At 45.8% G+C, this 576,716-nt stretch overlaps 1 protein-coding gene across 2 annotated transcripts; it reads right to left on the bottom strand.

Annotated features, from left to right (window-relative positions):
- Nucleotides 1–133,354: 133,354 nt before the first annotated feature.
- On the bottom strand, nt 133,355–502,012 carry CENPI (centromere protein I). Of its 2 annotated transcripts, none has more exons than XM_069213362.1 (21): nt 501,902–502,012; nt 476,662–476,981; nt 437,031–437,168; nt 398,628–398,746; nt 365,811–365,918; nt 355,262–355,310; nt 354,798–354,844; nt 354,043–354,132; nt 342,451–342,585; nt 328,346–328,504; nt 326,462–326,582; nt 298,712–298,800; nt 291,878–291,992; nt 291,721–291,785; nt 289,015–289,109; nt 256,320–256,452; nt 211,747–211,871; nt 179,493–179,541; nt 160,675–160,908; nt 153,556–153,597; nt 133,355–134,084 (listed from the first exon to the last, which is right to left on the bottom strand). In XM_069213362.1, the coding sequence occupies exons 2-21, from the start codon at nt 476,897–476,899 to the stop codon at nt 133,929–133,931; spliced, it is 2,307 nt and encodes a 768-aa protein (XP_069069463.1). In that variant the 5' UTR covers nt 476,900–476,981; nt 501,902–502,012; the 3' UTR covers nt 133,355–133,928. The 2 variants fall into 2 exon arrangements, with proteins under 2 accessions (XP_069069463.1, XP_069069469.1); XM_069213368.1 differs by having other exon boundaries at nt 501,551–501,967.
- Nucleotides 502,013–576,716: the final 74,704 nt, after the last annotated feature.

Here is a 576,716-nt window from a genome sequence, read left to right as displayed (position 1 = left end):
AAATACACCCAACAAGAAAACAGGACTGTCTCCTCATGAAATTCTCATGGGCCGAGCTATGAGACTGCCCGCAGTGCCTGCAAATGCTCTTGTGACTATCACTGATGATATGGTGTTGGACTACTGCTCTTTCTCTCACCAGGTGGAAGCTACCACATTGCCACCAATAAATGATCCTGGTCACAATCTGAAAGCTGGTGACTGGGTTGTCATCAAGAAACACGTGAGGAAGTCGTGTTTGGAGCCACGTTGGAAGGGGCCATATCAAGTAATATTGATAACTACTACTGCTGTGAAGTGTGTGGGAATTCCAAACTGGATCCTGTAATACTTGCTAGAGAGAGACTTTGCTTAGTTTTTGCCGAAAAAGAAAAAAAAAAGAAAAAATAGAGAAAAGCTTAAACCATCCTCAGTTGGTTGTTTACACTTATAGCACTCTGCTTTCTGATTCTTTACAGATCATGGCTAACACTAGAGATGATGATAGGGGAAGTAGGCGTTGTAAATGTTTGGGTGTTGTTCTGGGTATTGTATGTGTGATATTTATTATAGTTCTGATTGTGGGTAAGCCTTTGGTAGATAAGGATGAAACTAACAATGCTACAATTCCTGAGACCTCTGCTTCACTAACAGTTTGGGAGAGGTTTGAGCAGGACACAAGATATTTGCATGAGGGAACTACCACGAAAGGGGAACTATCTACTAATGTGTTCTATCGTTTGCTGAGTGAGTATGTTTGTTGTAGTTTAGCAGCGATTAGATTAAGCATTAGCAGAAGACATCTTGTATTTAGTAACTATTGTGAACATTTTGCGGAATCCATTTTATATTCATGGCAGCCATTTTCTCTGCCACATGCTGCCATGTGCTCACCATGGCGATTCTCTATGCATTGAATGGCTTGTATGAGTGTCGATGCAAGGCCTAGGCATGTGTGACGCAGTAGAAATTAAGCCATGTGGGCCCTTGAAATGGCGGCTGCCTGACCTGTGAAGTGCGACAATGGGATGTGAGGTCAATGCGCTGGCGTGGCACACCGTGGCGGTAGGCGGTTGAAGACCGCGGCGCAAAGCCGCATTGGTTAACATTGAACCCTATGCGTTTCAGGAGCCAATGACGAAGTGCGCCGGCGGTCGCGGGACGCACCACCGTGGTACGCACCGCCGCGGACGTGACCGCCATTTTCTATCTGCTTAATCACTCGAGACCTGATCATCCACAGGAGAGGACCTACACTGCAAGTGCTGCTGTGACCTCGGTCTGGAAGATACAATGGCTGCTGCGACTGGGGAAAGGGCTCCTGCCTTCACTTCTGAAGAATTGGAGAAACTCGTGGATGGGGTCCTCCCCCAGTATGCGCTACTCTACGGTCCTCCAGACCAACAGGTAAGTACACTGGGAGCATGCTTTGGGGGCAATGCCTGTGTTGAGTCGGGTGGATGAAAGATGGTGGGGAGGGGAGCGATTGAGGCATGCATCAAACGACGGATGAGAGCATGTGCCACATGGCAAGGGTGGGGATGGGGGGCCACTCACATCGAGCATGCAGAAAATTATAATAATGTTATTTCTCCCCCTGTACATGTCACATAGGTCAGCGCCCATCAGAAAATCGACATTTGGCGTGCCATCGCCAAGGACGTCCGGACCCTGGGGGTCCACAACAGATGGGGCACCCACTGCCGCAAGTGGTGGGAGGACATCCGCCGCGGGAGCAGGAAGCCCGCGGAGGCTCTGCTGGGGATGGCCTCCCAATGTAGGAGGGGCGCCACTCGTCAATTGACCCCCCTGATGTCTCGGATCCTGGCGGTGGCCTACCCAGATTTGGATGGGCGCGTGAGGACATCACAGCAGACACAAGGGGGTGAGTACCAGCACATTCTGCTATCTTAGCGCGCAGTGGAGGTGTCTGGGTGGGGGAGGAGGGTTGTGGGTATCCCTTGGCCAGGGCGATTTCTGCAGGCTAGGCCCCTCCGTAAGGCATGGCCCTGTGCCCCCGCCCCCCACGTCTGTAGGGTGCCAAGTACAGCTATCCATGGTCCTGTGTCACCTATGTGTGCAGTTGTCGTCCATAGGCTTGTAGGCCAAGTCCCAATGATTGAGTAGTGTACCCCAAGTGCGCGGCGTAGTGCAGGGGGCTTCTATGTCTGTCCTCTCCGCCAACTGTGTTGCCAGTGGATGCACTCAACATGTCTTCATTCCCCCCCCCCCCCCTTTTTTGCTGCTCTTCCTGTTCATGTGTGCATTAGCATCATCAGGCGGAGGAGAAGTGGCATCGGAGCACGAGGGAGCTGCATCTCACATGGCCCTGGAGGGCCATGCAACCGACTCGGAGTTCACCAGTGAGACGGAGGGCGAGGGGAGCTCCACAACGGGGACACGTGGAGACATCAGCGACACAGACACGTCCTCGGAAGGGAGCTCCCTTGTGGTGGCGGCAACATCCGTGCCCACCGCAACAACAGGTACAGCCGCCACCCAGCGCACCAGCTCCGCCCTCCCAGCAGCCCCTCTGCAATCGCCCCGTGCCCGCTCGCACACGAAGGCGGGCATCTCCTTCGCCCCAGGCACCTCAGGCCCTGCCCCAGTTACCCCTGCTGCCCTCAGTGAGGAGGTCATTGACCTCCTCAGGACGCTCATTGTTGGGCAGTCTACCCTTTTGAATGCCATCCAGGGGGTAGAAAGGGAGGTGCACCGGAGCAATGCATACCTGGAGGGCATTCATTCGGGTCAGCCTGCCCATCAGCGATTGTTCAACGCTCTGGCCTCAGCACTGACGGCAGCCATTGTCCCTGACTCCTGCCTCCCTCCTCCAACTTCCTCCACCCAGTCCCACTCCCCTGTTCCTCTGCCTATCCCAGACACACCTACAGACCAGCCTGCACACACCTCAACACCTGAGGGCAGCTCATCCAGACATAAGCACCACACATCACACAAGCATTCACACAAGCAACAGTCACATGCAGACATACCAACAGCCACTGCCTCCTCTGTGTCCCCCTCCTCCTCGTCTCCCTCCTCCCTCCCTGTGACGTCTCCACTCACACTTGCATGCACAACATCATCAGCCACTACGTCCATCACCAGCACACCCACCAGAACACTCCGCACACGTGCAGTCACCACCCCCACTGCCATTTACACGTCCCCTGTGTCCTCTCCCAGTGTGTCTGTCACCCCCTCTTCCAAACCGCACAAACGCAGGCAGCCACCCACCCAACAGCCATCCACCTCACGACACCCTCCGTCACAAGCACCTGCACCCAAAGACACCACACTTGACTCTCCTACAACCACATCCTCTTCCTCCACTCCCATACCCACTGCACCTACCCTTCCCACTGCTCCTAAAAAGTTTTTCCTGTCCAAAATTAACCTCTTTCCATCACCTGACCCACCCCCTCCATCTCGTAAGAGTCCAATCAGCACCTCAGCCACCACAACCCCTGGACCTACAAGGTCCATAGTACAGGGATATTGGAGTCCACCACCTTCAAGGGCAGCAACATCGGCCAGCAGTAAAGGGACAGCCAGCCAATCCCCTGGGAAGAAAACCAAGAAAGGCAAGGCCCGGCGCGAGAGGCCAGAGACAGCAGCCTCCAAAGGCACTACCCTGGCACCGTCAGGAAGTGGGGTGCCACCTGGCACATCTACAAAGGGAGGCAAGGGCCACAGAGAATCACGGAAGGATGCAAGGGCAGCACGGCTGACAAGTCCGGCAGCAGGCGAGCTGCCCAGGAGGGCCCCACCAGCCCCATTCCGGGTGTGAAGGAGGACACCCACGGGCCCGGGACTCCAGCACAGGAGGGCCCCGGAAGCGAGAAGTCGGATGGCGAGTGAACTCCATATATTGGCTGGATATGGTGCCCTGGAAACACATGTCAAGAACCGCTGAACAGGGCCCTTCAAGACAAGCACCGCTGAACAGGGCACCGCCGTCTCAAGAACCACTGAATAGGGCCCTTCAAGACAAGCACCGCTCCGCTGGGCCCTTCATCTCAAGCACCGCTCCGCTGGGCCCTTCATCTCAAGCACCGCTCCGCTGGGCCCTTCATCTCAAGCACCGCTCCGCTGGGCCCTTCATCTCAAGCACCGCTCCGCTGGGGCCTTCATCTCAAGCACCGCTCCGCTGGGGCCTTCATCTCAAGCACCGCTCCGCTGGGGCCTTCATCTCAAGCACCGCTCCGCTGGGCCCTTCATCTCAAGCACCGCTCCGCTGGGCCCTTCAAGAAAAACACCGCTCCGCTGGGCCCTTCAAGAAAAACACCGCTCCGCTGGGCCCTTCAAGAAAAACACCGCTCCGCTGGGCCCTTCAAGAAAAGCACCGCTCCGCTGGGCCCTTCAAGAAAAGCACCGCTCCGCTGGGCCCTTCAAGACAAGCACCGCTCCGCTGGGCCCTTCAAGACAAGCACCGCTCCGCTGGGCCCTTCAAGACAAGCACCGCTCCGCTGGGCCCTTCAAGACAAGCACCGCTCCGCTGGGCCCTTCAAGAAAAGCACCGCTCCGCTGGGCCCTTCAAGAAAAGCACCGCTCCGCTGGGCCCTTCATCTCAAGCACCGCTCCGCTGGGCCCTTCATCTCAAGCACCGCTCCGCTGGGCCCTTCATCTCAAGCACCGCTCCGCTGGGCCCTTCATCTCAAGCACCGCTCCGCTGGGCCCTTCATCTCAAGCACCGCTCCGCTGGGCCCTTCTTCTCAAGCACCGCTCCGCTGGGCCCTTCTTCTCAAGCACCGCTCCGCTGGGCCCTTCATCTCAAGCACCGCTCCGCTGGGCCCTTCATCTCAAGCACCGCTCCGCTGGGCCCTTCATCTCAAGCACCGCTCCGCTGGGCCCTTCATCTCAAGCACCGCTCCGCTGGGCCCTTCATCTCAAGCACCGCTCCGCTGGGCCCTTCATCTCAAGCACCGCTCCGCTGGGCCCTTCATCTCAAGCACCGCTCCGCTGGGCCCTTCATCTCAAGCACCGCTCCGCTGGGCCCTTCAAGACATGCACCGCTCCGCTGGGCCCTTCAAGACAAGCACCGCTCCGCTGGGCCCTTCATCTCAAGCACCGCTCCGCTGGGCCCTTCATCTCAAGCACCGCTCCGCTGGGCCCTTCATCTCAAGCACCGCTCCGCTGGGCCCTTCATCTCAAGCACCGCTCCCGCTGGGCCCTTCATCTCAAGCACCGCTCCCGCTGGGCCCTTAAAGACAAGCACCGCTCCCGCTGGGCCCTTCAAGACAAGCACCGCTCCCGCTGGGCCCTTCATCTCAAGCACCGCTCCGCTGGGCCCTTCATCTCAAGCACCGCTCCGCTGGGCCCTTCAAGACAAGCACCGCTCCGCTGGGCCCTTCATCTCAAGCACCGCTCCGCTGGGCCCTTCATCTCAAGCACCGCTCCACTGGGCACCGCCGTCTCAAGCACCGCTCCGCTGGGCCCTTCATCTCAAGCATCGCTGGCCCATTGGCAGAAGGGGCAGGCCCGGATCTGTGTCGGGTCGGGCAGGGCTGCACGATGCACTCTGGGCACCATGCCTCCTCCAGTACCAGTGGAGTCTGTAATCCACTTGAAAGACTGTGGCTTTGCACTCCCCAGGATTGCAAAGTGGGCAAGCCACCCACTGTAGAGACTTGTGAGACTGTGGCTTTACACTCCCCAGGATGGCACAGTGGGCAAGCCACCCACTGTAGAGACTTGTGAGACTGTGGCTTTGCACTCCCCAGGATGGCACAGTGGGCAAGCCATCCACTGTAGAGACTTGAGACTGTGGCTTTGCACTCCCCAGAATGGCACAGTGGGCAAGCCACCCACTGTAGAGACTTGTGAGACTGTGGCTTTGCACTCCCCAGGATGGCACAGTGGGCAAGCCACCCACTGTAGAGACTTGAGACTGTGGCTTTGCACTCCCCAGGATGGCACAGTGGGCATGGAGGCCCCTCGTGGATCTGGCGTCGTGGACTCATGTGGCTGAGGTGCCTCCCCTTCCCTTCCCCCTGAGGTGCCTGTAGTTTTTCTATCTGATGCCCCTGCAGTGTTCTCTCCAATGGCTTCGGGTCTCCTGTGTGGGCTTTGCCCATGTGTTGAGGCCCATCGGCCCACGTACAATGACTGAAACCCAATTTGGACAGGACAATTTACATATGTGTATATAGTTATAGATGTTTGAAAAAAAAAATTACGTAGCCTTACAATATATTTGAATTTCATGATCATTTTATTTTGTCTTTGCATTCTTCCGGGGGGTTTGGGGGATGTCACTCTGAGTTGTTGCTCTGCATTGATGTGTAGGTAGTTGTGGGTGAGGGTGGGTGTGTCGCGTATGTGTGTGCCCGTAATCTTTTCTCCTCCCCCCTCCCCTGTGTCGTAGGTGCAGTACTCACCGTTGTCTTCTGCGCCGGCGTTCGTGCTCCTGGTAGAGGAGCAGGTAGACAATAGCTGGTAGGATGTGTAGTTCTGGTTCCATGCTGTCCAGATTCCTCGTGGAGTGTGTAGAGGTGAGCGTTTTCCCGTTCGTAGTCTGTTTCCGCCGTGTTTTTATCGGCGGGGCTCCCGCCCCGGAAAAGGTGGCGGATTGGTGAGTTGTGATAGGGTGGGCAGTACATTGTCTCCCGCCTGTCTGTTGGCGGTCACAGCCGCGCTGTTTGTTTGTCCCGCCGTGGCGGTCGGAGTGTTAAAGTGGCGGTCTGTGTTGGCGGTTTCCGCCAGGGTCAGAATTCAATTTTTTTGACCACCTGCCTGTTGGCGGCTTGGCCGCCGCTTTAACACCGACCGCCAGGGTTGGAATGACCCCCTTTGTCTTTTATTTCAGTTTCTGTGCCAACTTCTTCCTACATAGTCTGAGGACTTTGTGCAGACAAAGGTGAACCCCTTGCACTAGTAGGCCTTGCTGAGGCTTACTTCAACAAATTGGCGCCCGAACAGGGATTCATCAGCGACTCGGATGCCCAACGGATTGGTCGCGACAAAGGATTGGGATCTCGCTGCAGACGATCGATGCCTGAGGAGACCAGAGTCTTGGCAACCACAGCGTTTTTCCCTTCTTTCTGATTTGACCATCCAGGTGGCACCGGTCCTCGACAGATCCTTTTTGTTAATTCGTCATGCAGTGACCATTTGGTCGATTTTAGAACTTGGCAGTTGGAACCTGGACACCCTGTGATTGGTAAGAGCCGTTTTACGGCACTTGCTGTGGGTTTTGATGCCTTTGTTTGGTAATGTAGTTTAGCACTACTTACTGTGGCTCTCGTGTTTTGGGTGACTAGTCAATTTGTGTCTTTTGAATTGATATATAAATTGCAATTTATATAGGCAGGTAATGAGGAGAATTTTCCCCAATTTAATTGTGATTTGAACGGCACCTTAAGTGCTACTTTGATTATAATATTGCATATTCTGCACTATTTTTGGCATGCCTGTTTTTAGCGCACTTCGTAGGATGTGTTGCTTTTGTAATGGTACCAATTTGAGACTGGAAGAATCGCAACCGGCACCCCCAGAGGGGACGCCCAATAGAGATATGTATGTTAAACATGGTCTTTCTTCTATAATAATGTACAGCACCTTATGGAATAAATACACTTGTGTGGATCCTGAGTTACGTTGGCCTATGCATGGGTCATTTGATTTGCGAAAGATTGAGTATGTGGAACAATGTATGTGTAAGTGAAAGTCTAGGCAAGATATGTTTGACTGTGTACGAATGTGGGAGAAAGAAGTGCGTGGACGAGTGAAGCGTGAGCAAGCCTTGCTTGAGAAAGAGCAGCGGAAGAATGTATATGTGAAAGCATTGGAAATGAGAAAGAAAGAAATAAATGACTTAAAGGAGCTAGAAGAGAAAGAACGTAAATTACAGGTAACTGGCCAATACACCGTTAGGCAACCTCTCTATCCTAACCTTAATAAACCACATGAGGACTTTTTGTTACTAGATCGCCCTCCACCTCCATATGTCGTTCCTTCTGCCCCTCATGAGTTAGCTAAGGTCTCCAGTTCAGAGCAACAGAAGATGCGAGATAGTCGCTCTATGTTGCCTGCTGACCGTGCGTCTGAGCTTAGATTTATTGCTCGTAAAACAATTCGTAGCGTTGTCTCTGCTTCTGAACTTTTAGACAACATGAAAGGGTGGACGGAGCAGCTATATTTTACTGAGGCATTTGGCTCAGAAGTTATTGAACTATATCGGAAATATTCTGATGAATTAGAGGCCGATGATGTAGCAGCTGATCATAAGCAAATGCGTGATGGTCTTTTTGTTTTCTCCCAGGTGGCTGATGCAATCAGGCGTTTGGTGAAATTATGTGTTACGGCAGTCCGCTTGCAAGAGGAGAAAAGGGCTGTGGACATAGTTGCACGGACATCTCAGACCAGTGGGGTGCAAGCTTCCATCTTCGGAACAGATAAGACTATGATAGTTCACGGGAAACCAATGCGGGAGGCCGCGCCTTTGTATGTTCCTCCTAAAGGATTGGGTACAAGTGATGATAAAACTTCTGTTGATGCTAAGGGTTTTTTTTATTTATATTTGGGTGTATACTCCTTGGAATAGGGCAGATGTAATGGCACTTAAAACAGCATTACCTGACCCGCGGAAAAATCAAGCCTCCTTTTATGAGGAAGTTGAGGAAGCAATTAGTTCTTGTACTATGACTTTGGCTGAAATTGATTTATTTTTCAGATTGATATTACCGCCAGATATGTGGAGAACTGTTTGTAAAATTGATGATCGTGCAGTTTTTGGGGCGTCATGGAAAGAATTAGAACAGATGGACGGGGATAGGGAACCTGCGAAAAAGCCATATCAGTTGATTCTTGATCTTCCTGCAGCCATGTTAGTTAAGTTAAAAATGATTATTCCCCCTAAAAAGATAGATTGGACTGTTTTAACATCTTGTAAGCAAAAGGCAGATGAATCAGTCTCTGATTTCTTTACACGCTTTGAAAAAGCATTTCATGATTTTAGCGGCCAGTTATTGTCAGATGATACGGGCAGACATTTGTTTGTCGATAAATGTCGCAAATCTGTTACCAGGAATATCTAGTCGTCTAAAAGCTAGTGAAAGTTCATGGACTACCTCTACTCCGGTTTCTCTTTTGACTATGGCTCAGTATTATGAACGTCAGGAATTAGAAGCAAAAGGTAGCGAGGATAAAAAGATTAAAGAATTAAAGACTAAGGTTATGTTGGCTCAAGCTTATGGTCCGCCTTCTAGAGGTAGTGATAGAGGTGGACGTGGATCTTATGGTTCTTCTTACACTCGTTCGAATTTGTCTGTTGATCAGTGTGCGTATTGTAAGAAATGTGGGCATTGGGCTGCCAATTGTCCAGCACTATGTGTTCAGCAGTGTTCACGTGGTCGGGGACAAATGAGAAATCGCTCAGGATATTCAGGACCTAGAAGAAGCACGAATGATCATGCTAGGGATGATGCTAATGTACGAGGGCAGGATGGGTTTAACACTTTTGATAGACGGAACCAATACCAGATGTCTAACCATGTGCAGCCTTATTTCCAAGATTCTGCTTATGCATAGGATTGCCTAGGATGGGGTAAGGAATCAGTTGAAGTTCCAGTAGATCAGAGGGGTCCCTATGTTACAGCACATGTTTTGGGTTCTACTGATCAGTTTCTGGTTGATACAGGAGCTACTCGTAGCACCTTGTCTAAACAATTGATTCCAAGGGCTCCCCTGTCTGACTTACCCATTACATCAATAGGGTTTTGATGGAACACCTTCCCCTAGCCCATTGTCACAACCACTTGCATTCCATGTTGATAAATTTACTACTCCATGTCCATTTTTGCTTTCTCCAAATACACCAGACAATATTGTGGGTCTTGATATGCTCAAGTATTTCAGGGCTACAATACGATGCTCTCCTGAAGTGGTGCGTGTTATTTTAAGTGATAATCATCCTGTGATGGAAAGAGTTTGTCTTGTTAAAGAGGATATTGCATTAGCTTCACTCCCTAGTACTTTGTGGGCTACTTCAGATACTGATGTGGGACAAATGATCTATTCCACCGGTACATATTAATGTCAAGGAGGGAGCTGTATTGCCACGTTTGCCTCAATACAAAATTTCACAGGAGGGCAAAGAAGCACTCACACAAATTGTGCATGATCTTATTGCAGTTGGAGTTGTTGAGGAAGTTCTGTATAATGTTTGTAACAGTCCGATTCTTCCTATTCTGAAAAAGGATGCTGATACCAGGATTTACCGATTCATTATTTATTTACGAGAAGTCAATAAGATTGTGATACCACAATATCCTGTGGTATCTCACATCACGACTCTTCTTACTTTGGTTCCCCCGACAGCAAATACATTCTCTGTGATAGACTTGAAGAATGCTTTCTTTTCGATCCCTATTCATCCTGACAGCCGATATTTGTTTGGTTTTACTTTGAATAAATGATCATATAGATTTTGCAGAGTTCCTCAAGGCTATACGGAGAGTCTAAGTATTTATAGTCAAGCGTTAAAACGACAACTTGATTCTTTTGTTTTGCCTGAAGGTGTGGCTCTCATACAATATGTCGATGATATTTTGTTGGCGGCTGATACCCCTGAGCAATGTGAAAAGTGCACTTTGTCCTTACTTTCTTTTCTTGCTTCACACCATCATAAAGTGTCACGAAAGAAATTGCAATATTGTAGACCAAAGGTAACCTATTTAGGTCACCTTTTGTCTAAGGCGGGCCGTGCACTCACATCAGATCGTATTCAAGCAATTTTAGACACACCAGTACCCTCTACTCAGAAAGATGTTTGTGCATTCCTTGGTCTTACTTCTTTTTGTAGGCAATGGATATTAGGGTTTTCACAAATTGCCAAACCTTTGCTAGCAATTTTGACTAAAGATACTCCAATGCCCCTCCCATGGACAGATGAATGTGAGACTGCTTTCCGGCAGCTGCGACAAGCCCTTTGTTCAGCACCAGCGTTAGGTACTCCAGATTACATGAAGCCTTTTGCACTTTACGTACATGAGAAAGATGGATGTGCATTGTCAGTTTTAGTACAGACACATGGCGATAAGCAGCGTCCCTGTGCATATTTTTCAGCAGTACTTGATCCTGTCGCTCGAGCGTTGCCTGGGTGTTTTTGTTCAGTTGCCACAACAGCTGTGTCAATACGTCAGAGTGAAGGGATAGTTTTGTCACATAAGCTGTTGGTGTTAGTACCCCATGCGGTTGATGCTCTTTTAAATCAAACAAAGACACAGCATTTAACTAGCGCCTGCATAACAGGATATGAGTTGACATTGCTGGCTCCTTACATTACACTGAAGAGATGTGCAACACTAAATCCAGCCACTTTGTTGCCATATCCGGTGACTCAGCCTCAGTCACAAGAAACACATGATTGTATATTCCTTACCGAAGAACAGACAAAGGGTCGTATTGATTCACAAGATACGCCCCTTCCAGATGTAGGCAGGGAATTGTGGGTTGATGGGTCTTGTTTAAAGTTGCCAGATGGTACGACCTCAGCTGCATATGCAATCACCACAATACACACGGTAGTGGAGAGAGCTCGTATACCACAGAAGTCAGCTCAAGCAGCTGAACTAATAGCTTTGACACGCGCATGTGAGCTTAGTACTGACTTATGTGTGAACATTTATACAGACAGCTGCTACGCTTTTGGAGTGGCTCATGATTTTGGTTTGCTTTGGAAGGAGAGAGGTTTTCTCACATCCCACGGGATGCAGATAATGCACGGAGAATTAGTGCATAACCTCTTGGCTGCATTTACATATCCAAAGAAACTAGCTATTGTGAAATGTAGTGCACACAAGAAAGTGACCGATAAGATAGGGCAAGGTAATGCTCTTGCGGACCGCGTAGCACGTGAGACTGCGATGCAGCGAAGTACTACTTCTATGTATGTAGTGAAGTCACAAGCTGAACGTTGGCATAATGCTAGACAAGACGTATTAGATATAAAAAAATCTGCTTCTGTGAAAGAACGTGAGCAATGGTCTGAAAATGGAGAATTGGATGATGAGGGCTGTTGGCGGAATAAGCAGATGGATAAATGGAAATTGCCTATAGCTTTTGCACAACCTATGGTTCAGATGGCACATGGGCTGGCACATGTTGGAGCTTCAACAATAATGAAGTTTCTTACGCAAGTTTGGGAGCATCCAGAAATTTCCAGTACAGCTAAGAGTGTAGTACAGTCTTGTTTGATCTGTTTACAATACAATCCTGGAAAAGGGACACGTACTCCTGCGGGAGGGTTTGCTACACCAACTGCACCTTTTGAAGTTCTACAAATGGATTATATTCAGCTTGAACGCTGCAACAATTTAAAGTATGCCTTGGTGGTGGTATGTGCCTTCAGTAAATGGATAGAGGCGTATCCCACAAAGGATAATACTGCCATTACCACAGCGAAGGTGCTTTTGAAATAATTTTTCCTTAGGTTTGGTGTTTGCAGACTTTTATGGAGTGATAACGGACCTCATTTTGTTGGGGAAGTTATTAAGTATGTCCTGAAAGGATTAGGGATCAAACAGAAGTTCCATGCGGTTTTCCACCCACAATCAGCAGGGTTGGTGGAAAGGTATAATGCTACTTTGAAGTTAGCGAAGATACAGGCTTCCACATCCTTAACTTGGCCGGATGCATTACCGTTGGCATTATGGTCTATTAGGTCAGTACCACACTCTCAACTCGGCCTTAGCCCATACGAAGTGGTTTTCGGGAGGCCAATGAATATTTGGGGAGTTCCTAAACCAAAATCTGCATATGATGTACCTTGTGCCCTGATGAATGATTCTTTGGCACAGTTAACCGATAATTTGGTTTCTATTCATCAACAGGTTCGAGAAGCACTTCCTGACAGATCTACAGGTGAAGGCCATGAACTCCGACCTGGTGACGATTAAGTCCTTTGAAAGATCAAGCAGCTTGGAACCAAGGTGGCGAGGCCCATAACAGGTGCTCCTTGAGACAAGGACAGCAGTTCGAGTGACGAACCGAAAGAATTGGGTCCATAGTACTCACTGCAAGAGAGCGCTACCTACCTTGGTGGAACCTGCTGTGCTGACCGATCATCGAGAGATTTTGACTACGGAGAAAGGCCGTGCTATATCACCAGACGAATCTGCAGAGGTCTTCCCGGACCATACCACTTCTGGAGTGTCGCGATATAATTTGAGACCGAGGAAAGAATCTGAAAATGTTTTGAAAAAAACTGGCTGAGCTACCGCCCTGGGTTAGTGAAATGGAGAGCCAATGTGACAAGGGGGGGGGGATCAGCCATGCATTAGAGTAGTGACAACCGTCTTGGCCCGTGGTGAAGAAATCAGCGGCTGCCCAGGGATAAGAGCTCCAACGATTGTTTTTAATTAATTTCTGAAAGGGTCGATTATCACTGTTGCTAAAATGAATAACAAACTGATCATTAGTACTATGGGGTTTGTAGTTGTTTTGATGGTTATAGCAATAATCACCTGGTTTGTTGAAAAGAAGGCTCCTGCTCGTGAGTTTTTTGTTGCCACTACTCCAGTACCAGAGGATCACTATTACTTTACGCTTCCCTATCAGGAGCAGAAGCACCGTCAATCGTACTTCAATAATACTTTCATTCAGATGTTGCATCATACTCATAATGCTACAAATACTACTAACTGTTGGGTATGTGGAATGATACCTGCGCATCAAAAGAAAGGAGGGACACCTTTCATTCATCTTCCTTTTTCACACAATGGTTCTTGTCAAGCTTGGTACACGCTTTTGTTTGCATCTGGAAAACGTACAGAGGGCGGACTTCTTTTTCGCCTTAATAAAGTAAGCTACCAAGACAAAGATGGGTATCCCCAAGCCAAAGGAACTAAATGGGAATGGGAAGAGTATCAACCGGACAATGTTTCAATATCATATGTCTTCACAAATATAAGAGACTCTGACAAGAAAGAACAATTTGTGATTTCTGTTACAAAAACTAAAGCAGATTTATGTATACGTAGCATTGGGCGAATTTCAGTAGGGATAAGCGATTGTACCTTGATTTTAACTATTGAGGATGTAAATAATAGTAGTTTTACAGCTTCACATTATACATATTTTTTTTGTGGTAACTATGGATATTACCAACTACCTGTTGGGTGGTCAGGTGTGTGTTATGTATCTTTTCTATTACCCCCTTTGTTTTTGGCCCCTGCATCGTATCACCGAGATTTTAAACTGTTCAATGACATCGTTAAAAATAGATATAAAAAGGCAATAAGTACAAATGAGGTAGACCAAACAGATACTAGCCTGCAACAATATGTTGATTTTAATTTAGGGCTGTTCCCCTTTGTGGGTGCTGCGTTAAACAGTAGGAAAGTGAGACGATTGACTAGGGTTGTGGAAGCTGTTACCAATCAGGCAGCTCTGGCACTTGGGAATATTACTGAGGAGCTCCAAATTGCGAGGATTGTAGCGCTCCAAAATCGTATGGTACTAGATGTGATATTAGCTGACCGAGGTGGTGCATGTCGCATCATTGGTAGTAGTTGCTGTTTTTTTATTCCTGATCACTCACCTTCAGTATATGATGCAATATCTAAATTGCATAAAATTGCTGCAGAAATCCACACAGAGACTGGTACTTGGACATTTTCTGGATGGTTTGGGCTCTTGTTTACGCTTGGGGCTGGAAACTACTGACTATCCTGTGTGTAATGATTGCAATATTTTTCACATGCTGTATCTGTATTCAGTGTGGTCCAATGTTCTGCTCCATGTGTATTACTGCTTGTATGCCTACCAAAAGAAATATTACAGAAATGAAAGCACAACATATGTTAGATAAGGAAATAGCTGAAATGATGAGCATAAATATACAAGATGAATATTTAGATCATCCCAGAAAGACGAATGTCTTCAGCTAATGCTGAAAGGGTCGTCTGTTGTAGTTTAGCAGCGATTAGAGTAAGCATTAGCAGAATACATCTTGTATTTAGTAACTATTGTGAACATTTCGCGGAATCCATTTTGTATTCATGGCAGCCATTTTCTCTGCCACATGCTGCCATGTGCTCACCATGTGCTCTGTCCTACCTTTCTGTTAACTACTCTTGAAAATCTGCCTAGTGACAAGTTATATTTAGCATCTCCCACTTCGCACATGCTCAGTAAGGCCTGCAACTGTTAGTCCTTGAAAACTGTAAGCTCCTTCAACCTGTCGACTGTGCATTTCCACATGACCTTACATGTATGCAAGTCTTGTTTCTATAATTGTACCACCTCCTTTTAGCCCCTGCGTGGGTATAAAAGGACCATGCTCTCTCAGTTCAGTGTGCTACTTCAAACATTACCGAAGGGTGCTGTTTGAACTGTAGTACCACCTCATGAGGGTTAATAAACGTTGTCTTTTATTTCAGTTTCTGTGCCAACTTTTTCCTGCATGGTCTGAGGACTTTGTGCAGAGAAAAGTGAACCCCTTGCACTAGTAGGCCTTGCTGAGGCTTACTTCAACATGTTGACACTATGGATGCGAAAAATTGTTATGTGTGTACACAAATTCCTTTTTTGATGCAAGTGGGAGTTACCTATCATAGTTTACCTTCAACCTTTGGGATAAGCTGTAGTCTGTTACCAACCCGATTCTATAACCAGGAAGAGATACAGTACTTTTACTCTAATCATAATCTTGTGTTTTCTTATGTGCCTATCATAGAGGATCTGAATAGTGTAGCGAAGTTTTATGCCATAACATTAGTTAAAGGATTCTTTGAGGCGACATTAGCTATTAGTACGTCTTATGCACACCGCAATAACCTGATATGTTTGCTTTACACTTGTAGAGAAAAGCTTTTTAGATCACACGGAAGATAGGAGAAAAGCTTTGAAAGGGAAGTTATAGAAGGGATTGCAACAACGTTCCTTTATTAGTAGTGAGAGCTATAGTGCAGTTAGAGAACAAGGGAAATTAGCTTTAGATGCACTACACGTAGGAAAGCTTTGCATAACGCAACCTAAGTCATATTATGATAATGTGTTTGTGGGAACGAGTGAATGTAAGCATGTGTTTTTATTTCAGAGTAAGTGGACGTTCATGTTAAATGGACAGGATCCAGCGCTCCCTGGGATGTATTATATATGTGGACTCAATGCTTATTACCGTCTTCCAAAGGGATGGTATGGAACATGTTATTTGGGAATAGTTTTCCCAAAGATATATCAGTTAGAGGACTTGAAGTTTACGAAATTGTCTGAATTACATCATATTAGACAAAGGAGAGAGGCTGCTGCTGGTGTAGTAGGAGACATAGTTGGAGCAATAATTCCTTCAGTGGGAGTTATCTTGAATTCAATAAAGATTCGAAAGTTGTTTACTATTGTGGATAACATGCTGACAAATTTTACAGGAGCTATACTCCTGATGGATACTGAACTGGCTGAGGAGAGGGCTATGACTATTCAAAACAGGCTTGCTTTGGACATTCTTTTAGCGAAAAATGGCAGAGTTTGTAAGATGCTTAATGAGCGACATTGTTGTGCCTACATACCTGACAATAGTAATGAGATTAGAAGTATGCTTACAGTACAGATTTGAAGGAATTGAAGGAGCCTGGTGTTTGGGAAAAGGTTGGAAATGGACTTGCTAACGTGGGGAGTTGGTTTAGTAACATTTGACATGGGATATTGGCAAAAATAATACAAGGAATATTGATTGTTTTGGCTTGTTTATTTGGATTATGGTTATCATGCAAAATTAGTAAAAGAATTAGAGCAAAATTGGCGAAGCATAATACGGGGAGGGAAAAAAGGAAAAGGGAGAAAATGTTCAGAGCAAAATGTGAAAAAGCAAAATGGGGGAAGAAATTGAGATGAAAGAACTTAGAAGATGAATAAATTGTGAAGGAAAGGGATTTGTGTGATGACAAGAGTCATCAGAGGAGGGATTGATGGAGTGTGGCTTTTATAATCAATATTAACGTGAAAAGCTTACAAAATAATGTATAATAAAGCTGCATAGAAAATGTGTTAAGAAAGTACTAATATACACGTTTGAAATGTGCCCACGGGGAGTGACCACCACTGTATACGATGATTAATGAAACTGACAAATGATTAATTAAATATTGTACTAATGTATGATTTTGTATTAGCATTAAGAGTTCTGTATTAGGGTTTTGCTAAATTAATCCCTAGGACTGAGTTATTAAGGGTCTGGGCCTAGCTGCCTGGTCTCATATTAACTGTGTTTTATTTTTAACGTGCAATGTGCTGCTTTCCTGCAGGACACAATGCTGTATTTTTCCAGAAGCTAGAGATATGTGTAACCCTAGTAAATTCTTTCTCATGAGACCCGACTTGCTCAAGGAGACATTCTTGCTGAATGCAACAGTGTAATTTGCAACAGGTACAAGGTCGCCTAAACCAAGGGAAGACAATGAAACTACTGCCTGGAGTGACTAGTGTAACTTTTCCTACCTGACCCTCTACCCGTTGAAGACGTCAATCACAGGAGCCAATCAACTGCATGAGAACTGTCTTAGGTGAAAATTCTAGTAAGGTGAGCAACGGATTATTGGACAGAGATAACGATGCACCAAATATTGCCCAATTGGAAATTAGAGACTTGTTCGACAAGTTTAATATGACGGCGTTACACAAGAAGAAATCAGCCATTACTCGCCTTTACCCTGCCACTCGAAGTCATTCTTCCTAGCCATTACCTTGCTGTTCTCAGCCATTCTTAGCCGTCCTCCCCGCCACTTTGATACTGTTACTTGTCCTTACTCCTGAAGAGACTTTGGCCCTCAGTACAACATTGGTGGTAAATCCTGCTTACCGCCGTGCAGAAGACCGCCAACACACCGCCGCGGCCGCGGAATTCCGCCACAGCTATTACGACCCACAGTACGGAATCCGCCAAAATCTAGACACCCACACAAGTCCGCCACACCAAAGGTTAGTGATAAACTGGCGAAAACAAAAACAACACTGTCACGCCAACAGGAATACGCCCACACTATCACGACCCACGAATCCACGCAGAGATCTTTCAACCGTGGTATTCCATTGGGGGTACACCCCACCGCGCTCAAAATACACACACATTTATAAAACACAACCACATTGGACACATCGGAATACACACACCTGATACACATACACACACCACTCCCACCCACCCAATACAATATAAAACACCCCCCCACATCACCCACAAACCCTTACGACTAAAAATGTAGACGAAGGCCAGAGAGACAGCACAGCAAAGACAACACCAGCATACAGAGGCACACAACACCATCACACATACACATCCACGCACAAAACACCACACACCTCTAAACATCACCCCACACATCACAACACACACCACCTCACACATCACCCACACCACCCCATGGTACCGCAAAGACACCCCAGGTTTTCTGAGGAGGAGCTCAGGGTCATGGTGGAGGAAATCATCCGGGTAGAGCCACAGCTATTCGGATCACAGGTGCAGCACACCACCATAGCTAGGAAGATGGAGCTATGGCGCAGAATCGTGGACAGGGTCAACGCAGTGGGACAGCACCCAAGAACACGGGTTGACATCAGTAAGAGGTGGAACGATCTACGGGGGATGGTGCGTTTCGTGGTCTCAAGACACCACATCGTGGTTGAGAGGACTGGTGGCGGACCCCCATCTCCTCCCCCACAACTAACATGGAAGGAGGAGGTCTTGGCTATACTGCATCCTGAGGGCCTCGCAGGAGTAGCTGGAGGAATGGACTCTGGTACGTCAAATCTTAACTAAAACATCACCCACCCTTCCAGCATGCTATCACATACCCCCACCCTCACCCTCACCCCCATCACTCCAACTCCTCAAATATGTCCCACTACCACAAACCACACATCCCAACACCAAGCCCTGCATGCAACAACAAAGCATGGACACCCATCACCAATGCATGGCCACTACACATACCCACACAGACCCCTAAACAATTAGCACACAAGGTCCAACACAGGAACGCAAGCACTGGGGTACAGGGTCACCCACCCATTGCACACCGTGGCACACACAGATACAATAATCATGCCTTTACACCCCTGCAGGACCCCTACCCAACGCCACCGGACAGGAGGTTCCAGACGTGTCCACTCCACCCACAGAAGAGGCCCACAGTGATGACAGCAGCTCTGTCCAACTGGATCTAGATGACCAGCCCGGCCCATCTGGGACCTCGGGACAGTCGGTTCCCCTCACACTGGCACAAGCCACAACAGAGCTTCCCCTCTCTGGAAACACCAGCACAGCACCTACCCAGCGGGCCCATACCTCTGTCCCCAGGACATGTCAAGCAGCAGTGTGTCCACCACTACAGGGAACCCAGGCTAACCCACCACCCCAAGAACAGCAGGGACCTGGGGGCAGTGGTAGTGGACACACAGTTCAGGGGACAAAGGCACAGGAACACAGGGGAACTGGGAGGGCTGCTGTGCGACAGGGGGAGGACAGGCCAAGGGAACCCATTCTCCACGAGGCCCTCTCCAACATCATGGGAGCCTAAAATCATTCCCAGGAGACGATGGCAACGGTACTGGCCAAGTTTCAGGGGACCCAGCGGCTGCAGGAGGAACAGTATTTGGGGTTCAGGGAGGAACTCAAATCCATCAATACCAGCCCGGGCACCATTGTAGGGGTGCTGAAGGAACTCGTGAACACCAGGAGGGACACTGTGGTACAACAAGGGGCCCCTGACACTAGCCTGGACGATGAACTGCCCACCACCTCCGCCGGCGCTAGTGGACAGGAGGCACCGCCACAGGACCACGACACCAGCACCCCACCCCTTGCAGATGGAGAACCACCCCGCAAGCGGTCCCTGAGATCCAGGACAAAGACAGAGAACAATGCCAAGACCCCCACCAAGAAATGAGACCACCCTGATTGTCAAACTTCTGTCCCACTTTGTCACCCTGTCCATACTTAAACTGCCCTAGCTCCACTTCCTATGCCCCTTTGGACAATGCACCTGTGAGACCAATAGACTGGACTCTGCCATGGACATTCCTCCACCATCACCCCTGACCATTTTACAATCCCCTCCACTATTTGGCACTTAAATAAACACCCTTAAATCACAAAACAATCTGGAGTCAGTCTGTGCTTTCGGAAATGTGTATTTGCAATAACTGTGGAAAAATGCTATATCCAATGTAATGTCAACATACCTATGTCACACAGCTCAAGTCCATGCGGAAACGAAGCAGAGGTCACACAGTGGGACTCACATCTGTGAAATCGAAAGTGAAAGTGACAACTCAGTGTCTATACACTGGGTGAAAATGACAGACAGATGAGAGGTAGAAGAATTAAATCAGATGTAGCAGGCTGTGTTGTCTTCTTACCTATGTCTCACTGGAAGTATTGTTGGATCAGTGTTCTTGTTGTCTATGTCCTCTTCTTCTGCTTCCTCGTCTTCACTGTCCACAGGCTCCACAGCTGCCACAACACCTCCATCCGGACCATCCTTCTGCAGAAAAGGCACCTGTCGTCGCAAAGCCAAGTTGTGAAGCATACAGCAGGCCACGATGATCTGGCACACCTTCTTTGGTGAGTAGATTAGGGAACCACCTGTCATATGGAGGCACCGGAATCTGGCCTTCAGGAGGCCGAAGGTCCTCTCTATCACCCTCCTGGTTCACCCATGTGCCTCACTGTAGCGTTCCTCTGCCCTTGTCCTAGGATTCCTCACTGGGGTCAATAGCCATGACAGGTTGGGGTACCCAGAGTCACCTGCAAATGTCGAGGGACAACTGTTAGACACAGACTAACCCTTAGGGTCAACCCCCAGACCCAGACAACTATTCACACGGTATAGGGTCCTAGTCCTCACCTAATAGCCACACACGGTGACTCTGGAGTTGGCCCATCACATTAGGGTTGCTGCTATTCCTTAGAATTTAAGCGTCATGCACTGAGCCAGAAAACTTGGCGTTCACATGGGAGAGGTACTGGTCGGCCAAACACACCATCTGCACATTCATGGAATGGTAACTCTTCCGGTTTCTGTACACCTGTTCACTCCTGGGGGGGAGGGGACAAAGGCCACATGTTTCCCATCAGTGGCACCTATGATGTTGGGGATATGTCCCAGGGCATAGAAGTCACCTTTCACTGTAGGCAAATCCTCCACCTGAGGGAAAACGATGTAGCTGCGCATGTGTTTCAGCAGGGAAGACAACACTCTGGACAACACGTTGGAGAACATAGGCTGGGACATCCCTGATGCTATGGCCACTGTAGTTTGCAATGACCCACTTGCCAGGAAATGGAGTACTGACAGGACCTACACTAGAGGGGGGGATCCCTGTTGGATGGCAGATTGCTGACATCAGGTCTTGCTCCAACTGGGCACACAGTTCCTGGACTGTGGCACGATCAAGTCTGTCGGTGACAATTACATGTCACTCTTCCATTGTCGACAGGTCTACCAGCCGTCTGTACACCGGAGGATGCCGCCATCTCCTCACCTGCCCCAGTGGACGTGCCCTATGGACAAGAACAGCGAGCAGAGAGTCACCCAACACTGAGGTATTAAATAGAATATTTATTGCATACATTTGTCAATCCGCTATGTGCCTGTCTTAGTGTGTATGCAAGGCCTAGATGTGTGTGACACATTTACAATTAATGCCATGTGACCCCCTGAAATGGCTGCTGCCTGACCTGTAAGGTGGGACAAGGGGATATGAGGTAACTGCGCTGGCTTTGGACACCGTCGCGGTAGGCGGACGAAGACCGCGTGCAATCCTGCATTGGTTAACATTGGACCCTATGGGTCCCAGGAGCCAATGACGATGTACGCCGGCGGTGACGGTACGCACCGCCGCGGACATGACCGCCATTTTGTCACTGTTCACTCACTTGATACCTGATCTTCGGCAGGAGAGTACCTACACTGCAAGTGATGCTGTGACCTCAGTCTGGAAGCGACAATGGCTCAAGTGTCTGGGGAAAGGGCCCCTTCCTTCACATCGGAGGAGTTGGACAAACTAGTGGATGGGGTCCTCCCCCAGTACACGCTACTCTACGGTCCTCCAGACAAACAGTTGAGTACACGGTGAGCATGCTGTATGGGCAATGCCTGTTTGGAGCGGTGTGGATGGGAGATTGGCGGGGGGAATGAGGCGTGCATAAAACGACGGTGAGTGTACGTGCGTGATGGCAAGGGTAGGAACGTGGGCCAATGACTGAAGGTCTGGATGGTTATATCTTCTCCTTTTCCCCTGTACTATTCCTGTAGGTCAGCGCCCACCAGAAGAAGGATATTTGGCGTGCCATCGCCAAGGAGGTCCGGACCCTGGGGGTCCACCACAGACGGAGCACCCACTGCTGTAAAAGATGGGAGGACATTCGCCGCTGGAGCAAGAAGACGGCGGAGGCCCAGCTGGGGATGGCCTCCCAACGTGGGAGGGGTGCCAGTCGCACCATGACCCTCCTGATGTTCGGGATCCTGGCGGTGGCGTATCCGGAGTTGGATGGGTGCTTGAGGGAATCACAGCAGCCACAAGGGGGTGAATACAGTCACATTCATCTGATTCATTGTGCATTGTAGGTGTCTGGGTGGGGGAGGTGGGCTGTGGGTACCCCTATGCCAGGGCAAGTTTTGTAGAACAGGTCCCTTCGTGAGGCAGGCCATGTGGCACCCCACCAGTGATAAAAGCCATCTACCCCTAGTCAGGCTCCTGTGACTTCCATGTGTGCAGCAATCAGGCATAGGCCTTGTACCCCATGGCCCTGTGATTAATTAGGGAACTCTCAGTGCATGGCGTAGTGCAGAGGGCTGCTGTGTCTGTAGTGTCCGCCAACGGTAGCGGTATTGCATGCACTGAACATGTCTTTCTACTTTCTCCCCCCACCCCTTTTTGTGGTCTCCCTGTTCTTGTGTGCATTAGCATCATCACGCGGAGGAGCAATGCCACCGGAGCAGGAGGGAGCTGAATCGCACATGGCCCTGGAGGGCGAGACTCCGGACTCCGAATTCACCAGTGGGACGGAGGGCGAAGGGAGCTCCACGGCAGGGAGACCGCCTCCCCCTCTGATGGGAGCTCCCTTGCGGTGGCAGGCCCCTCCGTGCCCACCACATCAACAGATACAGCCGCCACCCCCCCTACCATCACCGCTCTCCCAGCAGCCCCTCAGCGTGTGTCCGTGGCCGCTCACCCAAGAGGGTGGGCATCTCCTTTGCCCCAGGCACCACAGCCCCTGCCCCTGTCAGTCCTGCTGCCCTCAGTGAGGAGGCCATTGACCTCCTCAGATCACTCACTGTTGGGCAGTCTACCATTCTGAATGCCAGCCAGGGTGTAGAGAGGCAGTTGCAACAGACGAATGCATACCTGGAGGGCATTCATTCTGGTCAGGCAGCCCAACAGCGAGCTTTTCAGACTCTGGCGTTAGCACTGATGGCAGCCATTGTCCCTGTGTCCAGCCTCCCCCTTCCAACTTCCTCCCCAGCCCCAATCCCCAGTACCTCAGCCTATCCCAAGCATACATTCAGACCAGCATGCACACTCTTCAACACACAAGGTAGCTCTGGCAAACATAAGCACCACACATCCCACAGGCACTCACACAAGCATCATACCCATGCACACATACCAACATCCACTGCCTCCACTGTGTCCCCCTCTTCCTTGTCTCCCTCCTCCCTCCCTGTCACGTCTCCACTCACACCTGCATGCACTATATCTTCAGCCACTACGTCCATCCCCCCAGCACGCCCATCACCACACACCGCTCATGTGCACTCACCACCCCCACTACCATTCACACATCCCCTGTGTCCTCTACCAGTGTGTCTGTGAGCCCACCTCCCAAACTACACAAAAGCAGCCACACACCCACCCAACAGCCATCCACCTCACAACAGCCTCCAGCCCATGCACTTCACCCAAAGTCAGCAAACGAACACCTCCTACAACCATTATCTCTTTCTCCACTCCCAAACCCCCTCCTTTTACCCGTCCCAGTGTGTCTAAAAAACCTTTCCTGTCAAACCTTGACCTCTTCCCTTCACCTCCCCCACCCCTTCTGTCCCCTAGGGCCCGCCTTTCCAGGTCCCAACCCAGCACCTCAGCCACCACATCACCGGGAACAGTGGTGCCAGCAGTAACCAGCTTCTGGAGTGCGCCAAGCAGCAGGGCAGCCAGTGTGCCAAGGCGCCAGGCCAAGGACAGTCCCCCACCTCAGAAACATAAGAAGTTGGCCACAGCCCGGACGGAGAAGGGCAAAACACCTGCCACCAAGGGCTCTCCCAGGACTACAGTTGGGAGTGGCAAGACAGCTGCGCCACCATCCAAGGTGGGGAAGGGGCAGCGAAAGAAAGGGAAGTCGCCGCTAACCTGCACGGCGGACAAGACCACCACCGGTACCGCCACATGCACCGCCGCCACCAGCACCGCTTCCCAGGACACCACCGCCACCAGCACCGCTGCCCAGGACACCGCTGCCACCAGCACCGCTGCCCAGGACACCGCCGCCACCAGCACGCTCACTGAGCCACCCAGCAGCACCTCTGGCCAATGAGCGCCGCAAGCACCACCGCTACTGAGGCTGCCGCCAGCAGCCACGCCACATCATGTGCCAGTGGCACCACCGCAGACATGGCTGCCATCCCCAGTGGTCAGTCGTGCGAAGCTGGTGGTCAGTTCCAGGGGCCTGGACAGCTTCCATGTAGGCCCGCTATCGGTGGAGTGTCACATCCACTACCTCTGTCCTTGGCAGGATGAAGCACTCCGGGCACAAAGCCCCCTCCAGAACCAGTGGAGGAAGGCATCCACTCACCCAATCCTTGGCAGGATAAAGCACTCTGGGCACAAAGCCCCCTACAGAACCAGTGGAGTATCACATCCACTACCTCTGTTCTTGGCAGGATGAAGCACTCCGGGCACAAAGCCCCCTCCAGAACCAGTGGAAAAAGGCACCCACACACCCAATCCTTGGCAGGATGAAGCACTCTGGGCACAAAGCCCCCTCCAGAACCAGTGGAATATCACATCCACTACCTCTTTCCTTGGCAGGATGAAGCGCTCTGGGCACAAAGCCACCTCCAGAACCAGTGGAGAAAGGCATCCACTCACCCAATCCTTGGCAGGATGAAGCACTCTGGGCACAAAGCCCCCTCCAGAACCAGTGGAGTATCACATCTACTACCTCTGTCCTTGGCAGGATGAAGCACTCCGGGGACAAAGCCCCCTCCAGAACCAGTGGAGAACTGTTATCCACTTGAGAGACTGTGGCTTTGCACTCCCCAGAATGCAGCAGTGGGCAAACCACCCACTGGAGAGACTTGTGAGACTGTGGCTTTACACTACCCAGGATAGAGCAGTGGGTAACCCACCCACTGGAGAGACTTGTGAGACTGTGGCTTTACACTCCCCAGGATAAAGCAGTGGGCAAACCACCCACTGGAGAGACTTGTGAGACCGTGGCTTTGCACTCCCCAGGATAAAGCAGTGGGCACACCACCCACTGGAGAGACTTGTGAGACCGTGGCTTTGCACTCCCCAGGATAAAGCAATGGGCACACCACCCACTGGAGAGACTTGTGAGACCGTGGCTTTGCACCCCCCCAGGATAAAGCAGTTGACAAACCACCCACTGGAGAGACTTGTGAGACTGTGGCTTTGCCCTCCCCAAGGATACTTCAATGGGCATGGTGCCCCCTCATGAAGCTGGCGTTGTGCACTCATCCGGCTGAGGTGCCCCCCTTCCCTTGCCCCTGAGGTGCCTGTTTTATTTCGATCTGATGCCCCTGCAGTGTTCTCTCTGTTTTGATCGGGTATCTTGTGTGGGCCTCGCCCATGCATTTTGGGCCCAGTGGTCCACGGACTATGTAGGTACAGTACATGGACTTGAATTCTTGGTGTATATATTTGTTGATAGTGTATATATATTTTTGAGAAATTGATTTTTATTGATTACATTTGTTCAACTCATTTCCTTTTGTCCTTGCGTTCTTCCAGGTGGGTTTGGGGGGTGTAAATGTAATGTATCAACATGTATTTGTGTGTGTGTTGTAGTGGGTGAGGTGTGGGGGTTTTGCGTGTTGCGTGTGTGTCACTCTCTTTTCCGTCCCCCCCTCCCCTGTGTCGTAGGTGCAGTACTCACCGTGGCCGTCGCCACCGGCGTTCGTGCTCCTGGTAGAGGAGCAGGAAGACAATGGCAGGTAGAATTTGGAGTTCTGGCTCCATGGCGTCCTGGTTCCTCGTGGGGTGTGTAGAGGTGAGCGTTTTCCCTTCCGAGTCCTGTTTCTGCCATGTTTTTGTTTGCGATGAATCCGCCCCGGAAAAGGTGGCGGATTGGCCTCTCATGATACTGTGGGTGGTACATTGTCTTCCGCCTGTCTGTTGGCGGTGACCGCTGCGCTGTTTGTTTGTACTGCCGTGGCGGTCGGAGTGTTAAAGTGGCTGTCTATGTTGGCGGTTTCCGCCATGGTCGTGATTTCATTTTTTTTTACCGCCGGCCTGTTGGCGGCTTTACCACTGCTTTAACACCGACCGCCAGGAATGTAATGAGGGCCTTTGTCTTTAGCTGTTTGAAACTCTTAACCATCCTCGCCTTGCCCTTTTCCTGAGATGCACTTCTCCTCCTTATGAAGGAAGAGCCTTTTGCTATACCCGCTGAGCCTTACCTGCTTATTCTCGCTGATGGCGAGTCAACTGCTGTCCTGAGGACAAAGGCTGTCACTGTATGCCGCCCCATTTGGATGGGTAACTATCTGATGATGAATTGTAATTGTCTGTTTGTCTTTTCTTTCTAGACACCAACTGCTCTTTTGACAGAGGCCATAGTTAGATATTTTCTAAATTCATGTTACTAAATTGTTTTGCATGAAGCCCAACATACTGATGCTAATTAGAGGTTAGTTAAGGAGTTCACCAAAATCGGGGCAAATAGACAAATGACTGAATCTTTGCTTTGTTGAATAATGTACTAATAACATTTTGCTAAAGTTTAATTCATGTTGACTTCGTGTTTTGTGCTAATGTTCATTATCTTTGCATTGATAAAATCTTATTCCAGTTGCCATATTGTAGTTTTATTGATGTGCTTATTGGTATTGAGACTAATGAATATACTAGTAGGTTGTAACTAATAGGGAATAAATATCCAAAATCTTACTAGATTTGTTTGGTTATTTATGGTCGAAAGATTATGGTGTGTTCCATTCTTATTATTGATTAGTTGTTGCGAATATTGATTTGGTTATTGATCTGTCAGTTGGGATGTTAAACAGATATCTCGTCCTGAGGAGTCTCCAATCAGGGTCAAAAGATTAATTAGCCTAAAACTAGTCCCATTGTAAGTAAATTATCAAAGCTGGGACGCGTTATCAACGGCAAGACACACTGTTGGCAAATGTGCAGCTAAAGACAGGTTGCACGCACCAGAGGATTGGTCGGAATGACAAAGACCAATCCTACTCCAGTTCCTCCAGCAAGGAAGCATCGAAGACCTGAACCATGCATTCACAGCATAGTTGTGCTGGCGGTAGCTGCTCTATCGCTCCGTGTAGCTGTAAAGAAACAACCACTGAGAATCAGAAGAAATAGTAGCAGTATTCCGCCAATAAATGGCGGAAGTACAGGAAAGCCACCAAACACACTTGAAAAGAGCAAATGGATGGCCGACGGGATGACTCCGAAGACAGTCTGGAAGATTGACACAAATCCAGACCAGACAGCGTTAAAGAAATGGACAATCCCAGTAGTGCTCGAGGCGTTAAATTCTGGAAACCCACTCACCAAAGTGCTTGGGGAATTTGGTATTTAATAGGGATTATATCTCGGATGATGATCTCGCAATCTGGAGAGCATAAGTCTCCCTAGCTGATGTCAATGCGACCTGTTTTTGAAACAGTAGCGCCTTTAGTCTGCTCAGCTTGTCATAATTTACATTAATAGTATCAATGTGAGGCCACATTTCTGATACCTTTATCTGTCATGTGGGGGGGGGGTATAAAACATATCCACAACACATAACGACCTTAGTGACCAAAATTGTGTAAACAATTCCTGGTCGCATACTGCAATAGTTTTGATCACTCAGCACCACATAACTGCCATCAGAAAGTACATGAAATGCTGGTCAAATCAAAGAGACGGGAGTACCCTTCAGAAAACAGGACAAATTTGTGACTCCCGCATTGCAATGGCAATGAAAGGAACACCTGCTTGCAGATCATTGAATGACTAACAGTAGTCTCACAGTCGCTTCCGCTAAGAAAGACCTCTGTTTCACCGTTCAGACATTTGTAATTGAAGAGCAACTCCCACTCTTCCATAATATAGCTATCGCCCAGACACTCATACCTGCCCACGGCAAGATGTTTTAGGCATTTTGAAAAACGAAAAGTGGAAATGGGCAGAATAATGATGCCAGGTAAGAGCCATACTGTTGAAGGACTCTCTGTTATCGTAAAAGGCAACTTTTCTAACTTCTCTATATGAAGCATGGTGAGACTTGCTTCCCTTTTAGCCATTGTCTGTTGTTTCCTGGGTAAATTAAAAGAAGTGAATAATTCACTACTGTTAATGTATCTCCATGGAATATAGCAATTTTTCAACGTTTGTAATGTCCAACCAAGATGCATAATGGAACGCAGCTGACTTTGTCCATGGTATAAACGGGACGTGTCTGTCTGAATGATATCTATCGTAGACTACACTATGTTTGTTAATTAATACATTCTGTTGGACAGAGTGTTCATGCCGTTATCAACAAGTGCTAAAGCCTTTTCTAAGTTTTCCTTATCTATTTGCCTTAACCGCGCTGCAGCTTCTATCTGCAACAATTTCAATATCTCATTATACATAGCATGGATGAATCTTTTAGAGCGCTGTTTCCTAGAACCTAACAAAAAGTCCTGCAAGTCTATATCTTCAGAAAGCGTGTTAAGGTGTTCTTTAACTGCGGCTAACATGTTTGACTGCACCCATTGTTGGCACAGTTTACCCACACTGTATGTAGTAACTATCCCCTTGTGTTGACCTGAGAGAAAGCAAGGATCTGGCAGGCTAATCTTGAAACCCCCTGAGGAATTCAAGAAACGCACCTGACAGCCATTGGTGTCTACTGGCCAAATTAACCACCTGCCGGGACTGAAAAGTGAAGAATTATAGATACCAGCCTGAACCTCTGCATCTAGCTCTTCCTCTGTGCTATTGAGGAAGAATTACCAATCAGTAAACTTCGCCGGTGTGGGAATACTGGGAGTGTTTAAGTCTTTTATTTTTGCTAACCCTAGGGAGGACGTCTGTGGAATCGTGTCATTTAAAAAGATAATTTGCACAGGAACAGGCATGCTCTAAATAAAGCTTCACTACTCTCTATTTGCCAATCTTGTGTTCCCCATACACTCTTTAAATCAATAGTGTTCTTCCAGTGATCGTAATCTTCAACAATCAAACAGGAAATAAAGGAATCGGAATAAATCAGTTATGTGTCTGTTAGCAAGATTTTCCTAATTCTATAAGGAGGTAATTTGAAAAAAAATATGACTCTGAATTTTTTGTGTCCTGCCCAGAAAAATAGGTATATTTCTCTAAATAACTTTTCAGGCTTCTCACTGGTGGTGTCGAACAATGTTCCCACTGTGTGTAGTTGAGTACCGATCTATGTCTAGTTTCACGGTGCAGGTAGTAATGTCCCCAATTATTATACCAGAACATTCCCCCGTAATTCATTGTATTTGCATATACATAATCACTTTCGAATACTGAATAGTCCTTCATTTCAATTAACATAGAATCAACTGTCTGGACATCCCAATCATCAGATACAACACTCAGCATAATGACATCTGTCATAAATATTTTAAATACATATGGAATTTGAATAACCTCAGTCGGCCCGTATATTACAAATGGAAATTTGTCCAACAAAATCCCATCAGAAATAGGTACAGCTGAAATGTTCACTGGGAACAAGTCTCTGTGGACCTTGTGTGAGGAATGATATGGAGTTAAGACTTCATCCACATGCTCTACAGAGGAGCGTTAAGGAATGTAATGACAATTTATGAGCAAAAAGACAACAGTCACAAAACCAATCCATAAAAATAAGGCAGAAAATGTCAGGCTAAACCATAGATAGTTCCAGGGGTATATTAATTAATTAGTTTTAAGCCATAGATATAGCTTACGTATCTTTGAAACATTTTCAGTCACTGGGGTGGATGAGTCTGAAGAAAAGTCATCAATGTTGATGAAGTAACCAGAGGCAGTCTCTGCAAACACCGGAGCAAGTGCAGTACTTGTATATGGGTCTGTTTCACGTGGAGGCTCATAGTAGATGGTGCCATCAGTCTGTGTTGTATTGGTGTATAAAACGGCCAATTCTTGGACAGGAGTTGTCGTTGAAGTGGTAACAGGAACCAGCAAGAGCTCGTTTTCCGCCCTCCCCATGATCGAGGAGAAATTTGTAGCATTGTTGCATAATCCAAGGTAGTGTTGTTCATTCTGTTCTGAAGAGGTATTTCATGTTGGGTAGTGAGAGGGGATCGGGAATTACATAAGGGACCTCTCGGTCTACTGTGCAGGATGGGCCACATGGGGAAATTTGACGTTGTAAATGGAAATAAATCTGTTTCCTCGTGTTCCAGGCAGCGGTGGCAAGGTAACAGTTCTGGTACCTTGTACTCCCAGGACTGAGAGCGGTGCTCTGTCGGATGGACCGAATTCCTTCTTCACAGCGATCTTTTCACAGACTAGATCCCCAACTTTAGAAATTCAGCCACTGGAAGTTGTTGGTATATCCCTTATTTCTAAGGTGGCAGCACTGGTGGATGATTTATCATCACGATATTGCTGAAGCTCCTGTAAGACAGTGAGACGTTCATTTATGTCAAAAGATGTTTCTGCTGCCACCATACCAGAGCCGTCAAGATCTGGGACATACATAGGTATCCCAAAGAGAACCTCATATGGAGTGTGTCCCCCCCAAAGACGATCTTAGCAAATTGTTCAGTGCACTCCGGACCCCATGTAGGTGATGAAGCCAGCTGCGACCAGAACCTAATACTCTAGCTGTTAAGGACTACTTTAGATCACGGTTCTGCCTGTCCACGACTGAATTTCCCTCTGGTTGTTATGGTGCGGAGTAATGGAGTTCAACACCCATCGTTCCCATGGTGTCCCTGAATGCCTTAGAGGCAAATGCAGGGCCCTGGTCCAAATGGAATGCTGCAACCACATATGTAACGATAAAGATCAGTAAGTCTTTTATAACAGTTCGAGTATCAGCAAACCCCTGCGCCATACTTACAGGAATCTAGAACAAGAATCTACAGGAACTAGGATGTATCTGTATGCACCATCTGGCTGGAGTGGACCACAATGTTCCAGGTACACACATTGTAATGGCCTGCTGGACACTATGAGGGATGTCTGTGATGGGTGTTTGACATTGGAGCCCTTTATTTGCTGGCAAATATCACAACAAAGGATGTATTGCTTTGCCTGTTTGTATAGACCTGGCCATCAGAATCTTTTCTGCAAGAGTGTTACTGTGGCTGAAATACCAGCATGAGCAGAAGCGAATCCCTCATGTGCTGCTTTCATTCGATCTAATCTCTGGTCTTGGTTGGGGATTGCTCTGTCTCCAACCCCAAGAAGTGTTGCATAGGCAACATTCTGCACACTGATGTGGTAAGAATATTTTGTAGGGTACTCTTTCGGGAGGGGCTTGCCATCAGCCGAAGCCTTCACGGCAGCCAGAATTTCATCATCCAATCTCATATGGGAACGAGTAACTGCAGCCACAGAAGCCGTAGCTACTGCGGATTTGGCTGCTTCATCAGCCAAAGTGTTGCCGATAACGTGTATTCCTAAACGTTGGTGGCCCAATGTATGTACTACATGGACATACGGTAGCTTATCCTTAAGATTGGCCACTCTCCCCAACAATGTTTTGTGTTTTATGGTGTTCCCTTTAGAATCTCTAAACCCGTTCAACTTCCAATGAGTAAGATAATCATTGTAGGACTGGACACAGTAATATGAGTCGCAACTATTAAAGTCAGTTTTCCTCTCTCTGTGTGTTTTAGCGCTGAAATGAGGGTTTTAGGGTCAATCAACTGAGCTGTGCAGTCCCCTAGGGTCCATCCTTCATTGTTCCACTCACGGCTGCGCAAGTGGCTGAGTATTGATGTTTGGTACCTACAGCTTGTTGCGCTGAACCCTCAGTATAAATGAAAGGATGGTAGTTGTCTAAAGGCAAAATATTTAGAGGAGCGGGGCATTCCTGTTTGTACTGGAGAAATTCTTGTGTCTGGAGTTTTGGATCAAAGATGTAATCAACATCAGTAGTGGTCAGAGAGGTTGCCCACTGAATCCAACATAGATGTAATGCTTTAGCGTTAGGAATGCTCGCTTTGGTGACGGCCTCTAAGGCTGGCACCAGGGTAACAACAATGATGCGTTTTCCTTGGGCAAGTAGCCTCTCCTTTATGACAGTCATCTGAACTGAAGTTAGAATTTTTTCTGTTGGTACAAAACGTTGTTCTGCATTGGAGTATAAGTGTGATTTATATGCTATGGGCACTGTGTCATCTTCATTGAAGGTGGCAAAAGTAAACCCAATGGCACCAGCAATTATTCTGATGACCAAATTTGTTTTATTGTCACAGGTGTGTAAGTGTTTAGCTTCCAGCATGTCCTGTTGCAATTCCCCAAGGATGCGTGTGTGTCCAACTGTCCATTGTCGGCTAATAAAATCTGGATGTATTATGTCATAAAGTGGCTTGATACGTTGTGCATAGTCAGGAATGTATGTTCTGCCAAAATTGAAGAAACCAAGTAAACACTGTAGTTTCTTTAGAGTGTTTGGTGGGTACAATTGTGCACATTTCTCTAGAAAGTGCGGGCCAGCCTTTTCCCCTCATTCGATAGCTCATATCCCAGGAATAATACACTGAGAAAGGCAATCCTACTTTTCTTAAAGTTGAATTTATAACCGACCTCTGCAAACCCCAATATTATTCAATCAACCCTAACAAGATGACTGTTGAGGTCGTTGTCTGTGAGATAAATGTCATCCACATAAGATAACACATCGGGATCAATATCATGTAATATTGATGTTACTCAGGATGAGAACAGCCCTGGGCTATTCTTATAGCCCTGGGGTAAATGGCAAAACATTTTTTGTGAGCCAAATGAGAATGCACTTAGATCCTGACTTTCTTCCGCTGAATTGTGGCAAAAAAAAACGTTGGAAATATCCAACGTTGTTTTATATTTCTTGCACACTATATTGCTTATTAGTGCTGTGCTATGTGAATTTTGTCTAGCATATGTACGTGTATGACTGTTTAAATGTCTGTAATCTAAGACTATTCTATAGGAATGGTCTGGCTTCGCAACCGGAAATAACAGATTTTTCATTGCAGTAGCACAGGGCTCAACTACTCCCTGATACTCTAGCTGAGTGAGGATCTCCCTCATCTGAGCTTTTGCTTCATGTTTAACAGGATATTGTGTCTGAGGTTGGGGTGTAGACCGGATAGGTATTACATGACATGGAGAGTCCTTGTCCCAACCTACACGATTGCGGTATAACGCAGGTGCCTGCGCTAAAGCACATTTGACAGCGTAGGTGTGGTATCTACATCTGCAGTGTATGCATCCCTTCCATCTCCAGTCATGGATTGTCTCTTAGTACATGGAATGTTTAGGTCATGGGATTCTAGATTCGGTGGTTGGACTGGAGGAGAGATGGAAAGGATGATGAAGAGATGAGAGCTGCTGGGCCAATCTTTGTGGATGAGATATCTATCTTGGATTTAATAAAAGACTTTATGATACATCATCTGAGAATATTATTTCTACACTGGCGACGAGGATGGGATTGATTCATTAGGATATCTCAACACAACAGTCACCTACGTGGGAGCTCCACTGTCGGTTGGTTTTTCTTTTTATTGACTGCGTGTATCGTTTGGATCCTAGTATTAAAAATGAAAAGATAAAGGAAGTAGTGAAAATAATTTTCAAGGGAGTGAGAGATCCAGCCTTTTCATCAAATCCAGCCTTTTCATCAGTATCCTGAAGAAAATTTATAACTAAGTTATATTAGACTATAAGTTAAAGGAACTTTATTACCACATCTTTAGCTTCCATTGTGTGTTACATTTTAATTCTACTGGAGTTCTAACTAATATTTACTGAACGGACTGAACTGGATTTAGGCAATTTTCCATTGGGTGTCCAGCGCGTGTAGCTACACGACGTATTGTGTATTTTTTAAATATACGCCTGGTGACTGCCGCGAGCGTTCATCACGCTCCACCTTGCCTCGCGCTCTAAAGGAGAGCTGAACTCAGCGCGCTGTGCTAATGCGCTCCCTCGCATTTACTAAATGGGGCTTACCGTGTTGATTTCACACAGCGTATTTTAAACGCTGTGTTCAGCGCGGCGTCCAGCGTATCGATCTTGAAGGTTCTGGAAGGAAATTTCAGCTTATGTGAGCACCGCATTTGGCGTGCCATTGTCCTTGTTCAGTGCTGATCGACACTTGTGAAATTAATTATTTCGATGTCAAAATACAAGGCGGACTGCCTTTAGAAAACGACCTCATTGTTTCATATCTTCTGAAGGAAGGTTACAATCTACAAAATATTTGGAGATATTTAAAGGAAGATATATCTATATATATATATATATATATATAAAAAAAGTAATAACTTAATATAATAGGGAGAATTTTCTTTTTTTTAAAAACATTTTATCCAACCGACAGAAATGCAGAATATACCACCACCTCCGTTTTTCTTGACTGTACCAGGGGAAGCACCTATTATATGGTCAAAATGGAAGAAATCCTTTCTTCATTATACAAGAGTGTGTGGTTCCTCTTTATCAAATGAAAGGAAAGTTTCACTTCTCATGCATTGTTTAGGATGTGAAGGCCTGGAGATTTTTGAAACTTTACCTGAACCAGAGGATGAAGGGACAGATTTAAATGAATTTGAACTTTGTTTAAAAAAACTAGATCTACATTATCTTCCAAAAATCAGCACAATTTTAGAACGATATCATTTTGGTATGAGGGAACAAGGACAAAATGAATCTATTGAGGAGTACATAACTGCGTTAAGGAAACTAGCGGCGACATGCACATTTGGATTAACGCTTGAAGAACGTATAAGGGATCAATTTATGCTGAAGTGCTCTAGTGACAAAATTAGGGAGGAGCTTTGGAGTAAGGATGATCCTTCTCTACAAGAGGTAGTGACAATTGCTAAGAGTGTGGAGCACACCTTAGCCTGTGTGGGTGAGTTGGAAAAAAACAGATGTCCTCCGGTAAATAAAATATCTCCAAAGAATGAACTACAGGAAAACCGCACTTTGGAAGCAGATGGAGAGAAAGATGAGACTAAGCTCACACAAATTAAGAAATCTAAATATAAGGATACTAAGTGCTTTCGATGTGGGAATTTGGGGCATTTTGCGTCTTACAAAAAGTGTCCTGCTGTTAGTGCCGTCTGCAAATTATACGGGAAACGTGGACACTTTGCAAAATGCTATAGGTCGCAAAAGGATTTACCTTCTACTTCTGTCAAAATCGTACAAGACTGCATCTTAATGGTGGATGAACAGGGAGCAAAGAAGAAGTATCCTAAGGACATTGTGACCATCGGTGGAATTAAATGTGAAGTTCTCTTTGACTCAGGAGCGTGGTTAACCTTGATGTCTAATGAGATGTTTGATAAATATTTGAGTCACTGTGTGAAATTGAAAGACCTCGATGTAATCCCGGGGGGTTATGGTGGTCAAGCCATAGAGTTGAGGGGATACTTTGAATCTGAGATTATCTTCAAATCTAACTCTATTGTTGCGAAAATCTATGTTCCAGTAAAAGGGGACAGCGTCTTAAGCTGGCCACATCAGAGAGAACTCAGTCATTTTGGATCCTAATAACTCCACACCTGTATTACTCAGGAAAGACTTTGTGAAGAGTGTTAGTGATGTGTGTGAGATATCTGCTGACGTTAATGTGGGGAGTGTACCAGAGTTTGTGCATGAATTCAAGGATGTGTTTAATGAGACTTTGGGGTGTCTTACTAAATATGTACATCGCATCAAACTCAAAGAAGGTGCAGTACCAGTAGCTTGTAAAGTACGACCCATACCTATATCTGTGAGAGACGATGTGGAGAAAGAACTGCACAAGTTATGTCAGAATGGCATCATAGAACCTGTTGAAGCTTCAGAATGGGTTTCTCCTATAGTTGTCGCACGCAAACCCTCTGGTGAGATCAGACTGTGTGTCGACTTGAGGAATCTTAAGGCTGTTGTGAGTGATCTGTTTCCGCTTCCTAATATCACAGAAATGGTCACTTTGTTGCATGGAGCTAAATATTTCAGTATATTAGATTTAGCTTCAGCCTATCATCAAGTGATGCTTCATGTAGATTCGAGGGATCTCACCACGTTTATCACGCCTTTTGGGACATTTAGGTTTGTAAGGATGCCATTTGGGCTGGTATCAGCTGCGTCAGTGTTTCAACGTCTAATGCATGATTTGTTTGGTTCTGAGAAAGGTGCGAGATATTTTCAGGATGATATTCTAGTATTTGGACGGACCAGAGAGGAACATGAAGCGAGAGTTAGAAAAGTGTTGAGTATCTTAAGGGTTCATGGGCTCACATTGAAACTTAGTAAGTGTCATTTTTGTAAAGAGTAGATAGAATATTTGGGACACAAAGTTACCTCTACTGGGTTGTACCCAAAACAGGACTTGACAGAGAATATTTTGAAACTGCATTCCCCGGAGAACAAAGAAGAATTACAAGCTTTCTTTGGTATGGTTGAATTTCATGGAAAGTTTCTTCCCAATCTTGCTTCGAAAACTGAAAACATGCGTAAATTGCTAAAAAAGGGTGTTGAATATATATGGAGTGAGAAGTGCGAAGATGAGTTTAAGATTGTTAAGAATGAACTATCTAAGATAGGTTGTTTGAAATCATTCAATCCCAATGAGTTGTGTGTTATTTTGACAGATGCAAGCGCAAGAGGTTTGGGGGGAGTTCTCTTACAGAAAGGAGATGGGCATGAATGGAAACCAGTTGTGTACTGCTCACGAACTTTGAGAGGTTCAGAGGTGAATTATTCTACAATTGAGAAAGAAGCACTAGGGGTTTCTTGGGCTATTAACAGATTTAAGAACTTTGTGTGGGGAAGACTCTTCCATGTCTATACGGATCACAAACCTTTGATTGAAGTTTTCATGAGAAAGGGTCTTGACCAAATTTCATCCAGAATAAGTAGGTGGGTGGTTAATCTTCAGGATTTCAATTTCAAAATGTTTTATGTTCTTGGAGCTTACAATAACACTGCTGACTGCTTGTCCAGGCTTGCATCAGTTTCAGAAGAAGACTTGTGTAATAACCAAGAAGATGATTTCAGTTTGTGTAGTGTAACAGAAGGGGTGATTGACCATGATGAGTGGGTACGTGCAGTTGCCAATGATCCCATTCTGCAATCCGTATGTAGTTTCCACAAGGACAGGTGGAATTTTGAAAGTTTAAGAAATTCTGAAGTTTTAAAGGGATTCTGGAAGGTAAGAGATGAGTTGTCGGTTTCTGAAGAATTATTGTTTCGTGGTGGAAGGTTAGTAGTACCGAATGCTTTAGTTGAGAAAATCATTCAACTGGGACATACCGGGCATCTAGGGATAACTAAAACTAAAGCTAGGATTCGTATGGACTATTGGTGGCCGGGAATGGATTTGAGTATAGAAAGAGTGATTAGGGATTGTCCTGACTCTTGCATCAGCGATAAAATCTATAAAACAAGAGTGCCTTCGATGTGTATCAGGAGTCCGTCAAACAGACCGTGGGACGTTGTGGCTATGGATATTGTGAGACCGATCTATGGTAAAGGAGGTAGTAGTTATGTTTTAGTATTGGTTGATCAATTTTCCAGGTGGGTGGAAATTGGTATAGTCAATAGTGTCGAAACCAGAAGGATAATCAGTCTTCTTGAGGAAATTGTTGCTCAAGAGGGTTTTCCCAATGCCATCCTAACAGACAATGGTCCGCAATTTGTGTCCAAGGAAATGGAAGATTATCTGAAGAAATTGGGGATTGAGCATAAGTTATGCTCGTTGTATCATCCTGAAGGGAATGGTATTGTTGAGAGATTTAACAGGTGTGTAAAGGAGTGTGTGCAGTTAGAAGTGGCAGCAGGAAGCTGTTGGAAAGAGGGCTTGAGAAATTTTTTGATAGCTTACCGTTTTACCCCACATTTATCCATGGGAGCTGTTCCTTTTGAGTTATTCGGAGGAAGGAAGGCAAATACTATGCTTGTTCCTGGTTGGGTTACCGGGGATAAGAATAAAGCGGTCTCTTGGTCTCAGGAAGAGAGTGAAAAGATGTGTGAAAAGAAGTCAGTGGAGAAGAGGAAGGAATACTTTGACAGAACGAAACGTACATGTGCTGTGAAGGTAGAGGCTGGTGATAAAGTTTTGATTAAGAAGCCCATTTTAGGTAAGAGCGGGAGCAAATTTTGGGGCCCGTTCAGTGTAACTAAATTGTTCAAAAATGCTGTAAAAGTTAACGATGGCAGGATTTGGAATCTCAATCGCATTGTGATTTAAAAAAAAAAAATGTTTGATTATGCCAGGTGAAACTCCTTTTTCTTGTTATTTTTTCAATCACATTTCTAAATGGAGTTTCTCTTATGTTTTATGTATATAGTTTGAGATGTTGGGTTTATCTTCTGTTGTTCTTTGTTTTCTTTGGGGGAAAGGTGTGTGGTATCTACATCTACAGTGTATGCATCCCTTCCATCTCCAGTCATGGATTGTCTCTTAGTACATGGAATGTTTAGGTCATGGGATTCTAGATTGGGGGTTGGACTGGAGGAGAGATGGAAAGGATGATGAAGAGATGAGAGCTGCTGGGCCAATCTTTGTGGATGAGCTATCTATCTTGGATTTAATAAAAAACTTTATGATACATCATCTGAGAATATTATTTCTACAGTAGGCTTCTTTTTCTGCTTCTGGAACAAGATGTGAAAAAGAAGGCAAAATGACATCTCCACATGTGGGAGCTTGCGGACGTGTTCAGGTGGCTAATCTCTTTCGGCCAATAGGATATCACAATTAAGTTCCTCACAAAATATCATACCGATGGTGCGTTCTACGTCTCCCTCAATTTGAATCTTCAAATCATAAACTTTGTCGGGTGGGAGTACGCGCCCGTCCGCCGTTTCAACTGCAATATAATCGCTAGTTTCTGTCACATCCAGATGATCCTTCAGACTCTGGCGACATAACGTGCTGCCACCTTTTTCTTTTTGAACTGTGGCTTTTGTTCTGAAGTATTTTCTTATTTTTTGACTGTAGACTGTATTGAGTCTTTCTTTTGTTTTATGTATTCAGGATGTCAGTCAGGACGGCCCCCCTCTCTCACTACATCTATCCAGTGCGTCCTGAAAGGAACGAGAGGGACATGAATCAGTATATCTGTTAGTAGTTTTTATATTCTCCCTATTTCTGAGAGTGTACCTCTTTCAGAGTTCTCAGGTTGTGGAGAGTCTGCTCTCTGCTTCTGTCTATCTTTAAATTGTCTTGGCTTATCTCAGCACTTTTTACATCACTCTTGCGCCTGTTTTGTACCTTCCTTAGGGGCGGTACTCTGTAATTCTAGCTTCTTCGTCTTGGCTCCCAGACTATCCCGGACTATCCCGTCCTATACTAGTATAGGCATCAGAAATAATTTTCGGTAGCTGTCTCTCGTGTTCCAAATTTGGAGTTTCTAGGAGACGCTGGTGTATAGCCATTGCTACCGCTTCCCCTTTAATGTTACTGAGTATTACTGAGGAAACTGCATCGAAGTTACACATTAATTTCATCCCCAAATCTAGGGCAGGTGCTGCCCCATGCTCATTCTGTATTTGTTTTAACACTTCCGGTAAATTGGCAAGTGTCGGGGTACCATGTGTGGTGGTATAAATTGCAGCGAAGACTGTAACCCATGTGACGCAGTCATCTACCAAGAGAACCATCCCAAAGGGCAAGCACATTGTGAGAATTCTATGTTTCTCCTGTGGTCCTTTATGGGGAAACAGAGCTTCCAGATGATTTGTTTTCTGGGCTATCCAGAACGGTATTTTCTCCCATTCTGTGGGTATTTTACCCATAATAGTATGCACTGTTTGTCGATTAATCCCAGTAGCCAATTGGTATCCAGCAGGTACTGGTGGTGCTGGACGCACTGGTGTTGTGTTCAAAGTCCCCATTACGAACTGAGCAAGCTGTCTATAGAGTGTTACTATATCATCGTATAAATTTCGCAGATCTGCTGCTTGCATATTTTGTATACCGGGGTGAGGTGTGTATGTGGCAAACATGGGCCACGTTGGTCCATCATTACCTAAAGGACCTAATCTCACACGTTGTATTACATGTGGTAGGGCGCCTTCGAACCAGCTCTGATGCTCTTGACAAGTGAGCAGTATTTCATGATACTGGTATGCTTGGTACCGTTGAGGTACATTATCAATTCTATATGTGTGGAATGTGACTGACCTGCGGTCTTCCTCAGGAAAGGTGACCCAGGAGTAGAATGTTTCTGTTTGGTAAGCTTCATTAGCTTCTACTATGAATGTAACATCCCCGCCCTCATCTGTTAAGGCATGTGCTACTAGATGTAATGTTAATGCTTGTCTAGCATTCTCAGGAATGTCTATGGCGTTAGCCATATTGTAAAATGGGTGAAGAGATGGAACACCAAGTGGGGAGTATAGTCCTTTTATGAGTTTGAGCTTGAACAACCTACAGCCTAATTAAGGGGGTCATTCTGACCTTGGCGGTAAACGGCGCTTACCGCCGGCCAGAAGACCGCCATAACACCGCTGCGGCAAACCGCCACGGTCATTCTGACCCTCAACTGGCAAACCGCCAAAAACCCGACATCCACAAAAGTCCGCCACACCAAAGGTCAGCGAAAAAATGGCGATGACCAAACCTCCACCGTCACGCCAACAGAAATACGCCCATACCATTCCGACCCACAAATCCACGCGGCGGTCTTTCAAACGCGGTATTCCATTGGCGGTACACACTGCTACGGTCAAAATACACACACACATAGAAAACTCAGCCACATTGGTCAGTTTGAAATACACACACCTGATACACATACTAACACCACTCCCACACACCCAACACAATATAAAACACACACCCACATCACCCACAAGCCCCTACGACCCGAAATCATTAACGAAGGCTAGAGAGAGAGCACAGATTAGACAATCCCACAACACAGAGGCACACAACACCATCACCCACACAGAATCCACGCACCAAACACCACACACCACCACACGCACCACACTCATCACCACAAACCCCACCCCACACCTCAACCACACTACCCCATGGCACCCCAAAGACACCCCAGGTTCACTGACGCAGAACTCAGGGTCATGGTGGAGGAAATGGTCCGTGTAGAGCCCCAGCTCTTCGGGGCACAGGTGCAGCACACCACAATTGCCAGGAAGATGGAGCTATGGCAAAGGACAGTGGACAGGGTTAACGCGGTGGGACAGTATCCACGCAATCGGGAGGACATCAGGAAGAGATGGAACGACCTACGGGGGAAGGTGCGTTCCATGGTATCAAGGAACAACATTGCGGTGCAGAAGACTGGCGGCGGACCCCCACCTACTCCCCCCGAATTTACTGCATGGGAGGAGGAAGTCTTGCACATCCTCCATTCTGAGGGCCTCGCAGGAGTAGGCGGAGGAATGGACTCTGGTAAGTCAAATCTTCACTACTGCTTCCCACCCCCACCCCACCTGCATGCCAAATCATACCCCCACCCTCACCCCCACCCCCATCACACCAACTCCTTGCAAATGGCTCACCATCACAATCCACCCATCCCAACACCAAGCCCTGCATGCGACCACAAAGCATGGACACCCATCACCAAAGCATGCCCACTGCACACACACATCACCCCCACAAGCCACCCTCACAAAAGCCCCCACAAGGAAATGCCTGCACTTGGGTACACGGACACCCACCCATCACACGAAATGCCACACACAGAAGCAATAACCATACCTTTATACCCCTGCAGGACCCGAACGCCACCACACCGCCACGGAGGGTCCAGAGATGTCCATCCCACCCCCAGAAGAGGTCCCCAGCGATGACAGCAGCTCTGTCTCCCTGGAGCCAGATGACCAGCCCGGCCCATCGGGGACCTCTGGACAGTCGGTTCCCCACAGACAGCCACAGGCTACACCAGACCCAACCCCCTCTGGGAACACCAGCACAGCTCCCACCCAGCGGGCCTATGCCTCTGTCTCCAGGACACGTAAATCAGCAGTGTGTCCACCACTACAGGGCACCTAGGTTGACCCACCACCCCAACAACAACAGGGACCTGGGGGCAGTGGTAGTGGGCACACCGTCCAGGGGACAGAGGCCCAGGAACACAGGGGAACTGGGAGGGCTGCTGTGCGACAGGGGGGGGGGACAGGCCCGGGGAACCAACTCTCCAAGAAGCCCTCTCCTCCATCATGGCAGCATACCACCGATCCCAGGAGACGATGGCGACTGTACTGGCCCGGTTCCAGGAGATCCAGGAACTGCAGGAGGAACGGTACATGGGGTTCAGGGAGGAACTGAGGAACATCGGTTCCGCAATGGGGACCATCGTCGTGGCCCTTACCCAGATCGTCACCACATTTTGGGACCATGTGGCACCCCAAAGGGCCCCTGTCACTAGCCCAGGCCAGGAACAGCCTACCACCTCCGCTGGCGCTAGTGGACAGGAGGCCCCCACACAACGACAGGCCACCAGAACCCCACCTCCTGCAGAAGAAGAACCACCCCGCAAGCGGAACCTGAGATCTCACAAGAAGACAGAGTAGGATTGCAAGACCCCCGCCAGCCAAAGATACCCCCTGATGTCATCCCACTGTCCCACATTGTCACCCTGTCCAACCTTGAACTGCCCCTGCTCCATCCTTCCCCAGGCATATGGACAATGCACCTGTGCGACTGAGAACTGGACTCTGCCATGGACATTACTCCACCCCCACCCATCACCGTTTCACAATCATGAACCTATATGTAGCACTCAAAATAAATCACTTATTGCACTTAAAATAACAGGAGTCTGCTTGTATTCTTAACAAATGTATTACACATAACGGTGCAATAATGTCCAGTTACTTTGTGATGACAACATACCAATTTCAATAAGCTTTAGTCCATGGGCAAACAAAGCTGAAGTCAGGCAGCGGGTCATACAGCTCTGAAAAGGGAAGGGAAAGTCACAAATCAGTTAACAGGAACTGGGGGGAAACACAGACAGTGGAGACCCATGAGGCCTTAAGTAAATGTAAAATGGCGTGGCTGATTCTTACCTGTGTGCTACTGAAAATATTGTTGTATGATTGTATCCCTGTTGTCCGTGTCGTCCCCGTCGTCTACCTCCTCTTCACTCTCCACAGGCTCCACAGCTGCTACAACACCACCATCTGGACCATCCTCCTGCAGAAAAGGCACCTGGCGTCGCAAAGCAAGATTGTGAAGCATACAGCAGGCCACGATGATCTGGCACACCTTCTTTGGTGAGTACATTAGGGATCCCCCTGTCATATGTAGGCACCTAAACCTGGCCTTCAGGACCCCGAAGGTCCTTTCTATGATCCTCCTAGTGCGCCCATGGGCCTCATTGTACCGTTCCTCTGCCCTGGTCCGGGGATTCCTCACTGGGGTCAGTAGCCACAACAGGTTGGGGTAACCAGAGTCACCAATTAGCCACACACGGTGTCTCTGTAGCTGTTCCATCACATAAGGGATGCTGCTATTTCGCATGACATACGCGTCATGCACTGACCCAGGGAACTTGGCATTTACATGGGAGATGTACTGGTCAGCCAAACAGACCACCTGGACATTCATCGAATGATAACTTTTTCTGTTTCTGTACACCTGCTCACTTTCTTTGGGGGGAACCAAAGCCACATGGGTCCCATCAATGGCACCAATGATGATGGGGATGTGTCCAAGGGCATAGAAATCACCCTTCACTGTAGCCAATTCGCCCACCTCAGGGAAAATAATGTAGCTCCGCATGTATTTCATCAGGGCAGACAACACTCTGGACAAAACCTTAGAAAACATAGGCTGAGACATCCCAGATGATATGGCCACTGTTGTCTGAAAAGACCCACTTGCCAAAAAATGGAGTACTGACAGAACCTGCACCAGAGGGGGAATCCCTGTGGGTTGGCGGATGGGGGACATCAGGTCTGGCTCCAGCTGGGCACATAGTTCATGTATAGTTGCTCTGTCAAGCGTGTATGTAAGTATGATATGTCGTTCTTCCATTGTCGACAGGTCCACCAGCGGTCGGTACACGGGAGGATTCATCCTTCTCCTCGCAAGTCCCAGCGGACGGTGCCTAGGAAGGACAACATGGAGCACAGAGTCAAGCAACCCACAGGTTTGTTCACACAGCTTGCACAGTACACGAATCGCTATGCATTGAAAGGCTTGTATGAGTGGCAATGCAAGGCCTAGGCCTGTGTGACGCAGTAGAAATCATGCCATGTGGGCCCTTGAAATGGCGGCTGCCTGACCTGTGAAGTGTGACAGTGGGATGTGAGGTCACTGCGCTGGCGTGGCACACCGTGGCGGTAGGCGGTCGAAGACCGCGGCGCAAAGCAGCATTGGTTAACATTGAACCCTATGGGTATCAGGAGCCAATGACGATGTGCGCCGGCGGTCGCGGCACGCACCGCCGAGGGCGTGACCGCCATTTTCTATCTGATTAATCACTCGAGACCTGATCATCCACAGGAGAGGACCTATCCTGCAAGTGCTGCTGTGACCTCGGTCTGGGAGATACAATGGCTGCTGCGACTGGGGAAAGGGCCCCTGCCTTCACTTCCGAAGAATTGGAGAAACTTGTTGATGGGGTCCTCCCCCAGTATGCGCTACTCTACGGTCCTCCAGACCAACAGGTTAGTACACAGGGTGCACGTTAAATGGGCTATGCCTGTGTTGAGTGGGGTGTATGTAAGATGGTGGGGAGGGGAGCGAATGAGGAGTGCAACGCACGAAAGATGAGAGCATGTGCCACATGGCAAGGTTGGGGAGGGGGGGGCCACTCACATTGACCAGGCAGAAAACTGATGCGATTTCCTTTACCACCCTGTACATGTCACATAGGTCAGCGCCCATCAGAAGATCGACATTTGGCGTGCCATCACCAAGGACGTCCGGGCACTGGGGGTCCACAACAGACGGGGCACCCACTGCCAAAAGAGGTGGGAGGACATCCGCCGCAGGACCAGAAAGACCGCAGAGTCTCTGCTGGGGATGGCCTCCCAACGTAGGAGGGGTGCCAGCCGCCAATTGACCCCCCTGATGTCCCGGATCCTGGCGGTGGCCTACCCCGATTTGGATGGGCGCGTGAGGACATCACAGCAGACACAAGGGGGTGAGTATCAGCACATTCTGCTATCTTTGCGCGCAGTGAAGGTGTCTGGGTGGCGGAGGAGGGCTGTGGCTATCTCCAGGCCAGGGCGCATTCTGTAGGCTAGGCCCCTCCGTTAGACACGGCCCTGTGCCCCCGCCCCCCACCTCTGTAGGGTGCCAAGTACAGCTATCTATGGTCCGGCCTCACCCATGTGTGCATTTGTCGTCCATAGACCTGTAGGCCTAGTCACAATAACTGAGTAGTGTACCCCGATTGCGCGGCCTAGTTCAGGGGGCTTCTGTGTCTGTCCTCTCCGACAACGGTGTTGCCAATGCATGCACTGAACCTGTCTTCATTGCTCCCCCCCCCCATTTTCTTTGTCTTCCTGTTCATGTGTGCATTAGCATCATCAGGCCGAGGAGAAGTGGCATCGGCGCACGAGGGAGCTGCATCTCACATGGCCCCGGAGGGCCATACAACAGACTCCGAGTACACCAGTGAGACGGAGGGCGAGTGGAGCTCCACAACGGGGACCCGTGGAGACGTCAGCGACACCAACACGTCCTCGGAAGGGAGCTCCCTAGCGGTGGCGGCAACATCCGTGGCCACCGCCACAACAGGTACAGCCGCCACCCAGCGCACCAGCCCCGCCCTCCCAGAAGCCCCTCAGCCTTCGCTCCGTGCCCGCTCACCCAGGAAGGCGGGCATCTCCTTCGCCCCAGGCACCTCAGGCCCTGCCCCAGTTACCCCTGCTGCCCTCAGTGAGGAGGTCATTGACCTCCTCAGGACACTCATTGTTGGGCAGTCTACACTTTTGAATGCCATCCAGGGTGTAGAAAGGGAGGTGCATCGGAGCAATGCATACCTGGAGGGCATTCATTCGGGTCAGGCTGCCCATCAGCGATCGTTCAACGCTCTGGCCTCAGCACTGGCGGCAGCCATTGTCCCTGTTTCCAGCCTCCCTCTTCTGACTCCCTCCACCCAGTCCCAGTCTCCTGTTCCTCTGCCTATCCCATCCACACCATCAGACCAGCCTGCACACACCTCTACACCCAAGGGCAGCTCATCCAGACATAAGCACCACAGATCCCACAAGCATTCACCCAAGCAACATCCAGATGCAGACATGCCAACAGTCACTACCACCTCTGTGTCCCCCACCTCCTCATCTCCCTCCTCCCTCCCTGTGAAGTCTCCACTCACACCTGCATGCACACCACCATCAGCCAGTACTTCCATCATCAGCACACCCTCCATTACAGTCCGCACACGTGCAGTGACCACCCCCACTGCCATTTACACGTCCCCTGTGTCCTCTCCCAGTGTGTCTGTCACCCCCTCTTCCAAAGCACACAAACACAGGCAGCCACCCACCCAACAGCCATCCACCTCACGACAGCCTCCGTCACAAGCACCTGTACCCAAAGACAGCACACTTGACTCTCCTACAACCACATCCTCTTCCTCCACTCCCATACCCACTACACCCATCCCTGTCCTTCCCAAGTCGTTTTCCTTTCCAACCTTGAGCTCGTTCCAATCACTGACCCACCCCCTCCATCTGGTAAGAGTAAAAAAAGCACCTCAGCCACCACCAGCCCTGCATCTACTGTGACCATAGTGCAGGGCTATTGGAGTCCACCAGCTCCTAGGGCAGGAACATCTGCCAGCAGCAAGGGGACAGCCAGCCCACCCCCTGGAAAGAGGACCACAAAAAAAAAGGCCCGGCGCGACAAGACTGAGACGGCTGCCACCAAGGACAGTAGCCTTGCCCCGTCACCTGCCACATCATCCAAGGGAGGCAAGGGCCACAGAGCTTCAGCGAAGGAGGGCAAGGGCAGCAGGGCGGAGAAGTCAGGCAGCAGGCGAGCTGCCCAGGAGGGCCCCACCAGCCCCATTCCGGTTGTGACGGACGACACCCACGGGCCCAGGACTCCATCACAGGAGGGCCCCGCGACCGCAAGGTCGGATGGCGAATGAGCGGGAAGTCTTGCCCAGGTCTGGCTCCCTAGACACACAGGACAAGCACCGCCGAACAGGGCCCCGCCGGGAGGAGCACCGCCGAACAGGGCCCCGCCGGGAGGAGCACCGCCGAACAGGGGCCCGCCGGGAGGAGCACCGCCGAACAGGGGCCCGCCGGGACAAGAACCGCTGAACAGGGGCCCGCCGGGACAAGAACCGCTGAACAGGGGCCCGCCGGGACAACATCCGCTGAACAGGGGCCCGCTGGGACAACATCCGCTGAACAGGGGCCTGCCGGGAGGAGCACCGCTGAACAGGGGCCCCGCCGGGAGGAACACCGCTGAACAGGGGCCCGCCGGGAGGAGCACCGCTGAACAGGGGCCCGCCGGGACAACATCCGCTGAACAGGGGCCCGCCGGGACAAGAACCGCTGAACAGGGGACCGCCGGGACAAGAACCGCTCCGCTGGGGCCTTCATCTCAAGCACCGCTCCGCTGGGGCCTTCATCTCAAGCACCGCTCCGCTGGGTCCCTTCATCTCAAGCCCCGCTCCGCTGGGTCCCTTCATCTCAAGCCCCGCTCCGCTGGGTCCCTTCATCTCAAGCACCGCTCCGCTGGGTCCCTTCATCTCAAGCACCGCTCCGCTGGGTCCCTTCATCTCAAGCACCGCTCCGCTGGGTCCCTTCATCTCAAGCACCGCTCCGCTGGGTCCCTTCATCTCAAGCACCGCTCCGCTGGGTCCCTTCATCTCAAGCACCGCTCCGCTGGGGCCTTCATCTCAAGCCCCGCTGGGTCCCGCCGTCTCTGCACCGCTCCGCTGGGTCCCTTCATCTCAAGCACCGCTCCGCTGGGGCCTTCATCTCAAGCACCGCTCCGCTGGGTCCCTTCATCTCAAGCACCGCTCCGCTGGGTCCCTTCATCTCAAGCACCGCTCCGCTGGGTCCCTTCATCTCAAGCACCGCTCCGCTGGGTCCCTTCATCTCAAGCACCGCTCCGCTGGGGCCTTCATCTCAAGCACCGCTCCGCTGGGTCCCGCCGGCTCTGCACCGCTCCGCTGGGTCCCTTCATCTCAAGCCCCGCTCCGCTGGGGCCTTCATCTCAAGCCCCGCTCTGCTGGGTCCCGCCGTCTCTGCACCGCTCCGCTGGGTCCCTTCATCTCAAGCACCGCTCCGCTGGGGCCTTCATCTCAAGCACCGCTCCGCTGGGTCCCTTCATCTCAAGCACCGCTCCGCTGGGGCCTTCATCTCAAGCACCGCTCCGCTGGGTCCCGCCGGCTCTGCACCGCTCCGCTGGGTCCCTTCATCTCAAGCACCGCTCCGCTGGGGCCTTCATCTCAAGCCCCGCTCCGCTGGGTCCCTTCATCTCAAGCCCCGCTCCGCTGGGTCCCTTCATCTCAAGCCCCGCTCCGCTGGGTCCCTTCATCTCAAGCCCCGCTCCGCTGGGTCCCTTCATCTCAAGCCCCGCTCCGCTGGGTCCCTTCATCTCAAGCCCCGCTCCGCTGGGTCCCTTCATCTCAAGCCCCGCTCCGCTGGGTCCCTTCATCTCAAGCCCCGCTCCGCTGGGTCCCTTCATCTCAAGCCCCGCTCCGCTGGGTCCCTTCATCTCAAGCCCCGCTCCGCTGGGTCCCTTCATCTCAAGCCCCGCTCCGCTGGGTCCCTTCATCTCAAGCCCCGCTCCGCTGGGTCCCTTCATCTCAAGCCCCGCTCCGCTGGGCCCTTCATCTCAAGCCCCGCTCCGCTGGGGCCTTCATCTCAAGCCCCGCTCCGCTGGGGCCTTCATCTCAAGCACCGCTCCGCTGGGGCCTTCAGCTCAAGCACCGCTCCGCTGGGCCCCGCCGTCTCTGCACCGCTCCGCTGGGCCCTTCATCTCAAGCACCGCTGGCCCATTGAGAGTGCCGGTTCTGTGTCAACCAGGGCTTCAGGAAGCACTCTGGGCACCATGCCTCCTCCATTAACAGTGGAGTCGGTAATCCATCTGATGGACTGTGGCTTGGCACTTCCCAGGATGGAACAGTGGGCAAGCCACCCACTGTAGAGACTTGAGAGACTGTGGCTTTGCACTCCCCAGGATGGGACAGTGGGCAAGCCACCCACTGTAGAGACTTGTGAGACTGTGGCTTTGCACTCCCCAGGATGGGACAGTGGGCAAGCCACCCACTGTAGAGACTTGTGAGACTGTGGCTTTGCACTCCCCAGGATGGGACAGTGGGCAAGCCACCCACTGTAGAGACTTGTGTGACTGTGGCTTTGCACTCCCCAGGATGGGACATTGGGCATGGATGCCCCTCGTGAATATGGCGTCAAGGACTCATTTGGATGAGGTGCCCCCCCTTCCCTTCCCCCTGAGGTGCCTGTAGTTTTATCATCTGATGCCCCAGCAGTGTTCTCTCCAATGGTATCTGGTCTCCTGTGTGGGCTTTGCCCATGTGTTTGTGCACATTGGCCCACGGACTATGGAACTTTGAGGGAATGTGCAGGACTTATTGCCGATGTATATATTGTTGACTATGTTCATTCCTTATTTTTGTATCTTTTATATGGCATATTTCCCATACCTTTAATGGAGCTATTTCTACATATATTTTATAGATCATTTTAATTGTGTCTTTGCATTATTCCGGTGGGTTTGGGGGGTGTCACTCTGACTTGTTGCTCGGCATTGGGGTGTAGGTATTTGTGGTGGGGGGGCGGGTGTATGGCGCATGTGTGTGCGCGTAAGCTTTCCTCCTCCCCCCTCCCCTGTGTCGTAGGTGCAGTACTCACCGTTGTCATCTGCGCCAGCGTTCGTACTCCTGGTAGATGAGCAGGTAGACAATAGCTGGTAGGATGTTTAATTCGGGTTCCATGCTGTCCTCCTTCCTCGTGGAGTGTGTATAGGTGAGCGTTTTCCCGTTCGTAGTCTGTTTCCGCCGTGTTTTTATCGGCGGGGCTCCCGCCCCGGAAAAGGTGGCGGATTGGTGAGTTGTGATAGGGTGGGCGGTACATTGTCTGCCGCCTGCCTGTTGGCGGTGACCGCCGCGCTGTTTGTCTGTCCCGCCGTGGCGGTCGGAGTGTTAAAGTGGCGGGCTGTGTTGGCGGTTCCCGCCAGGGTCAGAATTCCTTTTTTTGGACCGCCTGCCTGTTGGCGGATTGGCCGCCGCTTAATCACCGCCCACCAGGGTCAGAATGACCCCCTAAGTGTTCCCTGTTCAGCTGAGGAGGATCTTCCCAAAGACCACGGACACCTCTGTATAATGGTACTTAGGGTACCTGTTGTCTGTGAGACAGTGATAGTCGGGGTGTCCATAAATTAGTGCCTAAACACCATTGTTGGTGGCACCATGTAGTTGGACTCTTGCTCTGGGCAAGACGACTGGTTTAAGGATGACAGTACTTATGTTTGTAGGTAACTATGCCTATCCTACAACAAGTCGCAACTGTAGTCCCAACCCTTCCGGCTTACTAGCAGTACCTCACCAAAAACAGTTAAAGGTGATTGTGGCAGCCTTTACACATGGACTCGAGAATATGGCTTCTCAGGGAGTGTAGTGGTTAAACGGAAATTACCCCTTTCTCACAGATACATCATGTTTCAACCAAACACAGGCAATAGTGAAGATGCAGTAAGCTTTCAATAGTTTTTATTCAACCCAATTTGGTGTAAATTGCATGGGATGCAATAATTATGATAATGAACGGTGCAAGAGACAGAACTGTAAAAACAAGAGTCATGATTATAAAGACCCCCACTGTCTTGCTGTAACATGGAAAGAGAGTGTATAATGTGTCCTATTACCCTATTCTGATAGACCTAACCTTCTACCTAAAGGAGAGCTGGGTATGTTAAACCTAATCTGCCAATGCCATGTCCCTGAGAAGAGCCCCCAACCCTTGTTACCTTGGAATGAGGTCTCTAGCTCAGACTCTGTAGGAACACGAAGTCCGGGTCAGCGTCAAGGCGACATGCAGCATCGATAGCAGCGTAGGTATCTGGCCAGAATCCCTCTGATGATCTGTTTAAAGTGAGGTGCATGTATACAGATCTAATTAGACCCCTGACGTAGGTTGTTCCCAAACAATAAATAACACAGCATGCTTGGGACTGCAATTAATATGAACAATTACCTCACAGTCGTGAAGAGGGAAAGTAGCTAATGTGAACACCTATAATTTGTTTCTCTTTGTTGCTTGATTTGACGCCTTAGCGTGGTGGCACTGATGACAAACTTAAACAAATGGCCCAACTATAAACAAGGCAGCCATCTTAAAAGAATTAATTAAATAAATGGGCTAAGACAGAGCAAGCTAAGTAGGTTAAAAGTCACTAGGTGACAGGGGCACGAGGCTGCAAGCCAAAGGATAAGCTAACTCCTGTTATTCCATTAAAACAAACTAGGATTCACTACAGGATCATTCAGAAAATTCATCTGTAATGGAAGCACGCTTTAAATAAGGCATCCATACCTTTGTACCTGCCAGTCTTTTGTTCCCCAAACTGATTTTAAATCAACTGCATCTTTCCAATGGTTGTATGACAGAACCACGCATGGCAGAACCAGGTATGGCTTAGCAATGCAGTCGGAACCACAACCACATCTTTACCAGGTATGCCTTTACCACAAATTTAGTTGTAAAAGCATGCTTACTAAAAGTATAAATGGTAACAGCGTATGGTTGTGTGACACAAACCCTCCACCCCTGCCCTGAACTATAAAACCTACCCTTCCCTGTCCTAAAAACTACCTTCGCCCCTTGCCTGCCCTGTACCCTAAAACCTACCCTGACCTGTTTTAAAAACTACCCTGACCCCCACAGAACCCTAACACCTACCCTGCCGTAAAAGCTACCCAAGGCCCCCGCCCTGAACCCTAAAACCTACCCTGTCCTGTCATAAAAACTATCTGACGCCCCTGCCCTGACCCCTAAAACCGACCCCATCCTGTCCTAAAAACTACCCTGACGCCCCACCCTGAACCCTCAAACCTACTCGTCCCTCTCCTAAAATCTATACAAAACCCCCACACTGCACCCTAAAACCTAGACTGCCCTGTCTTAAAAACTACCCCGACCCCCTACCCTCAAACCTACTCATCCCGGACTTAAAAACTACCCCATCCCCCACCCTGAACTCTGAAATGTACCCTGCCCTGTCCTAAAAACTACCCCAACACCATGCCCCCACCATGAACACTAAAACCTACCCCACGGTGTCCAAAAACTACTCTGCCCCCGGCCTGAACCCTAAAATCTACCCCATCCTGTCCTAAAAACTATCCCGCCACCACACCCTACCCTAAAAACTACGTCAACCCACCCTGCCCTTGCCGTGAACCCTAAAACCTACATCCCTCCCTGAACCCTAACACCTACCCAACCCCCCCAGCCTCCGCCCTGAACCCTAAAACCTACCCTACCCTAAAACCTCCCCCACACTGACCTGAAAGCTACTCCTAGCCCCCACCCTAAACCCTACCCTGCCATAGCCTAAAAACTACCGACCTCCTGCACCCATCCTGACCCCTAAAACCTACCCCGCCCGGTCCTAAAAACTAACCTGACCCCCCCGCCTTGAACCCTAAAACCTATCCCGCCCTGTCCCAAAAACTAGCCTACCCACCTAGCCCCCCCACCCTGAATCCTAAAACCTACACCTGTCCTGTCCTGAAAACTACCTTGCCCCTGCCATAACCCCTAAAACCTACCCTGCCCCAAAAACTACCCTGCCGACACCCTAAGACCCTAAAACCTACCCTGCCCTAAAAACTACCCTGCCCTGTCCTAACAACTACCCCACCCCCCAGACCCTAAAACCTATCCCACCCTGAACCCTAAAACTTAACCCAAACTCCCACCCTGAACCATAAAACCTACCCCGTCATGTCCTAAAAACGACCCCGCCCCTGCCCTAAACCCTAAAACCTACTCTGCCCTAAAATTACCCTGCCCACACCCTAAAACCTACCCTGCCCTAAAAACTCCACCCTGTCCTAAAAGCTACCCGACCCTTCCTGAACTAAAGTCTACCCCACCCCTCCTGCCCTGAACCCTAAAACCTACCCTGCCATATCCTAAAAACTACCCTGACCCTCTGCCCCCACCCTGAACCTTAAAACCTAAACCTACCCACCCTGTCCGAAAACCTACACCCGTCCTGTCCTGAAAACTGCCTTGCCCCTGCCCCAAACCCTAAAACCTACCTTGCCCTAAAAACTACCCGGCCGGCACCCTAAAACCTACCCTGCCCTAAAAACTACCCTGCCCTGTCCTAACAACTACCCCACCCCCCCAGACCCTAAAACCTATCCCACCCTGAACCCTAAAACTTAACCCAAACTCCCACCCTGAACCATAAAAACTACCTAGTCATGTCCTAAAAACGACCCCGTCCCTGCCCTCAACGCTAAAACCTACCCTGCCCTAAAAACTACCCCGTCCGCACCCTAAAACATACCCTGCCCTAAAACAACCCCACCCTGTCCTAAAAACTACCCCGACCCTTCTTGAACTAAAGTCTACCCCAACCCTCCCGCCCTGAACCCTAAAACCTACCCTGCCATATCCTAAAAACTACCCTGACACCCTGCCTCCACCATAAACCCTAAAACCTAAAACCTACCCACCCTGTCCTAAAAACTAACCCGACCCCCTGCCCTGAACCCTAAACCTACCCCACCCTGTATTAAAAGCTACCCTGCCCCCACCCTGAACTCTAAAACTTACCCTGCCCTGTCCTTAAAAACCCCCACACCCACCCCAGCCCCACTTACCCGGCCGCCGTGATCCTCTCCCGTCTGTTCCTGCTGTGATCCTGAACCATGAATATGTATGTTGCCTTAACCAGGTATTTGTGTGGTTCAGGCACATGCGTGGTTCAGGCAAGTGTCGTAATACTTGCTTGGTTATGGCCTGCATGGCTCTGGCCGCATAGAAAAGGCAGTTTCCCCTTTCACATAGTCATACCCTTTGACAAATAGTTGGGAAACAAATGGATTTGAATAAATTAATTTGGTATTGGTCAGCATGTTTTTCCTGTCTTTTGAAGGTGTCAATTTGAAATGACAGGACACAGGGTCTGTAGTGTCATGCCCAGAAAAATATGTACATTTGTCTGAATGTGTTTTAGACCTACCCAATGGTGGAGATGGGCAATGCTCTCAATTGGGTATAGTTTAAAACAGTGTGTGGAATGCTAGCTCAATGCAAAACAATGGTGTCCATAATGATGTTAAAAGAACAATTCTTCTTAATTGCCACTGTTCATATACACATCTTCACTTCAGATACAGTGTAATTAATATTCAAGCCCAGATAGCATTGAATTAACTGTTTTTACATCCCAGTTAACTGATAATACACTAGGTGTAATTAAATAATCCGCTGAAATCTTAAAGGCACAAGGTATTTGAACTGTGTCTGTAGGACCAAATATATCATAAGCACCTTTATCCCATGCATTTCTATCAGGAACTAGAACAGCAGAAATGCTCACAAAGAACAAGTCTCTTTGTACTTTGTGAGACCATAAGTGTGGCTTTAACACCTCAGCTACCAGCTCCACTATTCACAGTTCAGGACGATAATGCCCATTTATAAGTGAAAAGAAAACAGTTCAAATCCAGTGCATGGGAACTGGTAGACACCTCCAAAGGTAGTTAATCATAAACAACTCTGTTGCTTTCAGTAGTAGTAGAAGTAGAAAAGTGTAATCTTATGTCAGGCGTTGCAGCAGTTACTGGAATTAACAAAAGGTCATTCGTCGTCCTCCACAGCCTACAGGAAACAACTTTGGTGTTGGTCAATGCTTGAAAAGGTATTTCTGCAGGGTAGTGAGAGGGGCTAGGGAACTCCCAAGGAAGTATCTTGGCCTACTAATCAGTATTGGCCACATGATGCAATTTAATATGATCAATGGAAACAAAGCAGATGTCTGTGCAGCCAAACAAGTGGTAGTAGTACCACAGTTCTGGTACCATGAATTCCAAGGTCTGGAACCGGTGTATGAAATGAAGGACCAAATTCCTTCTTCACTGGTATTTTTTTTTTCCTCGAACCAAGTCCCCAACTTTCGGAATCCAACTGGTACATGTTGGCTGTTCCTTCACTCCATCAGCAGTGGCTTGTGTCAAAGAACTTGCGTTGCGTAATGTTTATTTTTCCTGTATGACATTTATCTCAAACCGGTGTTTCTGCCATTACGGTGCACATCTGGATGCCAAACAGGACGTCATAAGGCGTTCAGCCACTCAAGTATCTTCTAGACAGATTATTTATTGCTCTGGATCCCATATGGGTGATGGACCCAGCTGCGACCTGAACCTAATGCGCTAGCTGTCAAGGACTGCTTTAAGTCACAGTTCTTCCTCTCCACAGTGAAATTCCTCTCAGGATGGTATGGGAGCAATAATGCGCAGCCACACCCAAAGTTCCCACGGTGTCCCTGTGAGCCATAGAGGTGAATGCAGGGCCCGGGTCTGAATGGAATGCAGCTACTCCATGAGTCCAGATGAAGACCTGCAAGTCTTTAATAACAGTGTGAGCATCAGCCGATCGCTATGGTCACACCAAAAGAATCTGGAGCATGAATATATTTGAAAACACCAACAGTGTTAAGGGGGGCGCAATTGTCTAGGTATATATATTGAAATGGTTTGTTGGAAACTAGGAGGGGGGTCTATGCTGGGTGCTTGAAGGTTGAACCTTTAACTTGCTGACAGATATCACAGCTAAGGATATACTTCTTAGTCTGTTGGTGCAGACCATGCCATCAATAACGTTTTTGTAGTAAAGAGACTATAGCCACCACACCAGCATGGGCAGATGCGACTTCCTCATTTGCTGCTTCTATTAATTCTAGCCTGTGGCCTTGGTTGGGGATAACTCCCTCTCCCACCCCTGCTATTGTTATGTATGGATTGTTTTGTCACTTAAGTGGTAGGAATATTTTGCTCGATATGCTTTTGTTAATGCAGTGTTATTGGCAGAAGCGTTAACCTCTGACATAATGTCTTCATCTACCCTCACATGAGAGGGAGTAATGCGCAGCTATTGTGGCAGTCTTGACTGCACTTTTTGCGGCTTCATCAGCCAGTGAATTCTCTACAATGTGTATACCACAACATGGATAACATGACCCAGTGGCAGGCTAGCTTTTAGTGCTTCCACCTTCCCCAAGAGAATTCTTTGGATTCAGACACTCTAAAGGGAATACTATCAAGCAATTAGGCACCAATAATATACATTTTCACTAAAAGACTGGGCACCGTAATACAAATCTCACACTATTGAAGCGGGGAATTCAGGATTTGAATGTTCCAATGCTAGAAATAAAGATTTTAGTTCAGCAAACTGTGCTGTTCATAGTGTGGATGTTTGTTGAGGGTGGAACTCCCCATCTGTCATTACTCCATATACTGCTGCGCAAGCCGCAGTGTATTAGTGTTTACTACCTATAGCAGGCTGTGCAGATCCATCATTATATATTTATACTGTTCAAGATGCAAAATGTTTGTGGTCATGGGGTACTCCTGTTCGTATTGTAAAAATTCTTGAGTTTGTAGTGTAGGATCAAAGACAATCTACATCGCTGGCAGTCATGGAAGTGGCCCATCGTATTCATTGTGGATGTAGTGCTTTAGCAGTTGGTACACTGGCTTTAGTAATAGCCTCTAAGTCTGGGGCAGTAGGAACAACAATTATGTTTTCGTTTATGACAGTTAGCTGTATTGCAGTTAGTATTGTTTCAGTGGATGCAAAAAGCATTTCTGTGGGGAATATAAATGGGATTTATAAGCATTGTATCACCTTCGTTAACTGTGACATAGGTGAAGCCAATTGCACCAGGAATTTTACAGATGACTACATTTGTTTTGTTTGCATGTGTGTGTAGATGTTGTGCTGCAAGCATGTCAGTCTGGAATGATCTGAGTATTTGTGTATGTTTTGTGGTCCAGTGTTTTCTGAAAAAGTATGGACAAACTAAATCATACAAACAAATGTAAATCCAGCCAAAATAAAAGAATCCTAACAAGGACTGCAATTTATTTATTGTATTTAGTGGTTGTAATTGAGCACATCTCACTAGCAAGAGTGGTGCCAGGCTCTTTCCTTCTTTGAAAGTTTGTATCTCAAAAATAGGACACTGAGGAAAACAATTTTTTTTTCCTAGTGTTAAATTTGTAGCCATGTTTGGCGAATCCCAAAAGAAAGTGATTATGGTTATAAGTGTTTATAAGTCATCATCGGTTAGATACATATCACTGACAAAGGACAATTCTTCTTGGTCAATATCATGCAATATTGATGTAATTCAGGCAACAGACAGAAAAAGGACTATTCCTATATCCTTGAGGGAGTCAACAAAAGTGACTCAGAGAGCCTACTGCAGAAAAAACAGCATAAATCTATGCTTTCAGGTGCCAGATTTTGGCATAAAACCCATTGGAAATATCCAGAGTTGTTTTGTATTTTTTGCAGACTATGTTGTTCATTAGAGCTGTACAGAATGAATTTTGTATTGCAAGTTTGTGTGCGTGATTATTGCAATGTCTATAGTCTAAGGCAACTCTATAGGAATGATCCAGCTTTGCTCAAGGGAATAAGGGATTATTCGTCGGAGATACACAGGTTTCAAATTCCCCCTGGAACTCAAGCTTTGAGAGCTTTTCTCTCACTGGAGGTTTTGCTTCATGTATAATTGAGTATTGTGGTTGTACCTGTGGGCTAGATCTTATATGTATTACAGGTATTACATAAGGTGATTTTTTCATCCTAGCCTACATGGTTGTGGTACCACGCCGGAGCTCGCATAAGAGCCCAGTTTGTGCCATAAGCTTCTTTTGCTTGATTGGGAACTAGGACTGAGAAAAACTGTAAAATTACCTCTTCCCCTTGTTGGAAAGTTCTAACAAACGCCAGTGTCCAATCCTTTCCAGACAAGAGAATGTCAAAGCTTTGTATTAAACTTCTCCAGAAATTACTTTAATTGTGGGTTTTATGTCACCATCAATTTGTATATTCAGTTTATGCAGTCTATCTGGAAGTGCGACTCGCTGATCTGGGGTTTCTACTACTATGAAGTAATTAGTTGCTGTCGCATCCAGAAACACTTGAAGATTCTGGCAAACTATCGCTGTCTAGCAGAGTCACTGCCCATGTCCTGTTCTGAAGCAATGTTTTCAAGAAGTGTGGCATATTTTGCTGAAATGCCCACAATCACATTCTTTTTGAAACGGGTTTTTGTTGTGGAAGTTTCTCTTCCTTTCTTTAGGGGAGAGAGCAAAGCGCTCCGTCTCCTGCTGTAATCTCTATTTGGGCTTCTAACCACACTCATGTCACATTAGTCACTTTCATTGGTTCGTGGACTTGCCTTTAAAATCTGCTCGCTTTCATTAGTGAAAGGCATGCATATGTCACGCCTTTTCTGGTGTTTAGCCCTCCTCGAGCACACTGACCAACTACTGAAAACATACGAGGCTCGATGTTTTCCATTTAGTTTCTGGACTACTTTTTCTCTTTATTTAGCAGCGCGATCCCGCTGGGCAGTAGGAGAGCACTTTGCATGACATCGATCCTGTTACATAGGTAATTGCACTTTTGCAGGTTACATAGATAATTGAAGTTTTGCCAGTAGGTTTCACTGCACGCAAACTTTTATTTCCTTTTGTGTGTTTGCTGATGGTGGCAGTCAGTTCGCTTATGTGAAACTTTTACTTTTCAGTTTATATGGCAAGAAATGTCTGGTTAGTTATGTGAAACTGTTTTACTTTTCATTTTCAATTTATGTGGCAAGAAAAATTCCGTTAGGAGTTAACAACGCTAATAGCTCTAACTCGAGCAAACGCGAGACCCATTGCATTGAAAATGCTTGTTTATTACTACATCAGAAGAGCCCTGTGAACCATGGCCAATCTCCAGAAGAGGCTGCAATGCATCCAGAATGCCTCCGTACGCCTTATCCTGGACACCTCCCACCACTGCCACATCATGGACCACCTGAGAAACCTGCACTGGCTCCCAGTCAACAAGAAAATCACCTTCAAACTCCTCACCCAAGCTCACAAAACACTGCACAACACCGGACCAGAATACCTCAACAACCGGCTCTCCTTCTACACCCTGACCCGGTATCTCCGCCCCGCCGACCTCGCCATTGCAACCGCCCCACGCGTCCGCAGAACTACAACCGGCGGTAGATCATTCTCACACCTCGCTGCCAAAACGTGAAACACTCATCCCAACCACCTGCGCCAGACCAAAGACCTCCTTACCTTCCGGAAACTTCTCAAGACCTGGTTGTTCTAGCAGTAGCAGCACCTCACTTCCCCCTTCCCCTTCCTTAGCGCCTTGAGACCCTCAAGGGTGAGTAGTGCGCTTTACAAATTCCTGATTGATTAATTAATTGTGAGTCCTTGGTTTCACATACTCTTCCTGTCACTCGTTTATCAGATGAGTCCTGAAAGGAATAAGAAGGGCATATATCAATATGCTGATACCTGATAATGTATCATGGTTGTGCAGATTGTAGCGCCTTTCAGAGATCTCCGGCTGTGGAAAATCTCCCTGTGATTTTGTTTTTTCTTTAATATTAGTTTTGTTGTTTCTCCCAGCAATTGTTTTTTTAGAAGACTCTGGTGCTTGCTTGGTATTGTCCTTTTCATAACTACCCTTAAGCTGTGGCTTATTTGGTCTGGCACCTAAATTATTTCACTCTAAACTAGTATCAGTTTCTGCAATAATTTTTTGTAACGTGCGTTACTGGTCTACTAGTGAAACTTGTATGAGTTGTTGGCGTATTGCCAATACAGGGCGTCCCCTTTAATGTTGCCTCAAATGATTGAGGATTCTAAAATAATTGGGGATTGTTGTCCCCTTGATGCCATGCTTGTGCCCACCCATACGACACAACGCTACATGCAACAGGTGGGGAGAGAAGCATTCAGAGCCTAAGGAAGAAAGTTTGTTTTTATGGTTGCTGCAGCCCCTGAAAACAATCTCTGGATTGGGACAGTCTGACAGGCTGTGGAGTCATAAGGGTTTCACCGCCAGCTTCAACTCCGTTTACTTCTACTGCTATGTTGGCTATCGATATTGTTACAGCACCATTGTTGCTGTGTCCAGCGCCGTCATTGTTCCTGGCCCGCCTGCAGAGGCAGTCGGTCTCAGGTGGACAACAGGGCAGTCACACTGGTGGTGGTGGTGGTGGTGCACACTGCATGGGGGCTCTGGTTGGTTGTGGTCCCACTACTAGTGGCTTGACTGGTGGCTCTTTTTTTACTGGATTAGATTCCCGGCCATGCCTGATCCATCAAGCTGAGTAGTGGAGCTGTTTCTGGGAGCCATATGGGACTGCAGCGATCTCTATAGGGCCCTTACAGCTTAGCCATTCATAGACAGGTTAACTTTGGCTAAAATTGGGGCCTTCAGCTTTGACTTTAATATCTTGAGGCCACTATTATTTCTACTACTATTGCCATCCTGCAGTGGTCTTTCATTTTGTGTGGGTGGAGGCAGTGGCTCCATCAAGACCAGGGGAGGAGGTAAGTGGTTAGTTGTGGTCGCTGCCGTGGCGCCGTGACATTTTTCCCCTGCTTCTGGTGACCTTGATGAGAGCCACTGATTGACTGGCCTCTTGTTGCTGAGGTATTTATTTTTAATGCAAAATGGTTAAGGGAAGGTGAAAGATTCTGGGTTCAATCCCCTCCATTACCAGGTATCTCACGTAGGCTATGGGGGCCTTGTCTACCGAAATTAATCTGGTTGAGAATCAGACTGAGGCTGTTCAAAGGCAATTTGTTCTTCCAGTGCCTTCAACTCATATTCCCTAGTTTCCTCAAATGTGCAGAAGGGCATTACTATTGCGGAGTCCATGGACCAACTGTGCGTGTCTTCAAGCAAGTCTTTAAAAAAAACAAATAAGAGGGAATCAAAAAACCCGTATGTTTCTCATAGTGAGATGAATGAGATCACTACAGATTCATCAAGTTCTACTCCCCTGAAAAACCTGCCTCCTTCAAAAAGGAAGAGGGGTAAAGGCAAAGTTTCTGGCCTTCCTTTGGAAAAACGTTAATTAACAGGCAGCCTTCTGTGTGTAAAAGTTATTGAAATAATTCCTCAAAATAATTTGTCAGTCAGCTATTGTTGCTGTGGAAAAATTATTGTCAGTTTTTTGGGAGGAAATGATTGGTAAGAGGAAGTGCCTAGCAGACAAAGCACAGGCCCTAGCAGCAGCATTACAAGAAGTCACAGTTCTGTCTGTAAGAGGCCAGGCATTAGCCTGTTCTAAAAATCAAGGCCACTGACCAGAGCGACAGATGTCCCCCAGAATATTCTGAGGTACTCATGCTGCAGGTCCCAGAATTCAAGCACCACCTATGCATGCCAACGTGTCAGGGGATACCCACCGGTCAATGTCTGTACATACAGCCTCTCGGAAGGCAGTTCACACAGACTCCAAAAGCCGATTAATGAATCTACATCAAGCACGCCATACACAATTATTTTAGAGGGGATTACACCCTAGCGGAGGGGTCTTTTGAAGATTGTCACAGTTTTACAAACAAAGCCGCACATTGGTTTAGGATTAATGCTGGCTGCCATTTTGACCTGCTGGATCAAATTAATATGACCCGGAGAGTGAACTGGGTTGGTCCCTCAAGAAAGACATCACAAGGTGACTGCGTGGTCCTGAATTTTAGAGACCAGGGGTTACTTTACTATCTCTTGACACACCTGAACTCTTTTACACCTCTCAAACTGTGTTATGGTTGACCTGCTACACACCTGAACTCTTTTACACCTCTCAAACTGTGTTATGGTTGACCTGCTAGGGCATTTTTCCTGCCCTCCAACTTCAATATCTGATAATAGGGCGCCCTATCCAAATTCAAGGTCTGACCCAGGTCATGCCCCTGGTCCACTTATAGCTCTGTCTGAATGCTATGAAGCATTTTCCGGCCTTACGGAAAACGACTGACTGTCTGATATAGCTGCAACAGATGGGGATAGTAATTGTGTGGCCCAAGATATAAATTGTGATCCCTTTTCACGTCAAATGTTAAATCAAACTACTGTCAGAGCTAAAAGAAATGGCAGGGTCAGAGATTGATTCAGAGTGCTGCCCCTGGCAAGGCTACATGTCCTGATGGAGTCCCCATTGAAATGCTAAAATCTAAACTGGAATTCTTAGGCCCATTAGTGACTAATGTTTTTAAAGCAGCTGTGACGGGGGCTCCAATTAACACCTGGAGGGAATCCACTTTAGTGCCAATATATAAGAAAGGGAACAGGAATTGTCCTACATGTTATCCTGGCAAAGGCTCAATATGGCTTCTGTCCAGGCTTGGGGACCATAGAGCAGGTATTTAATTTATCGCTTATCATAGGAAAATACGTCAAGGCCGTGAGAGGTTCATTACACATGGCGTATATGGACCACTCCTGTGCTTTTGATTTGATGGACAGGGGGGAAGTTGTGGGCTTTTGTGGAAGCAGCTGGGGTGGATCCACCATTGTTGAACCTTATCAGGCAGTTACACTGGGATATAGCCACTAAGGTCGTTATACTCAACAAGGCGATTGCACGCAACCTATAAAGGTAGTTAGAGGGATTAGGCAGGGCTGTAAAATGGCATATTTTTTGTTTTTATTTCATATTAATTCTTTAGACAAAGCCCTCAGCTTATGCTGTGATGATACCCCTAGAGCCGCCTCTTGACCAGTCCCAATTCTTTCATATGTGGATGATGCATTTTTGATTTCACAAACAGTAACTGGCCTTCAGAAGTTCTAGATGGTTTTAACAGTTTTATGACAAATTAAGTCTACTGGTAAATCACCAGAAATCATTTATTTTAACTTGCAGTTCAAAAAACAGCAAAAATAAAATCCTTTTTCATTGGTGAGACCCCGATCAATAAGGCTTTACACATCAATTTATTTAGGCATTCTGTTTGAAACAAATTTGTCATGGAGCAGCATGAATGCCCAGAGAATACAGAAAATGGGAGTTGTGTGCAAATCTGTTTTTTAGATTTGCAAACATTTTGGGGCATAAGCCAATTAAGGGGATGACTCAGTTATGTAAATCTAAATGTCTGGGAGTGGGAACATATGGAGTTGGAGTGTGGGGTCATGAAGCACCAGCGAGAATGCAAGTTTTTTTTAAACAGGTTCCTCTGCCAATTATTGCCAATCCCCAAATTGTCCTCAAGTTTTAAATCCCACAGTGAATTGGGTTTGAGCTATTTGATAGATAAAGTTAAAATGGCCCCAATTTTACTCTGGGTTAAAATCTTGTGTACCTCTCAAGCAGGTTTTTTGAGAGACATTCTGAGTGATTGCTTGAAGCTGGGCAATAGGTACTATATCCCTTGGCTGTCATATGTCAGGAAAAGCTTCAATGATATGGGCCTGACCAACCTTTTTGAATATCCCAATAGTATTGGGCCCAAAACCAAGGCCATAGTTAAAGAAAGATTTCTCACGATGAATGAAGAGATTAGAATCACAAGATTAAGCCACCTAACTTCAGTTCTTAACTATTTGCCAACTTCCACAACGCCTGGGATAGAGCAGCATCTAATCTGGGAGGAAAAGTCAGAACACAGGTTTTACCTCACGAGGCTCAGGATACATTTAATTCATTTTTTTGGTTGCTTTTCAGAAACCAGTTCCTCATTTGAATCTCTTCCAGTCTTGTCCATGTAATAATTCCTCATTCCAATCGATAGTACATTTTTAGGCTTTTGGGCACTTTTATAGCAGCCCGAGAAGACATTTCTTATTATCACTTTTAAAGCATAAGCACATTACATCGCACCAGGAGGGATTGATCTTTTTAAAATGTTTAAATATCCCTACAGTTTGTTTCTCTCTTCTTAATTATATTTTATCTGCAATTAAATTGAGAAGGAGGTATTTTTCATAAGAATATTTTTGAGTTCTGATGAGACGTTAATAGTATTTAAATGAAACTTAGTTTTCATGGGTGCTCATGAAGCAATTTTATATAATTTGCTAAATGTATACATAAATTATATTTTATGGTGCTTTTGAACATTGTGCTAATTGCTATGCAACGTTTTCTTTATACATCATATGGTTTTTCTGAATCCAAGATGATTATGTGTTTTAAATGTGTGTTTTTATAGTCATTATTATGATCGAATAAAGACTATTGAACAAACAAACGACTGAGGATAGTGTAGCAAAATTGGCAATTAATTTCATCCCAAATACCAGGGCCGGGGCAGCCTCATATTAATTCTGAATTTGGTTGAGCACATCTAGTAAGGCAGCAAGTGACGGTGTATGGTATGTATATTGCGGAAAAGACTGTACCCCACATGCCACAGTTGTCTATTGATGGTACCATTCCAAGTGGCAAGCTCATTGTGAGAATTCTATGTTTATCTTGGGGTCCTATAGGGAAATGCTACTTCAAGGTGATTTGTTTTTTGTGCAATCCAGAATGGGATCTCCTCCCATTTGGTGGGAACCTTACTCATGATAGCATTTATTGTTGCATTTATTGTTGATGGGTTTAACCCAGGCATAGCCAATTGTGGTTGTACAGCTTTAACAGCCCTCACTGGTACTGTAGTTAGTGTATGCATTACCAGTTGTGTTAAGCAACTATATAGGTTAACTAAATTAGTATATAAGGGACGTAAGACAACTGCTGCCAAGTTTTGTATATTGGGATATGGTATCTAGCCATTTCCCTCTCGCCATGTGGCCTCGTCATTGTTGAGGGGACCCAGTCTCATGTGTTCTATGAAGTGGTACAGCACTTTAAAACCAATTTTTTATGTTAATGATATTTCAAAATTTTGATAAACTCTGTATTGTTGTGGTACATTCACCAGTGTGAATGTACAAAATGTTAAAGTGCTAATATCAACTGATGGAAAAGTGACCCAGGAGTAAAAGACTTCAGTTCTGTATGCTGCATGTGCGTCAACCACTAACATAACATCACTACTCCCATTTGCTAGCCCATTTTAAAGTAAATGTTACTTAAGTGCTCATCAGCAATTAACAGTAATATTAATTTAATTTGCCATTTTACAGGAACTAGATTACAGTGCCTCACCTGAACTTAGAGGGAGAAGGTGATTTGTGACAACCTGAAATATGAAACTGATTCACCAGGAAAGCCATGGAAACAGTTCTTATCCTTTCGTCATATTGCTTGTGCAAGACAAGGCGAAGACACAAAGAACATACCTGCTGATTTTTTAATATATTTATTGAAACTAACATAATCTTAAATAGAGAGAATGAGCTGCGATAATTAGGCAGCCGAAACAGAGCAACGCTAAACAGCATTGTGAACAGGGTGAAAAGAATGCACATTCCAACCATTGTTAGCTGGTTATAGAAATTCTGGATATTTCTACTCAGCCTCATTAGCCTAAAGAGAGCATACTTGGGTCAAATCAAATCAAATCATTAACATTTATAAAGCGCGCTACTCACCCGTGCAGGTCTCATGGCGCTAGGGGGAAGGGGGGTTACTGCTGCTCGAAGAGCCAGGTCTTGAGGAGTCTCCGGAATGCGGAGTGGTCCTGGGTGGTCCTGAGGCTGGTGGGGAGGGTGTTCCAGGTCTTGGCTGCCAGGTAGGAGAAAGACCTCCCACCCGCTGTGGAGCGGCGGATGCGAGGAACGGCAGGGAGCGCGAGGCCGGTGGAACGGAGGAGACGGGTGGGGGCGTAGAAGCTGAGGCGTCGGTTGAGGTATTCAGGTCCCTTGTCGTGGAGGGCTTTGTGTGCGTGGGTGAGAAGTCGGAAGGTGATCGTTTTGCTGACTGGGAGCCAATGCAGGTGTCTAAGGTGTGCGGAGATGTGGCTGTTGCGGGGTACGTCGAGGATGAGGCAGGCGGAGGCATTTTGGATACGTTGCAGACGTTTTTGGAGTTTTGCGGTGGTCCCAGCATAAAGGGTGTTGCCGTAGTCCAGGTGGCTAGTGACTAGGGCGTGGGTCACGGTTTTTCTGGTGTCGGTGGGGATCCAGCGGAAGATCTTGCGGAGCATGCGGAGGGTGAGGAAGCAGGAGGAGGGCACGGCGTTGACTTGTTTGGTCATGGTGAGAAGAGGGTCCAAGATGAAGCCGAGGTTGCGGGCGTGGTCTGAGGGGGTCGGTGCGGTGCCAAGGGTCGTGGGCCACCAGGAGTCGTCCCATGCGGTCGGGGTGTTGCTGAGGATGAGGACTTCCGTTTTGTCTGAGTTCAGTTTTAGACGGCTGAGCCTCATCCAATCTGCGACGTCCTTCATGCCGTCTTGTAGGTTGGTCTTAGCGCCGGCGGGGTCCTTGGTGAGGGAAAGTATAAATTGAGTGTCGTCAGCGTAGGAGGTGATGATGATGTTGTGCTTGCGTACTATGTCGGCGAGGGGGCTCATGTAGACATTGAAGAGTGTCGGGCTGAGCGAGGAGCCTTGAGGGACGCCGCAGATGATCTCGGTGGGGTCTGAGCGAAAGGGTGGGAGGTAGACTCTTTTAGCGCGGTTGGAGAGGAAGGAGGCGATCCAGTCCAGGGCCTGGCCTTGGATCCCGGTGGAGCTGAGGCGGGTTATTAGGGTGCAGTGACAGACGGTGTCGAAGGCAGCCGAGAGGTCGAGGAGGATGAGGGCGACTGTTTTACCGTTGTTGTCCATCAGGGTTCTGATGTCGTCTGTGACTGAGATGAGGGCGGTTTCAGTGCTGTGGTTGGTTCGGAATCCGGATTGTGAAGGGTCGAGAAGGTTGTTGTCTTCCAGGAAGTTGGTAAGCTGTTTGTTGACGGTCTTCTCTATTACCTTGGCAGGGAAAGGAGGAGCGAGATGGGGCGGAAGTTCTTCAGGTCGCTTGGGTCAGCCGTGGGTTTCTTTAGTAGGGCGTTGTACCCTTCTGCATGCCCAATCCAAGGGATTAGATTTAGCCTCATAACTGAAACTGGTGTTAGTATGCCTTTGTGATGAATGGTAATCCTCATCAGGAGGCTGGTGGATCAGTGCCAGTAAAGCTGCATTGTGGAGCGCAGCAGTCCCAAGATCGTTGCAGCCGGAATGCACCTCTGACCCTTCCAGTCAGCACATTGCTTATACAATAAAACTGCACTGTGTTAGAAGATGCAGCTCTGACGTGATGCTTGTCTTGGTATAAGCTGTCGCCGAACCTGGCAAGACAGCACTCAGAATATCTCATTTTGTATGAAGCCTTGATGACGTGTTCCTGATTGTGTGTCAAGTAATATGACTAGAAACAAACCTCATGTACCCTGCTTTCTCAGAATATTGTGTATGCTTGTACATAAAAAATAACTATGCAAAAACGCGATGTAGCTAAAATGTACAATGTGTAAAATGTGTAATGCTAAAAGCTAAAAACATAGGGAACCAACTCAGTCCAAGACAGACATCATTAAACAATCCTCTTCTCTATGACACTACACTCTGTGAAACTCTCCTTCACTGTACTGTAGTTCACAACACTGAAGTGAATGACACTCCACACTGCTATCTGAAACACATTTTCAATAAAAAAAAAAATACAAACCATCAACATACAACGAAAAAAAAAAAACAAGTTTAAGGAAAGTTCGAAATACCTTAGGCATTTGTTCTATACAAACTAGAGTGACCAGAATTTTTAAGCCAAAAAAAGGGCATTTCACAAAAATAGAAGGACTACAGTTTTACTTCAACGAAGCACACAGAATAAAGGTGTTCATCAGCGTAGAATTACAGAAGATGCACTAAGAACAGAAATAAAATGCAATATTTAATGTCAGTACCATGCCTGTTAATGACATTCCTTTCTTATAACAGCTGCTAACTATCCCTGCTTTGGAAAAGATAAATAGCCACCTTCCAGCATTTTCAGTCGACCCTCAAAAAACAAATTGGGACATGGGCTAAATTTGCTGGGACAGCTGATGAAAAACTGTGACTGTCCAGCAAATCAGGGCCTCCTGGTCACCCTGATACAATACAAACTTAAAATACAGAAACACAAAAAATTGTCAAGTTATAATTATAACTTCAATTTATATTTTATGCACCACCTCCAAATTGCTATAAGTCACGTAACTCTGAACACAGGCTGGTCACCTCACTTGCCACTCTACATTAACTATAACTCATGCCTTTTCCATGCACTGTTTATACCCTTGTATACTACATCACTTATTACAGGTGAAATCAGAGCATGCATAACAACACTCATAACTTCTTAAAATACATCATTTGTCACAGCCCAGTGTATGGTGGAGTGGTGAGTTATAGATAGTGTTGTCTGGTTAGCAAGCAGAAAAGAGAGTGTAATGAGGTCCGCTACTCAGGGGTGGCTCCTTCACAATGGCGAAGGAGCATTACCCCCTGGCTAAGCCAGGAGCTGAAAAATAGAATTATACATCATTATCTTTTTATTTTTCAGCTCCTGGCTCAGCCAGCAGCATGTGAAGGGAGGGGCGGGGCTGGACCACAGGCGGGGGGAGGGAAGAGGGAGTCGAGTCTGTGCAGTTCTAAGTGTGCATGTGTGTTTGGCCGGCTGTCTCAGGCCGGCCAAAAACACATGCGCACTAAAGTTTTTCCAACCCAGGAGTGCTACACAGCCGGGCTGGAGAAACTGCAAATGCTCCAGTGCATTGTCTTAGCGGCAGAACAGGCCGCTCGGACCAATCCTGGTGGTGCTCTCATGCTAGGTTTAGCATGGGAGCAGTTCCAGGATTGCTGAGGAGCCTGTGCTGGTATCCAAGTGAATGCGGGGCCACTAGAAGAGAAGAGAAGCGAGGCGACAGGAACAGGTAATTGTTTTTTAAAAACATTTTTTGCATCCCCTCCGCCCCTCCCTTTAAGATTTGCGTTGGCCGCCGCTACTACTACCTATGATAATATGAAGTTGGTGGATAAATTCTAAATGAAAATTATAACTATAATTTCAGACTGTTTAAAGTTTATGCATTTTTCTAACTATGACTAAGCTTTAACCTTTTTTTATATACATATATATTTATACACACACACACATATACATATATATATACACATATACATACATATATATATATATATATGTATATATATATATATATATATATATCTTTCACAGGCACCCACCAGCATCACATTTAGCTACACCCTGCATATCTTCCAATGGGGAAACCAGAGAAAACCCAGTCACATCTTTGATTTTAAGTAAGCAAGGCCCCTCGGTCCTACTGCTCCCATCGGATGACCAGGACACGACCACATCAGGACTGAGCTTATCACCACTGGAGACCACGCTTCTTGTGATGCAACACAGCTTGCAAACTATTGACAGGAAAATTGACACCTTAAATTTATGCATAGACAACTTGAACACCAAACTAGACAAACAATCAGCACTTTTCATCTTGGAGGAGCAACGTCTCTCAGCAGCTGAGGGCGATCTCAATACTACAACCTCGAAATGCCTCAATACGGAGAAAATACTAGTGGTGATCCAAGCAAAAAATGAAGATTTGGAGGAACGCTCTTATCACAATAATTTACGAATTGAAGGCATCCTGGAATCAACGAAGACTTGCAAGCTAGAAAAGTATGATGAAACCATGCTGCGTGAAGTCTTTGGTCCCAACAGCTTATCCACCCTGCTGGTGGTTGAGAGGGCGCACAGATCACTAGATCCTAGACCCGAACAGCTGCCCCTCCATGCCCTATAGTCGCTAAACTGCTGAATTATTGAGACCGCAGTAGGCTGCCTGCTTACTGGGGGGAAAGAAAGACATTAACTATCAAGTCAACAGTCTGTCCTTCTACCCATATTTCACAGCAGCAGTGCAAGTAGCTCACAAGGAGTTTGTCTCGGTTAAAAAGAAACTCCAACAGGCAGACATACGGTACACCATGCTGTACCTGCACAGTTATGCATAGACTACCAGGGAACTACAAAAATGTTTCAGACACCCATGAAAGCCATGGACTTCCTCAAAAACCTATCCCACCAGTGTCAAAGCCACACAAGCACCGAAGTAGACTCAGAATGAGGAAGCTGTAGATAGTGCCTAGTGCTTGTTGCCACTTAAGCCTTTACAGCACCTAGCAAAATGTTGCCCTTTCCCACAATGGAATTAATCTACTTTGGTCAAAATGGGGAGGCCGTGGCGATCTAGGCGGCAGGTGTGCACAGTGGGTTGGACCACGCTACCCTGCCAACCTGAAACTGCATGCAGCGTTACCGTTTACCTGGTCATTTGCTGTGCCTCTCCCTGAATTGCGCCCTTAGCTATCCTGTTGCCCTTGCCTAATGCAGCAGCACATCATCCAAGACCTAACCAGCAGGTAATCAACATGTCTCCCCTGCCAACCCTGCTCGCTTAGAGTGTTAATGGGACTTTAGCACCCCACTGTGGGTATACCCCGCATGTTTGTCAGCTATGTGACACCAGCACATGCTGAAGATGATTTTGTTCAGATTGTCTATCAGTTTCTCTTGTTTTTGATTTATAGGGATGTCTTTAGCATGATTGGCCCAGTGTCAATGATCCTGTGTTTTATACACACCTATGGAACAAGTTACAAGCTCGGACGTCATCCACCAGGATACAGGGTGGAAATCTTAACACCTGTTTAAACCCAGACCTAGACAGGTCCACACACATGGAGGACACCCCTTTGGCACTTCTGACTATAAATTGCCTGCCCCGTTTGGATAGGTGTGGGCCATTGGGAGATGACCACCAGGTTCCTCCTCTTTCTCTTATCGACACTAGGAGCCCCTGCACCACCTCTAGGCTTGCACTAGGTGCCCTTCGAATTGACTGATCTTCCTAGGATGAGGGCATCCTTGCACCATTATCACTAAAATATGCTGTGCATTGCTGTGTGTCTATACAGAAGTGGTCTTGTGTGCAATAACTGCTGCAGCTGTGTGCCCAGTATGCCAGTGTGCTTGTGCCCCCACTGGTGCTCGTGACACATACACTGTCTGTGCATCTTTCACTGGCACCCACCAGCATCACATTTAGCAACAATTTACGAGCTGTCAAGTCTTCAATTTGAAGTACACAAGGCCCCTCGGTCCTCCTTGCTCCCACCTGACGACCAGGATGCGTCCACACCAGTACAGAGCTTGTCACTACTGGAGACCACGCTTCTTGTGACTCAACACAGCTTGTAATCATCTGACGGAAAAATTGACACCTTAAATTTATGCATGGACAATTTGACCACCAAACTAGACAATAAGCACTTTTCATGGTGGCAGAGCAACGTCTCTCAGCAACTGAGGACGAGCTCAACACTACAATGTCAAAGTGCCTCTATGGAGAAAATGCTAGTGGCGATCCAAGCACAAAATGACAATCCACCAATAGTGGGCATCCTGGAATCAACTAACACTTGCAAGCTAGAACTGTATGTTGAAACCATGCTGCATGATATCTTTGGTCCTGACAGCTTACTCACCCTGCTGGTAGTAAAGAGGGCACACAGATCACTAGATCCCGCTAGGTGCCCCTCCACGCCCAATCATCGCTAAACTGCTGAATTATCAAGACTCCCACAGGGTGCTCTGGTTATACGGTGGAAAGAAAGACATTAACTATCAAGGCAGCAGTGTATCCGATCTATCCATATTTCACAGCAGCAGTGCAAGCAGCTCACAAGAATTATGTCTTGGTTCAAAAGAAGCTCCAACAGTCAGACATATGGTACACCATGCCGTACCCAGCACAGTTCTGCATAGAGCTACAAAAATGTTTGACACCCAAGGCAGTCATGGACTTCCTCAAAGAACCTATCCCACCAGCGTTGAAGCCACACAAGCACCAAGTAGGCTTAGAATGAGGAAGCTGTAGCTACTGACGTGCATGTGCTGCCTGTTAAGCCTTTACAGCACTTTGCAGTACGTCGCCCATTCCCACAATGGAACTAATCTACATTGGTCAAAATTGAGAGGCCACAGTGACCTAAGCGGGGGAGTGTGCATGGTGGGTTGCACCATGCCACCCTAGAAATGCATGCAGCATCACTGTTTATCTGGCCATTCGCTGTGCCTCTCCCTGAACTGCGCCCTTAGCTATCCTATCGCCCTTGTTCAGTGCAGCAGCACATCATCCAGGACCTAACCAGCAGGTAATCAATGTGTCTCTCCTGCCACCCCTGCTCGCCGGGAGTGTTATGGGGACATTAGCACCCCTGCTGTGGGTATACCCCACGTTTGTCAGCTATTTGACGCCAGCACATGCTGACAATGTTTTCGTTCTGATTGTCTAGCTCAGCGGTTCACAACCTTTTGACTCCTGAGGACCCTCACTGAATCACTATTGGAAGACGGTGACCCTGAAGCAATTTGTACGATTTAAATTTCAAACATTAAAACAGTAATTCACAAAAAATACACAAACAACTATACACCAAACAAATACTCAAATTACTAAAGATATAATTATCTTATATTGACAAATATGCAAAAATCAAAAAGCGTTTAATGGGAAGGTTGGCACGGCATTTTGATGACTAACTTTTCAATGTTTGGTTTTATTTAGGGAAGCAGAATCCTCAGTTCAGATTCTACATTACCCAAGCCATTTGTAGTCAGGAAAGGAAGTAAAACCATAAGGGCCTCTCTTCTCTCCATAAACTCTCGGTCACATCTAATTCATTTGTTTTATAGCACCTCTCATGTAGGGTGTCCAAACGCTTTATAGTGGACTACAAGGTGTAGGATTCACATGTCATCCATATTGGTAGGCATTTTCAAAGAGTGCTTGGTCAGGAGATGCACAAACTCGGGTTTCAGAACATAACAGTGGTTAGTGTTGACTAATTAAAATGTATGTCTACGTAAGCAAACATTTTTTACAAGCATTAGGATGATGACAGACAAGGGTAATAACATAACTTTCTAATGTGTACCATGCAGCTCTTTGATGGCAGTTCATAGCTCACTGTGCTACATTAGGATTCTAACTTATGAAATGCACAGTAACAAAATAATTTCTGTCACAAAAGCAGTAAACCACTATGCTATTCACATACAATACTGCTCTTTGCATGATGCATATTCTTTGCAGCAGGCATATTAACCATCTCGGCGACCTTAGCTGAGTCAAAACTGCCACCCAAAAGTCCCATCTCTCTCCAGCAGGAACATTAATCACCAGAGTTGTTGACGCTTTTATTTTTGCATGAAAGCTGGTGGATGAATTTGCAGTGCTTTTTAAACTGCATAAATGAAGTAATGAATAGAAAAAAACATATGTGTTTCTGAGGCCCCAGCTGGAGAAGTGCCTTCCTGCAGACCCCCTGGGAATGGTCCGTGGACCACATCTGGACTATCTGTTTCTCTTGTTATATATATTTGAGGATTTCTTTAGCATGATTGGGTGGCTGAAGCGGCTGGAGGAGGGATTGTTATGTTTATTGTTTGCGGTCTCAGTCCCCACATTGCCATCAGGTAGCATGTCGCTAAGCACACAGCTTGTCAAAAGCAACACTTCTGTCCGCATGTATACAGTGATCTTTCATGGCCTCAACATATGGACACATAGCATTACTCACCTGGAATAAGCAGGGCTTAATAACCCTCAAAAGGGCATCAGGTACTGCATTACCCAGACAGGCATCACATACACATTGTGCTGCTTCAAGAGACGCACCTATCACAACACAACTACTTTAGGGGCACCTGCTGTGCAGGAGCGCATTTGGCCTCCTCCTACTCATAATCTGGAGGCGTTCGGATACTGGTCCAAAAAAGGGGTGTCATTTACAATTACCCTCACCGAAACTGATGATCAAAGTAGATAGACAATCATGCAGGGAAACCTTTGTGGTACATGTCGATAATCCCGCCTTCTATACTCCACTATGGAACAGGTTACAAGCTCCGGCACCATCCACCAACATATGGGGTGGGAATCTTAATACCTGTTTAACCGCTTCTGTGCTGCGAACGTAATGTTTACGTCCTGCGGCACAGTGCTCCTGTGCCGAGGACGTAACCATTACATCTCCGGCCTGGAGCCCGTAGGGATCGCTTGCGGTCCCTCTGTGGGGTTCCCTCCCACCCCCTCAAGGCAGGATCCCTGAAACCACCTCCTCTCCACCCCCCCGTAATGACTTCAGCGCGTGATCGTGCGCTAACATTATTACACAGTGCCGGTCGCACTGGAAGCCATTTGCTTCCAGTGCGACAAGGGAGAAACAGGTGAGTTTCTCCTCCGGTGGGTGGGGGGTTGTAAACAAAGAGGCACCGGGGGAAAAGGGAAGGGTGTCTCTTTGAGCATTTCTGCTGCCCGATCGCATTGCGATCGGGCAGCAGGATACCCACTAGACGCCAGGGATTTTTTTATTTATTGTGGCAATGTTTCGTGTTGGGGAGCGGCCCCTTGGGCAAGGGTCGCTCCCATTTGGGGGGCATGTTTGTGTGGCCATTTCTGCCCCCCTTGGGGGCAGATCGTCCTATTATTTTTAGCCTGATCTGCCCCCAAGGGGGGCAGAAACCACTAGAACGCCAGGGATTTTTTTTATATGTTTATTTTTGTGGGGGGCATCCCCTTGGGCAAGGGGGACATTGAACTGTTGGCCATTTCTACCCCCCTTGAGGGCAGATGGGCCTATTTTTTTTTGGCCCATCTGCCCCCGAGGGGGGCAGAAGCCACTTAGACACCAGGGATAGTGTGTGTGTTAGTGGGGGGGTGGCCCCTTGGGCAAGGGTCGCCCCCTTTGTGGGCTCATGTACCAACGCCATTTCTGCCCCCCTTGGGGACAGATCGGCCTATTACTTTTAGGCTGATCTGCCCCCAAGGGGGTCAGAAACCACTAGAGCGCCAGGGAATGTTTATTTATGTGGGGGGGGGCGTCCCCATGGGCAAGGGGCGCCCCCGCAAAAGGGGGAATTGAACTGTTGGCCATTTCTGCCCCCCTTGGGGTCCGATAGGGCCCAAGGGGGGCAGAAGCCACTTAGACACCAGGGATGGGATGGGGGTGTGTGTGTGTGTGTGTGTGTGTGTTAGTGGAGGAGGGACGGCCCCTTGTGCCTTTTGGGGGCACATGTACAAAGGCTATTTCTGCCCCCTTGGGGACAGATCGGCCTATTATTTTTAGGCTGATCTGTCCCCAAGGGGGGCAGAAACCACTAGAACGGCAGGGATTTATTGTATATGTTTATTTATGTGGTGGGGGGTCCCCATGGGCAAGGGGCACCCCCCCAATAGGGGGGCATTGACTTGTTGGCCATTTTTGCCCCTAAGGGGGGCAGATGGACCTATTTCTTTTAGGCCCATCTGCCCCCAAGGGGAGCAGAAGCCACTCAGACACCAGGGATAGTGTGTGTTAGTGGATGGGGGGGTGGCCCCTTGGGCAAGGGTCGCCCCCTTTTGGGGCATGTGTACCAAGGCCATTTCTGCCCCCCTTGGGGGCAGGTGGGCCTATTTTTATTTTAGGCCCATTGTCCCTAAGGGGGCAGAAGCCACTTAGGCACCAGGGATAGTGTGTGTGTTTTTTTTTGTTTGGGGGAGGCCCCTTGGGCAAGGGTCGCTCCCTGTGGGGACACACTACTAAAGGTATTTTCTGCCCTCCTTGGGACAGATAGGCCTATTTTTTAGTAGGCCCATCTGCCCCATAGCACAATCCACTTAGGCACCAATTTCTAAATGCTTGATGGTGGGATGTTTGTCAACTGAGGAAGTATTTGCATTTGTGTTAATTTTTTCTCCTCTTTTTTGTTCTAGTTCAAAGCTTTTGCTTTCTTTGCTGTGGCTCCTTGCGGTTTTGGCGGTGGTTGACCTGCGGTTTACATAGTTGCATGTTTTAAGTAAGTAAAAACAATTTACTCCAATGGAGTATTGTTGCCATGCATGAATGGCATGTTTGTAGGTGGTGTACTAAATGTAGGTTTGTGTGAAATTGTCCTTAGATTTGTGCACAATGATATTTGTGTTGTCTTATTTCTAATTTGCTTTTCTTTCTTTCTTTTTAGTGGGATATCATTGGTGATTGCTGTGTCTGTGCAAAGTAGTTGCTGGTGATTCAAGCTTTTTCAAGGAAGTGAGCGGTGTAGTTTTTGAGTTTATAACTCTTACTAATAAAGCTACACTTTATGACTTATCTTACACAGTGCTGGTTGTTGGTGGTGCATTTTTCCAGTTAATTTTCGTAGGAAAGATCATGGCTAGCTGCAGGATGGCCGCTCAGCAGATGGTTGGTATGCTTTTTGAGTCATTGTCTGATCATGATTATGAGGCGGACTCTGCATCTGAGGCAGAGGAGGAAGTGAGAGATTCTGGCAGTGACGTTTCTGTCTGAGAGGAATCTTCTGATGAGGAAGCCACACTCAGTGCAGATGAAGGGCCTGTTTTAGAGGACACTGATGTGCCATTAGTGCAGCAACCTGGGGCTGAGAGGTTTCCCGTTAGAAGACCTGAACTCTGGGTTGCCCCAAACACGGAGCAGCCAGAGTTGCCTGTCTTTACTGCTCTCCCGGGTGTAGAGTCAATACAGAGAACTTTTTGCCTGTCAATTTCTTTGAGGTATTTGTGGATGATGTGTTTTTGGAAGAGATTGTTGAGCAGATTAATTTGTATGCGGAGCAGTATTTGAGGGACAACGCTGCTAGACTAAGGCCACACTCTAGAGCTACCCAGTGGATTGCCACAAATTTGGAGGAGATGAAAAGGTTCTTGGGTTTGACTCTTTTGATGGGCTTGATAAGGAAGCCGTCACTGGCTTCCTATTGGTCTACTAGTCCCTTGATGGCAACAGCTATAATTCCTGCAACCATGAGTCGTAATCAGTATTTGCTTCTTCTTAGGATGCTGCATTTTATTGACAATGCATTAGCCTTGCCACGAGATCACCCTGATTCAGACCGTCTTTTTAAGATTAGGCCTGTCCTTGATCATTTTGTAGATCGGTTTTCAGAGGTCTATGTTCCAAGCAAAAAAATAGCTGTGGACGAGTCTTTGGTCCTCTTCAAGGGTTGTTTGGTTTTTAGGCAGTACATTCCTAGCAAGAGGGCACGATGTGGAATTGAATTGTATATGCTGTCTGAAAGTAGTACGTGATGTGTATACTTTCGGTGTCTACACTGGTAGGTATTCCAGTATTGACCCCCCCGGTTGTCCTCCCACTTTTGGAGTTGCTGAGAAAATTGTGTGGGAACTTGGTAGACGACTGTTTAACAAAGGTCACCATTTGTATGTAGATAACTTCTACACTGGAGTGCTGCTGTTCAAGGAATTGTTTAGAGTGGACACTGTTGCTTGTGGCACAATTCGTTGTAGCTGGAAAAACTATCCAAGGGAGCTTGTCTGTAAAAAAAAAAAAAAAAAAAAAAAAAAAAAAAAAAAAACTTGAGAGGGGACAGTGCAGTGCCTTGCGGAATGATGAGCTGCTAGCTTTGAAATTTTCAGACAAGAGGGATGTCTACATGCTAAGTACCATCCATGATAAGAGTACTTCCCCCGTGACTGTTTGGGGCCAGGTTGCTGAAGTGCGAAAACCTGTGTGCATTTTAGATTATAATAAGCACATGGGAGGTGTAGATAGAGTTGATCAAAGGTTGGAACGTTATACTTCTGTTCGTAAGTCTTACGTTTGGTATAAGAAGTTAGCAATTGACCTCTTCCACTTAGCAACTTTTAATGCTTTTATTGTGTTTAAGGATAGGTCTCCAGAGTCAAAGATGACATTTGTGAAATTTCAGGAGTCAGCGATAGAGAGCCTTATTGTGGTGGAACAGGACAGAGTTCCTAGAGAAGCAGTGGTGGAAAATGTGGCTAGATTGAAAGATCGCCACTTTGCTGAGCACATTCCCCCCACACCCAAAAGGACTTTCCAGCTAAGAAACGTAGAGTGTGTTTTCAAAGAGGTATCCTGAGGGAGACTCAAATGTACTGCCCAGATTGTCCTTCAAAGCCTGGGCTGTGTGTGGGTGGTTGTTTTAAGAATTGCCACACTCAGAAGAATTATTTTCATGTGTTCAGTTTCATGGTTGGCATTTCTGTCATGTACTTAGTTAGAGCTTTAGTGTTTGTAGTTTTGTAATTATTTTTAATTAGTTAGTGGTTTCTTTGTGTAAAAAAAAAAAAAGTGATGCCATTGTGTGTGGAGTGGCGCTTGGCTGACGGTGTACATAGTGTACATATTGACTTGCTGTTGGCCACTGCAACACACTGCCAGCCAAACACCAGTCCACACGCCCCCATCAGCTGGTGTGATTGCTGTATCAGGCATGTGGACGTATATAAGTGATGGGCCCTTGAGTGGCGCTGTCTATGAGAGTGTTGTAATGTGCTGGGCCCGTGGCTGGCGGCGTGAATGGTCTTGTGCATGTCATGTATGAAAGGTGTGTGAATGGACTGTAAAGCAGTTGGTGCCTTGCCGTGGCTTTACAGCTCACGAACTGAGTCACTGGTTCAGTTTTTTGGCCTTTCAGTTATTAAGAGTGCATGCCATTTTTGTGAAATCTCTTGTTAATAAAATTTGATCCACTGAACCATCACTCACCCTCCTGCCAAATCCAACCAGTATGTGTGGTAAAAATGACAAAACCTGATCCGCTGTAATCAGGTGTCACAGCACACCTGTGACACGCTAGGTGCCTTGGGTGGGACCCCGATGATGAAGCATGCCACCAACTTAGTTGGTGGGTGAGGGGTCTTTTTAACACAACCTAAGTGCATTTCTCTTCACAATTTTAGTGTTTGGAAAATCACATAAGTATGTGGACACACCAAAAAACTACCGGTGTTTGGGGGGGAAACACCTATGGTTTTGGTCCGGGTGCGGCCCTCATCTAGGGAAACCTACCAAACCCAGACATGTTTTAAAAATAGACACCCCAAGGAGTCCAAGGAGGTGTGGCTTGTCTGGATCCCCCAACATTTTCTTACCCACACTCCTCGGCAAACCTCAAAATTTGCATTAAAAAAATCATATTTTCCTCACTTTTCTCTGTAGGATCACCGCTGCGGCACAAATTTCCTACCACCCAGCGTTCCCCTCAGTCCCCCAAGTAAAATGATACCTCACTTGCATGGGACCCCAAAGCAGAGTCAGCCTAAAAGATGTATAAAAGAAAAATATGGGCTTATCAACTCGCTGTGCTATCCCCTCAATCTCTACAAGTTTTTGGCCTTTTTCTGTTGCGGGAACCTGGCCCACCCCCACAAGTGAGGAACCATTGTTATCGGGAGACTTGGGTGAACGCTGGGTGGAAGGAAATTTGTGGCTCTGCAGATTCCAGAACTTTCTGTCACCGAAATGAGAGGAAAAAGTGTTTTTTTAGCCAAATTTTGAGGTTTGCATAGGATTCTGGGTAACAGAACCTGGTCAGAGCCCCACAAGTCACCCCATCTTGGATTCCCCTAGGTGTCTAGTTTTCAAAAATGCGCTGGTTTGCTAGGTTTCCCCAGGTGCCTTCTCAGCTAGAGGCCAAAATCCACAGGTAAGCAGTTTGTAAAAAAAAAGTCCTGTTTTCTGTGGAAAAATGTGATGTGTCCACGTTGTATTTTGGGGCATTTCCTTTCACAGGCACTAGGCCTACCCCCACAAGTGAGGTACCATTTTTATCGGAATACTTGGGGGAACGCTGGGTGGAAGGAAATTTGTGGCTCCTCTCTGATTCCAGATCTTTATGTCACGGAAATGAGAGGAAAGTGTTTTTCTGGCCAAATTTTGAGGTTTGCAAAGGATTCTGGGTAACAGAACCTGGTCAGAGCCCCACAAGTCACCCAATCTTGGATTCCCTTTGGTGTCTAGTTTTTAAAACTGCGCAGGTTTGCTACGTTTCCCTAGGTGCCGGCTGAGCTAGAGGCCAAAATCCACAGCTAGGCACTTTGCAAAAAACAGCTCTTATGTTTTGGGGCATTTCCTATCCACGCAAAGTGAGGTACAATTTTTATTGGGAGACATGGGGGAACACAGAATAGCAAAACAAGTGTTATTGCCCCTGGTCTTTCGCTACATTTTTTCCTTCCAAAAGTAAGACAGTGTGTAAAAAAGACGTCTATTTGAGAAATGCCCTGTAATTCACATGCTAGTATGGGCACCCCAGAATTTAGAGATGTGCAAATAACCACTGTGTCTCAACACCTTATCTTGTGGCCATTTTGGAAATACAATGGTTTTCTTGATACCTATTTTTCACTTTTTATATTTCAGCAAATGAATTGCGGGATACCCAGTATAGAATAAAAACCCATTGCAAAGTCCAGCTCATTTATTGGCTCTGGGTACCTAGGGTTCTTGATGAACCTACAAGCCCTATATATCCCAGGAACCAGAAGAGTCCAGCTGACATAACGGTATATTGCTTTAAAAAATGTGACATCGCAGGAAAAAGTTAGAGTAAAACGTGGAGAAAAATGGCTGTTATTTTCCCCTCAATTTCAATATTTTTTTATTTCAGCTGTTATTTTCTGTAGAAAACACTTGTAGGATCTACACAAATGACCCCTTGCTGAATTCAGAATTTTTTCTACTTTTCAGAAATGTTTAGCTTTCTGGGATCCAGCATTTGTTTCTCACCCATTTTAGTCACTAACTGGAAGGAGGCTGAAAGCACGAAAAATAGTAAAAATGGGGTATGTCCAGGTAAAATGCCAAAATCGTATTGAAAAATTGGGTTTTCTAATTCAAGTGTGCTTGTTCCTGAAAGCTGGGAAGATCGTGATCTTGCCACCGCAAACCCTTTGTTGATGCCATTTTCAGGGAAAAAAACACGAGCCGCCTTCTGCAGGCCTTTTTTCCCATTTGTTTAAAAAAAAAAAAAACTTTCACTGTACTTTGGCTAATTTCTTGGTCTCCTTCCGGGGAACCCACAAAGTCTCGGTACCTCTAGAATCCCTAGGATGTTGGGAAAAAAGGACCCAAATTTGGTGTGGGTGGCTTATGTGAACAAAATGTTATGAGGGCCTAAGCGCGAACTGCCCCAAATAGCCAAAAAAAAGGCTCGGCACAGGAGGGGAAAAGGCCTGGCAGCGAAGGGGTTAAACCTGGACCTAGATAGGTCCACACACACTGATTGCCACAACAAGCAGTCTTCCAAAGTCTCACGACTTACAGGTTAGTGGCCTTCTGAAGAATTTGTCACCCCACAACACAGGTGGGCACATTCACCTTGGCAGTGCAAAACTCGTACTGTCTGAAATACCACCTGGTGACATGCGATAGGAGCTCCTGCAAGACAGATAGTGCACATCTTGCCAAACACTATCTGACCATACACTGGTTAAATTGTGACTATCCGTCGCTACATTTATTTCAGCGCTATTCACCTGGCACTAGAACTGACTGTTGAAACCACACAGCTCTTCTGGGTGAACCTGCGCTCGGCTATCGTGGAATATTTTGACAAAAATACTGGTATGTCGATGGGGCAGATACTTTGTGGTAAGCCGTCAAGGTAATGATACAAGAGTATGCATAGGCATGCAAGTTGGAATCCTATGCGACACATGAATTCAATTGAACAAAATAGAACCCACGACCAAAGTGCCAGAGCACGAATATGAGCAAGTATCCTGCTCCAGCACCTTTGCAGCCATTAGGGAACTCACTCTGAGGACATGGTGGAAAGCGAAACATGCTATCTCTTCTGTCACCATGTAGCGTGGGCATATGGGAAGGGCAGCTGACCGGGCCCCCAACATAGTCCCCCGGCAAAAAACGGCATGGGCCCTGTAGTATCGCGCTGAGCAGCAAGCGCGCTACTGTAAATAAACACACAGAGACTCGTTGTGTGTGTTTATAACTGTTTTAATCTTCCGATGCAACTCCACTCGCCAAAACTGAACTTCCCGCCATCGCTCTCCCTTTTATGCCCTCCCCTCCTCCGTCATGGTGCAATCCATCTTGCACCACTTGCGGAGGGGTAGGGCTTTCAGACCCCCTCCCTGGTTTCCCCTGGTGGTGTTGACTGCTTCCGCTGTCAACACTACATCCCTCCCCAATGGGGGAGGGTGAAGGTAAATTAAACTCGTAACTAACCTTTACTTTCTGAATGGCTCATCGCTCATGAATAATCAGATGCTGGTGGCCTATGCCCGAGCAGCATGCTAGTATGATCAGTCACATGCGAAATCAGCGTATCGCCGTGATGGTACTGGGTTGTGCCTTAGCAGGTACCTCCCGGCACCGGATCGCCCCGATGCTTGCGCTCCTTCGTTCGGGTCGGGTGTCTCCACTCCTGTCACTCGGGCCTGTCCTCGTTCTGGTGATCGTCGATCTTCTAGTTGTTCCTGGCTGTGCCTTGGTTCCTCCGGTGCGGTGTCCCAGTCATTGAGTTCTGTATCCGCTTCGGCTCTTGCCTCCATGTGGCTCCTGCCCTCTCCGCTGGGCGTCTGCGGGGTCAGTCGCTTGAAGAATGCCACGTTTCAGGTTACCTTTTTTTGTCCTCTCTGGGCTGTCACCATTGTGCCTTTTATAGTGGTTACTGTCCAGGGCTTTACTTCGAAAGGTAGTCGGAACTTGCTACCTGGATGGCGGTCTTTTACCAGCACCGTGTCTCCTACTTGCATTCTTGTTTGCCTGGTTTTCCTCTTCTTGGAGGCGTATGTATTTGTGGCGTTTCTCCTGGCTGTTGGACTTGTTGGGCGGTGGGGTACTCACTGCCCAGGATGGGTGGTGCGGGATAGCGTCCACTATTGTTCTGCCAAAGCAGAGTTGACTGGGAGTGACCCCTGTGGTGGCGTGTTGTGTTACTCTGTATTCCCTCAGTAACGCGTAGATTGCTCTTTCTATGTTTCCTGCTTCCGCCACCGCTATGCAGATGACTTTATTGAGGGTCCTCACAAACCTCTCCACCTCGCCATTTGCTTGTGGCCATCGTGGAGTGATGCGTCTGTGCTTCGTGGACACTAGGAACTCTTCCCACTCATGGCTGTTAAACGGGGGTCCATTGTCTGTGCGGATTTCTCCGAAGAACCCGTGAGTGGCCATTAGCTTCTCAAACTTGGGGATGACTGTTTGTGCTGAAGTTGACTGCACTACCTCCACTTCTGGATACCGCGAGTAGTCATCCACCACATTAACCATGTGTGAGCCGTCAGGTAGGTGCCCAAAGTCTGCTCTCACTCTTTGCCATGGTGCCGTAGGGCCTTGCTCTGTTATGATGGGTGCGGGGGGTCGGGGCTGCCACTGGCTTGGCAGACCATGCACTTTTTGATTGTGTCCTCCACTAGTTTGTCAAGGCCTGGGAACCAGACTTTGTTCCTGATGCGGGCTTTGGATTTGACTATCCCTTGGTGTGCTCTGTGGGCCAGGGATACTACTCTGTTCGTGAGGCTCGCCGGTATCACAAGACGAGTCCCCTGAGTAGACAGCTTTCTTCGCTTACCGACAGCTCTTGGCGCACATTGAACAACGCATGCATGGCAAGCCTGGGCCTGTTGTGTGCGGAACGAGTCTGGCCTCTGGAGAGGTCTCCATTCTCCTGTACGGTTTGCTGCTATGGCTAGTTGCAAACACTCATCCATTTTGGTCGCTGTCACCACTTCGCTGAGTGGTATGGGTAGCGGTCGTGCTCGTTCCACTACCAACCTCACGTACTCTTCCGTATCTTTGGCTTCCTCGATTTCTTTTGACGTGGCTGGGCGTGCAGGTGTAGATAGGAAATCTGCTGGGTTCCTTGTGCCAGGCTGGTATGTGAGCGTGAAGTCGTATTCTTGCAGTTGCAGGATCCACTTCTCTATTCTGGGGGGTGGCTTGGAGGATGATCCTTTGAACAAAGGCAGTAGCGGCTTGTGGTCTGTCACTACCGAAAAGGAGTTGCCATAAAGGTACAAGTGGAAGTGGCGGCATCCCCAGTGGATGGTGTTGGCTTCTCGTTCGATTTGTGAGTACCTTTGCTCCGTAGGTGTCAGTGTACGGCTAGCAAAAGCGATGGGAGCCCATTCGCCGCAGTCCTGTTTTTGCGCTAGCACTGCTCCTAGCCCGGTGGGGCTTGCGTCTACTACGAGCTGTGAGTGTCGCTGGGGGTTGAAAAATGCTAGCGTGGTATCTGCTGAGAGTGCTTCCTTGGTGGCCCAGAAAGCGGCTTCTTGCTCTTCACCCCATATCCATGGTTGGCTGGATTGCGTAAGTTTTCTTAGGGGCCCGTGATGTCAGCCAGGTTTTTCATAAATCGTCCACAGTACGTGACCATTCCCAGGAAGCTTCTTATTCCTGTGACTGTTGTTGGTGCTGGGGCGTCCTGGATATCCTTGACCTTCTGTGGGTCCGGTCCGACCCCTTGTTTTGAGAAGCGGTATCCAAAGAAACAGATTTCCTCCTTGAGGAAGTCGCATTTGTCTTTGTGGAGCGTCAGGCCTTTTGTTTGTAGCCTGGTGAAAACAGCCCGCAGTCGTTTCATATGTATTTCAATGGTTGGTGCGTGCACTAGGATGTCGTCGCTGACGTTCAACACTCCTGGGAGGCCCTGCAGGACTTCCTTGATGACCTGCTGGAAGACCTCTGCGGCACTGGATATGCCGAAGTTAAGTCTTTTGTAGCGCCACAGCCCGTTGTGTGTGGAGAAGGTGGTAATGGGCCTTGATTCGGGGTGTAGCATGATCTGGTGGTACCCCGATCGAAGGTCCATCTTGGAGAACCAGCAGGACCCCGTCAACTCACACAGGATATCGTCGATCGTTGGGGTGAGGTGGTGCTATCTTTTTATTGCTAGATTGGGCATGCGCATGTCCACGCAGATCCTGACTGTGTCGGGTTGTTTGGGCTTCTTTGCGACCACAATCGGGGATACCCACGGTGTGGGGCCTGTGACTCTTTCAATAATCCCTGCTTGCTCCAGCATGTGGAGTTCATGTTCCACTTTGGGGTGGAGGTGAAAAGCAACGCGGCGATGTCCGAGTGCTGTCGGCGTGACAGATTCGCCTATGTGAAGCCGTAATGGGGGTCCTTTTAGGCACCCAATGCCATCAAATAGAGTCTTGAACTCTTGTGTGAGGTGGAGCAACGCGTGTGCATGTATGCTGAAAGAAAAATGTACCAGCTCTAGGTCTTGGGCCGTTTGGCAACCTAGCAGGAATCCTGTGCCATCCTTGGATACGTATACCTTTGTGGGTTTTACGGTGTCCTCATGGGTGACCTCCGTGGGGAAAGTTCCTGCTATTTCCAGGGGTCGGCTGTTCCCGAAGGCAAACACTTGGACGTTGGTGGGTCTTAGTGGTGGTAGCGGCTTAGGCAGGGTGTCATACACATCCATGGCCATCAGATTTATTGATGCTCCTGTGTCCACCAGCGCTGATACTTGTGTGCCTTGAATTTTGACTTGACACGTGGGTAGCCGGCAGCCTTTGATGGTGTGTATGATGTGCACCACGTGGGATTCATTGTCCATGTCACTCTCGGAGTCTGGGTCCCAAGTGGTTTCGACCATTTTGACTGTTTTCCTGGGGGCTGTGGTTGGTTGTTTTGGTGTTGATCTGCACACTTTCGCAAAATGGTTTAGTTTTCCACAAGCACTGCATATTTTGCCCCATGCTGGGCAGGTCGTTGGGTGTGGTGCTGGGCCTCCGCACCATTTGCACACTCTGCCTTTGGGTCTGCCTTTGTATGATTCTTTGTGTCGCGCAGCCTCCCTCGTTATTGCATGGACTGTTTCGGCCTTTGGTTGGGCTTGTTCCATATGCACTGCTCGAGCCCGCGCTAGTTCTTGCGATCGCCCCAGTGTGAGAATGTCTTTCATCGCCATGTTCGGCTGTTGCAGGATGCGTTCTCTAAGTTTCGATGACGAGCATCCTTGAATGAACTGCGCCCTGATCTCATCCTCCTCATCGGGCAGTGTGCAGGTACTTGCTAGTTCTCTTAATCTGGTGTAGAAAACATCAACGGACTCGTTGGTTACCTGCCGGGCTTGGCGTAGGAGGAACCTTTCATAGTCCGGGTTTGCATACGGTTCAAAGTATGCTGTAATTGCCCCTTTTAGAGTGCCGCACATGCGTGGTCCGGCCTCCGTGACCGACTTGAATATTTTATGTATGTCCGCTCCCCCGATGTGGAGAAGGAGGGGTCTCCTTCTTTCAGCTTGTATTCCTAACGCCTCAAAGTACGTTTCCAGGTGCTCCAGCCAAACTTTCCATCTTGCTGCTTGGGTGGGGGCGCGCCTGTCACTGTGAAGGGTTCTAGGGGCGGTATGCCAGCCATGCCTGCCTGTATGGTGGTATGTTCTTTGTGAGGAAACAACAAACAAAAAAATCAGTGTCCTTTTCCTTTTTTTTTTTTTAAAGAAAAAAAAAAATTCAGCTTGACTTTCTCTTTTTTTTAACTTTTGTTTCTATGTATTTTTTGTTGTTGTGCAGAGTAGCGCAGCGGGCGTCTGGGGCTCAGTTCTGGCTGCGGGGTGCACAAGACTCGTGCACGGTGGCCTGAGATGCAGATTTGCACAGCGGAGCGATCCGAGGCTGAACGGCACCTAGTGTGTGTCAGGGCTCCTCACCTGACACGTGCTGTCGTTTTATTTCCGTGCGCGGCCTGCAGAGGGGCGTCTCCACTCGCAGGTGCGCGGTCTGCCGATTGCAGGGCACGGCCTCCGATTGCAGGGCGTGGCCTCACCCTGTCGCCGGTGGAAGTCGGGCCAGAGGAGCGGCGATGCCGCGCGGACACGCCTGAGTGTCCGAGTTTTGGCAGCTTCGCAGGGCGATGATGGGCCTCGTCTACAGTAGCCGCATACTCACGGTGAGAGTCGTCGGCGGTCTTTGGGTCCGGATGCGGGCAGGACCTCGGCGGCGCTGTTTCACGCGGGGTACTTTTATTTCCTTCGTCGCCAATGTAGTATCGCGCTGAGCAGCAAGCGCGCTACTGTAAATAAACACACAGAGACTCATTGTGTGTGTTTTTAACTGTTTTAATCTTCCGATGCATCTCCACTCTCCAAAACTGAACTTCCCGCCTTCGCTCTCCCTTTTATGCCCTCCCCTCCTCCGTCATGGTGCAATCCATCTTGCACCACTTGCGGAGGGGTAGCCTGGCAGCTTCTTTGGAATGAGCCAGTGTGTGACGCACCCTCAATGCAGGACTTTCAATCACAAGCTCCCTCCTTGATGACAAAGGACCTCGCATTGCAGCGTCGCAGGATCCCGGAACTGATTCTGCACAATACCCCCCCCCCCCAACTTGGACCTTGCATTGCCTCGTCTGCGCGACACATCCTCAATGCAGGAACTTGCAAAGCTTTGCAACTGGAATTTAGGGTACTTTTGTTCAGTGAGCCATACTGGATCCCTGTAGCCGGTCCATGCTGCATCGCGGTCAGCCTGAAATTTTGACTTTGCCCTGGTCCCGCACAAACAGCTAACTACAGTTGGAGCTTTGTTCTTTTTTGCCACTATCTTTACTGAAATCTTTAAACCTACATATTTCCAGGTCGAATGATTGGAATTTTTGTAGTTTTGGTCTTGATTTATTTATTTAAAATACTCTATTTGTCTAAATCGGTATGGGATTTCTCCTGTGCTGTGTTTTCACTTTATTACTGTTTGAACTGCTGCATAAATAATTTACACTTTGCCTCTAAGTTAAGCCTGACTGCTCTGTGCCAAACTACCAGAGGGTTGAGCACAGGTTAATTTGGGGGTCGGCTTGCGACTTCACCCTGACAATGATTGTGGTTGGTGCTCAAGTCGGGTTTCAGCTCCCCTCAACCAGTAACTCAATTTCTTACAGCCTGCAATGGGTAGGTGTGCAGGTTCCAAACCAGGGCACAAATGTTTTCCTATGCCTGGCATAAATGGACTTTAGAGAAAAATGCCACACAGCAAGGATAACATCCACAAACACAGGAGGTAGATCAAAAGCAGCCTGCCACAACTCAGTCTCTATGCATGGAGGTGCAGATCACACAGGCCGGGGTGCAGAACAGTGCCCTGCTGCAACAGAAGATCCTCCTGAAGTTGTAGCCTGACCCGAGGACAGATGCTCATGCCCAGAATTTAGGGAGACCACACTCTCCTCATCAAATTTGGAGCCACTAGAATGGCTTGGGTGTGGTCATTCCGGATCTTCATAACTGGGTACAAGAGGCAGGGATGGAAAGATGTACAGGAGTCCCATGATTCACACTAGGCAGAAAATCTCCCACAGAGATTTTTAGGAGACTCCAGTGGAAATGTATTCTGACGTTGCACATTCTCAAAGGTGATAAAATGATCTAGCCAGGCTTCTCCACACTGTACCACCTCAGGGTGTAACCGCCATTCATGATCAGCCAAGCATCGCCAGCTGTGCTCATCTACTCCAGCATTCAAAGATACCGCAAAGCAGGCAGTTCACAATAATCGAGATGCCCCGACACTCCAACGAAGTACAGGAAGAGTAGATCCTCAACACAGGACCCAATTCCACCCTGCCTGATGCAGTACCATATTGAGATGATATTCTCTCTGAGAATGTGTACCAGGCTTCTCCTTGATGGACAGTACGAAACCCTTCAACACCAGACGACTGGCTCACCACTCCAACAGATTGATTTGGAGTGAGGTTTACACAAGAGACCAATGTCCTCTAATCTCGACCTCTCCCAGACGACCTCTCCGTCACAGAACTGATGCATCTGTCACCACCTTCAGCTCTTGGTGTGGTAGGGCTAAAGGTCTGCCACTGGACCAATTACAGTTGAGACGCTTCTACTGCAGATTGTGAACCATCACCTCTGAGATTTAGATGACATCCAATGGAGTCCCTTGATGCTAGGTCCAATGGAAGTATAGATTCCATTGCATGCATCACCTGGTGTAATCGACAAGGAGGAGGCTAAGAGGTCAAGACTACTCAGAGCTGCTCTCACTGAGATCCAAAACCTTAGCCAAAACTTTGTGATCATAGCCTGAATGTTCAGCAACCGTTGTGGCAGAGGGAAGGCCCTGAACTGCACTGTATCCAGGATAACTGCAATAAATGGGAGCTTCTGTAAAGGAGTGTTATACGGATCCAATTGAGATAATAGGACTGCATATTAGGGCAAAATAAATTCAGAATGTGGAGACTGAGTCCGTCCACACAATCAGGAGCTGTCGGCCCAATTCCTGGCTAGCTGATAATACAGCACCCAAAACCCTGACCTTACCAGGGTGGAAGGTGATTATGGCAACCTCAACATGACACTATGACTGCCAAGGAAGTTGTAGCAATAGACCTTAACTTTTTATTGTCTTACTCATGCATGCCCAAGCAAATTATAGAGATACAAGATGTTTTCAATACACTGATTGAAACAATCTTAGTCTTGCATAGAGAGAATGAGCTGCAATAACTAGGCAGATGAAAAAAAGCAAAATTAACAGCATTATGAACATGGTGTGGAGAATAAATAGTACAACCCTGGCAAATGATTTCTATAGACTCCTAACGGTCACTAACCATATACTGAGAGCAAAGTGAATGTACCTTCTGCCTTTGCCCGATATAAGAGGGTAGCATTAGCACCCATACCTGAAGTACTGAATCAGGAGCCACCCTTAGTGTAGATGTCAATCCTTTCTGCAAACTGGAGGTTCAGTGCCAGCAGAGCTGCATGTCAAACACAGCATTCATCTGAGGACACTCATGGCTGGAATGTCCTTCTGGGTCAGGCATTGTTTAGATAATCAAAGCCACACTGTGTTAGAGGCACAGCTCTGATGCAACGATATGTCTAGATGTTAGAAGCTGTCTCCGAAAAGGCAACGCAAGCATTAGAATATCTTAAACTGTGTTCCTAGCCATGAACAGAATATACTGACTATACAGCGAGAAAGGCAAACTAAAAGAAGCAACTTGTACTCTGTAGTCTTCAAAATAATATTGTACAAGCTTGTGTGTGAAATGATACTGTTAAAACCAATAGCAGCTAAAATGTCTAAAATATAAAAAAAAAAAGCTAAAATGGAGAACCAATGTGGGTCCGAGAGGGCCTCACTACAGGAGTATGGTGCAAATTTGGCTAGTTGATAATGATGTCAGGAGGTTTGCCATTGTCTTGAAGTGGTTTGTGACAGACAATGGCAAGCCCACCTTCAACATTCAGTCTTCTTGGCAGGGAAAAATTGACATCCCCGACCTCCAAAGGTGGGAAGTGACCATCACTTTCAGTAACTCGTGCAGGGCACTAGTCTGATGTTGGGGGAAGAGTGGCAGGGACAAAAATAGCTGTGGTGAATAATTTGTAGGACACATTTGGCGGACATGATGGATCGTCACCCTAGGAGGAAATGCTGAGTTCTGTGCCCCAACACAGGAAGAGTATGCCCCTGTGAAGAAGTGCTGAATTCTGCCCCCCCGAGGAGGAGTGTGCATTACTAAATGTCAGAGTCACCAGATCCTTGGAGTCTGCACACGTTCCCAACACGTCCACCACTGAACAGCTCCAAGACTCTGATAGATAAATCACAGAGGCTAAGAGAGTTAGAGAGGGGAATATGAAAATTATATCTCCTGAAAGCAATACTAGACTATGATTTTAAGCATAGAAGGAAAACCACGGCACATCCCAAGAAGTGATAATGTTCCAGTTTATTCCTCGTAATGTCTTTAGATGAAACAATGGCCTGTGGCCCAAGCTGACATCTTGGAGCCAGAATCAAAAGATGACAACAGAAATCCTTTTCAAATTAACAGCAGCCCAAATAGACAACAGACGACACGTGTTTCGTCTGGGTAGACTTTATCAAGGCTATAGTGAAGATAATTAGCTCAATGTTCCAAAGTGCCAGAGACAAATTGATGTCTTATGATTTGAGAAGGCGGTCAGGTAAGGAAGAGCATGAGGACCATGGTAAGCCTCAAATATCTCCAAGCGTTTCCCTCTGCGTTGTGTTGACGGCGCTGCGAATAGTATCTCCTGAAAGCAATACTAGACTATGATTTTAAGCATAGTCATTCTGAAAACGTGAATAATCTAAGAATGAAGTTTAAAATGACTAGGTTTCAAGATGGCCAGATACCTGTAAGGGAATCAAGATTAATTAAATGAAAACTTTCTTATTCAAGCATTTTCCCTTTACATGAGAATCAGAAACAATATTCTGACTAAATGTTAAATCAGTTGTTTAAATCCTTTTTTTTAGAATGCATAATAGAAGCATACAATAATACATTTAGAAATTCTGGCCTTTTGCGTTTTCTAGAAATGTGTCAACACAGATCACACACTTTGCAGATATATATTTATATATCATAAACACTATGGAAGAACTGTGCTTCAATGACTAACATTATATGAGTTCAAGAAATGAATCACACACTTGCCAACTCGAATACTACCAAACAAATATCCTAGAATGGTAGTATACAATGAACAACATGAAATAGGCTCGATGAGAAAATCGCGCGTCTTACGGATTCAAATGTCACCTTGCAAAATGTCAAGAAATGGTAGCGCATAATAAATAACAAGGGTTAAATCATCATGAAACAAATCGTATGTCTTTCCGATTCGTAAGCCTTCATGTAAATGTCAAGAAATGATTGCGCGCAATAACTAACAAGCTTTAAATTATCCTGAATCGAATCGCGAGTCTTGCCGATTCATAAGCCTCCATGTAAATGTCAAGAAATGGTAGCGCGTAATGAAACACCAGTTTTAAATCTTCATAAAACAAATCGCGCATCTTGCCGATTCATAAACATCCATGCAAGTATTATAAACACTCAAATGCACTTTTCATGAGCTCAAAGTAAGTTGTTAATCAAATAAATAATTAGACTCAAGAATATTAGTTTTTTCAAAATAAACGGCGTTGGAAGTAAACCCAACTACCGTCTTACCGCCCAAGAACAAGATTCACCAATGAAGCATGAAAAGCAGAGGACTGGAAAATCAAATAGGCCACCGGGACAGGAACTCTGGAAATAGCTGCTGTTCTGCACCGGGACCTCTGAATAGTGAGCACTTGGAGTTGGGCTGGCTCTCCTTTTATAGAGTCTTGGCCCAGCCCTCAACCACGCCCAGGCATGCTGCAGGGAAGTCTCTGGAAGACCATGGAAAGGGACCATACCCTAACACACTTTGAAAACCTGCAACAATACATTGCAAAGGAACAGTATTTGTAAGCAAATTAAAAATCAGTCTTCAGGATTGAACTCTGCAATGCAAAAGGTTAAACCACAACTTATCAGCAAAATGCATACATTACAGTGTTTTGAGAGTGCTGGGTTTTTGCATTCTAGTGGCCAATAGAGCGCGTAATGCTCTGCTGTTGACAGTACTGCCCTCTCCCAGGCGAGCTTCTAGGGCCTGGTTTGCCTGGATTAAGACGATGAAAGCATCTCACAATTACTTGAGCATGAACATCAGATGCGAAAACCCATGAGTTACTTTCAGGACCATAACCTTTCCATGAGATTAAGTACCATAGATTACGCTCTCTCAGTTTAGAATCCAACACTTTCTTGACTTCGTATTCTTCTCCCCCTTGTACTAGAACAGGAGCTGGATGAGGGTGGATTTTTTGGACTGCCTTTTTAAAGAGGGAAGTGTGGAACACTGGATGAATCCATAGGGATCTGGGTAATTGTAATTTATAGGTTACCGGATTGATTTCCTGAAGGACAGTGTAAGGACCTATGAATTTGGGATTAAACATGTGCTTCTTCTTGAAGTCTATATGTTTTGTGGAAAGACACACTGTCATCTGGTTGATATTGCGGTCCCTCACAATGTTTCTTGTCATAATGCCTTTTGTATTTTTGTTTGGCTTTTTCTAAATGCTGTTGAATCAGTTTCTGGGTTGGATGCAAATGCTGAATGGTTTCTGACACAGCTGGAGTAAGAGCTGGAGTAAGAGAACTTTCTTTAGGAATTGTGATGGGCAAGGTGTCAGGATGATAGCCAAATAAACCAAAAAAGGGTGTAACACCAATAGAAGTGTGGAATGAGTTATTATAAGCTAACTCAGCTAACCAGAGCATAGATGTCCAAGAATGAAGTGCCTTTTCAGCATAGGCACGTAGGTATTGTTTCAAGGTCTGATTTAGTCTCTCCGTTTGACCATCTGTTTGAGGGTGGTGATTAGTAGATAGCGTAGATGTCACTTGGAGTGTTTTACACCATGTCATCCAGAAATTGGAGGTAAATTGTGATCCGCGATCGGAGAGGATAACCTTTGGTAGTCCATGATAACAAATTACTCTGTTCAGTAAAATAGTTGCCAGTTCACTAGAAGTGGGCAGTTTTTTTTTTTTTACAGGCAATGAAATGTCCATATTTCGTGAGACTATCTACTACCACCAGAATTACTGAATGCTGTGGAACCACTGGCAAACCGGTAATAAAGTCTAAAGAAATGTGCTCCCATGGACGACTTGGAGTTGGAAGTGGATGTAACAACCCTTTTGGTTTTGAATGACTTGTTTTAATGCGAGCACAAACTTCGCAGGTGTTTACCATTGCTTTTACATCTTTTGTTAGGGTAGGCCACCAAAAATAACGTTGGATCAGTTCATGAGTTTTAGGAGTACCTGGGTGACCTGCCGTAGGTATAACATGCAACCACTGAAACACTATCTTGCGAAGCTTGGTAGTGGGTACAAACAAACAAGCGTTATGAAAGGGTAGTCCTTGCTTGATTGACCTTTTGGGATCTGCTTGGGCCCATGTTTGCCATTTTTCAACAATGAAAGAGTTGCGAATTTATTCAAAGAAATCTACAGTTTTCATGATACATAGAACCTTGTCAGGAGAAATGATAGCTCTGGAGGCTTGAAATGCAGGCAACGTAGTAGACTCTTGACGGGACAAGGCGTCAGCTTTGCGATTATCTTTCCCAGGGCGGAAAGTTACTACAAAATCAAATTCGGCAAAAAACTGCATCCAGCGTAATTGCCGAGGCGTCAAAAGTCTGGCGGAACTCATGAATTGAAGATTACAATGATCAGAATATACTGTAACCGTGTATTTGGCACCCAACAAATGATGTCTCCATTCTTTAAAGGCATCACGAATCCCCAGAAGCTCTTTTTCAGCAATGACATAGTTCTGTTCGGCTTCGTTCAACTTCCGAGACATATAAGCTACAGGATGAATTTGACCAGTGTCTTTATTTCGTTGTGAGAAGACGGCTCCTATTGCTACATCTAAAGCATCAGCTTCCACCATGAAAGGTCGATTTGCAGCAGGATGAATCAAGACTTGGGCACTGGAGAAAGCTTCCTTCAAAGTCGAGAAGGCTTGATTAGCTTCTGGGGACCATACAAATTTTCCTTTCTTTCTTAGTAGCTTAGTGATTGGAGCCACTGTCTGGGAGAAGTGATTTATGAACCTCCGGTAAAAATTTGCAAACCCCAGAAAACATTGTACATCACAAACAGTCTTTGGGGTGGGCCAATCAGATACTGCTTTCACTTTCTTTTCTACCATCACCATACCTTGAGGGGTAACAATAACTCCTAAAAACTCAACTGTGGTAACGTGAAACTCACACTTGGTTAGTTTGCAATATAAATGGTGCTTTCGAAGGGCTGCGAGAATTTTCTTGACATGTTGGACATGTTCGTTTTCATTGTCTGAGTAGATCAAAATGTCATTGATCTAGACTATGGCAAATATGTCGAGGTACTCTCTAAGAACCTCATTCCAGAAAAATTGAAATGCTGCTGGAGCATTACACAGACCAAAAGGCATGATGGTGTATTAAAAAAGGCCATATCTTGTCTTGAATGCTGTTTTCCATTTGTCACCCTCTCTCATTCTGACCACATGATAAGCACCTCGAAGGTCAAGCTTCGTGTAGATTTTTGCTCTCTTTACTTTTTCCAATAAAACCGGAATTAGGGGTAAAGGATATTTATTTTTGATGGTGACTTTGTTCAAACCCCCATAGTCGATGCAAGTTCGAAGTTCTCCATTAGCTTTTGGAACAAAAAACAAAGGAGAAGCTGCAGGAGACTTAGAGGGACGAATTAAGCCATTCTCCAAAAATTGATCTAGGTATTTTCGTAAATGTTGGTTTTCATGTTCTGACAGGGCATATACACGACAGTTGGGAAGTATCGCACCTGGGGCTAGATCAATTTGGCAATCATAAGATCTATGAGGAGGTAGAGTCTCTGCTCCTTTCTCATCAAATACATCTTTGTAAGTTGAATACTGTTTGGGCAGTTGAATTTCTTTCTCCGCGGCAGTAGCTATGGAAGATTTGCAAACTTTTGGTACTTGAATTTTTTGGAGACATTGTTCATTACATAGCGCAGATGGGAACACGATTTTTCGTTCTGCCCAATTGATCTCTGGATTGTGATGCGTCAACCATGGCAAGCCGAGAATAATCCCACATTGGGGAGCATGAATCACGTCAAGGATGATTTTCTCATTATGTTTCTTTCTTTGATTCTTATCTTCACAAATCATTGACAAGGGGATAGTCTAAAGAGTTACTGGGCCTCCAGTCAAGAGTTTTCCATTGACTGCCTGGATGATTTCTGGGGTCTTCCTTTCAATACATGGGATCCCCCATGCACAAACCAATTGGATATCAACAAAGTTCCCAGTAGCCCCAGAATCGACTAAAGCCTTTTTGAAATAAATCTTTTTCTTGACCTGAACTCTTATTTCCAGTTTAAGATGTCTAGATTGTGAAGGTGACACCCAAGAGCAACCCTTCTCTGCATCTCGGCTGTTTTAGTTTTCCAACTCAACTGGTGCATTGGCTGCAACCTTCTGAACCAAACCTTGCTTGTTCTTTGGTTTGATTGAACAATCTTTGGCAAAATGTCCCTTCCGCCCGCAATAAAGACATTGTCCATTTTTTCTGCGTAAATCCTTTTCCTCTTTGGTCAAAGGTCTCCTGATGGTTCCAATTTCCATCGGTTCCGGCGTTCTCTCTTTCGGATTTCTTGAGTATCTGTTATCATGAACACGCCATGAATATTTTTCAATCTTGTTGCGCGTTCCTTTACGTTCTGCTAAACGATGATCAAGCCTCAAAACAAGGTTTATTAATCTTGACAGTCTGTTGGTTGTGGGTCAATTTGCGCTAAGATATCTTTTAATTCCTCTTTGAGTCCCTTGTAAAACAAGACCGCTTGTTTTTCTTCAGGCCAGGATGTCTCGGCAACAAACCGATTAAAATTGGCTAAATACGATACTAGATCTTGATTCCCTTGGCGTAAATCTAATAATTCACCATCTGCTGACTGTGTTACAGTTCTACGATCAAAAACTCTCTCAAACTCACGAACAAAATGCCTCCAGTTGTACAACAAGGCTCTATTTTTACGCACAAGAGGAATTGCCCAAGTAGCTGCATCCCCAGCCAAAAATGATAACGAGAAAGCTACTTTGGACTGGGCATCGGGGAAAGTATGTGGTCTGCAGGTGAAGTGTAGTCCCACTTAAACCAGGAAAGATTGCGCTTTCGAAGGGTCACCTGAGAAACGTTCTGGGGGAGCTAAAGGAATTGCGGAAGGAACATTTAGGGAAATGTTTGTCGGATTACTTCCAGAAGCCTGAGAAGAAGTACATAGCCAAGTCACACCTGTGGGACTTTGTTCCTTCTTCTCTACCTTATCTTGCAACTGACTCACTTTCGCAGCTAAGCTAGTTGTTAATTCTTTGGATGATACCACCTCTGCCTGTAGCTGGGTGATGGCCTTGACTAACTCGTCTAGCGTGGCCATGCTGAGAACATACACAAACCAGGAGGATAATAATTTGTGGGCTCACTATTCTGTCAGAGTCACCACATCCTCGGGGTCTGCGCACGTTCCCAACACGTCCACCACAAGACTCTGATAGATAAATCACAGATAAATCACAGAGGTTAAGAGAGTTCAAGAGGGGAAAAGGGGATTAGGAAGGGAACAGCTGAGAAGGAGACCTATAGTAAGAGAAAAGGTTAGAACACAATATGAAAATTATATCTCCTGAAAGCAATACTAGACTATGATTTTAAGCATAGTCATTCTGAAAACGTGAATAATCTGAGAATGAAGTTTAAAACGACTAGGTTTCAAGATGGCCAGATACCTGTAAGGGAATCAATATTAATTAAATGAAAACTTTCTTATTCAAGCATTTTCCCTTTACATGAGAATCAGAAACAATATTCTGACTAAATTTTAAATCAGTCGTATAAATTCTTTTTTTAAGAATGCATAATAGAAGCATACAATATTACATTTAGAAACTCTGGCCTTTTGCGTTTTCTAGAAATGTGTCAACACAGATTACACACTTTGCAGATATATATTTATATATCATAAACACTATGGAAGAACTGTGCTTCAATGACTAACATTATATGAGTTCAAGAAATGAATCACACACTTGCCAACTCGAATACTACCGAACAAATATCCTAGAATGGTAGCATACAATGAACAACATGAAATAGGCTCGATGAGAAAATCGCGCGTCTTACTGATTCAAATGTCACCATGCAAAATGTCAAGAAATGGTAGCGCGTAATAAACAACAAGGTTTAAATCATCATGAAACGAATCGTATGTCTTTCCGATTTCCTAAGCCTTCATGTAAATGTCAAGAAATGGTTGCGCGCAATAACTAACAAGCTTTAAATTATCTTAAATCGAATCGTGCGTCTTGCCGATTCATAAGCCTCCATGTAAATGTCAAGAAATGGTAGCGCGTAATGAAACCAAAGTTCTACATTTTTATAAAACGAATTGCGCGTCTTGCCGATTCAAAAACATCCATTCAAGTATTATAAACACTCAAATGCACTTTTCATGAGCTCAAAGTAATATAATCAAATAAATAATTAGACTCAAGAATATGAGAGTTTTCAAAATAAACGGCGTTGGAGTAAACCCAACTACCGTCTTACCGCCTAAGAACAAGATTCACCAATGAAGCATGAAAAGCAGAGGACTGGAAAATCAAATAGGCCACCGGGACAGGAACTCTGGAAATACCTGCTGTTCTGCACCGGGACCTCTGAGTAGTGAGCACTGGGAGTTGGGCTGGCTCTCTTTTTATAGAGTCTTGGCCCAGCCCTCAACCACGCCCAGGCATGCTGCAGGGAAGTCTCTGGAAGATCCTGGAAAGGGACCACACCCTAACATACTTTGAAAACCTGCAACAATACATTGCAAAGGAACAGTATTTGTAAGCATATTAAAAATCAGTCTTCAGGATTGAACTCTGCAATGCAAAAGGTTAAACCACAACTTATCAGCAAAATACATACATTACGGTCTTTTGAGAGTGCTGGGTTTTTGTATTCTAGTCGCCAATAGAGCGCGTAATGCTCTGCAGTTGACACTAAGGGCAAACTAAAGCTGCTTGGGGGCTGTTGCCAAAGGGGAAGGATACAGGAAATACTGATGCTAGTCGGATCGCCGAAGCTCCAACAAGTTGATATGGAGCCCGTATTCTGCCGGAGACTAGCGAACCCTGATCTCCACCTCTCCCAGATGGCAGCCCAATCGCAGAAGTGATGTTTCCAACACTACTGTAAGATCTGGTTGGGGAAGGGAGAGGAGTCTGCCTTTGACCCAATCGCAGTTCACTAATCACCACTGCAGATCATTTGAACTTCCCTCCGAGATCTGAAACACGTCTGTAAGATTTCCCTGATGCTGTGCCCATTGGAACTTCAGGTCCCACTGCAGAGCCCTCATAGGCCATCTGGCATGCTGGACCGATAGGATGCAAGAAGCCATGAGTCCCAACAGCCTCAGAGTCTGGTTTACCGAAATCCAGGATAGAGGCCGAAACATCGGTATCATAAACTGAATATCCTGGACTCGCTGCTCGTGAGGATAGGCCTGATACTACACTGTGTCCAGAACAGCTCCAATTAAAGTGAGCTTCTGAGAGGGAGTCAGGTGTGACTTCAGCACATTTATAGTGAACCCCAGTGAATGCAGGAGGTTTGTTGTCATCTGGAGATGGGTGACAGAAGCCTGGGGCGTCGGAGCCTTCAACAGCCAATCGTCTAGGTAGGGGAAGACTGAAATCCTAACCTGCGCAGATGAGCTGCCACCACCGCCATCACTTTGCTGAACACCCGAGGGGCACTGGTGAGACTGAAGGGGAGCCTGGTAAACAAAGTGCTCGTGGCCCACCTTGAACTGCAAGAAAAGCCTGTGGGCGGGCAGGATGGGAATGTGGAAATATGCAGCCTGCAAGTCCAACTCTACGATCCAGTCTCCTTGGTCTAGGGCAGACAAGACCTAAGCAAGAGTTAGCATCTTGAATTTCTCCTTCTTGAGGAGGAGATTGACGTCCCTTAAATCCAGGATAGGGCGAAGGCCCTTGTTCTTTTTGGGCATCAGAAAGTAGCGGGAATAACAACCACTGCCTACTTCTAACATCGGGACACTTTCTATAGCTCCCTTGGCCAAGAGAGCCGTAACTTCCTCGCGGAGCAAAACCAAATGGTCCTCCATCAGCCGTTCTTTTATTGGAGGGATAGAAGGACGGAAAGACTGGAAGGGAATAGCCCTTCCGTATGATCTGCAAGACCCATTTGTCTGTTGTGATGGAATGCCAGTGAGGAAGTTGAAATTGAATCCTCCCTCCAACTGGACAGACATTGTCTTGCAGAACCACACTAGGAGGGCTTGGGTGCTGTGTGGTGGCTGACCTCTGGCCAGACCTTCTGGGTCTGATGGTACCACAACCACATCCTCTCCCGGGATGCTGTGAAGCCGGAGGACAGTGGCTAAGTTGTGGCTGGTGTGGTACAGCGCCTCTTCCGAAGCCTCGTAAGGGATGAAAGACAGATTGCGGTCGAGCTGGCACTGAGAGGCCCAAGGATCTGGCCGTAGCTCGAGAACCCTTTAACCTCTCAAGGGCAGAGTCGGCCTCTTCACCAAAAAGGCAACAGCCATCAAAGGGCATGTCCATCAAACTCGACTGGACATCCCCTGAAAAGCCAGTAGAACAAAGCCATGCGTGGAGACGTAGGGCCACTGTTAATGCAATCGCTCTACCCAGCGAGTCAGTCGTGTCCAATCCACACCTGATTGCAAACTTGGCTGCATCTCTCCCATCCTTGACAGCCTGGGTGAGAGTGTCCCATATGCCCTCCGGGACCTGGGGCAGCACCTGTGCCAGTGTATCCCATAAAGTATGGGAAAAATGGCCCAGTAGGCAAGAGGTGTTTACTGGCTTCAATGCCAGGCTGGAGGAAGAAAACAACTTATTTCCAAATTGGTCCAGCCTCTTGGATTCCCTATTCGGAGGGGCGGAAGGGAAAGCACCACAGGAAGTGGAGGCTTGGACCACCAAGCTCTCCGGGGTGGGTTGTTGGGTAAAGAAACTAGGGTAATTTGGAGCAGGTCTATGGCGGCGGCCGACTGTCCTAGTCACACAAGCCCCTGTGCTGGGTTTGGACCATGTTTCTAGAAGGACATCCGTTAGGGCCTCATTGAAGGGCAACATCGGCACTGATGTAGTCACCCCGGGTTGAAGCACCTTTGTCAGGAGGTTTGCTCTGACTGGCACAATAGGCAGGTCTAGGTCCAAGACCTCAGCTTCCCTACCTACCACCATAGCATAAGAAACCCTTCCTCCGTAGCCACGTTGGGAGAAGAGAGCATGCCAGTATCTGGAGAACTGTCCAGTCCATTGGCTTCCCTTAGATCCTCATACCAGTCCAGTTCTTGCTCCAATACACACTCTAAAGAGTCCTCAGACCCCTCCTAGTCCTCTCCTGTGCCTGGCTGTTCAAAATAAGGCCCAGGCAATGAACTGGGCCTAATCGGCGCTATTGAAGTCGGAATCTGCGTCGTTGGACGTCATTCCGGCTCCGGATCATCCAGAATGAGGATGTGGCTACCACCAGTGGGCGCTGGTGGTGGAGGAAGCGTCAACGTCGGACCCGGCACCGGAGAGGTTGACTATGAGAGACCGGCACTGGTTAGGATCCACTATCGGATCCTGGGGTCCACAACGGCACCGAAGCCGCCGACATCGAAGCCGATGGGGCCCCGGCTGACCCCGCGGGGCCTTATGACCCACCCCAAGGTGCAGCCCGCCCAAAAACAAGGTGGGTAGACTCATAAAACTCTTATCTGACCGAGGGTCGCTCCGGTCCCCGGAAAAGGGGGAAGACTCGGAGTCGGCCTTGGTGACGGCTCCACGGAACCGCGCTCAGAACATTGACGTTCCTTAGACACCTTGTCGGCCAATGGGCATGGTGAAGTCAAAGTCCGCTTGGACTTCTTCTTCTTCTTGTGCCTCTTACCTGAATGTTCGGATGACCTCGAATGCGAGGAAGAGGACTTGGGGCTCCGGGAGCAGTGCTGCAACCTCCTCCTACTGCGGGACCGGGAGCTCCTCGGAGTCGCGCCAACTGAAGACGGCTGTCGGGCAACCAGAAGTTTGAGGATCTCTCCTTCAAGGCCTTCGGAGCCATGGCTCGACAGTCGAAACACAATATTGAATTGTGGTCCTTTTCAAGACACCAGAGACACACACTGTGCGGATCCGTAACTGACATGGTGCAATGACATGCACCACATGGCTTGAGTCCTGTCTTTCTGGAAGACATGTTCAAACAATCAAGCGAAAAACATCGACAATCGTCGAAGAAAAAGGGTGGCTCTTTCTGAATCTGCGTTTAACCGGCACAGAAGGAAAAGAACTGACTTATGCGCACCGGGGTGGTGCTTATATTGAAGACCATGACATCACAGACGACTCCAACGACGCTGGCGATGCCACGCGGAACCAGACAACGCACACGGATCCGAACTACGCCACCCGATGGCGTGCAGGGTACTGCTCAGCAGAAAAATTCCGGATTCGAAGCTGACGCCAGGGAATTCTAAGGTAAGGAATCTGCAGCTAGAGGTCTCTATCAGATGTAATGTGAATGAAACTCCTACCTCCCCAAGACAATGTGATGGACACCCTATGCCAAGGCAAACAGTACAAATTGATATGCCATTTTGCATCTCTTTGAACTTTTAATGTTACCCATCAAGCAGCAGTGAGGCATATGCTCTATTTTGTTCGGTGTGTAACCTGTACTATTTCGTCCACCACTTGAGACCAATATCTCCGTACTGCCTGGCAGTCCTAGGCCAAATGTAGGAAGACTGTCCTCCCCACACCAGAGTGTGGGCAGTTTTCTGGTCGAACCGATGTCATGCGATGAAGCACTCTGGGAGCCAAATAAATTCTGTGCAGAACGTTATTATGTACCAGCTTAAAGCAGGCATTGCAGGAGGCTATTTAAGTAAGTTTGCAAATGTGTGTCCTGTCCCCATCGTCAAGGTGGGCTCCTAAGTCAGCATCCCAGGCTGCACGAGCCTGCGGGTGCCTTCCCCCTGGGAAACGTACTTAACGTGTTGCAAACAATGCGGATGTTTAGCACGCAAGTTTAACCACGTTTGGTGGAACAACGCATGGCTTTTTCTGTGCCTTAACCACACATGTGGTTAAGCATATGCGTGGTTAAGGCACATAAAAAGCCAGAGTGGAGCAGGAGAGGATGCAGTGAGGTAAGTGGGATGGATTATGGGCTTAGGGTAGGGGGGGAGGGGTGCTATTTTTTATTGTATTTTTTATGGGGTGCGCGGTCAGTCTGTTTCTTTTTTTTTTTTTTTTTTTTACAGATGGGGGCTTGGGTATTTTTTTTTATTTATTTAGGGCTTAGGGTGGGGGCGAGGTAGTTTATTTTCAAAAGGGGTGGGGGAAGGCTTAACCAAGGGCGGGATGAAAGAAGAGAAGGGAGGATCTGGAGAGGACGCGGTGAGGTAAGTGGAGTTGAGGCAGGGTTGTTGGGTAGTTTTTAGCAGTGTGGGTAGATTTAGGGCTCAGGGGCGGCGGGGGTGTATACGAGGTTAATACTATGATTATTAATGGCAACACAGTCTAGGATGGGGAGGTTGTAATTATATATTTGTTTTGTTACATAAACACATTGTCTGGTAGTTGAACTAAAGTTCTTTCTCTTTTCTCTCTTTTCTTTTAGGTTGATTCCTCCGCCATTAGATGGTGTCATGAGGAGGTTTGCTGTTCCCAGGTCACGTTCTTCATTGATATACCTTGGAATGAAGGAGAACCATGTATCAGGTAAGTGTTATAGTGGGTAATATGGTTGGGATTTCACCAGGGAGGGGAGTGAGTGAGGGAAGTGAGATAGGGGTCACTCCAAAATGAAGCACACGTGTTTTTACATACAAAAGTGGTATTCTCTTTTCCCACCTTACCTGTTTCGCCTAGGAGGCTACCCCTCCTAGGATTCCCTTCCCTTACATCCCCTCAGCCCCTTAGCCCCAATAGATACACTTGAGGTGAAAAATGTCTGTAACTTGTGTAGTCACGTTCCTCCAGGAACGTGGCGTGGTGTTTTTGATGTGTCATCCTTTCTGGCTGGTTCTTGGTCCACTCCAACACCAAGCGATAGGTTCCCTCCTCGTGGTCCTCTGTTTTCCTCCTCCTTGTCACTCTCTGTTGTTTCTGTGCCCCCCTGGGAGTCTTCGTTCGACCCCGGTTGATCTCCTGTTATGTTTTTTTCTTTCTCCTCCTCTTTCTGTTCACAGGCGTCCTCCGCCCCCCGTTTTGGCATCCTCTCGCTCCCTGCTGGACCCCCTCCTCCTCTGTTCGCGTTTCCTCTTCCTGACGCACCAGTCCCTCCTCCAAAATCCAGAAGTATTTGCTCCTGGTCGGCTTTCTGCTCTTGGGAGTGCCCCAGGGGCACTTCTTAGTAACAGCATCCAGGGTTGCCTCAGCAACCCACTCTGCCGGCTGTAACGCTGTAACAGGGCCCCCGTTACACGGTGTCTGGGCAGTTTCGTTTTCAGGGGTGGGGGGGGGGTCAGGGTTGTTTTTTTTTTTTGTTTTTTAGGGCTGAGATCAGATGGGGGGATCAAGGTAATTTAGATTTTAGGGGTGGGGTGGGATACTTTACTTAGGGGGTGATGTTTCAGGCCGGGTGGGGGGGTGTCTGGGTAGTTTAGGTTTTGATGGGTGGGAGGTAGGGTTTTTTTTTTTTTAGGGGTCAAGGCAGGTGGGGTTTCGGGGTAGTTTATTTTTTATGGCGGGGTTGGGATATTTATTTATTATTTATTTTTTTAGGGCTCAGGGCGGGTCCAGGTAGTTTAGCTATTAGAAGTGGGGGGTAGTTTTGTGGCTCAGGGTGGGTGGAGGGGTTGTATGTCAGAACCACACATGCCGTTTCCACATATGCCTTTACTAGGTATGCTTTTACAACAAAATTTGTTGTAAAGGCATGCGTGGTAAAAGCATGCCTGGAAAGAACGTAGTTGTGGTTCCGACCGCGTTAAGGCATTCGCTGTTCCAGAACATGTGGTTCTGTCATACAAACCTTCCCACTGGATCAATTCTCATGGCTTTATATAATAGCGTGATCCGATACCTACCTGTCCCGCAAGACAGCAGGATGCCCAGAGCGTGGATGGCCACAGGCATAGCAGGGTAGGAAGGCCAGGTCTGCCTGGCCTCCTCAGCCAAACTCACGTAATGTAGGAAGGGCTCTGTACCCAGTTTAAGTTCCCCAAGTTGATTGCAACCATCCTTCCTCCATGCTAGGAAGGACATATTAGCCATCATTTGTCTAACTGGCATTAGCGTTCACACAGGAAGTTCTTGAGCTAATGGAACACGTTTTAGTACTGGTACAAGAAAGAGTTGCCATAGTCTTGCTTCTGTCGCACTATATAGGGCATGTCTTTCGAAACCCCGGCACCCTCTATTAACAGGTGCTTTTCCTAATTGTCTCCCGCATCCATCCATCCATCCATCTCACTGCATGCGGCAGGTGCACGGCATAATAGTATAGGACCAGTCGTGGCGCCTCCAGTCCACCCTCTACATACGGTCTAGTTAGTATAGCATTTAGTGTAGCTAGGGCCACCCTACTGCGTATGCCAACCCACAATAAGGAGATATGGATCGAGTTCAGTTGTCGGGACACTCTTGTTGAAATAGGGCATGGCGAGTTCTGTAGAACATACAGACCTCATGGCAGCAACACCATCTTTGAGACGTCCAGCCTACCCATCAGACAGGTGGAGCATATTCCAGAATGTCACTGAGGTCTTTAATAAATCTAGTACCCCACCCATATTAAGGCACAATTGTTAAGACCCAGAGTGCGCTACCATTATCCCCAAGTACCCAAATTGTGCCAGTTCCCAGCGCAGACCAATATCTGGAAGGCTCTTCACCAGTGTCCCGACTAGCGATACAAGTGGAAACAGCAGCGATTTAGCACAGTTGATCTGGAGACTAGATAGGTCTCCTAACTCACCCAACAAGAACAATAGGATTGCCAGTGTACCGAGAGGGGAGAAAAGGTAGAATAGGGCATCATCAGCATACAGTGATACAATATGCTGTACGTTCCAAGTATTTGCCTCAATCCCGTAGCTCTCGGCGCACCTATAACGCCAATGACTCCATCGCGAGCGCAAACAGGAGCGGCGAAACTGGGCATCCCTGACACATACCGCAACCTAGGATCCATTTTTTGCTGAACAACTGTGTCCCACACGCACTCTGGCACTAGGGGCTGTGTACAACACCTGCCAAATTGAGATCCAAAGCCCATGACTCTCAGGACCTTAAGTAGATACCCCCAGTCCTCAGTGTCAAAGGCATTTTCCAAGTCAATGCAGAACAGCACCATTTCCTTGTTGCGCCATATAATATTGTGGAGCACAAGATAAGTGTGTGAGATTCATGCCAGTGTTCTGGCCCGCGATTAACCCGCACTGGTTCTCGTGTACCAGATTTGTCACTTGAGGTTCCAGGCGGGTGGCAAGTATTTTGAATTGAACCTTAACGTCAAAATTAATCATGCGGAGTGGCTTGTATTCTATGGAATCAGTCCTGTTGCCGCCAGGTTTCAGAAACACACTTCTCTCTCATTCCCTCAGTCTCCAGTAGCACCCCTTAATTACGACCTGCTAGAAATACCCCCAAAATGCCCTGTGTTGTTGAAGGGAAAGTTTGGTAGAATTAGGCAGGGAAACCATCCCTGCCAGTGGTTTAGCCTGTGGCAGCATATGTAATGCTGCCCTTAGCTCCTCAAGCTCTATGGGAGTGTCCAGCTCCTTGGCTGTTGCTGGTTCAAGTCTGGCATCTCCAAGTTTACCAAGAATGGTTTGTAATAGTCTGGGGTTATATCTGGGTCTATAGTGTACACCTGCTGCATGTGTTCCAAGAACATGTCCACTATGTCTGTCCTAGTAGTGACACTATTGCCCCCCTTGGCGAAAGGCAGGTAGGCCATAAGTGGCACCTGGTGCTCTCTGTGCAGGATTCAGGCCAAGAGCCTACCTAATTTGTCACCCTCTCTTTGCAGCCTCTGCCCATTCTGTTTTAATGTATACTTATCCGGACAGTTCCAAATGTCTTCTCTCCAGCACACTTTGGGGGGGTGGGGGCTCTAAACTTGTGCTTGTTTCAAGGCCAGTGCCGATTCTTCTTTACCCAACTCTGCCTACAACTGTCATTGCACCCCGCAGGTTAGCCCCAGACGGGTTCCCAGAAGGGCCTCCAATTCCATGGCCCCACGTGCGGTGGAGCCCCAACTGGTCTACATGAAGTCTGTCAGTGTCTTCTATAGTGCTTCCTTCCCAGCCGAATCCGACAAAATATCTACAGGCATCCTCCATGAATGCTCACTCTGGGCCACCCCAGTGTATCGCGCAGCTGACAGGGGAGTGATCGGACAGGAAGTGTGCCATGTGTGTTACCTCAATGTCCTTCACCCATGGGTTCCTGGTTATTAATATCCTATTTAACCTGCTAAAGGTGTTGTACAACAGAGTGGCATGTTTATGCCCTGTGGGTGGAGTGGCTCGCCTGCTAGATGTCTACTAGTACCATGCTCTGCATGACTCTACTAAGTGCTGTTGTCATAAGCTGTTTTGTGACTGCTCTTGGTGGCGTTCGGTCTAAGTTGCATTCTAGCACGGAGTTCAAGTCACCAAGCCCCATGAGGGGTGACTCCGCTTCTGACATTAGCAGGTCATGCATGTCTATGAAGAAAGCAGGAATGTCATTGTTTAGGGCATAGGTGTTTAGTATTGTTAGCTTCTTTCGGGCTAGTTTCCCCTGTAAGAAGTCATATCTTCCTCCCACATCAGCCTCCATGTAGGGTAGTGAAAACAGTAATTACGGAGCTATCCAAATTAATTTGACCCTGGAGTATGTGGAGTATGACCTGCCACATTTTTGCTAGTCATGCAGCTCCTGTACAATCCAATTGTGTTTCCTGCAGGCTTTCTATGCTAATTTTTTACCTTTTCAAAAAGGTGGGCACCCCACATCTCTTGGTGTAGGTATCTAATCCCCCCACATGCCAGTTCAGAATTCTGTTGTCACCCCGATTGTTCACTAATTGTTCTGGTGTGAACACCATTCCCAACACATGCGTCATCCATACTCTCAACTGCTGTCCAACTAATAACATAAGTAAACCATGCAAACCAAACTGACCCCCAACCCACAGATAAGCATAGATTAACTTTGTGACTATCAATGCCCACCCTTCGCATGTGCCAGGACTTGCACTTCATCCCAGCCTGTCCAAAAGGGAGCGGCTAATACTCTACACCAACCATTAGACCGGCCTGCCACTCACACCTGCACACATTGTTGCAGCGCCTCTCGGTTACAACTGTTTTTGCCCAGCAGGCCAATACCCTTGGTCCGGGATTCTTGTTTCACACCAGAGCTATGTTTGAGCTTAGTGTTGTCCAGTCGCCCCATACACCATTATCAGGTGCAGCACATGGTGCTAGGACCATGTTGATTTTCAATAGCACACAGTACCCCCAAGTCATTCATCTCACAGCCCCCGATTTATCACTTTGAGGGGGGGTTATCACCTTTATTCTTCTCTGGTCTTCACCTATGGGGCAACCATAGTGTTTGGTACAAAGCCTGGCATTGGGACTAAAGCCCCAGTCTCTGCTCCAGTGGTGGGCAGTTGAGTTCCATTACTCAACTCCATGACTTGCGCCTCAGAGTTGTGCGCCTGCATAGTCCCATCCTCACTGATCGCAACCCTCTGGGTCCCCAGGGGTAGGGTGGGTCCTCCTTCCTAGACCAGATGCAGCTTGAGCCCCCTCAGGGATAGGATCCCTGGTTCTGCTGCTGACTACTCCCCTGTCTGGGTACTGCTATCTTCTCTCAAAGTTCCAACCATTCACAAAGTCCTCTGGATGGTCAAAGAAGTGTGCTTTTCCTTGAAAAGTTACTTTTATTGTGTGGGCTACAGTAGTATGTATTGAAGTTTTAGTGCTCTCAGCTTTTGTTTTCCGCTTAAGAAGGATATGTGCTGTTCCTGCACCTTTTTCGTGTAGTCTGGGTAAATGGCTAGCTGGCTGTTTCTGAAGAGGGGGGCAGCTTGTTCACAGGCACCTCGAAGGATACTGTCCCTATCACAGTAATTTAGGATTCTGGCAGTGAGGGACCTGGAAGGGGCCCAAGGTAGTGGAGGGGGTGGGGGAGGAGGGACAATGCCTTATGTGCTCTTTCAACAAGAAAGAAATCTGACATTCCTCGTGGCTTCAGCTCTGGGCGCACCTGCTCCTCCAGGAACTATTCAGCAGATGCCCTCTCCGCTGTCTCCAGGAACCCCAATACGTGGATGTTGCTTCGGCGGGAGCGACCTTCTGCATCCTCAATGTGATGCTCCAGCACCCCTTTGACTGTAATCATCTAGGCCATTCGATGCTTGAAAGCCGCAACTTTACCCTTTAGCTCAACAATGTTGCCTTCAGCAGTCGTGACTTTATCCGCGACCTTCCTTAGGTCAGCATGCAAAAGACTGACATCAATTGTCTCTATTTTATGTTCAAGCACAGTCCGAGAGCCTTATACAGCTGGCAACAGTTTGGTGTTTGATGGCTCTAGGTCCCCATCTGACTTGCTCTCTGTGATGCCTGCCCACTTAATTTCTGGGTCTGTTGGCATGGGGTGGTATATTGTGTGATGGTGCTTTCAATGTGAGAGGTCACAGGCCTGTCCTTGACCAGGATTCTCACCTGGGAACAGTGGGGCACCCCCTCTGGCCAGTGGTGCCTGGGATCGTTCAGAATGCCTGGCCCTAATGTCACGACACACTAGTAATGCCATTTCTTTTGTCTGCATGTGCTAATTCACGCGATCAACGAGTAAGATGAGCTCCTGGCACGGTCTCCTTTGTCCATTGGCTTGGAGCACCACATACCCGGCACTGCAACTTCATGCTCAATGAGCCTGGCCTCACCTGTGAGTTGACACGTCCAGGAGTGCTAGGCATAGCTGTTCTGTTTGTGCAGTAGGATGCCACACCACCACCTACTGATGGACCCAGGGGCAACCCGGGGGCTCACCGCACCAGGGTCTACCCGCCAATAGAGGATGCAGGTTCGCTCTGGACTCCCACTGCAGTTGCGCACCGCAGCCAAAGAGGAACAGCTTACCCCTCAGAGTGGGGGGGACCTCTTCAGCCAGGGCACCACTCCTGCGGTCCGATGCCCCACCGGTCCGCACTTGCTTTTGCATGTCCTGGGAACAGGAATGCCTTGGGGCCTTTTGGTCTCTTTCATCGCTGTAGTCGTATCCTACTGACTTGGTATTGGCCTGGGGGCCGGTTCAGTTCGGAGTACGCTGCCACTCTATGCTGTGTAGCTCCTATTATGAACCAGGCCATCTATTTCACTTACAAAGGTGCACGCGGGGGAGGTGCCAGGAGTCAAGGATCTGGCCTGGGTGAGGTCTGCTGCGCTGTTCCAGGGCCTGCCCCCTCCCAATTGCAGGGCAGGTGAGGTATTGTCATATGCCAAGCCGGCTCCTTCACCAGTGCCATGAGGTCAGGCCCCAGGGGGTCACAAGTGAGCTCAGGGAACCAGCAGGGGCCGCTGTATTACCACTGAGGTATGTGGCCCGTGTGCCTTAAACAGTTTTTTGTGTTGTGGTGTACAGTCGGGTCCACAAGGGTTCAATCTGTTTGGTCCCGATGACTGCAGCCAGGGTATGTTGCCGTCAAGCCCCAGCCGGGTGGTGGGTCGCCGGGAGGCAGGCTGACCCCGTCCAAATATCTAGCTTGGCACTCCCTGGGAGACCCTTCCACTGGATGCAGATATTTGTGGTGCGGGCCCAAGGAGGTGTGTCACTTCTCCCCTACGTCGCTGGTCCGGTGGCATTGCCTTTCTGACTCCCACCTGGTCAAAATCACCTGTTGCCGGCTGCTTGTCGAGGGTCAGCCATGCTACAGCAATGTCTCAGCAGCCACTTGCTTTGTGGGTCACTCTCGCCGAGGTATTTTTAGTCCAGCAGCCTTCTGGCTCTTATAATGCCAGCCTATTGCAGTTGATGGCAGCACAGCGAGGTAATCCGCAGCATGGCTCGGCCTGGGCCTTAGTTGTAGCCTCTGCCATTTTCCATCTCTCGCTCTGAGAGACCCCAATTACAGCTGGTAACATCTTCTCCTGCTTCTTTTATTTGTGTGCAAACGTTCAGTGGGGTAGTGTGCAGGGGGTAGTAGGATTATGCATGATCTCGTTAGGCTCGCCAGGAGCTCAGGGGCTCACGTCCTGTCAGTCCAGTTGCCAGGCAACGCAGCCCCCAAAACATCTTTAGCAGACCTGTGAGATCCTGAGCCTTGTTATGGTTGTATGGCTTGAAACCAGACTATTTGTGATCGGGGGGGAATGTTTCCCTTGCATACTGAATTCAGTTTGGAAGTTCCAGGAAGACTGAGAAAATTGGGAGTGAAGCTCCGGATGAGTGTTGAAAAGCACTGAAAGAAAGGAACTGATGTCAGCATACAGGGGTGGTGTGTATAAGTGGCTCTGTCACTTCAGGGACTGTACAGTCAGCATGGAGACAAAACAGCAGCACACAGAAGCATTGCTGAAGACATTGTTTCCAGATCCAGTCTGGCGCCTGAAGAGTATTTCAAGTTGAGGAATGTGCAGTTATAAATACCTATCATAAAGAAGATTTTATGGATCCAGTCTGGTGCCTTGAAGAGATCCAGGAGGTGAAGACTCTGGTAGGTTGGAGTATCCATCAGGTGGTAACTATGATGTTTTACAAATTATATGCGGACATGTAGGGGATCTTAAGAACCCCTGACTTCCCTACCAAATGCTCATGCACACATCAGATGCATATAAACTCTTCTTATTGAATAAATGGTACTGTAGCTTCAAACTGGAAAATGGGTAGTTGGTCGTTTCACAAGATAAAACCCCCAAAATTTGAAATATTAACTTCAATTATTCTACCCATGGGAGTTTAAACTCTAGGGTGCTCAGTCTGCCTCCAGCAACAAGGAGCCATGGATTCCCTGTTGGAAGAGTCCTCTGTTTGCTTGGCCCTCTCTGCAGGGTTACCCCCCCAAACATTTTGCCTTTACCCGTCCTAGTTTCTGAATTGTTTTTTGTCTGGTTTAGGACTCTGTGCATTTTACCACTGCCGACAAGTGCGTAAGTGCCTGTGCTTACTCCTTGAAAACATGGTAAAACTGGTGTTCACCGGTCTGTCACAATTAATTTACTTATAATTCCCTAATAAAGTGGTACAACATGTACCAGCTGCCTGTAAGCACTGGTGGTGTCACCCATTTTAGGGGCCTTTTAAATTATGCCATAGGCCTGTCACTGCTGCCTATGTGTGCAGTTTTAGACTGCCATTTCAACTTGGCAAAATAAACCTTTTTCCGGCCCTAAAACGTAGTGAAAAACTCCTAAATTTGTTTTTCACTACTGTGAGGCCTACCTCTACCACAGGATGACATTGGGTTACATTATTACATTTGTACATTGATAAAAATAATCGTAATTTAAAATCCTCTTTTATGTTAAATTTGAATTTTAAGTCACAATTTTGAAAATACCACTTTTAGAAAGCTGGCATTTTACCATCCTTACCATTTGGTCCCTGTATCCTGGGTCCTAGCAGTTGGCCTTTGTGTATCTGTGTCAGACAGTGACACAAAGTGGGGACTACATATTGGCAGGATGGTCCATCCTGACAGGATGGGAGGGGTGGAGCTCTGTAACAGCCCAACATAAGTTTTAAAGAAGCTGCCTAAGCACAGTCACCAAGGATATCATACCCCAGACAACTTGGGACCAGGTCAGGGAGGAAGGAAATTCCAGACAACTCTGTCAGGGAAAACTCCTACAGTTTCTTCTACTTCAAAGCTGGCACCAGGTATAAAAATAGGACTCTGAGATCCACTCTTCAGTTAACTTCTGGACCTGCAGAGGATCTCGGAGGACTCTCCTGCTGCCTGAGGCCTACCCTGTGTTCTCAGAGGATTGCCCTTCTGCTAGAACCAAGAGCTACCGTAGTGACTCCAAGGGCTAGTGGGCTGGCCTTGCACCAGGACCCTGCCTGAAGTGATTCCCACCCTGTAACTGGTTCCCACCCAGTCCTGGAACATTGGAAGTGGTGCAAAGGTACGCAAACAGCGGAATCCAAAACTTGGTACTTACAAAAATTTCAGCCTAAGAGTGTTCCAAGAACTGACGGGACAAACCTGCTCGCCAATCTGCCCAAGATGCATCACCGGTTGGTTTGTCTTCATTGTAGCTCCTGCTACATTCTTCTCTGCAGAAGCAAATGCTCTTCAGCAGTTTCTTGCAGAACGGGCATCCGGGCTTGTGAAATTCAGGTCAGCTACAGTCTCGTCCTGCTGGAAATCTTCAACTTCTAAAAAAGTGACAAAGTCAGAAGAGTGAAATTCATCCAACTAATCCAGTGGCTCCCCGAGGACGCCTCCTCCTCCTCGGACACCCCAGGCTGCCTTGTACCTCTAAACATTACTTTTTCAGGCATTTTTCTTCAGAATTTCTTTCAGGTCAGAAGGTAAGCAGAAACCAAGCCCAATCCAGCTCATATAGTCAAACCACGCTACATATTAGTCCGCCATAACTAAACTTTGCCATGGTCCTGCACGACTAGATGTCCACGGTTGGCGCTTTGGTCTTTTGGGCATTAGTTTTTACTGAAAAGCTCTCTGGTTCCACTGACTGGAGTTTTGTTTAAACTTCTGTGGGATTTTTCTTGTGCTGTGCTTTCACTTTATTACTGTTTGTGTGCTGCATACATATGTGCACATTGCTTCTTTGTTAATCTTTACTGCTTTTGAGCCAAGCTACCAGAGGGTTAAGCACAGGTACATGCTCAAAACCCTGACATACTTTCCTTTTTTGGTCTTGACAGGGTGGAGGTGTCGGCAAGAGGAGGCAATAGGGAAAGGAAACTTTGGATAATGGAGTCCAAATATATTGTGCGTCTCAACAGTAAAGCCCCGATGGGTCTCAATTTTGATGAGGAACTTTGTGTACACATTGGTTGAGGTCCTTATATCATGTAGAAATGAGTACTGCGACTAATACTAGGGTATTTTCATTCAATCTCTTTTGAATTTATTTTTCTATTTTTATTTCATTTGTGTATGAGGATTATAATATATAATTATTTTTGAACTGTAGAGTGTTTATATTTGTCTTGGAGTACTACGTTCCACTGTATATAAATAAGTGTGGGTACATTGTGATTCTAATCTAGGAGGAAGACAAAATGACCACTTTGTCGATATATACCATGAATATTGGAACTCATAGCAGAGCGTGTGATGGCTATAGATCTCATCTGTAATACTTGATCAAATGATATTAGCGATAAAATCATGTTTTGTTTACTGCCATTGTTTTTGATTCATGTATAAATCATTTATAGGGCATTTTGCACTAATATAAAGAAGTGGACAATTGGTCAGCATATATGTAGTGATCTCTGTAACTTATGTAAATATCGAGTATATGAATATTCATATAATTTGAAAATATGTCCAAATTGTATGATATGGAAATTATATTATGCGACTGGACAATAATAACGAAATGGCCACTTGGCCAGTACTCAAAGTGTTTTTTTCTAATTTATGTTAATTTGGAGCATATAACTATTTACATAATTTGACAATGATTTTATGCTGTGATAAGATGATATAGAAATAATGTCAGATGATTGGTTTGCAATTGGGTAGCTTCATTATAGGATCGTTTATGAGATTTACAATATGTCAATATATTGTGTTTTATGTAACGTGGTATGTAACTATTAATCTTGAGAAGTCTTTCCGCCTTGAATTTGTAAATGGGGTATAGTCTTTTTGCTATTTTTAATAATGAATTCTATTTGTTTTAAAGTGTGGTGGTGCACTCGATGTTTGTATTAGCTGTGAGAAAGACCTCTTCGAGATCGAAACGGGTCGCCATTAAATTATTCTTTGCATACAACAAGCCTTGGAGTGCGAGTTTTCAAGTATCTGCGACTGAGGTACTTTCACTGTTATATATGTATATATATATATTACCTAGTGGCAGTCACCACTAGGTAGTTATAGTTAGAACCATGTTTCCATAGAAAAAGTGTTTTTGAATGGCCTATATCTTTGGCACCGTTTGACGAATCTTCATGAAATTTCCCCCCAAAAAATGCTGCAGTGATTATTGTTGCCCACAGAAAGTTTTGGGGTGATCTGTCAAGCGGGGGCTGAGAAAAAGGGGGGGGGTCAAAAGAGTTGCATTTCTCATGTTAATTCCCATAGGAGCTTTAGACACGACTATAGCCCGAGATGCTGGACAGAATTGCACCAAATTTAGCAGAAAGCTAGCTGTCGGTACGAGGATTGTGCTTTTGCTTATTTGGTGTAAATTCTTTCAGCTGTTTTGGAGATATTAAGGGGAAAATAAATGTAGATAATTCTGGCTGGCACAACTTCGCGAATAATGACAAGCTTGTGTAGGGAAATGAACAGCTCTGATTGGCTGTCAACACTTCAAACCAGGAAGTGTTGGCAGCTATCTTGGGACTTGCCTTCAGCCCAGTCCCTGAAAAAAAACGTAATAAAAAAAAAGGGGGGGCCAGGGTAGAGACACCCGGACCCCTTAGCTCTGGTGGTGGGGTCCCAGCCAGAGCAAAAAAGCATATATATATTTTTATTTTTTACATTTTTTGCTGCAAATTCATGATATCCTTGTATTGGAGGCAACAAAATGTTGCTGCGCTTGTATTCTTGTTTTTTAATAACCCCCGGGTGGACCAGGTCCCAGGGGCACTGTTTTTTTAAAAATTAAATAGGGAGGGCCTCCTGGTTCCCCACAGCCACGGGACCACCATCTCCCCAGGGCATTTGCAAAATTTCGTGCAGGGGGGCTGAGTGGCCTCCCACACCCCAGGGACTACCACCTCCCCAGGGAATTTATGTAATATGGTGCAGGGGGGCCGTGTGGGCCCCTCGTGTCCCGGAGCAAAATTATTATTTTATGTGGGGGAGGCCGGACAGCCTCCCCCACAGCCCCGGGGACCACCACCTCCCGAGGGCATTTAACTAATAAGGTGCACCCCCACAGTCCCAGGGACCACCACTTCCCCTGGGCAAATAGTAACAAAAAACTTAAAGCTTCGGACCCCCACCCCCAGGGACCACCAACTCCCCAGGGCTATGCACATTGGAGGGGACACTAATGACCCTGGGGACCCATGCAACTTATCGCAAATTGCAGTTTTGCTAAATAAAACCTATTGAAACTTTTCTGCATTTTCTTCATTGCCTGTGTTTGATTGAGACACGGTGTTTATGTGAGAAAGGGGTAATTTCCGTTTAACCATGACACTTGCTGAGATGTCCTACTCTTGAGTCCATGCATAAAGGCTGCCACAAATCACCTTTTACTGTTTGGGTTTTTGGTGAGGTGCTGCTTGTTAGTCGGGAGGGTTGGGACGACAGTTGCAATTTGTTGTAGGACTGCCATAGTCGCCTACAAACGTAAGGACTGTCATCCTTAAACAAGCAGTCTTGCCTAGAGCAAGAGTCAAACTATGTCATGGTACCACCAACAATGGTGTTTAGACACTAATTTACAGATACCCTTATTATCACTGTCTCATATACAGCAGGTACCCTAAGTACCATTATACGGAGACGTCATTGGTCTTGGGGAAGATCCTCCTCAGCTGAACAAGAAGCACCTAATTAGGCTGTAGGTTGTTCGAGCTTGAACTCTTAAAAGGACTTTGCTCCCTATTTGCTGTTCCATCTCTTATACCCATTATACAACATAGCTAACGCCATAGAAATTCCTGAGAATGCTAGACAAGCACTAACTCTACACCTAGTAGAGCACGGCTTAAGAGAAGAGGATGGGGATGTTACATTCATAGTGGAAGCTAGTGAAGCTTACCAAACAAACATTTTATTCCTGGATTCACTTTCCTAAGGAAGACAACACTACATTCACATTCGACACATCCAGAATTGCAAATGTACTAATACGGTACCAAGCATACCAGTATCATGAAATACCGCTCACTTATCAGGAGCATCAGAACTGGTTTGAAGGTGCCCTACCACATGTAATACAACCCGTGAGATTAGGTCCCTTAGGTAATGAAGGACCAACGTGGCCTATGTTTGCCACATACACACCTCACCCAGGTATAGAAAACATGCAGGCAGCAGACCTGCAAAACTTATATCTTGAACTAGTAACACTCTACAGATGACGTGTTCAGTTCGTAATGCGAACTTTGAACACTACACCAGCGCATTCAGCACCAACAGCACCTGCTGGATATCAATTGGTTACTGAGATTAATCCACAAACAGTACATACTATCATGGGTAAGGTACCCACAGAACGGTAGAAAATACCGTTCTGGATAGCCCAGAAAACAAATCAGCTGGAAGCTGTGTTTCCCTATACGGGACCACAGGAGAAACATAAAATTCTCACAATGTGCTTGCCCTTCGGGATGGTTCCCTCAGTGGATGACGGTGCCACATGGGGTACAGTCTTCACTGCAATTTATACTATCGCACATGGTACCATGACACTTTCCAATTTACCGGAAGTGTTAAAACAAATACAGAATGAGCACGGGGCTGCACCAGCCCTAGATGTGAGGATGAAATTAATGCATAACTTTGACTAAGTCTCATCAATAATGTCAAAGGGGAAGTGGTAGCACTGGCTATATGCCAGCGCCTCTGACAGATTCCACATTTGGACCAGGAGAAAGAGGAACTAAAAATTATTTCCGACACCTATACCAGTATAGGAGGGGATATTTTGGAAGCCAAGCCGAAAAAGCTCGAATTACAGAGTACCATGCCGAAGGAAGGTACTAAACAAGCACAGGAGGGTTCTAAGAAGTGCTGGGATAAATAAAAACATTTTAAAGGTAGATAAAATCAGAGAGCAGATTCTCCACATCCTGAGACCTCCGAAAGGAGATTATAGGCCCTCATTACAACAAGTACCGTCAAATTATGACCATGGTGGTGAGAACTCAGATAGACAGCCACTTTACCACACCGACCGCCAGGGCGGAAACAACAGCCACTACAGCAGTAGCTGCTACAGCCAGGCGGAAGTCAATGTTCCACCCACCATATTATGACCCTGGAAACTGCCACCTTTTCCAGGGCGGTACCAACGACATCAAAAGCCTGGCGGAAAAACACACCTCAGAAGGGAAAGGACTCACCTTTGGAGACAGGGAAGAACCACGCCACCATGGAGCCCGAGCTGCAGATATTGCCAATGATCTTCTACGTCATACGCCACCACAAACACCAACGACAGTGAAGACGACCACAGTGAGTACAGCCACCTAGCTAACAGGGGAGGGGGGAGGAAAAAGAGTGACACACACACGCAACACACACACCCCCACCCCCAACACCATACACTTAATCAGATGCAGTAATAAAACATATTTACCCCGTACCCGAGAGGAATAATGCAAGGACATCAGGAATGTGATAAAGTGAGTATAATAAGATCAACATAAAAGAAAAAAGAAAATGCTATGCAACTGATATATACATATGTACAGTTCAAGGGACACTGCCTAGTCCTCATTGTGCGTGGGCCACAGGCCAAAGTCCAAGGCCCACGCACAACACCTGCAACAACACGGAGTGAACACTGCAGAGGCATCAGTTGGAAAATAGGCAGGCACCTCAGGGGGATGGGGAACTGGGGGGCACCTCAGCTGGCAGATGGAACAAGACCACTGGTTCTGGAGGGGGCAACATGCCCAGTGCTTGATCCTGGTGAGTGCAAGGCCACAGTCTCTCAAGTGGGTGACTTGTCCACTGGCTCTGGAGGGGGCACCGTGCCCTGTGCTCTTCATCCTGGGGAGGCTGTGGTTGGTGGGTGTCTGACCCACTGGTTCTGGAGGGGGCATCGTGCCCTGTGCTCTTCATCCTAGGGAGTGTAAGGTCACAGTCTCACAGGTGGGTGTCATACCCACTGGATTTGCAGGGGGAGGCCACACAGCAGCTCATGGAGGCAGGACTACATACCGTCTGCCGGCAGTGACGGCTGCTCAATGGTGGTGGTGCTGCTGCAGCTGGTGGTGGTGGGGGAGGCTTCAGGCCATCCCCTGCAGCCTTGGACAGCTGCACACTGGTGGGAGGCTCCAGGCCATCCCCTGCAGCCTCAGGCGGCTCCTGGTGGTGGTGGTGGTAGGCTTAAGTCCATCCCCTGCAGCCTCGGATGGCTGCACAACCATGGTTGGTGGTGGGGGCTCCTTCTGAGTCCCTGCACCAGGCCCCTTTGTCCTTCATGCCAGCTGGTGCTGGCTCCTTGCCCTTCCTGGCAGCAGCTGGGGCTGGCTCCTTGGTCTTCCTGGCAGCAGCTGGAGCTGGCTCCTTGATCTTCCGGCTGGCAGCTGGGGCTGGCTCCCTGATCTTCCGGCTGGCAGCTGGGGCTGGCTCCCTGGTCTTCCGGCTGGCAGCTGGAGCTGGCTCCTTGGTCTTAAGGCTGGCAGCTGGAGCTGGCTCCTTGGTCTTCAGGCTGGCAGCTGGAGCTGGCTCCTTGGTCTTTAGCCGACAGCTAGGACAGGCACCCTTTCCTTGAGGATGCCTGGTGCAGGCTCCTTCAACCTCTGCACAGATGCCCTGGATCCTTTCCCACCGAGAGTGGGCGTGGAGACTACTGGGTCCGAACACTGGGTGGCTGAGGTGCTTGTCTGGGTTATTGTCACCCTGGCCAGATGTGAAGGACAGGGGGAGGGGTAGGGAAGAGATCAATGGTGGAGAGGAGAATCTTCTTAGGGACATTGGGGTGGGAAGAGGGAGAAGGTTTGGGAGTGGAGGAAGAGGGAGTGGTTATAGGTGGTGTCTGTCTGCTGTGTTTGGGTGCAGGTGCATAGGCTGGATGCTGTTGTGAGGTGGATGGCCGTTGGGTGTCTGAGTGCTTGCGTTTGTGTACCTGGGGGGGGGGGCAAGGGGGTGACAGACAGTGGGAGAGATCACAGGGGACGTGTGCAAGGCTGTTGTGGAGGTGTCTGTTTGCTAGGTGTTGTGGTGATGCTGGTAGTGGATGTAGTGCATGCAGGTGTGAGTGTAGACGAAAATGGGAGGGAGGTGGAGGAGAAGGGGGACACAGTGGAAATAGTGTATGTTGGTATGTCTGCATCTGGATGGTGTTTGTGTGAGTATCTGTGGGATGTGTGTGGCTTGTGTTTGCCTGTGCCACTCTTGTGTGTTGTCTTGTGTGCATTCTCGTCTGCCTGTGTGCTTGGGATAGGTTGGGGTGAATGGGATTGGGAAGAGGAGGGGGGAGGGTGGACAAACGGGACAATGACTGCCATCAGAGAGGAGGCCAGAGCCTGGATTGATTTCTGTTGGGCCCCCAATCCAATGTGAATGCCCTTCAGGAATGCATTAGTCTGTTGCATCTGGGCTGCCAGCCCCTGGATGGCATTCACAATGGTTGACTGCCCTACAGAGATGGATCTCAGGAGGTCAATAGCCTCCTCACTCAGGGCAGAAGTTAAAAATTAGACATACAGGACAAATCCCACTTACCCATTACTAGTTAACATCATACATTGTACTGTTGTTTCTCCAATGTTCAGTTTGTGACCGGCTCCTCACTCTTTTGTCCCTTAGACTGCAACTGCTGCGGATGAATAGGAGATGGAGACATACCCCTGTGTACAGACCCCTGGTGGACTTAGCAACAATGGAGGACAGGCACATTATCATCACCTCTAGACTGGACAGGGCCACAATAACAGAGTTGTGTGCCCAACTGGAGCCGGACCTGATATCTGCTATCCGTCACCCCCCTGGGATCCCACCTCATGTTCAAGTCCTATCTGTGCTCCATTTCTTGGCAACAGGTTCTTTCCAAGTGACAGTGGGCATGGCAGCAGGAATGTCACAGCCAGTGTTCTCAACAGTGCTGACCAGAGTGTTGTATGCCCTGATTAAACACGTGCAGCTACATTGTTTTCCCCCAAGTGGAGGATTTGGCCACAGTGAAGGATGACTTCTATGCAATGGGACATAACCCCAACATAATTGGGGCGATTGATAGAACTCCTATTGCATTTGTCCCCCCCCCCCCCGGCAAAATGAACAGGTGTACAGAAATCTTAAGAGTTTTCACTCCATGAATGTACAGATGGTGTGCTTGGTGGACCAGTACATCTCCCATGTCAATGCTAAGTATCCTGGGTCTGTGCATGATGCCTTTATCCTGAGTAATAGCAGCATCCCAAATGTGATGTCCCAAGTACAGAGGCACCGGGTGTGGCTAATAGGTTAGCCCTGGTCCCCACCTACCATATGTTGGTGTATGGGTATGGTGTGGGCCATATAGGATAGTGTGTGGCTAAATGTTGTCCCTCAATATTTGCAGGTGACTCTGGTTACCCCAACCTATCATGACTACTGACCCCTGTGAATAATGCCAGGACAAGGGTAGAAGAACGTTACAGTGAGGCACATGGGCGAACAAGTAGGACAATCAAATGTACCTTTGGCCTCCCTAAGGCCAGGTTTCGGTACCTCCATCTAACTGGTGGATCCCTATGCTACTCACCTAAGAAGGTCTGCCAGATAATTGTGGCATGCTGCCTTGAGACACCATGTGCCTTTTCTGCAGGAGGAGGAGGCTGGAGATGCCCGTGTGCCAGCAGTGGACCTTGTGGACAGTGAGGATGAGGAGGCAGAGGATGAGGACAACAGAACAGCAGTGCTACGATAATATTTCAAATGACACACAGGTAAGACAGTGTTATTTCACATTTCATTGTCATGATTTAGATTATCTTTGGCACTGGCATGCTGTTATTTCCCACTTCTATGCCCACTCACTGTACCCTTTGGCAATTCATTTTGCAGATGTTGGTACCCCACTGTCGCTCCTGATGTGATCAGTGCAGGACACTACAGGTCTTCCCTATGTGAACATTACTGTACAGTTGAATTGCAATGTTTGAGCCTGGTTAAACAAATGCATACTTAAAAAACCTTACATACTTGTATTTTATCCAGAGGTGTTTATTGAGATTCTAAGATATTGAGGGGCAAGTGCAAGGGGATGGGGTGATGATGGAGGAAAGTCCAGGGTATAGTTCCAGTCTGTTTGTAGCACGGATTCATAGTCCAAGGGGACATAGGAAGGGGAGCAATGGCAGTCCAAGGTAGACAGGGTGATAGAGTGGGACAAAAGGGTGACAATCAGGAGAGTTTCATTTCCTGGCAGGGTCTTGGCAATAGACTCTGGCTTCTGCCTGGATCGCAGGGAACTTTTGTGGGGTGGTTCTCCTTCTGCAGGGGGAAGGGTGCTGGTGGCCGGTAAGTCCTTTAGCGGGGCCTCCTGTCCACTAGCGGCAGCTGAGGTGGAAGGCAGTTCAGATGTCTGGCTAGTGGCACGGGCCCGCTGTTGTGAGACTGCCTCCATTATGTTGGCCATGTCTGCCAGCACCCCTGCAATGGAAACCAGGGTGGTGCTGATGGCCTGCAGGTCCTCCCTGATCCCCTGGTACTGTCCCTCCTACAGCAGCCTATTCTCCTGCCCGTTGTCCAGGATCTGGCCCAGCGTATCCTGGGAATGTTGGTAGGCTCCCAGGATCTCGGTCAGTGCCTCCTGGAGAGTTGGTTCCCCGGTCCTGTCCTCCCCCTGGGTCACAGCACTCCTCCCAGTTTCCCTGGTGGCCTGTGCCTCTGTCCCCTGAAATGTGTGCCCACTGCCACTGACCCCAGGTCCCTGATTGTGTTGGGTATGAGGTGTGCCCTGGGGTCCCTGTAGTGGTGGACACACTGCTGATTGATGTGTCCTTGGGACAGAGGTATGGGTATGCTGGGTGGGTGCTGCGGTGGTGTTTCCAGATGGGGGAGGCTCTGTGGTGGTGTCTGACTGTGCCTGGGTAACCGACTGTCCAGAGGTCCCTGATGGGCCAGGTTGGTCATCCAGATCCAGGCGACCAGAGTTGCTGTCATCACTGTGGGCCTCTTCAGTTGGGATGCTTGATATTGCAGGCACCTCTTCTCCGCTGACATTGGCGGGGATACCTGTGGGGATGTAAATGCTGTGTTATTGTTTCTGTGTGTGAAATATTGTGAATCAGTGGGTTGCCCTATTTGGTTGTATTTGCCCTGGCAGCTTTAACTTGTGTAAGTTGGCATATGGTGGGCTAGCTGATTCTCTCTTGTGTGCATGCTTTGGTGGTAGGTGTCCATGCAGGGCTGTGAGTCATGCATAGGTGGTGCATGTAGGGCTTGCTACTGGGATGGGTGGGATGTGTGGGAAGTGATGGAGTGATGGGGGTGAGGGTGGGGGTATGTGATGGCATGCAGGTAAAGGGTTAGTAGTAGTATAGCTTTGACTTACCAGAATCCAGTCTTCCTGCTACTGCGGCCAGGTCCTCAGGATGCATGATTGCCAAGACTTGATCCTCCCATGGTGTCAGTTGTGGGGGAGGAGGTGTGGGTCCACTTCCAGTCCTCTGTACAGCAAGATGGTGTCTTGCTGCTATGGAACGCAGCTTCACCCGTAGGCCATTCCACCTCTTCCTGATGTCGTCCCTTGTTCTGGGGTGCTGTCCCACGGCGTTGACCCTGTCCACTATTCTCCGTCATAGCTCCATCTTCCTAGCAACGGATATCTGCTGCACCTGTGCTCCAAATAGCTGTGGCTCTACCCTGATGATTTCCTCCACCATGACCATTAGCTCCTCCTCTGAGAATCTGTGGTGTCTTTGTGGTGCCATGGTTGTTGTGTGAGGTGTGTATCTGTGGGTGTGTAGGGTGATGTGTTGGGGTGTGTGATGTGGGGTGTGTGGGTGGTGTATAGGTGTAGGTGGTGTGTGGCTCTGGTTTTGTCTGCAGTCGTGGTGTCTGTCAATGGTTTGTAATTGTAAAGTATTGTGGGTAATGTGGGTGTGTGTTTTATAGTGGTGTGGTGTGTGTATGGGTGTCAGGTGTGTGTTTGAGTTGTCCAATGTGTTTTTTTGGTTTGTGTTTGTCCATTGTGAGTGCAGCGGTATGTACCGCCAATGGTTTACCGCTGCTGAATGTCCGCCGTGGCGATTCCTGGGGCGTAATGTGATGGGTGTAGTTCTGTTGCTATAACGGTGTGGGTTTAGATACCGCCAGTTTATCAATGACCTTTGGTGTGGCAGACTTGTATGTGTGGCTGAATAGTGACAGATTGTTGTGTCTCATTATATGGTGAACGGATATCCACTGTCGGGGCGGTAAGTGGGCGGCAGTCAGCGTGGCGGTAAGTGGGATTTACTGCCAAAGTCATAATGAGGGCCACACTCTCCGAAAAAGAGACAATATAAAAGCTCCTGACAGATATACTGATTCACATCCCTCTCATTCCTTTCAGGACACATGGGACAGATGTAGCGAGGGAGGGGGTGGTGTCCTCATCGACGTCCTGAATACAAGAAACTGAAGTAAGACTCACCACAGTCTTCAGACAAAAAAGAAGAAAAGCCCCCACAACAAAAGCCACAGTTTAAAAAGAAAAAAGGTGGCAGCAATGTCAATTAAAAATGCCAGTACACTTGAGAACATTGCTAAAGAACAAGACATGGGCAGTGACACTGTTAGACAGCACAGCAGGGGTCACGCTATGTCGCCAGAATCTGGACGATCATCTGGATGCAACAGCAACTGGCAATTTCATTGCAGTTGAGACTGCGGACGGGCATGTTCTCCCACCCAACAGGGTTTTTGATTTAAAAATCCAAATTGTGGGAGATGTAGAGCGCACCATTGGTGTGATATTTTGGGATGAACTTATTTGTGATATCCTGCTGGCTGAGAAGGACTGGCCACCAGAGCACGTCCGTAGGCTCCCACATGGGGAAGATGTCATTTTGCCTTCTTTCTCTGATCTTGTTCCAGAGGCAGCAAAATAAGCCTACACTGTCAGTTGGGCATTAGGACAGGCACCTGCGTTGTACCGCAATCATGTAGGTGGGGACAAGGATTCTCCTTGGCATGTAATACCTATCCAGCGTGCACCCCAACCTCAGCCACAATATCATGTTAAACACGAAGCAAGAGCTCCAGTGAGGGAGATCCTCACTCAGCTCGAGTACCAGGGAGTAACTGAGCCCCCAATGAATAACCCATTATTCCCAGTTGTAAAACCTGACCATTCTTATAGAATATTCTTAGATTACAGACACTTAAACAGTCATACACACACATACGCTATACAAAATTCACATAGCACAGCACTATATAACAACATAGTATGCAAACAATACAAAAATAAGGTTGGATATCTCAAACAGGTCCGTCTGCCAAAACCTAGCACACGATAGTCGGGACCTGAGTGCATGCTCATTTGGCTCACAAAAACGCTTTTGCCGTTTGCCCCAAGGCTACAAGAACAGCCCAGGGCTGTTCTCAGCCCGTGTAACATCAATACTACATGATATTGATCCTGAGGTGCTGTCCTACATCGATGACATCTATCTCACTGATGAGGACCTCAAAATTCATCTTGCCATGGTCGATCGGATCATTTTAGGATTCGCAGTCCTTGGTTACAAATTCAATTTTAGAAAAACAAAAATAGCCTCTCTCAGCATACTATTCCTGGGATACGAGCTATCAAACGAGGGGAAGAGCATGGCCCTGCACTTTCTAGAGAAATGTGCTCAACTCCACCCACCTAACACTCTCAAGGAACTACAGTCTTTTCTTGGTTTCTTTAATTTTGGCAGAACTTACATTCCCAACTATGCACAATGTATCAAGCAATTCTATGACTTAGTACGCCGATTTTTCTAGCAGACACTTGTCAGTTGAACACACACGCATTCTTAGGGAATTGCAACAGGACATGCTAGAAGCAAAACACTTGCACACCCGTGACAACAAAACAAACTTGGTCATCAGAATTATTGCTGGTACAATTGAGTTCACGTATGTCACCTTTAACGAGGGTGACACAGTGCCCATAGCATATAAATCACATTTATATTCAAATGCACAACAATGTTTTGCACCCACAGAAATAAATTCTAACTGCAGTGCAGATGGCTGTCATTAAAGAAAGGCCACTTGCCCAAGGGAAACGCATCACTGTTACCCCGGAACCAGCCTTAGAGGCCATCACCAAAGCAAGCATTCCTAACGCTAAAGCATTGCATCCACATTGGATTTAGCGGGCAACCTCCTTGACTGCCACTAATGTTGATTACATTTTTGATCCAAAACTTCAGACACAAGCTCCTGTAAATATCCTGCAACTTGACCGATATCATGCTGTCATTTACACAGATGGTTCGGCACAACCAGCAGTAGGTACGAAACATCAATACTCAGCCACCTGCTGTAGGAGGCTGGCCTGGCTTGAAGTGGGTACCAGAGGTACGTACACATTGTGCCACATCCAGTTATCCCTTATTAGTGTAGAAGAGGTGTTTCTATCAGCTTAGACTGATAGAAGGTAGCTATGGCAAAGCAGCTTAGGCTCAACTAGGAGACATGTAAAGCTCCTACTATACCACTTGTATCATATGCACAATATCATAAGAAAACACAATACACAGAGTTACTAAAAATAAAGGTACTTTATTTTTATGACAATATGCCAAAAGTATCTCAGTGAGTACCCTCAGTAAGAGGTTAAGGTATATACACAAGTTATATGTACACAAACCAAAATTAGTTAAGTAACAGCAAGAAAAGTAATGCAAACTGTGTAGAATTACAATAGATTGCAATAGGAGCACATAGGTATAGGGGCAACACAAACCATATACTCCAAAAGTGGAATGCGAACCACGAATGGACCCCAGACCTATGTGAGCTTGTAGAGGGTCGCTGGGACTGTAAGAAAACAGTGAGGGTTAGAAAAATACCCCACCCCAAGACCCTGAAAGGTAGGTGTAAAGTGCACCTACTACCCCCAGAGAGCACAGAAGTCGTGATAGGGGGATTTTGCAGGAAGAACAAACACCAGCAATGCAACAACAGTGGATTTCTGGACCTGAGTACCTGTAAGACAAGGGGACCAAGTCCAATAGTCGCGACAGTGTCGAGAGTGGGCAGGAGCCCAGGAAATGCCAGCTGAAGTTGCAAGGAAGCTGCCAGCGGTTGGAAGAAGCTTGGAGTTCTGCAAGAAAGAAGAGGACTAGGAACTTCTCCTTTGGAAGACTGATATCCCACGTCGCGATGAAGCTTGCAGAGGAGTTCCCACGCAGAAAGACCGCAAACAAGCCTTGCTAGCTGCAAGGGTCGTGGTAGAGGTTTTTGGGTGCTGCTGTGGCCCAGGAGGGACCAGGATGTCGCCACTTGGAGGAGACAGAGGGGGCACCCAGCAACTCAGGGAGCCCTCACAGAAGCAGGCAGCACCCGCAGAAGTACCCTAACAGGCACTTTCAAGAAGAGTGAACCAGAGTCCACGCGAAGTCACAAAAGGGAGTCCCACGATGCCGGAGGACAACTCAGAAGGTTGTGCACTGCAGGATGGAGTGCTGGGGACTCAGGCTTGGCTGTGCATGAAGGAAATCCTGGAAGAGTGCACAGGAGCCGGAGCAGCTGCAAATCACGCAGTACACAGCTTTGCAGTCTAGCGTGGGGAGGCAAGGACTTACCTCCACCAAACTTGGACTGAAGAGTCACTGGACCTTGGGAGTCACTTGGACAGAGTTGCTGTGTTCCAGGGACCACGCTCGTCAGGATGAGAGGGGACCCAGAGGACCAGTGTTGCAGTCTTTCGGTGCCTGCGTTAGCAGGGGGAAGATTCCGTCGACCCACTGGAGATTTCTTCTGAGCTTCTGGTGCAGGGTGAAGGTAGGCTACCCCCAGAGCATGCACCACCTGGAAACAGTCGACAAAGCCGGCAGGATTAGGCGCTACAATGTTGCTTGTAGTCGTCTTACTACTTTGTTGCTATTTTGCAGGCGTCCTGAGCAGTCAGCGGTTGATCCTTTGGTAGAAGGTGAAGAGGGAGATGCAAAGGAACTCTGATGAGCTCTTGCATTCGTTATCTAAAGAATTCCCCACAGCAGAGACCTTAAATAGCCAGAAAAGGGGGGTTGGCTACCAAGGAAGGAGGATTGGCTACCAAGAGAGGTAAGAGCCTATCAGAAGGAGCCTCTGACGTCACCTGCTGGCCCTGGCCACTCAGAGCAGTCCAGTGTGCCCCCAACACCTCTGTTTCAAAGATGGTAGAGGTCTGGGACACACTGGAGGAGCTCTGGGCACCTCCCCTGGGAGGTACTGGTCACCTTTCCTTTGTCCAGTTTTGCGCCAAAGCAGGGCTGGGGGTTCCCTGAACCGGTGTAGACTGGCTTATGCAGATATGTGCACCATCTGTGCCCATCAAAGCATTTCCAGAGGTTGGGGGAGGCTACTCCTCCCCAGCCCTTCACACCTATTTCCAAAGGGAGAGGGTGTCACACCCTCTCTCAGAGAAAATCCTTTGTTCTGCCTTCCTGGGCCAGGGCTGCCTGTACCCCAGGAGGGCAGAAACCTGTCTGAGGGGTTGGCAGCAGCAGCAGCTGCAGTGGAAACCCCGGAAAGGCAGTTTGGCAGTACCCGGGTACTGTGCTAGAGACCCGGGGGATCATGGAAATGTCCCCCCAATACCAGAATGGGATTGGGGTGACAATTCCATGATCTTAGACATGTTACATGGCCATGTTCGGAGTTACCATTGTGACGCTATACATAGGTAGTGACCTATGTATAGTGCACACGTGTAATGGTGTCCCCGCACTCACAAAGTCAGGGGAATTTGCCCTGAACGATGTGGGGGTACCTTGGCTAGTGCCAGGGTGCCCACACACTAAGTAACTTTGCACCCAACCTTCACCAGGTGAAGGTTAGACATATAGGTGACTTATAAGTTACTTAAGGGCAGTGATAAATGGCTGTGAAATAACGTGGACGTTATTTCACGCAGGCTGCAGTGGCAGGCCTGTGTAAGAATTGTCAGAGCTCCCTATGGGTGGCAAAAGAAATGCTGCATCCCATAGCGATCTCCTGGAACCCCAATACCTTGGGTACCTCAGTACCATATACAAGGGAATTATATGGGTGTACCAGTATGACAATGTGAATTGGTAAATTTAGTCACTAGCCTGTTAGTGACAAATTTGGAAAGCTGAGAGAGCATAACCATTGAGGTTCTGGTTAGCAGAGCCTCAGTGAGACAGTTAGGCATCACACAGGGAACACATACAGGGCACATACTTATTAGCACTGGGGCCCTGCTTGGCAGGGTCGCAGTGACATACAGACTAAAACAACATATATACAGTGAAATATGGGGTTAACATGCCAGGCAAGATGGTACTTTCCTACACCTGCGCAGCTGTGAGCGGAGTGATGAAGGATGGAATCTTCCACCCTCACAATACCTACATACAGTCCTTAGGGGACTGCAAAGCACAGCTGGCTGAACTTAAAGCCCTTATTTTAATGCCAGAACACACAGAGCCAGGATTAATGACTTTAATTGTCTGTGACTCATACTACTGCGTCCAGTCCTACAATGATTACCTCAATCATTGGCGATTGAACGGGTTTAGAGACTCCAAAGGGAACACCATAAAACACAAAACATTGTGGGGGTGGGTGGTTGATCTTAAGGATAAGCTACCGTGTGTCCATGTAGTACATTCACTGGGGAACTAACGTGTAGGAGTACACGTTATCAGCAATACTTTGGCTGATGAAGCAGCCAAATCCGCAGAAGCTACGGCTTCTGTGGCTGCAGTGACTCGTTCTTAGACGAGATTGGATAATGAAATTCTGACTGTTGTGAAAGCTTCGGCTGAAGGCAAGTCTCTCCCAATAGCATTCCCTACAAAATATTCTTACCACATCAGTGCACAGAATGTTGCCTACGCAACTCTTCCTGGGGTTGGAGATCGAGCGATCCCTAGTCATGACCAGAGATTAGATCAAATCTAAGCAGCACATGAGGTTGTCGCATCTGCACATGCTGGTATTTCGGCCACAGTAACACTCTTACAGAAACACTTCTGGTGACCAGGTCTATACAAGCAGACAAAACAGTATGTTCTTTGTTGTGACACTTGCCAGCAAATGAAGGGCTCAAACATCACACGCCCACCACAGACATCCTTCTTAGTGTCCAGCAGGCCACTACAATGTGTGTACCTGGACCACTGCAGCCCACTCCAACCAGATGGTGCATACAAATACATCTTAGTTGCTGTAGATTCTTGATCTAGATTCCTGTGGGTACGGCTTCAGCGGTCGCCTGACGCTTGAACTGTTATTAAAGACTTGCTGATCTTTATCAGTACATATGCGGTTGCAGCACCCCATTCGGACCAGGGCCCTGCATTTGCTTCCAAGGCATTCAGGGACACCATGGGGACGATCGGTGTTGAACTCCATTACGACTCACCATACCATCCCGAGGGAAATTTGGTTGTGGAGAGGCGGAACTGTGATCTAAAGCAGTCCTTAACAGCTAGAGTATTAGCTTCTGGACGCAGCTGGCTTCATCACCTATATGGGGTCCGGGAGCACTGTTGGCGGTGCTTCCGTCATTTTAGCCTTGGCGGTCTAGGACCGCCAGGGTCAAAATGACCCCCTATGTCCATAAGGATTTATTCCCTAACAAACATAGTGTCGTCTGTGACTGATATCTTTCAGACAGACATGTCCCTTTTATATCACAGAAAGTCAGCAGCGTTCCATCATGCAGTTAGGTTGGACATTACAGACATTGAAAAATAGCCAAATTCCATGGAAGTACATTAACAGTAGTGAATTGTTCACTGCTTTTAATTTATCCAGGGAACAACAGACGATGGCTAAAAGGGAAGCGAGTTTCACCATGCTTCACACAGAGAAGTTAGAAAAGTTGCCTTTCACAGTTGCAGAGAGTCCTTCAACAGTATGGCTCTTACATGGCATCATTTATCTGCCCATTTTCATTTTTCGAAATGCCTGAAACATCTTGCTGTGGGCAGGGACAAGCGCCTAGGCGATAGCTGTATTAAAAAAAGAGTGTGAGTTGCCCTTTGAATACAAATGTCTGAACGGCGAAACAGAGGTCTTTCTCAGCAGAAGTGAATGCGAGACTACTGTCATTCAATGATCTGCAAGCAGGTGTCCCTTCATGGCCTTTGCAATGCGGGGTCGCAAACTTGGCCCTTTTTCTGGAGGGTACTCCCGTCCCTTTGATTCGACATGCATTTCATGTAATTCCGAATGGAAGTTATGTGGTTCTGAGCAACCAAAGCTGTTGCGATATGCGACCAGGAATTGCCTACGCAATTTCAGTCTGTAAGGTCGTTACGTGTTGTGGACAAGTTTTATTTCCCTCCCCACACGAGAAATAAAATTATCAGAAATGTGACCTCACATTGATACTGTTAATGTAAATTATGACAAGCTGAGCAGACTAAAGGCGCTACTGTTCCAAAAACGAGTTGCGTGGACATCGGCTAGAGAGACATGCTCTCCAGATTGCAAGATCATCAGCTGAGATACCATCCCTATTAAATACCAACTTCCCCAAGCACTTTGGAGAGCTGGTATCCAGAATTTTCAACGCCTCGAGCACTACTGGAATTGTCCACTTCTTTAAGGCTGTTGGGTCTGGATTTGTGTCCATCTTCCATACTGTATATAAATTACCGTCCCAAGCATGCCTTGTTATTTATTGTTTGGGAACAGACCTATGCCAGGGGTCCAAGCCGATCTGTATAAATACTCATCATTTAAACAGATAATCAGAGGGATCCGACTAGATGCCATCGCTGCTATCGATGCTGCACGTTGCCTTGACGCTGACCCAGTCTTCGTGTCCCTACGGAATCTGAGCTAGAGACCTCATTCTAAGGTAACAAGGGTTGGGGGCTCTTCTCATGGACATGACATTGGCAGATTAGGTTTAACATACCTAGCTCTCTTTTAGGTTAGAGGTTGGGCTCATTAAGCTAGGATATTAAGACATCTCTCATACTTTAGGTCATTACATATTATTCCAGGATGGTGGGGTGTTTGCATTAATGACCCTTGTCTTTACCATTCTGTCTCATGCACTGTTCATTATCCTGATCATTGCAGCCCATGCAACTTATTGCAGATTGCAATTCTGCTAAATAAAACCTATTGAAACTTTACTGCATCTTCTTAATTGCCTGTGTTTGATTGAGACATGGTGTTTATGTGAGAAAGGGGGTAATCTCCATTTAATCACAACACTCCCTGAGGTGTCATACTCTTGAGTCCATGCGTAAAGGCTGCCACAAATCACCTTTTTACTGTTTGGGTTTTTGGTGAGGTGCTGCTTGTGAGCTGGGAGGGTTGGGATGACAGTTGTGATCTGTTGTAGGACTGGCATAGTCGTCTCCAAAAATAAGTACTATCATCCTTAAACCAGGATTCTTGCCTAGAGCACGAGTCAAATTAAGTCAGGAGCTGTCTGAGACTGCGGAGGAGGCCTTGAGGCTCCCCTTGTGGTCCCAGATAGCACGTAAAGGAAAAGGAAAAGGAAAACAGTGAGGAAAAAAAATAAGAAGCATAATGGTTATGGTCACAGACCTTCACACAGAGTTGAGCGTTCGACTCCAGGTGTGTCCGTAGGCATTTCCCTCCTTTAATTTCTTTTCAGCTGTAAATGTTTAAGGCTCATATTGAAAGGTGATCTTACTCTTTTTAATTGACACGTACAGTTTTATTTTCAACTTGTACAGAAATACCTCATTCTAAGTAAATCATCCATCAAAGCCTAAAAAAAACGTTTAATCTTTCTCCCACTCACACCCTTACGCACACAGACCCTCAAGCACCCACTCACAGCCCCAGTCAGACCCTCACGCACCAACTCACAGACCCACTCAGACACTCACGCAACCACTAGTGGACCCACTGACATCCTCATGCACCCGCTCACAGACCTGTGCAGACACTGATGCACCCAACTAAGACATTGATGCACGCTCTCACACCCAGACAAACTCTCACAGCCACTCTCACCTCCAGATACACACTCTTACACCTATTCTTACACCCAGAGAAATAGGCTGTGGCCAAGCCCCACCACGCACGGCCAAAGGGCAATATGCAGAGTAGGGTTGAGTGGTTACTGGGGTCGGCCGCAGGTACTGGCTACAGGCCAGGTCTTGCTGCAACATCTGCTGCGCACAGGCAAAGGCTGTGCATAGTGCAAGGTTGGGTACTTATAAGGGGTTGGCCTCAGGACCAACTGCCTCCCTGCACGGCCGAATGCTGTGCACGGCAGTGGTTGGATATATGTATAGTAACAAAATAATGAAATAACTCGTGCCCTCGCCATGCACTCCTGATTACCTCACAAATTACGCCACTCATATCTTTGTTAACAACATTGATAATATCAATTTAATATCTGCAGTAACATTTTTGATTAAAAAAAACTGAACATGGTGGGGGTGCAAGTTATAGTTACCTTAGGGCACGAGTTATAGATACTTGAGATAACTAACTATAACAGGTAAATTTCTATGGTTTTATATGTTTAAAATGTGAGCTTAACTATAACATCCCTGTAAAAAAAAAAAAAAATGTCAGCGAAAAAATAATATATATATATATATATATACATATATATATATATATACACACATATATATATATATATACACACACACACATATATATATATATACACACACACACACAGACATACACATTCTAGATAATATAAAAGAACAACACATGCTATGGATTCAACATGAGAACCTAACTGTAGAAGCAAGAGTTCTATGAGATGTTTTGAACATTTGAAGCCACAACCTTTAACACACCACAAGGAGCACATACTGCATGTGTTTTATTGATAGCCGCACCACGTATAAAAGCGCACAGTAATATGGTTGTTGTAAATTACATCGCCTTTATGTTTATAGTCCATTTTGACAGTCTCAACCATCTCCTGATAACTCCCTGTTGGATTCCGAAAACAGAACCCAAACCTGAAGCCAGTTCAGACCATCACAGAATCACTCTATGGACTCCAGCTAGGTATGTACACAATATACTGGATCCACCGACTGATCTGAGAGTTAAAGAATGAAACTGATGCATTCCATAGGAAGGCTGTCAGAAAATAACTTTACATAAAGTACAAATTTACATTGTTTACAATGAGCATACCTGCTTGTTAAATACAAAATATTGAATTTCAGAGATAACACTGAAACCGGAAATAGTCTGTTTGTAATGGCTCCAAGACCCGAGCGCAGAAAAGAGATAAAGCCAAAACCTGCAGCTGCTCAGATTATTTGAACTGATGGGTTATGTAAATGGAATGCTACAGTCAATGCGAGTCAAATATAGAAAATTCCTGTGTGTATACACATCTATGTCCAATGTTTGGAAAGCATGAAATTGGCTATTTCTGCAAGTGATGCCAAGAAAGAGGGCCCTTCGTTGTCGCTGGAGTTTGGGAGCTGCTGGAGATCCGATTGACACTGCTTTCGATGAAGAGTTTCAGACCTTGCATTCCTTGCATATAGAGATACTCCAAGTACCAGTTCCACAGCTTACCCTGGAGAAAGAAAAACTGTTCTTTACTTGGGCACTCCTCAACAACAAAACAATGTCGGTAGGTTAACTAATACAAAGTGAACTTTTATTTAGACAAGTGCTTAGGGAAGACAGGTCAGAGTGAAGGAAAGATTATCACTAATCATCACAAGATACAATTACAAAAACAGGTGTGAAAAAATTGATTTCTCATTTATACCGTTGATGTACGCAGCAAACAGGGAAATTCTGTGAGCTGCACATTTTTTCTGTCATGGCCGAGACATTAAACAAAGCCCTTTTTCAAATCTGTGGGACTGGAGGCAAGAAATGCCATCATTCTATTGAACCGCCCGATTCATTCATGTATTTATTGCTACAATAGTTCGGTTTTAAAAGCACTAGCGCGAGTAGGAATAAACAGCTTGTGGGTGAATTGCATGTGAATCTATGACAGATGGTCATTACGAAGAACACGAAACACTTCCCTTGAAGGCTCAAAGCAAAAACACACTTCCATCCACACATCTCAACTTTGTAGCATGTTATCCATTTGAATAATTGCTTCAGCACTTCACACAGTGATTCTAAGCGTTATACAAGTCCTACAATACACTACAGCCTCTGTTGGACGCAGTCTCCAAAAGACCCCTCCTACTATACTTCTAAAACTCTGTATGAAAATGTACCTGGACATAATGCTTTAAATTGCTTCCCTCTTTTATTCTATTCAACAATTTTCTCCTCATCATTCATCCTCTCCATACCCCCACTCCAAATATAATATGCTGAATGACTGCCGTATTCTTTATCACTCCATCTCTCCAAATTGCTCATCTCACTTCATAGATCGCGTCTTCAAAGGTTAGGGGATTTCTTTTTTCTACGATTTGCTAAACCATTGCTCCAAAGCTACGGCCTTCTAGACATGCAGAAAGGAAGACTGCAAGTGCTGCAGAAGCTCCTTCAAGGAGAGCAGGAAAAGGTATTTTGGGCTTGATGACATTTCCATCTGCCCCTGGTTCTGTACTGGCAAAGCAGCTGGTTGAAATGTTGGACGTGCTGAGATGGCTGGCGCTGCTGAAAGGGAAAGTCCTCAGAGAATGTGTGAAAAACCTGCAAATGGGTGTAGTTTAATGGCAGAGACTGGATGTCAAGGGGACAGGCAATACCCCCAACAGCCTTCGAACTCTCCAAGGCCTAATCAAATCTGTCCCTAAACAGGTGCGCTCCATCAAACAGCATTATCCCTGCGGTTCACCTGCATGTCCCCAGAGAATCTGGTGGACTGGAGCCATTCATGGCTCGTCAGGGCTACTGAGAACCCTATGACCCTGGCCATAGAACCTACAATGTGCAGGCAAACAATTTACTTACCTCTCTGATGGATGCTCTATCTAACCATAGATTCTAGACTTTATAAATATTTCTGAGGCATTAGACTGGATCTGGAAACTTTAAAGCAGGACTCCTGCCTGCCAATGGGTGGCGTTGTGCAACTCTGCATCAATGTTGTTCTTCCAAGGAAGGGACAAGCGGAGTCACATATAAATAACACTCATACACTGACGTCAATTGCTTTCTTAAGTGGTCTGCACCATCAAACCCAGATCCAATAGGCAGATTGAGATGACCAGTGTGCACAGCTCAAATTCATTTTTTTTTTTTTTTAGATGGAAAAAGAGCCCAGTTCACAGAAAGCAGAGGTGGATGGGTCAGTGAAGAATCTGTGGTTAGCTAGAATATCTACCAGAAAGACAGTTACTAAAGGTAAGTAATGTATTATTCTGATGGATAGTTCTAACTGTAGATTACTCACCTTGTGAATAGATACCATAGCAGTACCTCCCCTAAGGTAGAGGGTCTGCAAAGTGGCTCAGTACAAAAAGTCGTGCAGGGCCTAGAGGGCAAAACGTTCCTCTCAATAGACCTGGCTTGTTGAGGCAGTAGTGCTTTGTGAACATGTGCACCTATGCCCAAGTAGCCACCTGACAAATATCCAGGAAAGGCTAACCAAGTGCCAGCACAGAGGTAGTAGCTTTGCCTCCGGTGGAATGAGCCTGTAAGCCTTCTGGAGGCCGCTTCCTAACCAGTGCATAGAGCATCTTAATAAAGAAAACAATCCATCAGGAGTTTTACATTGCCTTGCCCTTCTTTGCCCCCGAGAACCCCAGAAAGTGCTGATCGTCAATCCAAAGTTCTTTGGTGCAATATATATTAAAGCTTAGTGATTTATTAGGGTCCAAATGATTGAGCTTCTCTTCCTCCTTAGAATGATTGAGGTGGAGAAAAGAATACCAGAAGGGTGACTGCCTGCCCAACATGAAATGGAGTTGCCACTTCTGGCAAAAAGGAAGCTCAGGTCCTCAACACCAACTTATCTGGGAAGAATGTTGTGTATGATGGGTTAACAGAAAGCTTGGAGCTCGTTCACATGTTTCACTGATGTAATGGTGATGAGAAAGTCAATTTTCAGTATCAAAAGTCTCAATAGACAAATCTGCAGTGGCTCTAAATGAGAGCACATCAAAAAGTGAGGTCTAAACTCAAGTCAGACTGTGGCATCTCAAAGTATTTTGGTGGAAATAAACATTACAAACATATTAAAAAACTCTCATCACAAAAAGTGATTTGAATAAAGGCTTATCTGGCAACCACAAAAAAATGTCAAAAGAGCTGACAAACAGCCTTTAACAGTGCCCCAAGCAAGATCTTGCTTGGCCAGGGGAAGAAAAACCAAAACATTTCAGACAACTTGGCTTGAAGTGGATCAGTTTGGTCGGTGCCCCACTAGACATAAACGTGTCCCACCGACGCCTCACTGCAAAGATGGCAGTAGCAACCTCAGAAGGAAGATCAGACAAGGTCAACTGCCTTTGCTCAGTTTCCAAGCATAGCGATACGAACTACGCAGAGTCAAGTGCAGCACCCTGCCCTGCAGCTGGACATAAGATCCGCCCGAAGCAGCAGCTTGACTGAAGGACAGATGTTTAGGCCCCAGAGTTCCAGGTACCATACTCTCCTGGCCCAATCCAGTGCCACTAGGATGATTGGGCCCGGTCGTTCCTGATAATCTTCAGATCTTGTGGCAGGAAAGGCAGCGTCAGAAAGGCAAAGTAGTCCTGAATTTGAATCTTGGTGGAATGTGGACCCAAGATAACGAAGTCTTGGGAACTTCAATCTACAGAAGTGCTGTCATTACACGTTCTCTCCAGTGGTGAAAAGATCAAGCCAGGGTTCTTGCCACAGATGGAAGATATCCTGTGCCACCTACAGGTGTAACTGCCATTTGTGATCTGCTAAGCGATGACAGCTGAGTTAGTCCAAAGTGGCATTTAGAGATCCCGCCAGGTGGTTCACAACCTCAGAAATTCCCTGGCAGGACAGATGCTTCTAGAGGTGTAGAGCCTCCTGGCACAGGACCCAAGTCCTCCACCACAACTGCTTGGTGCAGTACCACATGGCAGTGGTGTTGTCTGAAAGTACCTGCATCAGCCTTCCTTTGATGGTAGGCAGGTAGGTCTTCAAAGCTAAGAAAATTGCCCTCAGCTCAAACTGATGGAGTTGAGCTTCCACAGGAGGCCTTTGAGCTCCAGCTCTCCCAGATAGGATCTCCAACCCAGAAGCAATGTACCCATCACCACTGTCAAACCTTGGGTCGGGGTGGGGAAGGCGGGTAAATGAGTGATTGCAAAGGAGTCCAGTGTCAGACATTAATGGTGAACTCAAACAATAGGAGGTTTGCTGTAGTATTTAGGTAGCTGACGACTACCTGGGCCTTCCTTCAAAAGCCATTCATCGAGGTAAGGGAAGAATGGTAGCTGCAACCACCAAAGGTGTGCTGCAACTACCACCATCAATTTAGTGAACACCCGCAAGGCACAAAAGGGAGTACTGTGAAATGTGAAATCTCCTGGCCCACTGAACTCCAGATTAACGCCTGTGGGCCTAGAGCACAGGGATATGGAAATAAGTGCCCTGCAGGGCCAATGCCACCATCCACTCTCAGGGGCGAGGGCAGACAGGACCTGGGCTAGCGTGAACATTATGAATTTGTCCTTCTGTAGGAGGGCATTGAGAGGGCACAGATCTATAGTGGAAGGAATGTCTCTGTCCTTCATAACAAGTAGTTGGCGTAGTAGCTCCTACGTCCAATGCCAGAAACCTCTCCATGGACCCATTGGCCAAAAGGGCCAGCACTCTCTGTTGCAAGATGGACAGATTGTCTTCTGTTAGCTGCCCTAAGCATGTTGGAAATTGCAGCGGGTGGGAAGAAATAGCAGGGCAGAGCACCATTGTACAATTTGGAGGACCCACTTCTCTCAGGTAAAGGCTTGCCACACCAGGAGGAAATATCAGATACAAACTCTGAAATGATGGCTGTACACTGGAAAGGACACACTAAAAAAGTTTGTGGCTGTGGTTGCTGGAGGGGCAGGAGACTCTGCTGCACACTGTCCCTGATGCCATGAGCATTGTCACTGTGAGGCACAAACTCAGCCACGAAAAGGGTGGCAGGGTCTGGTGAACCTGAAAACCCCTACCATAGCCTCAGAAAGAGCAAAATTACTGGTGGACCTGTCTCGTGGGGAAGACAGACAAAAGGAATATGCTGTAGCCCTACACTCCTTCAAATGATTCACAGCTGAATCTGCTTTGCTGCCAAAAAGGTGAGACGCATCGAATAACATGTCTATTAGTGATGCCTGGACATCTCTTGAGAAGTCTGTAGGCCTCATCCAGGCATGGTGCCCAAGTGACAAATTCATAGAAATCACCTGACCACAACAGTCAGTCATGACCAAGCCAGAGTGAATTACAAATCTGGCAGAGTCATGGCCATCCTAGGTAGCTTTGGACACTCTAAGGTCATCTGAAAGTGCTGGTAAATCTTGAGGCATGTCCCATAAGCCATGGGAGTAACAGCCTAGAAAACAGCTGTGTTTACTCACTGCAGCGCAAGGCTCGCTGAAGAAAATATGTGCCTGCCAAATGCCTATTCTCCTATACTCCCAATCAGGGGGGTGATGGGGAAGGAGTTTTGATTGACCTTACTGTTAGACACCTGCACCACCAAGATCTCAGTATTGAGGTGTGTGAGAAAGTCTGGGTCGCCTGGTGCTCACGCAGAGTGACTTCCCTATTAACTAGCATTCCTAAACATAGGATCACCTAAGTGCCCAAGAGGGTGTCCGTGGGGGCCTCATTAAAGGGTAATAGACATTCTGTAGGTACCTAACCAGGCTAGGGTACCTGTGTCGTAGATCCATTTTAGTTTGCCTGGGTACAGGAGTTTAGCTTCGCTTCAGCTTGCAGGCCGTGCAGTTTTACCTAGATTACATGCTCTGTTTTTATTATAATTTTTTTTGAGAACCAGCGTGATTGGGCCGACAGCTGCCACCTGGTGTAGGAGTGACTCAGTTGCCTGCAAACCTGATGTGCTGCCGCCCCTAGTCCAGCAGTTTTGTACAGATACAAGGGTCCTCCCGACACCGGTCATAACCGTCTTCACCTTTATAGTAGGGAGTTGTAGATCTAATCTTCGGCCATCCTCCATATAATTACAGCAAAGGAGACACTTTCTTCTATGGCAGGGCCATGAGGGGAAACCAGGCCAGCGTATGGAGAAGCATCCAAGCCACTGACATGTTTGAGTTCTTGATATCAGGGATGTGGAATTCCTATAGCTCGATGCCCAGGACATATTGCTTGGGATCAAGGGTGACAAGTTTTCATATTTATTTTGTTCTTGGGACAAGTAAACCCAACAACCTGCAGCACAAACCCTTTTTCTGCCTGTTTGGAGTACCACATTATGGATCAGGGAGCAAAACTGTCTCAGGTAACATTTGTGTCTGTATGTTAATGCTGTTTGAACATCTATTTATGGTTCATTAATGCTAAGCCTTTATTAGAATGAGTGGACTATGGAAATTCTGTAAAGCTCAGACTGAACTACGGATAGTAGTTCCAGTATAACAATGTGTACACACATTTGCAAGTTTAACAATATGAGGCTACGTATAATGCTCCCAGAACGCCCTTTGATTAATTGCAAATATTTGTAGAAACTTGAAAGCAATATTGAGGATTCTTTGCTTTCAAAATCAAAACGTTCATTAAAAAATGCAATTAGGAAAGAAGTTTTATTAAAATACTGTGAAATTTTAGGTATCATTTCCTCAAAGTATAATTTAGTAAAATGTGTTGACGTATGCTAGAATATATCCATAATGAAAAAAAATAAGTGTAACCAGTTCAACAATACTATGGGAAACATGAAAATAAACAAGCACTGGCAAAGCCAGTAGGTTCAACCTTGGTCATCAGCTTTTTGGGTTTGTGAATGTGTGTCTTATTTTGTCATGGTTTTTGTAACACTATTGTTGTGGGAGCTGCTGGGCTCTCACTATTATAACAAACACTAGCACAAAGCAAAAATATTTATGTTCTCAAAAAGCATACATTTCCACAGTAGTAACTAGCATTGAACAAAACTACTTTATATGCTAATATCCTCCTTGTGAAACAGCACAGTGCTGTCACTCATAGTAAAGCCAGCCAATAGACAGACAGAATTCTAATAGAAACGAAAGGTCTTGGTTAATGCCAGGTCTAATTAAAGGTCTAATTAAAGGAGGTCACAAAAGTGCACCCATGGTATTAGTGCAGATTTAAGAAAGCAGGCCAGGAAATGGAAATTTCTATAAAATAGTTGTGAACTGCATTTTAGCTCGAGCAAATATGTATGTGTAGATTTGCGAAAATCTGTTGAACATTACAAGTTCACTTTCCCTCCAATTACTTTTTTCTGTTAATACATTTACCAGCTTTCTCAGTATGGGAAAAGATTGGAGAATAGCTGGCAAAAAACCCTAAAACATGCAAGTTTGTAGGTTTGCAGAGACTCAAAAGGGCATTACAACCTGAAACTACTGCTTACTGCTACCTACAGCCCTAGTATGTACATCTGTGGAAAGGTGGCAAAAATAAGGAATTTGCTAGTATTCAAACCCTACTATAGTTTGAGTTTTGACATAATCAGAAAGGCTATTATCAGAGCGCTTATATAATGAGATTGCTTCCATATGTTGTCTCCGCAATACATGGCACTAAAGGGACAAGTGGATTTTGTTACAGGACAAGTAGATTCATAAAGTAACCTGTCCCATGGACAAGTAGATACTTCAATACATTCCACACCACTGCTGAATATAAATATAAATATAAATATATATAGATAGCTAGATAGATAGATATGATGAGACAGGCTTTTTGCAGGTTCACTCCCACTGTTACCCCCTTTTTGTCTACTAGGCACTGATGTAATGACTCTGAAATGCCCTGAACCCTGGTAATCAGGACTGTGTACATGTGGTCTGATCCTTAAAAAGGTGAATGCCTTATTGGCTTACCCAAAATACCGTAACTAGACTTACTTATAAGTCCATAGAATATGATACAAGGAGAACCTAGGCCTTGCAATTTAGTGTCTCTTGTGTACTTCAGCACTAGTTGTGCCACCAAGAGTGTGACAAGACAAAAGTATGACTCCCAGCCTGCCATTTTTTTCAACTGCTAACTCATGCCATTTCAAGCAATGGCAATGCCGAGGCCTTCATTTTTAATATTTTTAACCCACCCATAAAGCAAGCAGACTGCTCCCTAAATGCAGAAAGCATTGTATTGAAGGGTTAGGCCTCTAGTTTCATGTTTTTAAGTTCCTACTGGTAAAAACCACCAATATCGTTTTTACTGTTAAATGGCTAGTAGCATCACTGGCAAGTACAGAGTTATGGGCTAACATCTCAGCAATGCTAACTTCTGAATGAGACTACTAAAGTTGGCATTTTAAGGTATAAAAATAAATCTGGGAATAAAGTCTGATTTAATGGGTAAATCAAATGTAGTGTCACTAGTGGGCAAAGCACAACTGTAGTAAGATGCCACTTTGTTGCCCATGGTTTCCAGTGCATGTTTACAGGTGCACACAAAGGTCTGTCCTTATGGCACGGATGTGGAATTCCTATCGCCCGACGCCCAGGACATATTGTTTGGGGTCAAGGGCAACAAGTTTTCATGTTTATTTTGTCCTTAGGACAAGTAGATCCAACCCCCTGCAGCACAAACCCTTTGGCTACCGGCTTACAGAGAAGGGAACTGTCGGCAGTTGAGGTAATATGAGTGCCAATATGTTAATGCTGTTTGAACTTGTATTTATGGTTCACTAATGAAAAGCGTTCATTATTAGGGTGAGCACTGTAAATAAACGTTTTAAGATCACACTGCTCTACTAAGTGTACACGTGTTTTGAAAAGTTTGACAATATAAGGCTAAGTATAATGCTCCCAAAATGCTCTCTGATTAGATGTAAATGTTTGCAGAAGCTTGTAAGCACGAGTGATGATTCTTTGCTTTTGAAATAGAAATGTTGGGGAAAAATGCATGTAGGAAGAAAGTTTCACTACCATGAAGTTTTAGGTGATATTTCTTTGAAGCCTCATTTAGTAAAATGTAGTGATGCATGCTAGTATGTCCAAAAAATATTCCTAATGGAAAATCAGTGTAGTCATTTTCAACAAAGTTATGGGAAGCATGAGAATAAACAAGCACTGGCAAAGCCGATTGATCCAACATTTTTTGCGTGTTTTTTGGTTTTTTCAACGAGCGTCTTGTTTTGACATGGTCTTTGTACGACTTTATTGTGTGGGAGCTGCCAGGCCCTCACCATTGTAACAAACAGAAAAAAATGTTTTGGGTCTCAAGAAGCACAGATTGCCATCAGTGGTGTAACAAAGGTCCCGCATCCCCCATCCAGGGGCCCCGTCAGCACAGAACATGCCCTGAGTGAGTCTGGAGCGGGGAGTCCCCCATATTCCTTTGCAGGGGAGCCCTCTCCAGTTTTGTTATGTCACTGATTGCCACAGTAGTTCCTGGCAATGAAAAAACTACTTTGTATGCCAATATGCTCCTTGTGGAAGAGCAGTATGCGATCACTCACAGTAAAGCCAGCCAATAAATAGAGAGAGAAATAGAAGGTTAATAAAAACAAAATGTCTTTGTTAATGCCAGACCTAAAGAGGGACCCAATTCTTATAGAAAGTCACAAATGTGCACCCAAGGTATATGTCTTTGAATTAGTGGCTTTCATGAATTCACAAGAAATGTCCAACCTTTCTCAGTATGAGAAAAGATTAGAAAAGAGCTAGTGAAAATCAATAAATCATCCAAGTTAGTAGGTTTGCAGACTCAAAAGCATTACAGCCCTGGAACAATTGTTTATTGCTTTCTCCAGCCCCAGTATGTAGATCTACAGAAAGGTGGCATTTTAAGGAAGTTGCTATAGTAGGGAATGAATTTGCAAGTATTCAAGCCCTACTATACTAGTATCCCTAGCATAATCAGAGAAGCTATTATCAGAGCTCCTTTATAATGAGATTGCTGCCATAATTTGTCGCCGCACTACATGACACCAAAGGGACAAGTAGATTTTTTTTTACAGCGCAAGTAGGTTTCAGAAGCAACCTGTCCAATGGACAAGTAGATCTTTTAATACATTTCACACCCCTGTTATAACAGACTTTTGGCTTCCTGGGTAGAGGTATAAATGACTCAGGAAAGGTAAAAAGATCTGCAGAGGGTGAAGAGTTTATCTCCCCCTGGCAGGGAAAGCTACATAGGGTGTGAGCCAAAAAGGCATGCTTCAAAGGAAGCCACGTCTGATGGGAAAATGGCAAGCAGACATGAGAGAGGCTCCTCCTTTTTCTAGGTAGACAGAAGGGCGTAGGGGACAGTGAGGGGAAAACACTGGTAAGTTTGGTTTTCCTGCGGGCATATAGCTCAAAGACAGCCATACCTATAGTGTGGGCTACCAAGCTTTAAACATTGAGGGGAGGGGGAGAAGTCCGCCATCTTGGGAGTTGGCAGAATAGAACACTCTGGGATAGCTGGATGTCACTTCACAAGATGTTGTCATCAGGTGGCAGAAATCCAGGTCGTCCATTGGCTAGTGATCGCAACCTCCTATAAGGGAAATGTATGGATCTAAATAAGGCACCTAACCCCCAAGATCTAGATCTCAACACGATTGGAGAAGAGGTCCGAATACTGTCCTGCTGACTCTGGGCTTGGCAAAGAGGCTGCAATGAATTTGAACTTCACCGGCTGATCTGTCGGCTAGCGAAGAAAGGACTGTGCCTGTGGTGTCCTGCTTATGGAGAGGTTGTCTCCTGAGCCCAGCCAGAATAAGAGACTCAAAGAGACAGTTGGTTAACTTCCTGTTCACAGCACAAGGGCACAAAAGTTGAGGAAGCCTGCTTGGGCAAGTTGGTAGACTATATCACCGGATCGTCGCTCCTCTCTGAAGCGCGGCCTGGGAGACAGTCCAGAGAATCAAAAGTTAAACCTGCATCTGCTGAACACAGAAGAGTTGTCAGATTGCAGGTTGGTCACCCAGAAGGGGAGATATCACCAGAAGGGAACCACTAATTTGGCTGTGACAATACTGTGCCTGGATGTCTGCTGGACCAAGGAGGACTTTGAGACCCCTGTGAACAAAGTCACCCCACCAAGACTGTGGACCAAGGAGTAGCCCCAGCAATTGTATCCCTTGCATCAGGACCACTCCATAGAAATATATGGCACGCTGCCATTAACATTGGAACTGGACTGGAGAATGCTTCTTGAAGGCAGCTGTTCTTTGGGAATTTGTTGGCCACTCCATTCATCCTCTCACTTACCAGTGACCCCTCCAACACCAGGACCAACTTCCACAGATGCATGACAAGTGTCACTGACTGGATGAGGAACAACTGTCTGCAGCTGAACACAGACAAGATGTAAATGATGATCTTTTGTAATAGCAGCAACACGTGGAATGACTCCTGGTGGCCATCAGACCAAGGACCCGCAAAGCATGGCCTTCCTAAAGGCTTGCACTTGCTGCAACATTCCTGATGGACCCTGAAATTCAGGTGCATCACTATTCTCAGGATCATCGCTGATGGCGATTGAGTGCAAGATAGGGTGGCATGTTGATGCCCGTGTGTCCTCCTCTGGATTTGGAGAATGGCAGGAAGGGGCCGATTCCTACTTCGATTTTTTTATGCTTCCTCCTGGGCTTCCCTAGACTTTTACCGAGACGATGATCTGCTTCCTGAAAAACTTTGGTAGCAGTAACTAAAACTTCTTTTTTGACTTCAGCTCGTCAAGGTATGGAGTCTTACGATGTTTGGCCATATACAGCTTCACCTTACAGTCTTGTATGGCCTTTGGATTCATCTAGGTGAAGTAATTGAGTCCTGAAATTTTATTCCGACCCTATGCACCAGCGATATACTTCATGAGGATCTTTCACAGACATCTATTTGTGACAGTACTCACACAGCTTTAACCTTATTTTCTTAGGAGGTGACATTTCCCTTTGCACACTGGGGAAAGTTTGGCAAAAAAGAACTAGGAAAGACCAAAGTTCTAGATCTCCATCTGAAGGAGTGGAAAGAAAGTAGCTGACATCAGAGTGCATGGAGCTTGTTTGTGGCTCCACTCATCGTTTTCAGAGCAGAACTACATTGGTGCAAAGCCTCACTAAGCCACATACCAGCGCACTACCTTAAAGTTTCCGGATCCAGTCTTATGCCTGAGGAATATTTACAAGGTGAGTAATCTCCAGTTACATGTATCAATCAGAACTATCCTTACGATCTGACGTCTTGGCCACTCCTCATCAATTCAAAAAGGTGGTCTGAAAGGCTCAGGATTGCCAAGCTGGCTACTTCCTCCAGTATGTGCATGTACGTAGCAAGCAGATAGGGAATAAAAAACTGGACGTCAGTTAACACAACCTTTCTGGAGAGGCTGCAGAAAAAGCACCTGGATTCGGCTTCATGCAGGGCGAAGCCTGAACCACCAGGCTTTCTGGTAAGGGAGCGGAATGAGAGGAAGACAGGATCCAGTAGCTCAGGCTGTACCGTCTGGCAACTAAACTTTTGACTGCCATTGTTGGGCTGAAGCACAGCAACAAGGGCCATGATGCCACAGAGGCTGGTTGTTTTACTGTGGGCAACGGAAGCTCTAAGATGTATGCTGGCTTTTTAAATACTGCATGAAGAGGGCCAAAAAGCAAATGGGTTTGAAAACAGCAGGGCAGTAAGTTTGTTACCTCACTACTAGAGGTTGGACATGTCTAAGATTTGACTCTGACCTGAATTACTCCTTCAAATTTGCCAGTAGCATTAGCTTGGCACTGTTACAGGTTGAAAAATCTGCTTCTGTCTGGCCTCATCTGCTATCCTCTGGGCTTGCTTCTGGATCTTAGAAGATAGCTATAGCTTTGGTCTTGCCTACTGTGGTGGATCTGTCACTAGGGGTGGTGTCATCAGTGTCAGTGCCAGCATTGGCATCTGGGCAGGAGAGTCCCTGGAGCTGAGAAAAAAAACAGAGCTGGCACCAGAGGCACTGGTTGAGTGTGAACCAGAGATCGTAAGCTGCTGAGGAGAGACCCACCAGTGAAAATCCACAGAACCCCAAAGAAACCCATGGAGGCCAAAGGCATCCCAGAAAGGACCAGCACCCCGTTAAAGAGGCATTATAGCAGTGAAAAACTGAGCTGGATTGGCTGGTAATTCTGGACATGCTGGCATCAGTGTCATGAATGGCAAGGGCAGCAAAGGGCCTGTAATAGGTTCAAAGGAAGCACTGAACGTGGCAGCACCTTTGGAGTATGCACTTCGGGTAGAGTGATGTCCACTAAGCTGGAGTACAACAAGGCAACCTACTCCTTAACTTGGATCTGCATCAAGGGGAGCTATTGTGAAGCTGCCTTTTCTTTTTGCGCCTAATTTTCCTTTGAGGAGTTTGACGCGGGAGAGAAGCATGACTTTAAGTGAGACATCAACACTGAATGCAATCAAGGTAAGACACTTGAAAGTGCGGCCTCCTTGTGCTCTTTAATGGACTTAGGGTGCATGACACCAGATTGTTGCATGACCTACTAAGGTGCTTCAACCTCAAGCACCGTAAACAGATCTTGTGGGGGTCTGGATAAAAGAGTACTTACATTTGGTACGACCTTTTCTAGTAGAGACTATCTAGGCACAGATTCCTCACCTTTTGAATATTTCCCAGTTGTCAGACTGGATCCAGAAACCTTTTCATAGAACCTCTGCTTGCCAGAAGGTGGCGCTGTGTGGCTTCAACTGATGCTGTTCCTCTCTGGAAGTGACATGAGAAGCATATATAGGCGCCACTCGTGATCGCTGACTTCAGTTGCTTTTGAGACTGTCTGCACCCCCTGACGTGGGCACCCAAATCCACACATAGATCAGTGTGCAGATTCCTAGACTTGGGACTAATGGATAGAGGCTAACCATAAAATGGGAAGGATGGGAGGGTCAGAAAGGAGTCAGCGGCTAGATACAAACACTCCCAGAAAGAACTTTACTGATGGTAAGTAACTTGTTCCTCTGATAGAATAGCCACAGATTCCTCACTTTTTGAATAGATACCAAGGCAGCATCTAATCGGATGTGGGCTGTGAATTGACTGAAACCAGAAAGTCCTGCTGGACTGAAGAAGCAAATTGTCTGAACTTGGCTGTCCAGGCAATAGTGATTTGTAAACACGTGGAGGGACACCTGAGCATCTGCCATGCAAATGTCAAGAACAGGAACTCAGCATGCTAATGGAGTGGTAGCAGCTTTGGCCCTGGTAAAATGAACTCCCAGTCCTTCTGGAGGCTGCTTCTTTGCCAATACGTAGCACATCCTAACACAGATCACAATCCAGTGACAGAACTTACAATACTGCACAGCTTTGCCTTTTTTGCACTCCGTGGAACCTCACAAAGAGCTGTCCATCCAGTGTTCTTTGGTAGGTATATGCAGCCGGTTAGAGCTCTCTTGGATATTGCACCACAACCTTCAACTGAAAGATTGACCTGCAGAACCAGCTTTTCAGGGAAGAAAATGGAATGTGGTCTATTAACACAGAGCCTGAAGCTCACTCACATGCCCTGCCATGATAATAGCAACGATGAACACAGTCTTTATCGAAAGGAGCCGTTAAGAAACAGCTGTGGAGCAGCTCAAACGGAATACACTTCAGATAAGTAAGAATGAGTTGGAGGTATCATTTGGGAATCACAAAAGAAGGGTGGTGACATATGCTGGAGCCCTTTAAAAATCACATCACAACGGGTAACTTAAACAATGAAAGATGATCAGGCAACCGTAAGAAGGCCAAACAATAACCCTTTACCAGGCACAAAACAAAACCTTGCAGAGCAAGAGATAAAACAAACAACAAGTCAGACAGTTTGGCTTTGAGGTGGTCAATAATGCGTATGCCACACCAAACCATAAACTTGTCTCAACAATAGGCATACAAAGTTTTCGTTAAGGGATTCCTGGCTGCCAAGATGACATCAACCACCACCGAGGATGGTCGAAGGTTTTAACTGTTGTCGCTCAATCTCTGCATGAAGTTGGAGACTGAACACCCAAGTGGAGAACCAGACACTGAGGCCATGACAGCAGATCTTCCTAGAGAGGTACCCTATTCAGAGAACAGATGCTCAAGCCCAGGAATTCTGTATCTCACACCCACTGTGTTCAATCTGAAGCCACTAGGATGACATGGGCCCAGTCCGGCCTGATCTTGGAAACTTGGGGCAGGAAGGTTATCAACAGAAAGGCATTCAGGAGTCTAGAGTTCCGCTCAAGGTAAAATGCACCTCTGAGCGAGAGATGCCTTGGAAACTCCAACACAGAGAGGTACTGACAGTGCGAGTTCTCAGCAGTGGTGAACAGATTGAGCTGAGGTTCTTCCCATTAAAGGATGGGATCTTGTTCAACTGCCACTTGCGATTTGCTAGTTGCAGACGACTGAGTTACCCTGCCCTGGCGTCCAATGAGCCTGCCAGGTAGTTCCTCACCAGGAAGATTTCTTGGTGGTCTAGTCAGCTCCAGAGAAGCAATGCCTCCTTGTACAGGGTCCGTGACCCCCACCCTGCCCAGTTTGATACAGTAGAACATGGTGGTAGTGTTGTCCGTAAACATCTGGGAAAGGAAAAGACCTGCCATTGACCCAATGACAAATGAGTAACCACCAGTGCAGATCATCCGCAGTCTCCTCCGAAACCTGGACCAGATCGAAAAGGATCACATGATGTTGGGCCCACTGAGACTTCACATCCCACTGCAGAGCCCACATATGCCTCTGGTGTACTAGACCAGTATGATGCAGGAGGCTATCAGTCCCAGCAGCCTCAGAGCTGACTTCACTGAAATCCAGGACACAGACTGAAAGATTGGGATCATAGTCTGAAAGTCCTGGAGTCTTTCCTGGAGGAAAGGTATGAAACCGGATTGTGTCCAGAATGGCTCAGATGAAAGGTAGCATCTGAGAAGGAGTCAGGTATAAATCTGGCTCATTGATAGTGAGCTCCAGAAACGACCAGAGGTTCACCATAGTACAGAGGTGGTGGATGGCTGCCTAGGCCAAGCCCACCTTCAACATCCAGACCTTGAGGTAAGAAACAACTGGCACCCCTTGACCTTCAAAAGGTGTACTACCATCACTTTTGTGAGCATGCGAGGGGCACTGGCGAAACCAAAGGGGAGCACAGTGAACAAAGGGCTCCTGCCCCACCACAAACCACAGAGGACACCAATGGGATGTCAGGACAGCCACCATCTAGTCTCCAAAGCAGGGGATGGAACATTTTGAATTTCTCCTTACGAAGGAAGATATTGAGTGGATGCAGATCTAAACAAACCTAAGTCCTCCATCCTTCTTGGGCAGTAGAAAGTAGCAGGGATAACAACTACACACTACTTCTGGCACAGAAGCCTCTTGACAGCCCCTTTGGACAAAAGGGCTTGCACTTCCTGATATAAAATGGTGAGATGGTTCTCTGTCAGTCACTGGGTGGACAGTGGAAGATGTCGCAGGGACAAAGAAGGCTAAAGCCTAACCTTTGCATACAATCTATAGGACCCAGCTGTCTGACGTGATCACTTGCCAATCCAGATTGAATCAGTACATTCTGCCTCCTACCAGGTGGCTGTTACCCTGTGAGGGTACACTAAAAAGTTTTGGCAGGTAGGTGCGGCGGATGATAGACAGGGTGGCATGATGACCTAGGCACGGAGTGGAGGGCACCTCGATCTGTCACACAAAACTGCTGGGTTCCATGCTAGGGTGGGAAAGGCTGGCGGCAAGGGATGCCTTGGCCAAAGCGACACAAGAAATGGTGGAATTGTTGTGGCTGGAGTGACTGGGCAGAGAGGCCCAGAGACTGAGCGAGAGCCCTACTCTCTTTGAAGTGTTCAAGGGCAGAGGCAGCCTTGTCCCCAAGCAGATGAGTCCCTTCGAACGGCATATCAATCAGGGAGGACTGGACATCGCCCGAGAACTCAATCGCAGCCACGCATGGCGACGAATGGCAAAGCAGGTGCCTATAGCTTGCCCATCTCAGTCTGCAGTGTCCAAACCACCATTAACTGTGAACTTGGCTGCATCATAATCATCATGGATCAGGTAAAAAAGGTCGGCAAATGTCTTCCTGTAGACCAGGAGGACTTGTGCCTCTGAGTCCTAAAGGGGAGGAGTGCAACATACCAACAAACAGGAGGTGTTGATCGATCGCATCGCCAAATTGGCTGATGAGAAGAGGTGTTTTCCAAAGATCTTCATTTGCTTTGATTTCCTACCAAGAAGAATTTTAGGAAAATTGCTGGGATTAGTCCAGATGGTGGAAGCCTGCACCACAAGGTTCTCTGGAGAAAAGTGCTGTGACAAAAAGGCTGGGTGGCCCGGGGCAGGATGATGGCACCTGGGAATCTGTCTCTCCCAAGCACATGGGAGGGTATCGGTCAGGGCCTCACTGAAAGGGAGAAGGGGCTCAGAAGTCGTCTGACCCGGTCGCTGGACCTCATTCAGCACATTAGTTTTCACCCCCATAGTGGGGAGCTGGAAGTCACGGACTTCTGCTACCCTATGCATAACCAGAGCACAGGAGGCCAATACTTCTGTGGCAGGACAAGGGGAGAGAAGACAGCATTCTCTTGGGAGGTATCTAGTCCACAGGCATCCTGCAAGTCCTCATACCAACTGTCCTCAACATAAGGCTGAGCGAACTCATAACCCTGGTCTTAGTCATTGTCAGAATCAGTGCCAAACAGGTTGGAGTCTGACTGGCATCTGTGAGGACAATCTGAACTGCCTCCTTGGGAGGTGAGGTCAGCACTGGTGTCAACGTTTCCAGGGTAGAAGATGGTTTTGTAGCCAAGGGAGGCGTTAGAACTGGAGCCAAGGGCAAAGTGATCTAGAGGGTTCAGCTGGTGCAAAGTATGAGCCCACCGGCAGTAGTCCAGGTAGAGATCTGAAGAGGTGCAACATAGCTCCACGGAATTCTTTGATCTTGCGTGGCACGGCAAAGGCTTCAGTAACTCAAGATGTGCTGGAACCAGCTGCCTAACTGGCTCCAAAGTCTTCCACCTTGAAGAAAAGGGGAGCAAGGCAGTTGGCGCCTTGGCGCCACGAATGCGCTTCATCAGGAGAGTGGGAATGGCACAAAGGAGCAGAACTGCATATTGACTTTTCATGTTTTTTTAGGCTTACAGGAGGACTTGAAATGTGACTAAGATCAATGTCCAGAGTGGCTCTGCCAACACCAGGAACGGGAGCAGGACTAGGATTGAGCCTTTCACTTGGAGCAGTCCCCGTGCTGCGTCTGGTGCTTGGCAACAAAGTTTCACCTTGCGTTTTCTGATGGCCTTCTGGTTCGACACTCAGTCTCTGCAGGTCTTAGAGACGTGGCCTGGCCCCAGACACCACAGGCATACCTGATGAGACAGTCTTTATAGGGTTTAAAACCAGTTGGCCTAATCCGGGTTTTGTTTATGCTAACCCGCAGTGCCTCATCTCCACCCAAGAGCAGGGATGATTGGGCAACCGAGCGCATGACACAACTGACTCCTCAGGGAAGTCGTGGTCACTCACATCTCATCTGTTTCTCACAGTTACATTAGTCTCACATATGCAAGGACAATCAGAGGCAGAATATAGTTCAATACGTTTTTATTGAAGTAACTGCATCTTAGATAATAAAGCATGTAATGCAATAACTAGGATGATAAAGCATGCCAGGATTAAAATTGTGACAAGGAAAGTAAAGCATAAAAATAACACTACAATATTGTCACTATAATCATTAAGAATAGTCTACCTAGCCTATTTGTTAGAGCACAGCATGTTAAGCTCTAATTCTGCCCTTCAGGTTCCCCTGGGAAGACATCATCCCTCATACCTGAGTAAGAGACTTGTAGTCTACATAAGCAGCTGCAGCGAAGCACTAAGCAATCAGCATACAGTCGTGGTCATATGGCTGGAATCTCCCTCTAATGTACATGGGTCAAAGTAGTGTTTTTATAATAAAACAGCTGACGCTCCAAGAAAGGATCCCCACCTAAGAGTGTGTTTGTTTCTGTGAACATTAGAGACAAAGCATACCACTTTTGCCTGCAACCTATCTTACTGAAGCCTTGAGAAAAGCACAGAGTGAAAGAAATATCTTGTTTAAGAATGCAGTGCTGGCCTAGGCAAAGAACAGCTCGATAGAGAAAAAAAACACAAGGCTGCAAATGTGGCTATTGTTAAAATAAAAACGAAGCTGAATAAAGTATGTCTAGGTTAAAGTGCACAGAGGCAGGCCTAGTTTGCTGAAATAACGCATGTAACACTATAGCTAAAATGGCTACACAACAGTCTTAAGCGGTTCTATCCTATGTACATTGAAAAATGTTGAGAAAAAAAATTGATGTAAAGGTCTCAGAGACCAAAGAAGCTCCGGATCCAATGTCTAGAGACAAGGAAAGAAAGGAACTGATGTCAACGCACAGGAATGGCGCATATATAGGCCCTGAATGTCACTTCTGGAGCTGAACAGTGTCAGTTAGGACCGACACGGTGCCACCTTCTGACACACAAAGGTACTATGAAAATGTTTCTGGATCCACTTTGACGCCTGGGGGAATATTCAAAATGTGAGGAATCTGAGGCTGGAAGTCTCTATCAGAAATTGGTATTTGGCCATTGCAAGTAGACAGGCTTTCAGGCCCGATTTGCAGGGTGGAGATATTCGTAAGCATTGCATTGATGGATATTTTATAAGGAAATTGTGAATAAATGCTCTGTGAAGGTTGGGAGAAAAAAGAAGCAGATGTCAGCGCAGCAGGGGGAGCAATATGGCCCCAGTGATGTCATTTTGCAGTTGCTTCTGGTGCTGAGATGAAGCCAGCACCCTATATCAGCATGGGAGGGATAAGAAAAGCTTCTGGGTCCAGTTTTGAACCTACAGTATATACATTCAACATGTGAGAATTTGCAGGAAGAAGTATGTATTAGAAACACCACACAGCTATAACAGAACACATTTGTTTGCCTATCAATTTAACCCACAGTAATGCAATCAAGATGAAATAAATTCTTACCTTAATTAAGCTTAGTGACAAGGTTTGAGGTTGCTTAAATCCCTATGACAAAAAAATATTAAAAATAATATTATTATAAATAATAATTATTTGACACAACATTTTAAGACTGTAATATACTCATGAAATCTGAAAGTGCAGAATACCTGTAGAACACAGATCCCTTCTAGTGTAACACCCCCTAAAGGCTCATGGATAACAGAATTGTGAGGTGGCTAGGTTCCAAAGCAAGGGTCTATTTTGTTTGTAAAACCATTGTTCGAAGAGAGGAAATAAATGGGAGCACAAAAGCTACTGCGTGCAGACAAAATAGGATAGGTAATGTAAAGAAGATTTTAAATTACCAAAAGCTCTATTAAACATTGCACATAGCAACATTTCACCTGGTATCTCCAATCTTTCCTGAACATTTCTAAATGCAAACATTATTAGCAACACACGCCGGCTGAAAAATTTAGTAAGCTTTATATGATGTGACAAGCTGAGGCAAAATTCTCAACTAATTTACTAATTATTGATATACAAATATCACTAGAAAGGACAGCATCAGTGCATGTTACTTCATCTCTCATCACTACATTTAAGTGGTTGTACCATTAGAGAGGCAGTGAACATTCCAATTGAAATAAAATGAGTGGGTAGTATCTCAAGACCTTATCTTTTCTGTAGAATACAAAACATATGAGCATAAACATTTAGCCAGAAAAAGAAATACAATAAATCTAAATATAGGTCCCCCCAGCTATACTAAAATAAGTAACTTAGCATTAGTTTTTACACATCTCTACATGCGTATACCTAAAAAGAGGCTCTTTGGGACCTGAAGGCAAACCAGAGAGCTGGAGGAGCGGCATAAATTTGCAACATTGCACCCCTTAAAACCCCAATCTGTCCGATGGACCTGGAAACACGTGGTGTATCGGAATCAGTTGCGGTATGTAATGGGTTCTTTGCCAATAGGGGAGGGATATTGGAATAATACCATAGGCCCCGACTTTAGTGGATAATTGCTTTACTGATATGTATTTAAAGTTTTTCCTCTTTTTTTTGTTTTAGGTTTCTGGGTGGCTTGCTACGGTGTTCATCCGGATTCTTTTCCTTTCTTGTAGGTGTTCGGGTAGAGGTCCCAAGCCAGCCCGTCCCCTGGCGGAGCAAGGTCACTGCTTCTCTCCCGTGGCGACAGACCGGGTTCCCCAACACAAAAAAGAACGGAACAACAGGTAAGTGTAGAGGTAAAGGTATGGGGTTTAATAGGGTTAATAGGGGTGGTGGGAGGATGGGGTTGTGCAGGGTTGTGTTTGGGTAATTTTACTTTCTAGTGCATTTCACCTTCCCGTGAACCTTTTCTCTTTCTCTCCTCTTTACTGTCTTTCTTTAGCTGGGAGAGGGTTTTTTCTCACAGTGGGATTAGTTGTTTGGGCTCAACAGATTTCCCCTTCTCTGCAGCACCTTTCCCCACTCCTCTCTGTATTTCCCTCACTCTTCCTCCCACCCTGTAACCATGCCGGCAAAAAAGAAAGGCTTAGGTAAGATCGTACCTGTGAATGCCACGCCCCTCCAGGGAGACGCAAAGTCCACTAGACGCCAGGGATTTTTTGTTTTGTATAATAAAGAGGTATATTAGTCCAAATCTGCCCATCCGCACAGGGGCATCGAGGACTTTTTTTTTCTTTTAAAGAAAAGTTGAGGGGTGGGTGCTGCTCAGAATGGGCATAGCAATATCCCCACCCCCCAATACATGTGCACAGTCTTTGTGCTCCCCTAGTGGGTAGAAAGTCCACTACATGCCACGGATTCTTTTTTTTTTTTTTTTTAAAGAATAAAGAGGGGTATGGGCATTGCCTGCCCTCGCCCCAAATAAATAAGGACACAGTCTTTCTGCCAATGGAACTGATTGCCCTGGATCACCTCCCCCCCCCACACACACACACGCACACTACGCAGGGAGACAGACAGCCTGCTAAATGCCAAGGAGTAAAGAAAAAAAAAAAAAAAAAAAATAGATGGGTGGGGGCTGCCCACCACTGTGGATATGGTTATGCCCCCACCCGAACTTAAAGGGGGACAGTCTTCCTGCTCCACCTGCAGCCTAAAGCATTTTACCCCAAAGGACATTTGACTTTTGGATGTTGAGTTTACATATGGGCCAGGAGAGCTTGACTGACTCCCAATAGCGTCTCAATGGTGAATGGCTGCACTTTTTGGGCTTAGGTGGGCTGCTGCATCTTAAAAAAAAAAAAACGACCAGGCCCAGACACTTCTGAAAAGTAGACATCCACGGGAGCCCAGGGTGGTGTGCCTCGCATGCACCCCACACCATTTTCTTACCCACAAGAACCAAGAACAATAGGAGCCCTTGCCCACAAGAACCAAGAACAATGGGAGCCCTTGCCTGGAGACTCCTATTAACCATGGTTGGATTCATTCCTTTGCTGGCACTAGGCCCAGCCATACATGTGGGGGCGGTGTATATAGCCACAGGTGCGGCAATGCTGGGTGGTAGGAAATTTATGGATTCCTGCAGATTCTGGAAGTTTCGGTCACAGAAATGTAAGGAAAATGTGTGATTTCAGACCAAGTTAGAGGTGTGCAGGATACTGTGCGTAAGAAAAAAACCTAATGAGATCCACGCAATCCATGCCATTGTGAATTCCCCTAGGTGTCCAGTTTTCAGACGTATACAAGTTGGCTAGGTTTCCCTAGGCGCCGGCTGAGCTAAGGTCCAAAATCTAGAGCTACCCACTTTAGAAAAAGAGGGTCAACTTTCGGTGGGAAAATGTGCTGCTTCCATTTTGCATTTTATTCTCTTTCATGTTGTGGTACTATGCCTACTCACACAAGTGAGGTACCATTTTTAGCAGCAGACTTGTAGGAGCACAGAATAGTAGAACATTTGTTATTACCTATTGGAGTTCACTGCATTTGTGCCTTTCAAAGGTAAGCCAGTGCATAAGAAAGATGACGTTCTGAAAAATACCCTCCAAATCATACACTAGTAAGGGTATTCACAAATTGAGAGATGTAGAAATAACCACTCCTCCTAAACTCTATATCCTGTGACCATTTCCGAAATGCATGTTTCCTTTTTACTCATTTTTAACTCAGGCTAATTCGCTATAAGAATTGGTATATACTCGGTACTCAATGAAAATCACTTGTGTGGTACAGCTCAGTTGTATGCTCTGGGTACCTACAAACCCTATATAACCCTGCAACCAGAAGGGTCTTGCGGACGTAATGGTATATTACTTTTATCAATTGGTCATTGTGGCAAAAAGAGACCCCAGTGGTGAGGGAGTGAGAGATTCTGCAGTGGTGAGGCGGCACCCCCCACCCCTACCTCAGCGATCTAAAGGAGGCCCAATAATGCAGCTGGGCCCGGGGCAGGTGATGATCATGCAGGGGAATGCCCCATACTGACAGACACAACAGCGCAAGAAGATGTGTTTGATCGCTACCGGTCCCATACTGCCCTGGTGACCGGTTATTCTGGCCACCCTGGGACAATATATAACCACAGGAGGTTATTTAGCACTGGCCTCAATTCACTGACGAGGGATGACTGTGCTGCTGAGATATTATAGACATTCATTATCAAATGAGTACTACATCCCTGTGACAGCACTGGAGGTGCAGGCGGAGTGGTTGAGAGGATCAAGACCTACGTCTGGTTGCTCAATTGCCTGTCTTTTTATCCTGTGCTGGGGAGAGCCCTCTCCCCCTTTTTTGAGGGGGAGCCTTGGGCCTGTTGCCACCGGATGCTTGTCCTGCCACAAGCAGGTCAGTGGCTACGTGGCTCTTCAGGCGATTTCTTGCAGTGGCCTTGCCCAGTCCTGGGTGGGCTTACGTGCAGCAGTGATGCTTTTCCTGAGGTGGGCTTCGACCCTGCTGTGGCTTGCTGCTCGGGTGAGCAGACTAGCTGAACTGGGACTGGGTCCCCCTACAACAGCCGTTCTTTGGTGATGGGACGTGATAAACCCAGGCCCCAAAGCCTGCACAGACCAAGATGGACTGATAGACCACCCCAATGCCAGATACTGGAGAGGCTGTGGGAGTGCCCCCTCCAGACACGCCTCATGAGTACCCCACAGACCTAACAACCATCCTTAAGGCCATTCAGGAGTCCAGAGTGGCAGTGCCATCTAAAGTGATGTGATCTATTGCCACGGCAATCTGTCTGGATTTTGTCACAAGGCATTTCAGACCATGCACCTCTCCTCCTAGAATCGGGGACTCAGCGTGGTTCCCTCCGCCAATTATGGCACTTTAATGCATGCCACCTAACGGACAAAGAGTGTGCTGACTTTGTGGAGGAGGAACTTCAGGCTTTTTTTTTTTTTTTTTTTTTTTTAACAACAACAATCATGAGTCAGTGTCCTCTGCTGGGACCTTATGGGAGGCAAGCAAACCCACCCTGAGGGGTCTGCTTAAAGGATATGTGTGAAGGAGGGAGCAGCACCAGATGGTGCACGTGGCAAAGCTCGAGGACCAGATACATAGTTTGGAACGGGAGGCCTGTGGTCGGGATCTGAGGGATGTGGTGCATTGACTGACAATGGTGAGATTCAAACTGCAACAAGTCTCTCTGGAAGAGGTGAAGCTGTGCTGGACAGCATCACCCCTGTGAGTATATGAATACAGGGTTAAATCAAACAAACCCTGGCAACTAAGATGCCTCCAACAGGATAGTGCCGGCAAACCAAGACTCAGCCGGGGCCCTCTGTGAGGAATTAACTGCGACTGCACAGGCTTTTGCGACTGATTATCAAAGCCTCCATGCAGCGCTTCTCCCCTCCACGCAAAGAGGCTGAATCCTCACTAATTGAAGATAACGTACTGCCCTCTATTTCTGGCTCACTAGCCCGGGAACTTGATCAGCCTATCACAGCAGAGGAGGTGGACTTGGCTATAACTGACCTTCAGTTGGGCAAGACATCCGGCCCCGACGGGTTCCCCATCAAATTCTTTAAGCGCTTTTGTGCCTATCTGATACTCCATCTGCTGGCCCTATACAAAAAGGAATCAAGCCAAGGCTCTTTACCCCCAGAACTAGACAATGTCACAACTGTGATTACACCAAAGGTGGACCAACTCACGGACCAACTCACAGACCACAGCTCATCCTACCAATCAATCTTCCTCATTAATGTAGACATCAAGGTCTTCGCAAAAGTCTTAGCAACTAGGTTGGGTTGGACACTGCCCTACTTAATGCATCCAGACCAGTGTGGCTTTTTTTTTGTCAGGAAGGACCACGCAACATTGCATTCTGAGGATGCAGCTGGCCTCTCCCAGTCAAACCACCTAGACAGACCCTTGGCTCTCTTTCTTATTGACTTTCAGAAGGTGTTCAACATGATTTCATGGTTGTTTTTGGAGGCCGTACTCCAACAAGCTGGTTTTGGGTCCTACTTCCACAGAATGGTGGGACTCCTCTACAATGCCCCTACCACCTAGGTCCTTGTTAATGGGGTCTTTTCCTGACCATTTCCAATCCGGCGGGGAACTCAGCAGGGTGCCCTTGCTGATCGGGTCCTTCTGTTTGCCCTTGATATAGGAGCCTCTGGCGCGCCTAATCAGGTGCAACGCTGAGACTCGGGAGTGGCAGTGGGAGAGCGGTGTTGAAGACTGCATCGCTCTTTATGCCAATGATGTCCTGCTTTTCTGAGACCCCGGGTGCTTGGGCCCCAGATGCCTGGAGATCCTTCGCCTATATGAGGAAGCCTGAGGTCTACATGTTAATATATGGAAATCGCTTTTGTTGCCGGTTGCTAGAGATGCTGCCGAATAGCTCTAGTGCCCAGGCGTGCCTGTGCAGCAAAACTCCTACAAGTATCTTCAGATAGACACTTCTTGCCTCCTAGGCCTGGCCTGGTCCTTCAATCTTCGAACCTTTGCATCAACGTTAGATAGACACTTGCGCAAGTGGGACACCTGTCGATAAATCCAATGTGAGGCACTGCTGTCTTCAAGATGATTTGTCTTCCTTGATATGTCCATGTTCTAACAAAACTCCCTCATTGAATTCACTGGACGTGGTTTTGGACACTAACCTCGAAGTTGAAGGCCTTCTTTTGGGCAGGGGGTGGCACAGGGTGTTCTTTGCCTCTGCAAGAAAGTCCCCATTCGAAGGAGGCCTCTGTACAACTGGCGTGTATGGATATTATCTTGCTGCGCACCTGGTCCCAATAAACAAGTGGTTTACAGGAGGCTGGGATGATCGCACTTGCCGTCTTGAACTGCACATCAGGAGCCTTGATGGTCTTCTTGGCCTGCTCTATGGCACTCCGATCCCCTCAGATATTCCCTCCTATACCCGGGTGACTCTACTTAGATGGAGAGCTGCCCTGTGCTATAGCTAATGGGACAGATCTATTATAGACAGGACTCCACTGTGGAAGAGGACCTGGCTACAGCAGGTATCTGACTGATCTCCTGAGTTTTGCCCAATGGGGCAGGATAGTAATGACTTATGCGGAGGATGTCCACTGAGGAGGGGCCTTGATGTCCTTTCAAGAGATAAGGGACCAGTACTGCCTCACCCACACACAATTCTTCCGATACCTTCGATTACATCATGCTTTGCTTGTCTACCATTCGCTGGATACCCAGGTCCCTCAATTTAGTCCTCTTGAAGCAAAGCTGTTGATAACACAGTTGGACAAGGAAGCCATCTCCTTGAACTACGCTCCTGGATAATTAATGCACCTGATCGCTTCCTTCACCTGAAGAATAGGTGGGAGGGCAGGGTGGTTGAATTGAAGATGACAACTGGAGGCGAGCATGCCTGGCCCTGTGATAACTGGCGATTTCATCACAACTTTAAACAGTAGAAACCAACTACCTGCATGGAACATATCTGCCCCCCCACCTGCCAGCGATTACAACAAATGGGCAGTGTGGCCCAAGTTACATGTGCAAGATGCTCCCGTCCTGCTGCTGACTTTTCCCATATGGTCTGGTCTTGTCCAGCTCTGGCATCCTTGTGGAGGAGGATAGAGCGGTAGATACAAGTGCACCAATACCTCAGCTGCAGTTTTCACAAACTTGTTATTTATTTGCAATACAAGCCTAACAAAGCACTAAACATACGGGTGCGAATGAAGCAAAAGTGCTTACCTGCTGCAGAAAGTGGAGGGCATGGCCCATTAATGCAGGGTGGTGAACAATGTTGAAGCTGTTCCTATATTTGGGAACTCCAGTTCTTTCTAGGATGTCAGCAGGTAGGAAAATACCCTGGGGGTGAGTATCCTGTTGGAAAGCATTAGACGTCCACAGGCAACCAACCATAGCAGAGACATACTGGTTATACTCTTGGAAGGTTTGACTGCTGATGTTTAAACACATCTTGTCCTATGGAGATAATTAAGGTAATTAGAATTTCTGGAACTCGTCTTATGATTGAAAGCCACACATTATTCACACAGTACAGGAACATTTCAGGTAAATGTTACTTACTGTAGCGATGGTTCTCCTTCATACTTCATCCCTGCCTAATTTAACAAATGTAAGATATTACATGAATGTTGTACAACAATTTTGGTGACAAATAGTTGACTACTCAGCTTAGTGACCCTCACACTCAATGTATAGTACCTACTTCCCCAGAATAGTGGGCACCTGATCCCCAGACAAGTGGAGAGCTTTGTTTACACAACAAAAATCCAAAGGCCAGTTCATGGACATTTTCAGGACCCGTGCTCTAACACAAACCCCTAATGCATATCTACTTAGTGTACACACCCGTTTATCATATCTTACTCCTCTTCTTTCCTTATATTGCAAAAAGAATAGACGTCTGGGTGGAATACTTGAAGAAAGGTGGGGTGTACGCTTCCAAAGGCTAGCCTTTGTAGGCCCAAACAAGGACAGAATAGGGGTCCAATACCAGATCTGCTATGTTGTCTGCAAGTGTTGTCTTCCGATCCCGCCTTCAGTTATACAAATGTACTCTCTTGCATTTGTACGTAGCAAGTGGTTAAAGTCTTCCCTGGGCCTATGTTACAATCAGCAGGTTGAATCTTGACAAGAAGTCTCTTCCCAAACTATCTCCATTTCTTCAAATAGTGTATTCAACAATATCTTAATTCAGTGGTCAGTTGTTCCACAGAAGGTTAGCTGCTAAACATAAAAGCACAGTATTTTCACGCATCTTAATGAAGAGCTAAGGTCACTCAGTCTCTGGATGGATGTGGTTTCATCCTGAATCCAACCCCATAAAACACATGTGCCGTCTCTAATTTAAAAATCGAATGAACTGCCGCAATGCGATTAGGGCCATGACTCACGTGAGACAGTCAAGTGAGTCATGATGCCCCTTCCCCAATAATGGTAATAAATAGCATTTAACACTATCCCCATTGGCCCGTCTGGTACATGGTATGCCCTTTTACAAATGTATAAAACAATATTCAGAGCTAAAGAAGTTAAATCAACCTGTACAGTGAGAACAAACTATAATAACCAAGCTTTGTGTGTATAGCCCAAGTCAGCTTCTTCTGTCATCTGGTTCTAGAACAGAATCTGTGAAACAATTAAGCATTATATCCAGATGCTGAGGGTTCCAGCGGTTAACAGCCCTGAAACAAAATTATTGGCCTGAGTCACAGGCGAGGGCCCATAATGGGGGGGAGAAGGCCTTTAACAATTGGTATAGCCAGAAGCAGAAGAGCCGTAATGATTCATTGCACCGACTGAGCGTAACATGTTTTACAATTATCAAGGAAAAACAAAACAAATAGATAAGTATAGGAATATTGGAACAGAAGCTCTGTACGAGTCATTATTGACCCTCAGTTACTTAGTTATCTTTGATGGAGCTGTCATCATTCCAATGTTCTCAAACGCATTGTTTTCTAAAGTCAGTTACAGTGTGCTGATGTAATAAGAAATTTGACCGCTGTACTCCGATAATAAACGAGTGACAGTGTTTATTAGTACACTTGTTCCAAATAACGTTTATTTAGTTACATTTATTTCTAGTGGCATGATGTGTATATAAAGAAAATATGCATATGTGCAGAACATAATATGCTAAGGAGCAGTTCCCAGCCTGTGGTCCGCGGACCCCCAGGGGTCTGTGACACATGCCCAGGGGGTCCGCAGGCCTGGGCCGGCAGGAAGGCACTTCTCCAGCTGGGGCCTTGAAGTAAGTACACTGGCTCTTCTTGTTCTTTCCTTACAAGTTTATTTCCAGTTATAATGTACAGACAGAGATACATGTGCTCGCCATCCCCAAACCGGCACAACTCCAACCTTTCATATGAAAACATTCCAATCCCCAAGTCACAGCCTGCCCCAACATTCCACTGCCCCAACATTCCACTGCCCCAACATTCCACTGCCCCTGATGTCATAGCATTCTTCTTTTACATACAAACCAATACATCACTACACATCCCCTTCCCTTAAAAAAAATAACAAAAAAACAAGAAAAAAATAATTATAATATGTATATAAATAAATATATATATTTTTATTTAATCACACACAAAATGTTCTAATACCTTAGGTTTTCTCAAAACCCTGCCGAAACAACTTTTCTTCACTTCACCACAAGCTACATTTTTATTCTGTTCACGCTCATTCACATTACATTCAAATTCTCCCATATTAATACGAGTCTGGACACCTTCCTGACAGCCCCTAGCTCCCAATTCCCCAATAACTCTAGAATCTTTGTTACCATCAATATCACACTCCAACCACCAATATTTGTTATTATTACCTTCCAGCAAATCATACTGCACAAATTGTTGTTTGCAAGGCTTAGCAATAGCAACGCGACTCGTGACATACACTGCCATCATCCAAAATTACAGTATTTCTCATCACTTTCTTAATTCTTATAGGCTAGATTAAAATAAGTTGCCTTTAACAAAGCAGGTCCGAAAATAGCTGCTCTCCAATCCTCAGTCTGATGTCTGTAGCGTTGCCTTCCAATACAGTTTTCTTAGTCCAATGCTTGCTGCTTTACGATCCCATCCTCGTCGCCATGTGAAGTAAGTACACTGGCTCTTCTTGTTCTTTCCTTACAAGTTTATTTCCAGTTATAATGTACAGACAAAGATACATGTGCTCGCCATCCCCAAACCGGCACAACTCCAACCTTTCATATGAAAACATTCCAATCCCCAGTCACAGCCTGCCCCAACATTCCACTGCCCCAACATTCCACTGCCCCTGATGTCATAGCATTCTTCTTTTACATACAAACCAATACATCACTACAGGCCTCTCACTGCGTGTTTTTATATTTATTATTTCATTTGTGAAGGCATCGGAAAAGCATGGCATAGTTCCATGTACATCCAGCAGCTTTCGGGAAAAATAAAAGAAAGCGTCAAGATAACTCTGATGATTAAAGTACCTGCTGGAGAGAGAGGAGTTTTGTTTAGTGGCTGTTTTGACTCATCTAAGGTAGTGCAGATGGTTAATATGCCTGCTGCAAGGAACGTGTATCATGAAAGAACAGTATTTTATGTACATAGCACAGTGGGTTACTGCTTTTGTCACGGAGACTCCTTTTGTTGCTGTGCAGTTCACACGTTACAATTGTAATCTAGCAGAGTGAGCTATGAACTGCCAAAGAACTGCGTGGAAGCTGCATGGCAGTAATTAGTAAGCTATTCTTTTACCAGCCTTTCATTATCCTTATGCTGCTAAAAAAATGTTTACTTGAGTAGAAATGCATTCTTATTATTAAAGTCAATGCTATCCACAGTGTTATGTTCTGAATCCCAAGTTTGTGCTTCTCCAGACCACACACTCTTAAAAAATGCCTACCAGTATGGATGACATGTGAGTCCTACACCTTGTAAAGTGCTCCAACACCCTACACTTCTATGAGAGGTGCTATAAAACAAATGTGTTACAAGTGATCGAGAGGCTATGGAGAAATGAGAGGCCCTTATGGTTTAACTTTCCTTCTCCACCACATATTTATGTGATAAAGCTTTCTCAGATCTTATGTGCCCAAAATATAAATGCAGAAAAAGCTTGGGAAATGTAGAATCTGACCTGAGGATTCAGCTTTCTTAAATAAAACCAAACATTGAAAAGTTGCAGCGCCAACCTTCCTGTTGGAAATGGCCAATTTTGCAGGGTTAACCCAAAACTTTTCACCTTCCTCCTCCTATGTTTTCTATTGTGTTTTGAGGGTTTATTGTCTCTGCACACTTAACAAGTGCTGAACAGTGCTAAAGTGCAAGTGCTCCCTGTGTAAATCCTAGTAAAGTGCACCAGAGGTGCCCAGGGCCTGTAATTCCAATGCAACTAGTGGGCCTGCAGCACTGCTTGTGCCACCCACATGAGAAGCCCTGTGAAAATGGCTCAGACCTGCCACTGCAGTGTCTGTGTACAGTTTTAAACTGCCAATTCGACCTGGCAAGTGCACCCACCTGCCAGGCCCAAACCTTCCCTTTTACTACATGTAAAGCAACTCTAAGGTAGACCCTAGGTAGCCCCATGGCCAGGGTGCAGTATATTAAGAAGGTAGGATATGTACTGGTGGGTTTTACACATAGCTTATCTACGTACCAGCACAGACACAGATACACACTTTACCCCTCCCCACATTCTACCCTTCCTCTTGAGAGCTTTTGCTAAAATAGCTACGGCAATCTGTACCTCTATTAAAAAAAAGTGACAATGTGTCAACTTTGGACGTCAAATGGGCATGCTCTTTGAAGGAACAATCTAACTCCGTCTGTAGAAAACGGCCACTTTTTCAGTGCTGCCTCCCAGACAGTCGGACTCCATGGATGATACAACTCCACCACAGAAAACATTGACCACCTCAGAAATGAGCAAACCAATTACTTCTCCCTCTGGTGTTACAACCATGTGACACTACCAACAAGTACTAGCCCACTGCAAGATGTAAATCCTCAAACCTACAAGCATCACAGGTAAAATTGTAAATCTCGTTATCGTCCATTGCAGCCCTCAACAATTCTCCTGCTCCATCTTCTTTCTTTAATATATTTTTTATTCGGAAAAGAAAGACAATCCATTAATCCATTACAAACAATGGGGAAAAGAGATCAAAAAACAATTATCCAATTCATTACAATTAAAGTGCTTAATGCCTTGCATACTTTTTCACTAGGCCATTACTGTGACCGCACCCAATCTCCAAAAAGCCCCCATATTATCTGCCCCTTACATCTTGCCTGCCTCCCCTTGCGTTGATACAGAGCTACCTCCAGATGATAAATAGATAAAAGTCTTCCCAACCACTGCTGACATGAAGGGGGCCATGGATCTAGCCACGCGGATGCTACACAGAGTCGATATACAGGCATTGACATAAAAATGAAAGCCCTTTGTGACTTACCCCCTCTCTCTGGAACCCCTAAAACCATAATGTCCAGGGTAAGCTCTAAATCGTATCCTACCACCCCCTTTAACACCTGCTTGATCTCCCCTTTCGACTACGCAAACTTCACACAGGTAGCAAACATGTGTATAATATCTGCCCCAGAGGCACCACATCTCGGGCAATAGGTTCCCTCCAACCTTCCCTATTTAGCTATTTGAGCTGGTGTATAATATAGATCATATAGTGTCTTATAATGCTGTGCTTGTTGTGCAAAACACATTAACATAGTATACCCAAGCTCCAGGGATTCATAAAATTTGATACCTCCCTTATTAAAATTGCTACCCCACTTCTTGCTATACTTCTTGAGATCGTTAGGTTGTTCTGACATAAACATTGAATATATAAAACGTATTGATAATCAGGTTCTCTCTGTTACCTTCTCCAAGGGTGTTTTTTTTTTAAAACCCCTCAACACCCCCTGCCCCCCGCCCCGTCTTTTATTTTTTTACTTAAACAATCTCTTATCTGCAAGTATTTGAAAAAATCCCTTTGCTCCAGTCCGTACTTTTCCTGGAGATCCTCAAATGATCCAAACCCTGACCTGTCGTAAAAGTCTCCTAGGCGTCAGACCCCTTGGATGGCCCACTTGGCAAAATAATGATCTTTAAATATCTCGGGGAGGGCAGGATTATTAACTATTGGCGTATAGCGATTAAACCTGCCAAGTGTTGCTTTTTTCCGCCAAGGACGGCAACAATTAAAGGCAGCTTCTAGTACCTTAAACCAAACTTTCTTGTAGTAACTGGGTTCCACAAAAACCAACAGTCCCCCTGCTAGCTATCGAGCCGATTAATAATTCATAGATGTTTGGGCGATATTCTGCCCCTGTCTTGCCAAAATTCCCCACCATCAGCAGGCACATATATTGGAAAGCCGCTGCCATCTGATACAATTTTAAATTCCGGACTGACCATCCCCCCTTCTCTCTGGATAAAGACATTAATTTACTCGCCCTTCTACACTTAGCATATGCCCAAATAAATCTAGTTACTAGCTGATCTATTTCTGTAAACCGTGATTTTTCAAAAACTGGTGGAATTGCCCTAAAAAGATACAGTAACTTGTGGAGGAATATCATTTTAATCATATTACATCTCCCATTATGGACATATGCAGGTTACTGATCTGCTGAAGTTCTGCTTTGCTTTCCCTAAAACCGACTCCAAATTTAACCTGACTATCTTTCTCCACCCTGGGGGCAATATCTATACCTAAATACACTGCATGGCCTACCCTGCAAGAATCTTGTGAAGTCACATATTTATTCACCAGCAGCTGGGTTTTCTCCCTATTTAATAAATACCCAGAAAACTCACCAGACTTACTTGTCTTCTTCTCTATTTCTATTAACGCATCATCCGGATTGGCTGTTTTAACAGCTATGTTTTCCGCATATGCCAATACCTTGGTATCCCATCGAAACGTATGAACTGGCAAGATGACAGAATTCCTTTCTAGCTGCCTGAGCAAAGGATCGATATATATTGCAAACAACAATGGGGAGCAAGGGCACCCCTGCCTAGTGCCTTGCCCAATTCCAATACTATCAAATTGCCCTCCCATTAACTGTACCTGAGCAACAGGAGACATATAGATGGCTTTGATTGCCAGCAAAAAAAAATCCCCAAGACTATACATTTCCTGTACTTGCCAGAGATACTCCCAGTTCACCCTGTCAAAGGCTTTCTCTGCATCCACAACATTACCGCCATCGGCTCTTCTGCCACATCAGTTGCATCAAAGAGCGTAACGACCCTTCTAAAATGATCAGTAGTGTCTTTCATGGGAATAAACCCATGTTGATTTAGTGCCACTAGCTTCTTGATGACGGTAGAAAGCCGAGCTGCGAAAATTTTAGAGTAGATCTTAACATCACTATTTATTAATGTAATTGTCCGATATGAACCTGGATTATGCGGCGCCTTCCCCTTCTTCAAAAAAACTACTATATTAGCCGAAGCCCAAGAAGGAGGAGCTTTACTGCCTTTTTGCACTTGAGTTAACAACTCCAGCATCACAGGCAGCAGTAGAACTCTAAAGTATTCATAGAATTCTAGAGGGATTGCATCTGGGCCGACGGCTTTTCCTGTAGGGAGTCCCTGAATTGCCTCTTCCAGTTCACCCATGCTCATTCCATCCCCCGATAGCTCCTGTTCCTTTTTTGAGAGCTTACCGGTCTTTATAGCTCTTAAAAACCCATACATTGCTTGCTTGTCTATGGGAGGAGCAGGTTTATAAAGCTCTACATAATACCTGCGAAAAACCTCTCTTATGCTTTCAGGATCTGCTATAATCCGTCCCTGTTGGTCTTTAATTTCCCTAATAACCCCAGTGGCTGCCTTGTGACACGCACGCACCAATAGGCGACCTGTCTTCTCACTATATTCATAGCTTTCGGAACGCTTCAAAAGGTATTTTTCCGCTACTTTTTTTGAGCTGAGGTCTCATTAATTGCTGCCTTAGCTATAGCGATCTTTTCCAAAGCGGTGTTCGTATTCCACCCCCTTCAATAATCGAGATCAAATGACTTTCTGCCTCTCTAAGCTTTAAATATGCCTCTTTAACCAGGGCTTGGGCATGCTTCTGTCTTCTGAGGCTAAAACTCAGGGTTTTCTCCCCGTATCCCAGCCTTTAAAGTGTCCCACACAATCTCCACCAGTGCAGTCCCCCTGTTAATTTCCAGAAATTCCTTTATCCAGATGTTCATATGATGATGATATTCTGGATCATTAAGGGGCCCTCTCTCAAAGGTCCACCTCCTCTTATTATTTTTAAAGCCTTCCAAATTTACTTCTAATATTAATGGGTTATGATCTGCCATAAACCATGTATATATTTCCATTCCACCCCCTAATAATAATTCAGGGGAAATTAAGAAATAGTCTAATTGAGCCAGCTTCACATGAGGGGCAAAATAATACGTATAACCAGGATCAGGTTCAACATCCACCAGCCCTAATTCCCTTTGCAAGCTAGAGAGAGCCTTATACACCTGTGGTTTACGTCCATGATATCTATTGGGGGTGATACTTAACAGATCGATTAACCCATCCCAGGAACCATTAAAGTTCAAATCTCCACATAAAATATAGGGGGGAGGCCACTCTGCTAATTCCACTGACAGAAAGTCCACCAGAGCTGGATCATCCACCACAGCACCATAGATAGCACAAATGGTAAAACATCCTTTACTATGATGACACTCTACGGCCGCCCATCTTCCATTTCTGTCTGCGGTCTGCTTTGTAAACTTCAATTTACTACTGCCATCCAATATCACAACCTCCTTGGTCTTGACATTCTGTTCAGTGCAGATTACTACCTTCATACCTAAAGAACCTAACATTGATATATTACTATATTCTACATGCATCTCCTGCAGGCAATATATGTCTGCCCGTAGTGTTTTCAAGTCTTTAGCAATTTTTTGCCTCTTTCGGGGATTATTTAATCCGCATACATTGATCGATGCAGTTCGCAATCTAGCCATTTATCCATTAAATCTCTTTAGGCATATGCATTTATTAACTGTTGTGCACATTTTACCATTTCTGGGAACCATCTTTATATACCAAATAGCATCCTTCCACCTTCTTTGAAACTTACTCGTCCCTTTTTTTACCCTTTGCCCTCTCCTCCTCTCCTTTCATCCCTGTAGTCTTAAATTTCCAACCTACCTTTTCTTTTTTTCTTTATGCCTCCTCCCATTCCCCCTTCCCACCCTTCCTCCCCTACCCCTTTTCTCCCTCCCCCCTTCGGTCCCCCTGTCCTGCCCCTCCCTCTACCTGCTTCTCCCCCCCCCCCCACACCAAATGAGCAGTCAGACCACCACTGATCTGAATGATGGTATCCCTTAGTGCCGGTCAAAGACCCTCCCCGGACAACCGTACTTCCACCATATGTGTTTTACCCCCACCCTCACTGCAGCTTAAAATTCTTTTTGTTTCTTATCAGTTTCCTGAGAATTCCGTACTTTCAATTACATCAGATATTCATTTGCTTGAACCTCAGACATAAATATTTTCATTTTACTATTAATCACCGTGTTCAGCCGCGCTGGAGCCAACAGAAAAGCCTCCCCTATCCTGAAAAGGTTTAATCAACTGTTACAGCCTCCATATTCGCTCCACTTTAACATGGCAGTAATCCGGCCGTGTAAAAAAAGTAATGTTATCAGCGCACCGTGGGGCATCAGAACGGGCTTTTTAAAAAATAGCTTGCCTTAAGAGATAAACCGGAAAAAAAAACAGAACGGCTCTGGGATGTTTGCACCCAGGGTTGCGCTCTCCCATTTGCCTAGCCAATGGGAATCTGTGGACTCTCTGAATTTTCGCCTCCCAAACCCCATTTTATAAATTCTGGAAAAGCATTCCGCAGGAGCTTAATCATAAATGCCCTGATATCATTTAGGCCAAAAAAATTCTATGCCCAAAAATTGCAAATTATTTCTTCTCTCCCGGTTTTCATAATCTTCCGATTTCCACATATCATCAGTTAATTGTCCTCCTCGAGTTTTCACCTGCTCTTTCAAAGCCTCAACTTCTACCTCCAACACAGAGGTTCTATTCTCCATTGTGTTTAACTTTTCTTCAATTTCGACGTAAGATTTGGCAATCTTTCGCACTGTAGCCTGTAATTGCTTGGTGGCAATCCGGGCTCTCCGACTCTCTGCCAGTGTCTCAGTTTGCAATTCCCTTACAGTGCCATATATCAACTGCAGCATTTTTGTGTCTGTGCTAGCCAAATTATTGATCGGTTCACTTGGGCATTTTTCACTCGCGCCTGCATTGGAAGACAAGACGTCCTTAGAGTCCTTAAATTCTTTCTCCAGACTCGTTAATCGGATTCCTGAGTAGTCCCACTTAAGCGTCACAGCACTCCGTTCTGGAGAGTCCAGTCCACCGGTTGAGCCAATTCTGGACTTTATGCGCTTACGGCAACGCTGCTGTAGTTTTACTGTAGGGCCCGCCACCGAAGATAAACTCTCAGCCTCTAGTGATACAGTCCGTTCATCTTCGCTCAGATTATAACCACTGCTGACGGCTTCTGAGTCTTCGGTTAATGAATACAATTTATCTCCTCTATCCTTAGACCAGTCTATATTCTTTCCGCCCCTTTCAAGCTTTCTGGTCTCCAATTCCGGGTCATTCACCACATCATAGCCTGCTAGATTTAACTCTTTCACTTTTCTAAAGCAGAATTCTGGGGTCTCATCGACAGTGTCACGATGTCTTGAATATCTTTAATACTTTGTTTATAACTCTCCACTTGCTCTTGCGTACTGTCTTTAGTGGGTACCCTGATGGAGCCTTCAGTCTGCACGGTCTGCCTCTTCAGGCTCTTGGGTTCGTCTGATCACCCCCACATCCCACAGGCTTGTGATCTGTTAGAGTCCAAATTGCTCTCAGTGAGCCCATTTTTAGCTTGTAAGTGCTCCTCTCTATGACGTATTATCTCTAAAACCTCCCTCATGCATGTTGGTGTGTCCTTAGAGAGGAGCGTAGAATTCACGCTGCCATTCCCCTGCTCTCCATTGGTCAAAAAGTTAGTAATAACTGGTTGTGATCTGTCTTTAGCTTCATCAGGCTGGACCCCCCCTAGGCAGATCCTTAACATCTTTAACTGTCCCACCACCAACTTTGCAACTTAATTTAGTCGGCCCACCAGTAGGCCGCTTACCTGCCAAGTATCCATCACTGCCATCCGTTGCCACACATGTCGGACGAGTCCCCTCTGTTTTATCTCCAATATTTTGCGTACTTTTTGCCACCATTTCCGCAAACACAAACCAAGGCCAAACCCCAATTAGTTCCCCGATCCTTCTGATTATCATGTGCCAGCACTCTGCTTCCCTCACAACGAGTTTAAGGGTGCTTTTCAGTAATCCAGTCAATACCCATACAGAGCCAATCCTCGCCCTCTCAGGCGTCCCCTTATAGCCAAGCCCAATCTGGGGGTGAGTAGCAACATACACAGCCCTCAGCTCAGTGGGGACACTGTCTTCACTACGCCGCGTCCTCGCTGCAACACGAAGTCCATCCGCATGGCGTCCAGGGGTTGGGGCCAGCAACCGTCTACGCGAGCACAAACTCTCCATTCCCTAGCACTTTAAATCCATAGGCTCCTTCCTTACACCAGGGAAGAAATGATGCAAAAGACAACACTCTGAATATCTAAAGAAAGAAAAAGCTCTAGATGAGCATGCTGTAACCTCACAATTACATCTGCTATATAGAACTTAGGGTGAAACCCCTTATTAGAACAGTCAAAGGTCACATCCTCAGTACTGCTCTGAACAGAAAAATGCAAAGACTTCAAGTTCTGCATAGGAAAGTGTGAGAGCACATCAGCACTAAAACTACTACCATTGAGCACATCCAACTGGTCTAATATTAGTATCCTCTTAATTGTACATCATTATTGACTAGGAATTCCGTATGAATAACCTATCCACAAGCATGGGTTTCGTAGTCACTGTGCATTGGGTTGTAATTATTCAATCATTCACTTGCATATTTCTGGACCCCAATCAAGATGGAACTCACCCTCGGCACTAGTGATCTGTTTAAAACAAGCATTGGCATAGCCAATAGGTCTCACATTTAGGATGTCAGTAGGTGAAGGCTCTACTTTTAGGTTTCTATTTTGTTATTGTTTAGCATCTTGCATTGCCACTACAAGTGAAAAAACAGCCCTAGATATGTCTGTGACACCATATTCACATATCGAAAATATTAAAGGACAGTTGGGGCTGTGTTCACAGCATTAGGCATTAGCCAGCACCTTGTAGTAGACTACCGTTATGCTTTGTGACTGACATACAACCGCCCGTTCTGTCAGAATCAATAAGTGCCTTGGGAGGGGGTGGGGTCAGAGAGAGAGAGAGAGAGAGAGGTAGAGAGAGAGAGAGAGAGAGAGAGAGAGAGAGAGAGAGAGATGTAGAGGTAAAAAGGTGTGTAGAGGTAGAGAGGGAGGTAGTGTTGTGGAGAGGTAGAGAGATAGAGATTCAAGAACAAAGTGCCATTGGTGCGCTCAAAGTGCAGAGAGAGAGATATACAGAGACACAAATGACACCCCAAATGCTATTTTGTGGTAGTGTGGACGAGCAGTTAGGCATACCAGGGGGTAGTACTAAGCATGTAATGCACACACATAGGAAGTAAGTGAGACATACACTCAAAGAAATCTGACACAATTTATAAAAAATATCACATACTTTTATGTAAATGTAGATACCAAGATCTACTGTGTCCCAAAATTCTCAATTCCACCACACACAAGATGGCGGAATTCCCAAGGCTGTGCTCACTTCAGGTGAGTCATGCTAGCGGTGTGTCTAGCCTGCAAGTGCAACATGCCTACTACATAGCTAATTTTCCCTCCTTTCCAGGTGCTAAATGGGCCCTGGGGTGGGGGTGGGGGGGGTCGCCATCTCCCTCTGAGGAGAGACAAATCTGCATACCAAAGGCAATGAGCTCCTTTGAAGCTGCCTGCCTTGGAATGCAGATCATCCTGTTGAGAGGGGTGTGTTAACACCCCAGCCAGAGCAGGCTTTGTTTTTGACCGCCAGAGAGCAAAGGCTCTCACCCCAGAGGTCAGAAGCTCCTCTGCTGGTGGTAGGCCGGCTAGAACTAGTCAGTTAGCCCTCCAGCAGTGGGTAGGTTTTCAGGGGTCACCTCTGAGGTGCCCTCTGGGTGGATGTATTAGCAAATCCATCACTGGAATTAGTGAGGGTTTATTAATACGAGATGTTTGATACCAAACATCCCTGTTTTCAGTGAAGCCATCATGCAGCTGAGGAACTCTTTCCTTCATAACCACCATATTCAAACAACTATGGACTGCATATGCCTATGTTGATAAATATTTTTTTCTGATTATGTGTATATTTCTAGTTATGTATAGTTCTTTAGAAAATATGTATCGCTAAATGTCATAACAATAAAATACACACACACTCTTTAAACCTGTTTGACTAAGTATATTTACCCATGGTTCTAATTATGTATTGTATGTACATATATGTGTGCATTCATATATATATATATATATATATATATATATGTATGTATGTTGTTCAGTGTTTGGCATGTCTGTGGGTCATTGCATGGCTCCTGGGTGGGTTGTTATACTAGATATCTATGAATCCCTGCTCTCATCTTATCACATTCTGACTCATCCCATATCCATTCTACTACTTTCATCTCCTAAATAACTCTGCCTAAGCTCTTCCCTCCGCTTCCACATCTAACTCACCAAACCTCACTCTACTACCATGACCTCCCAAACAACCCTACTAAATTTGCCCTCATTTATCTCACCCTGCTACTATGATCCCCCTCACCCTTCCACACTCTTCCCTCCTCCATCCCCCTTTACTCATCCCAAGCCTTTGGGATGAGTAAATGAGGGATATACTCCCAATTAACACTTCTGGATTTCTTTCCTCCTCCACCCCTCCATTACTCCAGTCAATTTAACTAAAACTCTCATATCCGTGGCTCAAATTAACTCATATAATACTAAAACTGTACTCATATTTCCCGATACTAATCCATCACTAATTCTTGTTGGGTTCCGAAGTAGCATGCTACTTGCCGAAAACTGCTTCGACGCCTCATCAGGGGTAGTAAGCGCTATATAAATACTATAACAATACAATATTACAATACATGTCATGATAGTGAAATACTGCCAAATTCGGTTTTCACTATTGCAAGGCCTATATTTCTCATAGCTCAACATGGGGACTGCCTTTAAATATTTTTTAAGTGCAGTTTCGTATTGGAAACAAATAGAGAAGTGGAGTTTGGGATTTCTGAACTCACAATTTAAAAATACATCTTTTATTAAAGTTGTTTTTTAGATTATCAGTTTGAAAATGCCACTGATGCCGCTACCTGCACTGTGGCCTGTGGACACCGCTCAGGAGGTAAATGAAGCACAGTGCCATCCTGTCCCGCACTGGAGCCCTGGTCCACCGACACCAGTGCCATTGACTCCAGCATTGTCAACAGACGCCCCTGTCTGCACCGCGACCCATGGGCACTGCACAGAGGCCTCCCAGCACTGCACCGCCGCCTTGGGCCTACCAACAACAGTGATTCAGCAACGACGATGCTGCTGCCTGCACTGTGACCTGGATGATCTGCACGTCGCACTGCCCCCCCTTCACACTGCGGCCCTGGTCTCAACGATGCCGCAGGACGCTGTCACCGAGTCGCTGCCTGCACCGTGACCTGCAGGCATCGCACGTCGCATCGTCCCACTTCGCACCGCTGCCCCGATGCCATCCACGCCGGCGCTCCTGACTTCGTCACCAGCCCGGAGTTTGATCTGCAACGCGTGTGTCTTCAAGGGTCCGATGACACCTGCACCAACCCCCAGAAGAGACACCTGCGACACCAGTGACGCTGCTCTCATCGCGAGGATCACAAAGCCCTATATTTCCAAGGTACTGTTTGCGGGTCTTCCCAACACTGTAGCTGGCCTGCGATGCCGCGGCCGGCCTGAACTATTTGATTTGTTGTTCATGATGCCGTGATAGCCCCAGAACGAGCTATTGTCTTCAAGGAATTGTATTTTTAAGTTAATTCTTGCAAAATTAATCTTTTTATTACTGTATGTTGGATTTCTCTTGTTTTGGTCTTGTTTTACACAGATAAATATCGGCTATTTTTCTAAAACAGGTGTGGTGTCCTTTTGTAGTGTTTTCACTGTATTACTGTGCATTATGTGCAAATGCTTTACACATTGCTTCTAAGATAAGCCTGACTGTTTGTGCCAAGCTACCCAGGGGGTGAGCAGGGATTATCTGAGCCGGGTATCTCCCTTATCCTGACTAGAGTGAGGGTCCCTACTAGGACAGGGTGCAAACAGACTGCCAACTAGAGACCCCATTTCTAACACTTACCATTAAAAATTTTCAATTTCTGCATATTTTTTCAACATAAAATAATGATATCCTTAGTGATTTGAGTATTTGTTTGGTGTGTACTTGTTTGTGTCTGTTTTGTGAATTACTGTTTTAATGTTTGAAATTTAAATCATACAAATTGCTTGGGGGTCCCTGACTTTCCAGTAGTAATTCAGAGGGGGTCCTCAAGAATCAAATGGTTGGGAACCACTGTGCTATGTATTACAATTGCTGGGTGTGTGGAGGGGCCACAACTCATGAGGGCTAAAGTGAGTAAAGATGTGCCTCCCCGCAGTCAACAATGGTAATGAATAGATTTCATATCTACACAGGTCATACACCATGGTATTTTTCATGTGTACTTGTTTTAACAAAAGGTATTAAACCGAAATCGGTATGAATGGGGTTAAATGTGTGCACTATTGTAAATTATAACGAAAAGATTTTGTGACTATGAGGAGTTGTTTCCTTGTTAACGACTAATTGCTAAATGTAATCTGTGAGGCAGTGGAAGTGTTTCTCTTGTCAATTCCGCTGTAGTAATAAATACACATTTGACCTTTGCGCGCGCGCGCGCACACACACACACACACACACACACACACACACACACACACACCCACCCACCCACCAACAAAACGGAGTATGGAGGCACTGCTTCGAAATACTCCGAATTAAACAACACTAATAGGGAAAATAGCATTAAAACGTGGCCACAACAAAGGAACATGAATTGAAACTGGGCAAATGCGGCAAATGCAGCAGTATTCTTAAGGGCAGTGTTTACAGCAAGAAGGCATTTTAGGAATGTATGAGAGCGTAGAAACTGGCAGTGTCTTTTATGGTTTAAATCCGTTTTTTGCCGCGACATCCAGCATGCAATATCACAAAATAAAAATAAAAAAAAGGCGTCATATAGAATCGCCATTTCGCTCAAACTAAATAACATTTGAGAGGACACATTCAACATCACCATTAAGCCACATTTCTAGAAATCACAGCCAAGTAACACATAGGGTCGATGGTGAGTCAAGAAAAAAACATAAGGCGGGGGATAGCAGATGGCGACAGAATGAAAAACAAAAGCCACTCGATAAAAGGCATGCCAACCTCCTGATCCCACTCCTAAAGTAAGAGAATTTCAGCCCATCCGCTCCCGGATCCCCCATCTCCACAAGCAGACACCGCAATCACACCCAAAGTGTTCGTTTAGGAGAGCCTGCTTGTGACTTCTGAAACACAGCTGAGGCAGAATCACGAGCACGTGCAGCACGTGCCCGAATGTTCCTCACTCTGGCAGCGGGACAAGCCACAAACTCAACGTAACTACTGTTTCCTTGGCTTCCACAAGTGCTCTTTTCCTTTTGGGTGGGCCCAGAGTGAGATCATGATACAACAGGAGACAGCAGTCGGCAACATCTTCTTAAATGTCACCCTCAAAATTTTGAGTGCAATGTGACGATAAATGTGCAATCCACTGTTGCACTCACTTATTCTTAGAAGAAAGTCTGAAAACTGACATACAATATTTGTTTTAGGAGTCCCTATTCAGACCCCAAATAACCTTCGTTATGTTATTCAATTTAGCACGTGACACCGCCGCCTGTATCTGCACAGGGACCCCTATGGTCGTGAGAAGGGCCCCCCCTACGCAGATTATTGAGACTACAGTTGCAACCAGCTGAAGAGCCTTTACATTGCATTATTTTTGAGGTACACTGACTATCTTGTACTGTGCCACAACCCGCTACAGACTGATACTCTGCTGCCGCTCTCGTAACCCTTCTCGCCTTAAGGCCTTGCAGCTTCCTCCCACTGCAAGTGACCGCAACAGCGCCCTCAGCAGGTGAGATCAGCTGACTGCGGACATCCCAGCAACGTCTTTGTCCTTTGCTTGAGGAACCACCAGCGGAAATACAGCGCCCTTCTTAACGGTCTTCTTGGCCGACCTCGCCCCAAAAGTGTCTTTTTAAGGAAGCAGAGAGCCCAGCCGTCAGTCACGGTGCCCAGAGCTTCAACATATACGAAGTTAGAGAAACTAAGTCTCACATACAGTTGCCCACTCTTTTCAATAATCAGTGCCAAAAATATGGAGTGGTGTACACCACCAAAACTATTTATTGTGCTTACAATTGAAACATCGAAGCCAAGGTCTGCTCGGTGCAGAAGGCCTCTGTTTTGGAGATGTCTTGAGACACAGGTGAACAAGGTTGCCAAGTCATGTAACATTTACATTTGAGCTCTACAACAATGTTTGTCATTACCAGAGAAAGACTGATTGTGCTAGTGAACATAGATTCACAATAGACTACCCGACTTTCCCGAAGCCCTGCATTGCCCAAAGGCAATGCCTAGCGCTTCACAGATTCTGTAAATATGAGGTTAAACTGTTAGCAGAACAATATTCTTCCAGGCCATTTTCCCCTAAATGCAAAGTCTTTCATTGGATGTGATACTGAAGCCTAGGGCACTGCTGCGATGAGTTGTCTGGTGCAAATAGCCTCAAAATTAAGCACTTGGTACAAGGGCAGAAGAAAACGGTCCAATCACATTTTCAAGCCATCTATAAACCTGCAGTGATGCAACAAGGTGCTGCTTGATAGGGAGGACGAAGTAGAGGGTCTGGCCGCCCATGGTACCTTCAAATATCATCCTGTCACTGCCAGGTCAAAAGCGGGCTTCAGTTTAGGCATCAAGGATTTTCCTTGCCCAGGTACTTTGTGGAATGGTGACAGGTGCTTTAACATTTCTTGTGAGATGTTTATCTAATACAAACATCAATCTGCAAATCTAATCCTGGAGGGTTGAAACAACAAATTTATTTCTGATGCATGGAAATGCCATCTGTTGTACCTTGCCGATGAAGGTGGTACCCATGTGGATAGCTACGAAATAGATTTTTGAGGCCACAGGTTTACCAAAGTCTAAACAGCTCCCATCATTGGCCAAAGCACACACAGGTAGAAATGGGTTTATATAGCGGAAAAATTAAAATATTTTCCCTGAAAATGCCACGTAGCCACTGAAAGACCCACAAGGTAGCACACCTAGAAGAAACTGGTCCCAGTGGGGAGAAAAAAACCTAAACAGAAAAAGTCTTAGCTGTAGAGTCAGTAGGTGAATTTGGTGTAGCATTTTTTGGGGGTAATAAGCACATACAAATCTCCAGGAGAACTTTCTCCCAAGGAAAGCCTAGCACAAGTAAACTCTGAAGATGGCCAAGGGAAGTAACGTGTAAGCATTACTGGACAGGGTTAAGAACACGAAATATAGGCAGCACAGTAGTGAAACAAATGCACAACTCCAATCCCACTATGTACACTGTAAGGCAGGTTTTCAGTTAAATTACTCATGAATAATTGAAACCAAGACAGGTCCAGTGCTGGAGAGAAATACACAGCCACATGAAATTACTTTGCTTAAAAAAAGAGGCCTAACACATCTAATTCAACACAGATCTATTTTCAAAGTTATCTAGCAGATCTCCAAGCAAAGAAAAAAACATGAAATGGAGAGCACTGATCCAACTACAGGCGATATTTTCAACCATTGCTTTCCCTTTACTGTCTAACAGGTATCACAGTGGAACATGCTTCACTATAAATGCACGAGCCTCAGCTCTAGAATTAACTGCACCTTTTTATTCAACTCGTTTCCTTTTGCAGCCACCAAGTTTGTCCGATACCTAAAAAAAAAAAAAAATAGCCATTATTTGGAAGTCTGGTGAACTGCCGTTTAAATTCGCTCCGGTCATTGAAGCAAGGTAAGGTGATCAGGGAGAGGTTTAAGATTATAAAAGGCTTTTAGAATTGCATACAGGGTTAACCTTTCCATTTATATATGTCGACAACGCTATACAAACATATGCATTCAGCTATGAAAAACAAGTTACCTACCTTCGGTACAGCTTTTTCCTGATGGATATTCTATTTAACTGCAGATTTCTCAACTTTAGAATATCCTCAGGCATCAGACTGGATCTGGAAACCTTTACACAACAGTGCTTCTCTGCGCCAGTAGGCGGCTTTGCGTGGCTCAGTGTAGACTTCGTTTCATCTGGTAGTGAAGAACGGAGCTGCTTATGACCACCGCCCCACACACTGACATCAGTTTCTTTTTTGGCTCTGTCCTCACCCTGGGACACAGACCTCAAAAACCAATCACAGTACCATTGTGCAGTTCTCTAACTTGAGGCCCTTTAAGAGGGAAAAAGACAATTACACAGAACAGGAAGGCAAGACAGTGAGGAATCTGCAGTTTGCTAAAATATCCACCAGAAAATGGATTACCAAAGGTATGCACCTTGTTATTCTGCTGGATACTCCTAACCACACACTGTTCACCTTTTGAACAGCTACCAAAGCAGTACCTTCCAAGATAGAGGGGCTATAGAACCGGGTGGATCAAAGAGCCGAAACCTACAAGATAGATCTAACTGTCAAGGCAGTGGCGGTTCATGACTGTATGGATGCCCATGTCAAAGCCTGACAAATGTTGAGAACAGACACCGCATGCTAACAGTGGTAGGAACCTTGGCTCTAGTGGAATTTGCCATCAGTCCTTCCAAAGGATGCTTCTTGGACAATGTATAGCAGATATTGATGCAGAGGACTATCCACCGTTATTAACAAGTTACTTACCTTTGGTAATGCTCTTTACGGTGGATACTTTATCTAATCACAGATTCTTCAACTTTAGAACAATCCCCAGGTGCCATACTGGATTGGGAAGCTTTTCACAGCAATGATCTAGTTGGCCAGTAGGTAGCATAATCCTGCTTCACGCTGACTTTGTTCTGTCCCAGAAGTAAAAGAGAGAAGGAGATATAAATACCACAACTGGCACACTGACAGTTTCTTTCTCAAAGCTGTTCGGCCTACAGGCATGGAACTCAATCTAGAGATCTGCCCAGTAGCAATCAGAGCTCCCAGTGGGCAGATCCCAAGACTGGGACCTTTTTAGATGGGAAAATGATCATTCCATAGGACTAGGAGAAGACATGGCAGTGAGGAGTCTGCGGTTAGATTGAGTATCCACCAGAGAGAGCTTTACCCAAACTCTACATACCTCAACTTTAGAATACATAGCAGGCAGTACCTCCAAAGGTAGAGGGTCTGCGGAAAAGGTTCAGACAAAAAGGTCCTGCAGGACTGAATGGGTGCAATTTCCTTTCCATCGAACCCCGCTATCAAGGCAGCAGTGCTTTGTGAGAATGTGTATGGACACCTACGGTATTGCCTGACAATGTTTGAGAACAGACATTTGTGTGCTAATACAGGGGTAAAAGCCTTTGCCTTGTTGTATTGAGCCCTCAATCCTTGTGATTGCTTCTACTTGGCCAATGGATAGCAGATAATAATGCAGAGTACCATCTACCTGGACAAAGTTCCCTTCTGCATCACCTTGTCTTTCTTTGCCCCAGAAAACCACAGAAAGAACCAATCATCCACCCTGCAGACACTGGTGCAATCAATGTAAAGACTCAAAGCTCTCTGAGGGCCAACCTATGGAGACTTTCTTCATCTTTCAAGGAGTGAGGTGGAGCAAAGAATGTTGCATGGGTGATGGATTGCTCAATGCAAAAAGGAGTCATTTGTTTTTGCAAAAGTGCAGTCTTGGGCCTCAAAACTAGTTTGCTCAAGAAAAAGATGGTGTAAAGCTGCTGCACCGATAGAGCCTGGAGCTAACTCAGGCAACAAGCTGAGGTGATCGCAGCAAGGAAGGTAGTTCTGAGAGCCAGAACATGCAATGAACAGCCGTGTATTGGCCCAAATGGGGTGTGCATGAGGAACATCAGAACCAATTTAAAATCCCACTGTCATCACAAATAATTTCGGAGGAAACATATGTGCCAAACGTTTTAAAAACGTCAGCACAACAGGTGATTTCATGCTAAAAAGGCCAACAAATAACATACCCACTGGAAATCCTTGCTGGGTCAAAGACCAAACAAACAAAACATCAGAACAGGTGCATGTTGCGGGCTCCACACTAGGATACAAACTTGTCCTAGCATCATGCATAAATGGATTTTGTAGAGGAGCCGCAAGGCAAGAATAACATCCAGGTCTCCAAAAGGTAGATCGAACACAGTAAACCGCCCCTGCTCAATCTCCAAGCACGGAGGTGTAGATTGCGTAGACCCAAGTGCTGAACCTCGGCCTGCTGCTTTGACGGAATATTCCCTGGAACTAGAAGCCTGGTTGGGGGAAGGGGTGGGTGTGGGTGCAGATGCTCATTCCCAGATGTTCCAGGTACCACCCTCTTGGCCCAATGTACAGCCACTACGATGACCTGGACCTGGTTGTCCCCAATTTTCTTCAGAATTCAGGGCACGAGAAGCAGAAAGGCATACAGGAGTCCTGTGCTCCACTCTAGTCTGAGTGCATCTCCTAGAGAGCAGTCTTGAGAACTAAAATGTGCAGAAGTTTGGATACTGCGTGTGATGGTGTTGAAAAGATCCAGCCAGGGTTCTAACCTCTGTCTGAAGATGCCTTGCACCCCCTCGAGTTGCAACCACCAGTAGTGATGTGCCCGGAACTGTCTCTAGAACTTGTCCACTCTGGTGTTCAAAGATCCTGCCACAGGGTTCACACCTAGTGAAACGCTCTGACATCCCAGCCAACTCCAGAGACAAAACACTTTCTGTACAGAACCCAGGACTCTACTCCTGCCAGCTTGTTGCACTATCAAATGGCAGTGGCATAGTGACAGTAGAAGGCCTTCAATGCGAGATGAAAGGCCCGCAACTTCTACATATTGATGTGAAGTTATTTTTTCACCTGATACCAAAGTTCTCCGATCCCCACTTCTACCAAGTAATTTCCCCACCTCAGCAGTGATGCATCAGTCACACAGTCAGCTCTGGGTGGGAAAAGGAGAGGGGTCTGCAGCAGATCCAATTAAGGTCAAGCATCCACCACTGCAGATTATTTGCAGTCTCCTCCAGAACCTGGATGGTATGAGACAGATTCCCTTGGTGCTGGGCCCACAGAAACTTCAGGTCCCAGTGCACAGACTGAATATGCCATCTGGCCTAGTTGATGAGCCAAATACAGGAGTCTAAGAGGTCATGAAGCCTCCGAGCCACTCACAGAGACCTAGGTCCAAGGCAGTAACATCAGGACTTTAGCCTGAATGTCCTGGGCTCATTTTGATGGAGGAAAGGCCTGGAATAACCAGCTGTATATCTTAGGTAATTCACTATCTGGTAGAGACTATCCAGCTACAGATTCCTCACCTTTTGAATATTCTTCAGGCTTCAGAGTGGTTTCAGAAACTTTTCAGAAGTACCTTTGCATTCTGGTAGGTGGCACTGCAATCTGGAAATGATGTGCACAGCCAATACAGGGGCCACTCCAGCACGCTAACATTAATTGCTTTCACAATTGTTTCAGTTTTTGTATGGGTTTACCTTGTGAACCAGTTGAGGGATTTGGGGTGTTCCCTCGTGAATGCACCATTTTCATGTAATGCAATATATTTCATCCCTGAGCGCCAGGATTCTCTTTTCCCAGTTCACACCCTATGTGGATTTGCTCTCAAGACTGTCCACACTCCCAGATGCACAGACTCAAAAGCAAATTGGTGTTCCAGTGTGAAGATTCCTACATTTTTTATCTTATTAGTGGATAGAGGCTAACCACAGAACAGGAGGGTCAGTGAGGAATCTGCAGCAACACAGTCTCTACACGAAACAGGGTTACTGAAGTTAAGCAACTCATTCTTCTGAGAGATACCTCTAGCCACAGAGTGCTCACCTTTTGAATGGATACCAAGGCAGTACCTATTTGGAGATGGGCCTGAGAATGGACTTAAACCAGAAAGACCTGCAGGATCAAGTGAGCAAAGTGCCCTCTTGGCACACTTGGCTGACCAGGCAACAGTGCTTCAGGATGTATTGAGGGATGCCCACATAGTCACTTGGCAGATGTACAAAACAGGTACCCCACATGCTAATGCAGTGGTAACAGTGAGGCCCTGGTAAAATGAGCACAAGGTCCATCTGTAGACTGCTTTTCAGCCAGTGCAAAGCAGTTTCTAATGCAGAGCACTACCCAGCTGGAGATGGTTCTGTTCTGCCCAGCACTGCCTTTCTACGCTCCAGAGAACCCCACAAAGACCAGCTTGTCGACCCACGGTTTGGCACAATATATGTAGAAGCACAAAACTCTCTTGGAATTCAAGTGATCAGGTCTCCTCAAAGGGATGAGGCAGAACATAGAACATTGGCAGGGTGATGATTTGACCAATGTGGAACGGAGTCCCATCTTTAGGGAGGAAGAATGATTGGGTCAGCACAACCAGTTTTTCTGGAAACAAGTGGTGTAGAGCTGGTTGGCACAGAGCTTGAAGGTCACTCACATGCCACACTAATGTGATGGCGGCCAGGAACACAGTCCTGAGGGTGCAGAGCCACAAGGGACAGCTGTGAAGTGGCTCAAACGGAGGGCACATCAGAAATGTTAGACCCAAGTTATGGTTCCACTGTTGCTGACAAAAGGAGATTTAGGAAACAAAAGCTGGTGTTTTCCATGAATACATGTACCAGCCTCCCCTTGAGGAATCAACACCAAGAGGATGGCCTTCTGCTCCAGAAGACTGATATGCAGTCGGGACTCCGCCAGACACCAAAGGCCTCTTATCTCCACCTCTCCCAGACGGTTAATCCAACTGAGAAGAGATGCATCAGTCACCACTGTCAGCTCTGAGTGGGGTAGGGAGAAGGGTCTGCCGATGACCCAATCGCAGTTTAATAACCACCACTGCAGATCTTTTGCAGTCTCCTCTGAAATCGGAACGTGGTCAGAAATGCCCCCTTGATGTTAGGCCCATTGAGACTTCAGATCCCACTGCAGAGCCAGCATACACCACTGTAGCGGGTTCGTTATCTCCGAGTATGAAAGATATTGGAATAATTCGATAGGCGCAGTTTGAGGGGGATGAATGATTTATTTATTCGTTATCAAGGTTGGGTTTTCTTTTATCTCGGTTTGTTCCGCAGGTTTAACTTTCTGTTATGTTCACCCAGTATCCCTCTCTCCTTCTCAGGCTCCGTTCGGGGTCCCGCTGTGGTCCGGTCCTGATTTGAAGGGATTCCTGTCTGGTCTTGAGTGGAAGTAGCAGAGTGTCTCCCAAAATAAAGACAGAAATGAAAAATAGGTAAGTGTAGAGGTAAGTAAAGTCTATAGCAGGTTAATAGGGGTGAGGGTGGGTACAGGTGGTTGGGGTGAGGTAACTGTCATTCACTCAGTGCGCATCACCTTCCCGTGTGGTTCCTAGGTTTCTCTCTCCTTTCGAGAGGGTGGTTTTTCTCTCTCTCTCTCTCTCTTCTCTTTGGGCTTTTTGTGAGTTTAAGAGGGGGGGGGGGGGGGGGGGGGGGTTGGTTACTGCGGCCGTCCCCGGATCAGAGGGTTTCGCCTTCCTTACAGGACCTTCCTTTTACCCTCCCTGTAATCCCACTTTTAGCCCCTATTCCCCGTAACCACTGAGGCAAGAATTCCCAGTACCTGTAGGGGCCACGTCCCTCCGGGGACGTGGCCGGCTGTCTTGCGGTCTCCCGACTTTGCTTCGGCAGGGCCGGGAGGCGCCCTGGGGTTTTTCTCCGTCCCTCGCGGTTCTCCTTCCGTGTCAGACTTCGGTTCCGTGTTCGTCGGCTCTCGGCTCTTTCGCTCGCTCTGTCCCGTTCCTTCTAATTCCTCCGTCTCTTGATTGCCTCCACCCCCTAGTCCGTCGTTTCTTTCTAGTTTCTCAACGCAGCTTCCTCTGGCTGCTGTCACGCCCCCGAGGCTTTCGCTTGTGCCCCGGGGGTATGGCCACTCGATCCCTGTAGCCGTACTGGGAGCTGCTTCGGCGGACGCCCGGCTACACATCCCCTCCCTTGAATGGGGCTGTTCGAGACCCAGAGGGCCCAGGAACCTGGACAAATAATCCGCCTGACCCATAAGATCCCCAGGGAGATGGCAAACCTGAAAGGAGAAAGGTTGAAGCTCCAGGAACCATCTCAGAATCCGAACGTTGGTATCGTTATACCTCGAGAGCCAGGTAAGAGGAGCGTGGTCCGTATAACAAAAAAGATCTTCCTAGGAGGTAGTATTGTAAGCTCTCGATCGCCCACTTGATGGCGAGACACTCACGTTCAATTATGGGATATTTCTGTTCTCGGGGGGAAAAGGTTTCAACTAATAAAGACTACTGGGTGACTTATGCCGTCCTTATCTTTCTGGAAAAGTACAGCCCCCAGTCCCACATCCGAGGCATCCGTTTGTAGATGAAACGGGAGATCAAACTTAGGACACTTTAAAACAGGTTGGGTAGTAAGACACCGTTGTAGGGTATGGTAACTATGGGACTGCGCTGGGTTGAGACTTGAGATGTTTTTAGGCTGCCCTTTCTTCAATAGGTCTGTCAGGGGAGCTGCTAAGGTGGAGTAGTGTGGTATAAATCTCCGATAGTACCCCACTAGGCCTAGGAACAAACGGATCTCTTTCTGTGTACTGGGGGTGTTTATGCGTAAAATATCCTCTATTTTATTCATTTGTGGTCTAATGATACCTCTCCCTATATGATATCCCAGGTAGGAGATCTCATTAAACGCCAACCGGCTTTTGGATGGGTTGGCTGTCAGTCCTGCTTTCTGTAGGGCTGTAAGTATTTTATCTAAATGTAACAAATGGTCACTCCAAGTTTCGCTATAAATGACGATGTCATCCAGATAGGCGGCTGCATATCCGGTATGGAGGTCGTAAGATGGTATCTATGAGTCGCTGGAAGGTGGCGGGCACCCCGTGTAACCCAAAAGGGAGAACATTAAAATGATATAGGCCTGAGGAGGTAGAGAAGGCCGTTTTTTCTTTATCTGCCTGTGCTAAAGGAATTTGCCAGTAGCCTTTAGTCAAATCAAGGGTAGACATGTATTGGGCATTCCCTAATTTCTCTAGGAGTTCGTCTACCCTGGAAAGGGGATACGTGTCAAATTGAGATACTGCATTGACTTGTCTGAAATCAATACAAAAGCGTATAGACCCATCCGGTTTCGGTACTAACACCACCGGAGAACACCAGGGACTTTGGGAAGGCTCGATAATACCCAGATCTAACATCTTCTCTATTTCCTTCTCTACCAGAACCTTTCTAGCTTCGGGGATACGATAGGGCCGCAACCGAACTACCTTCCCAGGTTGAGTTATAATTTGATGTTGTACTAGGGTGGTTTTACCCGGGGTCGGTTAAAACACATGGGAATGATCGTTGAGGAGTAGGGTTAATTGTCTGTTCTGTTGAGACGTGATTTCTGTATTCCTATGGGGTTCCTCGGGCTCCGAGGGTCGGTCAGTGGGACACCTTCCTATTTCTAGCTCCTTAACCGTATTAACTAAACATCCTGTGGTCTGACCTACTATAGGTTCCTCCCATTTTTTTTTAGCAGATTGACATGAAAGATCTGTGACCTTTTGGGATTGGTCGAGAGTTGGACATTGTAGGTAACAGGAGTTACCACTCCTATCACCTGATAGGGCCCCTGCCATTTTGCCAACAGTTTGTTATCTGAACTGGGGAGAAGTACCAATACTCTGTCCCCTTCTTTAAAGGTTCGCAATTGCGTGTTCCTATCGTAATATTGTTTTTGTTTAACCTGGGCCCTCTCCATATGTTCCCTAACGTTCTCCCATACGGTTTGTAACCGGAATTTTAAGTCACTGGTATATTCCAAAATGGCTTTTTCCCAGTCTTCTTCCTCCTCCCACTGCTCTGCTGCCATGTCCAATAATGTCCTAGGTTGTCGCACATACAACAATTCGAACGGGCTGTGTCCCGTAGAGGCTTGTTCATGTGTTCTGATGGCGTTCAATACTAATGGGAGCTTCCTTTCCCAATCTTTACCCGATTCTGAAATTGATTTCTTTAGGAGTGTTTTCAGGGTGCGGTTATATCTCTCGACCAACCCATCCGTTTGCGGATGATAAACCGCCGTTCTCAACTGTTTAATCCCCAGCAGTTGATAAACCTGGGCCATTAAATTGGACATGAACTGGGTACCTTGGTCGGTTAAAATTTCTCGGGGAAATCCTATCCGGGAAAAGAATCCTATCATGGCATTAGCAACACTCTTGGTGTTAATACTGGTAATGGGGATGGCCTCTGGGTATCTAGTGGCGTAGTCTACCAATACTAGTATATAACGGTATCCTTTAGATGAAGGAAGAAGAGGACCTACGATGTCCATTCCTATTCTGGAAAAGGGCACGTCAATAATGGGAAGAGGCTGAAACGGGGCTCTTCTCTTTGGGCCGGGATCGATCAATTGACATTTAGGGCACTGTTGACAGAATTTTCTGATCGGAGAGAAGACCTCAGGCCAGTAGAACCTTCTTAACAGGTATTCTTCTGTCTTTTCTCTCCCATAGTGACCACCCCCTGGTTGACTGTGGGCCAGGTGTAGTACCTGCAGCCTATAAGGTTCGGGTACTAGTAGCTGTTTCTTTTCCCTCCTGTTAGGGCCAGTGATTCGATATAACAGATTTTTATCTATCGTAAAGGATGGACCCGTATCGTTGGGACTGCGGGGTCTGGCAGTTTTCCATGCATTAATCAAACTCGGATCTTCCCTTTGACAACTACGGAAGGGAGGAAGACCGGTAAGGGTATGGACCCGTGTAATTACCCCATAGTGGCTCGAATCCCCTTGCGCATAGGATTTCCCTGTTTCTCGTTTTTCTCTTGTCGTGGGTTTGTATCGTACAATCGGAGGTTGAATTGGTAGGTTAAAGAAGGGAGTGCTCCTCCACCAGGTACTCATGTCTTCTTTATTCCTTGTACTGTCCAAAAGTATCGAAAAGTTCTTAAAATCTGTTCCTATGATGGCTTCTTCAACCAGTCGTTCAACCACCCCCATCCGTATGGGGGTCTCTTTTTCTTCCCATGAAAGGGTGGCCCAGATTAGGGGATATTCTCTTGTTTCCCCATATATGCAACAAATGGATACAGTGAGTCCCGGAGTGAAGGCATGACTGTTTATTAAATCGGCTCTAATTACGGACTGACTGCAGCCTGAGTCGATGAGGGCCACAGTTAACCTCCCATTAATAGTTCTTTCTTGTACTGGGTTTCTTTTCCCCCTGTGAAGAAGTCCCTTCCTCTGGTAACCCCTATCTCCATAGGTTCAGGTTTTTCAGTTTTTAAGAGGACAAACCCGGGCGATATGACCCCACTCTCCGCAACTAAAACATTGAGTTTGCTGTATGTACGGTCTTTCAGTGCTCGAGTTTTTCCTAGGTGTTCTACCGATCTTCGCCCTAGGGACGAGGGTTGTCTGGGATTCTGTCGGATGGGATTAGGGGGTGTACGTGGGAGGGGCGTCTTGAACTCGAGGGGGCGGTGGAAGGCACAGGCCAGCTCAATGGTAGTGTTTGTATCAGGGTTCGGGTGTTGCTTGATCCAGTTGCGGGTATTGGTGGGGAGGGCGTATAGATATTTCTCTAAGAGGACAACCTCAATGATATCTTCCCTATTAGTCCCAATGGGTCCTAGCCATTTGAGACCCAAATTTTTAATCCGAAAGTATAATGCCCTGGGATTCTCGGAGGGTCCCCCCTTGGCTTTCCTAAACCTGACCCGGTAATGTTCTGTGTCAAAGCCCACCCGCTCCAGGATACTCTTTTTAATGTCCTGATATGGTGTTGTGCCACCCGGGTTTACCGCTTGGTACGCAGCTTGGAGTGTCCCCGTCAGTAAAGGAGCGATGCACTGTCCCCATCGATCCTGAGGCCAGGTGGCGGAAGTGGCAACACGTTCAAAGTTGGTAAAGAAGGCGTCCGGGTCTTCGCCTTCCTGATACCTCTGTAAGACTGAGCTGGGTACGTTCGGATGTACTCGAGTGGCCGCAATGGTATCCGTGAGGCTTTTTAATGCATTCTCATGTACCAACTGGTTGTTGGCCATGATTGTGGCCTGACTTTTAAGGGCGTTCTGTAGGGCTTCTCATTCCACTTTTGCTTCTTTCTGCTGCTCCTCCCACACGATTTGCAGGTGTCTTTGACCCTCAGCTAATTGCTGCATCATGTCAGCTATTGTAGGGGTACCTTCCATGGTCTCTATCGATTCTTTCGCCTATTCCAATATCCCACTTCTGACACCACTGTAGCGGGTTCGTTATCTCAGAGTATGAAAGATAGTGGAATAATTCGATAGGCGCAGTTTGAGGGGGATGAATGATTTATTTATTCGTTATCAAGGTTGGGTTTTCTTTTATCTCTGTTTGTTCCGCAGGTTTAACTTTCTGTTATGTTCACCCAGTATCCCTCTCCTTCTCAGGCTCCGTTCGGGGTCCGCTGTGGTCCGGTCCTGATTTGAAGGGATTCCTGTCTGGTCTTGAGTGGAAGTAGCAGAGTGTCTCCCAAAATAAAGACAGAAATGAAAAATAGGTAAGTGTTGAGGTAAGTAAAGTCTATAGCGGGTTAATAGGGGGGAGGGTGGGTACAGGTGGTTGGGGTGAGGTAACTGTCATTCACTCAGTGCGCATCACCTTCCCGTGTGGTGCCTAGGTTTCTCTCTCCTTTCGAGAGGGTGGTTTTTCTCTCTCTCTCTCTCTCTCTCTTCTCTTTGGGCTTTTTGTGAGGTTAAGAGGGGGGGGGGGGGGCGGTTACTGCGGCTGTCCCCGGATCAGAGGGTTTCTCCTTCCTTACAGGACCTTCCTTTTACCCTCCCGGTAATCCCCCTTTTAGCCCCTAATCCCCGTAACCACTGAGGCAGGAATTCCCAGTTGTGGTACGAACGTACCTGAAGGGGCCACGTCCCTCCGGGAACGTGGCCGGCTGTTTCACGGTCTCCTGACTTTGCTTCGGCAGGGCCGGGAGGCGCCCTGGGGTTTTTCTCCGTCCCTTGCGGGTCTCCTTCCGTGTTGGACTTCAGTTCCGTGTTAGTCGGCTCTCGGCTCTTTCGCTCTCTCTGTCCCGTTCCTTCTAGTTCCTCCGTCTTTTGATTGCCTCCTCCCCCTATTAATTCGTTTCTTTCTAGTTTCTTAACGCGGCTTCCTCCGGCTGCTGTCACGCCCCCGAGGCTTTCGCTCGTACCCCGGGGGTATGGCCACTCAATCCCTGTAGGCGTACTGGGAGCTGCTTCGGCGGACGCCCGGCTACAACCACCTGGCATGTTCAACCAGCAGGATGCAGGAGGCAACCAGTGTGGGAAACTTCATGCAGCAAGTATTCAAATTCCTGCCACAAGTATTCAAATTTCTGTTGCAAGTATTCATATTCCTGCCCCAAGTATTAAAAGTCCATCTGATGCACATGTATGTACCAATAAAGTTTCATTGGTTAAACACGATATCTTGTACTACTGCAATGCCAATGTTTTGTTTGCTTTATTGCTTATGTCAGTAATGAGCTTCACTATATGAATTGTTGGACCTGGCCCTATTTGCAAACCTGAATGTTTTGCCTTCTTCCGCCTATTCTTTCTGACTCTCTTTTGGTTGGCTGTAGGACTCTAGACACTTTACCGCTGCTAACCAGTCCATAAGCGCTCTGTCTAGAATGTATTGGTGATTGGTTTATCCATCTTTGACATACTTGATTTACTAGTAAGTCCCCAGTATAGTGCATCAGGTGCCCCAGGGCCTGTAAATCAAATGCTGCTTGTGGGCCTGCAGCACTGAGTGTGCCACCCACACAAGTAGCCCTGCAAACATGTCCCAGGCCTGCCATTGCAGTGCCTTTGTTTTATACTGTCATGTCGACCTGGCAATTCCACCCACTTGCCAGGCCCAAACCTTCCCTTCTACTACATGTATATCACCCCAGGTAGCCCTACGGGCAGAGTGCAGTGTATTTAGAGAGTAGGGCATGTACTGGTGTGTTTTACATGTCCTGGTAGTACAATACTGCTCAATTTGTTTTTTCCTATTGCACGGATTATCTCTCCCATAGGGTAACATATGGATTGCCTTGAACTATCTTTTAAGTGTAATTTACCATTGGGAGTAGATGGGGGATATGAAGTTTGGGTTCTCTGAAATCGAAATTTAAAAATACATCTTTTGGTTAAGTTAGTTTTCGAATACTAAGTCTTAAAATGCCACTTTTCGAAAGCGGGCATTTTCTTGTTTAACAATTTTGTGTGTCTGCCCGTTTGTGGAACACACTTCTACGTCAGGATGTCAGTTGGACTGTTTGTGAATTCACTCTAGATTGTCACACAAGGGGACCTGAGGAGTGCCCAGCATTTCCTGATGGGTCTTCCCTGAACTAGAGTGGTAGGAGGAGATGGCACTTGCACCTGAATAGAGCTGTGCGTTTCCTCATACAAAGCAGTCTCCAACCCCCCTGGAGTGTGTCTTGGGCCCAGGCAGGGTCTTGTGCACTACAAAGACCTCTTTGAAGTTTGTCTACTTTAAAGACAGAAATGGGTAGAAGTACTGGACCTCTGACACCACTGGTTAGAACAATTCTGGACTGAGGGCATTCTGCCAAGAAGAGCTGGATGCTGTAGAAGGGACTGCCACTCTACCTGTTGCTTTGTGTTGCTGGCCTGCTGCTTCGGTCCTGGGAGTGAAAGAACTGGACTTTGCTATCTACATCCTGCTTCCAAAGTTTCCCCAAGAGTCCCAGAGACTTAATCTTCCGGTGCACGGGCTCTTCTGCTTAGAGTCCCGACTTGCCAGGTGGCACCAACTCCAGTCCCTGGGACCTTTGAAGTGTAAGCTGGTGACCTGAAGGACCTGAAGGAGAAAATCCACACACGAGTCGCAGCTGAAAAATCTATGCTGCGGCTGTTTCACTGCTGGTCCATTATCGGAACACGTCTGGATTTTCCACATATCAACCCTGGGTGTCAAATTTTCATGGACCCCGCACCTCAGTAAGGAACCAAGGCTGTGTCCCTGATAATCTAGCCATCGCCTTTCCTGCGAGGAAACAATCGAAGCATCACCTCCCCTGTCATTAAGGAGCTGACGTATCGCCTCATGTCCGAGGAAAGAATCGACGCGTCACCTCCCTTGCACCAAGGAACCAATGCATTGCTTTGCTTTTTTGGCACCCCACCTCCCCTGCAGCCCGCATCATCTTTGTTTTTGATACATCCCAGGTACATTGTAATAACAAATATACAACCATTGATTCCTATGTACTAAGACACATTTAAAGCTTTATAAAGTGATATCTTTACTTGTGTATGTTGGATTTGTGTTGTTTTTGTCTTGTTTACTCAGATAAATATTGGCTATTTTTCTAAAGTGTATATATATATATATATATATATATATATATATATATATATATATATATATATGGAAAATGTCACTTACCCAGTGTACATCTGTTCGTGGCATGAGACGCTGCAGATTCACATGCTGTGCATTATCCTGCCATCTAGTGTTGGGCTCGGAGTGTTACAAGTTGTTTTTCTTCGAAGAAGTCTTTTCGAGTCACGAGACCGAGGGACTCCTCCCTTTCGGCTCCATTGCGCATGGGCGTCGACTCCATCTTAGATTGTTTTCCCGCAGAGGGTGAGGTAGGAGTTGTGAATACAGTAAATGTGCCCATGCAATGGAGTAAGTATGTAACATAATGTGTATTAAAATAGTATTTATTTACAAATTTACATTCAACTTATAACGGCTACAGGCTCCTGGGGAGGTGGGAGGGCGCATGTGAATCTGCAGCGTCTCATGCCATGAACAGATGTACACTGGGTAAGTGACATTTTCCGTTCGATGGCATGTGTAGCTGCAGATACACATGCTGTGCATAGACTAGTAAGCAGTAATCTCCCCAAAAGCGGTGGCTTAGCCTGTAGGAGTTGAAGTTGTCTCAAATAATGTTCATATTACAGCCTGTCCTACTGTGGCTTGTTGTGTTGTTAACACATCTACACAGTAATGTTTTGTGAATGTATGAGGCGTAGACCATGTGGCTGCTTTACAAATTTCTGTCATAGGTATATTCCCTAGAAAAGCCATTGTGGCACCTTTTTTCCTAGTGGAATGCGCCTTTGGTGTAATAGGTAGATCTCTTTTTGCTTTAATATATCAGGTTTGAATACATTTCACTATCCATCTGGCAATGCCTTGTTTGGATATAGGATTCCCTGCATGAGGTTTTTGGAAGGCTACAAACAATTGTTTTGTTTTGCGAAACTGTTTTGTTCTGTCAATGTAATACATTAGTGCTCTTTTTATGTCTAATGTATGTAAGGCTCTTTCGGCTACTGAGTCTGGTTGTGGAAAAAAGACTAGGAGTTCCACTGTTTAGTTTAGGTGGAATGGTGATATAACTTTTGGTAAGAATTTGGGATTTGTACGGAGAACCACTTTATGTTTATGTATTTGTATAAAGGGTTCTTGTATAGTAAATGCTTGTATTTCACTTACTTTTCTACGAGATGTGATAGCTATTAGGAAGGCTGCTTTCCAAGTTAAGTATTGCATTTCACAAGAATGCATGGGTTCAAATGGTGGTCCCAGGAGTCGTGTTAATACAATATTGAGGTTCCACGAAGGTACTGGTGGTGTTCTCGGGGGTATGATTCTTTTTAATCCCTCCATAAATGCTTTGATAACTGGGATTCTAAAAAGCGATGTTGAATGTCTAATTTGCAGATAGGCAGATATTGCTGTAAGATGTATTTTAATAGGAGAATGCTAGTTTAGATTTTTGTAAGTGTAATAAGTAACTTACAATGTTCTTTGCGGAAGCATTTAGTGGTTGAATTGGATTATTGTGGCAGTAGTAAACAAATCTTTTCCATTTGTTTGCGTAACAATGTCTTGTAGTAGGTTTCCTAGCTTGTTTAATTACCTCCATACATTCTTGTGTAAGGTCTAAGTGTCCAAATTCTAAGACTTCAGGAGCCAGATTGCTAGATTGAGCGATGCTGGATTCGGGTGTCTGATCTGTTGTTTGTGTTGAGTTAACACATCTGGTCTGTTTGGTAATTTGACATGAGGTACTACTGATACATCCAGTAGTGTTGTGTACCACGGTTGGCGAGCCCAGGTTGGTGCTATGAGTATTAGTTTGAGTCTGTTTTGACTCAGTTTGTTTACCAGATAAGGAATGAGTGGGAGAGGGGGAAAAGCGTAAGCAAATATCCCTGACCAACTGATCCATAACACATTGCCCTTGGACCGAGGGTGTGGGTACCTGGATGCAAAGTTTTGGCATTTTGCGTTTTCTTTTGTTGCGAATAGGTCTATTTTTGGTGTTCCCCAGCGTAGAAAGTAATCTTGTAGGATCTGGGGATGAATTTCCCATTTGTGTTTTTGTTGGTCATCTTGACTGAGATTGTCGGCTAACTGGTTTTGAATCCCTGGGATGTATTGTGCTATTAGGCGAATGTGATTGTGAATTGCCCAATGCCAAATTTTTTGTGCTAAGAGACACAGTTGTGACGAGTGTGTCCCTCCTTGCTTGTTGAGGTAATACATTGTCGTCATGTTGTCTGTTTTGACAAGAATGTATTTGTGCGCTATCAGTGGTTGAAATGCTTTCAATGCTAGAAACACTGCCAACAGTTCTAAGTGATTTATGTGCAGTTGTTTTTGCTGAATGTCCCACTGTCCCTGTATACTGTGCTGGTTGAGGTGTGCTCCCCACCCCATCATGGAAGCATCTGTTGTGATCACGTATTGGGTCACTGGGTCTTGGAATGGCCGCCCTTGGTTTAAATTTATAGGGTTCCGCCATTGAAGCGAGAATTGTGTCTGGCGGTCTACCAACACTAGATCTTGGAGTTGACCCTGTGCTTGTGTCCATTGTCTTGCTAGGCACTGTTGTAAGGTCCGCATGTGTAGTCTTGCGTTTAGGAAAATGGCTATGCATGAAGACATCATGCCTAGAAGTTTCATAACAAACCTCACTTGGTAGTGTTGGTTTGGCTGTATGTTTAATGTTATATTTTGGAACGCTTGTACCCTTTGTGGACTTGGAGTGGCAATTGCTTTTCGTGTGTTGAGTGTTGCTCCCAAGTATTGCTGTATTTGGGATGGCTGCAGATGTGATTTTTGGTAATTTATAGAAAACCCTAGTTTGTGTAGAGTTTCTATAACGTATTTCGTATGAAGAAGACACTGTTGCTGAGTGCTGGTTTTTATTAACCAATCATCTAAGTATGGGAATACGTGCATGTGCTGTCTCCTTATATGAGCGGCTACTACTGCAAGGCACTTTGTGAATACCCATAGGGCTGTTGTTATCCCGAGTGGTAACACCTTGAATTGGTAATGCACGCCCTGGATTACAAACCTTAAGTATTTCCTGTGAGAAGGATGTATGGGTATGTGGAAATATGCATCCTTGAGATCTAACGTTGACATGTAGTCTTGTTTTTTGAGTAAGGGAATCACGTCTTGAAGTGTTACCATGTGGAAGTGATCTGATTTGATGTAGAGATTCAGCGTTCTGAGGTCTAATATGGGTCTCAACGTTTTGTCTTTCTTTGGAATTAGGAAATATAGGAAGTAGACACCTGTTCCTTTTTGATGGTTGGGTACTAGTTCTATTTCTTGTTTTTGTAACAATGCTTGGACCTCTAGCTGTAACAGGTCTAAGTGTTGTTTGGACATATTGTGTGCTCTTGGGGGCACATCTGGTGGGAAATTGATGAATTCTATGCAGTAACCATGTTGGATAATGGCTAGGACCCATGCGGCCGTAGTTATGTTTGTCCAGTTTTCATAGTATGCAGTAAGTCTCCCCCCCACTGGTGTTAAGTGTTGGGGGCTTGTGACATTGAAGTCACTGTTTGGCTGGAGTTGTTTTAGGGCTTTGGAAATTCCCCCTTGCTCTTCGGAATTGACCACCCCTGTATGAGCCTCGAAACCCTCCTCTTTGGTTCTGCCCCTGATAGGTGGGTCTGGCTTGTGATGTGGAGGGTTCTGGGGTTTGGGTACGAAACCCCCCTCTAAACTGTGGCCTTCTAAAAGTGCCTCTGCTTTGTGGGGAGTACAGCGCGCCCATGGCTTTGGCCGTGTCTGTGTCCTTTTTTTGTTTTTCGATTGCCGTGTCCACCTCCGGCCCAAACAATTGTTCCTGGTTAAACGGCATATTTAACACAGCTTGCTGGATTTCCGGTTTAAAACCCGAGCTCCGTAACCATGCATGCCTGCGAATGGTTACTGCAGTGTTCACTGTCCGTGCTGCTGTGTATGGCGAGTCCAGTGCCGACCTTACATGGTTGTTGGAAATTGCTTGTCCTTCCTCAACAACCTGTTGGGCACGTTTCTGGTGTTCCTTGGGCAAGTGCTATATTATATGTTGCATCTCGTCCCCGTGTGCCCTGTCGTAGCGAGCCAGTAGAGCCTGTGAATTGGCAATCCGATATTTGGTTGGCTGCCTGTGCTGCCACCCGTTTGCCCGCAGCATCGAACTTCCGACTTTCCTTGTCGGGTGGTGGTGCATCCCCTGATTGGGAGCTTGCCCTCTTTCTGGCCGCTCCCACGACTACCGAATCTGGTGTCAGTTGCTGTGTTATAAACACAGGGTCCGTTGGGGGAGGTTTATATTTCTTCTCCACCCTAGGCGTGATAGCTCTGCCTTTCACTGGGTCCTGGAACACCTGTTTTGCATGCTTGAGCATGCCTGGGAGCATTGGCAAACTTTGATAAGAGCTGTGGGTGGATGCCAAGGTGTTAAATAAGAAGTCATCTTCTATTGGCTCCGCATGCATTGCTACATTGTGGAAAGTAGCTACCCTTGATAACACCTGCATATATGCAGTACTGTCCTCTGGAGGTGATGGCCTTGCCGGGTAACAATCGGGACTGTTGTCGAAGACCGGTGCATCATATAAGTCCCATGCATCCGGGTCATCCTGTGTCATACCCGTGTGTGTTGGTGACTGCATTGGGGGTGTTGTTACCGGGGACAGCTGTGGTGAATGCAGTGGAGAAGGCTGTGGCGAAAACCTTGGTGGTGGTGTTTTTGTCTCTTGCCACCTTTGCCTTTGGCTGCATTTCTGACCCTTGAAATGCCAGCTTTCTTTTAAATGGAGGAAGAGTTTGAATTTTTCCAGTCTCTTTCTGGATGTGCAGCCTTTTTTGAGTATGGTCTGGTTCCCCCATACTTATTTCCTGCTCAAAGCGATGTTGTTGCATTTGGCTGGAAAGTCCGTGCTCTTCTGTGTAAGAGCTTACTTTCGGCTCCGAGGCTGCCTTTTTCAGTACCGATGGTTTGGAGACAGTCTTTTTCGGTTCCGAAACAACGTTCTTTACTTTGGGTGTTTCAAACTCTCGGTGCTGAGATGGTTCGGAGCCGGTATCTCGACCGGAGTCGGATGTCTTCGGCTGTTGTGTGGCCTTTTTCGGTGCCGATGTTTGGTCACCGTATTTTCAGGTTAGGCCATGGCCTGTTGGCGGTGGCATCCCCTTGGCCTTTATGATTTTGGAGTGAGTCTTGAACGGGCTGTTTTACTCACAGTTTTCTGTGGCGTCGTCGGTAGCTCACTTTCGGAGTCTGAGTCCGATTCTTGTACGGAGATTCTTTCCTCCTCCTTGACGTCGATCTGTTCTGTTGGTGCGACACCATCAGTAGTCTTCTAGCTCTTCAATCGCGTAGGGTCTTTTTCGATCGAAATGCCCGGCAGGCCTCGCAGGTATCCTCCCTGTGTTCCGGTGATAGACACAGTTTACAGACCAAGTGTTGGTCCGTATAAGGATACTAGGCGTGGCAATTCGGGCAGAAGCGGAAGGGGGACCGGTCCATGAGTTTTGACGATGGATGCGGTCGGGCCGACCAGGCCCCGCTGAAGAGTGGAAGCCTCGAAGGGCCGCCGGAGCGCTTCTCCTATCGGTGTCGATGTACTAACACTAAACCGGTACCGAGCGCGAACAATACCGTAGAATTTTCGATAATTGCTAACTTTCCCGATTCGAAATACGGAGCGAAGAGGAACACGTCTGAACCTGATGGCGGAAAGAAAACAATCTAAGATGGAGTCGACGCCCATGCGCAATGGAGCCGAAAGGGAGGAGTCCCTCGGTCTCGTGACTCGAAAAGACTTCTTAGAAGAAAAACAACTTGTAACACTCCGAGCCCAACACTAGATGGCAGGATAATGCACAGCATGTGTATCTGCAGCTACACATGCCATCGAACATATATATATATATATACACACCTTATACATTGCCTCTGAGATAAGCCGGACTGCTTGAGTCAAGTTACCAAGGGGGATGAGCAGGGGTTATCTTAGCTGTGTAGCTCCTTTACCCTAACTGGGACAGGGTACAAACCACTGCCAAACTAGAGACCCCATTTCTAACACGGCCCATTGACTTGTGCTGACTGATTGCTCATTTGTTGTTTCCCTTTGGCAGCAGGTGTCAGTTTTGGAACAGTTTATATTGTCTGTTCTGAACCTGATGACTTATTTGTCTGTGCTGACTCTGAAGACTCATTTGATCTTCACCTCTTCTAGCACTTGTAAGTTATGTAACATGCTTGAGGGCACTGCCTTCGGGGGTACCAAGTGCACTTAAGGACGGTGTGTTATTTCAGCCATGATTGCTATTTGTGCTTGGTTTTGAAAGGAGCTGGCCCATTGAGGAGCCAAACACTGAAGAGGTTTTCTCGATTCCAGAGAACTGCGCCAGTATTCATGCATTTCAAGGCTGCACGTGTTTCCTGACACCACTCCCTCTATTTTTGTGTGCTCCAGTCTCTGCTCACCTTCGTCCGATGCTAGGATGAGGTACTGCCATTTAGACCTAAGGGAGGTCAACCAACCATACATGAGACAGACAGACAGATTATTTTTCCCCCTAGGAGAGATTGTTTTTGTGTACACAGACTTGTTTTGGGAACTCCCAATGAATCTTGAAAAGAACTGTTACAGCTCTTAATTCAAGGACATCTAGAACTTTATGTTATTTAACATAAGGAAATGTAATTCTGGACTTTGTTTTCTTAGTAGAAATAACCACAAATGTGTGTGAAACATAAAAACAATTCTATGTGAAAGTAGAACAAAGAATTGCTGACTAACCATTCATTCAAGGTCTCCTTCCCCACAGTACACACCCTAATCTCCCTCATAGCCTGAATGGCCTTGACTCTTTCATAGGGGAAAAGTACAAAACCAAACTGTGTCCAGAATGACTCCAATTAAGGAAAGCATCGGAGAAGGAGTCAGGTGCATATTCTGCACGTTGAGCGTGAACCCCAAAGATGACAGGAGGTTTGACGTAGTCTGGAGGTGGTTGAACAACTGCCTGGTGGGAGCCAGCCTTCAACAGCCAGTCATCAGGGTAGGGGAAGACTGGCACCTCTGACCTCCGAAGGTGTGCTGCCACCACCACCACCATCACTTTTATGAAAATCCCTGGGGCATTGGTGAGACCAAAGGGGAGCACAGTGATCTCAAGATGCTCATTTTCCACCACAAACTGCAGATGGGTCTGTAGGAAAATATGGATTCTGTAGGTCCAGCAACACTATCCATTCTCCAGGGTTGAAGGCAGACAAGCCCCGTGCCAGTGTAAGCATTTTTTCTTTTTTTTTCTTTTTCTGGGAATATGGATTTGAGAGGGTCCAGGTCTAAAATAGGTTGAAGTCTTCCGTCCTCGGTGGGAACCAGAAAGTAGCAGGAATAACAACTATGTCCTACTTCTGGCACAGGCACCCACTCGATCGCCCCCTTGGCCAAAATGGCTTACACTTCATGGTACAAAATAGACAGATGGCCCTCTGTGAGTCATTGGTCGGTTGATGAAAGGTGCAGAAATGTGCAAAGGAGTGTGAGGCATAGCCCTTCCAATTAATTTGAAAGGCCCACCTGTCAGATGTTCTGTCCTACCAACCCTGCAAGAATGGTCAGATCCTGCTTCCTATCAGGTGGCTGTGCTCCACTAAGGCTATGCAGGTGGGGGAGTAGGAGAGGCAGTGGACTGGGTGTGACCTGTTGACCTTCATCACAAGGAACAGTGGGGACCACGTTGTTGTAGCAAAACTGCTGGGCATGATCCTGGGGTGGGATTGGTGGACAACATGGGGTACCTCCGCTGATGCCACAAAAGGAATTGTAGGGCTAATTTGGCTGGTGAGATCGGGCAGATAAGCCTAGGAAGCATGCCGTAGCGCTGCTCTCCTTGAACTGCTCCTGCCTTCTCGCCAAACAGGAGAGTCCTCTCAGAAGGGAATGTCTATGAGATACAAATGAACACCACCTGAAAAACCGGTAGACCTCAGCCAAGCATGGCAGCGAATAGCGATACTTTTGCCAATTGCCCAACAAATTAAACTGCTGGTGTCCTAGCCACAACGAATTGTCAACTTGGAAGCCTCACAACCGTTCTGTATGGCCTTGTCGAGGACCAGTCTGAGATAATCCGGGACACCTAGGACTACATGTGCCAGAGTCTAAAAGGGTGTGAGAGTAGCGCCCCAGCAGACAGCTTGCATTTAAGGACTTAAGCAACAAACTGGTAAATGAAAAGACTATTCCTGAACATCTTCACCCGCTTGGACTTCCGATCCATGAGGAGTAGTCGAAAGGTGTTGGAATTTGTTTTGCTTGCAGATGCCTGCACCACCAAGTTTTCAGGTGATAGGTGCGGATATAAAAATGCTGGGGCATCCAGGGCAGAGCAATGGAGTTGTGAAATCTGGCAACTTACTGGCCATGCCCCAAACAAGGTGCCCACAAGGGCCTCGCTAAATGGTAAGAGTGGCTCAGTGGATGTCTGCTCTGGCTGAAGAACCTCCGTCAAGACGTTGGTCTTGACTTCCAAGGTGGGAGTAGGAGGTCAAGGACTTCGTATGCCATATGCATAACCATGGCGTAGGAAGCACTCTGCTCAGTAGAAGGGCAAGGAGGTGACAGGATTCCAGGACTCAGTAGAGGTGTCAAGGCCACTAGCATCATGTAGATCGTCTTAACAATTCTCCTTGCAATAAGATTGGACAATCTCATCACCCATATTGTAATCTTTATCTGAATCCACGCAGAACAGGGAATGCAGGGTGTGCTGTTGTGGAGACAGATCAAACAGAGGAAATGGAACCTGAAAGGCAACGGGTGCAGCTTCGATCGAGGTTGAACCAGTGCTGACACTAGCTGAGAGAGAACAATTTGGGCCTTGTCTTACGGAGTTTAATTCAGTGTTGATGTACCAGGAACTGGCGTGGACCGCGGTGCCGGAGGTGGAGTTTGAAAGGGAGCTGGAGGTGCCCCCTTTATAGGCTCAGATGGTCAAGCTGGTGCCAAAGGTGAACCCCTCAGAGGTAACAAGTGGAGAACATCTTGGCTCTGGGACACCAGGAGGAACGCCAGAGAGAGTCAGCAAGGATCTGAAGATTTGCAGCATGTCTTTGTGGAAAGCTTTGATCTGCTTAGGAGTGGTAGACAGCCCCAGAAACTCTGGTTGTACTGGAATAAGTTGTAGGATGGGCTCCAATGCCATACAACTTCAGGAGCAGGATGGAGAGATGTATGGTGCCACCCAGCACCTCACCAGGAGGGTAGAGTGGCAGGAAAGGGCCAAACACAGCTTTGATTTCTTGTGTTTTTTCTCTGACTTACCTGAATATTTGGGTCAAGAGGAAAATCTATCACTGGAATGATTATGGCGTTTTCTTGCTCTTGAATGGGACAAACTTTTGACTTGGGCTGGTCTTGACGAACAAGTTACTTACCTTCTGTAACACATTATCTGGTAGAGACTATCTAGCTGCAGATTCCTTTCCTTAGAATTTCCTTGTGTCAGCATGGAATCTGGAATATTTTGCTGTGCAGTACCCTGCGCATGCCATTGGGTGGTGTCGTACAGATCTGTGTGGCACCATCTGCGTCGTTTGAGCCGTCTGTGATGTCATGATCACCTAGAGAGGCCCTCCCTCCCCTGGCACAAGTACGTCAGTTCTTTTACCCATGAACTTCCACGCCAGAAGCACAGAGTAATGGATAGAACCAACAGTTCGTCTGTGCAAAACCTAGGGCCCTGAAAGGGATAAAACGTAACCCTATTTAGACATATCCGGACATATCCGGTGAGCGGGGAGGCATGGGTGGATGTAAGGAATCTGCAGCTAGACAGAGGGGGTGATTCTAACCCCGGCGGTCGGCGGAGAGGCGGCGGTCGGACCGCGAACAGACCGGCGGTCCAAAAAATGGCATTCTGACCGCGGCGGTCACCGCCGCGATCGACCGCCACTTTCCCACTCCGACCGCCACGGCGGTCATGACCGCCGGGCTGGAGTTTGCGCACTCCGGCCCGGCGGTCGACCCAAGACCGCCAACCGCATCATGACCCTGCTTACCGCCGCGGTTTTTGGCGGTCGGGAACCGCCATGCGAACCATGGCGGTAGGCACTATCGGGGCCAGGGAATTCCATCCCTGGCACTGATAGGGGTCTCCCCCACCCCCCACTACCCCCCACGACTCCCCCCCCCACACCCTCCACCCCCTGCCACCCCCCAGAGATGTTACAAACCCCCTGCCCCCCCCACCCCGACATGCACATACACGCACCCCGACATGCACGCACCCCCAACATGCACATATGCACACCCCCTACACACACACATACACAACGGGGGCACATACCCGCACACATACATGCCAACATGCGCACCCGCCGAACTACACACATTGCCCATAGGCACAGCAGCACCCCCCGCCCGCATGCACGCACTCACACACCCCCTCTACACACCCCCATGCACGCACACATCACACAACACCCCCCCCACCCCCTCCCCTCACGGACGATCAACTTACCTTGCGTTGGTCCTCCGGGAGGCGACGGGAGCCATAGGGACGTGACCGCCAACAGAAGACCGCCAACAGAAGACCGCCACACAGAAATGTGGGTCGTAATTCTGTGGGCGGTGTTCTGCTGGCGTGGCGGTAGAGGTTGACCAGTCTCCACTTTCCCGCCGACCGCCAGTGTGGCTGCTGGCGGTTTTTCCGGCGGAACGCTCCCAGCGGTCGGAATACGCGCCACGGCATACCGCCGCGGTCGGCGGTCTTTACCGCGGCGGTAACTCGGCGGTCTTGCGTAAAGACCGCCAAGGTCAGAATCAGGGCCAGAGTCTCTACCAGATAATACATTACCGAAGAGACTTCTAGCTGCACATTCCTTACCTTAAAATAGATACCCAAGCCATAACCTCCTCGCGGTGGACTGCGGATGGATCTCATTTACACTAAAAAGTCCTTCAGGACTTAACGAGCAAAGTGACCATCTCTCCGGACCAGATTATCCAGGCAGTAGTGTTTTGCAAACGTGTGCAAGGATGCCCACATTGCTGCCTGACAGATATCCACCTGACAGAACACCTCGTGCTAGCGCAGTGGTAGCAGCCTTGCCCCTGGTGGAATGAGCCCTCAAGCCCTCAGGAGGATGCTCCATGGCCAGTGCGTAGCAGATTGTTATGCAGAGAACGGACAAGCGCAAGATGGTTTGTTTCTGTACTGGTCATCCACCCGGAACTCTTTTGTGCGGTCAAGGTAGAACAACAACACTGTTTGGATCCAGTCGGTGGAGTCGCAAAGAAGGTGGGCAGGGTGATGTTCTGACCCAGATGAAATGGGGCCACCACCTTGGGAAGGTAAGAGGCACATCTTCTGAAAACCACCTTGTCTGGATACATAGTGAGATACAGTAGCTTAGATGACAGAGCTTGCATCTCACTCACCCTCCTGGCAGATGTTATTGCCACTAAGAAGGCTGTCTTGATGGTGAGCAGCCAGAGGGGACAGTTGTTTAAAGGCTCGAAGGGAGCACACATAAGAAATGTGAGGACAAGATTTAAGTCCCATTGAGGCATAACAAAGGGCGTAGGGGGAAACATTTGTACAAGCCTTTTGCGGAAACTATGTACAATGGGGGATTTGAAAAGTGAAGGCTGATCAGGCAGCCAAAGGAATGCCGGTAAGGTGGAAAAATAGCCCTTGAGAGTACCCAAGGCAGAACCCTCTTGAGCACGGAATAGTAAGAAGAGAAGGAAGTCAGAAAGAGAATCAATAGATCTTTTTGCACAATAATATACAAAGCGTTTACAACAGCAGGCGTATACGGTTTTAGTGGAGGGACACCTGGCTGTCAAAACAACTTTAGACTTCAGGAGGAAGGTCAAAAGTCATTCAACTGCCACCCCTCAATCTCCACACATGAAGGCGCAGAGTTGACAGGTTCGGGGGGAGAACCTTCCCCTGCTGCTGCAACAGAAGTTCCTCCTGAAGGGGCAGCCTGATCGAAGGATCAATGCTCTTTCCCAGAGGCTCGGGATACCAGACTCTCCATGCCCAGTCCGGAGCCAGTAGGATTACTTGGGCCCAGTCGTTCTCGAGAACTCTGGGCAGATGTAATATCGGTGGAGAGGCCTACAGGAGGCCTGAATTCCACTTGTGATGAAAAGCGTAGTCAAAGCGACTGCCGCCTTGGAAACTCCAATGTGCAATACTGCTGACATTGCATGTTCTCTGCAGAGGCGAAAAGATCTAACCAAGACTCGCCCCAATGCTGAAAGAGTCCTTGCACCACCTCTGGGTGGGAACACCATTTGTGATGCACTAGGCATAGACAGCCGAGTTCATCCGACCTGGCATTCAGAGAATCTGCCAGGTTTTGAACCACCAGGTTTACGCCCTGCTGTTCTAGCCATGTCCAGAGACGCAGGGCCTCTTGACATAAGGTCCACGACCCACATCGCCCTGCTTGTTGCAGTACCACATTGCAGTAGTGTTGTCTGTGAACACCTGCACCATCTTCCCTTTTACAACAGGAAGAAATGCATTCAATGCCAGTCAGATCGCCCGAAGTGCCAGTAAGTTGATATAGAGTCCGGATGCCACAGGAGACCAGGGGCCTCTGATCTCCACCTCTCCCAAAAGGCCGCCCCATCCCAGAAGTGATGCATCTGTTACTACTGTGAGATCAGGTTGGAGAAGGGAGAGGAGTCTGCCTCGGACCCAATCGCAGTATACTAACCACCACTGCAGGTCTTTTGCAGTTCCCTCCGAGATCTGAACCATGTCGGTGAGATTCCCCTGATGCTGTGCCCACTGGAACTTCAGGTCCCACTGCAGAGCCCTCATATGCCATCTGGCATGTTTGACTAACAGGATGCAGTAGGCCATGAGGCACAGCAGCCTTTAGAGTCTGTCTCACCGAAATCCAAGATCGAGGCCAAAACATCAGTATCATTACCTGAATATCCTGGACTTGCTGTCGGGAGGATAAGCCCAAAACTGCACTCTGTCCAGAACAGCCCGATGAAAGGGAGCTTCTGAGAAGGAGTCAGGTGTGACTTTGGCACGTTTATAGTGAACCCCAGGGAATGCAGGCGGTACGCTGTAGTCTGAAGGTGGGTGACAAGAGCCTGGGGTGTAGGAGCCTTCGACAGCCGGTCGACGAGGTAAGTGAAGACTGAAATCCCTAACCTTCTCAGATGAGCTGCTACCACCGCCATCACTTTTGTGGATACCTGAGGGTCACTGGTGAGACCGAAGGGGAGCACAGTAAACTGAAAGTGCTTGTGACCCACCCTCAACCACAAATAACGCCTGTGGGCAGGCATGATGGGGATGTGAAAATACGCGCCGTGCAAGTCCAGCGCTACCATCTGGCCTCCTTGGTCTAGGGCAAACAAGACCTGAGCAAGAGTGAGTATCGTGAATTTCTCTTTTTTGAGGAAGAGATTGACGTCCTGTAAATCCAAAATAGGGTGAAGACCCCCGTGCTTTTTGGGAATCAGAAAGTAGCGGTAATAACAACCACTGCCTACTTCTGACATTGGGACCCTTCCTATGGCTCCCTTGGCCAAGAGAGCCACCATTTCCTCATGGAGCAAGACTAACTGATCCACCGTCAGCCATTCTTTTAATGGAGGTATAGAGGGAGGGAAAAACTGAAAAGGGAGAGAATAGCCCTTCTGCATGATCTGCAAGACTTATTTGTCCGAAGTTGTGGACTGCCAGTGAGGGAGATGAAATTGAATCCTCCCTCCAACTGGGCATTAGTGGTCTTGCAGAATCACACTAGGATGACTTGGGTGCTGTGGAGGGGGGGGGGTAGGGGTGGCTAGGTGGTGGCTGACCTCTGGATAGACCCCCCTGGACCTAAAGGTACCACAACTTCGTCCTCTTACTGGATGTTGAGTTGATGGAGGATGGTGGCTGATTTGTGGGTGGCGTGGTATCACAGCCCTTCCAAATCCTCGAAAGGCAGACTTCTGGTGAGCAGGCGCCAAGGGGCCAAGTATCTGGCTGTGGCCTGAGAGCCCTTGAACCGCTCAAGCGCTGAGTCTGCCTTTTCTCCAAATAGGCGGGAGCCATCGAAGGGCATGTCCATAAGGTTTGCCTGGACATCCCCCGAAAAGCCAAACATACAGAGCCAGGCGTAGCGACGAATGGCCACCGTTGAAGAAATCACCCTACCCAGCGAGTCAGTCATGTCCAAACCACACCATATTGTAAACTTTGCTGCATCTCTCCCAGCATTAACAGCTTGTCAGACAGTGTCCCACACGCCCTCTGGGACCTGGGGCAGCCCCGGTGCCACTGTAAAGTATGGGGGAAATGTCCCAATAGGCAGGAGGTGTTTACAGACCTCAATGCCAGGCTGGAGGAAGAAAATATAATAGTCGCTTGGATTCCCTAACCTGGGAAGCAGAAGGGAAGGCACCATGGGAAGTGGGAGCCTGGACCACCAAGCTCTCCGAGGTGGGGTGTTGGGTGAGGAAACTAGAATCATTAGGACCTAGTCTATGGCAGCGGACAATTGTCCTATTTACAGGAGCTTGCGTGCTGGGTTTCGACCGCTTCCCCAGCAGGACATCAGTGAGGGCTTCGTTAAAGGGTAACATTGGTTCCGATGTGGAAACCCCAGCTGAAGCACCTCAGTTAGGAGGTTAGTCCTGACTGGCGCCCTAGGCAAATCTAGGTCCAAGACCTCAGCTGCCCTATGCACTACGATTGCATATGACGTTCCCTCCTCTGTAGTCACAGTAGGAGGTGAGAGCATGCCAGTATCTGGTGAAGTATCCAGTCCACTGGCTTCCCCTAGTTCCTCATACCAGTCCATGTGCTCCAAACAATATTGTAAATGGTCACGGGACCCTTCCCATTCCTCACCTGTTCCTGGCTGATCAAAATAAGCCTCAGGCACTGATCTGGCCCCGTTGAAGTCTGAATCGGGGACATATGCAGTCGTTCTGGCTCTGGATCATCTGGAATGAGGATGGGGCTCGCACCCCCGGTGGGTGATGGTGGAGCGTTGATGTCAGGAACGATGCCGGAGGAGGCAGACTGTGTGCACTCAGCTTTGTCCTGGATCCGGTATTGGATCGATGAGTCCCCAATGGCACGGAGGCCAAAGCCGCAGGGTGGAATCGGATGGAGCCCCTACTGACCCCTAGGGCCTGAGGGCGGACCAGTGGGGACGGCCCACTCAGATACGAGGCGCATGGTGTTGTAAAACTCCTTGAGTTGAGCGGGGGTTGTCTGGCTCTCGGAAAGGGGGGGTTTGCTGAAGTTGGCCCTGGCATCGGTTCTGCGGATCCGTGCCTGGAACATCGACATTCCTGAGATGTCTCATTGGCCGACAGGCATGACAAAGTCCACTTGGATGACAACAACTTTTTGTACCTCTTCACCCGATTGCCCAGAGGACCTCGAGTGTGACGAAGAGGACTTAGGGCTCCTGGAGAGGTCCCGCAACCTCCTCCTCGATCAGGACCATGACCTCGCACCAACCAAAGTCGACTGCCGGGCCACCATGAGCTTCAGAGACCACTCTCTCAAAGTTTTTGGGCAATGGCGCAGTAGTCAGAACATGACTTCTAGTGGTGGTGTCTGTCGAGGCACCAGAGACATACCTGATGGAGGCTCAGTCACTAACATGGCGCGATGGCATGCACCACACGGCTTGAACTCCATCTTCCTCAATGTCATCCCCGCACAGACTGCAAAAAGCATTGACAAAAAGGTTGAAAAAAGGCCTGCCAAAAAAAAAAAAAAAGGCACAGGGTAGCTCGAATTCAGACCTTCGCTTAACCGGCGCCGAAGGAAAACAACTGATGTACGCACGCCGGGGTTGTGCCTTCATAGGTGACCGTGACGTCAAAGACAACTTCAACGACGCCAGGCGGATCCGAACGACTCCACCCAATGGCTCGCACAGGGTACTGCTCAGCAAACAATTCCGGATTCCAAGCTGACGCCAGGAAATTCTAAGGTAAGGAATCTGCAGCTAGAAGTCTCTATCAGATACAGAGTTTTAGGATACTTGGGGATGTAGAGTTTCGCTAACGGTCTCATATTACCTTTGGGTTCATCAACACGCAGGCACTGCAAACCTTAGATCATAACCAAACTTGACTGTGATTGAGTCATGACTCCATCCCCGGCAATTTGTTTGTGGCAGCCCTTACAGGGTTTAAAACCTGCTGTTTTGGGAGGCGACATGTCCCTTTCACAAACAGTTTTGGCCTTTCCACACAAACAATTTTGTGATCTAGGTAAGGGCTTAAAAGAGACCAGAGGTAGCCCTGGATCAGAGTATTGTGGTGTGAAGAGGAAGGAACAAATGTCAGTGCGCTGGAGTTTTGCCTATATGGGCACCGAGCGTCATTTTGGAAATCGAACAGCATCAATGTGGTGCTGCTGTGTCTCCTATCGGCAAGCAGAGGTACAGCTGAAAATTTTCAGATTCAGACTGATGCCTGGAAAATATTCACAAGGTGAGGAATCTGCAGCTAGAAGTCTCTATTAAAAGAGTACAGATTCTCAGCACAGAACGAGGAAAGTGTGTTTATAATTATCCTTAGCTTTTTAGTGTTTTCCTCTTCCTACTCCCAGAAATTAACACTTTAAACCTGACTTGCTACTATTACGCTGACAACGCCCAGACTATCCTTAAGCTGGAATCAGCCCTGGGCATATCCGGTCTTAAATGCCTAAAGACAATAAGGACTTGGAAGCTACAGAATCACCTTAACCTCAACCTCTCAAAAACAGGGATTGTCATTTAAAGAGCATGGAAAAAAATATATAACACCCATCACAGCCTAGCCTAAGGAAATTTGACTATTTCCAACCATATCTACACAAGTTAAAAACTATAGTAGGATCATGGACTCCAACTTCTCACAACCACATGTTAATCATGTGAACAAAATCAATTTTTAACCATAAAAAATCTTCAAAGAATGTTCCCTTATTTGGTACTCCTAGGGTCAAGCATTCAGAGCTCGAGAGCTGCCCTGCCTTCTATATATTAATGGGCTTTTATTGGGCTCGCAATACCTCTGTTAAATTAAAAAAACAGAATGCAGTAGCAAGACAAGGGCTACACTTAGGTGAATGTGGCCAAGGTTCAGCCGTGGCTGACTATGGCTAGAAGTATTGTGTCCCTCCCTCCCCACCCCACCTGGCAATCCACCAAACGAGGCCTGTGACCATGGCAGTCTTCTATACTGCTGGAGGCTCTAGAAGTGGAGGGCTGAAACAAACTGCTCCGTCAAATTGGCGTTCGAAGACTTACTCCCTGGCCTCAGGTCCACAGCCTTTTGCCATGGCAGACTCTCTGCATGTTACAACCAATATTCACAGTCCGAGAGTGGCTGAGCCACTGACCCTGGCTAATGCTGCGTGGCAGCCCAAACACAATTTGGTGGGGTACATTGTTTGTCACATGAAGACGTAGCTCCTTGCCACTATTTTGCAGATGTTGGTGATGGTGTGACAGTGTCTAAAGTAAAAATAAATCGACTTTATTTTTAAAGAACTAATTTCCACCTCAAGGGTCTCTGAACAGTAGATAGGGGACCTGTGACAGGATTTTCAAATGATATTGCAAACCTGGTACCTTTATGCATTTTACATGTGCGGTACACAGTACTTCTGGAACCCATAACACGAAGCCAGCCATGTCCGGACACTCAGAAAAAGGCAACACTTGAGATTACACCCTCGGAAAAGAAACTTTTGACTTTCGAGAAAAGCCTTTGATCGCCTTAAAAACGTTTGACTTCGAGTTTATCCACTGGGACAAGAACAGTCTAGAGTACCCTAAAAGAGAAGCATTAACTGTGCCATGGAGCTGAAGACTACTACACGAGAACAGCGGTAAGTGCTTGAATCAGATGCAGGGAGCTCCAACATCCCACAAGGTCAAACCTGACCACTGCAAAACGGAGCAGAGTAATGCTGCAGCATTACTAACCAGAAGGCAACGATCTACACAGCAGTATCAGAAGAGGCATCTGAGCTATAACCTGTGAAAATGAACAAATATTTTAAATAATGTGTATAGATATATTTTGTGATATTGGAAAATTAACATTTATATGCCAGAACAACAAAACTGCAATATCAAAAAAATTGTTCCATCAAAATGAATTCGAAGAAATTGCCTGTTCAAAACAAAGAAGTAAAATGTAAAAAAAAAAAAACGATTTGAAACAATCACCTTATGACAAATGAAATTTGAGGTGGAGAGTTGTTTACATAGTGTTTCACATGCCTGACAAGGCCCTTAGCAGCAATAGCAAGTTAGTAGTGCCCTACGCTGTTTATTGGGCTTGACTGGAAGACGTCGATTGCCGGGTTGCCTATGTGAAAAGTGTTTTGGCGTCACGTTTGATTATCAAAGTGGTGCGCTTATTCCGGAATCTATCAATGTACTAAAGCACGCATAAGAGAGAATAGGCATGAGAGACAGGACATGGAGTGTTCCTTGTTAAAGACAGAACAAAGGGAAATAAATGAGAATCTGGTTTTCCTATTGTCTTTGCCCTTACTCTGCTAGGTGTGTAAGGGGATTTGGCTGCTCGAGCAAGGCTTGAAACGGAAGAGTGAGATTAAAGAGTAAAGATTACGTCTTCAACTTTGTTCCTTCTCTAAATGACTAAGTGAATGTTGACCCATTTTATAAGGCACTCGTACCTGTACATGATGTAACAGAGTTGATTAAGGCTGACACAGTCCATGCTCAACAGAGCTGGGTAGAAGACACCGGCAGGAGGCAGCACTACCAAAGGTAAGGCAAACTTCAGAAACATATCACACACCTAGGGGACAGAGGATATGTCAAGATTACCTGTAAAAACTTCTCACACAGAAAACGTGGTAGCCGAAAGAACAAACATTTCATGCAGCTGAAATAACTGAGCTTACTGCCCACACACTGGGAGCCTGAAAGAGAGTGCAAATGTGCAATGGAATTTTCTAGTAGTTCACAAACCCACTGTTCACTTCTAATGAGGCTACCAATGAACAAAACTATTACTAGTACTGTACCCAGAGATTATCAACAAATATTAAAATACGGTACAGGTGTACTCACTGGGGGACAGTGGTTGTGTTCAGCTTCGGACACTGAGAAAACTTACTTGAAGAACAAGATACTTACCTTCAGTAACACCTTATCTGATAGATACTAACCCTAGATTCCTTACCATAGAATATTCCCCCGGCATCGGGCTGGATCCAGAGAATCTTGAACTGTACCTCAGTGTGTCGGCGTTTAATGTGATGCGTCCGCAGTGCCTAAATAGGCGCCACCCCGGCATGCTGACATCAGTTTCTTTCGTGACACATTCTGCGCTTGGAGACAGTCACGTCAGAACCGTTGTGACCAGTGTGCTGAAGCTAAGGAGGCCCTTCCGGAGAGAGAAGTACATTTCATAGAACTGAGAGGCGGGGAGGGTCGGTAGGGAATCTGATATCAGAGTCTACCAGAAAAGTTGTTAGTAAAGATTATTAACTTGTTCTTCTGCAGTGAGAATTACATTCCTTACCTTGGAATAGATACCAGAGCAATAACCTCACCAGAGGCGGGATAGCAAAATGACTTTAGGTAAGACTGAGTGGGTAAAGTGCCACTCTACATGGACCTTACAGGCCAGGCTGTAGTGCTTTTTGAAGGTATGGAGCAACACTCTTAAAGCCTGAAAAATGTTAAGAGGCACCCCATGTTCTTATGCAGTAGTCGCAGATTTGGCTCTGGTGGTGTGAGCCATCAAGCCTCGTGGAGGCTGCTTGTTTACCAGTGCATAACAGAGCTTAATGTTGTGCACAATCCATTGATATATGAGCCTCTTCTGCATAACCCTGCCCTTCGCTGCTCTGTTGAATCCAATAAAGAGTTGAGCGTTGTTTCGGTGTTCCTTGGTACGATCAATATAAAAACTAAGAGCCCTCTTTGGAACCAAACAATGGAGCCTCTCATATGCTATGGAGGGATGAGGCAGAGCAAGTAACATCGGAAGAGTGACTTTCTGACCAACATGAAATAGAGTGATCATTTTGGGCAGAAAGAAGGCACGTGTTCGGCAAACCAGTTTTACCTAGTAGAAGGTGGAATACGGTGGGTAAACTGAGGGCTTAAAACTCTTTCACCCTCTGGGCTGATGTAATGGCCACAGAGAATACAGCCTTATGAGTCAGAAGCCTGAGAGAACAGCTATGCTCAACTTCAAAGAGTGAAAACATCAGAAAGGTCAAAACCAAATTCAAGCCCCACTGGCGCATAATGAAGGGAAAAGGTGGAAACATGTTACAAACCTTTCAAGAAACGAGCCACAACTGGTGATTTAAAATAGAGCCGGCTGATCCAACAACCATAAAAATGACGATCTAGCCAACTAATACACTTTAACAGTGCCCAGAGAAAGTCCTTGCTGGGCCAGAGATAAAACTAACAGTCAAACCTCAGATAGTTTGGCATGAAGTGGGTCTACATGCTTGCCTGAACACCAGCCCACAAACTTGTCCCAACAGCAGATGTATAAACTTTTCATCAAGGGACACCTGGCTAAGAGAATAACAACCACCTTGGGAAGAAGATCAAAAACACTCAACTGTCACTACTCAGTCTCAAAGCATAAAATGAAGCGTGCACAAGTTGGGACGCAGAACCCATCCCGGATGCTACAATATGCAGTTCTCCAGAAGAGGCAGTCTGAACGGAGGGCAGATTCTCATGCCCAAGAGTTTGGGATACCATATTCTTTGTGCACAGTCTACAGCCACTAGGATAACTTGGGTTCTGTCAGTCCTGATCTTTTGAGGACCAGAGACAAGAGACTTACAGGAGACCCGAATTCCACTCCAAGCTTAATGTATCTCTGAGAGAGAGACACTTTTGAAACTCCAACGCATAAAAGTGCTGACATTGCGCTTTCTCGTGCGTGGCAAATAGATTGATCCAAGGTTCTCTCCATTTACGGAAAGAACCTTGCTCAACCTCTGGGTGTAGATGTCATTTGTTGTCCGCAAGGCCTCAACGGCTGAGTTTGTCTACATTGGCATTAAGAGATCCCATCAGGTGTTGCCTTATCAGGAAGATGGCTTTAAGTTACTTTCCAGCACAAGTTATAGTTTCTTCAGATAATTAGAACTATAAGTAGAACTATAGCTGCTGAATTTCTATGGTTTTGTGTCAACCTAACTATAACATCCCTCTAACCTTTGTTTTTTTAGTTTTTCAGTGAATTTCTAGGTTTTTTTAAAATATTTGTGTCAGGTTGCAGCAAGCCCATCAGGGCTTTGCTTTTTCCCAGGATCCAAGGAGGATCTGCGTCCCTAACTAGAAAACTACTGAATGGATTTACACCAAATAACAAAAAGGGCTTTTTCTGGTGTAATTCTGTCAGTGGTTTCAGCACTACCGCTGTTCAAAATCCCTATAGAAAAATGAATGGGGAAAACGTGCTTTGGGGCACTTTTTCTCAGCCCCCACTTGACGGATCACTCCGGAACTTTCCAGACAGCAGCTCATGTGAGCATGAACGTTTTTTGGAAAATTGTGTGAAGATTCATCAAACGGCACCAAAGTTATTACCAAAACAAAGACACTTTTTCTATAGAAACTAGGTCCTAACTATAACTACCTAATGCCTACTGCCACTAGGTTATAATTACACACACACACACACACATATATATATATACACACACACACACACACCAGTTACTTACCTGTAACTTCAGTTCTCCAGTATTGGTATCTTTCATAGATTCACAGGCTTGAATCATTCCCAGTCGTCGAAGTGGGAGTCCCACAGTACCATAACATAGCTGTATGTATCATTACCATAGGCCCTAATGACAATGAACATTCACTTTAATAACTTATCTATGTCTTTAAAAAAAAAATTTTTAAAAGGACCAACCTTGAATAATGACCAGTCAGATGACAGCACCGTCTAGAACACTTCCAAAAGAGGCTGCATCCCTCAAATTTTCAAGCACAAGTGTAATAACTTTACAGGCGCTACAGAGGGAGCCTCTCAGCGTAGGAGGGTGGGTCACATTTGAATCTATAAAAGATACCAATACTAGAAAACTATAGTTACAGGTAAGATACTCATTTTCTTCTTGCTTGAACCAGAATAGCAAGCAGTTTTTAGGAGTGTGACTTTGAAGAAATATATATATATATATATATATATATACACACACACACACACACACACACACACACACACACACATATATACATACACACACACATATATATATATATATATATGCAAAAAGAAAAGCAGGTATATAGATTAAAATAAAATGACAGTGAAACATACTTAGATAGTAATATAAAAGCCTCAGGAGTAGAGGAGTATAGGCCCGCTTTATTGGCACAGATAAAATAGCACTGCCTGTCCCACTGCTGCATCACCACAATGTGCCGATTCTAGGCAGTAATTCTGCTTGAATGTGTGGGCGCGCTTACCAGTGGCAGCAAGGCAAATCTTCTCTAATGATACTCCTGCAAACAAAGCAGTCAAACTGGACACTGCCCTAGTTGTCTCTCTGGCCTTGGCTGTAAACAATTTACCAACCTTTGAACGGCAGAACTGGATGGCAGCAGAAATCCATCTTGCAATAGTAGATTTTGTGACTGAAGCACCTTGTTGAGTGTGACCACATGAGACTAAAGTTTGTCAGTCTTACGTATTTGCAGAGTACAATGCAAATAGAATTTGAGGCACCATTTGACATCCATGGAATGAAGAGACTGCTCAGCCGGAGGAGATGGTTTTGGAGAAAAAGTGTGCAGTATGATGGGCTCATTAAGATGGAATTGAGATAGCACCTTGGGTATAAATTTAGGGTTTGTCCTTAGGAGCACATAATAGTCAGTGAAGTGCAGGAACGGTTCCTGCCTCATGAAAGCCTGTATTTCACCGACTCTCCTAGTGAAGGTGAGAGCTAGCAATAGCATCACCTACCATGTAAGGAACTTTAGGTCTGCTTTCGGAATGGCTTTGAATGGTGGTTTCATTAGCTGGGAGAGAACTATATTGAGATGCCATTCTGGAGGAGGCACCTGGACTGGAGGGAAAGCGCTGAATAATCCTTTCATGAATTGTTTAATTATTCTCGTTGCGCAAAGAGAATGAGAGGAACACCTGTATCTCGAGATAGCTGCGAGGTGAACCTTGACAGACGCATGCACTAATCCTGGTTTAGCGAGTGATAGGAGATACAGCAGAATCTGTTCAGGTGGGTGATGCTTTCAAGGGGTGCAGGTTACATTGGTGACACCAAACACAGAATTGCTTCCATTTTAATCTGTATGTCTTCTTTGTGGATTCAGCTCTTTCTTTAGACAGTCTATCCTTACAGTACTGGGTAATGTCCAGGTCCTTGAATTCAGGAGCCATGCACACAAGTGGAGAGAGGCTGGTTCAGGTTTCAGGATCTGGCCCTGGTTCATGGTCAACAATGCTGGCATCGCTGGGAGGTGGATGGGGTTGCATTCCGACAACAGAAGCAGCTCTGTAAACCAGTGCTGCCTGGGCCAACTGGGAGCAATTATGATCAGGCGATCATGCTCTCTCCTCACTTTCCTGAGAACCTTTGGTATTAGAGGGAAGGGGTGGAAGCGTATGCATAAATCCCTGACCATCTCATCAAAAGGGCATTCCCCACGACCCTGGGAGTGGATAACTACTGGTGTAGAACTGGCATTTGTTGTTCTTGTCTGTTGCGAAGAGATCCAGTGCTGGTGTGTCCCAGTGTGCAAGTATCCTGTTTATCTGTGTTTGGTAAAGTTTCCAGTCATGCCAACAGTCTTTTGCCCTGCTGAGCATGTCCACAATAATGTGTCCAGAATCAACAACACGTCTGGCTCTCTGTGATATTGCGTAAGTTGTTAGCCAATTCCACACATCCTGGGCCTCTTGGGAGAGCGTTAATGATCATGTCCCTCCTTGTTTGTTTACGGAACGCATGCTGGTTATATTGCCTGCACGTACCAGCACAGAGCCACACGCTGTTCTTGGAAGAAAAGCCTGAAGAGAGAAATATGTCTGAATTCCAGTCTGTTGATATGCTATGTTTTCTGCTGCGCAGACAACTTTGTCCCTGAATTTGCAAGTCTTGCAGGGGACCACCCCAGCCTTATAGTGAGGCATCTGTGGTTATGACGCACTCTGGGATATGAGGCAGAAACGTAAGGCCTTGAGACAAATGAGAAGTTTGGGACCACCACACTAGAGTCTCTTTCATGGTTGGAGTGATAGTCACAATATAGTCGAATGATCCTTCTGTATGGTTCCACTGCTTCTGCAATTCTACTTGCAATGGTCTCATCTTTAATCGTTCGACAGGTACTAGACTGATTGCAGAATACTTCATGCCCAGCATCGACTCGTACAGGTGAGTTGAAGCAGACTCTTTTTGACAGCTTGACTGCTAGAGCTCTTATTCTGAGTGGTCTGTCCTGAGATAAATTCGCCTTGGTGTTGATCGTATCCGGAAGCGAACCTAGGAATATTATAGTTTGGTTTGGAAATGGACAGTGAGATGCAGTTTGTGAAATAGGTTGAGACAGGCTTGAATGGCTTTGGACGCCTGATACTTTGTTAGGGCTTTTAGCAGCCAGTAGTCCATGTAGGGAAACACTTGGCAACCTTGGGTTCGGAGAGCAGCTGCTACTGGTGCCAGGCACTTGGTGAATATGTGAGGGGACGATTTGAGTCTGAATGGAAGGACTTTGAATTGGTAATAGATACAAGCTATGGTGAAGCAAAGATATTTCCTGTGTTTGAGATCTATGGGGATGTGGAAATATGCATCCAGCAAGTCAAGAGTCGTCATGAAGTCTCCACTGCTGAGGAGATGCTGGATATTGGAGAGGGTGATCATCCAAAATGACTGCTTGTGTAAGAATTTGTTCAGCTTACTTAATGTCAGGATCGGCCTCCATTCCCCTGTTTTCTTTTGTATTAGCAAGAATCGGGAGTAGAAGTCTATGCCATTTTGTGAAAACAGAACTCTCTAAATTGCTCCATTTGCAAGCATGGGGAGGGCTTCCTTTCTCAGTAAGTGAAGATGAGGGAGGTGTGTTCCCCTTGGAGGGTTGTTAGGTGGTCTCTGCACAAATTCTAAGGCATGACCATAGGTGACCACCAGGTCTAATACCCACTTGTCCATAATTATCTCTCTCCATTGTGGTAGACAGTTGGAGATCTTCGCACCCAAAAGAATGGGATGTGGTATCTGTAGCCGGTTCCCAACAGAGGTCACTGTTTGCAACCTTTGTCTCTACCCTGGGAGGTCTGCTTCTGGCTGGGGCCTTCTTTGTTATAGGCCGCTGCAGGAGGCTGGCGGTAATGCTGCTGGTAACCTGGCCTGTAATGAGTTTGAAACGGCTGAAGCTGCTGAGGACGTTGATATGATCCTCTACAGGTGGAAAACCCCTTTCACGAACCTCCTGAAAGGGCAGTTTCTTATACTGCAAGATGCCAAGGGACCTAGCTGTATCGGTGTCCGTCTTTACTGTTATAAGCGCATCATCAGTATGCTTTGCAAAAGGCGTCTCACCATCGTAGGCAATATCTAAAACCTCAGACTAGACCTCTGGCCTGAAAGATGTTGATTTTAGCCACCTTTGGTGTCTGAGGACTGCTGCTCCAGCTAGTTGATGAAAGTCTGTTGATGCAATGTCCAGCATGCAATCTATTACCTCAGACGAGGTGCATTCTTCTTGTAGGATCTTTGCTGCTTCCTCTTTCTTGTCATCAGGAATAAGGTCTATGAGGTTGCCGATGCCAGACCACATCTGCCTATTGTAGGGGCCAGGGATGGCCAGCGAGTTTGCTGCTTGTACTACGATGGCAGACATGAGGGAAAAACTCTTGCCCGCATTTTCCAGACGTCTGCCCACCCTGTCTGGTGAAGTAGAAATGGGAGAAGAAAGGTTCTTGGAGCGGCGTTGAGCTGTTTACGATATTACTGAGTCTGGTCCTTAACATCATACAGGAAACCTGCTTGAAGGAATTTGAGAGGTTAAATCTTGCCACGGCTCTGTTCATTAAGTTATAAAAAAAAAAAAAACGATGTCCTCTAGGGGAGAGTCTGATGTGTGGCAGTGGAGGTGATGGTGTGATAGTTAGGTAGTTAACCTACTCATCTTGTGCAGGAGCATGTTCCTGTATCTCACCTTCCTCTCTTTAGTCCTCCGAGGAAGAGGGGTCCTCTCTCGATGGCACCGCCATGCGTGCTCCGGTCATTAACCTAGTGGTTACAGGTGGGAGTATATTTTGAGGGATAGATGGGACCGCTGATTGAGGTGGTAGGGGTTGGTGCTCCGTTGGTGGCTCAGGAAACCTCCTCCTATAATCCTGCAACATAGCTAGCAGATCTTGGACCAATGAAATAGGTAAGTTGCATTTCTTCCTGTGGTTGTTGAGGTTGGTAATAGTGTTCGAAATGCCTTCTTGGTGGAGGAGCATAGTATTGTTGGTAATAGAGCTCATCTTCTTCCTAAAGATCATCATCCTCTTGGCATTTACCCATTAACTGGGATGGACTGTGCGAGTCCCAAAGGGCCCATTATCATCTGACTCCTCCATGTCCAGTAGATGAGATGGAGGAAAAGGTGACACTTTACTGGGGGGACATTATTGCTGGAGTCAATGTCTTTTTATCCACTTTAACGAATATTGTCGGCGGTCCCGTCGACGATGCAGTCATCAGCACCAATGGATGTTGTTTCCCAGTCCCTGATGTCTGTTTCGGTGTTGCCATCAACGGTGCCGTCGTTGACTGTAATCTCTTCATTGACAAAGGGTGAATTCTCATCCACAATATGGGAGTGTCAACTGGTGTCATAGTTGTCCCAGTTGACAATGGTTTTGTGGATAAGATGGTGCTCCCCATCGTGAACAAGACTACAGTCGATGGTTTTGAAGTAGTCTTTGAAGATTCTCTAGACTTCAGAGATAGGGCGGTGGGCTGAGAGGAGGTCTTCCCTGTGGAGAGAAGTCTTTTCTCCTTCATGACAGTATCTTTATGGTGTGTTTTTAAGGCCTTTCTACTCTCCTCAGACGTCCCATTATCAGAGGATCTTACCCTTTTTCATGACCTCTCGGCGGTTTCACTTTCCTCATCAGAAGTAGTAACTTTCTGGGTTATGGACTTCTGTAGCCACAGAAGTAGCCTCCCCTCTCTACCCTTAAGAGTCTTTTAGTAGAAGGTTCTATATTTCCCACAGGACTTGCAAGAGCTCAAGAGTCCTTTTTTAGAAGTATCAGACATAGTTACGCAAATTCTTGGTCTGAAATAAGGAAAAACTGAGCAGAGCTCAGGGAGACTCCCTTCACACGACGTGCAGTAGAAAATCTGAGGGATGGAGCCTCTCTTGGGAGTGTTCTAGAGGGTGCTGTCACCAGATTGATCATAGTTCAAGTTTGGTCCTTTTTTTTTTTTTTAAAAGGACATAGATAAGTTTATAAAATGACTGCTCATTGCCATAAGGGCTTATGGTAATTATACATACTGCTACGTTATGGTACTGTGGGACTCCCACTTTGACAACGGGGAAAGAGTCAAGCATGTGAATTTATGAAAGATCCAATACTGGAGATTACATACACACATATATATATATATATATATATATATATATACACACACACACATATACATACACACACAAATATGCGCGCACACATTTTTTTCTTTTGAGCTATGTTAAAATACTTGCTATGGATTTTCGCCAGATCACAAAAAGCATACAGAAGGCAGTGGCTTCTGTCTTCATGTTACCTTGTGCTTTCATTAGGTGCTCTTTTGAAATGGAAATACATTTTGTGGGTCTCCCTATAACACCGCCCTGTTTCCCCTCCACCACTTAACTTCTTTGTATAAACTTGCCAGGATCAAATTTCTTACAGAATGATCAAGCAGGGAGACCAACGTTAGCTATGGCAAATAATGATTTTAAATGACTAACTTACTCAACCATAACTATTGAATAATCAACACAATGTGTAATAGTCAATGCAAATATACCAGAGCCCCCTACCCCATCACAGGCAGTTACAAAGCAGTATAACAGTTCTTTTAAGAAGAAAATGCAATACTTGGAGGATTTTGTTGAGTGAGGGTAGTCCTCAAGATCCGTGCTTATTTCAGCACATTTGGTAAATCTAGTAACTCATATGTTTTTTTTTTCTTTGCACACCATTCTCAATTTGTTCTAATATGGATTCAAATTCAATATTGTTTGTAGTCATTGAGAGCAGTCAAAGTTTTCTGTGTATCTCCCTTCACCCTCCCATCAGAAGCACCAGTACTGACTGGCTTGGTATTCAGAGGAAGAGCTGAAATTAGAGTATTGGTGGAATGTGAATTTATCTTCATGAAGTTACAGCAGGTGACAGACGGCGCACCAGCTCTCTTGAACAATTCAATCTTTAGTAAACAGTCTCAGATATACAATACCTTGAAAGAAAGTTAGTCAGTTTACACTGGTTGCTTCTGGAGGGCTTTAAGGCTGGACTATGGAACCAAAAGTAGTCCTGGCAAAAATGATCAAATCAGCCTTGCCCCCTTTGTCTCCTCATATCTTTTTCCATCCATCTATTCTCTCTCTCTCTCTCCTCTCTTTTCTTTTCTCCCTCTGATAGCTTTCTATCTTCCCTCCTTCTCTCTCTCAAAGTCTCCCTCTTTTTGTTGCAATTAACCTCTGGAGTTGGGGGGAGTTACAGACACCCAGGAGCAGCCCTGTGCTTTTAAAACCAGCTGTTTGGGAAAATGCCTGGGTGAATGAAGGGCCTGTCCAGCCCTGCTTTTGGTGGATCATTACAGAGTATGGTGTGCAAGCCTTATGCATGGCAAAAAAAGTTGTAAAAGGAGTCCTAACCACATTGATCTAGTCACAAGTAACCTAAATTTAGGGGGTGAAAGTGAGAGAGAGTGTATCTGTTATTAATACATTTGTGTCAAAAATTATTTTATATCTTGTCTTTTTGAAAGATAGCACCTTTTGTCAAAATCTTTGCTGCCATCATGGACTCAGAAAAAAGGCAGGAGAAACTAGCATTTTTAGCACACGGAAAGCAAGCTTTCCCAGATTCAATAAGTTAGGTTTATATAACTGTTGAATATTTGCCCTTCCAGCAGAGTGACCCGAGAATTTTGCCTTCTTATACTGAACCTATTTTTGTTGGTAGCAGCACTTTATGCCTGCTAACCAGTGATAAAGTGAGTGTACTCACCCTTCAAAACCCGGAAGATTGTGTATACTTCCTGGTTGGCACATTTAATTTATCCATAAGTCCCTAATAAATGGAACTACATGATCCCATGGCTAGTAAATTAAGTACTACTACTGGGCTGCAGCATTCACTGCGCCACCCACTAATGTAGCGCTGTAAACATGTCTCTGGCCTGCCACTGCAATCTGTAGTGCAGTTTAGAACTACTATTTCGACCTGGCAAAAATAAACCTTTTGCCAGACCCAAAACGTGTCTTTTAGTACACATAAGTCACCCCTAAGGTGGGTCACAAAGGCTCATAGGGTAGGGTGCATGGTATTTCAAAAGTAGGACATGTATATTTAATGTTTCACAGGTCCTGGTAGTGAAACATCTCCAAAAGGCATTTTCCTCCATGCACTAACACAGAATTATCCTATTACTAAATACGGTTTGGGAGAAGAAAGAAATATATGTCAAATACTCCTTTAAATCGTTATTTAAAATCCCACAATGGTAAAGTCAGATTTTAATTTACCATTTCGAAATGACACTTTTAGAAAGATGCCATTTTCCTGCATATACCTTAACCTGTCTTGCCAGTGTCCAGGTTTTAAATTACCCTTGCTAGCTCCCTGGAGTGAGATGTGTATTTGTCCCAGACAGTGCACAAAGGGTCTCGTGTGGATATTCCTGAAAGTATGGCTTGGGAGGAGCTATGCACCTATCAAAATTAACCTTCAAAGGGTCCTGCCCCCGGCACACACAGAAGAGCGTAACACCAGCCTGGGAAAAAACTGACCAGAACCAGTTAAAGAGGCAGACAATGGATTGTCTTCTACCCACCCCCTCATTACACCCACAGGCTGCCACTAGGCATTAAAAGTGTCATCCAAAGAACCTGGAATCAGAACATCATAGACTCTGTAAGACTCGGAAGAAAAACAGCATGCGGTCGGAAGCCTGGGGCTGCTTGCCTTGATCCCAGGAGTGGCTCCAAGGGTCAGTCAGTTGCCCTTCTGTGTGAACTACAGGGACACAAGTTTCCAGAGTTCTTTCCTCCTTCCTATCTCACCAAACTAAACTGGGCCTGACCTGGTCCCATCTGCTGGCCTCTGTGGAGTTGATTTCGGACCCCCACACGCTCTCCTCAAGGTAGGCCCAGAGTGCGTTTCACTCTGCCTAACTAACGGTTTCACCAGATCTGATGCATATTGATGAAGAGCGTGCAGCTCCCAATGGAGAGCTCACCGGATCTAATGCTAAGGGGTGAAGAGCCATGGCACGCAGCCTCCACACAAAAGCTTACCTGGTCCGATTCAGAGTTCTGCAGAGTAGTACCACACAGTCTCCGCATCAAAGTTAGAGAGCAAAACATCCAGTAAGACAATCCTGGCGCTGTATCAGGTTCGCACTATATCACAGTTAGCCTGAACGTATGACTTTGTGCGGTCCCTGGGTGAGGAGATACCTGCAACTGGAGCTACGTATTTCTTGGTGCTTTTTTTACCAAACAATTTAAGAAATCATCTCTTGCTCTACTTAGTAGATTTTTGTTATTCTGGTGTCATTTTTATTTACTAAAATTTACTCCATTTTTGTAAATTGATTTGGAATTTTTCTTGGGTTGGGTTTTCACTTTAATGCTGGTTGAGTACTACATAAATACTTTACACATTTGCTCCAAGTTAAAGTCCGACTGCTTGCTTGTCATGCACTGGTATATTTAGGGACTTTCGCAGTTCACCCTGACAAGGATTGAGATTTGAGGTGGGTTCTTTCCCTCCCCCACCTAATACTCCAATTTCTTACAATGATGTTTATGAAACCAACAAAGGAAAACATAAAACATTTGCTAATTACTACACTACGCTCTACAGCCCATGCCAACGGTTCACTAATTTGAAATGTAAGCTACTGCAATGCCTCTCATCTCAAACGCGGGGAGAGCTGGATGATAAGATCACTCATAGAGAAGTTAATACAGCAACCTTTGCAAAAGCAAGAATGGCACACCTGTTGAACGTTATAAAAGCACTGAAAACAGTGATATGCATTTTGATGCAACATATTGGCAGCCTTTTCAATAAGGAAGAAGTTTCAGCTTTATTTGCCTCTCTCATGACTAAAATAAAATACTGTCATTAAATAAAAGCAATAAGATGTATCCAAGACCTTTGGAAATAAGCTAAATAAAGTCAGCACAAAAAGAGCTTCACCCAACTCAGAGGTTCATCTTTAATTGTAACATTGCGAAAAATATTGGAAAGTTCCTTTTCTGTATCAATCCTATCACTCTGATCACAACCTTGGTTGATGCAGAGAAGTATTTAAACCTGGTCTGTTGGTCTTATTTATGGGCTGTCATGAAATGCATGGGAGTTGAAGGACTTACCTGGGCAATTCAGGTGCTGCATAAACGATCCTTGGACCTTTCCAATCAGATCTAATAAATAATGAACTAAAAGCTGCTCATGCCAAGACTGCCTACAATACTATGGTCAACGCGCATTGAACAAATCACCATTAGAAGCTTCTTCTGAAAGCACAGTTCTAAGTGACCACTTCATTTCGTAAGATTAAGTGATTAGAACCAAACAGAAAATACATGAGACAATTTGATTACAGGGATCGGACCTGTAGAGCTTTTTGGGGGATATACAGTTAATCACCAAAACAGGTTTCAAGTTGGACAACAACAACTCAAGACAGTGTTCCAACTCGAATTGTGGTAGTTTCACAGTATTGATTTATTTAGATTTATTTTAGCACAACATTCACCAGAAACATCTTGGTGCTAGAAACATTAAGCATCAGGGACTGCCGAAAAACAGAGATAGAGGTAGAGGTAGAACGAGAGAACTGTTTAGAAGAAAGCCTGGGTCAAGCAAGGCATAGTCAGTTATTTTGACTGAGATGGTCAGGGACAGCATTCCACAGGTTGAGGGCATCCACTCAAAACATTCCTCTGCCGCACTAAACTTTGTTATATAGCTGAACCACCAACAGGTTTTGTGAGCCAGAACTAAAGGTACATGCATAATAAGGTCCTAGAGAAACGTAGGACAACGACAGTATAACGCTCCTGTGTAAGGCAATGTGCCTCAAACTGAATTTGCTGTTAAGCCAATTTACTGTTCGTCTTGCTTGTCACAATTCCAGAGACCACATATATGACCAACAGCCTTGACTTGCAACGGCTGGAGTTTCCTCAAGAGGGTCTCTTGTAGGGCAAGATATATGGTCTTAACGGACAGGCCAAATTAAAGAGCAGATAATTGGAGCATGATGTTCCCGGGGAATAAAAAATAGAATTATTTATTAGTGAAGCATAGGAGCAAGAAAAGTGAGGCTCTAGAAAACTCAAGTTGTGGTCAAACCAGGCCATCAGATTTTTTTTTTTTTTTTAGCTTTGGCAGCTGGAAAGATCCCCTCTAGAGGCAGGCCAGAATCGGTCTCTTTTTATTGATTGTTCCCCTCCCAGCACCAGATCTCAGTTTTACTGATGTTTATCTTCAGAAAGTTCTCGAACTCTCATGTTTTTAATACTGACACGCATTTGCAAGGTTAGCTGATGCCATCCCCGAGGGCAGAGGTCGGACCGCAGCATCATTTGTCGGTCATTGGCTTATGAGAGGGCTCTGAAACTAAAGCTTTAATGAAGCTCTCCCAGAGACTGAGCATAAATGTTAACATGAAAGTCGATCCTTGAGGGGCCTCACAGTCTATTGAAACATTTGCTGGCTGTCAACAGGAGACTGAGACTGCCTGTGTCTTCGTTTAAGGCATGATTGAAACCACAAGATTCTTTGACGTTTTAAGACAATTCTGGTCTTCACCTAGTCTCCTCCAAAACATCCAACCTAATGTAGCAAGTGACATGCAAATTTAATTTTGCCCATTGTGATTTTCAGTTTGTTTAATAAACAAATGCCAACATTCAAACTCCTTTTGTAAATTAGTGCACCACATGAATCAGCATTGTGTAATGCAGTAATAACTTGAAGTAAACATTTACTTAAGGAGTTTAATCGTTAATCTTTGACTTCAACTAACAGGAATTATGGCCCACTCCTCTTACAAAACAGTCTGAACTCTGAGGTTCGAGGCCATTTGTTAATGCACAACTGTGTTTAAGGCATGCCACAGCATCTTTTTGAGGCTGAGGACTGGACTTTGATTCGACTATTCCAAAATTCTGGTACTCTTCTTCAGGTATTTAGTCACAGATTTACAAGTTTGTTTTGGCTCATTGTGCTATTGCAGGACATATTTTTGGGTAAGCTTTAGTTGCTGGATAGATATCAAATAATTTTCCTCTGTACATTATTGGTTAAGAAAGGAATTCACAGTGGGCAAAGAGTGAGGTGCCCTAGTCATATGGCTGCAAAGCCTGACTGTTGGAAAGTGGATTAAAAATAGGGGCTGGTAGGTACCCACCACTGGTGTTAAGGCCATAATCGCAACACAAGGTCCAGTCAAGATATCAATAAATGAATCCCTTGCTAAACCCTTGGTAGCTGGCACCGAGCAGGCAGGCTTAACTTAGGAGACAGGTGTGTAAAGCATTTTAAAAAAACAATACAATAAATATGACAAACAATAGAAAATCCAACACCAATTTATACAAATAGAAAATAGTTTTATGAATAAAATGACACTAAAACGACAAAAATCCAATGTAGGGAACCAGAGAAAATAATTTTTAAACCTTAGAAGTAAAACTAGCATGGAGAAGCAAATTCCGCTCAACTGGTTAAAAAGTTTGTGCTTGACTGGGTCAAGAGTTTCTGGCACCTGGGATGCAACACTTTTACACTTACTTGCAGTAGTGTTTCTTGAAGTAGAAACACCAATCCAAGATTCCAGAACAATAGTTTGACACTGGGACTACAATTCCCATAATACACCTGGCTAAATCCTTAAATGTTCACTAAACACTGTCCAGCTGGGCTCTGGCAGAAGCTGATTCAAGGTGACTCTTGGTAGTTCCTTTATACCCGTCGCTTACAGGGAGTTGTAAGAACTGCCGTCAACGAGTGTCTTAAATAATTACTTTATTCACTTTAGGATTCATCGCAGAAGGGAGACAGGGCTGTTGCTCAGTCCGCTCCAATAACCGTCTCTTCACACACCGTTCTCAAATGCCTCAATGCTCGTACAGAATTCCCAGAACGAGGAAATCGAGAACGGTGAGCATTCTCTACTACCGACACTACATATCTTCTCTCTTTACAGTAAAAACAATATGAGAATAAACAATATATATATTCCCAAAAATAAAACAGTTGCCTATAAATAAACAGTAAAACATTACTATAAATAATAGTTTTTTTCTTTGGTTTTACAATAAAAAGTTGAACATCCCAAAACGCGTATCTATAGAACATTACTATGAATAATAGTCTTTTAACTTCTTTGGTTTTACAATTCTCCTGCCAAATCTACTCCACCTTCCACTCCTACAGCAGATTTCCTCCAAGCCACTAGAGTCTCTGGAACTGTTAGGGGACCTCAGGTCATTTGATGGAAGATGGCGATCATCAGAGCTCCCTGAATCCACTCTATGTTGACATTGATGAACACGTTCTTCTCTTCCCTCATTCTTCTCTTCTAACCATTCTTTCCACATATGACTCTTCGGAATACTAATCTCCGTTCCCGAGACAACTCTGGTACTCTTACACAGTGCCACACTTTACCATCATTGAGTCGCGCTGAATTATTGTACACAGCAATTACTCTCATGGGGGAAGAAAATTTACTTTGTCCTTTAATAGTGTGTTTATTGCTCTCGACTCTCACAACATCTCCAACACACAACTTAACCTCTTTGCACTTGTGTATGTCATCATAATACTTCTTATATTTATCCTGAGCTTTCTCAATATTTGTCTTCACTTCCTCCGGACTCCATTCTACTCTTTTTGCAGCTTTGAGCCAACCAACATTATCTTTTGACATGGGAGTTCTACCCCTCATGAGTTCAAACGGACTAGCATTAGTACTGTTACATGCAGTAATCCTAAAAGCCCACAGGGTTTTCCATAACTGTTTTCCAAACTAAATTATTGCAATTAGACCACTGAATCATTCCTTTAAGTACACGGTTAAACCTTTCTACAGAACCATTACCTGCAGGATGGTAAATTGAAGTAGTATGATGTTTTATTCCATTCCTTCCCACATAATCTTGGAAAGCAGAAGACGTGAATTCTGTCCCATTGTCCGACACAATACATTTTGGTAAACCCTCTATTACAAAAATGTTATCCATAAATTTGATGATACTGCTTACATAAGCCTTCCTTACAATTCCTACCTCTGGCCACTTGGAAAAGTGATCTACAAGTACTAACAAGAAAGTCTGCTCTTCACCTTCACCAACTGGTCCCATGACATCAATACCTACTCTTTCCCATGACATGTTGGGAGAAGGAATGGGATGTAAACGCGGTTTCAACATCACATGCGTTTTATCTGCATTTTCACAAACCTGGCAATCTCTCACCAAACTTTCTACTTCCTTATCTATTCCCGGCCACCAGTACCACTGTTTCACTCTATTCTTAGTTTTACCGATGCCTAGATGGCCTTTGTGGCAAATCTCAAGAATTTTCCCTCTTAAGGTAAAGGGAGGTATTACCTTTCCATTCCTAATAAATAGACCTTCTTCCATAGATAATTCGTCCCTTAGTTCCCAAAAAGGTAGCAAATTTGTATTAATCATTTTCTTTAACGGCCACCCTTTAGTAATCATGACACTCAATTCTTTCATTACCTCATCCAAATTCTGCTCTGTATTCCATTCATCTCGCATGATACCTTTGCATATACCTTCCTCCACAATAGCCACCCACATGTCTTCTTTACCATCTTCATCGGTATTCTGAAACTCTTCAATATCGTTGGATGGCAAGGGCATGCGGCTTAAGAAGTCTGCAACCGTATTCTTCACTCCAGGTAAGTATTGTACCACATAATTGTAATCAAACAAACGCACAGACATTCTGGCAAGCCTAGGAGAAGCTTTATACAACCCCTTCGTGGTTAAAACCTTCCCCAGAGGTTTGTGGTCACATCTTAATATGACTGTAGTACCCCACACATACTGTCTAAAATGTTCCATTGCCCATACACATGCAAGTGCCTCACGCTCAACTGAATACTTCTCCTCAGTAGTAGTTAATGAACGTGAGGAAAAAGCAATAGTATCTTCATACCCCTCCTTATTAATTTGAGTGAGAACTGCTCCTATTCCCTTGCAACTAGCATCAGCTGTAATAACACATCTAAGACTTGAATCAAAGCCTTGCAATGGTGGAGCTTTGCAGATATCATTTTTCAACATGCCAAAAGCATTTTGGCACGCATCTGTCCACAAAAACTTGCTTTAAGCAATTGCATTAAATCATACGTTTTCGTAGAAAAGTTATTAACAAATTTGGAATAGAATTCCACTAAACCCACTAAACCCAGAAAAGCACGGACTTCATCCTTATTGACCTCTTGCTTATTGCAGACAATAACTCTTCCTTTGGTTTAATTCCCTGAGCAGATACAACATGCCCCAAGTAATTGACATGGTCAAAAGCGAATTTGCATTTACTAAATTCTGCAGTCAGGCCCTTTTCATCCAACGTATTCAATACTTTTAATAAAGTTTGGTCATGATCATCCCTTGACCTACCCATCACCAGGATATCGTCTTGGAAGACCATCGTATTATCTATTCCTGCAAGGATTGAGTACATTAACCTTTGAAACATGGCTGCTGCTGACGCCAAGCCAAATGGTACTGGCCGAAACCTGTAACACCCAAAGGGTGTAATGAAAGCAGTCAAGTCCCTACTACTGGGATGTAACCGTACCTGATGATAGGCCGCTTTTAAATCAATAGTAGAAAACCATTTCATTCCTCTAGTGCGTGATAACATTTCACTAATATGCGGTAAGGGGAATTGATCAACTAGTATATTCTTATTAAGATCTCTCAAGTCGATGCATAATCGTAAACCCCCATTGGCTTTCTTCACCACGACTAATGGGGCCACCCACTCAGAAGATTCAATGGGTTCTATAATTTTCTCTTCTTGTAGTTTATCCAATTGCAATTTAACATCTTCCTTTAGGGGAATTGGAATATTTCTTACTTTATGCACCTGTGGCACAGCATCTTTTTCTTAATGAATAAGGTGCATAAAGCCTTTCATTTTTTCCAATCTTCCCCGTAAATACTTTAGAGAATCTCTGCAGAACCAGTGGACTAATTCCTGACCCTTTTTCTATGGACAATACAGGTTCAGGATTATTGGGATACAATATTATGCCCAATTTCCTTTGATCAATCCATCCCAAAACGGAAGGACCAGTGACTGCAATATACAATTTTCCGGTCAATTGCCAAATTGTAGCCTAACAATTCGATAATTTCACCAGTAAATGTCTTGATTGTTATGTCCGGAGAGCATAACTCTTCACCCACAATATGCTTGAGACTCCTTTCCCACACGTTTTGATTAATAATAGTATATGGAGACCCTGAATCTACTACAATGCGCATAGTCACACCGCCCAGCATAATCTCACAGCTTGGTTTTTTCATCCTATTTTTCTCTTCTTGTTTCGTGCAAAGAATAGTATCTTCGTCAGAAGAATTTACACACAAAATACACATGTTCAAATCATCATCCTCTGAAGAGTTTGTGTCTTCTAGATCCAGGATTTTGCTACCTCCACTCTTTCTCTGACACACTTTTTGGAAATGACCTACAATTCCACATTTTAAACATTTCTGTTTCTTTGCCGGACACAATTTATCATTCGCCAAGAGGTCATAACTGCCACATCTATAACACTTCTTTTTGTCATTCGAATTATAATTATTCGGTTCTATTCCTATTCTCCTTGTGCTTCTCTTTTTAGAATCTTTATTGTGTTTTTTTTCTTTCACTCTTGCAATTATGGTCTCCTCTCCTTTATTTTCATTTAAAACTTATTTCGCACACCTTCCCGTCAATTCTACCCTTTTTACAATATCAATGACTTCCTGCAAAGAGCTTTCTCCTTTGGCCCACAGATTGTCTTGAATGTTCGAGTTTGACGATTGCATAACAATCTGGTCACGAAAAAGCTCATCATGTAAATCACCGAATCTGCAATTAATTGCTAAATTCTTTAAGGCAGATACGTAATCCTCTACTGGTTCCTCCTTTCCTTGTTTCCGATGAAAAAACTTATAGCGATCCACAGCTATGCAAACTCTAGGTCTGTAATAGTTATCTAAGTCTTCAAGTGCATTCTTATACAGGTCGCCATCGCCCGCTTGCCTAGGTTTCTTATTAATGTTTTTAAAGATTTTCAGACCACCTGGTCCTAAACAATGCAAAAGGATCCTATTTTTTTTCTAGCAGAAAGTTCTTCTTCCTCCTCAATGGCGGAGATATAATTCCTGAAATATTCGCTCCATTCTTCCCATTTTAATATTGGTGAACCAGCAACAGGAATAAATGATTGTGGAGGTGATAAGTTCCAAGGGTTGTTAGCCGCCATGTATTTGCACTGTCTCCCTTCTAAAGATTACTATAATTGCTAATAGTAGGTTATAGGTGGCTTAAACGAAGTGTTAAAACTACTAATAAACGAATTTCCAAATTCAAATTATTGCTAGAATTATCGAAAACTGCCTCTAAGTTGGCACGAACTGTCCCAATTTAAGATGTCTGCCGCATAGTTGACGTGTGACTTAAAATGACTGCCCCTCTGTCAGCAGAACTGTCCCAACTTAAAATGGCTGCCGCTTTGAAATGACGTGTGATCACATCCCGACCAATCCAAAATGGCTGCTGAGACAGAATGACGTATTAGTTGGGGGCAGTACCAGTAGCAGTACACAACCACCCAGTGAAGACGATTTTCGGCTGCCACGTGAATGCTGCCCAGCACCTGACTCACCAGAGTGATGGAAAAGGCGATCTTCAGCTGCAGCGTCAGTGCTGCCCAGCGCTTGACTCACCGGAGAGGCGGCTCTTCACTATGCGGTACACAACAACCCAGTAGGGTTCTTTTTCCCCTCGTCGCCAATTGTAAGAACTGCCGTCAACGAGTGTCTTAAATAATTACTTTATTCACTTTAGGATTCGTCGCAGAAGGGAGACAGTGCTGTTGCTCAGTCCTCTCCAATAACCGTCTCTTCACACACCGTTCTCGAATGCCTCAATGCGCGTGCAGAATTCCCAGCGCGAGGCAATCGAGAACGGTGAGCATTCTCTACTACCGACACTACAGGAGTCCACTCCTGAATCCTTTAGAAGACAGGCAAAGTCCTCTTTTCTGAAGTCCAGAGTGTGCAGCAGATGCAGTCTTTGTCAGTGCAGACCAGGGGTTCAGCAGGGCAGTCCTTGTTTACAGGCAAGGATCTTTGGGGATTCACAACACCAGTCCAAGGGTCTAGAAGCTCAGATAGTCCTTTGGATGTTAGGATTACACATACCAGAATGCACCTGGCAAATTCCATTAAAGGCCACTGGAGGCTGTCCAACTAGGGTTTTCTCTATGGAGGTGGTGTAGGTGATGCTCCGTTAAACTGTTGCTGTCAGGGAGCCCTCTCCATGCAAAGTCCTTAGAGTTGTAGTTCCCCAGTGTGCAGTGGGTACAGTCTTCCATAGTGCAGTCCTTTGGGGTGCAGACCAGGATTCCAGCAGGGCAGTCCTTCTCTTTGTAGTGTCAGGCAAGGATCTGAGGTGCTGGGCAACCCTGCTATATGTAACCAGTATTTCTGGGTGACAAGCAGAGGGGAGCCCCTAACCAATGGGGTGCAGGTATGACCACTTCCTCTAAAGTGTGGCATATTTCTGTTCCAGAAAGCACTATTCATTCAAAATCCAAAACTGAGAAACGTTCTCCTGGAGGTTAAGGTCTGGCTAAGCCATCCCACTGATTTGGCTAACTTTCCTTAACCCTCCCCCTCCCGTCCTCTGCTAATCTAGTTACTGGGGCTCCCATCTGGCTGGGGTGGCAGAAGTGGGGGTGAGTCTCTGCCCTGTCCTAACAGCCATTACCCATTTGAAGACCAATTTGGCTCCCTAGCCCCATTTCTTGCCTTTTGCTCTACAGCTTGCAGATCTCCCTTCACCAGATGTGCCATTGGCTAAATGCAGGTCACTTTACACTTCAATAAGTGGCAGATGCTGGCCAATCAGAGAAGAGCTGCTGGAAGGCAGGATTTTAGCTCATCAGAAAAGCAAGTTTTATAACTGTCAACATCAGGACAGTGCGCGCTCTACGGGCGACGTAAATGCAAGAACCCAGTCCTTATGCAGAGGTATATTTCATGCACTGTGTTTCTATGCAGTATGTTAACCTTTTCCATTACAGAACTTTCACCTTGAAAAGTCATTAATGCTGTTTGTAATTCATTGTTCATTTGCAAGGCTTGTTTGCAAGACTACAGGGTGTGGTCCTTTATTCTAAGACTTTCTAGAAGCCTTTCTTGAAGCATGGTTGGGTGTGGATCGTGGGCGGGGCTTGGCTCTATATAAGGGAGTCAGCCCAGCTCCACGTGCTCACTATTCAAAGGTCCCGGTGCAGAGCAGCAAAAGTTTCCAGAGCTCCTGTCCCGGAGGCCTAAACAGTCATTTCTAGGCCTGCTCTTGCTTATTTGGTGATCTTCAGGCAGGACGGTAAGGCGGAGGTCGGATTAGGCTTGCGACTCCGTTTTCGAGTAACATTCGAGTTTTGGGCCTAAACTTGAAATCGCGTGTATGCGATTATTTCATGGCATTTGCATTGTGAATTCCGAATCTGCAACAGTGTGCGCGATTGTTTCCAGGCATTTATTTCTTGGCATTCAGATCGGCAGTGTGCGCGATCATTTCATGGCATTGTGAATTTTGAATTGGCAACAGTGTGCGCGATTATTTCCAGGCATTTATTTCTTGGCATTCAGATCGGCAGTGTGCGCGATCATTTGATGGTCTTTGAATCGTGAATTCCGAATCGGCAACAGTGTGTGCGATTCCTTTCAGGCATTTACTTCTTTGCCATGAAATGATCGCACACACTGCCGATCTGAATGCTTTTACATTGCGAATTCCGAATCGGCAACAGTGTGCGCGATTCCTTCTGAAGAATTTACTTTGTGGCATTCAGATCAGCAGTGTGCGCAATCATTTATATGACATTTGTATTGTGAATTCTGAATCGGCAACAGAGTGAGCGATTCTTTTCCCTGCATTTAAATCTTGAATCATAGATCGGCATTGTGCCCGATCATTTTATCGCATAATAATCTATATGTTCGAATCGGCAACAGAGTGCGCGATTCTTTCCTGATGTTTAACTTTTCAAATACTGATTGGAGGAGTGCGCGATCATTTCTAGACATTGAAACTTAGATGAGCCGTTTGATTAAAGAGCATTATATTTCCCTGAACATTTCAGTCTTGAAACTCTTAATCAGAAAATGACATAGAAGTGTTATTCATGGCATTTGTATAGTTCATTCATGTAGAAAAAGAACCATGTGCTCTTTGATTCTTGCTATAATGTAGAGTGTGTTCTAAGCAGTATTATGAAGAGAGTTTATTGTTCAAAATATAATATACTAATTCTGGAATGTTCATGTGAAAACCTTGTATAACCTTTTCTTGATTTCCAGGTATCTAGATTCTTGAGGCCTAGTTATAGTGAAGCCTTAGGCCATTCATGTTTTCAGCATAAGTGTTTTATTTGAAACAAAACTTATTGAAAGTCATTGTGATTAATCTTGCAATTGTGTTGTTTAACTCTTGCTTCCACAGGTCTCCTTCCCCACTGTTCCCAACCCAAAACCCATTCCCCCCACTTGGCCATTCTTTAACTCTGTGCTATATAACTAGTGAAGTTTGGAACTGCCAAGAGGTGGACATGTTGGGAACATGCGCAAGCCCAGAGGATCTGGTCTCCTTGACAATAATTTATTTTCTGTGATAATTGTAATAAGTCTAACAGTGGCAAGGAGTTGCATTTATTCTATCATTTTAAGTCCAAGAAGGACATTTTTAGCCTTTTCTAGCAATACTTTCACTTTAATCAAATATTCCAATAATAGCCTATGGAGCTAATGTACTACAATGGGAAAAAACAAAGTTGGCAGTTTTTCCCTAACCAGGGTATACAAAACATCTTTATATTGCCCATGATGATAGTTACAAGGCACCCTACCCCTGGTGAACTCATGTAGAAATAAGGGAGTTTGAGTCTTTGGAAGTAGATTTAATTCCAAGGTAAAATTTGTATATAGATTTATTTTAATAGTAGCCTGCAAAGCATGGCTGGCTTTTAAAGTGACGGCAGGCCCCACAGCAGTGCACACTTAAGTGCATTAAATCTGCTTGGCTTCTAAAGCTACATGTCCTACCGTATACTAGGGACTTACAGGTAGTTTGTGAGAGCCAATTATAATTATGCCTAATTTACGTATACCTTTTAGTCAGGGCACAGGCCCTGTGTCGGGTATCAGAGCCGTCAGTCAGAAAATCAGCATCTAGTAATCACAAATAGGGGCAAAAAGAAGGGGGGCACAGCAAAAAGTCCTGGTTTCTCACACTGCCCAAGGCAGGACCCCTTCACCACCATGCTTCACTAGTGATGTGAGGTTACTGCGCTAAGTGGTGTTTACACCAAACAAGTTGTTGATTACAGCCAGACAAATACTTTGTGGTCTCATCTGTGCAAAGGAAACCATTTCAGAAATATGTTGGTTCAATAAAGTGTTGCTTGTTAATCTATCCAGTGTAGTAATGTTCCTTCCACAAAAGCCAGACTTGATACAATCTTGTATGTATGCATGTTTTGTGTAGCACAAACCTAGCCACAAGGCAGCCACACACAATCCACAGTCAAAGGCAAGCACAGGATATGAGAGATGGCTCGATCCTGCCCGCAGAAGTGTACTATTAACTACATTTTGATGTAGTGTTTTATAAAGTGGTGTATCTTCAACTCTTTCCTAAATTGAAGAAGTCCTGATGGATACAGGGGATGTTGTTCCAGAATATGCGTGCACTGTTGGAAAAGGCCTGCTGCCCTGTTTTTCCTCTGTACACTTCTTGGCCTCCTGTCTAAAGGTGTCCTGGTTGTGGGTGTCAAGAGGCATCAGACATAGAGATCTTGTCTGTAATATAAGGAGGGGTGTTGGTTGTGATGGCTTTGGAAATAAGGAGCTGGTATTAAAGATGGTGCCAGCTGGCAAGGAGAGTCAATGGAGTTCCATCCGAATGGGAGTGATGTGATCATACTGCTTCAGGCCTTCCTATGTGCTCCCACATGTTGTATGCCATTAATGGGAGGGGGATGGAGGCGCTATGTGGAATCTGGAAGGCCAAGGGGCAAGGTGTTATCACCATTCAGATCCAATGGTATAAGGGCTTTAACAGCAGTTCTGGAAGGAACAGATTTAATTTCTTTACAAGAGAGCAGGTACCAAGCATTTTCTTTGGCAATGAATACCTTGAGGGTGAATGTTTGGGTCAGAAGCAAGTCAAGGTTCATGTCACTGAGCCAAATCTGTGCTATTTCTCGCTTGTTAATTCTTTGCAGTTCATGGTGAAGCTGAACATCATGTAGGCGTTGGACATGCGTTTGTGGATACAGCAAAGTAATGTTTGATGGGTTGGATGTCTTAAGCACAGGAAGTTTTCAAGAGGAGTTGCTTATCACATATTCATGAATTCTGATGCTGTCTGCAAAGATAGTCCCAATGGGCTCCATGTAGAGGATGAACATGACAGGGAACAGTATAGAAACCTGGGTGGGGCAGGGGACACTCCACAGGTGAAAAGGCTACTTTGTGACATGGAAGTGCCCATGTGAATGAACTGCTGTTGCTTGAGAAGGCAGGAGATGAACCAGTGAGGGACCAGCAGTGAGGGAAGGCAGGAGGAGAACCAGTGAATTCTAACTGAAACTGCAGGGTGTTGATGAAGGTGGGCTGGGCATCTAAGGCTGCTGTTACCTTAATGTGTGGCCAGAGGTCATGGTCTACGATGTATAAGGTAGCAGTCTCTATACTGCAGAGTGATCTGAATGTATATTGGTAGTCATGCATGAGATGGTTAGCACTGATGTGACTTTGGAGTCGAGTACCTGCTCATGAATGGTAGGTGAGTGATGGTCCGTTAGTTGGCAAGGTCAAAAGGCTCTAGTGTAGTTTTTTTGGAAGATTCCTTAAGTGAGGTGTGAATTGACAATGGCGAGTAGAGGGTCAGAGCTTGCAAAGAGTTTTCATAGACAGTAGCTTTGAGAGTTGAATAGGTCAGCGAGATTGGATACAGAATGGGCTTTGATGAATAACCATTGCCCGATCCTATGAGAAGGGTGTTGATGGAATTGCACTTATCTGTGGTGAGTGGTGCAGGAGTGTCAGGACGAGGTTCATGCAGTGTGTGACTGCCTTGAAGAGTGTTCTTCTTTTGGTGGCTTCATTGATGGTGTTGGTATAGTACTTTGCTTTGGACTTTAGTATCATGAGGTCATTTGGAGATCTGCTTTTTGTCCATTTTTGTTCCAGTCTTTGAATGGAGAGTGTCAGCAAAGTCTTTCAAATACCGGTGCTGACAGTTTTATCTTGCACTGTGTTCTAGTTAGAGTGTGGATGTCAGTTACCCAAAAAAACAAAAGTGTTGATGTCGTTTAGAAGGGTGTTGACATTAGATGTGGAGAGGTCAGAGAATTCAGGCATTAGGTTGTTGATGAATACATTTTTGAAGGATCTGATGGTTTGGTCTTCTCTTTTGGGCTGACATCAGTTTCTTGGTAGGAACAGAGAAAGTCATGGCGAGGTGGTCAGTCAAGTTCAGTGGCAGGAGTGTTTTTTATTGGATTGTTGGTGATGTGGAGAAGACAAGGTTGAGGATGTGGCCTTTGCAGTGTTGGTTGGGTGATCTGCTGTACCACACTGAGTGAATCGATGAGAAGGGAGTCTCATTTTGTTTGAGTTTGTGTTGCCTGGGAGGTTGAAGTCATCCAAGAGGGGTGATGTGGCAGTTTTGGATGGATGATGTAGTAAGGAAATTCAAGAACCCTCTTCTGCCCAGCAGGCCTGTAGATAAGATGGAATGTGGCTGTCTGACTTGAGAGAGTGGAAACTGGCATGCCAAGAGCTCCATGGAGCTAAGTGTCACTTCCGTGCCAAAGGTGCTGGAACCAGAAGGAGTTATGGATGACAATGAGGCCTCCTTGCTTCTTATGTGTGCAATCCACATGATGGAATGCTATAGCCTGTAGGATGGACATCTAGGATGCTCAAGGATTTGGGGTGAACCAGGTTTCAGTGATGAAGTGGACATCAAGCTTGTGATACATGATTGGCTATGTGTGTTGTGGGGAGTACTGCAGGGCAAGCATTTAGGAGCATCTATTGAAAAGTGTGTTCTGTAGTTTGAGGGTGTGTGGTACTTCGCGTGGTAGTTATTAGAATGTTATGTGGCTGGGTCTGTGTGTGGTGAGGATGCTAAGTGTTTGTCTTGTCTAGGTCTCAGTGGAATTGTGGGAATTGACCGTATGTGGTGCTGGGTGAGGCACATGATTATAACTTGCATTGTAGGTTTCGGTGGAACAGGGATTCTGGCCCAAGGCCCTACCTGGCCCAAACAAGTAACACCCTTGTCTGTGTTTGCCCTTTGCCAGGTGCGCCAGGATGGTAAGACACCCTTAGGGGATCCAGATATATGGTGAAGTCAGATAGTGATGTTGCTTTCTGTACCCTTGTACAGATGTATACTGGGAAATGCAGTGATGTTACTCCCAGTGGACAGGGATGATGGGAATGAAGTCCACTAGCTTGGCTTATTTAAAAAAAAAATAGTTTGGATGGGGAAACGGTAATGTCACTTCCAAATGGTAGTCTTGTGAATTCCGAAATTTAGGGTATTGCTATATGGACTCCTGGTTCTAACTTTGGAGTTCTCTGCAAACTCTAAAAGCACTGTATGGTCTTATCTTGGGGTAAATGTGCTGGAACACACAACCTCTTGTAGATTGGCAACCATCTTAAACTTTTCCCATTTGTAAATCTTTCTCACTGCGGAACAATGAAATATATAGTCTTTGGAAATTGCTTTAGGTTCCTTCACAGACTCTTGAGAAGCAGTAATTTTTCTAAGGCCTAATGTGCTCCCACAAACCCAAATGATCCAGATGAAACTGACAGATTATGAAATTATAAACAAGAGGAAGCAGTTCACTTGTTTATTAATTAGAGGCTTCGAAATGTTAGCTATTTATTTAATAAATGATAACATGATATTTCTGTGCATTATTTGTCACATGAGGTTAGACTGATCTATTAGAACTTTGTGAAGCCCAGATGAAGTTCGATCTGCCTTAATATGTAAAACCATAGAATTTAAACAGGGTGTGTTTCCTTTTTTGGGTGTACCTGCATATATTATCGACTTGTTCATCCAGGAGCAATCCGACAGATCCTTGAAATTATGTAGAATATCACACTAGAAGGATATCCAACAAGAGGCTATGCTAAAAAAAAGGCTTGGGAGGCCCAAATACCCCATCATCTACTAGGCCTATGAATAGACAGCTGAAAATCTTTACTGGTTTCCATGAGCGGACAAGAAGCATCTTCAATGCTTGCAATTCTGAACTGCTCACCTCAATTGATGAAAGACTCAACTCACTACAAGCTTACACAATTATTTAAAAAAAAAAAAAAAGGAGGAGGAGGTATTAAACAGCTCGCCTTTAATGAGTTCCCTAGTATGGTTTACTCCAAAATTTCTAGACCTCAGCTTGAAAAATAATATCATATGATTAGAATAGTGGAAGTCATATTTGACTCCACTAGCTAAGAGGTTATCCACAAATAAATCTAAGAACAATCCCATACTTTGAAATAGGGCAGGTTTTTTATTCTTTGAGAAAGACACAACCCATCTCACCGTCCACGGATACCGATATCACAGTTTAGCTGAACTCTATTTATAATTTAGCATCTCAATCTAGCTGTATTTTGTACGTAAGATGGTGAAATAAATGGCATTGAGGTCTACTGCCTTGAACTAACAAGCTGGACTTAGGTTTCCAGCTTTTCGCTTCTAAAGAAGATTTGGGGTAAGACTGTAGCAAGCTTAACTTCATCAAGGGGTTGCTTGGTTGCACAACTAGCTTGGCTTTGCTCCAATGGAGACAAATGCAAAATACTGTGCAGGAGCCGGTTTACACAGAATATGTTAAAGGATATGATCTTTAACGCAACGGGAGCTGGTCATCAACAGTTCACTGGCAGAAATTAAACATCAAACTATAGGCAACAGAGTCCGGGAAATAGTATAAACTTTAAAAAGGCCAATATTACTAAGCCCTTTTACTGGACTAAAGTCAGCAACACTATCCTAATTATACATTCCAAATGAAAAACTTTTCACTTTCAATTCTTCCTAACACTTAGGACTGCTGAGCTATCCAATTACACTTCCTCAATAGTAAAGGTCTTAGTATTGACAAGTTAAAATGCCCTTTTCTTCCGTGTACTTTCTGCAAAAATCTTAACTGCTGCGCGTTTTTCTTTTCTTGATGTACGGAGTCTGGCCGATACATGTGATCACTTCTAGGTCATTGATGTTGTTTTGATTAGTGTCATGCTTCTATCCACTCCTTGTCTATATTCCCCGAGGACTAGAAAGTACTTTATAAATACTAACTTATTCACCAGTGGGTCACGACGCATGCAAAAAACATTGCAAGATGGACCTCAAAGCCCCATTTCTGAACGGTACATTCTTCATAAAGTATTCATAAGATGCTGTGCAAACACAAAGCAAAAAGCATCCAAGCAGTAGTGTGCAGCTCCCAAGCCTCCTCCAGAACAATTTTATTAAAATAAATAAATAATTGCTGTCTCCTGGTGTCAGCAGTGGAAGTATGCAACTCATCCAATCAGCAACATGAGTAAAGAAGAAATGCTCCAGGTGCGCGATAAACAAGAATAGGGTGCACAGCCCCTGCATAGGGAGGAGGGAACTGGGGTCCACAAATAGTTTATTAGAAAGTTCAGTATTTCACACACAGAGTCACAATGTCCAAATGAATTAATTGCAGTGTTGTGCCCCTCAGTTACGCACAGCACCTTGATGCCCCGCGGAAAGGCACTAAACTCTGCCAAGAAACTGATGCCATTCACAGAAGGGCAGAAGTATCGGTGCTAGTGACATCATTGGTTCCTGGTTTGCTAACGCTCATCGCACACCTCTGGCCGTTCCTAACAAACGTAATGCCTAGGTCTCTTAGCTCAAGTGTGTAATATCTATCATTTTTTGCCAGCCTTGAAAAACCCTCAGATTTACATTTTTTTAATTTCACCAGCTGTCTGCTCTCAAAGACCTATTTTCAACAATACAAGTAAATGCTCATGGCTGGACGGAGCTACTAGAGCAGCAACCTTGCGTTTTTTATAATATTTGTACAGCACCGGGGGGGCTGCGCGTTATTGCTAAAGAGGGGGAGGAGGTGAAGAACACTTTCAAAGACCAATGAGAGAGTAAGGATGCAGCAGCATTAAGATGAGGAGTCCAGGAATCACTACAATCCACACCAGTGCTTGCGATGAATTTTAACCTTAGGTTTCAGAAGGACCTCTGGTTTTGTCGGCGAAAGTCCGATACATTGAAATAACATCCTTCGAGTAAAGTAACTAAGATAAGTCTTTTTTCTGATGGGACTATTTTTCCAGTTGTAGAAACTAATTTAACAGGACTCATTGGATCAGACAAAGTTTGCACTGCCAAAGGCCAATTTGATATGCAGTTCTAGAAAATATGATTTTGTGAAATCTGTTACACATTGTGCAAGGGAAAACTGGGTGATTCTGAATGCAATTATGTAGCGCAGCCTTTAGGCTGGGTGTAATTTAGGTCCTTACAACAAGGGAGCTTTCCATTCTGTAAGTGATGCTAGCCCTGGAGCCCAAAGTTTATTTGAAACGTAAATGAGCATAAAAGGAAGAGTTTGACTGTACCACACCCAAATACATCTGCAAAATGTGTGCAGCAGATGCATGGAAACGTTTCCCCAAATAATTCACTTATGTCAGCATACAGTTTTACCTGATGAGCCTCCATCACCTGTGTTACAGAGGAATCCAGGTTTATCACAGAATTCAAATGTGCATTAATACCTTGGGTTCGCCACTTAGATTGCACGTCAAAGAATACATTTGCCAATATAAAAAAAAAAAGAAAAAACTGTATGCCTCTTTTTGTTAAGTGCAGTGTTGCTTAGCTGTTTTGCTAAGATCTAAAAAACCAGGCTATAATTGCATGTTGGCAAATCTTTTTCTCCTACAGAAATAAGCAACAATTGTGGCTGTGTCCGAATGGCGCGCACTTCCAAAGTGTCTGCTACAATCAGTGATTAAAGTTCATGTAGAAAAAAATCATAGTTTAAGATAAAGAGTGCTCCAGTGGTATGACACCCAGCCACAGGGTGTGAGGGTTGTTTCCTAAGTAGGTCACAGTCCATTTATGAAGTGAAGAAAACCACGGCACATCTTGAGGTCAAAGTCTAAGCCATTTAATCCTTGGTATTGTCACCACAAAGTGGGTGACCTAGGTCCAATGAAGTACACTAGGTAAGTAATTGGTAATTGATGAGACTCGATTCTCGAATTAGAAGGCCGGGAGACCGACGGCAGACGTACCATGGTCTCTGGACTCCCTTGTGATTTATATCAGATCTTGCTTACTTGTTCAACATCCTTAATAGCAGGAATCCCACATGAGTCACAATACCTCCATATAATTGAAGCCTTAAGAAAGTCCAGTTGGACGAAACACGTGTCGGCTGTTTTTTTTCAACCACAAGAAATTGTATTGGCCTACCAATTACTTACCTAGTGTACTTCATTGGACCTAGGTCACCCACTTTGTGGTAACAATACCAAGGAATAAATGGCTTAGACTTTGACCTCAAGATGTGCCGTGGTTTTCTTCAAATCTTTTTCTCCTGCCTTCTTTGAAAGTTGGCTGAGGCAGCAAGTGACACTGGAGCAGTTGTCAGTGTATTTCCTGGTGGAGCGCACCCACAGGTTGCTGGCGTGGTCCACCCCATCCAGGTCCCCCCCCACCCCGAGACCTGTGGTAGTCTGCATCCCGAACTACAGGGATAAAGAGTTCCTCTGGCGGGCAGTGTCCCCTCTTCTGTATGACAACACAAGGGTTGACATCTTCCCGGGCTACACGCTCGAGGTGCAGGGCCTCTTTCCTTGGCGTGAAGTGTAGATTACAGCAGGTCGGCCTCCATTACTTGCATCTATTCCTGGAAAAGCTGAAGGTGATGGAAGGCAGCAAGACCTTCTTTACAGAACAGACGGATGCCTGGTACTAGATGGAGAAGTGCAGTTACGAGATCTCGTCGCCATGCTCTCCGGAGTGGCAGTACCAAACTACAACGTTTGCGGGCAGATAGCAGGGGCCATGATGTGCCCTAAGGCAACAGTCCAAGGGACCCCTTCACCAGAACAGGCCAAGGTGGAACCGACACAAGCATTGACCACAGCAGTCACTGTACTGGCAGACAGACACTCGCCCCAGGATTCTTCCCCGGGTCAAGATGCCGCCCACTCCGCCTTTTTGCATTCTGAACATAGTGTGACTTCACAGCCTTTGCCTAATGTCACGCCTCGAACGGCAGATGAGCTCCTATGATACCATGATTGGATGGACATCAGCATTGATGATTAGTGACATTGCTCCTAGGGTCCGCAGTCTGGAATGGCGGTCCATGGAAAGCTGCGGAAAGTGGCTGTTTGACAGACACTGGGTCTTCTGGCTCATAGCTCGTTCAAGTATTGTTTATTACAATTGATGTTGAGCTCAGACCCCCGACAACACAGGGGAGACCCCCCCACCTGTTCATTTTTTCCAGTTGACTTCTTGACGCAGTTGGAGCCCATTGCCACCAACGTGGGAGCACCCCATCAATAGGTTACAATGTTCGCTGTTTGGGTGACCCCTGGTTTCGGGATTGCCTTGGTATGGGATTTGGGTGTTCTGGTTGTACAATTGTTTAAAACACATGATGCACTAACCGCTTCTCTTTACAGGTCGGACTTGGGTATTGAGATGTGGTGGGGTGGTGCAAAGACACAGAGCCAGCTGTTACAAGGGGCTCACTTTAATATGCAGACGAGATGGCTAAGTATAAGTTCATGACGTGGAATGTCCAAGGCATAGGCTCCACCAGAAAAAGGCATTCTGTGCAGCAATACCTACGAAGGAGGGTTGTACAAATTACGTTCTTGCAAGAGACACATGATGAGGGGGGAGGAAGAACGCTTACAGAGGTGTTGTGGGGGGAGGAGGGGAGGAGGTCATTGCTACTGTACCACATACTCTGGCTTTACATGAGGGGCCTTGGTTTGGATCTGCCCTGGAATCCCTTTCCAAACACTGAGAATGGACTTTGATCCCGTCAGTAGATATGTGCTGTTGGACGACCTCCTGCATGGGGAGGCAGTGTTAATGAGTAGTATATTTGCCCCTAACAGGGCACAATCTGCCTTCTTGTCTCGACTCACTACTGCATTAACACAATGGGCTCATACACCATGGATATTAGGGACGATTTTAACTGTGTAATGGACCCACAACTGGACCAATCAAATTTCCCACTTCCAGGCTCCCCAGTTGAGACGGCGGAAGTATTTTTTTTACACAGTGGCTCCAACATTGGCCCCTGTTGGACAGCTGGAGATCCTTATATCTAGATGAAATAGACTACTCACAATACTCAGTGTTGCACGACTTACATGTTAGACTGGACAGGATCCTGTGTGATCCGATGACCCAACTCCGAGTGACCGGGGCAGAATACTTGGGAAAGACAATCTCAGATCACAACCCATTACAGCTACAACTAGAGGGGGGTGCTGCCAGACAGCCGGTCCCTTCCTGGCGACTGCAACCAACCTTACTCAAGGACCAGGCACAACGAGTCAACAGACAATATACTGACACAATTTCACTGAGAAATGGGGCACATCTACTTCTAAGCCCATGGATTGGGAGGCGATAAAGGTAGTGCTACGGGATCACTTTATACGGCCAGTGGTGGGAGCAAGGGGGAGGGTACCCAGGGACTTGATGCAAGCTGAGGCTTCTCTGCATGCATGCATGCATGCCTGGTATTAGATCTAGAGAAGGCGATATGTTGGAATGGGACTATCTCTTCTCAACATGGACGAAATTTGGGTTAGTGGGGAGGCTTCAAGCATTGATCTGGCTACTCTATGTGGATCCACCGGCGAAGGTCAAAATTGGCAAGTGCATTTCTCCTCCGGTCTAGATCAAGCGTGACCACTCTCTCTGCTGCTCTTCACTCTCACCATGGAGCCTTTGGCACAAAAGCTGTGTCAGCTGGGGAATGGGTGGGGTATTCTATTATTCAAGGAGGCACAAGTTGGCTGTATGTATGCAGATGACGTCCTGATTTACATCAGAGATATTAAGGAAGGCATTGAGCCCATACAGGTGCTTCTGCAGGATTTTTATTTGGCATCACGGCTGGGCTAAATCTTGTTTATTCCTGTTACACCCACATTGCTCCCCACAAGACCTCATCATATAGGGTCACCGGTTGCAATGGGAGCCTCGCACATGCAGATACTTGGGCATTGACGTATATCACAGCAGGCAAGATCGCCTAGAGGGCAATTTCACGAAGGCTGTAACATCATCGAAGCCTCAGATGACCTTTTGGAGGACACTCCCACTCATGGTTCAGAGTAGAGTGTCACTTGTGAAAATTGTGATACTCCCTTGCCTGTTATAGTTCTTCTAAAACCTTCAGATCAGCATCCTCAGGTCCAACTTTCTCGCTCTGCACTTTACTATGGGGTCCTTTATTTGGAATGAGGGCCGCCGCTGAGTAGTGCTTTGGAAGATACAACTTCCCATCACAAAAGGGGATTTGAGCGCTTCTAACCTCGAGCATTATTACCTAGCTGCATAAATGCAGTAGCCCACATATTGGTCGGCGGGTTGTTACCCTGAGGAGTTGTCCCCTCTGGACTCGGCGAGGGTGCGGGAATACCTGTGGAGTGCATTCCAGCCCTGTGCACGCCCACCGCCTGGGGCGAATAGTCTACAACACATTGCATTTAACAGGTTTCACCATAGCCTGAAGTTAGTGCCACGTATGCCACTTTACTCAGCGGCTATCCCGTTGGGGTTGATATCCAGTTTCCTTAGGATACTGGGAGAGATAGGAACTAATATATGGGCAGAGGCTGGAGTGGACACTCTGGGAGAGCTATTTCGTGAGGGCTTGCTGCTGACATACGAGCAGCTTTGAGAAGAATATCAACTATCTGCAGGGCATTTCCAGGCACAGGCACATCTCTTGGCAGAGGCGGAACGACTTTGAGGCATTATAGACATGGAGCCGGACTCACACTCATTAATCCACTAACTGTACACCATGGGCAAGGAGCATAAATTGGAAACCTGTTTTGCCCAGGCAGTTGCACAAGCTGTGCAGGATCCGCTTGTCGCAACCCATAGAGAATAGGAGGGTGATTTGGGCAGGGAGACTGCTATGAAGAATTGAGCCAAAATCACAGAGTACCCAAAATGGGTGTTTTGAAAAGCAAATTGCACAGAGCGTATCTTAAGACTGCTTCTCTCTCCCGAGTGTTTGGTTCCCTGTCCACATGCCAACGATGTCAACAAGAAGGAGCGGATATCAAACACATGTTCTGGGTCTGCCTGGTTGTGGCGGAGTACTGGTCACAGATATAAGCTGAAAGAGAGCAGGTATCGGGCCGTACAGCCCTTTTCTCCACAGTCCATGAGCTGCAACAGCCAGCAATAGGTTTATAGACCTGGCATTGCTTTTGGCCCGCAGGCTTATTGCAATGCACTGGAAATCACAGATATTGCCCAGCACAGAACACTGGCAGGCAGAGCCACTTAAATGGGGTCGGGCGGAGGCAGTGGACCTGAGGCGCGAAGAAATAAGGGGTCTGCAGAAATATCCCATGGCGACGGCCTGGGAAGCATTGCTCAGTGATTTGCACTCCCATCCAGAGGCACTCAACAACTCAAAGGAGGATACATGAGACCCACCTTACACTGACCCACCCTCTCTTCATCCCCCCTCTTTACATCTCACACTTCACCCCACAGTCAGAGTATTCACCCTTCAACTAGCGCGTCATCCAGGATGAAACTATTATACTACTCATAATCTGACCCTAAGGATCCGGGCCTATCAAAACCGAATACTTATACACATGGAGGACGAAGTTGTGGTATCACAAGCTGGATTTATTTGCAGTTACATCTTAAATGTATGTTAAAGCAAGAACTGTTTGCTTTTGTAATGTAGCTGGTGTTTCACATGACATGCTTGAGAATGATGTGCGAACGTTCCTATAGACATGGTCACCAGATTGCCCTTTTATACAGAACTGCACTTTTGTACTTCAATAAAAAAAATGGTTTTAAAAAAAATCCTGAAAAGCTTTAGGTTATCACTCCAACTTCTGTCTTTCAAATCAGTGGTTGTTCTCCTTCAGGTACCATAGTTCTTATTTCCATTCCAGGGATGCAGACATTGTTTTGTGCAGTTCCCAACCTTTCTTCAGTGGCACAAACTGCTATTGACGGTTGTAATTTCACACTCAAATCGACTGGATCTCAGTTGCGGTTCACTGAGCCAATGGAAAGTTTAAGCTGTCAATTACGGGTTTAAGGGTTCCTTCTTACATCAAGGCTGTTCCTGCCTCATGCAGATGTTTTTGCTACTTTTTAGCAACTGCTTCAAAAATAACAGCTGTTTGCCTAGCTTTTGAACAGAAATTTGACATACAATAGATGGTATGCTTTGATTTAATCTACAAGATCTTGTTAAAATATAATTTAGCAGGCAGTCATGATCAGTTAAAAGGTACCTAATTTTCTATGTGAGTAATCGTTTTAAGAGTCAATGCAAAGAGTTATTTGGCTCAAAACTGACTGGCTGAATCTATTTTCAGAGTACATACCTCTGCAGCCATTCTCTTCCCCAGCGTCCCAGCAGCATCCCACAGGGTCCTCTGTATGCAGCGGACTCCCCTTCTACTAGGGTAAAACAGCTGGAACCACTTCCATTTCAGTGCAGACTGAATTGTAGTGTGAGTGCTTGGTAGTCTCAAGATCCCACAACAGCACCCGGTCATCATGGCGTGTCAGCCTTTAAACAGTTCAGAGGGACAGCGAATGTGACCAGTGTAGGAAGCTAATCCTACTCAGACAGCTTGTTACCTTCCATCTTTCACATTAAGTAAAGTTTAAACCCAACAAGTACAGACTCCAGACTAAGCATCGAGACATTGCAGATTTAGGCCATGGGAGGCAGGTAAGCTGACAGCTTCAGGGTAACACTGCCATGTTCCAATGTTCCAGACTCCCCAGGTGCTATCTTCACTCTAGTGCAGCAAACATAAGTGAAAACACTGCAAGCTCTGTAGCTATAACTCTTGTGTCAGGCCGAACCCTTCTTTATTTACACATTTTTAATGTTAAACATACTACCGCAACGCTGACAAACTGTAGTTTCTTCTAGCCCCCGGAACCAAGATCCTAGATATAATGAGGAAACTTCAAGTCAGCTTGATCCGACCAAGTATGGCAAGTTAGTTTATATTCACAAAGTTATACTTTGGTAACGCTCTTCTGTATGGATATGCTATATACTCATAACTTCCATATTCCCACCTTTTGAATCCTCACAGGCATCTGGAGAAAAGCCTGCAATTACTCCTGCAGGCCGGTAGGTCACCATCAGCATCGCCCACTGACACTTAACATGGAGCCACATAGGTAGCAGCCCTGTGCGCAGATGCACAGTTTTTCTCTCATCACATTATCATATGCAGGAAGATAACTGTCAAAATTGCTCAGATAACTGGCAGTAAGCAATTCTAATTGTGATCTTAGCTATTCTTGAAAAAAGTACTCCATAGACAGCAGAGGCAGGCCGGCAGAAAAAAATACGCAGGTAGTCAGAGTATCTGCCAGTATGTGTGCTATCAAAATTAACTACCTTATTCCTCTGATATATGCTTCTACCAGCAGATTCTTATTTTTGAACCAAAACCAAAGCATTGTTCACAGAAATTCTCACAAGTGAACAGCTAGTCAATGTTGCGCCCTTAGATGTTTCAATGTAGAAGCAAAGGACAAGCCAAAGAGCCAAGTGGTATACTCTCTACCCCCCCTTTCATGTGCTGTGGGGAAGAACACAGGAAGCATAATGGAAGCACTCACATGAAATGGTGACACCACTTTTGGAAGAAAGGATGCACATATTCGAAGAACCAGCTTTTCTGGGAAGAAAGTTGTATATGGAGGAAGTTTATAAAACCAACACACAGATGTGATTGCAACCAGGAACCTGACTTTCAGGGTAACAGTACAGCTCTGAAATACTTCAAAGGGTGCACAGATGAGAATAATCAACTCAAGAGAGTAGCGAGAGTGGTCATTTTATCAAACACTTTACAAAAGGTGATATGAACAACTATGGCTGATCAGGGAGATGAGAGAAGGCCGGAAGGACTTACATTTTTAACTGTGCTCAGCAAAACCTCTTCATGCCAAAGACAAAACTGACAACAGAAGGTGAGACCTTTCTGTCAATAACAGTCAACAAGATTCTCCTCACACCAGGAGACTAATGAAGGTCAGTAGCTTTGGGGGAAGGGTGGCAAGGAGCAAAAATAACATCCACTGCTTCCCCTAGAATCTCAAAGCCAGTAACGCGGATTCTGCTGAATCTCCAGTTACGATGGTATAGATTATAAAGGATTGGATAAAAGGCCTTGGCTTGTTGCTGAGACAAAGATGAAATTGAAGTGGAGGACGGATGCTTTTTCAAGTGCCAGACCCTCCAAGCCCAATATAGGGACACAGTAATGACCTGTACGCTGCTCCACCTAGGCTTCTGCTCAATGTGTGAAATCAGAGGGAGTGGTGGTACAGAAGGCTGAAGTATGATCAAAGGCAGAAAGCATCTGCTAGAAATCCTCAATGAGAAAACTGAAGGGTAAAATAAACCGTTTTTGGAGATGACAAAGGTCTACCACGGATGTGCCCCCGTGGGCAAACATTCCCTAAACTACCTCTGGGTGTAGACGCCACTCATGCTTGGCAGGATGACTGCTGGGTTTGTCTGTCCTGATGAGGAATCCCACTAGATGACTCACTGTCGGCAAAATCCCAGGGAGCACAAGCAAGCACCACACATTGAACACAGAGTGTGTGATGCCCTCTTACCCTCGTTTGTTGCACTAACCGAAAGCAATCATACTGCTCGTGAGCACCTACATTGACTTGTCCCTTACAGATACCAGGAACACCTTGAGAGATAACCAAATGGCACACAGTTCCAGAAGGTTTGAGGTAGCGTTGCTCTAGGAGGGACCAGGTAATCTTCCCAGTGAAAGAACAAAGCATCTGTTACCACTTTAACTGCTGCGAGGAAAGGGCAGAATGCCATTCTGCATGTCAGATTGTTGTCAACCACCCACCAGTCCAAGTTGCGCAAATCCTCCTCACAAATGTGGATTCTGTCCAAAAGACATCACCAATGATGGTCCCTTTGCAGCCATAACTTCCACTACGAGGCCCGCAAAATGCAGATGTTATTAGTAGGCCTCACAACCTAAAAACTGTCAAAGTTGGCAGAAAAGCTTTCCGCTGAAACATCAGGATTATAATAAGGATTTGCTGCGGGATTTGAAAGGCCATCAAAGTGACCGTGTCGAAGATGGCTCCAATCAAAGGTATCCTATTTGTGGGTTTGATGTGGAATTCGCAGTCTTTCATGGGAAATCTCCCACTGAACAGCACTGAAGGTATGGAAACGTGCACTCCTGAACAGTGAAGATGAGCCAAAATCACTCAAGCAACTTTCATAAATAACCTGAAAACACAATATTACAGGGCAGTGAAACAACCGTTAATAGTTCCCACCACAAAATAACGGCATTTCCTATGGAACTGCAGAATCAGTAGGCACATGTACTGATTTTGCAGTCATCATGGCGGATAGGCCAGCATAACTTGTGTGAGTGTAGTTTTGAGCTTTTTCTTTTGGAGAAATTAGCTGAATAGTCTAAAGTCCATAATCAGAGCAGACCTTCATCCTTTTTAGAGACTACGTAGTAACGGGAATAAAATCCAAGGCTCTGCTAAGAGTGCAATTGAAAGGGTGCCAAAGTGAAGCAAACATTATCACTTCTCTGGAGAGGATTTAGCAAGATCCAATGAAGCCAGTGTGTAAACATGTGGTATATGGCGAAGTGCAATCAAACGGGCAGGCATAGCAGGATCTGCTGGAGTTAAAAGAATGAATGCTGCAAGGACAGTAAGTGCTTAATCAGTCCCCCACCACCCCCCCACCCCTAGCACACCCCCACTCCCAAGGAGCTCGTATTCACCAAAGGGCCAGCAAAAGTAATTTTGTTGTAGTGTTGTATAAGGAGGTAGATTGCACTTTTTACACTCTACCCCTTGTGGTGCTTCTTTAGTTCTGAAGGTTCAGCATAGGCTGCTGTATGGTTGACATGGACAGAGGGCCTCCCCCTTCTCTCGTCAGGCTGCCAGTTGTAAGGCCACTACTTCCAAAAGACTGTGGTGGACAGGATGCAGGAGAGAAAGATTCTATGTGCAATTGGGTAAGGGGTGGGTTGTGAAATCGGAGAAAATAAGCCAAAATCATTAGAAAGCCAGGTTTTCAGCCGGTTGGGGCCTTAAGGGCTACCTGACATGGATGGGAATCCACTGTAGAGATTGCAGTACTGGTGAGAATTTTGTCTGCAGTTTCAAGGTACATTAAATTAGCGGAGTCAAGGTGAGATTCAATAACATTCACTACGGCATAAGCAAAGAGGAATCAATGAAGGAGAGATTTTTAGTAGGCGAACGTGGGCGAAACTGGTGCGATCCACATTTATGAACTTGGCTTCCAGGGACAAGGTGCTGTCCAAAAGGACTCTTACATTACACACCATCGTCAAATGGTCTGGGGATGCTGCCAATTATACCTGGCCATAAGCTTGTGTCCCATCCTGCTATTAGGGGATCTGTTTTTGGTCAGGTCCATCTTCAGAAAGTTGTTGGCTAAACATTCCCTTGCGATGGCGAGGACCTTTGTTAAAGGTCTAGTCTTGAGATTGGAAAATTGGTACACATTAGAGAAGTTAAAGTAGAGTTCTCCAACCTTGTCATATGAAGAGCTATTTATGTTAAAAGAAAAAAATCCTGAGCCACTAATACTAGAGTTGCAATAGTGGTCACATCAGACACAATTACATTAGTGTCAAATATATGCAAGATTACCGGCAGTGACTACCTCAGTGCAGCAGGCACGTTTGCCTGCAGTAGTGTAAAAAAACATGCTTTGTTAGTGTGGTGCGCCCCTGTATGGGTAATATACAACGGCCAGAGATGCAATACACCAAGCACCAAATTAATAATTTAAGTAATAAGTATCCCCAGTGATGTATGATTTATCAAACAACAGCTTGAAATACATTTTGGAAAATTTGCTATTTATTCCAAACATCAGTTTAAGAGTTGTGAACACACACACGTTTTTCTCTCAAAGATATGCTTTTCGATTTTGGCACACATACATTAATTTAAAAAGCACAGAAGCTCGTAATTTAGCTACTCTGAGAAGCCTTCGTTAAAGATGAGTATTGTATTCCAATTTAAAGTCGGCCTGTGTTTTTCATGAACGCCAATTTGTAAGTGTCCTGATGTGCCACTTACTGACCAGCATCTTTCACTGGTCAGCAGTCTAGATGTCAACAATTTACGATGTGCAGGTCTGATGTTGGCTATTCAGACACTCATCTATTGCAGTCGTGCAGCAAACGTGCTGCAGGAGTTACGGAGGCATGCCAAAGGAACACCCACCTGATCCAGTTCACACATGGCGCCACCAGCCCACAGTCATGCTGTCCAAACACGCGGTCAGTAGCTCCCCGTCATGTACTTAAAGGAAACTGGCTTGTTACAGGGAAGTAGGAATACAGTGATTACCAGAAATATTAGAATTAATGTTGGTGACATAAGAGTCCTTTTCTAATCGGCCATAGAACACCAGGTGAGTAACCTTGACTCCTTACAAAATGATGATAGATGGAATATGCATTGCTTTTCGATGGCCTGCACTGAACTGCCATATACTTTCCTGCTGTCCAAGCACAAACACTGGAACAGATTACCGCAGGTACGGGACCGGCATGGACAAGAGAAGTTCTGGTAATGCACCTTTGACGCAAGGAGCACGGCGATGGCATTGGTCAGACGCAGCAGTGGCAACTGTCTGTTAGGGCACTATGAAACTAAGCATGCTAGACCTAGAATGCACTGCTGCACAGCTATAGTTAATTTTTGCCAAGGCAGAATGAGCTTTCTATTCAAAGAGCCAGGCCTCATCAAAGGGCATATCCATCCAAGAAGGTGAAACGTATCTTGTAAAGAGTATTCAGGCATTTTTGTGGATAACTGTAGTTCCCCCTTGCTTGTCCAACAAAGTCTGTGGAATCCACACCATAGCATAAGACGTGCTTGGTTGCATCATGTTCATCCTGAACGGTTTAAGCGAAGCACGCTTACAGCCTCTGGTATTTAAAAAAAAAAAAAAAAAAAAAAAAAGCAATGGCTGAAGGCAAGAAGGCTTCAGTGAATGCAATGCCGAACTGCCTGATGAATATACTTTTTTGTCCACTGCGCTAATTTGACTCTGTTTGGAGGAATACATTTGGATTCTCTTTACAAATGCAGGCATGCACCAAAAACGTTGGGTCCCAATGAGGCCGTCTCTGGCGTCTGTCAAGGAGGTAGCGGACAGCAATCACCAGAGATCTTCGATCAGGGTGCCGAGATAGGATCAATTAAAGCCTGACTGAAGTGAAAAAGATGTAAATAAGTAGAAGACCTAGGCTGGGGCGTTTCTGTAAAAAATAACTGGTTATTATCTCCTCTAACAAAAGCAATGGAAGCAGCCTCTCAAGTAGGAGCCATATGGCGAATGAGAGAGTACGTTTTCTGCTTCCTCAACATACTCATTGTACACACTTACGTGTGTATTCTGGACTGAATCAGCTGAATATAGCTTCCATCCTTGTAAAACGCTGGTGTCAAGACGTGGCACCACTGGGCAGTCGTCATCTACATAGGGTTGTGCGTTAATGTTGGTGTATTACAGTGTGGGGTGAACTCCTGGGGACTAAAGATCTGAATCCGGGACAGGCATCAAAGATTCGGCAACACAACTAGTGCCGCTGGCTTTGGGGAGGCGCAGAGGTTTTGAACCAAGAATGGAGTGGACAGCCTCCCAGCAGTGTCCGCAGCGGTAGAGTGGGCGGGCGCCAAGATACCAGATGTGTGATTTAAAGTCCAGACTGCACCCTGGTGCCAGAAAGCACACCAGAGGGAGACGGAGCCATGGTAAACATTTCCAGCAAGGAAGTACGCTATCTGCTGTAGATTGAAAGATGGCCCAGGGCAAACTGGAGCTCAGCCGTAATCATTTTTTGGGTTCGGCAATGTAAAGTTTCACCTTCCGGGTGTTTCTGAAAGCCTTTGTCGCAGGTTGAAGTCATGGTTGGCCCCTCAGGCATTTTAGAGTCCATGACAAATACCTTCTCCTAAAAAGTGCAACATGGTTTTGAGCCCTGTAATGTTCAGTGTTGATATTCGCGCTACATTGCCAGGAAGATTCAAATTTTACAGCAAGGGTGGCAACAATATGCAGCTCAATGTCTGTGTATGGGGTGGTACGGAGCCACAACACGGGCTAATGGCGTCACCAACCAGTGCACAGGAACTATTGCAAGTATTTTCTGAATCCGATCGGATACCTGAAAGAATTCAAAAAGGTGGCATGTCTGACAGTAGAGTTATTCATAAAGAGATACTTTTAGTTATGTATCTAAAAGTTAAAATTAACTTTATCTGTATCAAATATATAATTGTCATTATAATTCTTAAGTGTTTTCCGACAAACGTAACAGTGCTCGATATACAAATGCCATTTGTTTAAGCAATCCTAAGAGAATTTGTGATACGTGTACGAGTCCCCTACTGCAGTCGTTCAGGGGGTGATTCAACTTACCAGTCTAATATGATTGAAGAGGTTTAAGCACAATTCCTACGATTTTTATATAGAATCAGAAGTACAGGTAGAGTTTTCTAAATGGAACAGTACTTAACAATAGAGTGAAAATAGTTTTCTTTTCTAACTCACTTACTACAGATTCTAATCCTGTGTCCCACTTTTCTAAGCCTTTTTCCGTGGGACTTCCACCAACAGGTAGGTATTCTGCTGGTTTGGTGCCATCTCCGAGTAGGGTCTGGAGTGCATACTGCTGAGAAGAGGTGGCACTAGGCTTTGATAGCTTTTGGAAAAACCTACTAACGGGTTGTATGCTTAACACAGTTTTTGCTGTTTTCGGACTTGAGCACAAATAGACCTTGTGCATCTAGTGTGAGAGAAATTCTTAAGGGTAGATAGGGGTTGTGATGATAGTATGGCAGCAACACAATATTAAAGGAAGGTTAAAATAAACAACACACTCAAAATGCCTTCCAGGGTGTCCACTGTGGGTATACAGCATTATTTAATTAATGGGTATTTGGTATTCATTAATAATTATAACGTGGTGATGAGATTCAATGATAGGAGTATTTGGAGCGAAGGAAAGGTTATTTTGAACTAACATTCTAAAATAATATACTAAAACGCTTAAGTATTAGAATTACTTTGTATTTACCGTGAGAAAGAGCTACACTTGCATGCAGCGAATGTAATCACAATAGCAAAGGAAAGTGGACTAAAAATATGCAAGAACAGTCAGGCATAACATGAAACTAGAAGGCTCCATGGTCATTGTTTTCCATTGTGTTTCATTCAGAACTTAGCATTACTAAAACAGTGAAAGTTTGTTTGAGAGAGAAGAACAAGCAAATGCTCACCGTCTCATAAAAATCCAGAATAAAGTGCAAAAGAAGAGTACTGTATTCCATATGAAGAGCAATGGTTGAAATTCGCCCTACAAAGCGGATAAGCTCAGCCACAGCATTCACTAATCCAGATAAGGTATCATACCTACAAATTGAGAAAGAACAGAACATTCAAGAAATCGCTCATTTTCAGATAGTTTTGTTGCAGCATCGTAGATTTAACTGGGATAACAAAGCACTGTTCAATATAATGTAAATTCTAATCACTTTAGCACACAAAATCCATGAGAGGTACTTGAAGAAGGCCTCCAGACAACAGCCCGTTTTTATTTCAAATTCTTTTAGTAAAATGGACCACAGGGAGTGAATTAAAAACACTACCTGCGTAATTTAGCAGGGCAAATGTACTCTCTCATACTTCCCCAAGTAAGATCATGGAGGCTAACTTAAAGCAGAGGTATTGTTGAGTGCACGCACAATACTACTTGTGTGACCTTCGGCCTATGGCCAATGATGTATGACCTATGGCCACGACTGGTTCGCTGTGTTGCAAATAATTTATAGTTATATTTTGAATATTAGAGGAGCGTGCTTTCGTTTTATATACACAAAAATGTAATAGGTTTTATTTAGGTATAGCATTGCTTTGCAGGTATTCAGGCTGTATGAATTATCACAATAATGTTGGTAAAGCGTCATGAGACCACCCTTGCAAGGTGGTCGTATAAAAGGGTTATAAACAGGTTCCAAGCTGTGTCTCAAGCAGTGAGGACATCCATCCGTTCCAGAGAGATCATCGTTCTAAGGACACGTGACTGATTGTTATGCCATTAATTGTGTTTGACCAATGACTGTTTCACCACTGCACATATTAGTTGTTCAATGTTCATCAGTAGCACATTACATTCTGTATTCAGTTTAGCTGCCTATTGGCTTTAACATGGCATTAGACATTATATTCTGTATTCAGTTTAGCTGCCTATTGGCTTTAACTTGGCATTAGACATTACATTCTGTATTCAGTTTAGCTGCCTATTGGCTTTAACGAGGAGTTCGACATTGCAGTTGAGACATTGCAGATGAGCTGTGTTTTTCCACATGATAGACCAAGCTGTGTTTAACGTGATAAGAGAGCGTATATTTTGTGTTTACCTCTCAATCCAGCCTGGGAACGAGCGAAGTTTGGAGACTTGGCCACTCTCCAAACTCTTGTTTGTTCGCCCACTGAGCCAGCATGTTTTGACTAAGGGGCCTGTTAGCAGGCTTTCTACGGTGGCCCTGGGCAGCAGCAATGGGACATTTTCCAGGACTTCAGTCAGGAGCGGACATCAGCTGCCTGACCTCCCATTTGGGTGGAAAATCTCTTTCTCGCAGTTGAACAGGAGTCATCAACTTGCTGGCATGAGAAAGATGACAAGCAGCGATAGGCCCTACGGTGATTAAATTTTGACTTTTATTCTTTGCTTTGAAGTTATGCTATAATATAATCACATGTATTTGCTGTGTACATTACAATTGAGAAGTACTTTGATATATTTTGCTTTCATTGCTGCGACTACATTTAAAAGTGTGTTTCCAACCTACTAATCTAGTCTTTCAGGAACCTTGTGGTGAAGCAATAATAATAAATGTCTTTTTTAAACTAAGAAGTGCATTCCAGAGAAGTTTTGTAAGTTCGATCATAAGATAAGGAAAGCAAAACACTGATGCAATCTGCCAAAGACACCGACTTATTAGCAGTGCGGCTTGCCCTTGGTATCAGGTATGAGATTGATGGAGTCTACATTTCAAAATGGCAGACTTATCTTCTAATGAGTAGTAGATACTCTGTAAGGAAAGAAAAATAATGAGTAATAATATTTTCATTTTTTTATACTGCTGTCTTCATATTTTCTATTGCCACAGTAAATGTGACATTTGCCCATTTAGTTTTGCTTTAATGCTTGTGCTGGCTTGGGATTCTAACAAAAGTGCCTAATACACCAATGCAGATGCCTTTTGCCTGTGCTGATTGAGAGGAAAGGCTAAAGGGAATTCATTTACACCTTGTCCATCTCCTGACGGGACTGTCCGGTGTTGCAGCATTTCTAACGGAAGGAATGGGAGAGGGTTCATCGAACACCTTTGTATTTTCTCTGGTACATACAGAAGATTGGCGTACGAAATCTAGCAGGACCATGATATCTTGGCAAGACAGCAGTAAAGGGAACCAGAGTGGAGTTCAAAGACATAAGATGTGCCATTAAGAGAATCTGACTGCAGGAAATCCAGAGAGGCTGATAGCCTTCACTGCAGTGGATACTGAGCTAGTGGAGGATTATAAAAGTCAGTAGTGGAAAGGACATGGAGGGAAAGTGGACAAATAGGTGCTACATTTTTATAACATTCCAAGGTCCAACTAAACGAGGCCTTAAACATTACCTTTGCTTTCTCACTGGTCACTGCTTTTGAATCTCTAAAGCATCTTTTCACTTTCTTTCATTCCCACTTTCCTTCATCATTTCAGGGTTCTCCACCAAAATGAAAGGGACACTTATACCGAGACCTCCGTGAGGACATCAACAGCTCGAGGACACAGATGTGCGAATTTCCAATCACATCCGCAGAATGGATTACAATCCATAGGGGAGTGCGGGAAGTTTCAGTGAACTCAAGTTTCAAATTACTTCACGAGAACTTTGTGCTCATCAAATACCTTGCGCCCAAACTCTTGCACACTATTTACCCGGCTAGAGATTACAGGTGTGCGCAATGTGGGCCCGTCCCAGCGGACTTTCCCCATGTTGTGTGGCGCTGTCCTCAAATAATGCCATATGGAACGAGATACTGCTCCATTTACACAGGGCTACAGGCTGGACTATCCCTAGAGAGCTCAAACAGTTCCTGTGGGGTTTAGTTCCCAACAAAAAGAGGGAACCAAACGGAGCAGACTGTTTGCATTACTTAGTCTGACATTAGCCAAACAACGCATTGCCATCCAGTTGTTGAGTCCTAGACCTCGCCTAATGAATGAATGGCTGAGGGATATAACAGGATGGGCCAGGGCGGAAAATGGCAATATGAAAAAGGTTTGACGAGACAACCGGGCGGCTCGTTTTTTTTAGCAGAAGAGCGTTGCTCTCCCTGCTCAGACAGGCATGGGCAAATAAAATGATAATAAAATAATGTTATAATTTTATTTGCCGATGTCCACCGGACAGCTTGGAATGTATAGCAGGCAGGGCCAGGCTGTAGGAAGGAGTGCTGGGTACTGTAAAGTGTGCATGTCGGTTTAGCTAGCCTTCTCAGGACAGCCAAACGGACATGCACACTTTTATTTCTCCAACCTGGCTATGTGGCACAGCCAGGCTGGAGAAATGGCACAGGCTCCCTGTGCCTAAGTGAGCTTCAGACCAGCCTGCTCACGCCAATCCTGGCGCTGCTCTCATGCTAGCTTTAGCATGAGAGCAGCGCCTGGACTGGGGGCCTGTGGTGACTGCTGGGAAGAGAGGAAGCGACTGGCAGCAGGATCGGGAGCAGCGTGAGACAGAGCAGCAGCAGGTAAGTTTAAAGAAAAAAAAATGTATACAGCCACACCCAAGTCAGCCCCCCACCACCCACGCCCCTGTCACCCCCCCATTCCAATCCCTCACCCCCCAACCCCTTGATCGGTGGTAGCCGTCACTGCAGACTACTTTGTTTGGGGGGCAGGGGGGCATGATTCGGATCATGATTGCTGACAATGCTGATACCTCCTCTGCTTCGGGGAATTCTTCGGGCACTCACTCTAGCATGCGGCTATTAACATACAGTCAAGCTTAACAGGAGCTAACCCCCTTATGGAGTGAGGCGATGATCTGTGAAGGCGACAATAGGACTTCCCTCTATGATCTTGCAGTCCCGGGATAGAGACGTTGTGATAGCACTGAGGGACACTGAGGAGAGCATGGGTGTGTGTGTGGAGGGAAGCTCGAAGTTGTCTTATGTTACAAAACAGATTTTGATTGTTTGATGGTTATCAGGCTATGTTTTATTGACTTAGAATGGCAAATTATTCAATCCATGTCAATATAGGTATTGGTTGGTCACCCAGGGGACTGTTATCAATGAGACGAGATGGACCACTGAGAAACCTTACTCTACACCTCGAAGTTTTGTATTCTGTACTGATGTACTATATTTTTTCAAATGCCAGTAAACAAATATTTAGAGGGGGAAAAAAAAGAAAGAAGGCAAGGGACTAGCAGACCAGCCTTGGATAGAAAAAATGTAGGCCTGTGCCTAGGTGTCCTCCCAACCCAGCGGTGTCCTTTTCTTTGAACAGTGGGTGATCAGTGTGATCTTATGCAGATACTGTAGTTTACAGTAAGTGTCCAGAGCAAGCAACATGAGCTGAATAATAAAGTCACTTAGTTTGGACTATCCTTGGGTGATGATGCTAGGCCATCAAAGTTATCAATCAATCATTTGTAAAGCGCGCTACTCACCCGCTAGGGTCTCAAGGCGCTAAGGGGGTGGGTAAAAGAAGGGGGGGGGGGAGGAGGACTGCTACTGCTCAAATAACCAGGTCTTGAGGCGTTTCCTGAAGGTCAGGAGGTCCTGGGTCTTTCATAGGTGGGTGGGAAGGGTGTTCCAGGTCTTGGCAGCGAGGTGGTAAAAGGATCTGCCGCCAGCTGTAGTCCGATGGATGCGGGGGAAGGCGGCGACGGCAAGGTTGGCGGAGCGGAGTTGGCAATGGGAGTGTGAAAGGTGAGTCGCTCGTTGAGGTAGGCAGGGCCTGTGTTGTGAAGAGCTTTGTGGGCGTGGAAGAGGAGTTTGAAGGTGATCCTCTTGGTGACGGGAAGCCAGTGTAGGTCTATGAGTTGGCCTGAGATGTGGTCGCGGTGTGGGATGTTGAGGATGAGGCGTTCTGTATACGCTGCAGTTTCCTCTGGAGCTTGGCCGTGGTTCAAGCATAGAGCCCGTTGCCGTAGTCCAGTCTGACGAGGACGTGAGTGACTGTCCTTCTGGTTTCGGTGGGGATCCATCTGAATATCTTGCAGAGCATGCAAAGGGTGTTGAAGCAGGAGGATGGGAAGGCGTTGACTTGCTGGGTCATGGTGAGTGATGAGTCCAGGATGAAGCCCAGATTGCGTGTGTGGGTGGTGGGTGTTGGTGCGGTTCCAAGGGTGGCTGGCCACCAGGAATCGTCCCAGGCAGAGCGGTTGGAGCCGAGGATGAGGATCTCTGTTTTGTCTGAGTTAAGTTAGAGGCGGCTCTTCTCCATCCAGTTGGCGATGGCATGCAGTCCGTCGTGGAGGTTGGTTTTGGCAGTTTGCGGGTTCCTTGGTGGGTGAGAGGATCAGCTGAGTGTTGTCGGCATAGGAGACGATGTTGAGGTTGTAGGATCGGACAATGTTGGTGAGCGGTGCCATGTAGATGTTAAAAAGAACTGGGTTGAGAGTAGATCCTTTGGGAACGCCGCAGATGGTCTTGGTGGCTTCTGTCAGGAAGGGAGGGAGGGAGGCGGACTCTGAGTTCTGCCAGAGAGGAAGGATGTGATCCAGTCCAGGGCCTTGTGGCGGATCACGGCGTCGTAGAGGCAAGCGCAGAGGGTGTGGTGGCAGACGGTGTCAAAAGCAGCCGAGAGGTCCAGCAGGATGTGGGACGCGGTTTCGTCTGTCGAGCATGGTCCTGATGTCGTCGGTTGTGGCGATGAGGGCGGTCTCGGTGCTGTGGTTCCTACGGAATCCGGATTGGGAGTTGTCCAGCGTGTTGTTGTCCTCCAGGAAGCGGGTCAGTTGGCCGTTGATCTTCTCGACCTTTGCCGGGAAGGGAAGGAGAGAGATGGGTCAGTAATTCTTGAGGTCTTCAGGGTCCGCTTTGGGTTTCTTTAGTAGGGCATTGACTTCAGCATGCTTCCAGCTCTCCCGGAAGGTGGCGGTCTCGAAGGAGCTATTGATGATCATGTGGAGTTGGGGGCAATGATGGGGCTCGCTTTGTTGAAGACATGGTGGGGGCAGGGGTTGGAGGGAGATCCGGAGTGGATGGTGCTCATGGTTTTGATGGTGTCCTAGTCGTTGATGTGGGTCCAGCGGAGCAAGAAGTTGGTGTGGCTGGGTGCGTTGGTGGTGGCGGTGGGGGGCGAGGAGTTGAAGCTGTAGTGGATTTCCGTGATCTTGCGATGGAAGAAGGTGTCAAGGGAGTCGCAGAGGTCTTATGATGGAGGTGGTTGATGGAGCATGACCAGGGGTTGGTGAGCTCTCGGACTATGCTGAAAAGCTCTTTGCTGGTGTGGGTGTTGTGGTCGATGTGATCTTTGTAGAAGGATCTTTTGGTGGTCCAGATGAGCTGGTGGTGCTTGCAGGTGGCTGCCTTGAGGGCGGCGTGGTTGTTCTCTGTTGGTTCGTGGCGCCACTTCTTTTCGATTTTCCGGTTCTCCCGCTTGGAGGCCTGAAGATCAACGGTGAACCAGATGGCCTTGTTGCTGGTGCGGTTGTTGCAGGGTTTCCTGAACGGAGCAAGGGTGTTGGCACAGTCGTCTATCCAGTGTCTGAGGTTGAGGGCGGCTGTGTTGGGGTCGGTGGAACTGGGTGGCGGGGCCCGGGCGAGGATGGAGATCATTTGGTCTTCCGAGATCTTGTTCCAGCTGCGGCGGGTGATCTGTTGAGGGCAGTGGTGAGTGGCGGGTTCCTGGAAGATGAAGTGGATGCAGTGGTGGTCGGTCCAGTGGAGTTCGGTGGTATGGCTGAAAGTGACGCAGCTGCTGGCAGAGAAGACTGGGTCGAGCGTGTGGCCGGCAGGGTGGGGGGACATCGTGACCAGTTGTTTGAGACCGAGGTTGTCGATCAGGGCAGTGGAGTTGCTGTCGTTGGCGTTCTTGAGGTGATAATTCAAGTCGCCGAGGAGAATGTAGTTTGTAGAGGCAAGGGCCTGGGTGCTGATTATGTCAGCGATGGAGTCATTGAACTGAGGTCGGGAGCCTGGGGGCCTGTGGACGAGGGTTCCTCTGAGGGTGGTGTTGGCGTTGATGTGGATCTGGAAATGTAGGTGTTTGGCGGCATCGAGGGTGTCATCGGTGTTAGTTGGGATTCTGATAGTGTTCTTGTGGACTATGGCGATTCCCCCTCCCGGTCTGTTGGTGTGGTCTCTGCAGGTGATCTTGTAGCCTTCGGGGATGGCTATGGCGATGTCCGGTTCTGAGGAGGGAGTCATCCAGGTTTCCATGAGGAAGGCGACGTCTGGGGAAGATGAGGAGATTAGGTCCCAGAGTTCGATGGCATGTTTGTGGACGGAGCGGGTGTTGAGAAGGATGCAGCTGAGGGGGTTGTGTGTGGTTCTGGAGTGGTGCTTGGCGGCTTGGGGGCAGGTGAAACTGCAGATCCGACAGGAGAATGGTCTGTGGGTGTGCCTGAAAACAGGCAGAAGGGGCGCAAAGGCACAGAAAAGGAAAGGCTAAAACAGGCACAGAAAATGGCACAAAGCAAGGGAAAAAGGAGGAAAACAACTAAACAAGCAAAGAAAATGGCACAAAAACAATGACAGATACAAAGCAACACAAAATACTTACGGAAACCCACTAGACACCAGGGATGAGGCGGATGGTGGAGGGCCTCGAACTCGCGGCAGCCATGCGGGTAGGGTAGGGTAGTGGGCACATGCACAGTCTGGTGGACCTGCGCGGTGTGTGGAGCGAGCTCTTGACCTTAAAGCAGGTCAGGGTTCACTCCGGTATCAGTAGGAGGTGACAAGGTTAGAAAGGAACGACTCAGTAACACCAGTCATTTTCGCAGTGCCATAACCTCAACAAAGAACAGTACTACTTTTTACAGTCAAATAAAAACACCAGTTTACATTATAAGTAAGTGCATTCTCTATTCTATTAGTTTACTTAAAACCCATCACAATAAAAACAAGGACTAGGGAAAAAAAAAAAAAAAAAAAAAAAAACAAATGCATACAATTTCATTTTGTTATTAAAATTTCAATTAAAACAGTTTCATATGGTTACGGTAATCATTATTGGCCAGTGGCAAATAGGTCTTTTAAAGTGCTCTCTGCTATAGAATTTTCATTGTGCAGGCAATACATTTTTCACTTCAATCTCTGGAGCACTTCTAAATATCTTCTTTAACTATTCTGACAATAGAACTATAAAATATTGGTCTCAAGTAATTATTTTATAGCTCAGGTAAGTTGGGGCAGAGACAATGTGTGTTCAATAGATTCTACACTGGAAAGGCATTGACAGCAAAGAACTTGGGGCCAGATGTACAAAGCATTCTTGTGGTCGCAAAAAAATCTGATTCAACGACTCTGGTTGTTTGAGACCAGAAAATGTTTTTTTCTGATGTGCACAGTGTGATTCAATAACTTGTTACAGAATTGCAATTTGCAGTTCGGTATTTGGAAGGGGTGTGTTTTGGGAGTCCCTTCCAAATACTGAATCACTATGTGTTAGAAACGGGGTCTCTAGTTGGCAGTGGTTTTCACCCTGTCCAAGTAGGAACCCTCACTCTAGTCAGGGTAAGGGAGCCACACAGCTAAGATAACCCCTGCTTAGCCCCTTGGCTCAAGCAGGCAGGCTTATCTCAGAGGCAATGTGGAAAGTGTATGTGTACGTACACACACCCCTTACAAAAGGACCCCACACCAGTTTAGAAAGATAGCCAATATATATCAATGCATGGAAAATCCAGATGCACTGTGATGATGGGACCGCAGTGAAACAGATGCTGCATCGATTCTGCAGCCACGAGATGGACGCTGCGTTGATTCTCCAGACGAGGGTCAGGCGCTGCATCGATTCCCTCAACGTGCTGATGCGTGGATTTTCTCCTTTAGATCACCAGCTTGCACTTCCAAGGGCCAAGGGACTGGAGCTGGCACCACTTGGCAAGTTAGGACTCTGAGAAGAAGAGTCCATGTACTGGCAGATGAAGCCTTTGTTGTCCCTGAGACTTCTTAACAGCAGGCAAGCTCAATTCAAGCCCATGGAGAACCCAAGTCCAGTCCTTTTACTCCCAGGACAGAAGCAGCAGGCCAGCACATCAAAGCAACAGGCAGAGTAGCAATTTCCTCAGTCCAGAAGGATTCTAACTATGTGGTATCAGAGGTCAAGAACGTATACCCATTTATGTCTTTGAAGTAGTCAAACTTCAAAGAGTATTTTTGATAGTGCACAAGACCCTGCCTTTTCCTGCCCTGCCCCAGACACACTCCAGGAATGGAGGGGGGATGAAGTTGGGGGTGGAGACTGCTTTGTGTGAGGGCAGGCCTAGCCCTATTCAGGTACAAGTGTCAGCACCTCCCACCACTGTACGTCAGGAAGAACCATCAGTCTGGTGATGGGCCATAAGGATATGCAGGGCACACCTCAGCTCACTTTATGTGACTGTCTAGAGTGATTTCACAAAGAGCCCAACTGTCATCCTGACCCAGACGTTTATTCCACAGACAGGCAGACGCACAGAATGGTAAAGCAAGAAAACGCCCACTTATTAAAGTGTCTTTTTCAGACTTACAATTCAAAAACCAACTTCACCAAAAGATGTATTTTTAAATTGAGAGTTCAGAGACCCCAAACTCCACATCTCTATCTGCTTCAAATGGTAAATTGCACTTAGATGCTATTTCAAGCCAATCCCCATGTTATCCTATGCGAGAGATAGGACTTGCAATAGTGAAAAACAAATTTAGCAGTATTTCACTATCAGGCCATGTATAACACACCACTATATGCCCTACCTTTTAAATACACTGTAGCCTGCCCATGAGGCTGCCTCGGGCCTACTTAAGGGGTGACTTACATGTTTTAAAAGGGAAGGTTTTTGGGCCTGGCAAGTGGGTGCAGTTGCTCGGTCGAAATGGCTGTTTAATATTGCCCATGCAGACACTGCAGTGGTAGGTCTGGGACATGTTTACAGGGCTACTCGTGGGTGGCACAATTGGTGCTGCAGGCCCACTTGCAGCATTTGAGTTACAGGCCATGGGCACACTTGGAGCAATATACTGGGGACTTAACAGAAAATCAAATATGCCAATCATGGATAAACCAATTGCCAATACAATTTAGACAGAGATCACTTGCACTTTAGCATGGGTCAGCAGTGGTAAAGTGCCCAGAGTCCTAAAGCCAACAAAAACAGGTCAGAAAAAGTAGGCAGAAGAAGGCAAAATGTTTGGGGATAACTCTTCTAAAAGCCATTTTCAATTACTTCCAGAACAGAGAGATGCCACTAACGTCTCCATAGATATATCAGAGCTAAGCACTAAATTAAATAGCGACAAGACTGAAATCCTGTGTTTTGGATCTACCAAGGGACTGTGGAACCCATGCTGGTGGCCGATAGAGTGTGAAGTTCCTCTGGCTCTTATTGTCACCACTAGAAATTTGGGTGTCATTTTTGACAATAGTCTCTTTCAAGTTGCATGTTAGTCATGTGGTTAAAACTAGTTTTTGGATCCTGAAAATGCTGAAAAAGATTCTCCCTTACTTACAAAGGGATGGAAAGTCAGTCATTCTAGCACTGGTAATGTCAAAATTGGATTATTGTAATGCCTTAATGCTTAATCTGGATAAGGCATCACTTAAGAAGCTTCAGTTGATTCAGAACACAGCTGCCCGTTTCATACTTAATCTTCCTTGTTCGGCTTCTGCCAGTGGCAGCCTGGAACAATTGCATTGGCTACCAGTTGTGAAACGTATTAGGTTTAAAACCCTATGTTTGACCTAGAAGGCCATACAGGGAAGCGGATCTGAATATTTATCTTCTAGGCTATGCTGGTACAGGCCTAACCGGCAACTCAGATCCATAGGAGCCTCTTTGATTTAGGTCCCTCGTACCTACAAAGCTAGATGGGGTGACAAGGCATTTAAGGTGGCAGCGGGCAAATGCTGGCACTCACTCCCTCTGTGTAGAAGGAAGAAACAAAGTTTCATGACCTTCAGGAGGTTAGTTCAAACTTGGCTCTTTCCGCATTCATTCTGCTGACACTTACTCCCCCCTTCTGAGCGATTCGATGCTTCGGACGGAATGCGCTTTATAAATACCAAATACAAAATCAAGCATGGTTCATCTGCCACAGACAGGGATCGTATAATGTGAGGAGACTAGCCCACTTAATTGAGAAGGCCCATGGAAGAATATCCTAGCCATCATGCCATCATTGGATGCTGAAAAGGAATTTGACTGGGTTAATTGTGCTTCTCTGGAACAGTTTCTGAACAAGTTCCAGCTGGGACTAAAGATGAAAAGGCTGGCTTCTTGCAGGATACAAAGCACCAACAGAATCAGTCAGGTTTAATGGCAATCGCTTCTACCACTTCCCGCTACTCAGGTGCCTAGACAGGGTACCTGCTGTCCCCTCTTTGCTCCTTTAAGGTGATAACTGCTCAAGGTCCATCTCTTTGCAGATGATTTGCTTCTCATCTCGTCCGATCCCTCTACAACATTCTTCCAGGGATAATAGCCCTACTTTATTGCTTAGAGGCAATATAGGCTTCAAAGTCAATAAACAAAAATCAGAAATATCAATTACAATACCGCCTTCAGAGGTGTCAGGGGGGTGATGAATCTGGGGCTGGACAGTCTCGACCAGAAAGAGTGTTAACAAAGGCAACTAACTTGTTCTTCTGATAGAAATTTCTAACGGCAGATTCCTAACCTTTTGAATAGATGGCAAAGAAGTACCTACTGGAGGCTTGTTGATGAATGGACTCAAGCCAGAAAATCCTGCAGAACCCAGCAGGTAAAATGCCCTGCCGGCGGACTTGGTTGTCTAGACAATAGGGTTTTGTGAACGTATAGAGGGATGCCCACATAGCAGTCTAGGACAGGGACTTTGCATGCTAGTATACTAGAAGCAGAGTTGGCATAGGAAGAATAAGCACGTCCATCTAGAGGATGCTTTTTAGCCAATGTGTAGCAGATCTTAATGCAGAGCATGACCCAGCTGGAGATGGTTCTCTTCTGCCTCGCTTTCCCTTTTTTCACACTAGCAAACCCCACAAAAAGCTTATCGGAGATCACTAGTACGATTTATGTAGAAGCTCAACGCTCTCTTGGGGTCCAAACAATTGAGTCAATCCTCCTCCTTAGAGGGCTGAGGCAGAGCATAGAGCACTGGCAGGGGTATGGTTTGACCGATGTTGAATGGCATCCTAACTTTCAGCAGAAAGATGCCAGAGTTCGCAGCACAAGACTGTCTGGAAATAAGAGTGGTATATGGTGGACGAACACAAAGAGCCTGAAGCTCTCTGGCACACCATGCTGAGGTGATGGTGGTAAGGCACAGCCTTGATAGTGAGCAGCCATAAGGGGCAGCAGTGAAGTGGTTTGAATAGAGTGCACATCAAGTAAGAGAGGGGCAGGATAAGGTCCCACTGGGTCATCACAGAAAGAGACAGGGTGCGGAGGGAGACATGTGCCAAAGTCCTTTTAAAAATCTCATCACAATTGGTGACCTAAACAAAAAGGGATGCTCTGGCAACTGTAAGAAGGCCAAAATGTAACCCTTAACCACGCCCAAGTAAGACCTTGCCAGACAAGAGAAAAAACAAGAGATTGTCAGATAATTTTGCCAACGGGGAGGGGGGCAAATCGATCTAGCATATGTGCACCAAACCACATTGGTTCCGGCAATAGGTATATACAGTTTTCGTTGAGGGATGCCAGGCTGCCAAGATGGCATCAACCAATTCTGGAGGTAGGTTGAAGGTGTTCAGCTGTCCCCGTTTAGTCTCCATGCATGAAGATGGATTTTGTGAAGCCCAAGGTGCAGAAACTTGCACTGTTGCTGTGACGGCAGGACTGCTGGAGTGACAGCAATATTTCTTCATATCATACTCCCAATACATAATCTGGAGCCACTTGGATAACTGGGGCCCAATTGTTCCTGATTTTTTTGAGAACTCGGTGCAGGAGTGATATAACAGACGTAAGGGCCAGAGTGATGGTTGAAAACACGTTTTCCAAACTGTCCCACCTGCTTAGATTTCCTGTCCAGGAGAGTGGTAGGAAAGGTGTCCCGATTCGAGCTACTCATGGAAGCCTGCACTGTTGAGCTCTCAGGCAAAGGGTGTTGTGAAAGAAAATTAGTCTTGCCTGGAGCACAGTGATGGTACATGGCAATCAGTCAGTGCCTCATTAAAACGAACAAGGGGCTCAGAAGATGTTTGACCTGGTTGGAGACCTCTGTCAAGACATTAGTCTTAACCTCCATGGTGGGGTTTTGAAGCCCAGCTGCCCTATGCATTACTATGACGTAGGGAGCGTATTCCTCAGTAGGAGGTCCAGGACGTAAAAGGAGACTAGTTTTAAGAGACCACTGGCCTCCTGTAGGTCCTTGTACTTATTATCATTCAGGTAGGGTTGAGCAAACCCATCACCCGGGTCGTAGTCACTGTCTGAGATTAAGCCAAAAAGGGAATGTAAAGTGTGTTGTTTCCCTTGTGGAGGGCGGAATATCAAGTGGGGGAAAATGCACCTTGGCTGGAATCAATTGTAACGTCAATCAAGGTCAGACCAGCGTCGACTCTGTGTCAGACAGAACACTCAAACTTCCTCCTCTAGCATCAATGGAATTGGCATCAGCGTCGAAGAGCCCAGGCCGGCATAGGTCATAGAGGTAGAAACAGAGTAAGAAGTGTAGTCAGAGCAAGATTACTCAGAGGCTCCAACTGGTGCAGAGGGGGAACCCGCCTGCAGTACACCAGATGAAAGGTCTCTTAGCTCGATGAATGATAGGTTTTTATCAAATCTGACAGTTGCTCCAATCGGAGAATCCAGTCATAGGTACAGTAAAGAGAAGCAGGAGACTGAAGCCCTCTCGGGAACAATGGTATCTCAAGAGGGGAAGCATGAATAGAAACAAGTCAGAATCATGTCTCTTAAGAGATGAGTCTTTAAGAGAACCTTAAAAATGGACTGAAGACATTCTCAGACTGTTTTCCGGAAGAGAATTCCGAAACATAGGAGCCAGTAAACTGAAAGAACAGCCAACAGCTCTTGATTTGTGTATCCTAGGAATGCACAAAAGATTTTGATGAGTGGAACACAGATTTCCAAGGGATCGGTACCTTTTAATCTCATCTTGAATCGTGCCTGTCTGTTGCATCATCCTGAACGTAAATATAAAGATTATAATTTTATTCTTTGGCTGATAGGTAACCAATGAAGAGTTCTCAGGTCCTTCTGAAAGGAGTTGCGTTGTGGAATCTTTAGCACTAGATGGGCAGAAGCGTTCTGTACCTGCTGTAGTCTGTATCAGCTCTTGAGGAGACCCAAGAAAAACATTTGCAAAGCCTAATCTTGATGTAATTAAGCCATGGATAATAATCTTCCTTTTGTTTTCTGGCAAAAATGTAAGAGTCTTTCTAAGTGATTTAAATAGAGCAAATCAAACTCTGGCAGTGCCCTTGACTTTAGGCTTAAGTGAGTGTAGTGGCTTTTACCCCCAGATTTTTAGTACCACGGGCGTAATGGCTGATGCAATGTGGAAGATGTGTGAAAGAAAAGATTTAGATTTATCCGAGTTCAGGCAAATGCAGCTCTTATACATCCATTCAGCTACTGCCAAGAGGCAGCCTTGAAAGCTAGCTGTAGCAGAATTATCTAGATCAATGGCTCCAAACCTGTGGTTTAGGGACCCTTGGGTGTCCACGAAGTCTCCTTCTGTATTTGTTGTGTATTGTTTTGCAGTTCAAATAGACAATGTTTAGCCTGGGTCCCAGGCTTCCAGGAGTTACCCGGGAGAGGAGGGGCTTAGGGGGTGGGAATGGGGTTTCCCAGATTCCAATAATGATTCAGTGGGGACCCCGGGTATCAGTAATGATAATGTGGAGGTCCACAGAAGTCAAAAGGTTGGGAACCACTGATCTAGGTGATTGAAGGCATACATCAACTGAGAGTCATCAGCATATGACAACACTGAAGTCCCAAGATTGTACAATAGAGGCAAGAGGTGCCATATATATGTAAAATAGGGTAGGGCTAAGACTCCAACCCTGTGGCACGTCAAAGTTGACCTCCTTTTTTCCAAGATTTAAGGAGATATACTGTTTGCTTTCTGTGGGAGAAGAAAGATTTTATCCAACTCCACACAGTGCTTACTATACCAGCTTCTTCCATCCACTGCAACAGGATGTCATGAGCTACTGAATCAAAAGCGTCAGATAAATCAAGCAGTACTGTGATGGATTTTTTTTTCCCCAGTTGTGTTTTGATGAAATCTCACCTCTAAAAGGGCTGATTCAACACTGAAGCTCACAAGGAAACTGGACTGCGAGGGATGCGAAAAATTATTTTCATCGATGAACTTGGTGATTTGATGATTGACCACAGATTAATATCTTCCCTAGCACAGGGAGTAAAGAGACAGGACTACAGTTACCCCAGTTGAGTGGGTCCAAGTTAATATTATTCTTTTCAAGTGGAAGCAATAGTATTTTTTTCTAGCTTGTGTTCACGGATCAATATTTTAAGGAAAGATTAAATAAGGAATTATTCTGTGGATTTAGAGAGTTGCTTGCACGCTTAATAACATGCTGTGGCAATACATCTAGCGGGGAACCAGATCTGGATTTTTGGATTATCATTTCAGTGTCCTTCAGAGAAACCTTTATAAAAGTAGCTAACTGAGAAACATTCTCCTGAGATTTCGGTGGTGACCTGGGGGAGACATGATCAATGTTGTCTCTATATCTGGAGTAGATATTTTGAAACTTTATCATGACAAAAACTTGACAAATTGTCAGCAAACTCGTGAGAAGAGGGGATACATTGTTTTCCTGCTTTAGGATTCAAAAAGGAATCTACAATTTTTAATATAGATTTGGGTGCATTTTCTGCTTTATCAATTGGGCACTGCTTATGTTTTTTTCCTGAACTGTTTAAGAGGAGCTTTGCAATTAAGTGTATCCTCATCTGCTAAGTTACGTTGCCACTTCCACTCTAGTTTTTTTATTTGAATTTTTCTGCTTTTTACCCAGCAGAAAACCACAAAGCTGAAATATAAGTACTTTCACTGCTGTTCTTTTTCAGAGGCAATTTTGTATCGAAGTGCACCTTCTTATCTAAATCAAATGATATGACAGCAGTATTGATATCTCCTTACTGATCAATCTTAACTTGAGAGCAGACCATGTTCATGGCTGCATCAGAGATGGAATGCCAAGGGTGATAAAGAACCACCTTATTTGCTTTGAGAACCTGCAGGGGAGAACATTTTAAGTGTAAAGGATCTTCTTGGGGCCCAAAGGACCTGAAGAGCTGGAGAATAGCCATGTAGCACTCTTTGATCTGTTGTGGTGTGGCTGACAGCCGCGGAAACTCAGGTTCAGCCGGAACCAACTGGGGGATCTATGCGAGATGTATGGTGGCATCCCAGTCAGGTAAATGAGAATAGTGCAAAACAGTGGAATCCTGCTTTGATTTCTTGTGCTTCTTTTTCGACTTACCTGAAGATTTCGACTGCAATGAAGCTCAACCTCTTGAGTGGCTTTGACAGCTCCTGGAGCGAGAACAGGACTAGGACCAAACTATGACCCTGATAGCGACTTGGGAGTGTTTCCAAAGAGGAGTATTTTTGTACTTGGTGATGAAGAGCTTTGCCTTGTGGTCCCTGGTGGCCTTCAGGTTCATTGACACAGTTGCTGAAGGCCTTGGAGTTGTGGCCTGACCCCAGACAACACATGCCTGCCTAGTGGGGTTCTGTCAAAGACATGTTTGTGACAGTCCCTACAGGGCTTGACACCTGTAGTTCTAGGGGGAGCACATCCTAAGCACACTGGAAAAATGGAGGGAAAAAAAACAGCTGAGAGACATGAAGAGAGCTCCAGATCAGTGTACAGTGGCATAGAAATAAAAGTAACCAACGTCAGTGCACTGGGGTGGCACCTTTATGGGCCCGCAGTTGATTTACAGACTGGAAAGGCATCAGTGTGGAGCCTCATGGGGCCACCTGACGGCATGCCACTGTACTACTGAAAAGTTAGTTTCCAGATCCAGCCTGATGCCTGGGGAATGTTCAAAAGGTGAGGAATCTGAGGTAGGAAGTCTTTTTCAGAAAGAATGATCTCCCCAAACTGTTGTACCTATTCCAATTCCTGCCAATATAACTTCCCATTGGTTGGTGACTTGTTCACTGCAAAAAAAGACTAATAAAATGTTTCTAGGGAGGTTAAAAGCCTTGCATCTCAGCTAAGCTCTTGATGGTACCAATAGAGAGGGTCGTGTGTCCCAACGTGGTAGATACACAACACTGGCACACAAACATAACTTTCTACTCCAACATGAACTGTGCAGGAGATCTGGGACCATGTGGCACCCGGAAGTGGGCTCACAACGTTCCCCTTCCCCACACTACTATCACACTCAACACAGATCTCACTCCAGTAGTAGCAACCTCACCCTTCTGGAAGGGGAGTTAAGAGTACCAAGTAATCAATTTTAGAAAGACACATTGAGGTGATCCGCCTCCAATATCTCCAATTGCAGCACTGTATGCCTGACAAGTCCACCAAATTGGCTGATACTACACCTGTTAAAAAGCAAGTTCATAGCTTTTCAGGCACCAGGGGCCTAATATCAAGAACGTATCAAACTATTCAATATAGCAAACCGATCAAGAAATTTTGTTTCCAACCAAGAGGAGAACTGGATATTGAGACTATAATCTCAGACAATGGGAATGGATATGGTGGGGATATTCTGAAAACTCAATATCTTACCACAAAGTCAGCCTGAAAACAAATGTACCAATTGTATTTGTCACCTGTATGCCTAAAGCACATGTTCCCCTATGTTCCTAATATGTGCTGGTGCTGTGAACAGGAACCTGGACAACATATACACATTTGATGATCCTGTGCGGTGATGCAGACCTTCTGGGGCACATAAAAGGTCCTTTGGTACCCTATCCTGGCTGACTGTGGAATCCTAGTCCTGGGACAGACACCTGACACCATGGAAGGTATGATCGCAGCTGATTGGTCCCTGGTAAGGCACATGGCAGGTGCCACCAAACAACTCATTGTCTTACACTGGAAATAGAAGGCTCTGCCCCCTGGCACCCTATGAAGATAGAAGCCTCTGATTTACTACCTCTCCAGACTGAAACAAATATAAGTTCCCCTACTCTCCCCCAAGACTGCGGGCACTGCAGCTTTTCACTTAATCACGCATCACAGAATAAGATAGCGAGGATACACCTTAAGACCCCAGTGCCTATGCACGTCCATCTCTGTTCCCATACCACACTCTTAATGTGCTTGTGCACAAGCTACCCAATGATGATCTGACACCTACAGTGAACCCAGAGGTGAAAATAATGCTCACGCTCCCATTTTTTAAAATGTGGTTGTTTGGGGTGGTTTCACTGGTGGGGAATCCTTTTGTGTGGCCTTTTCACTGTTTCAAGTGCTGCACAAATGGTACACAATAGCTTAAAGTTAAGCCCAATTGCTCTTTGCCAAGCTGCCAGAGGGTAAGGGTTTGCTTGTGCCTTACCATGACAAAGAACTGTGGTTTCTGCTTGACCAGGGCTCACTCCCCCAGTCAACCAACAACCCAGTTTCTCACACCCAACATTTCAGCTTCTAGCAGATCTGTATTTGGTCTCTGCACATTGTGGCAGCTCATGGAGTGAGAAGATGTGTATCAGATTTGTCTTTGATCAGAGATTCTAGAGCTAATAGGTATGTTTCTGCTCTTTTTTGGGCTGTTTTCTGCATTCTTTTGGGCCTTTGTCCTTATGTTCTTTTTACTTCAGCCATGTTGATGTGAGAGTAAATTAACTGTTGAAAAACACTGAGTAATGCTAAGCTGTGCAGACCTAATAGATTGAGCAGTGCTCGGACAAGCCTAATGCATATTGCTTCCTGTGCCCTCATTAGGTTGGAGATCAGAGATTCAAAAAGAACCTGGAGGAGTAGGGTGACTTGCGGTTCATGCAGAGGAAAGGTCATGGAGTTTTTAGTTACAAGATTTTTGGTATGGGATCCCAAGTCTATTAGATGGCCTGAAACTCTTAACCACTGTCTAGTATGCTAATCGACGGCCTTTAGTTTGCTTACTAGCAGGAAGTAAAGAGATGAGACTTTCAGTAGGCTCTGTATCCGAAACAAGGTGCAGAATCGATTATCAACATGTAATTGGAAGACAGATTAGTCTTTTCTTCCAAGTAATCTATATGTTTCAAGTAGTGTACAGTCTTAGAATAATAGGTGCACCGTTCAGACACTTTACTGTTGATTGTGGGGTATCATGCCAGAATTGAAGGTATGCAGATATTGGAGGTATCACACAGGTACAGCAGCTTCACTCATGCTGAGAGCTGGTAGGCCGTCAGAGTGATGTGTGGGGGATGGAAGTGAAGGAGGTACCATGAGAGTAGTTGGCGCAGCTATAGGTCTTTGCGTTCAGGCCTGAGCAGTGTTTCGGGCTCATGCAGCAGTTGTTCCTGGGAGCAGAAAATCAGTGCATTGGTGTCAAACATCTGTTTGAAAGGGGTGAGTGTGGGCTTGGTGGGTATTCTGGGATGTACACATGCTGCTTATCACCAGTTAGCGCTATGTGACCTACCTCTGAGTCAGCCAGGTAGGATAACCAAGTTGTGTCTTTCACGTCAGTGAGTGGGTGCTCTACAGTGTTACTGAAAAGAGCCTTGCTGTTATTTCTCCTTCCTCCAGTTTAAAGCTACAGTCATATCAGTCTCCGTTTGACTGCCGTTGTCGAGTCTCCGTTTTGCTTGTTATGGTGCAATTCCAGAGGGACTCTCAGCAGGCCACTATTTTTGAGGCCCGGTTTCAAATACAGCATTTGAGATCTTAAATTCACTGTACTGGTGATTGTTAGGCAGTCAATTATTCTTCAGATGTTCCACTGTTCAGCCACCTGTGTTCTGGGGCATTCGCAGCCTTGTGGTCATGATGGATATGTGCCAAATTTCCTCTTCCTTGGACGAAAGCTCCTGAAAGAGTCACAGCACGAACATTCCTATAGGCTATAGTGAGGATGACTTTGATCCACAAATCAGGCAAAACGATACAAGTCACAAAGTAATCAAACATGCAGCACTGGGCTAATCATTCAGCCATTCAGCTCAAAGATTAATTTTTCAGATGCTTGAAAGAAAGGTTATTCAAAAATAATGTACAATTACTCTGCTCCAGGAAATTGCTTATGAGATCAATCTAAAAGCAAATGACAACAAACAGGTGTACTTCCCTACCATGATGGTTTTTGTAACATCACTGTGAAATATCTGGAACACAGAAAATTATTTAGTGCATGAATATACACATGAGTATGTGGGAACCCAGGTGCAAAATCGATGAAATGTTGAGTTGCACAATATCCAGGTAATTACCTGTTAAATCAACCCTGGTGTGAATTAATTGAACGGAAAAGATTTATTCAGTTCCTAGGAATTATTAGCTAGATCAAGTCAGATACAAATTAGTCGGAACACTGAAAACAAATGAGTTTGGTGAAAAATACTTGAGTTCAGAAAAGAAGCACTTTGCACTGGACATACCCAGTCACTCAGTTCCAAGGAATTACTTTTATAAATAAATAATATTTTCCGTTTTCTTTTTCCCCAGTTGTTGCAAGTTCACAATGCAGCATTAAAAAAATCACATTTACATCACAGAGTATATACATATATTGCATATGTGATGACATCAATGACTGGTAATCATGAAGGTGTTACTTGGTGGGTGAGCTTGGAGGTTCTACAGAAATATGGTATATTACTTATTACTACTAACATTGAATATATAGAGATTTGAGTTTCTGACAGAAATCTGTCAGAGGCACAGAGGTACACTAAGCACATAGGGCAACATACTGTACACAACAGTATCGGACCCCCCCACCCTTAACAAATCTGCAATTAGCCCCCAAAACTGGAGCACCTACATGGCGTCTTCGTCATCCTCAGCATCTTGGTTCCTACTCAGAAGGTATTCCTGGTATGGGCCCCTTATATTCCGGGGGTGATTTCGGGGAGGCATAAGGTTGTGGTAGGCATCTGATTCTGTGTTGCAATATGCCACATCTGTATGCCATACTATTGTAGGCAGAGGTCCCTTTCTTCAACGCGTTGCAACCCTACGCTTAGCTAACAAAAGACCCACAACTATGAGCCGCAGACACCCACGCAGCACATCTCGATCATAACCCACAAGGGCCTGCAATGGTTTGCAAATCAATACCTCATCCGTGATTTCGCCCAAGATGCTAAACATGGAGAGGCAAAAATTGTGCACACCTGGGCAATACCATGCTGTATGCGCAAAACCCAGACCTTTTGCAGCGAGGGCAGCAAGACTCCTCCCTCAAATCAAACATAAATAGTTGGCCGGGATATAATATGCCCTATTATGGTATCTGAAATGTACCAACAGGTGGCGGCCATTCAGAGAATTAGTTCAGGCCAATAAGCAGCAATAAGCCCAGTGTCTCTCAATGAGATCAATGCCTCAACCCTTTTGCCACTCCTGTCCTGGCAGGCCTTAGAGGTACTGAGCTTCTTAACATCTTGTGTATAGGAGTATAAGACTAATACAGCACGTTGGGGAGAAGCTGATTGCAACAAGTATGTGAAAGCAGAAACCTCCAGAGGTTCAGCCAGATCACCATCCAGCAATGCCTTCAATTCATGACGTGTCCTATAGTATTGAAATTGCATAAGCATGTTAACAACAGTCGCTTGCAGCTTACCCTATTCCCAATCATGGAGCACCTTGTCCTCAAAGAAATTGCCCATGTGCCGTATGCCTAGTCCTTGCAAAGACTAGAATTGCGCGCTCCCACCCAAGAGGAAACCAGCCGCACCTCTCCAAAGGCAAACACAGAGAGTAGAACAGGGGGACACGCTGCATGTCTACCAATTTCTTTAAAAGACACTGTGTAGTCCGACCAGTAGGAGAGAGGCGAATCCAGCGATCTACTGCATCCACGAGACGTTGCACAGCTTTCCCAAAATTCTCCCATAAAACCACCTCTGGGTCAGTATGAACTCGAATACCCAAGTAGGACACCAGCTCAGTAGTCCATTTAAGGTGAAATTCTAGTGGTGTAGGTATCGTGGCCTCGGTGAGTGGAAAGATAAGAGATTTATCCTAGTTTACGACAAATCCAGAATGGCCACCAAAGTACACCACGTCCCTGAGGATCGAGGATAAGTTCCGCTCTGGTTTGCAGATGTACAAAAGCGTGTCATCAGCATATGCTGAAATTGTTAAATTGTAGAGTAGAAAGCGAACACCGCAATGGCCATGATATTTGCAAACCGCACAAGCCAGGGGCTCCGCAACCAGAGCATATAATAGAAGAGATAAAGGGCAATCCTGACATGTGACACCAGTATTAACAACTAGCTTGAATACCAGGCCATTACTCGCGCTCGCGGATCTTTATACAACACCTTGACTAGTTTCAGGAAAATCTCTCCCACACAGAAATGACGCAACACGGATAGCATAAATTTCCATTTGAGTGTGTCAAAGGCTTTTTCAGTGTCTAAAAAAATGGCAGTTGCGTAGACTGAAGGATCAATTGGGGAAATAACTCCAAAGAGGGTCCGAAGATTATAACTCACTTATCGACCAGGTATACAGCCTAATTGTTCCTGACCCATTATAATGGGGAGCAAAGGGGCCAGCCTGTTAGACAAGATCTTAGCAAATAAATGTATATCCGTGTTGAGGAGCTATTGTGGCTGATTAGATGAACATTGATCACCTGGCTTATCTGGCTTAAGCAAAGTAATCAATAATGCTTCATGCATAGTTTGGGGCAAGCATCCATTGCGTGCCATCTCCTCGAAGAGGTTGACTAAATGAAGGACAAACTTATCATGATAGGCCTTATAAAAAGCAACCGTCAAACCGTCTGAACTAGGCGCCTTCCCGCTAGGGATGTCTTAACTCCACAATGATCTCCACAAGGCAAAGCGGCACCATAAGCCGCCCCCTCTGCGAGCCAGAAAGCCACTTCATAGCAAAATGTTTCAGATAGTCGGCTGTGGCCTGTTCATTGTAGGGAATTTCTGATGTTTACAAGTCAGCATAGTAGGTTCAAAACCTTTCTACCACCTGCATCGCCCCATGCCAAGTCCAGTACCAGCAGCACTGGGGAAGGATCCGAGTATGTGAGAGGCAGATGCTCGCACTGACGAACCATGGTTAGCAGACCACGTGAGACAAGCCAATAATCAATGCACGTGCCTATACATCATGGATAATAATGAATAATGAGTGTAGCCTCTACTCTGTGGGAAGTGATAACAGACATCCACCAGTCCATTGTTCTCAAACACCGCTGCTATGGCATGACCCGCCATTGAAGGCCGCCTTTGGGGGAACCCAGGAACAATCTAAATCTGGATTCTGCACACAATTAAAATCCCCCTCGCCCCCCAAATCGGAGACACGCTACCATCAGTGGCCAGTTTAGCTTGCAGCGAGTAATAGAACTGTGGATCATCGCAGTTTGGTCCATAGACCCCCCCCCACCAGAAGCACCTCAAAAGAGTCCTTGCAACAATGTTCCACCACAAAACGAACATTCAGATCCACAGACACTTCCTGCAACTTGATCCCCGAACAATGGTGAGCCCATATGAGGACCCCCCTACCGAGGGTGCGTAGTGAACCCCGCAGCACAGCATTCCCCTTGCATATGCCGCAGGTTAAGCACCACAGCTCTAGCCAGGTGGGTCTCTTGTAAGATAGCTATGTTGTTCCGTTGCCACTGCAGGTATAACACTACTTTGCTGATTTTACTATCAATCAATTCTCTAAGTAAGAAAACTCAGTTTAGACCTCTGTGCAGCTGAAGCAATATTATCCTCCATCATGAACTATTCCCAATGTCAGCCAGTAAGTGCCACACACCTTATGAATCAAATTTAATTGCAATGCATGCAATTTGAATGTCTGAAATGCTGCAAACACCACCCCTCACCCACGCCATGTCCCCCCAACAGTCGACACAGCCATACATTACCCACTGAAACCCCAAACTATAATACCCAGAAATCATGTGGTACACACAAGGGGGGGGGGGGGGTAAGTAGTGCCTGCCCAGAGCTCCAATGACATACTGGTGAAGCAAGGCCGTTTCAAGTATAACCTTGCTCCAAACTGGCAAGCAACAAACAGCATTGTGTGGCAGAGTAGAACAATCAGTCATGTGCATCACAATTTGCAATGGATATCACCATCTCATACCTTAGTGGGGTAATTGAGAATGGCTCCAAATTCCAACAGAGTGAACAGCAGTCAAAGCACTCATGTACAGCCATCCAGGCAAATCAGAGAACAAAGGCAATATATGCAACACCACCACAGTGTACAAAATAAGCTCAATCAAACTGTCTAGTGTATATTGTGCAATACAAACCAAAAAAGTATGTAATATCTTAAAGTTATGATCAGAGCAAGAGAGACATATGTATTAGCCCTGCCCCTCAAGTTCACGTGAAGGTGCTTGGTCTTCATCCGTCTGTTGTGTCGATCCATGATAAGTTCTGGAGGAAGTCTGCCACTTGAGGAACTGCTGCACACTCTTGGGGTCAATGACAATTTTGGGTTTCCCATCAATAGCAATGCACAACCGGGATGGGTAGAGCACTGCATAGTCAGGCTTGAGGTCCCTCAATTTTCAATTCACTGGTAAGAACAGTCTCCTCGCCTCCTGCACATGTGCACATAGCTCCATACCTTCATATCTAAGAGACTGTAGTTCCCTGGAGCGGCGTAGCACTGCATCACGCGCTCTATAATTCGGGGAGCCTCACAATGATGGAAGAAGGGTGGGCCCCAGCACAGGACGCAGCACCAATGAGCAATGAGCCCTCTCAACCACAAATGTGTCTGGGAAAGTTTCACACCCCAGCAATTCTAGGAGGACCCCATGTTGCCAACCACCGTAGACTCCGCCAGAGAGACGATACGTAAATTATTTTGCCAAGAGTGGCCTTCCAGCTCCTCAGACTTCACCAATATGGCCTTTTCAAGTTTCTTCTGTGTCTCAGCTGACACTGCCCGCTCATCTTAGATGTCAGACACCCACCTCTCCGCCATATCAAGACACTCTGCACGCTTATAAATATGTTCTGACATCCTGTCCATTCTATAGAAGAGTAAATTAATCTTTCTATCTATTTTGGTGAGGCTACGTTGCATCGTTGTGATGATTTGGCGCAGCTCACTACCCATTTCAGATCCTGAGGCGTTGGATTAGATACAGCGGTTGCTGAGTTTTTTTTTTATTTTTTTTATTTTTTACAGGGTTTGGATGCCTTCCGTTGCTTGAAATGCAGCTTGGCCTAGGTCCTGTCTGCTTTTCCCACCGCAGACGACAGTGTGTCTCGTGATCACAGACAAAATTGGTAGATGAACAAGAGGTGTGGAGTATGCCCATCACTGGGAAAATGGGTAGCAGTCTATATTGACTATGGACTCAGGGTCATTGCCAGCTGGTATGATTGTTAATATTCCAGCACAAAGAGGACTCTCAATGTGGTATTTCACAGCCTTAACATGCCACTCCTATAAGTGTATGAGTCTAGGCATACTCAATGCAGAAATTGCTAAAATGATGTGCAATAGTGTCCAGTTAGGTAATAACATATAGCACTGTGCAGTACTCCAGGTGGGGGCACCTGTGCCACACTTAGAAGAACTGCTCCCATAAGGGTGCACAACCTGTTCCGCAGCAAAGACAGAGCATGTGTTGGTGAATAGTGTCCTAAGCAGGGATATGGCCTTTAAGCACCATCACCATGGGGTCTCCACATGCGATAGGACAACAGTGTTAGGTGACGCCACTATCCCCCTGCCCTCCCAGCGTGCCGATGTTCCAAATAAGTCAGCAGTTGCCTCACCAGGCCAGTCCCCCCCAGATTCTGATGCTGCTCCACAGCACGTCCCCAAAAGGCACAGAAAGGGCAAGGAGAAGGCCGGGGAAGCCCACAACAGTTCAGGGTAACAAGCTCTGGGTATCTGACAGGCCCGAGACAGTGTGTGGCCCGTCAGACAGGTCCCGACGCAACTTACCGGGTCCCAGCCACCGGCTCACTTTCATGTGGCAATCGGAATCAGTAGGCCACGGGCGGTGTTGAAGCTCCGGCAACCCATCCCCTGAATTTACTGCAGAGATACTCCAGCTCCACTCCTCCCTGGCTCCGAGGCTGCACAAGTCTCTTGGGCCCTCCACAGCTACACTTGGAAATGTCACAAGTGTCCCACCACTAATACAGGCCGCACGGGGTCCCGGTCACCAATTTAGGGAGGGACACACAGGTCGCATCAGGTTGTCAAACACATAGTTTTGCAAGAATGTTGAGTTCTACTGGCGCAGCATTGCAGAGTGGTGATAAAGCAACGATCAGCTCTGCGCTGGACTGCACGATGAAGCAGGATACTAAAGGATATTTACAAACAGACAGAGGAGCTCGCCTAACAAGCAGCCATCTTTGACCAGGCAAACTCCCTCATTCCTCCCCACCCCCCAACCAAGTTGCATTTCATCCATAGGAAACTGGCCTTTTATGTGGTATGTGAATAGCATGTAAAGGGACCAGGTATTCCCCAGTGAATGGACAGGGCTTGCTAAGCAATCCCTTAGTGCTCTATTTAGGGGTAGTATAGTTGAGCAGATTAACACCGAGGAGTGGTAGTGTAGTCTTAGGCTTAACACATAGGAGTGCAAGAAATCTACAAATACACACAAAATTTAATAAATGAGACAACACAAAAAGGAGATCCACACCAATTTATAAAAATAGCAAGCATCGTTATATATGTTTAGGCATCAGAGGAAAAAGCGATCAGATAGTACATTTTAAAAAAAATATATATATTTTCACTTTAAAAAGCGGACACTGCAATGTTATCCTATGGGAGGAAAAGCAAGTTCTACAAACAGGTAAAGCAACTTACAAGACCAGTCTCCTGGGATTAAAGGGGAGTAGTGGGCAAGGTCAAAGGCAGCACCCACAGTACACCTTCAGCGGGACGAGTGCAGCCGGGTGCAGAGTGCAAAACAGCATTGGGTGCCCAATGCGTTACTAAGGAGATCAGTCATTACGGGAAGAGGCTGCAGGCACTGGCCAGAAGGCCAGTGGGGCTGAACCAACAGAGGGGCTGAGGTCTCACCCTTCTTGGGCACAAGTAGGCACTTTTGGTCCTTTTCTCCACGGCAACTGATGCAGAGGTGACCTTTGGTGTCAGGTTTTTCTGACTGTTGAGGTCGTGCTAGAGGGGGACTGCGTGCAGCAGCTGAAGGCGTTGTTGGGGAGTTCAGGAGGGGTGAAAGCACAATGGGCTCAGACTCTGGAGGGCTGGGGAGCCTTGTTGGCACCGGTGGTCCACTTCAACTGGTGCTGGAGACAGCAGTTGCAGTGATGACTTCTTTGCTGAAGAATAGGTCAGCTGTTCATGGGAGATTGAGTCTTTTTCAAAGGCAGGCAGTCCTCCTGGGTTTCTGGAGTCACATCTGCAGGGCGAGCTTTCTTTGGTGCAGATTTTGACAAGGATGTAGATAGGCCGGTGAGTTTAGTACCAGGTCAGCTGCTTCTTTTCTCCTTTTCTGCTGTTGTGGCTCTTTAGTGTCCTTGGTCAACAGGATCTGCTTCTCTGGTTCCAGAGGCTCCCCTAAATAATGAATTTAGGGGCATTATGGGTGTGTATGGTAGTAGCCAATGAGCTTCTGACCCTAGGGTTACTACACCCTGTACGTGACCACTTCCGGTGGGAAGTGGGCATAACCCTGTCTCAGAATTCCTAGTTATGCTAACTCAAAGATGGCTACAGCTGAAAAACCATGTCCACATCGCAGTAGCCCACCTTAGGGGTGCTACTAGCCTAGAGGGGGCATGCCTACCTGACTGACCCCTTTCTCCTAGACAGGTGAGAAATGTAGCTTGTGGATTGGGGGGGGGGGGGGGGAGGGGAGAGGTGGGGGTGGGAATGAAGGGGCTTCCTCTTCTGTGAAGGGAAGCCAGATTCGCATTTCAAAGGCAGAAGCCCTTTGAGGCTTGCCACACTAGGAAAGCTAATCGGTAGGTCATCCTGTGGGAAGGGGTCTTGCACCCTCTTCCCAGAAAGGCTTTTGTTCTTGGCCTCTAGACAGCAGAAGGCTCTCACCCTAGGGGGCTAAAACCGTGTCTCGGGTGGCAGGTTGGCAGAAACTGGTAAGTAAGCACAAAGGATGGTAGGATTTCATAGGGCACCTCTAAGGTGCTCTCTGGGTGCATGTATTAATACATCATCCATCACTGATATCAGTGAAGGTTTATTAATATGAGATGTTTGATATCAAACATCCCTGTTTTCAGTGAAGCCATCATGTAACTGGGGAACTCGTACCGACCAGCGTCCAGCACGTGGATTTAAAATGTCTTCCCTGGTCACTTACTATGTCTGAGAACTAGCAAAGACATAGCAGGGTCATATCTGCTCGTGCAGATATGCCCTCACATGTAATATAATGCAACCTGCCTTAAGGCTATAAGGTCTGCTAGAGAGGTGACATACGTATATTGCATGCAGTGTTAGGGGACATGGCACTCAGGCTGTGTGGCATGTCGTGTTTTCACTTGGGGAAACAATCGTACAGTTTAATGAAAGAGATTTGGCACTGGGGATCTGGTTAGCAGGAACCCGGTGCACTTTCAGTTGAAATCACACCAGAAACCAGGCAAAATATTTTGGGCGGGTAACCATGTCAAGCAGAGACACTTTCCTATATCATCCAACACAGTTGTTTAGTTTGCAAGGAATTATTTATTACGACAACCCAGGTAGGAAATGATAAACAGAAGTACAAGGTTTTCAACACAATATAAATGAGATAATTCTAGAGGTATTGCACTGTGTTGAAGAAAAAAGAAAAGTCACTTCACTGCCCTAATGCAGAATCTCTTCCATTTCAGCTCTTGCTCTTGTGTTCTCAGAATGTCCTAGGAACCCTATCGAATGTTAAGCAGAGTAAACTCTGAGCTAGTAGCAGCCAGATGAAGTAACTGCGGTGCAAAACTGGATCATGGTCTTTGGTTAGATGAGAATCTACTGTGAACTGGATAGTGCACGGAGAAATCGGACAGCTCAGTGTAACAAAACTGTCAGGCAAAGCCGGTGTTGACAGAATTACCTTGCACTGGTCCTTCTTGAGTTTTTGAAGCACTCTTGGTATGAGAGCAACTGGAGGAAACGCATAGGCTTATACACCTGCCCAAGGAATTAAAAGTGCTTTTTCCTCGGTGCTGGGATACCACCAGCTGCTTGCAAAGACAGCATTACATATTGTCTGGTGTAAAAAATTTAAAAAAACAGATTGAAAAGCAGTAGTCCCCATTTATCAAAGATCAGACTGCTCCTTCATGTCTACTATCCATTCGTGCCAGTCTCAGACGCACCTGCAGAGAACACCCACCACTACATTGTGCAGGCCTAGAACATGTTCTACTCTTTGGTCAATGTAGTGACTAATAAAAGTCAAAGTTTTTTACCTTGCTGCAATAATATCTGGGATGTTGCTGTGCTGTGTTTTCTTATGTTGTTGAGGGTTGTCATGTTGTCTGTTAAAGAAGAGCCTGTTGATAGGCACTGTTTTGTAGAAAAGCTATCAAAGTTAATTTCGCCACCGCAGATCTAGCAAAGTGATGTACAGTCGTGGGTCTCCTGGTGAACACAATCCACAGGTATAAAGTTCTTGGATGTGGGCTTCCCCCACTCAGGAAGGGGTCCCTCGGTGGTAAGATGAATTTGATGCATATATGTCCTAGCCTGTAAACATATTGTATATATAAACACCTTTTTTGATAGAGAATTCACCCGGAAGCAATTTTGTCTGATAAATGTGGAGGTCTTACTGGCACTGGGATAGGTTGTTTTAAGTCATGGGTCTTTGAACTTTCAAGAGGAAAACACTTGCAATCCCAGCTTGGTTTTGTTAAAGCAGCTACTTGAACATCACGATCATGATTCCTAAATGAATAGCCTTGGCATGAGCGCTGCAGCACGACTCCACAGTGGTTTTGCTCAATTCGAAACGTAATGTCCCTTCGGCCCTCAAGGCACTGCACAAACCCATTCTGTAAGATCTCTATATAAAAAGAGCCTGCAGGTCACAGGATTTAAACAAGAGCCTGCAGAGCTCATGAATCCACCTACCCGATGCCCACAGTGGGAAAATATACCACCAGTATTTGGAAGAAGGGAGTATCCTCTATCATACAATGACACCGATAGCTCATAGAAGTAACTTTACCTGCTCCTCCACACTAAGGCGCTATTATGCAGCCACAAAGACACTGAAGACAGGCTCGGAGAGGTCACTACTCAAATTGTTTTTGCACCAAGTACTTTTGCTAGCGAACAGCGTTCTAAAACTAGAGAATATACCCTTTGCTATACTTACTCTTTTCAACCAATGGGAAGCAGCAAGGCTAGCATCAATATTAATGAAGTCTTAATAAAGCAATACTACATATATATTTGTCACAAAACAAGTGTTGGGCAGAGTTTGGATATTATGATTGAACACACTTCTTTTCACCTCTTTAAATCAAAACTATAATATAAAAACTAATTTTCTATAGAAAAGTCTTTTAAAGTCGCCCACTTGTCTTTGCTAGAGCATGCATGTTAAACAACGATCAAAGCCAAGTACAGATATTTATGAGGGACAACGTAATGTTTCGCATCAACTACAGAATGGAAGTATCTCCGAGACAAATGGAGGGTTTCTTCGTACAGTATTTCATCCAAAAAAAATTGTGTAAAAAAATAGTGGTACATGAATTATTGAAGAATGGCGTCACATTCTGCTAGATATGTGTACAAGCTGTGAGAGACACTCAACTTAAGTCCAGCACATTACAGGGTAGGCGCTCAAAAGAATCAGGGAAATAACACTGAAAAAGAGGAAAAAAGCTTAGCCAGAGAAAGTAAAGTAATTCAAAGAAGGCACCCAGCCGCTCAGGGGATGAGGGTTACCGACCGCATGCGAGGAGCATATACTAGGAAGCAGTGGCAGACTTTCTGAAGGGTGAAAACAGAAGAGTGTAAGGGTCACAACTACTTCGGTGCATTTACGTAGCCAGTTTTCATATTAATTATTTTCGATGACACGTTTCCACATACGTTTCAGTTCTTAGATATCCATGGCAGGTACATGGGCAGACACTGGTAGCCAGAGAGACCAACAAACTGTCAAGTAACAATGTTATCATATATTGCCCATCAACTATCCACACCAGAGCGAACATTCAACATTTTTTATTTGGCTCAAACCATCTCGCCATCTCTAAGCAGTTTCCATTTGAATATAAAAGCCGCGCGATGCAATCAGGAGCATCCTTTCTAAGAACAGCTGAAAGAACCTCTGGTAACTGTCACTCTCACAGAGTACTGTGGTCTTCAATTGAATACTTCACTGTGGGCGTGGCAAACAGAACATTAATGGAAAAGAATAATACTGGCCAGTGTCTATACAAATGTTTAGATGTGTTTTGTACGCTCCTCACCACCAGTTCCCTCAATAGATAGCAGTGCTCACAGAGGCTATGTCAAATGGTACTGTCATCACAAAACATCATGCTATAGTATTAAAATATTATCTAGTATTAGAATATTGTATTGGGAATAAAATACACTGTGGAACCACGCACTGTGAGAGCAGCTTTACTCAGATGTTGTTTATGTGTGAAAGATCTTTTGGTTAGAGAAGAACCATGTGCACTTGGGAGATTAACTGCAGCCATCAATGACAGGAAAAATTGACAACCTCTGGAATGTCAGTCCCTCTTAGGGGGTAACTTGTTTCTATGCAATTCTGCTTGACTGCAGGAGAATTGAGCAACTTTCCAAACTAACAGAAAATGGGATTACCTGATAGGTGCTATCAACGCAAACAGATGTGTCTTGGGAATCCTTTCAATATAACTCAAATAGGTTATGTGAGCTGCTGATAAAGCATGGTATTTCTATCCTTAATAGAAAATAAAGTAAAGCACAGAGGAGACAATGATTTATGTTAAGGTATTTTCTGATAGGAACACCTAGGTGAACTCTCAGGTTTCAACCTAACCAATAAACATCACAGAATTCAATGCAGCGGACTGCTGCTGAGTCACTATCTGAAATATTGTGCAAATGGAACTTAAGTTAGGTGACAGTCCTTCACTGTAAAGACATCAACAGTGGATTTAGTGGCTAGAGATTTTGTTTTTTCTATTATGGCACTGGTAGAAGATAACCAAGTACGGATCTAATTTGGAATCACAGTTTCTACACACATGGTGGCCACTATGTGTGAGACCAAGCCTGGGTATTATGTCCTAAGGTAAAAAATTTGAACAGACTGCAAGACTGTGTACATTCTTCCTACTAATGTAAGGATGGCAATTTTTAACTATATTAAAGAAAGGGCATTTCTGTGAATATCTGTTGAAGTAGTTTATTCAAGGGGCATTTAATGTTTTTGCATTTGACATGCACACATATGCTTAGACACAGCTTAATCTGACAATACTGAACCCTTTGCTAGAAACCTGCACCCACAGAATCACCATGGTACCTATGTGGGCTAAAGCACACACACTCTGGATGTATTGTAGACTCTCTAGGACATAAGATATGTATCTCAAACCATTGTTACAGTCAACGGTGCACTGATCATTCACAAACAACGTATATTTTTAAGTACAGTTTATTTAAAAATGTACTTACGTAGGACTATCAGATGTGTTGGTCCTTGCAGCATAAACTGCATGCCATGTAAGCCAATTTTGTAGCATCTCCTTCAAACTCTCAATTATACTACACTGTGAAACAAAAACACATTTTAATTTATTTCCAGAAAGGAAACACCAACGTAGCAGGCATAACAAAGCAGGTTCTAACGGCAACTCCCAATTTAATAAGTTCCATTTGAAGTTTTAGCTAAAAGTGATGTTTGCAGTTGGTCAATTAAATAAATGTTGATTTACACAAAAGTCTCTCAAACCTCAACACTGCCAGCATCATAAGGGCCACGACCTACAGTCACCACAGAGCCCTTAATAGCTGGTTTTGAATTTACAATGCTGAGGTAAGACCCTACTTTTTGAGGGTATATGCCATTCAGAGGTCAGCGTCTAAACTGTTCTCATCAGACAAAAACAACATGAAAGCCTGCCCATTTATTAAGCATATAGCTTTAAATTATCCTAATTCCACATTGCTTTCATCTGATCAAGCATTATACGTGACTCAAAGCTGACATACTATACAATTGTTTTTCAGTTCGTATAATTAAAAGTAATCATTAGGCAGGATGTATTGATTTTAACTTCTTAGCAATATATCTAGCTCCTTTTTAGGTGGTTCCAAAATTGACCTACAATTCTGTTTTATAATTAGCTGCAATTATCAAGCAATCCAGACTCTCCCTGGGCATCCTGTGACTTTCTACACAGAACTAGGTTCCATTATGTCTTGAGCTTTCAGCAGTATCAATTTAGTATCAACCCTCTTAATTGAATGTCCTGGATCCCCAGCATGATTTCTGGTCTATTAGACGCGGAGGAGCATTTCCATTTATATGTTATTTTGTAGAGCTTTGACCTGCCAGAGCTCTCAACCAGTAGCTGTTCACGTTCATAAATAACACTCTAGTTGCAACTATTTTAGTACTGCATCTGTATATTTTCATGAACTTGCTGCGGTACATAGCTTAAATATGCTAGATGCAGATGTTTTCCTTCTACATCCAGCTACTGTGATCTGCAGAGGTATAAATACCACAGTCCAGAGGTGGGTAATCCAAGATACAAATCTCATGATTTTCAGATCCATTTACATAGAAGTCTATCACGAGAGGTATCTGGATTTGATTAGTATCTCACAGTAGTAACCCAATAACTCCCAGTGGCCTGTCAAACCAAACACTTCAGTCACGCAGTCTTGGAAACAAGCGGTTCTTCATGCTGGTCAGAAATCGCCATCTGAAAAGAGCCAAACCTCCATCACCTCGATAACCAGTTCCTTGACAAAAGCAGAATTTTAATGTGGCAAGCTGTTCAACCTGCCACGATCCAACGTGGCCCTAGCACTCAACTTTCTTTATCTGCATTTTGAATGGTGTTATGGGGGACAAGGCTACGGCAGGTTAGGGTAATAGTAACAACAATCTGCTGACAGATTGCTGCTGGACTGTCTTGGTTTATTTCATCAAAATTTCAAAATGCTTACATAGGAACTCAAGAAAAATGAATACAAATGTACAGAGTGCCTTCTGCGCTTAGTTCTAGATCTTCTGTTTGTAAACTCAGAGGAAACCTACTGTTCAACTCCAGGAAATAAAACTAGAGCTTTTTCTACGGTTCAACCCCCAGATCCCCTGTACATTTATATATGATGCTTCCCCTCAGGTAAATCCATTTCCTCGACATCGGCAATACTGGACAGCATGTTGATCTTCAGGTGTCATGATAGTACCAGAGTAATTTAGATGATTAACAAATGTTACTCCTCTGTCCCACCCATCTAAATTATCAACCTCTTTATCCCTAGAGACGAATAGGAAGTGGAGTTAATGAAAAAGAATCATTAGTACTGCCTGAATAAACTACGGATCAGCTCTAAAAGTCTGAACAAGCAGTGTGCACAAAACCTATCCACGTTGCTCCAAGGACTACTTTGCTGATAACTTTCAAAATACCTCTGAAACGTTGCTAATAGTTCTTTGACCTTCAGCAGAAAGTGTGAATTCTAATGGAGGTGGGGAGGCAGAAAGTTTTGAATCTTACTCAATACTTACTAAATGCGGTTTGGGTTTTGGGCAACTGGAATTCTATAGGTCGATATTTGCAGTTCAAAAATACTTAGCCCCGAATCGAAAGACCTCAACACCAGTCTTATGGAGAGTTTAAGCATGACATACTGCAAAAAGATTTCAGATTAAAGTTTAAAAGACGTTGAGGAAAATGGAGGATATCTCCTGAAGAATATTTTACTCTTATAGAACGTTAGTAAGCACAAACCAGTTTATCATCATTTGATGCAAAAGGTTCAAATGACTTGGAAGTCAACACAAATAAAAACATTTACAACCCAAATAGGACAGTGTTGCAGTCAGTAAACTGAAATTTGACAGTTGCGCACAGTAGCCAGAAAATTCTCGAATTCCCCTGGCATGCTCCTAACAAAAAATATGATGTTGCAATAAAAAATTATCTTAATACTCCATTCAGCCAATATTATCTATGCAACATCAATGGAGAGATAAAAGTATGATTGTGCTGTACAATTCTCTGGAAAAGAGCAGTTTTTTTCAGTAAACTGAGCAATTACATATTATGTCTAAAATAAACGTTACTCATTCAGCAATAACAGTGCGCTATGTTGTACACTAATGTTTACCAACCATTCTCAAAACTGATACAAGTTCTGTACCTTGAAATAAATAGATGACAAGAAGAAATGCTGTCCCAGTGGTTCATAAAGAAGAGATTCAATTTCTGAAAGTGAAAACAGACATTCATTTGTTTGTGATGCATCATTATTGCCCAGTAAAGACAAGTCAGATATTCCAGGGCACAAACCAGCATACCCGAGAAGGACGGGAGAGGTATCCACTTCATGAGGTTGAGTATCTGCAACCTGTAGCAGCCATTCCAATGTGGAAGACACTTGTAAACAAATTCTTCACAGTTTGAAAATCCCTCCTGAAATACAAATACAGTCACAGTATGAAACTAAGCCTAAGATACGGTCTTTCAGGGCAGCATATGGACTCCATCATCAAAGTCCAAGGGAAAAAAAAAAATACAAAACTAGTGTAACATGGAACAGACTACTTGATTTGCCCAAATGTTAAAGTCAACCACTAACTCAGAAGTGGAAAAACATGCAATTTAAATTTATTTCCAAAAGCTATAAAGATGTATAGTTCAATTTTAGAGGCCGAATGACAAGACATTTTGATAGTTTATAGTATCATCATGTGGGTCATGGAACAATACAGCAGAAAAAAGCTTAAAGACCTACGCCTGCATATTTTTATGACTGCTGCAGCAGTTTGAGTCCCTAGCTCTCTTTTCGCTTTATTCAGACTGATAGCCTCCCCTGCTTTTAACATGTCATGGATTCTAGCTTTCTTCACACCTTCTTCATATTACCAAGAGTTCCTCTCAGGAGAGCCTTCACTGGATTTTATCAATTAAATCACAAACATGCGTGTCAACTGCATGAACAGTACTTTGAAGTGTCTGTGGTCAATACCGTGTTCCTCACCAAAACACAATTACCCTCACAGCCTATAATCTCTGCATTACGAGCAAACCAAAGTTCTTCAATGGAAATCAGGTGGCTTCACTGAAAACCTTACATACCCAATTTCACTTCAGAACATAACATGCATTTGAGAGCCAATGCATGCATACCTTAAGGGCTAAGGAAACGTTGCTATATAAAATGACCATCACCCTAATTCAAGAAAAGTTAATTGGCAGCAAAGGCGAAACATTTACTTACTACGGGTAGAGCAGATTATTTTAAGTAATCATTTCAGTACAATGTAACCAAATGATAGTAAAATACTTGTCCTGTGAATGAAGTGTGCACATGAATATGCCTTCCATCACCACCAACAGCGGTATCCATTGCAACATACAAAACACCAGCCTACCCTACTCTTCCCTCTGAACTTCTGCAGTATAATGAATTAGACCAGTGGCGGCTGGTAATTTTAGGAGGGAGTGGGGCGGGAAGTCGGTTAAGCACACTCACACTTATTCATTCACACAAGCACGCACGCACATCCATTCACAACACTCATCAACATTCAAACATACACACAAGCACCAAATGTTCATTTAAAAAATACACACACTTACCACCTTCAGCTCGGAGGTCCCAGGAGGGTTGGGACTGCTGCCTTCCCTCTCTGGCTGACCGTAGGTCAGTAAACGTATTTAGAGACCCAACCCAGAGGGAAAAAACTTCTACAGAAAAAAAAGTTTTTTTGTTAGAAAAACCCTCACCCACCAGGGTTACCGCTTGGTGGCATGCTTCATCATTGGGTTTCTACCCGTTCTGCTGCAGAACGAGGCATGCTGCGACCGACAGAATACGTGGGAGCACTATTGGTATCAGCGATGCGGATGCTAGAAAAGGATAGGAGTGGTGGGGTTTTGGTAAATTAAAAATACCCCCTCTTCTGGATGATATTACTAGTTTAGTATGTCTCACAGGGGTGTTATGATTAAAAAGGGGTGTCAGGAGGGTGGGGATATTATGTACCTGTCCTCCTTAGTGGTCTACATTTCTCAGTCTACCCCTAAACTCCTCTTCAGGATCAAAGTGATCTCCCTAGTATCACTCCTCATGCGCCTTACACTGTGTAGAAGTACCTTTACTATTTACCATGGTAAGGTGATACATACCAATGAAATTAAATTAAATAAATACTACCCATCAGTGTCAATGCTCTGCTGGGCAAATTTTCAGTGCTTATGCTAATTGCATCGTAGGTCCTTCGGGAGGGGTGTGTGCTTATAGTCACAAGTTCCTAAAAGCGACACTCCTGCCTTTAAACCTACTCCTCACCTTGCTGTGGCCCCAAATAAGACCTTAGGTCAGCCAATAAGGGAAGGCAGCAGTACCAACTTCGTCAGAGTGGGATGGGGTCAGTGACACTTCTGACCTCTCCCCACTGTGTGACAAAGTGTCACTGATTGACACTCGCCCTGGGCGCTTCAGGGCTTAAACCTGAAGCGCCCAGGTCAAAGTCAATGGGTGACACTTCCCTTCATCACCAAGGGGGAAGGGCCTCAAGGCACCTTTGCTGAGCTGAGGAGGTCAAGCCCATAGGAGCTGTGACCTCTTCAGCCCAGCAAAGTTCAGCTCTAGCAGCCAGGAGTTTGCGCAAATCGCGCATGTCTCGCTCCTGGCTGCCTAATCTGAACATGAAGAGTGTGTCAGGCTGACCTTTGCTTAGCCTGACAGACACTCTTCATGAGGGGCAAAAGGTGGAGTGGCGTGGACCCTCCCCCGCCCTAAAGGATGGGCTATGGCTGAATTAGACACTGGAGAAGTAATCCATTCAAAGATGCTCCAAAATCTGGAAATGAATTAATTGGAGTAGGCCAGATTCAGAGGTAAAAGACAGATCAGAGAGATGCTGTGTGCTGATGAGGAGGCCTTTCAACTAAGATTACATTCAATTGGTCTAAAGTGATGACATCTGTAACTGAAGCACATCTTGTTAATTTTGGGGCTTGTCTGCAGAACAACGCTGTGAGGCAGTTGGCTTCGAATGAGATAACAAGGTCTGGTGACCAAAGTTGGAGTTAAAGCTTCAAAGAGAGCAAACTACTTTCTTTCATGTAAGTCAAGTAATAGGTTATAATTAATACATTTACAAGAAAAATAGGGAAACACTTATTAGGTTTACATTGAAGGAAAATAGTTTAACTGCAAAAGGACATTAACAAAAAATAATAGGAGATGTGCAAAGTGTAGGAAAGTGTCCCTTTTTGAAATATCTCCACTTTTGCCTGGTGTTCAATGCAATTTTGACTAAAAGTGCACTGGGTTCCTACTAACAAGGTCCCCAGTGCCAGATCTCTTTCAGTAAAACTGTGCAATTGTTCCCCAATTGGCAATATCTCTGGCCTCATAAAAGTCCTTAGTAAATGGTACCTCAGATCCTGGGGCATGGGTACCAAAGAAGGTCTCCAAAGGCTGCAGCATGTTTTGTGCCACCCTCAGGGACTCCTTACCTACCACATGCAGACTGACATTGCAGGCTATGTGTCTTGGTGCAGCTAGGAGTGAAAACACTACATGGCACACAGCCTGCGCTCTGTGTCCCTTAAACACTGCATGCAGTACATGTAAGTCACCCTTAGGGTGAATGCCTGTTAGAAACGGGGTCTCTAGTTGGCAGAGGTATACAACCTTGTCCAAGTACAGACCACAACCCTAGTCAGGGTAAGTCACACACAATCCAAATTATCCTGTGCCCACCCTCTGGTAGCTTGGCACTGAGCAGTCAGGCTTAACTTAGAAGGCAATGTGCAAAGTATTTGTGCAATAAATCATGCAATAACACAGTGAAAACACCACAAAAATACACCACACAGATTTTGAAAAATATAAGATATTTATCTAAATGAATTAAGGTCAAAACGATCAGGATTTGATAAGTACAAGTTGAAATATCACTTATGCAATGATAAGAAGAGTTAAGTCTTTAAAAAGCAACAATTGTCTTGTGTGCACAACGTACCTGGTATGCATCAAAATTACACACACAGAGACCGCAGAGGAGGAGATGGAAAACAAAGGACGTGAGTCGGATTTCCAGGCACACTAAGACGATGTGTTGATTCCTTTCCATGCGGCAAGGACTTTGCGTCGAATTCTGGCGCGCAGGCTTGAATTCTCTTTGCGGTGTGGGGTCGTCTGATGCCGAGGGACAATGTGTGGAAATCCTGGGTGTTCTGGACGAAGTGACAGGTGCTGCGTCAATCCGGTGGGCGATGCAGCAGAGTTTCTGTCGCACAGTAGGTGCTGCGTCGATTCCTCATGCAGGAAGTCAGGCTGCGTCATTCTGGCTCTGCAATGTGTCGGAACCAGTGGGCTTTGCATCGAAGTTCAGGTTGCAACGCTGGCGCTGGGTTGATCTTCACTCGGGGAGCCGGGCTATGTCGTTCCGGAGCAGTGATGCAGTGATTCTTTCAGCGCCAGACAGGCTGTGCGTTAATTTCAGCAAGCTGTGCATCGATTTCACCAAACAAGGAGCTCCTTGGAAGAGAAGAAGTCTTTTTGGGCCTCAGACTTCAGGGAATAGGAGGCAAACTCAATCCAAAACCTTGGAGATACCTTCTCAGCATCCCTGCAGAGCCAGGGGGCAGCAAGGCAACAGCAGGGCAGCAGTCCTTCACAGCATTTCAGCTGTTCAGTATATCAACCGTCTAGGAGGGACAAGGTCCCAGGTGTTAGCAGAGGCTGCGAAGGAGTTTTGGCAGTTTTGTCTTCTCCATCACATATCGTGACGGCAGAATATATTCCGGGCCGAGCCAATCTGATTGCAGACTGGAACTCACGATTCCTCAGGGACAGCAGTGACTGGAAGCTGCGCCCTCTGATTTTCAGCAAGTTGAATACCCTATGGGGTCCTTGTGGGATAGATCTGTTTGCCTCGAGACTCAACACTCAACTGACACGTTTCTTCAGCTGGAGACCGGACCCTTTGTCATCCGGGAAGGATGCGTTCCTTCAGTCTTGGGAGTCGGGAATCCCCCCCTTTCATCTTGATTCAGAGAGTACTCTCTCAGGTGAGGAGACAGAAGGCGGAATTAATTTTAGTGACACCCAGATGGAAAGCTCAACCTTGGTTCCCATTGGCTATGTTGATGTCATGCGCCCCCCGTGGCGATTCCGCAGGACCCTCGTCTCTTGTTAGATCCGGTGGGATCCCCTCATCCACTGATCTGGAGGGGACAGTTATCCCTAATGGCGTGGAGAATTTCCGGAGACGCTGGCAAGTGCCTGGAGTTTCGGACAAAGCAATGTTTTTCTTGTCTCAATTCTGGGCTCCTTCCACTCACAAACGTTATCAATCTTCCTGGAAAAGATGGGTGTGTTGGCGTGATGAACGGGGAGTTGATCCCTTGGGGTCTTCCATTGTTATGATTGTCAATTTTCTCTCTGAGCTAGCATCTCAGGGTCTAGCGTATAGAACCATCAACAACTTTAGATCGGCAATTTCAGCAGGTCATCCCCATATAGAAGGGAAGCCGACTGGGGAACATCCGTTAGTTTGTAAGCTACACCCCGGAATTCACATGGTCTCACCTCCTCAACCTAAATATTCTTCCCTCTGGGATGTAGATATTGTTTAAAAGTTTCTGATATCTTGGCCATGCAACAAGGATCTTTCTCGCAAACAGCTTTCTGCGAAGTTGACCATTTTATTGTGTCTGCTGTCTTGTCGCAGAGTGTCGGACGTGCGGGCTCTGGATTTGGCAGGTAGAGTATTTACTCCTTCGGGAGTCTCATTTACTATTTCCAACCGTACAAAAACGTTTTCCAGATGCGTTTCTTATCTAGCTTTTCCTCATCATCAAAAATTATGTATTGTAAAATGTTTAAAAGCTTATGAGGAATGTACTAGAAAAGTACGCAAGATTTTTCAGGGTCATTTGTTGATTTCTTTACAAAAACCTTTTGGTCCTGTTTCATCGGCTACTTTAGCACGCTGGGATCGCTTGATCCTTCAAGAAGCGGGTATAGATGTTTCTAGGTTTGGAGCACATTCAGTTAGAGGAGCAATGGCGTCTCAGTCGTTCTCTATTGGTTCTCGTTTGGAGGACATTATGAGGGGGGATGATTGGTCATCGGATTCTACATTTAAAGTTTTCTATCACAAGCCTATTGTTGATGTAGTATCGACTGTTGTAAATCAGCTTTGAACTAGCATAATCCGAAGCCTCCAGTCCTGACATAGAATAAAAAGAATTCTGGCTATCGCGTCAAGAATTTTCAATTCTATTAAGGACACGGAGGCGAGGATTATCCCTCCCATTGTAAAGACTGTAATATATGTTTTGTTGGATTTAATGTATATTAACACATTGTTTTACAATTTAACATACCCTCCCTTGTGAAATATATGGTCCTTTTGACTTCTGAGAATATTGTTATGGCTTATTCTTTGTGTTCCTAGGTTCGGAAAACAAGGGAGTCTGATCGTGTTGGATCTTCCAGGTTCGGTTCTGTTGAAAATTTCGGATTCCTGATATGTCCGTGGACGATCGTCGAGATGCAGCTCGGTTTTAGGCTGTGCGTTAGGAAGAAGATTCAGGAGTATCCAGTTTGGTTCCAAGTACTCATATGTTTCATTGCAAAGAAAGAGGAAGGACTATGCTGAGAGAGTTATATATATATGGACAGGTTCCCTATGATTGGTAGTCATAAACTACTGGGTATCATCGGAAATGTAGTTCTTTTGTTTTGTAAAAGTTCATTGGCTGCTGAGTTTTTGCAGTCAAAAGAGAGAAAGCATAATCCTCCACTCCGTGTCCTTAATAGAATTGAAAATTCTTGACGCGATAGCTAGAATTTTTTTTATCCCGCAGTAGATTGAAACCAAAGGTTTGTACCATGATCAAAATGCAGATGCAAGGAAGCAGTTGAAACATTTCAATTTATGACAGTTGTAGCTTGCTGCAGGGTAAAGGCGAAGTCACACTGATGCACACAACAACCGGCGCACATACAGTCCCTGGCATGACTGCACATAGTTTCAGCACAAACCATTTCCTGACCCCTAGAAAATGCAGCAGAGCACTAGGTAGAGACACTCTGGTAATCAATATATACAGGCAGCCTTCAAATCACACAAATAAATAAAGCAAATGTGTTTAAAGACTCTTACTTGTAGAAACTGCTGTGCATTCGCGATTGAGTCCAGGAAAGCCTTGACCTCTGCCTCGTTATGCTTTTTGCCGGTGTACCACGCACAGTCTGTGAACAAAAGTTAGTAGTGAATTTTAAGCATTACGAAGGAATGCAAGGATTGAAGAGTAACTACAACATAAAGCAGACTTTGAGCACCCACATCCCATCAACAGACCATGTTTGATGTCCTGAAGAGGAGATACTTCCCTTTAAAGGGGGAAGGCATGGAAACTCTCTCAATGTGACCTCTCTTTTTCTTTAAAAAAAAAAAAACTTTGTTAAATTAACAATTACAACTATTCAGATATTCTGAATGGGAAAATGAGATTTTAGGCAAGAAAAAATAAACAAAGGAAATGCATTGGGAACTAACCCTGAATAAGTAATATGCCACCTAAAGCAGTTGGGAAGCTCCAAAAACCCACAAAGCAATAGCAGTCATTGCAATTGCTTTCTCTGCGCTCAAGTTCGATTTCATTTTTTGAGGTGGACAGGGTTCTTAAGAATTTAATAAAAATACATATGTTGGAGGCCTAGGATTGCATGCCACTCTTCCGCCCCCGTGAACAGATCTTCACATTATGTTATATGCGGGCGTCCACGCCCAAGACAGTAACTGGGAAAACATAACAAAGGAGTGCATACAAATACAGCGACATACCCTTTCAGGGCTAGATTGAGTAACCGTTCTGGATTCAAAACAAAGGTAAGGCCCTGGCCTTCATGGGGTTGCTCTGTAAAGAGCAGCTCTGGTGACATTTCCCCTTAGCAGAGGGCACTCCAGGTCTACTTGGAGGTGTAAAAGGAAAGGGAAATATCGACCTGGTTGTGGTACTAAAAATAAAAAATAAAAATAAAAAATAACAAACATGTTCTAATAGGTCAGAAGTGTGCAAAGAATGAAAATGGCATTGCGTTTGATGATACTGAAAGAAATTACAATGTATGCAAATTAAAAAACCAGTTCTAAAAATCTAACGGACTTCTGGATTCTTATCATGCTATATAACATTGAAGTTACGCTTATAATCCATTCGTTTGAAGATTTCAATCTGCCAGGCATTATTTGGGCAGATTTTACAAAAGACCAAGCGAGCCATATTCCCAAAAAGCACTCCACAAATAACTAACAGGACAAAGCTGATAAAAAAAACCTCCCTAAACAAAGCCCGGGCTTCCAACATTCACCTACATCTATCGAACCTCTGCTTATGTCCATGAAAAGTCCACGCTTTCAAAAGATGACAGCAAGTACTACCAATGCTGCACCGTTGATTGGTAGAGTATACAGTCATAAAAGAAAAACATGTACAGTTTTGACTCACCACCTGTAATCCAGTTTCCACAAAGTTCGCAGGGTTGCATTATTTAAACTAGCTTTGGCATACAAATTTTCATTAATGAGTAGGACTTCTTCCTTCCTCAAACAGAGCAGCAGTGACCAGCATTTAAAATTGAACTACAATAGCTATTAAATCCTATACGATTACCATATAACGACTATGGTGGAAAATGACCAAAGTAGATTTTAGATTCCCTTTAGTCTTTTTCGGAATCCAAATATCACCTACCCTTACATGATCCAAGACCAGTTTTTGGTATATGTGTTTCATAAACGGAATATCCTATTTGGAGAGGCAGATTTAATAAGAGGGTAGTGTTGTTACTGGAGTTGTAGAATGAGTAAATAGTTTCCCATGCAGTAATCAATACCATCATTTTGAATTTATAAGCACTGTAAATCAGTGGCATTTTCAATTTAATAGTATGCGATTAACGGCCCTCCCATGAACAAGCATTGGTAAATGCATTAAGTTTCATCTACGTGATTAATATTATTTATTTATTGTTTTGGTAAGATTTAGCTTGGTGAGCACACGAGGAACAAGCACTGGTAAATGCAGGAAAGAGCTACAGCAAATATAAACAGAGGAAAAGTAAGTAGCATGCACAGGAAACATTGAAAAGCAAGGAAAGCAAGGAACGCAAGAGAGGGCAGATAAGTCCCTTTTAAGGTATATATTAAATACAATATGTTGGAAATGACCTTTCTGCAGGGTCATCCCCAGACTTTTTGCCTTCCTCCTTCTCTTTTTCTGACCTCATTTTTGCTGGCTTTAGGACTCTGTGCACTTTTCCACTGCTAATCAGTGCTAAAGTGCATATGATCTCTCCTTAAAACATGGCGACATTGGCTCATACCCAATTGGACTATTTAATTTACTTATAAGTCTCTAGTAGAGTGCCCTATATGTGCCCAGGGCCTGTAGATTAAATGCTACTAGTGGGCCTGCAGCACTGGTTATGCCACCCACTTAAGTAGCTCCTTAACCTTGTCTCAGGCATGTCATTGCAAGGCCTGTGTGTGCAGTTTCACTGCCAATTCGAACTGGCATTTAAAAGTACTTGCCAAGCCTAAAGCTCCCCTCTTTCTATACATAAGACACCCCTAAGGTAGGCCCTAGGTAACCGATAGGGCAGGGTGCTATGTAGGCAAAAGGCAGGACACGTACCTGTGTAGTTTACATGTCCTAGTACTGTCAAACTCCTAAATTTGTTTTTACACTGCTGTGAGGCCTGCTCCCTTTGTAGGCTAACATTGGGGCTGCCCTCATACATTGTTTTGAGTGGTAGCTGCTGATCTGGAAGGAGTAGAAAGGTCATATTTAGTATGGCCAGAATGGTGATATAAAATCCTACTGACTGGTGAAGTTGGATTTTATATTACTATTTTAGAGAGTGAGCATTTCTCTACACTTAAATCCTTCTGTGCCTTCCAATCCACGTCTGGCTAGGTCTAGTTAACATTTCCCTTGTGCATTCACTCAGACACACCCCAAACACAGGACACTCAGCCTCACTTGCATACATCTGCATTTTCAATGGGTCTTCCTGGGCTGGGAGGGTGGAGGGCTTGACACCTGCATGTCAAAGGACTGTAGGCTGCCCTCACACAAAGGACTGCCACACCCCCTTTTGGGACCCTGGCAGACATAATGGAACTGAAAGGGGACCTTGTGCACTTCTATGCCACTCTTAAGGTTAATGCTCCCCCACTTCAAAGGCATATTTGGGTATTTAAGCAGGGTCTCTGACCCTACCAACTTAGACACTTCTTGGGGTAGACACTCTACCTCACAGAGGCTTCTGGACAAGAAACCTGCTGGTGAAGAGTCCCTGAACCAGACCTGCCAAGAGGAACTGCCTGGCTGCCCAAAGGACTCAGTGGGACTGCTTTCCTGACAAGGACTGCTGCCTTGCTGTTGCCCTGCTGCCTTGCTGCTCCCTGGCTGTGTTGAGAAGTACTCTCCAAGGGCTTGGATAGAGCTTGCCTCCTGTTCCCTGAAGTCTCAGGACCAAAAAGACTTCACTCCTGCAACTGGACTATTTGTGTGGAGAAAATTTGAGACACAGCCTGCTAAAAACGATGCACAGCCTGCCCCGCAGTGAGAAATTCACTGCATGCCGAACTGGGACGACACAGCGCAACTTAGCAAGGAGAAGATCGCTGCAGCGCCTGCATTGGGACCAGAACTTTGCCGCATGGCCCACCAGATCGACGCACAGCTGACCCGGGATGACGCAGCCCGACTTCCAGAGAGGAATCGACGCAGCGCCTGCCGTGGGGGAGAATATTCCACTCAACGCCCACTGGATCAACGCAGTGCTTGCGACTTCGCTCCGCAAGCCCAGGATTCCACCCACAGTCCCCGGGGTGCCAGAAACCCCTGCAACCCAAAGAGGAACAAAGTCTGCGCGCTGGAAATCGACACAAAGCCTTCCCATCGTGGAAAATAATGACGCAAGTCAGTGTGCAAAGTGGCAAAACCGACGCACACCTCCCCATTTTTGCACGCATCGCCTCCTCTGCAGTCCCTTCCGGAGATTTTGTACGCAAACCAGGTATTTTGTGCTTGCAAGACACTTTTATTGTTTTTAATAAACATTTACTTGTTTTACAAAGATTAAAAACTTTATATCACTTTTACAGTGATTTCTCATCATCTACTTATTGTATTTTAATCGTATTGACCTGCATTGATCCAGATAAATATTATATATTTTTCTAAACACTGTGTGGTGTATTTTTGTGGTGCTATATGGTGTTATTGCACAAATACTTAACACATTGCCTTCTAAGTTAAGCCTGACTGCTCAGTGCCAAGCTACCAGAGGGTGGGCACAGGATAATTTGGATTGTGTGTGACTTACCCTGACTAGAGTGGTGGTCCTTGCTTGGACAGGGGGTAACCTGACTGCCAACCAAGACCCTATTTCTAACACAATAGATTTCACAAACAGAGTGCAAGCACTGTGAACGTGAAACCTAAAAAGGAAACACCAAACAGCAGACCACTTCCTTCTCACTATCACAATGCACACTGATCTACAATAGCTCCTGTAGGAGGCACTTAACTGTGTTACGAGATTGCCTGATTCCCTGGCAGGAGGGGAGCTGCTGCACTGAAATGCTGAATTTACAGTGAATTTGCTTAAACAATCAGTGGTAAGTCTTCAATGCCTTTTGCAAGGTTTGGGGGACGGACACCTCTCCAGTCTGCAAGAACACACCCCTAATGTGTGCCTATTACATGTTGAGTGTGTTTATATGTTTTACAATGTGTTCTTAACTGATGATTCTAATTTCTACCACATCGAGCAATAGGAAAGCAGGCGATATGCCCAGGATCACACAGTTCAGCCAGAAATTAAGCTAGGACTCCTGAACTTGTTTCACAGAAAAAGTTAGGATTGTGTCAGATTTTCAGAGAATCCATAATGAAAATTAGTGCGATTTAGATGTAATGTCACGAGAAAAACATCATGGACATCTGGCATAAGACCACCGCTACAGGACCTAAAATGGATACCCTTGATCTGTTGATGTTGCAATGAATGTGGCATTCCCAGAACATACACATCTGATACGAAATGTGTTTTGGGGAAAAGGCAGTTTTTGATGTACTTGGAATTAAAGTTCTACGTTCATTTACTCTGCCTAATTATATAGTCTTTGGGGCTTTTATACAAGTTGTATAATTACTGTGTGCAATACTGAGCAACCACTGTTACTGTTCAAGAGTTTAGTAATCCTCTAATATGCTATGAATAACAACGTTATTTGTGCACAAAAGCTGCAAGGAATTTCCTGTTTACCCATGTAAAATAAAGTAATATTGTTGGGATCACTTTTGAAAGGCCCAATTCCATGGTGTTCATCTTAATTATAGTGCAGTTAGTGCTCTTTGGTATAAAAAAGTGCATATGCACACACGCTCTCTCAAGAATTATTACCGACAATCTGCTGGTAGCCTGCTTAAGTCCCTTTTGCTCTGGGTTCATCAAATAGATTCTTCTGTCCTGTTCTGTCCTGATCTTGCTCCAACAAGCCACCCACGCACGCAACCTCTGCTTCATACTGGACTCATCGCTCACTATGACCCAGCAAGTCAACGCCATCTCATCCTCATGTTTTCGCATGCTTCACAAAACCTTGAGATGGATCCCCATTGAAACCGGAAGAACGGTCACCCATGCCCTCGTCAGCAGTAGACTGGACTACGGCAACACACTCTACGCAGGAACAACAGCCAAGCTTCAGAGAAAACTTCTGCATATTCAGAATGCCTCAGCACGACTCATCCTCAACCTCCCTCGCCACAAACACATTTCAGCCCACCTCAGAGACCTCCACTGGCTCCCAGTCAACAAAAGGATCATCTTCAAACTCCTGATCCACGCTCAAAAGGCTCTCCACGACGCCGGGCCTGCCTACCTCAACATGGATAGATTAATGGTAAATGCAAGGGGAGGGGGAGTACCTCATCGAGCGTCTCAACTTCCACATCCCGACTCGCCAGCTCCGCCAACCTCGCCCTCATCCCCCCGCATCCACTGTACCACAGCCGGCGGCAGATCCTTCTCTCACCTTGCCACCAAGACCTGGAACTCCCTCCCCGTCAACCTTCGTCTGACCCAGGACCTCCTGACCTTCAGGAAACATCTCAAGACCTGGCTCTTCGAGCAGTAGCACCCACTCCCCCCAAAGTCTTGAGACCATATCGGGTGAGTAGCACTCTTAACAAATAACTGATTGATTGATTGATTGAACCACAGTCAGTTTTCCCACGACAGGAAGCAGCCCATCACCACACATACAGTGTGAATGGCTGTGCAGGACATAGTTCTGTCAGTCACCCTGTACATGTGTCGTCGGCTGGTATTGGACAAGAGAACCGATAAGCAAAGCTGTGAGGCTCGTTTGCAGACCTGTTTATTCAGGTTTCTAACCTCTGGGGCTGTGAATACACAAGCTGCCCACGCTCGTTGTTTGCACTTCCAATGCTCAGCCACTGCATACTGTGGCAGTAAGAATTCTTGCAGCTGGCACTGCAGCGAAGCCCAGAAGGACTCCCCGTTGTATAGGTGATGGAGGGTCGAGAGTAGGCCCAGACTTGGAAAGTGGAGATTGCAGCCCCGCCAGAAATAAAACAAGACATTAACTCTCCGGCTCACTGGGTAAATGCTTGGAGCCAAGAGGCCAGTCCAGCACAGCACTGGTCCCATCATCCTAAAGCCAGCAATGATTATGCCTAGTGAAATTCCAACTTCATGAAATGAGTGACAATGATGATTATTATCGATAGTACTGAGGGGGAGGTGGAGTGGAGATTGCGACCTTGTCAGAAGGAAAACCAGAAATGACCTGGCCCACTCACTGGGTAAATGCCTGTGGTCGGGAGGCCAGTCCAGCACGGCACGGCACCGGTCCCATAACCCTAAAGCCAGCATTAATACTTCCTATTGATATTTGACCTTCATGAATGGTGTGACAATGATTATCAATATTACCTGGGGGAGGAGGAGTCGGCCAGGCACAGGATGGAAATGTGGCACAGTAAAATTAGTTTAATATATACAATCAACAGAGCGCTGTGCAGGCTTGGTGTGCACCTGTCAGTATAAGCTGTGGGGGCCGAGGCATAGGATGGACTGCACGGTGAGCGCTTGAAATGTGTGCTAACACGGTGAAGATATTAACAACAGTGCACCACGAGGTCAAAACGCAGGCCTAGTGGCAGGTAATAACCAATCACAACACCCGCCTGTCTGCTTTGTTGCATTAAAGGCTTTGGGCAAAGAAACAAACGCCGACCTCTGCAACAGAAGGGAGCACTAGAGTGGACGCATGCTTCGGCTCCAGGGGAACTGGTGAGTGTACTTTGCCCTGGGGCGTGAGGGCTTGTGAGTGCCGTTTCAATCAGGGTTCGAGTCTCGGTGGGAGGCACAACATCCAGTGTTTCTTTGCAAATCACTTAATCTCTATGACTGTGAAGTGCTACAATACTTTCTTTGGGGTTTGCACTATGTGTAAAGCAGCTAATCAATTAACAAAAGAAGTTCCGAAACCAAAGCAGCTGAACACAGTACTTGGGCCTCGGGACACTGTCAAGAGCAAACACACGAGGAACAAGCATTTGTAAATGCAGGAAATAGTGCTGCAGCCAATAAAATCGGAGGAAACTTAAGTGGCAAGCAAAGGAACCAATGAAAAGCAAGGGATGGGATGTAAGCCCCTTTTAAGATTTATATTCATGCAATAGATTTCACAAACACCGCGCAAGGAAAACCTAAAAAAAAAGGGAACGTTTGCCCTGCCAAACAGTGACCTGATAATAACGCCAAACTGTTGCAGAGTGCTTAAGTTGGAGACTTTTTGTCAGAAAGAATGCAGACTAGAGCATTACATACATACAATAATAGCACCTTTTGCTGATCGCCTTCCCTAGCAGGCAATGCTGCAGTAAAGATTTCTCAGAAATATGAATACATAGGTGCAAGGATAAAACCTTGCCCTAAATAAAAATGTTATCTCAAATAGGTTATTTACACATTTAATTTGTTCCAATTTAGTTGTGGGCAGTTCAATGACAATCCTTCGCTAAGCTTTCAATTTGGACCAGTGCATGCATCTATTAGGCTCAGAAATCTTTAAAAAACACCCAAACTGTGCCCTGCATGATACTCTACTCAACTGCTTAGCCATATTCTGTATGGAAATCTGTTCGGACAAGGAAAGATTAGAGACTTATTTTTCCACAAAGCCCTGCTATCTCCTTCAGCATCTTCTTCAAGAAGACATTACTAGTGGCATCAAAACAGTGGATTACTGTATTGTAATGCTCCCTTTGCAAGAGCACGGCTATGTAGCAGCAAACCGTGAATTAAGGCTTTGTGTCGCCCACAATATATAGTGTCAGGCACTACCCTTCTTGCACTGCAGTGTTATACAATGCATCAAGTAAAGGTGGGGCAATGAAAAATAAATATTTATTTTGCTAATCATCTTTAGCACCTTCTGCCAGTGAAAAATGAAAAAAGACAGACACAGGGAACCACTGGGGAAAACCCCTAAAAATAACATATAAACACAGCATAAAGGGAGGAACAACAGAATGTTGTCACAGCTTCACAAACTTGTCACTGCCCACCCCGCCTTCTTCACAAGAGCCGTACTGCCCTCTGAAGTGCAGTAATGTTAAAAGAGGGGGAAAACAAAGTGGGGATTTTTACCGCAGGACTGGCAAAGTGGGTGCATCAGCATTTTCCAGCGGTGAAAAGTCATAAGACATTTGCAGTGAATTTATTCAGAATTACAAGTGATGATGGTGAATGCCACCAATGATCTTGGGCAGAAAATACTTTCCATGAGAATTCTGTGAGGATCCTACCATGAATGAAGCAGCACCAAGTATGACCACTTTCTTCAAGTGACAATTTTGGAAAGTAGTTTATATTTCCATCTAAATCAGCTGACATAAATGTCCTTAACCCCTTAGCTGCTGGGCCTTTTCCCCCCCAGTGCTGAGCCCTTTTTTGGCTATTTGGGGTAGTTCGCGCTTAGGGCTTCATAACTTTTTGTCCACATAAGCTAACCACGCCAAATTTGCGTCCTTTTTTTCCAACATCCTAGGGATTCTAATGGTACCCAGAGTTTGTGGTTTACCCTGGAGGAGACCAAGAAAATAGCCAAAATACAGTGAAAATTTAGTTTTTTCCAAAAAAATGGGAAAAAAGGGCCGCCGAAGAAGGCTTGTGGTTTTTTCCCTGAAAATGCCATCAACAAAGGGTTTCTGGTGCTGAAATCACTATCTCCCCACCTTTCAGGAACGGGCAGACTTGAATCAGAAAACCACATTTTCCAACACAAATTTGGCATTTTACTGGGACATACCCCATTTTTACTATTTTTGGTGCTTTCAACCTCCTTCCAGTTAGTGACAGGAATGGGTGTGAAACCAATGCTGGATCCCGGAAAGCTAAACATTTCTGAAAACTAGACAAAATTCTGAATTCAGCAAGGGGTCATTTGTGTAGATCCTACAAGGTTTTCCTACAGAAAATAACAGCTGAAATAAAAAAATATTGAAATTGAGCTGAAAACAACAGCCATTTTTCTTTATGTTTTACTCTGTAACTTTTTCCTGCGATGTCAGATTTCTGAAAGCAATATACTGTTTTGTCTGCTGGACTCTTCTGGTTGCGGGGATATAAAGGGCTTATAGGTTCATCAAGAACCCTAGGTACCCAGAGCCAATAAATGAGGTGCACCCTGCAATTGGTTTTCATTCTATACTGGGTATACAGCAATTCATTTGCTGAAATATGAGGAGTGAAAAAGAGGTATCAAGAAAACCTTTGCATTTCCAAAATGGGATCAAGATAAGGTTTTGAGGAGCAGTGGTTATTTGCACATCTTTGAATTCCGAGTTGCCCATACTAGCATGTGAATTGCAGGGCATTTCTCAAATAGACGTCTTTTTTACACACTCTCTTATATTTGGAAGGAAAAAATGTAGAGAAAGATAAGGGGCAATAACACTTGTTTTGCTATTCTATGTTCCCCCAAGTCTCCCGAAAAAAATGATACCTCACTTGTGTGGGTAGGCCTAGCGCCCGCGACAGGAAATGCCCCAAAACACAACGTGGACACATCACAGAAAACAGAGCTGTTTTTTGCAAAGTGCCTACCTGTAGATTTTGGCCTCTAGCTCAGCCGGCACCTAGGGAAACCTACCAAACCTCTACATTTTTGAAAACTAGAGACCTAGGGGAATCCAAGATGGGGTGACTCGCGGGGCTCTGACCAGGTTCTGTTACCCAGAATCCTTTGCAAACCTCAAAAAGTGGCTAAAAAAACAAGTTTTCCTCACATTTCGGTGACAGAAAGTTCTGGAATCGGAGAGGAGCCTCAAATTTCCTTCCACCCAGCGTCCCCCCAAGTCTCCCGATAAAAATGATACCTCACTTGTGTGGGTAGGCCTAGCGCCCGCGACAGGAAATGCCCCAAAACACAACGTGGACACATCACAGAAAACAGAGCTGTTTTTTGCAAAGTGCCTACCTGTAGATTTTGGCCTCTAGCTCAGCCGGCACCTAGGGAAACCTACCAAACCTGTGCATTTCTGAAAACTAGAGACCTAGGGGAATCCAAGGAGGGGTGACTTGCGGGGCTCGGACCAGGTTCTGTTACCCAGAATCCTTTGCAAACCTCAAAAAGTGGCTAAAAAAACAAGTTTTCCTCACATTTCGGTGACAGAAAGTTCTGGAATCTGAGAGGAGCCACAAATTTCCTTCCACCCAGCGTTCCCCCAAGCCTCCCGATAAAAATGATACCTCACTTGTGTGGTTAGGCCTGGTGCCTGCGACAGGAATAGATCACACAACGGTCAATGTTGGTCCTTACGTGAGGCAGCTGTTGACCCTGGGGTGATCCATTCCTGACACAGACACTAGGTGTAGGCACTCAAGTGGGGTAGTGTTTTTATCAGGACAGGTGAGGAGTCACTGGGTGGTAGGAATATTGTGGATCCCAGCATATTCCTGTAGTTTGTGTGACAGAAATGCGAGAAAAATTTAGTTTTTTTTCAACATTTCAGCTTTGCAGGGTATTCTGGGTAAGAAAACTTTGGGGAAGCCACACAAGTCACACCTCTGTGGACTCCCCCGAATGTCTAGTTTCCAGAAATGTTTGGGTTTAGTGTGTTTCTCTATATGGCCGCCGAATCCAGGACCAAAAACACAGGTGCCTGCCTTACAAAACCAGTTTGTTTTGCCATGGATAATTTTGATGTCTCCACAATATGATTTGGGTGGTGGAATTTGGGGCTGAACTAAATTGGGGAGCTCCCAAGAGAGCACTCTCTCTCTGCTTGCCGCCGCATTCACCTGCTCTCTGGGTTGACCTAACCCACTATTACCCAGTTGCACAAACAGCTTGCGAAGGGACAGCAGGACTGTCCTCATCACCTCCCTCATAATGTACTGGAAGAGGAGTTATCGAATGGGACTCCTCTGACTGAAAAATCACTCCCAGAGTCTGCGCCATTGTCCTATCCCTCAGATGCTGTCTCAGTATCTGATGTCTCAGTCTCTGATCCTATGTCAGAGCGGTCCTCTATAACCCGAGTGTAGGCAGCAGTCATCCATCAAGATGCCATCTCTGCTATTGGCTAAACTGTTGCTCTAAAACACTAGCCTACGTAGACAGTCACAAAATCGATGGTGTGTGAGATACGTGCAACAGTAGAGGCCACCTTACCTGCGCTTCTTCCCTCAATCAGCACGTACTTTCAAGACACTCAAAAAACACCTTGTCACATACCATTCGTCACAGTCTTTAGCACCTCCTGCGCCCAGTCCAACAATCATTATTGGTGCTCCCACTCCCTCCTCCTCGGATTCCCTCATTACCACCCAGCAAAAGTGCCCTTCATCTCTCCATAGACTTTGCTAATGTACTCAGCTATTTACATAAAATACAGATTTGCTCTTTGCAGTAGGCATATAAACCTTCTGCGCTTCTTTATGGCACTAAAACTGCCACTAGACAAGTCGGACCCTTTTCCCCCCAGGGAAACCACACACATATTGACAAAAGTGATATATATATGACAGCCAATCACCTGAAACTCAACTCAAGCAAAACCGAAATAATCCTCTTTGGCCCACACAAAAACACCTGGGACCCCTCATGGTGGCCCACCACGCTAGGCCCTGCACCCACCCTCGCCAACCACGCACGCAACCTCAGCATCATCCTAGACTCCTCCCTCTCGATGACCCAACAAATCAACGCTCTCACCTCCTCATGCTTCAACACACTCCGTATACTGAAAAACATTCAAATGGATCCCCACAGAGACCAGAAAAACTGTCACTCACGCACACATCAGCAGCAGGCTTGATTACGGAAACGCCCTCTACGCCGGCACCACTCTAAAACTCAAGCGCAAACTACACGCATCTAGAACTCAGCAGCACGACTCATCCTCGACCTCCGCCGACACAAACACATCTCTCCACACCTCAAATCCCTCCACTGGCTCCCCATTGACAAAAGGATCACCTTCAAGATCCTCATCCTCGCACACAAATCACTCCACAACACAGGCCCTGCCTACCTCAACGAGAGTCACCTTCCACACCCCCACACGAAACGTCCGCTCAGCTGACCTCTCTCTCGCCTCTGTCCCCCGCATCAAACACACCACCACCGGGGGCAGATCCTTCTCCTACCTTGCACCCAAAACCTGGAACGCCCTCACAACCCACCTTCGCAAGACCCAAAACCTACTTCTTTTCAGGAAGGGCCTCAAAACCTGGCTTTTCGAACAGTGAACCTCCCAGCCCCTTTCCCTCCCCCCGCCCCCCCCCCCCCCAAGCGCCTTGAGACCCTCACAGGTGAGTAGCACACTTTATAAATCTCTTTGGTATATATAGATCTACCTCTATATATATATATATATATATATATATCTATGTACATGGATATATCTATAGATATATCCATGTACATAGATATATCTATCTACATAGATATATAAATATAGATCTATATATAGATCTATTTTTTTTAGTTGTTGTATGGTTTCCTTGGGGGCCAAAATGGCCTACAACATCTAAAAAAAAAAAAAAACAATCCCCTGGGGGGGGGGGGGGGGCGCGATCGCGCCCCCCCCCCCCCCCCAGGGGGCACCTACCTTTTTTTTTTTATTATTAATTATGCCCCCGGGGGGGGGGGGGGCGGCCCGTTTTCCGAGGGGGCCGCCCCCCCAAAGTGAAATCCCTGGCATCTAGTGGTGTTTCCTGGCCCCCGATCGCAGCTGTGCTCGGGGGCCAGGAAACACTTTGAGAAGGCCTCGTAAGAAAGGGGAGACTCTCCCCCTTTCTTACGAGGCCTTCTCAAACTGTTTCTGGCCCCCGATCGCAGCACAGCTGCGACCGGGGGGCCAGGAAACACTTTAAGGAAGGCCTCGTAAGAAAGGGGAGTGTCTCCCCTTTCTTACGAGGCCTTCCTGAAAGTGTTTCCTGGCCCCTGACGCACCCGAGGATTTATTGATACCCTTCCTGGTGTCGGCCCCCAGGGAAACCCTACAACATCTAAAAAAAAAAATTGCCCCCACAGGGGGTCACCCTGCCCACGGGCGACCCCCTGTCATTTTTTATTTTTTTTTATTATTTAAAAAAAAAAAAAAAAACAATCCCCAGGGGGCACCTACCTTTTTTTTTTTTTATTAATTATGCCCCCGGGGGGGGGGGGGGGGCGGCCCGTTTTCCGAGGGGGCCGCCCCCCCAAAGTGAAATCCCTGGCGTCTAGTGGTGTTTCCTGGCCCCCGATCGCAGCTGTGCTCGGGGGCCAGGAAACACTTTGAGAAGGCCTCGTAAGAAAGGGGAGACTCTCCCCCTTTCTTACGAGGCCTTCTCAAACTGTTTCTGGCCCCCGATCGCAGCACAGCTGCGACCGGGGGGCCAGGAAACACTTTCAGGAAGGCCTCGTAAGAAAGGGGAGTGTCTCCCCTTTCTTACGAGGCCTTCCTGAAAGTGTTTCCTGGCCCCTGACGCACCCGAGGATTTATTGATACCCTTCCTGGTGTCGGCCCCCAGGGAAACCCTACAACATCTAAAAAAAAAAATGCCCCCACAGGGGGTCACCCTGCCCACGGGCGACCCCCTGTCATTTTTTATTTTTTTTTATTATTTAAAAAAAAAAAAAAAAAACAATCCCCAGGGGGCACCTACCTTTTTTTTTTTTTATTAATTATGCCCCCGGGGGGGGGGGGGGGGGGGCGGCCCGTTTTCCGAGGGGGCCGCCCCCCCAAAGTGAAATCCCTGGCGTCTAGTGGTGTTTCCTGGCCCCCGATCGCAGCTGTGCTGCGATCGGGGGCCAGGAAACACTTTCAGGAAGGCCTCGTAAGAAAGGGGAGACACTCCCCTTTCTTACGAGGCCTTCCCGAACGTGAGAAAGGCCGTTTTCCCCATCAAAGCAGGAAGCGGCCGCAAGGCTGCTTCCTGCTTTGATGGGGAAAACACCTTTGCAACGTCAGCGCGCCTCGCGCCACGTCACAAAGGGGCGGGTGGGGGGGCGGGGGGGAGACACGGAAGCTTCCGTGTCTCCCGGGGGGGGTTTAAAAAAAATAAAAAATCCTCGGGTGCGACGCACCCGAGGATTTATTGATACCCTTCCTGGTGTCGGCCACTGGTCGTGACCCGCACCAGGGAGGGTGTGTGGGCGTCGGCCAGTGGCCGACGCCCGCACCTAACAGGTTAAGAGCTTGGGCAGTTTGGAATATTAACCTGTACAATCCACTTCACTGAATTATGTGCATCATCTAATATGCGAAGGTTCATTACAAACACTGATTTAATAAATTATTCCTATGCTGCTTCTGCAATGACAACTCTAATTTTAAGGGATACATTCCTAACACTTTGGCAATCAGCAGCATTGTTTCTGAGAACTGACTAATATTTGGAACCATGAACTCCATCAAGCATCTGAATCTTAACTTTTTCAAAGAACATTTTGGATATTTGTTATAAGTATCTGTTTAATATCTTAAATAAGACTATGGTCAGTAATTGGAAAACTTCATGATTTCGGACGCATTTGTTTAGTCAAAATTTTGTCTGCATCAGATTTACAAGTTACTTACTAATACAAAAGGCAGTTTTAGATTTATACAATATTTCCTTTACCACCATAGGTTTTAGATAGGGGGCGTGACTATACGCTGATGCAGTGAGACGTGAGCTCTGCTGCTCCCGCCCGGTTACCCCCCATCTACAGTGATTCACCCCACCCCCTTAAACATAGCCCCCAGCCATATCCCTGCACCTCCCTGGGACTTTGGAAGTGGCAGAGCTGCACAGGGGGCCTTGAAAGCACCAGCCGGAGTCGTGGAGCGGAGTCCTTGCTAGGTGGGCATTCAGGTCTGAGTCTGCACCACAAGAAGGCAGTGCATAGACTGAGCGGCCCGACACTCACCCATCTTGGCCGGTAGCGCTGTGGAGCCCCCTAGTTGTTCACCACCAGAGAAGGGCTACCTCCCTCTTTATGAACGGCAGCCACATGAGGAGCCCTTCACAGACGGCAAGCCCTCAGGGCCAGGCAGATGGAAAGGAGCGCCGTGGATGGCCAGCGCCAGAGACTTCTTTGGGCCTACAGTGTGGGCAAGCATTTAACTCTGCCATATTAGCTACGACTGCCGAGCACCCTACTTTGTGAAGGTAGGGCGATTGTAGTATACTGCCAGAGAGGCTGGCATTGGGCAATGAGGGGGGGTCCCCTCAGTGAGGGGAGACTGAGTTTAAAAGTGTGGGCTGTAGTGTGCCTTGAAGAGAAGCCTGTAGTGCTTTGTTAGAGTCTAACTGGGGAGGAGATGGGGAGGTGATGGGGCCCTGGAGAACTGCATTTCCTGAGCTCCCCCTAAAACGCCTGAGGGGGAGCGACTCGAGGGACCTTGCGGGTGCTCCTGGGCATCACTGGAGGTGGCACCGGGCTGCTAGTGGGGGCTTGCAACAGAGGAAGACACGAACAGGGCTGTCCAGCTGCCTAATGCCCTGCATTGTGCCCCCCACAGGGCCCCTGACTTCAGCAAAATTTGCCTTAGGACAGTGGCATGATCGGGGGGGCCTGCCCTTCTGTAGTGCTGTGATGGCCCCCACCTCCCTCCTTGGACCTGTGAGCCCCTTCAACTATCACTGCGCCTCCACTGCAGCACCACAGGGCCTCCCGCAACTTTGTGACAAGTGCGGCTGGTGAGAACCTGAGGCTGTTCTCTGTGAACCAGGGCCTTTACTCCTGAAACTAGCACACAACTGGGTCCATCCCTGCTGGTGAGGGCCTTTAAGTGACTTTGACTACACATTCCTATGAGGGGAGAGGCCTACACCTCCTGTTGCTGAGTAGCCTATTGCTGCCCTTCCCTCCCTTGGATTATTGCACTTGCTATCCTATCACGTAGGGTGGGTCAGCACCTCTGTGACTGGAAACATCCCTCCTGTTCATCACAGGGCGAGGATGCCCTAGCACAGGCGGTTGGAGCCACAATGCACATCCTGCTCAGCACTTCTGAGGGCTTCCCCTCAGGGGGCACAGTTTATCTGGCCCTCACCTAGAGGCCTGAATGGGATAGAGCAGAGGGTGGACCCAAAAAGAACTGGGGGAGCCCCATAACATTTTGGATACTGTTGGAAGGGTTGTGGCGGGCTGGGATCCCTGCCAATTGCACAGCCTAGCTACGATCTGAGGGGTTAGACCTAGACCTGCACCACACACCTCAGAGGCTTGGGCTCCCATGGATTTTTACATGAGTCCTTCTCCTGAGCATTGGGAGGCCCCTACTGCTCTAAGCTCGGAGCAGTGGGGTGAGATCCTGGAGGAATGTGTGGTGCCCCCTCCTAAAGCAACATGGATCCTGAGGAGACACTCACTTGCCACTGGAACCCGAGGAGTGAGCGCAATGGATAAAGTCTCTAGGAAGCACGATCTAGGAGCACCTACACTGATACAGGCACTTGGCAGAACGAGTCACGTTGGCAGAACTCTCCTACATGGACATTCACCCAAATGTCACCGGTCTGCGGGAAAGACTCACCCTCATGAAGGCCAAAGTCCAGACACTAGAAATTAGGGCAGAGAACAGCGAGAGCAAATCCAGGAGGAACAACATCCAGGTTGTTGGCCTACCAGAATGCTCTGAAGGGCAGGATCTCCTGACGAACCTGGAGGGCTGGCTGCTACAGGGCCTCTCCCCTTCTTTGCTCTCAAAAGGGCTCAGAGTCCTGACCCATCCACCTCCGCCAGGAGCACCACTGCGACCTGCAGTGGTGCTTCTTTATTACAGAGACCGGGACCACATCCTTGCCCAAGCCAGAAGACACGCGACCTTCGGATGGACACTCATAAAATGATTATTTTTCCAGACTTTATTAAGGAAATTCAAAAGAAACAAGTCTCATTTGGGGATGCTAAGCACCAACTTCATCAGATGGAAGTACAGTATTCCATGCTGTTTTCGGCCTGTCTACGGGTAATCACTGCAGAGGGGACCCTCTTTATTCCATCTCCACAGGAGGTGCAGGACTGGATTGAGGCGAATTCACAACTGGGATCCAGCCAGAACTCGCTATGGAAAATGCAGAGGCCAGGAAGGAAAGCACGGCTCAAGAGAGCTGCGAGTGGGGGCCTCGACCAAAGCAGAAGCTCAGCAGGAACCACAATATGCAATCAAGGAAGTAGCGACGCTGAGTGGCAAGGGGCTGGGGTCTCCTTCACCGGGAGGGGTGGGGGAGTCCAAAGACTCAGAACCCTTGAGCAGTGATAGTGACAGTGCCACTGAACTCTCTGCTGAAGATCTTCCTGACTATCTGTTTTGACCATCTTCATGTACTGGCATACATCTGTTTCAATATTGAGAAGTGGAATAGTTCCCTTGGTGGTGGGATAAGGGGGTACTCAGCCCATTTAGGCCAGGAGGATACTACCTCACCGATCCTCAATGTTAATGGGGGCATGCAGTAGGCATTGTTGAAATATGTTCTTCTATTTGTGTTCTTGGGTGGGGGAATCGGGATTCCTTGGTTACAAACCCTTACTGAGTGTTACGGTTGGCTCTTCCATGACTGGTGGTTGGTTCTTTCTTTGGTGACCAGTTTGGATTGGGGGCTTTTTCCTACATGTCCTGGGAAGTGGGAGTTTTGGAACATGTTGCTGTTTCTACTTGAATGATGTCTGGGATTGGTGTGTGTCCCACAAGATAGCCCTCAGTTGATTGGGGAGGGGCTATTAATTTCTGGCCATATGCTGAAAACTCTAAGGGCTCTGCTAGACCATTGCATAGCTCTGACATGATGACTAAAACACTGTATAACATCCTAAGTTGGAATATTAGGGGGCTGCACACAATGCCCAAACATCACAAAGTCTTTTCGCACTGGAATAGGAGCATGCACATAGCAATATTGCAGGAAACCCACTTTATTGCTAAAGAAGGTGTAGGTTGCAGTGCAGGTTGACAGGTCAGGTTTATTATACCACATATTTGGCCTTTGCAAGGGGGGGCTTATTTGGATCCGGCCTGGGGTCCCTTTCCAATGCACATTCCGGATAATAGACCCGGCGAGACACTATGTGGTGGTGTCTGCACAACTGGATGCTACAGATGTTGTTGTTGGCAGTATCTATGGATGAAATGCTGAGCAGGCAACTTTGTTTGGGGACCTATCTCAGGCCCTGGCTCAGCACTTAACAGGTTCAGTCTTTCTGGGGGTGACTATAATTGTATAGCAGACGTAACTTTAGTTCACTCACATACCTCCTTGCGGGATGCGCTGGTGCCCCAGGTGGCCTGGACGTTTGCTTCTTGGAAGGCGGAATGGGAGTTGTTAGATACATGGCGCTGCCATAACCTGGGCATTCAGGATTACTCCTTCGTCTCCATCCATGATTTACAGGTGAGGTTGGACTTCTTCCTGTGTACGCTTGTGCTCCACAGTACCTCTCTCGTACTATATCAGACCACAACCCTCTGTTATCGGGGCTGGAACGGGGAAGAGTGCACCCTTTTGTCCTGACATGGAAGTTACGCCTGAGTCACTTGAGGACCCAGTCTACTGCGATGCTACTAGGCTGATCCTTATGTGCTCTTTTAAGGACAATGTGGGGACAGCTTCTACTTTGCAAGTGTAATGGGATGCATTTGAAGCAGTCCTTAGAGGACACTGCACTGCAGATTCAGTGGGAGTCCAGAAGACTCTTGTGATTGAGATCCTCTGCACACAAGCAATCCTGCGCAACTGAGCAACATAGACCTGGCCTTCCTGAGGTAAAGCCCAAGCAGCTGGACGCTAAGGAGAGAGTGGCTGAGCAAATTGAGCGGTTGCGTTGTTTCAATTAATATGAATACATGGTGAAGGCCCATGCTGAGGGTGACCAAGTGGGGACTAATTTTGCCTGGCTGGCGAAGCCAACGAAACAGGGATCGGTAATCGCGGAAATAGATACAGCAGCAGGAGATCCAGCGTACCAACAGTAGGACTTTAACTGGGAGTTCAGGGACACTATACTAGGTTGTACAGCAGTACTGAAGGGGCACCTCCAAACTGAAATAGAGGCCTTTCTGGCACCTCTAGTGTTGCCTGAGGTCTCACCCAAGGTGGCTGAAGACCAGAGCACAGATATTCCCCTACCAGAATTGGGAGCTTCTCCTAAATCCTTGGCCCTGAACAAAACACCGAGAATGGATGGATTCCATATTGAATTTTACTCCACCTTTGGTGAGAGCTTGCCCCCCAGACTGAACTGTACAAGTTGGCTTGGGATACTGGACAGTTCCCACAATCTACTCAAGAAGCCCTCCTGGTGCTCCCATTGAAACCAGGCAAACTGTAGACTGAGAAAGGAGCCTATCGTCCAATGTTCATAATAATAGCCTTGACATGCGCAATCAGATGCATCATATAGCACTGTATGCAGACGACCTTTTGCTTTTCTTACAAGGAGCTGGATTGGATCTGAAGGGGGCCCGGGACTTAATGTACCTTTCTAGCAAACTCTCTGGACTCCAAATTAATAGGAATAAATCTTGTGTATTCCCTGTGCGTCCCACCAAGCTGCCTTTTGAAGATCTGGGGCCTTTACACGGAGAGCCTCGTTGTTTACCTTACATAGGGGTCCATATATACCATAACACAGAGGACCTGCTGGAGGGGAATGTGGGTAGACCTATCTGAGCTTTAAGGGCTAGTAGCAAGTTTTAGCAGACACTTCCCTTATCAGTGGCAGGAAGGATGGCACTGCTAAGGATGACTGCCCTCCCCCGCCTACTGTATTTCTTTGGAATGCTGTTGCTGCGGATACCCAGAGCTTAATTTCAAGACCGACTCAATACTTACTAGCTTCCTCTGTGGTACGGGCTGCTGCACAATAGCTTTGTCCACCCTCCAGAGGGCCACGGCTACCTGGTGGCCTGGCGGTTCCAGACTGAGTCCTATTATCTGGTAGCGCAGTTGGAGTTGCTAACGCAGGGAGTAACGCAAAGGGTAGTGAGGGTCCTCCTCAGCCTCGAACACTGAACGACCTGCATGCCTAGTACTACGAATTCTGCACCACAAGACCCCTGATGATCATGAAACATAGATTCCGCAGCGCTGCTGGGCCAGGAGTCAGCAGAGGTTGCGCACCCCTGTCTTACTCCCCGGACCTGCCACCTTAGCTTCTTCATGAGTTGCCACATGGCAGGAACTGACAAGGAGTGGGAAGAGGTGGAGGTGAAGTTGGCAGGGGCCCTGTTCAAATATAAGGTTTTCCTACCTTTTGACGAGTTTAGCAAACAGTACAGCCTTCTTCAAGGGCACTTTCTTCGCCACTGGGTAGTCATTACGGCCATCTGCGAGTATTGGAAGAAGGGCCTGATGGAACCAGCGCAAACAGCCAGCTGTCAGTATGTAGTGACCGCTTTGGGAACCTTCAAAGCGGTGACTTCCTAATGCCATAGATTGAGGAATGACTTTGATCAGCCCCTGATGAGATTAGAAACCCTTTGGGAGGAGGATTTAGGTACAGACCTCCCAGATAAGGATTGAGAACATATACTGGAGTATATGGCTAATGTGACCAGAAATGCCATGTTTAGTCTTATTAATTTTTATATGCTTCATAGGGCATACCTGACCCCAGAGTTTATTCTTTTGTTTTGGGGGAGACCCCAACTGACAAATTTTTTGGAAGCCATCACTAGCAAGATGGCTGAGATAGCTGAAAGGGTAATTCCCTGCACTTTCATGTGTAGCCTGCTGTGCAAGTTTCCCCATATGGCCAAAACTAAAGTCGCTAGTGAATTCCAGAACCCAGTGTTCATTCTGGCAAAAAAGGAAATGGTCAGGAACTGGAAAAAGCCCTTGCGGGCCAAGAATGGACACACAGCTCAAGGAACCAATAAGATGGACACCTTGCGAAGGTCCGAGACGCCAGGCTCCAAGATACCAGGAAAGAGTTGGGGACATTAGTGGAACTCTGGGCTTGGGAGACTTTAGTGGATCAGTTACAGCACCCTGAACCTTTGAAACCTGAGGAGACCTAATACATTTGTTCATTGGGCATGTTTCCAATATGAGTCCCCCCCAAACCCCACAGACTACGGAGCCCATGGGCTTCCTTAGAGGAGATCCCATGTGAGACGATATGGTTGAGGGATATACCACTGATAGTCCTCTAGCATAAAACCATACATAGGCGATTATCTGCAGCTCTGACAGGGGGACACGCCACAACTGGGCTGGGGGAGGGGGTTTAGCTGAGGCTATAGGTTATGAATGGTTGCATGAATGAGGGGGGGGGCTACTATCTTTGAGTATAACGCAGGGTGGACTTCGCCTTTTGTGAACACGGCAAGCTCATCCCTTGGACGGACACTTAAATGTTGTTGCTTATCCTGTATTGCCGTGCATGATCTGCTTGTGATTAATATATTCATTGTCCCACTGGGAACGAACGTGATGACTATGTTGAAAATCCAATAAAACTAAAAATGGAACAGGTTTTTTATTCCCCGATTGATTCTAAAAAAGTGGATGTTCAATGAATATTCATATTAAACAGTCCTTTTTAATCAATAGTCCTAGTTTTGATGTTGGTAAACCACCATTTGTCTTGAACAAAAGAGACTTTCATGAAAAAACTCTGTAGGTCTCCTAGCATGAGTGAAGAGCCATGTTGTGAATTTGTGAAGGGGTCTAAATGTGGAGTGAAAATTATTCTGAGCACTTCAGTGTTGACAACTTAGGACTGGGTTCTGAAAACACTGCATTGAAGTGGTCTTCCGTCCCATAGGTGGAAGGTTGATTGCTGCCAGGTGATGGTCTCCCAGCAGGAATCAGTGTGGGATTCCTTGAACTTTATTCAAGAGAACCATGGATCTCATTTATTTTCAAATTTGAGGCAATTTTTGAAAGTTACTAAACGGGTCACCTTCAACGACAATACAACATGGGACATCAGAGACTTCACTGTAACACCCAGCTAGCAGTATATATGATCACTTGCCCATGTAACCAACACTATGTGGGGATGACCACCCGCAAGGTTAGGACTTGCATCTGTGAACATCATAGTAACCCGAGATGTGGACGGGCTACTACTAAAATGTCTACTCACTACATAGAAAAAGCACACACAGTGAAGGACTACCAGTGGGTTATCATAGGCCATCATAAAGACATTAATTGTGAATCCATACTGTTTGAAAGAGAACAACAATGGGTCTACAAATTACGCACACACCAAATAGAACTCAATGAACACATCCCTTGGAACCAGCTGATGAAGCACTACCATCACAATGATTATCACTCATATATACACCCTGACAGTAATAGGTACACCTTAGACGCTTAATAAGATTTTGCCCTTTGTCCATTGCTTTTTATCACTTGCGTTTCACAGTGCCACCACAAGTAATCAATCCTCCTTATATTAATAAAAGGGAAGCAATTTCTGTTTTTCTCACATAAGTATTATTACAATAAACAAAATGGAACCCCCTTTTTTCCTGCTTCCACAGTCTACAACAGTGCCCATAAAGGCCGCTGTGCCATAACAGCCACTGTCTGGGACACCTATCCTCCAGGGCCCTCGTGTACCTTCCTTCGTTCCATGGGAGACCGCCATCTTGGGCGGTTAGCGGTCCAGTGCTGTGACGCATCATCATGTCGCAGCACGGCGAGACGCGAAGACCGCAGTTCATTAGACCTGGCTCCGATACGGGCCCTCGAGATTCAGACCCTGGGGAGGTGAGCATTAGGTACTGAGGGGGAGTCGCTTTGAGGAAAAAATGCCATTCAAATATTTTAACACTGTCACGTACGCTGAAGAAGAATAAGATGAGTACATCCTAACACTTTGCCTAATCTTTAGAGTGTGACTCCAAGCACACACCCTTGCCGGAGGATATATGATACAATAGTCAATATACTATCGAGTAGGTCATGCATGCACCATGTCTGCATTGTTGTGTGCTTTACATGTTTTTTTTTTATGTGTAGGTTGTCTAGTAGTGTTCATCATGAGAATGCATTGGCTATCTCATTCTGATAATCACAAGTGCCTTTCCCACAAGTGGGGTATCAGTGACGGACATCATACATGATAGGTATAATTTAAAGGCACCACATTAGTTAGGTGAAGTGCACCATATCACAGAGCATGTATTATTGATGCTTTCATTAGTGGTAATCATACAAGGAGTGGTACCAAAGAGTCAACCTTGGTCCTGAAGAGAAGCCTAGGGGTAAGGCTCTGAAACATATAGGCCAGGAAGTAAGGTACATGACATACCAGACTTCCATAGCCCCTTTTTAACCATACCGTCTCCAGGAGATCTATTAACCATTGAAACCACTAGGAGGCAGGTATTTTTAAACTTATCCAAGACCCCACCACCCCTATCCCTCATTTGATTCACATTGATGAGACTACATCAGTGCTCCCATGTATCCCGTTGGTCGCAGCACGTCCCGCTCTTAAACGGAACAGGAAGAAATCCAATGATGAAGCATGCCACCAAGGGGTAAACCTGGTGGGTAAGGGTTTTTCTACAAGGAAAATAATTTTTCCTTGTCCAACCTGTGGTAGTTCCTTTGGCTGGGCCTTTTTTGTAATGGTGCAATTTCTCAAGGATGCCTTGTCAATATGAATGAGGTCAAAGTGTCAATGTGGAGGGAAGGAATTATGCTACATGGGATACTAAGCTCTAGCATATCCTCTTCTTTGACCAGTTATATTTGATACTCATGTACACCCAGGGCACTCTGCATGATGGAATAGAAACCTACATTGCTAAAAAGATGAACAAAGGTTGTTTCTGAAAAGTATCCACCTATAAATATCTCCTCCTCCTGGCACCATCACAAGAGGAAATGGAAACTTGCTGGAGAGACACTGGTATGTAACCCCAAACCAAACCAGTCAACTTACAAACGTTAAGGTGGAGTCCTCCTGTTCAGTAATACAAGGGGGAATATAAAACTGCAGTGTGTCATTGGTCAGAGCAGGGACAAGACAACCAGGGTAAGACAAGCTCTGTCTTGTTGAAGCACGAGGAGAACAACACGCTGGACCTGTCCCAGTCCGGATTCCACAGCAACCACAGCACCGAAACCGCCCTCATCGTAGTCACCAACGATATCAGGACCATACTTGACAACGGCAAAACCGTGGCCCTCAACATCCTGGACTTCTGGGCAGCTGTTGACACCATCTGCCACCACACCCCTATGCACACGCCTCAACGATGCAGGGATCCGCGACAGAGCCCTGGACTGGATCACCTCCTTCCTCACCGGCAGAACCCAGAGAGTCCGCCTCCCTCCATTCCGCTCGGAAGCCACCAAAATCATCTGCGGCGTACCCCAGGGATCGTCCCTCAGCCCAACCCTCTTTAAAATCTACATGGCTCCGCTCGCAAACAGTCCGATCTCACAACCTCGTCATCTCATATGCAGATGACACCCAGCTGATCCTCTCCCTCACCAAGGACCCCGCAACCGCCAAAACCAACCTCCACAAAGGAATGAAGGCCATCACCGAATGGATTAAGAACAGCTGCCTGAAACTGAATTCTGACAAAACTGAGGTCCTCATCCTCAGCTCCACCCTCTCCGCCTGGAACGACTCTTAGTGGCCTGCCACACTTGGAACTGTACCGAACCCCACCAACTACACACGAAACCTGGGATTCATCCTGGACTCATCGCTATCAATGACCCAGCAAGTCAACGCCATCTCCTCCTCCTGCTGCTTCAACACCCTCCTCATGCTTTGGAAGATCTACATATGGATCCCACCTGGAACCAGAAGGATGGTCACCCAAACCTTCGTACGCAGCAGACTGGACTACGGCAACGCCCTCTACGCAGGAACCACGGCCACGCTCCAGAAAAGACTGCAATTCATACAGAACGCCCCCGCACGCCTCATCCTGGCCCTCCCCTGCCACATCACAGCCCACCTGAGAGGCCTGCACTGGCTTACCGTCAACAAGAGAATCATGTTCAAACACCTCACCCACGCTCACAAGGCACTGCACAACACCGGACCAGAATACAACAGACTGCTCTCCTTCTACACCCCAACCTGACAGCTTCACTCTACTGACCTTGCCCTCGCCACCATCACACACATCAACAGAACGACCTCCAGCGTCAGATCGTTGTCCCATCTCGCCACCAAGACATGAAACACTTTTCCCACCCACCTGCGACAGACACAGGACCTACTTACCTTTAGGAGACACCTCAAGACTTGGCTGTTCGAGCAGTAGCAGCCCCCCACTCCACTCATCAGCGCCTTTAGACCCTCACGGGTGAGTTTTGCGCTTTACAAATGCCTTGATTGATTGATTGTATTGAAGTAGTAGGCATTTCTGAAGAGTAAAAATGGTCTTTCTCCTCTAAATATAACCTTATTTTTTCCATGTAGCCTGTCGTGGGTTACTTTTAGTACCTTGTTTGGAGACATATTTTAGCCTAGTTTGGGCCTGCGGCCTGTGCCCTTTTACCCAGATATATGCTCAAATTAATTTATTTGTTTTATTAATTTAGTTTAGCCTGCTTTTTAGCAAGGTTTCTTTATTTTTCAAATAACCTGTGATTCTGCAAAAGCGTTATTTTTGTGCACAACATTTCACCATGTACTTCTGCTTAAGGCTGACAAGAATAGTACATGATAATCCATCCTATAATGTCACTACAAGAGTAAGTAAACAGTCCAACACTCAGGCACATGCTCACATCAGGCCTATTTCACAGAACATAAACATGTTTCTTATAAAAACATCATAAAGGCCAGGGTATGGGAAGGAGGTCATTCCGGCCAGATACCCATCCATACTGTAGCCATTTCACTGCTGACCTCAGCCCTGTCTCTAGAACTAGTCAAGGAGACGGTGGGTGGGAGGTGGTGGTGGTGGGGGGCGGTTCTCAGGTAATGGGGGTAGGTGCTCCTCTCCTGGACTAAGTACGGACAGATTGGGCTATCAAAGCTATGCTCTTGCTAGACCTTATGGGTTAGGTAGGATTCCTATGTACATGTTATCCCAATATGCTTGGGTTCTTTATGCTTTTCCCACTGATCGCAACAATCCTAATCTTGCTATGTCTCATTACCCTAATAATTGCAGCTCATATATTTTAATCGCAGAGTGTAGTCTTTTCAATAAATGAATTGAGAGCCATCCTGCATCTTTTCTTTGGCGTATGTGTGTGTATGAGACCCTCACTAATGAGAAAAAGAAATCACCTTTTGGGTGAGGAGCTGCTGGCTAGCTGAAAGGGATGGGCCAACAGTTGCCAAAAATGTGTGGGATTGCCTCAGTCACACACAAGCAGTGGTGCTGCCACCCCCAATCTAGTAGTCTTGCTCCAATAACGAGACTTCTACAATCAGCCTACACAGCTCTGAGAAATCATCCCCTCTGCTGAGAAAATAGTAACTTAGTGTGAATTTGATCCAGATTATGGTTGATGTCACAACATGACTGGGAATTAATAAGATCTTTGTGGCACAAATTAGCTGTTGACAAGCCAGACTTTCACATAAGGGTAGGGTATATAGAGCACATTCAGCCATCCATCTGATGAAGGACCAGGAACCCAAATTGTATATATTCTCAAATGCTTTTCTCAAGTTTTATCTAAAAGAAACAATGAAGGCAACAAACTGGGCCTTCAGAAATATGTGGTACTCAGGGCAGAGTAAGCTGGTAAGTTTACTTATTGAACAAATGTTCAATGCTTAGGTTCTTTATAGTAACATCTTATTGTTTGACATGGAAGTTTCAGAAGATGATCTACCCCAGTGGGCTGTTCCATTAAAGGTGCTTCCACGTTGAACAAAGAGCTGACTGAGTTCATCTTGACAATGTAGGAAGAAGGATTTAAACTGGGGTGTAGATGTAGGGTCCCAACTGCTACAGCCATAATAAATTTAGAGAACACTCAATTTGTGGTTCAGACTCAGAATATGTATCACTTTGCTGTGGAAAAGGTCAAGAAGGACCTTCTCCTCCAAGAAGGTAGCAGGAACCAACAACCCCTCTGCTCTTTAATGAAGAGGAAGGGTGGTGCGTTCTTGTGTAGTCACAGAAATATTACCTTGACCTCAATTTACCAACTCAGAAAAAAACTCAGGAGATACAATAAACAATCAAGGAGATGGAGTATATTACACAGTATTTTCCAATGTGTTCAAGTAGAGAAGTGGGGATTCAAATCTCCTACACTCAATATCAATGTAGGAACTAGGCCACCTGCTCTCCCAGACCATATGCAATAGGATTGTTCCAGAAGCCCACACATCCCACGAAATACACCAATAACAATTTCATACCATCGTGCAGAACTTGGGCCATCCAGTAATTAAGCCTCAGCAAAGCAGAATCATCTTTGACACAGTTAATGTAGTGAAGCAACATGGGATTCCGCAACACTGAGCCCATCTGAGACGGAAACTGAAAGAAACCAGAATTCATGATTGTAGCTGTACACTAAAATGAATAAATAATACAGTACCTTCTGAGGTGAAGTTTAAGAACAGATAATTGTAGAGTTCTCTTCTGATAAATATTGCTCATCTAGGTCACTCAGAAAATGCTTAAAAAAAGGCAATCTAATTTACCAATGAGCTTCCACTTGTCTAGGCCATGCAAATAAAAAGGTTCACAATGTTCAGATATGGAGGCGGCACTAGGTTCTAGAGGTTGTAAAATATTATATGAAGACAAATAAATCTGGCAGCTGATAGGTCAGGAGAGTAAGCAGATGCGAGTGGAACTGGTAAAAGTTAAACTTTTCATAATACCAGATATAGAGTCAAAAAGCCTCACAGCTTCATGAACTGCCATACTTTTCCTTCCTTATGTGTCTTCTGTCTTACTAGGTATCTTTGCTGCCCAGAGAACTCAAATCGGGCACCCAGTGAAAGGGGCTGAGAAGTTTTGCATGAATTTTCTATCAAGCAAAGTTGCAGACTGTTGATAAATGCTAAGTATATTCTCAACCAGACTTGGGTCACTGCTACGCTACAGACCTTCGAGAGACCAGCAGTTTTTACCAACCAGCAGCAACACAGGGCTTCATCCTCTCCCTTGGGTGGAAAGTGATCTGGCCTTCAGGGCAAAATTTAATCAGTTCAATAACACAGAAACCATGAATGTTAAGTATCGTATTTGCAGTTATTTTGGTAATTGTAGCATACACTGCACAGAACGCAAAACCTACAGGGAGTTGAGGGAACCAACTATGGGGAAACTGATTGGCTTTTATCGAGAGGGGCAGTAGTCTTCCCTTCAACTGAACAGGTAACAAAAATGCTTGTGTACTAATGACTATAAAGTCACCAACTGAAATTCTCCCATAGATCGGCAAGGAAAGTGTACCCTTTTCCACTATGGATGAGACACACTCATAGACCCTCCCCATTACAGTGGAATTCAGCACCCTACTGTGGAGCCAACCAAAAAAGTGAAACCAATCCTGCAAAGGTATCAGGGATGTAGGGCACAGGAGATAAGCAGGGAATCCAAAATAGAGACCAGATGATGTAGTGGTTAGCACACTGCATCACATCAACCAGCTTGGGCATGTATTTTCCTGCCCCTAGGAAGAACACCAAGTGCCTGAATGACAAAGGGGATCAAGTAAAGGGACTTGCTGCGCTTCTAACATGGTCAGATCCTCAACCCTACCTCATGCAGGAGTCATTCATCTGGTGTCATGCTAGTAGACGGAAGTATATATGGGCCACACCTGTACATTGAGGTACAAAAGATGGGCACATCCTTCCATTCCTGTGCATTTTAATGTTAGGAGCTACCGCCTCAACAGCCCTATCCTTGACAATAAGTAGGCAACAGCAGATGATTGTGTCACAGCATTCTGTGCATAAAGGTCCTAGTCAAGTCACCTCTGTCTGAGCAGCAAGAATATTGGTGTAGATAGGAATGTCTCCCATTTCAGTAGGATGTTGCATTTATTTACATAGAACTTATCACTGCCATGCTTTCACTTACCTGTGCTGATCCAGCAATGTAAGAGCAGCTCTACTACCTTAGAAGGCAAGAACGTTAGGGAGGAAGGATATGAGATGTAATTTGTCTCTTCCATATTGAGGGCCCGGTTGTCTCAAAATACAAATGCAATACTTTGGTCCATTTACTATAGAATGAGTAATAAAAAAATAAACCAACACTGCAGTCATAATTGTTTCACTCACCTCTAATTTGTGTATATTCTGCAAGAGCTGACTGAAGCTTTGCAGCTGCTCCACTGGAAAGACTTCACTCTGGTCATAAAGCATCCAAGTAGGGTTTTCCTTCCTACTCACCTCTTGTTCACTATTACAAATATTTACGCTCATGTTGGAATTCCATTTCTGAAAATGAAAAACACAATTTCATTTTCATATAAGGTGTATAACACTAGATGGATATATTTCAATATCTTAATGGTTAACAGCTTAAAGGATCTCTGCAAGTTGTCTTCATGGGTTACTTTTCATACTAATTCTGGCGTATTACAATTCTTCCCATGGGTCAGTCATTCCCAGATTTCAAGCTACCCCATTCTCGATAACAGGAATATGACAAGCAGATTTTCCAGCAGTACGTGTTTTATTAAAAATAAAGACGTGCTATGTGTGTCCTCCGTCTCCATGCTATAATGTAAGGCGTAAAGAGGCTGAAGTAACAGGTTTCCTTAGTCATATTACTAACGAGATGAAAACCTTATCACAAGACAAACAATTATATCTATAAAGCTGAAACACACACCAGTATCTAGAGAAATGACTGGGCACAAACAGTTGGAAATACATCTGAGATTACACACTGGTAGTGCATTTCAGCAAAATGCAGATATCCACAAACAGTGGCTCCCTGGTACAATAGAGCAAGAGAGGAATATCACAACTAGACAATATTTAAAAAAGGGTAAAAATCAAAAAATTTCAGGCTCTCGTAGAAAAATTCAGTTTAGACTAGGTGTGCACCTAGCAATATGGGGAACTATCACCCTGAGGAGATTGCCCATCTTGCCAAACAGACAATACATTTAAATTGTGGCTATTTCAAGGGAGTAATCAAGGGCACATATGGATATTGTTAGACTACCTAAACTCAAAACTAGTAAAACAGAACCTATACTCATTGGCAAAGGTCTTTTTGGGCATACTCCACACTAAATAAATGGTCCTTCTTGAAGATTCGGAATGAGACTGCTTGCTCACTCACACTGTTGGAGACGTACGCATGCAGTGATCTAATCCATATTCTATGACAGCCTAAAGTTCAATCATACTGGACTAGGGTTTGTAGACAACAGTTTCCTGCTCATGACCCACGACTACCTGAATTTGCCAAAGTAGCCATTCTACATGACAGATGCACCCAGATCAAATCAAACAAATTTAGATGGCTAGCAAAAGATATGCATATTCAGCCACAGGCATAAGGTCACTGAGCCCAATCTGGAAGAGTGGATTGAAACAAAATGTGTGTGTTGAAGAGTGGTCTATCTCAGTGGTTCTTAACCTGTGGACCGGGGACAACTGGAAAACATAAACTGAACATTTTAAAGCATTCTGTAAATCTGAAATAATTTGAAATTGGCGCCTAAAATTTAAGTTAGCATCCTCGGATTGATTTCTCAGAGCAGTTTAAGTACATCAAATAGAATACAGTATGGATGATAAGTGGCCTCAACTCAATTTAGAAAAGCTCCAACATTCCCATTAAATTTAACATTTTAATTTGTTTTATATTGGTTTATGAACTAAACCTTGGATTTCAATAATGATTAAGTAGGGGTCAACAGAAGTGAAAAGGTTAAGAACCACTAGTCTATACAATAAATTATCAACTGCAGATACCTTTGCAAATATGGGAATCATTTCAAAATGACTGACAGGTTGGGAATGGGCCAATAGAGTCAAAATAGGGGTTTTGACTAGAGTGTGTTAGGAAGGCCAACCAACCAATAATGCCTTTATATAACAGCGAGGAACCATTCTGATATGCACAATATAGATTGAAGAAGATCATTAGACCATTAAGTTACTTGACCCACCTATATTTCTTTATAACTGTTGAGACATGCGACCAAGAGAATAACCTTGATGTTATATGCTGGTAAACGGGAAGGATAAGTTACTTACCTGTAAATCCTAGTTTACTTCCAGGGGTATCCTCAAAGTCATAAACATTGATTATTCCTACCCACGTGCGGAGACCCTGGAGCATATACAAACACACCTGCATATATATGTGAAATATATGAAAAATAATACTCTAGTAGAGCGTTTCAATACCAATATACTATATACATGTGTAAACAGTAATGCAGTCTATGTTGGGAAAAACCGTCTAAAATGCTTTATTTTTGGAGGGTTTTTTTTTGTAGTAAAACCTTCAATTAAAGGTACAAACTTTTTGTAATTCAAGCATAAGGCATAGAAAGAACAAGAAATCTATAATAAAACAGAAAAAGCTACATTAAAAATAAAAGAGCATTATTAGCCAATAGGCTGCATGCAGGTTAACACAGCAGAATAATAAAAATAAAAAAACGGGCAACAGTGCTTTTAACACCCTGAGCACCTCCAGTATCCCACCAGGCCTCCGGGGTGAGAGTGAGGTGACAGTTGGTTCACAATTAGGTCAATACTTTTTTCCCCAGTGACAAGGAGCCATAGTAGAAACAAATAGGTAGTGCTGCACTTCTAAAAATCACGTCCGGGGAGGAGGGTGGGTTGTGTATGTCTTTGATGAGGATACCCCTGGAAGAGAACTAGGATTTACAGGTAAGTAACTTATCCTTCTCTTCCAGGGGATCCTCATCAATAGTCAAACATTGATTAGATTAGTAAGCCCATGCCACACCCCTGCGGACAGAGTGATAGAAGTGCAGGCAACGTACTTGTCATATGCAAATACATTTCATAAAGAAGCCTAACCCACTTGGGTGTCTGTCTTGACATCTGAATCTAGACAGTAATGCCTGGTAAAAGTATGTACGGATCTCCATGTGGCAGCTTTGCAAATTTCGGAGATGGGTATATTCTTAAGAAGGGCTGCAGTTGCGGCTTTCCCTCTCATGGAGTGGGCTTTAGGCTTAGCCGAAAATTGCTTGTTAGCCAACTGATATGCAGTCACAATACATGAAACTATCCATCTGGAAATAGTCTGTTTCAAGGCCGTTTTCCCTGTTCTCATATGTCCATAATTAACAAATAAGCGATCAGATTGTCTGATTGACTTAGTTTTATCAAGGTAAAATTTGAATACCCTCTTAAGGTTCAGGGAGTGCAAGGCTTTCTCTGCCGGAGTAATAGGTTTCGGAAAAAATGTTGGAAGTGATATTATTTGGTTAACCCCTTCGCTGCCAGGCCTTTTCCCCCTCCTGTGCCAGGCCTTTTTTTGCCTATTTGGGGCAGTTCGCGCTTAGGCCCTCATAACTTTTTGTCCACATAAGCTAACCAAGCCAAATTTGCGTCCTTTTTTTCCAACATCCTAGGGATTTTAGAGGTACCCAGACTTTGTGGGTTCCCCTGAAGGAGGCCAAGAAATTAGCCAAAGTACAGTGAAAATTTCGTTTTTGTAAAAAAAAAAATGGGAAAAGTGGTTTTTCCCCTGAAAATGGCATCAACAAAGGGTTTGGAGCGCTAAACTCACCAGCTTCCCAGCTTTCAGGAACAGGCAGACTTGAATCAGAAAACCCAATTTTTCAACACAAATTTGGCATTTTACATTTTACAATTTTTTGTGCTTTCAAACTCCTTCCAGTCAGTGACAGAAATGGGCATGAAACCAATGCTGGATCCCAGAAACCGCAACATTTCTGAAAAGTAGACATAATTCTGAATTCAGCAAGGGGTCATTTGTGTAGATCCTACAAGGGTTTCCTACAGAAAATAACAACTGAAAAAGAATAATATTGAAATTGAGGTGAAAAAAACATAAATTTTTCTCTACGTTTTACTCTAACTTTTTCCTGCAATGTCAGATTATCGAAAGCAATATACCGTTATGTCTGCTGGACTCCTCTGGTTGCGGGGATATATAGGGCTTGTAGGTTCATCAAGAACCCTAGGTACCCAGAGCCAATAAATGAGCTGCAACCTGCAGTGCGTTTTCATTCTATACCGGGTATACAGCAATTCATTTGCTGAAATATAAAGAGTAAAAAATAGCTACGAAGAAAACCTTTGTATTTCCAAAAAGGGCACAAGATAAGGTGTTGTGGAGCAGTGGTTATTTGCACATCTCTGAATTCCGGGGTGACCATACTAGCATGTGAATTACAGGGCATTTCTCAAATAGATGTCTTTTTTACACACTCTCCTATATTTGTAAGTAAAAAATGTAGAGAAAGACAAGGGGCAATAACACTTGTTTTGCTAATCTATGTTCCCCCAAGTCTCCCGATAAAAATGATACCTCACTTGTGTGGGTAGGCCTAGCGCCCGTGACAGGAAATGCCCCAAAACGCAACGTGGACACATCCCTTTTTTTTAAAGAAAACAGAGGTGTTTTTTGCAAAGTGCCTACCTGTAGATTTTGGCCTCTAGCTCAGCCGGCACCTAGGGAAACCTACCAAACCTGTGCATTTCTGAAAACTAGAGACCTAGGGGAATCCAAGATGGGGTGACTTGTGGGGCTCTGACCAGGTTTTGTTACCCAGAATCCTTTGCAAACCTCAAAATTTGGCGAAAAAAACACATTTTCCTCACATTTTGGTGACAGAAAGTTCTGGAATCAGAGAGGAGCCACAATTTTCCTTCCACCCAGCGTTCCCCCAAGTCTCCCGATAAAAATGATACTTCACTTGTGTGGGTAGGACTAGCGCCCACGAAAGGAAATGGCCCAAAACACAACGTGGACACAACATATTTTTTCACAGAAAACAGAGGTGTTTTTTGCAAAGTGCCTACCTGTGGATTTTGGCCTCTAGCTCAGCCGGCCCGGGGGGGGGGGGGCAGAAATGCCCTAAAATAAATTTGAGCCCCCACCCCCCCCTGCCCAGGAGCGACCCTTGCCTACGGGGTCGCTCCCCCTGCGTGACATTGGCACCAAAAAACAAATCCCCGGTGCCTAGTGGTTTCTGCCCCCTTGGGGGCAGATTGACCTAAAATCGACCAGTCTACCCCCAAGGGGGGCAGAAATGGTCTAAATACAATTTTCCCCCCAGGGGAGCGACCCTTGCCTGATGGGTCACTCCCCATCTCTAAAAACAAAAACAACAAAAAAACACAATTTCTTTTTTTGCCCTGGTGCCTAGAGGTCACCTCGTCCAAGGCACAGAAACGGTTAATGTGGAAGTCCAACACCACCTTAGGCAAAAAGGATGGGTGGGTTCATAGAACTACTCTGTTATCATGGAAAACCGTGAAGGGTTCCCTTGAACATAGAGCCTGAATCTCACGGACCCTTCTAGCCGAGGTAATGGGTACCACAAAAGCAGTCTTCCACGTAAGATGTTGCAAAGAAGCTTTGTGGATGGGCTCAAAAGGAGCAGCCATAAGTCTAGACAAGACCACATTCAGTTCCCATGGATGTGAGGGTTTCCGAATTGGTGGAAAAACGTTTTTCAAGCCCTCTAAGAAATCCTTAACCACTGGCATAGTAAAGAAAGACTTTTGAGAGGGCGACTTACGATAAGCTATAATGGCAGATAAATGTACCTTAATGGAGGAAAACTGCAGCCCTGACTGCGCGAGATGTAACAGGTAGGGTAAGATAACCTCCTCCTGGGCCAAAATAGGATTGTAATCATGCTGCCGGCACCACATGTAAAATCTCTTCATGCAGACAATGCAAAAGAATCCTTGCTCTGTCCTTGAGAGTTCTTTTGGACAGATTCTTACAATGTCTGCAGGTGTCAGGGCAGTGACTCCGAGGCAAACATACTATGCACACACAGTGTGGGTCTGACTGGGCTGCCTTCTTCCCACAAGAAGGACATTTCACAAAAAGTGAAGGCATATTTGTAAGAAAAAGTTGCCACTCTACTCAGGCAATATGAAGAGCCATTTTAGACAATCTTTCTGGCCAAATAACCAGAAAAATGAGAGCTCAATGCTCCAGTGTCCTCAAAAAAGAACTGACCTAACTGTGAACCAACTGTCACCTCACTCTCACCCCTGAGGCATGGTGGGATACTGGAGGTGCTCAGGATCTTAAAGGCACGGTGCCAATTTTTTTGATTCTGCTGTGTTAACCTGCATGCAGCCTATTGGCTAATAATGCTCTTTTATTTTCAATGTAGGTTTTTCAGTTTTATTATAGATTTCTTGTACTTTCTATGACTTATGCTTGAATTACAAAAAGTTTGTACCTTTAATTTACAAAATAAAAAAAAACACCAAAAAATAAAGCATTTTTAGCCGGTTTTTCGCAACATAGACTGCATTACTGTTTACACATGTATATATTGTATTGGTATTGAAACTCTCTATTAGAGTATTATTTTTCATATGTTTCACATATATAGGCATGTGTTTGTATATGCTCCGTGGGCGGAAATATTCAATGTGTATGACTATTGATGAGGATCTCCTGGAAGAGAAGTAACTCCTCCATCAAACAGTCTCCTTAAGTTCTAGGAAATGATCAAGATAGAAATGACAAAGGTAGGTCTTTAGTGGGAATGTGAATGGTCCACTTGCCATTAGATATCTTAAGTTCAGGAGTTTCAGTCAGATGGGGCTAGACCCGAGAAACGGTGCGATCTGATGCAGGCCTGGCTATCATTCTTCTCCTCTGATTTTACTTCCAATGGGCAGGTTTAAAAAAAAGAGGATAATTTGGCTGGCTTTTGCAGGTATATGGCTTTTAATGAGATATAGGCCAGTTTCAATTGAGTTCCGGTTTTAGCAGGGAGTCACAGTATTTCACTATAGATCGAACTGATGTGATTAACTTTTTGTCTGTGCTGGACAATAACCTAGTGCTTGTAGGGGTGCCATGATGATCCTGTTGAACTCCATCAGAACAGAGTTTCCTTAAGCCACTCTTGACATAAAACAATGTATCAGTATTAAGTAGGTGATTTTTTTTTCCCCCCAAAGAAAAGAAAACAAACCTAACTAAATCTAGAGATATTTGACTTCAGAGGTAAAAGTAGGTGGGAATTCAATAGAATGAGGGTTAAAAAAAACAAATGTGTTCAAATTCTGATTAGTCCTGGTAAAACAGCAGAATTAGTTTGGTCTTTACATTTGGATGCATTTTTGTTATATCAGACTACACTACCGGTTTATGCAAGATACCAAGAAGCAGGAGGCATGATAAAAGTCTTTGTATAAAGAAAATGTAAAATTCTTAAGTACACTCTATTTCAATAAGCATACCAAACAATAAGCAGAAGTTAGAGGCTCCGAAAAGGAGTATGCTTTTTTTCCATAAACAAGAAAGTGAGAGACCATTTATGCTGATGAGTTTGCTCTGCCCTGCTTAATGCATCCTAACTTCAAATTCCCTCAAATAATGAAATTTTAGATAATGGGGATACAGTCTACCTTTTGGTAACACAAGAAAAGCAAATTCAATTACAAGAAATTAAATAACCCATTTGAGCCAATACATGGAAAGCTTACACAAATAGCGAAAAATCGAAAATGTTTATAAGCCATATCTCAATCATATGTTGCACGGCTCATTAATATCTCGAATGATCTTGAATCAAGTTTTTCTGAAACGTCACAGTATGATATCAAGTAATAGGAGTATCCAATGAAGTAAGGTTTTTGAAAATGAAATACTTATTAAAAGAGGTTAGGCTGCCAGACACTCAGTAGATGTCTGGGATTAATATCAAGATACATGCATACTCACTAATTAAAGTATTTACCATAGCAAAACATGTATCCATTTGCACTTTAGTATCTCCGTTTGTTTTTAGTAGGCTAAACATAATAAATGCTAACAGTTAACAGATTCCAGCAACTTAAGCATTACGCATTTAGTGTTCAGTGTTAAAGTTTAAGAAACTGTGAACCTATTCCATCATCTTAGTATATTATTTAGGACAAATGTTTGTGGCAAACTTTCAAAGCTATTCTTTATGCTCTTATCTAAAGAATAAGCATTTTCCAGAAAATAATTAAAAAATGTTTGAGTGTTTACAATAAAACACCAATCAAAAGTTAGCTAGGCTCAGTTACTTACAGCTGGAGTTCCCTCGTGCAAAGGCAAAGATACCACTATATATATATATATATATATATATATATATATATATATATATATATATATATATAAATACATTAACAAGATGCAACCTCTTTACAGTGATTATGATACGTGAAAAAATGATATAATTACAAAAATGTACTATAACAATTATTGTTACCTTGTCTCAAAATGTTTTAAAAAAAATTTTTTAAAAAAAACACACAGTTGACACACCTGCAAACAAACAATATAATTTGCAGACTATTTTGACCTTGCAGAAAAACTTCCCTGCCGATTCAGTTGATTTAAATTATAATAAGGCTAGCAAAATGCAGATATTTAAAACTTCTTAACTTTAATCTGTAAACCAGTCTTCAAATGCTGATGCATTAGCCCCTTCCCCTTCAAATCAGTTGGTGGGCACTTTGTGGGACTTTTATTTCCCTTGACTTCATCCATAATAAAAATTGTGAGAAGCACTAAATCAGAGTATACATCAACTACACGATACATCATGGATATTGGATTATGTACTGAACTACCAAAATGAATAACGTGCAATGCTCTCAACTTATCCATTCAGTTGTAAAACAAAAACAAAATCTTGCAAATAACCTTCTTAAGAGGCTTAGGAGGGAAGTGAAAAGATCAGATTTGGGGGGGGGGGGGGGGGGGAGGGGGTTACCTCCAACCACTTTTCATTCATGGACTTGCTTGTTCAGTCCGTTTTTTGGTTCTAAGCTAGTTGCCCAAAAACAGAACATGCAGTACTGCCTGCCTGCACAGCATCTAGGCATCTGGTGCAGAATCAAACATTGATTGAACACTGCTGGAAAAATGTTATCCATCTCAGCATGTACAATTTCAGCATACAACTTAAAACTTAGTCTGGGCCTGGCTCCTATATTTTTGATAAAATACAACCCTCATAAACGTAGATCACTCCATTATGTCCAACTCTATAAGATTCCTGATGTTTGTAACTATTTAAGAGGTGCAAAATAGCTTCCATATGTATAAGTTTAGGCTCTGTCCATTTATATGTGTATCCCTAGTATCAGTTTCTACAAAAGATCAGTTTGCTTTATTAAATAGTTAGTTTCCCCCACGAAACAACATATATTCAGATCTTCATGACCTAATCTGTCAAATAATAATTTGTTCTTCCCCTGTTCCTTGATCCGTGCTGGCTGATGATGTAAGTTGATCAATGTGGTCCATTAACCACTCCTCAAAGGGGGGTACAACCCACATGGCAGTTATAAGTTAAAAGAACACAGTTAGATCTAAAATCAACAAGACTCCTTCAAGTTAAAATCAGACTTTCATTTATTTATTTATTTTTACTGACCCATGAACTCTTATCTTGTGGTTCTGCTGGAAATAAGAGATCACTATCAAGTCCCAAAATTCTGTTGAATCATTTCTACAGGCAAATGAGCAATTTGTAAAAGATCATGGAGATGCCTCTGGGAAATGACAACATATATATGAAAAATTTTCCAGAATCAGTTTTTCAAACAAATTGTCCAGATTGTTGCATACACTTGTTTAGCCACTAAACAGCAAAAAGCAACACTTTGATGATTTAAAGCCATAATGGAACACTAGAAAAGTATCCACTAGGCAATCTGGAAACACTTTTATGTAAAGCTATGGGGGAATTAACCGAAGCTTGTTAAATGCATGGTTGAGACAGAATACTGGGAAACCAATAGCCAACTGCCTGAAAAGAATATTTCATAAATGAATCCAGATGACCCTTAAAGTGATCAGTTTTGGAGTATTGAAAGAATCGCATCAGCTAATCTTACAATGGGGTAAACATAATTCATTTGATTATGCTGGCAGAACTTGTAACTGCCACTGCTAATCTCTAAATAAAATCACCCCTGCTAAAATACTGGTCCACTTAATGAAAATAAAACACAGATTATTTTTTGACAGCTTCAGTCAGGGTGAGGAATTCAAACTAGTAGATGCTTTAAATCATGGTAAGCTTGAAGACAGTTTGAGCTACAAGATTGCGTTCATTTTGTTAATAGCAAAACTCTGATTAATGAGATCTGTAGTGCAATAAACAATGCTCATTTTAGGGGTCAGGAGTCTGCCAAGACAGATATGAGAGAAATCCAGAAGACTTCCTCAAGTATTTAAAGCCCATTGCTTCAAAAACAAACATCGCTTTCCCATAAACATCTTGTCGTAAGGAATGGTCAGCTACTGGAAGGGGGGAAGATGCTACTTAATAATGCAGTATTTATATCTGGTTCCAATGGAGTTGCCACACTCCGAACGTGTCAGCCCTTTCTGGTAGAGAATATGTGGGCAAATCAGCATGGATGTGTTATAGAAGGTACAGGCACTTGGTCTGGGAAACCTATAAACCTCCTGTCAAAATACCTCTTGATAGGACCCATAAAATGTCACTTGGGGGATTTGGCTTGCAAAATAAGGTTAATGGGACGTGGCATAAACATGATAGTGTCAGAAGCGATGGATAGATCTGGAAGATAGAGAAGGCGGCTTCTCCAGGAAAGTATGCGCCTTCAACAGTTAGTGCTACCCTAAATAATAGATTATGTAGAAGGGAGAAGAATCCAGGACAGAAGCAATTTTCATACTCTTCCATCGTGCTTGATGCTTTTGAGAATAGTTCACCTCCGGATCACTAACACTTACACACAGATTTCATAATGTAAACATTCTAACTCATGAGATTTCAAATAATTAATTGTTATGAACAAAGCACTGTCTGTAGGTGGCATACAAAGCTGTACTAAGAGACTATATCTAGCATAGTGGCGAAGTGGATGGAGTGAATACAAGTAATCAAAAGTATGGACAAGGATCTGCCTGATGGACATCCATTGTCTAGAGCAATGAGACCCAGGGGGTGAGAGCGCTGATTAAACTTTAGAGTCAGAATTTAGATTGTTCTCAACCAATGAATCCTAAAATCAAGGCAGATGGGCTGGTAGAGTGCTGGGAAACAGATTGGGTAGCTAAGTAAGTAATCGGTGGGCTGTATTAGGAAGATACATTGAGGAGGGATTTCTATTGACTGTTAATGTTGGAGACCACAGTAATTCCCCACTCACCTAAAAATACTGTGTACCTCTTAACTAGCAGTGGAAGACTCCTACCTCCTTGGCTTTATGGAGGACATACCTATTCCCATGCTCTCCACGATCAAGAGACAGTTCTGAGAATATGGAAATAATGGAAGAAATTGTAAATGCAGTTGTTCAGATTCATGCATGTATGCTGGAGACATCTTAAAATATGTGAAGTGGCTAAAGGAGAGAGTTGGTACGTAACCTGGGAATAGCAACAATCATGCATATTCACAAGGAAGGAATATCCAAAACGGAATGAGAGTCATACATACGGTTCCCCTGCTGAACCAGGAGAGTAAAGTCTAGGTGAATTGGCAAGGTGGCCAGTAGGCCAAAACAATGCTGAATTCATGCGCTGCATGCATATTTATTTAGCATAATGTTTCACACTTCTATGGATGTGTGGACTACACAGATATGGTTTCCGGGCAGATGACAGTCCTGTTTGTACATTCAGCCAATGCCTTTGATTTTGTCGACAGACCACACATGCCTACAATGTTTGTCCCAGGTTAGACTCTTAGATCATACCCCCTTCCATAACTAGATTGCAAGTGAATGGGCTCCTCTCAGAGCCCTTCAGCTTGTAAAGGAGGAAGAGATAGGGGTAGGATTGCCCTCTCACGTTGCTTTTTGTGTGGCAAATAGAGCTGTTGGCAGGCTTTGATAAGGGGAGTCTCCCTAGTAGGATGTGCGAATTTCTGTACACAGACGTCCGTTTATGTATAGCAGAACCTGCTGAGTGTTGATAGGGTGCTATTTATTTTTAAGCTACAAAATAGTAAGGATTTAAAATTAATTGGCATAAGCTGGGACTGTTTCCCATAACAGCCTGGCGTCGAAAGGTAGCTATGCCTCCCCTTTCAATGCAGCAAATAAGGATATCTCTTAACTAGAAATATGCATCACAAAAAACATGGATAAATTGACATTTTTGTGAAAGTCCAGACTCTGTTCCAGAGACTCTTGACACTGGTGATCACTCTACCTTTTACTTCTAGATAGCACTCAACACAATGATATTGCTTTCTAGTATTCTGTAGTCCTGATCATGCAGTATGGATTCCTGAGCTTTACCTTCTATACTTGATATGATTTTTCATACTCGAGAGGCGGGCCCACCACAAATTGCTTTAGATTGTCTGACTTGTAGAGTATATAAGAGTGGAACTGCAGTTCCCGATCTAAGAGACTAGCCAGGCTGGGGGCAGCCCAGAGATTCAGACTGACACAATGGCAGTCTAATATAGACTGATCGCTGCATGAACCATTTCATACTAGTATACAAAGGTAGAGGTTACACTTTTCCGTCAACTTCTGTAAATACCTGTGAGTTCATGAAATACGTTAATCTGCACTAATGCAAAGACATATACCATGGGTGTACTTTTGTGACTTTCTTTAAGAACTGGGCCCATTAATTAGATCTGGCGTTAACCAAGACCTTTTGTTTTATTAAGAATCTATCTCTATCTCTCTCTCTCTCTCTCTCTCTCTCTCTCTCTATAGCCATCTGTTGGCTGATTTAACAGTGAATGATAGCAATCTGCTCATTCACAAGGAGCATATTGGCACCCAAAGTAATTTTGTTCATTGCCAGGAACTACTATGTTTATGTGTATTTTTTGAGACCAAAAAAATAAAAATAAATAAAAAAATTACATTTAAAATATATATATTTATATATATTTGTTTTTTTTACAGTGGTGAGGGCTCAGCAGCTCCCACAACCATAAAGTTTTTACAAAAGCCATGTAAAAAGACACATTGACAAAACTAAAAAACTAACCACCAAAGTCAGATCTATTGGCTTTTCCAATGCTTGGTTACTTTCATGTTTCCGATAATCTTGTTGAAACTGGGTACACTGATTTTCCATTATGAATATTTTTTTGGCAATACTAGCATGCATCAATGCATTTTACTAAATGATGCTTCAAAAGAATGGTATATACAACTTTACAGTAGTTTAGCGAAACATTTTATTCCTAGTTACATTTTTGAGTGAACATTTTATTTTTAAAATAAAGAATCATCAATCTTGATTCAATTTCAAGCTTCTGCAAATATTTGCATTTAAGCAGAGAACATTCTGGGAGTCTTTTACCTAGCCTCTTATTGTTACAATTTGCAAATGTGTACACTTTTTTTTTCTACTGGAACCACAGTCAGTAGTACAGTCTGAGCTTGCAGCTATTTACAGAGCTCATCCTAATAATTAAGGTTTTGCATTAATGAATGAACTATAAATACAAGTTAAAAAAGCTTAAACATATGGTCACAAATATTACCTCAACTGCAGACAATTCGTTTCCAGGCTCTATAATGTGGTACTGTAAACTGACAGCAAAAGAGTTTGTCCTTGGGACAAGTAGGCCCAACCCCCTGCAGCAAAAAATAAACATGAAGTCTTGGTGTCCTTGACCTTAAACAATATGTCCTGGGCATCGGGCTACAGGAAATCCACACCCCTGAGCTAGAAAGCAGGAGAAAATTGAAGACCCAATGATGAAGTATAGGGACAACTCTACGACACAGAAGGAGCTGTCAGACTGAAACACAACTGGAAATGGGATAAGACCTTTCGCTGGGGGCAGGTGACTCAACGCCCGCCTAATCTCTCTCGATAAAGTTGTTCAGTGCTCTTGGTTGACACCCCATGATTGTGTAGCTTTTGCAGACTACTGTAAATATAGATGATTGTGTGTCCTCATAATTCCCATAGTTTCTGCTTCAGTAAACAGTCACTTTACGGTAGATGAACAAAAGTGTTATCAAAAGCACAGCATAAACATACAAAATATAGCATAAAAAGTCTACATGAACACACCAGAATGCTTGTAGGTTAAACAAATTAATGTGATACCCCTGGAAGAAATATTGCAAAATGTTTCTTGAAAGGATATAATTGGAGTTTTAAACAGCACAACCCACTTTGTAGGGGAACAGAGTGGAAACAGATGCATAATACACGGACAACAAATTCAAGACTATTATAAGGAAAGGCAATCTAGACTGCTTTGGCGACATACCCTTTTTCTGGACCGAGGGTGATGAGGCACCCCACCAATGTTCAGTCGCTGGTCTGTTAAGGGAGACCCAAAATTCCTACGTTTCACTGAACTTAGATGTAATTTCCAATGGTGATCTGCATTCTTGAAATAGTTCTATAAATAAATAAAAAAAGATTGTGGGATGTTATGGTACATATGCAGGCTAAGCACTGTGCAATCCCATCTGTTACAATTTGGTCACAAATTACAGCGAATCATTGGCACACACTTAACAGGCCTTCCTTGAACATTTGTGGAACTGATTACAAACCCTACAAAAGAATATGCTAGATAAATGATGTTTCTTCAGGAAATAAAAGGCATTGCACAAAAGTTGTTATAGAAGTTTCATTGTAATGATTATTCACACAGAAGTATAAACACTATTTTTCATCAGCGAGACCTGCAGAACACTGGTACCCATGCTTTTAATAAACACTTCTTTAAAGAGACCATATCATTGATGTATCATTTCTCATCTTGTAGAAGTTTCCTGAAAGAGTAGCATTCATTTTTAAGTGCAGCATGGGGGTAGAGGAATAGCATTTGGCATATGATTTTACACTACACCATTCCTCCCATTCCTCCAGGATCTGATGTAGCACACTTTGAAAATAATATCCACAGGCAAGAAAGGCAATGAGCACTGTTAATTTACTTGTAACTCCCTAGTAAATGGTACTACATGTACCCAGGGTCTTTAAATTAAATGTTACTATTGGGCCTGTAGCACTCATGGAACCACCCACTAAAGTAGTCTTTTGAAATAGGTCTCGGGTCGGACACTGCAGCCTGTATTGCAGTTCTAAACTGCCATTTTGGCCTGGAAAAATAAACCTTTTAATATATACAAGTCGCCCCAGGGGTAGGCTCGTAAGACTCATAGGGCAGGGTGCAATGTCTTTGAAAAGTAGAACATATGTGCCTAGGTTTTACATGTCCTGGCAGTGAAAAACTTCTAAAGTAATGTTTCACTGTTGTAATGCCCGTCTCTCCAATTGACTTACACTCTGTTATCTCATTACATTGAATGAGTGACAACTTGGATTGGGAACAGATATGGGGTTTAAACTCAAATGCATTGTAATTTAAACTCTTGTATAATGGTAAACTCTGATTTTAAGTCACAATTCTGAAAATGCCCCTTTTAAAAAGTAATTTTCATGTCTTAACCATTTGTGTCATCTGCACGTGATCAGGGTCACATAGCTGTGAATAGCTTAGCTATTGAGGTTTCTGTATTACAGTAATACAAAGTAATACAAAGATAGGCTATCCTGGCAGGATTTCAAAGGGCTTTGTCTCCTGCAAATACAAAGAATCTGACACCAGGCCTCCCCGGCTTTTCACCCCAGAAAGTTGTACCCTTGATGTGGGAATGGAAATAACTTTCAAGAACTAGATGTAATGTTAGAACAGGGAGTCCCCCTACACAAAGACTGGTATCAGGTATAAGTGTTGGCACTCTAGAGCCACTCATCAGAACATTCCTGGACCTGTAGAGATTACAGAAGTTCTGCTCTGCCCTTTCAGACCCGCTTTCACTCATCTCTGGCTAACTGGAGTGACTACAAGGGGAGTTTCCTGACCTCCTCTGTCAGCTCGAAACCCAGTACTGACGTGCTCCAAAACACAGGCGGTATATGCCAACTGCTCTAGGCAATATTGTTAGCACTGACATCATTGTACCAATAAGAAGGTTTCGGGGGTTCAATATGACAGAAAGCAGTTACAGTGAACCCCCACGGTCTACAAAGACTGCTTGTCAAGGACAGAATCACAAAGGAGACTCACTTATTTAAACATGCATTCAAGGTGTAGCCCCCAAATACCTGCAGGAAAAATAATATAATCCATAGTATATAATATATTCTGTAATATCATACCTACGAAGCGAAGTTCAGTTTATGAAAATCTAATTACACCCAAAAACACATCCAAATATAGGTGTGGTACGGGATTCTATTTGGGCGCTCCACACCTTTGGAACAATCTGCCCAAATTCATATACCGTTAAGGTCATAACTCAAAACCCACTTGTTCTAAGTTGCATTATTTAATGCTTTCATAATATTGATTGCTCACATTCCTCCATTCTTTTATGTTTTGCAGAGTTCACATAGTTATGTATCTTGTATGTTATTGTGATATAGTTGTGTAGGTCACAAATAAAATAAACATAATTCAATACCCTAAAATTAGGCTCCTCTTAGATCTGGATATCAGAGGTGCACCTGGCAAGGAGTTCTTTGCAAAATGTGGTGTTGTATCACACTTTGCTGTGGACTGCTGTAAAGATTACAGATTTGTTTGCATTTATGAAGCATTAGAGAGTGAAGTTTTGAAATTAATGCACAGAAGAGATTTGTTTAGGTTAGTCGATTGAGTTTCACTAAAGGATTGTTGTGGAAACCCCATCTGCCCTGCCAGTACACCTGTTCGGGCAGCAGCTTGTTTACGATAATAGTGAAAGTTTGAGAGCCCTACGTCTCAGATGCCCACAAAGCAGGAATTTGAAGGCACAGGTTAGTGTTTTAATGTCAAGGAGTGTTCCATCTCTGGTGAAGCTTTTTATCTTCCAATGTCTGAAGTTAATTTCAGTGCACGGCTGGTGACTTTATTGTGATTGGACTCCTTAAGACTGTCAGGTTTTAAAGGACATCCTAACTTCCTGCTTTTATTCTTGATTTGCGAAGCAGGAATGTTGTCCTGTACAGGGTGCTGCTACGTTAGGACCCATTTGCTTAAAGAACAGATTTTGGTTGGTTCTGCATGTCAGTGAGGGGCAGATTTTGAACCATGTCCTGGTAGGACATTATCACTCTTGGTTATTTCAGGCACTGTAGGTGTTATACTATGGTGAACCTTAGGGTGAAAATTAAGAAACTCTTTGGCTAGTGAGTTAAACCTTACCGGGATGGTTGCTGGAAGTCAGTATTCTACTTTGGTAATAGAACAATGGAAAACTACTGTGTGGCAACAAAGTGTTATTGATCATTGTATTGTTCTGGTAACATCCTCATAAAGTCTTAAAAATCAAATAAACAAAAATGGAAAAAACATGCTGGGTTTTTATATTGGACAGTACGGTAGGTTGTTAACATGCATGACTTTGATAGCAATTAATACCACTTTTTGATAAGTAGTTACCAAGCAACTTTTAACATGATGCCATCTCTCCACATATTTTGGGTGAAACAGCAGGCTGGACCTTAATTTGTTTTATTGCTTAAGGTATTTTCTGCAATGAAGATTTGAAAGTTTCCTTGAAGGTTGATGCTCCTTGCATTTTTAAACTCTTGACTAAGTCAGGTAACTTTAGTCTTGCACAACACGTGTGCCTTCAATTGAAATGGGTTAATCCTTTTTTTCTAAATTCAATCGTTAGCTGAGTATGCACTGTTGTCACTACATGGCAGGGTCTTAATGACCGGAAAAATGCTCAGCTTGGTAATTTCGAATTTACTTTCGCCTTGTATAAAAAAGCCATTGAGCACTTTGTGTGCTAGTCCATTCAGAGATCTACGTGGACTGAGCATCACAATGTGATAAGGTTTTTCTTTCAAATTCCCAGCTGCTAGGGTGGCTTCAAGCTGGAGACAATAATTGGCATGGCCATGAGCCAATTATTACAGACATGTTAAGTCATCCAAGTTTCAGTAACACTTAGTCATAAATATGGTCAACATGTTATTGGCCAATATACGGTCAAGAAAGTTGGGCAATTCCACAACAACTGGCAGGTTACCTATAGTTGTTGAGTCAACTAAAAATGTTAGGAGAAAGACACAGCAGGAGAGTAAAACAGATCTTGAGAGGTGACCACAGAACAAAAGAGGACAGGTGTGAAAAGAAGAACAGTTAGGGTAGTCTTATTAGGATTACACAACTACCAGTGGAGCACAGATGTCAAGGACCTGGAATGGCTTGCGACGACAAATATGTGATACTAGAGCTACAAAGGGGTCAAGCACAAGGCAGCAGTGATTGCTTAGAATGGGCCAGCTGGTTCAAAAATGCATTGTTAGAGTGGTCCTCGGCACTGATGGGGGCTTACAAGATAAATCCTAGAGTGAAGGGAGAGAGTAATATACAATAATATGGGGGGAGGGCATGGCCTAACCTCATGCCTTCCTGTGGGGAAGACATGAAGTTCTATCACAGCCATACAATGATGTTCAAGGAGTGTACCAGAGCAGGAAGGGGAGCAGAAAGTCATAGGATGAGTAAGACCAGCAGCTTTGCACCTTATACTGTCTTGACAAACAAATGGATATGTGACAGTTGCTAAGAGGGTGGTTGTCTGCAGTACTCTGGAAATGGTAAGTAGTCTTGTGTTCTCTTTAAGCTTTCTTTTCCCCACAGAACGCTGAGAGAAGATGGCCGAGAAGTGAATGAAATTTTTCCATTGTTGGTCCAAGATGGGAACTTAATGTACATATGTTTGACAAAATGTTATAACGGTGAATCACTTAGAAAATTCATTTAAAATATTGTAGGCAGGAATACTGACCAATACTACTCAGGAGCCTAATGATCTTGTAAAACAGAAAGATGTAGACAACACTGAAAAATGGCAGCACTCTAAGAATGTCATCTAAGCAGTTCCATAACTCCCTCCTCTGAACCCTTTCAATAGCTTCCAAAAGGCCCGCCCTTTCAAAACATTCAGGGGTCAATTAGATGCCACTTAATAATCCAGGATAGAGGATTAGGCTTCAAAGTAGGGATATAGAGCATAGCATGGATAGCATGGATGGCATGGATGGGCACAGAGCAGAGAAGAGATTCAAGCAGCAGGAGGTGATGAGGGCTACTCGCCAGGTCCATTGTTGTGTAGTGGCTACCAATCAGACCTGTCACATAGCTTCAGCAACATCAATTCCTCAGCAATTACATTTGAAATAGATGGCCAAGAATAGAAACGTGGTTACCTGAGGGCTGTGCGACAACAAAATTAAGTAAAAGAGACCGAGCACCATGGTGTTGCACAGCTTTCACGTAGATGTTAAGATAAATGAAGTGACAGTGTAGACAGGTAGCTATATAGTAAATGCAGAGGGGGGAAGGTGAGTAGAGACATTAAACCTAGTCAAAGAACACTGTGCAAGCTTTTGGCAGACAATGTGGAGATATACAAAGAATGACTAACTGGGCACTAAAACACCAACATAAACAAACATGGAGAAGATGTTAGGGGTGTTTGGCCTCTACCCCTCCCTAGATGGGTCTGAAAACTAGCCTAGCATAGAGGAGTCTCTTGAAAGAGCCCATGGCAAGCATCCCAAAATCCCTGCATCGCATTCACAATGCAAATCAGACATACTCTGGAGATGATCCACAGGGCCAACTTGAAGATGCTCTTAAATTTGCAACATCAGAAGAGAAAGGCCCTAATAGTTGCAGAGCAGAGGATGTCATGCTAAGGACCAAAATAATCACCCCGCTAACAGATTGGATGGAAGGACATTGAAAAATATCTTGTTGGAGGCCAATCATATATGTATCCCAAAGCAGTTTGAGTGGCAAGAGGTGCCTTCTCAAAGCAGAAGTAGTGGAGCATGGTGGTGGTGCTGAAAAAGGCGCAAATAGAATGAAAGGTTACTAAAATGCAGAAGAGGACTTGTAGAACTAATAAAGTAAAAAAGGGTAGTTGCCAAGTTTAGGCGGAGAGCATCTCCATTATAGAGCACCCTACAACACCAGCAACATTCTAAATTCGCTCATCTCAAATGTCTGTTGTTATAGCAAAGTTTGTAAGCATAGGATTAGCACAGAGGGGGTGGATAGTAGAGTTTCTCTGCCCCTAAACTTACACTACAGTCTATTCTCAAATTATGTTGTGTTAATTACCCAATTTGTCTACAGGAATAGTGAGGAGTGGACTTGCTCTTATGCTTTTAGGAAACATGGCTAAGCTGACCCTTCCTCACCCTTCAATCCCTCTTCCAGCGCCACCCCTCACTACCCCCACTCAGAAGAGTGGACAAAGCAAAACTGTTCCTCTGATAGATATGTATCACGCCCTTTTGCAGAAGCTGCTGAACAAGGGTGGATTTCAGTGTAGCCTCAGAGAGAGAGCAGGAGGATTACGAAAGGACTCTGGAGGAATTTTTAGTCCCGTTGTTTCCCCATGTTGAATAGCCACCATCAGCTGTAAAGGAGGAAATTAGTGCAATGAAGACTATTCCTTTGCTGCAAGTTCCAAGAATATTTCACAAATGGGGAGCTTCATTGTCACAAAGAGCTGAATGGGCATGAAACTTCATTTCACAGAAGGATGAACGGACCAGCCAAAAAGGTAAAGGACTATGCTCTATGTCTCCCACCATGGATAAGTCTAAGCAGCTTGCTACTTACTTTTCTTTGGTGCAGGACTGACATCCAGTAACCCCTTTGCATAACTCCTGATAGCTTCAACGTAGCTGTATTGTTTTTTTGTTTTTTTAAATCAATTAATGTTTCCTTTTGCATAAATTGTTTTGGGAATGTTCTCAGCATATTGCAGCATCAGATAATAAAGACCTCTAACTTCAGTCTACTGTACTATTTTAACCCTCAATTTAAAAAAAATGCAGTGCCGAAGGTAAGAGGTTTAGAAGTTATCCCAGAAATTGCAGGCATCCCACCCTATATAATCTTCCTCACCGTCCTCTCAGGCAAGGAGGTCTTGAGATTCTAAAGAGGTGTGGAAACCCAATCCTTTGCCTTACTATTAAATAGGTGCAACCATAGGGGATGCCTAGACCAACAGCCACCACTGTGGTTCCCCAGACCAGGAGAAATGTATTTTTTGCACGCATTTATAAACGGCAATCAAGTGGTATGTGTGCTAAACAAAAACAGAACCCTAAATTAAATGTTTGCATAACTGTGTGCATGGGCAAATATTTCAATCAATACTCAAAAACAATAAAGCAATGGAATTGCAATTCAATACTGCACAAATAGATATACATCAACTGAAGTGGATTTGCATAACTTTAAAAATCGGCTGTAGATTTGTAAAATTTACTGCACTGCAATCTCAATAAAATGTTAAACAAAACACTTTTTAACTTAGGAAAAAAGAAAAACAAATAACACCAGGCCAAATACAAAAAGAGGAAAAGGAATCTTACTTGTAAACCTAGCTCTGCATCATAGGAATTTGCTGTGAATGTACAATGGTAGACTACCTCCATGCTTATTTAAGATACTAAAATATACGTTTTAATAAAGAAATTCAGGTTTTCTAATTAAAATAAATAAACAGAAAACATGCACACACAAAAAAAAAAAAAAAAACCTTTAGCTTTTTTCCTTTTTAACAAATTAGAGAAATGTAAGAAAGCAATCCATTTAGCTGAAAACACTAAACAAGCATTTGCAATGCAATGGGTCTCGCGTTTGCTCAAGTTAGTGATTAGCGTTGTAAATTCCTAATGTGAATTTTCTTGCCACATAAATTGAAAGTTAAAAGTAAACAGTTGACATAAGCGAGCCAATCCAAAACACTACAACTGCTATGAGCATGAGCGCAAACGAGAGACAAGTGGAAAAAGAAGTTTGCTTGCAGTCAAACATATCGACAGAAATGCAATTATTAATGTAACAGGGTCGGTGGCTAAGGCGGTCACAAAACTACCCCAAGGACGGAGACGTAAAGCATTTACCAATGATAACAAAGGATTTTTGAAAGGCAAGCCCATGGAAGAGTGATAGTGATGAGCATGCGGTGGGCGTGGTTAAAAGCCCACAGATAGATTACAAAAGGCCAGAGAGCTTGCACACTTGACCTAAAAACAGTGCAGCTACAGCAAAAGAAAAATGAGAAATCATGCCCAGGTGAAAAGCTTACAAAGATAACTCACACTTCCGAGTGAATGGAGATGTGTATTTTACTCTTACACTTTTGATGAATGTTTTAACTAGTCACAAATTCCGGGTGTAATGTTATTCAAAAAGTGTACCTTACATGCCTCAGATCCCTGAAAAAGGAGGTAAGCCTAAAATACAGGTGTTACGTTACTACCGTAAAAATGCAGAAGTAACTCTTGAACCACGGAGAACCAACCCTGATAGTAAATCACCCTCCCAAAGAAAATAATGGCGATAGTAACTAAAATTACATATACATAGATACACACACACACACATACATACACACACACTTTTTGCATTGAAAATGAATAAGAAGTTGTAATAAAATACATTAAAAGTACTTCTACATTCTGTAATTTAATCTTCAGAAGAATAGGCAAGTAAGTAACTTTATCTTCACTATGAGATACTTTGAAGGAAAAATGAAGTAGCAAGCTTAAAAGCATGATAAGGACAACAGAATTGAACTCTCAAGCAAATATGTATTGCCAAGAAGCATGGCCCACTAAAGTATCTACTTTGAAGTCCAGACAATGTTAATCAAAATTATTGATTGATCTTCAATTGGTGGCACCACAAATGTCAGGAATAAGTACAATTCTCATCAGAGCTGCAGTAGCCAGCTTTCCCCTTGTGGAAAGAGGTCTAGGATTACCTGTTTGGACCAATCCTCTTTCATAAACAGCAACAATGCAAGAAACTAGCCACCTGGCTGTGACTGGATCGGTCTAGATAGCACCATAACTAACAAACAGCTGCTTCACCTTCTGTAGCTCATTAGTTGTGTCCGAACAATAACACAAATACCTCTGGACATTGATGGTATGTAAAGATCTCTACTGGGGGCATAGGATATGTACAAATGCTGGCTAGGATAAGATCAGATTAAACTGAAGGGTGGGAGCTTAAAGAAATGGTTATGAAAGAACATCATGTACTGTACATTGGTACAGACAGACTGAAGCTTACCGGCCCAAACGGCCATCGTAATGGCTGCTAAAAGCACACTTTCATAAAATATGCTATGTACCAACATGGTGCATTGGTTCAAAGGAAAGAAAAAGTGAGAGAGGTGGAAATGTTTTAAGACTCTCCAGAAAATTCTTAATCATTTGAACAGTCTAAGGAGGCTTGTTGTAAGTGGTAATAGCAATAAAATGCACTGTAATGAAAGAATACGGTCTACCAGAGGTTGCCAAATAAAAATGACAATGTAGTACTGTCTTTTCCTTGATTGCTCTCAGGACTGCCTATTTGCTGATGCATCATAAGCAGAACCTCTTCCACTTGAATACAAATGAAGACCTCTTAGAGGAACATTCATCTCTCTCAGAATAGCCATGTATTCATCAAGTAGACTTAAGTGGCCATTCTGAAAGATCCCAGGAGCCGAACTGTCAATACAGCAATGAAATATCCCAACTGAAAAGCAGATCCAGCCCGATCCGCAGCCACCTGTTTCATAAAACCGGATTCTCAAGAAAGAAGAGGTCACTCTTCCGGCATGGCAAATCTGGATCAATGAAAATCATCTCTGAATTGCAGATTCTTAATCTGGTGTTCACTTTGGACAGAAGTGGGATCAGAGGAAAAGTGTTTAGAAGTCTTCCTAATCAACTCTTCAAAGTGCAAACAAGGTTATTTGTCTATGCCCCCAGTAAAGGAAAATATCTTCAATGCTTCATTATTCAAAACCCATTCATACTACTTTGACAGGCGGGAAGTCAGCTCATACAAATTTGTTGCCCTGGGAGGTCCATCACTGTGCACAAAAAACCTCTTGCCAACATCCAGTGCCAAATTGCTTGTATTTACTGGACTTTGTGCCTCTTTGCTTGTTCCGATAGTACATGTTTGACATCCTGTCCACCTGAAGCAAATGAAGGCCTTGATTGATCACTGGGAAGAAAGACTATAGAGCAAGTGATGTGTCCTCAAACCAGCAGGATGAAGGGACACTCATTCTACAAAGAAACTAGCATTAGTTTCCTTCCAGTGAAATCCCATTTCCTACCCTGGCAGACTAGAGGATGTCAATTCAGCAGCACTTTATTTCTTCTTTGCTGTGGTCATGATTAAGAAATTGGCAGGGAACATCACCTTATAAGAATCTTTGAATACATGGTGAATGACCCAACCTTCATTTTCGGATGATGCAAAAAACCCTGAAAAAAATTATTCACCAGGGTTATTAATCAATGGGTCCAGGTGTCCTGGAACATACTGACAAGCATGTGGTTTTGTTTGAATTGTCTCAAAGCTACACTGCTGTGGTTTGTAGAGTAAGCTTTCTTGCAGCTCTGATTGAGAGTTCATGGAAAGCCAGACCATCAATAGAGTTCCTACATCACCAGCTACTGGTGACAGATCCCATCAACCAGAAGATGGCCCACTGGAGTCAGAATCCTGAAACAAAGGCCTGCACCATCTCCCACTTTTTTGGGCTGGGAGATTCAGATCTGTGGTGAGCATGATGTCCACCTACCAGAATTCCATTCTTGTCTACGAGTCTTACCTGAACATCCGTATGGTGACATCTCTGGACTATTTCAAAGCCTTTCAGTCAGAAACATCACACCTTGGATGAGACTAGATGATAAGCTCTTCAGTTGGTGGATGAACTGGCACTTCCAAAGATATCGGAGGAGGCTGCTGAAAAATAGACCTCTAAGGAGAACTTGGAGAAGGAGGACAAGTTTGGTCAAGATCCAAATAATCAGCAACTGCTACTTCTTCAGTACGGAAAGGAGATGCATAAGATGAGCAGATTCTCTTTTAGGACTTAAGGGTGGAACATGACCCAGGTTTCATCAAAAATCCTTACCCCCTGCATGACAATAAATGGGTATGCTTTGATATCAAACTCTTGCCTCTCAAAGTCAAGCTTCATAATGTCTACCTGGACCAGGGCTGCTAGAGATGACAAACTGTTGCCCACTCTACTCCAACAGTGGCAGAACCAGCATAGGAACAAATGGTGACCTTTGCCCTTGGAAACACCCAATTACCCCTTTATTTGACCCGGTGTGAGCACTTTCCCTGCCACATGGCCTCCATTGCATTTTCTAGCAACTTCCATAGTTCTTGTTATTCATCAAATAGCACCAGCATACTGTCCAAGAGACCCAGAAGGGGAAACACACCAGAGAAAATAGAAATTTTCCTCAGAAAAGATGTATAAGTGAAGAAGCTAATTATTTACCCCTTAAAATAGAAATGGTGCTAATAAGCAAAATATATTTAAATAAAACAGGGCTGTGTTCAAAATCATCTACACAAAGCGGAAAAAATAACTACATAACTGACACCCTGCTGTGCACAATGGGATAGTGCAGTCCTAAACGATTTTTCAGGGAGCACAGTTAAATTTAAAATGTCTGTATGCACTGCATTCCAGTATCAATTCCAGTTTTGTTCTCTCATTACACTGTTTTGTAGAGTGGTGTTTTCAGGGCCTGGAAAAAGAATGCATTTCCTGGCACGCTTTCTGTGTATGGGTTATTCTACCTTTTTTGCATTTCAGAGATAATCACATAACAAAGAACCACCAATGCCATGAGTTAGCCTGGAGGGCATATGAATAAAATGCCAGGTTTTAGGAGGTGATGTACATAAGTGAAATTGATATAACTCCAGATTACTCTATCTAGGAATGTATTACAACAACTCCTTTAGCTACTATTATACAGGTACATACAGTCCACATACCTTTGACTTATTTGGAAGTGATATTGAAACCAGGTGAGGGCAATAGATCTTGTACAGTGCCAACAAGCCTTGGAGATGAGGAAGTGTCCCCTGCAGTAATATAAACAGAGTTAGGATCCTAAATCAAAAAGCACCTAGTATGAATGTGAAGTCCAAACAAACACAGCAAGAGGGCATGGGCATTGTATAATACAGGAGTTTATACAGCACATTGAACACATCCAGTAGCTTTTTAAACATGATCACATTTCAAATGTTTTAGTGCACCAAAACATTTTCTAATACATGCTAGGTAAATAGAATAATTGCAAGGCAAATATAAAAAAAGGAAGAACAGGAACAAACTTGAGCATCATTTGCTCAAACTTTTGAAATCATTTAACTTGTCTATTTGATTGAACACATTTAAAAACAAAGTTTATAATAAAGGCCAAACAAGTTGGTAGCAGAGAAGAATTATTAATTTACCAGAAACATCAACTACTAAAGGTTAAAGAGCAATTAGAAACCAAAGCCTTTTAAAATCTATCCACCTCAAATTTATCTAAGGAGGAAGAAAAATGAATAAACAATATACTTAGATTAAATATTCTCTGGCAAAGTTCCAAAACCAGGAGTTTGACAGGGTATTATTAGTAAAAGGCTAATCAGTATAACAAATATGTAGCTAGTCTACCATGTAGATGTAGTCCTCCAAATTTCTTAACTACTGCACAGCGTTTTCAATAATCGCTTGCTTGCTCATGAGGACTCACCATTTTGGACTGCATGTCTATTAGTTTTCTAACTCGAAAAGGCTTCACTGAAAAAGGAAAAATATTTATTTAGAAGGAGAGACATGCATTTCATACTGTTGAATAACTGCTTGAAATTGTTATTTAACACGATAATCCAGTATTTCACTTGAGCATACGCTGTTCACCATTAGTGTAATTTGTTATAGTAACACACTCTGGACCTGATTGTACTTAAGAAAACGTAAATAAAATGCTACTCCATCCACAATGAGTTAAAAAGGTGTTTTTTTTCTTGTTAAAGACCTTACTGGTTCCAACCCACAATGCATATTGAAAGTGCAATCATTTTCAGTAAGAACTCCACCAATTGGCTGATTTTATTTATTTATATTTTAAACCGACTTTTTAACGAACCTAAAGAGCATGAGTTAGTAATCACTGCTCTCATTTTACATTAAACAGATAGATAAAGGTACACTTACCACTCTCTCTCCTGGTAAGTAAATATAGCAGGTGACAAATGAAGGGAGACTGTATGTATCAAAAAATATAAAAGAAAACTCATTTAACAGGCCTGTTCATAAAGGACTTACACAAGAGAACACTAGTAACACATTGTAGAGCCCTATTTGTACTATAATGCGGTGTTCTGTGGATTATATCCAGACTATCAGAAAAAAATGAGAAGCAGCATTGATCAAGTTCAATATAAGATTCTAAAATTTGGTGCTATTTTACAAAAGTTAGGTTGCAAGTTTTAAAAGCAAGAGTTCTTATTTTCCCACCAGTGTTTTGCAAAAGGCCCAGTGGGACAGATGGTAATTATTACCATACCAAAAACAATTGTTAATTTCCTAGTTGCTTGTAAACTAAGAGGGGACTACAGACTAAGTAACTCAAACAGAAGCCCTAGTGCTAGACTATTCTATTTATTAGATTTTTTTCTGCATTAATTTCTAAGAGATTTCCATCCCATTGATTCACTGATTCGACACACATCGAATATACATATTGGTCAGTACATGAAAGATATCCTCCCCATCCACTGTTCTACAGCTTTAAGGCAGTCAGCCATGAGGTGAGAGTCAACCGCACAGTAGCAGTGTACAAAAATCAAAATTATTTCAGAGGTTATTATAATGCATACTTAATGGAAAGTGAAACAGTAAACTAATCATCACAATCTCTGCTGTCACTTATTGTTTTAAGCACTTAGAATGAAATAATAATAAAACTCTTTCTTCCACTGGTTACTCATTAATGGTAATGCATAAAAGGGAGTTGCATTTTTACATGCAATAAAAACACAAAGGTTTAAAATACTGCAGGGTCAAATATTTTCTGACTCACCTGATGCCATGGACTTGCCATAAATAGTATGTTAATAAAGAAGTAATTGTGCTACGCAGTCAATAATCCTTTACAACGCCTTCAAAGCATTAACATTTGTCAGATAAAATGTAGTATTTACAGTCACAAATACTAAAAACAATGGTTTTACAAAAATAGAACACTTCGGGCCTGATTTACATATTGGTGGTAATGCTCCCGATGCTCGTTTTCCTCAGAAAACCCGTCCATCGCCTTGGCGCTCCACCTTCCCTATTTAGATGCTGGCCAGACCATAGCCGAGAGAGCGATCAAGTCACACCGATTCCGCCATGAATCTCCAGCCGCCGCAACTTACGGCACTGTGAATAGGGGCTAATGGCGGGACTCCAGCCACCTTTATCGCCGAGCTGATTTGGATGTGCCTTACCACCAAGCTAACTGTGGCCGTCCGACCCCCAACAACCGAGTTAGCGGATTAGAGGGGAAATGGGGTACAAACCTACCTGTTTTCCCATTCCACTTCCGTTTTCGAATGGACAAGACCTCCATTCGCAGGAATGAATGGCAGGGAACCCGCATTGGCTGTGTATGTTGAATAGTCATTGCATATGAGCTTCGGACCACTCCAGTCATATACATATCTCAGTCACTTTTTTAAATTACTGTGCCATGCATATGTCGGAAGCACATTTGCGTGGGACATGAATGGGTACACACCGATATAGGACTCCTCGCACTCATACACAACTGTCATTTAGGTGTCAGTATTCATTGCCAAATGAATGCTAGCAGCACAGTAAGGTTACATTCACACCCGTCGACTATGTCCGTGCGTGCACATTGCAAGGGGACCTGCGCCTTTGATGTGCTCCCAAATGTGCAATTAACTATTTGTGTGTGTGAAATTGGATTGGCTGGCTGAGGCAGAGGGAGCTGTGGTGGGTGATGTGGCTGTGTCTATATATGTGCCACTTGCATGTGTCTGATGTCTGTTGTGTCTGTTTGGTTGGGTTACTGTGTGCAACATTCAGGTAAGCAGTGCTGAGTGTGTGACTGTTGTGATGTGTGTAGTTGTGCTTGTGTGTTTGTGTAGATAAATGTAGCTAGTTGTTGGTTATTGTAGTTATACCATTCATGGGTGCAGTGTTAATGTGTATCTGTGGAGTGTCATTGATGAATGGCAATGTGTGTTTTCCGCGTGTACATTTTGTGTGGTGTTGGCATGGCAATGTGTTATAGTGTATATGTGGTGTGGTGTGTAGTGTGTTTTGCAGTGGGACACTTATGGCTAAGGTACAGTGTGTGGGTGCATGACTTTCCTCTATTCCATTGCCACTGCCATTGTACAATGCCCGTTAGGTCCGGCGCAGCTGTTCCCTCCATCAACAAGCTGTGGCCAGTACACCGCCTGCAGGACTGTAACATCTAAATATGGCTGGCGGAAACCCGCCAGTCTGACGGCGAGGAACATCAATCCATTGTGGCAGTCTGCGGCTCAGCAGCAATACATCTACATAGGACAGGCGGAACACAGTTGACTTGATGGTCTTTTCGGGTCCCCAGCAGTGGTGGATTGGCAGTAATATCGCCAAGATCTAAATCAGACCCTTAGTCCTTACAATTACTATACAAATATGTAAATCCCCCAGGACTTCCCAATGGTTTCTGAACTTTAGGGTAAAAGAATACATAACAAAAAATAGTCAACGTACAACAAAGAAGAAACATTTTGATTTTTAAACAATCCCATAAAGATCAAAATTTATATTAGAACATTGGAATGTTGGGAGCGCCACTGGAGACATGGAGGATCTGGGCTTTTACTGGTTGGTAAAAGCCCAGAGTGTCAACACTGCATTAAGGGGCATGGACTGTTTCAGGGGCGACTTCCTTTTTTTATGGAAAAGATTACTTCTAGTATTCTTATGAATTTTATTTTGACAGAATAAAATGTACCATATTATAAAAACTGTTGACTACAATACAACAAATTGCCTCACTTAAAATGATAGCTTAATAGCAATAATACTAGAGCTAATATATTGATAATTTACAATTATATGGGAAAGAGGATACATAATTGGATAAGCTAACCATTTCAGGAAATGAAAACTGGATATACAAAGCCAATTATATTGCTTTGCTTAAAATGGCAAACTCTACTATAATACACATGGAAATCTTTAACTACCATTTACCAATTAAAGTGCTCGCTCAAGATATATGTCACTCACACGAATTTGCAAAAGGCATGCCAAATAGATAATCCAAGAAAGTGAATTGAACCCAACATCCAATAAAATGAAATTCCTGGAGAACTCATTTGATTTCCATGGTTTTATATGGGAGCATAAGCATTTAATAAGCATTTAAGAATGTTTTCTTAAATGTGATTTGGAAAAGGGGTGGTGAGCGTTGGAAAGCAGCAAGGGAGAGAACAAAACCTTTGATAGCAAAGGATTATGCAGATTTAAATCACTGCTGGATAGTTTGATAGAGGAGGATCAAGCAGAAAAATTATCTTGTGGGTGGATGTCTGAATGTAAACAGGACATGCTAAGAGACTGCTGCAGGAGTTCTGCCTTCTGAGGATGTGGGACAAATCGACAAAGCAAGCTGAACAGTGAAAAAGAATGATCCACAGCATTTCAATCTGGGCTGTATTCAACTAGCACTAATTGTGGCTTATTCATAGCAGAGACATGTGTCAGCTAATCTGGAATTCAGAAGGGGCTCTCACTTGTGTGAGACCCATTGCTTTGCTTTGGGACACAGATTACAAGCCAGGACAGGCAAGGTAAATATTGAGAATTACTAGTGATATGCTTAGTCATCCAGGACGCTCCTAGTTGACTAGGGTTATTATGGAGAAGGAAAAGCTGTGTTTTACCTCGGAGTGTGGGTTATAAGTATTCAAGTTTCACAGGAGTCCTACTACCCATTCTCATGCCTTTGTGCAAAAATTAAACAGTTACATATTCAAGGCTACTGAAGGCAGCTCATATCATGGTTTCTTGTTGAAGGGAGTTCGTCCGAATATTTGAGACTGAGGTTTAGCCCCCAAAATGGCAGGAAACAGACTAGAAGTTGGAGATGAATATGCTAGCTTACAGAGGGACAGAGGTGCCTCCTCTTGGCACTCTCAAAAGCCCTAGACATGTTGTGAAGGTCTAAGGTTGGGTCCGTACTTGTTCAAAAACCTTTCAACACTGCATGTTTTCCTCACTAGACAAATAAGTTACATACCTTCAATAACATTTTCTGGTGGGCAATCTGATATTCAAATTCTTTACCTTGCGAGTCTCCCCAGACACCAAACGAGATCTACAAATTTCAATAACTCCTTCATGCAAATTGGTGGCACCATCCTTCGGTTGTTACTTAGTCCCACCTATAGAAATACAGTAGCCTACAGGTGCCACTCCTGTTCATCAGCAGACATCAAGAACATGAAACATAGCTTTGCACAATATATTACTTGTATAAATGTCAAAACAAGAAGCACTGCAGAATTGACCGTTCACTGGCATCGTTCAAAAGCCAATATGAGACTTCAATACCTAAACGTCCATTTCAGTGAACAGGCATTGGCACAGTATTCAACAGAAAGGGCAATACTGAAGGTAAGGAGCTTATTCTTCTGATGGCGTTTTTTTTTTTTTAACAGCAGATTCCTCACCTTATGAATCAATACTGAAGCAATATCTCCTTCACGGAGGCATGACTGGACATTACAACAGGAAGTCCTGTAGGACCAAGTGGGCAGAATGACCCAATCTGGGGATTTGTAAATTGATGCAGTAGTGCCTGGTAAAAGTAGGGATGGATGGCCATATGCCTGCCTAACAGATGCTCAACACAGGAACACCAAGCTAAAGCAATGTTTGAATGAGCCTGAAAGACCTCTGGAGGATCTCATTTTTGCCAGAGCCTAACAGTTTGATGCAGAGAACAATCGTTTAGGACAAGAAATGTTTCTGGACAGATTTCCCATCTTCACACCAGCAAGCCCAAACAGCTGATTAACATGGGTCCATTCAATGCAGAAACTAATGGCACACTACAGATTCAACCATTGTAGCCTCCCCTGCTCCAAATATGGAAGCGGTGTAGAAAACACAGGAAGCAACTAAGCTCACCAACTTATAATTCTAGATTGGCATGTGAAAAAACAAATTCCGCCACATGGTGACTGGCTGAATTTGGCCGGAACTTTGTGTTACAAGAGTAGCGCGGTGTTGCCAAATTACACCAATTTCACAGGCAGAACTGAATATTCCATCCATCCCTAGAAATATCACTCTAGGGAGAAAAGATGCATATCTCCCTTAGCACCAGTTTGACAACATGAAAGGTACAACTGAAAAGTATCAAAAAGAGCACATAAGGTCTCGCTTCATCATCCTAAAGAGAGAAACGTGAGGTATGTCTTTTAGAAAACAATAAAAAAATGGGGTTCGAATATTGAGGAATGATCAGATAAACAAAAGAAGGCAGAAAGGGACAATCCGTAACCCTGAACAGTGCTCATATTAATGCTTGGTTGAGCCTAAAATGGCATGAACAAAAATATCAGACACTCTAGCCTGTAGAGGGACAACTTGCTTCTCCTCACTCCAGCCAACAAGGTTGGACTAGCCGCCTGAATAAACTGATTTGGTGGAAGGACAGCGAGCTGCCAAAATAAAATGGATTATCTCAAACATCAGATTAAAGCCATCCAGTTGGTTCCTCTGCATCCACGAAGATGAAGATGTATATTGTTGACTATCATGTACAGTACGTTGCCTGCTGGAATAGTAGGCACTCCTAACGAGGAAGCTAATACTCTAGGTTTACAATATGGAGTACTAGACCCTCTTGGTCCAATCAGGGGGCCACCAGATTCAACTGTGTTTGGTCTGTCTTTCTTCAGTATCTGCAGGATCAGCTGCAGAGAAGAAACTTGTATATAAAGCAGAACAAGTCTCCTAGAGACCCTTGAGAAAACTGTTTGTAAAAGGTTGGACAATAATTTTTAAATGTAGTGAATAGGTCTACGGAAGGAGAGCCCCATGGGGCCAAGATAGCCAATGCTGCCAGGTGCCATTTGACATCAACAATACCACCAACTCCTGAAAGATAAAATGAAGTACCCTGGCTGACCACATCTAAGCAAGCTCCAAACACAGCAAGAACGCTTCAAAATAGTCCGAGTTCTCCAGCCCCTCAGCCACAGGAAACATCATCACCCCTTCACAGGAACTCTGCAACTCCCTGGTGGACTTCTTCCACAATAAGATCACCACCATCTACAGAAACTTCAAATGCCAACCCACCGACATCCTCATTCATCTCGCCCCCACAAACAAAAAACGCGACCACCTGCTTCCTTCCTAGGACCAGCTCGCCACACAAGACACCACAACCACCATGAAGTCCATTCACTCAGGAGCACCCACAGACACCAGCTGATTGGACTATGGCAACACACTATGTAGGAATCACCTTGAACCTCCTCAAGAGACTGCAAACAATTCAGAACTCAACAGCCAACTCATTCTTCCCCTTTCTAAACAGGCCCACATTAAACCCCGTCCACCCCCAAAAGAAGCTCAACTAGCTCTACATTCAGAAAAGATGCCAGTTTCAAGATGTTGATTCACACATTCCGAGGCCTCCATAACCAGGGACCATCATACATCAACCACCAACTGAACTTTCACCTCTTCTCCTGGCGTCTGCATTCTGCATCCCCCCGCTTCGCTCACACCCCCTGCATCTGCTGCAGCAACAGTGGAAGACACTCCTTCTCCTACCTTGCTTCAAGGTCTTGGAACGACCTCCCACTGCACCTACGTACCTCGTCCTCGCTGCTGGAATTCAGAAAGAGACTCAAAACCTGGCTGTTCAACTGAGCCCCCTACAACAGCACTCAGTGCCTGGACACCCTCACAGGTGATTAACCGCACTATACAAATCCACATTGATTGACTGACGTCTGCGTGTATTTGCACTGATGTCGAGGGAGCCCTACTCGTTCTTGAGGAAGGGATTTAAGAGTCTGAGGTCTAGTATCGGTGTTAGTTCCCCCATACTTCCTGGTGCACATAAAATCAAGGAATAATGCCCCAGTCCTTTCTGTGCCTCTTGGACCTATTTGAATACCCCTATGACAAGCAACATCATCACTTCCATTGGCAGAATGTTTTGCGATCCAGCAACATCAGAAGGTAAATGGGGGTTTTAGGGTATGGGTGGGGGGAGAGGGGGTTGATAAAGGGAAAGTGGAGGAAGCTGGTGCCCACAGCATGTGTGACAGAATCTATAATCCTCAGTCCAGAACATACAACATACTTCACAGCTTTCCAATCATCATGTACCGTTTGAGCCAAGGCATTACGTGTGTCCTCAGGCACCTTGCATACCATGTTCCAAAGGCCACATGTGTAATGACTCAGGAGAAATTGTATTCAGGATTTATAGTGCCAAACTAGCATAAGGAAATACTTCTGCTTACATCGTTATTTCTTTTTGTCTCTCTCCGGAAGAAAAGTAGGTAAGGAATATAGGTTACCTTATTCATGGAGGAGTTAGATGACCTGGTGCTGCCCTGTGATGCCTTGCAATTGGGAGACTAACAGCCAGTTACAAACGGTTTTGACCAAAGAGCTAGGACCAAATCAGTCAGGGTGTTGCTGAATGGCAACAAGTGCTCAGAGTTTGACAGCGCACATAGGAACATTTCTGTGAGGTTAGCCATACTCTCGTCTGAGGATAAAAGTAATTACAGGACCACACTGAGAACCACTACTGAAAAGCAGGCACTTTCCACCACAGGATGTTCTAAAGTTGAACATAGGGTGGGCTATACAGAAGTATCCAAAAGATTTGGTGTTCTGTAAATTAAACCTAGCATTTGCATAATGAGGAGAAAGCATATTATCTGTGTGCTAAGTCATTATCATGTGGGACATACTGTGGGACATACTGGGGCCTTAAAAAGCTTCCAATTCTGGCCCAAATGTTCCCTCTATACTCCATAAATACTGTTGCTTTATCCCATTCTCTACTTCGGCAATCATGTACCTCAATGCTGGGTGGGCCTTAGCTAAAGATGGTTCTGAATCCAGGGACGGAGCCTATGGCAGATCCGAGAGCACCAGAGTTGCAGCGTTTGCTAATGAGGGACAAAGGCAGTAAAACCGGTGGCACACCCAGGTAAATCTGATGGAACACACTGATTTTCATTGAAAAAGTTGGCACAAGGGGAAGAGTTTACGGTAAAAGTTTGACTGGAAGGCCCCAACAGGTCTATGGAGCCCTAAGGCGCACCAGATACAATCTGCAGTGTGGCCATATAAAGGCCACAGATTGCTGTGGATTCAGAGATGGGCTGGGTAAATCAGGGAACATGGGTGACCAGGATGGCTTCAATTGAAACCAAACTCGCTTGTAGTATTCCATGAGAGAGTTTGGTCTCTTAACTGACTACTTTTAGGCACCTCAAGAAACACTTGTTGCATGGCTCAGAATCATACTTAGTATTGAGGCACCAAGAGCGCACCAAGTGTGGGTTTATCACCAACATCTGCTTCTGACACGTACATCACACGGGGCAACCTACTGGCACACGGAAAACAATACAAACTTGAGATTTTAGTGAAAAAAGTCTACAAGAGAATAGTTTCAGATATGTATCTTGAGAAACAGAAAAAAGGGAACTGTCATTTCTGAGCAGAAATAACACCATTAAGCTGCTTTTTGTAGTCATGCTCAGAGGTGGGACAGAGTGACAGAGGTCGATGGTGCCACTTGCTGGCACACAGAAACCGTTGGAAAAGATATTGGATCTAAGATGGGACTGCAGAAGACTCAAAGGATGAAGAACTGCACATAAATATCCATCAGAAGTTTAATTTCTAAATGAGAAAACTCGCTGCTTTAGTGAATATGAATTTGAACTCTGGAAGAGGAAGTAGTGTGCATCATATAGTGAATAAGTTATCAAATTGATGTTTACAAGTATAACCAAGCCAGTGGGCATTAGTAAAAGGGAGGTTTTAAGCAACAACGAGGAAGCGATGATGTACATTAAATGGACAAATGTAGGTAAAAAAATAAAATAAAAAAAAGGAATTATCATCTTGAGTAATACTAATTCATCAAGTACTTATCTTTGAACAGGAGTTTCAATCACTGACCTTTAAGAAAAAAATTGACTCAAATTGGTTTAATCTTGATTAGGCCATCGCAGTATCTAAGCCTCTCATATGATGAAACTCCACCGGAAAGAATATGAAATATGCTAGCTTCGACTTTAGATTTATGAGATAGACCATGCACCTTATCTACAGTATGAATGACTCTGGGGAACGCTCTATTGGATCATGAGGCGTAGTAAGAACTGCATTGCATCTTTTGCAGATCTGCAGTTGGAGTTACAGCAAGGTCAGTCCGATGGGTGCCCCACAGCTTAAAGATGTCTTGTCCAGCTTTTTCTTTTATTTTTTAAACGACTACTTTCGGACTTCAACTCCATAGAGGCCCAGGTTAGGACGAGCAGTCCAGATTGGAAAAATGTTTCTCAGGGGAAAGGGCACGATTATGATAATTACACCCGATAAGTTCCGGGAATCAAGTGCGTCTGTTATAGAGAAAAGTGGTGCTTTCGGCGCTCTATCAGATAAAACAATTTTACTATTTACACATGGTATATTTATATTAGGATCACAATCTGGTGAATGCAGCATAATAGCTCATCCTATTGCTAATGGTGTCTCAGAGCAAGTTGCTCGTATACACATTTTGGGGATGTAGCATGATTCACAGATTTTGGTGGGAAGTGACCCAAATTCTTTCTGCAGTTCTAAGATCAAGGATCACCCTTACCACAAGACTATCAGTGTTAAAAATATTAGAAGATATAGTGAAAGCAAAATACACAAAGCCATAAAAAACACTTGGAGTTGCTTATTGCCAAGAGGGACAGTGCATAGATATGGTGTGCAAAGCATATGATCAATGTAACAGATGGACATTTAACAAAAATACAAGTAGGATACGGATGTATTCATTCATTCATTGTAAGGTAGCCTATGGAAACATCAGACAATTTGAGACCCATAAATATCATACATGTGGCACTGATGGTACTGGCTCATTATACAGAAATTCACCCATAAACATGCCAAACACAAGATTCTATATTGATGGGACATAGTCACTGCGGAATGAATTTATATTTGGTGATCCTTTATATCCACTACTGAATCCGATTTTCTTTTTTGTTCATAATCAACGTTACTGAAGTTTAAGACTAAATATACTGTAAAAGCATTTGCGGCCTCAGTAAATTATACAGATGCTTGAACAACTCCCCTCTTCCAACTCCATGCTCCCTACCTATTTCCGTGGGATTCGACCATCTCTGGGTTATGCAATTCCCATGTGGAAATAAGGCAGCGTTAGAAACTGCTATTCATGTTACAAACATTGATAAAAATGTTGGTATGGACAGCCCATAACGTAACACAAATGCAGTGGACAATAATGCAAACAAATAAAATGGGAGCTCAGTTAACTACATAGGAGTAAAATAAATCCGAGTTGGAATGATGCTGCCCAACCAATCATTCGGCTCCAGTGCCACACCGTCTGCACCACGGCAGACTTATGCCAAGTTTACACATTAGGAAACACTTTTTCATCGTTACATACCAGTCTGTCATCTTGCAAGAAGAAGAAGAATATGCCGTAGAGAGCATGGATCTGCTCTTTGGACTGAATAAGGTCAAACATTGTTATCAGCCATCGCAGAAACAGAACCTGTAAAAAAACATTGGGATTTGGTTATTGAAATGCTCAAGGATCCATGATAACTGAATGAGAGCTCTAGGTGAGCCATACTAATTGGATGAACCACGAAGAATAAAGCTAATTCAGTACAACATTTCAAATTTCTTTGATTACTGTAATAATCCTGTGAACGCTAGGTATGTTCTCTAAGCATGGACATTCTACCATAAGAGCTCACATTTAAAAAAGAAAAATCACATTAGGCGCCCACAAAAATTCATTACCGGAGCCTACTAATTTCACCTCAATCTTTAAGGCATCATCAACAGAGCTCCTTCCCTGCCTCCCTTAATAACTGTGAATGAGAGGACAGGTAGTCCTCTATTGTGAGGCTATTTTTAGGGTTGACATTTGAGATTGCTTTAGTCACCTCTCCAGATTATTGTTTTCCCAAAAAATCATACATAATAAACAGAGGAGCTTTTGGTTGGTAGGCTTCATCCATTGGTCTGATGAACTAGGATTCATATTTTGCTTCTGCCCACCACAGCATCATGGGCAATGGGTCAGCCCACTTCACCCAATAGCCCCCTTCAGTTTGAATGATGGCACAAAGATTTTGCACATTGTTCGCATCCACTTAAAAATAATTCCTCTCTCTTCATTCTCAAAGTATGCTTTTGTAAATTTATTTTTAAAACACCTATTTTAAGTGTTTGTGACCCTGTAGCTGCCTCCAATTCTGCTAATTTTCTCGGTGATTGATTCTTCTTGTTGCCTTCATAAAAAGTAATGGCAATGAAAGGCTTTAAAAAGAAAAGAAAAAAAACTCAGCCATATCGGTTAATAAAAAAAATAAAAACAATTTTATGGCAAACATTTGGTGCCCAAATGTTTGTGGCTATCAAATTTCTTTTATTTTTGTAGCATATGCTTCCAATAAAAATACACACTTTTTAAAAAACCTGTTAAACATTGCACCACCATGCCAAAGCTAGACCTATGCGCTTTGTCAATGGTTGTTATAGTTTGAGTACTGCAATCGACAGACAGACAGCATTGCCAACATCAGAGTGGTTCAAGTGTGTGAATCTATGAGACATACAAGATCTGAGAATTATGTTCTCCTTCAGACCTCGACTAGACACAGTGAAGTCGAACAGCCAAGGCTTATTTTAGAGGTGGAAAGGGCTGTAACTCATATGCAGCACGATATAGAAATTAATAATCAATGTCAAGCGACAGCTGCGTTCTCAAAGGAGAGTGGAGCATATTCACAAGTAAGAAACTAAGCCAATCTCTATATCTTGGGACAGAAACAACGCGCCAGAATAAATTGTATTGTAGTATACAATAACCGCAATCACTAAACCCCACACATTGTGAGCAGGAAAACACAATGAATCAACCTTACCCGTGCCAGATATCATTAAGTCACTATGTGCCGTTACCAAAGGAAGAACAAAATTATGCTGGTATCATACAAGAAACGTTGAAGTTTACCCCTTCCCATAGATTATCTTTAAAATGGTGGGTTTATTTGAGTTAATGTACATGCCGAGAAAATGTGGGTACAACATGTAGACGTCGGCATTGAATCCTAGACGATGTATCCTATTTTTCATTAAAGGTAAAGTGCGCGTTATTAAGACAGACTGGAAATGCTCTTTCCATAGTCATCGTGCAGACCCCCCACATGATGGTTGCATGTTTGTTAACCCAATCCTGGGTTACATACTTTCTTGTGCGAGAGAACAGGTTAGTGAGAAGATGGGGCATATCAAGGTCCTTCCTAAATGTAAATGTAATTCTGGTTTGAAACCCAGGAGTGGAAACATCATCATTATTTTGTCATTAACAATCAAGATGAAGTCCGTGAAAAACTGTTAAAAACTAAAACAGGAATCCTCCGAGCAACCCAATGTTATTATTAATCCTCGTGTTCCCAGTTGAACCTTTAATCCGACGAGCTGATGAATGATAATCACAATATCGCTTTTAATTGTGTTGGTACAGTCATCACATTTTCATTCTGGGGTGCAGCAATACATCTTTGTTCAGGAAAGTGAATCCAACACGTGTTTCGTCCTATATGGCATGTACACATACGACTTCATCAGGGCTACACACAAAAAAAAAATTCAGGTCAAGTTTCTTCAATAAAGGTAATCCAAATTGTACACTAGTTCACCTTACACCCATTGTGGGAGGCAAAGTACGAAAGGTCATCTCAATGTAGATAAATCTACATGAGGCTACAGGTGATGAGAGGCTGGAGAACTCTAGTAGTAGACAAAGGACCAGTGCCCAAGTGTAAGGAGACAGAAATGCTAGATCTGGCAGCTTTTTGATGTGTCTCCCCAGTCTTCTTGCCTTCTGACCTGTTTTTATGGTGTACTGCACTCTGTTTTGCTGGTTTATTGTCTCTGTGCACTTTACCACTGCTAATCAGTACTCAAGTGCAAGTGCTCCCTATATAAATTGTACTGTTGATTGGTTTATCCATGATCGGCTTATTTGATTTACTGGTAAGTCCCTAGTAAAGAGCACTAGAGGTGCCCAGGGCCTGTAAATCAAATGCTACTAGTGGGCCTGCAGCACTGATTGTGCCACCTACGTGAGTAGCCCTGTAAGCATGGCTCAGACCTGCCACTGCAGTGTCTGTGTGTGTAGTTTTAAACTGCCAATTTGACTTGGCAAATGTACCCAATTGCCAGGCCTAAACCTTCCCTTTTACTACAGGTAAGGCACCCCTACGGTAGGCCCTAGTTAGTCTTATGGGCAGCATGCAGTGTGTATGTTAAAGGTGAGACATGTATTGATGTGTATTACATGTCCTACCAGTGAAATATTGCTAAATTCAGTCTTCACTGTTGCAAGGCATACCTCTCTCATAGGTTAACATGGGGTCCCCTTTAAATTAGGTTGAAGTGCAGTTTCCCTTTGAGAGCATATACAAATCTGGAGTTTGGGGTCTCTGAACTCACAATTGAAAAATACATCTTTTAGTGAGGTTGGTTTTTAGATTGTTAGTTTGGAAATTTCACTTTTAGAAAGTAGGCATTTTCTTGCTTAGACCATTCTGTGACTCTGCCTGTTTGTGGATTCCCTGTCTGGGTCAGTTTGACAGTTGGGCTATTTGCACCTCTCCTCTAGGTAGTGACACAAAGGAGGCACGGGTGTAGCCTGCATATCCTGATGAACCATCTGAGCTAGAGTGGAGGAAGGAGTGGTCACTTACACCTGAAAGGACTGTGCCTGCCCTCACACAATGCAGTCTCCAAACCCCTGGCTGGTGTGTGCCTGGGGCCTGGTCTGGACAAGGAAGGATTTTGCAAACAACTGAGACGTTCCTTCCAAGTTTGCCAACTTCAAAGGCAGAAAGGGGTATAAGTATTGTACCCAAAACCCCAGACTTTTAGAATCTTTCTGGAATCAAGAGGAACCTCTGCCAAGGAGAAGAGCTGGAGAGTTGGCGGAGGAGTACTGTCCCTTTGCGGTTCTGCTTTTCTGGATTGGCCTGCAGTTGCTGCTTCTGCCTTAAAAGAGAGCAAAGGGTGAACTTTGCTGTGTATCCTGCTTGAAAAAATTCTCCAAGGGCTTGGAGTAGAGCTTGCCTCCTGTTGGAAGTCTCATGGATATCAAAGACTTAAGTTTCCTCTTCCTACAGCACTGGGAACTGTGTGTTGTGTGCTGGTTTTGAGAAAAACCACTGCAACACCGTCAATGATGCCACTGGCCTGCATTGTGACCTGCTGACGCTGCATGGAGCTGCACTGTCCAGCTTTCCACCACGACCCTGGTCTCCCCAACTCCATAATCTGATGGCTCCCACCGCGGCCTGTGGGCCCGGCACTCCGGATTCGCCTTGCTCACACCACAGCCTGGGCATCACCAACGCTGCCACTCCTGCGGACACCGATGCCGCTGCCTGCACCATGGCCTGTGGACACCGCTCGTGAGGTACATGAAGTACCACCCCACACCACAGCCCCGGTCCACCGACGCAGCACCATCAACTCCAGTGTCGTCACCAGGAGTCCCCGCCTGCACGTAAACCGTGGACGCAGCACGGAGCACATCCTGCGCTGCACCACCGACTTGGGCCTACCGACGACAGCGCTTTAGCTTTAGCAGCGACGAAGCTGCCTGCACTGTGACCGGGTGACACCGCACGTTGCACCGCCCAGATTCACACCGCAGCCCTGGTCTCACCGACGCAACTGGATACAGTCACCAATCCACTGCCTGCACCACACGTCGCATCATTCCGCTTTGCACCGCAGCTCTGACGCCATCCACGCCAGCACTCCTGACTATCAGCCCAGAGTTCGATCCGCAACATGTGTGACTTCAAGGGCCTGACGACCCACGCACTGAATCCGGAACAGACACCGTGATGTCGCTGTCTGGAACTCACAGCGAGGATCACAACGCCCTGCAAATCCAAAGGTACTGTTTGCAGGTCTTCCCGACACCGTAGCTGGCCTGCGACGCCACAGCCGGCCTGAACTGTTGGTTTTGTTGATCACGACACTGATAGCCCCAGGTGGAGCTATCGACTTCAAGGATCTGTATTTTTCAGTTAAATCTTGCAAAATTCATATCTTCATTACTGGATGTCAGATTTTTTATAGTTTTGATCTTGGTTTTACACAGATACATATTTTTCTAAAACTGGTGTTGTGTCCTTTTGTAGTGATTTTACGGTGTTACTGTGTGCTATGTGCAAATGCTTTACACATTGCTTCTGAGATAAGCCTGACTCTGACCTGATTTCGGTCAAGAGCTCGCACCCCCACGTCCGCAGCACCACCCTGCTGTGCCCGTGTCCCGAACCCCGCCCACGCTGCTGCTAGCGTGTTTGAGGCCCGTCTAGTGGGCTTCTGGTAAGCTTCGCTGTACCTGTGTGCTTTGTGCCACTTTTTTACTGGATTTGTGACTGTATTCTGCGCCTTGCTTATTCTGCCCCATTTGCCATCTTCACTGTACTTGTGACCTTTTCAGTTTGCCGTTTTCACTGTATTTGTGACCTTTTCCGTTTGCCGTTTTCACTGTATTTGTGACTTTATTCTGTGCCTTACTTTTTTTGTGCCTTTTGCTCCATTTCTCCATTTGTGCCTCGCCTACTGTTGTAACCGCTTTTTTCGCCCCTTGTGCGCTCCCCCCTGCCACTTCCCCTGCCTCCCTGCGGCCCTGCCCCCTCGCGCCCCCATTCGCCGCTCCCTCGCGCCTCCCAGCTGCTCCTCCCTCCCCCCTCCCTTCTTAATGGTTGGCGCTGCGCGTCGAGGGTGAGCGACCTCTGACCTGATTTCGGTCAAGAGCTCGCACCCCCACGTCCGCAGCACCACCCTGCTGTGCCCGTGTCCCGAACCCCGCCCACGCTGCTGCTAGCGTGTTTGAGGCCCGTCTAGTGGGCTTCTGGTAAGCTTTGCTGTACCTGTGTGCTTTGTGCCACTTTTTTACTGGATTTGTGACTGTATTCTGCGCCTTGCTTATTCTGCCCCATTTGCCATCTTCACTGTACTTGTGACCTTTTCAGTTTGCCGTTTTCACTGTATATGTGACCTTTTCCGTTTGCCGTTTTCACTGTATTTGTGACTTTATTCTGTGCCTTACTTTTTTTGTGCCTTTTGCTCCATTTCTCCATTTGTGCCTCGCCTACTGTTGTAACCGCTTTTTTTGCCCCTTGTGCGCTCCCCCCTGCCACTTCCCCTGCCTCCCTGCGGCCCTGCCCCCTCGCGCCCCCATTTGCCGCTCCCTCGCGCCTCCCAGCTGCTCCTCCCTCCCCCCTCCCTTCTTAATGGCTGGCGCTGCGCGTCGAGGGTGAGCGACCTCTGACCTGATTTCGGTCAAGAGCTCGCACCCCCACGTCGGCAGCACCACCCTGCTGTGCCCGTGTCCCGAACCCCGCCCACGCTGCTGCTAGCGTGTTCGAGGCCCGTCTAGTGGGCTTCTGGTAAGCTTCGCTGTACCTGTGTGCTTTGTGCCGCTTTTTTACTGGATTTGTGACTGTATTCTGCGCCTTGCTTATTCTGCCTTTTCTGCCCGTATTTGTGACTGCATTTTGCCACTGTATTTGTGACTGTATTCTGCGCCTTGCTTAGTCTGCCTATTCTGCCCGTATTTGTGACTGCACTTTGCCACTGTATTTGTGACTGTATTCTGCGCCTTGCTTATTCTGCCTTTTCTGCCCCATTTGCCGTCTTCTCTGTACTTGTGACCTTTTCCGTTTGCCGTTTTCACTGTATTTGTGACCTTTTCCGTTTGCCGTTTTCACTGTATTTGTGACTTTATTCTGTGCCTTACTTTTTTGTGCCTTTTGCTCCATTTTCTCCATTTGTGCCTCTCCTACTGTTGTAACCGCTTTTTTCGCCCCTTGTGCGCTCCCTCCTGCCACTTTCCCCTGCCACTGCCTCCCTGCGGCCCCGCCCCCCTCACACCCCCATTCGGCGCTCTCTCCCACCTCCCAGCTGCTCCTCCCTCCCCCCTCCCTTCTTAATGGCTGGCGCTGTGCGTCCGCGCAGCGGGCGCACCGCGGCGCGCCAGAGGCAAGCCCATCTGCGCCTGGACCACGCCCAGCGCCAACCCCCCTGGCCTGCATGCCCCCCCGCACCACCAGACGCCACTACTCGGCCAACAAACTCATCGCCCTCAACCTCGGCTCCTCCACTACATGCTTCCAGGCCACACCGAAGAATACCAAAGGACCCTTCTCCTGCCGCGCCTGCAACTTCACCTGCAACAGAACAAGGAAACCTGCAACAACCAGCACAAACCACCTCCACTGCATACTCCTCAACACACGCTCCGCACGAAAGCACGCCATCGAGCTCTGGGACCTGCTCGACACCACCGCCCCAGACGTAGCCTTCCTGACCGAAACCTGGTGGAACGACTCCTCAGCACCTGACATCGCCATAGCCATCTCGGACGGCTACAAGATCACCAGAAGAGATCGCCCCAACGGAATCGGAGGAGGAATAGCCATCGCCCACAAATCCACCCTCAAAATCCACACCCACACGGACGACACCCTCAAGACCGCCGAACACCTGCACTTCCGGATCCACACTGACCCAAACACCACCCTCAGGGGAATGCTCATCTACCGACCCTCAGGACCGCGAGCACACTTCAGCGACTCCATCACCGACCTCACGAGCACTCACGCCCTCGCCTCTACGGACTACATCCTCCTGGGAGACCTCAATTTCCACTTGGAGAACAACAACAACGGCAACACCACATCCTTGATCGACAACCTCTCCAACCTCAGCCTCAGACAACTGGTCAACACACCCACCCACATCACCGGCCACACGCTCGATACGATCTTCTCCGCAAGCAACCACGTCACCTTCAGCCACACCACCGAAATCCACTGTACCGACCACCACTGCGTCCACTTCACATTCAAGAAGCACATCGAACATCACTGCACCCAACTACCACCCCACCGCCGCTGGAGCAAAGTCACTGAAGACCAACTGACCTGCACCCTCGCCCAGAACCCGCCCACCGACCCCACTGACCCAGACACCGCCGCCCTCAACCTACGACAGTGGATCGACGACTGCGCCAACACCCTCGCACCTCTCAAAAGGCCCACCGACAACCAAGGAAAGAAAAAAGCCACCTGGTTCACAGACGAACTCATCACCTCCAAACGCACCTGCCAGAAACTAAAGAAGAAATGGCTCCTCAAACACACACCAGACAGCCTGGCAGCCCACAAGGAAGCCACCCGCAAGCACCACCAGCTAATCCGTCCCGCCAAACGTTCCCACTTCACAGAACGCCTGAACAACAACTTACACAACAGCAAAGAACTCTTCTGCTTCGTGAAAGAGCTATCCAACCCCAGCGCCAACGACATTCCACCCTCCCAAGAACTCTGCGACGCCCTGTCCACCTTCTTCTATTAGAAGATCGCCAACATCCAGACAGCCTCAACACCACGCCTCCGCCAGACCCCACCTCCGACACCTCCACCTACACCAACCGCCTGACCGTCTGGACCCACATAGACAACACAGAAACTTGCAAAATCATGAACTCCATCCACTCAGGATCCCCTTCAGACCCATGCCCCCACCACGTCTACAACAAAGCTGACTCTACCATCGCCCGCCAACTTCGAAAGATCATCAACTTATCCTTCGAAACCGCAACCTTCCCGGAAAACTGGAAGCACAACTAAATCCACGCTCTCCTCAAGAAACCCAAGGCAGACCCCAACGACCTCAAAAACGTCCACCCGATCTCCCTCCTCCCTTTCCCGGCGAAGGTTATCGAGAAGATCGTCAATGCTCAGCTCACCCACCACCTCGAGGACAACTCCATCCTGGACCCCTCCCAGTCTGGTTTCAGATGCAACCACAGCACCGAGACTGCTCTCCTCGCCGCTACAGACGACATCAGACAGCAAATGGACAACGGCGAAACATCAGCCCTCATCCTCCTGGACCTTTCCGCAGCCTTCGACACGGTTTGCCACCACACCCTACTAACACGCCTCCACGAAGCCGGAATACAAGAAAAAGCCCTCAACTGGATCTCCGCTTTCCTCTCTGGCAGAACCCAGAGAGTCCAACTCCCTCCCTTCCGCTCCGAAGCCACCAACATCATCTGCGGCGTACCCCAAGGCTCCTCCCTAAGCCCGACGCTGTTCAACGTCTACATGGCCCCCCTCGCACAACTGGCCCGTCAGCACAACCTCAACATCCTCTCCTATGCCGACACCCAGCTCATCTTCTCCCTCACCAAAGACCCTCACACCGCCAAAGCCAACCTCCACGAGGGAATGAAGTCCATCGCCGGGTGGATGAGAAACAGCCACCTGAAGTTGAACTCTGACAAGATGGAGGTCCTCATCCTCGGACGCACCCCCTCCGTCTGGGATGACTCCTGGTGGCCCACCACCCTGGGACTCCCTCCAACACCAACCAACCACTTACGCAACCTGGGCTTTGTCCTCGACTCAGCCCTCACCATGTCCAAGCAGGTCAACGCAGTTTCCTCCTCCTGCTACAACACCCTCCGCATGCTCTGTAGAATCTACAAATGGATCCAGACGGAAACCAGAAAAACGGTGACCCAGGCCCTCGTCAGCAGTAGACTGGACTACGGCAACGCACTCTACACAGGCATCCCAAGCAAAAGACGTCCGACGTCTCCAACGCATCCAAAACGCTTCCGCCCGACTGGTCCTCGACATACCCCGCCGATGCCACATCTCCCACCACCCGAAAGACCTCCACTGGCTCCCCGTGGACAAGAGGATCACCTTCAAGCTCCTCACCCACGCTCACAAGGCACTCCACAACGCCGGACCAGTCTACCTGAACAACAGACTCAACTTCTACGTCCCATCCCGCCAACTCCACTCCGCCGCCCTCGCCATCGTCCCCTGCTTCCAACGCAAGACCTCCGGCGGCAGATCCTTCTATCTCGCCGCCAAGACCTAGAACGCCCTCCCGACCCCTCTGCGACAGACCCAGGACCTTCTCACCTTCAGGAGTCTCCTCAAGACCTGGCTCTTCGACCAGTAGCAGAAGCCCCCCCCCTCAGCGCCTTGAAACCCTAACGGGTACATAGTGCGCTCTATAAATATTGTGATTGATTGATAGATAGATTGATTGATTGACTGCTCGTGCCAAGCTACCAAGGGGGTGAGCAGGGGTTATCTGAGTGGGTATGTCCCTTCCCCGTCTAGAGTGATAGTCCCTACTTGGACAGGGTGCAAACCGACTGCCAACTAGAGACCCCATTTCTAAGGTTGGTTGTCAGTGATGAGGCTAGGACTTGCATTTGCACTTGACCCACAGTAATTGGTGTACACTACTACCATATCACAGACAACTACGTGCCACATACTGACTTTAGTTTTTGTTTTTTTTATTCTCTTTGAAGTTCAAGTGAACTCCAAAAACATCATGTGTCAGTCAAGGGCATCATCAGTGGCATCCCAGGATTTGGTATTTGAGGAGGATATGTTGGAAACCTATACCATGAAGGGACTGAAGGCAGTTTGCAAAAACCTCCAAGTCTGAGGTCTCAAAAAGGAGGAGCTACAAAAGGTGCTGAGGGGCTGGGTAGTAGCCAGAACTGCCAGTGGGCAGTCTGTGGATCCAATTTGGGGGGAGCAGGAGGGTGGGGGGGAATCTGAGGACCCAAATTCTAGGGAAGATGTGCATGTGTGTAAGGGTGCAGGAGCTGCTAGGGGGAGGTACCCCCAGGGTCCAGCAGCATTGGTGAATGAAAAGGCCTTACTCCAGAAGAGCTGGAGGACAGGAGAGAAGCCTGGAGGAATCAGATATGGAGTGATTACAAATGGAGGCTCAGAGGGAACAGCGAGCCATGGAGAAGAAGAAGATGCTTTTGGATCATGAGCTCAGAGTAAAAGAGCTGGACGTGAGGAGCAGATCCAGCAAAGATGGTGGCAGCAATACCTCGGTGCAGTCAGATAGAATTGTGCACATTCCTAAGAATGTAGGGAGAGAGTACAAGAAGGGAGATGACATACAGAGGTGGTTTCAGGGATATGAGGCATCCATCTACATTAAGTGGGTCCCTGAAAATAATTTTGGGGGCAGGATTGTGGAACCACTTCACAGAGGAGGGGAGGGACACTTGGTGTAGGTGAGGTTGTACCCCTTACCCAAAGCTAGCAGACATGAAGGAGGCCCTTCTCCCTAGGTATGGTCTCACTCCTGACAAGTACAGGGATCAGTTTAGACTGAGTAAGAAAACGGATTCCAAGACCTGGTTAGAATGTGTAGATTCTTTCTGTAGAGCACTGGACGGTTGGGTGAAGGGCAGTAATGTCACAGATTTTCAGGGGCTGTACAACTTAATTGCATGGGAGCACTTGTCTAGTCTGTTTTGCAGATCTGTGCCAGAATTTGACAGACAGTAAGGTGACTGACCCCAGGATGCTTTCTATGGAGGCGGACTTCTGGGTGAGCACCAGAGTCCACCAGAGTCCACAAGAAGGTTTATGGGGGAGATTCTGCCAAGGGTGGGCAGGGTTCAAAGCAACAGAGTGGGGTGGGGGGGTGGGGGCAAATGTAAGCAAAAGGAGTCTTCTAAAGGGCCCCAATCTACTAACCTGGGTAAGAACTCTTCCCCCCCCCTCCCCAGGAGACAAGAAACCATGGGCCTCTTCAGGGAAGCCTGCAGCGGCAGGGGTCCCGTAAGTGCTTTGTTTATGACCAGTTGGGTCACATGAAGGGGGATCCCAAGTGTCCCAAGTGGACACAGCCACCCAGCAGTGGGCAGACCAAAGGGTTGGCCAGTGTAGCGCTTGGAGAGGGGTTGGGCCCAGGTAGGCGTGGGGAACCCACTGAGACGACCCTTGTCTCACTAGGGGACAGTGAGATGGTTCAGAGAAAACCAATGCCTGATAACACTAAGAAATACAGTGTCACCTGGTGGCTGAAGAGCAAATAGTCCCTGGTGTATTCCGCCAAGGTGCAGTGGACAACTCAGAGTGCCAGGTGGGGAGGGTCAGGTTTCCTTTGAGTGGGGTGGGGGGCCGGGGAGTTGGAGCTCAGGTCGCACTTGGGGATGCTGGGGTTGCCAGAGTGGGCATGTGACCACTCGGTCCATGGCAGCCACACAGAGGGATCAGACAGACCTTGAGCCTGAAACAGTGGCCTAGGTGACTGCCAAGAGAAAGGGCAAGGGGCGCAGGAAACCTGCCCCAGAAGTTCCCATTGTCCGGGAGGAGGCTGACCTTGAGGGGGATGCCCCGGGATCTACAGAGGAGCAAGTGGCCAAACTGGGAGACCTACCTGAGCTGACCCACTGGCAGCAAGAAGGGGGCCCCACCAGGGAGGAGTTCTGCGCAGAGCAGATTGTGTGCCCTACTCTTGCAGGTTTTAGACAGGAGGCAGAGGACCAGGCAGCTGGCACGGAGTCAAAAGATCACCTGATATTTTGAGAGAATGATCTCCTGTATAGAGAGCCTAAGGCAGCCCGTGTGCTGGTGGTACCCCAGCGCTTCAGAGCCTTCCTACTGGGTTTGGCTCGTGATGTGCCTCTGGCAGGACATTTGGGGCAGGGAAAGACATTTGATAGGCTTGTTACCCACTTCCATTGGCCCCAAATGAGAACAAAAAAAAAAAAATCAGATGTGGTCTGTAGAACCTGTCAGGCTTGCCAAGCAAGTGACAAAAGTTGAGGGAAATGCAAAGCCTCCTCCAACCCTTTCCTGTCGTGAGTACCCCTTTTGAGCAGGTGGACATTGACATAGAAGGGCCTCTGGACCCCAAGACAGCCTTAGGCAACAGGTTCATCCTGGTCTTAGTGGACCGTGCCACCCAGTATCCGGACACAATCCCTCTGAGGACAGTGACAGTGCCCGTTGTAGCCTGGGCACTGATGGGGATCTTTTCCAAAGTGGGTTTCCCCAAGGAGGTGTTATCTGCCAGGGGTACCAACTTTATGTCCATGTATAAAAAGGCCATGTGGAAGGAATGTTGAGTGAACTACAAATTCACCACTCCTCAATGGGTTGGTTGAGAGATTCATCCGAACTCTGAAAGGTATGACTGGGGGTCTGTCGGACTCCATGAGGCGTAAGTGGGACATCCTCTTACCATGCCTTCTCATTGCCTTCCAAGAAGCATCACAGAAGACTGGCTTTCGCCCCTTTGAGCTGTTGTATGGGAACCCGGTCAGAGGACCGCCAGGTCTGGTGAAAGAGGGCTGGAAGCAAGCTCCTAGGAAGCCACCCCAGGATGTATTTATTTACATGCTGGCCTTCAGAAACCAAACTGCAAGCTTCATGAAGCTCGCACAAGAGAACCTTGAGGCAAACCAGAAGGACCTGAAACGCTTCTATGACCAGAATACCACTCTGGTTGAGTTTCTGCCTGGCCAGAAAGTGTGGGTCATGGCCCCTGTAGAGCCTTGTGCTCTGCAGGACAAGTGGTCAGGGTCATTTGAGGTGAAGGAGAACAAGAGTGATGTCACATGGTTGGTGGACTTGCAGACTCCAAGGAACCCCTTGAGGGTTCTACATGCAAACCGCCTCAAATCCCACTTTGAGAGGTCTGAGTTAACCATGCTTTTACCTACAGATGATAGGGCGGAAGAGGAGATTGAACCTCTCCCTGACCTCCTGTCAGCCAAGGAGCAGGACGGGTCAGTAAAAGGCATGGTCCTCTCCCCTTCTCTGACTCTAGAGCAGCAGAGTGGGTGTCGCCAGTTACTGGGAGACTTTGCCACTTTGTCCTCACTCACTCCAGGTGTCACCCATCTATGCATGCATGATGTGGACACTGGGGACAGCCTGCCTGTGAAAAACAAGGTTTACAGGTTGGCTGACAGAGTGAAGGGCAGCATCAAGGGGGAGGTCTACAAGATGTTGGCTTTGAGGGTGATTGAGCACTCCAGCAGCCATTGGTCCAGCCCAGTGGTTCTGGTACCCAAGGCTGCTGCACATGGTGCCACACCAGAACTTCGGTTCTGTGCTAGATTTCCTTGCCACCACACTACCTAAAATACATAGATACACTTTTCCCTCCTGGTAGACCTATTATATTGGATATTGTGGGCCCAACTGAAAGAATTTCTGGACATCTTTTTACACCCATTTGTATCACACTTACCATCATATATATACGAGACACGAAACATGTTCTTAATATGTTAAAGGATGTTACATGGAATGTTATTGGTTACAATGGATGTTGTATCGCTTCACACAAATATCATACATGAAGATGGGTGAAATGCTTTATGACATTCCTTGAATTATTAGAACACACTGAGATGTTCATTGATATGTCTTGCTTGATTCTTGAAAATAAAGTTTTTCTGTTTAATGGAACCTGGTACAAACAGCTTTGCAGGACCTGTGATGGATTCCAGATTTGCACCTTCTTTTGCGAACCTCTTTATGGTGTGGCTCGAGGAGGTGTATATGTCTGGGCCCCATCTAATGTGAAATGGAATAACTGTATATTTTACTGGGGACGTTGTACAGATGATTGCTTTATTATCTGGACAGGGACCTGTGAAGAACTGGAGTAATTCATGATACATATGAGCTCAAATCTGTATATTATGAGTTTCACTTATCAATGTAGATATGAAAGCATTTTATTTTTATATCTAGAAGTTTACGTAAAAGATGGCCAGATTCACAGTAAAATGTTCATAAAAAACATCATGTAATGCCCTATTCCACGCTGCAAGTTCACCCCTAAATCTCAAATTAACTCCATCCCTTATGGAGAAATATTGAGGGCCAGATGTAATTGCAGTGAGGACATCATAGTCACACATACTTTGTAAGATATTGAACAGAGATTTTATGTATGGGGATAATATGACAAGAAGGTGATTAAAAGAGCAAGCAATAGAGTATGCAAAATTGAGCACAATACTACACTAACAGAAAAAAGTAAAAACCTGAAAAAAAATCAAAGCTAATTAGGTTGGTTTCCAACTTTAACTTAAGATCTAACAAATGGTGCAAACACTAGCACTTATTGCTTGAAGATAAAGACCTACAACCTTTTCTTTTGACTCACTCCAGCATCACATACCGCAAGGGTAAAACAATTTGGAATTATGTAAGTCCGAGTTATCCTGTTCCCAACAAACACAAAACACGGCTTGTGAAATATTCAAATGAATATTTTAAATGTGGACACTGCAGTATGTATAAATGGTCCCTGGATGGAATCACCAAATTTACATATTATGTTTTGCAAGAATAAACTATACCCACCCACACCGACTATAATAGCTGGACAGTTGTGTATGTACCAGTATGCAAATGTTGAAAGATTTTTGCAGGGAGTACAATCAGGCAATTAAGGGTACGCATAATGGAACATTTTAGGGCATTAAAACTGTTGGATGAGAGATACCAAATTGCAGGATATGCCAAAGACTGCCAGGCTCAGGGGGTACATTATACATTCAGATCCATGGTACTGATGTTGTAAATTGTGATTTTAAGGTGGGGGGCGAACTGCAACTTAGACAATGTGAAGCACAGTAGATAATGCACTCCACTCAGTGGAATATGGTTTGAACATTGATCATAAAATGCAATACTTTCTGGTGCCATGATCAATGATGTGCACAGCTTGACATGTTTACATCCTATTGTTTGCAGTAAATGCACAAATGTTACATCATTGGATAACATTATAGCAAGACAGACTCCATTAACTGAGAGTTCAAAAGTTTAACATCTGTCTGATAACAAGTGCTTGCTCTGGTTTCATACTGTGTCACTTTGACAACTGTACATATGTATATTTATGCTTTATAAAGGGTTAATGATATTTTAATGTTTGTATTTACTTATGTTGCCACAATAGTCTTATAACATATTGACCTAATATTATCCTCACCTAATCTACCTTTCTCAGATTTGTACTAATGAGGCTCTCTCTTTGCAATGGAACTTTTTCTGTGTTCGCTATTTCCTTTAATTTCTTCATTTTCTCTCAACTTCTGTGTCTACTTTCGGTAGCTGGGTATTGTTACTGGTACATATTTCTCATATTAATTCAGTCACCCACACCTATGACCCACCAAGACTACTGGAGGTTTTCTCCAGCACCTCGTAACACGAGATGAGGTTTGTTTTAAATCTATATGGAATATAGAAATGCGCGATAGGCACACCTGCGTAGTGGCTATTGATTTTGGCATATGAATAAATGGTATTTCAGTTCTTCTGTCTCAATTCGTTTCTTATTTTAGATTGCATTGGTTATAAAAATTAAAAAAATAGGCTACTATAGTTGCTCTTCAAATGGAACCAGACCAGACTCAAGATGGCTGCCATAATTTCTACCTGTATTCAGGCTATTGCTGTTCAATATAAAGGTCACGACAAGTTCAGTCTGTTATTTGTTTTACTACACTTCTGGTTTATGGGCACAAAGGAGATTATTTTAATGGCACCCACAGTACATGCCAGCCAACAGGATTGTCTTACAACTAGACTCAAGATGGCTGCCGTGACTTCTACCTTTACTCAGACGATTGGTATACTACACATAGTCCTTGATATGATTAGACTGTTTGCTTCAGTTACCAATTGATTGCGGTGCTTTCGGTTTATGGGTAAAAGGGGTAACTAAGATGGCACCTGGAATACATGCCAGCATACACACGGCATATCATGATATTCCCCAATGCTACCTGGAATACATTACACTGCGTGAGTGTTATTGGATTTACCTTGAAGCTATTGGGCTAAGACATATGTGGTTATCACAGTTTACAGATGGAAAGAGGTGTTGAGGTCTGCTTTGGGTACAGACAGACTATGATGTTTTATTGACTTTGGAATATGACATCTTTAGAGATAGGGAGAGATACCGTTTTTAATTTTCATACATAGGTTTATGATGTAATTCCTTGTTACTTCCATAAGCAACATTCTTTTCTGCAACTACAATACTGTGTTTCATTCCCCAATTAATTTATGAACCCTATGCCTATAATTGTTTTGTACATCAGTTATCTCCCAGTTTGATAAAGTGAAAGTAATTAATTTTTGTTTCATTTGTGCTTTGTTTGTACTTATATCACAATCTGACTATATTCATAGAAACAGAAGAAATACCAATATAACCAACAATGTGCAATATTGCATTATTCCTTCAACATTAATAACATTGTTGGAAGCTGAAAAACTATTATACACAACATTTCGTATGATAGAAAACAATTCTTAAAAGAATCATTTTAATCCATAATTTTCATTAGTGCAATACCCTTTAAGACTAGTTTATTTTATACTATTTTTTAAAATTATAATGTATTGGTAAACCTCTTTTTCATTTTACAAGGAAGGGTCTCCTGTAGTTCATCTGAAAAGTGCATGTATGTGCAAGTCAAAACTGTTTTCAGCAACAGTTTTGCCCCATTATCCCATTTTTTTCACCCTACATTTCAGCGTTTACAGTAAACATGAAGCTCCTATTCCATAACCACAAATTCCATGTTTATTTTGTCCCTTAAACAGTTTGGATGTACAGGGTTTAGCTGATGTATCCATAAATATCCTATAAGCGGCCGTATTGTGTCCATATCCCTATCTCAGTCAGGATGTTTTACTGTTAATAAGACTTCATATTTTATCTGGTTAAGACTTTTTATTTGAGCCAATGTACTGACGTCAGTGCTTTAAAGCTAGCGACTCATGTGTGGCGTTTAAGATCTGAGAATCATAGCTTCTTTTCTGTATGTTTATCCCTTGCCACGGGAACACTGTATCATATAAAACGTTATTTGAATTTTGTATGGCATAATTTCTTTGGATGCATCGTTTCTGCTGTTGTAGGATGCTGTACCGCCAATCCCTTAATTTTATTTCAACAATGTGTACAATTTAGAGAAGGGATGCATTTCTTTCTGATGATTATTTATTGAAGTATGCTGTGCTTGCAAGGATTTTTATGATGCTATCCTTGATATTTCTATTTCTATTTCCTCCAACCCCTTTGTCTGTTTCTCTGGAAACGGACTGTTCTGGGTTGATTTAAATCAAAATCCAAAATATTTATATATTTTCATTTCAGATTTTTCCAAGTGTTCTCAATGAATTTCATTGAATACTGAAAGAATCACAAGTGGTTAATTCGTTACCAGTTATTACATATATAAAATATTGTTAAGCAAAAATCTTATATATAATTATTTGTCTATAGCCTGTTCGTGTCCTCGCAATTTTGGGGCCTTGTGAGGAGTATTATGCAACAAAAGTAAGTAGATCTGGTCTTTTTGATTTTGAGACCCGTGTTACGGTTTGGTTTCTTAACTTCATCACATGTGGCTGCTAGGTTTGAAACTGTGTAGCCCATTTTACAAAATGTATTTAGGCGTTTCTATGCCTATTGAATATGCACACTTGGTTCAAATGCTTTTGCCCTTGCTTTTTAACTGTACACTTTCTTTTTCAAATCTATAGATAAATTTGATTGTCAAATATACTACTGAGAACTTTAAATCGGTTATGCCTCCATGCATGCCAAACCATAAACACATCTTCAATGGATCTGTATAGTTGTTTTTTAGCCGGGCTGCAATCATGGAATATTCAATATATGTAGGTTTCCTCAATTTATCTCATAAACCTGTTTGAGACATAGGGGGCGCAGGTGAATACTTAGATGTCCTAATTATTTACAAGTAAAACCTACCCAAAGTTCTGAAATAATTATAATAGAGAATGTCATGGAAGAATGGCTCATTGGTCTCTAGATTCTTCTGTATGTTGTATTCCATAGACTCTTGACCCATTTGAGTGGTACTGAGGCACATAATAGCAACGCACTCTTTGTACACATCCATGTCTTTTCCATATACTCTTTCTTAACCTCTTGTAACCAGTTTAGGAAATGTGTACTGTCCCTGAACTCAATATCTGCTTCTAGAGCTATTTTTTTGTAAAATGTTCCACCCACATATTTAATAAGAGGTTCTTGCAAAGTTCCTACGGCTGAAATAGTGTCTTCTTGGTGGTCTTAGTGGATCTTTATGAAACTTTGGCAACACGTATAAAACCAGGATTCTCTGTACTGAGTGCATCCCATCAGGAACAGCACTGGCCTGCTGGTCACTATAAGCTGTCTGCTCGATCAGAAGTTCAGGAACAATACAGTACAGAGGGAAATATACGGTTGGGTGGGATTCATTAGGGAAATTAACATTTGCCAGGATCAGCAAAGGACACTGGCCCTTTCCTGTGGAAAGGGTCCAGTCTTCCCTCTTAGAAAGGTAAAAAAGCATTGTGTTTTGCAAAAGGTTACCACTAAGCTCTGAACCACGAGAACAGCACAGGTGGCCTCCCAGAAACCTCTAAGGCAGATCCCAAATGCACTGTAATCATTTAATTTTCTAGGTTATCCATGTACAGTATTGTGATGTAAAAGAGAAAGCAATTTACTAGTGACGTGCACTAGCTGACATTAATTTATTAATTACTATTGCATGGTTTAAGAAGATCTTTTTCTCTAAACCCACACCACTTCCCTGAGTAACACTTTAACTGTTAATCTGCGCTACTAAGAGGGTGAAATACTGAGGGGTGTATTTGATGTTTAATTTGAGCTCTATAGTATGGTATTTCAAGACAGTCAAAATGAAGGATAAAGTCATCTATATTAAATTTCTAGTTAGCGAAGTCTGCTGAAGTGTAGATTAGTTATTTATACTGTATCAGAAGTGCTCTATATCCTGCTAGCTTGTACACTGGACACCTGTACACTCACAATACAAGCTCACCAAGAGGGCCACAGGAGCCTGTCACATGAAGGTTTCATTTCAGTTCCACGTTGGTTCCTCAAGCACTAAACCCCCATGGAGATTGAACCCCTCTCTCCCAGAAGGGGCCTAAGAATCCCTACTTTTTGTGGAATAGGTATTGTTGTCCGCCTGGAACAGGTGATGGAGGCAGTGCTGTGTTTTCAGTACCCAGCGAGCAGTGTGAGACTTCACCTCTGAACAGCCCATTTGTAGTCAGGACTGTGCATGAGAAGTGCCATATTTCTGGGGGAACACGCACATCCTTGCAAAGCCATCTCAAAAGGAAACATGGGTTTCATGGGTGTCGCTGTGTAGAGTTGCGAAGTGCTGCTGCTATCCTGCTATTCAATTCCAATTACCTTTAGGACTGCTGTTTTACTGCCTATAGTTTGCACTTTAAACACAGATTGTTACTTCCCCATATTGGAAGTAACTGCATCCAAGGTAACTGTTTCCTGCAGTAGAATGGGTGATCATTTCATCTACAGATCATTGTACATTAATTATCCTTGGACGTGCTTCAGCACCCCAAGTGCTTTCAATCAGAGTGCGTTTTATATCGGAATTAACATCGATTAAGGACTGCTGCCTCGCAGGCACAGCTTGAAGTGTATTTTCATTACAACAGTTGTAGCAAGTCCCATTCATAGCACGTTCCTTCTTGCTGGCCCTTAGGTGTTTTCTAAAGCATGCACTCCGGCAGCGTATTATTCGGCCCAATGGGTTTTAGGATGTGTTCGACTTCTAAGGGCACTAATGAATAGATCACCTTCCAACTCTACTTTCGGCTGCTGCGTGATTCACTGGCTTAATTGGAATGATGCTGTGGGGAATTGGCGTAACTTTGTCAATATTAAAACTAAGCCCCTCTTTGTTATTTGTGTGAATTATATGTGATACATTCAAACAATTTCCTTGTATAACATACTCACTTTATAAGGTACGACGTCAGTGCTTCCTAGTAACCATGTCATTCAGTATTAAGCACTCCAGACTCACAGGCCTGCAAAGGTTTGTTTTGGAAAAACGATTTCATATTTCAAGAGTTGCTTATGACCAAGCAGTTATTTGTCACCTCTTAACCTGGAGGTGAAGGGCGCAAGTCCCTTTCTTGCCATGCTCACAAGCTTCTTGCATGTCAGAATATTTTCAGAAAATGATTTATAAACACATAGGCTCACTGCGTCCACCGAAAATGTAGATCCCTCCGCTAATCACTGATTTTCTATGAACTCAACCTAATTCTTTCTGATTGTTCACCATTCTCATTAAGCCAAGCTAGTTGCAGTACACCGCGAAAATGTCAATGCAGGTGGTTTCTGAAAATGTATTAATTGATTTGTTTTCATCCTTAGAATCATTTTCGCAGGGTATCAGGAGTGCTTCGGGGTCAATTTTCTAACATTTTACAGGAGATACTTAGATTCCTGGTTCTTTGGCTAGGGTACCATATGGCTTCCTTATGTCTCTGGGTTCATTTTACTTAATCCAAATGAGCAGAAGCACACTTGGTAACACTGATCTATGTTGGTGGTGATGGTGGTGGTGGTGGTGGTGGTGGTGGTGGTGGGGGGGGGGGGGGGGGGGAGTTGTCAGGTCGGGAAGAGAAAGGTGGGGTTCCCGAGGAACACAGCCACCTGGTTACTGTATATAGGGCTGATTGCAAGAAGCATAGGCCGTTGCTTGTGGAACTGGTCAGAGCAGGATTTGCTTCATAACACGGTGGGAACTCTTTACTGGGTGTACGAAGCCACCAATGACTAGGAGAGCGACCTTAAGGTTGTTAGATTACATTGTTGAACCGTAAATCACATTTGATAAGCGATGTGCAGAGCTTCATATTACTAATGTTTGCACGTACAATTTGAGGCCTTCTGAGAATACAAAAACGGTCCTGTAGAAAGGTTGGTTATCTTTATCATTGGGTCAGTTTCCTTTGTATGTAATGCACAATGTGATCAGATAACGATTACGGCTTGCACTGACAATACATTATCTCGTACTCAGGCGCGCTTTAACTACAAAACCTGGTCTTGCTTGACTGATTACGATTGTGTCAAGGCTGCTACTTTGCTATGGTAGTATGGCTTCCTTTGACGTTCCAGGGAACTCAATGGCATTTAACTGGCTTCTTGATGGCCACAAAGTGTCTGCTGTATTGCTTTACGCAGTCTGATTCTTGCATGCTACCCGGTGATTATCAATTTATTGCTCAGGGTCCAATGTCTATGCACAAGACATGTTTTTCTCTTACCAGTGACTATATGCATTACCTAGAGAGGTCAGTGTCTTTAATGGGCGTGCTTAATGCTTCATAGGTACCTCTGTGTGGCCAGTAACGTTTTTCTGAATTCTCCCCATACGTAATGTTGACTAGGTCATTTTCTATGGTGGCGCTCTTTCAGGAACCAAAACTTCTGCTAATCATTTTGATGAAGCCTAGTACCTTTTAGGTTAGCTTATGGATTTTAGGAACACTTATGGCCGCTACCATGTTCCCATTCAGAATAACTTTACCAACTGAATGTCAGTGTGCCTGGACAACGAATTCTGCTCCTAACTTGCTTTTGTCCGCCTTCGGTGATCAAAGCACTACATACATTGGGCGTGAATCACCTTCATTCATGGAAAGACGGCGTAAGAAACTGTCCTTAAAATAATTCTTTGCATTAGTGCCCATAGGAAAGTAACGTTTCTTGTTCAGCCGAGTTACGATTTACGTGCTCATCCTGAAGTTTAATATGTTTGGTGCCTTTGCTGGTGAGAAGAGCAGGCAGTATCTGTATATTGGCAAGGGCAAGAAATCTCCCTCTGGGTTCCGTCACACTGTGGTAAGGTGATAGTAAAGATTTCACTAAGCCTTTAAATGTTGCTGGGGAGGGCTCACATCTTCCTTTTACTGTGCAGGACAAAATGAGAGCCAATGATTAACTTATGATAGACATCGTAGAACATGCAGTCATGTCTATGAATCCAGCTGTGTTAGTCACGTTTACAGATCGGGATCCAATTATATTACATTTAAATCAAGGAACGTTAATAGCCGCTCAGCTGGCCCGTGGGTTGGTACTTGGGGCTAGATCATGAAATAATTTAACACAAGGCGTTGCTGTTAGAGAAAAACTGGAGGAGACCGAGGATATTTATTCAGTTCGACTTCTGCACGAAAGGAATTGTGACCCGTCAAAGATCAACCTACCTCCCGGACTTTCATTTCGTGCTAGTGTCAGGTCTGACAGCACCTTGAAGGAATTCATGTCTTGATCTGCTTTATATGAAAATCTCACTTGGATATGGTTTAATAAACGCATCGTGCACATGACGGACTGGCACTGCATGGCTCACTCAGGCACCAGGGTTTAGAGCAGAGGTCTTCAAACTGGGGGGGCCTCAAGTGATCCCGGGGGTGCCAGTCTCTGGCCAAAAGAAGCATTATACAGATAACAGGCCTTTGTTTTAAGCAGAATCATGTTATTGCAATTTTAAAAAGGTAACAGTACTTAACTGCAATGTTTAAATAGGTCTAGACATAGTTAAACATTGCCATCTTTATAAAATAATTATGAATAATTCTGGGGGGGGCAATTATTTTTATTTTTCAACTGGGGGGCGCAGTATTAAAAGGATTGGAGACCACTGGTTTAGAGAAATGTTCAGGTATAAAGGCCAGACAACGCTGTGATAGGTCTTAAAATTGAAACACGAGTCTTCAAGAAGTCACCCGTTTTATTTAGAAGAGTCTTTAAACGGCACATTAAGCATCGGATTTATAGGTGTTTATGGAGAATAACTTAAAGGTTATGACGTAAACCAACTTTCTCCTTGCCCTGGGGCGGTGGTACCCGACACAGCCACGTGGTCGAAGCCTGTTAATGGACGTGCCCATCATTTACCCAGGAGATTTAAAGTAACAGTCGGGCAAACAATACTGCGCGAAGGGTTCTTTCTCTCTTTGGTCGTAGTGACCAGTTAGGCCGCTTCCTAGGTGTTTACTAAACAAATCAAAACACAATGAGCTAGGTTTGCTCTCAGGTGCTTGTCCGGGTGGGCAGGGTAGGTGAGCTGGGCAGGGTAGGTGAGCTGGGCGGACCACTCACAAATCGTTAAATACCTGCTCACTCCACTTTTTTGTCCATCATTTAGGGGGACGTCCAATCTAGTATTTCAGATACTCGCCATTCTTACAGACAGGCATTTAGAAAAAAAAAGAGAGTACACATCTTGCACTATGCTAGTGAGTGCGTTTGTGTATAATTTATGACGGCAGTCGATAACTATGCCACTTATTCAGCCTGGCATTTCAAGGCAGGAGCAAATACTGACTTTCTTACTGGAATCAGCCTTTCCTTTACAGCCCAAAACACGTAACACGTTCCATGTCTGTGTGCCGTTTTGTTTATGCTGACGTTAACACGTCCTTTTTCAACTCCTTTTATGCAGCGCTGTGCACGTCACACATACCACTACAGGGTACACGGGGCATAAGAATTACCGGAAGGTGACTGTTACTGGGGTCATGCCTCATTGTAGCAGGGGTGCAGCTCTACTCGTGGTAGTACGTATAATAAAAAAGTGGTTGATGTATTCATGCAGTAATGGATCGAAGGGGAATATCTATTTCTAGTATAACAATCATTAAGTAGATTGTGTGAATATTTTTAGTACCGATTGAGAGTAAAAAGATTTAATTTCATCACAGTGCGGAATTCCTGGCCCTTCCAGGCTTTTTATTACAATACACACCAAGGCCCTCAAAGCAGCGGTCAGGCATCCACATTACGACCGTGGCGGAGGTGCCACGGTCTGACCACTGGCACCACCAGGTTGCTGCCAGCACACAGCCTGGCGGTGCCGGTGGTCTCAATCCGCCAGGGCAGCGCCTCTGTATTAAGAGTCCCCTTTCCGCCAGCTTTTGCATGGCGGTCCCACCGCCATGCAATAGCTGGCAGAAAGGGGGTGTCGTGGGCCCCATGAGGGTCCCTGCACTTGGCATGGGTAGGGCAGGGGGCCCTATGGACAGTCCTGTCACACTTTTCACTACCTGAATTGTGGGTGGTGAAAAGTGCGACGGGTGCTGCTGCACCCGACGCACCACAACATTGCTGCCAGTTCGATTACGAGCTGGCGTCAATGTTGAGGTGAGTACTCCGCTGGGCAAGCATGCGGAAACGCTATTTCGGCCCAGCGGAAAACTCATAATAGAGCCGGCGGAGAGAAAACCGGAGTGGCAGTTTTCCATCTTAAAGAGTTTGGCGGGCAGCCTCCGCAACCCGCCAAACTCAAAATGAGGCCCCAAGTCTTATTTGCAATCGGTCATTGGCTACACTGGCCAGTCTCCTGTAATAATCTGTCACCACCAACAGTTGAGAGCATTCTCACACTGTATACTCATTTTACAGCTTTCTAACAAATAAGGATGCCATGCAGAAAACTACACAGCTACAAGTCAGTGGCCATCGAAACAAGACACGGAGTTAAGGCGTGAGTATCAAGGTGTCTCGGCAGCATATCAGAGTCAAAGGTCACAGAGTTACACAAAGTGTGGGTAGCAATGAGGAGTAAGGAGAGTGCTATTTTTTTTTCAGCTACTGAAGTCAACACATTTATAGCACAATGTTTAATCATGTGGACAGTGCAGGAGTCTTGACAGTCTCCCTCACCAGACGTTTCAATGCGTGTCATACTGAGAGAAAAGGAGAAAGGAACAACATTTTGGTTCATCTTAATGAAGTCTGACATTTCTTACTTGTAATCACCATAGGGGTTAGGGTGATGGGCACCATGTGTACCCAGAGCACTACAACGCCCTAACATGCCCACTGAAACAACCATGGAGAGCACAATTTTCCATGCGCAGAAGTGGCAGAGATGGGAATGCTGCATACGGGGGCGGGACATATGGAATAGATGCATCAAGATACCTTCAAGTCACTCCCTGCACCAGATATTATAGTGATACACCAGGGTGGGAATTACCCCTTCACCAAGCGGGGTGCTACTACTACTTACAACCACTGAGTATAAGTGGAGAACCTGATGCCACAGTAATATGTCAGAGTATTTCTAGGCAATATCAGCAAAGGGCAAAATTACAACCAAGATTTCAGTCAGAAATTTAACGAGACCGCATTTAAATAGTATGGGCACGGGCTCATGAGACACGTCCTGACTAACATACAGGCCCCTTCCAACTGTGGTCCGGACCGCTGAATCTCTCTGAATAGGCATGCTTATTTATCCATCCAGAACATACACCACATTCTATTAAAAGATATTATAAAAAGTCTGGAAGAGTAAAAGGCCCGCTTGGGGGCCTTGCTGGCGACGGACAGCACGAGCAGCACGTGCCAAACATACAAGGTGATCCAGTACAACCACAGTCCAGGTAGGAGAGGCAGCATCCAGAAAAACACAGCCTTGCAATAAATCACAAGGAAAAGGCCATTGGGAGACTCCAGAAACGACTGGGTGAAGGGATATAATTCACTTGAAAGGGCAGAAACGGACAGGGCCTGGTCGAAATGACGGTGAGTGAAGCATGGCCATTGGAAGTAAAGCTTCATCCGGTGTGCCCGACAGACTGTCACAGTTAGTTGAAATGGAGGCACCCAGTAGGCTTGATTAAATGGAGATGATACCGGTGAATGTTCACTACGCAGGGAACAGTATAAAACAATCCGTTTGTGTGTAAACCACAAACTAAAACTATGACATATCACTTGGAAGTCGAAATTCACAATAATCTTGGGCCTTTACTCCTCCAAACAAATAGATGTTGTTCTCCAGTATTGGGATAAGGGGCGGTGAATGGGCAGGCGTACCACTGCTAACACTGCTTTCGCTGTTTTATTCTCCGAGTGAGAGGTAGGCCTTTGAGGCCTTAATGATTCACTATGGCCACACCTGTTCCTCACTGGGAGTACAATGCTGGCTTCACACAAAGACCAGGGACACTGCAATAGGTTGGCTTTGGCAGCTAAGTTACAAAACACAATGGTTAAAAGACAGGCATTTACATGTACACAAATGTCTGTCTCGTATTTTCAGAAGGCGCTTTCTTAACCTATGCCTAAGGTAAAGGTTTTCCTTCTTGTTTTGCTGATGGCAGCACAAAGCATTTTTTTTTATTGCCACTCCTCTGTTGACAAAGGTCAATACAGGGCTGCGGCCAGCCAAAACATTCTTCTCATGTGCTGCCTATGTTAATACAAGTGTTAAATCTGGCCTGCATTACAAAGCAAAACAACCTGCCTCACAACTTCCAGAGGTTAAGAAACCAACTATCATTCTATAAAAGTGTGTCTTCAAGAGAGCTAAATCAGGAGAAGTAAATAGTTTTTAAAACACAGATGCAAAGGCACACTATTTTCCAGATGCTAAACCTTGATCCAGTATTAAAGTGTATTTTTCCTTTGCTTGGTTTCCACAAATCACCAAAGAACAAGCTACTTACATTTGGTAACATTATTTCTGGTGGATACTCTAACTGCAGATTCTTCACCTTTAGAGTACTGTCTCAGTCACCAAACAGAATCCAAAAGCTTTTTGAGCAACACTACAGCACATTGCTAGGTGGTGCCATGTGGCTCACTAATGGCTCCATACTTCCCCAGAAATGGAGCAGTTATTTGAGCCACTCCTGTGACAGTCAGTTTCTTGTGTGAATTTCCGTGGCCTCAGATGCACAGCACAAAACTGTGCAACTTTTTCAAATGGTAAAGAGACCACTCCACAGAATGGTGGATACTTCCAACCACAGATTCTTCACCTTTAGTCTAGATAGCAAAGTAGTACCTCCTAAAAGTGAAAGGTCTGGAGTGGACTCAGACTAATAAGTCATGCAGGACAGAGCCATGCAAAATATCCTTCCCATCAGACCGGTTGTCAAGGCAGTAGTGATTTGAGAATGTTTGCACCAATGCCGACATCGTAGCCTGGCAGATGTCAAGGACAGGCACTCCGCATCCCAAAGCAGTGGTCACAGCATTAGCCCTACTAACTTGGGCTCCCAGTCCTTCCAGAGGCTGCTTCTTGGCCAGTGTGTAGCAGATCTCAACGCAGAGGACTAACCACCTTGGCAGGTTCCCTTCTTCTGCACAGCCCTCCCTTTATTAGCCCGGTGAACCACAAAAAAAAAAAAAAAAAAAGGTAACAGTCCAACCAATGGTCTCTAGTAAAATTGATGTAAAAGCTTAAAGTACTCCTGGCATCTAAATGTTGAAGTCTCCCCTCCTCTTTAGAGGGATGAGGGGCAAGAACGCTGGGAGAGAGAAATATTTTCCAATGTAGAAAGGAGTCACATCTTTTGTCAAGAAAGCCATCAAACTCCTCAGCACCAGTCTGTCTGGAAAAAAAGATGGTGCAGAGTTGTCTCGATGATGAAAGTTCATTTATGCGACAAGGTGAAGTCATTGCATTGAGGAAGATAGTCTTTAGTGTCATAAAACACAACAAGCAGCTGTGTATCAGCTTTATGGGCATACACATGAGAAATGTAAAGACCTAGTTAGGGTCCCACAATGGCATTACAACAGGTGACTTAAAACAAGTACTGGTGGTCCGGCAAACCAAAATTAATGATAGGGCGACAAATAACCTTGATAGTGCCCACAATAAGGCCTTACTGGGACAGACAAAACCAACACTAAAATATCCGATTGTTTGGACTGTAAAACATACCTGGTCACAAATCTGTCACAGTGCACATCGTAAATAGACTTTGTGGACAGGTGCCTGGCAGCAGGGGTAACATCCATGACTCCAGGTGGCAGATCAAATGCAGTCAACTCCAGGTGGTTCACAATGAGGGGAAACGTCCCAACTCACCAGCCAAATCCAGACACGCAGAACTTCTTGACACAGGACCCAGGGCTCCCACTCCCACCCCCTTCCTGGTGCAGTACCACATGTTACTAGTGCAGTCCGTGAGCACATGCAGCAATCCTCCTTGATGGACAGCAGGAAGGTATTTGAAATAGAAGGGTAGAAAGTAAGTTGGTATTTGTCTGGCCTGACTGCCTTAAGGTGGTCTTCCCCTTACGTTTTGCCTGCCTCCCTCCATTTTTCTGACCGTGGTTGCTGGTTTTAGGACTATGAGCACTTTACCACTGCTGATCAGTGCAAAGGTGCTTGTGCTCTCTTCCCTAAACATGGTAACATTGTCTCCTATCCAATTGCCATATTTAATTTACTTATAAATCCCTAGTAAAGTGTACTACTTATGCCCAAGGCCTGTAAATTAAATGCTACTAGTGGGCCTGCAGCACTGATTGTGCCACCCACAAAAGCAGCCCCTTAACCCTGTCTCAGGGCTGCCATTGCAAGGCCTGTGTGCAGTTTACTGCCATACTGAGTGGCATTTAAAACCCATTTCCCGCTTTTCCTATACATAAGTCACCCCCAAGGTAGACCCTATGTGACCCACAGGGTGCAGTGTATTTAAAAAGCAGACCATGTACTTTTAGGTTCTATATGTCCTGGTAAGAAAAAACTCCCAAAGTCCTTTTTCACTACACTACTGTGAAGCCTACCCCTCTCATAGGCCAGCATTGGGAATTCCTTAATTTACTTAAACGAGGTGCAACATCATGTTTCTTATCTTTGGAATGGTAATAATATAGACTCTTTACTGGTTAATTCAAATTTAACATTACTATTTTAGAAATGCCACTTTTAGAAAATGGATATGGCGCTGCTCTTACTGCTCTGTGTGCCTTACAGCCTGTTTCTAATACACCTATGTGTTAGGTGACAGCTACACTGTGTGTATTCCCCAGACAACCACAAACACAGGAAGGCTAGGTGTGGCTTAGTACCCATCTACATACATCTGCATCCTGATGGAGTTTCCGGGTCAGAAAGGGAGGAAGGTTCTCAGAGTTCCACTTCAAAGGGTAGTAGTCTGACCCCACACAAAGGACCGATTACCTACCCCCCCCGCACACACACACAGACAGCCTGGGAGGTAGGTCTGAGTTGAAAGGGATACTTGTGCACTTCAAAGTCACTGTTTGAAGAATCACCCACTTCAACGGCACATTTGGTTATAAGTACTGGGTCTCTAACCCCACCAAATCAGAAACTTCTGAACCTACAACTGGCCACCGTCAGAAGAACAGCTGTGCTGCAACAAGGAGTTACTCTGCTAAACTGCTGACTGGGAAGGACTACTTTTCTGCTATACTGTCCTGCTGCCTTCTGACCCTGCTGAGGAACAGTTGGACTCTGCCTTGCACTACAAGTGATCTCGAAGGGCTTGTTGGCTTGCCCCCTGTTGCTTGAGACTCAGGGACATCAAAATCTCCATCCCTGCTCCTGTGCCTGGTTCCCTGGCAGTGGACCCAGAGACATGCACCATGGAAATCAATGCATGGACGACACTGCGGGAGTAATATCGGCGCATCGGTCTTGGAATCGCTCTATTGGCTTGAGAGAACAACAGGAACCGTGCTTCGTTGCCGCAGTCTACAGAGATCGACACATCCCTTGACTGCCTGGGAAAACCTGGCACATTGCTCTTCTAAACCAACGCACCTCAGCTGCAGCGCTTGCCTTCAGAACCAACGCACTGCCATCAATCCATGAGACAGATTGACGCATCGCCATTCTGCAATGGCCCAATCGACACATCTCACCACGCTTCTGCAACCAGTAAAGGTACGCTCCACCGCGAACTAACCAAATTTGACTTTGCTCCGGTCCAGCACTACCTAAAGTAACCCCTAACAGCACTAATGGATTCTAAGTGCTATTTTGTATTTAATCTTTGAAAATCAATATCTCAACTTCTACACTTTGGATTGTCATTGTTCTGGTCTTAATTTATTAATAAAATCATAATCTATTTTTCTAACCTGGTGTGGAGACTTGGTGGTGTTTTCTCTGTGTTACTGTATGAGTTACTGCACAAAAACGTTACACATTGCTTTTTAAGTTAATCCTCCTTGCTCTATGCCAAGCAACCCTGACTAGGTTTGTGGTCCCTACTTGGACATGTGCATACCTCTGCCAACTAGAGTCCCAATTCCTAACAGTATCCTTAACTTGATGCACGTACAGAAAAAGAATCTAGCATGGACGATGTGTGGCCTCATTTGAAGCGCTGGAATGCAGAGCATGCATTTGGAGCAAAAGAGAGCATGATGCTAGTACTCAGTATGTCGCTTTATTGTTTAAAAATAAAACTACATTTTGAAATACTCCAACCTGCTATTAAAATTTTCATTTTTACATACATTTTTCTTTGTAATTCATCATTTGACCACAACGGTTTGTGAACTTGCCGCATCCCTCCCATCAGCAACAGTTTGGGAGATGATGGCCCGGGCCTCCTCCGGGACCTGGGGCAACACATGCGTGACCCTATCCCATAAAGAATGGGTATAGCGACCTAAGAGGCATGCAGTGCTCCCAGACCACAATGCCAGACTGGAGGAAGAAAACTTCTTCCCAAGCTGATCCAGTCTTTCTGATTCCCTATCTAGGGGAGCAGATGTGATTGCGCCAGTTGAAGAAGAAGCCTGGATGACAAGGCTCTCAGATGTAGGGTGTTGAGACAGGAATTTAAGGTCGTTCGGCACAGGCCAATGGTGGCAGGCGATTATCCTATTCACAGAAGCCCCTGTGCTGGGTCTGGACCAGGTACCCAGAAGGATCTCGCTGATGGCTTCACTGAAGGGTAAAAGGAGTTCCGAAGTGGAAGCCCTAGGCTTAAGCACTTAGCCAGGAGGTTACTCCTGACTGCCACAGAAGGAAGCTCTAGGCCGAGGACCTCAGCCGCCGTGCTGATCACCACTGAATACGACGCTCCCTCTGCCGTAGCCACAGTAGTGGGAGAAAGCATGCCAGCCTCTGGAGAAGCATCCAGACCACTAGTGTCACCCAATTCCTGTTCCAAACCTTCCCCATATCAATACCCATAGTAAAAAGGGTCAGAATCCAACATGGGGTGAAAAGACCCCATCGAAGACCGATCCGGCATTAAGTGACGCCATTCTGGCTCAGGGTCGTCAAGGATCAGGTCAACGTCGATTGTGGGCCCAACCAGCATTGGGAGTATCGATGTCTTTGAAGGCGCCGGGAAAGGTCGCGTTGGCACGACCGACATCGGCACAGATCCGACAATGGATCCGAAGGGGCACCACAAGCACGGAACTCGAGGGGCACCCATCCAATCCCCAGGCCCTAAAGGCGCCGCACGAGCGTCAGTCTGCCCAAAGAGGAGGCGCATGGCCTCACAAAACTCCTTCAGCTGGGCAGAGGTGGCTCTGGCTCCCAGGAAGTCGGGGAGGCACGGAGCGGAGCAGACTCAGAGGTAGGCTCCGCAGACAGAGGCCTTTTCGCATAGCATCAGCCAAGCGACAGGTCGAAATCGAAGAACGTTTGGCCTTCTATAACTTTTTTTTTTCTGATCAGAGTGTACCGAAGGTTTTGAATGGGACGACAAAGAGCGGTGATGACTCCACAAGCGGTCTTGTGACCTTCCTCTTGAAAGAGACCGGGAGCGATAAGGAGTCGAGCACTGGGCCTCCATGAGCTTCAGAGACCACTTCCTCAAAGCCTTCGGGTTCATGGCCCGGCACAAGGGGGGTCAAGACACCAGAAGCACAATAGGTGCGGATCATTAGATGACAGGAGTCACACGGTTTGAACCCTGTGTTCCGTGACATCCCTTGATGTGCCAAAAAGTAAAAAATTATGACAAAAAGGTCAAAGCTAGTCAAAAAATGACTAAAGTTAGCTCTTCTCCGGATCTGAGCGTGGCGCCAAAAGAAAAGAACTGACGTCACTGTGCCGGGGAGGCGCCTATATATGACCACAATGTCAATGATGCATGCGAAGTCGACTGACGCCACCTGACGACGAGCATGGGTACTGCTCAAAGAAAAATGTCCGGATCCAGTCTGATACCTGGGCAAATTATAAGATGAGGAATCTGCAAGTAGAAGTCTCTATTAGATAAATCAAAATACATTATTTGTGAGCGGCAGCAGTAAATAATGCACACAATCGGTTCTTTATCTCAGAAAGAGATGATTAAGACTTTACCTACTGCCCTATTTTTGCTGAATTGTGTATTATAGGGCTGCACTATTTTTTTTTTTTATTATTACTTTCATTCTCTTTAGGCTATATACACTTTTTCAAACCGAACATTTCTAGTGCACACAATGCACAAGGACTCCATTTGTGATCAGTTCAAGTTATTCTGTGCTCTGAAAACTAACGTACAGTAAAAGCACTGGTCCCTGAAAGCCCCAGACCTCACCATCCAAAGTCATACAGACACAGCACAAAGAGGTCAGGCCTTTAACACAATGGTTAAATGTCATTGAACAAGAGCAATAGGGTCAGGTACGTCACTCTATAATATTTCCACTTAATTTGTCAAACAAGCTCATAAAGCAATAGATAATTTTGAGCTCAGCTTAGTCAATAATGCACAATTACCTGAGTGTTGGCAGTGGATTTGCATGTACAGAACAAGGACACGGCTTTTACAACAGCACTCTCAGGGACATCTGTGGCAGGAATTAGGCACTTCAGTAGCCGCGTGCTCGCCGAATCAGCTTGAAAGAGGATTGCAAAGGAGAAAATGGCATGTCAGTCTCCGTATATGGACGGGGTATTTGTACTCTATTCCGATTCGGCTCTGCTGAGAAAGTATACATTTTCAATCCTCGTTCAACACAAATGTGGTCCTTCACACATACAGTAATAATTTAACGCTTTAAAAAGTGATGCAAGATATTGAACTCCAAGAGAAAAGCAGTTCCCAGTTCAATTACTCAGTCGTTTTGCATATGACACTTCGAACAGTACGTTTGCTTCAAACTGATATTTGTACTAAACATCTTGTAAAACGGCCGATAAACTAAACTGCTTAACGTTTGTTACATTCTACTAGAGGTATTAGTAAAAAAATCTTCAGCAGAGCAGTCCAGGCACTCGGTCCATACTCTCCACTTACAATAAACCACTTAGCAGCTTTCACATGGTGTGGTTGCATTTTAAGCACCAGGAAATCTTAAACACTGAATATATAGTCTATTAACAAGCACACCGGCTCCACCCCTTCCATTCGAGGTCCAGCCATGTTCCTTAAAGATAGTGCTTACTGTCAAAGATCAAACACTGAAGCAAAAGAAAGTTAAAAGAAGATGAGTGTTCAAAACGAAGAACGACACGGACCCACAATTACTCACTACCGTCCTATCTATTTCATTGGTAAACTTGAATGGCACGAATGTGCAAAAAAATAAGACAACCAGATTAGAAAGGTCTTTTAAATTGTTATCTTCTCAAATAAGGTGGGTTTTTTCAATGATTCATTTGAATGGGCAAATGCGAGATGACATCTGTCACCTCTACTAGCACAACTCTTGGACATCTTGCCAGTGTACGGGCAAACACTACTACACAGAAGGAACTTTGACCACCTGTTAGTTATGTATGGACTCCATTCACTAAGAATGTAAGTCATCTTCAGCAGACAACTAGTTGCCAGTCAAGAAACATGCGGCTGGTACCCTACTCTGCTGACAAGAAGCACGGCGTGGCAACACAAGTTATTGAACACGTCTCTTGCACTATACCACTGCTACAGCCAGCACTCAAGACTGACGCTTCAAAGCAAACGACAACCAGAAGCTGCTGCCCCCACAAACAAGAAAAAGCACCCGGAGCTAGTGCGAAAAAATCTAGTATCGCCAAGCAATGAAGCAACTTCAAGTGAGGGCTCTCCTTTAGACCCTCCACAATTGGAGTAAAGGCCCTAAGAGTAGACAGTAAATAATGGGTCAATAATTAGTGCAACCTTGGGGGGCGAAACACTACACAAACGGAGCCTAAAAAAGCTCTATCAACCCTAACGCATAAAGAACAAGCATTGGTAAAGCCAATAGGTTACGCCTCTGCGAGAGCTATTGGTTTAGTTTATTTTAGCTGTGTTGTACAGCACTATGGTTGTACAGTACGTTTAAAGTTTTATTCTAAATTGCTATGAAACAGCCATTACTCCTTATGTTAATTAATAATGCGTGAGGAATGGGAAGGGAAAGTAACAACATGAACAACGGCCGTCATAAAAAGTATTATGATATAATGAACACTTCTGTTTTTATGAGGGATTGGGGTGCTTAATATATTGAATGAGATGGGTAGTGATAGGTAATAAGTAAGCTTTTATAATAGTTAGTGTGATAGTAAATATGTATCATGTTTAGTGGAAAGGACCGTTTAATTTATTAAATAATTTAAATTGGTGAAATGATTGTTATTATAGTGCAAATGAATTAACATGCACATGTAAAAAAGATGATTAAAATTTCCTCGAAACCTAGCAAGTGAAGAGAGGTGTGAGGCACATTTTCTTATCTCATAGGAAACAGAATGGACAGCGTCCGTGCACAACAGGCAAGCAGTTTCTAGAATTTGACATGTGTGCTTGAGCTAAAAATGAATGCTGTTTGTTTTTAAAAGTAGAACAAAAACAGTGTCCGCAACAGATGAAAGGCAGTATGGTCCAAGGTGGAGTAAAGGTAAATTTAAAGCGGAGTATAAATTGTGCCTTCTTGGTCGCTTTTGGACACCCATAAGCCAAAATAAGTGAAGGGTAACATTTTCCTGTGTGCCTTGCATATATTTTGTGTTTTTGCAGTAACAACTATTGTTTAAAGCTGCCTAAAAAAGAAATGAAAAGCAGCATTTTTCGAGGTGGACTAAAGGTAAATAAACAAGCCCTCACATGCAAGATTTTTGTTGTTGGAGATAATTAAATGTTCTTCCCATACTGCTTTCACTTGCAATGTGAAGGGGGGCTGGGTTAATCTTTTTTTACATCTCCACATTAACTAATTTGCAACAATGAAATGACGTTGTGATGTGGCTGGGAATTGATTTGGGCTGCACATAAGAACACCCGCGTTGCTATGCGTTTCGTTATCTGCAGATCAGTAGCATCTGAAGCTGGGGAACCCCTAAAGGTCAAGCCTCACTAGTGGAAGCACATTTTCCTATCTGAAAGGAAATGGAATGCAATGGGGTATGTGAGTAACAGGCAAGCAGATCCTCAATGTGATAATGTGTGCTTGAGCTAGAAATAAAACAGCACTTGTGTGTGGGGCCCCCTCCCAGTCAGTGACACGTTAAACACAAACTCAGGTATATAAAAATTGTTTAAAAAAAATAAAATAAAAATAAAAACACAGTAAGGATTTAGCTGAGACGCAGTTGCAAATAGTGGTGAAAGCTAAATAAACAAGCAAACAGGAGGGAGCGGACGACAGAAGCAGCTAAAAAAGATGCACTCTGTAGAGTGGCTCAACAAAAAGTAAAAAAACAGCCCCTAAATGTGTAAGCAGTAAAAGGACACAAGTACTTGGCCCACGCTCTGGGGGAGGGTCACGTGCGAGAAGATGGAAGTGCCGACTGGAGAGCTGACCAGCAGGAAGCAAGCAATTGACAGTGGCTTTGAAGCCCACCAATTATAACTAATGGGAGACTCTAAGCCCATTAACAGTAAACAAAATGTCTTGAGGAGACAACGCATGCGCTGTCTAAGTGAGACCTAATAAGAAGGACTAAAATTAGGGGTGTGGTCATGGACGTCAAGATGGCAGTCGCACTTTAAGAGTGCTCTGGACCCCTCCGTCATCCACCGTTGAGAGGCCCACTGTCCCTGTGCCTATCCTGCTTATTAGGGGGCTGTAGGAAAGTACCATCTTGTCTGGCATATTACCCCCATATTTCACTGTATATATGTTGTTTTAGTTGTATGTGTCACTGGGACCCTGCCAGCCAGGGCCCCAGTGCTCATACGTGCGCCCTGTATGTGTTCCCTGTGTGATGACTAACTGTCTCACTGAGGCTCTGCTAACCAGAACCTCAGTGGTTATGCTCTCTCTTTGCTTTCCAAATTGTCACTAACAGGCTAGTGACCAATTTCACCAATTCACATTGGCATACTGGAACACCCTTATAATTCCCTAGTATATGGTACTGAGGTACCCAGGGTATTGGGGTTCCAGGAGATCCCTATGGGCTGCAGCATTTCTTTTTCCACCCATAGGGAGCTCTGACAATTCTTACACAGGCCTGCCACTGCAGCCTGAGTGAAATAACGTCCACGTTAATTCACAGCCATTTACCACTGCACTTAAGTAACTTATAAGTCACCTATATGTCTAACCTTTACCTGGTAAAGGTTGGGTGCTAAGTTACTTAGTGTGTGGGCACCCTGGCACTAGCCAAGGTGCCCCCACATCGTTCACCTACAGGGGCCCCCACCTGTACAGAGTGCGAGGGGGCGGTTGGAGGCCCGTCTTTTATTGAAGAGCTGTGGCGGAGCCGCGGACAGCCCTGCTGGCTGAGACAGACACGGGCAGCCTACCCGCGGCCTTGGTGATCAAGGCGGGCTGCAGACGGGCCTCAGCGGCTGCCTAGAGCGCTTTGCAGTGCCAGCGGGGCACGCCTGGAGCTGAGGCGGGCGCTTGCCCCAGCTGGAGATCTCGCTGCGTCTGGCGGCAAGGAGGAGAGGCAGAGCCTCGGCCCTCGGGACCGCAGCCTGTGGTCCGTGCCACGGGCCGGGGCAGGAGGAGAAGCAGTGCTGCGAAGAGAGGGGCTTGTGCCTCCTTGCCTTTGAGGCGGTGACAGTGGGCCTGTCCGAAGGAGGGGGCCGGCGGCCGCTGGGAGCGGTGTGCGGATCAGCCGGTGGCACACCTGGGCCCAGAGCGCTGCCAGCCCCGTCTGGAGATTTTGTCGCAGTCTGCGTCGAGGAGCAGCGGAGGTGCACTGACCCTCGGGGTCGTGGTCAGTGGCCGGCGCTGGGGCCTAAGAGGAGATCCAGGAGGCGGAGGAGAGCCTGGCTTGGGCCTCCCGGGGATAATCAGTGGTGACGACAGGCCCCTGCTGGTAGTGAGGGCCGGGGAGGCAGGAGAAGATGGGCCCCGTGAGAGAAGCAGCGGCGGTAGGCCGAGTGGGCCGGACGCACCCTGAGGGAGGACCCGCAGACTTCTGGGGGCGACCCTGCGGCCCCTGACTCCTCTCTTCTCTCCCCACGAGCAGAGACAGAGACCCTTGAGGAGCAGAGTGGCCCATGGCGGCGTGACTGAGCCCCAGCAAAGGGCGTGTACTACGGAGCGCATCGGCTAGAGAGAAGAGCTGTCAGCAACCAGTGATTCCCGGCTGGTGGTCGGGTGTGAACAGGTCCTGGTCTGCAGCCAACGTGAGGAGAAGTCAGGGCTGGGGCTGGGGATCCTCAGGTTGGAGGAGTCGTGTCCCGCTCACCTGCTTGGGGGTGCTCTCTGGGGCCCGGAGTACACGGCTGGGGACTCCGCATGAGGCTCACTTGTGACTGAATCAGTGGAGGGGGCTTGGTGGTGTCAGTGCAGCCCTGAACTGATACCGGATATAGGGAAGGACAAGGCGGGCAGGCAGCCTCCAGCATCGCAGCAGCTTAGTGACCAATTTGCTAGACAAGGAGCCTCTCGTGTGGTGGGAGATCCAGAGCCGAGGCCACGGCGGCAGAGGGGGTGAATACGATTTTTCAGGCTATCCAATCCTCGCAGCTGGCCGTGGATCCCAAGGTCGGTGAAGTGAAGGAGGACGTGGGCCTCTTGCGACAAGACTTGCGGAAGGAGGTGGGCCGCATCAAGGAGGTCGAGGACCGGGTCTCCCAAGCTGAGAAAGAGATCGTGGACCTTAAGATCAAGGCTGCCCAGCTGCAGACACGTAACAGTGAACTGCAACATAGAGCGGAAGATGCTGAAAATTGCTCCAGACGCAACAACCAGTGATTCGTGGGATTTCCGGAGGGTGTGGAGACAAGCTCTGCGATGGAGTTCCTGGAGCGTTGGATTTGATCGTGGGTCCCAGATCAGTGGCTCTCCCCGTGGTTTGCAATAGAGCGTGCCCACAGGGCTCTGGCGCTTCGGCTGCCGCCGGGTGGCATCCGGCAGCCCATTATTGCACAATTCCTCAAGTTCAAGGACCTTGATGTAGTCCTTTGGGAAGCGAGGGCCCAGCCGGACCTTCGCTGGGACAATCACAGGATCCTGATATTCCCGGACTATACCCGTGAGGTGCAGGCCAGGCACCGCTCCTACGAGGGAGTCAAGCAGAAGTTGCGGGCAATGCAATTGACATACATGCTCCTCTTTCCTGCGCGGCTAAAGGTCATGATAAACGGGAAATCCTTTTTTCTTTTTCACAGGAGGCTGTGTAGGAGTAGGAGTGGCTCACGGAGGAAAACCAAGTGAGCAGGAGGGGCCCCCCCGGGCCGGGGAGGGGACCATCAGCGACTGGTCCAGTTGGCGTCCCATGAGTGCAGAGGAGCCGCAGGCGTACACGGTCCCGTCGGAGAAGGAGGAGTGGTCTCCGTGGTGATTCGACGGAGGATGTACGGCCGGACTTGACTCCCTCTGGGGGTGAGACTGCGCCGGATGGCCCTGAGAAGAGGCCGGCTCCAGATGTGGAGGGGTAGCGCCTGAGCCAATCTCCTTGGATCTCCTGATTCTGACTTGTGTGTAACTGGGAGAGTATGAGCGAGCGCTTCTCACCCGGGAGTGAGGTATGGGGCAGTGGTCAGCCACATTGCAGAACGGAGGAGTCCACCACTCCACACCTACTGTAGACACTCTATTTCTACTGTTTGGGGCGACAGATACTTCTTGGGTGGAAGTATGGGGAGGAGGGCAGTTGGAGGGGTGAGTGGTTGTTTAGCTGTAGTTTGCTATGTTTGAGTCAGTGTTCTACTTTTCAAGTTGGCTTAACAAGTCATGAAGGGGAAGTCCGATGGGCGCACAGTATACACTATCATTGATCCCTTGCTTATGTCAGAGTCTGCTAAACGGGTTCTATCCTGGAATGTGAAGGGGCTCCTGGATAAAATCAAGCGATCAGCGGTGTTTAGCACCCTCCGTCGATTTGCTCCGTCAATGGTCCTACTGCAGGAAACCCAGCTACTTGGTACTTGATGCCCAATGCTGGTGAGAGGGGGATGCGACAAGGTCTATCATGCGGGTTTTTCCATGGGCTCAAGGAGGACAGCCATTTTGCTGCACCGTTCTTTACCAATAGTGGTTGCTACCTCCCGCTCGAATCCACAGGGCCGGTACATGGTGATCTCCGGGCTGTTAGGAGGGCGCCTCATCAATGTCCTCCGTGTGTATGCTCCTCCGGGGGCGCTACAGTGTTTTCTACTCGACTTGGGCTGCCAGAGCATTGGGGTTGCTTAAATGGGTGGAGGGTCTCGGTCTCTGCGATTAGATACGTTACCCTCGAGACCGTGAAGCACATGTGGTGGGCTTCTGTGGCTCGGGTTTATGGTTGGGGGGGACAAAAATGGCTAGCTTCTCCACTGGCTAGCAACTGGCCCGATGGCGGGGAGAGTTGTTCCGGAAATCGTTGACGAGTCAGGAGCGGTTTCATGATCACCTTGCGAGATTGCACAGAGCTTTGCCGCCTACTATGCGATTCTATACAAGGAGTGCCCCAGGCGGAGAGGGATGCTCCTATGTTAAGGGAGGTATCCCTTCCGAAGATCTCGGTGGTGGACAGGCAAGACCTCGATGAGCCAATAAGTGATGAGGAAATCGGAGCCGCTATATGTGAGTTGGCTGCGGGTAAGACCCGAGGCCCTGACTGGTTCCCAGCTGAGCTCTACAGCAGGTTTCGGGATGTGCTCGCCCCTCACTTCTAGCCATGTTTGAGGAGGCAGAGAAGACCGGGGGTTCCCGCCGGGGCTTGATCAGGCCACCATCGTGGTCATTCCCAAGACGAAATCCACATTGCGGAATTGCTCGGAGTACCGTCCCATCTCACTCCTTAACACAGAGGTCAAGATGTTCTCCACAGTGCTGGCTGCCAGATTGAGGAGAGTTTTGGCCTCGCTGATACACTCTGATCAGTGTGGTTTTATGCCGAATAGGAGTACTAGGCATTGTATCAGACGACTGCATGTGGCTCTGGCTAACCGGGCCCTCTTGACCCCTCCGCTGGTGCTTCTTCTAGTGGATTTCGAGAAGGCGTTTGATACAGTGGATTGGTCCTATCTCCAGGGAGTGCCGACGAGGGCCGGGTTTGGTCCACGGTTTTGAGCGTTGGTGCAGCTCCTCTACTCTAACCCCACAGCCAGGGTGCAGGACATGGGGCGGTGTCAGATTTGTTTCCCATCCGTAGGGGACACCGTCAGGGCTGCCCTCACTCCACGCTTCTGTTTACGCTGGCAATGGAGTTGTTGGTGAAGCTGATAAGGGAAGAACCTTTCATTGACGGGTGGGCCTGGCCCACTGGACGGGAAGACCGCATTGCGTTATACGCAGATAATGTTCTTGTATTCTTTGCGAATCTGGCTAGCAGTGGGCCTTGGGCGTTGCAGCTCTTAGGCCTGTTCGCCGAGGCGTCACGTCTGATAGTTAACCCCGGTATGTCTCTCCTGGTTCTGCTGGGCCCTGTCAGGGACTGCTATAAGTGGCAGCACAATATTCCCCTCAGGTGTAATAATTTCCGATATCTCGGGGTGCATGTAGCGCTCTTACCTGAACTGGCTTGGCCTCTTAACGTGATGCCTTTAACTCGTAGAGTCAGCGAGGACCTCCAGCGTTGGCAGTCACTACCCCTCAACATTCTGGGTCGGATTGCGCTATATATAATGATGGTACTTCCTCGGTTCCTTTATATGCTTCAGAACTTTCTGTATCGTATTCCAAAGCGGGGGTTCAATGAGATGGAAGCAGTTGCGCAGCGGTTCCTCTGGCATGGCTCACGCCCCAGACTGGTGCTCTGTACCTGTCAGGGTGATGTCTACGAGGGGGGGGGGGGGGGGGTTGGGGATGTCGAACCTCTATCTTTACTACCTAGCAATGCATTTATTGGTCATCCATGACTGGTTGGGAGGGGGAGGGCTGGTCGGATCCGGTGTATCATTTAGAATCTTGATGATTGGCTTTCCTGGTCTGCTGGGGATGCTGTAAGGAGACCCCCTGCTGCGCAACGTTCCGGAAGTGACAAGGGTGGTGGCACCGTCTCAACCAACAGACACTGCTGTGGCAGGGACTGTGGCTGGGGGAGGTCTCAGCCCTCCAGGGGTTCCATAAATGGGACCTTATAGGTATCTCCCAGCTGGGTGATGTTTGGGCTGGTTCCCATTCGAGGTCCTTTGAAGAGCTTCAGCAGCAGTTTGAGCTTGAGTCCCAGTTTCAAAAGTATCTGCAACTCAGGCACGCATTGCAGGCACACATTCAGGCAGGAACGGATCTCCCCAAGTTTAGCCCTGTAGAGGCCAAGATTATGATGGGTGCTCTGGATAAAGGTGGAGTGTCACGCATCTACCGCACATTGGTTACTAGCACAGCCCAAACGCTTGATAAGCTCCGAGAGCAATGGGAGCAGTAGGTGGGTCTGATGGACGATGGGGAATTGAGAGATGCGTTGATGGCCCCGCGGTCCCTGACCATGACCTCCAGTCTCCGAGTCGTGCAGATATACTTTCTCCATACAGCATACCTCTTACCTGACAGGTTGCATAGAGCAGGCCTTAGGCCCCAGGCTGAATGTCCTCGATGTGCAAGCCCCAGGTCAGACTTCTTTCACATGGTGTGGACTTGTCCTCATATAGCCACTTACTGGCGGGCGGTAGTCCGAGAGATCTCAGGAGTTATACAGGTGGAGGTTAAGGTTGCTCCGTTACTAATTCTACTTGGTGTGCTTGACAGGGTGGGTTCCAACAGAGCGCACCGGGCATTCGTGGGGACAGCCTGCTTGGTGGCCAAGAGAGACATTGCAGCGAACTGGAAGTCAGAGACTGCCCCCGCGATAGCAAAGTGGCGTTGAGGGGTGGACTTGTGCGCTCAGCAGGATTAACTGGTCTACCAAGCAAGGGGATGCCCAACCGAGTGCATAAAGGTGTGGGGGAGATGGGATGGGGCAAGGGGCAGAGCTTTATCTTAGGGCGGATGTGCATAGCTCTTCGAACACCGCAATGGTTCCTGTATGTATACCAGTTTGTTATGTTCTGGATTTGCACAGTGTGTTCTCCTAATTGTACCGATTGTACTAGTGACCTGTTGGGTTTTCATGCTGTTCTATATAAAACTAATAAAAATGGTTTATCAAAAAACAGGACTAAAATACAATTTTTGTTAGAAGACTGCCTATTTACTACCCTCCATTTGTTGAACATGGACGCCATCAAAAAATATTTTACACAAAGAATATAGTGACCGAGTTAGGGTATGGTAGCAAAGGAGTCTTTTCTGCCTTTTCTCATCTGATTTTAATCCTTTTAAGAGATACTGTTTTTGGAGGCATAGAGATTCTGCAATGTGACACAGGCACTCAGTACCACAGTGTGGTTGCTACCTCTAAAATGGTACTGTTAAACTAGTTTCAGCCAAACTGCGCATTATCTTGCTGGTAGAACCATTCTAAGTTGGTAGAGAAACTGCACCAGTAGCTTGGAAGGGGGCTGTCAAATGAGGGTTGCATGGTGAATTTACACCACCCATACACATGACAAAAAGCTTTGTTTGTTAGGATCACCACTGGGCTCTGGTAATGTGGTTTAGAAGCACATCAGTGAGATGGCATGGAGAAGTCCCTTTACCAGATAGGAAAACTTATTTTTATATATTACATAAGTCAATGCAGCAATCACGCAGCAAGGGATTTCATCAAGAGTGGAGATCAGGCCTCTTGCACACCTTTCTGCCCATACCACTTTTGCACAGAGTTCTCAAGAAGATCAAGAATGACCAGACCCAAGTAATCCTTGTGGCTACAGAGTCAGGTATCCTGAGCTTCTGAAGTTGAGCATCGACCCTTCGATCGGGCTGCCCATTTGGGAGGATCTTCTGTCACAGCAGCAGGGGAGGGTTCTCCATCCAAACCTGTCAACTCTACGCCTTCATGCGTGAAGATTGAGTGATGACAGTTGACAGCCTTTGACCTCACTCCCGAAGTCTGTAAGTTATTTTAGCAGCCAGGCATTCATCCACAAAAACCGTTTGCACAAAGATTTGTAAAATATTGTACAGAGAAGTCTTTAGATTCTCTTTCTGCTTCGCTCTCCAATGCTCCTCTTTTCATTCTAGCTCTTGCCTAGCAGGGCTCTGCTCTGGGCACTCTTAAGGGTTGTTTCTTAAGGGCTGTCTGCTTTATCCGCTTTTCTGCAGCTGCCTGACCAACCCTCATTGTTTAAGTCCCCTACTGTAAATAGGTGTCTTAAAGGGATTATACATATGTGCCCATCTTCGCCCTTTATCACGCCTCAGTGGGATTTTAGTTTAGTTCTCACATACCGCATATGTGCTCCCTTCGAGCCACTGCACAATTGTCACCTCTGGCTGTTTACCATCAAGACAGCCTTTTTAGTGGTAATAACATCTTCCCGGAGGGTGATTGAGCTACAGGCCTGGTCACCCAAGCCTCCATATCTCAGTATTTCCTGACAAGGTGGAGCTTCGCACCTGTGACTCTTTTCTCCCAAAGGTGGTGACCTCATTTCATTTGGGAAACACTGTCACCCTGCCCACCTTCTTTGCGCCCCGCATCCCTCGAAGACAGTGGTCTTCAAACATTTTTGGGCCAAGCCCCCCCCCACCCCCCCCAGCAAACTTTTTCTAGGGATTGCCACCCCCCCACCAGAGGATAATTTCTGTATGCTGGTACACTGTATCATCAACAGCTATCCCCACCTGCATATCCCAGGTCATATCTGGTTATATTTGGCAAATAATATTAAATATAAGAGTTTTTAGCAAACTAAAGATTTGTGAGTGCCTGTGGTTAGATGACAGAGGCTTATTTACAGAGTTCAAATCAGGTTTCCAAAACATTATTTACCCCAAAATTTACACTGTTGCTTTATTTTCTACAGAAAACATATCATTTCATTTGATATAGATAAAAACACTTTCAAAACTAATGTGATGAGTGTGCCTGTTTATCTCCACAGAGGCCATCAGTCTGTGGCTGTATCCTTGCTACTGCCATCCTCAAGCTGTGTTCCACTTCTAGTCTTGAACAATACTTTGTTTTCAATACCGCAAGAGCTGAGAACCCAGTCTCGCATAAATACGATGAGCTGAAAGGCAGGAAAGGTTTGACAGCGATTTCTGTCAAGGCTGAGTTTTCTGCAGGCATTTTGATCCAAAACTCCCCAGATGACAGTTTCCTGAATTGCATCTGCAGTGTATGGTCATGCTGGAGCTCAATTAGTTCTTCCTGCATGTGAATAGGGAGATGGGTCCCCACCTCAGCCATAAATAGCTGAAAGACCAAATCATTCACGTGGTCATTGTTCTCAGGGATATACTTTTGTAAACTGTCCCTGAGAGATGTCAGGTGATTTTTTTATTTTTTTATTAACTCAGCAACTCTTGAAATGTCATATTCAGTATCTTCAAGAGAAGCTGCTAGACATGGGAATGGCTCGAAGAAACCAGCTTCAATTAATACTCTCCATAACTCCAGTCCAAGAGTGCTTCGGTGGAAGCAGCAAAAGGTAGTGTTTAACTCCCCTTCACCACTTCCCGATCTCATATGCGGATGCAAAAAAAAAAGCCCAAGGCATGACCGGTATTTTGGTGCCTCTATGAACTTTGTTTTACTGCATCAGGACATATAGGTTTGGAACTAATTTGATGTAGCATTTTAAGAAATGTGCTTTTTTAGCAAAGTCTGTGTATCACTTCTGACAATAGATTTTTTCCATTTAATTTTTCATCATTCCAAGGCCAGTGCAGTCTGGATTTTGAGTGAGCTGCAGCTGGAAGGCCCCATGCCATGTAAGAAACAGCTAGAACTGCAATCTTAAGATGGCTCTGCGAGTACTGCATAACATGGATTACCTGAATGGGCTATGTTGGCTAACAGGTCCTGCTGTAGCCTGGGTGTGCCGCCCAGCTTCAGAGCAATAACCCGACCTGAAGAGATCAGTGCACTGAGTGCCCTAAACCTCTCATTCCATATTATTTTCTCCATTCATTTGTGTCTTATTGCTTGGTGACCACAGGAGGGTAAGACACTGAAAAAAAGGTTGAAAAATGCTCTGTTTTGCTCGTTTCAAACACCCATGCAGAGACAATGCATCATATATGTGTAAATCAGTGTAGAGAAAATGTTACGCAAGGCAAAGGGGACTAAAGAATGTAGGATTTACATGCCATCCATACTGGTAGGCACTTTGAAAAGTGCTTGGTTTGGACTAGCACTAACTCATGATTCAGAACCTAACACAGTGGTTAGGGTTGACTTTAATAAAAATAATTCATTTCCACCAGACAAACCCCTTTTTAAGCAACCTAAAGATAATGAAAGACTGGGAGAATACATAACTTTATAACCTGTAGCATGTAGTTTGCATACAGCTCTTTGATGGCAGTTCATAACTCACTGCTAGAATACGATTGTATCTTATGAACTGTACAATAACAGAAGAATCTGTGACAAAAGCAGTAACTCACTGAGCTATGCACATAAAATATTGTTCTTTGATGTGCGGAGTGCACGTTCTTTTCAAGGGGCATATTAACCCTCTGCACTACCTTAAAAGAGCAAAAACTGCAGCTAGACAAAACTCACTTCTCTTTCCACCAGGTACATTAATCACCAGAGTTAACAACACTTGTATTGTTGCTCAAAAAAGTGTGGAAAATACAAGGAATTTTGCAGTGCTTCTAAAACTACTGCAGTGCTACAGAATCCTTACACGCTGCTTAATCAAAACAACTTTAAGGGTATGGTTTCCACATATAAAATGTGTCCCAAATTGACGTTACTGGACAAGTTTATGATGAGAACATTATTTTCTACCTACCTGCTAAACATGCAGGGCTCCTGGGTGCCAAATGCAAACCAGCCACCCTAAGAAATTTGCTAGGGTCAGGGTGATCCCTTTAAGGGCCCTAGTTTGGACACATTCGCCAGTTCTTGTCATGGCTTTGCGCTTCTCATGTAGAGAGTCATCATTAATGTACCCAACATCAGCACGCCTGGGTGGCGCATATATAGGTGACTGCAACATCACATCCCGCACTGATGACACCATGTGGAACCGAATGGAGCCACCCAACGACATCCGCAGGGGGACTGATCGAGCAAAGGTTTTCGGATCCAGTCTGACACCACGGAATCTGTAGCTACATAGAGTTTCTACCAGATTCTTTAATTAAAATGGGGGTGGCCCATAGCACCTACCCCACAGCCCACCATCAGGACCACCATCTCCAGAGGGCAAAATTAAAAACTGGAGGGGGCTGCGCTGCCCTCTCATGTAGTCAATTATGACCCAGAGACCGGCACGCCTCAAGGCCAGCTGCTGCTATGTTCCGGGGTGCCCACCCCCGGGACATTACTGTTTGCTCTGACTTGGTGGGAGCTGTCAAAGGGCTCTTGCCTGCTGGAAGCAGAGTTTATCTCTTTCCCTGCCCACAGAGATGCAGGTAGGGAAAGAGGTGAAACGATTGCTTTTGCAGAGCGAGAGCTGTATGTTTAGCAGCTGCCTGCATGCAAAAGAAATGTCAGTTTCCGCAGGAGGTGGGGAGCCGGCTCGGACCACGGGGGCTGTGAGGCTCCCCCTGCGGTCCCATTCCACACTGGCCAGATTTCTGGCCTCAGGGATGGGGTCCCATGGCAGAGATTGTCCTAGAGAGGTGGGGCCATGCGGGTCCCCTCCACCATTTATCTATGTCTGGGCCTGGGGGGATTAGGACCTGGGGAGGGAGCCCACGGGTCTCCCTTTAAGTTACCCCAAGTATGCAAATGCGTAAATCACCTGAAAGCTCTGCCTGCTTGGCCCCACAGTGTCCACCTTAGAAGCTTGCAAAGGTCTTCCTACCTTTTACCGGGGTATGATGTACAGCTTACCAAAAGGCCCCCCCCCCAGTGCATTTCCCGCCAACATTAGTGGTGTGTTCTTGATGCCAAGGAATAGGAGGACTTCTCTACAAAACTAAGAAGCACTTGTGTCACATAGGTAGGAGGAGGACCCTGGTGTGGTGGAGATTTACGTCTTTGTAGTCTCAATGGCCTCTCTATGGCAGGATTTAAGTTATTACAGAATTCTGGAGAAAGGCGCACAAGGAACAATCATATTACTAAATGTACACAAGGTCACCTGGAGACATTTCCTTGTGGTCAGTTATGCAGCTGTAGTGTAGAATACACACTGCACATTTACAGAATAAGGTTACACTAACTAACCAGTAGAAAGTACTTCAGCTGAGTAGACATTTTGTGCAAAACTGTGGGCTCTTGTTGGATAAATGGGCAGGTGCAGTTTCTTTGTGGTCGAGCCACTCACAACTACTGACCCCCCCCCCCTCGCCATGTACTGCTTATTATCCCAGATATTACAGCATTCATGACAACTTCTATATTACTAAAAATAGCAGTCAAAACTGTGCAAGGCGGGGAGCAAGTTAGTTATCTTAGGGCATGAGTTAGTTACTCAATAACTATGACTCTTGAAATTCTAAGGTTTTTTTATGAGTAAATTCAGAACCTAACTAGAACGTCCCTGTAACCCTTTATATATATATATATATATATATATATATATATATATTCAGACACACACACGTGTCATACCACACATTGGCATTAATTTGCCCTGACAGTGAACAACTTTCCCAAAACTATTTTCACTATGTAGGTAAAGCTGCAGTTTTTGACTAAAAGCCCTACATCTTAACATCCTTACTTTGGGTCTGGGGCTGTCTGGGCTGAAGCTCCACACAGGGGGACACATGCAACACAGGAGCATGCCGACATTGGACTATAATTCACAAGAGACAATGTATTCTTGTATTTCCAGAAACAACTGCTATCTTGGATTGTTGGGCAAAACTTCCATCGTGGTCAAAGTACCCTTTACTAGGCAATCATGCAACAATGTTGCTGCAACCAGGATTGTGCCAAAGGGATTCCAGGATTCACCTCATAGAGACCCATGGCTCCTAAACAATAATTTGTATTAACCAATGAATCTCAGGTAAGTATTGGGCCCGCAGTGATGACTGGGAAAGGCGGCCTAAACTCTGTGGCCCCTCTCCCCTGGCAGTGGCGCTACACTGGATGCTTTGGCCTCTGGGGAAGAGGGATATACAGTCAAGGCATCACCAGAGTGGTGCTTTCTACCCCTACCAGCCTACTCTCCCCAGGGACAGATTTAGTAGTGAGCCCAAGCAGATGGAATCTGAACATAGGCCCTGAGGTGAGGCAGGGTCCTGGACAAAAAGAGGGGAGGAGGCCAGGGGAGTGTACGGCCTTTGGGGCAACTGTGGGTGAAGTAGAGGACAGAGGTGCAGTGCTACAATGAATTAAGCACTGGGGGAGAGGGGACATCTAGCCTTCGTGGTCAGCTTTGGGAGGTCCCTCGGCCTGGATCTACTTGGAGTTTTTTTGCCCCTCCTCAGTGGGCCTTGTGTGATCTCTGGAGGAAATTAAGACCTGGGGGCTGCAACACTCCTCCACATCTTTGGAGCAGCAGACAAGGTAAATACTTTGCAGCCAGTGAAGTTTGTACTCTGCACCCCCCCAATGCTTGATATGAATCTCCTACGAGCAGACGTCCAGAAAGAAACAGAAAGGTCAATCGAAACCAAGCAACAAGTCTGTACTACAAGCAAAAATGCAGATCCTCAAAGCCACAGTGACGGCACTAGAGACACAGACCTGAAAGCTAGAACTAAGGGCCGAAAACACAGACGGCAGGTCACGCAGATGCAACCTGCAATTTGTGGGCTTCCCGGAAAAGGTTGAGGGCCCCAAGCTGGAACTGGATTAGGGCACAGCTCCCAGATATGGGTTTGGCTCCAATTTGTCATAGTGGAAACAGCCAACAGATCATTGGCACCCCACCGGGAGGTACTCCCAAAACCATCATCGCGAAGATACTCAATTACAGGGATTGTGATAACATACTACAGGGGGTGTGCAGAAGTGGAGACCCCACCTTTAAAAAACATGTGCTCTGGATATTCCCCGACTACACCAGCTCTGTGCAGCAACAACAGCAATCATTTGGTGGAGTTAAACAGAAGCTGAGGACGATAGGACTAAGTTTAGCTGGGTCCCACAGCATATATTGAAGTGCTACGGGATGGCCACACACATTGTTTCATGTCGCCGGAAGATGTTTCAGACTAGCTGGAGATATATGGTGATGGCAGGTCTGAGATGACGGGAGGTGCCAGAGGCAGACCGGGAGGCAGTCAGAAGGTGCTGCAGAGGATTAAGAGGAAAAGCAGAAGGAGGCAACGATCTGGCTCCGTGACTCGAGTGGAGGTCTGCAGAAATGGCACACTGGACTTACAGCAGCAGAGACAGGAACGTGAAAAAGCTGTGCCTTGGTGGAGTCTGTAACTTCTGCCGAATCCCTTGGGTCTGGTGTGGAACAACTGGAAAATTTGCCACCCACTAGTGCGGAACAGACTTAGACTGGAAGCTCTCATTGAAATCGGTTTCTTGCTTGGGGAAGATGGGTAGAAATTTCAGACTGGAACTGTATCCTTGGCTTTGCCCTTGGGAGAGAACGCCGTTTATAGGGAGGGGATGTATGTTATTCTATACACAAGCACTTGTTGAAGGGTTAGAGGAGGGAGGTGGTGGAACAAAGTGAAATGTCCACACTTAACATCGGGTGGGTGACACCACTTGTCTTCTCACAAGAAACATGAGAGAGGCCTGTGTACATTTGTAAAATGGTACAGGACACACACATACTTAAGATGCATAGGGATCCATGTAGCCATGCTACAGGAGAAACAGGACAGAGGAGGAAAGCACAGAAATTACAGAAAATGTGGAAAGGTCAGCTGACTCATCAACTTGTTCTTCATATGCCAAGGGGAGGGGTCTATATAGGTGGCACCTGGGTGTCCGTTCCAGCGGCTTAGTGACAAAGCTGACATCGAAGGGCGGTATATTGTAGTACACGGCAGGCTTGATTGGGTTGAATTATGCCTACTTAACATTTACATCTCCAATATAGATGACGGAAACTTTTTCCCGGCCGTAGAGTCCGAACTCTTACGCTTTGTGGATATGCCCATCATATGGGGTGGGGGTGACTAACTGCGTGCTTGACGGTATGTTGGACAGATCCACCACGACTGGGTACTAAACCCACCATGATGGCCAGTCTGACAGAGACCATGCATAGACTGCAATGCAGGGATTTCTGGAGGGAACTTTACCCGACGGTTACAGAGTACTCCACACTCCACACTCCACACTCCACACTCCACACTCCACACTCCACACTCCACACAGAAAAGACTTGTTCCTAATTACTACAGGTGGACCACTAAACATCAGGGGAGTGAGCTATCAGGTACAGTTCCTCTCTGATCACTCCTCTCTGCTTGGGGAATGCGATATGAGCAAGCATTCCCCTCGGGTACCACTGCGGAGACTCAGACCGGAATCAACGGGGGACGCAGAGTAAGGTGGAAATGCAGCAGACCATACAGGGCTATTTTGAGATAAACTGGACCACTGCGCAGACATTTGGCACTGACCGGGGCGCATGCAAGATGTTGATCCAAGGGGAGTGCCTTGGGAAGATATATGGCACACACAGAAAGCGTGAGAGGAGGAGAAGCCAAACTGACAACTGCAGCAACAGACAAGGGGTGGAGAAGAGGACCTGGTGCACTTCACGGCCACCAACAGATCAAATCAAATCAAATCAAAAACATTTATAAAGCGCGCTACTCACCCGTGAGGGTCTCAAGGCGCTAGGGGGAGGGGGTTACTGCTGCTCGAAGAGCCAGGTCTTGAGTTGCCTCTGGAATGCGAGGTGGTCCTGAGGTTGGTAGGGTGCGAATTCCATGTCTTGGCCACCAGGAAGGAGAAGGATTTCCCACCTGCTGTGGTGCGGCGGATGCGAGGGACGGCGGCGAGTGCGAGGTTGGCGGAGCGAAGTTGACGGTGGGCGTGTAGAAACTGAGTCGACGGTTGAGGTATTCGGGTCCCTTGTTGTGGAGGGCTTTGTGTGCGTGGGTGAGGAGCCGGAAGGTGATCCTTTTGTTGACGGGAAGCCAGTGCAGGTGTCTCAGGTGGGCGGAGATGTGGCTGTTGCGGGGTATGTCGAGGACGAGGCGGGCGGAGGCGTTTTGTATTCGCTGCAGACGTTTCTGGAGTTTAGCAGTGGTTCCTGCGTATAGGGTGTTACCGTAGTCCAGGCGGCTCGTGACGAGGGCGTGGGTCACAGTCTTTCTGGTGTTGGCGGGGATCCAACGGAAGATCTTTCGGAGCATGCAGAGGGTGAGGAAGCAGGAAGATGATACGGCGTTGACTTGTTGGGTCATGGTGAGAAGTGGGTCCAGGATGAATCCGAAGTTGCATGCATGGTCTGAGGGGGTTGGTGCGGTGCCAAGGGCCGTGGGCCACCAGGAGTCCTCCCAGGCGGACAGGGTGTTTCAGAGGATGAGGACTTCCGTTTTGTCTGAGTTCAGTTTCAGACGGCTGAGTTTCATCCATTCTGCGACGTCTTTCATTCCATCTTGAAGGTTGGTCTTGGCGCTGGTGGGGTCCTTGGTGAGGGAAAGTATCAGCTGAGTGTCGTCGGCGTAGGAGGTGATGATGATGTTGTGTTTGCGCACGATGTCGGCGAGGGGGCTCATGTAGACATTGAAGAGAGTTGGGCTGAGCGAGGAGCTTTGTGGGACGCCGCAGATGATCTTGGTGGGGTCTGAGCGGAACGGTGGGAGGTAGACTCTTTGGGAGCGGTTGGAGAGGAAAGAGGTGATCCAGTCCAGGGCCTGTCCTTGGATACCGGAGGAGCGGAGGCGGGATATTAGGGTTCGGTGGCAGACGGTGTCGAAGGCAGCCGAGAGGTCGAGAAGGATGAGGGTGATTGTTTCTCCGTTGTCCATCAGAGTTCTGATGTCGTCTGTGACTGAGATGAGGGTGGTTTCTGTGCTGTGATTGGCTCGGAATCCGGACTGAGAGGGGTCGAGTAGGTTGTTGTCTTCAAGGAAGTTGGTAAGTTGCTTGTTGACGGTCTTCTCTAGGACTTTGGCAGGGAAGGGGAGGAGCGAGATGGGGCGGAAGTTCTTCAGGTCGCTGGGGTCTGCTGTAGGTTTCTTCAGTAGGGCGTTGACTTCTGCGTGTTTCCAGCTCTCGGGGAAGGTGGCAGAAGCAAACGAGCTGTTGATAATGGTCTGGAGATGCGGGCCGATGATGTCGTCGGCTTTGTTGAAGATGAAGTGTGGGCAGGGGTTTGAGGGGGCACCAGAGTGGACGGAGTTCATGGTAGCTTTGGTCTCTTCCGTGCTGATGTAAGTCCAGGCGTTGAGGGTGATGGCTGGGGTAGAAGGTTCTGTGGTGGTTGGCTGGGTCTGTTGTCCGGAGCTGTCATGTAGGTCGGTGATCTTACGATGGAAGAAGGTGGCGAGGGAGTTGCAGAGGTCTTGTGAGGGCGTGATGGCGTTGGCGTTAGGATTGGAGCGCTCTTTGACAATGTTGAAGAGTTCTTTGCTGTTGTGAGTGTTCTTGTCCAGTCTGTCTGTGAAGGAAGTTCTCTTGGGGGCGCGGATCAGTTGGTGGTGTTCGCGGGTGGCGTTTTTGAGGGCAGACATGTTTTCTGCGGTGTGGTCCTTGCGCCAGGCTTTCTCGAGGGTGCGGTAGTTTTTTTTTTAGATTCCTTGAGGGTGAGATGAGTGACAGATGAGTGGCAGAGACATGGAACGGGCTGGACCAACATGTGAGAAGGAAATATCAGCAGAGACTGCACCGAGAAGGTGATCGGTTGGCCCGAATGCTGGCCTGTCTGTTGCAACGGGAAAGACCGCATCCGATGATACTCTCCTTGGCGAGAGAAGACGGCCAGGTAGTGGTAGGCCAGGCTGCAATCAACCTGCCACTGCGGGATCACCTGGCTGAGGTCTACATTGGACCCCTTGAGGACAGAATGTAGGACACAACAGAGTTTCTAAGGGAAGTTGACATTCCCCCACTTGAGGGCGAAGGAAAGAGGACTTAGATGGAGATATTCAGCTGGATGAATGGAGGGCAGCTCTCCGTGACAAGAGGAAGTCCCAGGTCCCAGATGGCCTCCCAGTAGAGTTTTATCTGGTGTTCTCTGCTGACCTCTTCCCCAAACTCCTAGACACACCCCAAGAGGCAAGAATGTACATGAGAGAGGCACTCATAGCTATGTTGCTGAAGCCTGGTAGAGAACCAGGATCATATAGGCCACTATCTATGCTAAACGTAGATGTCAAGTTATTAGCGTAGGTCCTGGCTATGCAGCTACGTCAAGTGGTCTTCTAGGCTGGTCCAGACTGATCATTGTGGGTTCATGCCGGGCAGAGGCAAACACATGAACCTCAGGATGCTTTCGCATGTCATGCAAGCTACCTAAGACGCAAGGGCAGAGGCTGTGTTAGTTGCTTTAGACATAAAGGCCTATGACGCCCCTATCCTGGACATACCTCTAGGAGGTGCTCTGGAGAATGGGGTTCAGTCCTCAGTACTTGGCTTGGATCCGCCTGTTTTACGCAGTGCCCAAGGCACGAGTACACATGGGCCAGGTAGTATCAGAGGCATTCTACATTCAGGAGCACCAGACAAGGATGCCCTCTTCCTCTGCTTCTTTTTGCCCTAGCCATTGAGCCACTGATGATTTATCTGAGGGGCAAACTCAGCGACATGCGGCTAAGGGTGAGAGATACAACCCATGCTTTCACCATGAACGCAGATAGCACTATGTGACTGACCCAGCCCGCACCGTCCCTCTACTATTACAACTCATGACGCAATCTGGACAAGTCTCAGGTTTTTGGGTGAACCGCCATAAAACAGTGTTGTTTCCCATGGTGGCATTGGCCTTGCATCCAGTGACTGACCTCCTGAGGGTGGACCTTCCTTGGAAGCCGAGCCACTTTCGACACCTGGGACTCCAGATGACCCGCAACAACCACATGCAATACAATGTAAATATGTGCTGCGGGGTGTGGGATCTCATTAGTTCTGTGTAATTTTGGAAGACCCTCCCCTTATTGGTAATGGGACAGGTGGCACTGAGAAAAGTGGTTCTGTTACCTGGATGCCTATTTGTTATGCAGAACTCCTTCTGCACCTTGCCACCAGCACTGTTCCGGAAGATGGATGGATTGATGGTGTATCTGATCTGGACTGACAAAACAAAGCAGGGTAAAACTAGAAGCCATGAAATTGGATAAAGAGCAGGGAGGGCTGGATTTACCTGATCTCCATATGTATTTCCTCGTGGAGCTACTTCAATACATTGTGATGTGAGGAAGAATCAAACTGGGCAAAAAAACAGGTTGGTACTTTTGACCGATCTCCGAGAGCTCCTGATGGGTGGGCGTAGAATCCCGGTGGGCACACCATTTATAATATCAAAGGTTGAGCAAGCCTGACAGAAGGCGGTGACATCTGTTTTGAAACGTTCACAGAGTGCAAAAATGTTCCAACTCTGCTACCTCATGCCCTTCATATGTCTGACAGACTCCATAAATGCTGCACCCTGGATAGCAGGAAGCTGCTAAAACACAGGTGACTTAAATCTAAACAGAAAAGTTATAACATTAGTCGAGGCGGGCGAGCCTTTTGGGTTTGGCCCGAGATAGTTTGTACAGTAATGCAAGCATCTCCTGTACGGCTTGCAATGTCTGGACCAGTTACACAGACAAACCAGAGGAATCCCAGGTACTGAGAGTCTTGCTGGACTGAGACTCCGAGGGGCCTTATTTCTCGGATCTACGCAACCCGAGAAGGAGACCAGCAAGTCAATATCACCGAGTTTTGTCTTAGGTGAGACGAAGACTTGGAGACCCAAATAACCAGTGCTGAGTGGCAGAGAGTTGAGTCACAGGTGGGGGGAGACAGCAAACACCACCAGGTTTAGCCAGACGGCGACAATACTGGGGACCACTTCTGAGCCTCCATGGATTCCCCTTCCACTTGACCAAATCTGAGACAGATGACAACATGTGACCCATATCCTCCTGAACTGAAGCATAAAGCTTGCAATGATTATGTGCGTGGTGGCGGAATGAGGCGGATGTGTCTCCGCGTCACGCCAAAGCAGGGGCGTAGGTAGTCACTGCGGTGTTTATGTCTGTGTGTCTGTTTCTCCTCCTTTACTCGTATTCCAGGGGGTCTCCCCTAGGCCGTTCAAAGTACCCCTGATTGGATATCCCTGAAGTGTTGCTGCCCCCATCCCCAACAGTTTTGTGATTGAAAATGCTGCATGGAGCACCATCTGTAATTATCATTGTAAACTGAATATGAAGATGCTACGTCATTGCCATATGATTTTCGCTAACTGTCTAAAATGTTAATAAGGACATTAAAAAAAAAGCATTTACTATTGCTAAGAATGAAGCATATGCTATTATTAATATTGGTTATATTTCAGGTTTTACCGAAGTCCGAAAGAACCTATAACTAGTCTTCCACAAATGTATATGTAGAGACACTTGAAGTAGTTATCTAAAGGGTAGGGAGGAATATCAAGGTACAGATAGTTGGTTACACAAAGATAAAGTACAAGTATATCAAGTCACAATTGCATTAACCTTTACTTCTCTAAACAGACAGACGCTAAAGAAATATACTTTGCCTTGTAGGGATTTATTATATTCCGCAGACCTCTTTGACCAGCCAGGTGATTAAGCAGAAGTGGTGAAGTCCTGTGGCCTTTTACTCTTACCTCATTCTCCTTTCCAAGCATCTACTATGGGTTCTCTTATTTCTGTATCTATAAGTCACTGGTGGAGAAAGCGAGAGACTGAGAAGAACATCTCTCCTGCTAGATACTGTACAAACGTTTAGTGAAATTTGACACAAAGTAAATATGGTTTGATTGTACTGCTAGTTCAAGAGGCCAGCAGAGGTGAGATGTGAAAGTTAAAAACGTTTCTGATCCTTGTAGAATTTTATATCAATTGTATGTTTGTGGATTTACTGCAGTCAAAGTCTAAATACATATTGCAGTATATTCTCTTACAATATACTGCCTTGAAAACGTTAACTGATTTTCATACTTTTTTGGATTTTAAAAAACAAAAATGGACGTTTGTGGCACATATGGCTGATGGACTGTATATGTTCATTTTGGTAAAAAACTCTGGTAAATATAAACAACAGACATGATACAATTACAGTCACTAGGCCCTTTTGCATTGGTGATTTGAGTTATGTGACAACTGGTGTGAATTCAGATGCAATCTGCTTCTCAGTCTGCTGTATCCTTTCATTTCAGAAGAAAGGCTCTTGGCCGTTTTATTTGAACGCAATCATAGGCTATGATAGGATTATAACTGTACCTCCACCTAGCCATAGTATTTATGTAGATTCTTTCGTCTAACTGCTTTACCTGCATATCAATCGCGTAAACTTTCCCCAGTGCATTAATGCACATCCTGAAATGTACCAGTATGTGTACAAAGGACATAGTCATTATGTTTGATCAATAACCAATTACTAGGTAAGCGTAAAAAGAGATGACAGTGGATCAGTTCCTTTCAACACTGCTTGATTCTAGCCTCTTGCTGCCCTATCATATCTCAATTCCTGTGGCTCGCAGCAGCAGCTCTTGCCTGCAGTCTCCCAGCGCTCCAACAGGGGATATGTACCTCCTTGTTGTAGAAAGTACCCTCTTTTTGGCATGGTTACCCCACTTTTTGCCTGATATCAGTATGTTTTGACTGTTTTCACTCGGATCTTGCTAACCAGGACCCCAGTGACTGTGCTCTCTCTCCCTCTAAATTTGGTTGCTGCAACTTCACACCCACCCACATTTGGAATACTGGTGATGCCCTATAAGGCCCTAGTATATGGTACCCAGGGCATAGGGGCACAGGGGTTTCTCCATGGGCTGCAGCATGTAGTATGCCACCCATAAGAGCCCATGTAAAATCTGTCTGCAGGCCTGCCATTGCAGCCTGCGTGAAAAGGTGCATACACCCTTTCACTTCAGGTCACTGCATCAGGTCACTATAAGTCACGCCTATGGTAGGCCCTCTCCTAGCCTAGAGGGCAGGGTGCAGGTACCTGTGTGTGAGGGCACCCCCTACATGAGTAGAGGTGCCCCCACAAACTCCAGCTCCATTTTCCCAGACTTCGTGAGTGTGGGGATGCCATTTTACGCATGTACTGGACATAGGTACAGCTACATAATGGTAACTCCATACCTGGGCATATTTGGTATCAAACATGTCGGAATCATACCCAAATACTGTTGCCGGTATTGGTTGTATGATTTCATGAACTCTGGGGGCTCCTTAGAGGACCCCCAGCATTGCTCCCACCACCTTTCTAGGGTTTTCAAGGCAGCCCACGCTTCTGCCACCCCTCAGAAAGGTTTCTGCCCTCCTGCTGCTTGACCAGCTCAAGCCCAGGAAGGCAGAACAAAGCATTTCCTTTGGGGTAGGTAGGTAACCCCCTATCCCTTTGGAAATAGGTGTTACATGGCTTGGGAGAAGTAGTCTCCCCCAAGCCACTGGCATGCTTTGAAGGGCACATTTGGTGCCCTCCTTGCATAAACCAGTCTACACTGGTTCACGGACCTTCAGTCCCTGCTCTAGCGTAACACAGGACAATGGAAAGGGGAGGCCTCTGGGAGCATCTGAGTGGCCAGGTCAGGCAGGTGTCATCACAGCCCCCTCCGGATAGATGGTCACCTTGCTAGTGGGCCATTCCCCCTTCCAGGGCTATTTAGGGTCTCCCTCTTGGGTGGGTCATCAGATTTGGACATGCAAGACTCCAGCAGGAGTCCTCTGCAACGTTTACTTCTACTTCTGGCCACTGGAACTGCAACTGGACTCCACAGGAACCTACAGTCTGCAGCGACAAGACAGCTCTGCAACATTGTTTCTCTGGCTCCTTCCAGCAACTGTAACATTTCCCTGGCTGTGCATCCTCTGAGGGTGGCAAGTCTTCAGTCTGCACCAAGAAGCAAAAGGAATCTCCCTTGGAGTGAAGGAGTCTCTCCTGCATCTGCAGGCACCAACTGCAATGATGACCGGCTGCGTGGATCTCCTCTCTTCCTGAGCTGTGTGGATCCTGCATCACAGGTGGTGGTCTGGAGTGGTCGCCTTTGTCCTCTCTGCCAAATGTCCAACTTTCGAGTCGGCAAGTCCTTGCCTCTCTACGCAGGACAGTAGCACCGTGCACCACGTCTCTTGCAGTTACCAAGGCTTGCTGGCATCTCCTTCACAGGGATCTTCAGGCTCCGTGTAGCCCTAGCACTCTTCCATGTGACGCACAGCTCTCTGTTTGCTTCTCCTGCGGCGTGGGACTCCTTTCTATGTGTGTTGTGTGGGCCTCACTGCGACTCCTGTGCTTGCTGCCCGTGGGGGCTGCCCCCTGCTCTTCTTCTTCCGACAATCCTGGTCGTTGAGGGTCTCCCGGGACTCCCTTCCGACTGCAATTCTTCATCCAGCGTGGAACGTTGACTGCATCACTCAGGAACTCTTCAGCTGCTCTAGGACTGCATTGCTAACCATTTTCGTCTCACCGTCGACCAGATCCAGCATCCATAGATAGGTGGGTAGTGGCTCCTGCCACCACCGGACACTCCAACGTGAACTGGACTTAGTCCCCTTCTTTTCCAGGATTTCCTCTTCCAGGATCCACTTTTGGTTTCTTGCAGTCTTGTCTGGGTCTTGCAATACCCTTCTCTGAAGTCCTTTTGGTGGGTTTAAGGAGAGCCAGTTACTTACCTCTTTTCTCCTGGTCGCTCGGGGGCACTCTAGCACTCACCTTGTGGGTTTCCTCGTTCCTCCAGCTCTCCTCTACCTATTCCACTTCCTCGGGTGGGGCACGACTTTCGTATTTCACTTTCTTAGTATATGGTTTGGTCCCCCACCCTCAGGCCTTCAAAATTGTCTGTTACTTTCACTGTTTTCTATTGCATTCTATGCTAATTCCAGACTGCTATTGTACATATATTAGTGTTTTTTACTTACCTCCAGTTGGGGTATTGCCTACATAGTATTTAGTATTTGTGTCACTAAAATAAAGTAAATTTATTGTTGTAACACTGTGTGGTTCTTTCATGCGTGACTACACTGGTATTGCATAAGCTTTGCATATCTCCTAGATAAGTCTTGGCTGCTCATACACCGCTACCTCTAGAGAGCCTGGCTTTCTAGACACTAACTACGCCTCACTAGTAGGGAATACCTGGACCTGGTATAAGGTGATACCATAGATACTCACCACACACCAGGCCAGCTTCCTACACTTGTCCCAGTGATCCATACAAAAACCATATGCAGCAGAAGCATTTTCACCAAAGGTCTCTATCAAAACACAGCAGATGACTTCATGTGCTTGTGTCATAATCAAATTGTCTGATGGCTCGCTTGCTGCTCCCTTCAGATCCTTGTGTGACATCCACAGTGCACGCTGCTCCACTGATTCGCCTTCTGGAAATTCAAAGCACATACAGCTACACTGTCTTTAAATGCTAGATTGAAGAACCACTGTGTCTCCAAGCTGAGCACCATATCTTTGAGGGTTATGATAGTTGCTAGTATCCTTCAATGGAGGTATGGTTGGTATAGCACTTCGGTAACACAGAAAGAGCTGTAATTAAGAGGTGTTAAGAGTCTGCTTTCCTTAGATTCGAACTCATGGCTTGCAGATAACCACATATTTCAGTGGCAAGCATGCACCTCCACAAGCCCTCATCCCTGCTATGTTGATGATTTTGGAACAGTGGATATCAAGGATACAAAAATCCCCAATGCTTGGGAGGGGGAATGAGTAGTGCAGAGTTAAGTCATGCCACGCTAAGCTGGCATACTGAAAAAAAAATACAGGTAACAGATCCGAGTAACAGGAGATTTTATATTTTACATATCTAAGGTCATCCTTGCTGGCTAAAATGGTCAACATTTTTGGGGTACAGTTCCAATCCAACATTCACGGTCTGCTTTCCCAAGCTGGTGAACATGGGACCAATTTGAGCAACAAGGCCTGCAAGCTGCCTGTGCTGGCATTGTTCTGAAAGGTTTCCTCCACGGACGCCAGTCCTGTAAGTAAACCATATGCAGTTTCCAATCTCACGCACAAAAATGCACAGGTATAATACACCTTAGCACAGAAACGGGATAGACAGAAAGAAACAGATATCGACGATACTAACAGATACACACAGCATTTATAGATTAGTAATTACACATTACATGGGTGTAGAAACCAATGGCACTTTGTCAAAAGAGCTTACCTTAATAAAATGGGAAGTGTAATAATTAATATTAAATGCTTTATAGGACAAAAAGTAAAATGTGCTGATAATTTTCTAGTATACATATACTAACAAAATGTGTATTCATCAACCTTTCTGTTTCAATGGAATAATCGTTGCTGAGCTTCTACAGGACCATATTTACGTTCATACGTCCGCTGGCACATTAAGAAATTAATATTTTAACCACTGAGTATACATACACCGGTCCATATTCAATCAGTAGTATTTGATATTTCTGAGATCTGAGAAAGAAATGTATACTGTAGGACTGCGTTTTTATTAATGCTAAAAACATATGACCACACTGACCACAGAAATAAATTATGCCTCGGAAACTCCACCAATGAAACAATGCCAAGCGACATTAGCAGTTTTGTCACCTTAATTAAAAAATGGAGATTGAAAATCATAAAGTTCGCCATCTGTATGATCAAATAAAGAATACTTGAAAACATCCAAGATATTTTAATTCAAACTGCCCTTAGGTTTATGTTGGAGACCGGTTTAGTTCAATTTTAAACAAACAAGTGTGCAGGCTCCATTGCAGAGCCTGGAACAAAATGACAAGAAAATTTGCGCCACTGTCCGTAAGAGAGTCATTTATAATTTTTTTGCTATCTAAGAGAACGCATGGTTTGGATGGAATGAGAAATTATTCGAGTTACAACACAATTTAAACAACCAGTAACTTGCATGATATTCCCATAACAGAGTGCGATATGGGAGGCCTACGTTTCTTAGAAATCAAACAGAATAAATACTGCCAGCCACATACGAAGACACAGACACGACGGTTTTCATAATCAGTGGGCGTATCCTACCAAATAAGTACATTCTTTTTGGCTATAAAATTATTATGATAAATGTGGTTCTGAAACGTGTGCGTCCAGAGTGCCAGTTCTGGCCAAATAAATTGAAAAAATGCAATGCAATTTGGCCTCTTGCACAATTCTGTTTTAGTTCGATTAAGAGAATGATGTTTAATTGAAGAGCTAAAACGGGCCCAAATAGTACAGTGTACTGCCAAATGTCTGAAAACTTGAAATGCTTTTACTGTCTCAAGTTCCTTTCTAAATCATGTTTTATACTCCAAGTATGTGCAGCAGTTGAAGAAATGCACTTCAAAGTTATTTTAAGATTAGATTTGAAGTTACATATTACATCTATTGTTGGACCTGGTCCTTTTTTGTAGGGTCATCCCCAGACGTTTTGCCTCCTTCCTCCTATTTTTTTCTTACCAGTTTTTGTTGGCTTTAGGACTCTGGACACTTTACCACTGCTAACCAGTGCTAAAATGCATATGCTCTGTGTAAATTGTATTGGTGATTAGTTTATCCCTGATTGGCACATTTGATTTACTGGTAAGTCCCCAGTAAAGTGCACTGTGCGCACCCAGAGCCTCTAAATGAAATGCTACTCGCGGGCCTGCAGCAGTGATTGTTCCACCCACATGAGTAGCCCTGTAAACATGTCTCAGACCTGCCACTGCAGTGTCTGTGTGTGCAGTCCTGCAGGGTCAGTTCAACCTGGCAAGTGCACCCACTTGCCAGGCCCAAACCTTAGGCAGCCCCATGGGCAAACTGCAGTGTATTTAAAAGGTAGAACATGTACTGATGTGTATTACATGTCCTGACAGTGAAACACTGCCAAATTCATTTTTTGCTGTTGGAAGGCCCATCTCATAGGTTAACATGGAGACTGGCTTTTAATATCTGAGTGCAGTTTCCCATCAGGAACAGATAAAGAAATTTAGTTTTGGTCTCTGAACTCACAGTTTGAAATACGTCTTTTGGTAAAGTTGGTTTTTAGATTGTCAGTTTGAAAATGCCACTTTTAGAAAATGGGCATTTTCTTGCTTAACCATTCTGTGCCTCTGCCTGCCTGTGGAATCCGCATCTGGGTCAGACGGACAGTTGAGCTGTTTGTGAATTTCCTCTAGACAGTGACACAAAGGGAGCTGGGGTGTAGCCTGCATAGCCTGATGAGTCCCCTGGGTTAGAGTGGGGAGAGCGTAGCTGACACACCTGAAAGAGCTGTGCCTGTCCCTACACAATGCAGTCTCCAACCCCCTGGTGTGTTTCTGGGACAAGGCCTGGGCAAGGCAGGATCTTGTAAACAGAGATTTTCCTTTGAAGTTTGCCTACTTCAAAGGCAGAAAAGGGTATAAGTAGTGGACCTAAAACCCCAGACTTTTAGATTACTTCTGGATCAAAAGTAACCTCTGCCAAGGAGAAGAGCTGGAGGAGGAGTACTGCCCCTTTGCCTGCAAGTGTGCTTTGATGAGTTGGCCTGCAGTTGCTGCTTCTACCTTTTGAGAGGCCATGACTGGACTTTGCTGTGTTTTTTTGCTTGTGATGTGTCTCAAGGGCTTGGACTGAGCTTGCCCCCTGTTCTGAAGTCTCAGGGCCATCCAAGACTTCCTCTGCAAGCACCTGGACTCTCTTGCTGAGACTTCTGCCATGCAAAGTGGTGCGCAATCTAGTCCCTGGGCCCTTGAAAGGAGAAGCTGGTGGAACCAAGACTGAAATCCACACACAGGAGCCATGAGGGGGGAAAATCGACACCACCTGCATCGCGGCTGGGGGGGGGATAAATAAATAAATAAAAAAAAAAAATGCAGCACCCGTGTGCGGCTGCCACAAATCGATACACCAGCCACGTAGCACGGGTCTTCATCACTGTGCGCCTGAATTTTGCATGCATTGTCGCTGGGCGTCAAAACCACAGTGAACCTGTGCGGACCCAAGGCTGCTCATCCAGGAATAGACATAGCTCTCCTGCATGAGAGAAAAATAACGCATCGTCTACCAGAGAAGAAATGATTCACAGCCTCACTTGCGAGTAAGGAATCAACACATTGCTGACTTTTCCGACACATGCTCGCCTGTGCGCTTTATTTTTGACGCAAACCAGGTAGTTTGTTTAAAAACAACGCATCCATTGATTTCTATGGATTAAGGCTCTCTAACTTTAAAAATTCATACCTTTGCTTGTGTATGTTGGATTTTTGTTGTTTCAGTCTTGTTTGATTTAGATAAATATTGGCTATTGTCCTAAACTGGTGTTGTGTCCCTTTTCTAGTGTTTCACTGTAAGACTGTGTGTGTTGGTACAAATATTTTAAACACCGCCTTTGAGATAAACCCGACTGCTTGTGCCAAGCTACCAAGGGGGCGAGCAGGGAATATCCTAGGTGTGTATCTCCCTTACCCTGACTAGAGTGGGGGTCCGTGCTTGGACAGAGTGCAAACTGACTGCCAACCAGAGACCCCATTTTTAACATCTATGTTATATTATTAGTTTTAAAGTGCAAATTTGTAAAACAAGGGCAGCTTATTTTATTATGTGGTTATATTTTGAAATTCAACAATAAAGAGAAATGTTTATTTTACAAGGTCTCCTGTTATAAAATTAGCAGAATTGTATATAGCCATTTATTGTGAAAGCTAGGCAACAGTTTAAACTTGTTTTAAGTATGATTAGACCGTTAACAATCATATTTCATAAGCATAAGGCCGATTGGTAGTAAAAACCTATGGAATATATATGTTAGTAAGAAATTCTGCTCAACATACAATTCAACAGAATTAATGATTTTTCTCTCCAATATATGAACTTTGCGTGTTCTGGATCAGTGAGAAAAATGTGCCATCAATTAAAATTAGAACATTGGAATGTTGGGAGCTTCAATAAAAACAATGGAGTGCTCTGGGCTTCTAATGACAAGCTGTTGCTGTGAACAAAGGCCTCACGGAGCTGAGGGGATTTGAATCCCCTCAGGCTCTGTCAGACCTTTGTTTTATTTCTTAGAACATTCTGCCCTCTAGTGGCAGAATATTCTATTAGCCTTATAGCCCTACATGGCTATAATGACATTAATGTCCCGCTCTGCTGCCTTGTTAAAGGCCTTTGCCTTCGGGTCGGGCCGGTAACGCTGGATCAGGCCTTTAATGGCTGGTATAGCCCGCGACAGTGGGCTATAAGGCTAGAATAGTATATGCCATGGATCAACGTATTTTCTCCTGAATCCCAAAGTGTAGATCATAAACCACCCAAGCAAATATGCCATGTTTTCTTTTCCTCTCTTTGAGCGGGATTTAATTAACAATTTACTTACCTTCAGTAACGATTTCTGATATAGACTATCTAACCACAGAGGCCTTCTTCGTAACCAGTGCATAACAAATTTATATGCAGAGTACAATCCATTGAAAAGATGGTCCATTTCTGCACCGCCTTGTCTCTTTCACTCAAGCAAATCCAATGAAGAGCTGATTGTCCACCCGGTGTTCCTCAATGCAATAGATGTAAAAGGAGAAGACAGTTTTTTGGGTCCAAACAACAAGTCTCTCCTCCTCTTTGGAAGGGGATAAAGCGGAGCAAAAAATGTCAGCAGCATGATATTTTAGCCAACATGGAAAGGGGTCACAACCTTCAGTAGAAAGGAGGCCTTAGTCCGAACAGCCGGTTTGTCTGGGTAGAAGCTGGTGTTTGAGGGGTTAGTAAAGAGCTTGAATCTCGCTCACAATCTGAGTCAACGTAATTGCCACTAAAAAGACAGTCTTCAGCGTCAGATATCTGAGGGCAGCTGTGCATGGACTCGAATGGAGAACACAGAAGATATGTTAAGACCACATTAAGGTCCCACTGGGGGCTAGCAGAAGGGGTATGAGCGAATGGATGCTATAAGTCCTTAAGAAAGTGTGTCACAAAGGGTGACTTACAGAGGGCTGATCCTGGAACCGAAAAAAAGCTGGAATGGCAAAAAAGTAACCTTTAGCAGTGCCAAGGACAAGGCCCTGCCAGGTTCAAGACAGCACAAACAGCACCTTCAACAGAGGCAGAAACTGGATTAACTTGCGAGGATCAAAAAGCCTCAAACCTATCCCATCTGCAGGTGTTGTCAGTTTTTGCCAAGTGGCACATGGCTGCCAGAACAACATCACAGATATCGAAAGGAAGGATGAAAACTCTGTTGTTGACACACATCTCCTAGCAGGAAGCTGAATACTCCTGCAGAGACCCTGGCTCATATGCCATGCTAAGGAATCCCTCTAGCGTGGTCTATTACATGACTTTATTGGAACCTATTTTAAGGGCATCTGGGGGCTCCCACACTAAGAACCTATTTCATGTTGAATTGAAGTCCTGGAAGCAACAGGCCCATTCTGACCCCAGGAGCACTGTTCTCTCCCATCCAGGGTACCCGTAATAAGGTGTGGCTTAATTATCATTATGTATATGTTCAGCTAATTACTAGCCCTTCTATTTTCTTCTTTTCTAGGGCTCAATTAGATTCAGATTCCCTTGTCCTTCTAGGTGATCCAAACACCGACAATGATTTCAGACCTTACTGTTATCATATACTGAAGAAATGTTTTGTTCTTGTTTGATGATAAACACACTTGATCACCATTTGTCACATGTCTATCACAGTTTTAATAGTATCAAGCACCTTGTTCCACTTCACATCCACTGCGCCATAACTCATATTTTGAACTTAAATATATGTAATAAAAATAACCATCTGGTTTATGGGGGTTTGAGACTACAATCTTAGCAGTCTAGGGACCATTCTGCTCTCTGATAAAAGCATACCTAGGGTCCCAAATGTTTAGGTCCCTTGAAAAAAATAATAATAATAATAAATAACAGGGTTTACTTTGGCGGCCAAGACTCTCAGGAGTGGGGTGCTGGGTGAGCAAAGTTTGGTCCCCCAATGCAGGGTGGTGGTGACAGGCAATCATCCTATGCACGGGCACACATCTGTAGGTCTTGGCCCGGGCATCCCAGGAGGATGTCCATGAGGGCTAAATTGGGTAATAAGGGTTGCATGGAGGACAGCCCTGATTTAACCTCCGTCAAGAAGTTGGTCTTGACTAATCGGGGGAAGCTGCAGGTCAAGGACCTCCTCAGCCCTCCTCTCCACCATGGCGAAAGATGCAGCTTCCTATGTAGCAGGTCCTTGAGGAGAGAGGAATACCGAATGTGGACACATGCCCAGTCTGCTTTCATCACCCAGCTCCTCATACCATGTTGTCCTTATGGTAGGATGGGCCCTGGTCATCATTTAGGTCAGAGAAAACATAGCTATCAGCATCACCACCTTAAAAGTCAAAGTCTGCACTATGTTCATCAAATGACAGTGGCAGTATGTCCGAACCAGCAGGTGTAGCCGCTGTGATGGCACTGCCTTGGAGTTCGACAGGACTATGGGTTACTTGTCATTGGGCGTCACCGGTGAAGTCAGAGTGGTGTGGGGAGGGCTTGCTCAGGTGTGGTTCCCAGCTTTAGGTCCGGAGTTAGTCTGGATCAGGAGACCGATCCAGAGAGTCCAGTTGGCTCTGTAGGGTCTAAGCGCATCAGAGTGAGTCTGTGGCCCAAAGATCAAGTGGAAGGCAGCACAGAACTGACTATGTGGGAAAGGGAGTAGCTCCAGCTGTGGGTAACTCAGGGAGGTGTGAAGGGAGCCCTACCTTCAGCTCTGCAGGAGAAGTGCGAGAGTGGGGCCTAAAAGGGACAGACTAAGAAAACGTAGAATTTTTTATTGCTTCTTCAACTTACCTGACTTTGATAATGACGACTTAGCAACAGAGAACAACGGGAAGCCTTCTTATGGTACGCCAATAGGAGCTTCATCGCTTGCTCCAGGATCATCTTCGGATGCATCAACAACAGCCAGCACAGACCCTTGAGTTGTGATCCAATCCACAAACACCAAAGACAGACCAAGTGGGGCTCATACACAGACATTTGTCTGACTTTCCCAACACTGTTTGAAACCTGTATGTTTGTTAGGGTACATGTCCCAGCAAACTGGGGAATAGCTCAAAAAAGGTCAACAGAAAGGTTGGCCTAAAAGAAGTAGTTCCCCGGATCACACTGCTGATGTGGAAAGAAACTGATGTCAAAGAGCCGGGATGGTCACTATATAGGCACTGCGCACATCATGTCAGACAGGGCTAACGTCAACACTGAGCCACCAATGCCACCTACCAGCACGCAGAAGTACTAAAGATTTTCTGGATCCAGTCTGACGTTTGTGAAATATTTTACAGTGAGGAATCTGCAGTTGGAAGTCTATCAGAAGTCCTATCTTCTTCACATACTTCTCTCTCGACCTGATAAAAGTCAGATACTGACCATTCATCTATTACTTCTTTCCTTTTAGGCAAAGGGAGGAGATGTTTCTCCTCATTTAGTTAGCACCCTCCTCCTCTAGCCTTTGCAATACTTTGATATGAATAAGCAGTACCAGATGTGGGTATTAACCCTTAGTGTTGAAATCACCTGCCCCTCCTGTAGATGGATTGGAGGTATTTCTTGGTCTTTTCTATGCAAACTTCCTTTAAGGTTTGAACTTCCAATATCATCTGTTGCATCTCATTGGCACATAGTCTGAAGATAACTGCACCAGAGAAGAAAAGATTCCGGGACCATCTTTTGAGCCTCATTTTGTAATGATTTTAGTCTCAGCCATGGCAATCTTCTATGCTGCGGGAATATTCTGATGAAGCCAGGTCCGCTGAGTCAAAGGCTGTATTGCTGACTTGATTACATACAAGAAGGGCTTCCTATGCCACTTCCACAAAATCTTGCCTTCTGTCTTTAGGGAGGTTGCTCTCAATGTGCTGGATGTTCTCCCAGATAGTATGGTAATACCAGCCCACAAGAGTGAAGGGGCTTGTTCATGCTCTGGTGCACATTTTACTGCCAACCAAATCTAACCTCTTATCTGCCTTGTTTGCTGGAACTGAAGTCTCTGCTGCATCATGCCTCTGCACCAGAGACAACGACTATGTATGGTTTTGAGTCCACAAACTTGAAAATTATATTTTATGTCAGCAGTCTGCATATCTTCTACCACCTAGGAGCGGAGACCTTGGATGTGGCAAGTTAAAGAAATGCTTTTCTCTGTCATATTTTCAAAAAAAGAAAATCAACTGAAAACGTTTGTGCAGGACATCTAGGCTGCAGGGTTTCAATGACCAACATACAAGGGGGGGTTATTCTAGCCAGCATGTCCCTGAAAGCAGCAATATGGACAACTGGTGAAATCCGTGGTTGAGAGACCAGTGGTGAAGTGACAGAACAAGAGATGAAAGAAGAATCACATTTCCCAACCTGAAATATCACATAACTCTCCTGGAAGGAGCTGTAGGAGAACAACTTTTTTGCCAATGATGGTATGCAGAACAGGCACACATTGTTGGTCTAGAAGATCGAGGCCAAACCATAAAGTGCCTCGGTGATAAACCTGGGAGCTGTGAAGGGTCTGGATGGCTTCCACTGGAGGAATAACCAGTGATGGTGTGAAAAGATCGGAGGTGTTGTTGCAGATAGAAGAGACAAGGACTCCGGTGTCTCTTTCCTTCCCAGCATCTCCTTCATTAGCAGTCTTTTGGAGAAGGCGATAGGGTCACAGAAACATTTTATCTGGCCTCCTAGACACACTTTTGTTTATTGTTGTGCTTGAAGTCCTCCTGCTTTTCTCCGAGGCAGATACTTTTCACCAATTCTTAAAATGTCCCCTTGGATGTGTTTTTAGAGAATTCACACACCTTAACAGACTCATGAAGGAAGCCAAACCACACAAACTAAGTGTGGACTACTGCCTGTTTTTTCCTCCCACAGAGAAGGCACATGGGTTTTGACAGAAGGTATTTGGATTTTATATAGTGGCTGTATGCAGCACAAGCCATTTCATATCTAAATTGCGAAGAACATGGCCATATAACAGTGCTTCCTAAACGTTCCAGAACCACGCCCCAATTTTTAGAATGACAAGTTTTCACGACATGCCTAGCTTTACAGGTACAGTTGGCTTCCAATCCTGGTTTGTACAGAAGCTAAAAAACGAGCTCCTTCCAATATTCTAGACCTTGACAAATTTTGCAGCATATGCTTTTCTGTTTTTGCGGCTCAATAGCCTTGATCTAAATGTGGGGCTGCAGTCTACAGTGTCTTGGGTTTGTCAGCTGCACATGGCTCTGAGGGGCAGAGGGGGACTTGGCTACACAGACAATTTAATACAAATTACTTGCAGGCCAGTCGCTGCTGAAAAGCCAGCAAGGCTGAGTCAGAGTAAGTCTCATTTAAACCTTATGCTTGATTTGTAACATACTAGTCTACAGTCCTAATGGTCAAAGTACTTTGTTTACATAGTGCAACATGGCACCATCTAATAGGTGCACCCGTGTTCCCAGTGATACATGTGTTCTTGGCACTGTCCTATTTAAATGTGACAAAACATTCTCACATTATAAATTGTATAGTGGGAATGTTGTTGAAGATGGGGAGATGAAGGCATGGACATATCAGTGGGTAATCTGCTGCACAATGATTGACTAGGACAAGCCAGGCTCGTGACCAACTGTTTGGAAAATGCTGCCATGTAAAGCATATCAATTTTACAGCTCAATTAAGCATAAGTAGCAATGTTTTTTACTGGTCTTCAATTATGCATACTGTACTTGCACATATAAACAGGTACGTCCTGTGCTCTCTCCACAGCCCAATATTCGCCACACACGTTTAACCTCTGCCAATCACACTACTATGGTGGACACCAGTGATGATCCAGCAAATGATTGAGAGATTCTGGTAAGTCCCCATGCCCCCTCCTCATCCATAGGGATGGAACCAAACAGTCTTTGTCCTTGCATACTAAGCAGCATGACTGGGTACAATACGCTTATTACTAACCTTCTAAACCTCCCAGTAACCATACTATTCGTTGCTGACTAATGTAGCTTGCCAAGAAACACTAAAATAAAAATAAGATGTACGGGATAATACAGCTAGGTGTGATTCTAGCCAAATTTACTAGCAAAAATCAAAACAATAGGGATTTAAAGAACCATGACGGGAGGAGTAGCAGAAATAACTAAATCACTGTGAGCCAGCAGCTGAGTTTACAAGGAGCAGATCCATCATGATGTTTGATCTGTTGTAGGGACTAGCTGGATAGCTCTGATTTTCAACCCTGGGAATCCAAAGATCATTTGTCATAACAGGGGGGCTATTAGCTCTTTTCTTTTAACTTACAGAAGTGTTAAGGCTGCAAAACAGCAACTTGATAATAAATTTAAAACAAATTAAGAATTATGTCAGAAAAGCTACAACTGGGAGGTCTGGGGCGCCGACTGTGTCTGCTTAGTTTGGGGAGGATTTGGCAGATGGAGTGAGGAGTGTGAGGCTTGGTGATCCAGAAGTAGGAGCCTGGGGGCTCAGGGAAGGGAATGACGCAGAGGGAAAGAAGCTGGGACGGTAAAGGTCACAGGTTGTTATTATTTTTGTGTCTTTATTGTTCTGAATGTCCTATTATGCTTGATGTCCAGAATTATATGCTGAAAGTGTTTCTTATTGCAGCTGGAAGTTGACTTTTGTGGAACTTGGTCACCCAGAAGTCCACTAGTGTAGGAATAAATGAGAATGTTCTAGTCTGTGTGGGTGATGTGAATTGAAGTTATACGGATACAAAAATGTACTCACATTGCAACAGAACCATTGTGAAAACTCATGAATTAACTGTACATACAGATATTTAGATGATGAAAATGCATCAAACAGTAAGAATGCATCGTTCCACCCTTCCCCATCGCAGGTCACCTTACTTACCAAGCATACCACCGAGTGCTACATTCAGAAGGACATCAAAAGCCGTTGGTGGCAGTCCTCTGAAAAGGCCGATTTTCTCTATGTTACTCAAATGCTTCACCAGCTTCTCATTTCCTCTAAGAGGAATACGTTCTTTGACTGGGAAAACAAACAGATACACTATTAGCTACGAAAGAACAATCAAGTGGCAGTTGCAACAAATATCACTCGTTTTTCTGGAACATTTCCTCATTGATGAAATACAAAGTGAGGCGATGATTTGCTATCAGAGATTATGTTTACTATTACTGTCTATTAACATATTGCAAGTGATGAAGTCAGTGTCTGTGTTTCTTTAACCTTTATTGCATTTTAACTAGCTAAAGACGTTTTTTAGGTTGAAGCCTACCAGATAGAGCAGCTGTCTGCTTTGCTAACAACATCTTGAGACCTTCAGAAAGCTTACCTGAGAATGCAATCCACCCATTGCGTACCATTGGCTTTGTGGTTTTTAACTCACATTCGCTTGGTTTCTATTTGCATTCTTGATTTATCTTAGGCTGTACAGCTTGAGTTACTCCATCCTATAGCCCATACCATATTTATAGTACACTTCCAGTGCTCGAATTCTGTACACAGGTCTTTAAATCTTGTTCTTGTCACATTTGCTGTGCATTCAATGAGAGAGGTCAAATATCAGACTGTCTTCCAAAGGAGCATGTTGTTTACTTTTCTTTATCTGATTTCAATGTGAGAGGATTTATGTGGCAATCATGCTTGCTACTGGGGTTGTGCTCGACAGAAAGCTGTACAATGCTATTTTTTTCTGGCATATAACAAAATTTAAATGTCTGTTAATTATCTGTGCAGATATTTCAGAATATATCAGAATTAGGAAAGCACATTTTTTCGTAATTCTGTAGTGTGGAGGAAACAAATATTTCAATACCATCAACAATATATGTATCAATGCAATGGGTGATGACAGTTCCACACATCGTTTTTATGCTGTATAGTTTTATTAGTAAAACTGCATGTCTGTGCAAATACAATGTAATGGGAACGCGCAACCACACCATAAATATGCCACTCCTCCAGGCCACTACACTCAAGACTGCACCACTCCAAACAACGCCCCTCCACACTATAGCTCTCTCCTCTATCCTGCTCCACTATGCACCACTGCACTCAGTCTAGACCACTCCACTCTACACCACTACACCCCTTTACTCGAAACCACTGCACTTTACACCAACTACTCTGCACCACTGCACTCCACCCTACACCACTGCACTCTATGCCAATGCAGTCTACACAACTGCACTTTATGCCGCTACCCAAAATAAATGCACTTGAGGCCACTTTATGCCAGTCTAATCAAAACGAATGCACTCTAAGCCACCAGGTACCACTCTAATCAAAACCAAGGCATTCTATGCCACTCCACAACACTCTACACCACTACTCCCTCCACGACATTCCTAAACACTACGACCACTGAACTGTAAGCCACTCCATAAAAACCCACTTTACATGACCGTCCACTCTCCTTTACACCACTAACGTTTAGCTAAGCTGAACAGCAGCCATACTGGTGTACAACATGACAAACATATTGTCAAAAACAATAGCTCTTGCATAGGAAAGACCTATTGGCTTTCACAATGCTTGTTTCATAAAGGAATGCATTTAATTCCATGCAACAGGGCTTTGTTCATGCTTGATATCCTGCAAGGAAAGAGGCACTAAAACAATGAATCATTATTTACAAAATGTATTACAATGAGCTTCTATCGAAAACAGTTGCTGGAGGCCAGCATGAATAAAGAACCATACGCAAGACAAACAGGAAAAAGCCTATTAAGTAAGCATTGCTTACAGACCTGGCGAGCTTATAAGTGAAGTGCTTCTTCAATGACTAGTAAATTTGAGTTTCTTGTTGTGAATCTCTACAGGTGACCGAGGAGAACGTGCCAATAGTTGGATGGATGAGCCAGTACACTGATGTATGAATGAGCGGGTGACTAATGAGAGAGTGCATGAGTAAACGGTTGAATGATTGGAAGGAATGGTGGATGAACAAATGGAGAGCTTGGATGGGAGAGTAAGTACTTGGATGGATACAGATAGGCTACAACAATTTTAAAGGCAGATGCCTCATGCCACAGGCTGAATACACAGGAGCATACAAAGATACAAACACATGAACCCTAAAGGAAGTGGGTGGCAGTTGCAGGGTGCATATAGAGTGTAGTGGGAACCAACAAACAAAAACATGGAGGACAGCAGTCGCAAGACATGGAGTCATGAAGAGGAATGGGAAGGATGTCCTACCAGATCCAAGGGATAAGATGGAGAAGATAGAAACAGTGTAAGGAGAGGGCTTCTCTTAGGGAGTAACTGGTCCACATATGGCTGGGGAGTATATGCTAAATGTTATCCTTTTTAATGAAATCATTTATTAAATAGTGTATGCACAGACAGCAATTAAAAACAATTGCTTACAGCAGCATAGAAATAAGTATGACAAACCGCACAGTGCGTGTGTGAGAGTGTAGCTCTTATAATGAAAATGAACGTGAAATATTTATGAACTAATGCGTAATGATGCCGCATAGAAAATTTATTAATGTGCCTTACTAAACGTGTTTTTGAAATGTGTCCACGGGGAGTGGCCACCAATGTATACGATGATTAATGGAATTGACTAATAATGAAGAATTAATGTAAGATTTTGAACTAGTATTAGATATTGTATGTTAAGGTTTTGCTAATAAATCATTAGGCCTGAGTTAGCATGAGTCGAGGCCTAGCTGCCCGGTTTCATATTAAATGTGTTTTTCTAGCATGCAGTGTGCTGACTTGCTGAAGGACATTTACTCGTACTTTTCCAAAAGCTAGAGGATGTATGTAACCGTAGTGGATCCGTTCTCATGAAATTCTACTTGCTCAAGGAGACATTTTTGCCGAATGCAACAGTGTAAACTTACAACAGGTACAAGGTCGCCTAAACCAGTATAGACAATGGGACTACTGACTGGGGATGTGAGAGGATAACAAGAAAATGAAATCATACCGGACATTCTGCCCGTTGGAGACATCAATCACGAGAACCAATAAACTACGTGAGAACTGTTATGAGGTAACGATTTTGACGGTACGACTGGTAAACCATTGGATGGAGATAGGGGTGCGCCAAACTCACCCAATTAGGAATTGGGGGACTGTACAACAGAAACGGGTTAAAAAAAAAAATTTAAAAAAAACTTTGACAAGAGGAGAAGACAGCCTTACAAGCCATTCTTGCTATTACCCAGCCACTTTGTCACTCGGTCTAAAGACTTTGGGCCTGATTACAACTTTGGAGGAGGTGTTACTCCGTCCCAAAAGTGACGGATATACCACCAGCCGTATTACGAGTCCATTATATCCTATGGAACTCTTAATATGGCTAGTGTTATATCCGTCACTTTACCGTCACTTTTGGGACGGAGTAACACCTCCTCCAAAGTTGGAATCCGGCCCTTTGTTGTTTGCATCCCTATCCTTACTTTGCCCGTTTTATACTTTACCTCCTTATGAGGGAAGTACCTCTTTTGCCCCGTTTTGCTGAACTTTGCTGAGTTTCTTGGCTGATGGCGAATCAACTGATGTCTTGAGGACGAAGATTAACTCTGTATACTGACCCATTACGGAGGGTAACTATATAATGACGAAATTGTAATTGTCTGTATGCCTTTCCTTTCTAGCTACCAGCTGCTTCTTTTGACAGAGACCATAGTTAGATGTTTTCTAAATTGGTTTTGCTAAATTGTTTTGCATGAAGCCCCACATGCTAATGCTAATTCGAGGGTAGTTAAGGGAGTTCACTGAATGACGCAAATAGACAAATGACTGAATCTATGCTTTGTTGAATAATGTGCCAATGACACTCTGCTAAGATCAATCCACATTGACGTCGTGCTATGTTCTGATGTTTATGATCTTTGCTTTGATGAAGTCTTATTCGAGTTGCCATATTATGGCATTGCTGATGAGTTTTCTGGTATTGAGACTAATAAACTTCCTATTATAATTGTAATCAATAGGGAATAAATATCATAAATCTTACAAAATTCTGTGTGATTATTCATGGCTGAAAGGTCATGGTGGTTTCAGAGTCTTATTAATGCCATTGATTACTTTGATTGACTTAGTATTGCGATCATTGATGGGTTATTGATCTATTGATTGACATGTTGAGTAGTAATCTCGTTCTAAGGAGACTTCAATAAGGGTCAAAAGATCAGCCGGCCTAAAGCGAGTCCCAGAGTGAGTAAATTATTGAGATTGGGACGCGCTATCACGCGATTGGGATGCACATACTTATTTCGCTCAAAACTCAATTAATCTCTTCTTTATGACTTAGATTGTGTGTTTTTAGAAAGGAAGCCTATTCACAATGGCTTCGCCATTCACACAATATGGCCTGCCAGCTGCTGCCCCACCTAAAAACAATGCATCGCAAACGCAGCACTTGGGGACGGAAAACATGCATTAGGGTCCAAGATAAAGTACTCCTCTGGACCAATGGAAGATGCATTTGGCCCAGTATCGGACTTCAAAATGAGAGGCTTTATGGGGCAATCATGTTCACTACCTGGGCATGCTCACTACAGAGCAAACCCAAACAAGCAAGCTGATGGCTAAAGGGAAGTGGCCCATGGTCCACCCTAGTATTAGTAACTATAGAAGGATTTGACTAAAAATAATAATAATAAAAAAAAAAAAAACACTTGGGATAAAGGACAAAAGATCTTACCTTTGTGGAGTAATGGTATTTCTTGGAAATGATTCATACTTCTAGGAGCAGGACCTGCACTTTCAGTGGGTGTGTTTCTCCCCACAAAAAATAACGGTTGTGCTGTTGGGTTCAGCAGAATTGTCTATCCAGGATACCTCTCGAGATAAGCAAGGGCTCACCTTTTTCTTGGGATTGTTGACCCTCTGGCTATTCCAGGAAGCACTTGTAAAGGTAGGAGCCCTCACTATGATCATCATATCCAGAAGAATTAAGACAGCACAATGCATGCCTCTGCAGTGCAATAAATTTTCAGATAAGAGTGAACCAAAACAAAACTGTTAACGTCTTGACCTACACACCACCCAAACACATACTCACACTGAATGTCCCAACTTGCAGCGCAGATTTCTGCCCCAAGTATATTCCACTATAGACTCATCTAACACAAAATATGAGGCTCACACATGGAGGTGTGCACCTTCCCCCCCACCAACATATCTATCCCCTCGCACTCCAAGAGGAGGCACATAGGACAGGGCCTTAACAGACAGTACAGAACATGTATGTAAGCAAAGCAAACACAGAATACAAACAACCACTTGAGTAGGAGGTAGGGCGGCGGAATACACCACCCCCCTCAAGATACAAATTAGGATCGAAACAGCTGTAGTTTACAGATCCGTCTGAAAAATAAGCATAATCAACTAGGTTGACAGAGCTACTCGACCTCACTCATGTAGGCTTGCGATTCACGAGGTGAGAAAATAGAAGCAGCATAGGCTTTTTGTTTTTGGAGAAAATCTTCCAGAACTTGAACATGTCCTCCGATTTAATGAATAGATACATGTACCTGCCCAAGACCATTTTAAGTTATCTGAGTAGAGCATGAAAGGTCAGCCCTCCTCGCACAAGGTTCTTTTGAGGTCTGTTAATAACTTTTTGACTTCCTAAACTACTGAAGTAAAGTCAGGGACAAACAACATTTTAGAGCCCCTCTCACTATTCATAAAATCAAATCTATCAGAATATTTTTAATAGCTTGGCAATGAGTGAGCATGCTGGAGCCCCAGGAGATGGTCTCCAAGCCAGCTGTCTGTGAGCAAACTCTACAACATAGCAGTGCAAAAGGTTTAAGGCCAACAATGTTAGAGATGAGTGACCCAATAAAAGGCAGTGGTGTTAGGGAGGGCCAAGAAGCATATGTTATTGCGTTGAGAACATGCAAGTTACACACCAAAGATAACCTGTGCTCACTCCCTGGTAGCTTGGCATAGAGCAGTCATCCTTATCTTCAGAAGTCATGAGCAAAGCGTTTGCAAAACACACACACACACCACTGACAATACATACACCATACACTGTAAAACAAAAATATGCTTCTATATTTTATAGAAAAAACTCTAGATCAGCAATGACACCAGTCGTAAATACTGTGCATATTATACCAGAGAGAACAGTATTTAAGATCCTGATTATGGAAGGATGAATACAATGGGTATCAATAGATCAGTAGGTACTTATGTCAAGAAATGCATCAGGTTAGAAGTAGGGTGTATAAGGTGCAACTGAAATAGTACTGGTTCCCCTAATTATGTGAAAGGCACAGAAGAAAAACGGCATATAACACTATCAAGTAATGGAATGTTATAACTAAGTACACATACCACTCGGTGTCACCATCGCACAAAGCACAGTAATTGTGACTAAGTCAGCACCAAGGCATTACTCGTCATCCGGAAAACATAGAAAAGGTGGGCTGGTAATTGGTATGGCCTCTGCCGGAGTCAGGGGGAGACAACCTATTTGTCAGGTTACAACCAAGGGGGATCTATGGAAGAGCCCTGCAGGTATGATCCTGGTTCCATGCAGGCGCTGGACTCCCTGATTCCAATTATGTTGCTGGCTGCCAGGCTTGGCATGAAAGATAGTAAAAACCCCAATGCACGGTGGTCCCAGCTACAGGACAGGGGCAAGGCGCCCCCAGGGCAGGGCATGCCCATGTGGCCTAATGTATCTTCAGAAGTCAGGGGCTGGCTTCAGTCCTGGCTCGGGGATACAGAGGCAAGCTCTGTGTGCAATCGCAGGATCCTTGCTGCTGGACTCGAGCTTGCCACGGGCAAAGGCACTGGTACCCAGCACCACGTCAGGGCTCCGACTCCTTGGGCCAGCTATGACAGCTCAGAGCTGGCTTCGTCTGCGTCGTTTTCAGCAGCCACGTTGCTGCCAGAGGAGGGGGGCCACTCTGAAGGGGATTCTTATGGTGCAGCCACAGGGAGGAGGCTAACCCACCCACGTTCTCTTTTGGCAGGGGGAATCCGTGCTGGTGGTCGCACTTCCTTGTAGAGAGGGCCTTGCAGAGGGGGTTCCCTCATGACAATGGAGGAGGAACAGCAGCCCAAATTGTGAGTCCCTCAAAGTAAATATTCCTCACAGATCCTCCACACGCTAATCCAGTCGGGTAGAGGGGGAAACCCTAAAGTGCTCTGCGGATGCAGCTGAAATGAAAAATGCACTCCTACATGCGCTACATGTAGAGATGAAGTGAATCTATAAAGCCCTTAGGTGTTATCAGTGCACCAGTCAAACAACAAGATGAAGCACTCACCACTCGCTAATGAAAAAAGTTAGTTGGCCAGCCTCAGAGCCTCACAGCAGTCTGGCTAGTGCAGGGGCTCTGAGGGAGCACGGGTCAGTCAGTAAGCCTCTGGAGAACACTTGCAGTTGGGGGTAAAGCAAGCAGGTCGTCACATCAGGGCAACAGTGACTGTTCCTCCAGGCAGTCACGCAGGATCTGGTGACCCGCTGCAAGTGCAGCTGGGCAACCGTCATAAATGCAATGCAGTGAGTCCTTTAAGCCATCCCGCAAACAGCAGGGCAACAACAGAAGGGCAGTCCAGAAGAATCCTTGGTCCAGCTCAGCAGTCCTTCTGACTGAAGATCAGTCCCAGTTCCAAAAGAGCCCCTGTATTTGTACTCAAAAATGTTTTTGTGACTTCAAAGCAGGCCTCGAAAACTCATAAAAATGTTACTAGACCTCCAGGTTGAGTAGCCTGAATAATCTACTCGACCCAACTGTAATGTACTTGATACGGAAACGGGCTCAAATTGTGTGATCCTAGGCAAATATTGTATTTTATAGTCACCTTTTTCTTCATTCTCACATGAGTGCACCTTCAAATATGTGAGTTCAGCATTTCTGCTTTAAAAAAATGAATCCTCTTTTGTTTGATTAAATACACTAAAAGTTTGCTCCATGTTTAATAAATCTAGCCCACATGTAGGGTACACATGATCCATGCATGACTCACCTCTTAGTTTACTAATAGCTTTGCCATCAGGGCAGGAGTGTTTCTCAGTTTATGTTTAAAAACACTCACTTTTAATAAATATGTTACTAAAGCATGATGTGGTACCGCACGGTCATTTCCAACAAATGTCCAAAAACCTTCCCACTAACTTGCAGCTTTACTGATAAAACTATACAGTATAGTGTATTACCAATTATTTGTGGATATTGGGTTTCAGAAAACATTTATCATTTGCACATCACCAAGTAAAGTGTTTTGACATTTTTCATTCTATTAAAATATTTTTCCATTACACAGAAGTAGAAAAAAATGGCCTTTCACAGCTACTGAAATATACTTTGAAATGTCATTTAAGGTTGACTTAGTTATATAAATGTTGTGCTTTAGGAAAAACCGGATACCAAAAGCCTTTAATTTCAAACAGGTCAGACAGTTCACCTTACAAAATCCTGTAACTCTGCAGTCACAAGGAAAAGGATTTGCATTGCAAGAAGACAAACGGACTTTTGACCTCTGTCTCTGAACAGAGAGCAAATGTGACAAGAATAAGATCTAAAGGCATCTTAATTGCTAATTCAGCTCCTGCCTGAACAGAACACCTGTCTTTTGTCCACTCACCAGAAGGGCCTTCTATTACATTGCTATGAGGTGTTTGAATAGAACAAGGGGCACAGCTATGCACCTATGCAGCCGTTTGTCACCCTTAGTTTTGGTGCAAATGCCTAGTAGGCAGGATTCCACAGTGGGAAGTATCGGGTGGTCAGTCAGTTCCTCCGTTAGTGTAACAATTTCGTGCCAGGCCCTCTGTATGGGCGGGCATGTCCACACCATGTGATAGAAGGTGGCTTCTTGATCTCCACAATGTGGGCATTCATGGGAGGAAGGGGGGAAAACATGCGGCGGAGCCAGTGGAGAGACAAGTACGCTTGATGCAAGTAATTAAATTGAGTGAAACAGAACCTGGGGTTGCAGGACACACACTTCACTTGTTGGAGCGCTCTGGTCCAAATGGGTTGAGACAGTGGATGGGATAGAGCCTCCTCCCACCTGGCTCAGGTTCCCGCCTGGCCCTTGCCACTATTCCCTAGGAGTGTGCTGTACAACAGGGATACCACTTTTGTGTGCCCTGGGTTTGACAATAGTAAGTGAAGTATAGGTGATACTGGGGGCTCAGTGTCACCGTTCTGGAATGTATTACGTATGAGCTGCCTCATGGCACAGTATGTTAGGAACCGTCATGGGCCTATATTATAGATGTTCTCTAGGTCTGCGTATGTCAGAATCGAGACATGTCTAAAAAAAAAAAAAAAAAAAAAAAAAAAAGTCCCCAACCTTATTTAGGCCAGCCACAAACCCCGGCCCAAATACTATGATGTGTGTCCATATTTGAAATGCCTAAATACTTGAAGTTGACATGACACCATGACAGTCGGTACACTGGGAAAGCAGGCCTTAAGTGCTCTAGAATTAGAGGCAATGAAAAGACATAAATTTGCCCAGTTCACCCGTAGGCCAGATGGATCCCTGATCAGATCCAGTAGTTGCATGACTTCTGGAAGTGTGAACGCACACTTGCGCAGGCATATTAATGCGACATTGGCATAAAGGGAAATTATGTGAGGATACCTAGATCCAGCATCCTCCACAGCTGCGCATGTAACCGAAGGTGGGCTGCCAAGGGTTTGATTGCTATTGCGAATAGTAGTGGCGATAACAGACATCCTTGTCTATTACCGAAGCATACTGGGAAACTCTCAGTGACAACTCACCCCGTTTTGAAACAGGCTGTGGGACTAGAGTACAATATGCTAATACAGTCCATGAAACCTGCGCCAAAACCCATGTGTTGCTGTGTCTCTTTTAAAAAGGACTATCCAAGAGTGTCAAAGGTCTTTTCAATGTCCATTGACACTGCTACTCTGTCGAGCTCCTCACTAGGGGTTCCGTTCATTAGGCATAGGAGCCTTCTGATATTCAGGAAGATGCGCCATTCCAGGATGAAGCCCGATTGGTCTTCATGAATCAACTGGCCAATCAGTGGGAGTAAGCGATTGGCAAGGACTTTGCCCAGTAACTTGCAGTCTAAGTTAAGCAGCAAGAGGGGTCTGTATAAGCGCACATCCTGTGGATCACAGCCTGGTTTAGGTAGAACCACTATGAGCACCTCACATTGAGAGTCTGAGACTACTCCGCTGTTTCGCTTCATGCAACACTTCCAAGAGTGGCCCGGCTAGGTGAGCAGAGAAAGCAAAGTACTACTCAGCTGGCAGTCCATCAGTTCCAGGTGCTTTATTGTGGGCTAGTTGGCATAGTGCGGTCCGAATCTCTATAAATCGATGGGCTCATCGAGCTGAATCTTTTGTAGGGGGGTAAGTTGAGTCAAAGGGAGATTAGTGAAGAAGCTCTCTAGTTGAGCCGAAGTGGGAGTAGGCCCCTCTGCGTATAGTGTACAATAACAGTCCCGAAATGCATTATTTATAGATGCCTGGGAGTTGACCACTGCTCCAGACTCCAATCTAATCTAATGGCCCCTAGTGGGGTATGGCATTGGTTGCTGCAAGTCAGCCGTGCCAGCAGCCTACTAGATTGATCTCCCTTCGCATGCAGTCTAGTAATATAGTGTCGATAATCATGTCACCGTAACAGTGAGTCTATGTCCTTGTGCCGTGCTTGTAATTCACAAAGTGCGTTGGGGTCAGAGGTGCCTCGCGCCACATCTCGTTCCAAGGTGCACAGGTTTATCTCTGGTGCAGTCAATTGGCGAGCCAAGATGCACCGGGCTTCCCCCTGTGGCTGAGAAGCAGTGGCCTCGCACAACCACTTTGTGAGCATCCTATTCCACAGCTCGCGATGAAGCCTTTTTCCTGTTATGCTCGAAGTGCCTAACGATACAGTAAGCCAGCTCCTGGCGAATGGTGGGTCGTTAAGTATTCTGGCTGCAATCGCCACACTGGTATGCACGTGCGCAGTCTGCCCATAGAAAACCATCCATTAACGGACAATGGTCAGATAGTGTCCTTTCCAAATATTCCACCTGCAAGACGTCCTGCATCAAATAGGTCGATCCTAGAATCAAGTCTTTCATAATGTGCAGTCTATGTTCTGGAGAGAAGGAGTATTCCAGCTCCTGTGAGTGTTGTAAGCGCCATATGCCATCTAGTCCTCTGTGTCATCTAGGAGCTAAGCCCCTGTGCTGTGATTCAACTGGGTGCCCCAGACAGGGAGGGGCGGGCGACCTCTAGAGGTGGGGGGTGGGGGGAAGGAATATCCATTTCCACATCTTGCACACAAGTATAATCACCCCCCAAATGCGAGGGACAGAGGGATCCTGAAAGAGTGTAGGTATGGATGTCAGGAATTCTTTGTGTTTTGAGTTGGGTGCGTATGTGCCAGCCAGTGCCAGGGACATCCTATCCAGTAAGCCCTCTGCCAACACGTATCTGCCCTCTGTATCTATAGTGAGGTGCTATGCAGTATAAGGGACCTCTGGGGGCATCCAGATCAGCATCCCCCTCCACTGTCGTGCCATAGACTTGGCCTCTCCATTTAGTTTGGGGGTTAACATCTGGTCCTGTTTAGAGCCGATTGTCAAGCCGCTGGAGTGGCACTCCAATGAGTCAGTGCCCGATGTGCTACCCTCACATAAGGTTGCATATTGGTTGGACGCAAGTTGCATGGCTTCAATTACTGCTTGGCCTTCCACTGCCTGAGCCTTTGTTGGTCGCACCCTAATCCCCAGCCCCCTCTTGCGTCGGGGCCACGGAGTCAGCCAACATTCAGACAGGGGTTCCTCTTGGGTCGGTTTCGCCAAGCCCTTGGCGTGCAGCCACCTCCAGACATCCTCTGGGGCTGGGAAGATGTGTTTTTTCTTTCCATCCATCACTCTTAGCCTCTCTGAGTATAATAATGCATATTTAAAGACATGCTAGCGCAGGAGGTTTTTTTAACCTTTATGTATGAGTTTCTCCTACGCTGTACCTTCAGAGTGTAGTCTGGGTAGGTGGCATTTTCAAACCACCACAGGCCTTTCATCCAGAAGCTCTCGAGGATTAGATCCCGATCTCTGTAATTAGGGAGTCGGGCTATTAGTGGCCTGGGTGGGGCAGTGGTCTGCCTGGGATCCTGTGTGCATGCTCGATGGAGAAGAGACTTGTTCCCCAGTTCTGTGGTCGTCAGCCACTGCTCTAGCAAGAGTATGGCATTAGGTTTCACTGCGCGCTCCGGGAACCCCAGAAATCGGACGCTATTCCTCCGTGATCTCCATTCTGCATCTTCAGCCCTGCGTTATAAGGAAGCCACTGCCATCTGTAATTGCGTCACCTTAGCCTGAAGTTCCTGCACCGTTGGCTGCATAGTCGCTAGAGAGGACTAAGTTTCATCAACTTTGTCAGCCAGTTTGCGGTGGTCCATGCGAAGTAAGTTAACGTCTTGAGACAGAGTAAATTTTATTCTCGAAGGCAGTCTTCGTATCCAGTACAGCTTGCAGGAGCTTCTCTAACCGAGCAGAATGGGTTTGGAGCGTAGTGTTCATCAGTTGAATTATGACGCAGTGTTCCCCATGGCTGCAAGTGACACCGTTTCAGTTCCCACTGAGGTCAGGGAGAGCTTTGCTGTTTTGGGTATCATCAGGTTGTGTTCGGTTGATTCAGTTAGCGTCCTATTACCAGGTGTCTCCAGTTCGCAGGCCTCGACTGCACCGCCCTGATAGCATGCTCAGCAGCACTATGCTCGGAGCCAGCCGGCAGGGGGGCCCAAGGTGCACTGATCAGATGCTGCAGCTACCTCCAGGGGCCCGGTCCCACAGCCCAACAACCAATGCTCCCAACGCCACCAGCAGCTGGGCCTTCGGTCCCCGGTCCTGGCACAGTCACTGTCCCAATTGCCAACGTGGTTACACGGAGCTGCCATTTCCCGCAGGTTTAACTATGTCTGGTGACTTGGAGTTCTCGTCTCCGGTGTTGCTGTCATCTGCCCGCCTGTAGATATTCGGGATAATTTTGGGGCGGGGGAGTATAGTGCTATGGGCAATTAGTGTGGTTCTGGATAAGTCTAAGCCCCCTTTTGGGGCCTCTAGGCCTGTATTTGCTGTGTTGGTACTGGTTTGATGCAGTTACTGAGTCACATGCTCTTTGACAATGGCCCGGTGATGCAGTGCGTCGAGGCAGGGCAATTGTGTTATGCGTGCCAGTTCCCAGTGTCTGGTCGACGGCCATGACTGGTCCACTTCCAAGGGGGACCGCCTCTTCCCGTGGCCAACACAGCTCGGCACACCGGGCACAGGGTATGCCCGCAATTTTGTGCAGGGGCAACGCTGCCACTGTCAGTCCAGGTCGGGGACCCCAGCTGCAAAGACTAGCAAGCCGGCTTGGCGTTCCTCCCCACATTGTACTGTTCCATCATTACGTCGTCATCCTTGCTGGGGCTTCTTCTCCTGCTGCTTCAGTGTTCGTCGGTCCACCGCTGGTGTCTACGCCGCTGTCTGCACGATCGCTTCCATCGGGATTCCATCCCTGGTCTGTCATTCAGGCCCGCGGTGGCCTCCCCTCCAGCGCCCGCTTCTACGGCTCTCTGCTCCCAGAGGCTGTGTCCAGGCCTCTCCGCTCCCTGCAGTGAATGACAGATGACAGCCACGCATGATGATCTGGCCACCGCTGCATTCACTCTCCATCGACAATCTGCCCAGCGACCGCAGACCCCAGGGAGCTTCATATTTGATCGGCTGGGAGCCGGGCAGGGTTGTTTCAGTAGGAGGTGGGGGCAAGTGGTAGTGTCTCACCGGTTCTCTTTTCTTCAAGGTACTCAGCAGGGGTGCCCTTTGTCCCCCCTGAGTGGGTGGCAGTATGACTTTGCAACACCTTTTGGGGATAGGGTGTGCGCATGTGAGCCTCCTGCATGCCGATGATGCCCTGCTCTATATAAGACAGCCAGAATATTCAGGCCCTATTTTGTTGGCTAGACTACGGCAACGCACTCTACACAGGCATCCCGGCCAAACACCTATGACGCCTCCAACGCATCCAAAACGCCTCCGCCCGACTGACCCTCAACGTGCCCCACCGCAGCCACATCACACCCCACTTGGGAGACCTTCACTGGCTTCCAGTTGACAAGAGGATCACATTCAAGCTCCTTACCCACGCACACAAAGCACTCCACAACACCGGACCTGCCTACCTTAACAACAAACTCAGCTTCTACACCCCCACCCGACAGCTCCGCTCCGCAGACCTCGCCCTCGCCGTCGTCCCCTGCATCCATCGAAAGACATCCGGCGGCAGATCCTTCCCTCACCTCGCCGCCAAGACATGGAACACTCTCCCTACCAACCTACGCCAGACCCAGGACCTACTTTCCGACCAGTAGCAGCTACCCCACCCCCAACCCCCGACCCCGTTCAGCACCTTGAAACCTTAACGGGTATGTAGTGCGCTTTATAAATAGATTGATTGATTGATTGCTTGATTGGCACTTCTGGCTGACTTCAGCGAGTTATCCGGTCTTACCGTAAACCGTGCCAACTCTAGGCTCTTCCCCATGGGTGGGCTGGCAGGCTCCTGGTGGCTCTCCCCCGGACTACTCTGGGTGACTGAAAATATTAGGCACTGGGAATCAGATTGGATCATGGAGCATTGTGCTTTGGGGACCTCAACGTGGGGAGAGTACTGGAGAAATTAAAGCCATCCATAAGATTGTGGAACACTTTGCACTTATCTTCAACTGTAAAAGTGGCACTGGTTAAGGTGATAGTATTGCCATGCTGTCTGTAAACCTTTCAGGGGATCTTTCTGTAGGAGATCCCTAAGAGGGTGTTCATAGAACTGGATAAACTAATTGTCAAGCTGCTATGGGCACCAGGGAGAATGAAGGAGGGCCTTTCCACACTTAAACATACATGGGGTGACTTGAACTGCTGTACTTGGAACTCTACGATTTTGCTGCACAACTGCAGCATGCAGTTCATTGGTTTGAAGGCACCTGTGGAGACCTTTCCCTACCTGAGCTCTTATTGATGGGCTCTAGAGTCCCACCAGTAGTGGCGGCTGTGGTCAAGCAGGTGTGTGAGACTTGGGAGTTAATGGTTAAAGGGGTACTGTGCCGGGCACCGTTCACCTTTGATATGCCAATATGGCTACTCTGACGCTTTTCCCAGATTGCCAGATCAATGTCTGTGGCTCAGTGGTGTGAGGGGAGATGTGAGACCCTAAGGGATTTGTACCCTTACAACCAGTTTGTCACCTTGCACAACGCCCAGACTTTGTTTGGCCTGGGGACGGGGCAGTTGCTTCAATATGCTAAAATTCAGCTACAGCCCATGCAATCTGGCTGTCTTTTCTGGAGGCACCCCAAGAAACCTGGATCCTGGGAGCTTTGCTAAAACTGGGGGGGGGTGGAGGCGGGGCAGACGGATGTTAGTGGCCTACCTTTAAAGGGCTTTGGGAGAGGACCAGACGATTGCTGAATTTCCGGTGCAGAATAGATGGCAGAATTTACTAGATGCCCCAGTGAGGCCAAAGGACTGGATTGCTATTTACGAGGGGGGTCAGGGCAGCATCATATAATGCCCGTTTTAAACTGATACAATTCAATGTAATACATAAGGTGCAATTATGCCCCAAGACGTATACACAATATACCCATGAGGCCCCCCTCTTGCCCCAGGTGTAAACATGTGGAAGTGGACTTCATATATATGATATGGGGCTGCACAAACCTATTCGGATACTGGAAAGAGATTCTGGCCTCCCTTGGTGGGGCCACTGAGTGGGACATGCAAAGGATATTGGGCGATGCCTTTAGGGTAGCTACAGATTAAAAAGAAAATTAAACTACGTAGGATATTTTTATTGTTGGGGCTCACATTGGTCAAGAGAAGGTTATCCATAAGATGGCTGTCCCAGAGGGCTCCAACGTTTGTTAAGTGGAAGAGCGACATGGTCGAATGGGCAAATGCGGAGGAGCGCCATATACGGAAAACCAGCAGATTATAAACTTGTAGATTATTTGCTGGTTTTGGGCTGCGATGCTGGCTGAGCTGTTGGACTCCCCTCCCCCACCCCCCTACTGAATACTTGTGGGGGGTGTTGTTGGGCCATATATCCGGGGAAAGTGGTGGTGGGGGTGGTGGTGGTGGTTGGGGTGGTGGTGGTGGTTGGGGGGGGGGTCATGAGTCCCACGGAGTCGGGGTAGGAGAATGTAAATGGGTTCAGTTTTGGAAAGTTGATCAGACTACCCTTTCATTATGCCGTGGAGAGACTGGGGGCAGGTGGTGGGGTTTGCTGTGTGGAGGATCATTCTTGATGCTGAACACGTATTCCATGTATGTTTTCTGTCCTCATGCCGATTTGTGTTACTATTTTGTCTTGATGTACAAATGCCAATAAAAACCTATACATTAAAAAAAAAAAATGCTTATTACTCAGGTTAGGGGGTGGAAGGGGTCAAGAAATTCAAACACTCTGCGGGGTGGGAGCTTCGGTGTCGAGCAAACATCTTGTTGGGTAATCAGCCACACCCCTCTGGCAGAATACATTTGTTATGGTGCACTGTTTATTTCATTACAGATCAGATACAGGAATATGTGGAAAGTAGCAAAAGTAAACATTTTCCAATTCTGTACAATCTAAGAAAGGTGGTGGTGCAAGCCAGCTCTCCCTTGCGCTGATTAGCCTGCCAATACAACACAGCGAACTTGACTGGTCACACAGTTCCCACATTTCACAATCCTTCTCTTGGATAGAGAAGCATTATGAAATGAAGGGGCTGTGAGAAACTGAAGCAGGAAGTGAACATTGCAAGGGAAAGAGCCAAGAATAACTCTAGAAACCCCCTTGTAGTCCCCATCTCCTGGATCATTTCATTTGTTGGTGGGCTGCTCCTTCCACCTCTCTACCTCTACACCTTCAGAAAAAAATGGATCAGACTAGTGGGAATAGCAGACTTGTGTGCATGGCACAGGAGAACTTGGGAACAGTGATAGCTACCCTGTGCCCTTCCAGTGGCCCTGCCCATTGGCTAGATTCTTAAAGGTCATGGGAGAGTTTAATGAATCCTTCAGATATGTGTAACGTCTTGCACATGTCAACAAAGCAACCGTAAGTCTTTTGGGAGTTTAGAGGTGCCCAGAATGTATTGACACCAGCTAATTCTGTTTAGACACCGATGCCCCGCCCTTCCCCCAGGACCGCCAGGGGATTGTGCCTCATTGTCAGAGGGATTAAGATATAGATGTCATTTGGGGATGCTGACAGCACCTTTTTATGAAATACATTATTGGAGCAATGAAAGAGTTAATACATTCTATTCTGTTTAATAAGTCAAAGGTGCCATTGACTACACAGTTTGTGCAACCAAAGGTTTCAAGCCACGTCTGCACACAATCTCAAAAAACTAAACTTCTTGGCTCTGTAAAGTTTTAGATTTTTATAGCCTTGTTACTCTGCTCTAAGCCACTCAACACTATGCAAAACCCTTCCACTCTACTACCACCATGACACTCAACAACACTACACCACTTAACTCTATGCCTCTCCTCTCATGACAATACTCCACACCACACCACACCACTAACTTTTAGCCATGCTGAACATCAGCCACACTGGTGTACAACATGGCTAAAACATTTTGGCAAAGCCAATAGCTCTTGCATAGGTGAGACCTACTGGCTTTGCCAATACTTGTTTCATATAGGAAGGCTCTATTTACACACAACAGGGGTTTTAGATTGTTGTTACTTTGTGGCAGCAAATCATGATCTTGTTCGTAGTTAACAGGACTTTGGGAGCTGAAACTTTCCTGGTGTAAAGTATGCTAGTAGGAAAGTGCCACTGTTGGCATGGTCCCCCTCCACTCTTGTTGCCTGATATTGATGCCAATTTTGATTGAAAGTGTGCTGGGATCCCGCTAACCAGGCCCCAGCACCTGTGTTCTTTCCCAGGACCTGTACCTTTGTTTCCACAATTGGCACACCCAAGGTCCCTTGTAAAAGGCACCCCTGGTGCCCAGGGCCCTGTAGCCAGGGAAGGTCCCCAGGGGCAGCAGCATATCTTATGCCCCCTGGGGGACCCCTCACCCTCGCCTTTGCAGAATGTGTGTGCTGGTGAGGAGGAAAAGGTAAAGTCGACATGGCACCCTTCCAAGGTTACCCATGCCACAGGCAGTGGTTTGTGGGCATGGCAAGTCAACCCTCTAGCAGGCCTTACAGCCCTAAGGCAGGGTGCACTATACCACAGGTGAGGGCATAGCTGCATGAGCAATATGCCCCTACAGTGTGGAAGTCCATTCTTAGACATTGTAAGTGCAGTGTACCCAGATTGAGTTTATGGTCTGGGAGTTTGTCATTACGAACTCCACAGCTCCATAATGGCTTCACTGAATAGTGGGAAGTTTGGTATCAAACTTCTCAGCACAATAAACCCACACTGCTGCCAGTGTGGGATTTATTGAAAAAATAAAATACACCCAGAGGACATCTTAGAAATGCCCCTTGTAGGTTACCCAAACTGCTAGTTCAGGACTAACTAGTCTGTGTCAGCCTGTCACTTTCAGACAAGTTTCTGACCACATAGGGCGAGAGCCCATGTGCTCTCTGAGGCCAGACACAAAGCCTGCAGGAACTGTAACACCTGGCAGTGAGCCTCAAAGGCTCAAGCCCCGGGTTTCAGTGCCCCACGGCACTCCAGCTAGTGGAGTTGCTCGGTCCCTAGTCAAAGCCCCACTTTTGGCAGCAAGTCTGGTGGGAAAATTGGGGAAAACAGGGAGGAGTGACCACTGCAGTTAGGACCACCCCTAAATTGTCCAGAGCGGAGGTGACCTCTTCCCTGCAGAATTCTCCATCGTGGTTTGGGGGGACAGGGACCAGTAGGATTAGGTTTGTGTCCCCCTCTGCAAAGGAAATGGACACAAGAAGGGTTTAGTCATCCTCAAGGACAGTAGCCATTGGCTACAGTCCTCTGACCCTGTAACACCCCTAAATCCGGGGTTTAAGGGCCTCCCTGAACCCAGCTCACCAAATTCCTGGAGACCTAACAAGAAAGAAGAAGGACTGCTAAGCTGAACCCCCAGCAGAGAAGAAGGAATACGCAAACTGACTTGGCCCCAACCTTACCGGCCTGTCTTCGGATTCAAAGAACCTGCAACAAAAAAGTGATGCATCCAGCGGGACCATCGACCTCTGCCAAGCTCCAGGGGACTGCCCTGTACTCCAAAGGAGCAAGAACTCCCATGGACAGCAGCCCGGTCCAAGAAGAAACTACAACCAAGGGACTCCAAAGCCTACCTGGATCCATAAGTCCTGACCACTCTGCACCAGACACCTGTTGCCGGTGACCAGGTGGCCCAACCAGCGAGAGAGTCGCCAGGCGATTGTGAGCAAGTGCCCACCTTGACCTCTCCACGACGACACCTGCAGAGGGAATCCCGAGGGCCCCCCTGACTGCAGAAGCTCCGGACGAAGATATCCAATGCCTAAAAGACCACTGGAACCGCAGCCCCCAGGCCTTAGAGAACAAAATCACCAGTGCAGCTATGTTCAGCACATGGCCCTCCTACCTGTCCAGCCTGTGGTTTGCCCAAGTCGACCCCCTGGACCTCCCCAGCAGCATCCTAGTGTCCCCGAGGGTCCCCTCATAGAAAAGCATGAGAAACCTGATGCCTTGGTTGCATCCTGCCGCCCCAGTGCACCGGAGGGTGTACGTTTGGTGCCTCCTTGTGCCCCTCTCACCCCAGTCGTCATCTAAACTCCCTCTCCCCCCCCCAGGTCTGCCCTCCGAAGTCACGGGTACTGACCTGCCGGCAGGTCTGATTCCAAGTGCCCCCAGTCTCCATAGCAGCCCATGTTATATTTGCCTCAACTTAGACCTCTGCACCCGGCTGACCCCATGTTGCTGGTGGTGAGTGTTTGAGGTTAATTTTAACCCAAACCTTTGGACTTCCTGGAGACTGGAACTGTAAGTCAAGTACTTACCTGTAAAATCGTACTAACTTATCTTCTTCCCCACCCCCTGGAACTGATTCTGAAAATTGCACTGTGTCAACTTTTAAAACAGATAATTGGGAATATTTCAAAAACTCTGTCACTTTTTGATTTCAAACAAAGTACTATTGATATATGTGTGAAATACGAATCTATTAAATGTACTTACCTGCAACTTGAATCTTGTGGTTCTAGAAATAAGTGTGTGTGCTACTTCTATTGCTTGTGTGTGTGTACAACAAATGCTTTGCACTACCCTCTGATAAGCCTACCTGCTCAATGACACTACCACAAGAGAGCGCATTAGTATTATCTACTTTAGCCTGTCAAGCCTCTGGGGAACCCCTGGACTCTCTGCACACTATATCTCATTTTGCTATAATGTATGTAGAGCTAGCTTCCTACAATGCTACTGCACAAAATCAATTATCGATGCCCGTGTGTTACTTCACGAGGGTTAGTAGGAACTGTTCCTATTCTTTCAGGAACCTGGAATAAAAGTAACGTAAGCAGCAAGATGTTAAAATGTGACCTGATATGTAGGATCTTTGAGTAGATGAATTTAGAAATCACCAATAGTGGCTCTGTACCGTCAGATTCCAACTAACCTTTGAAGGAGTCATTTTGGATCCAACACCAATTTTCTACGAAAGCAAACAATGTTTTGAATGAACTGCAAACGTGAGATGCATGCTTCACTACCACCAAACCGCTAAAACCTCTAGTACTTAAAATTATATTGGACCTTTGTCTAATTTACTCATGGATTATTAAGGTGCAGAGACATATCCCTTATCAGATCAAAAACGAATCTAAATGGCCTCTTTCCTTAAAGCCGTTTGCACCAAAAGCAAAAATAGTCTTGAGGATTGTAGCACAAACGTGTGCATACTCAGTTCTATGAAGCTGTCACTTGCTGTTTTTAAACAGCAACATATGTTGTGTAAATAGGCAAACATACTGGAAGATAAAGCAACAAAATAGAGTCCAGACATTTCTTGGGCAAAATATAAAAAATACAATTATTTAAAGCTTGTTCACATAATTACTTTAAAAATGTTCAATCGTGAAATTGCTGGTGTCAATCACAATTTTTACTAGCCACCAAGTTTTGGTGTGGGGGCTTCTAGCTCTCGTATGAAGAAGGAAGACAGGAGACTTGGCCATCCAAACTAATCTAATTTCGACTTGCTATGACCAAATGGATTATACCAAGGGACAATGACAATGGTATCTGCTTTTGAGCAATGCCTTTGACAGTTTGACGTACAAGGCCAGACAAAAACCCTTCTACCCCCTACAAGAGATCTATTATTGTGGGGTTGTTTTTTTTAAAGCAGCGTTAATGCTGATCCATCCAGATTAATGAGCCCTCACGTCTCGTAGGTGTGCTAAATGAAGTCTGCATGTGTTTTGTAAGTGGCTAAGCAAGAGAAGTATCTGGGACAAACGTTATCGGTCACCCTTTTTGATGTCAAAAAGGCATTTGATTGGCGATTCTTGCTCTTGGCCATAGAGCAGCTTAGGGCTGATCAAACCTTCAGACATGTAACTGGCCTTCTTTCAACAAAACCTACAGCAATGGAAAAAGTGAATGGAGATGCTTAAGGCAAATCAACTAATGTGTTTAATAAATCAACATTACGCCATGAAATAAAGAGAGCGCTACCCTTGTGGTTAGGGAAAACCACAACCCCCCACCCTCCTTGTCAGGGCCACCCTACTGGTGGGGAAAGCAATCAAAGGCTTCAACACTCCTAACACTAAATGCATTTCGAAAGTACGGGCTATAGAGGGAAGAGCAAAATAAAAATGTTGCCTCAGATTCAAGCGGAATATAAACTGGACCCTCCCAAAAAATATATTTGCAGTTATATCAAACCACTGCAGGATAATTATCGGGATGTCCAGTTTATAGGATGCAGCTTTTCAGAAACACAAGAGTCTTAATAGAGAAATTGAGTATTGAAGCTACTACAGCTTTTTTTCCAATGCCTGAATTGCTTTACAAAGGACCAGAGGCTCCTGGAAGATACTGACCGGGAAGCAGCAACGACGTGATTTGGCAAGGAAGACAGACCTTAATTAATCAAACTAATTATCTTGTATATATATTATTGTAGCAGCAGGTTTTACAAGACAGACTATGCAAGAGTCGCCTAGTGTCTCAAATGCGGAGAATGTGGAGGCACCTTCCCACATACTATATGAAAGTGCAGGGTCATCATAGCTTTTCGAAAAGAGTTCCAAGACGAGCTCGCAGAAACAGTGGAATATTAAGTCCCAATGACACTACAATGTGCAGCCTCGGGCATCCTGAACAAGGGCTAGTGACAGCTAGGAGTCAGAAAACACTCTGTGTCCGACCAGGACAACATAGTACGTAGGTATGGAAGCAGAAAGATTCACTGTCGTAAATTATCTTTGGCATTACATTAACCCTAGATTTTGGCCTTCACTGTTTTTGCTGGCTGTAAAACTGTGCACTTTACTCTTGCTAACCAGAGGTAAAGAGCCTGTGCTCCCCCTTTTAACACAATGAAATTGGCATACCCCTGACTGGCACATTTAACTTACTGGTAAGGGCTACTGGAATTATGCAGCAGGTGAGCACCAAATTATGCAGCAGAGTTGACTAAATTATGATGCAAGAAAAGGCAAAAATCAGGTGGCATGATGGTTCACATTTGTTTTATATTACTTAATTATTTGTTATTATTATTATTTTATTTTTTTTACACGTGTAAAAATTTCTACTCGATACTACGATTTTAACCACCAAATGCAGAAATTGAAGTTGACCATTTAACCTTTACGAAGGGCTTTCCACTGCACCTAACACATGTGGCCACGTTTAGGAACTTTCGAAACGTTTGAGTTAGAATTTTTTTTTTTTTGTAAAATTAAAATCTATAGATTATTGCGTAGGTGCTATATTATGCAGCAAATTCACAATTAATCGAAAAAAGCTGCAGCCACAGAATCTTATAATTCCAGTGGCCCTGCATATAAGTGATTGGTATACGGGAACAAAAGTGTACACAGGGCATGTAATTTAAATGACAGTGGGCTTTAGCACTCATTGTGCCATCAACTACAGTGACAGTATAACCATGACTGCAGTCCTACCATATGTAGCTTGGCTGTGCAGTTATAAAACTACAAATTCAACTTTCAAATAACCTCTTTACAACAGGTTGAAACCTCCCTTTTAAAATATTAAAGAAAGGGATGCCTAGTTACATATAGCAGGGTGCTTGGTATATAAAAGGACATGCAAATGCTTAACGATAAACATGTCCGTACAGTGAAAGGCCCTGAAAGCTATTGTCACTATAGCAGGGTTCGTTGTGCCATAGGAAAACACTGGGACACAATTTAAATGTGAATATGTTATATCCAGCTAGGAAACTGCTACGAATGTAATTCTTTGACTTTTTGAAATATTTATTACAAGCCTAGTTCACTGGTGAAGTCTGATTTGTAATAAATGTATTAGAAAAAACACTTTGGGAAAACCTCTTCTCCAAAAGACTCTGGAGACCCAGTTGCATGAGCCAAACTGTCACAGGAGCTGAATGACCCCCTTGATAAGGTGGGACCTTGCTCCCAAGACAAAGGCCCGTGGAGTGGGGAGGTATTCTGTTTCTCTTTCAAGAGAGACCAACTGGGCCGAGTCCAGCAATTTATTAAATTCAAGGAGACCTACTCTGTCACCTGCAAATATTAGCTGACAATTGGGCACAGCCTTTCTTTGTCCCCACCCACCCAATCAACCAGGCACCAATCCGAGTGGGAGAGGAGATGGCCCCAGAGCGGCTTCAGAATAACTACAGAGAAGGAGTTGCTCATTTCCCTGGCCACACCTCTGGGGTTGGCACAGGAGCCCTGCATAGGGGGAAGAAAGGTTCTGCCATTTGGGTTTAGTTAGAGAGAGGCACTGTGTGATTGTTTGCAGTAGAGCACACGTGATTCTGCTAATGTGGGTAGGGTCACCCCTGTTAACTTTTACCCCATTGGTTAAGGAGTGGCCATGAGTCTCCCCGACTCAAAGGCTGGTGCCAGGCGTAAATGTGCATCCCCACTACACACCTCAGAACACTTTCTGGACCGCTCACAAAACAGAAAAAGGGCCGACCTGCTCTTTGTGACGCGAGAAGACAATAGAAGACTGGATCAGCTCTCTTGTACCCAGGACAAAGAAATTAGACTCCAAGGGTCAGAAGGCTGACCTCTGGTAAAGCTACATTGACACAAGTTACAAGAGTCCTTTGCTGCAACTGTGCAGCTTCCCAGTTCCACCTGGAGTGTCCTTGGACCCGGCTGCTGGGTCTCTGCTGGAGTGAGTTTTCACCCCTAAATGCCATCCCCAAGGACCTGGACTGGCTAGTGTCAAAGTGTACTCCTCCTAATGTATCCTGAAAACTAACATTTATAAACTTTTTGGCTTCAAAGAAGTCCAGAGAACCAACCTATCAAGCTGATCTGACAAAGGTGCATTGCTGCTGGGCCAGATATTCAGGTTACTCTCGCTCAGAGCCTCTCTGCAGCAGAAAAAGTATTTGGCCTCATCGAGCCTTCTGGAGACATATTTTTACTGGGCAAGGCACCAAACGTATACAGCCAACAAGTGACCTTCTCTGGCTGTGAAAATGAATTTCTTCCACAATCTTTCCCACCAAACGTCAACTGCTTCACAGTGACTTTGTCCAGCAGCTATCAGATGACAAGGAGCCCTCTTCAGGGACAGCCAGCTGCCTTACCCTGCTGAGGATTTTTTACTTCTAATTCAGAGACCAAGGCCAAAGATAAAACTTCGGACTGGTTTGAACTTGATTTCTGTATCCGAGCAGCGCTCCATGACAGTTGGCCTTAACTTGTGCATAGGTCCCAGCCAAGCGCAACTACATGACAGTGGTTAGCACTTAATGATTTTTGGCGCTATATTTATGTTTAGGCTTTCAAAAAAATGCATAGCTCTGGATTCCCCTATTGGATTTTTGATGTTTTAATGTATTTTTTTATTTTTATTTGCTTTATTTTTCTAAATTAGTTTGGGATTTTTGTGGTGTTGCATTTTGACTTTATTACTGTTTTGGCCCTCCATAAATACTTTACATATTACCTCCAGTTTAAGCTTTTCTGCTTTGAGCCATAGCCAGAAAGGGGTTGAGCTCAGGTTCATTTAGTAACCTTTGTGGTTCACCCTGACAAGAGCTATGGTTATTACTCCAGCTGGGTACTCACTTACCTCAATTAATATCCCAGTTTCTTGCAGTAATTTATAAATGAAGGGAATGTCTATGAATATTCATGTCCCCGAATATTCGGAGGAACTTCTATGCACATGATGCTACTGAAAACAACCTACCCTGGGAACCTCCAGTATAAGGATATCATACACTGAAAAAAGGCTTGCTGCTAGTCTAGGCATTCTCGCATCATTGTTAATTCATTTCTTATGCTTATACATATGAGGATTCCATTTTCAACCACTTTAAATTGTAAGGTGCTTTGTTTAGAAGCCATTATGTATACACTAAAAACTTGTACTTTCACATGTCATTATGTCTGACTATTTAAGCAGCGAATCTTACAGCACAAGGGATTTCACACACACGAGTGTCCCGATTCACTAGGGAGAATAGAATGATTAAAATGCTTCGTTAAGACGAACATTTGGCTTGGCCAGAGGGCTTTCTACTGTTATAAATATTTACAATAAACAGCTTACTGATATTTAGAATCCATCAATTTAGAAATCCCATGCTGTTGCGTCTTCAACGGCCTTTCGATTATCATAGGAAGGTGTGTTTTAGAATGCAAAATGGCATAAAAAGGAAAAAGAGTGGTTCTAAAATGTAATGGCAGCTTTGAAAACGCTCCCTAATCAATGATGGAAAAACCTTCAAAGAGTAAAAAGTTGAAAATAATATCAGGGACGTAACGTGTTCGCTCACTGAAGTAGGCAAACAACAAATGACTTAAATAGAAAACATTTAAAACCAATCAGACTGTAAAAAAAGCTACTGCCCAATTAAACATACGTGGCATGGTTTCTTAATCCAACTGATGGTTGTTGGAAATGGGGTCTCTACTTGGCAGTCAGTTTACACCCTTTCAAGTAGGGACTCTCACTCTAGTTAGGGTAAGGTGGGTCACACCCCTAAGTTAACCCCTGCTCACCCCGTCGGTAGCGTGACATGAGCAGTTATGCTTATCTCAGAGGCAATGGGTAAAGTATTTGTAAAACACACAGAGTAACACAGCGAAAATACCACAAAGTACTCCACACCAGTCTAGAAAAATAGCCACTATTTATCTGAGTAAAGGACCAAAACAACAAAAATCCAACTTACACAAGAAAAGATATAAATTTTTAAAGTAAAAAAAAAAAAAAAGTCTTAATGCATAGGAATCAATGGATGCATTGTTTTAGCACAAAGTATCTGGCATGCGTCAAAAATAAAGTCCCAGGAGAGGTGTTGCGTCAGAAAAGAAAGACATGGGTCGATTTCTTAATCGCAAGTGAGGCCGTGTGTCGATTCTTTCCCCGCCGGGTAGGCAATGCAATGATTCTTTCCCTGCAGGACAACAATGTGTCGATTTCCAGCCACGCAGCCATGGTTCCTTGCGCATATGTTGAAGATTTGATGCCCAGGGACGACGTGGAAAATCCAGATGCGCCGCAATGACTGATCCATGCTGAAGCAGCTGATGTGTCGATTTCACTGGCACTGCATTGATTTTTCAGCCTGGGTGCAGGTGCTGTGCCTATTTTTCTGCCGCACCGGCCACGTTGTGTGGATTTTTCTTTAGGTCACCAGCTTTCACTTCCAAGGGCCTAGGGACTGAATTTGGCACCACTTGGCAAGTCTTGACTCTCAGCAGAAAAGATCAGGCACTGGCAGATTAAGTGTTTAATGTCTCTGGGACTTCACAACAGGATGCAAGCTCAGTTCAAGCCCTTGGAGAACCTTGGCAAGCAGGGTGTAGAAAGCAAAGTTTTTTAATTCCCAGGGCAAACGCAGCAGCAGCAAGCCAGCACTGCAAAGCAACAGTCAGAGTGGCAGCTCCTCCTCAAGCATTCAGCTCTTCTCCCTGGCACAATGTCCTCAGTCCAGAAGTGCTCCGAAGTTGTGGGGTCCGCAGTCCTATACTTATCCTATTTTCTGCCTTTGAAGTGGGCAAACATCAAAGGACAGTCTTTGTAGTACACAAGACCCTACCTCTCCCTGTCCTGGCACCAGACACACACTAGGGGGTTGGAGACGGTATTGTGTGAGGGCAGGCATAGCCCTATTCAGGTGCAGGTTTCAGTTCCTAACACCACTCTAGCCCAGGAATACCCATCAGGATATGCAGAACACACCTCAGCTCCCTTTCGTGTGACTGTCTAGAGTAAATTCACAAACAGCCAACTGTCATTCTGACCAAGACGTGTACTCAGCAGCCAGGCAGAGGCACAGAATGGTTAAGCAAGAAACCGCCTACTTTCTAAAAGTGGCATTTTCAAACATGCAATCTGAAAAACAACTTTACCAAAAGATGTATTTTTAAATCGTGAGTTCAGAGACTCAATTTCTCTATCTCCTCCCAATGGAAAACTGCACTTAAAGGATATTAAAAGGCAGTCTCCATGTTACCATATGAGAGAGATAGGCCTTCCAACAGCAAAAAAACAAATTTGGCAGTATTTCACTGTCAGGACATGTAACAAACATCAGTCCATGCCCTACCTTTTAAATACACTGCATCTTGCCCATGGGGCTGCCAAGGGCCTCCCTTAGAGGTGACTTGCATGTAGTAAAAGCAAAGGTTTGGGCCTGGCAAGTGGGTGTACTTGCCAGGTCGAAATGGCAGTTCTGAACTGCCCATACAGGCAGTGCAGTGACAAGTCAGACATGTTTACAGGGCTACTCATGTGAGTGGCACAATCAATGCTACAGGCCCACTAGTAACATTTGATTTACAGGCCCTGGGCACATCTGGTACACTTTACTAGGGACTTACTAGTAAATCAAATGTTTCAATCATGAAATAAAAACAAATCACCAACCCAATTTAGACAGTGAGCACTTGCACTTTAGCCCTGGTCAGCAGTGGTAAAGAGTCCAGAGTCCTAACGTCATCGAAAACGAAGTTCAGCACAAGATCATAACAGGAGGTCGGAAGCCAAAAACATAGGGTTAACCGTGCCACAAGCTGACAGGTCTAATACATGTCCTCCTCAGCTGAAAGTGAGGGAAACTACCCAACCTCATGGGACCTCTCATCACTAAGGTGGAAGAACCTGGACAGGCCATCAGCATTGGCGTGTTCTCTGCCAGGGCGGTGTTCCACTATAAAGTCCATTCCCTGTAAGGAGATGGACCACCTTAACAGTTTAGGATGCTTCCCCCTCATCTGCATCAGTCATCTGAGGGGCTTGTTATCTGTCTGAACCCAGAAGTGAGTACCAAACAAGTAGGGTCTTCGCTTCTTCAGCACCCAGACCACTGCAAAAGACTCCCTTTCAATCGCACTCCGCCTTTGTTCCAGGGGAAGTAACCTCCTACTGATGAAGGCTACGGGTTGATATAGGCCCTCTTTGTTAACCTAAGAGCACGGCTCCCATACCATGCACCACAAATTCTTTGAAAAAGTCAGGAGCCTTGGGGCACGGGTGCTGTGCACATGGCCTCCTTCAGTGTGTCAAAAGCAGTCTGGCACACCTCGGTCCAGATCATCTGATGTGGCAGCTTCTTGGAAGTCAGCTCTGTCAAGGGTGCAACAATGGTACCATACCACTTGATGAATCTCCTGTAATAACTGGTGAGTCCTAAAAAGGCCCTCACCTCAGTCTGGGTCTGAGGGGGGAGAGGGACGGGGGGGGGGTAAAGAGGGGGTACCCAAACCACAATGGTACAAATTTTGGCTTGTAGGAGCTCCACCTGGCCGCTCCCTACCTGGTGTCCCAACTACACCACAGACCCCTGCCCCATCTGGCACCTACAGACCTTGATAGTGAGGCCTGCACTCTGTGGGTCTCTCAACACTTCCTGGGGGTGGTGCAAGTGGTCCTCCCAGCTAAAGACAGCAATGTAGCCTAAGTAGGCGGCACTGAAGTTCTCCAACCCAGCCTGCACCCAATTGACCAGCCTCTAAAATGTGGCAGGGGCATTCAACCCAAAGGGCATGACACAAAACTGGTAGTGCCCCTCCAGTGCTCAGAATGCCGACCTCTCTCTGGACCCCTCGGTTAAGGCAATCTGCCAGTACCCAGAGGTGAGATAAAACGTGCTGAGGAACTTGGCAGCTCCCAACTGGGCTATGAGCACGTCAGCTCTGGGAATGGGGTGTGCGTCAGTCCTGGTGACTGCATTGAGCCCTCGATAGTCACAGAACTTAAGTTCATGTGTGACACAGGGTGGTGCAGCCTTGGGCACCGGAACCACTGGGCTGGACCAAGGACTGTTTCAGTGCTCAATCATCCCTAGCTCCAGCAACTTAGAGTGAGAGACTGCATTGAGAAGGATGTCTCTGTCAGTCACCCTATAAGACTTGTGCTTGACAGGTAGACTGTCCCCAGTATCAGTGTTATAGGTGCACCAGTGGGTGAGCCCTGAGGTAAGTGAGAACAGGGAGGTAACCATCCCAACAACTGGCAACAGGCCCTCTACTGATCTAGGTTCAGAGTAGGGGAGAGGTTCACACCCTCCACTGGCCCATCCTGCTCTTTGAAAACAGGAGGTCAGGGTGAGGTTTGCTTTCCTATTCCACCCAATCATCTGTGACCAAGCGCATAGTCAATTGAGACCTTTCAAATTGTGGTTCGAGGCAGTTCACGTGCAAGACCCTCAAAGGGTTCCTAGGAGTCTGCAGGTTCAGCACGTAGGTGACATTGTTCTTGCGCTCCTTCAACTCAAATGGCCCAGACCAACAGTGTTGGAGAGCATGGGGCTCTACTGGGGCCATCACCCACACTTTATGACCAGGTTGGAACTCAGCCAGAGTGGTATTCTGGTCATACCATCATTTCATCTCCCCTGGTCTAGTCTACATATTCTCCTGGGTGAGTATCCAGAAGCAGGCTATCTGGTTCCTGAAGTCCAGCATGTAACTGAATACATCCTGGGGTGACTTCTTGGGAGCTTTCTCCCAGCCCTCCTTTGCTAAACTGAGAGGCCCTCTCACAGGGTGGCCATACAGAAGTTCAGGATGCCCCACTTAAGCCTCATGGGCTCGGAGGGACCCATAATTATGCCCTTCAGGGTACGTTGAACCTTTCAACCAACCCATTGCTTTGGTGATGGTAAGGCATGATGAACTTTTATGTTACACTACACGCTTTCTACATGACCTTCATGTACAGCGACATGAAACTGGTACCTTGTTAAGATACCACCTTCTTGGGGAAACCCACCTGGGTACAGATCCCCATCAGTGCCTTGGCCTTTGGGGGGGGCACAGTCACTATCCGCAGGTGGATAGCTTCTGTGTACTGGGTGCTGTGGGCCACCAAGACCAGGATAAACCTGTTGCCCAGGGCTGTCTTGGGATCCAAAGGCCCCACAATGTCAATGCCCATCCGCTCAAAAGGGATGCTCACAACAGGAAAGGGTTGAAGAGGAGCCTTGTACCCAAACGGGCCACTCAACTGGCAGGTATGACAAGTGCTGCAGAAGGCATCAGACTTCTTCCTCATTTGGGGCAATAGAAGTGGGTGACAAGCCTGTCAAAGATCTTGTCCAACCCCAAATGAACTGCTAGTGGTAATATATGAGCCAGACCTAGTAGGAAGGCTCTGAAACACTGGGGAACTACCAGCCCCAGGATCAGCAACCTTAGACTCACTATACAGGAAATCCCTCTCTCAGTATATCAGGTAATATCCAAAGGTGATACCAGTTACCTGGGCGTCAGCCTGTTTTCGAAGGACCTTAAGGTGGGGCATGCTTTCTACACTGTGTAGAACTCCCTGGTGGGGCTTCCTTCCTGCTGCCAACGGGTCAGCTCAGGCAGGTCCCCCAGTTCGGCAACTTCTTCCCCTGTAGGATTCGGGGTGTACCCCTCTGGGTCAGCCTCCTCCCAGACCTTGGGAATCTCAGGAGCAGGTTTCCCACACTCCTTCCTTTCCTGGCAGAAACCTGGACCACTGTTTCAGGCTCCAGGTCCTTCTGATCATCCTCTCTGGGGGCCATGGACCGTGTGGTCATGCACACCCACTCTGGCGATCCCAACATTTCCAAATGTGACCTGAGCTCCTTCCAGGCAGTATGCTCCAGATCGTTCCCTAGCACACAGTCAACAGGCATGGATGGACTCACAGCTACCCTCAAGGAACCCAAGACCTCGCACCCCCCTCCAATTCAAAGAGAACCCGAGCTACCAAGCATTGGCGCTCACTGTTGTCTAATGCTACAACCTGGTGGACCACATTAGGAATTTCCTGCTCTTGAGACACCAAGTGACAGCGGACTGTTTTCATACTGGCTCCTGCGTCTCTCAGAGCCCCCACCCGCCTCCCACTGACTGTACTTCTTTGTATTATAAGGCACAAGTGTTCTCTGGACCACCTTACACTCACCCAGGGAGACTGGGGTTAACTCAGCTGGCTCCCCACCACTAACTGGGGCCAACCCTTCCCCAAGCGCTACACCAGCCACCCCAAGTGACTGCCCACTGGTGGGAGAATGTGCCTACTTAGGACAATTGAGACTCCCTCTGATGTACTTTACCTGTAGTCAGGAAGGGCACTTGATGGGTTCCTTCCCTGCAGGTTTTCCTGAAGGGAACCAACTCATTCTCAACAGAGGGCTGGGAATCCTTAGCCTGGGAACTAGATAAAACTCGTCCTTGTTTCGTTGTGGTACTGTGCATTTGAGTACTTTATCCCCAATAATATGTAGCTGGGATGTGGATGTATTTTGTAAAATGTATCCCTAACTTGTGGGATAATCTGAATAATAGTGAGATGCAATGGTGTATGTATAACTAATGCTGTACTTACTCACCACATAATTTAGGACAGTACTTTAAAATGAAATAGGTGTTGACCGGGGTAGGTGTGCTTCGAGAACTAGGACACGTAATTTGAAGAGTATATCTTGCATTTCTCTCCAGCCTATATGATGGGTTGATGACTCTGGCTCATACATAGGATCTGAAGGTTGAGACTGCTTACGTTGCAAGGTAAGGTGAAACTGAATGTCTTCTGATGTGGGCTCACATTGCTAGTAAGGTTATTAGTAATATTGTGCTTTTATTTCTTTATAATAGGATTTTCTTTTACAGTCAAGTGAATACTTTTATAATCACCAGTGTTGGGTAGGGAGCACTGCATGGACCGAGCGTGCATTGATGGTGCTGGGTACAATTTTGAGCATGTTCTTGTAATTGATTGTGGTGGCTGTAGTGTTCCATCAGTTCATATTCCTATTTTGAGGCTTTTCACCACTAATTACTATGTAATTTCTTTCATGGGTAGTAGGTCTCCTTTGAGAGGGTACAACAATTGGAGGTTTGAATCAAAATGATCCATAGGTTTCCACTATATGGTATCGATTCACAATCTAAATTTCTCTTGATCACGGGTGACTTCAGTTTCAAGGGTGAGCTTGGTGGCGGTTCACAATCTAAATTCCTTTTGATCACAGGTGACTTCAATTTTATGGATGGGTTTGTACCAGATGGGATTACTCCTCCCTATATTTATTTTCGTGTTTGGATTTATTTTATCTGTGAAAATGTCAGCTGCAACACTAGCAGCGTTGACTAAACACATGTTGGCATCATTTGATATATTGTAAAACATTGGAGGATATAATAAGGAAAATAAATCACTTATGAAACACTGACTACTATATTGTGTTTACATGAAGACTATCTAAACATGTTGAAAGACTAAGAACGAAGTTTGGAGCATTATTGCGTAGTTGCAATATTCTAGAGGATATAATAAGGAAATGAAATCAAGTATGACTCACTGACTGATTTAGTGAGTTTACATGAAGATTATCCAAACATGTGGGATGAAATTAATTAAGCTTGGAACAACTAGAAATTAATAAAATTTGGAACAATTACACATTGTGTGCTCAAAGCTATTAAATTTGTAGTTGAGTGACGAAGATTAAGGTCGTTTTCCTCCCTTCTTGAGCACCAAGTGCTAAGCTTGCAGCTTTTATACTTACATCACTGTTGAAACTAGGTGAGAGCGCCATTTATCCCAACAACCCATTGGACTGTTACTGAAGTCTTTACCAAGGGTACTTTTCTCCATTGACTTTCGTGTGTAACATCCAGGGCTACCACCAATGGAAGCGCCTCTGCATCTGGACACACCAGGGCAGGTACCCAAATTGTTGGTGCTTCCTAGGACCATGGCCCCTACTTACCTTAAGTCCAGAAGAACAGGCCTATAAGCCATTTGCAAGTGACCCTATTAAGTGTATGTTCTCCCCATAGGATGACATTACCAAGTTTGATGCTCATGCCCTAAATTTAACAGCTTTATATTTTGCACTTTAAAAAGATTGCCAACTAGAAAAGTACGTACCTGATCTTGTAGATCTTAGTGTCTAATTAAATTTTTTTTAATCTGTTATTTTTTCTAAATGGGTGTCTGTGTGTCTCATTTATTGAGTTTGTGAGTGCAACAAATGCCCAACACTCCCCTCTAATACACCTAGGGCATCCTGACCACACTACCACAAAGAGCACCTCTTGCTGGTACAATATATACACTATAGTCCAAGACTGGGATCCGTTTTCCCCCAAGGGAATACTTTCACGGACCAATGCACTGTATCTTTTTTTGCTTAGTCTTAAAGAACAAAAAACAAGAACTCCTTATGGGGAAGAAAAAAAATAAACTTAACTCAGGTCACAGAACTACGAGCTATAAATAATCCACAAAATCAAATGTTCTTATCAACCAGTACATCTTCCCCACATAGTTGAATACCATGAAATCCTTGAAAGCCTCTATTGTGGCTAGGGTCATTAACACTGACATAACACCTGCAATCTGTATTGACTACAACACCTCTAGCTCACCCTCCTCCATTCTCTCAATTTCCCCATTATTACCAACACCCTCTTCTGGGACTATAAGCAGGTAGCCATACACCAGCATAAATCAAGGTAATCTGGACCATAAACTGGAACAAAGTTGCTCCTACGCCAACACATTTGAAAAACCATCAAGAACTCAATCTACAACCCTTTGGCCAGCTATCACCGCACTTGGAATCAGCCCCATTATGAAAATCAACTTCCCTAGTCTGTAGGCATGAATCGCATGAGAGGGGAGATTATTTTCCCCAAAAACATTGTTACAGTCACTTACTACTGACCAGAGAACAAAGTCTTATCAACACCTAAACATGTATTACCACATGCTCGATTACCAGAATCCTCAGATACATAGTCACCACACCAAACTCCAACTTACTCTCACAAGCATTTTCTTGCCCACATAACCCTACACTTTATTCAAAAGACGTACTCCTGAACAACGCAACACATACACCCCAACCCTAACCCATTAGACAGCGAAATAATTATATTTATTGTTCTAATTAAACTCAATATACAATTACATATCACAATGACAATGGTTCAAACAATTGGAAATTATAATTAAAAACTAAATACAATATCTAAATTTACAAGTCTACAGATTTCACAAAATTAAAAAATTTCAAGACTTTCAAGAATTCTCAAAATATGCACAGGGCATATCAGTGGTAAGAGACACAATCATTCTCAGGTTACTGCCACTAAATACAAATCGCATAGCTGAAATACAGGAGTTAATACACAACTCATTAAAAATCAGTCTTAAATAAAAAGTCTTACAAACTTCTTCCTCAGATTTGTATAGTGAGGAGCCAAGATGTCGGCATAGCTTAACGCAGAGCTTCTCTCTCTGCCGCATGCTGCAATCTTCCTTTGACACAGGGGCCTTCTAGGGACAAGAAAAAAAGATCCTTCTGGCCGTGGAAGGAATCGAGGAGGAGTCAGAGCCTGGTAGATCCAGCCGCAGGAGATAAAAGATCCTGACCCAGAAGTCTTTTGGGGGCCCGCTAACCCACAGCCAACAGCTCGGAATGGAGGGCTTTGAACTGACAGTGCGACCACCAGCAGAAGTGTTGCTTGGGTAGAAGGCTCAAAAACCAAGAGATGCAGGCCGGTAACAAATTACAAGTACAGCAATTGGCAGAATAAGAGCATTTCCTCCTACCCCTAAGAAGCAGTTGAGATCCAGTGGTCAGGGGGTGTGGTCTACAGATCCAACAAGCTACTACGGTGATGAGGGAAATGCAGATGTGCTGCACCAACGTGGACATAAGGTCATAATGTGAGCAAGAATCCTGCAGTGCCCCCGGCACTCCACGCTGAAATGGTGCTGAGCAATACTGAGGCATGGACAGGAGACAGCCCATGATAGATGAGGCACCACAAAGAGGCACATGGAATCTGGATTTGCCTTTAATCTTTTCTGCAAACATGCTTACATATGACAATAAGTGCACCCTAATGTGGTGAGGTAGCCACCTATTTAAGGGAAAAATCCACTCACTAGGTGAGTAGGAAGTTGGCCAAGTCCTCAAGGAGGATGGTCATGTGGAGATGGGTCCTCCGGGCAGTAGTTGAGGTTGCCCGAGAAAGATGAAGACCCTGGAGTTGAGGATCTAGGGATAAACAAGGTCCACACTGGTGCTGTTGAAGTTGTTTCGGGAACGTAGTGGGGGGGTAGATGAGGGTGCTACACATGGTGATCACAGGGCTGATGCAGCAGCAGCGCTGGGAATTGCGACCGAGGATCAGGGCATGAGGGTGAGGTGAAGTAACGCTAGAAGTAATGGGGAGATTGGGACAGGAGAAGTGGGGGGAGGGGGGGTTGGAGGGAGCCAGGAGTCCTGGCGCTTGGCAGACAGGCATAGACTGGCTTGCCTTTGCAACACCAGCAGTGATTCTTACAGTTTTGGTGTGAAATCAATGATGTCACCTACTGTGCAGGTGGATGATGGGAAACAAGTCTTCTTGGTTGGCTTCTCTTAAGGATGCACTTCCTTCAGATCTCAATTCAAAGATGAGTAGCATCAAAACTTACTTACATATAAATGGCTTTTGGATTAATCTTGGAAAACATAAATTAAATCGAAATATAGATAGGAAGGGAACTTGGGATGTAACTGCTATCCCTAGTTCAGCTGCCAAAATAAGAAAGGTACTTTTTTGCTCCATTTGATCCTTTTCAGTTGCTGAAATGTACTCCCAAATATTGGAGAGGTTTCCAACAGCAGCAAATCACTGGCCAATACAATTTTGCATTTTGTGGTTGCTTTCTATCCTCTCATCACTTTTGAAAATAATTCACACGATGAAATATGGAAAGTTATAATGGTGTAACCGAGGAGAGGCCTCCTAAATGAGGAATGATGTGTACTTGTGATGGGACAATCTGGAGCCCTTCTGCCATTAAATTCAAGAGGGGAAAACATTCTAATGGTTCCAACCACAATTGATCGATTATTTCAATGAGGAATGATGTTGGAAAATAGTCTAGTGATTATCAGCACTATCCCTACAAACATGTTCTGGAAGTTTGCAGACCACTTACAAAAAGGTTCATGTTCTCAACCTAAAGGTTCAAAGAAATTACAGTTTTTTTTATGCCAAGTGTTTGACTTTAACTGCAGGGTTTATACGAGTGTTGCCACTGATCAGAGACTAGACATTACAGTGTTTGAAATACTTCCTCTTTCCAGAGGAGGTATTTTGTTTGAAATACTTCCTCTTTCCAGAGGAAGTATTTCAAACAACATAAAACTCATGATACTTGAAGACAAGCGCAACTATTGGACAAAGTCTCTTGTAAATGCAGTATAACAGCCATGGGGTTTACGGTCCTTAAAGTGGCAACCTAAGCAACTACATTCCATGACACCATCCTTAAGTTTGCATTAACACCTAAAGTGTGTGTGTGCTATGAAATAGGGTGTGGGCCTTTCCGATTCCTGACAAAGTATCTGCTAGCTAACTCCAACCATTTGGGATGTGTCTAGTGATCTCAGCAGAAACTCCTCTTAAACACATGCATTTCTCCTTGCCAATTAAATAGTTAGAATACCTGGTCTCAAAGTCCGATGAGCACAGACCGTCTTAAAAAAAAGGAAAAAGATCCCTGTATATATGCAGATTATTGTCAGGTGAAAAAACACTCAGACACCTTTCAAATAATGCCACATCCACCTTTACATCCCCCTACCTTTCAACTTTTCTTTTTAGCCCATACCATTCAAGCTTACTGCTGGTCCAACCACAGAACTCAAATAGTTTCCCTGCTGCAACCCAGGCCAGCCGTACAAAACTGGAGATTTCTGCAGCTAAATTCAGGATGACAGAGAGGAGGTTAATGTATCTCCTGTTCAAAATATTACGTGATCCCAGAGAATCAAAATCTGGTGTTATAAAAATAAGCACGGTCATTGTCCAGGTCCTAAATATCGATATTTCATACCCATTTTAAAGGATATAATAGGCCGCTAGATTGAGAGCATGTTCACCAGCAGTTAGTTACACATGGCTCTAATACTAGGCCCCAGGGTTAAAAAGAGAACATCCAGCTTTGGCATGCTTAACATCTTGGTGCTCTGAATGAGGCTCCACCATATGTTTATCGGGATCTCTAGTGAGAAGCTGCTTTGTTCTGATCTATAGCAGCAGGTGAAATAGGCCCCATGCCTTGTCCCTTTTGTCTATCCTGAAAGTGGGACAGCTTTTCTCATTTTTTTAAGTGCCCATTGATGCCCCATGTCGCCTTGTACACTCTAGTGACCCTTCAGAGCTCCTTCTATTGCAATTCCCTGTGTTGAACCACAAATTTGCATTAGAGATTCTCTCCGTTCGTCCTGCGTATGCTGGAATCCAGTGAGGGACCTTGGAGTTATTTTTTATTGCTGCTCGAGTTGGCTCTTTCACTACTTTAGAACCAGAGCATTTCTGGGTGATTGGTGTAACCAGGCTGCTTTGAACATTTGAAACAACTTTTGGTAAGGTGGAGAGTACACTAGGTAACAGCGGTAATTTATCGTTTGTAGGGCAGTAATGGCAGATGGGAGCAAACTTTTTTGATTCATCGTATGATAGAAAACAAATTAGTCAGGTAACGTTCATTTATCACTAGAAGTTCTAAAAGAAGCCAATGTTTGTAATAATTTCACTTTCAATCTAATGTATCAGATGGCCAGTTTAACACTTCAATTATGGTATCCAAAAACTTAAGACACTAAGCGAGTTAGTAATATCAGCAAATTGGTGAGTAAAGTCTGAAGCTAAGTGTGGTCTATAGAGGATTTTAGCATTCTGTGAAGATGCAAGTGCAGTATTTTTAATTTGGCCAGGGGAGATGCTTTGGTTAGTGCTTGGATGTGGGTAAGATAGCCCCAGTCATCCATCAGGCTGGAAATGTCAAAACGTGAGCAAATGGGCTACCTGGGGCAGGCTGTAATTCTTAGCAATTTTAAATGATGGAATAACTCATTTTACAGAGGAGTCCAAGTAAATATTATTAGCTACAGGTTACTTAAAAAACACACACACACACACACACACACTATCATAATATGGGGCTAACCATACTTGATGATACATAGTCATTTCCAACACAATACAAGATTATGTTTTGCTGGACACTGATGTTTCTTGACTTTTGTGTAGAACACCTTGTAAAAAAAAAAAAAAAAAATGAAAATATTTATCCCTAGAGTTCACGGGTCTGGGAGTCCTCTGATAAAACCAGCATCGATTACTGACCTTGCCCCTTCACTATGCTGAAAGAAGAGATGGTGGGCTTAACACTGAACAAATCAAACACTCACTACCAGTCACAAATCAGGCTTTAATGCATTGTGGGTCTCTTGCTTGCTGTGCCACTGGATTCAAGCTAACCTGGCTGATGAGGGTTAATACCGCGACACCGACCCCAGGATGCTTGTTTCTGGTCCAGGAAGGACCTGAACTTGCAGTTCAGGCTGGACTGTTCCCATGGGGAGCAGGGACAAGACTGATTTGCACATGGGTGGGTCCAAACTTGGGTGGCATGGTGAGCAAAACAACAATGGATTTAATCCATATCTGTGACTGGGGTGAGTGTTTGAGATGTTTCAGCACTCCTTCCATCATCTTTGTGTGGCTCCTTCACTTTGCTGGCCAAATGGCACGAAGCTGACACACTTGATCCACTCTGGTGTTTATGACTCAATTTGTAGCAGAAGAAACCCAAACCAGTGCGAGGTTCCTGATTCCAACTCAGCAAACTTCATAAGTTTGCAGCACCGCAGACTTCAAGGTATGAGAGTTAGACAGGGCTTTTAGTGAAATATGGTAGAGAGTAAAGGGAGACTGTGTGAGGGTGGTTTAAGTACATCTCTTGCGACATTGCATGAAGCTACAGCCCCCCCCCCACTCAACAAGAGGAGATATAGTCTTACAATCTATGCATGTGAAAGCAGAGTAAATTACAAGTATTATGATATCCCAGGAACAAATTAGGTGGACACAAGATGAAAAATAACTATTAACTAGCAATGCACTTACCATTCTCAAAGTATATCAATGCTTCCTCCAGTTGATCCTGCTCACTCCCCTCTTGATGAGTGGATTCATGCCGATGCTGGTGACTCATGCGTCTGCTTGCACCGCCACCTCCTCTGCCATCTTCACCGGTGATCTTCCCAGTTTCTAGCCAGGACGTAAGCTCCCTCTGTTGGCCGGTGTGCCTTCGCTCAGGATTGCTCAAACTCCTTTTACTGGAACCCACTTTGAGCCCCGCCATCTTTTTTAGGGTGGGTTAGGAGGTGTGTGTTCTCAGTCCCAGGTCTCCATTGGCCTGATCCTGGTGGATCACCCTGGCTGCCCTGTTGACGACAGAAAGTGTTTGGATTGTGAATATTAAATCATATGCTTGAAGTTAAAGGGTGCCGTTCCTCGTCTATCTGGTGACAGATATACACAGTGCATGTAAAGTTAGAGCTTCAAACACTGAACGGCTAACTTTCAGGAAAGCTTGCAAAAAGAAAGTTCTAGCTTTTATGGGGCTCTCATGGTCATCCTTTGGAGTAATCTCGCTAAATTCTACTACAAACACTAAATGCTCATCTCTCGGAGACCTTGAAGCTCTTGCCCAGCAAAAAAATTCAACAGGTCTTTAATATTAAAGATAGCCATGATTTACAGAACAAAACTAGTTACACGAATATTTGATTATTTCACTTGCTTTTCATTGTGTTTAACATATTTTTGCTGATAGGATCGACACAATGGATCTGAATAGGTCTGTTTTGTTACGGTTTGAGGTTGAGACTGGACACCTAGATTCAGATGATGCTATCTGTAGAATGTGGCAGTGTGGGGAACACTAGAGTAAATTGTCAGTAGTTGGGAGAGACTGCTTTTCTGCCTGGTCCATTTGATGGTTACTGTTTAAATGAATAAACCTATAATACCAACCAACAACCAACGAGTTAGTACAGAGGACATATACTTGCAGCACCTGATAGTTTCAACTGGGCGGATCAGCCCCGTTCTAAAAAAAAGACCTTGACGAAATAAGAATATTATGGCACTTCATTCAAAATACGTGGGGGGAAGATGCTTATATAGATTAATCTGATGCCACAAACTGTAGTTCTGGTAGCCCGACCTATACAGTGTAAGTATACCCATTTCAGTAGCACAGCAGTTTCAAAACTTACCATGAATTCCATTCCAAACCATGACTTACACTGTCACAGTGAATACCATAAATGACGCAAAGCACGCAGGTCATCTGCAACGTGACCCCGCACCAGGAGGGTCAATGTGGAGCAACAAATTAAGGGAGAATCTCCATGGCATTGCAGAAGGCAAGTAACTTAATACATTGCTCACCCAAAAACTACCTTATGACCATTTAAAGAGATCAGACCGAGAAGTCATTTGTGTTGCGTTAACATCCGGTTATTTTAGTTTGCTGTGTTATTCATTTATTTTAGTTTCTTAGTTCTCTCAACTGAAATTTTAGTTGTAATACAGCTGTTGCCTGTGTTATAGACCCCCTTGTGCCTTCCAGAGGAAGAAAACCTTTACCAGCATGAAAGCGTTGGGAAAAATGGGATTCATATTTAATTGCAACTGGGGAGAAATAAAAATCACCCTAGCTAGAAAATAAGGTGTTCTATATAATCTTGTGCAGGAAACTGGCCTGTGAGAGGTGGGTACCCAAGGTACTTACACCTAATACCAGGCCCACATATCCCCTCTTAGTGAAGTGTAGGCAGTGTCTAGAAGCCAGGTTCTCTAGAGGTAGCTGTGGATGAGCAGCCAAGACTTATCTAGGAGACATGCAAACCTCATGCAATACCACTGTCACACTTAGTACCTTTGCACACAAAAGAAAACACTCAGCGTTACAAAAATAAAGGTACTTTATTTTTTAAACACAATACCGCAAAGTACTAGAAGGTCAACCCTCCAATAGAAGGTAGGTAATACACTAAATATAGACACTAGTACACAATAATAGGTATAGAAAAGGTTAGAAAACAGTGCAAATAGCAAAAGCAATAGTGACCCTAGAGGGAGCCCAAACCATATACTAAAAAAATGGAATGCGAACACAGGACCCCCACCTGTTTAGGTGGAATGTAAAGAGGGGAGCTGGGAGTACTAGAGAAGCACAGAGGTAACACAGTACCCCCCCAGTGGCCAGGAAAGCAGGAGTAAATCACTGGAATTTCCCCAAACCACAAAAAAGGAGGAAAAAGAAGAAAAGAAGACACCCAGACAAGGCTGCAAGAAACCAGCAGTGGATTCCTGAAGAAGAGGACCTGTGAAGAGAGGGGACCAAGTCCAAAAGTCACTGTGGAGTCCAGGAGAAGTAGAAGCTACTACCTACCCAGCTGTACTTGCAGGAGTTGGTCGCCGGCGAGGAAGAAAAGGTCAACACTGCAGCCGGAGAGGAGTTCCTGATGGATGCAGAAGATGTCCCACACTGGAGTGAAGATTGCAGACGGGTGTCGGTGTAGGAATTCCACCAACAAGCCTTGGCAAAGGCAAATTCTTGGTTAGTGGAAAAGTGGTGCTGCTGGGACCAACAAGGCCCAGGAGGACGCAACCTAGGAGAGGGAGTCACAAGGGACCCTCAGCGGCACCGAGGATTCACAGAAGCGGAGGCAGAGGAGTCCCACTGGACGGGGGACACAGAAGTTGCAGAAAGAGCCCACGCACCACTAAGGAAAGGGATCCCACACCACAGGAGAACCACACAGAGGGCTGTGCGTCGCAGGAAGGAGTGCTGTGGACTGGAGCTACAAGTTGCCTGAAGATCCCTTTGAGGAGATGCAAACAAGCCTTGGCAGCTGAAAGATGCGGTGCACTGGGGTACTGTCCTGCGTGGCAAGGGCTTACCTCCACCAAAGTTGGACAGCTGCTAGAGAGGACCAAGAGGACTACTCCGGACCACCACCTGTGATGCAGGATCCACGCAGCTCAAGATAAGATGAGATCCATGCAGCCGGTCGTCGTTGCAGCAGGTGCCTGTGGATGCCTGGGGAGTGACTCCTTCACTCCAAGGGAGATTCCTTCTTTCTTCTATTGCAATCTGAAGACACGCTGCCCTCAGTGGATGCACAGCTGGTGGAAATGTTGCAGTTGCCGGAAGGAGCCCTGGGAACAATGTTGCAGAAGAGTGCTTCTCCTTGGAGGCCGCTTCTCGGGTCCTGGAGGTTTCAGTCGCAGTTCCGGGGGCCAGAAAACAAAGTAGAGGTTGCAGAGGAGTCCTGCTGGAATCTTCCAAGCCGAATCTGAGGACCCACCCAAGAGAGAGAGAACCTAAATAGCCTTGGAAGGGGGATTAGTCACCTAGCCTGGTAAGCACCTATCAGGAGGGGGCTCTGACGTCACATTTCTGGTTTGGCCATTCAGATGCTCCCACCGTTTCCTGCCAACCTTGGAAACAAGATGGCAGAATGCAGGGACCTTCTGGAGGAGCTCTGAGCACCACCCCTGGGGTGGTGATGGACAGCGGAGTGGTCACTCCCCTTTCTATTGTCTAGTTTTGCACTAGAGCAAGGACTGGGGGTCCCTGAACCAGTGTGGACTGGGTTAAGCAAGGAGGGCACCATATTTGCCCTGCAAAGCATACCAGTGGCTTGGGGAGGCTACCCCTCCCAAGTCAGCCCCCAAAGGGAGAGGGTGTTACCTTCCTCTCCCAAAGGAAACCCTTTGTTCTGCCTTCCTGTGCTTGATCAGATCAAGCAGCAGGAGGGCAGAAACCTGTCTGAGGGGTGGCAGCAGCTTGGGCTGCCCAGAAAACCCTGTAAGACTGGTGATAGTAATGCTGGGGGGTCCTCTAAGGAGCCCCCAGAGTGTATGCAATCATACTTCCAATACTTGCAACAGAATTGGGGTATGGTTCCGACATGTTTGATACCAAATATGACTAGGTTCAGAGTTACCATTATGTAGCTGGACAGAGGTAGTGACCTATGTCCAGAACACGCTTAAATGGCATCCCCGCACTCACGAATTCCACAAACATGGAGCCGAGTTTGTGGGGGCACTTCTGCTAGTGCAGAGGTGCCCTCACACACAGGTACCTGCACCCTACCACCTGGTAGTAAAGGGGTGCATGAACCCTTTCATGCAGGCTGCAATGGCAGGCCTGCAGAACACTTTGCATGGACTTCCTATGGGTGGCATGATACGTGCTGCAACCCATAGGGATCCCCTGGTGCCCCAATGCCCTGGTTACCAAGGTACCAAATACTAGGGACTTACATAGGGGCACCAGTATGCCAAATGTGGGGTGAAAAAGGTTCCAGCAGGTTAGAAGGGAGACAGCATAATCACTGGGGTCCTGGTTAGCAGGATCCCAGTGAACACTGTGAAACACACTGAAAAACAGGCAAAAAGTAGGGGTAACAAAGCAAAAACAACAAGTGATGGACGGAATGCTGAACATTGTCAAACACTCACCCCCAGTCCTAGATCTGGGTTTAATCCATCGTTCTTTTGCTCACCATGCCACCCCAGTTTGGACCCAGCCATATGCAAATCAGTCTTGATCCTGTTCCTCATGGGAACAGTCCAGACCGAACTGCCAAGCCAGGTCCTCACTGGACCGGAAACAAGCATCCTAGGACCGGTTTCGGGGTTTCACCCCTCATCAGCCAGGCTAGCTTGAATCCAGTGGCATGGGAAGTACGGGACCCACGTCTGGGCATACCCTTCCCACATAGGGCGACAAAGCAAAAACAACAAGTGATGGACGGAATGCTGAACATTGTCAAACACTCACCCCAAGTCATAGATCTGGGTTTAATCCATCGTTCTTTTCCTCACCATGCCAAAAACGATGGATTAAACCCTGTGACTGGGGGTGAGTGTTTGCATTGTCAGCACTCCGTCCATCATCCTTTTGTGTTGCTAATGTCGCCCTAAGTGGGAAGGGTATGCCCAGACGTGGGTCCCGTGCTTCCCATGCCACTGGATTCAAGCTAGCCTGGCTGATGAGGGGTGAAACCCCGAAACCGGTCCCAGGATGCTTGTTTCCAGTCCAAGGAAGACCTGGCCTGGCAGTTCGGGCTGGACTGTTCCCATGGGGAACAGGGTCAAGAATGATTTGCATATGGCTGGGTCCAAACTGGAATGGCATGGGCAGCAAAAAAACAATGGATTAAACCCAGATCTGTGACTGGGGGTGAGTGTTTGCATTGTCAGCACTCCGTCCATCATCCTTTTGTGTTGCTAATGTCGCCCTAAGTGGGAAGGGTATGCCCAGACGTGTGTCCCGTGCTTCCCATGCCACTGGATTCAAGCTAGCCTGGCTGATGAGGGGTGAAACCCCGAAACTGGTCCCAGGATGCTCGTTTCCAGTCCAAGGAAGACCTGGCCTGCCAGTTCGGGCTGGACTGTTCCCATGGGGAACAGGGTCAAGACTGATTTGCATATGGCTGGGTCCAAACTGGAATGGCATGGGCAGCAAAAAAACGATGGATTAAACCCAGATCTGTGACTGGGGGAGAGTGTTTGCATTGTCAGCACTCCGTCCATCATCCTTTTGTGTTGCTAAAAAGTAGGGGTAACCATGCTAGAAAGAGGCTACTTTCCTACATCTTAGTGTTGAAGCAAAGGGATATCTATGAAGATACTGATGCAGTAACAATAGGGAATAAAGAAGAGAAACCCAGGGATGTTTATGAAATATTAATAAAAATGTTGTAAAATCATTTGTGGGAAAGGGGATGAGTTTAGGGTAGGGGTGTGTGTCAATTTATTGTGTTATTACAGAGACATACTTTTTTTCGAGACAATAGGCGAAGAACAAAAGACTAAATGAGGATGTGGATTTGTTGCAGAAAACGGCTAGGACATCTGATTTTGGTGCACTTACTGATTCATAAAGCCATGAAAAACAGGTATACTGCACCAGTGACCAAAGAGTACAATAATAGTATTAAAAAAATACCAGCTTAAAGGAAGCCATTGCGATTGTGGAAGGAATGGAGCACACTTCTGGCGGCAGTAATGTTGAGTAAATTGTGAGAACAAAAGAAACCCTGTGAGAAGACTAGGAGAATTATATTATTATAATAATAATAATAATAATAAATACTGAGACACTCCCACAAAAGAATATATTGATAGGTCACAGATGTGATAGCTCGGATCATGATGCCAAAAATGCAATGTGCTTTGCAAAGAACTCCACATGCCAGAAATGTACTAAACAGCCGTGGACTAGATATTACTGTGCGACATGCACCCACAACAGTCACCAGGACCACAGGTAATCTGCTAGGTCAATAGTGAGCTAGTGTTTTAGTGAGAATATCTCAAGAAAGGCATTGGGTGAGAGAGGCCCATCTGTACATCGTTAAGGCATATGGGATCGGGCAAACATGTAGCTCAATGCCATGTGGCGCCTAACCAGTGTTTTCCATCACGCTGTCCCCATGTATGACATTCTAGTAACCTGGCCTTGGGCTTTCTACCTGCAGATCAAGTCAACTATCATTTGGAGGCAGGTCAGTCTTCTCTTAAACCAAATGTCAGGCAGCAACCCCACAGGCTTTGCCAAACTTCTGACTAGTCCCAAGGGAGAATAGCAGGCACCCAGAGGTTCAACTCTGGATAGTTACCTTCTCTTGGTGATGGTAAACAGGACTCCTCGTTGTAGAGTAATAAAAAAATAATAATAATAAAAAATAAAAAAAACAACGCTGAACAAAGTAGAGGTTGAGACGTTAAACACATTCCTCTGGAGGCCAAAGCGCAATCCTTTAAATCAACAAGTAAGTCTTCCATTTGTACGCTTAAACAATCCACCATTTCTCTAGGAGCAGCTTATTCTTGTTTGCCAAATATGTATGGGCTTCCTGCCATGTTACCCACACTGAGACTAGTTTGCACTGCTCTTGTTCTCTAGGGCAAAAGGTATAACACAGGAAGTGGAGAAAGAGTGGATTTCACTCTAGCAGGGAAATCTGCATTAGACAATGGATCTGGGGTGGCTTTATCCTTCACCCACCAGTTTCAGACATGGGACAGGAGCATATGGAACATCTTGGATCCACCTTGACAACCCAGTATAAAGGTAATCAGCATCTTGTCCACCACAGCCAAGAATATTTTAATTGACTCCACTAATGATGTCCAGATATACATACATAAACCAACATATATATTACAGACACCTCATTTATTGACACAATAGGATGAAAGCCAAGAACCCAGTAGCAAACTTTGACAATATAGATGCGCACCGTGCGCATCTTGAATCCTTCAGTAGGAGGTGGAATTGAGACTTATGCAGACATCCTTGGCCCACTGACTTCTTCAGCCTTATAGGTAATCACATTACTTCTATTGTATCAACATTCTGGATCCAGCTCTTGTTTATTTATTATTTTTTCTACTGGTGGTTATTTTTTGACCCCTGTTATTATTGCCCTTTAAAGTAAGGGCCAGTGTATACCAAATTAAGTGTGATCCTGTTTTGTGTTTTTTCTGGTGAAGGTTCACTTCTGCACCTTTCATTTGGTTTTGGCACTCTGTTATGGAATCCTTGTTTTTCAGACTCAAGCATGTCAGTTATTTTTTTTGCAGACATCTAGCAATTTCGAGTCCCGTGAGAATTAAAAAAATATTTTAGGCTTTCCCTTCCAGTTCTTAGGTCAAGAGTAAGCATGCGCTGCTTGCAAGACATGCTGTATTCAGTCTATGGGCTTCGACCACACCCACTATTGCCATTCGTTCTTTGTTGTGCTCGTCTTAAATGCTTCCTTTCTATTGGTGCATTTTTCTAAATGTCACTCTTTTGTGTGCGGAGTTCCCTCCTAGGTGATTTCACTAAGAGAACATTTTTCTTGGCCATCACACTAGCTAGAGTGTGATGGCCCTTCCTACCATCTGGGCATTGCAGCCTTAGTGTTCTTTTGGTTGTCCATAGCAATGTGTTCACACTACACCAGTGAAAACACTGTTTAAAAAGGCACCAAGTATGGAGGACAACGAGATCTCCCGGGGAGGAAAGAGGTCGAACAACTGCAACAGGAGGTTCTGTGTCTTCGTGAGCAAGAGGAGCAACTGCAGATCGCGACGGAGGACTTGGAAAATCGTTCTAGACGACATAATATACGTATTAGGGGAGCTCCGACCGGGGCAGAAGGAGAAGATATCAATGAGTTTGTCATGGCGTTGTTCCACTTCATCCTGGGCCTGGATAGCACGCAAGAGATAATATTGGACCGGGTCCACAGGGCAGGTCGGATGGGGGGGGGGGGTTGGGGGTCAGTGCACACCCTTTGGACATCTTAGCGTGTGTACATAATTTTACGACTAAAGAAAGTATCCTGCAGAGAGTGCGAAATCTCCCTCAGGTCCAGTTTAAAGGGCACACGCTACAGCTATTCCAGGACCTCTCACTGCAGACTTTACGCCCATCACAGAACACCTCCGGGCAAACTCTACACCTTACACCTGGGGCCACCTATTTCGCCTTGTTTTCCGATGGGGGGGGGGGGGACCAGCTGAGGCAGGTGAAATCACTACAGGAGGCTTGTCTGATCCTAAACTTAGAGGAGACGGAGCGGAGCGCCGGGCAGATGAGGAGGCCCCTGCTGAGAACCGTCCGAGATGGCGACGTAAAGATAAGAAACGGAAACAGCCGCGGCCGTCATCGACCGAACAAGCGCTGGAGGGACAATCCGTATTAAACAGTCTTGCGACGGGGACCAGTGCCTAGATGCGGATAGTGCCCGGAGAATGCTAAAGTGGTCCGGGCCGTTTCCAGAGCAAGTAGTGAAGATGCTGGAGTTAGGTCTGGGCGGTGGGGGTCTCTGGACGCCACGAGACGACTTCGAGAGGTGTTGTCGACCCCTGTCTGGGACTTGCCCCTTCTTGGACTTTTGATTGAGGACTTGTTTGTGTTAGATATGCACCCGTTGTGCACATTTGTCTAATTCTGTTGTGCTCCCCCTAAAGGTCTTACATGCCATTGTCATGATCCTTGTTCTCCAGTGTGCTTGCCCCTCCCTGAGCCATCCCTGGCTGTTGCCCTTGGGTGGGGGTCGTCGACTAGGGCGCTTTACCCGCTCAACTACTCATGTCCTTTAAATGTCTAAGCCTTAATGTCCGGGGCCTCAATAGTCCCGCAAAGAGGTTGGCGATCCTCTCTGCCCTTGAGAGATCTGAGAGCCACATCTGCCTACTACAGGAAACGTATTTGTTAGCTACAGACACATATCGTATGCGCTCAAGGTGGTTCCCCCGGCAGTTTTGGTCTTCTGCCCCTACGAAGCATGCTGGGGTGGCAATCTTGATATCGAAGGCCTTTCCCGGGGAGGTAGTTGCCAAGATACATGAGGTAAGGGGTAGGTTCCTTGCCCTTAGATTGCGTGTAGGGTCATTCCACTTCACAATCGCCACGTTATATGCCCCTAACGCACAGCAGGAAACATTCATGAGACAGGCTATATCTCCAATACTCACTACTCCAGACAGGGCTATACTTGTAGGAGGGGACTTCAATCTGGTCATGGATAACGATATGGACCGCTCCGGACACCGCTACAGGCTGACGGGGGCGCTGACTCCTGCAGGGCGACAGTGGCTGGCTGACTGTGACCTTGATGACGTCTGGCGGAAGGCGCATCCGACTCTCCGGGACTATTTGTTTTATTCGGCGTCCTCTAAGACTTACACGCGCATAAACTTTTTCCTGGCCTCCTCAGAGTTTAGTTCCCGAGTTAGGGAGACCACGATTGAGCCTAGGGCTCCGACAGACTATGCCCCTATAACTTTGGTGGCCCGCCTTGATGGTGGTCGAGTCAGGGTCCCAGGATGGCGTTTTCGGGACACAATACTGCAGTCCCGGAAGGCGGAAGAGATGTTGCAACGAGCAATCCTGGATTATGTTAGTTACAATGATAATGGGAGGACTAGTCTAGAGACACTTTGGAAGGCTCTGAAAGTAGTCGTCCGCAGAGAGGTGATCTCATTCTCGGCTAAAGAAAATAAAGCCAGGAGACAGCAGAGAGCGGTGTTAGAGCAGAAAGTGTTGGTACTAGAGCACTCCCACAAACATACTGGCGCCCCCAGAGAACAGAGGGAATTGGAGAAGGTGTGCCATCAGTTGAAAAGACTGGATTGGGACTGGGCGGAGTATGCTGTAGCCCGGCTTAAACACAAGTTCTATATAGGGGGTAACCACTGTGGGGAACTTCTGGCTCATAAACTGAGGGCTCAGCGATCTGCCAATGCCATAAAGATGGTGCGCTCCCCCTCCCAGGGTGTGGCGCGGACGGATATGCAAATGACCAAGGTTTTTGCCGATTTTTACAGAGAGCTGTATGCTGCAGATCGGCTCGGACCCATCCTCTTATCTCTCGGATTGTGCCGCTCCGTGAGCAGGATGCGGCCTGCCTTGACCAGCCCATAAGGATAGAGGCGGTGGGGGGCGTGGCTTAACACAATGGCGGTTGCAGCTTCTTTCTGAAGATCCCGTCTTTCTCTCCTCACCTTCGGGGCTATAGCACCTCAAATGGCTCTGGGACCTACAATGTTGTGGTGGAGAGTGTAGTGACCCCCCAGGTTATCGCCAATTGGATCCTGACCCCAGTCTACGGCTGGTTTGGGCTCTGAGGTGAGCGGGCTCGGGGAGAAGACAGAGAAAAATTAAAGCAACAAGATGGCGGCCATCGGGCGCTCTGTGACCTAGGCGCGCGGGGTGGCCGAATGGGTGAGAAACTCCTCCGAACTTTTACCACTGGGCACCCCACCTGCCTCGGGGGACCGGTGTGTGGACGTGCGGCAGCCCGGGCCGGTCTTTAGCAGCCCTAAGAAAGGGGCGGGAGGAGGGAGCGGGGCAGACCGTGCCGTGCCGGAGAGGTGCTGAGCAGAAAGGAGAGGAGACCAGACGTCGGGCCGGGGGCAGGGGCGCATCCGCTCAGCCCCTTGATCCATACTTGGCCCCCCGCAGGGGGCTGACCCGGTGGGCCGAAACAGTAGGAATTCGTAGGACTTTGCTGGGGGACACTGAGCGAGCTGAGGCTAAATTGAGAGAAGCAGAGAAAAATAGGCCTGGAAACCCACACCTACAAGCCCTAATACAAGAACACAGATCAGAAGTAGCACATTGTGTCGAACGCCTCAGATGTTTTGACTATAAACACTACCTCACAAGAGTAAATGACGAGAGAGATAAAGCGGGTAAACTGCTCGCCTGGATGGTCTCGCAATCAGAACCCCTCCCCCCCCCCCATAATGAGCCTGTTCTCAAGGACAGGGACCAAACTGCATGACACTGAACAGATTAATGCCCAGTTCTTGTCTTTCTATGAGAAACTATAACAAAAAAGACTCAACTTAAACAGGGACCTAACTGAACATTACTTAACAACAATAAACCTGTAACCCTGGGAACCAATATCCACAGACACACTAGAGGAGAGTTTCACACTAGAAGAGATCAAGGAAGCCATGAAGGGACTAGCAGGGGGATAAATCTCCCGGTAACGACGGCCTTCCCACTGAGTTTTACAAAGCCTTTGCTGAAATCCTCTCACCCAGACTAGTCAAAATGTTTAAATGTGCCAGAGACCAAGGCCTCTTACCTCAAACTTCCAGGGAAGCAATTATAATCCCCCTTCTCAAGCACAGCAAAGACCCAACAGGAGTGGGGGCATACAGACCCCTCTCTATGCTGAACCTCGATTATAAAATCCTTAGCAAGATCCTGGCAACCAGACTCCTCCCACTGATTCCCTCTTTAATACACCCAGACCAAGCAGGTTTCATACCAGGACGTAATACAGCTGGGAATATTCAAAGACTAATTGCAGTTATGAGGGACTTAACTCCCACTGCTGGGCCCCTGGGTATCCTGGCAGTAGATATCGAAAAAGCCTTTGATATCTTAGACTGGGAGTTCCTTTATAAAGTTATGTCCAAATTTGGAATAGGCCCGGGATACATTGCATGGGTGAAACTGCTATACACTGACCCTTCAGCTAGAGTCCGCGCGGGGCGCATAACGCCCAGATACAAAGTGGAACGCGGGACAAGACTGGGTTGCCCCCTTTCCCCCCCTACTGTTTGCACTAGCAATGGAACCACTGGCCACTGTTGCCAGGACAGGGCAGGGGGGGACCAGGTATCCTGGTCAGAAACTAGAAACATCACATAGCCCTGTACGCAGACGACCTCCTAATTTTCTTGAACGACATCCAAAGGGATTTACCCCTAGCACAACTAATGCTATCCAACTTTGAAAGTCACTCAGGCCTAAAAGTAAATTGGGGTAAAACAGGTCTATTTCCTCTTGTAAAACACCATCAACCCCCCCTGAATCTGGGACTGGTAAGATGGATACCCGATGGGCTCCCATATCTGGGAGTGAAAGTTTATCACGAGGCCAGGGATATTCTTGATGGAAATATAGGGGGCGCTGTCCGCTCCATAAAATCCTGCATGACATTCTGGCAAACACTCCCAATATCAGTGACAGGACGCATTGCGATTCTCAAAATGATTGTGCTGTTGAGATTATTAGATCATTTCTCAGCTCTCCCGATCTGGATTCCCAAGTCCTTCTTCAGAGATCTGAATACAACAGTAAGCTAATTTATATGGGGTAAAGGCAGGAAAAGAGTAGCTTTGACAAAACTTCAAAGACAAGCGACAGAGGGGGGCTTGGCAACACCAGACTTCGAGTCCTATTACCTTGCAGCACAATTACAGTGGCTGGCACTCTGGATCTCGAACAGTCTGTTAAAACCAAATGCAAAAACCCCCACCCCACAGAAGGCCAGACTGTTTGAGATACTCTTGGATTCTCCTAGAGACGAGAGGCAAGACAGCCCAGAACTGAAAATAATAACCAAGTGTTGGAAATCCTATTTACGTAAAATCAAAACGAAGACCCCCTATTCTGCGGAACTCCCCCTTAGCTCATTGCAGGTAATAACGCGGAGGAGGACTGAACTCGAACTTAGAGACTGGGCGGAGGCCGGAATTACCACAGTAGGCATGCTATTTGTGGACAATAAATTGAAGTCCTTTGAGGCCTTTAGAGCGGAATACGACATCCAGGCGAAACATTTTTTAACATACGGGACCATAAAAGCCAGTATATACAATCACTGGCGAACAAAAAACACTGAACCCACAGCGCAAGCAATATGCACGCATCTAACATCCTCAGATCACAAATCTAAGGTTATGTCTATGCTGTATGCTTTAATACGAGCAGACATTACAGACCCTCTACCCTACCTTAAACAACAATGGGAAAAAACAGCCAATCGTGACATTCCAGAAGTAGAATGGGAACATATACTGCGGAACCTTCACAAAGCTTTGCAGAATGCCAGATTTAAACTTATCAATTTTGATATCCTACATCAAGCCTATTTAACACCTGCCCGCATTAATAAATACTTCCGTAAATCCACTGAGTGCTGCCCAAATGTAGATTAATAGACGCAGAGTTTAATCACGTTTTGGGAATGCCATATACTGGCATTCTATTGGATTGAGATTTGCCAAAAATTGTCCCAGCTACTGAATAAGACCGTGACATGTTCTGTGGATAACTGCCTCCTATCCGCCTTTACTCACTCATTCTACCAAACACAAAGCCTCAGATAGATTCCTAGACTTGGCCTTATCACTAGCGAAAAGAGAAATAGAAAGCAATTGGAAAAATCCTATGGGCCTTAGAGTAATAACCTGGATAAATGAACTAATTCGGTGGGCAACCGCAGAAGGTACGCTACTGCAAAGAGGCCAAAAACAGGATCAGACCCCTGGAAGTATCAGAAGACTGGGAAATAATTATGGATACACTCAGAACAGAGCTCATACAACAGAATCCTCCCAACACACTATAGCCGGGACCATGATATAAACAACAAAACCCAATAATATGCAATAATCATAGGGCGAGACTCACTCATAACCCTGAGCAGAAACCCCCACCTTTACAGACTGCTGCCAAGGGCCCATAAGGGCTAACTAAAAGTGACTAGCTACCCTGCTGCAGAAATTGCATTGCTGAAACAGGGATCTAGGATGGAAGGGTTTGGGTGGGATTGGGGGGGGGGGGGGGAGGTCTGGAATTTGCTTCTACAAAAGTTTACGATATATACTAAGTAAGAACCATTAACCAGACTATGTACATAGGTAACTAAGATACAAAGTGATAAACAGAGAAATGTTAAGAGAATAATAATGTATAAGTATTATTGAACTGATTTAAAACCAATAAAATCTGGTATAAAAAAAATAAATAAAAAAAAGGATAGAGGAGGTAATCTCAGCTGTTTCTCACCTTATGGTTGGGAAGTCACCTGGCCCGCACAGCTTCACCGTGCTTTTCTAAAAGACCTTTTGTCCAGAACTGGCCCCAATCCTAACTTGCCTCTTTAATTCCTTCCTAGTAACCAAAGCCCTCACGCCCAGCATGCTGAAGGCCACCATCACGGTCATTCACAAGCCTGGGAAGAATCCGGGGGACTGTGGTTCATACCGACCAATCTTGCTCCTAAATATAGATGCCAAGCTATTCACCGGCATCCTGGCGCAGCGCCTTAATCCTTAGATGCCTGGACTCATTGACCCGTACCAGGCGGGCTTCATACCCCATCGACAGTGCGGAGACAACACTTAGCGGCTCTTACACTTAATAGACAAAACAAATAGATCCCATAAAGAGCCACTCCTCCTCTCCATCGACGCAGAGAAAGGGTTCGATGGTGTGCATTGGCCCTATCTTTTCCGGGTGCTGGAGCTCTTTGGTGTTGGACCGGCGCTCCTGACCTGGATCAAATGCATATATCAGGAGCCCAAGGCAGCGGTCCGCATTTATGGGACTCTTTCATTGCCGTTTCAGATAAGGCGGGGAATGAGGCAGGGGTGCCCGCTCTCCCCACTATTATTTGCTCTTTATATGGAGCCCCTAGCTCAGCGTCTTCGCGATGACCCCCACATTTCCGGCATTAAATTTGGGGGAGACCACCACATTATTACTTTATATGCTGACGATGTGATTCTTACTTTGGCGGAACCCATGGTCTTGCTGACTGTGCTCATGGATGCCCTTAGTACGTTTAGTAGGGTCTCTGGGCTTAAAGTGAACACACAGACATCTCAAGTCTTACATTTGTCATTCCTTCCTGCGCACGAGGAGGCCCTCCGTTCTAGATACCCCTTTACATGGACAGCGTTGCGTGTCCCGTACCTAGGCATAGCTTTGGCAACGTCAGCGGCGAAGACGTCTAGCCTGAACTACGCTTCCCTCTCTTGGGAAATATTGAAGGACCTAGAAAACTGGGGGAAACATAAGCTCTCCTGGTTCGGTAGGGTGTCTGCGGTCAAGATGACAGTATTGCCGCGCATACTCTATGTGTTTTAGACGCTCCCTCTGACTCCGCCGCCACATACCATAGTGACGCTCCAGACGGCGATCTTGAAGTTTATATGGGATCGGAAGCCTGTGCGGATACCGCGTCGCACACTGTACCGTCCTAAGGAGGAGGGGGATTGTCAGTCCCTTGCCTGTTGAGGTATTATCAAGCTGCCCAGCTGCGCTTTCTGCCGGAGTGGAGTTGCCTGCTTACGGATAAGCACTGGTGCATTATGGACCAGGCAGTCGCTGGGTCTCACATAAGGAAGGAGCCATGGCTCCGACGTAGGTATAGAGCACAGGGGCTCTATTCCTCTCCGATCACAGGTGTGACGCTCCAGGTGTCGGACGCGGTTGCGATAAAGCACGGTTTGACGACCTTCCCCTTTCCCATGTCACCGATTTGTGAGAACCCCGACTTCGCCCCAGGCTTGCAGATAGAGAACTTTCGCCACTGGTACGGGGGGAGGGTTGCAGAAGGGTGGGGAGTCTATTTGATGCGGATGGAGTAACTCCTTTTGACCAGATGAGAGAGACTTATGGACTCACGGAGGCAGACAGGCTGACGTACTATCAGGTTCGACATTGGGCCCTCCAGTCGGCGGTCAGGCCCTTGGTAGATAGAAAGCTTACGCCTTTTGAGAAATGGCTCCTGGTAAAGAAAGATGACAAGAGGGTGATATCGGAACTGTATAGACTTTTGCAGGGGGTAGCGCAGCCTTTTAAAACCAAGGGGCAGAGGAGATGGGAGGAAGAGTTGGGGAGAGAGCTGACAGAGGAGGAGTGGGAGAGTGTCCACTTTAGAGCACATCACACAGCTCACAACACATCGGGGGCAGAGACTGCCTATAGGCTGGCTACATACTGGTACTATACCCCGGCAAGGGTGCATGCGTGGGATCCCTCTAAGTGGGGGCTCTGCTGGAGGGGATGCGGCAACATGGGCACACTCATACACCTGCTGTGGCACTGTCCCAAGTTAAATAGATATTGGAAGTGCATCCTTGACGATATAGACAGAGTATTCCATACAGAGATTCCTAGACTACCGTCATATGTTATACTGGGTTTACCCAATCCTCTCACCTTCCCTCTTCGCTCGTTGAGAGGTCGGCAGATAGCCCTTGCTCTCAATGCAGCGCATCAGACGGTACTAGCTCTGTGGGGCTCGGACAGGGTCCTGAAGTACACCTACTGGCTTCATAAACTTTGGTTCATCATGGCAATGGAGAAACTAACACTGGCGTCTAGGCAGAGGGCTGATGACGTCCACAGTCTCTGGAGACCTTTCATTCAGATTCTGTCCACGGAATTCAACGAACTGACTTGTCCTGCATATTTAAGGGTTTTGGGGCTATTGGAGGATGCCTGATATGGGAGGATAGCTGTTGACGCTGAAAGGTGTTGGGGTTCATGGGGCCTCTTGTGGGGGGGCGTCGAGTGGGGCGGTCGGGATAGAGAGGCATTGCGGAACGTTGCATGGGGAGCACTGTTATGTATTTAGTTTTTCTTCTAGGTTTGTGGTTTCCAGTTCTACCAGGGGCCCAGTCCTCTTGCCACATGTGATGCGGGCATCAGATCCTGGGGGGCGGGCTGAGGGGACAACGGCATAGGTTTATCTATGTCAAACAGCACTCTCTGTCGGTCCGTCCTTTGGTATGCGTGGCAGGGGATACTGCTCCGTTTTTTTGCTGCCGGCCGATGCGGTTGTAGGCACAGAGCTTTGTATTTGGTCCATATATATTATATACCAATAAACAGATTTGATCCATAAAAAGGCACCAATGGTTTCAGGTTTAATTTGTTCTTGTGCCCCTGCATGGGTATACCTAATTGATGTTTTCCAAGCCACTTTTTCCTCCACTGCTGTTTTAGAAATAATTGTGTGTGTGTGTTTTGCACCCTCCGTCAGACTCATACTCGTCCACTTTCAGTCTTCCTCATTCTAAAGTCCGCTAAACAGTGCTGCAGCTGCTTCTCTGGTCCCAATGGTAAATCCTCATTCTTAATCTTATACGCAGTGATGCTTGCCGATTCCCTGGTCCCGTCGGTAATTCCTCATTACAAGTCCGCAAAGACAATGCTGCAAGCTGCTTCTTTGTTCCTGTCGGTAATTCCTCACTCGAAGTCCTCTAAGCAGTGCTGATAGCGGTTTCGCTGGTCCCAGTGGTAATTCCTCATTTTAAGACCTCTAGACAGTGTTTTTAGCCATTTATCTGGTCCCACAGGTAATTCCTCCTTCTAACACCTGTAGACAGTGCTGTCAGCTGCTCCTCTGCTCCCAGTGATAATTCCTCATTCTCAGTCCTGTACACAATGCTAAAGCTGCTTCTCTGGTCCCAGTGGTAATTCCTTATCCTAAGTCCTCTAGACAATACTGCAAGCTGCTTCTCTGGTCCTGTTAGCGATTCCTCATTCTATGTCCTCTAAACAGTGCTGCAGCTGCTTCTCTGGTCCCAGTGGTAATACCTCATTCAGTGTCCTCAAGACAGTGATGCTAGCTGCTTCTCTAGACTTGGTGGCAATTCCTCATTCCAGGTCTGCTAAGAAGTGCTGCTAGCTGCTTCTCTGGTCCCAGTGGTAATTACTTATTCTTAGTCCTATGAACAATGCTGCACCTGTTTCTCTGGTCCCAGTGGTAATTCCTCATTCTAAGTCCTATAGACAATTCTGAATACAGTTTATCTGGTCCCATCGGAAATTCCTCATTCTAAGTCCTCTAAACAGTGCTGCAGCTGCTTCTCTGGTCCCAGTGATAATTCCACATTCTTAGTCCTCTAGAACTGCTGCAGGTGCTCTCTGGTCCCAATGGTAATTCCTCATTCTATGACCTCTAGTGTGACAGTGTTGCAGCTGTTTCTTTGGTACCAGGGGTAATTCCTCATTCTTAGTCCTGTAGACAATGCTGCAGCAGCTTCTCTGCTCCCAGCTGTAATTCCTCATTCTTGGTCCTCTAGGAAGTGCTGCTAGCTGCTTATCTGGTCCAGTCGGTAATTCCTCAATCGAAGTTCTCTAGACAATGCTGCAAGCTGCTCTTCTGGACCCACTGGTAATTCCTCATTCTAAGCCCTGTAGACAATGCTGCTAGCTGCTTCTCTAGTCACAATAAAGACTTGTTCCCCAGCACCTGCCATCCCAGAGGAACAGGTATTCTCTATTATCACTTCAATAACCTTCCTGTACTTTTCTGGATTTGTTATTAACTGAAATTATTTTTCGACATGTCCACCAATACAATTTGCCTATACCCATTACGAAAATCATACCTTAAATCTCATCAAGGGCCATAAATACGATGAAATGTGCCAGATTTTTCATTCAGAAATAAACAGGCAACCTCATTCTGCAATCTTTCTTTACAGAAGAGATGAAACCAAGTACATTTAAGTTGTTTGTATTGAAATCAGCACAAACATTTTCCTCTGGTTCAGCTACAAAACAGATTTCAGCTAATTAAGGCACCCTATACCCCTTGTACCATACCGTTTGCATGCTTTGATGTCCATGTTGTAAACAGTCAAAGGGGCATTGAAATTTGTTTGCACAGATTTTTACGAGTATGTGTGTGATTCACTATCGAATTTGTAGTAAAAGGTCACACCTAAACTATTATGGATTAGGTACAAAGTGCAAAAACACAAACCTAATCCTTTAGGCACCTTTGCTTTCTCTTTTCCTGAATTCTAGCAGACAAAGGAAGGCAGTCATGCTCTTGTGGTGGGCAGGTTCTGAGTAACTTGGCCGTACTCTGTGGTGGCAGGCTCTTCTGATTTACACAAACATCCTTCCAGGGTAAACACAGCTTCACCCTCTCAGTTAACAACCATAGACATTACCAATTAACTTTTTTTAAACGACCATTGGCAAAGACATTATGTCTGCACTGTCGTTTAGCCTTTTGCCATTGTCAGTGTTTATTTTTATTTCGTCATTTTTTTGTAAAACCTTGTTTTGAGCCCTCACCAATATACAAAATAACCATCGGGCAAAAACTAAAATATTTCTTAGCCATTTCAGATAGCAATCCTTTGTACTGATGTGCTCTTTGTTATCAGCAGAATGCCATCACTCGCAATGAAGTTAGCAAATGACGGATGTGGACTGACCCATTGCCCCATACTGTGTGCTGCTATTGGTAGAAGAAAAATGTGAACGACACAACAGGCCAGTTCTTGAAGGGGTGTGTCTGAAAGCCCACACAAGATTATTGATCTAACTTTAATAAAAATCGAAAGGTATTGGCTAACAAGACGTAAAAAGAAGTGTGCACAACAGTGTGGGGAAATTCGATAAAGTCATGTGTCTCTTGATCACCCTGTTGTCTAAGACAAGTGGCATGCCTTGAAATGAAAGAGGTAAAACGAGTTAAGAAAGGCAAGCTACACTGTCAACAAAAGTTTACCAAAAGAAGATAAAGATAGTGACATATGTCACAGCAGTATTTGAAGCGGCAGCAATTAAAAATATGTTTTAAATCATTAAGGTTATAGCCACAAAATTTCGTTTGACTCTTCTCATAGCCAGTGGTAATGTAGGAAACCTTGGGATTTCTTCATTTTTAAAAATTACCCCCAAAAAGCCTAAATGTATTGGCTTAATGCACCATTTTAAACAAAACTTTGGCTAACCAGTCTCACCAAACAAATAGTTTGTGTTGATACTATACATCACACGCCTCTGCTTCTGGGAAGCTCACCGTTTTCACAGAAATTCTTAAAGACAAGACAATATCCCAGGAATCAGAGGTCAAACCTATGTGTCTACAAGTTCATTGGCATGTTGGCACTGAATAAGATCTTTTTAGGCTGAGCAGACCTGCTATGATTCTAACCTGTGCTCACTGGCGCAAACAAAGATCCCTCCAGCAGATGTTAGTCAACAGAGCCATCACAAAAAGTGTAATCCATCAAATGAACCTATGGCATTCATTATGAAAATGCCCGATAATGCTTGGCACTAGTGGTTTGTCATCATTAATCTCTATTAAAAAAAAAAAAATGTACACCTTTTCAATTTGGGACGTCTTATTCACAACTACAAATCCATATTAAGTGCTCTCTCCTTGACCACTCCATGTGATCAATATTCAACTAAATTACACTGGAACCAGCAACCAAAGCTAAGCCCAGATCTAAACAATGAAACATCAATTATCAAAGTAAGAAAAGGTTCACCAAGAATAATTGGCCCTCCGAACTCAAATGTTTAAGTTTGTTTAGGCTTGTCAGCAACTTTTGCTATCATACACTATAACACCTTCATATGAACACTGGAACACCACTTAACCATCCGGGAAACTGCCTTGACATGAATCGCCCGTGTTTTAATTATTTAACTTACAGCAAGTAAAACTGAATGTCTTTATAGCAGAGATGGTGGATTAGTAAATGAGAGCTGGGATATGTACGGACTCCTGTAAAGTTAGTAAATCTTGCCTGCTTGGATAAAACATCATTCAGTGGGCAGACATGGGTTTAACCTTCAATAGTGACAGAACAAAGAGCAGGCTCTCGCTCCTCGAAATTAAGTATTTCAACTAAACCAAAACAAAATTAAAGTCAAGTCAATCAGTAAAATTCCCATACCGTTTTAGCAGTAAAACAAATACATGTAATAATGAAAACAAGATGAAACTGTGTAGGTAAGAGAAGGGTCATGAGATATGACAAAGAACAATGTCACAAAATACACATAGGAGCAATAGGGTTGTAAAGGTCAACGTTAATCCGTGTTTATTGCCAAGAAAAGCCACCGGATGCCACTCTTGCAACAAAAACAAGAAAAAGTTACTACCAAGTTACCTTACAGAGGCTGGAAGGGCAGCATTGGTTACCATTCAGGCTGGTACATTCAAAGGCTTGTAAGCTTCCTCGATCTCTTTTGGGGGACTGCAACCAGAACTCTAAGGAGCATACTCTACCCCTGCTTCCTGCTGCAAACGAACGTTTAAGTTTCCGTAGATTTCTATAAGATTATTCTGTTCACTCCAGGTCCAAAGTTCCACAGTTCAAGTCGAACTCAATGACTTACTCCAATCAAAGTTCCAGGAGATTTCATTGTCGCCATTGGCCTTCTGGTTATTGCAAAATACACATATTCAGCCTTTTGTCTGCGCGAGGCTACAGGAGACCGTCTAGTCTGAACTTTGAGAGCACTTCCAGATCTGAGTACAAGAGAAAGCATGCACAGACCTCAGTCATCTTCTAGACACACACAGAAGTGGTATTTCCTCTTCTGTTCTTTTCCAGTGCAGTTGCATTCCGAGGCAATAGAGGGTAGCTCTTTTTATAGGCTTATGAATCCAGAAATTGGGGAGAATTGTCACTAATCCTACAAACACTTGCATGCTCAAACCATCTTACCTTTTTGTTACTTCATGTTAACTTCTGGCAAGCAATCCCAGAAAACTCTTGCTAATGGGTTTATCAAAAAGGAAATCCTACCCAAGGAATGTCTTATTCCAGCGTGGGATCTCTTTGCAAAACAAAATCGTCTGGGACCGAGGCCAGGTTTTCACCGACTGTTAGCAAGAGACATTGGTGGGGAAGAGAACGCCGCCCAGGCCTCTCTCACACCAAGGACCTGTTTATAATCTCGTATAGGCTACACAAATCAGTAATTGGGGATAACTTCTTCTAAACCCAAGAAAAATGCCAAATCCAAACTATCCTTCTTTGTTAGTACTTCCTGTTGATTTCTGGCAAGCTTTTAAAGTCTCATGTAGGTGGTATAAATGCATGCCACATAATACATGTGACGATTAACTTTAACCATGTTATTGAAGCCAAAACAAATAACTGAAAGAAACAAATAGAGCGCAGCAATAAAAACGTTGGGTCTACGAAATGAAGACATCACCAAAAACATTGGCTAAAAACTCAGCCCTTACTTGTGCTAAAAAGCTCAAAATACCTATAAGGTAAAGTGATGGGATAGGCTATTGGGGTGAGAAGCGGGTGAGGGAACATAGGGGAAAAATGCAGGAAATGATTCGCAGGATAATCCAACAGTGTTCACTGGTGCCGGTTACACTAACTGGATAAACTCTACTGCCCCTAAGTGGCTGTTTCGCCCTTACAAAAAAAAAAACATCTAGCATCAGAAACAAGCTAAATCCACCTCTAATCTACAATGACTGTCTACATTTACCTCTCTCTACCTGTCTTTTTCAGCATGTTCAATAAAGGAAGAGGGTGATTCTCACCTGTGTAGAGGTGAAAATCGTCCCGTCCTTCTTAAACTTTAATAACGTTTAATACCACAACCGAGGTGGTAATGTTCAATGCCGAATGCTTCAAAGTCTGAGATCCTTCCTTTTACGCTACATACTGGAGCTGGTTCTGCCTTGTTCAACACCGGAATTGCCGGCCCGCTCACGTTCTCTTAAAGTCATTCCTTTAATCCTGCGTAATGGAGCTGAAATCAGAGGAGGAGGGATAGTTTTTCTTCCATTTGCAAGTCTTGTTTCATCAGTACTGCCTATTCAAAATCTGGACCGTCAGCTCAGGGTCCTCTAGAATAGTTATGACGGTACCGTCACCTTTCCCATATAGAGCAGTTGAGAGGAGCACGTAGGCACTCTGCATCAAGTTGCCATCAGTGTAATCACTGGGAAGGGCAAACAAATGGTCTCCATGACCTCTTTGCCTGAGCTTTTGTAAGCTATCTCCGGGAACCCTAGAACCCTAAACATGGGCAGCATGACTGAGATTTTCCCATGACTTAACTTTGCAGTATAAACAATGCTACAGAAATTAGACTATTGAAAAAAGAATGCCTCTGAGCTACTCTGCTTTATGGCCCACCCCCTTCCATCGTTTGCACTGCTATATTTATCTTAGCCAGAGAAGTTTCCATCCTCCTTTCTGTTCCAAAATTACCATCATCGCTTTTTGTACTCCACTGCATCAGTCGTCATACTAACCACTCCTGTGTCACCCCACCTCACCTTTATTTTATAAATGAGGCAGAAAACAAGATTTCCTATCTCACTTTTGCTGCTTCGTATCTTTTATTTTGTGGCTCCAAACTTTACACTCGTACTCAAACCCAACATCGGAGTACTAAATCTTGGCGCTTCATTCTAGACCAGAAACTAAATCTTCACTCCCATAACACTTGCTTTGCCAATAATGCTCAATGCCTGTTAATATTTCCGAAAGGTTTAAAACTCTTCATTCCTACAGAGAACCCCAAAACGGCGATCGAATCATTTTTCTTGTCAAGGCTTGGTTATGACAAATGCCGTTTTACGGGGATTTCTAAACCCAATCTTAATCGGTCCTTCTTGCAGTAACATGCGTTATTATAGGGCAGTGGTTCCGGGGTTTAGATCAAAAGACTTCCTATTGATATTAAATAACTCCTGAGAATAGTACCCAAGATACACAAGATAATCCACTAAGGATCTTATTCCCATCACCTTTATAAAATAAAAACAGATAATGTGGCTGCCACAAACTCACATGTTTTGAGACGCTCCTTCAAGAACTACCTGCCATCCCAATTATTTCTGGTTGTTCCTTTATGATTGAAATGCATCTTTACAGCCATTTGTGCAAATAAATATTCCTGAGATATATATATATATATATATAAATTGAAACCTCTTTGAGAGCGCCTCAGATCTCTTCTGCAGATGATGTTCATCAACTACTGCAGATGCTATTCATCAACTACTACGACATCTCTAGAATCACAATGTTATAAATGTTTAGGCGCAGCATGGTGATTCGACTTATTTGTTCTGGCGAAAAGGGTCATACTTTATATATTACTGATAACATATACGATACTGTTCATTTTGCATCCTTTACGGTCAAGCCGGTTATGAATGTGTTTGTTTCCTGTAATGCTCTGTTTATATTGGGCATTGCCCGTGCTATATCAAACCACAACATCAAACAAATCAGTTAGTCCAAAGAATATTAGTACATAAAAACGCTCGTTTATCACTAGCGTCTCCTCAAAAACATCATACATTCTGCGATCTTAAGTCTTGAGCATAGAAAAGCAAACTATTTTCGTCTGTCTCAGAAACGGATAAGCAAGTTGCAGATTCTTCAAAGCCACAGCACGGGCTTGTATTTGGTATTTCACACAACGACCTTACTTGTTCCTGCGGCTCAGCAGCCTAACACATCAACTCCAGGATCGCTGTTTTCTCTCATGGCCACAAGCTCAAATCCTGATGAGGTCACTCAAACTTTCATCACTCCCTGGGTCGACAAAAGTACCAAAAATCTGAGCAATAAACATGTTATTAAGCGCCAGGATGCCTCCAAAGGGGTGAATATGAAATTTACAAGTATACGCTGTTTTTGAAGAACGCTACAAAATCTTCCCTGACGACTTGTCAGATAAATGGTACACTACAAGGGACTATGTTTCCCGTTAAACACTTCCAATAAACGGGTAACTGCACATTCCAATCGGTTTCAAACCGAACCTACAAAAAATTCTCAAGCCTATCACTCCCGATGCACGAGAAATGGTAAGAAATTGGAATGATTAAGGGGGTATGGCTATGGAATGTTTTACCTTATATCAACTCCTGCCTTCGCCCCTTTAGGATTGCCTTCTTTCAGGTTCTTCTTTCTTCATACACTTTTACTGCTTTAGTAATGCTTGTTTCCCGGGCTTACCAAACTATGCAGATTCTCATCGCCTCCCTTACGAGTAGCTTCTTGTTTTGGGCTCTCAAACTACGCCGCCGAATTTTGTAAAGCTGTATACACTTAGCAATAGTGGAACTATGTTAAAAGATGCGTGCTTAAGACTGTGTTTCTGCCGGCAGACAAAAAGGAAAGACCACTTTGTCTGCCTCCTTCCAACCTGGAGACGACCCTCAACTACTACTTCCCGCCAAAGATTAAGTTGCCCGCTACTTACAAAGACCGTTCGTAAATTCAGCTCATAACCAGTTGTCAATTGTTGATATTGCAACGGATGTCATTTGGACACAATTTCAAATCTTCCGGGTCGTATCACAGCCAATCCTCATATTGAATATATTCTGGGTGCCGTCTGGGAGGATAGAACTGGTAATGTCTAAGGTGACCTAGGATTGGTGCGCCGGCGACAGCCAATCCTAATGAACGGACTTAATTCCGAAGTGCTGGTTGGCTGTGGAGTCCACACGTAGTTCTGCCGACTCAATCCTGCCATAGCGCCGATGGAGGATGTTTGGTTTGGCTGATGGCGTCTACAGTGCTTTCGCCCGCTGTTCAGGAGAGGGTCGGCAGGGGCCCGAGTCCGCAGAATAGCAGGACGGCAACCGAACACTTCTGTCCCCTGGTGGTCAGAGTGAGTGATGGTCGAAGTCTGTCACGGAGACCCTGCTATGGCTGCTGGTGTTGTGCCGGTCCAGTGATCTGATGTGCTCCTGGTTCGTTTCACGAGTGAAAGCCAGATCCCTTCCGGTTTAGTGTTGCCATTGCCCACGTTCCCTGCGTCCGGCCAGTGACTGGCTTGACGGGGTCGGCGGTGCACTAGTACTTGGCATGGAATACCTTTTTTTCTAGCTATTGCATCAAGAATTTTCAGTTCCATTAACAACGCAAAAGCGAGGATTGCGCTTCCCTTTCTTTACTGCAGGGAAAAAACAGCAGCCAGACAAACTTTAACCATAAATATAACTTCATTTCCCAGAGTCTATTGTTTACCCGTTATTGCTCAATAAGTCCATATGAAACGCCCGTAACCTTAGCCCTTCCTCTTTCTTTTCCAAACCATAATAGCTACAACCATGGATAAACGGAGGGTCTCCAACCTGGAAATCAGGTGTCAATTCTAAACTACAAACCAGTTGTCAAAACCAAACGTGGCTTCCAGGAAACCGTAACCTTAGTTCCATTTCTTAACTTTTGTAGGCCTTTGACCTTATATTATTTTATATTACTGTGATAAGGTAACATGTAAAAGGACCGTGTCATATACCACCCTCAGAGATTGACTTGAATCTTTTGACACCCACAGGAGTAAGAGAACATCCAATCAGACATTGTAAACCAATGAACATCAAATATGTCATTCAATAATCAAAATATTCAATTTGGAATCAGTAATGTATACACACCATGACCTATGTGGCCCTGAATCACCACACCAGTTTAGTAAAGTTTGAACATTTAAATTAACAATGCTAATAAAGTCACTCACATAGATCACGCACAAAACTAAATGATAGAAGTACAAAAACAACACAGGCTGTCCAAAAGGCTCAATCTTGTTCAAGCATTTAACATAAGACAAGCAAACAAAACAATGCAGAATGAAGGGTAAAATAGAAATAGCATACATTTAGTTGTGCAGTTGAATTAATTACAATCAATTAAGATACATTTAAAATCATACATTATTTCAGACATCACCAGCTATTACTCTTAACTTGAAATGCATGTGTGGACTTCATGCAAAAATAAAAACAAGACAAAAATTAATTTGGAAAACATCTAATTATGGCGCTAACCAAATACATGTGGTTGAATTTCTAAAGGGAAAACCTGCAAAGGAAAAATAAATGCACATTGGTTATAACTCTTGTGAATGAAACAGCTGTCAGCAGGGTTTTCATCAGCAGTGCACAGGAACTGCAGGTCTTCAGATAGCATCAGGAACAGGAGCAACAGTTCAGTAATAATGGGGCATAATGAATCCAAACTGTTAGAAGCATAGGCAAAGACAGAAACACGTCTAACTCAAAACAAGTTCAGCACAGTAACTGGAGCACAAACTGACTTACATGACCTAAAACTTTGCTATAATAAAGTCCTAAAAAGTTACTAGCTAAGCCTCTGTTGGAAAAGACTAGGATGTGGTTTAGTTCACAGCCAATAAACATTCATCTGTGCTTCAGATGTATCTCTTTTTTCTTTTTCTGCTACTCTCTGGTCGACAGCTTCATAAAATATTACAAAATAAAAACAACATGCAACAGGACATTGAGCACTGAAGCCCATTGTTAAAACTTACAATTATTATTTTGAGGAAATACGACAAGTAAAGCAGGAACAGAACATAATTTTTCAGCTGTGCAAGTCACACAGGATGTTTAATAAACTGCTTGCAAACACAGTGAAATCAGCAACATTTAAACATCGTGCTCCTGGAAAAATACAAAAACGTGGGCATTTTAACTAATACTAAACCCGAATAATAAAACATTTCTAGTAATTTCAAACTATTAGTTTTATGGTACATTAATAATTCATCTTCATCAACAAATATAATTATGATAAACCAAAATACATTTTCATTAGACATTATTTCATATAAAACACATTGTGGTGGACATTTTTAAAGTTGCACATTTATTTTTCTAACACACATTTTTCAGTTAGGCCTTTAAATATACGTTATTTCACATTATTTTAGTGATTCATTTTTATTAGGTATGTTTGCTCTCTAGCAATCTCTCCTCTGACGGCTATATGTGCAGTCACAAAATAAATATATATTAACACTTGTATTAGTACTAATGAGACAATTCAAATCAAATTTGTTTAATATATCTATTGTTAGGTGTTCTCAGTTTTCTCCATTCTTCAAAATGTCTCAAATCACAAAAGTATCTGCTTCTCATCTCTTCCATTTTAATTTCCTCACTCCTCTGTTCATTTTTCATATTTTGTCTTTGTATGAATCTTTAAAAAATGTAAAATCCGATTATGCAAATAAGACATACAACCACTATTAATAATATTTTCAGTAGAATTCCCACAGCAGTTTGACCAAGATTTCCCAACCAATGTTTAATTTCAGTGAAACTTTTGCCTATATTTTCCCACACACTTGGCTCTTTCAGGGCGTTCGTCAGAATTTAGACCCATCACATTCTTAATGAAGCTCCTAATTTCTTTACTGTTATCAGGGATAAAAGTGCAGTCTCCCGATAAGAAGGGTACCTCACTTGTGTGGGTAGGCCTAGCACCCGGGTCAGGAAATGCCCCAAAACACAACATGGACACAAAACTTTTTCACCAAGAAAACTGAGCTGTTTTTTGCATAGTGCCTAGCTGTGGATTTTGGCCTATAGCTCAGCCGGCACCTAGGGAAACCTACCAAACCTGTGCATTTTTTAAAACTAGACACCTAGGGGAATCCAAGATGGGGTGACCTGTGGGGCTCTCACCGGGTTTGGTTACACAGAATCCTTTGCAAACCTCAAAATTTGGCCCAAAAACACTTTTTCCTCATATTTCGATGACAGAAAGTTCTGGAATCTGAGAGGAGCCACACATTTCCTCCCACCCAGCGTTCCCCCAAGTCTCCCGATACAAATGGTACCTCACTTGTGTGGGTAGGCCTAGCACCCGCGACAGGAAATGCCCCAAAACACAACGTGGACACATCACATTTCCCCAAAGAAAACAGAGCTGTTTTTTGCAAAGTGCCTAGCTGTGGATTTTGGCCTCTAGCTCAGCCGGCACCTAGGGAAACCTACCAAACCTGCACATTTTTGTAAACTAGACACCTAGGGGAATCCAAATGGGGTGACTTGTGGGGCTCTCACCAGGTTCTGATACCCTGAATCCTCTGCAAACCTCAAAATTTGGCCCAAAAAACACTTTTTTCTCTCATTTCGGTGACAGAAAGTTCTGAAATCTGAGAGGAGCCACAAATGTCCTTCCTCCCAGCATTCCCCCAAGTCTCCTGATAAAAATGGTTCCTCACTTGTGTGGGTAGGCCTAGCGCCCGCGACAGGAAATGCCCTAAAACACAACATGGACACATCAAAATGATCAAATACAAAACTACTTGTTTTTGCGGGGTGCAGGGGCACCTGCGTGTTCGGTCCTGGGCTCAGCAGCCATCTAGGGAAACCTACCAAACCTAGACATTTCTGAAAACTAGACACCAGAGGGAGTCCAGGGAGGTGTGATTTGCGTGGATCCCCCAATGTTTTCTTACCCAGAATCCTCAGCAAACCTCCAATTTAGCTAAAAAATCACATTTCTCCCACATTTCTGTGTGGGATCACAGCACCGGGCCAAATTTCCTACCCCCCACCGTTCCCCTCAGTCTCCCGGAAAAAATGGTACCTCACTTGTGTAGGTGGGCCAAGTGCCAGTGACAGGGAAGAGCCAAAAACATGTTGAAATTGAGGGGGAACAAGAGCAGGTCCAAAAGGGCAGTTAGAAAAAAAACATTTTTAGGCTGACAAGTGCAGCAGAATTTTTATCGGTATAGATGAGACAATGTTGGGTGGTAGGAATTTTGTGTATTCCTGCAGATTCCGGAAGGTTCCATCACAAAAATGTGGGAAAATTTGTGATTTCCAGCAAAGTTGGAGGTTTGCAGGGCATTGTGGGTAAGATAATGGTGCGGGGTGCATGTGAAGCACACCACCCTGGAATCAACCAGATGTTTAGTTTTCAGATCTAGGTCTAGGTCACAAGTCTAGGTCTTGTGGATTTTTCTACATGGCAGCGCGCCAAAGTAAAAAAAATGCAGCCCTCACCACTCCAAGTGGGACGATTTTGAGAGTTACCAATCTATCATGGCCCAAATATAAAACCAAAACCCAAAATAATCAAATGTCCTCTTGCTTGCCATGCAATAAGATGTTTTAGTGTGCAGGGGGAGAGCTGAAAGACTGTTACCCCCTTCAGTTAAGGTGGGGGCATAACCAGGCACATACTGGTTGGTAGCCACCACCCCACTATTTTTTTAAATCCCTGGCATCTAGTAGACTTTCTGCCCCCCGGGGTGTGGCTCAGCGGTATTTGCCCAATCTGCCCACTGGTGGGCAGAACAACATTGACCCAATTTATTTGGGGTGGAGGTATGGCCATACCCCCACCCTCCTATTTTGAAAATAAAATCATCTCTGGTGGGGTTTCTGCCCCCCCCTTGGGGGCAGATGGGCCTTCCAAAAATAGGCCGATCTGCGGGGGGCAGATATGGCCAAGATGAATGTGCCCCCATGGGGAGCGACCCTTGCCCAAGGGACTGCCCCTCCCCAAACAAAACACACACACCAATCCCTGGTGTCTAGTGGTTTCTGCCCCCTTTGGGGGCAGATTGACCTAACAAAAATAGGCTGATCTGCCCCCAAAGGGGGCAGAAATGGCCTAAATACAATTTGCCCCCCAGGGGAGCGACCCTTGTCTAAGGGGTCGCTCCCCATGCATAAAAACATAAAGTAAATGTAAAAAATATACATCCCTGGTGTCTAGGGGTTTCTGCCCCCCCTGGGGGCAGATTGGCCTAATTATATTAGGCTGATCTGCCTCCGAGGGCGGCAGAAAAGGCTTTAAACTATTTTGCATCCCCCTGGGGAGAGGCCCTTGACAAAGGGGCCGCTCACCTTCTTGATAAGTATAAAAAGAAAAAATCCCTGGTGTCTAGTGATTTCTGCCCGCATGAGGGGCAGAAATGGCCTAAAAATAAATTGGCCCCTGGGGAGCAACCATTGCAGAATTGCCGAAGGAGTCGTTCCCCACATATAAAAAAAAAAAAAAAAAAAGATCTCTTCTGTCTAGGGGTTTTCTGCTCCCCCTTGGGGGCAGAAATGGCCTAAAAATGATTTGGCCCACTGGGGCCCCACTCCCCTTATTTAAATATAAAAAAAAAAAGAAAACCCTGTGTCTAGTGGGCATTTCCGCTGCCCGATCGCATCGTGATCAGGCAGCAGAAATGCTTCAAGAGACATGAAAGGAAAGGAAAGGCCTTTCCTTTCATGCCTCTCCCGCCACACCTCCCAATCGGAAGAGAAATGCTTTTGCATTTCTCTTTCAGGATGTGATCCGAGGTGACCTCCAATGAGGTCAGCATGCGATTTGCGCGCTAATGTCATGAGACGTCACTTGGGGGGTGGGGGGCCGGGGAGGAAGGGGAAGCGACTGGGGGTGTGGTAGGGAGGCCCATGGGGGGAGCGCTAGCGCTCCCCTGTGTGCCGGGTGCAGGACGAGCTGGTCTCGTCCTGGACACATGGGAACCGTGTGCCAGGACGAGACCAGCCCGCCCCAGGCACCCTGGGAGTTAAAATCGGTCTTATCGAGAAAGCTCCATTTAGATATCTCAATACATTCAATAGCATAAAGAAGAGTTGCCGGTATCTTTGCTTGATAAGCAGTGAGAAGGTGTAGAAAATAACAGCGGCCAACTGCATTGAAAAAAACAAATAACCCTTGCGCTTGAGAAAAGGCTTTACTGACGTTATTACGAATGTGGTCTTGGGCACTAAGTGAGTGGGATAGAATTTCCCCCAAAAAACAAAATGTTTTTACTCGCTCTAACTTAAGTTGACCCAAGAACCAAGAAAAATTGATTTTTTTTACCATACCTTTTCCCAAGAAAGCAAACTATTTGAGATTTAGATATATTAATTTTCAAGTGCTGCTGCATAGTATAATGCTTTAAGACGGCTAAGCGCTGATTTAAACCTTTCAGAATAAGGTCAATCACAACTATGTCATCTGCATACAAAAGGCAAGAGATAGATCAGCCTCTAATTTTGGGTGCAAAACCAACTGTATTCGATAAATAAGACGGCAAATCGTAAATATAAAGAGAAAAAAGCAACGGAGCCAATAGACAACCTTGCTTCAAACCATTGTTTGTGGAAAATTTAGAGGACAGGCCCTGCTCTCCTCCTAAAAGAACTTTGCACCAGGTGGAAGAGTTGCAAGGCAATAACCAAGCGTAACAGGTGGAACGTCCATTTCATGTAGTTTCTTACATAGAATCTTCCTGTCTACCCTATCAAAGGCCGAGAAGTCTATGAAAGCAGCATATACAACTCCTCCCCTAAGCTGAACATATTTTTCATTTATACTTTGCAATATAAAAATATTATCCAGAGTATTATGTTCCTTTCTAAAGCCTTCTTTCTCTAGAGGGAGAATCGCATTACCCTCTACTCAAGAAGTTAAATGTTTTAATATGCTTTTCGCACAAATCTTACCAGTAGCGTCCAGAAACGCAATTTGGCGATAATTTCTGGGGAGGGTTTTGTCTCCCTTTTTATAAAGGGGGACTATTACATTCCCTGTCCAAGACTGTGGGATTTTACCTTCTGAATAGCAGGCGTGAAATACCGGGTGGAGAATTCTTGCCCAGAGCTGAGGTTCTTGTTTAATTACTGTCATCAGGACCTAATCAGGGCCCATAGCTCTGGATGCCCGAATTGACCTTATAAATCCCTCAATCTGGATAACAGAGGGGGGATCAAAACAATTAATTTCCACTATATTACTTAAACTCAGGACCACTCCCCTTAGATCCATATCCCGATTTTCCATGTAAATGGAAAGTATACATTTTCTCCAGTCTGCTTCAGATATTGAGGGATCAGTGGAGGATTTATGGTTTCTACACCCTTCAGATGTAATCAACCAATTTTTTTAATACTTTTTGGACACAGTGGCTTCCCTCAATGCTACCCACTTCTGATCCTCTTTCCTTATACTTCTCTTCATACGCACTCTTCTTCTTTTTAGGAGGGATATTTTCCTATTGCTTTCTCTAGATTCCCCATCATATATTTTCCTTACCAATTTATTGATTTCTCTATTCAACAGTAGGACCAATAACTTTACTTTCTTTTGAGGGGGTTTTGTACACTTGGGCTGATCACTTTGAGTAATATATCTCATAAGTTTGGTGAAATAGTTTAACGGATTCTCACTCCAATCAGAGATAGATCTTACCGAAAATTCAAGGACATCTTTAACATGTAGAATTCTACCCATTTTTCTATTAAAACGAATATCCTTGCCCTTTAAATTCCATGACTCAGTCGTGGGTAACTGGATTTTTCGAGATAGATTGAGAATATTATGATCACTACACTGTGTATCAGTAATTTTCATATCCTCGACCAGTTGGGCGATAGCATAGAAGGCCATCATGGAATCAATAATATAATTACTTTGTAAAGATTTGTGGGTGAAGGCTGCAGGGGAATCAGAGCAAAAGCGCCCATTTAAAATGATACAACAAAGGTTCCTCAGCCCTTTCAATAAAATCCACCCTCTTTTATTTGTCCTAATTCTAGGGGGAAATAGAATGGGAGGGATATTCAACACAGTCTCCCTCTCTAAATCACAATATGTGGAAAAAGATAGGTTAGAGATCTTACAATTTAAATCCCCCATAATCAATACCTCATCTGCACACTCCTGTGAATTTGAGCAGACGGCAAAAATACGATCAAGCATATATGATAAAGTTGAATCTTGATTCTTATCTGGAGGGATATAGACATTTACTATTATTAAAGAACATTTCCTACCATTCTCCAACCTTAAAAACACTCTCACAATCTGGAAATAATTCGAAGAGACTGGAAGAATAACAAAATTCCATTTATAGTTGTTACTTAACAACATAGCAACACCCCCTTTTGCGTGCCCTTTCGGAGAAGGCTGGGCCTTTGTACAAATAACCGAGTACCCGGCACAAGGGAAGTCCGATACCCTCCAGGTCTCTTAGATGCAAATTAAGTCAGCCTTCCTTGACCGGATCAAATCTATTTTTTCCAAGTGATTTCCAATCCTGCAGCATTCCAGGAGACCACTGTGAAATTACGGTTAGTAATCAGGGTATTGTGGTTTTCCCTTCGCCCGAGTGCTATTTAAAGTTCCTGCCAGCCAACTCCAATTTTCCTGATACAAACCTAAGTCGAGAAGTGGGGCTTCTCCCATACATTTTACCACTCTTTCACCATGCGACAGGGAAACTTTCACTTTACCCAGAGCGGAAGGAGAGAGGTCCAGCACTTGGTGGCGAGGAGTATCAATCATAAAGGGGCCAGGGGGAGATTGCTACACAACATTTCTTCTTCTCATACTGGGAGCATGTCTATGCCTCTACATAGTAATTGCTCACAGTTATCTAAGATCAAATTCACGACGACTTTAGAGGTAAACCAGACTTTCAACATTAATTCATCTCCCCTCTGATAGAGAGATACACGAGCAACATTCTTGCTATCGATTAATTTCAACTCTTCAATGTCAGCAAACCAAGAAATTAAAAGAGAACAATTTAAAACTAAATTCCGATCAAATGGAGCTGAAAACTCCAAACATTCCAGAGTCAAAATATGCCCTTTTTCAGCTTCCTTCTTATTGGAAACTTCCTCGCCTTTGTAACAATCAGAGGCTATATTCGATGACCCTGTAATCACGTTCTCATAACGCCATGGAGCAGCACATGGATTTAAATCTGACACAACATTCACTGAATCTGGTGATTTGTTATATTGCCAACCCCAACCGGGTGTCAAATCTTGTATTCCCCTGTGGATCAACGATCCCACAGTTCTAATATCCCTTGGCATCTCCTTCCTCTGGCCTAGATCATGATCTTCTTGATAATTCAAGGGCTCCTCGGGCCTATATTCTCAAATGTAACTTTTCTTGAGTTATTTTTGGAAATGCGCTGTTTCCCTGTTTTTCCCCATTTTTTCCCCCTTTTTCTTGCTACTTCTCCTTTCGATAAGCTCTTTTACAGCTGAACTCCCATTATGTTCTGCAGATAAAGAAGCAGGAGGAATTTTGGGCAGAAAAATGGGAAAGGGGGCCACCGAGAGATTTAACTCTGTTTTCACAAGGTGCAGAATCAGTTACAGTTTGCGCCCTATTACTCGTGGGTAGAGGACCAGAGAAGAGCTTTTCCAAAGAATAAATGACACTTTCTTGAATCAAGGAATCTTGTGGATTTAAAGCTTTCATCAGTACCTCTGTCTTGCCCACCTGAGTTCCCTGATCAAAAAAAGTGGGCTGAGTGGAAGGAGTTATAAGCGTCCGAGAGGCAGCTGGGGACTGGCATGTGTTAGAGCTTTGGCCCTCCAGATCTAGAGATCCAACCTTTGCAGCAATAAATGTTTTCTCATCCATACCGAATTTGACATTCTTTTGTCTGCCAACTCCCTTAATTAGAGCAATGTTTTTCCCAGACAGATCCCAAACTTTCCAAGTAAGTGTACCTTGTAAATCAGTTTGCAGATCCTGTACTGTAAATGCAGGATAAGAACTAATCAGTGTGAATTCTTCATTAACTGGATTACAGTCAATTGATATGGTTCATTCTTCATCATCATCACTATTTGTCTAAATGGCAATTCCATCATTTGTACAAGTAATCCAATATCTTGTGCACAACAGATCTCTTCCCAGAAGGCATACTGGACTTGAGACACTGACTACATATTTATGCAATCTTTCAAAAGTACCAGTTTTCACAGGAATCAGTTCAGTGATCGGATTTGTCAAGAATTTATTTGCTACTCCTATGACCTGTACTGTTTTCCCAGATAGTGGCACATTAGGAACTTCTGCAGTTCTGACAGTAGAGCGTGTATCTCCCTTTTTAACCGAAAATTAGACTTGATGTCCCGTTACTGTTCCTTTTACATAAGGGCCCGGCTGATCCACCTCTGTTGAAGCTGTTAGCACACATTCTTCTTCATCCAAACCCTCACTTACAATTTCAACTCCCGATTCATCCTCACCGTGTACCGGAAATTGTTGTATTAAGTGACTGTTTTGACTTAATATTTGGGCCATGTTCTGCTGAGGAGCCACTATCTACTGCTGTGCCACTGGAGCTTGAAGTATTTGCATTTGTTGCTGTTGTGGCATCATTTGCATTTGCGATTGAATTTGCTTTTGTAGTACCTGAAAACGTGGCACCTGTACCTGTTGTTGGGGAATTTGAATTTGCTTGAATCTGCAGTTGATTATTCATATTCTGGACATTTAAATTAGGATTCCCAATTCTTGGCCCTCTCAAATTTGGATAAAAAATATTATTTTCATTCATCTGCACAACATCTTACTGCACCATCATAGGACACTCCCGTTTCCAGAGCCCAAAACCCCCACAAGCGTGACAAGGTAACATCTTTCTCATTGTCTGCATATCACCCGAATTAATATTAGTATTCAAATCAACGCTGACAACACAATTTCCATTTCCATCACCACCACCACAACCTCTACCTCTCGCCTGTCCCTGATTCTGAATCACCTGCATGTTTCTCTGTTGCTATGGAAAAATTCCCTGCATCCCTGATTGTCCTGCTTTAATCTGCATCACCAAAGCCTTTTCTTTCAATCTCTTCTGTTTCATTTCGACCTTGTCACTGCAGTATTTAGCAAACTGCAATACTTCATCAACTGGTTTTGTTTGCCAGCAAATCAAATGACTCTTAAGCATGTTACCAACTTCAAGCCTCAACCCTTCAACAAACCTGAACTCACAATTAATCATATCTTTAGGTTCTATTGTCTCTGTACCACTATAATGTTTAAATGCCTGTAACAACCTTTCATACTATGCATGTATTGACTCCTTTGCTTCCTGTGCTATCCTATCTGTTCTCTGCCAATCATTGCTTTTAGGTGAAATTCTCATTTTCAAAAATTCGATCACTTTGTAATAGCTTTTCATTACACCTGGAGATGGTGCACCTATAGCTGGATCTCGGGGAGGCTCTCTTGTTTGCCAGTCAACATTCCTTTAGCTTTCGACCCATAAATCAGCTGGAACAACTATTTCTAACAAGGAATTTAAATCTTCCCATAGGCATTTTGCAAGTTTCACATATCTGTCTGCTGGTACCATTCCACTGGCTTCTCTCTCAATCTTGGGTAATCATTTGTGAATGATAAAATGTCACTCCTGCTCCAAGGGACATGAACATAATTCCCTCCTGGAATTTCTTTCATTGGTAATATTTTTACTGGGCTGTCAGTCTGCTGTATGTCAGTAGAGTTAGAATCTGCAGACTCTCTTTCCTTCTGATCTCTTTTCTTTACCCCTCCGTCTTCCCATTTATTTAATGCTCTCCATGTTTGAATACTTTGGATTAATTCACTAATGTGAATTATCATTCCAGGTGATCTCATGTTCTCAATGTATTTTGAATCAAATTCTCATCTGTAACTCCTTTTGAATGGTTTTGATTTCTCAATATCTACATCATATTTCTCTGCATGTTCTGATAATCTCTGATGTGCCAATCCTGCTCTGTTTGTTACATCTTTACACATGAAGCGTAACTCATCTTCATTATATAAATCAATTCTAGTTAATTCAAGTGTTCACTTAATCATTTCATTTAATTCTAATTTTAATCTTGCCCCAGATTCAGTGTTCTTCCCCCTTCGACAACTGTTTTCACTCCACTCATTTTCTCCAACCAGTCTGGTAAGCATTGAGCTGTCAAGCCTTGTAAGGAAACATTACTATTCACATTGGATAGGCATTGTGGTGTTTTACATGGTGGACCCATTACTCTCTCAGGTGTCATCAAAATTGAATTAGCAGTGTCATCAAAATTAAATTAGCATCTGAATTTGACCTCTCCAAATTTTATGAAGTCTTGAAATGAGTTAACTCTTTAAGCGGACCTGTTCTATCAAAAGTTTCATTATCTGGAGACATAACTACTAGAGACATAGCTACTATAGTAGCATTGAGCTTCTCCATTTTATGCATTTGTGTTAAAAAGATTCTGTACATTTATCTTATTATTTCCCTGGGCATACAATGGAACAACTGGGCCAATAGTAACAGGAACTATTAATGCTTCTGGACTTGATGGAGAATTCTGATTTCTCGAGTAAATTACTCCAGAACTCTGACCTGTAAGTACTGAGGAACCTGATTGTGTTACTGTTACTGGAGTATACCTTGGCATTGTCTGGGCTTGCACTGGAGTCACTAAATTAGGTATAGACTCCACCTGGGCTATCATTGAATTTTGGACAATCTGTGGTGCTACCGGTGATGTAATACTCTATGCAGAACGCACAACAGGAATTGTAGAATAAACTACAGGCTGAGCTACAGTTTGAATCACAGGAGTCTTGAGTAACTGTGATAGCAGGAATGTTAGTTGCGACCTGTACTTGGCTTTGTGTTACCACAACTGGAGCACTTGGACTAGTACTAATACCTGGACTTGTCTCTTGTGCTGCATATGGAGGAGGTCGATTTCTAAACATTTGTGTTATAAATTCATCATCGTCTGAGTCACTATCATAAGCCAATGATTTCCTAGCTTCATCTGACTTCGACTCAGTTTCTTCCGTTTCCTTATTCTTTTTCTTTGGTCTGACACTGTCCTCTTCCTCTTGTGTAATTGCAGGATACATTCCAAACCCTGTAAAGTTTCTGCTCTCCAAAATGTTTTCTCATTATCCCATTTTGCTTCTAGCAAAGTTTTCTCAGCTTTTCTCATTCGTCTATCAAATTTTAATGCCTCTTGTTTTCTGGCTACTAACTCCCACATAGCTAAAGCTTCAAATTGTGCTGGTCTCAGAAAGGGCTTTAATTTGTAAAGTACTCTTCTTAAATTGTCTAAAATTCTCATATTAACACTTCCATGAGCAGAAAACGCTAAGCTCCCTTCCTTTTCTGTTATTTTGCACCACTGTTTTAACCAAGTACATGCTGAGTGACCTTGCTCTTCAATTACTGTGTATGCAGGTGTACCTTCTGGCGGGCAATTTCTCCTATTGTGACTGGAATAAAAGCATCTCCTCTTATCACATTTTTTTAACGCTTTGAAAATGTTCATTTCAACCTTCAATTGGCTTAAAACGACCAATTAAATTCAAAACAGGAAGTATTTCAATCCCCAAATCCTTTTTGCTTGCTGTCTCTACCAATAGCTGTTCACGGATGTCCACCAATCCGTTCATTGCGCCTTTTCACCAACCAACCTATCTCAGCACGGACCTTGTGACGTCATACTCACTCACACCGCGGTTGACAAAGCCTTGCAGACTCATCCTTCAAACAAGATTCACACAAAAACTAAGTGCAAAATATTGCGAGCACCAAAGAAAAATCAACAAACCAACTTGGCTGATTACTACAGGTAGGGGCACAATCACTTTGGATTACGGATATTTTGAATGCAGCTTTTAGCTCTGACAGCTACTCATCCGACTTTAGCTTTCTCCCATTCGCAAGTAAAATTCAACCAGCAAATTTCACCCTTGACTAATACCACATCCTCCTTGAGCTCTCAGGAATCACCAAGTATCTGTCAAATGAACACTCCCTTAACACACACTCTAGGAATACTATTTGTCAACCACGTCCGATTGACCAAACACACCAAACAAGTTAGAACAACAACAACATGTCTCCTACACTTGTACAATATTACGGAGTCTTAGACCAACACAGGGTCCGTATACCAACAACCACGTGGGCAAGTTTTGACACAAAGCACCACACGCAATTGAAGTACGCCAATGTCTCTACACTCACCCTTTAGAGTACCCAATTTCCTTACTCAAACTACATTGGACTACGCAAACTCCCGATTTGTCACATACGTCACAATTCACCTGCGATTTGCCAAAGCATTGCAAGTGCAAACCCTATTCAGAACTCAAACAACACTAGAAACATACCATATTTCATCTATCCAAGCATTGGGAAAACCACATTTCCAAAAATCAAAATTTTCAACAAGGAGTGTTCAAACCAAATCTTTCAAATTTAGGATGTTTTTTTCCTATTGAAACAAAACCATCAAAACTAGAATGTTTCCATCCTATTGAGATGAAACCATCCTCTGCTACCAAAATCTTTGGGCGTGTGACCTTATATTATTATGATAAGGTGACACGTAAAAGGTCAGTGTTGCTGAAGAGATTGGCCGAAAAGGATTCTGGAGAGAAATAGCAGTTGTCAGGATTGTCCCTGCAAAAATTTGTGGGTACAGTCTTCCTAAGCTTTAAGACAGTTTACCACACACAGTTTCTGATTGTTTGGAAAAGCTGTATAACTTACACAACATGAATTAGTCGTAGTTCGCTTATATATACGAAAAGACACCCCAGAAGGAGTAAATACTCTCCATGATCTATCCAAATCCTTCACGTCAGAAACCTACCTACATGAAATGAGGCACAGAAGCATGGTCAATTTGGCTGATAATTATTTCCTTGTGAGATCCTCATTTGCAGGCGATGCCAGTAAAAATCGTAGAACCACATCAGCATCCCACAAGACCCAATACTTCTGCTTGGGTGATGAACCATCCTGATACCTCTAAGGAGTCTGCATGCTAATGGATGTTCCCCCCACAGGTGTATCCCTAAATGAGGATGTCCCGCCGAGATTGTGGAGCGAAAGTTGTTGATTGTCCTAAACCTTGAGTGGCAAGTTGGGATAAAAAATGAACAATCATCTGCACACTTGCCCCCAAGTGATCCACACTCCATTCGCTACACCAATGAACCCATCATCGTCATGCTGCAGCATATCTCTTGTGGGTGCTGAGGACCCAACAATGGGATAAGAAGAACATAGCTTGATTCGAAATGCCAAGCACTTGCCACTTTCCCTGAAATCCTCCAATCCATGAGCGACAACCACTCCTCGACAACTGATCAATGGAGAAGTTCCATCGGATCCAAAAGAAGGTCTGCGAAGGCCTGTATCCGAACCAGCGGATCGCACAATAACGCCATTGGCATTGAGGTCCGTGATTGCGCTTTCCAACCAGGGTTTACCAGAACCACCTCTGTGGTCTGATGACTCACCTGAGAGAGAACCCTCTAAATCATTGCAAAGAGGGGAAAAGCATTGTTAGAATCAGCTCGGTCCAGCTGGCTAAAGCATGTGCCCAGCCATCTGGAGCGCACTCCAATATTGCAAAATTGTAACCAAGTTCAGCACCTCCGGAAAGGAGAGGTGCTGTTAATGTGTGTTGTCTCGATCCACCCTAGACAGCTCAGAGTGTACACAAGTTACCAGGTCTGTGCCTCCTGACTTGAGAAATATTGTCTGGTGCCCTGTCAAGGGCCCCCAGAAAGGTTAGATTGAAGGTAGAAAATGCTCAGTGCCTTGCCCCTGAAAAAGAGGACACTAGCCAGGGATATGGTCACTTGGAGTTCCCTGATGTCACAAGGTTGCTTCAACCAACTCATGGTTCTTCTACCCCTCTGGACTGAGGTACTTCTTCCAGTAGCCTATGACCTTAGCCGTACTGGACCGTCACTCCAGACGAACACACTAGACGTAAGCTCATGCAGTACTAGGCCAAGGACTGCACCCCGTCGGGTTGTACCCACACCTCTGAAGGTTCCAACCTATGAACCGGCACAGTACACAATGAGCATGTAGCTGAGGGTCACACGAGAGAAATGCTTCCCACTCAATCTTCGCGAAGCCCTAGTAGGGTTCCTCAATAGTGATCCGTTCACTTTGCAAGCTGTCTGGGTGGTGCAGTGGTCCTCACTTGGAAGGGCCACACACCTGCACCTGATGTGCCTGGTCTTCCAAACTTCTTTCTTAGGCCACACTTCTCCTGTCAGGTGGAATCTGGCACAGTGTACGTGCAACAAAGAGCACCGCTCTCGGGATATTACCAATTACAATGTAAGTCCCTCTCCGGAGGCCTTTGATGTCCCTGAGACCTCTGCCAAGAACAGGGGGCAAGCCAACTTGCCTTTGGAGAGTCACTTTCCTGGTGCCACACAGCAGCAGGCAATCAACCACAAGCCAGTCTCCAATCTCAAAGGGGGCAAAGATCCCCTCCTCAGACAGTTATCCTCCTGGGCACCCAGATTTCTCTGACAGTGCACCAACACGGTCCAGACGCACTGGTCCGGCGGATCCCTAGGTGGTACTCCAAGTTGCAGATGTTGAGTAAACCTATTTAGACTAGGTAAATGCTTTGAAGTCGGGGTGGTTTGAAGGGTATTCCTTTGAACCACAGATGTCTCCCCGAAATTTCCTCCCTGTAGTCCCTGGGGTCCTGGAATGCAGATCTTTATCTTTATGGGTGCCATACTCTGGCTTCGGGAAGCCAAGTGTCACAACCTCTCCCCCTGTCTACCTGACCAGGCCCCAAATAGCAGGGATCTGTCTTTCTGGATGTCTGAGTTTTATAGCGGTCGTCTGGGGGATGTGCAGATGTGCATCACCCCCAGGACCGATGGAATGGGGCCTAATTTATGGGGCACCAGAAGCAGTCCCAACCTAGAAATGCCAACTTCCCTGAAGTAATACTTCTCAGGCTGGGATGACAAAACTACCATGATCAACAGTGAGGGTCTGTCATCCTGAGTTCACAAATACCAACCAGCATAGAGGCCGCACCCCTGTAATCTAATATTGCAACTGGACTTAATAAGCGGCGGCTACCTATAGCTGAGCAACTCTCAGGGTAGAGCGAACACGCGTGGGTGTTCAGCACTCCCTGGGCACACACCTGCCTGCTAACGCAGGTGACACTTTGGTTCAACCACCATCATGGTGCTTGTGCCCCCTGGGTTAACCTGAGCCCAGAGACTCTGTTCCTCTTAGGAAATACGCAGACGTAAATATGTGCACTATGGTCATGACGGCCATTCATACCCCCCTGTGGGAACCACTCCACCCAGCCATGACCACGTACGCCTGTGGTCAGAGAGGCTAACCCCCCATCCATACCAGGCTCTGCCGGAGCACTCTAACCCCGCACCCTGGTATCAGTGCCAGTCTCAATCCGTATGGATTGCATGGTCACTTTCACTCTGCATTGCTAGCCCTAGGCTCTTGAATACAAGAACCAACTAAACCTTCTTGAGAGAAGTGAAAAATCTGTGCAAACCACTGCCTATATGCGTCAGGTCTAACAAGCTTAGAACAAGTTCCCCACCCATGACTGGAGAAAGGCATCCAAACTTGCATCCGGGGGGTCTGGTCTCCAACTGTAAAATATCTGAAGATGTGTAATCAGACGTGACACAAAAAGATCCACCATGCTTGGACTCTATAGTTGATCCAGCACTCTAAATATGTGAGTGTGAAGTCTACAGGAACCAAAGGAACCAGGAGTTCCAGTGCACCGCAATGTTCGTCCAACCCAGGATATATTCTGCCGTTACTGCTATTTGATGTTCCAGACAGTAAAGCAAGATATCATTGGCAATTTCCGCTAGGAGACATGACCACATACCTCCCAGATTGTTGATGTACCTCACCAACAAAATATTGGCCACCCGAAGAAGAATGCAACATTACACTTTGTGAGGTATCTGTTTTCACCACAAAAGCTCACACTAGGAGTCTAAGGCAATTGATATGAAGATGAAGTTATTCTGGAGAACATCTGCCTCCCGTATCCATTGGGACACACCTCATACCCCAGCCACATCTGCTATCATCAGACTCTATGACCACCTTTGGAACAGAGGCAAACAAGGCCTTGCCATTCCAGGCATCCATATGATCCAACCACTAGGAGATTTCCGTTCTGGCTTCACCCAACAAAATTATGTGTTCCGAATAGGACAACCCTTTCTGGAGATGCATGATTTTGAGATGACCTGGATGGAAGACGGTAGAAGGCCCACCAGTCTGGAAAAAATCCTCAAGGATATTGTCTGAGAGGCAAGGGCTTGTCTCAATTCCCTTTTGATGGACACCATCTTTGGAAGAGGGAGTTTGAGTTGAACTAAGATGGAGTCCACCTGGAATCCCAAGAACTCCAAATTCTGAGATGCAGTTAAGAGAGACTTCTTGATGTTGAAGATGAAGCCTAAATCCTGGAGGAGTTGGATCATCTAAGGCAGGTGGAGAAGGACAGCGTCGGACTGTTGGGCCATGATGAGAATATCATCTAGGTAGACAATCGCACTTCCCTCTCCCTGAGATATTGCACTGCCTGACATAATAGTTTTGGTGAACACCAGAGGGCCAAAGAGAGACTAAATAGAAGAGAGGTAAAGTTGTACCACTATTGATGCCAATGAAACTGAAAAAATCTCCAGTGAGAAGGAAAAATCAGAACCATCAAGTAGGTGTCCTTCAGGTCGAGGCACACCATCTTATCCCATTCCTGCAAGAGGTCCTAAAGAAGATGGATGCCCTCCATCTTGAAATTGCAGTAGACTACCCAAGAATTGAATAGTTTGAGATTGCGAAGTGGGCAGAAACCCTCTCCCTTTTTTCTGTTCAAGGATAGTCATGCTGACAAATCCCCTGGGATGAGATAGAGTGGAAATTATTGCCTCCTTCTGGAGCTTCGCCTGGATCTTGACGTTTATAAGTGGAATTTCTGACTGGAGAAATGGAGAGGCGGAGGGAGACCTCTTGAGAGGGGGTCACATAGAATTCGAGCTTGAATACCTGCACTCTATCCAAAACACAGGTGTCCAGTGGATTAATCTCCAAATTGTCCAGAAAAAAATCTGATTATGCCCCCCAATGTAATTTCATAACATGGAATTATTTTTACCTGTGTATGAGGAGTCCTATGTTGTGGGTGTGGCTTGAGCAGCCAATCTGGTGGCCACTCGCTAGCAGAGCTCCACACTGTAACCTCCTTTATCTGGTGTTTATCCCCCAGTACGCTTGCAATCCATCCTCCTGCTGGTGTGGGGGTATCCCCTATGGACACTCACAAGCCTGTCTGAGCCATGTTTGGGGAGAGTGGACTGCCATAGGTGCTGGAGGAGAACTGTGGCATGGCCGGCCGGCAGTAACCTGCTTTGCGGACCAGTGTCGCTGCACAGGGGTTGGGCGCCAATGACTGAGGTCCGGGGAGCGAAGCCAGGAAATGGGGGAGTGCCCTCTCCTTTCCTCCTCTCCTGCTGGCAATGGAATTGGGCGGAGGAAAGGCCTTGGAAACTGCATATATCAGTGCAGGAGGTTCGGCGGGCCCATGCCTTCATGCCGAAGGCCTTGCGCCATACTCAAGGGGTCTGTGTCTGCCCAGACAAGTAGATCGTGCACCGGAGACCTGCACACTTTGAAGGAGTCCTGCACCTACCAGCAGTAGACCCAGGTTGGGAGGAGTGCCGCTGGACACTGCACTGGGCCCTGTGGTCACGGTGGACTAGAGCTTTTATGTACTTGGGCCTTCTACTTTCCCCTCCCATCACTCAGAAGGCTTATGTGTGGTTCAGGCTCTTTTCCCCCCCTATCCAATGGCTTAGGGACAGGAGGCTCCATTGTGGATGGGGGGGGTGCTGACCCCCTCTAGTAAGTCGGCAGTGCCGCCAGATGCTATCCCTTGACCAACTAGGCATTCTTGCAACAGAGGCCTCTGCCCAGGACTTGGCTTCCACTGTGCACCATCGCTGCTTGGAGGAGGGCTGTGGCCCTACGTGTGACAAGGGAGTCCTGTACTCAGGAGACTGCCACTAACCTCTATGAACTGGAAGTGCAAGCTGGCCCTATTGGACGTTGGCTCCTCTTTGCCCATACTGCTTGACTGACCTGAGACAACCACAGCCTGGGCACCTGCACTGAGTTCCGACCATCGCCACACACTGACTGGCATATGACCCCAACCAATCTGCTCTACGGCCTGGTCTGCTTATGCTACTGTGCCACACTTCTCTCTCCAGACACACGGAAACAGGCCCACTTATCCATGAGTCTTGACTTATTTATCTGGCCAATGTGAATGCTGTTCACTATGGCTCATCTACTTTCCATGGCCCACGGCACCCCCCACACCCGACCAATGTACCCACGCAGTCACCTGAGAAGGCTGATATCCCAGGCCACACTGAGGATTCTCCATCCATAGAGGATAAGCTGAACACTGTCTTGGTGGCAATAGAGAAATGCAGAGTCTCTTTGTAACATAAGATAGGCACTGTGGCAAGGAACCTTACCATGTTACATGTAGATCACTGCAAATTGGTGGATAACATCTAAATTGTAGAACAAACAATCTCCATACTCCAACCATAGGTGACAGAGACGGGCTGTGTGCCCAACAGGGCCAGGTCCGTATTTTAGTGGAGAGAGCCGAAAGCACAAAAGGCCGCATCTGGGCAGGATGCGGTCTCTTACATTGAACAATGGTTGCGTAGTATTCTCCCCAATCTGGTCTATCACCCTTGTTTTCTGTTGAAAGGGCACATCGGGTCCCAGCAAGGAGGTTCTACCAGGATCCAACACCAGGTGATCCTCTTGCTATACTGTCGGGATCGCTATCTAATCCTAAAAGAGGCCCGCAAACTCTTGGAACTGGTGGTCGACAATGCACGTGTCATGATATTCTCAGGTTTACACGCTGGCAATGCAGTGTTTGCAGAGCTTTGCGCTTTTCTGTGAAAATAGCACAATTAGCATTGTCTAGTAGGCAAAATGCATGCTGGGACCATTTTAACAGAACATCAGGATATGTAGGGGTGCTTTCGACTTTGGCCTGAAAAGGTAACTCCAAAACAAACATTTTGTGACTGGACCCGAGAGATCCAAAAGTTTGTCCTGGCAGCAGCAATAAGTGGGACCAATGCCTTTACTTGGCATATTTCTATAGGAATGTTGTAATATTAGGATCTAGGTCTGGCGTGTCAGCAACCATGTCCCGAAGAGATGGTCTAGGGCATTCTGGTTGCAAGGTGTTGTGAACCTCCCTTTCAAATCCCTTGTGCAATCAGGTCTGGACATAATTGGACCTTCAGGGCAGTAAACACATTTGATTGAGCGTGTGTAAATGATATAATGTAGATCGGAATGTAGAGTTCTCTTTCAGAGCCAAGCTGGACTTTCACTGTATAATGGGATTTGCGCATCTGTGATTGAGAGGAAGAGTACTCCATGCCCTTGTCATTTCCATGAGAGAGCCCCAAAGGGCTTGGCATTGCTAGTGCACCATATTTGTGGTCCAATAGAACTGAGTGGGCCATCTGTTCTAATGCCTCTGAATGAGGCTATCCAGTTGCCCCTTTCCGAGGAGGACTAGGCTCTTTGGACTTTACCTCCAACAGGGGGAAGGGGTGTAGTTCCTTCTTGCCATAACGTAGTAAAGATTGAGTAAAAAGATGCAGGGATCAGATTAAGGCCCTGTTCACTGAATCCTGCACAAGGTTATCCAATGCCTCCACCAATCTTTCCTCCACTTGGTATTCATATGGTGTTTCAGTTAACTCCAGAAGGAATCGTCCGCATTGAGGAACTGGGCCATAATGGTGCAGTGCACCGATCTAATTGCTCCAGAGGAGGCCAATTCAGAAAATGGGGAAATGAGAGTAGGGTAATGGGGGTACCCCCAGCCAGTCAACTAACTAGCAATAATTGCTGCCTTAGACAGTAAACTGAAAATCGAGGGAGCCACCTATAATCCTTTGGGCAGGGCCCTGACACATTTGTGCAGCCCCTGACAGGCGTAAGTGGGGATGGAGTACATTTTTCACCTCAGCAATTAGCTTGCGAGTGCACTCCTAAGGCTTAACAAAATTAAATTACAGCGAGGCCATGGCGCTTATGCGCGCCACTCAGCATAGAAAGAAGACAAAGGGGGTGATTCTAACCCTGGCGGGCGGCGGAGGCCGCCCGCCAGAGTTCCCCCCTCCAGAATACCGCACCGCGGTCAGAAGACCGCTGCGGTTATTCTGGGTTTCCCACTGGGCTGGCGGGCGACCGCCAAAAGGGCGCCCGCCAGCCCAGTGGGAAACACCCTTCCCACGAGGAAGCCGGCTCCGAATGGAGCCGGCGCAGTGGGAAGGTGCGACGGGTGCAGTTGCACCCGTCGCGAATTTCAGTGTCTGCAAAGCAGACACTGAAATTCAGGGTGGGGCCCCCAGGGGCCCCACGACACCCCATACCGCCATCCTGTTCCTGGCAGGCGAACCGCCAGGAACAGGATGGCGGTATGGGGTGTCTGAATCCCCATGGCGGCGCAGGATTCAGCAGGGCAGCGGAAAACCGGCGGGAGACCGCCGGTTTTCCTCTTCTGACCGCGGCCAAACCGCCGCGGTCAGAATGCCCTGCGGGGCACCGTCAGAATGACCCCCAAAGTCCTTCATGCCCAAGCTCTGCATGATCTCCGAACTCCCTGCTCCCGTTCCACGCTGGTATAGAGAAGAGAGAGGGATTGCTGTCCGTCAGTAAATGCTCTATTGGCCAATCGCACATCAATACAATCCAGTGACATGAAACAATGAACACACAGGCAGAACAGAGAATTAAACACTTATCTGATGCTGTGCAGCAGCAAAGAAAGAGGAAGGACTGAGGTCAAGGCATTTTATACGGACTGATGGAGCCTATTTAGTGGAGCAGTATGGAGGACAGACAAAAGACTTGTGGGAAATGTAGTTATTGTACTTCTGTTTAATGTTTGATTGGTTGTTTTGTTTTTCAGTAACAAAGAAAGAGAAGCATAATCCGAAGCATCCTGTCCTGCCACAGAATTGTAAAAGGGTAGGTACTCGATATTCTAGAGTACCTGTTTATTATTTACATATTAAAAGTATTGCACTCCTGCTAAGAAGTGCATGTACTCTCTTTTTCAGTTTATAGAAGTGTGGGTATTGAGTATCTGTAAGCACCTGTCCATTCAAACTACTGGATATATGCAGCACTGCAACTGGGGAAAAATACTCCTGAAATCCATAAATTGGGGGTCAAGATTTGGCAGGGGAAAGAGGCGGCGTCATAAAGTATGGAGTCATGAGAAGCCGACCCTCAACATGCACATTTTTTTTAATCTGCTTCAAAGACATTGGCAACAATGGAAAATGGGACAGTAAATCTATTCTTCTTAATTAATTGGTCACAAAGAGGCTGTATTTAAAAATATCTTATGGGTTAGGACATCTGCTGCATAGATCCCGGGCCCAGCAAATTTCTGTGGAAAATAATAATGCTAAGATAACTCTTATGGTTAATGTACTTGATGAAGAGGTCTGTGTTTTGTCCAGTGATAGGTTTGGCACACAAAGTAACATAGAGGTTTAACATACCTGCTGAAAGGCATCTCATGCTGCATGCAGAGCAGAGATGGCATTTTATGTAGCTCCATAAGTGGGTTGCGGCTTTTGACACAGAGCACCTTTGTTACTTTCAGTTCAAAAGGTGCAATCCTTCTAACATAGCACAGTGAGCTGTGAACGGCCATCAAGGAACTGCATGCAAACTACATGTCATAGGTTTAGATCTTTATTGTTTTTTTCTAACTCTTATTATTCTAAGTTTGCAAAGCTGGGTTCCTTTGGGTAATAATAAAGTCTTGTCAGTAAAGACAACCCCAGTCACTGCATTGGATTGTACATCCTGACTGTGTTACTCCTGACTATGCATGTTTAACATATAATATCTACATGTATGGATGATACTCGCCACTTACACCTTATAACACACATTGTCTTGTACAATGTTTCCTGTTTATTGATCATTGATTCACACATATGATTTATTGTCTGTGTGTGGGATAAAGCCCTCTGACACCCTACACTTGGATGAGTAGTCTTATGAAAGAATTATTTAAAAATAAATGAGTGTCATTTAAATAGTTATTTACTCATATACACAGATACATCTGGCATTCTTACATAGGGAAGATGAACAAAGTAAAAAACCTGCTTCCAAATCATTGTTTCTCTAAATTACTTGTGAAGTGATAAGCTGTGTGCCATTTGTTCCTTCCATTGCACTGGCGTTTAGGTGTTAGGCTCCAGATGGCTCCCAACTAGGGTGATACTTGAACACAAGAAGTGCTGATGGTCCATTAAATCAGGCCTTTGTTTTGGACCAAGCTGGAAGTAAAAATAAGAAAGTCTCTTTGCCACATGCAGGTTTCTGCTCCAAAAATAAAGCAGACCATGTATAGGTACTGCTGAATTTGTCCCGAAGTCTGAAAATTACACCAGGAAAAATTCTATTTATTTCAGATATATCCAGATTCGGCTCAGGTATAGCTTCTATAAAGGAGATGTGGCGGGATCCCCTTCATTTCCTACTGGGTGTACAGATGGTGGCAGTTTTGTAAGGCACACATGACATTTACCATTTACTGACCCTTGATATTACATTTATGTGACATTAAACTAACAGAAATTCTCGCTATTAGTAACCGCTGAGTGCAACGGGTCCTGGTTTGTTTTGCAATAGTGTATACTAAAGCATACTTCCCTGACTGCATGTCACCCTTATTGGTGGTCACTCAAGTAGGCACATTTTCAAAGTTGTGTATTATTTCTCTATATTAAGTCATTTTCTATGCAGATTTAGCATTCAGAATACTTGAATATTAAATAGAAAAGCTTCAGCGTTAACACTCCCTCTTCCCCCACCACTTCCACTACTAAGAAAGTGGAGTTATGCACAGAGTCCTTGGTTCCACCTCAGCCTTTTCTTGCCTTGTCTGCGGTGTGTGCCAGCAGCTGGGTAGAGCAGAGTGCAGTAGGTTGAGGATGGAAACACAGCATACCTAAGGGATCACCTAAGAGCCCTGAATCCTGGGTCTTAATCCAGCTCTCCTTTGCTGCCTGAACAGCAGGTCTCTCACCTCTGTCATTCGTGTCTTTCTGCTGCCTTTGCCCGTTTTGCTTTGTTTTGCCTGTCAGCCCTGTATAATCCTGTTTTTGTAATTATTTTGCCTAGTCTCTACTGTCATTGGTTATTCTTTGCTTAGTTGTCCTATTTAAGTCCTTACTGTAACTGTTTTGTTTAGTCATTACTTAATTGTTTAGTCTCACTGTTAACTGCCTGTTTAATCTCCATTGCATTTCTCTCCTGTTTTTGTACCGGTTCGCTCTTACCGCTTGCTTTTCCTATTTGTTTTCACTGCTCTCCTAGCCTTCTTCCCACCTCCTGCCAACCCCACTCACCACCACCCAGTGCCTCTTCCTCCTACTGGGACCTACTTAATGGAGGCCGCAGCACGACCCCATTAAGCAGTTCCTGATCCAGCCTCCCCTTGCTGTCGAAAAGCAGGTTTCCTGCCTTTGCCGCTCGTGTCTTTCAGCTGCCTTTGCCTGGTTTGCTTTGTTTTGCCTGTTAGCCCTGTTTAATTCTGTTTTGTAATTGCTTTGCTTAGTCTCTTCTGTCATTGTTTAATCTTTACTTAACTGCCATGGTTATGTTCCTACTGTAATTGTTTTGTTTAGTCTTTACTTAATTATTTAGCCTCAGTGTTAACTGCCTGTTCAATCTTTATTGTATTTATTGTATTTCTTCCCTGCACTGGTTTGTTCTCCCCGCTTGCTTTTCCCTCTAGTTTTCTCCACTCTCTCAGCACAAATCCCACCTTCACCCAGTGCTTCTTCCAGGACCTACTTAATGGAGACCACAGGCAACCCCACAGTGGCTGCACGCAGCGGCCACACCAAAGACAAGCCCAACTGTGCCCGTCAGCACCTGCACTGCGCCCAGCACCAGCAACCCTGGCTCACCGACTACATGCAGATACACCGCCACCGAGTTCCTAGCCCTGGACCCACATTACGAGGCATTTCTCCACAATCCATGGCAGGACCTTTTTCATGCCGCCACTGTCTCTTCTCCTGAAACATCGGAGCACTCACATGCATGAAGGCCACCACCATGCCGACCACAACTGCTCCGGAACAACTCCACTGCCTCCTGCTCAGTGCATGATCACTCTGCAGGCATACCACTGAGAACTCGGACAACATCACCTCCCTTTCCCCAACATCTTCCTCACACAGACCTGGCTCAACCCTGCATCTACTTCCGACACTGAATCAGCAACACCCGATGGGTACAAGGTGCCACACTGGGACCATATCAACAAACATGGAGGCAGAATCACTATCATCTACAAGAAAACATCCACTGCACCGCCACTGCATATGACACCACCCCGATCATGAAACACCTGAATTTCAAACTCTAAACTAACAGCAAAACCACCATCAAGGACACCCTCGCCTATAGACCTCCAGGACCATGCCTGCAGGTTCTGCAACACCATTCTCAACTTCATCGCCTGCTCGCCATAGATTTCAAAAACAACATCCTCCTCAGAGACTCAATTTCTACCTCAACAACATCAACACCACCAACCTCCTCGAAAGCATGAACAACATCGGCCTCACCCAACTAGTCACCAACCCCACCCACAATGCAGGACACACGCTTGACTCCATCTTCACGGCCAGTGACAGAGTCAAGTAAAATCATGTCACTGAACTCACCTGGACAGACCACGCCATTGTCCACTTATTCATCACAAGACCCCCCCGGCCCCTCCACCGAGCCTCCCAGCACCCTCCACCGTAGTTGGAACAAAGTGTCAGAGAGGCAATGGACAGAGGCCCTCAACACCTCCCACCATAACACCACAGACAACCTAGAACATGCTGTTAAGAACTTCTCCACCTGGATCACTGACTGCGCCAACATAGTCACCCCCATCAAGACCACCAAACTCAAAGGATCCACCAAACAGGCCTGTTGGTACACCACAGAACTAAGAACCATGGAACACAACTGCAAGTATTAAGAAAGGAAATGGTGCACCAGCAAGGATTCCGCCGAAAGAGCCACCTTCAAGACTAATACCACCAGCATCTCAAAGAGACAAAATCAATCACCCTGATGGACTGCATTGAAGCCAGCTCAAACCACAGCAAAGAACTCTTCAACATTGTCAGAGAGTTCTCCAACCTCTTGCCCACCAAAAACATCATTACCCCTTCCCAGGAACGTTGAGAAACCCTGGTAGGCTTCTTCCACAACAAGATCTCCACCATCTACAAAAACATCAAAGCCCAACCTGGCTCCTCTGACCTCTTCAGCCTCCCTAATCCCAAACATGTGAGCCCCAAACACCTACTCAGCTCCTGGTATCAGTTCACCACATAGAACACCAACGCTATTATGAACTCCATCCACTCAGGAACACCCACGGACCCCTGTCCCCACCACATTTTCAACCTCAGAAGCAAGAAGATCAACAGCGAGCTCACTTCCATTTTCAACCCATCCATCACCACGGCAACTTCCCCAAAGAATGAAAACATGCAGAAGTCAAACCCCTTCTCAAAAAACAGTCCGCCTACCCTAGCGAACTCAAGAAAAATCCGACCCATCACTCTGCTTCCCTTTCCCTCCAAAGTCCTTGAAAAGGCCATCAACCACAAACACATAGATCACCGGGAGAACAGCAATCTTCTGGACACCTCCCAATCCGGATTCGGCACCAACCACAGTACTGAAACCACCTGAGACCCAAGCCAGCTCCCTGAGACCCAAGCCAGCATCCTGAGACCCAAGCCAGTGCCCTGAGACCGTCACGGGTGAGAAGACGTGCTTTACAAATATTGATTGATTGCTGCCATCAATGGCATCAGAACCCTCCTTGACAAAGGAGAAACAGTGGCCCTGACCCCCCTCAGTCTTTCAGCAGCGTTTGTAACCATTTCATACCACACCTTAATCCAAAGACTTCATCATATTGAAATCCAAGGAGACGCCCTCAAATGGGTCGCCTCCATCCTCACCGAAAGAACCCAGAGAATCCACCTACTGCTGTTCATCTCAGAACCCAAGAATATAATCTGCAGAATCCCTCAAAACGTATCCCTCAGCCCCAAACTGTTCAACATCTACATGATCCCCTTGGCCAACATCGTCAGGGCCCATGGACTAATCATCGTATTTTAGGCAGATGACAACCAGCTCATTCTCTTGCTCTCAGAAGACCCCACCACCAAGAGGGCCACCTTCCACAGCTGTATGGTGAGCATCGCTGACTGGATAAAAAATAACTGCCTGAGACTCAGCACAGACAAAACTGAACTCCCTGTGGTACGACTCCTGGTGGCCCTCCAAATTAGGACCTTCGCCCACTCTGACATACCATGCTTGCAACCTCAGCATTATCATGGTAGCAAACCCACCATGAAGAGCCAAATAAATGTAATCTCATCTGCCTGCTTTCTCACTCTTCGCATGCTCTGGAAAATCTTCAAATGGCTCCCTGTCAACACCAGACAAACCATCATTCAAGCCCTATCCAAAAGCTGTCTGGATTACAGCAACGTACTATACGCAGGAATCACCACTCACCTCCTGAAGATACTGCAAACCATACAGAACTCAGCAGCCAGACTCATCCTCGACCTACCCAAATGGATCCACATCACCGCTCACCTCAAGAAACACCACAGGCTCCCTATACAGAAGAAATGTCAGTTTCAGATGCTGATCCACACCTACAAAGTTCTACACAACTAAGGACCAGAATACATCAACCATCACCTGAACTTCCAGTAACCCTCAAGACACCTGTACTCTACCTCCCTCTCTCTCCCTCTCTCTCGCACACCCCCCGCATCCACCAAAGCAAAGTGGAAGATGCTCCTTCTCCTACCTCGCTGCTAAACCCTGGATCAACCTCGTCTTTCACTTCTGGAGCTCCACCTCTCTTCTAGAGTTCCGGAAGGTACTCAAGACCTGGCTGTTCAAGTGAACCCACCAGAAGCAGCAAGGCGTTCAGCACCTGGATATTCTTGTGGGTGATTAGCTGCGCTTTATGAATCCTGATTGATTGATTGATTAAGACAGAAGAACAGGGTATCCTGGCATATACTACAACTGCTAGGCAGAGAGCCGAGACTACAGTGGATTGGATCAGCTAAAGCAGCATTGCTTGCATCACTGAGGACACACAGTTGACTGGGAGAGCACCAGGGTAAGTGAACTCTCTCTCTGCCCACCCTCCTTCTTTACCACACTTGCTCTGTGCCTTTATATTTTCTGCACTATGCACTGTGCTGCCACCACCTCTCTTGCACTCTGTGCCCCATATCCATTCCTGTGGTCTCCTTGTACCATTTGCAGTCCTATTTCTCCTGAGTGTTCTCTTTACAGGGATGGGCTAAGAAGCTGCCGGCAGTCTGCATGGAAATTTCATTAAAATGTAGCCTCTGGGCTGCCCTCCACATTGCGAGTAGAGAGGTGCCTAAGAGGGGACCATGTTTGATTTTTAAATAACACGGTTGATGAGCTGCAGTAGACATTTAAATATGCAAATATGGACTGTAAATATCTGCAGGGAAGTAGCCTGAACAAACAGGGGATAGGTTTCAAAGCTTGAATGCAGCCTTGGTCCTCCATCAATCGCCAGATTGATTTAATGCTCAGTTCTTCTCCTGTCTCCATCATGTGATGTATTCCTCCATTATACTGTGTGTAGTGTTAATCAGTTAGAGGCTTTAGTTTGTTAAGTCAATATGAAAAGTCACCATGTGGGTCAGAAAGAGCTATGCAGGAGTGGTCTGAGTAACGCAGAAACCTGGATTGAGACAGAAGACTGATGGGACCAATTTGACTTGACTCTACTTTCAACCCTGAAAGTATGCAAAATTTCAGTCTGGGAGTTTCTTATGCATAGAGTATGTGACCCGTAAAACGTGTGTCCTTTTCCCATATGTGGACAAGCATTCCATTGTTAAACACAGTTATGCTAAACCCTTATGGCTCCCTTTGCCCTTCTTTTTGTGTAGTTTTTATTAACACAAGTTTGGTGATCAGCACACAGCCCCCATATATTTTATAGGTGCAGTGTATCTGCCCTCTGTTTTAGCATGTCACAGATTCCCAGGTGGCAGTTTCCCTTAAAATAGTATCTGAGAAAACATATAGCCCTAATTACAACCCTGGTGGTTGGTGATAAAATGGCGGTAATACAGCCAACAGGCCGGCGGTAACTACCGCCAAATTATGACCATGGCAGAAAGAGCTCAGATAGACAGCCACTTTACCACACCGACTGCCAGGGCGGAAACAACAGGCACTACTGCAGTAGCCGCCTACAGCCAGGCGGAAGTCAATGTTCCGCCCACCGTATTAAGACCCTGCAATCCTCCACCTTTTCCAGGGCGGTACCAACAACATCAAAAGCCTGGCAGAAACAGACCTTAGAAGGGAAACAACTCACCTTTGGAGACACAGGGAGCAACCACGCCACCATAGAGCCCGAGCTGTAGGTCTTCCCAATGATCTTCTACGTCCTGCTCCCCCACGAACATCAACAATGGCGAAGACGACCACAGTGAGTACAGCGCCTAGCACACATGGGAGGGGGGGGGGGGAAGAGAGTGATACAAAACACAACACCCCCACCCCCACCCCCAACACCATACACACAATCAGATGCACAATGAAACATATTTACCCCATACCACTCAGGAATAATGCAAGGACAACACACATGGATGAAAGTAAGTGTAATAATATAAATACATAAAAAATACGTACATCAAATCTAAAATTATATACATATATACAAATCAAGGGGCACAGCCCAGTCCTCAACGTGCTTGGGCCACAGGGCCACATCACAAAGTCCAACTTGTCTCCTGCAACAACACGGAGAGAACTCTGCAGGGGCATCAGTTCGAAAATAGGCAGGCACCTCAGGGGGACGGGGAACGGGGGAAGCACCTCAGCCGGCAGATGGAACAACATCACTGGTCCTGGAGGGGGCAACATGCCCATTGCTCTTTGTCCTGGGGACTGCAAAGCCACAGTCTCTCAAGTGAGTGACTTGCCCACTGGTTCTGGAGGGGATATTATGGCCTGTGATTTTCATCCTGGGGAGGATGAGGTGAGTGGGTGCCATACCCACTGGTTCTAGAGTGGGCATTGTGCCCTGTGATCTTCATCCTGGGGAGGATGGGGTGAGTAGGTGGGTTCCCCACTGGTTCTGGAAGGGGCATTGTGCCGTGTGATCTTCATCCTGGGGAGGATGGGGTGAGTGGGTGCCATACCCACTGGTTCTGTAGGGAGCATTATGCCCTGTGCTCTTGACCCTAGGGAGGCTGGGGTTGGTGGGGGTCTTACCCACTGGTTCTGGAGGGGGCATCATGCCCTGTCCTCTTGATCCTGGGGAGGCTGCGGATGGCGGATGTCTTACCCACTGGTTCTGGAGGGGGCATCATGCCCTGTGCTTCTGATCCTGGGAAGTGTAGGTCACAATCTCTCAGCTGGGTGTCATACCCAACGGATTTGCAGTGGGCAGTCCGCACAACAGCCCATGGATGCAGGTCTAATGAATGTCCACGGGCGGTGACGGCTGTTCAGTGGTGGCAGTGGTGCTACTGGTGCTGCTTGTGGTGGTTGTGTGGGGAAGCTCCAGCCCATCCCCTGCAGCCTCAGATGGCTGTCCACTGCTGATGGCGGTGCTGCTGCTGGTGGTGGTTGTGGGGGGAGGCTCCAGCCCTTCCCCTGAAACCTCGGACAGCTGCCCACTGCTGGTGGCGGTGCTGCTGTTGGTGGTGGTTGTGGGGGGAGGCTCCAGCCCATCCCAAGCAGCCTCGGACTACTGCCCACTGCTGGTGGCAGTACTGCTACTGCTGCTGCTGGTGGTGGTTGTGGGGGGAGGCTCCAGCCCATCCCCTGCAGCCTCGGATGGCTGCACAACCATGGTTGGTGGTGGGGGCTCCGCCTGAGTCCCTGCACCAGGCCCCTTCTCCTTCCTTCCTGCCTGATGGTGCAGGCCCCTTGTCCTTCCTGGCAGCAGCGGAGGATGGCTCCTTGCTCTTCAGGGCAGAAACTGGTGCAGGCCCCTTGCCTTTCCTGGCAGCAGCTGGGGATGGCTCCTTGCTCTTGCGGGCAGCAGCTAATGCAGGCCCCTTGCCCTTCCTGGCAGCAGCTGGGGATGGCTCCTTGCCCTTCCTGGCAGCAGCTGGGGTTGGCTCTTTGCCCTTCCTGGAAGCACTTGGGGCAGGCACCCTTTCTGTGAGGCTGGCTGGTGGCCTGGATCCTTTACCACCACGAGTCGCTGTGGACACTACTGGGCCCGTGGACTGGGTGGCTGAGGTGCTTGCCTGGGTTTTACCGACCCTAGCCAGACATGAAGGATGGGGGTAGGGGTAGGGAAGAGGTCAATGGTGGAGAGGAAAAACTTCTTAGGTACATTGGGGCGGGAAGAGGGAGAAGGTTTGGGAGTGGAGGAAGAGGGAGTTTTGTGGGAGGTGTCTGTCTGCTGTGTTTGGGTGCAGGTGCATGGGTTGGATGCTGTTGTAAGGTAGATGGATGTTGGGTGTCTGAGTGCTTGTGATTGTGTACCTTGGGAGGGGGGGCACAGACACAGTGGGAGAGGACACAGGGGACGTGTACAAGGCTTTTGAGATGGTGTCTGCCAGTGAGGTGTGTGTTATGCTAGGCGTGGTAGTGATGGTGGTAATGGATGAGGATGTAGTGCATGCAGGTGTGAGTATAGACGGAAATGGGAGGGAGGTAAAGGAGGAGGAGGGGACACAGTGGAGGCAGTGGATGTTGATATGTCTGCATCTGGATGGTGTTTGTGTGAGTGTCTGTGGGATGAAGTGTGGTGCTTGTGTTTGCCTGAACCACTCTTGTTTGTTGTCTTGTGTGCATGCAGGTCTGCCTATGTGCTTGGCATAGGTTGGGGTTGAAGGGAATGGGATTGGGTAGAGCACGTTGGAGGGGGGAGGGGGGAAACCGGGACAATGGCTGTCATCAGAGAGGAGGCCAGAGCCTGGATTGATCTGTTGGGCTGCCAAGCGAGTGTGAATGCCCTCCAGAAATGCATTGGTTTGTTGCATTTGGGCTGCCAGCTCCTGGATGGCATTCACAATGGTTGACTGCCTAACAGAGATGGATCTCAGGAGGTCAATAGAAGTAGATGCCCACCCTCCTGGGTGAGCGGGCACGGGAAAATCGGTGAGGGGCTGCTGGGCGGGTGGTGCTGGTATGGGGGTTGTCGGCTGTACCTGTACAGGGTGCTCTGTACCTGTGGTGGGCACAGAGGTGTCCGCCACCACCAGGGAGCTTCCATCGGAGGAGGTATCTGTGTCCGAACTGTCCCCTCCAGTCTCCGCTATGGTGCTCCCCTCGCCCTCCGTCCCACTGGTGCCCTCACCATCGGTAGACTCTGCCTTCTGGGTCCTGTGGGATGCAGCTCCCTCCGTCGCTGGTGCCTCTACTCCTCCACCAGATGATGCTAATGCACATAAGGACAGGATGACAAAACAAAATGGGGGGGGAGAGACAAAGGAAACACTTGGTCAATGGCTGCACCAACACCACCGTTGGCGTACACAGCAACCTCACACACAGTGAACAGCCCTACGCACTATGCAGTGCACTACCAGTAACAATGCTAGTCACCAGGGCATGGTGACGGACACATACCGCCAACTGCAGCATACCTGGGACCCACACAGCCATGCCCAGTAGTGGATGCCTACTAGCTAGTTAGGAGGAATATCACATCTGAACCCTGCCCAACATGGGACCTACTCTGCGATGTCAGGCCGCCGAGGTGAAGGCAGGGGGGCCCTTTCCCCAGTCACACGAGCCATGGTAGGTTCCAGACACAGGTCACAGCAGCATATGGAGTGTAGGTCCTCTCCTGTTGAAGGTCAGGTAGCAAGTGAGTGAACAGATAGAAAATAGCGGTGACGTCGGTGGCGGTGCATACCGTCACCGCCGGCGTACATCACCATTGGCCACTGTACCCCTTAGGGGCCAATATTATCCAATGAGGCATTGCACGGCAGTTCATGACTGCCTCCCGCAATGGAGCACATCGTCAGCGGAATTACCTCACTTCCATCTGTCCATCCACACAAGACAGGCAAACGCCATTTCGGGGGGAGGGAGGGAAGGCCATGGATTACAACTGCGTCACAGTTCACAATTATACAATCTGGACAACTGCAACATATACATTTCAAAATAACATCATGCATTGCACTGTTGTGGCTACACTTTACAGTTTACGACCACCTCCTCACTCTTTTGCCCCCTAGATTGCAACCGCTGCGGATGAATAGGAGATGGAGACATACCCCGTGTACAGACCCCTGGTAGACTTAGCAACAATGGAGGACAGGCACATTATCCTCCCCTACAGACTTGACAGTGCCACAATCATGGAGCTGTGTGCCCAACTGGAGCCTGACCTGATATCTGCTATCCGTCACCCCACTGGGATCCTCCCTCTTGTGCAAGTCCTATCAGTTATTCATTTCCTGGCAACTGGTTCTTTCCAAGTGACAGTGGGCTTGGCAGCAGGAATGTCACAGCCAATGTTCTCAATAGTGCTGACCAGAGTGCTGTCTGCCCTGATTAAACACATGTGCAGCTATATTGTTTTTACCCAAGTGGATGATTTGGCCACAGTGAAGGCTGACTTCTAAGCAATGGGACATACCCCCAACATAATTGGGGTGATTGATGGACCACATATTGCATTTGTCCCCCCCCCTGGCAAAATGGACATGTCTACAGAAATCGAAAAAGTTTTCATTCAATGAATGTGCAGATGGTGTGCCTGGTGGCCAGTACATTTCCCACATCAATGCGAAGTATCCTGGGTCTGTGCATGATGCCTTTATCCTGAAGAATAGCAGCATCCCAAATGTAATGGGCCAACTACAGAGGCACCGTGTGTGGCTAATAGGTGAGCCCTGGTTCCCACACAATGAACGTTGGTGTATGGGTATGATGTGGGCCATAAGGTATAGTGTGTGGCTAAATGTTGTCCCTCAATATTTGCAGGTGACTCCCCAACCTATCATGGCTCCTGACCCCTGTGAGGAATCCCAGGACAAGGTTAGAGGAACGTTACAATGAGGCACATGGGCAAACCAGAAGAATCAATGAACGTACCTTTGGCCTCCTGAAGGCCAGTTTCGGTGCCTCCATCCAACAGGTGGATCCCTGTGCTACTCACCTAAGAAGGTCTGCCAGATAATCGTTGCATGCTGCATGTTGCATAACCTTGCCTTGAGACGCTGTGTGCCTTTTCTGCAGGAGGAGAAGGCTGAAGATGCCTGTGTGACAGCAGTTGACCCTGTGGACAGTGAAGATGAGGAGGCAGAGGATGAGGATGAGGACAACAGAACTGCAGTGATTCACCAATATTTCCAATGTCACACAGGCAAGACAATGGTACTTTACATTTCATTGGCATTTTATTGTTTGAGATTGTCACTGGTAGGCTGTGATTTCCCACTTCTATGCCCACTCACTGTACCATTTGGTAACTCTTTTTGCAGATGTTGGTGCCCAACTATCACTCCTGGTGTGTTCACTGCAGCCAACTACAGGTCTATCCTATGTGCACATTACTGTACAGTTGAATTGCAATGTTTGAACCTTGTTAAATGAATACATAGTTAAATCGTTTGACATACTTCATACTTGTATTTTTTCAAATGGTGTTTACTGCAGTGCTAAGAAGAAAAGTGGGGAAGTGCAATAGGCTGGGGTGATGATGGAGGAAAGTCCAGGATATAGTTCTAGTCTATTTGTGGCACAGGTGCATTGTCCAAGGGGGCATAGGAAGGGGAGCAATGGCAGTTCAAGGTGAACAGGGTGACAGATTGGGACACAAGGGTGACAATCAGGAGAGTCTCATTTCCTGGCAGGGGTCTTGGCAATAGGCTCTGGCTTCTGCCTGGATCACAGGGAACGCTTGCGGGGTGGTTCTACTTCTGCAGGGGAAGGGGTGCTGGTGGCCTGTTGGTCCTGTGGCGCCTCCTCCTGTCCACTAGCGGCAGCAGAGGTGGAAGGTTGTTCAATTCTCTGGCTAGTGGCAGGGGTCCGCTGTTGTGAGGCTGCCTCCCTCATAATGTTGGCTATGTCTGCCAGCACCCCTCCAATGGAGACCAGAGTGGTGTTAAGGGTCTGCAAGTCCTCCCTGATCCCTTGGTACTGTCCCTCCTGCAGCCGCCTGTTCTCCTGCACGTTGGCCAGGATCTGGCCCAGCGTATCCTGGCAATGTTGGTATGCTCCCAGGATCTCAGTGAGAGGCCCCTGGAGAGTCGGCTCCCTGGGCCTGTCCTCCTCCCCCCCCCCCCGGCGCACAGCAGTCCTCCCAGCTTCCCTGTTGTCCTGTGCCTCTGTCCCCTGAACCGTGTGCCCACTGACCCCAGGTCCCTGATTGTCTTGGATATGGGGGGTGCCCTGGGGTCCCTGTAGTGGTGGACTCACTGCTGATTGTCGTGTCCTGGGGACAGAAGTGTGGGTACGCTGGGTGGGTGCTGTGGTGGTGTTTTCAGATGGGGGAGGCTCTGTGGTGGTGTATGACTGTGGCTGGGTAACCAACTGTCCAGAGGTCCCTGATGGGTCAGGTTGGTCATCCAGATCCAGGCGAGCCGAGTCGCTGTCATCATTGTGGGCCTTTTCTGTGTGGGGACTGGCTAGTGCTGGCACCTCTTCTCCGGTGACATTTGCTGGGGACCCTGTGGGGATGTAAATGCAGTGTTATTGTTTCTGTGTGTGACATTTTGTGCATGGGCGGGTTGCCCTCTTAGGTTATATTTGCCCTGGCGGCTTTAACTTGTGTTTGTTGGTTGGTCGGCTAGCTGATTCTCTCCAGTGTGCATGGTTTCGTTATAGGTGTCCATGCAGGTCTGTCAGTGGTGTCCATGCATTGGTGGTGCATGCAGGACTTGGCATTGGGATGGGTGAGATGTGATGGTAGGGGGTGTGGTTAGTGGTGGAGTGATGGGAGTGAGGGTGGGGGTATGTGATGGCATGCAGGTAGGGGGGTGATAGTAATAGAGAGTTGACTTACCACAGTCCAGTCCTCCTGCTACTGCTGCCAGGCCCTCAGAATGCATGATTGCCAAGACTTGCTCCTCCCATGTTGTTAGTTGTGGGGGAGGAGGTGGGGGTCCACCGCCAGTCCTCTGTACAGCTAGTTGTTGTCTTGCTGCAATGGACATTCATCTAATGCCAACAAACTATAGTTCAGCACTGCCTGATAGGAGTTCATATTCCATCCATAACTGCAGCAGCTGCTTTACATAGGTGTAGCGCAGGCCAATAGAGGCTGGACAGTTTTGGCAAACTGATACACTTGGTGACTGGCTATCTAACAGAATGTTCTCCCTAGTCTACTAACAGAGAAACTACTGCAACATTTTCTTGATGACTGATCAGAACATCAACTCTGTAATATGAAGGAAGAATTCTGACTTTCATTTTCAGTTAAGTGTTGTTATGGCTTGCTGTCTTCTGCACTTGGGGTCCTCATTAAGGTAAGTAAACACCTAGGGGCTGATTTAAGAGCACCTAACTCCTCCATGCGCCACATTTTAGAAAGTATTGCATAGCCAATTCAGCTTACAGGAACCAGCACCTAAAAAAAGCAGGAAGGGACATTAGGTGAATCAATTGTGGATTACTTAAAATTGGGAAGAAGTTAAACTGAGTATTCTAGGGACTAAAGGTTGTTCTTATGTTTACAGAAAACTGAAAAGACACTTGACTTCGCACAGAGGAAGTCTGGACTGGTCCAGGTCAAGGTTTGGCCCTTAATCTCGGTGGGTCAGGCGTGAGTTCTTTTGGAGTCCGTTTGATTCGTAGGGAAGTTGGGAACCACATCGTGTCCATTTCACTCTTACAGAAAGGAACAAGCCTGACAACCTGAATAGCCATGCTCTTGACTTTTGCACTTGGCACACAACTAATGAAAATACTTAGAAGTCCACTATACAAACTGCATTTCCAACCTGCTTTTAACAAAGTTCTTGGGCAACTTAAACCTCTAAGATTTTCTGTTGGTGCAATGCACTATGTCGAAAACGTTGCATCAGATTTTCGGGTTGTTTGTCTTGTTGTTAAGGGTTTGCCAAATCTCAAATTATGTATATATATTTACAGTATACATGGGAATTAAAAAGAGAAAGCATGCAAAACACACTGCACTGCAAAACAGTAAGCACAAATAGTGCTCCTTGCTATGAACGCAAAACTCTGTTTGGGATCACTAAATGGTTGCGAACATCCGCACAATCCTGCAAGTGACAAGATAACAATGCACCTAATAGAATATTGGAATCATTCAAAACTGTTGGCAAACATATTAATTGCATTGGCTAGATAATAATGATCGCAAAATTGTAATAAGGGAATATCGCAGTACTCCCGCCAAACCTAAAACACAGGTTCTGAAATACTAAAAAACAAACCTTAACAGAGCATATTCCTAATGTTTTCAAGCACCTGAAAACAAAATAACACAAAGACAAAGTAGTAATTAAGAATATAGACATTTATTAGGAGTACCTCTTTATTTTGTGATCCCTGCACAAACCTGTTTGCGCAGGGATCACAGTTACAATATGTGTAGTAAACTCTGCACCCGCAGATTTTATTGGTTGCGATATTATAGCGCACAACCATCCAGGACACTCATAATCAGGACCACAGTGTATCAGTAAGCTGCAGATCAAAGTGACACTGCCGCGGAGTTCGGAAGAAGGATTACTCTAACCAAGTAGGTTATTCTGTCTCCTAGTTCAGGGCCAGGTGGTGTCTGTCCTTTAAAATGGGCATCTCATGCCACACGGGTGCTTTAGGGGCTCCAGGTTTGTGTCCCCTAACGCGCAAAGCCCAAACTTAATAATGAGGTCTCTCTCGATCCAGCAGGTTCACATGCCAACCAGGTGTTGGACCAATGCCTAAGCAGCTGGTAGACCGATAAACAGAATGGCAAAAGGTGGTGCAGGGAGGGGGTAAACTCGCCAGGTGTGCCAAGAGTGTAATTAATCAGGATAATATATATTTTTTAGACTGATTTTTAGTTAGGGCCTCCAAAGTAGCTGAATCAGGAAGCCATAAACCACAACAGAATGTTTCTAGGCAGCTTCTGCATGTTTACATCAGGTTTAAAAACTGTCGCTGACTAGACTGCCCTGGAACTGACTGGCTTAGCCCAGAGGTGAGTTCACAAAGTGATTAGCGGACTAGTTCTAGAGCTTAACCATTTTCCAGACTGCCACAGCTTCCAGTCAACCTTAGAGGCAAATCTGTTATATGCAAATATATGTGGGGTATGTGGTCTGCTCTGTCTCTTCCCTTCGAGCTGTCGGTGAAGTCCCCATGATGTCAGCCAGTCACTTTCTCAATATCCTTTCTACCCCAAGCACCCTACTGCCCTGGGCCACACTAGGAGAATCCCCCCCACCCTAGCCCCAAGAGGTAGTTTCTGGTCTAGGTTTATTCAAGTGTCTACCATGGAACTCTGTAATTGATCGGGAAGGTGGAGGCATGTACAAGGAAGCAGTGGTCTGGTTTAGTTTTTTTGGTCTATCTATGTACAGATGGTAACTCTTAAACTTACAATGTCCAATACTGATCTGTCTCAACAACTTATTCAAAAAAAGAGGCACAAACTGTGAGCCATAATCAGAGTTAATCAGAACAGAGCCCGATGAAGTCTAAAGCTGTTTAGAGAAATATGTGTGACAGTTCTACTGATGTGGGAAACTTCTTGAGAGGTATGAAATGTCCCCACTTGGTAATGTAATTTATAACCACTAACAACGTGTTGTAATTATATGAATCAGAATCTCCACAATGGAATCTATGGGCCATGACCCAGGGCTATTGTTGAGTATTGTAGAGTAGACAGGGGTTGCAATAAGCTTGCTGGTCAAGTAAGGGAAATCTTAGCCTGAACACAGATAGTACCATGGAAAATGAAGTTCTTCATAGCCGGAGAAAATAAGCTTAAGTCTTTTAGCCTCTAAAAATAATACGCTACCTAGGGGCATATTTATGATGCCCCTACCGCCACCTGGCTGCGACTTTGTGTTATTTTTTTTACACAAATGTGGCATTAAGGTGGCATTTCCCATGCGCCATATTTACAGAGCATTGCACCACTTTGTAAACCGTTGCGCCACAATATGCCTGCACCAGGCAATGTGTATGCAGGGGGGCGTTCACCACGTAGGAAGGCACAGAAAAATGGTGCAGTGAAATTTACTAGATTTCACTGTGCCATTTTTTGCTTCATTATTAATGCCTGCCCAAGGCAGGCATTAAGATGACACTCCCATTGAAAACAATGGGTCTCCCTGTGCTGTGTTGCATTAGTGCCATCATTTATGGCTCTAATACAGCAAAGCACGACACTAGCACCATAAATTATGAGGCTAATGTGGATATGACTGCCATGGTGCGCCGTATTGTAAATATGGTGCACACATGGTGTCGTTAGAGAGACACAATAGGGTGCTAGAAAAGTGGTGCATCATGAATGATGCACCACTTTTCCATAAATATGCCCTTCAGTTTTTCATCTTCCATTTTCCAGCATGCCCCACAACTGGAGACTGATGACACCGACTCAGAGCCTGTCTTTGAAGACTCTTCTATGATGGAATAGCCGGCACCACTGGCTATGTAAATTTAGTCAATCTTCTATCAGCCAAGAGGTTTGAGCCATCTCTTAATAGCACTGAAGACTTGTTGAGAAATTTAGTAATGATCTAATCAGACGTCCCTGGTCAAAGAGGATTACTTTAGAAGCCATCCTATAGTAATTGGATGATCATCCAACTACTTCAGAAGCCATTTTCATGTCATCAGACATCATCGAGCTCTGGAAGTCATCAGCAACCTTTAGAAACTAGGCTTGATGATTTGAAGATGACTTGAAAATTACTTCTTGATTACTTCACAAGGTGTGATTTTTCCTGCGAACTTGAGGGTGATTTGAAAATGACTTTCCGATTACTTCACAAAAGAAGATTGTTACTGATGATTTGAGGATGAGTACCCGATTACACAAGTTTGCTTATGTAGGGAAATAAGAATGTGCAATGGACTACATCAAGAGTCTTCACATTGAGGTGAGTAGTAGTACATTTACACTGCAGTTTGTTCAACAGGAGTGCCTTTATTTTGCATCTGTTAAAAAAAATGATTTCCATAGGTCACAGAAGGTGCAGAATAATTTGTCTTTTGTTGCCACATAATTTAGTCAACCTCGCCAAGTTTGCTTTTTAATTATAGCATTATTTCACTAGCTCTAATAATAACTACTGTATGTGGCTGTTATAATAAAAGAATACACAGTTCCATAATATTACGTGTGGCTGTTATAATAAAAGAACATAATTCCAAGTGAAGCTTTGAAACAACTTCGAGGTTGGAGTGCCGACACCTGCTTAACATCCTGAGATTCTTAACCTCCATGTACTTTTAAAAAATGTGCAACGTCTGGCTCACCTGTAACGTATCTCTTTGTCGTGTAGAGCGTTCTGATGCCTTAGGGACACGTTTGCACTTAAGTATGTGTGCATCTGTAGATAGCAATGCATTCTATTAGTAAGGAAACTAGTTGTCATTGCCAATGCTTGATGGCCGCCAAGTTAATGAATTGCACTGTGAATTCACGGTAGTCCCTTTTCTGTTTCTTCCACCCAAATGTTTCTTCAATGGAACGGAAGCGGAAGTACAATTACATTGTCCCCGATGGCGAAGGAAAGGCTAAAGAGTTGCTGTTGCTCCGGGCAGTGCGTGGATTCAGTGCTGTGCTTACTAGAAAGAGGATATTTAGTTCCATTTCACTCGGTATTTCTTTTGGAGACGTGTGCACCGGGGGAGAGGTGGAGAGTGAGGCAGGGTTTGATTTCGTGGCTCTCGTTGCCCTTTGTGTGTGTGATGCGCTTTGTTTGAAAGGCGGGAGACTGGCTTTTAAATGGAGCCCAAAAATGTACTGCTTGGTCATTTGGCGCGAAAGTGTGTTGGTACATAAGTGTTGAGGAATAGTTGTATATATATATATATTTTTTTTAATGTGGTTTTGTAATGTCTAGTAGCTCCTACTCCAGTTCGAAGGAGTGCTGTTGGAAGAGTAGCGAACGCAACTCACGCAGTTTGCATCGGCACAATATTTGTGTGGAAATAATGAAAACGCACTTTGCCAGTCCCGTTTTCAATTTGAAAATGCAAGGTAAAGTCCCAGTGGGAAAGTGATGTTTTTCTCCGGTTTTTCTGTGCCATTGTTTCTCTGTGATTCCCCCTGCATTATTTGAAAGAGTAGGTGAATGCAGGAGTGTGCCTCTGTTGTGATGTTGAACAATTGTGTGTTTTTGTAGCGTGCGTATCGGACTCCAAAATACACGGGATTTCTTGAATGTGGGGCTTTGTTTACTACCCTGCGCTCAGACTATTTAAAGAGGCACTGCCCTTAAGGGGTGGAAGTTAATCCAGCAAATTGAGGGAAGACAGTTGCTGGGGCTGGAAAGAGGTGTTTGGCTCTTAGAACTCCTCCACAAGCCGAGCCTTGAAAGTGTGTATGCAAATCATGCAGCAAATATCATATAATATGATACCATGTCTTTAAAAACTTTAACATGCAAAAGCGTTTCACATTGAAATGTCCGTTTTTATGACTACATTGATAGGTACCGTACCGAGAAACATTACTGCCTCATGTCTTTCAACAGTCCTCTTAGGGTAAACATGACTTAGTTCTCTATCTGTGACCTAGATTCTTTTTCTGCATAGAGTAACGTTATACTTAATTAAACGAAACATTGCATTTTTTACAGCAACTTTCTTCAAGTCAGGTATTTGAAGGTGCCCTTTCTCATGTATGATTATGAACAAAAAGAAGGCTCAAAAACCAGAAATACTTACACAGTTTGGTCAAGCCAGGAAGCCCAGATGATCCCCGTTTCCTGATTTCACCTGGGCAATCCAGCCACAATATGGAAGTATTTTTTTCTCATCAAAATTAATGCCTTGCTTTTAACTGTTGCACATGTGATTAGCACCCGTATGACGGTCAGAAATTACATTTTTCTCACTGTATTATATAGCGTAAAGCAAACCTTTCCCAAGATCACTAGAAATCTATGTATTTACCTCACTGAGTCATTTTCCTGATGTCAGAAAAGTATGTACTTCACACAGTCATTTTCTTGATGTCAGTATAGAAGGTGGTCTGACAGAATGAGAGACACTGTCAGGAGAGCCTAATGAGTGTGACAGTATGGCAGGACAGACAATGAGAGGGGATTTCAACAGACAAAGACAGGTATGTATAGTTTGAGTATATGGTTCTTGGAAGAAGGTGAGATTGGAGAGTATTGTATTGAAGGGCTGGTGGGACAGCGTGGCAGTTTAATAGAAGTGGACAGAAAATGAGTGACACTGGATAGATGTGGGATAACTTAATAGAATGTAGCTGGGATGGGTCACAGTAGAAGTAAAATGTAGATAAAAGAAGGAATACGTTGACATTGCTTGGTGGGAGAAGATGTCATTAAATAGGAGACCATTGTTAATGAATGGCTTAAGCACAAGGAGCAGTCGGGGATGGCCACTTGTTCGGAGCGGGTAATAGGTGCAAACAGTGTGTTATAGCTAATGGTTGACTGGTGTGAAAGGAGACGTGACAGATAGGAAATGCAGTGCAGAGGTGACAGGAAAGCTCATGATAGGCATGGTTGAGAATAGGGATAGGTGGGAGTAGTGGATGTTGGGCAGATGAATATGGAGTTGGATGACATAGGAACAGTTGCAAGAAGGAGTGGCTTATAGGAGGGGACAAAGGCATTTAAAATGGAAGTGGATTTGGTGCCATGACAAGATCACAGAATGGTAAAGGGGGTGGAGGAGGGTATTGTCCTGAATGAAGGGAAACAGTGTTGGGTGCCAGGAAAGGGACAGACTGAGGTAAAGCTGGAATGAGAGATGTGGAATGTGAAGTATTGGTGGCAGCAAAGAGAAGTAATTCATGATGGGATGGCTAAAAAGGAGTGGCAAACGTGCAGAAAGATGTACTGTATGACACTCTATGCCAATGCACTCTACTTTAATGAGCAACTTTGCATGCTTCACCACTGAACTTTACACCACTGCAGACTCTAGGCCACTCCACATGACTCAACCATAACCAGTGCACTCTTTGCCACTCCACTCTAACCCAATAACTCTTCTCTAAATCACTGCACTCTACCCAATGTCCCCTTACTCCACTTTACTCAAAACCAATGCACTCTGTGCCAGCTACTCTGCACCACTATACACTAGTGTCTACTCTGACATCATTTTGCTATACACCACTCTATTCTACTCTGCAGCACTGTACTGTAGGCTACTTCTCTCTACACTACTTTAGTCTGCAATACTCTACTGTACGCCAATGCCCTCTTCATCATTGCACTCTGACACAACTCTGCATGACTGCAGTCTCCGCCACTGAACTCTACACCACTGCATGCTCTATTCTACTCTGAATTACTGAACTGTACACCACTGCTCTCTACAGAACTCTACTCTGCAACACTCTATGCCAATACACTCCACACCACTGCACTCTGAGACTCTGCTCTTCAAGACTGCACTTTCCACAGCACTCTACAGCACTCATCTCTACACCAATGCATTCTCTGCTATTACTCTAGGCTACTCTTCATTACTGCACTCCATGCCACTGCACACTGTGACTCTACATCAATACACTTTGTGCTACTCATCTCTACACATCTACACCTTGCCCTGCACCACTCCACCCTGCAACACTTCACTCTACTCTGAAACAATTTACTCTATGCCACTACACTCTACACCACTAGACTCCACCCTGTGCCACTCTACTCTATTGTAGTCTAGCTGTGCTGCTCCACTACTCTGCACCACTGCCCTCTATGCCAATGCACTCGACACCACAGCACTCTATACCAACTACTCTGCACAACTAGACTGCACACCACTGTACTCAAGTCTACTCAGCAACACTAGCAACACTAACGACCCTTGACCCAAGGGTAGGTCGCTCCCCCTGCCGCTGCAGCTCCTCCAGCTCCTCCAGGTTCCTGAGTTCCTGAGACCCACCTCACAGTAAGTACCCCCCAACTCCCAGCCCCTCGCTCTGCCCCGCGCTACTCACCCTCTCTCCTGCTCCTGCTTCTTTTCTTCTTTTCTTCTTCTCTGTTCTTCCTCCTCGCTCCTCGTCTGTAATCTTCTTCTGTACTCTTCTTTTCCCCGTCTTCTCTCTTCTTCTGTGTGCTTCTCAGCCTCTCCTGTCGCCTCTCTTCTTCCTCATCTTCTTCTGTGGTCTTCTGCCCTCTGTTCTTCGTTTTCTGTATCTTCTTCTGTGTTCTTCTGTGTTCTTCTGTGTTCTTCCGGTCTTCCTTTCTTCCGGTCTTCCTTTCTTCCGGTCTTCCTTTCTTCTGTTCTTCTGTTCTTCTGTTCTTCTGGTCTTCTGTTCTTCTGGTCTTCTGTCTTCTGCCTTCTGCCTTCGGCTCTTCTGCCTCCTCCGTCTTCTTCTCCCCGCGCCTGCCCTCCTGCTCCTGCCTCATCCCCCTCCCTCACTCGCATCCCCCTATCTATCTCCCCTATCTAACCCGTTCACTATCTACCTCCCTCACTCCTCCTATCTACCTATCTCTCTATCTCTCTATCCCACTATCTAACTCCCTCACTCTCCACCTCCTCCTATCCTCCTATCTCTCTATCTATTTCTCTATCTATCGATTTCTCTATCTATCTATTTTCTCTATCTATTTCTCTATCTCTCCCCCCCTTCCCGCCACCCCCTCTATTACCTTTCTTCCTATCCCCTCACTCTACCTCTCACCCTCACCCACCTCTACAACCCCCCCTCCCCTATCTTCATAACCCTACTCCTATCTTTCTCCCTAATCTCCTAAACCTCCTAACACTCACCTCCCTCCACCCTTAAACCCCCCTCCCCCAGCTCTTCTCACTCTACCTGTCCCCCCCCTCGCGCTTTCCCGCCGCGACCTCCTGCACGCCCCCAGCTCCCATACGCCCCCAGCTGACTCCTCCCCCCCTCCTACCTCATATGGCGGCCGCTGCACGACAGTGGTAGCGACCCTTGACCCAAGGGTAGGTCGCTCCCCCTGCCGCTGCAGCTCCTCCAGCTCCTCCAGGTTCCTGAGACCCACCTCACAGTAAGTACCCCCCACCTCCCAGCCCCTCGCTCTGCCCCGCGCTACTCACCCTCTCTCCTGCTCCTGCTTCTTTTCTTCTTTTCTTCTTCTCTGTTCTTCCTCCTCGCTCCTCGTCTGTAATCTTCTTCTGTACTCTTCTTTTCCCCGTCTTCTCTCTTCTTCTGTGTGCTTCTCAGCCTCTCCTGTCGCCTCTCTTCTTCCTCATCTTCTTCTGTGGTCTTCTGCCCTCTGTTCTTCGTTTTCTGTATCTTCTTTTGTGTTCCTCTGTGTTCCTCTGTGTTCCTCTGTGTTCCTCTGTGTTCCTCTGTGTTCCTCTGTGTTCCTCTGTGTTCCTCTGTGGTCTTCTGGTCTTCTGTCTTCTGCCTTCGGCTCTTCTGCCTCCTCCGTCTTCTTCTCCCCGCACCTGCCCTCCTGCTCCTGCCTCATCCCCCTCCCCCTCTCTATCTCCCCTATCTAACCCGTTCACTATCTACCTCCCTCACTCCTCCTATCTACCTATCTCTCTATCTCTCTATCCCACTATCTAACTCCCTCACTCTCCACCTCCTCCTATCTTCCTATCTCTCTATCTATTTCTCTATCTATCGATTTCTCTATCTATCTATTTTCTCTATCTATTTCTCTATCTCTCCCCCCTTCCCGCCACCTCCTCTATTACCTATCTTCCTATCCTCTCACTCTACCTCTTACCCTCACCCACCTCTACAACCCCCCTCCCCTATCTTCATAACCCTACTCCTATCTTTCTCCCTAATCTCCTAAACCTCCTAACACTCACCCCCCTCCACCCTTAAACCCCCCTCCCCCAGCTCTTCTCACTCTACCTGTCCCCCCCCTCCCTCGCGCTTTCCCGCCACGACCTCCTGCACGCCCCAGCTCCCATTCGCCCCCAGCTGATCCCTCCCCCCCTCCTACCTCATATGGCGGCCACTGCGCGACCGCGCCGCTGGCGCACCGGAGGCGTGCCAGAGGAAGCCCGTCTGCGCCCGTTCGTGCCTGGCCCGCGCCCAGCGCCACGACCCCTGGTCCCCAGCTCTCCCAAGCCCCGCTGATCCGCTACGACCCCACCACCCTCCACGCCCTCAACCCAGGACGCTCCAACACCTGCTTCCAAGCTCACCCCAAACGCACCCATGGACCCTTCGCCTGCAACTCCTGCAAACGCATCTTCACCCACGCAACTACCACGACCACAAGCCCACGTGCCATCAACCACCTCAAGTGCATCCTAGTCAACGCTCGCTCCGTCCACAAACACGCCGTTGAACTCTGGGACCTCCTGGACTCCACAGCACCGGACGTCGCCTTCATCACGGAGACCTGGATGAACGCCTCCTCTGCTCCAGACATCGCCACCGCCATCCCGAAGGCTACAAGATCTCCAGGAAAGACTGCACCAACCAAGCAGGAGGAGGTATCGCCATCGTCTTCAAAGACTCCATCAGCGTCACCACCTCCACCGAAGACACCCCTCTCGCCGCTGAACACCTGCATTTTCAGATTCGCACCAACCCGAGGACCACCCTCAGAGGATCCCTCGTCTACCGTCCTCCCGGACCACGCGCCCCTTTCAGCGACGCCATCGCCGACTTCATCTCCCCGCACGCCCTCGCCTCACCGGACTACATCCTCCTAGGTGACCTCAACTTCCATCTGGAACAAAACAACGACTCCAACACCACCACCCTGCCCGACAACCTTGCCAACCTCGGCCTCAAACAACTGGTGAACACCGCTACCCACATCGCCGGACACACGCTCGACCCTATCTTCTCCGCCAGCAAACACGTCTTCTTCAGCCACACCTCCGCCCTACATTGGACCGACCACAGCTGCGTCCACTTCACATTCCGACGCGAGACCCGTCACCTGCGCACTCAACCCATCCCTCGTCGACAGTGGAACAAGATCCCTGAAGAGCAACTCTTCTCCGCACTCGCCGCCAACCAACCCACCCTCACCACCGACCCCAACGACGCAGCCCTCAACCTCACAAACTGGATCTCCAACTGTGCAGACAACCTTGCTCCCCTCAAACGCACGCATCGACAGACCAACACCAAAAAACCTCTCTGGTTCTCTGACACCCTCAAAGAATCAAAGAAAACTTGTTGCGCCCTTGAGAAAGCCTGGCGCAAGGACCACACCGCTGACAACATGACCGCCCTCAAGAACGCTACCCGCGAACATCACCACCTGATCCGCGCTGCCAAAAGGAACTTTTTCACCGACAGACTGGACAAAAACAGCCACAACAGCAGAGAACTCTTCAGCATCGTCAAGGAGTTCTCCAACCCCAGCGCCAACGCCGTCACGCCCTCAAAGGATTTGTGCGAATCCCTCGCCACTTTCTTCCATCGCAAGATCAGCAACCTCCACGACAGCTTCGGACACCAGACCCAACCAAACACCACCGAACCCGCATCCCCGGCCATCACCCTCAACAACTGGACCCACATCAACACGGAAGAAACCAAATCCATCATGAACTCTATCCACTCCGGCGCCCCTTCGGACCCCTGCCCGCACTTCATCTTTAACAAAGCTGACGACATCATCGCCCCGCACCTCCAGACCGTTATCAACTCTTCTTTTTCTTCTGCTACCTTCCCCGAATGCTGGAAACACGCCGAAGTCAACGCCCTACTAAAGAAACCTACGGCTGACCCGAGCGACCTGAAAAACCTCCGCCCCATCTCTCTTCTGCCTTTCCCAGCCAAAGTAATAGAGAAGACCGTCAACAAACAGCTGACCACCTTCCTGGAAGACAACAACCTGCTCGACCCCTCACAAACCGGATTCCGAACCAACCACAGCACTGAAACCACCCTCATCTCAGTCACAGACGACATCAGAACCCTGATGGACAACGGTGAAACAGTCGCCCTCATTCTCCTCGACCTCTCGGCTGCCTTTGACACCGTCTGTCACCGCACCCTAATCACCCGCCTCCGCTCCACCGGGATCCAAGGCCAGGCCCTGGACTGGATCGCCTCCTTCCTCGCAAACCGTTCCCAAAGAGTTTACCTCCCTCCGTTTCGCTCAGAACCCACCGAGATCATCTGCGGCGTACCTCAAGGCTCATCACTCAGCCCGACACTCTTCCATGTCTACATGAGCCCCCTCGCCAACATCGTACGCAAGCACGACATCATCATCACCTCCTACGCCGACGACACCCAACTTATACTCTCCCTCACCAAGGACCCCGCCAGCGCCAAGACCAACCTACAAGAGGGTATGAAGGACGTCGCAGATTGGATGAGGCTCAGCCGCCTAAAGCTGAACTCTGAAAAAACGGAAGTCCTCATCCTCGGCAACACCCCGTCCGCCTGGGACGACTCCTGGTGGCCCACGGCCCTCGGCACCGCACCGACCCCCACAGACCACGCCCGCAACCTCGGCTTCATCTTGGACCCTCTTCTCACCATGACCAAGCAAGTCAACGCCATGTCCTCCGCCTGGTTCCTCACCCTCTGCATGCTCCGCAAGATCTTCCGCTGGATCCCCGCCGACACCAGAAAAACCGTGACCCACACCCTCGTCACGAGCCGCCTGGACTACGGCAACACCCTCTACACCGGGACCACAGCCAAACTCCAAAATCGCCTGCAACGCATTCAAAACGCCTCGGCCGGCCTCATCCTCGACGTACCCCGCAGCAGCCACATCTCCACACACCTGAGACACCTGCATTGGCTCCCAGTCAGCAAAAGGATCACCTTCCGACTTCTCACCCACGCACACAAAGCCCTCCACGACAAGGGACCGGAATACCTCAACAGACGCCTCAGCTTCTACGTCCCCACCCGCCTCCTCCGCTCCTCTGGCCTCGTCCTCGCTGCTGTCCCTCGCATCCGCCGCTCCACGGCGGGTGGGAGATCTTTCTCCTTCCTGGTGGCCAAGACCTGGAACTCCCTCCCCACCAGCCTCAGGACCACCCAGGACCACTCCGCTTTCCGGAGACTCCTAAAGACCTGGCTGTTCGAGCAGCGATAACCCCCCCTTTTCCCCTAGCGCCTTGAGACCCGCACGGGTGAGTAGCGCGCTTTATAAATGTTAATGATTTGATTTGATTTGATATGCCACTGCATGCTATGCCACTCTATACATTTCATTCTCCACCACTCAGTTCTACTCTGCACCACTGTACTGCAGGCTACTGTTCTCAACAGCACTCTACTCTGCAACGCTACATTATGCCAATTCACACTACACCACTACACTGTAAGACACTACTCTGCAAGACTGCACTCTGCACCTCTGAGCTTTACGTCACTGCACTATACACCACTCTATTCTACTCTGCACCACTGAACTGTACACCATTGCTCTCTACAGCACTCTACTCTGCAACACTCCACAACAATACACTCTACACCACTCCTCTCTGTGACACTATACTCTATGCCACTCTAGTCTACTCTTCACCAATGTACTCTACGCCACTCATCTCTACACTTCTGCACTCTATCCTGCACCACTTCACTCTTCTGAAAAAAATCTACTCCATGTCACTGCACTCAACCCCACCACCACTGTACTCTATTGCAGTCTACAGTGTTCCACTCCACTCTGCACCACTCGACGCCAATGAACTCTACACCACTTTACTCCAAACCAAGGCACTCTATCGCACTGCACTCTAAGCCAGTTTACTCTGCTCAGCTGTATTTTATGCCACTTCACTCTAAGCCACTCTACTCCATTAAACTCTACTCCACTCTGTGCCAATCTGACACTACAACACACTAAGCAACTCCCTCTATGCCACTCCGTGCCACTGTACTCCACGCTGTGCTGTGACACCACTCCACTACGTCACTCTGCGTGACTCTAGCACTCCACTTTACAACAGCCCAGTACATGTCTCTCTGCCATTCCACAACAATCTTTTCTGATCTAACCACTCTACTCTACACCACTCAAGAACTCTCTGCCACTCCACTTTAGGCGACTCTACTCCACTATGCAACACTCCACTCTGACACTCTACTCCATTCTGACACTCAGTATATGCCACTCTGTGACACTACTCCACCCCAAACAACTCTCTCTATGCCACTCACGCCACTTTACTGTACACTATAACGTACTACTTCACTCCACTATTTGACTCTACGCCACTTCAGTCCATGCCACTCTATGCCACTCCACTCTCTGACAATCTACTCCATTCTACACCACTCTACTTTGCTCTGTTCCACTCAACAACACTCTTTGCCACTCCACAGCACTCTACTCCACTCTGCACTACTCAAATCTATGACCCTCTACTCCACTCTGCCCTTCCACTCTGAGACACTACTCACTCCACAACACGAAACGTTTCCAAACTACAACACTCCACTCTACTCTGCACCACCCCAAGCCCCAACACTCTAAGACACTCCATAACACCCCACTGTACTTTACTGACTTTTAGCCATGCTGAACAGCTGTCATACTGGTGTACAACATGGCTAAAACACATTGGCAAAGCCAATAGCTGTCACAGAGGCAAGGCCTATTGGCTTTGTAAATGCTTGTGTTCTTTAGCACACCGTAGAAAGCATGTGTTTTCTTGCTCCCTTGCTCCCTTCCTCGTTTACTGCTCTCCACCTGATGTACCACCGTTCATCGGGTGCTGCATGTTGCCCCTCTTCCACTACCCACAACTTGTCCATTGCCTGCTTCCCAGCTGTTTGTTTTCGCTTTTTATTTGTTCCCCTGCCTCACGCTCCTCTGTTGCTACCCTTTCAACTACCGATTGACCCTATGCATTTACTACTCCCTCCACCCTCTTTCATTGCTCTCTTCCTGTCACAATCCTTAAAAAATATATCCATTTTTTTTTTAATGGCTTGGTAGCTCTCATTTTCTTGCTTGCTCTCTCTGTTTTCAACAGCTTTTGTGCACATTTTAAAATCTGTACTTTTATAATTTTTATTTCCGTGCATTCCAAGTTGAGTCACCATCTTGCACCTGTAGATTAAACAATAATTAAAACGGTGGCTGTTTCATGCAGTATGGGTGTGCATGCATGGTGAGGCAAGCACATGTGCGTCATCCTTCTTGGCCACTACAGTGTCATGTGTCCACATTGCATTGGCACCCTCTTTTTCAGACTTTTTTATTTTTGCCAGTTCTGCAGACCATCAGCAAAAAAAACAATGGCAAGTCATTTAGTCGAAAATGTGAGACCTATTTCCTTTTCCAATGCTTGTTTTTGTAGTAGTAATCTGCTCAGCCAACAAATTAATAAAACTGTGGATTTCTTTACTTCCTGAACGTCAAACAAGGTTTACCCATTATTACTCAAGAGCATTCTAAAATTATACATAACCATACTGAAATTGCCATGAAGTAATGCAGCCAGAACCAACTGTAGGGTAATACATCCTCAACGTGAAATCAACACTGACTAATACATTCCCATTCTAAAGATATCATGGGATCATCCTTGAGTAATATAGTCCCATTCTGCGGTCATCTCAAGATCATTCTGTAATATTACGGCCCATCATGAAGTACTCATAGGATTATCCTGGAGTAATACAATCTAATCCTGAAATCATCATGGGATCATCCCACAGTAGTAAATGATCATCACATGTTTTCCACTGAAGTAATCAGGAACCCATCCTGGAGTGATACAGCTTAATCCAGAAATCATCATGGGATCATTCTGTAGTAGTAAAAGATCATCGCATGTTTTCCAGTTAAGTAATCAGGAAGCCATCCTGGAGTAGTTTCTTTGATGACTCTAGAGTCATCTCATTTAAATATTTCACCCTATACACATACTTCAGGATGGCTTGGGATGACTTCCCCAGATAATTGCAGGAATAGCACAGCTGAAGTCATCAGATGACTCCAGAATGACTCCAGGATGATCTTCCTTTTTGACTTGGGGTGGTGGAAATCAGCCAGGATACTTGGAGGACTCAATTACTTTCAACTGTTGTTAGGGAAAAAGCATCAGCCTTTCCATGACAATAACAGGTGTACAATTAACTTTATAATAGAAATGGGAGAAAGAGAGCCCATCAAGCATATTGTGCTTTGGCATTCTTCATTAACATCACATGTGCAAGTTCTTGTTGCCATTCCAGACAGTGAAGTGCTTCTTCTCGAGAGTTTCAACAATGAGCAAATGCATCCTTTATGACCAGCTGTGGTAAGAGACCACACAAAGCCAGGATGTCTTCAAGAGGTATATTTTGTGGATTCTGAAACACCCACAGCCAGGAGCATCCGGCGTCTCTGAGCTACACCGAGAAACTGATAAACGTTGCTGTGAGCTCGCCGGCACTCTTCCACTCCCAAGTGTGTAACATGAAATGAACAATAACAAGTGGCTAGTACACACTGTAATACCACACTCAGACTTCTGAGAGCATTACTACTACATACCCTTCCTTAAAAGAAAACAGAAAAACTTTACACGGTAATACTATACATTAAAATGATAACATTGCAACCATGAAAATAATAAAAAAGATTAAAAGAAATCTTAATGTCAAAACAACACAGTCATTAAATCTTCTAGGTGTCTTCCTCCGGTGGCACGCCACCTCTTTCCTGACTGTGGTGCTGATGTCATCCTGATTCAAAACACCTGCAGATGATGTAGAACTAGGAGCTGATGATAACTCATCCTGATGAGACTGTAACAAATTGGACGAGCCACACTGGTCTGTGTCAACCTTAGAGTGTTTCCTCATGGACGATGCCCGTAAATCAGAGAGGTGAACAAGACTCTTGTTTTACCATCCCTTATCATTCAGAAGGACTAACCCTTTGCTCACCTTTTTCACCTGAACTGGAGAAGAGAACTTTGATGAGCCTCTGTGCACTCTTTTTGGGGTATTTATCAGTACCCGGTCACCATTCTTGGGTTTTGTTACCAGTACACAGTCACCAATTTGCAGATCCATGTTTTTAGATCTTTTACCTGCATCAAAATGTTCTTTCAAGATGCTCTGCTTTGGCATCACATGCAAGTCAACAGAAGTATTACTTGCTTCAATGTCATTCAAAACACCCTTGCATCTTAACCAATCACAAAAAAGACTTGTATGCATTTCCCTACCTCAGAGTAAGGTAAAAGGTGAAACACCTGTGGGGTGTGGTGTTGTAGCTCAAAATATTTGATGTCACCAACTTCTGCAAATCCTGCCCTGAAGATAGTGCTGTCTGGACCCCCTCCTTCACAATTCTGTTCTCCCTCTTGACTAAACCATTCGATGAGGGGGAATAGAGGGCCACCTTGATATGCTGAATGTTGTTAAGATTTAGAAATGTGCACATCTTTTGAGGCAAAAAATGCGTACCATTATCCATGACAATTGCCTTTGGCGAACCTACTAATGTGAACACGTTCTAAAAATGTGATGGTCTTTTCAGTGCTGGGGCTGTAGTGGGGTAGGCACGGTGAAGGAAGATGAGGAGGGAGCCTCGCCTATCGACGGGCTGCTTCCCCGGTTCCCCTGGGGGACTACAGATAGGCAGTAACCCAGAAGTCTATGATTTCCAGGTTACAGGGGGCAGAGTGAACGGCGAAGGGAAAGACACCAAAAGGAGAGTGAAAAAAGCCTGACGGGAGGAGCACCTCGAGAGGATGGGGGAGAGGAGACCGGGACCTCCTCAAAGGCGACTGAGGCGAATCGAACTGGCAGGGATGAAGAAATGCGAGGGACAGAGAGAGTCAAAAGACTCACAAGAGGAAGAGCTGGACGACAGACTCACGCTCCTGGCCACGTTCCAGGAGGGATGTGGCTGCCAAAGTTACGGTAACAATTTGGGGAGAGGCTGTCTGGAAAAACCCACAGACATGCTGTGAGAGAGAGAGAGAGAGGGAGAGCGAGAGAGAGGGAAGGGGGGGAGTAAAACTAAAAAGGGGGTTGTAGAGAAGGGCACCAAGACACTATCTGTCACCTTTAATGGATCCAGTAATTGGGAAGCAAAGAGGGGCCAAAAGTGAACATGGGTGAACACCTCTCACCTCCATTTCTCCCCCTCACGAGCACTATACCCCTCCCTTACTCTAACCCAAAGTAACAGGACCACTTACCTGATTCTTGCCTGTACTGTTCTGACTGAGACATCCCCACAACCACCAAGAACTCCACCTGGAAAGAAAGAAGAGAAGGCATTAAAAGGGGATGGGAACCAGAGGAATCTCCATACAACCACAACAATTATACAAACAAGTTTCAAAAGAACAACTGATAAACATGTGTGTGATCCTTACACCCTTACTCCTTGTCATTTCCATTGAAGAGGAAACAGACGATCACCAATCAACCGTTCACAGGGGCATCACTCTTGGAAAAGGACTGGGTGAAATGGCGTGTCAATCATTCTCCACCTTTTATCAGACAGGAGGCATTCAGAACAACCATCAATCATGGACTTGACTTGTGTTTCTAAGGATGGCCACCAATAATAAGGCTTGAGGCATTTTCATGTTTTGGTAACTCCCAAGTGTCCTTGGTGTGCAGCATGAATTATGCCCTTCCTTAAGCTTTCTGGTGGAATAAACAGATCATGATGCATCACCATGTTATTTAGCACAAACAATTCAGTGGCTACTTGGAAAAAACTTATCAGTTCATCAGTCTAATTCCTGCTTTCTGGCCAACCTCCCAATATGAAAGCCCTGAAATTCTTCCCCCCCTCGATAGATGCTTTATGTTGAAATGATGCTCTTGTAATTCATACAGTAAGCGTATGCGTTTTGCTGAGGCTTTGTTCACAGGATAAATAGTAGTGGTTTGTGGTCAGTAAACACCTGAAACTCTTGTCCCCAAATGTAGGTTCAGAATTTTGGTATGGTCCGGGCATATGCAAGAGCCTCGTTTTCTGTCCCGGTGTAGTGTGTCTCTCCTGGTCTTAACATCTTGGATCCACAAATCATCTACAACAATGCTCTGTGTTGACAGGGAGAAGCCTGGCACAATTTTGTAGCGCAATATACCTGATACCTTAAATAATACATCAAAACAACATCATCACGTGTGTGCATAGCTAGTTCTACACCGTCTCCTGTCCTCCCTCTGTGTCCATCGGGACCCCCTCAGTCGCTCTCCCCCTGATCAGTATGGTCCTGCACTTGTCATTCCTAATGACCCATTTCATGTCTACCCTCTTCCACCCAAAGTGTACCTCTCTGCATGTTGCATGCAGTAAGTGTCTCTGCATGGTAAGCGGTGCCCTTATAGTGTCCAGCAATCTGCAATGTGACCAAATCGCTTTATGGGGGACGGTCATCCAAATGTGCCTCCAATATCTATAAATGGGTATCCCAGCGAATTAGCTGATCTTCCCCTCGCCCTGTAGTGTCCAGGCTCCTGTGGACTTCCAGTTCAGCCAAGGCCCACTTGCTCTGTTCAGCCCTTGTGGCTTCTTCTTGCTGAGTACGGGCCGATCATATTTCTATTGAAATGTGTGATCCATAAAGCACAAAAATGCCCCTGAAATCTACTACAGACATCATATTCACAGGACCTTATGAGAATTGTTACTTGTAAATACAAATAAGCTTAACACATGACAGAGGTGTAATTAGTAGAATGGCTCATTCCAGGTCCATCAGCTAAGAATGAGCCTCAGCATTTTCAGATTTCTTGGAACATTGCTTTACAAAATGACCAGATTGACAACAATGAAGGCAAATGCTAGTCTTACACCACTATTCCTTCTCTACCTTGTATTATAGCCCTTTTGCTCCTTCCATTTGCATTGTCCCTTTGCCTGAAAAGGTGATTTATCCTTGGCAAAGGGGGAATAATAACCTTGACAAACCCATCCTCTTCTAGGTATAACAACTTTTGTTGAGCATCAGTCTGCAAGGTATTAGATGAGGGTGTTTAGCGTAGTTGGGATGCTAACCGCCAATACTAATGCATTCTTTAATTCTTCGTGCGACCCCTGATAGAAAGCGGCTGCGGAAAATTGATCAGTGGAAGCTGCTTCTGCTTTTATTTGTTAGAAATTACTAAGATTTAAAGTCAGTTTTTTTCATCCTGTTTTAACATAAGCAGGCAAGAATGAGTCATCTGCATGTTTGCCTCTTGCCAAGATTGCTTTAAATTGAACCATGAACTGAGAATAATCTTTAACCCAGGACTCTGATTTAATAGGAATGGCCCAAATTAAGTGGTCTTTAGTTAGGTATGCGTGAGAAGGTGGATTATTAATTGGGATAGATGGTGTCAGGGCCACTGGAATTATGCAATTTTCCTACCCTGCCGTTTTTCCCATACTTATAGATTTGAAGCATTTGTCACATACTCCATCATCTGCTGCACAATCTGCAGATCTTAATAAAAACAAAATTTGTTTCTAGCTCAAATAGATCGAAAGTTATGAAAAACATGGCAACACATGTTCTGGCGCACTGGAATGCCCTTCGCAAAGGTGGACTGGCCATCATTCAGTTGCTTATTGCTGTATTTTGGTGTTAAATTAGTACTAATAAGGTGAAATATTTTCAGAGATTCTGTCAAAATGAGAAAATAATAAAGTAATACGATCACAAAATGCACTGCAGTATGCCACAAAGTTTGCCTATTCATGCTACTTAATTTAATCAATCTGCCCAATAATTTGGTCGTCCTCTGTCGCAAAACTTCAGTAGCTCTGATGGTAGTCCACCACAAGCCAGAAGGACACTATTCTTGTTAGGTCCAGATCGAATAAAAGTTTCAGTAATTTAAACCTGAGCACAACTCCTGGTAGCTATGACACAGAGCAGATAGGCTTAGCTTAAGAGAATGTGTAAACCATTCAGGACTACCAAAACAGTAGAATAGTCAAAATCGCAACACAAAGAAGTCCCACTCCAATTTATAAAACTAATGAATAGTTTAACGAACAAAATGACTCAAAACAACAAAAATCCAATTAGGGGAACAGGAGATATGCATCTTTAAAGTGTAAATAAAAATAGAATAAAAAAGGCAAAGCATCAATCAGGGTCATCTGGATGCGCGGGACGGGACAAGGGTAATGCCCACCGTAATGGAGTTCGGCTGAGATACACAGGTGGGATTAGTCCTGATTGGAAAGCTACCTTTACACTTTTCAGTTTCAGAGAATGGAGAATCGTTGGCACGACAAGGTTGCAGGCTTGATCCTAAGATGTGTTGACGAAGGACGAGGTCTCAGTGAATCTGTCAATGTAGATGGGAAATTCTCAGAGCAAGAAAATTAAGGAGTTTGAGCCCAGAAAGTCATCAAAGTCATTGGATGTCAGGCAGCATTTGGCTCACTGAAAGGATTTGGTACTGTGGCGAAGAATGTAGCTGAAGTGAGACACCATCTGCGTATCGGGTAGCAGGATACCAGTCCCTTGACAGTTCTCCAGGCAAAGGTTAGCAAAAAGTTTCTATGTTCCAGGATTCTAGGTTTGGAAAGGAGGAGTACACTCTCACCAGATCCAAGGAGTCCAGAGAAGCTCCAGTTGAAACTGGTCAGCTGGGCTCTTCCAAGAAAGTGGGATTCTTGCAGCTTTTGTGTCCCTGTAGCTTAACAGGGGGTCAGACACATGACCCTTGGAGCCCACTTCTTTGTCCTGAGTACAAGTAGGAGCAGGTCCAGCCTTTAGGGACCTCCTCACAGGTCTCATCAAAAAGTGCAGTCCATCTTCTTTTTTCCACAGATCAAATAGAGTTCTGAAGAGGGTGCCCAGGGGCCACTTTTATGCATGGCACTAGTTTATGGGTGGGGGTGACTCTTGCCTCCTCCATAACTAAAAGGGAAAAAGTTCCCAGGGGTAACCCTACCCACTTTGGAGTAGTTCCTGTGTGCTCTACTGCAAACAATCCCACAATACTCCTGTCTACATAAATCCTACATGGAAGAATGTTTATTCACCTGTGCACAGATCCTGTCTCCACCCCAGAGATGTGGCAAGGAAAATGGCAACCCCCTTCTCTGGTGTCATTCAAAACCAGTTCTGGGGCAGCTCCTTTCCCTTCTGGGCCTGACTGGCTAGGGGGGACAATAGAAGGGGGCAGGCCCATGTGGTAAATACAGCTGCCAGGGACATGGTAGGCAACTCTGAAGTTAATTAAGTTCCTGGACACAGCCCAGATGATCTCCTGCGAGAGAAGCAGGACACCTCCCCATCTCAAAAAGGCTTGCCTCAGTTCCAGGAGCTAAATCACACTTCATTATGGAGCTATAAAGTTCCTTGGTGATAGTTGAAAGCTCATGCAAATTGGCTTCTAGAGGCTTTAAGCAGGCTAAAGGTGACTTTTTAAAAGTACCTTTCATAAACAACAAACATTTTTGCTGTTTTTTAGGCAGAGATAACACAATTTAATTTTCATATTAACTAGTGTTTAGGGGGCATGGCCATGACAACAGCAGCATCGGATGCTCTTTGAACGAGCTCAGTGCTGGGCTCGAACTGAATCCTGCTTAATCTTCGGCATCTAACCCGCCAACACTTTTTTTTTGCTTGTTGTGCCCTGCCCGAGCCTTACTGCGAGGTGGATGTGCTGGCAACACAACTGGGTCCCTGGAAGACAATGCTGATGCCTGGGGCCTGCGGTGCTCTACAACTGGAGCGGCATGAGGGGCCTTTTCCGTGCGCTGCTTTTTGTGGAGTCTCTAACGCAGGGCTGTGTCACAGGGACAGGCGAACCCTGATCCAATAAAACCAGCTGCTGTAGTAGACGAGTGCTGCAGTTCAGCCTCCAGTGGCCCGTGCAGTGGCCAACCCATCTGTGTGGCCTTGCTTGGATGCTGATGCAAGCAAGGGCTGCCGGAGACAAGGCTGCCCACTTCTGAAGAGTCGCCTGGGGTGGCACTGCAGCTAAGACCTGGTGGCGATCCCCGGCCACGTGATAAGACCAGGAGAGACACTGCTTGATTCCCAAAGAGAGGCCTGCAGCCCCGGACAGCATTGCTTGCCTTTCTCTGCACCTGCTGCAGACATCCTCCTGCGACCGGTGAGACCTGCCACCTCACTTTCTGCTATAGCTTGCAACACAAGAGCTCTATGGCAGAACCTGGAAACAGGTGAGGGCTTCTCCCACCACATGCCCATGCATGACTGAGCTCCCCGGGGCACCCTATCAATAAACACCTACTGGGGGTGACCCACCTGACGGGGCCCTGGTACTGCTGGGCCTGTGCTCTGCCACCGGTAACTGGGCACAGCCCACACTGGGCCAACTTCTTATTGGTGGAACCCTGATACCTGGCTTATCGCCAAGGGTCCCCCACCCCCACCATCTGCACACTGGAAGACTGATGCTTGCCCTGTGTGGTCCTAGTCAGAGGGGCAGCGTGACTAGGAGGAAGTGTCCTTCCCCTCTTATTTAGGACACCTGCTGCTTGTACACCTGCTATCTTCCTGAGACCCAGGGAGGACCTGCTCCTTGACCCCACAAGGGAGAACTTAAGAGGCCAGTAGTCTCTGAGAGTTCCACCTATTATTTCTCCACTGGTGGCAGCCCTCTGGCCCTGCCCATCACCCCTAGGTCAGCAGAGTCCCAACCCATGGGGATCCCCCCTGAGAACAGAACCATGCCGTTAAGTGGGGGTGCCCCCTTCTTGGCTAGTGCTGCACACTCCCACAGTTGGGTGTCACCCTGGGATCCTGGGTGTTCTGACTAGATTGTAAGTGGGAGGTCTGGATCTCCTGCTGAGATCCCCCGAAGGAGAGGGGTAGTGGCACTATCTTTCTATTACTCACCCGCCGTGTGCGAAGAGTTGGAGTGACTACAGAACCTCACCCAACATGTTGCCCCACAGACCATCCCAGTTGCCTCTCACTATAATGGTACCATGGTGGGAAAAACAAGAACCTCCAGGACCTTGACCTCTGTGTCCCAGTGCCACCCTCGACCTCCACGGATTCATCCAAGGGCTCTTTGCAACACCTGGAGACCACCCTTGACAAGCACTCAGTGCAGTTTGAAGGGATTCTCCATGCCATTTTGAACACTAAAATGTCGCAAGAAACAAAGATTGATATTGTATCTCTAGAAGTGAACTTGCCGAGAGTGGATCGCCCAAGTTGTCAGATCAAGTCAACAATGCAGAATCCACACTGAAATCCATGGCCCCTACTGTGCGTGAACTGCAGCCAAGCTAGATGCCATGACAGGGAAGGTGGCTTTCCTGCACTGGCAAGTGGAGGACGCTGGAGGACGCTCTCAGCAAAACAACACCCAGTTCCTGGGGTTCACAGAGTGCACAAAACACCCCAATGCTGAGCTCTTCCTCGAGGACTGGCTGATGTCCACAGTGTTGGAAAATAAGGTCCTCAAGCTGTTCTCTGTGGAGTGTTCACACCGCGTCCCAGGATGCCCACTCCCACCTGGTGCTCCACTATGACCACTCATTAGATGACTTTTAAAATACCGGGACCTCATACTATAGCAATTCTGCATGCAGGGCTCCTGGTGCTATGAGAACATGGAAATAACTACATATGTAGACCTCACAACCAAAGTACAGCAACTTAGGAGCTCCTACAAGCTGGTGAAACAGCGCCTGTGGGAGCTGCAGTTTGTGTACGCATTATTGTTCTCTGCCAAGTTTAAAGTGATGGATAGCGAGTCCTCCCACAGCTTCTCAACACCAGAGAATGTCTGGATCTGGCTCCACACAAAATGTCTCATGCACACAACAGGGTACGACCAGATGGAGGGGGAATAATAGATCCCGTGACTCAAACGCAGGAGACATAGAGTGGTGCAGCAGAAGCCCACCAAGGTCCAGTTGGCCACGGAACAAACTTGAGCTGTGGAAGCAACCTCCTTGCTCAAAACATACCCTTTCACAGTACTGCGCTCTGAGCCAGTCCTGGACCCTGGTTCAGACACAGGTGCATCTGACATTTCCACCATGAACAGCACTCCTGAGCCTAAAATCACACTGAGATCAGCAGATGATGTACTGTGACCGTCCACCTGACACTGGTGCATTGGGGCATTGGGTCCCTCTCGCTCCACCCCCCCTTGCGCATGGCTGCGTGCATTCGCACCACACAAACGGTGTTTGCAGCTTCTTTGTGCATGTGACTGCAAATGTGGCACCTTGAGGTAGAATTGCCTTTCAAGTAGATGCCCTTGTTTTGGTGTGCCATACATGTGCTGTGTATTCACCAATAGAAGTCAGCTATCCATGCATCACTCTTCTTGTCTTCAGTTGAACATCTATGTAATCATTGGATTGTGAATGTTTTAAATCTACATTGTACTGCAGTAAACAAAATGAGGAGTCAGAAACTTACAATGTTGGGTCCAAGGTGTTTACTTTTTTGCAATAGTAGGAGTCCATTTAATTCTAATATTTGTGCATTTGAATCAACTAATGGCTTCACATATGTATGCCTTATTTTAAATTCAAAATCCTTGAATACTGCTACTGTTCCATGGGCAGCAGACTATCATTGTTTTGTGGCTACTGCAATTTGAGCTGATCTCTCTGTCTAAAAGATATTTAATAGTTTTACTGAAAAGGCATGTGGAATTGCTTGTTAATATTGAAGAAATTCCTGTGTTCTCACTATTGGATTGTTGACAGGGTGTGAGCCCTAGTCAAGCAGCAACCACAGTCCTAGCCAGGGTAGGTGTCAGGCAAACCCTGAATTTACCTGTGCCCAACCTCTGGTAGCTTGGTACAGAGCAGTCATGCTTAAGTTATAGGAAATGTGGAAACTATTTGTTCAACACTTCAAACAGTAAAACAGTGAAAACACCATACAAAAAGATCCCATACCAGGTCAGAAAAATAGAGCAGAATTTAATAAATAAAGCTAGCCCAAAAAGACAAGAATCATCCAATCCGTAGAACTGGACTTATGAATATTTAAATATTAAACTGCAATATAGGGCCTGATTACAACTTTGGAGGAGGTGTTAATCCGTCCCAAATGTGACGGATATACCACCAGCCGTATTACGAGTTCCATAGGATATAATGGACTCGTAATACGGCTGGTGGTATATCCATCACATTTGGGACGGATTAACACCTTCCTCCAAAGTTGTAATCAGGCCCATAGTGTCTGAAAGCATAACTCACCAACCATACCTTCTCAGGAGTTGTGTCAAGAGTCCCATTCACAGGGAAGAAGTTCACTGGGAGCAAGGAAAGCATCGCTGGTGATAGTCAGCGGGGAAGGAGGAGCAGGCCGGTCTTTGTGGACAGACGGGCTGCAGCGTCATGGTGACGATCCACGCGGTCAGACAATGTGTACTGTGCAATGAGGTGAACTTGCATCTGCTCATGCTGGATTTCCAGGCAAGCAACAAGGTCCCGGAGCATTCGCGAAGAGCCCAAAGCTTGACTTTAAGAGCTTAAAAAACTATTTCAAGGGCCCAGAACCTGAGGGGTGCCTCTGGGGGGTCAGGAACTCGTTTTAGATAGGTCCAGGAGCTGTGGGGAGCACTGAGGCTCAGATTAGAAGGCCACAAAGCTAGCTCTTTGAGTCACTCTGGGGCCCTGGTTCAAGATGTGTTCCAGGTCCAGTTCTTACTCTTCAGGCAAAAGGGCAGCCGGCTGCAGGTCAGCACTGAAAGGCAGCAGCTCCTCCAGAGTGGCAGTCCAGCAGAGTGGTAATCCATTCAGCAGCATCCTTTCAGAAGCACAGCATTCCTTCTTCCTGGCAGAGTATCCACAGGTCCAGAAGAGTGTTGAAGTGGTGGTGTCTGATGTCCAGTATGCAAACCCAATGGTGTCTTTGAAGTGGGGGAAACTTCAAAGACTTGCCTTTGAAGTGCACAGGGGTCCTCCCTTCCTGCTCCAGACTCATTACAGGGGGGTATGTAGCTCTTTGTCTGGGGACAAAACACAGCCTATTCTGGTGTAAGTGAGGCTAGGTCCAGCTCCTCCCTCCCATCCTGCTAGGGTGACTCATAAAGTCACACCCAAACTCCCATTGTGTGTGGCTGTCTAGGGAGAATGCACGATACCCAGCTGTAACCCACCCCAGGCATGTAATCAGAGACACGCAGCAGGCACCAAATGGTCAAAGTACGAAAAGTGGCATTTTCAGAATTGCAATTTAAAATCCAACATCACTATAAGTTAGGATTTAAATTGATTCCAGAGACACCAAAGATAGAGGAATTATCTCTTCCCATTTGGAAATTATGCTTATAAAATATAATAAGGCAACTCCAATGTTATCCTAAGGCAACTCCAATGTTATCGTAAGGCAGATAGGCCTTGCAGTAGTGAAATACAAATTTAAGAGTTTGTCACTACCTGGACATTTAGAACTTAAAAGTGCATGTCCTACCTTTTAAATACATTGCACCCTACCCTCTGGGTTATCCAGAGCCTACCTGAGGAGGAGGATTTGGGTCTGGCAAAAAGGTTAATTTATCTGGTCGATATTGCAGTGTAAAACTGCACAGACAGGCTTTGCAATTGCAGGTCTGAGCCACGGTTAGAAGGCTACTTTAGAGGATGTCACAATCAGTGCTGCAGGCCCACTAGTAGTCTTTAATGTACAGGCCTTGGGTACCTGTAGTACCACTTTACTAGGGACCTATAAGTAAATTAAATATGCCAACTGGGGATAAACCAATATTACCATGTTTAGGGTAGAGAGAAAAAGCACTTTAGCACTGTTTAGCAGTGGTATCATGCACAAAGTCCTAATACCAACAACAAAGTCAGAAAAGTGGAGGGGGTAGGCAAAATATTGGGGGGAGGACCACCCTATGGCTGTCAGGTCTAACACCCTGGATTTAAATGATGTCCAGTAAAGTGATTCCATAACTATGCTTCGAGTAAGAACCCATTTGCTATGCCAGTTGTTCTACATTTTTTGTTTGATTTGCATTATTTATCCAGCACTGTGTGTTCTGCAAGGCAGAGTTTTTCCAGTGCTGGTTCTAAATTCCATAGTCCTGTGCCAATGTCCAGTATTTATCTGGTTTTAATACCAGGCAAATAGGGGTATTCATGGTTGATTGGCAAGGGATCATTACTCCCCAGAACGGAAAATTATATAAAATGCATTTTAAATCCTGCTTTGCTTTTTATTTTATTGGATGTGGCTTTTGAAACAATGGCTCATCCCACAAATGCATTATGTGTAGAAATGCATTTTATCACGACTCACTTGATTCTTGTATAGTGCAGAAACCATTTGTAATGCTCATTTCATGGCATACAGGTCCTTGAGTAGCCGGACCACTAATGGAAACAAACTTCCTCTGCAATTGGAGCAGCTTTTAAAACCTGTGGGAGCTTGTCCTCAGGAAGTGTGATATCATACGAAACAGGTAATTAAGTTCAGTAAATCAAAGCATTGTGCAATGTCCCCTTCAGTTTGGATTTGAGTTCCTCTGACTGTAAAGGGTTTAATCTAATGCAGATCTGGTATTGAGCCTTAATAGAGTCATTAATGTTCCCTGTGATCAGAAGTTTGTACTTTAGAGGGGCTGTTTTGATTTCCGCCACACTGTCTACAACAACCACCACCCATTCACCTTTCTTCCATAGAACACTCTTTTTGTGAGGCATCCTGTGTTCTTGTTATGGCTGTAGTCTTCTTCTCCTGAGAGTGGTGCTTCTGTCCATTGCTAGGTCCATCAGAAGAATGGGCACTCTTATGTGGATCTGTTTATTTTTTGTCTTTGTGAGCCTATCAAGAATGAGAATAAAGCTCGTGAGGGGATTGATATCTATTCTGAGCCCTTATTTCCTTTCTATATTTTAAGTTATAATCCCAACCCCCTTGCTCTTCAACTCTATGGTTTGGTTCTTGATTGTGACATTCTTCCCTTTGGATCGCTGCATATTCTGTTTTCTTTCTTTCAGGGGTTTTCAACCTCAAATTTAGCTTTTAATTGAGATCTTCGTGGTGTTGTAGCTCCAATGTCATTTGTCATGAAGGCATGAACTCAACAGGTAGTCTTCAATCACTTCACTTCTTTCTGTCCTCGTGGAGTTGCAGAGTAGCTCTGGCATATGACCAAAAGAGCAGCGTCGCTTTTAACCTTATAAAGAATTACTTCAGCTGCAGTATCAATACTACATGTTAGTTTCATATCTCAGTCCCCTACTGGTAAATACCATGCTCTTCCTGTATTTCTTTCAGAACCTCTGGCAAAACATTCAGTTAGGCACTGACTGGCACTGCAGCAGATGTGGCACCATGCCCCCTGGGAGGGACATTCTCATTATTTGGTATTCATTTTGCACAGCTGAATAAAGGTTGATAAACAGCTGATCTGTCTTTTTCACTACTACCCTGAACAGGATTTCATTTAGCTATGCAATGCTCCTTTATTGTTTTTTTACTGTGTGGATTAATGGCATTAGTTTGTGCAGCTACAGGAATCTGGTTAGTGCCTATGCAGGGCTCCAAAAATCCACTCGACCACTCACATTGGTGAGTCTTATTTGATTTGGTGGAGCTATTTTTAATACCTAATCTAATACTTAACTGTCCCTTCTGGCGTGTTGACACTGAACAGATGTCTGTTCAGCTGAAAAGTGGAGAGGCAATAAAAGATGTCTTTAAAAGTTGTTCTAGAGTCACATTTGCTCTGTGCTCACAGACAGAGGTCTAAAGTCAGTTCTGACTGCAGAGTTCCAGGACTTTGTAAGGTGAACTGTGTGACCTGCTGCTTAGAAAGTAAAATAAAAGGATGTAGGGTGCCAGGTTTTTCCTAACACAACATTTAAATGACTATGGTGGTCATTACAACCCTGGCGGTCGTTGTTAAAGCGGCGGTAAAACCGCCAACAGGCTGGCGGTAAAAAAAATTGAATCACGACTGTGGCGGAAACCGGCAACATAGACAGCCACTTTAACACTCTGACCGCAACGGCGGTACAAACAAACACCGCAGCGGTAACCGCCAACAGACTTGCGGAGGACAATGTACCGCCCACACTATTACAATCCGCCACCTTTTCCGGGGCGGATTCACCGCGAACAAAAACAAGGCGGAAACAGGACCTCAAAGGGAAAACGCTCACCTCTACACACCCCACGAGGAACCAGGACGCCATGGAGCCGGAACTTCAGATACTCCCAACATTTATCTTCCGGCTCCTCTACCAGGAGCACGAACGCCGGCGGCGAAGACCACGGTGAGTACTGCACCTACGACACAGGGGAGGAGGAGGGAAAAACAGTGACACACACGCAACACGCAACATCCCCACCCCCACCCTCACCCACTACAACACACACACTAATACATGTTGATACATTAGAGTTACACCCCCAACACCCCCTGGAAGAATGTAAGGACAAAAGGAAATGAGTCGAATAATTGTGATATATTCAATTACATAAATCAAAAATATTTACAAATATATACATTTATACTATATGCAATTATATACACCAAGAACACAAGTCCAAGGGATTCCACCATCACAGTCCGTGGATCACTGGGCCCAAAAGGCATGGGCGAGGCCCACAATCAATACCCGAACAAGACGGAGAGAACACTGCAGGGGCATCAGATAGAAATAAAACAGGCACCTCAGGGGGAAGGGAAAGCGGGGGCACCTCAGCCGGTTGAGTTCACGACGCCAGATCCATGAGGGGGCTCTATGCCCACTGTTCAATCCTGGGGAGTGCAAAGCCACAGTCTCTACAGTGGGTGGTTTGCCCACTGATCAAACCTGGGGAGTGCATAGCCACAGTCTCTCAAGTCTATACAGTGGGCGGGTTGGCCACTGATCAATCCTGGGGAGTGCAAAGCCACAGTCTCTCAGGTCTATATGGTGGGTGGTTTGCCCACTGTTCAATCCTGGGGAGTGCAAAGCCACAGTCTCTCAAGTGGATGTAACTCTCCACTGGTTCTGGAGGGGGTTTTGTGCCCAGAGTGCTTCATCCTGCCAAGGACTTTGTGCCCACTGGATCTGTAGGGGGCTTTGTGCCCAGAGTGCTTCATCCTGCCAAGGGCAGAGGTAGGGGATGTTACTCTCGACTGGTTCTGTAGGGGGCTTTGTGCCCAGAGTGCTTCATCCTGCCAAGGAGGGGGCTTTGTGCCCAGAGTGCTTCATCCTGCCGAGGACTGAGGTAGTGGATGTAACTCTCCACTGGTTCTGGAGGGGGCTTTGTGCCCAGAGTGCTTCATCCTGCCAAGGACTGAGGTAGTGGATGTAACTCTCCACTGGTTCTGGAGGGGGCTTTGTGCCCATAGTGCTTCATCCTGCCCGTGGTGGCCTCAGTAGCGTCGGAATCATTGGCGCTCACTGGCCTGCGGTGCTGCTGATGGCGGTGTCCTGGGCAGCGGTTTTGCTGCTGGTGGTCCTGTCTTGGGCAGCGGGGCTGCTGCTGGCGGTCTTCTCCTGGCCTGCGGTGGTGCTGGCGGTCCTGTCTTGGGCAGCGGGGCTGCTGCTGGTGGTCCTTTCTTGGGCAGCGGGGCTGCTGCTGGCGGTCTTCTCCTGGGCAGCGGGGCTGCTGCTGGCGGTCCTGTCTTGGGCAACGGGGCTGCTGCTGGCGGTCCTGTCTTGGGCAGCGGGGCTGCTGCTGGCGGTCTTCTCCTGGGCAGCGGGGCTGCTGCTGGCGCTCCTGTCTTGGGCAGCGGGGCTGCTGCTGGCGGTCTTCTTCTGGGCAGCGGGTCTGCTGCTGGCAGTCCTGTCTTGGGCAGCGGGGCTGCTGCTGGCGGTCCTGTCTTGGGCAGCGGGGCTGCTGCTGGTGGTCTTCTCCTGGCCTGCGGTGCTGCTGGCGGTCCTGTCTTGGGCAGCGGGGCTGCCGCTGACGGTCCTGTCTTGGGCAGCGGGGCTGCTGCTGGCAGTCTTCTCCTGGGCAGCGGGGCTGCTGCTGGCGGTCTTCTCCTGAGCAGCAGGGCTTTGTGCCCAGAGTGCTTCATCCTGCCAAGGGCAGAGGTAGGGGATGTTACTCTCCACTGGTTCTGTAGGGGGCTTTGTGCCCAGAGTGCTTCATCCTGCCAAGGAGGGGGCTTTGTGCCCAGAGTGCTTCATCCTGCCGAGGACTGAGGTAGTGGATGTAACTCTCCACTGGTTCTGGAGGGGGCTTTGTGCCCAGAGTGCTTCATCCTGCCAAGGACTGAGGTAGTGGATGTAACTCTCCACTGGTTCTGGAGGGGGCTTTGTGCCCATAGTGCTTCATCCTGCCCGTGGTGGCCTCAGTAGCGTCGGAATCATTGGCGCTCACTGGCCTGCGGTGCTGCTGATGGCGGTGTCCTGGGCAGCGGTTTTGCTGCTGGTGGTCCTGTCTTGGGCAGCGGGGCTGCTGCTGGCGGTCTTCTCCTGGCCTGCGGTGGTGCTGGCGGTCCTGTCTTGGGCAGCGGGGCTGCTGCTGGTGGTCCTTTCTTGGGCAGCGGGGCTGCTGCTGGCGGTCTTCTCCTGGGCAGCGGGGCTGCTGCTGGCGCTCCTGTCTTGGGCAGAGGGGCTGCTGCTGGCGGTCTTCTCCTGGGCAGCGGGTCTGCTGCTGGCAGTCCTGTCTTGGGCAGCGGGGCTGCTGCTGGCGGTCCTGTCTTGGGCAGCGGGGCTGCTGCTGGTGGTCTTCTCCTGGCCTGCGGTGCTGCTGGCGGTCCTGTCTTGGGCAGCGGGGCTGCCGCTGACGGTCCTGTCTTGGGCAGCGGGGCTGCTGCTGGCAGTCTTCTCCTGGGCAGCGGGGCTGCTGCTGGCGGTCTTCTCCTGAGCAGCAGGGCTGCTGCTGGCGGTCTTCTCCTGGGCAGCGGGGCTGCTGGCGGTCTTGTCCGCCACGCTGATCTTCCCAGACTTGCCGGCTTTAATGTGCCCCTTCCCCACCTTGGATGGTGTCGCAGCTGTCTCCACACTCCCAACTGTACCCCTGGGAGCGGCTTTGGTGGCTGATTTCTTTCCCCTCTCCCGCCGGGCACTGTCCAACTTTTTATGCTTGACAGGTGGGGGACTGTCCGTGCTGTGGCTCCTTGCCACACTGGCTGCCCTGCTGCCTGGTGCACTCATAATCAGGTGACTACTGGCACCACTGGTCCCGCCGATGTTGTGGCTGAGGTGCTAGGTTGGGACCTGGAGAGTCGGGCCCTAGGAGACTGAAGGGGTGGCGGAGGTGAGGTAAAGGCTGGCCAGGAAAAGTTTCTTAGGAACACTGAGACGGGTAGCTGGAGGGGGTTTGGGAGTGGAGGAAGAGGTTGTGGTTGTAGGAGGTGTACGTTTGGTGACTTTGGGTGAAGGTGCATGGGCTGTAGGCTGTCGTGAGGTGGATGGCTGTTGGGTGGGTGTGTGGCTGCGTTTGTGTACCTTGGGAGGTGGCCTCACAGACACACTGGGAGAGGACACGGGATGCGTGAATGGTAGTGGGGGTGGTGACTGCATGTGAGCGGGGTGTGGTGGTGGGTGTGCTGGTGATGGACCTAGTGGCTGAGGATGTAGTGCATGCAGGTGTGAGTGGAGACGAGACAGGAAGGGAGGAGGGAGACGAGGAGGAGGGGGACACAGTGGAGGCAGTGGATGTTGGTGTGTCTGCATGTGTGTGATGCTTGCCTGAGTGCCTGTGGGATGTGTGGTGCTTATGTTTGCCAGAGCTTCCCTTGTGTGTTGAGGTGTGTGCATGCTGGTCTGATGGTGTGCTTGGGATAGTCTGAGGTACAGGGGTGTGGGTCTGGGTGGAGGAAGTTGGAGGGGGGAGGCTAGAGACAGGGACAATGGCTGCCATCAGTGCTGAGGCCAGAGTCTGAAAAGCTCGCTGAAGGGCTGCCTGACCAGAGTGAATGCCCTCCAGGTATGCATTGGTCTCTTGCAACTGCCTCTCTACACCCTGGATGGTATTCAAAATGGTAGACTGCTCAACAGTGAGGGACCTGAGGAGGTCAATGGCCTCCTCACTGAGGGCAGCAGGGGTGACTGGGGCAGGGCCTGAGGTGCCTGGGGCGAAAGTGATGTTCATCCTCCTGGGTGAGCAGGCACAGGGCCAACGCTGAGGGGCTGCTGGGAGGGCGGTGCTGGTAGGGGGGGTGGCTGCTGTACCTTTAGATGGAGGGGGCACAAATGGGGCTGCCACTGCAAGGGAGCTCCCATCAGAGGAGGAGTCCGTATAGCTGGTGTCAGCTCCTGTCCCCGCCGTGGAGCTCCCCTCGCCCTCCGTCCCACTGGTGACTTCAGTCTCCGTAGTGTCGCCCTCCAGGGCCATGTGGGATGCAGCTCCCTCCTGCTTCGGTGCCACTGTTCCTCCACCTGATGATGCTAATGCACACAAGTACAGGGAGACCACAAAAAGGGGGGGGGAGACAGAAGAAAGCCATGTTGAGTGCATGCAATACCGCTACAGTTGGCGGACACGACATACACAGAAGCCCCCTGCACTACGCCGCGCACTTGGAGTCCACTGTTCAATCCCTGGGACATGGCTTACAAGGCTATGGCCGATTTCTGCACACATGGATGGCACAGGAGCCTGACTAGGTGTAGTTGGCACTGTACACAGGTGTGGTGGGGTGCCACAGAGCCTGCCTGAAGAAGGGAGCTTAACTACTAAACTCGCCCTGGCCTAGGGGAACCCACAGCTCACCTCCCCCACTGAGACACCTCCAATGCGCGCAGAATCAGCAGAATGAGAGTGTACTCACCCCCTTGTTGCTGCTGTGATGCCCTCAAGCGCCCATCCAACTCCGGGTACGCCACCGCCAGGATCCTGAACATCAGGGGGGTCATGGTGCGACGGGCACCCCTCCCACGTTGGGAGGCCATCCCCAGCTGGGCCGCCGCCGTCTTCTTGCTCCAGCGATGAATGTCCTCCCATCTTTTCCGGCAGTGGGTGCTCCGTCTGTAGTAGACCCCCAGGGTCCGGACTTCGTTGGCGATGGCACGCCAAATGTCCTTCTTCTGATGGGCGCCGACCTACAGGAATTGTACAGGGGAAAAAGAGAACTAATTACCAACTGCATCGTCACAGTCATTGGCCCGCATCCCTACCCTTGCCATGACGCACATGCACTCACCGTCGTTTCATGCACGCCTCATTCTCACCCCCCCTGTCTTTCATCCACCCCACTCCACACAGGCATTACCTGTTTGTCTGGAGGACCGTAGAGTAGCGTGTACTGGGGGAGGCCCATCAACGAGTTTCTCCAACTCCTACGTGCTGAAGGCAGGGGCCCTTTCCCCAGACACACGAGCCATTGTCACTTCCAGACTGAGGTCACAGCAGCACTTGCAGTGTAGGTCCTCTCCTGTCGAAGATCAGGTATCGAGTGATTGAACAGATAGAAAATGTTGGTCACGTCTGCGGCGGTGCGTACCGTCACTGCCGACGTACATCATCATTGGCTCCTGGGACCCATAGGGTCCAATGTTAACCAATGCAGAATTGCGCCGTGGTCTTCGACCGCCTACCGCGATGGTGTACAATGCCAGCGCAGTTACCTCATATCCCATTGTCCCACCTTACAGGTCAGGCAGCCGCCGTTTCATGGGCCCACATGGCATTATTTTTGACTGCGTCACACATACCTAGGCCTTGCTTAAACACTCATCCAGGCAAATGTCGAATTGCTAATATTTTCAGAGTAAGCTGTGTTTACGTACCTCAGAGTTGGTTGACTCTCTGCTCGCTGTTCTCCTCCATAGGCACCGTCCGCTGGGGCATGTGAGGAGATGGCGGCATCCTCCGGTGTACAGACCGCTGGTGGACCTGTCGACAATGGAGGAGTGACATGTGATCATCACCTACGGGCTTGATCATGCCACAATCCTAGAACTGTGTGCCCAGTTGGAGCCAGACCTGATGTGAGCTATCCGCCATCCCACAGGAATCCCCCCTCAAGTGCAGGTGCTGTTGGTACTCCATTTCCTAGCAGGTGGGTCTTTTCAAACTACAGTGGCCATAGCATCAGGGATGTCCCAGCCTATGTTTTCCAACGTGTTGTCCAGAGTGTTGTCTGCCCTGCTGGAACACATGCAGAGCTATATCGTTTTCCCTCAGGTAGAGGATTTGCCTACAGTGAAAGGTGATTTCTATTCCCTGGGACATATCCCCAACATCATAGGTGCCATTGATGGGACACATGTGGCCAGAAGAGTTACCATTCCATGAATGTGAAGATGGTGTGTTTGGCAGACCAGTGCATCTCCCATGTTAATGCAAAATTCCCTGGCTCAGTGCATTACGCTTACATCCTGCGGAATAGCAGCATCCCTTATGTGATGGGGCAACTCCAGAGGCACCGGGTGTGGCTATTAGGTGAGCACATGGACCCAATACAGTGGGAATAGTTGTCTGGGTCTGTGGATGTCCCTATGAGTTAGTGTGTGTCTAGCAGTTGTCCCTCGACATTTGCAGTGACTCTGGTTACCCCAACCTGTCATGGCTACTGACCCCAGTGAGGAATCCCAGGACAAGGGCAGAAGAACGGTACAATGAGGCCCATGGGCGAACTAGGAGGATTATAGAGCGGACCTTCGGCCTCCTGAAGGCCAGGTTCCAGTGCCTGCATATGACTGGTGGTTCCCTATTCTACTCACCAAAGAAGGTATGCCAGATCATCGTGGCCTGCTGTATGCTTCACAACTTGGCTTTGGACGACAGGTGCCTTTTCTGCAGGAGGATGGTCCAGATGGAGGTGTTGTGCCAGCTGTGGAGCCTGTGGACAGTGAAGACGAGGAAGAAGAAGAAGAGGACATCGACAACAGGAACACGGTGATCCTGCAATACTTCCAGTGAGACACAGGTAAGAAGACAACACTGCCTGCTACATCTAATTTAAATCTACTACCTCTCTACTGTCTGTCATGTTCACCCAGTGTATGGTCACTGAGTTGTCACTTTCCCTTACGATTTCACAGATGTGGGTCCCACTGTGTGACATCTGCTTTGTTTCTTCATGGACTTGAGCTGTGTGGCATAGGTATGTTGACATTACATTTGAAAGAGCATTTTGCCACTGTAATTGCTAATACACTATTTTCGAAATCACAGACAGACTCCTGATTGTTTTGTGCTTTAAGGGTGTTTATTTAAGTGCTCAATATTGGAGGGGGTTGTAAAATGGTGAGGGGTGATGGTGGGGGAATGTCCATGGCAGAGTCCAGTCTATTAGTCTCACAGGTGCATTGTCCAAAGGGGCATAGGAAGGGGAGCTGGGACAGTTTAAGGATGGACAGGGTGGCAAGGTGGGACAAATGGATGACAATCATAGCGGTCTCATTTCTTGGCGGGGGTCTTGGCATCGTTCTCTGTCTTTGTTCTGGATCTCAGGGACTGTTTGCGGGGGGGTGGGGTTCTCCCTCTGCAGGGGGTGCGGTGCTGGTGTGGTGGTCCTGTGGCGGTGCCTCCTGTCCACTAGCGCCGGCGGAGGTGTTGGGCAGTTCATCGTCCAGGCTAGAGTCAGGGGCCCCTTGTTGTGCCACAGTGTCCCTCCTGGTGTTGATGAGTTCCTTCAGCACCCCTACAA

This window comes from Pleurodeles waltl, chromosome 2_1 (genome assembly GCF_031143425.1).
Source record: "Pleurodeles waltl isolate 20211129_DDA chromosome 2_1, aPleWal1.hap1.20221129, whole genome shotgun sequence".
In the NCBI taxonomy this organism is placed as follows: Eukaryota; Metazoa; Chordata; class Amphibia; order Caudata; family Salamandridae; genus Pleurodeles; species Pleurodeles waltl.
This window is presented reverse-complemented; position numbering and strand designations above follow the sequence as displayed.

What these genes read in the sequence shown, in the direction of transcription:
- CENPI (XM_069213362.1), bottom strand. Translation starts at nt 476,899, where the DNA reads ATGGCGGGGCTCAAAGTGGGTTCCAGTAAAAGGAGTTTGAGCAATCCT. An exon ending in AGCACTCGGTGGTATGCTTG is followed by an intron (nt 398,747 to 437,030) that starts GTAAGTAAGGTG and finishes TCCTCTTTCAAG; the next exon opens with CTGATTCGGCGAGCACGCGG. An exon ending in TTCTGGATTTTTATGAGACG is followed by an intron (nt 211,872 to 256,319) that starts GTGAGCATTTGC and finishes TCTGTCCCCTAG; the next exon opens with GTGTGTGATATGTTTCTGAA.